This window comes from Gnatocerus cornutus, chromosome 9 (genome assembly GCF_029298725.1).
Source record: "Gnatocerus cornutus isolate USDA-ARS CGAHR chromosome 9, icGnaCorn1.1, whole genome shotgun sequence".
Taxonomy (NCBI): Eukaryota; Metazoa; Arthropoda; class Insecta; order Coleoptera; family Tenebrionidae; genus Gnatocerus; species Gnatocerus cornutus.
This window is the reverse complement of record NC_142241.1, coordinates 5371799-5928197: the sequence shown is the minus strand read 5'-3', so window position 1 is coordinate 5928197 and position 556399 is coordinate 5371799. Positions and strand designations below refer to the sequence as shown.

Below are 556399 nucleotides of genomic sequence, written 5' to 3'. Positions count from 1 at the left end.
GATAAACCCACAATTTAATTTCCTGCTTTTTGTGGTTTTGTAACGACGTGCACACAAATGAGCCGCCGAATTTTACAGCGGCAATAAATAATTGTTATTATGCGATTTTTACTTACGCAGGTATAAACGCAAGTAAAAATTCTGCCCACGTTCGAATTGTTGATAATTAGTATTGATAACATCAGCAATGGTATAATTTACAGCCTCGTTGTAAGGTTATGATTTATTTTCTGGTTATTGCGACATTGTCGGGCAGTAAAAGCGTTTTTTACTTTAATGAATTTAAGGAAGGAAAAGTAACGTCGCTCGTTAAATTGAAACACAATTTCGTTTAAACGAATTAAAACTTTTCGTCCACTCTGGGGATTACAGGAAGCAAAATTTAATTGCTTAATTCTGCTCGTAACAAAATTGTTACCAGACCATGTAAACAAACCTCTGGATTACCGTAAAATGGTAAAATTGATCAAACACTCTTATCAGACGATGCAAATTATGCAACACCTAAAAATAGCTTGTAAATAGTTCCGCTCTATTACCCTTTGAAGCGCCAAAAATCCTGCCACTGCAAAACTATCAGGTAATCGGAAAAAAAAACTCCCACGTGCGGGAAAAAGCTTCCTACAGTGGCATCTCTCCGTCCGAGAGACGATTGCTTAATTAAGTTAATTAACCATAACTCATAAACATGTTCGTTTAATTAAAATTTGTATAAAGATTACAACCCTGTCATTTAATCTTAATATTTCAGTAGCGAAAATCGCGCAGGCCAACACGAAAACATGGCAGAAAGGAGGCGACGGATGGAACAGTTGACTGCCGGCGTCCGTTTAGTGAGCACGGCCAACTGCGTCTCCCCCGCTCAACGTTTTGTCCTTCCGTTCTGTGGCGGAATTTTTCGGTCTTATTGGGGGGAACAAAAGCGGCGCGTTTTTTCAAAAAAAAAATATCAAAGTGACTACATTCACAAATCTAGTGACAAAACTGAGAAAAATAAACAATAAACTAAATGTGTTCATTTATTTGATTCGTGTCAATGTGTTGATGAAAGTAATAAAATAGTTGAGCAAACATTAAAGTGTAACTTCTTCAGTTCTTGACAGTCCAAGGAATAAAGGTTGCCAAAGTAACGTTACTTTCACAACAAATTCCAGTGAATGTGTTAATGAATGTGTTTGACGTTACTATTGTTACTGGTTATGTTGCAATTAGACCTGTAAAAAGGAAGCGATTCGATGCACAAGTCGAAGTTTTATAATCAGATGCATCACATTGTAAGTATCACGAAAACCCCACGACCTTCGTCACTGTCAAACAAAATATTTAAAATATTTAGTCTAAAAACATTGATAAGAGGCAATAAATTTATTCAATTACGCACCGCTTCGAATTTCCCAGGTTTTCCAGCAAACACAAATATTTACGGTATTATTCACCACTTTTGAATTTCCCACCGCGGTTTTGAGGTTACATTGGACGGAGGTGGCGCCACCAGGTGTTACCGAGGAACTATTTCCAGAGCACACATTTTTGAAAAATAAACTCCATATTATTTATGGGCTATTAAAATAGTCTATTTTTTTAAAATAGGGATTTATGACGGTCATTATGTCGCGGGACTGCTGGGTTAATTGCAGAAACAGCTATCAAACAATTGGAAGATTGTAAACAAATATTTTTACCATTAACGGGCGTGTGGTGTGTACTTTGTTCAGAATCGGTTAATTTGAATGTGTAAATGGAACGGTAATTATTACTGGGCGCTCGGTGGCGACGTGTCATAAATCAATTGCGGGATGACAAATGGATTTTGCTTTTTTTAAGTTCTCCAAAGTTTGTTAGCACAAAAAGGAAAATTTTAATAAAAATAGAAGAGGTTGGATAGAACAAAGTACCGTGTAACGTATAATTATCTTGTTTGATGGCATAATTTTATTCATAGATGTATACTTAAGTTCGCTTATGTAATGAGGTCAATAGTTGCAATTTACACTGTTTTTTCGCACTTGACAATAGCACATGGGCGATAAATGATTTTGTGCAACCGCTTGTAAGGAAAATTTTCACGATCTGTAATTAATTAATAAAGTCACTTAATTCTCCGAACCGCCCAAAATTTTCGTGCCTAAGAATTGTGAGAACCCCAGACAGAAACGTTTCCGACTATAATTATCACCACAGCAAACAAGATTAAAACATCAAAATTCTTTATCTTTAGATAGCGCGCGGAATTTTTCGTAAAAATGTACATAATTTTTACAATACGACGATGCATAAATTATGTTTTATTGTGCTTACACAACAGAAGCAACGTAAAAATAGGCTTAATCAGAGTAAAATTCTGAGGACATCGGGAAGCGTAAATTTAGCCAAGGATACGATCGCGATTTTTAATAAAGTAGGTATTGTTATTTGAACTATAAAATTAACAAAATGTTTGTTTACTCGAAAGCTTGGCTTGCCAAGAGCAATGGAAAACGTTCTGAACTGACGAGGTGACATGTGTTTTTTTCAAAACACAAAGAACTGGGACATAATCAAATTGAATGGATTAAGCCAGATGAAAATCACATTTCTTACGATTAGAATAAGTTTGTAAGTCAGTGCGTGTCTAAGTTTAGCTGAACTCGATGGTTTGTTTTGATTTTGTTTGTAAACAGTTTTAAGGACGTCTTTCGGAACGCAAACGTAATTTGGAGACTTTTATAACTCAAACAGTAGAGTCATGCAGGTGAAACTTTGGTGTTTTTGCTAAACAAACAGTCGTCGAAAATGTTTGCAAGTTGAATTGAAGAAATACCCAATTTTTCCGTTCAATCCTGAAAATATTGAAAACTCACTTCTTTTTAAGTTTGTGGTTATTTCCCATTAAAATTATTTCGGTAAAAGAAGTATGTTATCCGGCCATAAAACAATTTTATTATCACCTGAAGCGACTGGGATTGGTGGAATTTTAAATAGTAAAATACCTGAGGAGTTATATCACATGACACCTAGTAAATCACTTAAGTGGGCTTCGGAATTTAAAATCTATTGGTAGCCCGTGCCGTTATGTCAAAACAGTTTGACAGTTTGAGGTTACACATTAACTGATGTGCGTTCTGAAATGTCAAACAACAGGGCTACCAACCCACTTAAAAATTCATAGGCTACTGCGGTGTATTTAGTTTGTCTTTGTGCAATTAATTTTGTTGATTGAATTTCATATTTAATAAAACAATTTTTATGGGCATTTAAAATTTCGTGATTGATGGGATTTTAAATACATCGCCGGATCCAGAACTTTGTTTAAAATTGTATTGATTTCCGCGTCTTCTCATCAGCCCAATATTCAAAGAAAGCTAAGTAAAAATCGCACTAAAATTTTCCGCTGGTGGTGGCGCCATTCGTTATCATTGCAAGTTTTTTATCTTTTATTATTGATTTTTAACAACGAATTTTATTGGGTCCAGAGCTTATCGTAGTTCTTACATCAACTCTTTATATGCTTAGGTGTGCGAAAGAGGTTATCCAAGAGCGATTATTCAGTTTTATTACACTTTAATTTATTACGATCTCTGGCTTTTATCAAGTTATATTATTATTAAATATTTTTAGTTCGAGTTAATTATTACCGTACATCGTTCTGTCGCTTTGTTATTAGGTCTCCCAGGCAGTTCAGACCCAATTTGTTCTCACACTGCTTTCTGATACAATTTCTAACCAACTGTTACTCAAATCCCTAAGGATGAAAGTTAACTGCTTTAAACACGAAATTTAAGATGACTGCAAAGTTGTTAAACTTCATTGTTTGGATTAATTCAAATATGCTTGTAATCGAGTTTGTTGTAAAATCAGTACACATCCTTGAAGACTGTTGATTTTTTATGACTTTTCAGACCCATCTTAGTCGTTACACGTCATGGAACGTCTGCGAACCTCAGAATTATCTTGCACCATAAATGCCATTGCGTTTATTACCGCCATTTTCCGAAAGAGGAGATGACCACTTTTGATTTTAGTGGATTTCGACTTGCATTAGATAATAATTAAACGGAGGCTGTAAATGAATCCCAATTAGTATCATAAAAACAACAGCCATTAAATTAAAATTTAACATTCTGAGTCACTTCTTATTGTATCTCTGTGTTGTGGAGTTGAGCCCCAGCACTTTTCAAAACGGAAGAGTAAGTTGAGTTATATTTAGAACCATATTCCTCATCCTGTTTTCTAAATTTCCGAGTCCCGAGGATTACGATGAAATGAATTGCATCTCTGCCGCGAATAGATAGCATACATGCAAAATAAACGCTATATTCCAGTTAGATATTGCATTGTAAATATTTTAAAATCCTTGGCATTCTTCAGCCCTTTGATTCCTCGCTTTGTAAAGCCCTCGACGCTGGAACGATTTAACATTAGAAAAACTCGTATTTTACATTCGACGCCGCATTATTTTTAACAGTGGAATTCACATTCAATTTCGTAGCGAGATGAATTTTTAATAGATGAGCTGTGAAGTCCGAATGTAATTAAAATTTTTCTTCTATTCTCATTACGAGCGGTGGCCTTCGTCGCACCAGCAAGTTATTATTAGCTGTAATTTACTTCATTGTTCTATTGATGAAAAAATTGATCGAAAAACAACAGAATTATTTATCGGGTTGTTTAGGAGGTCCAACAAACAGGCTGATTGAACTAATGCGTTTTTTATGACGCTTTAAGTGTACGAGATTTGACCATGTTTGTTGTAAAGTGTTAATAATCCATGAGTTGCTCTTCTCGTCGCTGTCATTTTTGTGTAAACTTTTGTCCAGACGAGCGCATTGTATGGACAGGAAGCGATGAATTATCGGGCATAACAGGAAGTCGTTCGTCCATTAAATCCACAGTCAATTATTTCATTACTGCAGTCTTTCACAAATGCACAATGCAAGCTGATGAAATTCAAAATACAAGATGAAAGTCAATTTTGTAGAAGTGCTTTTGCTGTCAGAGACTCGAATCCTTCCTGAAATAGGAAACGTTCCTTTTTTCTATTTTATTCTTTCGGCTTCTTTTATCCAACACTATATTGACATAAATAATTCCACAGGAAAATGCTGGAGGCGGCTTTGAATTTCGCGCCAATTGCGACAAACTCGTTGGTTGGTATTAAGTAAAGCCCACTTACCGCGCCAACCTTGCAAATATGTCGCCAATTGTAGAGTACGGCTCTGTGTTCTTTATTTATAGCCGCTATTGAGGGTCGTTCTGATACTCGTAAAGTACATTCGCGAATCATCCATCATTCGCTTTGCTGAGAAAGTCGAAAATATTTCCCTTGCGAAAAGCAACAATGTTTATTTTCGTCATCATTTTAAAAGTTGAGGGAGCCTTTCAGAATATTCCCTTTACATTTGTAAGCGAAAGAGATGATGTTTTCTGAGATTTCGAATTTTTTATAAAGAACTTATAAGGATTATCGCCGCGGTAACATTACCCCGAATGATTTTTGGCGTGTGATGAACTTCCAGCAATGTACCAATAAACATGTCACTGTTTTATCACTGTACTAAACAGACTTTCCCTGCAAAAGCTCCCAATTTCAGGTCCGTCTACCCTCGCAAGCACTCCTGCGGTGGTCATAAACTTAATTAAGCAGTAATATTGGTAATAAATCGCTACTCCACTAAAATGGAGAGTATTGTTTTCGCGTTGTCAGAGATTCGTTAACAACTTTGTTGCATGCTCATTATTGATTCTTTTTTAATAAAAAGCGCAATTGCAGCTCGGATGCAGATTAATAATGCGTGCTTTCAATAATTAAATATTTCATACGGGTATTACATTATTTGCATGCATTTTTCTGTGGTAGCACGACTTTAATCACTTTAGTTGTAATTGAAGTTGACTACAATCGAAAACAGAAAAAGAATGATCTTTTCATGAAACAGACGTAAACTCTATTTTCTCTATTTTCAAGCTTGCGGGAAATTTTAGAGCATTATCTGAAATTTATTTTTGTCTGTAAATTTGTGGAAAACAGAAGCTTCTACATTTTTTTATGCTATTTCTAGAGCAAAATTGTTTTCAAACCTGGTTCTATCGGTTTTAAGTAAAATTGAATTCAGTGTTTCTTACAATTCTTCTGAAATGGACTGAACGGATATGAAATCACAACTTCAAGCAGTAGCTCAAAGTTAAATAAATTGACAGAAATACAGACAGGGAAATTCGTATCTGTTTTATGAAGCATTTAATGAAGATATTGTTACCAACTAAGTTTGGAATTTCAGTAATAATAAACTACTCTGTCTATTGTTGTATTCGCATTGTTGGCAGGTTTGCATTTGATTTGAATTGTTGCAGAAACTGAGGAGATTTTTGATCTATAATTATAACTAGAGATTGTTAAAATATAGCGGAACAGCTTTTGTGGTTCCGACTATAATTGGATAATGTTGTTTCAAATCTGTTTTCGCTGCAAATCAGCACAGGCCCCACAGGACTGGCTGTTAATTCGATTTTGGACCCCATGTTCGTCCTTATAATAATTTACATGCAATTTACACTTAAATGGGCTCGTGAAATCTATCGGGATTACCATCTAAAATAAAGTTGGGTCAATTATCCTAGCACACCAAAGAACTAAAGGTGATGCAATTGTTTAAGTAGTTTGAGTGGCATCTAATTTGTTTGATTAATATATACAGTGACGGAAAACATCGATCTCAGCCTCGTTATTTTTAGCCGGAATGTCGAAGATCATATTATAAATAATTAACTTGTCTACTCCACAATATTAAACTGTTTATTTTTTCGATTACATTGAGCGCCTTTGTTCGATCACTCATCAATAATTTTTATTACATCGTGTATACAGATTTCGGCACAGATGTTAACCAGGTGGCGCTTATTTTTTAGCGGGATAAAAACAGGTGGCATCGTGATCGAAAAAGCTCTCAGCCTTGACTTTAATGTTGGGGAAACTGAAATTCGAAATATCATTCCGGGACGTTACCGGTATCTCATTAAAATTCACTTAGGTGATGTGGATGTGACAAAGCGGATTTTCTTTTAGGAAGTGAGGAAATTCAGAGAGAAGGAGATTCAACAGGACGAGAAAGTAGCAGCAACTAGGGAATTTTAACATGAGTTAAAGCAAATCATAAATAAAGTGTTGGCACAAAATGTAATTGCATTACCTCTGAAGTGAATGAGTCATTTTCTTTATTTTCTATATACAAAAGTGAGTCAAGGTGGTAATGCCATTAACGAAAATGTTTCTTCAAAAGAAGTAGATGGCTTAGTTTGACCATTAAGAGATTAACAATTCATGAACGCGGTAATGCCCTGAACGGAGATCTATTAGCAATTGGACAAGGGAGGACTAGTATTACATTCATCATGAGTTAGAATATGAATCCCTGATTAATTGTGAAAAAAGGGTTTTGTTTAGCACCCATAAAATTAACCTAGTAACTTAAACAAAAACTCGATATTCTAACTTCTCCACAGCTGAGAGTTCACCTTGCATGTTTAGCACCTAGCACGCATAGCGATGGTCACGAAAACTAATTACACCGCTTAAAAAAATTCAATGATTTGCTTATCGCTAATAATCGCGCGGTTAAGCCGAAACTTGCAAGAGGCACATTTAATTTAATTAAGACTTCACAAACATCGACACAACAGGTCATTAATCTTATTTTGTCATGCGTCAATGACCTGAATCCCGAATCTGCCATTTTTTCGTATGTCGAAAATTACGTAACCCTGTAGTTTCCAACAAATAATCATCTAATCGTCCTGCGACAAAAACCTGTCCATTTACCATCTATCATTTCGCGATTACAATAGCACTTTTTGCGTTATTGTTGACATATTATGGTAATGCGGTTTTCAACAAACAAAATGTTTCCATGTGACGTAAGTGGATTCTAATAAATGCATCGTGGTGTTGGGAAAACGTTTTCCGATCCAGATCTGCAATTTGTAATTAGATTTTAATGATTGCTCGTAAATGGAGTGGTAATTGCTGTGTAAACCTCTGAGCGGAGCGAAAAACTGTCTAATTATACAAATAGACAAAACAACGCCATTTAGAGATTTTCCGGTTCGCTGCTTTACGTAGAACAGAATTCATCACTGTCTTTTTGACTGGATATCAGATTTGACGCTAAATTAACCGGTGGGAATATTTACACGAAAAATCCTCTCAAAATGCGTTTATTTATCGCGACACCGCAATGAAAGCATTGACCATTGTTTCGACTCCCTAATGATTTGAAACATAGTGGCTGACTAATTAAATTTTCACCGAATTAAACATTATTGATGAGCCTCTATTTGCTTAGGCTCAAACGAGCTGCTTTCGTTTACGATTTGTTGAATACAATTAGAACAGGGATTGTGATTTTGTGCGGCAATGGCGCAATTTCCCTATTGTCGCAAAGTACGTAGCGAATCATCTTATTGATTATCAATTAAAATGTTAAACATACCCGTGCGTGCCTAGTTGAAGAGATTCATCAGATTACATAAATGAGTGAGAAAATTACTCAATTAAAGCGTAATTGAGGCGTTTCAGACTGTACTTCTTCCTTTTGGGGGAATTACACCTGTGTTTTCTTGTTGACGAGCCACAAAAATGTCTCAGTCCACGATAAATATCCAAGACGTATAAAAAATTGGCTATTTATTTCATCCTTAGGGACGCCCTCAAGATAGCTCTCAGTTTATTCTAATTCCACCTAAAGTAATGAATTATAATAGCCCAAGTAATGGATTAATGACACTAAAACCAACGGAATGTACCTGTTTTTTGATGCGGTTTTTAATTTTTTGCTTGTTTACAAACTTTTATGGGATTTTCAGTCTGTATAAATTGCACCACAAACAGAAAGAAATAGAATGTCGAATAAATTTTATATGCATAATAAAAGTTGAGCATGGCTATTTCAGTAAAGCGGTCTTGGCATTTCTCTGTTAATATACATACCGCTCTTTTCCAGAGCCTGGTATAGCTTCCTATAAAATATTTGCTTACTTTAATTAGATTTTTCGTACTAAAATTCAATTTGATATTGTTATCATTACGCTAGCAGCGTTATAAAATATCGAATTTAATGAACTAAATAGATAAATAAAACGGATTCTAGGAAATACAAAACGTAAAAAGGTGAAAAAGGAAACATAAATTAAATAAAATTATTGGTACTTTATAGCGGTTAACGCAAAATTTGCTTCCCGAAGCAAATAATCGATTACCTACCCCTGTTTATGATTAAATAGCGGAAAATATGTAATAAAATTTACGGAAATTTAATCATATTTGTGCCTCTGAAATAGTTATTGACATAACAAGTACGGAAAGTGACCAATTTCGCACGAGTGTAAAAGTAGATTTTACACGAGTGCAAGAAAGACACTTTCCGACGAGTTATGTACACTGTTTTTCCTACGACCTTTCATCATCAAGAAGAAACCATAAGTTTCGACAATAGTTCATTTCTTATCTATTCTAAATGCCATTTTTCTACAACCTCATAAAAAAGTGACGTATTCCACATATTTAGATGGTTCATGTTTTTGTACATCCATTTCCGAAAGTAAAAGTCACTAGTGTGATATGAATATATCCGCACAGACCTGTCAAAACTGATTTGGCAAAAACGACCTAACCAATTCATTTTTATCATTATGCATGTTTCATATGGGGTCGTAAGAAAATAATATTTTCCTACGACCCCATATGTGAAGGTGACGTTTTTCACACGGTTAAATGACTCCGAAAGTTAAAGTTTTCGTACGTCCATTTCCGAAAGTAAAAGTCACTAGTGTGATATGAATATATCCGCACAGATCTGTCAAAATTGACAGTAACTTTAAAATACAAATGTAATTCTTTAATTTTTGTCTTAAATATCTAGACGATTCATTTAACCGTGTGAAAAACGTCACCTTCATATGGGGTCGTAGGAAAATATTATTTTCGTACGACCCCATATGAAACATGCATAATGGTAAAAATGAATTGGTTAGGTCGTTTTTGACAAATCAGTTTTGACAGGTCTGTGCGGATATATTCATATCACACTAGTGACTTTTACTTTCGGAAATGAAAACATGAACCATCTAAATATGTGGAATACGTCACTTTTTTATGAGGTTTTAGAAAAATGACATTTAGAATAGATTATCTGAAATGAACTATTGTCGAAACTTATGGTTTCTTTCTGATGATGAAAGGTCGTAGGAAAAATAGTGTACATAACTCGTCGGAAAGTGTCTTTCTTGCACTCGTGTAATATCTGCACTCGGCTGGCGCCTCGTGCATCTACTTTTACCCTCGTACGAAATTGGTCACTTTCCGTACTTGTTATGTAAATATCTATTTTTGCGATTTATTTGAATCCTCAAATTTGTGATTTGGTCCAGATTCTTAAATTCTTTAATTTCGGAAAATCGTCATATTTAATCTTGAAAATGGAGTCGTAAATGTAAAAAGTCAACTCATTATTATGCGTACATAAAAGCCGCTCTTCAGTGATAATGGTAAAGTAAATTTGTCTCGTTTTTGTGTGAGGCAATTTACAATAATTTCTTCCCTGACCTTTAGCTTAAAAATAAACTTAAATATTGTTATTATAACATTATTTCACGGCAGCGTTACATCAAATAAATACCATAATTAATTAAACCGCAAAAGTTTAAGGTTGAATTATCCCAAATTCTTGAGCAAACAAATTATCAACAGTTGTCAGAAATAGGTGCGCCCTAATTTCGCTTGTAATAATTTCGATACCTACTTGTCATTTTATCGAAAACAGTCGTCAAATATCGAGCCAGGTTCCGGTCGTCTCTGTTTAGTCGATATTAGTTAAAAATAGATCGCAAGGTGGTGAATGAAACGGAAGAAAATCAATGGCCGATGCTCCACCACTTGTGACCATTGTTGAAATCGAATTTAATGTTCGACGAAAAATTTAAATAATTAATCAACCTGTCCGACGTTATCTTTATTATTTTCCCTTTGTGGTTCCTTTCAAGCTTTATACGTTGAGATTAAATCGCAGCGAGCTTTGTAAAGTCGCTTATTAAATTTTAGACCTATGAATAAAGTTTTGTTGTGCGGTCTGGCAGTTACCATTTTAATTGGAATTTTTTTGCGGTGTTAACTAACATCAAAAGTAACTCTGGGATTTCAATGATCCACAAAAATTGGATAAATATTTCATCCCGGCTCTGGATGGATGATCCATTAAAGTCTGGAGTCCCCTCATCGGCGAGAATTTGTGTTGTCATTAAAAGGCTCTAAAACACCATCATTTCCAGGCCAAGTAAGAATAATAAATTCGGCCGTAAAAGGAAAAATCACAATGGTGAGAGCTTTGCAGTTAATTACATAGGCGCCAACGCCAAATTACGATTTTTATAAGTGCCAGGAAAGTGGAGATAACATCTCGCTTAAGACAAAAAGTTCATTATGTGTTCGGACATTTTTCATGCTGTAATTTCAGCACATTGTGTTTCACAGTTTTGGAATTTTAGCGATTTTTTACCAAGTTTATGGGCAAGCTGGTGCTACTGGGCTCGACACGACATTCGTTGAATGCAGAAAGTCGTAAAAGCATCTAATAAAATCCACATCTCGATTACAATGCATGGAAACTAGGAATTTACCAATGCAAGTACCGGTGCATAACTTTAACGATGCTCTAGAAACGAAAATTTTATTGTTGTCGTGCAGACGTAAGAAGTGGTCCAAATTACGCAAATTTCGCTCCCTAGGTAAAGCGCAGCTCCCCTTTTTGTGTGAAACCAAAGCCTGCCTTCAGGGCCCTGCACTGCTGACCCCGTAAACCCTCGCAAGAGGAAGCAATAAGAACTTCCGTTTGTTGTGGGATTTTTTCGGTGTCAGATATTAAAAAAACTTTTTGTGTGCCCTCAGACAACGATATAAATAATCCGGATCTTCATTAAATATTTATCCAGTGACAAACGTCCGCTTGTGTGCTCGAAAAGAGTAATATTTCGGTTTTCAAAACTTTTTGTGGGGATAAAATGCGGCAGTCATATTGCTTTGATGAAGACTTTAAAATGTGCACGCACGAAGAGCCGAATTATCACGTGGCAATTACACGACAGACTTGCAATTTAACAGAAGGGGATTTCATTAGGTGTAATATACACTTTGCACCAATTAGAGAGGCCGAGGGCCGATGGCAATTGCTTGTAATTTGCCTAGTTGAAGACCCACACGAATGGTTTGGACATATTTTAAGTTCGGAGTTTGTCAATTACGCTAATTATGAAGAGATAAGAGAACTGAGCTTTGAAAAGTGTGAAAGCTTCATGAAAATCGGCTCTTTTAGTATGCAGTATAATAAACACTCTTATCTCGGATTTTCCTTCAATTACTCTTCAGGTATTTCAGTTGAGAGCAACTCTGAAAGCATCTTTATGTGCAAAACATGTAGCTTTTATTTGCGTGCTGCAGGGAAAACGAAATCTAGGTTTGTGAGACGTCGCTTTCAGGAGAAATTTTCATAGTGAAACTATTATTGCAGTTTGTATTCTACAAGCTTATGGTCTGACAGGATTTCACCTTTCATGTACTAAAGATAGGCAGTTTATTTTTAGTTTTAAGAAGTTTACAAAGAAGGGATTTTCGTTTTGCAAAGTTTTGTTATTTACCAATAAGTACGTCAAGATTTACAATCTCCGACGAAGAGCTTCTAGTTTTGTAAAAAATCGACCGTAAACATCTCCTCAATTTGTTCCAAAGCGACATATTATAGTCTGCAATAAATATAAAGTTAATAAAGCATTCCCTTATCACATACAATTATTCCCTCATATATTTTATTTCAAAGAAGCGAAACTGACGCTAATGGATAAAACATCTTAGCTATAGTGTAGCTGTAGCGCCGAGTACAAATAATTAAATATTAAAAATACCGGAAACCAAACTGGAATTAAAACTACATTTCATGTTAATTTAACCAATGTATAATAAATTTCAATATGCGACTACACTGATTACATATTTCATTCAAATACTGTTGGAAATTGGGAATATGAAGAGCACTAGGTGCAATTAAAATTACACAAAACGTATTCATGCCGTTTTCCAGGCTCATTGTAAAATTATGGATATCTGTTTTATCGTCGATTTCCAGTCTTCGAGATTAAAAAAAGCGTGTTCGTGCACTCTTGTCACAACAGAGCAATTAATAATGAGTTAAACAAGACGAAAATACATCCTTCTGGGACTCTCGCCCCCTTTTCTGCAACAATTATTTTTCGCCTCCACTAGAGTGCTCTTAATTCATCCTTTGTACCCTCATCCGAACTGTCATTAATTATTTTTGCTCTAATTTACTGTAATTTCGTCTAGACTAGCAATCGAACTAAGTTCTTAAAACGTTTTCCTCAATTTCTTTAATTTCAAATAATTCCACGTTCCAAGTTCCCATCGTCTGTGACCGATTATGTAGTAACTTTGGAAGAGGCCCATTGGAAATTAAATGTAAACTATGTGGAAGTTTGCTGGTTAAATAGGATCATTTAGGAAGTGGCTTCGGGGCTAATGAAATTTAATCACTCTCCCATAGCTCTCGCAACTTTGGTAAAAAGTGGATGATACTTAACAGATCTGTTAAACCAGAAGACGTAGTAAGCATTCATTAAGCATCGATAACAATAAAGTTTGCAGTAAAGCGTCGAATAACGAACTCAGCCATTATTTCCACCGTTAATGATTGTAAAAGGGCTGTAATCGTGCTTGTTGTTGACGCTGCTTTTAACAGAAGCCCAATCAATAGTCCTAGTATAAAATAAACACTGATCATTCAAACTGTTTAAATAATACACTCCATGAATAATACCATTTCAAACTGCCTTGCTCTGACAGTCCCACAATCCACCAACAGATTAAAATGTCACATCGTTCATAACAGCGTACTCTTAAAATATCCCCGTGATTTATTTCGGCCAATTGTAGTATTGGGAATAGTATCGTAAAATTCATTACAACTTCGGGACATTTGGGTAATATACAGTGTCGTAAAACCTAGTTATGTTATTTTCTTATTGCCGGTTTTATATTGGTAATAAGGATTCGAAAGGGTCCGCATACTAAGTACAATCACGTCCAAACTTAACGATAAATCTGGTAACACGCTCCAGATATGAATCCGGGGAATAAGAACTAACAAGAAAAACGCAGCGAGAAAAACTCCAGAAGTTCCAGTTGCTTTAGAAGATAATGGAAACGGATGATGTTCGGTTAAAATGAAAGTTAAGTAGCTTAAAATCGCACGCTATTAAACGTTCTGTTTATTTAAGTATCGCAGTCAAAATAATGAATCCACCTAAAGCAGATGTTGTGTTTTTCATTTTTTATGAAGAGATAAGATTTAAGGTAGCAATTTATATTTTAATTACCTCTATTCAAATGTATCCTTTTTTATTATTTCACTTACGCTGTAAACATGAAGAGGTGAATGATGAATGTGTAAACACATTAAATCCACGTTTTGAACAAACCAGACGCGTAATGGGAACAAATTTAACAATTCGACCAACAAATTAGTTTGTAGTTTGAATATTATTAATTAGAGAATTTTCCCAAAACTTGAATCAAACAATGTGCTGGTAATTTTGGACTATGAAGCAAAATGGTTAGTTTTAAATAGAAAGTTTGTTTATCAATAATTTACCCAAATATTACCTTAGCCGATCAATATTTATGCAATGAATTTAACAAAAATAACCGGCTCCATCCAAATGAGCGCTTTGAATATTTCATATTTATAATAATGCGATGTTTTTCAATAATTTGTTATTTTGAATATAATCCAAGCAAAATTAAACTCAAAAATGGTGGATGCGCCGGGCGTGCATGTTAAAAAACTTCATCCACAGGCGTACAAACAGCATCGAGTACTTAATTTTTTGTCCATTGTTAGCTCTCCGCCACTCTTAAATATCTCGGTTCCCTTTTGCTCCCGCTTTTTGCCCACGCCCAAAACAACACCTCGTATTCCCTTATTTCTCCAGAAAAATGTGTTTTTAATTAAATCCCACAAAAGAATGCTAAACGAGTGCTGTAATGAAAGGAATTTTCAGTCCGAAGACACGTCCGTCGGTGCCAGGTGTTCTCTTTAAAAAAACGTCCTATTTGTCCTCATCTACTTTACTCCTTGTCAACGAAATGGCCGCCCACTTTCCCGATTAAATTCCTCCCGTCATCAAAAGAGCATTCCGAGTAAATATTGATACAATTTCCCTTGGCGCGCGCCATTTTCATGCTTCGCATTGTTTTATTTTTTCTTGTGGGGTCTCGAGTTTGCCATCACCGAAGAAGAAAACGAAGCTGCTTCTACTGTCTTAGAATTGATCGAAGATAGATAAAATTTAACATTTTTGTATCTAAGATGTGAGCTGTAGAGCTCGTTGTTTGTCCACGATAAGACCTCCATCCTTCCGTAATCCCGCCCATAAATTCGCTCTCTTAACCTATGTTGATGCCTCGGCTTATTCCAAACACCGGCCCTAATTTCTCCTTATCGCGCGCGATTTAATCCCGAAAAAACTGTATTTCTTAAAGCGAGACACGCCATATATCTTCTTTAATTGTCCCCCGTTTTCTTTCTTAATTATCTATTGTTCGTCGAGGTGTCCGCTTTCATTTCCTTCCAGCGACGCCTGCAGGATATCGAGCATTAGTTTCTCATCTTCAATGGCTTGATGGATTTGGATTTATCGCCGTTTTTATTGCCTGATTCGCACTCTACTTTTCCTTCGATTGGGTAATTGGGTCGAACGTATGTGGAGCCGAATGTTTGGCGAATTGATGAAATGTCGGTTTTATTAAATTATTTATTTACCCAGTACTCAAACAGATTACTACATGAGAGAAAATAATAACGAATACTAGGAAGCAATTGCTTTTGAAGAACTGGGGCACTTGAGTTAATTGCAAGGATTAGCGCTGCGATTCGCGGATTTTGCAATAAATTACGGGGCGGGATTTGGGCGTTTTTGACGAGAAACAACGCCGTTATAATAATCCAATTGAAACATGTAATTAACAACTCTTCTATGTACACCCATTGAGGTCCGCTTCAGAAACAAATTTACTTAGGAGTTCCGTACTTAAACGATGTGAAACTTTTATATAACTTCCTACTAAACGGCATGTTTGGTCAAAGCAAACATTGTCTACAGAGCAAACACTCCAACTGATGCTTGCCCTTTCAGGGAATGAGAATTTAAAATTCCTCTCTCCATTCATCGACTCCTTTCGGTAATAATTAAAACTGGGATTCTATGGAAAACGTGTCGCTATGTTGACACCCACGTCTTGCTGCATATTTTCGCCGTGATAAAAATTCCGTTTCAGGTGATAATTTGCATACTTCTGTTGGCGCAGAAATAAATAAGAAGGAATTTGGTCACTAATCTAAATAGGATACAAAGCACCCAAAATAGCATTGCGTCGAACAAATACCTTAACACTTTGTAGTTCTTTATTTGAAAATATTAATTATTTGTGACGCTCTCGGATGTTTCATTAGTCTTTAAACTTAATGTTGTGAGGATTAATTTAGAGCTTTACAGCTTAATTTCCTGATGTCTGTTGTGAAACTTGATTTTGTGAATGTTAATCAAGACTTTCCTCCACAAAATTGATAAATATTCATTTTTACAACCAAGTAAAAATTGCCGACATCTTTTGCTAAAATTCGTAATTTTGATAGTTTGAGTCCTATAGCTACGAAATTTGGGAAAAATACTATTTTTCTTGTCGCATTATGACTATACGAAGTTGCAGAATTCTTGAGCGAAAGACACAAATTTTAGAGATTTTCATTTCCAAGACTTAGCAATAATTTGAAGACTTCAGGTTTGTTTAATAAGACTGTTATTTCTGATGTTTTTTACACAGAATAGAGAGCAAATTTCTAAAATTTTATCAGAATATTTTCTCATTTGGATCAGTATTATTTTGCGCAAACTGGTGCCGGGAAATGAAGAAGATTTGTCAAGGAATATTAAGTTATGCAGCTTACATTTTTAGTCTTATCTTAAGGTGTCTGTAGAGTGTTGAAATAACTAATATTGAAGGGATAATAAATTGGTCATATTTTTATACAATGTGATTCTTGTTTGAATTAAATATTTTTTAAAAAATAAAAAATTTTCACACCAATAAACACTTCCGTCCAATAACCAAAAGCCAAAGAATGGTTGCTCATCTAATCTACAGCTCAACTTTTTCTGTTTAGAGCGTTTTTTGTCATCAACATCCAAAAAGTTGATTCTTTGATAATTTAATTGACTTGAAATTCAGAGAATAAATAACATTTTTGTAGCCAATGAATAAACAATTGCGATCGAACTGGCTGTTTAGGTGTGTTTTTCGCTACAAAATCCTTTTTAAGTTTTAAACCGATTTCATCATTTTGTTATGACGAAAGGTTGGATCTTTGAATAAAAATTTATAAAATTTATTGAGCACAATTAAAAACATGTCAAATGTAGGAGCATAAAAACTACTAGAATCGCAGTTTGTCAAAAAAAAATTGTTTGTAGGCTTCGGTCTCTTTTGTCCAAGTTCTTGCAAAATCATCGTTGTTCTTTTTACCTAATTTTGCTCAAAATTTGGGAAAGTTACTATAGTCGTGCACAGTTGCAGAATTTTTGAGCGAAAGACACAAATTCTAGAAAAAATCTGAAACTTGGCAATCATTTTCGATATCCTTTAATAAAATTTGTAATTTTGGTAATTTTTGTGCTACAACCATGAAATCTGAGGAAGTTATTATTTTGAACCGTATATTAACTATAGCAAGTAGTAGAATTGTTGAACGAAAGATACAAATTTCAGAAATTTTCATTTCCAAATTTAGCAAAAATTTCCAACATCCTCCACTAAAATATGTATTCGTAAATTTTGATAATTTTTGTGAAGAAAATTTGAGACAGTTATTCTTTCAGAATAGTTTATTAAGCTGATTTTTTAAACTCCATAAACACTTAGACAAACTTTTAGTATTCTCTAAGACTTCGTTTTTCGTTGATAAATTTTATCCTCGCTCCCAAACGAACCACTAATTAAATCCTGACAGTTTGCGATGTTTCATCCGGATCGTTAAACGTTTCGACGCTTATTTTAAAATATTAAACTTAATCCTCTGTTAGATAATCCGAATTAGTAAAACTACAAACTGTGATGCCTCGATCATTAAGCCCTCTCAATCCGGGCTTTTGAGTTTACTACTTGGACACTTAATTTCCTGCTTAAAATAAAACTTTTGATCCGCCTAATTTAAAGTGTCAACCCTTTTGATCAAGATCTCCTTTAGAAAAATTGGACACCTCACCAATTTATGGCTGAAATATGTTGCCGAACACCCGAACAAAGAATGTAAAGTTCCAAAACGAGGAAAGCTCATATTGACCATCCCATTTTTCAACTTTTTGCATAGAACCGGAGCTGTAGCAATAAAGGTTTGCTCGTTGTCCCGGAATTCGACACTGCAATCCGATAAATCAATTCATCAGAGGCAATAATCAATCTCCGGAAATGTTGCTCCGGTTAATGTTGATTAAAAAAATAATATAGGAACAATATGATTTATATTGCGTTCGGGAGATAAAAAGTAAGCTCTATAATTTATCATTCCGGGTTTGGTTATTAAAATATTTTTTTACGCTTTCGTGTCGGTCGTCGTGTTCGTTCCTTCGGAGTGTCAACGTCAATGGCAAAGTGAGTTTTTCAATTTAGAGCTAAGTGCCAGCCATCTTCACATTACCTTCCATTATTGATCACCTCGCTGCACCTAAACGTCTTAATTCACAGCTGGGGAAAATTTATTCCCGCAGAAACAAATACAAAAAGAACCTATAGGAAGCAGTTAATAGGCAAACAAAGCTCACGATTTAAATTATTTTTGTGCGTGTGAATGGCGCCAGGAATTTCCCCAAGATTTTATTGACATTTTCGCACCGCCGAGCATGAAACGTCTATATGCGATCGTTAAGTCTTATTGCTGATAAGAAAACTTAAATCGAGTAGATAATAGAGTCAGTGCAGAGTAATTGAACGGTTCGTAAGTTGAGTGCATCTTTTGAATTTACAGTGTTTGCATAATTTCGGAATTTTTCTTCAGGTGTTAAGGTCACGACACGTGGCAAAAGTGGAGGTTTCTTAGTTTCAAGGTAATGTAAACAAGTAAACAAATGCGTTCCAATCTTACCTGGCAGACTTTAAAATATGCGTTGACTTTATTTGGATTCGCGATTGACAGATTTAGATGAAGGAAGGTAAACATGTCTCGCTCTGTTTTGATTGGTTCATCCTTTGAAATAGGATCATCTCTAATGATTATTGATACGTTATTAATCACAGCACTGTATCCAATTTGTCGCGAAACAATTTCTGGTTGGTACAAATGCGGCTATATTTAACGTGATTAAACAGAAAGTAGTTTGGTGCGGAATGAAGTTAATTGCGATTCTGTGTGGAAAATTAAAAATTAGTTGTTACTCCAGGCAGTGTTTACCGATAGCATTTCCTTTTGGAACCCTCAGTCGCCTCGTCTTCCCTCTTATTTGTTTTACAAATATTTTTTTTCCTCTATCTCCAGGCCTAATCCTTCAATCCGTGCTTGATCCGAAACCGTACCTCTTTAAATATTCCTGGAGAATATTTCTTAGGTTTAATATTCACAAGGCTGGAAAAGCGTACATCATTATAATGGTACAGACGAAAGCAGAAACGCTTTAATAAATCTCTGCGATAAGTCCTGGACCATAAAACGACAACATTACTAGGTTTTTCTTCCACAATGATTAATCGCTGCATTCAAATCTGTTTATCGACAATGCAATGTAAATTAAGATTGCACATTATTAAGGGAAAAGCGACAACACAGAGCATTATCTTTCTGTTTTAATTGGGTATAGTAAGAGGATTATGTTCCTCATAAGCTAAATCACAACACCTTCATCCTATTGTATGTGATGCTACGGTACCTTCCCTGTTATTACTCCCGGTGGAGTCATCCAGATGGAATTCGGAGCAGACCACTCCTGAATCCCTAAACTCCATGTTGTGTATTATGCGATTGTCCTCTTTCGTAATCTCTTGCACGCTTGGCTTCGTAACATCAAAAAGTCGACGGATACCCAGATGACGACAGTCGGATTATTTTTAGGAGAAAAGGAGCTATTTGTACTTGTGTTGTTAAAGAAATTTTTTTGGTCAAGAAACAACATGTGTTGAAATATAAAATAACAATGCCGAAATATCGATATTTAGATTAGCATCCGCCAGAAGTAACGTGCTTACTTTCCACACCCACGCTTTCCCAAGATTAATCCCTTGCGTATTTCTTTAGATATAATACTCCAAATCCTATTAATATTAAAATCGCTATTAGCGCCCTCGAGAAGAAAATCAAATTTAATTTAACCAGTTACGGTGTCGCTAATTAAATACATAATATGGTGCAGCACGTCTTTGAAATGTGGGGTGAGTCGTTACCATTCAACGTCACAAACGTGCTGGCAAGTGGAAGGTGTTCACAAATCCTTCCTGACTAATGTCGATGTTCCCTTGGGATCGTTCAGATCGGCATGCGACACGAATATATTTTCCACTCGAGTTAGTCGTATCCGTTGAAGTAAATTGATATGTTCTAAACAGTATTATGTCGGTTGTATAAAGGCTGCAGTGTCCTGAATTGTTCCGAGAGGATGAAGACATTGATTATATTCATACAACAACACTCCACGACGCGAATTGAGGAGCTGTGAAAAGCCACTTCAATTATCCAGTGAAAAACATTACTTCTTTATCTCACACGTGTAAAAATTGCTGGTGTAATTCGCCACTCGTTACAAAATTAAATTAGTTGAAACAATAAATATCCACCGGATTTTTTCAGAGCCTCGGAATCAATTAAGGCGCGCTTGACATTGCCTTCTCAATTATTCCTAGCATGGCATTTACAATATTAAACTGGAGAGCTCGTACTCCACGCCTGTAGATATCGAGAATCCAGCAAAAGCTTAGCACGGTTTTTAATCACTTCGTGATGGAAATAATAATTGTTTGAGTTATCGATAAAATGTCGCCGCTACATTAGTAACCCTTATAATGGGGCTAAATTTATTTCGACCTGGATTCTATTTATAGAGGAACTTCATTGTCGTCACTTTCTTTTTAGTGTAAAGCACTCCACACCGACGAAGGTCGAATTTCGAATTAAAAAATCGCGATCGATACTTTATTTCGAAGTTAAATGGTCTTGTTTTGAAAATATCAAGAACCTAGAGGCGACCCGATCTAAATCGTTACTAAAGTTTCTATTAGTTGGGTAAATATAGAAGAATGGACGGCTATTTGTAACTTAAATCGTCGCTGAGAGCAAATCAAATAAGAAAATAAATTTCAATCGTATTTGTGTGTTTTGCAGCTTTCAGCGAATTGCTCCGAACAGAAGATAGGTTTTCATTTCATCACCTTAGGTGTATTAACACAGGCTTTATAACCCGTTAAAAAGGCCGCCAAAAATCAACAATTTTCGTAAACCAGTCTGGAAGCTCTTTTGATTCATGTCTGAGTAAATGCGTCGCGATGCATCGTCTTTTCTTCCGCTCCAGTGAAAATAAAGTGGCATCTACTTCAAGTTTATCCAACTCGTAAAATGTTTATCACGCCATAGTCAAAAATGTCTCACTGTCTTTTGGACGGCGGCATTTCCAATTACCAAGTCTGCATTTTCGGGAAGGAAAGATTCCAGTTTCATTTAGTCGAATGAAATAAAAACATCTCCGAGTTGGAAAGATCAAAAGCTCCACGCGACTGGATGAACTTCGAGATAATAAAAGGGTAATCGAATGATACATTATTCGAAATCTCTTTCAAAAGATGCCTTTAACGCAATAAATAAAACAAAACGGGTTGATGTTTCTTCATGCGGAATTCTCGCTGATTTTTTCCTTCGATATGGAACTGTTTGCCCTAGAATCCCGTGAAATAAATACCTCTATTGAACAGGGAATGTTTTATTTAGCCTCGATGGTTATCGATTCGTTTTCAATAACTCATTCCTATTTGTATATCAGACAATCGATATGGTCACGGCCCTTCATAGAACTCATCGGTCATTTTGGCTCTCGTGATAATTACGGGAACAAATCAACAAGTGCCGAGAAAAAGCCACAAATTGTTAAATAAACATTCCACGATTTTCTTTCGCTCAAAATAACATGTTTCTCTTTGGTTTTCAGAGCCGAGTGCACGCCAGTTTCCACGGAAATGGCTGAAGGTGAGCAGCATTAACATGAGCTCGAAACGTCTTCCATTCTCGCTGCAACAATAACAGCGCGTAATTAATTTTAATGATTTTTGGTTAAATAGAAAATTAATTAGTTGCTATATCGTTCAAGCACTGCAAATTCCATTAAAATGAAATTAAACTAAATTCGGCTGTCTCATACACCAAATTAATCGCATTTTCTCGCTAATTCCGTGTCAGATTTTAATACTCGTTGACAAACTATCCTGCTTTGAGCGTCCATTAGTGGCTCAAGATCCAAACTTGTCGAAAACTTCACTGATGGATTTTCAAAGGAACACTCAAGGATGACTCTTATCAAACTTGATGCGCGGAATATGTCGAAAAACAGTTATGAAAAAACGAAAAATTTCGGATTACTTTTATAGCCACACTCCCATTAAATTTAATTAAATCGGAGAAATAATTCCCCCACATTAGGCCCATTCTGGCCAAACTATCCTTTAGTTGTCCATTAGTGGCTTCGAAACGGCAACTCCACTGATGGATCCTTGAAGTAACATTGCGCCATCACCGTGACACAACAACAAATAGTCCTTTGTTCACTTTATTACGGAAAATTAGTCATCCCGAGCCGAATAGTCCGTAATTAAGATGCGCAACGAACGAAGATGGATTATTTTTGGCTTGCAGAGTATACCCACTGAAACAATATTATTATTCCGGAGTCGATCTGTTTTCAGTAGGGATCCGATACAAATTCAATTTCGACAGATTATCCCTACTACGTTGCAATCCTTTTACGTACGTGAACTGTGAAGTTATTACAATCATTTGCGAAGATAGCGACATTATTCCGGTTTTAATTCTGTTAAGAGTTTTTTTGTTACATTGGAATTCGGGGTGCATTCCACTGGGCCCGTGTTCCATTATCGAGGGCGATTTTTACTACGAGTTGCTCGGACTGGAAATGGATACCACGCATAACTTTGATGAATGTTGGAAATTTTTGTGATGCAACAGCGGGGTAATTTCTGTCATTAAAGTTTATTTTGACATTTTAAAAAGAGCGAATCTGAAAGTGTGTTTGTTTTTTTTGCGTGTGGGCGGGGAGTTCATCAGTTCTAATGCAGACAGTGGGAATAATTAAACGCTAAAAGGTTCTTATTTCAGTTTTCCAACGCGAGAAAGACAGAAATAATCATAGCACCAAGCGACAAAAAGGTGGCTTGAACGTGATCAATACGAAATTATTGATAATTTAGCAAAGCAAATCTCGTATACTTATGGGAGAGCGTAAATTTTTAAAATACGACCGTTAATATACGCTACACTTAAACAAATCTCTTCGCCGAAATTATAGTGAAGTTAACCCAAAATATTGTGAGCAAACTAGCTGCGAAACCTTTTGTACTTTGGCCATTGCTTTAAAACCGTCAACTCCGGTTTACATTATCCCACTAATAATAGTAAACACAGCTCGTATCAAAAATATTTAAACAAATTCTAGGGCTGTCGGAACGTTTATTGTTTATTTTCCAATGCATATTTCGGCGGAATCGCGGAAACGGCCTTCGAAAACAGTTTTGCGCTCCTGAATCAACTTCCATCACATGTCAATCTAAAACTTCAATCGATTCGCTCATACACGACTGTTTGTATTAGCTTTTTAAATAAACAGCACACGCAAATCTCCAAGTTCATAACATGCAATCAAAGTAAATGTGGATTTAAAACCTGAGTGAATTCTGATCCGTAAGTAAATATTAATTTCCGAAAAAGTGTCGCTTGTATTTCACATCGTAATTTTACCAAGCAGATTGGGTTAATCCGGTGAACTAAAATTACTGCCGACGCGCGACGCGAAGATCGAGATGTTAATTATAACGATATTAGAAGCAAGGTTGGTACCCCTGCTTTATTCTCACCAAAATTAATTTTGATTACACTACTTTACCAACTATAATACGCTTTAATTAAAATTTAATTAGTTAATAAGAAAACTGAGCGAGTATTGTTGGCTATTTACGCGACGAGAAACAGATAATTTATGGAAGCAATAACTAAAGATTATTAATGAGCTCAGCTCCCGCTCAAAAATAGCAGTATAAGCGAAAACAAGATCAAGAAAATCCAGCTCAGTTTCAGCTTTCAGGTTATTTAAAAGCGAGTTCAACAGATGGTCGCTCATATGTAAATATTATTTTAGAAAAATGGAAATTCGAAGACGGAGCAAAAATATGAGACATTATACGTTTGTTTCAGCAACTGAATCCCTTGACACCGGAAATTCTTCCGGTGTGTACTCAGGTTGAAAGTTTCATTGTCGCAGATACGAACAATAATAATGTCAAGAGGTGCTGTATTTTTGTTAAATTAGAACAGCCTTTTTGCGTTTAAGCGCCTCCAAAAGAATAACAAAGTGAACATACGTAAATTAACAGGAAGCGTCAAGTTGAAGATGATTAAATATTGTGAGAAAAAGAATGGAAACGATGACTAGGGCAAAAAATTACTTTTTGATCAAACATTTTTGCTCAGGATACAGCGCAACATCTTGTCCCGAAAGCTATAGCAATATTGATGGAAAGGGTGACATTTGTTCGATAGCAGGGGCAGACTGAAATTCTCTTTAAATTGGAATTAGCAGTTTCAAATGCGTTCACACCGAACGTGGCAAGCGATTCATAAATAAACATCAGTGTTTTCCCATTTGTAATTTTTCCGCCCAGAATAATCCAAATTAACTGTTTATTCACCGTTTTTGTCCGTTTATTGTTGAAATTAATGGCCCAATGCTACATAGCGAGCTCTCAATCATCGCTTCATTGCTAATTATCTATACTTATTCTATCCCCACGTGTGAAAATGACATTGTTTGTTTATCAATTCACACCTATTGTACAGCGTTTTAGAAAACATTTACGCCTGTTACACATCTGGATTGTTTGCACAACGTCCAACAGCCGCCTCTTGTTGATTCTCGGACTGATAGGAACCGAAGGAGAGCTAATCGTGGTACTCTTATTGGTTCGTTTTACATAGAGGAGAGATAGTCGTGTGGCTGGACATTGAATTATTACGGTATTGGATCACAAACAATAATATTGGCACTCTGGAGCTCTGAGCATGAGTAGGCAATGTTGGAGAATAGAGGCTCTGATGGAGCTCTATAAATTCCAATGGAGGGATGGAGACGACTAACTGGCTAAATTATACGGAAATGTTTGCAGGAATTTGTTATTGTGTCCACTAAGCAGTTATCAGTGAAACAGACAGTTGCAGAGACGCGGCCTGTTGAGTTAAAGTGATAATTGGACACTAACATGCCGCAAAGACATGACACTGTGGTGGTTATTTCCACACTTGCAAATGCAATGTCACTGTTTGTCTTGCATCTCAAGTTTTCGAGTATTTTTGTAGCATCTACGTAACGAAATTTTACCGAGGAGGAAAATTACTAACTGAATTAAAACACCAAAGCAAAGTTTGGAAAGTAAGCAAAAATAAAAACAACCTGTTTACTCCAGATAGTGTTTGCCCCCTAAATAGCGTTGTAAATACCAAATTTTGGATCAATACCAATTAAAAAATGGAAGTGGCCTTTAGAACTGCATTTACAAGCACTCTCTATCCAGTTTTCCCTGTCGATTTCCTTCATTGTTATCCCGGAGAATGGAATTAACGACCGAAATAATTACGAGAATCATTCATGTGTCCCGTCTTTTTCTTAAGAAAACCAGAAAATGAAAAGACCATTGTTTAAGTTCCAAGTCGGGTGAACATAATTGCCTTATTCCACCGAAACAGGAAATTAAATTCTGCATATGCTTATTTTGCTACCGACCAGATGTCTTAAAACTCGCCGCCGTCTTCCATTAAACAAATATCGGAAATAATAAACTCCCAAAAGGATCGTTATCTTTTCGGAAATCCTGAAAAATGGACACGGAACTAAATTTTTCGCATACTCGACAAATAACCTGAAAGATGTATGTATTCGATTCCAGTGAGATTCAGCCGGAAACGTCAAATTTCAAAGTCTGAATTTATTTATGAGTAAGGGCGAAATGCCTATTCTTACAGCGGGTGAAACTCTATTAAGTATTAATTACAGCCCCACTTTAGCCCTACAAAGGGATGTGATTAATGTTAGAACACTCTGTATACGAAATGGCTTTAGCAGTAAAACGGTTAACGCTTAATTGCATAGAAAATGTCTGGTTCTACAAGCGTAGAACTCTTTACGGCTGAAATTACTTTTAATTACCTTATTACATAATTACATCAATTATCTCCGAATTCTTGCGATTCAATTTTATTCGAGCAAATTTGCTAAGCGAGGAATGTCAGTGACAAGTTCTATGTTACACATAAATCTATCTTTGTGTCGAATTATTGAGTTTTTGCCAAGAATATTTAAAGAAATGGACGTCAATTTTGTTCTAAATCAAATTCTCGAACGACGGACCACAACGAAAGGAAATGGTGGATATAATTTCGATTTCTTCACTGTCAATGTTTTCATGAAATATTGTGTTTAAACCAGCAAATGCATTTCCACGATAATGCAGTTTTTAAAAATAGAATGCACAATGTGACATAATTGTTAGCAATTTCTGTGTTATCGCTAATTATGAGGTGAGGTATCAGTGAACGTTTTATAACAATTTAGTTTATTGTTGTTCTCCCTAGAAGACCTAAAATAGAAAAAAATAGAATGTTGAATAAATGATAATGTTAACTTACCCTGCTCCATGTGGTTCGTACGCGAATTGCTATCAGTAACTATCATACCTAAACCTCTTAAAAATTCCATTATCCAACTTTTAATAATATAAGCGGCAAATCCATGCAGAACGTGCCAGATTTTCCCAGCGTTCCACTATTACACTCTCTGAAAGTGTGCTTTTGCATACTCTCCCAATTCTTAGGCTAACTTAATACCGTAACGTGTTCAAGGATGAATATTCAGCAACATCTCACTCCTTGCCAGACACAAACATGCTAATCAGCTGTCAAATATTATTTGTTCACGCACATGTTGTATCACTGAAAGTTTTAAGGGTGGTTCCCTCCCCCGCATCATTAGTGCCCATTAAATATTAACATCATTTACCTGCAAAGTACAGGGGTGTTTCGCTAAACTCGACCACAACTTCCTCTAAACGATTTTTACTAGGGGTTGATTACGAATTATGAATAATGGAAGCGTGCTCCATCGTCGATTTTTCGACTCTCGTTGACTGTTTACCATAAACCAACAAAGAAATTATCTATGTTTACAATAATTTAGTGGGTGGGATATTTGCATGTGTGTGAATTTTACGGTTTAGCCCGCCAATAACGAGGCTGCGTTTAACGATATCTGTTGGTGTGCGTAAATAATACCTCTAATTGATTATACACAGAGCTTTTCTGATTCTTTCAACTCGCGGTATTTTCGTGGTTTCATTTTATTTTGTTTCGTATTGGGATGGCACGAACGGAATTAAATTATCCCCGAAAACAATCTTGTTAATTTTTCTTAGATCCGATCCGATTTTTGGATTAATCTAGTTTTTCGGAGGCTAACTTTGATCTAGTTTTCAGTTGTGTTATTAAGTTTGTAGTTTGTGGAGAAAGACTGTGTGAACAGGGTTAAAAAGGTTTTTCCACCAAAATAGTTTTACGCATTTCGGGTTCGAAAATTTAAATTTTTCCATTTATGATGTAGATCTATTTCGGTGGAAATATAAAGATGCGGTATTCGCCAATCCATATTGATAACACTTATTCTAGATAAAATTTATAATATAATCTGACATCTTTTCACGAAATTCGTTCAATCGCAATTAATACAGAAGTGGATAAGAATACAAGAGTCTTGAATCAAATCATTCGGTTTCTAAAGCAGATTTATGGCATCGAAAGATTTTATCCAATTCAATTCAATTATGGCAGAAATTTTAATTCTTGTGTCCGCAAAAGAACTTCCAAGTTTCACAAGTTCGTTCTCCAAACTTATATTTTACCACGACTGGCCATGAAATGTTATCGAAAGATTGGGAAATCGTGCTTAGAAATGAATTTTTCGCTGTATTGAATTACACCCAAAAAGTGTCCGAGCGTCGAGTTAATAAAAGATGAAAACGGATTCAAAGGAAACGATCGCTAAGAGAGCAACTGTAACATGTAGAAGCAAAAAATCATCATCGTGATGTGATACTTTTACTTTTGAAATTATGTGGCAGTCACGTTTCATTCGTTCGCCTACATTAATTAATTTCCAATGATTGTTTTTCCAAATATGCCTTCAATGCCTCGAGTTATAAGTTATGTAATTAAACTTCGAATGCAAAATACTCACAATGCATGTTGCACATAACGATCAACTACTGTCAACGTTAATTTCAACACAATTATTCCGCTTCCAGGCGCTTACATTTAGTATATTTATTAGGTGCTTATTCAATTCAAGCACTCTGAGTAATAACCGGACGAAAAACATATCAATCAGAAACACATTAGTTTGATTCGGATCATGAACACAAAAAAAAAGCTTACCAACCAAATTATTCACGAGAGACCTTTACTACAAACTAACAATCGATTGTGAATATCGTTGTCTTGTACATCAAAGCGACCTGTCATATCCTTCTCTCAAAATGTTTAGTGTTTGTTGTGTTTTTTCTAATCCCTTTTAACTCCTACATAACAAACTGACGTGTGTGCGAAAGCGTTAAAAGCGTGCACAAACAAAATTCATTCCGATTCCTGTAACTTAAACAAAACATTCAAATTTCGGTTGGATGCTAATTGAATAAGTTGGTTTTCGGATGGATTGCATCCAACAACGAAATTTTGCATACATATACAGCCGAGGAATTTATAGCTGAAACACCCTGTACATTCCAACTTGGATGGATACTTCTCGAACTGTTTGAGGCTCGCAATTACCTATCGAGTTTATGCTTGTACTAATTAAGCTGGGAAGTTGCAGTTGAATGCATTGGTTCAGAGTGGAGTAGTAATTGTACTTAGATAGTTAGTCCGCATTTAATCGGTCGCATCACTAAAGAGACGAGTTTTTCTCCATTGAATATTCTCGCGCTTCCTTCTTCGATTTTAATTAACGTCTTAATTAAGTGTCTGCGTGTGATGCAAATTTCCATTATTCCGTAAGTAAACAAGAAAACTGTCAAGGCGGAGACTGTTATTCTTGAAGATTACAGATAACAAGTTATGACTACAAAGATAGCGAGACATAGATTTAACCGCGGCAAAGTATATTAAAGCAACTACTCAAAAGTAGATAAAATGACTTGTCGAGTTTTAATAAAATGAAAGCTCCCATAAATTTCTTGAAAAAAACGAGCTTGAGGACGCACTAGTAATACGGTTACTTCCGCTCGCCGACTTCGAGGCCAAAAAAATGAAAATTTATTCATAAGAACCAGAACCTCGTTGTAATTTATTACCGCAGTGATCTCAGAATTCTCTAATCTCGTTTTAATCAAATTTCATTAACAAATTGCATTTTTTCCAGGTTAATCCCAAGCCCGAGACAACTCTTGCGATTCACCCGTTGGAAGTGCTAAATGACTCCCGAGAGCATTCCCTTTTAAATCACAACTATACTCCCCCGTTTTGATGAAAATTCAGGCATATTTTGCTTACATTAGGTAATAACATCTTCATCGACATGAATAAAACATTGGAGAATCTGAATGTTTAAGAAGGATCGCTCTTCTATATTTAGCCGGAATGTGGCGGATGTCAGTTACTATGGGCCTAAATCAATAGATTCTCGTATGGCGGGCAACAAAACGGATGGTTTGGGCATCAACGAAACAAATGTGACCTCACATGAAGAAATCGGTTATAACCAAGCCGAGACCATCGCCATCACCATCATCCTCGTAATCATCATTATTGGGACCATCGTTGGTAACATCCTCGTCTGTGTCGCCGTTTGTCTGGTAAGTAACTTAGCCTCGTTGTTATAAAACTCACCGGTTTCATCCCCCAGGTGCGTAAACTGCGCCGCCCCTCCAACTATCTCCTAGTAAGCCTCGCCGTGAGCGACCTCTGCGTGGCCATCCTCGTCATGCCCATGGCCATGTTCCACGAAATCAAAGGTCGCTGGATTTTCGGCGAAATCGTTTGCAACTTATGGGTAAGCTGCGACGTGTTAAGTTGCACCGCCTCCATCCTCAACCTGTGTATGATCAGCGTGGACCGCTACTACGCCATCACTAAACCACTAGAATACGGTGTTAAACGCACCCCTAAAAGAATGATCCTCTGGGTTATCTTGGTTTGGTGTTTCGCGGCTTGCATCTCCTTACCACCGCTGTTAATCATCGGCAACGAACATTCAGAGAAAGAAGAAAACGGATACATAAATCACGAGGTGTGTTTGGTGTCGCAGGACTTCTGGTATCAGTTGTACGCGACAATGTGTAGTTTTTATATTCCGTTGACTGTGATGATGGTGGTGTATTATAAGATATTTCGAGCGGCGAGAAAGATCGTGATGGAGGAAAAGAGAGCGCAAAGTCATTTGGAGTCCCACTGTTATCTGGAGATTAGTGTGAAGAATGGTGGAGGGCCTCCAGAGAATAAGATTTCCAGTCAGAGTCCGTCGCCGGCCAACCCATCCAGGGTTAATCACAGATCCAGCTCGGCCAGTACCAACACAATGGTAAGTAAAATTATCATTAGAAATTAATAAGCGATCTATAATAATAATCGAATTAAGCAACAGGGTGAGTTAATTTAGTAATCCCCTAAGAGACTGTTAAATGCAGCATCTAAGCTCACTTGTCATGTTACATTATTGAATTTAGCATACAGGTTTCGGAATATCTGAATCTATTATGTGCAGTTGTACCAGGGATCTATAAATGGAATTATATCTAATACAATAGGAAATTGAATAAAATTGACAATAATCCAAGATAAAAGTTGAATAATTAAATCGCACCATTTAATGGACTTTTTATGTCCATTTAGGAACATGGATACAATCAAGAAAAGTTCTCGGGGCGGCTAATGTAATATTTACTACAATCATTTTCGACCCCTTTAATATGCCTGTCCGATTTATTTCAGGTCAATTTTATTTATTGTCGATGAATCAACACAATGATAAAGTGGTCTAATGCTTACAACCCGTAACACACCGAACTATATTAATTCTCTACTACATTATCCATATTATAATTAAACCCAATCACCGAAGTTCGCGTTTAAATATTCATCGTTTCGCTGCACGTGCATCATAAAACCAAACAACCAGCAATAATTTCGTCTCCCATTATGCATAATACGAGAATTGAGAATAATCTAAACATAAAGCCGCGTCTTTTATGTCTTCATTCGTTATCTTTGCAATATTCTGACCTGATTTCTTTTCACTGTACATTTTTTTGATCGTCTCTTTGATTTTCTGGCAGAAACCTTGCCTTTTGAGTACGAATGAAACCATAATAACAAAAACGAAATAATCTCATTTTTCCTCCAGTATCTGCCATCACACACTTGTATTATTTTTTCTTGTAATTTTTCTCCGTCAACGCAAACTTTCGCTATTTACCTACTTTTCTTCCATCATGTACGACTCCGTCAATAAAAGAAGTCAGAGTAAAATTGTATTTGCACAAGTTGAACGGCGTCGCGAGCCCCATTTCTTTTTACTATTCATGTCATGCACTGATACATTTTGGATTACAGCCAAATACACAGGTGCCATTCAATTAGTTATTAATGTCAAACTGAGTCCAGGTGGCACGAAAAAAACGTGATGTAAATGAGGTTTGCTACCAACAAATTTGCGTGTCGCCGCAAATTAAACCATGTCTGAAATTAAAAGGATCGTGCGATTTTTGATAAACTAAGTGAAATTTCAAGGTTCATACGGGTTTCTTAAAAAGATACGAGTTGAAGATGAACGCCATAAATGATTCATTACCTTGATTAGTAGTAATGAACATAACTAAGGATATAGTCAAGACTCTTTTGACGTAAGATGTGGGCGTAGTAAAAGGGTTTAATTATACTGATGGTCATGTTGATCACCGCATGCGTCAAACTAGAATATTTACTCTTACCGGGCAAGTCTTCCTTGAAAAAGATACCTTGTTGGAGATTGAAGTGCAACAAACAATTTATAAAACTCCAATGTTCACATTAATTAAATACCTGCCTTTAACTTGCAGTTTGAATGACTTCCTAAACGTAAAAATGTCATCTAGAAATTTAATAAACCGTACGTGAATCAAAGCACAAAACACAATACATTTCACAATTTATTTGATGCAATCTAGTTCCACCTTACGTTTTGCAAATAAGCAGATAAAATTTCCCGGAACACATAAAATTGCTTTGGAGTAATATTGCCGTCAAAAAATAATATAACAAGACGGGTACTTTTATTAGTAAAGGTGCCACGTTGCAGTTTTCTTCCGAACCAATCACAAAATGAAAAAATGGTGGATGCGCCACGAATTTCATTTACCGTGCAATTTTCATCCACTTGACGAGTTTAACGTAGAATAAACAAATAAATCCGTCAAAACTTTAATCTGTACGTATGTTTTTCAGCTGCAAGTCAAATTAGTAAGTGCAGCGCTGAAAGCGTCTATTATATACGTAATTTAAACTACTAAATTGTGTGTCAGAATACACTAATTAATCCAAATTAGTAACCTGAGTTAGAGAGCAGAATTTGTGATTTACAAATTACAACTTTAATAAGTTGCAGCGTTGGTTTTGTTTTAAAGTATTTGTGCATATCCGAAACAAGATACATAATTGTTAATCTAAATTACAAATGATATTTTCCCAAACTATGTTTACTCGTTCCAAACTAGAGTAAAAAATTACCAACACTATCGAGTTATTTTGGTTCTCGTTTATATTCAAACTAATTACAGGTAAAAATAGTATTGTATTACCTAGTTGAAACAGAGCGGTTCGAAAACGCAACAGTATCAAATTACATAATGCTTCATAATATTACAATCATTAAAAATAGATTTGCTTGTTTCGCGAGTTGTTACCTGCAGCAATTTATCTAAAGATAGTTTGTAATCGATATAAATTACACTGGAAATTACATTGGTGTTTTATAAACATGTAATCTTGTGATTAAAACAAGGACTTTACAGATGAAGTGATTTTCTTTTCAAACGTTATTATTTTTAGAATGCAGGCTCTCAAAGTTATTACAACGTAATTGCAACAAATTATTATGAAGACGCAGCAAAGCAGGTAGTGAATTTAATCCGAGCCAGAAAGCCTTGAAGGTATCCATTAAAAATAATATGAGATTATTACTTGTCGTCACAAGAGACTAAAAAGTAAGTTTTCAGTTTTCAGTGGATGCGTCGGGCCAAATTTAAACCATTTTTGCTGTATTCTAGCTTCTTTAAATTAACCAGAACAAAGACCACAGTTTCCCTCTTTGGATTATATTTATTCTACTCTCCTATCTCGAACCGTCATAAATTCCCCGACTCCTGAAACTGCCGTCGCCATTCTGTTATCTGTCTTCTGAAAATTACACACAGTGACATAAATATTAAATATCAATTTTCCATCGCAGGACAGCCCAACGTGTACGTTATCGATAAAACATTCGCGGTGTCAAACGGCGAACAATTTATCAATCCCACGAGAGCCTGCATATTTATGTCTTACACCTCAAGTTTTCCAATTCAGTTTTTAATGGCGTTTAGATTCGTACGCGGGATCCCTAAAAAATTAATTAAACCGCAACAGGGGCAAAACGTCAGCGTTTGCAACAAGTCCTTGTTATTTATTAACGTGGAAAACCTATAACGTTTCCATTTTCTCTTCGATCCGAACAAATGTCATGATGGATAATACAACCGGACGTAACTGACCTGAGCCGAAAAAGACGTCGTGTGCTCTATTTAAGCTGGGGATTACAGAAATGATGACACGGAAATTAAACGTCATTTCGATGGGACAAATGAGGTCGGTGGTAATTGAAGAAAATCGTAGAGTTTTTCAGCGTTGCAGACAGTTAATTAATATTTTATTTCTACCGAGCAAAATTTCTTCGCTCCATCATTACATCTCACGATTTCATCTTTTCTTTTCTGCATTCTCATTTATTCTCTAGAGACGTGAGCTTCCGACTTGTACATTTTTTATTCCATCCTTTTGTTGAAATTTATTATCACGAGTCTACCACCAACCAGTGATATTACCTCCAAATCAATACCGAATTGTTTCCACGCTGGAATCGAATCAACGGTGTTTGCACACTAACACGTCCATTTTTACGACATCCATTATGAATCCATCATCCCATTTTCAGCGGAATATGCTTATTAAAGGTAAAATTTGAATTTCTATTTACGAGGCGAACCTGTTGCGTCCATATTTAAAACAGAATGTATATTCATAATATGCGCTTTTGACATTCGCGGAAGAAATTAACTCGCGAAAAGGGCGCCACTCCTAATTGAATTAGACCATTTTTTTCAACGACCGCGTTGTTCAACTCCTAATTGAAGAGGGGTGGAATTTGAGCAAAAATTTTTATGTTGGTTTTGTGGAGGAATTTATTAACATATTGAAGCAAACAAAGGTACGGACTCCACAAAGGGCTGTTTACAAAACTGAAAAATTCGGAAACAATCATAAATGTCCGGCTACCAACTCATGCAAAATTCAAGCTTCTGCTTTGCCCGGCGCATCCACCATTTTGCAAAGTATTAATGGCTCTGAGCTACCGAAAGAAAACTCAATCTTTCCTTTGTGTAGCCGCTTTGGAATTATTAACAACTCGGAAGAGTACACTTTAAACCCTAGAAAAACAGAAACTACAGACGAATTGTTGATTTTCTTCAAGGCGATTTTGCAAGCGAAACATCAGCAGTATGCTAAATTATAAATGCTCTCCAGCTTAATCAAGTGTTCGAGCCGCGAATAAGAACAACCAACTCTAAATAAAATTTCCACACGACTTTGTTTTTCCGCTCTTCCACCGGCTCCATTTTTTTAATTTTTGGGTGTATCCCAACGTCCAATGATCCATGTAAACAACTCCTTCATGTGTGAAAGTCGCCCTCAAGCTATAAATTACGTATTTTCTCCCAAACTTGAACGCAAATTGGAGCATATCAAGACACTCAATTATACGAATCTGAGAGGTCTCGTTCCAGGAAAAATCCGATCCTGTGACTCGTGAAAAGCTCGTTAAGCTTCACCGTCCGCATAAATTATCTAATTACGATTCTTATCTGGTTTTGCCGAGTACGTTAGAGCCGTATTCTAAAAAGCGTCGGTTTGTGAGATTAAATCTGCTTGAAACCTCCACGGATAATATCACTTATGCGACGAGGAAATCCTACTAAGAGAATTCGGTTTGATTCGGAATTATCATCATGGAGCTTTGCTTTCATAATTCGCACGAACGCGGTTTCAAGGAATCTAATCAACGACTGTTGAAAAAAATTAAATGAATATTCATTTCGGGTAAAAATAAAATCTCGGAATTGTTTTCACGCGATTTTTCGTGTTTTTACCGCCAACGGGGGAAACGAGGGATATTGCTAATTGCAAAATGATTATTCCGTTCAAGATTAATTGCTCGTGGGGGTAATTGCCAACGGATGTGTGCACATGTGCATCTGCTGAAACCGTCAATTTCCCTGCAGGTGCTGATGTCTCACTTTGAATTTTATTGGCACTACTTTCTGTTTGTTAACTGACAACCTTTGGCACAACCACAGCTATAAAATGAGCCCCACAATTATTTATAAATCATGAAAATGGATTGAAATTTACGATACCATTTTTTTCAGCATAATGAGCGACTACACGAACCGACTATTTACATAAATAGCCCCGAACTAAAATGAATTTTATGTGCCTTATCATTACAATTCTGAAATTACGAGTGCGTGTCTCTAATTCCAAACTTAAGTCACTTGGGTTAAAACGAAATTGAAAAATTTCTCGTTTACTACAATTACACGCCTCATGCTTCGATCAGCTTTTTGAACAATATCAGATTACACAGCGACGCAAAATTGATTTCATTATCTTTATTACAAAGCTCGTTTAAAATTCAGAGAGGCCAGTTGGGCCATCCGGGATTGAAAAGTTACGAGCTCGTATTTTTTTCTGTTATTACCGGCCGTACAGGGGAGTTAAACATGTAATTATTATGGTAAAATGGCAATAAAAGTGACGCTTTAATGTTTAAATCAATATCGAAATAGGCAATCATGCACTGTCATCTTCCAGAGCTCAGTTAATTCGAATCGACTCTCGAGAGGAATTAGAGTAATGACTTCAGTTCCGAGGAATTTGATTATAAGTTAATATTTCGTAGGTGTGCTTTTGGTTGTCTATTTTCGAGGAGAACACGTTGAAGATCGTGTTATGTTGTTTTTAGGGAAGCTAAACACGATATGGTTTTAAAAGTTGAATTGAACTCCCACGGCTCTGTTTTCGTTTCGTCAAAGCAAATACATTTCGACTTTTTAAAAGGGTCTAATTACCGTAATATTAAACGGTCGAAACGTAGCTTGACCACACCATTATTGGCCATTAGGTAAATTACCAAACAAATCAACTGAACTGATAAACGCATGAGTTTAATCATACGTACAACATATCACAATAACACGCTTCTTGATTTATATCTACGTTAATATGTGGGCGCAAATTAGATTTAGAAAGATATTAGAATGTATCAGATAAATTTGTTATGAACCCCTTGATTTATAATGATTTCGTAAATGGATGTGTGTGCTGACAAGTTATCTGTGGGTGTGCACACAGCCAATAAATTACAACGTCATGATTAATGTTGCTAATATTTTTGTACTCGCTATTGACATTATAACGTTTTTCTTACAGTGTAGTATCGACAAAAGCAGCCTCGGCCGTTGCTTCAAATCCCGCCACAGCAACGAATCCCAGTGTCCGATGCTGAGCAACAAACCCCCAATAAAACAAGCCAACAAAGAAAAACAGCAGAAATCCAGCCTTCTGGCATCGACGAAAACAACATCACCCAACGCCAACGCCTCCAATCAAAAGAAACTCCGCTTCCAACTGGCCAAAGAACGAAAAGCCAGCACAACGTTGGGCATTATCATGAGTGCTTTCACAATATGCTGGTTGCCGTTCTTTGTCTTAGCCTTAGTCAGACCGTTCCTAGACACTACCAACGCGCTTAAAACCTTAGGCAGCTTATTCTTGTGGTTGGGTTACGCGAATAGTTTATTCAATCCAATAATATACGCTACGCTCAATAGAGACTTCCGAAAACCCTTCCAAGCTATTTTGTACTTTCGCTGTGGGAGTCTTAACCATATGATGCGAGAGGAATTTTACCATAGTCAGTATGGCGATCCAGACCACCACGTGAGCGCGAGGTGCCATGTGGACTACGAAGAAGGGGTCGAGTATATCGAGGCCGAAGGAGACGAAATTAAAACTCCAGAGATTAATACTGCGCACGAGTCGTTTCTATGATCGTGAATCTACAAGAAATAGGTGAGAACATTTACCGGGGAAAACGATGAGTTCTTCCCCCAGATGATGTCATAACGGCCTAATCAATTAGCTCACAAATCAAAGCAACGCTCGAACATTTCACAAAATTTTTCATTTCGGGAAGTCTAATGAGAAACGCTTCAGAAAATTTTAAAAAATTGCGAGAAAGAATTCTGCTTTTCATCTCCAATTTATGGTAAGAAAACGTGGCCAATTTCCTTTAAATTTTCCACTACATAAATAGATTTTCTTTGATAGTGAAACGTGAACGATTTATCGATGTTTTAATTCCCTTCTTTACCACGAGACAAACGCTGATTTACTGCGCGAAGAAAACGATTGGAAAAAACTTCGTTTGCGCTAAGTCAATGGAAACAGTTAAAAGGAGACCTGAATTCGACAAGTAACGAATCTAGCATAAAAAGAATTTTTTATTTCGTGAAACAGTTATCGTAATTATGATTGATAAAACAATTACTTTCGAATGTTGTTTTTTCACGTTTTTGTTGAAAGAGATCGCCAAATATTCTGAATGGAAATTTTTTCACCCGGAAAATATTCCAGAATTTTTGTATTAATAATGAAAGTGGCTGTTGAAATTGAAAATGTTTGCATAAATTTAATGCTACTAAATTTACACATGAAAAAGTTAAATTAATTTAAAAGGCAAACCGACCAAATAAACATAGTTATAAAGCCCTAGATTTTCCTAAAAATTTAGTGATATTGTTATTTAATTCGATCAATTTTGCACGTCATTTATTTCAGGTAGCGAAACAGCTGAAACCCTTCCAAAATTAACCCAAAATTTCCCAAACTTCAGACGTATCAAACTTGCCATTAATTTTGAATGGATATCTAAATTAATCACTACAAAGTGAACAAAAGTTCTTTAAACGCTCCAACATCCCGTATTTATCCATCATCCCCTAATTATCCCTATGAACCCACACAAAATCTCCTGAAACGCGTTCACCTCTACAATTTTCTATTCTCTTTTTTAAATTCTGTGCCGCAAAATTCCACCGGAGTTTGTAAAATCAAAATGCACCACGGAAACCCGACCGTTTTTCGTTTGTGTTGTATAACCCCCTAAAACAACAACCGCGCTATTTTCGTACATACTCCCGAGCTTTGTTGTTTTTGGATTATAAAAATCTGACTCCGAGGGTGAATATGTGCGTTGGTAGATAGCACAAAGCATCAGAGGTTCGTGTTGAAGATCGTGTCAGTTATCCAGTGAAATGGGAGACGGGGGTGAAATTTTCTAGCAGGGATTAATTCCTAGAAGTTTTGTTAAATTCAACTCGTTTTTAATGTCTCCCAAGTAGCAAAGAGTTTCAATGGGATTACAGTAATTTTTTCCTACTTTCAATCAACAATGCAAACTCGGCTAAACCTGAAGCTCTTAATTAAATGAAACCTCGTAAAACGGCCGGAATTCCATCGAACGTCTATTGCATCTAATCGTAAAAGCTCGATGCATTTCATCGGCAGAAAAAGTTTTATTAAATCCCGCAACCGAGAAAGACCTTTCATGGCTCTTTTGTGTCCGTAAACGGTCTATTATGACGTTCCTTTGTGAAACTATTTTAAACCTCTTAGTTCGATATTGAGAGAAAATTGTAACGGAAAAAAATCTCTGTGTTAAATATTTTAAACTCTAATCCGGTACTCAGACGAATTTATCATCGTTCCTTCGTTATCTTTACATTTGTATTCCACCAAACCCGAAATGAAAAATCAATTTCTAATGCCTACGAAAAACTGATATCCAGGCCAGAATTGGATTTTTTACCGTCCCGATTTGCTTCCAAATATTGGCTCGAGTCTCCATTTTATTGAATTCGATATGAGAAAACATCATGGAAATGATAGGGCCGTTTCCGCCATAAATTTCGACCATTTCGCAAACAAACTCTGATTATTACAAACGTGAGAAAAATTTTGCTTCATGACCACTCAAATCGATCGTTTTGGGATGGATGTATTCAGGGTAGGACCGCACGTGGTCATAGTGGCACCGGCTAAATCATTAATCATTGCTGCCAACAATTCATTGTGGTAAGGTCAAAGGGGTCAAGAAACGACAGATTTCATATCAGAGGGAATCTAGTGATGTATTCCGTGTCATCGCCAATCCGAGAAGGGATTAATCGATCGTTTGTAAAATTCTAGGAAGTGAGCAAAAACTCAGGTCGTGGGAGGCAAAATTGAGTTTTTAGAATGAGTGGAACGAGTAATTTTTTGGCAGCGGCATTCATTGGAAAATACAAAAAAATGTTGTACCACCAACACGTCACTTTGCAGATTTCGTTTTCGGTTTAAATGGTTTTTTATTTAATGCAAAACATACCAATTTCACAATTTAATTGTCAACCGCGTTTGCGATTAAATATTTAGTCCACGTTTTGTAAACTAAAATAAATAACAACACAATTATGATCAATTTAACTTGAATTCTACAAAATGTTAAAGCTCGATTTAATCAAATTAGTTATCAACAATAAATTTCATTTCTATTCCATAAACCCGTTGTACTGGAATGAACCTGAAAAGATGTGACAATTTTAAAATCTAGAAGTGGTACAAATTGTTGGCCGCACAATTTCCCACGAGGAGATGAAAATTATCAGAAGTGTTTCTCATTATTCCGTTTTCCTCGAGCTGGCTCAAAACCCAACAAGTATATCTATCATTCGTTTCTTTTCCGAAGCTTTTGTTTCAGTGAAATGTGTCATACGCAGAGCGGACAAGAGAACAAATATTAAATCCACTTTGTGCGGTGTTTTCCATAGGGAATGAGAAACTTACACCTGCCCACATAGACCCGCACAATTGAGTGATTCTTAAAGATCAAACAGTGCGGAATCCTTCGGCCCTTGACGCAAATTTACATACGTTTTCGGAGGCGTTTGGGGAGTACATATGGTAATTGTCCCAAGACCAATACAAGGTTCATTAGGGACGCAGGTTCAGCAACATTCTGTGCTGAGGCTAGTCATGTACATAAAACTGTATTTAAAATTAGGTATTAAAGATTTGTGGTTAAGTAACTGTAAGAGACAATCGACTACGATAAGGTAATACTATGAAGCTTTATCTGTTCCTCTTCTAGTCAATTTTTATGCTTTTTTATACTATACTTAATTGCGTTTTAAACGTAAGAACTTCAAGGCTGTCGATATAGGTTAAGGTAGATTCTATTTAAGGTTTTCAAGCAACGAGTGTACTTTCATTTTTGCCGAGTGTTGTGGGATTCCACACATCTGGGATCCCCCATTGCACGCCAAAATCCAATAAATGTATAGCAATAATATAAAGTATTAAACTATAGCACAGTTCATTCGCGTCAGTACACTCGTTAAAACGTGCCAAATTCGACTCTAAATTATTTTTGTACATATTCCTAAAGTCGAGTTGGGCACGTCGTTATCTAAATTACCGATGTGAGGCATGAAGGAAATGAATGTTAAAACAGGGTAGGTCTTTCTTTTTTATTTGTGACGATTCAGATCCTTACCACTGGAGTATCTCTAGGACTGTAAACAAAATCAAACATTTATAAAATAAAAAACAATCAAAATAAAACTCACTTTCTTATTTCCCAAACCAAATTTGTTTCCAGACGTGCTAATTCGACTCCGCCTGTCCTATTTATCATTGTATCAGTTTAGTTAATTCACCAGTGAGGGATTCTTTCGTTTCCCTTTAGTTATTCCGACCACCAAATTTGTACCGACACGTGGGAAATCAAAGCAGTCTTTATTTTCTTTGCCAACGATGAAACGGAAATTGAAGGGATTTCGTGGCACATTACGAATGTCATAAAACTTATACCTAGAAGTGGAGGCAAACTAGACCAAAACGGGGACAATGGCGAGGCATTTCCACCTGAATAATTACATTTGCCTGCCATTGTGCTAAAGAACACGAGAATGACTAATTAAAATTTAAAATTTAATTCCTAATGCCAGGGGCGGACGTCGAGGATTTCCGATCGACGCACAAATTTTGTTAAGCTGTTAATGCGATTAAGGATACGGAAAACAGGATATTCTGGTACGGGTACCGCGTAGATTTGGAACAAAAATGGACGGATTACCCGGCGCATCCACCAATTTTGTACATGTGAACCAACATAATTTATGGCGTTTTTAACAACATGTGGGTCTTTTGAAACGACACCTTTCTTCGCGCCGTGACTATTTTATCAAGGTTTAGTGCTCGGCAATTTCATTTCGTCCGCCCGAAGTAAATATTTTACGAATCACCATTTTTCTGGGTCAGACATATAGTTTATTTAATAATAAAACAGTAACGATTTACCATTATCATCATTTCACAAAATTCCTTTTGTTCTCTTCCCTGCAGGCTCATGTTAAATTCTTTCGTGTTAACAGGAAAAATTTCAATCAATCACTAAGGGTATTATTCTGTTTATTTCAATTTCTCATTTCCATAATGAAAAATATACTCCTAATACTTTTATACTTTTTTTACGACATCACGTCGAACATAATTCCACCCTTGATTTAAGTTTTTTATGTTGGCCTATAATCTCGGCAGTCGTAAAATGTTTCTCTTGGTGATACAAACTGCATTGTTGGACAAGACAATAAAATTGGTTTCCTTTCGCTTATACCTCAAGTATGATCCTCCAGTAGAAAAGCGTTTAAGTATCGCGCTTAAATTTAGAAACTTTCTTTTATATGAGCTTTTATAGGTATAAAACTTTTAAGGTTGCAAGGAAACTTTCCTCAGCTTTCAAAACTTTCGCATTTTTCACGCAAGTTTAATGATCCGGTTTCGTCTGGACATTTTGATAATTTTTAAGCTTTTCATGCTAATAATAATTGACGAGGAAATTTTTTCAGTTAACAACGTCTGCAAGTCACTGCAGAAGGGGATTATTTTCTTTTCCATTAATTAAAACGTCGGGGTTGTCACAATCCTCTTAAAAGTAATTATAAGTAAAACGGCAGTGTTACTCAGGTATAAATTAGTGAGTGTGTCACCAAAGTTGCAAAGTGGGACACTGAAGCGACTAGAGCGAGGGTCATAACTTCACATTAAGGTGGGAAAACTCGGATCCAGACTATATTTCGTCCTGTTAACTATAATTTAAGGACCCTATCCTTAGAATACGATCGATCCTCAACATAAATATCGCTCTGTTTAGGCAAATATTGTTTCAGGATACTCCACATTCAGCAAAAATAATAATTCAGGCGGGAGCTTCCAGACTTTTCCACCACAAACAAATTAGCATGGATCCGGATGCTCCTTTGTTATTTATAGGTGTATTTCAACCTGCTTACTCTTTATTGTTCTCGGGAGATTAGAAACGGTCGTTGCTAGATAATGCTGGCTTTGTTTTGTCGTGAATCATTTAAATACATCGTTTTGCAATCGTTTTATAACCGAACGAACAGTATAATTTTCACATTGCTACCGATGCAGAATGAAAAGTAACAGGTTTTGGCAGAGCCGTGAATACCAAAGTTAAAAGGAGATCTTTAGTCCCAGTTTCAATAGTCTATTGAAGGCTGCTATCGGCTGGTATTGGAATATTTGTGTGCGCTGCGTTTGGTTAGGAATTTACGTGTTTATGAATGCAATTAAACATAATCTAGAATAATGGAACTTCAAATGTGTGTTTAAGCTGGAGATTCTCTCTACCTGTACACTGAAATAAAAATAACAAGCCAAATGGTGGATGCGCCACTTTGTTACCGCAGTGACAAAATTTATTAACAAAACTTTATGAAAAAAAAATTCTAGTTCCATTCCCAGTAAAACATACGCTCTCTCAGGTTGAAATATCGGAAGCGTCGTTCCCAAATAGCGTCATTTCCGCCAAAAAATTAAGAACATATGGAACGAAAAAAGAACCGATAGCACGAGTTTTCATCAGAACGACTACCTCTGATCCGTCATTAATTTCACCGTTGACTTCCCGACAAAATCGATGCGATTCCGTCGCGAACTGTCCGTAATTCTATATTATGAAACTCGGAAAAAATTCTAAAACACCATATTTTAACACTAATGCGAAATCAATTGTTTATGTCTTGTTGGCACTAAATAAGATTTATCGGTGCACTTTCAACCCCTCCAGGATTTATAAGCTGCTACAAACAGCTAAGGCTGTTATGGAAGTGAGGTGGTGAATGGCTCTGGAAAATTCGAAGTTTTATAAACGACAGTAGCAGCTTAAAAATTGTCTTATAGGTGGAAAATCCAGTAGAAATAGAAGCTACAGCTCGTAAAATGTCGCCGTCATGAGCTTGTGGAAGCGATACAACAAAAAAGAACAATTCAGCAAAAAATGTGTACAAGTGTTGTTATCATTGCTTTTTCTGTTAACTGTGAAATCCTTTTTCAGGAAATGTAACGAATTGAATTTAAATGCAAATGTACGTTTCTAGTAGAGGCGTTTTTCTGTTAAGAATATCCGGTTATACACTGGAGGGCTTTCACGGTACGAAAAAGAGCAAGTAGTTTAGATGTGCGCTTTTAACTGGTAACAACACAAGATTTTATGTAAATACAAGATCAGCGACAGGTTCGGAATTTAATTACTTTGAAAGAAGCACAACACAATCTAAACTGAGCAAAAGTTTTCTGGTCCCATCTCGGAATAACGGACACAATCGGCTCTAGATTCCTCGTTTGTGAGTCAAACTCGATGAAAGAAGGAGCATTACAATAAATTTATCAAAGAAATGAGGTCTTAACGAGAATGTCTTCAAAGAGAACCGTTTTCAAATCAATCTGTATTATAAGAAGACCGCAAAAAATGGAAATGAATTCGGAAATAAATTATTCATTCCGAGGACGATATCACCTTGTTGCAGTTAGAAATATGTACCCCGGTTGGAGAGAATTTAAAATGTGTAAAGCTTCCAGAACTAGGGTAAAAGCATCTAATATTCGGATTAATTATTCATGTGGAAGTTGACTTGGTTGCTATTTCACCGGGGATTATGGCAAGAAGACGCCTAAAAACGACACAAAAGTTCATTATGGGATGTCATCTACGCTAATAGCATCACGGATATTTAAACTCGGCAAAGGTTGCAAGTACGCGCAAAAATGCAAATACCGTTGAAAAAAAAATCCTCGTTACCGAGTCCGTTTGCGGTGATTTTTTACTTACCCAATTTCGCCCACGTCTATTTTAATCCAAACATTATCTCAACAATTTTTCACCCCACACACCTAATTATTCTTTCGATAGGATTTTTAGCTCATAATTTGACTTTGAAATATTATTGGAATTAAACTTCAATGAAACGTTGGGCCAACACAGCAGCTTAGATTTATCAAACACAACACCCACTCGTGGAAGGCGTGCGAAGGCCAAGCAAAAATTAAAAATACACCCCACTGCAGCAACAATGATCGGTTTTTTGTGGAAAAGTGTTTTTCCACCCACGAAAACTGCCATTTTACATAATTCATCATCAGGATCATGCCATTGTTCTCGTAATTAAATTTTCAGCTAAGCAGACACGTAATTCCCGGAAACGAGTAAAGAATTTCGCGTTATTGCGACTAACCGCTGAAAATAAAAGGGGATAAAAAAGAGGGCTGAATTAGCTGAAAGGACTGAGTTGAGATGTAAATTTTTTTCACTCCTACCGAGTTAAATCCTGTGGGTTTGCTTGTATTAAACACTGATCGAAATTAATTAGGAACCAATTTCTGTCAAACGAATTGTGAAAAACTTTCCGCAACAACTTCGTTGAGTGTTTTCCCGCCCTTGAGTGCTCTCGAGTTGATGGACCCAGCTGCCACTCGAGCTGGTATCGACCCAAAGGCGTTAAATACTGTTCAAAAGCAAAAATTTAACATAAAACTTGTTATCGATTCTGTATATTGTTCCCCGAGTATAAAGGATCAAAAATGTGAGGCGTTCTTTGTGTCTACCACCCAAAAACTTTCCGTACAATACCGCAAACTTAAGATTTCAATACAAATCGGACTCTTATCAAGTTGTGGTAAAAATGTTCGCCTAAAGCTGATTTTCTGCAAGTTCAACTTAAACACGAACTAATCTGAGGTAAGACGAAGTTATTTGATGATAGATACAAGTTTGTAAACTTATGTTTTGAGTTATAATTATTATCATCATGGTTTCACCAAGCTGCATTAGTAACGGATTAGACCCAACCCTCGCCTCGCGATGAAGCCTCATAATTTATACAGCGGTCCACAATATTGCCGAATATGAAGACACCCATCGATTTTAACCGAAGGCTGGGTTTTAAAACTTTAACCCGAAAACTTCAATGTCTTGAAAGTGGCATGTAAAACGAAACTTTAATGTAACTAAATACGAAACCGCCAAACTTATTAGAGCAATATCGAATTCTCCTTTTCTTATAAGCTCGTATTTACGTTGCAACTTTTTCCTGCAATAAACACATAAAACGGGTTTAAAAGACCTCTTATGTAAGATTTCTAGAAAAACATTTGCACTTAGGTGGAGACGTGACAATAAACATTATTATTATCTTCAATAGCTGTAGTAAAACATTAAATTCAACAGTGAAATGCAAGTTATTACTCCACAACTATGCAACCAAGAGCACACCCCACTTTAATTAATCCGAGCAGGCAAAAATAAATTTAATTTAAGAGCTGACGGAGCTTTTACTAAAGTTTTTAACAACATAAAAGCGTAAACTTGCCATGTAATAAACAAGCGAGCTGGTAAGTCATTGTTGCGACTTTTAATAAAACCGTCCAAATTTTCGCGCCTGAGCTAATTCAATATTGAGTAGAAAAGAAGAGAAATTGTAATTTATTTTAAAATTAACCTTTTAAATTACGTGAATGCAGCGCAGCTAAAAATGGTGGATGCGCCGGGGACAAATTTCAATTACCACTAAAAATACTCGAATTTATCGATTTTGCGTTAGTATCAGAGCTATAATGTATCGTAAAAAGGTTGGCGGGTTGATTATATCGTGTATCAGGGGGTTGTAACTTGCGAAACATGTTTGATAATTAAGGTAATGTAAGACACTAAATGAGAATATGTAAGAACAAATGCGCCACTATCTTCCATACGATTCAGAGCAATTCTACTTAAATTAAAATTTGCTTTTCCTTCATCAAATGAACTCTATTATTTCACATTATTGTTTACTTCCACGCCTCTTTTTCCCCCAAAGTGTGTTCTAGGCGCGACTCGCTTTACCATCTCTAACATTTTAAGCCGTCCCATTTTGTTCCACTTTCACATTATTTATGTCTACAAAAATGCATGCAAAGTTGAAGCAATTCATCTAAATCGCCCACCGTTTCTACGAATTTGCGGCATAGCTTAAGAAACGGCTTTTAAAGCGGCTCTTATCGGTGGCTGAGGCTTGCCAGAGTTTAGACGTAAGACATCCATATACGTCACAGTTTGATTGATGATGAACGGGTGTAACGACGGATCGAAGCAACTATGCAAGAATTCCGGGGGATAATCCGGTTTATTTGCCTCCTCTAAGTAAAACTGTACTAAAGCACGGCGTTTTGTATGGAGCCGCGTCATTTTTCTTCAATTCTAGCATTTGAGTGTGGGTGTTAACTCAAAAGTCAAACTGAGGCAGTGACAAATAGTGGATATTGTTAAGTTCAATGGAATTTGTGGGGTTAGACAATGTGGTTCTCAAATTGAATAGAACAGCGATGATAAAGTGTATAGGCGCTAAGAGCACGTTCATACAGTTAGATAACTACCTCCGACCACGGTTTTAGGGAAAGGAGCAAGTTTGTAGCGTATAATGCAAATATTATGTCTAGTTATGTGGTTTGTCTTGGAAACAATGGGTTTAGGGAACAGATGGCGGCCACGGAAATCGCCTTAAAAAATCAAATTACGAGAACACGGTTGAGTTAAGCCTTTGTTGGAGAACAGCGACGTACGTTTTCATTAATTTTCATAAAACCTCATCTATCATTTTGTTAAAGTTGGAATTATGTGCACGAAGAGAAAACTGGAAATTTTTGTGTCACATACAGTTACTGCGGAATTTAAATTAATTATATTGAATAGGGAGCACGCAACCATGAACAGTTGCATGTCTTCTTGCTTTGATTTCGAGGCAAAGACGATCACCGAAGCGTGCTCAAAAAACTCACCGTCAATTAAAGACTGCACAACATTTAAAAAATAAGATTAAAGAAAAACGACGTCGTTGTAGCGACTCTAACAACCAATGAGTAAACAGAACCGATGTTTAATTATTAACTTGCTTCTAGCAACAAATTATTACTTTCGTTGTTAGAAATGCCGTGACCCATACCGAGGTCAACACAAGTGCTTTAGCGATTTCCAGCACTGAAAAGCACAGCAGCGCACGAAACATTGCAATTGTAAACAATATCTTAAGAACGAATTTAATCTCATTCAACACACAACCGCCAACAAAATCGATAAGTAATTTATATAGCCAACATACACAACGGCTTAGTTCATTTCGGCGTCGTTAGAGAGCGAGATGGTCGGCCAAAACTACACCGTGATTGATTACAATAAATTACAATACCAGGTGTTGGTCGCTTCTACAACAATGTCACTCTATTCGCTTTTTAATTAGCTCTTCTTTTCAAGGTAATTACTGAAGAAAAACAGACGACAAACAATAAATCGAGACTTGAATGGAGGACACTCCGAAGTTTAATTGTCAAAGGAATTGGAGAAGCGATAACCACTTAACACTTATTTGCGGAGTTGGAAAAGTCGTCATTTTTCAGCTCGCTTTAACAGGAGCAAAACTGAATTAATTAAACAAATATTTTTTAATTAAACTAGGGTAAAGTCTTTAAACTGAAAGAACCAGAATTGGGGAATTACAAGAAAAACACAAACGTAATGAAGAAAATTTGTATTAGTTCGTCAGCATTTTGCTCATTCAGGAAATAAAGTCTCGATAAATTTCCGGTTCGCAATGGAAAAACGAATATTTTATGGAGGTCAAAAGACGTGACCTGATCTACTAAACTATTATAGCGGCTTTAGTGCGGTTTTTGTCACCGGAGAAGACAAGTTTCTTTTTTCTTGACGTTCGCTTGGACGAAAACAACATTCAGAAAAACATGCTGAAATAACGGGAAATGTACAATAGAACTGCCATAGGGAAAGTGATTGTTCCACAATTATACTGTTCGATAATTAGAGTTGATTTAATAATTTTTAATATTAATTAAAATTCCGCAGTTTGATGATAGCAAACAGAGATTGATCAAAGCGCATTTAATTATAATACGAAATAACAAATATAAAAGTAAAAATGGTGGATGCGCTGCTTTTTAATCATGAAGTAGAAATAGGGAAAAAAATAAATAATGAACTTAAATTTCAAAAGCATAAGTACTGAAAAGAGAGTCTGGAATCTATACCTTCAATTCGATTTTTTCCAAACTAATTCAATTAATGCAGCAGTTCTCAAACTAGGACGAACGTTCATGTCCCCAGATGCGCCCATTAGATTGAGTTAACTCTACTACTCTCCAACTTCCGTTAAAGACTATGAAAGTAACTTCGATGCGATGTCAATATTATCATCTTTTGACTACCCCGTTCGAGAAATGCAAGGCTTTTTAGCTGAGTTAATCGCTGTTGAGCTTTGGAAGTACGAACATAAGATTCCTTGTGTTGTTGAAAACTTTGACGAAACTTGGATGACTCGAATTCAACTGCAGAAGAAATTAGCATTGCATTTGATGGTAAAACTAGTAAAACCAGAGAACACAAAAACTAACGTTTGTGAAAGGATGAAAAGTGCTGCCATCATTCACCACCGGGTAATAAAAATAAAAATTATTTCACTTCAGAATTCCGTGCCGTCGACGTGAAGAATGCATGCAAAATAAAGAAACCAGTCGAGGTAACGTCTCGATGTCACCAATGTTATGAATCGAATAGAGAGGTCTTGTGGAATTCAAAGACTTGTTGAGAAAAGGGAGCTTTATTTGGGAGTGTCGAGTCCCAACAATAAGTATCAAAGTATCGATTTCTTTATTTGCATCTGATGGTTGAGACTGGTAACTGACGCTAATTGAAACCAGTTGTCTGTTACGCTCCTAATTTTCGCAATGAAAAAACGCAATCGATGCGTCATAGAAAGTGACATATGCGGATCCGGATCGATTAGATATAAAATAACGATAATTTAATATAAACTCGCAAATTGAATTGGCGCCCGTAATGAAATTTGGTCGGGAACGTGGGTAAGTTTCGTGGTAAAACTAATATAAATTTTGGTCCTCTTCTTGATGAGGTCATATAAACATAATTTGTCTTTAAAAGCACCAATCTATCCGCACTCCATTCGCCAACTCCGCTCCCTTTCTAACCTAATTAAGTTTTTTATTTTCGTCCGCCAAAAATTTTACGACCACCTAACTCATTATAAAGCGACTTAATTATAAAGTTTTGTTGGCAGTTGTGCCGTTGTGCAGCTATTCCAACAGCTTAATTATATGAGATCCTTATATATCTACCTACCGTGCAAACGTTCACAACGTTGGAAGCATGTAAATCCCTCCACCATCTTTGTTTACTAATGGGTTATCCCTTAATATGCAGAGCTAATTATGGACACAGTTGGGATTTTAACAGAGACGATGTTGCCAAACAGAAAGCGCTCAAAATCGAAAAACGAGCTTCATTACCAATTTGCCGGTGCAGAATGAGACGGTTTCTGCATGTAGAAAATCAATAAATGTTTCGATCAAAGATAAGGAAAGAACACGCCAGATCTGTAACCATTGAATGTTGGTTCAAGCAGGAAGAGTAAATATCGACAGCTGTCAGTGATGGAAGACGAATTGGTCGCGTTTCAATAGAAATCATATAGTCAGTGGTGGTATTTGACATGTAAATCCTTCGAATCGAAGAGGGAATTATAATGAAATAATACTAAATTGCAAAATCAATAAGTAAACAACCCCAGCAAAGAAATAATTGATTTTATCAACACAACGGGTTCGAAAAATTATTGACCATTCCTCGATAAACAAAAAGTAATCGTAAAAAGCACATAAATCTTCCCGAACGGTTTAAGATTTACGAAAGCTGCTTATGGATGGAGAAATAAAGCTAAATGACCCATTTATTCCTCACTGTCATCTCGATTAAGAGCAATTTATTTCGTTAAACACTCTTCTCCATCTCTTTGCTTTGTCTTATGCTAATTTCCACAGGGCGAGATTTTTAGATTTTTACCTCCACCGCACGATCAAAGTGCTCGCTAATAAACACGAAAATTAATTTTAAAAACATTTTGAAATCTCTTCTCGAGACGAGTGGAGCTTCGTGTAATTAAAGCACTAATTTGTAATTAGTTTTTAATTAGTACCATGATTATTTCAGTTTATTCACAATTAGGTATTTTCCATCATACCTAATTACCGTTCTCTAATTTTAGTGAAGGTGACTCAATTTAACCACTTTAAATTGAAAAAAATCGACGCGTTGAAAAAATCGACGCGTTGAAAATACATTAGTCATTCGCCGAAGAATACGCACAGTTTATTCAATTTCAGTTTTGTGTATTTTGACGTTTAATTTCCATGTTAGCGAGAGCACAACGCTCCAGTTAAGGCAATTTATTTGAATTGCACGTTTCATTTATTACCGGATTTTTTTGGTAAGGGAATTCACATGTATCCTAATGAAATTTTCTAATTTGTCGACCGGTGCATCCACCATTTTTCGATTTTATCACATCTATATCTTGCATATTCAAACAACAGCTTAACATCGTTGGGTTACTTGTGCAGCTACATTTTTAATTCGGCGCAAATTGGCATCTGCATAATGGAAATCCTGGTTTTTCAGCCTGAGTAAAAGCTCCTCGAAAAACGAAACCACCGATTGCATAAATTTCCATTTAATAACACATTTATTATATTGCAGATCACGTTTTCCTTGTTATCGACTCCAGTCTTGTCTTCCTGTTTGTACCCTTCCAAATTAAAAAAAGCGTCGCGGTAATTTCCCATCGCGATTACATTTTTTGCTTCTTAGCCTGCACGAAATTTATTCCGTTTGTCGTCCTTTGTGAAAATATTTAATCTATCAATCGCAAAGTTGAGACAATGGGAGTTTGAACAGTTAAATTGACATGTATTCTTAGTGACAACTTTTTATCGATCTTGTATTTGCAATTGAATAGGAAAATAAATGAACTGAAACTCTCTCTAACAAATTGATGTTCGGTTTTCATTCCCTGATACCACAAGATTAATGATTTGGAGTCTTCTAATTGTTCTATTATTACGACTGTTATTTGAAACGTGTTCGAGCGGTGCACGTATGATTTATAGAACACTACTTCTTTCAAAACACTCTCGTGTTGTGGATACCTGGCGCCTATCTGTCTGTGATGGGAAGATTAATCGCTCAACCTGGTATTTCAGTGTTACATTTCCTATTCTTCTTCGCAGATTTTTTCAAGCAATCTGACTCTTGTAGCTGCGAAGGAATCGACAAAAAATGAGCCTCCAACTCAGAGCTTACGAGGCGTCGTAAAAACTTCAACTTTTCATTTTTAACTTCGATTAATTTTAATCCAATAGTGCAGATAATGTTGAAGTTCAGTTTTGCGTCGTACAAAACGGCTCTTACCGTTTATCAATACAGCAATGGTAGCGCTCGTTTTTTCAAGTTTAATTACAGATTCATGTTTCCCCGCAAAAGTCTAACCCAAACAAAATTTAAGTATTCATCATAAAAAATTTCCACGTCCCGAGTAATTTTTTCGGTTCATTTGAATACGGGAGCCTAATATCAAATAACAATATCACACTGAGCCAGACGATTGCATTATGTTGTTCCCTGTTTTTGCTGGAGTTGGTTTTCATTGTGAAAGCGTACCGGTTTCTCGTTTCGTTTTGTGAAAAAAACTGTTTAGTGGACTTAAAAATTAGAATGTTGCAGATATAAAAATAGAATAAAAAGAGCTGCCGCGGCATTTTTTAATGCAAACTGTACTATAAAATTACAGAGCTCAACCAATTACCCCGTCAGATCTGGCATACGTGCCCATTCATTTCATAAAAAGTCCATAAAATTCAATGAAACTCAATTAACAATAAACGGCAGAGCGAAATAAATTTCCAATAAATATGAAAACAATTTCGAAGTTTTCAGGTTGTTAAAATTGTAGTAATGAGGTTATCAAAGTGTCAAATCCACGCCTCGCCAATAGGAACTAAACATAAATGTCAATCCCGCAACCTTCCATTAATGAAACATCAAATCGCTAGTTAATTTTGTAGGGGAACCCCAAGACAAACAGACACGTCCAACAACGTGGCAAGACTCCCCGAATTTCATGAATTTTATAATCTGTAATAACTTTTTTATTATCGCGACTCTGCTCGCAGCCGTGATATAAAACGTCCGGACTCTAAACGCATTATTTTTTTAATTTCGTCGTATTCGCTGTTACCGCATTCTGATAAATCGTTTGATAATGTTCAGGTAAGGGAAGCAAACTCGAGGCTGTAACATGTCGATAATGTTTTATTGTACGATGGCGCTTTGTGGGAGATACCTAGAAGAGAATCTCTGCATAGATGAGATACGTCTCACGGTTTACGGAATGATAATACCTGCGCTCGAGGTTATTTAATATCTCGGTAAACCACTAAATTTGAGTTAAAAAAATAATTAGAAGAGTTCGAGAGAGACATTAAAGCCAACACGGTTTTCGTTGCTCGAGGAGCAAAAATGGTGGATGCGCCGGTCACTTGTCATTTCTGTCAAATTAAGTCAGTCAAATTATCAAAATGGAGTTGGTCCATGTCCCCGTTGTTAGTTCTAAACTCACCGCGAAACTCGTGACCAGCACTATGAGTGAAGATATTCAAGATAATGAAGAAACTATTCCGTTAGACCTGGAGCAAGAAGTAACGTCCGATAAGTCTGTAAACAGTGTCCATATGCCCGTGCCCCCGTCGACACCTGCACCTAATTTCCACTTCCATAACATCATTGAAGGCGTTCCCAAGTCTTTCCCAAAACTTGACGATCTCAAGATTCCTTATATTCGCGAAGTCGGAATTAAAGCCGCCATCGACATCCTAAGCAAATATTTCTCTTTACCTGACTATAAACTTAATGCTATCCAGTTCTGGTTTCTGGACGTCATAACCGATTGTTTGTGGAAGCTACAGGACGAATTTCAATTTCCAGAACGCTACCAAAAGATTATGCTCGAATGGATCTTGCACGTTTTCGATTTGATTAGAGGTTTGTTTGTTTAATGTGATCCTATAAAGGTTGAGGATTTTGTAGATCCACAAAGAAACTTGTCGAGGAAGGAGTTTTTTCAGATTTTTAATGAAGCGATGATGATCGCGGATGAGAAAGTGCAAACAGGGTGCGAGATGTTGCCGACACCAGCAGAGTTATTCAGTTTGAACTATGACGAAGAGGAGGAGAAAATCAGTTTAAATTTTGAAAGTGTACAGAATTCGAGCTTCACCAATATAACACACGGAGACAGTTATATTGCTGTTGGTATCGATGAAAGCACGGAGATTTTTAAGCTGCCGGAAGCGCCGCAGAAACGATATCAGCGTAAGAATTCGTAAAAGTGTCTCTAAATCAATGTTCGTTCTAGATGACAGCTTGTCCCAGGATACCACGACGGGATCTTCCACTGAGGAAAGTGAATGTGGCTGTGAAGAGTACATTCCAGATTTTTACCAACCGGACGATTCTGTTCCCGCCAGATTTCGATCACACTCATCGTCTTCGTTAGGATCTGAAGAAGAAAGAGAAGATGTGCCTCCTCTGAAAGATCAAAGTTAACAGCTATTCGCAATTTCGATAAGTTAACTGTGTCTTGTAGAATTTCTGTGGAAACGATCGTCACTGTCTGAGTCGGAAATTCAACAGAGGAAGACACCACCACCTTCTGTAACGTCAGAAGTCAACCTGGCCCCAACTGATATAAAGCAGCACTGGGGAGACTATTTACGTGACCGTACTCAACTAATCCAAAACCTGGAAAAAAACGTGATGATCAACAGTTGCGCTCTGTCTGCAATCAAAGAATTCGTCTATGATTAGTAAGCGCAGAGACACGAACGTCTAAGTTTGTAGTTTTTCTGAAACTTTTCAGTACACGGTTATCAGACTCTCTCTTATGAACTCCTTTACGTCACTGACGCAAAAAATCAACACGGTGTGGAAAATCCCAAAGGTCCTGAAACAAGAACTCAGAAAACCGAAAGTGAAACGAGAGAAAAAACCGAAAAAGCACAAAAACAAAAAGCCTAAGAAAAAAACAAAGAAAAAGCACAAACCAAAGAAACATAAAAAGGCGAAACGAGCAAAGAAAGAAAAGAAGCCTAAAAAGCACAAACTGACGAAGGAAGAGAAAGCGGAACTTGCCCGTTTAAAACGCGAGCAACAAAAACAAGAAGAGGAAGAACGCATCGCGGAAGAAAACCGCCGCTTGCTCTTCCCCCTCAAAGACGCAACCGACGACGAATTTTTCAAGTCGATTTTTGACCACTGGGTTAAGCCCAAACAGAAAAAAAGCAAGAAAAAGAAATAAATCCAGCACGTAGCGCCACCTCTAGCGTACAACTAAAAGAAGCAGCAGGGAACCACAAACGCAAGACAGGAAACTTTGCGGTTAAATTTACATAACAGGTGTAATTTCAAATATCTGTGACGCCGTACATATTTTTAGTTAAAGAAAATAATTTGTCCGAAAACTATAAATTTAGATTGTGTCGCTTTCGAATAGAATCTATGCGTCATGGTTGTTACGAATTAAAGATGTCACGGATTTTATTGGTCGTTGGAAAGGCAATCAACTCAAGAAAATAGAACGACATGTCAAGTGTTTTTGTTTTGGTGGTTCGACGACTCAAAATTAGTGTTCAGGTTGATATTAATTCATCTAATGTTGATTCAAAATCGTAAAATTCTAAAAATATGCTGTATTACTTAAACGTGGGTCCGTATCTGCAATGCTGCATTAATTTAATATCCTAGAACGTTTTAATGTAGGTGTATGCATGGATAATAAATTTGATTTGAGTTTGAAGTATTTATTTCCGATATCACAGCCTTGATTTTTACTAATCTGCGTAATTCAACTACAGTTCTTAATCTTTGAATCTGAAATAAAACCGGAACATTCTTGAAGTTCATTTTTATTTAACTGTGAGCTCTAAAATACAGACTGCAAAATTAAAACCTTTGATTGTGAATACAAGAATTCTCTATAAGACTATAAATTTTGATTTTCTATTGCATTTCAGACACGCAGGAAATTCCCAAATAAAACAAAACTTGAAGCAGATAGCTGCATCTGCAATTGTCTAATGTGCTCCCATTTCTCTCAAGCCCCACGTGAATTACTTGGAAGCTTTTCCGGTATTATTTTAAAATGATTAACTACATCTCCCACGCCTCAGCTTGCCCCATCAAAAATACCTACATAATGATAATGTTCTCGCGTAATTTTAATGTCAAAACACATTAATTTTATTAAAATTTCCAATCCGTGCCATTTCAATTACACTATTCCTTAATAGCCTTGGCAAACTAACCTTAAAGCCATTAAGTGATCTCAAGTGGACACTAAAATCAATTAATTCAGGTTCATTGTTGTACAAAAAATCGGCGACACCGAAATGACAGCGTCCAACGTCGACAAAAATATTTATAAGACAGTAGAAACAAACGGCGTCATATCCTCGAGAGTGCAACTGTGTGGGGACGCCTGTATCTCCTAGACGCTCAGATATGCTGGTGTGCTTCGCGCCAACTTAAAAACAAAATGTGAAAATGTGATAAAAACGAGTGATGGAATCCGCGAGTGAAACAAACTCGGTTAAATCATCATCGCTGAAGACTCCAAATTCGGTGTCAAAGAAACAAGTGGATTTCGCGCGTGTTAGACCGACGTTGATCATCCCGCCTCCGGAGGACGAGAAATGGAGTCAACCCTACACACCGAGGTCCACAGCGACACCCAATTATGGCCGGAAACAGTCCATCTTCATTGACCAGTTGCATGGGATACAGAATTTTACCAAGTCGGGATTGGGGTTTGGCGAAAAGTCTGCGTATTGGTTGTACAATAAACTGAGAGCATGGAGCCGAAAATGGTTCACTCATATGTTTTTGACTATAGTTTTGTTGATATACACCATCGGCGGTGCGCTAGTTTTCGAAGTTATTGAAGGTAAGACCATGTGTTCCTCGTCTAAATAAACGTGTCCTAAAAAAATAGACTATTGTTACAAAGATGATGAATTGTGATTATAATAAATTTTATTTTGTCTTCACCTTGACGCTAATACACTCCAAGAGCCATTAGTCGGTACTAAAATTAAACTTGATGCAACACTTGTCACTTTTTTGATTGAAATCTACGCGTAAACATTTCTCCGTTCAAGCAACTCTATTTAACTTCGGAAATTCATTTTTCTCCGGCTCGAAACTGTTATATTAATTTTAACGTATGTGGGCTTTGTTTGGAGAACAATTCAAAATGATTCCGATAAATTATGTAATTTAGTATAATACAGCTTAAAAAAAGACCAGACGCAACATGGAATTTTGGCATCGACTATTCTCACGTCTATATCGATGTTTTCGGGGAATAATGCAATCTTTATTTAACAACAAAACGTGCTTAAAATGTAATCACTTCTTAAGTTTGGAGAAAAGTGGAAATTGAAAATGTGACGACGGTTCAAGAGGCGAAAAATTGGAGGGATGCCATTTGTTATCATTAAAAATAAATAATGGATTATTCGATCCGTGTAAAAATACTGCTTTGATTCATAGAGTATGAATAATGCTGTTGACACTAGAATGGTTTTATAAGGTGGTGCTATCATAAATTAGAGATATCTCCAAGGAATTCCGCTCTCACCTCAAAATTAAAGTCTGATTAAAACTAAATGAAGTCAGCTCGTAAATTATTATTTGTATATCTTTAGTGAATCCATAACTGTAAAACATGCTCATAAATATGCTTTTATTGATATTTTGAACAACATACAAGCCATAAAATTTTGGAAACTGTGAAATTAACAGCTAAAACGTCGCTTGTTTGTAAATCAGAAAATTTAAACGTCCTTTAAAACCCAATTAGTAATATTGCTCCAAAAACCTAAATCCTGCAATAATTAAATTCACGGGATTCCGATATGAAATTAGAAATAAGACTTTGTAACAAATACCAAAATAACTCAAACTCTTGAATCAAAAATGAAAATAACTATTCCAACCCATGGCCGAACGAAATTCAACGAAGCCAGAAATTACATAGAAAAGTTTGGCATTTCATCCAGACGTTCACTTTTCTCAAAATACTAATCTAATCCAAATGAATCACCGAAATCTAGAAGATGATTTTTCCAGGCCAAGCTGAGTCAACCGTCGAATTAGATTTAAGAAACGCAAGAAACGAACTCCTCAAAGAGCTCAAAGTCACGTCTGTTCGAACACCTCTGGAAACATCGCTAGAGGAGTGGATCGGCGAAGCTTCTAGACATATTCAGAAGCAATACGAAGATAGATTAGAAAACCATTACTCTGCACACAAACTGGCTGTGATTAATGGGATAGAAAATAAAGTCTGGACGTTCTGGAATTCCGTGGTCTTCTGTGGAACGGTGTACACAAGTATAGGTAAGATTTAATTTAAGGCGGTACTGATTACTGCTGACTAACCATGATAAATCAATAGTGTTTATCTCTGGATAGTTGGATGTCAGGCAAATATGAGATATAAACGGAGCCAAAAATGTGTCCACCTAAAAATATGACGGCGGTTGACCCACGCTTCGTCGAAGACAATGAAAAGTGCAATGTTTTGACACCGGCGCCTTTAAATAAACAAGCAAAAGAACTTCTTGGTTTACTGGAAGGTACAATTTATCATCGGGATATAGGCCGATTTCATCATCACTGCAGTTCTGACCTAAAATCTGAACTTGGCAAGAGATTTCGAGAATTTGCAATCATTGGAGGGATTATAGATAAAGGTTGCAACCTTGTGACGTCTAGAGAGGTATTTCTGACCACCATGACCCATTTCCAAGAACTTGAGTGATGAAACCATAAATCAGAAATTTCTCGCGTTTAAACATTCGCAAATTACAATGTACTTCAATCACTTTTATGAATTCTGTGCATCTTACGAGCCATTAAAACATCAAATTTATTGGCGTTTAAAACTTGTGGAGTTTAGTAAAACATACTTAAGACACTCATTTACTAGTAAACTCGTAAAGTTGAATAAACAAATGTAGGGTTCAATTTCAAAACTTTCTTTTGAGAAAAAAAATCCTTCAAATGAAAGAATACAAACAATGAAGTGGAGGATGATTCTCAGTTTTTGATTACCTTGTTTACAATAAAAATAAAATTGCAGGAAAGTTAAAAATAACTCAGAAAATGGAAATTGGAAGTTCAGCGAAAAGCGAGCCAAATAAAAGCGTCATTTTACAATTTTTATAACTGCCACAACACGTGTTGAAATGTACAAAAATTTCTCAAAGAAATTGGAAATGTGTTTTACACGCTGAGGATCTGAGGAAATAAATTACATGGCATTTCACACATTTCTAGATCGTAAAACTGCAGTAATGTTCAGGCAATTCTGCATTCGCATTTCAGAAGTTTATATTTAGTTACTGGAGACTACAGAATTTAAAAAAGTGTCAGTATTCATCAGATTATATTGAGCTAACTTTGAAACATTAAATGTTTGGACAAAAATATCACCCCAATTTATTTTTTTAGCGAAATAAACACTGTTATGAGTTTTAATAAAACCGAATCTATAATACAATTTGCGTCGGTGTGATATAAAACAGTTATAAACTGATGACACGTCTTCTATCCAATAAAATTTGGTGCAGTTTATTTATTTTATTCCAAAAAGAAAATCATATACAACACTTTAGGTTTCCAAGTAGTAGTAGTTTACTACTAACTCTGAACACGTGCGGAAAATTGGAAAATGTCTACGTATTTTCACACCACATTGACACATCTTAAATAATCTTAATACCACAATTCTGACCTTAAAACCAGTCTGACGTCAAAATCCAATCATTCTTTGTCGAAAATAGTATATTTCAATATTTCACTTATCCCAATTGAATCTAATGGAAATTACGGAAATTACGAAATCAAAAGATGCAAATCAACCTCTGTAACATTTATCGCTCTGACTCACATTTTATTTCGTATACACGAGAGTGTTTATTTGATCTAGAAACTAATAATTACAATTTTTTTGATAGGACATGTGCAACACTTTATTTGCAACTTTTATTTCTTGTTTAGATGCTCGCTTCTAAAACTGACCTATTTTAAACAGTGAGATATACAACCAATCATACACCTGAACAATTTTAGCAAATGGAAATCACACCTGTTTAACCACCAAAGTCGTTTGATGATTTCATGCTTGGCTTTTAATAGTCGCGACCAATCAATGAATTTAACTGCCTAAACTACGTATCTCCGAAAATATTCCAGTATAATTTGGACCATCATAAAGTTGTGTTTATATTCCGAATCCCGCATATATAAATAAAATAAACGAATTATTGCGTTTATTTAAAAATATCTTCTGCTTCCTAGCTCCATCTGTTTCGAATGCCACAAAGTTTAAGCTAAATCCCGTCGTAACTTCTAAATTTAACTTAGTCTCGAAATAATGGATACACCGCCAGCACCTTCCGAAGATCCAACCGAAGCAAATGAAGCCAAAACTGAAGAAAAAGAAATCGACATGGCGAAAATTGAAGCGATGGTGACTCCTGAGCAAGTGCATAGTGCAACGATTGCGAAAAAACGACGGACTTTCACGAAACGACGAAGTGGAAATCGACGAGACCAAACTCCCGTTAAAGATATAGAAGAAAAAGGAACGACCACAGATGAGGAAGTGGTAGAGCAAAGACCGAAAACGCCCGAAAGGAGGAGAAGGAAGAGAACTTTGACCAAACAAGATGGGACGAAGTCGGAACCGGAAAATGAAAAAACAGAAGAAGGGGAAGATGCACCTGTTGCTAAAACTGAATCGACGATCAAGAAGTCGCACAGCTTTTCCAAGCAAGTGATGGATGAGTACAAGAAGATGGAGAGTTTCGGGGAGATGGCCCAAGCTGAGGTAGTGAATCTCGTGAACAAGACGAAGAAAGGAATCTGCGCGGCGGCTACACGAGGTCGTGAGAAACTGAAGAAGTTTGATAAAGACGAGGTGAAGCGGAGTCAGTCTGCGCCTCATGGTTTCACACAAGAGGAGTTGATTGAGAGCTTCCGCAAAGCTCAGTTACTGGACAAAGAAACTAAAGACGATGAAGAGGTGCCGAAAGCTCCAGAACGCACTCAAAAACCTCCAGAAAAGGCACGAAAAGACTCCGACGCCGCAGAAGAGGTTTCATCTCCAAAACCCTTTAGACCGGAAGTTCAAGAGTTTGTCCGACAAAGAAAGAAGCAAAGAGGTGTAACCTCAACAAAAATCGTGGAAATTCTGGATCCAAGAACCTCCAATGTGGTCGCCACCAAAGCTGTTGTCAAACCAGATTTCCGAGTCAGGCAACTCTTCAACGTTCTCCGAGTCTTCACTGTCAAGGAACTTAAAGAGAATTTCCGAACGTTTAAACAAGACATGAAAGATGAATGTCGAAGGATACGGGTATTGAGGAATAGATGCATGTGCGAACTCTTCTTGATAATGGTTTTCTGTGGACTTGGGGGATACATCTTCAAGTTTGTGGAGGGTAGCTTCGAATACTTTTACAAATGTGGAGTTAAACGCGTCAAAAGAGACTTTATCGACCTGTTGTGGCTCAAGAGTCACAACTTGAGAGAAGAAGACTGGAAATCTTTGGCAAGATTAAGACTAAGAACGTTCGAAGAGGAGCTCCACGCTGCTCATGAAGCCGGAATGAAGACGTACAGTGGTCAAAGATCATGGAGTTTCCTTAACGCAATAGTTTATTGTATTTCCATTGTCACAACTATTGGTACTCTTAAACTCCTCTTTCCATTGTGTTTCAATGTTGTCTTTACAGGTTACGGCCACATTTACCCAGAGACGAAGACTGGGAAAGCTCTGACCATCGTTTATGCCATCATCGGCATTCCTTTATTCCTGTTGGCTTTAACGGACTTCGGTAAGCTCTTCACGAGGTGCATCAAGTTTCTCTGGTCCTTCGTACGACGACTTTACTACACTGGAAGCTGCCGCAAAGTCAGGAAGACTGCTCATGTTAAGGTAAGACTTTGCGTTTTTTGGGTTACGAATGTCTTTTTTTTTGCTTTTAGGAAATTGTAAAAGGGGCCCAAATGATGTACGAAATAGCAACTTTCCGTCGCCCCTCCATCTTTAACGACGCAGAAAACCCAGAAACTCCCAGTGACCAAATGGACACTCCAGTTACTCCAGCAATCTCGAACTTCGAAATAGATGACGAATTCAATTTACCTATTTCGCTCGCAATTTTTATACTTTTAGTGTACATTCTTTTGGGTGGTTTGATTTACTGTCTCTGGGAGGGTTGGGCTTTCTTCGATTCCTTTTACTTCGTTTTTGTTTCCATGTCGACTGTGGGCTTCGGCGACATGGTCCCCAACAATCCAGTTTGTATGATCGTATCTATTGTTTATTTAGTCTTCGGGTTAGCACTTATGTCAATGTGTATTAATGTTGTACAAGATAAACTAAGTAACACTTTCAAAGAAGCTTCCACTAAGATTGGTGCCACTATTGGACTTTCTGTAGTTGATGAAGATGGCAGTATTACCACGATACCTCCGGACAAAGTTGAAATACCGCAAGTACATGATTCCAAGAGCTTAAAGAGTGTTACAGGGAGCGAAAATAGCATCAAAGTTAAGGAGAGTTAAGTTCAAATTCCTTGTTTTCCAGTTTGTACAGTAACTGTAATTAGTTAAGTACAACTCTTGTATTTGCTTAGTGTCGTAAATCAGTGAAAGTTTACATTCGGTTGAAATAAATTACTCATTGTACGTAAACTACCTCAGATATTTTTTGTGCTGGTTAAATTTATGTGCTTTCTTTTGTAGGCTACTGACGTAGAGAAAATATTTGAGGTGATGGTATGTGTACGCTATGTAAATTCGTAAGTGCTGGGGTATTATGTCAAAATAACTAAAACTATTCTGTGACCTTAAGAGTGATAATATGTTAAATAAGAAATCTTCCAATTCATGTCGAAATGATAAATACATTTTAATACGAAAATAGACTGGTTTTTATTTCCTAACTTCTAGAAGTGACTGAATACTGCTGTTGAAATTAATTTGAAAAAATTGTTGGGATAAAGGGCCATCTAGTTCAAAAGGGCACAACTAAGCTTCGTTTATCATTGATTAAAAAGAAGTAATCTCAACTTCTTTCAAACCGCGACAATTCAAAGATTATCTTAATGTAAACAAGAAAATATTAATAAAAATGTAACAGTAATTTCCCACTTCCCTTTAAGTCCAACTGCAGAAATAAAAATAATGATTAACCCGGCAAAATTCCCAAATAAAGCGCCGAATTGTGAAAATCCCGACCCACATTTGCGACAAATCAACAATAGCATATCGCACACATTTACTGCAACACAAAACTGTCTCCCATTCCGCCGAGATATTTATATCGAGAACGTGGAAACAAACGGCGTCACAACCGACAGAGACCATTCGTGTTGAAGAGACGTCGGGACGCTCTGTATCTCCTAGCCGCTCCGTCATGCCGCGTCGGTGGCCTCCCATAAAATGTGAAAAGTGACCTTCAAAGAAAACCACGAAATGGAAACAAACAGTGAATCGAACTCTATCAAATCAGTTGGAACTCCAACATCGTTGAAAACACCGAACTCAATATCACCACCCTCTAGAAAACAAGTTGGTTTCGCGAAAACTAGACCGAGGTTGATTATCCCGCCGCCACAGGACTACAGGTTCGTACAGTTTCCGGGGACGGCAGGGGTTCCTGGAACGGCACAATTTACAGCGGGGATACCAGGATCAGCGGTGCATCCGGCGTATTTCAAGAGGCAATCGGCGTTTATCTTCGACCAGTTACATGGGATTAAAGATTTGACTAAGTCGGGACTTGGGTTTGGTGAAAAGTGCGCTTTTTGGTTGTACAGTAAACTAAAAAAGTGGAGTAAACAATGGTTCACGCATATGTTTTTGACTATAATTTTGGTTTTGTATACGATTGGAGGAGCGTTCATTTTCGAAGCAATAGAAGGTAAGTTTTATTGGGCTGTTCTAACTTGCATCACGCACCAGAAATATTGCTTAATGCCCATTAGCAACACCATTAGCACCAATTCTAAAATAGCTCAATCATGAATTCATAACTTTCAGGCGCCCACGAAGACGCAAAAAACAACAAAACACAACTTAATCTCCAGCCGATTGACGTAAGAGCTTCCAGACTTCAACTCATCTTAGAATTAAGAAACCTATCGATGTTGCTTCCCAAAAACTTATCAGACAGCGACTGGACCAAAGAAGCGGAAAAACTGTTTGAACAACACAAAGAAGTACTCATCCAAAACGAACAAAGGAAGCGAGAGATGGAAAAGCAGAAGAAAAAATGGTCTTTTCCTAACGCTGTTGTCTACTGTGGCACTGTCTACACCAGTATTGGTAGGTTTCTAAATTCCAGATTCCTACGTATGACACATCCCTGGTAAATCAATTGGATTTATTTCAGTGTGACATGGGGTCACTTTACAATTTTATCTGCCAAGTATGTGTCTAAAAATATGACGATGTTGACCCACGCTTTCCAGACATAGCAAATTTGAAAAGCTTATTAATCCAGGAAAAGTTGTAAACGTTGACAGGGCATTTTCACAGCCGTTACAACGCCCATTTATGTTGTAAGTCTAACTGTCTCTGATGCAATGTAGGTCAGTTTCAACACAAAATTAGAGGATTTTGCCTGTGCGTAAATTGATTGTAACAGCCAAGAACCAAAGGCTTGAAGTTTGCCGCAATACGACGGAGAGATATTGATTAGAACTCAGGGTAAATCTTTGGCCACCAATGTTTTGCTAAACATGAAATTATCACATAAATATTTCGAAAGTTTTATTTGAACATGTGGAGCAAAAAAACAAACAAGTTTTCTCTCGTTTTTCTTGGGAATTAGTCGAACTCGCATCACCGCAGCCGCCAAAAAGTTTTGTTCCAAAATAATTAGTTAAAATTGTATTTTTAAATTTAGTTCCATGAAACGCGTGTTTTGGCGTTTTGCATGAGCACTTCCTTTGTGCTTTTTTCGTTGGGTTCGTCTATTTAAATATATAGTCCCAGAAATTTTCTCAAATTCTTCTTAATCCATCGAAATGTAATTAGTGTGATCGTTTATCGCAACGTCGGGATTTACAAACAGTTAATTGATAGCTTAATTAAAAGCGTTTTATTCGCTTATATTGAAGGCAAACAAACTAAGTTCAAAGCATCTCCTTTCCTTGAAATTATTAGTCGAGTTGTTTTCTTTGAATGGATGCATCAAGAGTTTCGAAATTTACGAGGAAACATTTATGAGTCGTCGACATAATTTAAATCTGACCGCAGAACTGCGAATGAAGATTCTAAAACCAAACCCAATTTTATTTTAAGATACGTCCAAATAATTATCTCTGCTCCATGATTCATGTTCATTTTTACGATAAATTTCAATGTTTATTTTCAGGCTATGGCCACATCTTCCCTGAGACCGCTTCTGGTAAAGCCATCACCATCGTCTACGCCCTGATCGGACTCCCTCTTTTCCTCATCGCTTTAACCGACTTCGGCAAACTCTTCACTCGTTCCATGAAGTTCCTGTGGTCTTTCGTGCGCCGCGTCTACTATACGGGAAGTTGTCGCCAAGTCAGAAAAACCGCCCATGTCGAGGTAACAATCGATTTCTTTACCGTCGATTCTACTTATTTCTTTTCAGGACATCTTCAAAGGTGCTCAGAAAATGTACGAAATCGCCACTTTCCGACGTGCATCTGTATTCATCGATCCAGAAAACCCTGATTTACCTCCACAAACTCAAATTGAGACCCCCGTTACTCCTGCGTTATCAAATTTCGAAATTGATGACGAATTTAACCTGCCAATAACCCTTGCGATTGTTGTTCTGATTATTTATATCTTCCTCGGAGCTTTAATTTATTGTATATGGGAAGGTTGGCCCTTCTTCGATTCTTTCTACTTCGTTTTTATCTCAATGACCACCATTGGATTCGGTGACATGGTTCCGGATGATCCCGCTTGCATGATCGTTTCCATTGTGTATCTAGTCTTCGGCTTGGCACTCATGTCCATGTGTATTAACGTCGTCCAAGTCAAACTTAGCGATACTTTCAGACAAGCTTCTAGTAAAATTGGGGCCACTATTGGAATAGGCATTGCAGAAGACGATGGAAGCATTACCACAGTACCTCCAGAAAATGTAGAAATTCCACCAGTTCACGAGGGTAGAAACCTGGCGAACGGAACACCGACAGAACCGAACGATGAGAAAGTTGAGAACGATGAAAAAGTTACGAAGGATCAAGCGGAGGATGAAAAACAGTCATAAGTGGGGTGGTGTCCTATTTTTGAAACTTTCTTTATCGCAACGTGTATAGAATAATCCAATATTCACAACAGTCGTGTGAAATGAAAAAAGTAGTTTTGCTTCAGTGTCCAGGAACGAAAATATGGCTAGTGATAATTTAGAGTAAATATTCTTTATTTTGTTGTGTTCTTTTAAAAATAAAATTTAAAATCAAACAATTTGGTATGTTCTTTACTACACCATTTCCAAGTGTAGGGGAGAGGGGGGCACCGGGGCATAGCGGGGTAACACCCCTGCTGCTCAAATCAAACGCCGTGAAAAAAGTCGAATAGCGTGTTTTGACTGGTTGACAGTTTACTATGTGAGTTTTATAAAACAAAGTGTGAAAACCTATATGTTTTATAAAACAAAATGTGAAATTCAGTGTTTTCGTTAAAAAATTCGCGAAGTTAGGGTGCAAGTTTTTTTCAAATCTAGTCATATAAATGTAGTGGCAAAATATGATGAACCTGCTCATTTATGCGCAATATGCGTTGATGCCTAAGTAATTTTAGAATGTTACTTTTTCTAAGTAGGTACACCGTTATTCAAAAATTTGATTTCCTCATAGGGTACCCCACTTTACCCCTAGGTGCGGGGCAAATCCCATTTTTCAAAATAATGCTCACATGTCGTAAGTTTTTTATTGTTTTCAAAAAAAGTACAACAAAAATCATCCGCAATACACTAATCTATGATATTTAGTTAAAAAAATTGTTAATTTCTATTATTTTAAGATGCGTGACTAATTTATTGTTAAGTTCCCCACTATGCCCCCCTCACCCCTATTTCAGAAAGCGTCAATTGTAATTCAAATTAGTTTAATTTCAGAAAGCGTCAATTGTAGTTCAGATTAGTCATGTTAATTTCAGAAAATGTCAATTGTAATTCAGATTAGTAAATTGTATTTTAGAAATGATGACTTGTAATTCCGATTTGATATAATAAATTTCAAAACCTCATGCAAAAGATGCCGGTCCACGACGAAATATTGCAATGAAATCTCACCAGATGGCGCAATCGATATGTCAACGATAAGGTCACTAGATGAAAACTTCTCTTTTATAAAACAGAAACTTTGATCTAGTGACCTTAGTCAACGAAAGGGGGAAAACAAAGGGCGGCATTTTTCAGCACGACAGATAATATGAAATTAACGATAGAAACAATTGAAAAATCGACCAAATTATCAGTTGCAAGACACTATTTATATAGAACGACAAAATAAAAGATTGAACGACGTGAAATTTTATTTCCCAGTAAAATAAAAAAATCGGGCGGCATGTTATATTCATCAAGACAATAAAGATATTCTCTAGGAAATTAATTGATTCTACCTGGTTGTTTAATAACTTCAACGACAGAATGCAACAATGGCAGACTAAACAATTTTTTAACGACATAAATTTTAATTTCTCGACAGGCACAGCAGAACAACAAAATAAAACCAGCAAACGGCCGAACGTAGGAGATAGAAAAAAACTCAAAATCAAACAAACAAATTTTCAAAATATCTTGCACGACAGTTGGAAAACATTAGTTTGCCGTTTTTAATAGATTGCACGACTGGTATAGTTCGTACAAAGAGTTTTAAAAAAGTGTACCATACGCGCGAAATTTAAAATGACAAAATAACCCCAGGGCTGCGTTCATAAAAATCACTCTGTGTAAAATGTGACACAAAAGCGTTCATAAAATGTACATTTTATAATATCAACCAACTTCTCCCGCACCAATGATTTTGGTCAAATTCCTAAATCGGAAAAGAAGCACAAGATCTATCCAATGGACAAATTTGAGATCGATCGTACTAATTAGGAAAAATGAGGAAAAATGAAAATAAACTTTTTGAGATTTTGATCGACCATAACTCAGTTATTTGTTGTCGAATCTGAATTTAAATCCCAGATTTGGAATCTACGGAAAATTCTGCATACACTGGTGTATAATAACTCAAGTTTACTCTAAAAAATAAGCGAGATGTCGATATCAGAAGTTTGCATAGTTTTGGTCATAAATTTTTGCAAAAATTTGTAATTTCGACTTTTGAAAAATCTATGAACTATTTCTTATGTAAAAACTCGTGAGAAAAACGATGGCGCAAACCGCATCTTATTATCTGCAATAGTTTCTGAGATATTGAGCACGAATTGTTTTGATTTGACAGAATTTATGTATTGGGTTGTACTGTGAAAGGGTAGTTTTACGACTGTATGTTGGCACTGGTGTTGTCATCATCTTGTCATCAGATGACGGACACTTGACAGAAATAATAACAACGATGAAGTTTATCAATTTTCGATGAATTGCATTACAAATAAAGTGCTATTGCTTTTTATTCCATTGTGATTAAAAGTTTAGGACTTTAACCTCACAACAAACTAGGTAGACGAGACATTTATTAAGGATACAAATGTAGTGGTGCTATTGTTTACAACGAACAGTTTGAAATGTGATAATGCCTGTTAATACAAATTAGGAAGTTCTGAATTTTGACAAAAACTTGAATAGGTGCATAGTTTTTTGTTAAACCTAGAAAGTGTAAAGTAGCTTGATATACGAAATGTATATCATTATCACTTAAGCAAGTTCTTCTAGTTCGTTGTTCGTATTAATCGCATGAATCGAATGAAGATAGTACCAGCAGTACATTGGTCGTAATTTCAAATAACAGTCCTCGTTTTTGTAAAAAACATCGCCAGAGTCAATAGATGATATAGTAACCTCAGTTGACATATACCTAGTAAATTTTATGGCCACATTATGAGAGGGCCGGGCAGTACTAATCCTTGCGATTGGGAACCATAAATGAGCACGAAATGAGTCCGGGCCTATTCAACCATCGGTCAACCCTCTACCTAGAAGTTTGTCGGCTGCAGTTTACAACACCCAGTTTTATTTCTATGGGTGGTTTGACTTAAGCCATAAAATGTTTACTAGGTATATGTCAACTGAGGTTACTATATAAATTTCAACTTCCTAAATATTGGAAACTAATTTGAACTTGTCACTGATTGCTGCCAATAATGTGTTCAGTACAACAATAAAGAATGAAAAATAATGCTTTTCTTTAGGCGCACGTGCCTTGACTTTTTCTACTTTTTTCTACTTGTAGTGAAACTCCGGATGTAGAAAGGCTCTACCATGGATTGTTTTTGAACCAACTTATCAGAGTGTATACGCGAAGTCTACGCGAAATTAGATAAAATTAAAAACTTTTCAGGTTATAGTAAACAAATTTATTTTGACAGTGCCCCACTCTACCCTACTTTAAACGTATTGCCAACGGCCGCTAATTACCCTAAAGTCTACATACACTGCGCGCTCACATACACCTTCCGCCACTAAAATTTGCACGGAGGTACAGGTTCTTAACAAGGTGTATCTTTTGTGGGATCTAAATTAAGAGATTAGATTTGGAATCTGCGTAAAATTCTGCGTACAATGATGTATGTATAATAACTTAAGTTTACTCTTAAAAATAAGCAAGATATCGATATCGGAAATTTGGCATAGTTTTAGTCATGAATTTTTCGCGAAAATTGCGTTTTGTATGTAGGTGATGTACCTATTTGTCGAACATTTAAATAATCACGGAAACCGTTCATAAACGCAACAACACTCTGGCGAATCTCAGTGATAATCACATCACTCTGACGTCAAACGCTCCAAGAGACGTCTCACTTTATGAACACACCTCAGTTACTGACAACCTTGTCAACCCAGTTCGCGTAGGAATTTAGTGTTTTTAGTGTATTTTGCAGCATAATTTGCTACCAACCTATATGTCAACTGTCGAAATCTCCCAATCTCTCACCGGATATACTATAGTATAAATTATTTATTTGTTGCGAGGTGAAGTTTGTTCGTCGCCGATTTTAGCCATTCTGTCAAAGAAAACATTAACAGTTATTGAAAACAATTATAATTGTCGATCACATATTTTGTTGTCGCTAAAATTATTATTAATGTCTGACATTCACCTTTTTTCATCGTTCATACTCTGCGTTCAGTTATTTAAATTTGTCGTTGATTAACAACTACAAAAAAAAAAACCAGTCGGGGTTTTTCTATCGGGAAAATCTTTATTGTATTTGTCGTGCTCTTATATATACCCCGAAAACAAAGTCACATGATTTTGTGTCATGACAGAGATAAACCCCAAAGTCAATGCGTCTTCGATTTTCCCCTCTTTGTACTCATCACTGTTCTTAATGAATTCGGGGAGTTTCTCGGAACAATACTAGGCCACCTCGTGGCCCATGACCGTCATAAACCGCGAAAAACGCCGTATCAGTGTCATAATCCAAAATTGAATTATGAGCATCCTGAAATGAAGGCAGTGTTACTGAAACATGAAATAAAAAGTTTTTTGTCTCACCTCTTGGTTAATACGCCAACCTTGCATGGAAGTTGCCCCACAAATTAATTTCTCGTTGCTTTCATCTGTAGACTCTTTATCGGTGACTGGTTTTGAATAAATACGAACCCATTGCTGAATTTCACTCTTAAATGTCGCTATTTCGATGTTTTTTTTCACTACATTAAACAGTATAAAAATTAAGACTTGTTATAGTTTATCCGGTGAGAGATTGGGATATTTCGACAGTTGACATATAGGTTGGTAGCAAATTATGCTACAAAATACACTAAAAACACTAAATTCCTACGCGAAATGGGTTGACAGGGTTGTCAGTAACTGGGGTTATTTTGTTATTTTAAATTTCGCGCGTTTGGTACACTTTTTATCGCGTAGATTTAGTGACTTTTCTGTCATTTAATCTCTCACCGTACAAACTATATAGTTTGTACGGTGAGAGATTGAATGACAGAAAAGTAAATTTCGCGCGTTTGGTACACTTTTTATCGCGTAGATTTAGTAACTTTTCTGTCATTCAATCTCTCACCGTACAAACTATATAGTTGAGGTGAGAGATTGAATGACAGAAAAGTTACTAAATCTACGCGATAAAAAGTGTAACCAAACGCGCGAAATTTAAAATAACAAAATAACCCCAGTTACTGACAACCCTGTCAACCCATTTCGCGTAGGAATTTAGTGTTTTTAGTGTATTTTGTAGCATAATTTGCTACCAACCTATATAACTATATAGTTTGTACGGTGAGAGATTGAATGACAGAAAAGTTACTAAATCTACGCGATAAAAAGTGTACCAAACGCGCGAAATTTAAAATAACAAAATAACCCCAGTTACTGACAACCCTATCAACCCATTTCGCGTAGGAACTTAGTGTTTTTAGTGTATTTTGTAGCATAATTTGCTACCAACCTATATGTCAACTGTCGAAATATCCCAATCTCTCACCGGATAAACCATACCATGCTGGACGAATTTTTACAGGTGCATTTGACAGATTGCGATAGATGGCGGTGGCGAGAGGCGCCAAAATTTACTTTTAGAGCGTTTTTTAGAATGTTCGCGACCGAAACCATTTATTAAAAGTGGGGTTATGGGGATGACAGGTGATATTTGACGTTTTAAATTCCACGCTAGTTGCAAAAAATTTACTTTCTTCGCCCTTTGACATTGTTTTTTGGAGCTGCGAAAAATAAACGCGCAGTTAAAAATCAATTAAATAACTTATTACATAATTTTGAATTGTCACAATGTTATTCTAATTGGGTTTGATTAACTAAATGAACATTAAAATAAATACACAGAAATTACAATTAAATTAACACTATAGGATACGGCAATGACAACGACGCGTCCTGAGACTCGACTAAACTCTGAAATCTGCGACTGAATTTAAAATAACAACACATGTCCACGATTATTAAAATACAACTATATGGTACAAATTTATAGTATATTACCACCACAGTGCTTATTTTAACTGAAGGCACCTACACCATGGTGTATCGTAACAAAAAAATTAAGAGACGCCCATAGCAATAAAAAGTGAGATTCAAGATCGCCCCTCGTCAAAACGGAATTGATTAAAAATCATGTAAACAGAGGGGATAAAATTTACGCTGTTGTATCAACCTTTTCTTCACTTTCTGTGTCAGACTTTGCCCTTTTCGTCTCGGGTTCTTCTGTATGTAGCGAGACGGCTTTCTTGTTGTTAGTTTTGACAATAACTGCGGTCATGTTGTCGTGGTTACGTCCCCCGCCTCGCAAGCAGTGGTCGAAAAGCTGTCGTGAAAATGTTAACATTGCTTGTTACGTTTTATTTGTATCTTACTTCTTCACAAATCAGCGAAAGCTTCTCCCTTCCTTCCATTATCCTTGGCCTTATGAAGTTCACCACCTTCTGATTAGACATTACATCCCAAATGCCATCGCACGCTAAAAAAATAAACTCATCCTCACTAGGATTTACAGTCAAAGTTTTAACATCAGGCAGCGCCGTGATCATTTGTTCCCGATCTGAGAGTTTTTTATTTTGCTTAAAAACGTGGTCTCCGATCGCTCGTGATAAGTTAGGACCTCCGTTGACACGACTACCACCAGTTACTTCTCCTCCAGCTGTTATGATTCTCTGCTTTTCTGGTTTGAAATAGGGTTTGTGATCTATGCTCATCTCGATGGCTTTGCCGTCTCGACAGACTATACAACGGGAGTCACCGGCGTTGGCTACGTATAACTGATTGCCTTTAAGGAGAGCTACGACAGCGGTACAGCCGCTGCCGAAGCCAGGGATTTCTGTCATGCCGGAAGAGTAGCAATTAACGGTTTCTTCATCATCTTCGTTCTTCTCTTTTTCTCCGTCTTTAGAGCTCTTGGAAACGTCGATAGAGATGTTGACACCTTCGACATCGTCGTCAGAGCTCTCCTCTGCAAAAGAAAATTGTCAGAAAGAGAGTTTATCAAAGAGAAATGTACCTTTCGGCTCTTCAAACGTTTGGTCTTCATCATCTGTGTTATCACTATCCTCTTCCTCGCCCGTGTCGAGGTTCTTGTAAAGCGGTTGTGCGTTTCTCTTAGGTCTTGTGTTTATGGGTGTTTTCACAGGCTCAGGTTTGATGACAGCTTTTCCTTTGCCTTCTTTCGAGGGTGTCCCATTTTCCACCGGCGCCAATGAGCTCGTGACGTCACTTTTGGTCGCTTCTGTACTAGACGTGGAAATTTCGCCATTCTGAACTGGGGCCTCTTTTTCACTAATCACAGCTTCAGCTTCTTCACTTGTATTCGCAGCCCCATTCTTACTTTGCTTTCCAATTTCACCTGAAACCTCTTGCTAGAAAAAGTTAAGTTATGTCACTCGCCTTACTTGTTTGAGCTTCACTTTCCTCGTCTTTCTTTTTCCGTGCCATTTCTTTGAGGACTTCAACAACTTCAGGCGTCTTTATCAATGCGTCAAATCTAAGAAACCCCAAAGTCAATGCATCTTCAATTTTCCCCTTTTTGTACTCATCGCTGTTCTTAATGAATTCGGGGAGTTTCTCGGAACAATACTGGGCCACCTCATGGCCCCTATGACCGTCATAAACCGCAAAAAACGCCGTATCAGTGTCATAATCCAAAATTAAATTGTGAGCATCCTGAAATAGGGGCAGAGTGTGGCCGAAACATGAAATAAAAAACTTTTTGTCTCACCTCTTGGCTAGGACGCCAACCTTGCATAGAACTTGCCCCACAAATTAATTTCTCGTTGCTTTCATCCGTGGACTCCTTATCAGTGACCGGTTCTAATAATGTCGAACTCAATAAACCCATTATTTTGATGTTTTTTTCACTACAATAAACGATACCGGGTAATCATGCAGAATCGAGATCTGAAAAATGACGGCTGACATTTTTGACAGCGTTCGGGTACAGACGGCCTGCAACGTTGCCAAATCGTTTGAGTTTAGAGGTGCGGTTGCATGTATAAAAAGTTGTCTAAAGCAGGTTGTTTATAAAATAATTCCCAGAAAAAGAAAAAATAATAGCGTGAAGGGATTACTCACTTCTTGCCACATATATAAATCAAATCTAGCAACCCTAATTTTAACCGCCCAATAAAACCCGGTTTCTCAATTAAGATTATTATAATTTTGAATTTACTTTTGATTTTTAAAATTCGTTAATTATTGGAATAAATGAACTCCGTATGAATTAATAGTAGATTGTTCTACAAGTAATGAAAAATGCTGGTTTTCGAATGACTACAAAGGGGTTGAATTAACGAATGCAGCGAGTTAATTAACTTTTCACGAGCTGAAAAACACTTTTCTTACTACTATTTGCTGCTATTTTTTCGTGTATCCAGTTTTTAAAGTTTAAAACAGACTTTCAAACGTAAATTTTAATTCAAATTATAACAAAAATGAAAGGATGGAAGGGCAAAATTATTCTGAACGTTAATAAAATTTTTCGTTTGATTCCTTTAAACACTACAATTAAACATTACATCTGCAATTGGTAGTGTTTTTCCACTCATCGTGCAATTCGATCGAAAAAGAATGTTTAAGCGTAAATTTGTTTTTTTGAACGAATGTTTTTTACTAAATAATTGTTATTAGATGAAAGACAAATGGCTCTGTATCTCACAAATTGGGGATTTCGTTAATGTCATTACTTTGACAAATTAATTTTGACGGTTCTTGTTTTGCGCTAAAAATAGTTAGGGTTTTTGAAACTTTTCTCCTTTCAGCGTAAAATAGGATAAAAACACCGAAGTAGTAAGCAACAGCGTTGTGGGTGTGTCAACCAGAAATGTAATCAAATTTCAATTTATTGTAAGCTTAGTAAGGCAGTACGACCAGAGATTAGCCTTAAACAACTACATAAAGTACCATGAATTATCTTTAGAGTGACATTAGATTACTTATCCCCGACAGAAAAAAAATCAATTTGAGTTTGAATTTGAAAGAATTTTTCACCAGTCTGGGAAAAAGCGATGTATAGTAGGTTCGATCCTCAGTGTGGAACTTTTATACAGTTTTTTCAGTTTAGTACATGAACATGAGCCGCGCGTATGGTGGAAAAGACATTTTGTGTTGTCACGTTCTGCCTGAGATTATACAACCCACTATGACGCAGTCTGAATCTTTCTTGTATTTGAGGCAACTTGGCAACAAAGCTATGTCTTCGTGCCCGATCGCAGTCCCGATTGTGCATGGTTAGCCAATACCGGTAAAAAAATTAAGACTTGTTATAGTTTAGGGACTGAAATGTTTATGACTTAACTGGGGTACTCACTGCACAAAGAGACGAAACCACCACCGTTGTTGATTCTTTTATCTTGTGGTTTTGCCTCTTTGTGCAGTGAGTACCCCAATTAAGTCATAAACACGGTATTTCAGTCCCCGAACTATACCTCTATTCCATGCTGGACGAATTTTTACAGGTGCATTTGACAGATTGCGAAGGATGGCGGTAGCGAAAGGCGCCAAAATGTACTTTTAGAGCGTTTTTTAGAAGAATGTTCGCGACCGAAACCATTTATTTAAAGTGGGGTTATGGGGGTGACAGGTAATGTTTGACGTTTTAAATTCCACGCTAGTTGCAAAAAAATAACTTTTCCTAATTTGTATCTTAAACATTCCCAAGTTGCTATGGAAACAAAGCTATTCTAACATTCCGTATCGAAATGGATATTCTAGCACTGAAAATGAATTGGAAAATAGCGAAAATAGCTCTGTTACAAGAACAAATTAGGAAAAATAATATAAAAACCTCGTTCATAAGGCCATTTAGGCACTCATCCATTATAAAACTCGCGGCTTTGCCGCTCGTTTTATAAACTTGGATTCGTGCCTAAAAAATTGCCTTATGAAACTCGGTGTTTTAATATACTATTTTCTATTTCGCGTTCATAATGAAGATATTTCGATACGCGTTTGAGCGTATTTCGGTTGCAAGAGAACCATCATGATCATGATCAACATCTTCGCTCTCTTGGCTCCCTTGGGCTCCGGTAACCTCAAAACGTCACACCTGTCAAACTTACTGAAATTGAATTTGGCTACTTCGAATTTTTTCCCGAACATTTTGCAAATGCCAACTACCCTAAAATTCCCTAGATTTCGAAATCAAGTTTTTTCGTTTAAAATAAGGCGAAATAAAATTAAATTTTGCCGCACTTACTACTTCATGACACTCCTCGCTGCGCTCATCGTGTCCTAAAAACGTGCGTGCGGCAAAATGTTCATTATGAAACACGTTTCATAATATACTATTCTTCGCCCTTTGACATTGTTTTTTGGAGCTGCGAAAAATAAACGCGCAGTTAAAAATCTATTAAATAATTTATTACATAATTTTGAATTGTAACAATGTTATTCTGATTGGGTTTGATTAACTAAATGAACATTAAAAATAAATACACAGAAATCACAATTAAATTAACACTATAGAATACGCAATGACAACGACGCATCCTGAGACTCAACTAAACTCTGAAATCTGCGGCTAAATAACAATACATGTCCATGATTATTAAAATACTAATATGTTACAAATCTATAGTAGGTATATTACCACCACAGATAAAATGTTTATACATCTTGTTACGTTTTATTTGTAGCTTACTTCTTCACAAATATGTGGGCTGCTAAAATTAACAAGCTTTCTTAATTTCAGAGCCACGCGTAAATAAATTATGTAGTAAATATCAGAGTTGAAACCGTTTTTATGAAATCGAATGTAACAGTTATACTTGTGAACAATTTTACCAATTTCAGAAAGCTTAAAAAATATGGCCCAAGTCATTTATCACTTGTTAAGAATCATTCGTCAGTTTAATCCTCCAACACAGACGTCTCACATTTGCGATGTTTGCTTTTTTATAAAGTATTATACAAATATTTTTATAACTGAAGATAACGATCCGAACAAAAGTTTATGTTGTATTAGAATCGGATTATTATTGGATTTCATAAAATTTAGTAATACCACAGCCCAATTGTACACAGGGTTGTTAGTAACCAGAAAATGAATACAGAAAAATAGTAAATTAAATAGTTACTAACTGGACAGAATTTAATGAGATGATTACAGACGTGGCTGCCGGAAATTTTTTATCTTGAAACTCGAGAGCAAAAATAGTTGTCATCCAACTTAAGTAATAAAATAAAAATAAAGAATATGTCTAGTGAACGATGGTTATCAAAATGTTATATCTAAAAAACAAAGGATCAAGTCTAATCCATCAAACCAAAATCAACGGACTATACTGACCAGTTATAATTAGCGGAGTAATCTAAACATTTTGTTAAAAGTTATTAACAGACTTGAACTAGCACAAAAAAATCTCAGGAATAATTTTGTTATGAATTTTTTATCGCAGACTTTGTCACTTGTCGACAACATGCGTCATACCTTTAGTTAGACCTTTGTTAATAATACATTGATTAGATTATTAGATATCATTGATTTAGTCAGGCGATGTATTGTTGGTTGCATAACTTTCAACGATTCTTCACGTTTTTTGGCAAAATATTTATTATGAAAGATCAAAATAGAGAGACATGGACAATAAAAATCGTACTTTATCATAACAACCAATTTTTCAAGGTAACCGCTCGTGTTAAAGTCTTCAGATGAGCTGGCACTGGTTGCAAGAGACTGATAAGCTCGACAGCTTCAAGTGTGACAATGTCAAACCTAATTCCTGACATTCAAACCCAAAATAAAACTAATCCAAAAAGACCACTCAGAGGCGTGTTTGAGGCTTGAACCCGAGAAAACCTCGGTCACGATCGTGTGCGCGCCTTCAGCGATTTACTACCGCGACCTAAACTCATTCAGTAGGTTAGAACAGACGAGAAGTGAGTGTGTTGCTCGGAATTGCGTGGCATCTACAGCGTGTTATGTTAGTTCGTTTACAATCATGAGTAAAATAATCGGCGGAATTGAAGGGTAGGTATCCCCCGGAATCGGTGTTTTCCTTCGCTACATTCAACCCCTCGAACATATGTCAGCAGACTGAATACATTTTCCACGTTTCAGTGCCTTGAAAGCATGCGTATGACTTGTGAGTTCCACGCAGACACGTGCGAATTTTCGAAAAAATTTCCAAAATTTCTCTGAAAGTAAAAGGGGATTTATGTAACGTTGTTAGAATGTCAAACATTCGTAACGAAAGTTGTTTAGCGAAATTCAGGAATGCGGGTTTAGGACCAGTAAGATTTCGGAAATAAAGCGGCAAATTGCGTGTAAATATAAACAGACAGGTGTCCCATTCAACTCTTATTTGTGTTGAACTCCGATAAGGTTGAAGAGTGTAAATAAAACAATTTCCCTGTGCAAACAAGCTTCTGAGTCTCATTATTTAAAACACAACGCGAACTTAGATATAAGTGTCACCTTCGAAGTACTCATGTTTTATCAATTACATAACAATTCAAACTTCCAGGGGGGCAACACATTCAAACATCATCCTTCTCGATTCTAATGGCAAAATCTTGGGAAATGCTACGGGGCCAGGTACCAACCACCATTTGATAGGAATGCAAGAATGTCAGAAGAGAATAGCAGACATGGTAAATGGAGTGAAATTAAAAGCGAAAATGGGGTTCCACGAGCCGCTAGACGCTCTGGTAAGTGGCTCAAGATCAAAAGTCGTGTTTTAACCCGACCAGTTTGAAATGACGAAATTGGATCGGGTTATCATTTCTAGGTCGTAATTCCATATCGATTGAGATGAGTTTATAATATGAGATTGTCACCGCGGTCGCAAATTTTGATATTAGCAAAATTCTCTTGTTTATTCATCACCTACGATAGCGCTTATGAACAAAACTATCTAATCTGCTACGGTAATAATGTTTTCTAATGTACGTGTTTTCCTGTTCCTTTATTAATTTTTTATTGACTGTTTGATATGTCGTTGAAATCTCATTATCGTGTTTGAGGCAAAAAATAATTATTATTGGTCTCTGTGATAAATCGGTCATATATTGCAAAATTACATGTTTATAGCCAGGATTAGCTGGGTATTCTAGAGCGATTTATAGATAGAGCTGTGATTATAAATTGAGGATTACAACTGATAAACGGAATTCAAGAAGGATTGGACTTGGTGATAAAATATTCCGTTCATTCCATTCATTCATTATCTTGACGTCATCTACTGATAATCAAGAAAGTATTTTATCGAAAAATCGTACATTTAAAACAACAATTATTTTATGAAAACGGTAATAATAAGTTTTATCAGAACTTAGGTCATTATCACTCGCATAGTCGTATGATGATATCATTCTTTACTAGAAATACAAAATTCAGTAATGCACATTTAAAAAAAACTTGTTTTTTCTTTTCCTAATAGAAGAACAGGGCAAGTTTGGACCATATCATGCTCAATAAACCACTAATCATTTATTGCGTTTGTGGCAATAACTTTTAATGATTTGTAAATAACTATTATCGTCAAATATTATTGCACAATTTGTTATTTTGTGATCTCGTTATTTCGGTGTAATTGAACTGGCTTGCCAGGTGTATAAAATTGTAACAATTAGGCCCAAACAGGATAAGAACCTAATTACAGGATTGTTACAGTTATAGTTTAATTTTATTGCCCACATAAACTGGAATTGGACATGAATCGAAGACCAATTAAATTTTATTTTTTACATCGTCATCCAAAACAGTCTCAGGCGTGAATTTGAAACTATTTTTAATATCGACTGGATTATTAGTATTATTCAATCAAATGATTGATTTGTCTCCCATTACATAACTACTGTTGCTCTATGCTGTAATAGTCGTGACATAAATGAAAATTTCTACTGAATAAAACCAGGAAATATGGTCTGACCATTCTTACTTCTTATTTGCATACAAACAGAATAAATCTATTTTTAGTATTGATATGTCAATACGGACTTAAAGTGTTGGTCTCAATTACATTAATTAGAAGACACTAAATGTAAACAAGGTAACAAGAACTCAATAACACCTCCTGTTATTTTATAGTAAAGTGAGGGTTGATGTCCAATAATAAAAAAGAAAGACAACGGTTGAATTATCATATCACACCTATTTAAAATTGAAAATGTGTTGTTTGTACGTAAAGTTACGTTATTTGTCTATTTACATACCTTCATTATCACTTTCATGATAAATAAAAACAACAAAACGCAGCACCAAAACAACTAAAAAACGTTGATTCATTCTTGTTTAATCCCTCCAGGGCCTCAGTCTCAGCGGCTGCGAAAATGAAGAAACCAACCTGGAACTAATGAACGGCCTTAAAGAAGCCTACCCAAACCTTGCCAGAAGCTATACCGTGGGCAGCGACACCGAAGGCTCCGTTGCTACCTTTTCTAACAAGGGTGGTATCACTTGCATCGCCGGTACAGGCTCCAACACTCTCCTAATAAATCCAGACGGATCAAGAGTACAAAGTGGGGGTTGGGGTAACCTCCTCGGAGACGAAGGAAGTGGTAAGAAAATTTTTACCTCAGCTAAATTGAAACTAATAATAGAAGAATAAATACGAATTGTGTACGCAAGTGTTGGCAAGGTCATGATAAATCAATTCATATATCCACTTGGTCGGAGCTAATGAGGCTCATTGTGCAAATTTGCATTGACTTTAAAGGGGTTACATCAGGAAATCTAATGGAAACTTTGTTTCAGCATGGAACATCGCACATCGTTCCATAAAATACTGCTTTAATGACTTGGACAACTTCGAAAAAGCCCCGTATCCGATTGATACTCTTTGGGAGACTGTGAAAGAACACTTCAACATTCAATCTCAAGTTGAGATCTTGGATCACTTCTACACCAATTTCGACAAAGCGAACATTGCTGCTTTATGTAAAAAAGTATCAGAGGTGGCAAATAAAGGCGACAAACTATGTCAACATATCTTTAAAGAAGCCGGGACTCAGTTGGCTAAATTCATTGCTGCTGTGGTTGTGAAAGCATCACCGGAAATCGTCGAAAGAGACGGAGGAATTCATGTTTTATGTGTCGGTTCTGTTTGGTTGAGTTGGGAGTTGTTGAAGCCCGGTTTTGTTAGTTGGTTAAGAGAACATTCGGATATTCGGACCATGTCGTTGCTGAAGCTCACCACCACCATGGCGATAGGTGCTTGTTACATGGCTGCAGACAAAGCCCAATTGCAAATTAAAAGGAACTATCCGCAGAATTACAAAGTGTTTTATAAATACGACAGAAAGTCTATTTTTGAGAGCTGAATGGGAAGACAGAACCAGACAACTAGTCAATCCTGGATAATTACTGGATGTTCTGTGTATATAGTTGTAAATTTTATGTGGTGTATATATCACTCTGATATTTATATTTCTGAGCTCTTCTATTTCGCTTGTGTACTGATGTTCCTCTTGTATATACCTACCTAGTTTTACTCAAATAAAATATAAATGTACGTAACATAGTTTATTTTACATGCATACAAACATTTATTGTCGATGTAGGCATTTATCTTTGGTCTCCACCTCACCCCAACTCTTACAACTCGGCCACTTTCGATTTGCCAACAACGATTAACACTTGCTGAAGTGCGATAGTTACACCATTTATAATCCTAATGAACCACTGTGGCTTGTTTTTCCAATAAATAAAAAGGAAATAAACTGGAACTGATGACAAAATCATCAAAAAACCCAATGCGCTATCAAGAGGACTGGCCACAATTGGCACAGCAGTGACAAATATGGTAGCTAATAAGTAAATCACTGGCCAAATTAAGTTTACTTTAATGGGACGTTCCAAATCGGGCCGAGTCCAGCGCAGCCATGGGACGCACAAAACGGAGACGCCAATGCTTAACTAGAAACATATAAATTAAAAGTAATGCTCATGGGGGGTGTCGGCTGCCGGCGCTTACCCATGTAGCAAAGCCCACGTAGTTTATCAAGCGGATTATGTCGGAGACCGTGAGATAGAGCATTGATAATAAAGCCTGCAAATAAGTTTATGGCGTGAAAATCTATTTGAATTTGTATTCAGTTGGGCTTTATTGGAATGGATTTGTGTAGGAAGAATTGTACGAGATTGTATTGATATTTCTGTGCAGGAAATGCTTAAGTCGGAAGTTTTTACTTTTATCTTAAATTCTGAGTGGATTTCGAGCTATGCAACCAACATTACACCGCAAACGAATGTGAGCGCGCTCAAGCAAACATGGAATTTCGTGTAATCACAAATTCCTGACTTTATAATAGTGAATAAATTAAAGCAAAGCAGAAGGTCTAGGTCAATCTTTAAATCCTCTTGGAAAGAAAAAAAATTATAAGGCAGATTTCGTAGACGGAATTAGAGCAAGCTCACTGAATATCAATTGGAACTTTATAAAATAAAGCTCCAAAAGCTCAGCGTTATTTGATATACGCATACAAGTCGGGAAGAATCGATACATTCCCGAAGACGAAACTGATATAAATTATTTTTTACATTAACAGTAAAAAACTCCCGTTCAAGTGTCGGGTTAGACGTTTTAACAACACTACTGGAAAACTGTTGTCTTCCAACTTACCATAACCAATACCGAAGGAGTCGGTGTTAGTCTCTGAGCCTGAATCATGGTCAGAAGTTCCGGCATCTGCCCATGACAAGCTCCTGCATAAAACAACCTTGAAGATGTGAGAAGAATTCCGTTAACAGCCCCAAAAGTTGAAAATGCGACGAAAACAGGAATGGTCCATGCAAAAGGACCAAAAAGTCTGTTCGCAAAAGACACTGCTACAGCTTCAGATCCTAAAAGCTCAGCTGGAGACAGTGTCGTGTAGAAAGCAATATTGGTTAAGACATAAATGACAGTGACCAACGAGCATGAGATTGCAATCGCTAGAGGCAAGTTCCTGTGAAGACAAAATTAAATTTTTGTTAGAAATGATAGAATTTAGTACCTGACAGGATCCTTTAATTCTTCAATAATGAAATTCAGGTAATTCCTGTAAAAAAACAACACCGATTAAGTTATGAAAAAAAAACTATTTAAGTCTGAAAATGACAGTTTGAGAAGAGGGAACTCGTCACAGGACAAAAATGGTTCTTTTGTCTCAGTGTCCGAGTTTCCTGTTCTTTAGAGTTGTTGTGGTCTTCTTTTCTCACCAGCCATTGTAGGCGAACAGGCCAGAATAGAATGATAATGCCAGTGACGTAACTTCGTTCTTTGTGTTGATGAATGAAAAGTGCTCCGTGTGCCCTGCAATAGTAAGTGCAAATCTCGCAGATGTTCAGCCAGACAACCCTTTGATACTTCCACCTTTTAACTACTCGGACCTTGATGGCGTTTGGAACTTCACTTTTATAAAAAAGAACTGGAAATGGGGCGAACAAAGCCTAATTGGGACGGGATTTGGAATACAAAAAGAAATTGGAATTTTAAAGAGACGGTTTTATAAAAGTGAAGGATGGAAGCCTCGTGGAAATTTAAAATAATAAAAGAACCAAAGGAAGCAGACAAAAATGCTTTGATTTTAGTCATTTTTATCCGCCACAATTGGTAAAATTCTAGTTTCTACTTGCACATCTCCGTCGCAGAGCGTCGAAAGTAGTTTTAGCAGAAGGACCAAAGCATGCTCTACCTACATCTACCAATATCTACCATTAAGTAGTTGGTATCCTCCAGCAGCGATGATGATCAACAACGCCAACAATTTAGCATAAGTGAACACATCTTGTACTCTCGTAGCCCATTTGACGTCGTAACAATTAACAAACGTCAACACACCTAAAACCAACGAACCAAGATGACTTCAAATTAGTCTCCAGAGAAATCAACCGAAAGGCTCATCGTCTTCTGAGCTTTCTTCCAATAATTACACCGAAAGAAGCGACTGAGCTTAATACCGCTTCATTAAACCACATATTTATAGCCCAATAAACTCGAACATTAAACTATTAAGTAACAATACAAAGCTACTCACAGATGCAGCAAACCGCTAGCAACCTTGCAGCATCATCAGGTGGGTCACATTCGGGAAAAAAGGGCTTCATCACGTAAGAACTGAAGGTTAAAGCTACTATTGCTTGTGAACAAGGCCTCACTATCATACATTCAATCCATAGTCGTATGAAAGCGAGAAAAGGGCCGAAGGTTTCCATTATGTAGGCGTAATCAGCGCCGCTTTTCCTGATCATCGTGCCGAGTTCTGCATAGCAGTAAGCGCCAACCTTAAAAAAAATAAACATGTCAAGGAAGTGTGCGGTTGGCAGGTTTATTATTGCAGGGAAATGAGTGGTGTGAAGTTGGAATTAGGGCACGGGGGACGAAGTACACGATTTCGATTGGGGAAAATATCATTAATCATGATTTTCGGAGAAAATGTATAGCAGGTCGATAATGTGAGGGACATCACACAAAAGTCAAATAAACTAAAATGTTTTACTACAATTACAATCAATCAGTTTTTTTCTCCGATATTTTGGTAATTTATGATTTACAACTCAGTGGTAATAAATCCGACACGAGATAACAAAACCATCAAATTTTAACATAAACAGGCTGATTCTTAAATAGTCCGACTGTCTGAAGATGTGACTTTTTGTTTGAAGCTCTTTATCAGTTAAATGTTATCCTGCGTAAAGGTCATTGTATATAAACTTCAACATAATAAAGCCAACAGGTGGCAAGTTTTAGCTTTAGCTCATATAACTCTTAATCGACATCTTTACGCGATTTTATATAATATTGTTATCGATTTGTTATTATGCGTTCCGCTGTATTATGCTATAACCATAAATAGAAAGAATATGCGATAACTTCTAGATGTGAGGTGAACTTTAAACATATAACTCAGTCAAAACCTAACAATTTTTCATGAAAATTTTCCCGTTCATTTTTTTGGATATTTCGTAAGCGCATGTATTAATAATAATTATAATGAGTTATTATTGTTATTGATTCTATTTGTCGTGATTAACACGAGCAATGGAAATCAACAATATCAAAAATTTCCACGTTAATTTGAGTGTCAGTTATTTGTTACAAAATTTCCCTCTTTCGGCGCACCCATCAAGAATAAAAAGAACAGAAATAATTATCCAGGAAAAAGAATTCTTTAAGTGAAGTGCACTCGCCGCAATTCCACACCGGTACTCCGTCCTTGTTAAGGAAAAACTAGAACTTAGTCACATAAATCTGCGGTTTAACCAACCTTGCAAATGAATTTTATATAAAAAACACGTTTTTTCGCCTATTGCATCATCCCTTAAATTTCACCCCTAACGAACCTGCTAACATTTTCCTGCTTGTAATCGCGCTGACCTGAGTTCAACCGATCGAAAGGTTATCAACCATCTACCCAAAACTACGAATTGACTTACCATCGAATAAATCCCAGAAATTGTCCAAACCAATAAAGACACATTGACACTGCCGGTATATTTTAAAACCCCTGCAGGTGAGACGAAAATTCCTGATCCTATAATACTGCCTACAATCACTGTGATCCCGTTAATTAGGGTCATTTTTGGTTTGAGGGCGATTTCATCGTCGTTTTTCTTGTCACCCTCCATCGTGCTGACCACGTTGAGAGTTCACGAATGTATGTGTACCAACCCCGCGCTCTTTAGGCACTTGTACTCGGTTCTACTCGCGAACAGAATGCGGATCAATATCTGGACCATTCTGCTTTGCCTCCCTACTATGCCCTAATAACGCATCACGTGGGCATTTCGGCAATGAATGCACAAGGAGTAACGGAAAATGACACAAAATTAGGGTATGTTACCCTAAAGTGAATTCTATTGTTCCGGTATTGTTCGCCACAACCTACTCTACTATAATTCATGAAACTTTAATCAAAGTTTCGCGTTTACAGGCTACATTACCCTACTTCCACAACCCGTCATTTATTCGTTTTTTTTTTATCAGATCGTGGAAATTATGCACCCACTCGGGGCTACACTCCGAGGTGTATTTTCCTATATAATTTTGACATGTGCGCTCGATTAGTTTCGCTCGTTGTTTTTGATACTTTTGCATAATTGTAAACAATTTCAACATTCATTTCTTACACAATCGTTGAAATAAACTATCGGTTTTTCGCTTGACATGAGTTGAAAATTCGTTTGTCGCGATTCAGGAAGAAGCAATTTATTCATCTTACTCGCCTACATACATAAAGATCGGTTAATTGAGGCTCTTAAAATGCACGATAAGTTATTTGCATCACAATGTGGATGAATATGACGTGTGATTGTGGGATAATTTGGAGCAGTCAATTTGATGGAGGAAAATTAGGATGTCAGCAAGGCGATAAGAATATGACTACACAAAATAATAATTGAAGGGACTGCCAAAACAGCAATTTCAAATAAATGTCATTAAAAAAAACTTTATGAAGTGATTGTGTTAAGAACTTTTAGATTCCGAGTTAAACCATTTTAAAGCAGTGTGAATATACAGAAGTGATTTTTTGGGAGTCTAATTCAGAGAATAAAAAAAAATTCAGTTCAAATGATTGTAGAAAAATGAGATTATCCTCAGCACTCACATTTGACGTGTAAAGCTGGTTGCTTATAGCTACAATAAAAATTGAATTTCCATAAAATTGAATTATAAAAGGATGCTTTTACGTATATGTATAAGAAAAATATTATCCACCTACCTGCTCTATTGCTTTTTTCTTTTTCTCTCCCGTCATTTTTTTATATTTCGTATTGCCTCTCAAAGTTAATAAAAAAACACCGGAGTTTTATGACTTTTTTAATTATAATCCTAATTTGTTTCTTTACACTCAATTGAACATTTTTGATATTAAAAACAAAACGTAAAACGCATGTATTCCGAATGTGGTCCATTGATCTTAGCCTGGCCTAGCTGGAAGATGATGACTGTAAATGATAAAAATTGTCTAAAACTAAAATAGGTTTTAAGCCACACAATTTTGATTTTACCGCCGTTCACAAACGTACGTCAATGAACTATTGACCCGCAGGTTCACCAATGGTTCAAAATGAATGTTACTAGAGAGCACCAAACGTTATGGTGTAAAGTTGGTTGCCTAATACATAATTCAGTATATCAAACGAACGGACTTTCAATCTTAAAATTTTCAATGGTAATGATTGATTTATTACTTAATTACGATTGTTGCTGATCTGAAACTAATCAAAAAATAGAGAACCGATGTTTCCTTATAGTTTTACGATTTTATTAATTGCAAAAATCAGAACTGAACAAATTGCCACGTTAGCATAACTAAATAAAAAAGATCGAATTTCTTTGTGGTGTGGGTATTTTCATGACCAGCGTTAGGTGTTTACAAAGGGGTCAGCAATTTCTAATCAAACCGCCTGTTTTATCGTGTTTAAAATATTCTCAAAACATGAAGTTAAGTTATTATTATCTTCATATCCATAAAGAAGAAAAAATATTTGACCAAATTTAACCTACCCGGAAAAGAGAATCTTCCTTTGTAATCTTATGAATCGAAATCCTTGCCCCTGGAGCTGCATTCATTATACTACAATTTCAATTCGAATTGACAGTTTTTTCCTGTAAATCAGTAACATTTTATTGTGATGTATTTTTTCAATGCAAAACATACCAAAAGTAAGAATTGAGTGCTATAGATCATTAAATTTCTTCCTCCTGAGCGGCCATCGCATTTCTTATTTTCCACCTGTTGCACGGACAGCGAGCGCATGCTCCAGAAGGTTTCTCCGGTGATCGGGTCACAGAACGAAGATCATTGGCGCCGCAAGTTTATTGTATTTGTACGAGCCACCAATAGAAAGCCATGTGTGCCATGTGACTATGAAAAATGTTTAGTTTTCCCTACCAATTTTAGTGTTGAATGATGCAAATTTGAGTGAATGATCCAACGCAGCTAACTGTTTTATGATTGCTTGTAACAGCACACTGTTAAAAAATTAAAGTTGAAATATCTTCATACACTGTTTCAAAAATACATAGGTACCTTTTTTTAATCCAATCCAAAACTCTCAGGTTCCGGAATTCTTCTGTCACTATAGATGTTTAGATCATTCTTCCTCTTTATTGGTCTAGAGGGTCACATGAAGAATCAAGAAAAAGTTGAGAAAATAACTAAATTCCTAAAATAGTAGCCTTGTCACACGACCTCAGCCAGAAGCTGGGTCTTTTTCACCACCATTTCGGAATCCTGCGTCGGAATGAGGCGCATAAAGCCAGTAAGAAATAAACCAAAGATAATAAATAACGTTAAAAAAAATACCAAAAACAAGTCACTGAAACAGTAATAAATTAAAGAAACCAATAAGTTTTAACATAAGAATTAAGGATTACTGTTAAACTTACCAAATAAAATTCTATTCTTACATTTCATACTCTGGAGGCCATCAAATTCTTCTACAATTTGCACTCTGAACACTTACACACTAGACGATAGTTTATGCGAATAAAAAATTTGCGAGTTGAAGAAGTAAGAAAAATCCTACCTTTTTGGTTCCATCGTTGCCGTCTGCTTGATTGTCACGAACAAACTGCCAAGAAGAAACCAGATTTAAAATTTTATTTTGACCTCCTTCAGTAACAATTTACCCTTTAGTCCAGCCTAGAACTGAAGTCTCGTCAGATTCCAGAACTCCTCCATACCACATTCTTCTAGAGACCACTCACAACACTCACAACACTTCGGTTATTTACGACTCTATTTGTAATTCTTAGAACACTGTTACTTTTTACGTCATTAAAACTAAACTAAAATTCAATAAGCAAACCGCACTAAGAAAACTATTTAATACTTTCGGCACATATTGAACGAGTTAAAATTCGCGACACCTCACCGAAATCAAAGTTAGGTTGAATTACCTATGAGAAAATATACGAACTACGAATTAAAGTTACGAACAAACTAAAACAAAAAAAAAACATAAAATTTATTCATACACTAGTTGAATAAGAACTTAACCTTTAATCCGGTTTAGGATACTGTTTCTTCAGATTCTAGATCTCCTCCATTCTTCATTCTTCTAGGGACCACTCATAACACCCACAGCACTCACAATACTTTGATTAAATATAACGACCATATTAATTTTGCGCCAAAGATTTAAAAATAAACCTATTTAAACACTTTCCCACTTTTGCACACTCTTAGGAACACTTTCACTCCGCGATTCTTTAATGAACAAAAATTTGCTCATAATACGCAAAAAATACTTATTACTTACTCATTAGTAGAATTAATTGCAAACTATGAAGTACTAAGAAAATCCAACCTTTTTGGTTCCATCGTTGCCGTCTGCTTGTTTGTCACGGACAAACTGCAAGGAAGAAATCGAATTAAAAATTTTATTTTGTTTTTTTTCTGCGACAACTTACCCTTTTCTCCGGCCCACGACTGCTGTCTCGTTAGATTCCAGAACTTCCATTCCACATTCTTCTAGTGGTCACTCACAACACTCTCAACACTCACAATACTTTGATTAATGATTACGACTATATTAATTTTAGAACATTTTTACTCTTTACATCACTGATGTTGAGCCTAAAATAAAACACCCGCACCAAGAGAAATTTACAACTTTGCGGGACACATCAAGTTTAAAATCGCGACACACTTTACCCGGAACAAAGTTATGTTGATCGACTGGAAGGATAACTAGTTAATTTACTTACACCGAAGTTTAATGAACCCCAATAGAGTTATTTCACTTGCCTCAAATAACAAATTCCTAAAAAAGTAGCCTTGTCAATCGACCTCAGCCTGAAGCTGGGTCTTTTTCACCAACATTCCGGAATCCTGCGTCGGAATGAGGCGGATGAAGCTGAAGAAGGAAACCAAAAGAACTAACTAACGTTGAAGGAAAGAAATAACGAATACACGTCAGATCACTGAAACTAATAAATTAATGCAACCATGCAATATGTGTTAAAGTTACAAACAACAATTAAAAATTTTGGTAGTAATTATGATTTTGATACTTAACATAATTTAAACACTAATCCACATTTGCATACACTTTGGAACACTGTCACTCCGCGAACCTTTAATAAACAATAATATTTGTTCATAAAGCGCAAAAAATACTTCAATCATTAGTAAAAATAATTACAAAATATGAAGTACTAAAAAAATCCAACCTTTTTGGTTCCATCGTTGCCGTCTGCTTGATTGTCACGAACAAACTGCAAAGAAGAAATCGAAATTAAAATTTTATTTTGTCCTTTTTTAGCGACAACTTACCCTTTTCTCCGGCCCACGACTGCTGTCTCGTCGGATTCCAGAACTCCTCCATTCCACATTCTTCTAGAGGCCACTCACAGCACTCACAACACTCACAAAACTTTGATTAATTACGACTATATTAATTTTAGAACATTTTTACTCTTTACATCACTGTTGAACCTAAAATAAAACAGCCGCACTAAGAAAAGATTACAACTTTACGGAACACTTGAATCGAGTTTAAAATCGCGACACACTTTTACCCGGGACAAAGTTAGGTTGAATCCACTGAAAGCAAATATAGTAAATTAAATTTTACCAAAGTTTGCTGGACCTCACTGGAGCTGACAATGACAATGAATATCTAAAAATCAGATTAATCTAGAAAAAGTTACTTAAACTTACCTCAAAAAACTTTATCACTTTGAAGGTTTTCATCCTTCCAAACCTACCACTCTCAGACCATATGCACTGCTCGAGTGTTTTCGCGTAAAGTTTAGAATTTTGCGCTAAAGGTTAAAAAAAAAACCTATTTAAACACTTTCCCACTTTTGCACACTTTTTGGAACACTGTCACTCCGCGATCCTTTAATGAACAAAAATTTGTTCATAATACGCAAAAAATACTTCAATCAATAGTAGAATTATTTCCAAAATATGAAGTACTAAGAAAATCCGACCTTTTTGGTTTCATTGTTGCCTTCTGCTTGTTTGTCGCGGACAAACTGCAAAGAAGAAATCGAAATTAAAATTTTATTTTGTCCTTTTTTAGCGACAACTTACCCTTTTCTACGGCCTACAACTGCTGTCTCGTCGGATTCCAGAACTCCTCCATTCCACATTCTTCTAAAGGCCACTCACAGCACTCACAACACTCACAAAACTTTGATTAATTACGACTATATTAATTTTAGAACATTTTTACTCTTTACATCACTGTTGAACTTAAAATAAAACACCCGCACCAAGAAAAATTTACAACTTTTCGGGACACATCGAGTTTAAAATCGCGACACACTTTACCCGGAACAAAGTTATGTTGATCAACTGGAAGGAAAACTAGTTAATTTACTTACACCAAAGTTTATTGAACCCCAATAGAGTTATTTCAGTTGCCTCAAATAACAAATTCCTAAAAAAGTAGCCTTGTCACACGACCTCAGCCTCAAGCTGGGTCTTTTTCACCAACATTCCGGAATCCTGCGTCGGAATGAGGCGCATGAAGCTGAAGAAGGAAACCAAAGAACTAACTAACTTTGAAGGAAAGAAATAACGAATACACGTCAGATCACTGAAACTAATAAATTAATGCAACCATGCAGTAGGTGTTAAAGTTACCAACAACAATTAAAAATTTTGGTAGTAATAATGATATTGATACTTAACATAATTTAAACACTAATCCACGTTTGCACACACTTTGGAACACTGTCACTTCGCGAACCTTTAATAAACAATAATATTTGTTCATAATACGCAAAAAATACTTCAATCATTAGTAGAACTAATTACAAAATATGAAGTACTAAGAAAATCCAACCTTTTTGGTTCCATCGTTGCCGTCTGCTTGATTGTCACGGACAAACTGCAAAAAAAAATCGAAATTAAAATTTTATTTTGGCCTTTTTCAGCGACAACTTACCCTTTTCTCCGGCCCAGAACTGCTGTCTCGTCAGATTCCAGAACTCCTCCATAGCATATTCTTCTAGAGGCCACTCACAGCACTCACAGCACTCACAATTCTTTGATTAATTATGACTATATTAATTTTAGAACAATTTTACTCTTTACATCACTGTTGAACCTAAAATAAAACACCCGCACTAAGAAAAGTTTACAACTTTACGGAACACTTGAAACGAGTTTAAAACCGCGACACTCTTTTACTCGGGACAAAGTTAGGTTGAATCCTCTGAAAGCAAATGTAGTAAATTAAATTTTACCAAAGTTTGCTGGACCTCACTGGAGCTCTTTCAGCTGCTTTTAATGACAATGAATATCTAAAAATCAGATTAATCTAGAAAAAGTTACTTAAACTTACCTCAAAAAACTTTATCACTTTGAAGGTTTACATTCTTCTAAACCTATCACTCAGACCACATGCACTGCTCGAGTGTTATCGGATAAAGTTTAAAAATTTTGTGCTAACGATTTAAAAAAAAACATATTCAAACACTTTCCCACTATTGCACACTCTTTGGAACACTGTCACTCCGCGATTCTTTAATGAACAAAAATTTTTTCATAATACGCAAAAAATACTTCAATCATTAGAAGAACTAATTACAAAATTTGAAGTACTAAAAGTAAATCCAACCTTTTTGGTTCCATCGTTGCCGTCTGCTTGGTTGTCGCGGACAAACTGGAAAGAAGAAATGGAAATTAAAATTTTATTTTGGCCTTTTTCAGCGACAACTTACCCTTTTCTCCGGCCCACGACTGCTGTCTCGTCGGATTCCAGAACTCCTCCATTCCACATTCTTCTAGAGGCCACTCACAACACTCACAAAACTTTGATTAATTACGACTATATTAATTTTATAACACTTTTAACTCTTTACAGCACTGTTGAACCTAAAATAAAACACCCGCACCAAGAAAAATTAACAACTTTGCGGGACACATCGAGTTTAAAATCGCGACACACTTTACCCGGAACAAAGTTATGTTGAACAACTGGAAGGAAAACTAGTTAATTTACTTACACCGAAGTTTATTGAACCCCAATAGAGTTATTTTAGTTGCATCAAATAACAAATTCCTAAAAAAAGTAGCCTTGTCACACGACCTCAGCCAGAAGTTGGGTCTTTTTCACCAACATTCCGGAATCCTGCGTCGGAATGAGGCGCATGAAGCTGAAGAAGGAAACCAAAAGAACTAACTAACTTTGAAGGAAAGAAATAACGAATACACGTCAGATCACTGAAACTAATAAATTAATGCAACCATGCAATATGTGTTAAAGTTACAAACAACAATTAAAAATTTTGGTAGTAATTATGATTTTGATACTTAACATAATTTAAACACTAATCCACGTTTGCATACACTTTGGAACACTGTCACTCCGCGAACCTTTAATAAACAATAATATTTGTTCATAATACGCAAAAAATACTTCAATCATTAGAAGAACTAATTACAAAAGATAAAGTATTAAGAAAATCCAACCTTTTTGGTTCCATCGTTGCCGTCTGCTTGATTGTCACGAACAAACTGCAAAGAAGAAATCGAAATTAAAATTTTATTTTGTCCTTTTTTAGCGACAACTTACCCTTTTCTCCGGCCCACGACTGCTGTCTCGTCGGATTCCAGAACTCCTCCATTCCACATTCTTCTAGAGGCCACTCACAGCACTCACAACACTCACAAAACTTTGATTAATTACGACTATATTAATTTTAGAACATTTTTACTCTTTACATCACTGTTGAACCTAAAATAAAACAGCCGCACTAAGAAAAGATTACAACTTTACGGAACACTTGAATCGAGTTTAAAATCGCGACACACTTTTACCCGGGACAAAGTTAGGTTGAATCCACTGAAAGCAAATATAGTAAATTAAATTTTACCAAAGTTTGCTGGACCTCACTGGAGCTGACAATGACAATGAATATCTAAAAATCAGATTAATCTAGAAAAAGTTACTTAAACTTACCTCAAAAAACTTTATCACTTTGAAGGTTTTCATCCTTCCAAACCTATCACTCTCAGACCATATGCACTGCTCGAGTGTTTTCGCGTAAAGTTTAGAATTTTGCGCTAAAGGTTTAAAAAAAAACCTATTTAAACACTTTCCCACTTTTGCACACTTTTTGGAACACTGTCACTCCGCGATCCTTTAATGAACAAAAATTTGTTCATAATACGCAAAAAATACTTCAATCAATAGTAGAATTAATTCCAAAATATGAAGTACTAAGAAAATCCGACCTTTTTGGTTTCATTGTTGCCTTCTGCTTGTTTGTCGCGGACAAACTGCAAAGAAGAAATCGAAATTAAAATTTTATTTTGTCCTTTTTTAGCGACAACTTACCCTTTTCTCCGGCCTACAACTGCTGTCTCGTCGGATTCCAGAACTCCTCCATTCCACATTCTTCTAGAGGCCACTCACAACACTCAAAACACTCACAAAACTTTGATTAATTACGACTATATTATTAATTTTATAACACTTTTAACTCTTTACATCACTGTTGAACCTAAAATAAAACACCCGCACCAAGAAAAATTTACAACTTTGCGGGACACATCGAGTTTAAAATCGCGACACACTTTACCCGGAACAAAGTTATGTTGATCAACTGGAAGGAAAACTAGTTAATTTACTTACACCAAAGTTTATTGAACCCCAATAGAGTTATTTCAGTTGCCTCAAATAACAAATTCCTAAAAAAGTAGCCTTGTCACACGACCTCAGCCTCAAGCTGGGTCTTTTTCACCAACATTCCGGAATCCTGCGTCGGAATGAGGCGCATGAAGCTGAAGAAGGAAACCAAAGAACTAACTAACTTTGAAGGAAAGAAATAACGAATACACCTCAGATCACTGAAACTAATAAATTAATGCAACCATGCAATATGTGTTAAAGTTACAAACAACAATTAAAAATTTTGGTAGTAATTATGATTTTGATACTTAACATAATTTAAACACTAATCCACGTTTGCACACACTTTGGAACACTGTCACTTCGCGAACCTTTAATAAACAATAATATTTGTTCATAATACGCAAAAAAATACTTCAATCATTAGTAGAACTAATTACAAAATATGAAGTACTAAGAAAATCCAACCTTTTTGGTTCCATCGTTGCCGTCTGCTTGATTGTCACGGACAAACTGCAAAAAAAAAATCGAAATTAAAATTTTATTTTGGCCTTTTTCAGCGACAACTTACCCTTTTCTCCGGCCCAGAACTGCTGTCTCGTCAGATTCCAGAACTCCTCCATAGCACATTCTTCTAGAGGCCACTCACAGCACTCACAGCACTCACAATTCTTTGATTAATTACGACTATATTAATTTTAGAACATTTTTACTCTTTACATCACTGTTGAACCTAAAATAAAACACCCGCACTAAGAAAAGTTTACAACTTTACGGAACACTTGAAACGAGTTTAAAACCGCGACACTCTTTTACTCGGGACAAAGTTAGGTTGAATCCTCTGAAAGCAAATGTAGTAAATTAAATTTTACCAAAGTTTGCTGGACCTCACTGGAGCTCTATCAGCTGCTTTTAATGACAATGAATATCTAAAAATCAGATTAATCTAGAAAAAGTTACTTAAACTTACCTCAAAAAACTTTATCACTTTGAAGGTTTACATTCTTCTAAACCTATCACTCAGACCACATGCACTGCTCGAGTGTTATCGGATAAAGTTTAAAAATTTTGTGCTAACGATTTAAAAAAAAACATATTCAAACACTTTCCCACTATTGCACACTCTTTGGAACACTGTCACTCCGCGATTCTTTAATGAACAAAAATTTTTTCATAATACGCAAAAAATACTTCAATCATTAGAAGAACTAATTACAAAATTTGAAGTACTAAAAGTAAATCCAACCTTTTTGGTTCCATCGTTGCCGTCTGCTTGGTTGTCGCGGACAAACTGGAAAGAAGAAATGGAAATTAAAATTTTATTTTGGCCTTTTTCAGCGACAACTTACCCTTTTCTCCGGCCCACGACTGCTGTCTCGTCGGATTCCAGAACTCCTCCATTCCACATTCTTCTAGAGGCCACTCACAACACTCACAACACTCACAAAACTTTGATTAATTACGACTATATTAATTTTATAACACTTTTAACTCTTTACATCACTGTTGAACCTAAAATAAAACACCCGCACCAAGAAAAATTAACAACTTTGCGGGACACATCGAGTTTAAAATCGCGACACACTTTACCCGGAACAAAGTTATGTTGAACAACTGGAAGGAAAACTAGTTAATTTACTTACACCGAAGTTTATTGAACCCCAATATAGTTATTTCAGTTGCCTCAAATAACAAATTCCTAAAAAAGTAGCCTTGTCACACGACCTCAGCCTCAAGCTGGGTCTTTTTCACCAACATTCCGGAATCCTGCGTCGGAATGAGGCGCATGAAGCTGAAGAAGGAAACCAAAAGAACTAACTAACTTTGAAGGAAAGAAATAACGAATACACGTCAGATCACTGAAACTAATAAATTAATGCAACCATGCAATATGTGTTAAAGTTACAAACAACAATTAAAAATTTTGGTAGTAATTATGATTTTGATACTTAACATAATTTAAACACTAATCCACGTTTGCATACACTTTGGAACACTGTCACTCCGCGAACCTTTAATAAACAATAATATTTGTTCATATTACGCCAAAAATACTTGAATCATTAGTAGAACTAATCACAAAATATGAAGTACTAAAAAAATCCAACCTTTTTGGTTCCATCGTTGCCATCTGCTTGAATATCACGGACAAACTGCAAAGAAGAAATCGAAATTAAAATTTTAGTTTAGTTTTTTTCAGCGACAACTTACCCTTTTCTCCGGCCCACGACTGCTGACTCGTCGGATTCCAGAACTCCTCCATTCCACATTCTTCTAGTGGTCACTCACAACACTCACAATACTTTGATTAATGATTACGAGCATATTAATTTTAGAACACTTTTACTCTTTACATTACTGTTGAACCTAAATTAAAACACCCGCACCAAAACTTTACGGGACACATCGAGTTTAAAATCGCGACACACTTTACCCGGAACAAAGTTTTGTTGATCAACTAGAAGGAAAACTAGTTAATTTACTTACACCGAAGTTTATTGAACCCCAATAGAGTTATTTCAGTTGCCTCAAATAACGAATTCCTAAAAAAGTAGCGTTGTCACACGACCTCAGCCTAAAGCTGGGTCTTTTTCACCAACATTCCGGAATCCTGCGTCGGAATGAGGCGCATGAAGCTGAAGAAAGAAACCAGAAAAACTAACTTACTTTAAAGGAAAGAAATAACAAATACACGTCAGATCACTGAAACTGTAATAAATTAATGCAACCATGTAATAGGTGTTAAAGTTGAAAACAACAATTAAAAATTTTGGTAGTAATAATGATTTTGATACTTAACATAATTTAAACACTAATCCACGTTAGCACTCACTTTGGAACACTGACACTCCGCGAACCTTTAATAAACAATAATATTTGTTCATAATACGCAAAAAATACTTCAATCATTAGAAGAACTAATTACAAAAGATAAAGTATTAAGAAAATCCAACCTTTTTGGTTCCATCGTTGCCGTCTGCTTGATTGTCACGGACAAACTGCAAAGAAGAAATCGAAATTAAAATTTTATTTTGGCCTTTTTCAGCGACAACTTACCCTTTTCTCCGGCCTACAACTGCTGTCTCGTCGGATTCCAGAACTCCTCCATTCCACATTCTTCTAAAGGCCACTCACAGCACTCACAACACTCACAAAACTTTGATTAATTACGACTATATTAATTTTAGAACATTTTTACTCTTTACATCACTGTTGAACCTAAAATAAAACAGCCGCACTAAGAAAAGATTACAACTTTACGGAACACTTGAATCGAGTTTAAAATCGCGACACACTTTTACCCGGGACAAAGTTAGGTTGAATCCACTGAAAGCAAATATAGTAAATTAAATTTTACCAAAGTTTGCTGGACCTCACTGGAGCTGACAATGACAATGAATATCTAAAAATCAGATTAATCTAGAAAAAGTTACTTAAACTTACCTCAAAAAACTTTATCACTTTGAAGGTTTTCATCCTTCCAAACCTACCACTCTCAGACCATATGCACTGCTCGAGTGTTTTCGCGTAAAGTTTAGAATTTTGCGCTAAAGGTTTAAAAAAAAACCTATTTAAACACTTTCCCACTTTTGCACACTTTTTGAAACACTGTCACTCCGCGATCCTTTAATGAACAAAAATTTGTTCATAATACGCAAAAAATACTTCAATCAATAGTAGAATTATTTCCAAAATATGAAGTACTAAGAAAATCCGACCTTTTTGGTTTCATTGTTGCCTTCTGCTTGTTTGTCGCGGACAAACTGCAAAGAAGAAATCGAAATTAAAATTTTATTTTGTCCTTTTTTAGCGACAACTTACCCTTTTCTCCGGCCTACAACTGCTGTCTCGTCGGATTCCAGAACTCCTCCATTCCACATTCTTCTAAAGGCCACTCACAGCACTCACAACACTCACAAAACTTTGATTAATTACGACTATATTAATTTTAGAACATTTTTACTCTTTACATCACTGTTGAACTTAAAATAAAACACCCGCACCAAGAAAAATTTACAACTTTTCGGGACACATCGAGTTTAAAATCGCGACACACTTTACCCGGAACAAAGTTATGTTGATCAACTGGAAGGAAAACTAGTTAATTTACTTACACCAAAGTTTATTGAACCCCAATAGAGTTATTTCAGTTGCCTCAAATAACAAATTCCTAAAAAAGTAGCCTTGTCACACGACCTCAGCCTCAAGCTGGGTCTTTTTCACCAACATTCCGGAATCCTGCGTCGGAATGAGGCGCATGAAGCTGAAGAAGGAAACCAAAGAACTAACTAACTTTGAAGGAAAGAAATAACGAATACACGTCAGATCACTGAAACTAATAAATTAATGCAACCATGCAGTAGGTGTTAAAGTTACCAACAACAATTAAAAATTTTGGTAGTAATAATGATTTTGATACTTAACATAATTTAAACACTAATCCACGTTTGCACACACTTTGGAACACTGTCACTTCGCGAACCTTTAATAAACAATAATATTTGTTCATAATACGCAAAAAAATACTTCAATCATTAGTAGAACTAATTACAAAATATGAAGTACTAAGAAAATCCAACCTTTTTGGTTCCATCGTTGCCGTCTGCTTGATTGTCACGGACAAACTGCAAAAAAAAAATCGAAATTAAAATTTTATTTTGGCCTTTTTCAGCGACAACTTACCCTTTTCTCCGGCCCAGAACTGCTGTCTCGTCAGATTCCAGAACTCCTCCATACCACATTCTTCTAGAGGCCACTCACAGCACTCACAGCACTCACAATTCTTTGATTAATTATGACTATATTAATTTTAGAACAATTTTACTCTTTACATCACTGTTGAACCTAAAATAAAACACCCGCACTAAGAAAAGTTTACAACTTTAGGGAACACTTGAAACGAGTTTAAAACCGCGACACTCTTTTACTCGGGACAAAGTTAGGTTGAATCCTCTGAAAGCAAATGTAGTAAATTAAATTTTACCAAAGTTTGCTGGACCTCACTGGAGCTCTTTCAGCTGCTTTTAATGACAATGAATATCTAAAAATCAGATTAATCTAGAAAAAGTTACTTAAACTTACCTCAAAAAACTTTATCACTTTGAAGGTTTACATTCTTCTAAACCTATCACTCAGACCACATGCACTGCTCGAGTGTTATCGGATAAAGTTTAAAAATTTTGTGCTAACGATTTAAAAAAAAACATATTCAAACACTTTCCCACTATTGCACACTCTTTGGAACACTGTCACTCCGCGATTCTTTAATGAACAAAAATTTTTTCATAATACGCAAAAAATACTTCAATCATTAGAAGAACTAATTACAAAATTTGAAGTACTAAAAGTAAATCCAACCTTTTTGGTTCCATCGTTGCCGTCTGCTTGGTTGTCGCGGACAAACTGGAAAGAAGAAATGGAAATTAAAATTTTATTTTGGCCTTTTTCAGCGACAACTTACCCTTTTCTCCGGCCCACGACTGCTGTCTCGTCGGATTCCAGAACTCCTCCATTCCACATTCTTCTAGAGGCCACTCACAACACTCACAACACTCACAAAACTTTGATTAATTACGACTATATTAATTTTATAACACTTTTAACTCTTTACATCACTGTTGAACCTAAAATAAAACACCCGCACCAAGAAAAATTAACAACTTTGCGGGACACATCGAGTTTAAAATCGCGACACACTTTACCCGGAACAAAGTTATGTTGAACAACTGGAAGGAAAACTAGTTAATTTACTTACACCGAAGTTTATTGAACCCCAATAGAGTTATTTTAGTTGCATCAAATAACAAATTCCTAAAAAAAGTAGCCTTGTCACACGACCTCAGCCAGAAGTTGGGTCTTTTTCACCAACATTCCGGAATCCTGCGTCGGAATGAGGCGCATGAAGCTGAAGAAGGAAACCAAAAGAACTAACTAACTTTGAAGGAAAGAAATAACGAATACACGTCAGATCACTGAAACTAATAAATTAATGCAACCATGCAATATGTGTTAAAGTTACAAACAACAATTAAAAATTTTGGTAGTAATTATGATTTTGATACTTAACATAATTTAAACACTAATCCACGTTTGCATACACTTTGGAACACTGTCACTCCGCGAACCTTTAATAAACAATAATATTTGTTCATATTACGCCAAAAATACTTGAATCATTAGTAGAACTAATCACAAAATATGAAGTACTAAAAAAATCCAACCTTTTTGGTTCCATCGTTGCCATCTGCTTGATTGTCACGGACAAACTGCAAAGAAGAAATCGAAATTAAAATTTTAGTTTAGTTTTTTTCAGCGACAACTTACCCTTTTCTCCGGCCCACGACTGCTGACTCGTCGGATTCCAGAACTCCTCCATTCCACATTCTTCTAGTGGTCACTCACAACACTCACAATACTTTGATTAATGATTACGAGCATATTAATTTTAGAACACTTTTACTCTTTACATCACTGTTGAACCTAAATTAAAACACCCGCACCAAAACTTTACGGGACACATCGAGTTTAAAATCGCGACACACTTTACCCGGAACAAAGTTTTGTTGATCAACTAGAAGGAAAACTAGTTAATTTACTTACACCGAAGTTTATTGAACCCCAATAGAGTTATTTCAGTTGCCTCAAATAACGAATTCCTAAAAAAGTAGCGTTGTCACACGACCTCAGCCTGAAGCTGGGTCTTTTTCACCAACATTCCGGAATCCTGCGTCGGAATGAGGCGGATGAAGCTGAAGAAGGAAACCAAAAGAACTAACTAACGTTGAAGGAAAGAAATAACGAATACACGTCAGATCACTGAAACTAATAAATTAATGCAACCATGTAATAGGTGTTAAAGTTGAAAACAACAATTAAAAATTTTGGTAGTAATAATGATTTTGATACTTAACATAATTTAAACACTAATCCACGTTAGCACTCACTTTGGAACACTGACACTCCGCGAACCTTTAATAAACAATAATATTTGTTCATAATACGCAAAAAATACTTCAATCATTAGAAGAACTAATTACAAAAGATAAAGTATTAAGAAAATCCAACCTTTTTGGTTCCATCGTTGCCGTCTGCTTGATTGTCACGGACAAACTGCAAAGAAGAAATCGAAATTAAAATTTTATTTTGGCCTTTTTCAGCGACAACTTACCCTTTTCTCCGGCCTACAACTGCTGTCTCGTCGGATTCCAGAACTCCTCCATTCCACATTCTTCTAAAGGCCACTCACAGCACTCACAACACTCACAAAACTTTGATTAATTACGACTATATTATTAATTTTATAACACTTTTAACTCTTTACATCACTGTTGAAGCTAAAATAAAACACCCGCACCAAGAAAAATTTACAACTTTGCGGGACACATCGAGTTTAAAATCGCGACACACTTTACCCGGAACAAAGTTATGTTGATCAACTGGAAGGAAAACTAGTTAATTTACTTACACCAAAGATTATTGAACCCCAATATAGTTATTTCAGTTGCCTCAAATAATAAATTCCTAAAAAAGTAGCCTTGTCACACGACCTCAGCCTGAAGCTGGGTCTTTTTCACCAACATTCCGGAATCCTGCGTCGGAATGAGGCGCATGAAGCTGAAGAAGGAAACCAGAAAAACTAACTTACTTTGAAGGAAAGAAATAACAAATACTCGTCAGATCACTGAAACTGTAATAAATTAATGCAACAATGCAGTAGGTGTTAAAGTTACCAACAACAATTAAAAATTTTGGTAGTAATAATGATATTGATACTTAACATAATTTAAACACTAATCCACGTTTGCACACACTTTGGAACACTGTCACTCCGGGAACCTTCAATGAACAATGATTTGCTCATAGTACGCAAAAAGTACTTAGAACTAATTACAAAATATGAAGTACTAAAAAAATCCAACCTTTTTGTTCCATCGTTGCCGTCTGCTTGATTGTCACGAACAAACTGCAAAGAAGAAATCGAAATTAAAATTTTATTTTGGTCATTTTCAGCGACAACTTACCCTTTTCTCCGGCCCAGGACTCTCTCGTCGGATTCCAGAACTCCTCCATTCCACGTTCTTCTGGAGGCCACTCACAACACTCACAACACGTTGGTTAGTTACGACTCTATAATTTTATGGTTAGGACACTTTTACTTTTTACTTCACTTTTTGAAATGAAACACCCGCACGAAGCAGATTATTTAATACTTTCGACACATTAAACGAGTTAAAAACCGCGATACCTCACCGAAGTCAAAATTAGGTTGAATTAACTGCAAGAAAAATTATTTCCAGGAAAAAAATAAGAAAAATTTGCATATTATAAAAAATTATATGAAAATTTCTACATACTAAAATTTATTCATTGGTCCACCTTAACACACACGTCGAAACACCACCACTCTAAAGGTTTGAACACTCTGAACACTGCACATTACATCAACGTTTTGACGAATATAGGATTAGCAAGTTGGCGCAAGCAAAAGTAATAAGAAAATGATAATCTGACCTTTTTGGTTCCAACGCTGCCATCAGCTTCATAGCTACGAACAAACTGTAACAAAGAAACCAAAGTTAAAATTTCGTCATCCACTAGTTGGAAAAGAACTTACCCTTTAATCCGGTCCAGGATGCTGTCTCGTTAGATTCCAGAACTCCTCCATACCACAACCTTTCAGGAATCACTCTAACACTTTCTATTATTTACGACTCTACCACTTTTCAGTTTAATTTCACTACTTCAACCCGCACCAAAAACACAATTTACTATTTGGCGGCACTCTTACGGGTTTAAAAACGCGACACTTTTGACCCGAGACTTACGTTATGTTGATATGACTGAAAAAAAAATTAAGAAATTAAATAATAATAAAATACCTACGCCACAACTGTTAAACGTAAGCACACCTTACCACAAATCCACAAATTTGCCACATTCACTACGCGAAAAAGATTTAGGATTATCGATCCCTTTTTAAAACTTGCTAATCAAAACGTTCAAATTGCGCAAAAAATGGGAAGAAAATTAAAAGATCTGACCTTGATTGAAGATTCAACTGCTGCCATCCGCGTCCAAGCAACCAACTTACTCCAGAAGATCGGTTCCACTGATGTTCAGAACATTTTTCTTGTCAAAATCATTTCAGCCACTTTTGATCCTCTTCTTCGTTTTCAACACATGATCTGTAAAAAAATTAAGTTAAATCAGAAAAGTCATCTGCAAATTGGGAAATTTCTAATATTAATTAAATTTTTTATAAAATTTTTATTTTACGTAAAAATAACATTGTGGTCCTAGTAAATTTACCGCCATTTCATTCATTCGCTCATGGGCGGTTCACGAGGTAAAACTCAATAACCATTGGACATAGTCTGAAGATTACCATAAACAGATAATCCATGGGGAAACCAGACAGGCTATAAAACATGGTTTGACCTAGATTTGACGAACTAAAGTAGTCAAACCAGCAATGAAGCAATGTCTGTCTGGAAGTGAGAGGAGTAGGAGTAGAGCTTGCAACTAGAACCGGTTTGACACAACCCCAGACAATGCATGTATTTCTTTAAAATAGTTAACACCAATTTTACACAATTTGAAATTCATTTAAAATTGCAAGGACGTCATTTTCACTGAAAATTGAATTTGATTGGGTGATCTAACAACGTTGAAGATTTGATGTCGTGATTAATTCCACTTTTGATTAAATAATAAAGATGGACTTGATTACATGTTTAAAGCAAACCGGCTCCTGAAAAGATTTTTGGTTTGTGTATTAATCAATGCGAACAAATTTCTGCAGAAAAATTCCCATCTAGACAGAACTAAAATTCACCGCATTGAAATTTCCACAACGAAGCCAGAAACCATTAATTACTTTCATAAAAAACACCTGTCCGCATCACTCGTTCCGATTTTACTAACACCAAACAAATAAAAAATCTAGATAGCGACTCACCCGCCGCCATATTTGGTAAATTTTCATCCTTCCCAAAAAACTAACATAACTTGATTTTCTGAGGATTTAAACACGATTGAGGGTGAAATAACGCATTCATGCTCTGTTTAGAACTGATTTTTCACTATTTTCCGCAACCATTGATTATTTTAACACTAAAAAAATCACAAGCAAAAAATTGGCACCCTTTCACCACTAATTGTTACTTCCGAATGAGAGAGCAAGGACCTTTTCGGATGCCGCCGCCGCGGTACGACGTCTTGAAGTCGCGCTCTGATTGGTGCTCGAAGGGTGACGAAGGTGATAGACCAATAAAAACAGACTAGCAAAAATTCCAAGAAATAGACATGCAGACGTGACGTCACAGCTTCCAAGAAAAGCGATCTTGATTTTTTTAAACGATCGAAATCGGACATCCAGAAAAGCGAAGCAAAAAGAGAAAAGTTCCTGTAGGTATCGTTGTGTTTTTGCTGTCTGATCTCTTGCACCAACACGAAAAATAAATTTTGTTCTGATTTTCGGGGGTGATACGCGACTGGGGGAGGAATTTAATTTAAAACCAAGAGAAAAGTTTTCGCATATAGCGAGCTTTGAAACCAATGCTAATAAGTTCACGGCATTGAAGTTTCCACTCTGAAGTTCGGGCTTAATAAAAATTAATTTTATCCGCGTGTCGAATAATCTTAACACCAACGAAAAAATCAAATGGGTAGGTATGTACTCACCTGCTGCCATATTAGATCATCTCGATTATCCCAAAAAACTTTCTTTTATTGCTTTTCTGGTGGTTCAAACACGACTGGGGGTGGGATAACCTATTTAGACACTATTTGGTACCAAATTTACCCAATTTCTATCATTTTAGACGATTTTAACACTCAAAAATCACAAGCAAAAAATTCGCACCCTTTCACTATTAATTGCTACTTCCGAATGAGGACAACGACCTTTTCGGATGCCGCCGCCGCGGTACGACGTCTTGAAGTCGCGCTCTGATTGGTGCTCGAAGGGTAACGAAGATGATAGACAAATAAAAACCGACTAGCAAATATTCCAAGAAATAGACAAGCAGACGTGACGTCACAAAAAAGCGATTCTGTTTTTTTTAAGCAATCAAAATCATACATCCAGAAAAGCGAAGCAAAAGGAGAAAAGTTCCTGTAGGTTTAGAGGTGTTTTGCTATGTCTGATCTTTTGCACCAACACGAAATAATAAATTTTGTTCTGATTTTGGGGGTGAGACGAGACTAGGGGTGGAATTTTATTTAAATCCAATTTAAAGAAAAAATTTTTCGCATATAGCGAGCTTTGAAACCGATGCTAATAAGTTCACGGCATTGAACTTTCCACTCTCAAGTTCGGGCTTAATAAAAATGAATTTTATCCGCGTGTCGAATAATCTTAACACCAACGAAAAAATCAAGAAGGTAGGTATGTACTCACTTGCCGCCATATTAGATCATCTCGATTATCCCAAAAAACCTTCTTTTTTTGCTTTTCTGGTGGTTTAAACACGACTGGGGGTGGGAGAACCTATTTAGGCACTATTTGGTACCAAATTTAACCAATTTTTATGATTTTGGACTATTTTAACACTCAAAAATCACAAGTAAAAAATTCGCACCCTTTGCAAAAAATTGGCACCCTTTCACTACTAATTGCTACTTCCGAATGAGGACAACGACCTTTTCGGATGCCGCCGCCGCGGTACGACGTCTTGAAGTCGCGCTCTGATTGGTGCTCGAAGGGTAACGAAGATGATAGACAAATAAAAACCGACTAGCAAAAATTCCAAGAAATAGACAAGCAGACGTGACGTCACAGAAAAGCGATTTTGTTCTTTTTTAAGCAATCAAAATCGTACATCCAGAAAAGCGAAGCAAAAGGAGAAAAGTTCCTGTAGGTTTAGTGGTGTTTTTGCTGTCTGATCTTTTGCACCAACACGAAAAATAAATTTTGTTCTGATTTTTGGGGGTGAGACGCGACTAGGGGTGGAATTTTATTTAAATCCAATTTAAAGAAAAAATTTTTCGCATATAGCGAGCTTTGAAACCGATGCTAATAAGTTCACGACAAAAAAAATCAAGTGGGTAGGTATGTACTCACCTGCCGCCATATTAGATCATCTCGATTATCCCAAAAAATTTTCTTTTATTGCTTTTCTGGTGGTTCAAACACGACTGGGGGTGGGATAACCTATTTAGGCACTATTTGGTACCAAATTTAACCAATTTCTATGATTTTGGACTATTTTAACACTCAAAAATCACAAGCAAAAAATTGGCACCCTTTCACTACTAATTGCTACTTCCGAATGAGGACAACGACCTTTTCGGATGCCGCCGCCGAGATCACGACGTCTTAAAGTCGCGCTCGGATTGGTGCTCAAAGGGTGGACAGAACCAATAAAAAACCCACCTCCAAAAATTTCAAAATTTGGAAAAGCGGACGTTTATAATAAAGTGATTCAGGTGAGAGATATTCGGGAAAGAAAAGGTGTAAATTTCTACACGTTTAATTTTGGTGGCTGCTTTTGACAAAAATTAACTTCACCGCGAAATTTCCCACACTAGTTTGACTTTTGAAAACTTATTCACTTTCGAATTTTAATAACGAGTGCGCATACAGGACTTTTCGGATCATTTTATCCACGCTCTCATTGGTCTTTTGGAAAAAATAACCTAATGAAAAAATGAACAAAAATTCCAAAACACAAATTTACTTCCGAGTGCGTGCACGACTCTTCGGATGCAGCACCACTATGAAGTGACCGCGCTTTCATTGGTTCTTCAGCAAAAAAAGGAAGCAGATGAACTAATAAAAAGAATATCTATAAAAAATATGTACTAAGAAATGCACGAGACATGATGTCAGGTTTTCCAAGAAAAGGAATCTGATAAATAAAATATTGGGTAAAAGAAAGAAATGTTCATTACCCTGTTTTGTCATTAATATGCCATAAAGTATAGTATCATGAAGAACTATTTAATTGGAGTTTAATTGCAACCGCAGACAGCCATTTTGGCTGTCGGGGGATTGCTCATGAAGCTTATAAAAGGAACCCATTGTTATGGAAGTTAAAGGTTGGTGAGCAACCATAAAACCTGCCCATCGGACAGGTAGACCCATGTGGTAGACCAACCAACAGACTCTTGAGCTGAGGCCATGGCAGGTGAAAATGTACCTATTGAACGCCTCAACTCTAATTTGCATTTTTTATTAGTCCAAAAGCAATGTTTTTTAAGAATTGTGTTATCAATGAAAAATACTGACGAATTTAAACATTTACGAGAACCAGCTAGCTTAGGTCAACAAAATCGGCATCAAATTTCTGTATTATAATTATTTGGAGTAATATGAACTGAGATTGTTTACTTGACCTGCTTGGACTTGTTGAGTGAAAAATGGTTTGGTGTTTGGAAGCTTACTTACCGATGTGAAATTTTGTTAGATGTTGAGCTGCTTTTAAATATTAGAAGGCATTCTCACAAAAAAATCTTAAAAATGACTACCAAACAAAAATCAACTTCTAGTTTATGGTTACTCATAGATAAAAAGATGTTATCGTTTTTTTTCGCTTTTTATGATGAGAATCCCGGATTTGAAAATTCACTTTTTTCGTTTTTAGAAGTTAGTCGGCTTATTAATTATAATACCTAAGTGCAAAAGTGCAAGAGTTTTGTTCGATTTGAATGATTACACGAGCACGGCCTACGAAGAACTAAGTGAGAACAAGAAAATTTGGATATATTTTTTTTCTTTTAGTCATAACAAATTCGTGTTTTAATATCAATTCCGTGAAGAAATTCGGTCGGTAGTATTTACGCTGTGTTTCTAAAATTTATCACCTATTAACTCGAGCAGGCGGCGCGGTGGCGGCGGACAGCAATACCGGATATCGTGCTGATAATTTTACGTCCGTAATATTCATCAAATTCCTTGAGGCCATGCGAAAATCAAATACTTTTTTGCAAGTAATCTTTAGTATTTTTTTCTACAATAAATTGATATGTTCAGTTTTATTAGGTGGGCCCACAGGTGGGCACCTAAATTTTAAGGTAGGCCTAGCCCACCCTGACCCACCCCTATCTCCGCCAACTGTTGTTGAGTGAAAAATGGTTTGTTTTTTCAGCAACTCCACTCAAAGTGGAAGCATTAAATTACCTACGGATTTGAAATTTTGTTGATCTGTTTATTTCTAGATGTTATGTTTCTAACCGTATGTCGAAAAAAGTTAAATTTTCTTTTGGCCAAACTAATCTTTTCTTTCGTAGTCGAAACGTCTCTTCTAGGGTAACCCGGCAATAATGTCTTCTTCGGAAGGCACCACAAACAACGCCAAAAAAAAATTTTTACAAGATATGGTACATACTTGGATTTAGAGGTCTTCGAATTTGGTGGACTTTTTTTCAATTTTCAAAGCTTTATTTTATTTTATTTATTTTCCGAATCTACTGCAGAGAAAAAGATGCATTAAATTCCCCATTTTTTTTATGAAAATCCGGTGTTGCATATCCTTAATTCAAAATTTGAATTTCTTCGATTTCTGGAGGTCTAGAACTACTGCTCTTTCAATTTCAACAAATGAAGTTCTTGAAGATTTACATCAGAGCTTTATCTTATTTTTTTAATCAGCACATGTTTTGGCTTGGCAAAAAACTAATAGAAAAAACAATAAAGGGCCTTGTTTTACTGCTTTCAGTAACAAATCATGGTAATTCAATTTAAAAACAGCCATCCAATCTTGAAAGCATGTATTTTTGGTTGCCTACCCGCATCCACAAACTAGGAATTTTTAAAACTTGCAAGATTATGTTGGTATTGCCAACTGTGCTCTCGTCACTGTACTTGACATTTCACACTCAAAGTTGGTAGTTCTCATGTTCGGTCTTTAAAAACGTAAATATTTACACTTAGAACCCCATTGTTAACTGATAAAATCGCGGTTTTACTTATTTGATTGATGAAATCGATATAGGTTTGTGACAATCAATGTCTCCATGTGTTGTATAAAGTTGCACCATATGCATCACTATTTCAAGAGAGTTCCCCCAATTTGACTCGTTTATATAATCTGCCAGCTCAGTGATTCGTTTTAGTTGTTATCTGTTGTCTTACAGGTCGTCAGGAATGCAAATCCAAAGAATAAACACCAATTATTCTGGCTGCAAATTTTGGATGATAATCTGGATGTCATAACTTTATTTGGATAATTAAAATGAGTGAGAATAAAGAGACACTTAGTTCTTTCGTTGAGAAGACCCAAAAGGCTTCTGATTTTGATAAGGCTTTGGGGCGGAATATTTTGATTGCGCCTACAGAGGAACAGTTTGAGTTACTTTTGCACAGGCTGAAACAACAACTAGGAGAGGGTAGAGGTGAAGTGATCTTAGAGGTATATATTTATTGTTGTTTTATTTCTTTATTTATTAAAATTTCTGGTAGATTGGTGCATCTGAAGATGGTAGTGAGAATGGTTTCTTGGAGGATGAACTGGAGGCAGCTGTTGCTACTTTGCAGTCTCTAGCAACCACTCTTGAGTGTAGCTGTGTGAAATTAAGAGAAAGAAAAGAGATCAGAGGGGCTGTGGTTCAGTATTTAATTCGCAGGGTTCTAGGACAATCAGGTTTGTTGTCTTCACTTGAGTCTTTCATAACACCAAATAGATTTCTTGGAGATTCGCGTCGCTGTTGTCGGGAATGTCGACGCTGGAAAATCAACCCTTCTGGGTGTTTTAACCCATGGAGAGCTAGACAATGGACGTGGACACGCCAGACAGAAACTATTCAGACACAAACATGAAATGGAATCAGGAAGAACCAGCTCTGTTGGAAACGACATCTTAGGTTTTGATGGAGAAGGAAACGTAGTAAATAAACCAGAACATGGTGCTCTAGACTGGGTAAAAATCTGCGAGAGGAGCTCCAAAGTCATCACGTTTATTGACTTGGCGGGACACGAACGCTATTTAAAGACCACTGTTTTTGGGATGACTGGACATGCTCCCGATTTTGGAATGTTAATGGTAACTTAAATTAGCATCTCAACAAAATTTCACAATTTTTTTCCAAAGGTGGGTGCTAATGCAGGGATCATTGGCATGACAAAGGAGCATCTTGGTTTAGCTCTGGCTCTGTCGGTTCCTGTTTTTGTTGTGGTCACAAAAATAGACATGTGTCCTGCCAATGTCCTGCAGGACAATCTGAAGATGCTGATTCGAATCCTGAAGTCTCCAGGCTGCAGGAAGGTGCCGGTGATGGTAAAAACCACCGATGACGTAATCCTGAGCGCTACTAATTTTGTTTCTGAAAGGTGATAACAGTCGTATAACCCGCTCTCAATTTTTTTGTGTGTTTTGTTAATTTGAGTTATGTCCATGTTGAAAAACGAGACCTATATTTAGACGAACGAATTCCAGGTTGTGCCCGATTTTCCAAGTTTCCAACGTGTCTGGAGAGAATCTAGAACTTCTAAAAACGTTTCTTAATTTATTGACTACGAGAATGGAGTATCATGAGAATGAACCCGCTGAGTTTCAGATTGACGACACATATTCGGTTCCGGTAAATCGGCTGATGCAATAGAAAGAATTATGTTTCTAATTTGTGTATTTAACAGGGTGTAGGAACCGTAGTGTCTGGTACCACTCTGAAAGGCGTTATTAGGCTGAATGACACTCTTATGTTAGGACCAGACCCCTTGGGACACTTTCAACAAATTGCTGTGAAGAGTATTCATAGGAAGCGAATGGCTGTTAAGGAAGTACGAGCGGGTCAGACGGCAAGTTTCGCGTTAAAGAAGGTAAAAAATGAACTTGTTTTTTTTCTCAATTGTTTACATAACATTGCGTCATTTCAGATAAAGCGCTCCCAAATCCGGAAGGGCATGGTCATGGTCTCTCCGTCTCTTAACCCCCAAGCCTGCTGGGAATTCGAGGGCGAAATCCTAGTTCTTCACCACCCAACAACCATAAGCTCACGTTACCAAGCCATGGGTACTTCCTGTAGCTATCCTTACCATTTTACCATTTCGAATTTTCAGTCCATTGCGGCAGTATCCGTCAGACCGCCAGTATTGTTAAAATGTCCAGAGAGTGTCTGAGAACAGGTGACAAAGCCATTATTCACTTCCGCTTCATCAAACACCCGGAATACATGACTCCAGGTCAAAGAATGGTGTTCCGTGAAGGTCGGACAAAAGCAGTCGGAAACATCGTTAGAATAATAACACAAACAACACCGACTCACCCTAATGCACGTGCGAAACAAAATAAGCAACCACGGTATGGGGGTGGTAACACGCAACAGAATGCGGTTAAGAACACGATGGGGTTACAAGAGGTGAGTGGAAAAGGTAAAAGTGAAGAGTCACAGCGGTGGGTAGTTTGCAGAGATTGGGACAACGACAGGAGAGACGGCGTTCGAGGGAAGTAGCGACAAACGTGAAAATACCGGACAGAAGTCTGGCTCGAGAAAAGGGCGAGGGCGGAGAGGCGGTCGTGGGAAGAACAACAATGCGAATTCTAACGCCTCTAAACCTTTAAGTGAAACCAACATTAATTCGATTCCAAATTTGAATACGACGAAAGTGCAATAATTCAGTTCCAGAAAGCACAACTTGCTAGTTTTTCCGTGGCGTTGAGGGACCTCAACACATCAAATTTGTGTTCTTTTTTAGATGGAGGTTTATGTTTGGGATTTGAAATAATGTAAAACGCCATCAATATAGTAATTTATTTTATTAACTTTCCTTAGCTCCTGGTTACATCAAGTTTCTATTACCACTCTTGGAGTTGCAGTGGCTTCAAACACAGTGTAGGTTTTATGGGTAAAAGTCTGATGCATATAAGCAAAATGAATGAAAATCAAGAACAAAATGTTAGCTACAGAAATAAGGGTGCAAATTAACAAACGTGCTGCGGGAGCCAACAAAGTCCCTAACACAACTAGAGCTATTCTAAGAGTACTCAAACCTCCAAACAAGATCAAACAAACAAAGAAAAAGAAGTTGCTGCGCTCTTGGAAGCACAAAAACGACAAGAGCAAAGTTAGGATGTGGCCATACAGGCCGTAGCCAATTAGAGTTGTAATTTCCGACAAAGTAATGCGCGAACGTCCTACTTTACACAACATAAAACACAAAATTGGCATTACAACACTGTACACAACCACAGTCTCAGTTGGTGAATGAATCACACTGCTCTTCTTGAAAGAGTATCCGTAATTTACAAACGCGGTCAAGAATAACAGCCCCAGTATTGGCCCCAACAAGTCTACATACACTTTTTGATATTTTTTAGTCATGGGCGGCACAAACGCCGCAAAGATACGAAAAACTACATCAGTAGGCGATACAAAAAACAGCTGTTTAATGACTTGTTTTAAATTTTTAGGATTTTTTTCAGGAGAGCCAATAAAAATTACAGAACTAGCCATGTTGCTATTGTTTCATCTTCTGTTTGATCTCTTCTTTAGCTTCTTTGATATTTCCAGACAGCCCCTGCACGATCTTGTTGATAGCAGCTCTGAACTCTTCCGGTGTCAACATCTTATCCAAGCCCTTTTCTTGTACAACTTGCTTGCTCTGGAACACTGCTCTCACTACAATCTGCGCCGCTTTTCTCATAGGATAAGATTCACTCAGTTTTTGCACCATTTGTTCATTGTTGGCGAAAATACGGATTAAGAAACGCATCACCATCTTTACTTCGGGATTTCAAATGTGTACATATAGCGATATTTGCGCAGTAATTCTTGTTTGAGTTTTAGCTGTGTTTTTAGTGCTTCTAGATGATTCAGCTGTTGTTCTTTACTGAAGTCAATCCCGGGGAGCAGACGTATCTGAAATTTACGATGTTTATAACGTCAAATGCCGGAAAATTATCGTACCTCAGCACGTGCCTGATCTAAACGTTTTTGCAACTCCAACACTTTTTGGGAACAATCTTGAGATTCTCTGGTTTTTGCGGTGTTATCGTGGTGGTCTTTTTCCACACTAAAACGTTATGCAATAATTAATACTACGATTTAACTGTCATCTATTTTTATCAAAACTTGAGTAACTAACCTACGGATTATTTCGTAAATAATTGGTAAAATCTCGATGTTCAGATTTTCCACAGTGACTTTCCTATCCAGCTCTTGGACTTGCTCATCAGATTCCATAGTAACGACGCATAATTTCACCGAGTTTAATTAAGATTTTCTATAATTTCGACTCCAAACAAACCTAACAAAACACGGAGACGTGACAGCTGTCACTTGTGTGCACTTGTGTCAAAAATATAGTAACTTTTAACTTTTAGTGTTATCATGTTGTTCACCAGTTTGTGGTAGACATTTGACCCACGTCAAAATAAAAATATGTCAAATTAAACTAATAATACTCTAGAAATTCGATTACAAACACTCTTCTCGTTTCGAAATGGGTTCTTTAACCAGCAGACAACATGCCGGAGTCGAAGAAGTGGACGTGGTCTCGAATCATGCTTATAAATATCCGCCCAGATCAGGTACAACAATCACTTATTTTCCTTACAAGATCTTCCTTATTTGTGCTTATCCTTCAGGAAATTATTTTGGAAGTCACTTTATAATGGGTGGTGAACGTTTTGACACCCCTCAGCCTGAATCATATCTTTTTGGAGAGAACTCAGATCTGAACTTTCTAGGGAGTCGACCTACACCAGTATGCATAACCTTGTGGTTTATTTATTGTATAGTGTTGTTTGTAGTTTCCGTATCCGCCGCCGCAACCAAACGAACCCACTAAAACCTTGAAAAGTTTGGTAAATATCAGAAAAGAGTCCTTAAGGTTTGTTAGGGCCCCTCCAGACTATTCAAAACCTGCTGACAAAGGTGATAGAGATGTCAGAGATATAGAGTTAGGAAAGAGCTCGACGTTTAATATCGAATTTACGTTTGATTGTGACGTTAGGTGTGCAATCACAATTTATTATTTCTGTTCTGAAGATTTTGGCCCTAATGGCGTCACGTAAGAAGAAGTTTTAACTTTTCCCTAGCTAACTTGCTTTGTAGGTACATGTCGCGCGACTCTACTATGACTTCTGAAACGTTTCATTATAAACGGGGCGCCAATCAGCAATTTTGTCAAATGACACATATTTTTGATCCATCTAAATACACAGAAGAAGAATTGTTATATGATGTTGACAGGGAAGTCATTCCCATTGCTATTCATTGCGTTGCAGAAGAAGGAGCTGAAGGTTGTTTATTTACTATTTTTGTTCAAGTTTTATTAATATTTTTTAGAAATGAGACAATCACACACAACTATAGCCACTGCTGAAAAACTCTCAGATGGAACTTATGTTTTGAAGGCCCTCAAACAAAAACTGTTTGTTGATGGTCTCTGTTATTTGTTGCAAGAAATTTATGGGATTGAAAACAAAAACAATGACAAGGTAGTGGTATCTTAATCAATGAGTCATGTTATGCATATAATTATCATTACATAAACGATAAAAACAATGGAAAAGGAAAAACACGCATTTTAAATATTCATGACGTGATTTATTTTGTTGTTTTTTTTCGCAGCAATCCGGCGACGACGAAACCGAAGACAATGGCTCAGAGTGCGTAATCTGCATGTGCGACGTCCGGGACACTCTAATATTACCCTGTCGCCACTTGTGTCTCTGCAATTCCTGCGCGGATTCTCTCCGATACCAAGCAAATAACTGTCCGATTTGCAGAGCCCCGTTCCGAGCTCTCTTGCAAATCCGAGCTTTACAGAAATGCGCTAATCCCAGCTTGGCCTCGATCAATCCTCCAGATGTAGGTCACATCAAATGTATTTTCATTCCATAATCGTAACTTTCAGGGAAGTTGCGATAACATTCCGCCGGGTTACGAAGCCGTCTCTTTAATTGAAGCCCTTAATGGACCTTGCATTCCGCGCCAACCCCCATCGGCAATGCCTGATTTGGTGGAGACACCTGATAGCGAACATGCTATTCAAGCGGCGCAGATTTTAAATAGAAGCGCCGACCGGACGCCGCTTAAGAGTAAAGGATCGGATCCTAGTACTCCTGAGGTTGTTTGCTCCTATTCTTTTAATTTTGAGTTAATTTTAATTCGCAGTACGGCGTTTTGATGACGACTCGGAACGAAGAAGACAAAGAAACGCCCAAGTGTCCACTTCTTCCCGATCAGAAGGATGTGAGTCCGCGCTCGAAACACCGTTCGCGTGATGCTGTTAAACACGTAAATGAAAAAGCCGAAAAAGATGAAAACGGGGACGACGACAGCGAAGCAGAGAAGTTATCACCGTTGCTGCAAAATAGTGATAACATGAGAACTGGAAGTTTGGCGTTGAACATGGCGGATGTCGTGGAGCCCATCGATGACACCGATACTGATCACGAGGAAGTCACGTCACGACCGGTTACAGAAAAGAGTAAAAATTACAGTGAGTTTACAGTAAAAGCTCGTACGGTTTTGCATGCTTTTCTTGACAGGAAATAACGGCGAAGAAAGGGGCGACGAGTCTGATTATTACACCCCGGAAGAGCCTGCTCCAGCTCTTGGTCCTTTATACGAAACTAATGGTGCTACAAGCTCTGTGGAAAGTACTCCACAGAGATTACCAGGAACTCCAATGTCCCATGCTAGTGCTAGAAGTAGCGGGGACAGCTACACGAGCGGTTCTAGTACTAGACACTTGTTGGCTGTCGTCTCCCACAACGGGATGAATGAGAGAGCTGTACATATTTAAATGTACCATTTATTGGCGAATAATTTAAGTAACTGTATTTTATAACAGCACGATTTTGTTTATCACTCTCACTGAATCTTTTCGCATTTACGTACAATTTTATTTTAGGTAATTAAATGTCCACTAGGTTTTTACTTCGATACTTTGGTGAGTGTTGATTTTACTGAGATTAGGTCCAATTTTCTTTAACAAAAATACTCATTTGTGATAAAATAAGATTATTGTCCAAAATTGTATTTATATAGTAGTGATTTTGTTTTTTAATCTGTATATATTGTGCAATTGTAATATTCTTATTAGAGTTTTAAAGGTGATGTTGGAATTTATGTATATAATTTGCTAAAATATACTTCTGAGAAATCATGCACGTTTAATTCATTTCCTCCTGTTTTTCGTCTGAAACCTGTTTAGCATATTTTTGGCGTCCATTTCGTTAATTCTATCCGTCGTGACCCCGTTTTTTCTTGAACATTGAAAAGTATTTAAATCACTTGACTGGAAAGGTCACCAGATTTGTTTCCTGTCTGAAATGTATGTGTTTTTCCAAGATAAAAAACAACGTCGGCGAACGATAAAAGTAATTGTATAACTCGTTGATTACAGTTCGACAATTCCGCAAAAAATGCAGACTTCCTTTCATACCCTGCCAATTTTAATTCTTAAAACGCTGTATTATTTAAAATTTAATTATACGCTGTATTTTTTCTGCCTGTGTTATCAAGCAGTTAATTGCAGTCTTTTTTTCCAACAAGTATAGTTTGTTCTTTAATTTTTTTTCAAATAAAACGCTCAAGATCTAACTTAAAGTCGCCAGAAGCGAAACTGCTATAGAACACCATGGAATGTTGGCTTTTCCTAATTTTACTTTTTGCTCTTTGCAGTTCCATTGTAAAAGCTGCAGTAAGTGTGAGCTGTGATTTTACGCCTCTTTAATATTCTTTTATTAGATGTCAGAAGCTCAGATAAAAGCCGCCGGAAAACTCGTACGAAATATGTGCCAGCCTAAACACAAAGCCACCGACGGTAAAGTAGCTCAACTTCTTTTCAATTTCTAATGCTAGTTTTTCAGAGGACATTGCCAAGATGCACTCAGGTGACTGGGAAGTTGATAGAACTGCTATGGTAAAAACATTGTTCAAATTTTATTACCTACTTATTTCTTTTGTTTCCAGTGTTACATGCAATGCGTTTTGGCTTCTAATAAACTGGTAAGTTGGGCAGATCTGTTGTTACTTATCCATCCACAATATACAATTTTAGATTTCTAAAGAAAACACTTTGGATTACGATCTATCTATGAATCTCGCTAAACAGAAGTTACCACCAGCATTGCGCGATGGTACTTTGGAAGTTATAGAAAAGTGTAAAGACTCCGGTAAAACTATCCACCGTGTTATGTAAATTTTTCAGGATTTTTTTTCAGCAAAAACTCTGGATGATAAATGTGTGGCAGCCCATGAGATATCAAAGTGTCTTTACTTCGCGAATCCTCAAGTATTTGTTCTTGTACTTACCTACGTGTTCTAATAAATTTTTTTAGGTTTATTTTCTTCCTTGAAGTTTGGACCCGGTCCGACGTAACACTTTGTTAAATAAAAACATGCAAATCTCCAGTTTTTAATTTTTTTATGTCGCTACTAGTTTTTACATTCCTCATTTCGTCACAATCTTAATAAATAACACAACACGCTTGTCTTAAATTACGTTTATTACTTAGTCGTATCAATGCAAAAATAATTTATACAAATCTGTACAAACTTACAACTAAAACTTTGAGCACATTGTCATTTAGTTTCGACAGTTCTTCACTTCACGGGAATCTCAACTCTTGGACGTACCGCGGATGAATAATATTATGGTACGAACTGGACCTCACCAACGCTTGATTTCTATTGTAGCGTTGCTCAGGAGGCGAGTATCTTCTTCTGTGTCGTTGGTCGTTAAACCTTCTCGCATCTGGGTTGTTTTCATGGAATCTTCTTCTGTTTTCTTCCACTCTTCTGTGGTATTCTCGTTCTGAATCGTTGCCGAAAATATCCAACACTTGAGAAGTGTGGAATTGACTGATGGTGTCAGAATTGCGCCGCCATGCTTCTCTGTAACGTCTTTGTATAGTTTCTTCTTCAACTGGTGGTTTTTTGTTGGAGTGGCTCGAGGATTCGCTGGAGTTTTCTTCGGAGGTTCCTAAACCAAGATCTTTTTCTAATTCGTAGCTTTTGTATTGGGGTTTCTTGGAGTATTTTTCCAAAGTTTCGAGCTTCTGACATTTGAGGTTGTTACCAAGATTACTACCATTGAGGGTGAATTGTGGGTGAGGTATACAATAAGGGTGTGGTAATGCTTTTTCAACGTTAGACATCTTGATCTCTTCGTCGTCATTTCGTGAGGTACATGAACCAGGACCGAAGAGTGATAGAAGAACGGGGAGTAAAAACAACCCGTGCATGGCTCCACAAAAGACCACCAAAAACACCATCTTGAAGAAGACAGCAAAGATGTAGTTGTTGGCCAGAATAAGGGCGATCATCCCCAAGATCGTGCTGATGGCGCCTTGGAAAATCGGCAGTCCGAGAGCGTAAAGACTCTCTTTCACTCGATCGTCTGGATGTTTAGCAGTTGAAGACATGTAGGCGTAACAGATGTGAGCAGTGAAATCTACACTGAATCCTATGCACATGATGAGGTTGATCATGGAGATAGAGTCCAGGTTGACATGCCAGAGTGCCATGTAGCCAATAACTCCAGCTTCGATGGAGATGATGCTGAAAGCAACCCACAACGAGCAGAGGATGTTCGGGATGAAAATGAAGGAGACCAACATCATAATTCCGGCTCCTATTATCATGTTCTGGATGGATAGCGGTCGTACCAACTCAAACTAAATGTTTTAAGTTAGAAACGGAGATAGTTTATGGTGGGTTGACTTACTTGATCAAAAAAGACGAAGTATGGATGGAAGACGCTCACATTTAAAGAGGACTCTTTACAGATTTTTCGCAAGGCTCTCACCATTTCCTTTTCATGTTCGGTTCCTGAAATGTTGACGGCTTGGATGAGGAAACGCATACCAATTATTGAGTCTCCAGCTTCATTGAACTTAACATCCAACGAAAACGGACTGGTGGGAGCCAACCAAAACTGTAAAACATTTTTTAGAGACGAACTAAAGAAGATTTTATCTTACCTCTTTGAGCCCTTGCATAAACCCTTGCTTTGTCTTAATCGAAATATTGAGAAAATCTTCATTTCTTTCGGCATACTGAATGAAACTCCTCAACCATGATTCCGTGTACAAAGTACTAGAAACGTACGACGTGTTCTCAAAAGTCTGTGTTAAATTCTCCACTTGTCGCTGTATCTCGGGATTAGAGTAGTCGTACTCGCCCGCGACCACAACTTGTATTCGATAGGGAAATTCTCGATAATAATCGTCTTCTCGGTCGAAAAATTCGATAGCGTAAGAGTCGTTCTTGGCGACTTTTCTTCGTTCGAGACCTTCTTCGATTTGCGTGACACCATAACCAGCACCCAATAAATAAACTCCGAAGACTAAAATAACAATTACTTTGACTAGACCATTGTTAAGGAATGGCGCGAAGTAGTCGCGGAAAAAGACCATCATTCCGTGCTCTTGGTTGTCTATGGGGTTGTCCATGTCGTCGGGGTCTACGCCGCCGGAGCAGAAGGCGCGGTAGAGCCACCAGCGGTGCTCTAAAAAATATTTGCTTTTTACGAAAGTCTGAGAGAATTGTGTTATATGCGAAGAAAGAAACAGTGCGTAAATTTGCGTAAACAAATTGATTTCCACGCTGGTAACATTGCACTAATTTACACAATTAGATAAACTTTTTATTGAGGTGATTTAAGATCCCTCAAAGTTATTCTGTTTTTACAATAACAAAACAATAAAATATTAACTCAATTAAGTCGACTATAATTTTCCTTTCCAAAATATAATTTCCTTTCTAGAAATGAATTATACATTTAACTTTTCAACTTGTTTAGTTTGTTTCTTATTTATAGCCCAAAAATGTGCTCCCGGGCTCGGCGCCCGTAATTAACTTTATAAATAAACATTATCTTTCACGTAAGAGAATGGTGCGTTATTATCCAACTGGTAAAACATACTTTACACCTCGACTTTTCCAGTTAAAATTACTTTCTTCGCGAATGAGGTCACTGTTGCAAAATCAGAAAGTGTGGGACATTCAAGAAATTAAATCATCAAAGGGTGTTCCCCAGTTTTTTTTCTTTGGCCCACTGTTATTTAATACCAATAATTAGTACACCTTGAAATTCCATACTTTCTCCAGCATCGTCAAAACAAAATCAGGTGATTAATCGATTTGTTTGAAAACAGAGGAACTCTAAACAGTGTTAGATCAAGTCTTGCGTAACTGCGGAAGAAGAAAGCTTCCGTAGTGCGCCGATTACGTTAATGTTACGGTTATCAATGATCTTTGAGATCCGCTTATATAATTGTTTACATTTTCACTACCACCTTGTGGTACTTACTGGATTTAGACAAAGGTTCCACTTTCACGCAAACTATGGAATGAAGATTTTTCTGTTCGCAATACCCAGAAATCGCCACGCACGCGGCGAAAAAGGTCAAATGCCAGATAAAAAGCAAAACTGTTGCGGCGCCTGAAAAAAAATCGTGACAGATGGTAATGATCGATAAGACACACTTACCTGAATAGATGCAGAAAATTGTTACTGAAGGGAAAGGACTGAAGATTCCGATCCAAAAGCTGAAGAAATCCGTGACGGAAGTTATAGTGATGGAAACGGCAGCCTCGCTCAACATTTGAGCCATTCTTTCAGGAACTGGAGTTTTGATAGATGTTCGGCGCCACGCCGCCAACATCACGAAAGTGTCGTCTATTCCGATACCTGCAAAACTCAATCAGAAGACGTGTTAAGTTGGTACCGGTAATTACCAATCATCAAGAAAGGCGCCGCTAGATTTATCCCAATAAAGTCGATACCGGCGTACATGCAAAGACCGAAGGCACATAGAGTGGCCATTGCAGCGCTCAGATTTCCCAGGAGACCAAGCCACGGTTTTGACCTGACCCAGTCCGTCATCATGCACGTCACTACAAGAAACTCTTAGATTCACTTCGAGAAAGTCTCTATAAACGTACCAACTGAGAAAATTGCCATGATGGCAAACGTCGATGTAAAATACGGGATCACAGATCTGGTGTTCTTCTCTAATTCGTGGTCGAGGGTCCTGGAGGCAAACCGCGCTATCCTTATGTGTTTGAAGAGACCGTCGTCTTGGGCTTTTCCTATTTTGTCTAAGAAAGCGTCCTCCCAGGCAGTACCCCTACAAAAAAAGTTACAAAAATTCCCTTTTAAAGTGTTTTTCTCACATTTCGTCCAACTTCTTGCTGTCCGCGTTCCCAAAGTACACCAACTGCACCGATGGAACGCTGATAATGAGACCATCTTCGCTGACTTGGGTACCACCAAAGAACACAGGAAAAGCGTGAGCATCCCATGTCACGGGGTTGAACATTAGGGGAAAAGTCAAGTTGAGATTGCCAGACTCCACCTGAAATTTCGTGTTTTTGAGACGATTTGTTCCACTTTCACTGTTATTTCTTTAATTATGGGTCGCATTGCGAGGTGCAATTACAATTAAGTACGTGTTGCCAAAGTGTCCATTAAAAAATAAATAAAACTGTAAACGTTATAATTGGCTCATCAGCAGCAAGATAAATCTGAGCCTTCGTCACAATTGTGAAACCGTTCTTCTTTCTAATGATCATGCAATAAAAACCACGCAAAGGAATGAATTATAAGCGTTTCCTGGAGTTGTGTAAAATGTTAAAAGTTCAAAAAACAAAGATTTTATTAATTGTCTTGATTTTTCCGTCCAATCTCTTTTGTGGAGAAAGTGTGATTACTTGTAAAAGTGTTCTATTTTGATAATTACATAAAATCGGAGCGGTAATGAAATATTTATGTACTTAGAACTCGTTGGAAGTGAGTCTATACACCAGGAAAATTATATCGCAAATGAATACAAATTTAAATAGAAAACCGAAATTTATGACGGTTTCAACTCACTTTTTAGGTAAAATGAGTCATAATTTCGAGTCCTGTTGAACTCAATTGAGCGAAACTTGATTATGCACTCCTACTCTGTGTGGGAGGTGTTAACAGTTCCCGGGGGTTGTGCGGAATTTTGACAATGAAATTTAGGTTTCACTTTTGGTCGCTTTCACGTCTAATTATGAATAACACACAAGTGAAATTATGAACAGATTGAAGCATCATCATTTATAATAAAGAACGTAAATGAAAAATGTGGGGAATTTTGTAACAGTCTTTTCGCCATCAATTATTCAGTATAATCGCTTGAATAAATTACGCGTTGATTAATTTCTTTAGACGTGAATTTGCAGTAATACGTCCTGATTAACGGATCAGTTAATTAATATTTTGCAATAATTAATTCAGAAGTGGGGTTCGGTTTACCAGTGCTTGAAGCAATTGAACTTTTTGCCTCAGGAAGATATTAATTGCATCAGTTACACGTAATGAAAATGTAGCAAAAAATATTCGTGAACTTGAAAAAAAGCGAGAAAAGCATTACCATGTTTTATGGTTACAAACTGGCTTTTACCATAAATTTAGATTATTTATGATAGTGGTAACTTTGAAAAAAATCGCGAGATTAATTGCTGCACTTAGACACTGGTGAAAACTTTAATAAAATTATAGGATGTCCTGCAAAGTGATTCCTCGAGAAATTGCACCATTAATCAATTGAACAGTGGCGTAACGTGTGAATAAATTCGAGGATCAAAAATGGTAATTTTGTTTTTTCTGGTGCCAGACACGGGCTACCCTTGAACTTTCTTCCCAAAATTTTGGAATGTAGGTGAATTATTGTTTATTTGTTTACTACTGAGCCGGGTCATGACACACACTGGAACGAGTCCAAGAAACCAATAGAAACGAAATGGTGCCACAACCTGTGACCTCGCGAGAAAGCATCAATGCACTCTACCCGACCTTGATTCAATTGTGAACGTGAAAACTGAGAGTATTCATGCTTACGTCATCCATGATGTAGTCCAAATTGAGAATATCATTCTGGAAACACTCCGACATCCACTTGGCACAAATATCCTTATACGTGAAATATTCATAGTCGTGATAAACCGTCATGTTCTGGATAATCCCATCCAACAGTCTCAGCTCCTTCCAGACCACCGAACGCAAGAGATTCTTATTCCCATCTTTGGCAGTAACTATCACTCGCCCAAATCGACCTGGAAAAAACAGTAATATTCGGGGTTAGTGGGACAAAACGAGATTTCCCACGAAAATTATTTTTAATTTTACCTGCTCTTGTTATCCTGGCAACGTTGAATCTGCTGGTGTAGTTAACTTTAAAGAAGCTTTCCACGATGGAGCGCTCGATTTTTCCTTCGCCGTTTATGGGACTGAAGAGGTATTCTGGATCGATGTTTGTGTGGATTCTTTGGTAGCCGGTGATTCCCAGGAGGGTCAGCAGGAACGGGATTATGAGAAAGTAGCCCGGATGGTGTCCCACCAGGAGGCCCAACTTATAGAAACTTTTATTCAGGAGTTCGTCCACGATTTTTAAACCAGCCATCTGTAAAAATTATAAATTCAAAAGTTTGAACAGGCTGCCTCAAGGTTTGCAGTTTGTAGATGTAGGTTTATGTTGTAGAATGCAATTGTATATGTAGTAAAATTTGTTCCACTTTTGTTGTTGAATTATATGTATGTAGTTACACTGTGATGAAAAATAATTATATGTAAATGTCAGAAGGTGTTTATGACGGTGTCGTTTAATATTGATAAACATTGGGTGTTTGCATTCAAAATATTATTTTAGATTTAAGAGAACAACAAACAAACTTAAGAGCGTGAGTAGACAGCTCAAATTTCGCAAAATTCTCAATGCTTGTCATTTCTTCAAATTAATTACTTTGACCTTTTCATATCTATGTAATTAATTGAGGGTTAATTAATCTTTCATTGATTGAGATTAGAGTGGTAAAACAAAGATAAAATCAACACTAAAACTCAGTTTCAGCAATAATTTCAGAGAAAAAAGTGTCTCCATTCTGAAGACTGAAAACAATAAGGAAACTTTCTACCCAAAAGTGTTACCAACAGCGCCAAAGGTGCAATTCGTTATGCAACTTCCCTGTCTTTATTTGTCCAACAGAGCGTCATTCATGTCATTATTTAAATTCCCAAAAATTATTAAATATCTTTTAATTAACTGTAACGTTACACAACTGGTACAGTACAACACGCAAACTTTCTTCAAATCGTTATAAAACTCGTTTCGTAACATCCCAAGAATTAACTTTTTTTCACACATTGCTCATATTGGTCTCAATCTACCTCCAAAAGTTTGAAGCCACTGGGAAAGTATCTTCTATGCAAATCCCAGCTCGCACCCGGAAACTTTCAACAGATGCACCGCTGTTTATTTCATTCACCTTTCGGCCTTGCTAATTTTAGAAGGTATAGGTCGTTCACAGCTGGCGCAATTTTGCAGAAAATCGACCTTGCTACATCAGTTCCACTGACATGATTAATAACAGAGCAGAAAATCTCGAACATGACTTCAATAAATTGCGTTTATCAATTTTGCCGAGTATAAACGTGGCGCATCCATTGAGGATTTCCTCGACCCACTAACCCAAACTCCAGTATTCTGGGGAAAATCCGATCGATTTTGTTTCTTTAGGTAGAATTAATCCAACAAGTAAGTCGAGGACGTCCCGTACTGAATTGATTATTACGACACGTAGAATCATGGCGAAATTAACACTGTCTAGAATTAATAATTTTTTTGACGCACTAAAAGAGGAATTTGATCGAAAAGTGGCGCAACGTCCAGAAGGCTCCGAGGATGACTTCTAGGAAATAGCGACTTATGTAAATTCACTGTCACTGTTACGATGAAGAAAGTGAAACGTTTGAAGTAGACGTCGCTGGAATGTGAAATGGTTCGGTGTTGTGGTACTGTAATTTGAAAAATAAAATGATGTAAGATCCGATAACGCGGACGTGGATTTAACACTTGCATGTTATGTCCGACGTTATCTAACAGGGAATAAGGTCGTGAAATGTAACATTTAGAGTATGGAGAATTTATGGCAAAAATATGTTACGTGGCATGATTTGTGCATTTATTGGACTGGAAAACACGCAAGTAGACAATGCAGAACACAGGGTACATATTTTTTTTGCAAGCAGTGGAACTTTCATGCACAAAGACTGCGTTATTTATTCTGGACTAGTGGAGCATTGAAATGCTTTTTGTAGCAGATATACAATTGACATATGGCAAAAAGTAGAATGAAATCTTCAAATGATTATAGAAAGTACATATGACGAAGGATTTTGCAAAGTCATAATAACGTAGGAAAATCAAGTGTCTATTTAGTTTTTTTAAATCTCTCCTGATGTAGGTCAGTTTTTTTTGTTGAGAATCTTGCCAACTTTCTTATTAGAGTCCCATAAAGTACCAACACTGTCATTAGTGAGTAAATTCAGTTTGTACAAAATTTTACATTGGGCTGTTTTAATTGGATTCCATAAATTAAATAGAAGCACGAAAGAAAATTATGCAGTTTCGAAAAGTTAGACCAGAATGCAGATCAATGCAGATGATATAGATCTAGTTTTATGCAGTTTTAATTTGAAAGTACAATGAACTTGTTTAACATATTTATTGGTTTGATTTATCTAAACCAAAAACCATGCAGTCGCTCATATAATAAAAAGTTTTAAGAACAATTCCACCTTGGATTCCCAAATTTGAAGACTTTTAAATCCATTATTTTAAATTTAGTCCTATACAATACGCAAACTGCTGAGGAAACCATCTAAATTAATCAAATTTTGTAATAAGGATATGATCTAATCTAGTTCAAACACTCAGGTGTTCACGTGTCTTTCACTCTATAGTTTTGCAATTTTTGTAGAGTTAATATACGACTGAAACAGAGTAAGTTCTGCAAATTTTACTGCTGTTGCATTAAAATTACCAAAATTACGAATTTTAACAAAAGATGTTGTCAATTTTCGATTGGTCTTGAAAATAAAAAATTCTAAAATTTGAGTCTTTCTCTATATAATTTTGCAACTTAGTAGAGTTAACACACTACGCAAAAAGAGTAACTTTCCCAAATGTCATAGCTGTAGCATTAAAATTACCAAAATTACGAATTTTTACAAAGCTAATAAAAGTAATATATTTGCTTGGTCTTATCAATAAAAATTTCTAAAATTTGGGTTTTCCGCTGTATAATTTTGCAATTTAGTAGAGTTAACTATTCGAAGAGAGATTCTTCTCCAAATTTCATATCTATAGCCCTAAAATGAACAGGATTACTAATTTTAGCGAAGGATCTCTGAAATTTTTGCTTTGTCTTGAAAATTCAATTCAAAGTTCTGCAGTTTGTGTTTTTTGGTCTACAATTTTGCAATTTGGTAGACTCAGTACACTACTCAAAAGTAGTAAGTTTCCCAAATTTCGTCATTATAGCACCAAAATTACCAAAATTACGAATTTTAGGAAAGATCAAAAATTGTTGCAACTTTTCACTTATGGATTTTACTAGCAAAGGACCTTGTAAGTAATTTATTTTAACAAACGCGAAATTTTAAAAATTAATTTTCTTTTTTCTTTCTCATTATAATAAACCTTTGTTGACTACCAACTCACAATAAGCAATCAATTCTAATTGCAAAAGGATTTTGACGCATGATTGTCAGAAATCGTGTTTGGTAATAAATATTAACAAGATCCATTGTTATTATTCATTTGACAGATTTCCTGTTTAACCTTGAAAACAATAAGAAGTTGCACCAGCTTTTCCTAGAACTAACGTGAGTGATTTAAAACATAGTCTGGAAGGAAGATAACAGTTTCTTACGAGTTGATAACCGTATTGAGTTCTTCAGTTCAATTTTCTAACTAATCCTTGAATTTTACATTTTTACAGGAACTTGAACACTTAGCCGTGAAAGTACAGGTAATTGATTAAACGATTCGTTTAATAAACTGATTACTAGCTTAAGAGACGGTAAACTTAGAATACTGAAACCAGAGACGGATTAAAACGTTTCCTCTGATCTCTTTTAATTGGTATTTAATGCAATCATTTCGCAGTTTTGTCCCATTGTTTGTATAAAACATTATGATGTATGCACTAATTTCTAGCCAAACAATAGCGTGCCCAAACACAAGTGTTACATTGTAACCACATATTACATAAAGATTATGACTCGTGTAAATATGTGAGTGAAATTTAATGACTTTTTTGACTGTAATAAGAATAAGTTTGATTAAGGCGGGAGATACGTACGTGTTGTAATCAATCAAAGATTTTTTACTTTATTTGTGCCGGTGCATGTACAGAAATTACCGTTTAGCTTTTATTACCTATAAATTTATATTAATTTCATCATTCGCGGTAATAACTGCGTTTCATAACGGATCGAACATGTCTGATTGTTTAATGGTAAATTAATTGCTCTTTTAAAGCAAAACGAAAGAAAAGTCGTAAAAAAAGAAAAACTGTCTAGAAATTCCGCCATTTCACTCTCAGAAAATCCACCATATGGACCAAACAGACGTGAAGTAGGTTACAAACATAATTGAGCGGAGATAAATCACCTCAAGTAGCAGACCTAATGCAAAAAGTCAGGTTGCTTCGGCCCGGTAACCCACATCTTGAGGCGGGACCTGTTAAAAAATTCGTACAGACGATATCAAAGATTTTAATAGAGCGTCAAGCAAGTAACCGTACGTGGATTACCTAAAAATCGTGGAGTTTGAGCAACGGGTACAAAAGAAGCGTTGGATTTAGGTACCGTTTATAATTGCGGTGTCCCTTTTTGTATAACTGTGGGCAAGGCGTTTAACGGATTCATAACATAGTTTTCCAAGATTGGAAGAGTTTAGTCGTAAATGCAGGAATTAGAGGTGGGTAGACCCTCCTCTGGGAAACGGTTAGTTTTTTATGACTATGTTTACTCCATTATTGATTATGATTTTTTTTAGGATTATTCTTCGAGATTTCTTCGAAGGAATGAAGCCGATAATGAAAATCTATTAAATATGAAAAATTATCTCCATTGCATTCTCTTCGCCTAACAGTAGTTTTGAAACAACCAACAATTACACAGAAATGTCGTAATTAAAGACAACAAAATACTTAATGCCACAGTCACGCCACGAAATCAGTCATGGGTGCATCAGCCCCATAAACCCACCATGTTCGACTATTTTTCCCGATAACAGCACATGCCCACCAATCCTTTCTAATTTAAACCATTACCATATCACACTCTGGAAAATTGTAAGTGGAAACTAGATTACCTTGTGGACATTTTTTCCGATGAAAATGTGAAACAATCACTTTACTGTTATTTCTGTTCTCAATGCAATTCGAAAGCACTGACATTCTTATGACAAACCCTTTGAAACCACGATCTTGGGGAAACACGTCTGTCTAACCAAATTACGTGAAAGTTGCCGCAAATTAACGTCTATTAAAGTGTCCAGTAATTACTTCATATCCGTTGATTGGGGATGTCCAAGATTTTTTGAAAAGAAAATAACAATAATGGCGTTGCGCTCCGCTTACCACTCCTGAAAGTGTACGTAACTCCAAATCTAGTTTATGACAATCAGTTACGATGTCAGATATTATTTAATTAACGTTGCTTTAATACTCGAATTGGAAATAATGACAGGCAATTGAAAATACTTCCGTTGCAGCTACCAAGTTTGTTCAACTTCGCATTAACAAGCGTAACTGTATCAATAAAATTTAATAAAAAACATATTAATGTTGTGGAAAGTTAACGCCTTTTAATAACCCAGATTGTGATGTTTTGAACGCGCCTTTCATCTGGTTTAGATTATGTAATAAGAATTTCACGAAAACATTATCAATCGTGGAAGTTTCAAGTGCGTTGACAGACAATGTAATTGAAACTTGCACTTATATCATTATCTTGAAATTTACTGCAACTTATCCGGTCAAAGTAATTTATAGAGGTTTCTCTTAACGTGGGACATTTTATAATTGACCCTGAAACTTACAAGTTTTGTAATGTTTATTAATTTTTAAAATGCTCATTATTAAAATTAGTGTTATTGACTAACTTTCGATTATTTCTTCACTTCCACTGAAACGTTCTGCGAAACCCTGCTATATTGGTTTTTGCATTTGCATTTATCGCTTGCACCAGCTATAATTTTAAAGACACATAAAACTAATTGTGCAAGTGCAATTATTCGATATTTAGAAAAAGGTGCAAACGAGTCATCAAACGAACTAAATACAAGAATATAGAATTTCGTAACTGAAATTAGGTATAATCATATATCAATCAAACTAAGATATAATTTAATGCCGAGTCTGACTAAAAAAGGTGTTCCAAGATTAGCCTTAATAGAGCTGAAATGTATCCATTACTCAATGGTCGTTATCAAAAAAACTATTGCAGCGCAAATGAACATTTTCAGCAGCTGAAAAACCAAAGGACTTGTTGCACCATTAGACCTAATATCGCTGTCATGTTCCGGCAATTTGTGTAATAGAAAAAGATGTACGTTTTCAGTAATGATGGGGTTTAGATGCAATATGAAAGACAATAAAATGCTGAGCACGCAATATTTTAAGTGTTTGTAAAAAGTTGGAGTTTCTCGGCAAAACTCCTCGAGTTTTTTCTTCGTAAACTAAACGACAATTCGGTATCTTTACAAGCGCTAAACCTAAAATGTGTAAACCAGCAAGTGCGGTTAGAACCCATTTGTGGTCACAACCATTTACTATGTGTCATGGAAACCGTTCTCCCATCGATTTTACCAGAAACAATCCTTTAAAATTCAACTTGTTTAATAGATGAATAATTTTTATACCAATTTGACTTTCTCTAATTACTTGTATTTTTAGCCAGTTTTTGAATGTTGAATTATTAAACAAAACAGATACTTTTGACAGTGTCTAGCTTAAAAAATAAACACTCAATTTGACAAATTCGACACTCGAGCTTCCAGGTATAATTAAATGAAGCCGGTACGCAATAAATTCGTAATGTAGAAAAAAACGATTTATATCCCCAATAAAAATTAAGTGTGACAACATATCTATTTAAACACATTCATTTTCTACCATCACGTTCATCTTAGTAATAAAAACAAGCCAATAATTAATAAAATGAGTCTAGCAAAGCACTGGATAACAACTTTCACTGCCAAAAATTCCTTTCGCGTTATAGATCTACGACGCTGGCTTATAAATCAAGTCAATTTTCAGTTTGAATGTTGTGGTGAATTGTACGAATTAGCAATTAAAAACCTCCTCAAGCTCAGTTTTAAAGTAAGGCACGTGCTCATGTAACCAGCATGCACTTTCACGTTCCACTCCACACATCTTCGACAGTTATCTAAGAATAAGCGGAATGAATATTTAGAACATGTTATAAGAGCACTTCGACTTCCTGTAATGTTCATCATAATCGGACTTTAGATACCGCGAAATGAAAGTCCAAATACTCAAACCGCAACAATAAGTTTGGAAACATTTCAACTCTTTATGTTGTCACAGAGTTGTCTCGCTGACAATAAGTCCACAGGTAATTAAGCCCAGATTAACTTCTTTATTTACTCCTCGAGTTTATTAGAACGGAAATTTAAAATAGCATCAGTGATACTCGGAGTTGTTATTCCATTAAAGGTTAAGGAACTTGTGGCTATTGATATGACTGCTGAAAGGGCGCGACTTTTTTTGAGGTTTGTGTCACAACCGGTGCTTAGAAATTGGTTCGAATTCGCAGTGATAATAAGTGGACACGGTTCACAAGTTATTGTTGCAACTAACTTTCCTTTATTGGTTGTTTTTACGAAACGAAACGTGGATAGAATGGAAATTTATACTGAAGGCTGACCGATACGCAACGACTTGGTCATTGGGGTTTTGAAAATAATTTAGAAAAATCGATTCGTTCGGTTAATGCGTTTTTAAATATCGTCTTTCGATTTAGGTAAACGTTTCCAAATCGTCTCCATTATCTACTTTTATAGCCTCTATAGAACTTTTCCCAAATCTTTCACACCACCGTCCCTCGTTCCTGGAAGTTTCAGGTAAAATTCCCAATCTAAAACTGACCTATTGCACGTGTGAAAATCCGCAAAAATCCGCCAAAATTGCAATAAACTAACCTTGTCCTGAGATAATTATTCCAAAATCACTGTCACAATTCTACACTCTTCACACTTTTTCTTTTATCCGAACATATTTGAATTTACTTTTTGTCAACACTGTTGCACTTCCGTGTCCGTCTTTCACTCAACGTTTCAAACCGTCTGCACGTCTGTATCTGAGAGTCCGCAATGGACTGAGTGGGTCTTACTTTCTGTACCGACTGCTGTTTGTGCCCCACTTGCCATGCACACACCGATTCTGATACATCCTTCCTTATTACGACTACTTACTCTTCGAATTTACCAGAAGCAATGATGATAACAAGTTGCGGTTCATCAAGACGCGTCTGCTGCGTTTGCATTTACCGTTTTCGAAATGCTTGATCAATTGATTTTTAATAGAGGATGTTGAGCAAGGTTGGGACGCCACCAGAGTTCCAAGTGGAACCTTGAGGAGGAGTTCTAGGGCCCGAAACGTCGTTTTTGTGAATTTGCATAATTCATGCAGACTTGACAAAAAAGTTCAAGGAGTGGATGATGGCAGGGCCGACTTGCCAAAAATGCAGGACGTGTTCAGGGGCGGCAAATTGCGCAACTTCTGAAAAACTTCACGTTTTATAGTCCAAGTTTAGCCCCAGGACCGAAAAATTTGCTATGAAATATAAATCAAACGAAAACGTGAAATTTTCAAAACAAATTTTTCTTATTATTGCTCATTGTTATGCACGGCGAAAAACCCAACCCCGGCCCTGGTTGATACCGAAATAATTTTCCCAGGGTCAGACTATATTTGTCCTTAATCTCGGTCAAACGAAGCAGCGCGGTTTTTGTTTATCTCTAAACAAAGAAAGCTCGAAAGAGATGATATCGAAACGATGTCACAAGCATAAATTAGAATCGAATAAAAATAGTTGTAAGTTTATTAAACAATAATTATCCGTTTTCTACATGTTGAGAAACTTACTGCAACGCTTGCATCTAATTTGAAACTGTTGCGATTGTTCTGGTTCTTTCTGGAGAAAAAATAGTTTTCTTGTGGCGGTACGTAAAAATTTAAGGGAAAGCTGATGAAACTTGGAACGGTCATTAAATAACAATGTAGAAACTTATGTATTTACATATTACAGAATTGCTGTCACAGAGTGTTGGTACAATTATTCGCGTGTAAGTTCTTCGTGACATGACGGCTCATTTTCTGCTTAAAAAATGAAATAATTAGAAAGGTGACTGTGGGTTGAATTTACCAGCACTAAGCAGATTTAATTAGAGAGGACTGTTATCTTTGACACTGTATTATTAAACTGTCGATTAGTAATAACCATTTTATGAAACAATTCAATTTGTCAGTACAACTTGAAGCTTGCATTTTAATTACAGGTGAAGGTAAAATATTACAGATTGTACTTTTGTGGGATTTTCAATTAGTTATAAATTAATTTTAATTATTAATAGTTGTAATATTACTAGAAGTGTATTAAGAAATAACTTGTTTTAAAGTAATTAGCAAAGACAATACTGCATGAATGAGTCAGGCAACAAAACGTGTTATATTCCATTTTGTAACAACACGATTTATTATGCATCTTGGAACTTTTGTTGGGAATTTCCCAGTACTTTTACTTTTCGTTTACTACCAGTAGATCTCAAGAGATATTTGTGACATGTTCTTGATTGTCCAATTTTGAATCTCCTCCAAAACAATAGGTCCTCTAAGTGAGGTGTTCTTCTTGAATATTCATACTGTTTACTTGCATGCATTATTTATGAAGAAAAGAATCGAACTCTTCTGATTTTTCTGTATAAATAAATTAAATTCGAAAAAAAACTGCATTTGGGAATTGCTCTATGCATACAAATGGACTTTTATTGTCTCTCTAATCGCCACAATCACGACTATCCATCTGTTTTAGTCACCAAATAGCCACATGAAATTGGTTCCAAAGCCATCGATGGTACGTGGTCTAAATTTAAATGAATTAATCATTTTACCTTTGTGACGTCTTGTGGCTCACGCTCTTTGTGAAGATCGTAATAATTATAATTACCATACATTTAATGGAAGCACACGAATGATAAAATAAAATGTTTAATGGTCCGCGTTTCCATAATGTGAAAAAAATGTAGCGATTGTCATCATATAGAAAACAGTAATTTTAACCTTTTTTGAGTAAAACGAGTCAATAATGGAGCTCACTCTCCAGTAAACCACTAGAAAATACGGAAACGAGAAGTATGTAATTATGATAAGATGTTCGCTGAATTGTTATTATATAAGTATTAACAAAAATTTCCCCAGTCAACGAACCGTTAGCATTATTCCAGAACAGAGCATCAATTGTAGCGCGCGTGCTAAAGAAAGTTCTTTTGGTTTTTTCAAATCGAAATAAAATTGTTGTGACGTGAGCACAAAATCTCCCGAGTTCCAGAGAACGTTATTATATCATCAGTGAAAGTCGGATAAAATTTACAAGCGTGCATAGTTCAACATGCTGTCCGTGAACACGTTACATAAAGATCGAAGGCATCTTGAGAAATTCTACCTGTCCTTAACACCTGAACACCCTTAAACTTACCCTTGGAATTCCACGAACACAGCTGCAGTCACTACGATGGGTTTTGACTATCAACTGCTTTTTCATGTAAATTTCGATGGGACGAGATTTGGATTTTATGATTCATTAATTACAATGGTTGTGATTTTTATCGGTTTTAAACAAACGAGGTAATGAGACGCGTCGATTTGTGCTCGAATTCATGCTTCAACAATGAAGAATTTGAGAACCATCTCTCACGGATCAGAAGTATGGTAGTGTAATTGCGGAGATGCGGCGAATGTAGGTATGCAGGACAGAGAAATCCCAATTATTTATAATCGCACTATTAATTTAATAATGCACGTTTATGAAGAGACCAGAAGGTGAGAAATCACCTCATTTTTAGGTAGTCTTGCGTCTGTGGTTTTTACCACTTATATAAAATTGATTTCCGTGTGTTGCTCAACGCGTTGAGACATCTCGTGATATCAGGGGAAATTCATTATACAACGAAAATTTATCTGTTATTTTCCTGTTATCTTTTGAGGTGAATAAAGTTCATTTGAAAATAACTACAAGAAGAAAAGCACAATGGAGTGATAAATTTTATTGCGTCGAGGTTCAACGCGTATCTAAAATAAGTTTAATTATTAGTTATTTTGACCAATGTTGATTTTTATGTAATTCAGTCAGTTCACAGATATCCTTGCATTAAAAGTAAACTTCACATAGCAGAACTAGATTTTCTGCAATATTGAAACAGTTTTTCTCGAAAACAAGAACTCCACTTCCTTTCAATCGAATTACCTTTCACATTCCAATATTTGCAGAAAGTTATATTTTAAATATTGACAAATTTGAACAAAGTTTATTGCGTTTACTCTGTCAGCAATAAAAGTCTTTACATTACCAGTGTTAATGAGTTTTCCAATTGATTAATATGACGATAGTGAGGGGAAAAACACGCAAAAGTTCCGTTTTACATATTTGGGGAGAAATATGTAATTTGAGAAAATTCAAAACGACGCTTGTTGTCTCGCTTTTGGCGACCTCTCTGACAGACTCGTTGAACCAGTCTTCAGAATCCTGCAGTGCGCAATTTGGAGTTCTCTCAAGCAGTTTTTCTGCAGGATAAATTTCGATCTCAGATTTCGTCCAGTTCTATATTTTGAGTTTCGCTTTTTCGACTGGTGTATCTTTAACTTAAACGTCTTTATTGTGAAAAAAAGTTGGACTGTACTTTTTTTATGTACCAAGAGTCTGGTTTTATGCATAAAAACAATAATAATAATTATATGATGATACATGAATGCATAACTGGTTGCGTACTTATTCAACAAATCAATTTTTTATTTGTTTCTTCACTTCAACTTTCTTATTGAATCTTCTGCGGTCTGGTGACCATATTTTGTAAATTCTGTAACTCTGCGAGTTATTTTAGGCTAAATTTAATCTTGATCATACCATAAGCTGTACATTTGTTATATTTATTATTTGCTGGAATCAAATGAAATGAAGCGAAACTAGGGCGTTCACACAGATTGTACTAAAAATTTGCGTGCTTCAAATGCAATCTACAAAATTTAGCTCAGTTGTAGTTTACTTTGTCATACCATGAAAGTAGCACGAATTTCCGACTGCTTTTTATTTTCTCTAAAATTATACATAAAATCTCATCTATTTTTGTTAAAGCCGAAATATTTAATACAACCGAAAATGGTCCGCACCCAGCGTGTTTATTAAACAAAGTATGAAAAATACTTCCCTTATAAGGTCGTTGCTTCTTTCATTTTCGTTCCATTATTGAAAACACAAAGTTATAAAAATTTTGTAAACTCGTAGTTCCACCCTTGTTTTCAGAAATTAATAAAATGCTGCGAATTTTTTATTGGCGATATCAAGAGTTTTTTATCTGTCTGGTTACATCAGACTTTTTAAATTAGCTTCTCGTTTTCTTTTATTCTTATTTCTTTCCAACATCTGTATTGCTTCACAACAGTGGCGCAACGTGATGCTGTCATTTGAGGTTTTTCCTTGTTTCTTAAACTGCAATCAGCGACACAGTGCCAATCAAGTGGAACAAATCTAACAAGATCTTCTGTAAACAAGCCGATTACTCGCTTTGTGGTGGCTCCAAAAATAGGTCAACTAACAACGCCTCAAAATTTTAATAATTAAATTCTGTCCGGAAATTTCAAGACGGGGACTTTTCCTAACAATTATTTTCTTTTTGCCACTTGTCTCATTTCCATGTTCCATCACGTGAATGTTGCAAAATAAAATTAATAAAGCGCCGTTCCGCTACACAAAGGAGCATGAAAAAGGGGTAGGAGTGGGGCGCAACAAGGCAATGACCATGACGTCGCAATCCCAAGGGCGTTCGAGCCGTCGCGACGCCAGACGTCATTCACCTGGATATGTGTATGTCCTCGAACTGACACGATCACGCTTTTTCGCTTGATACGCGATTATAAACGTTAGGGTAGGTTCGGATGATTCTGTTTATAAACGACAGCAGATGGTCGCTGCAAAATTTGTTTTTTGCGTGAATTTAGGTCATCGTTAAATCCCAGTTTTAGATTCTTTAGGAGGGGTGGTAAATTTATGTGGTATTTTTTCCACATTAAAAACAGGACGCTATCGGAATTAAATGCAAATGGATAGCTTAGCGTGACTGGAAAAACGCTCGCACCCACCCCAAAAAAAAGAAATGCATGGGTGGTTTGAGAGGCACCTGTGCAGTGACTGTGGAAAGGTATTGTTATGCGGGGTGACTTCGGAAGTCAGAGACAAAGAATGAGGTAGATGGAAAAGAATTACGATGATTGAGGTCATTTTTTATCCAACTTATCTCTGAAGTTTTATAAATAATTTCATCAACGATAAGAGAAAGATTTGAAGTACTCGCAAAGCTAATTATTTTTATCCTTAACCAACGAAATGGGAGGTGTGAGCCGAATTACGAATGCATAAGTTTCCTTTTTGTGATGGCAGTGCAATAAATTTTTCAGTCTAGTATATCGCAGACTGAATATCATTACCACTTCATTCTTATTTCATAAGTGATATCGTCCAACCAATTTCGAGCTGCATATAAACAAATACTGATAGGAAAATCATTCATTACTCCTAAACGCTTTAATAGCACAATCTTCTTTTTCATTCTTCATGCATAACACATGAGACTACCTCGCCAGAGTTCAAATCTAGAATCTGAAAAGGAAATATTTAGCCAGTGTAGACGTCTGGTGCGCTACGATCATTGATAAGACCGTCGCGTCCTCGCTCAAGGACGTGGGGGCGGCGAATTATACACAGGATACAGGAGAGCTGGGCGAGGTACGTCTGGTGTTAGTTTGTAATCAATGATGCAGCGTCGGGGGCGTCGGCAGTCAGGTCAATGTCATTGCCGCCGTCTAGCCAGCACCATTGCCGAATATCCTGTGACAATAACCCCGAATTTATTCTTTACTTCCAAGAATTTCACACAATAAATCACACTCGACTAGCACACGAGTGAATTGTGGGTTGCATAAATCTCCATTAATCACGAAAAAGCAATTTGGGGAAAATTCCAGGGGAGTGTCGGTGTTGTTATATTTCATGATCGTCCTCGCTGCTATAATCAACGAAAATATTGTAGTAATAAAAAATTTGATTTTTTTTGAATTTTGCGAGGTGAAGCGTGTTATTTATTTATTGAAATAAGAAAACCTAGCTCAAAGTCAGGATGGCCGAGCGGTCTAAGGCGCTGCGTTCAGGTCGCAGTCCACTCTGTGGGCGTGGGTTCGAATCCCACTTCTGACAAGCAACTTTTTTTCGATCATTACTCACCAATAGTTCGTTTTTTATTAATTAAATCGTTGAATGTTACCATAATCTTAAAGATTGATCGATTTCTGCGTGATGAAAGACATCTGATCCTTTTTCGGGGGAATCTGACGTCACAGGTTTAATGAAAGTCACGACCAAAGAGTGTTCTTTATCACGATACACGACCTGATCGACCTACCCAGCCTACCAAGGTTTATGAAGTCTGTAAGCTACAATTTATACGCTTCATCCGTTCTATAAACAATAACTTGCAATATTACTTCACAGCAGACTGAAGGCTGAACAGTTTGCAAGCTTTTAATGATGAAAACACGTTTTCAAGATTTGGACAATGAAGTAAAGAATCAATTATTGGAGGTGTCACGTTTGCAAACAAGCGTTGTATTGGCTTTTAGTGAAGATAGTTTCATAACTAATATTGACTGCAGTTGTAAATTATTTGCAGTAAGACCACCTAGGGTTTTAGGTAATGGTTATCTATTGACTGAGAGCACTCCGGGGGAGGTAGCTTCTGATTGGGCATTAGATAATTATTAATTTTATATGTGTATCCGGTGCTTGTTATTGCAGATCTGAGTTGTAAGAAAACTGTCTAGTGGGTGTTAATTTTTTCATGCTGGTAGCACTATCGAGTTTGACGTTTCAAAAACAACAAGTTGCGATCGGCAGCTCAAAAACGACCAACCTACACAAATACTAATAAAATTCCAAGTTCCGATTAATCCACTCTAATTCATACAGAATATCGCAATTTCCACAAACAATTTATATTAATAACACAATAAAACAAGATTGCACTTACATTTTGCAAGAGTCGGATGAATTAATACGCGACACGAAACTGAAATTCCAGCGAAATTATTTTTATAAACGAGGCAATGCACATATTTCAATTTGAAATTCAGGCTGACCAAGTCATCACTTGTCTAACATATTTTATGAAATTGCAATTCTATTTATTTCGGGGTTCTTAGCTGAGTAATAGCTGACAGGTTGGCGGGATGCAATTTGCATTTCAGTACATTTAAATCGACTCATCTCACGCTCAACATTTGTTGTGGTATTTTGGGTGCATTTTGCCCGTATTTCATGTAATTCCATGTTTTACTACCTAATAAATTAGAAATGTAGTTTGTTGACTGTCTGGAAACACAAAGTCGCGAAAAAATAATCAGTTTTTACCGGTAGAATTCTCTTAATAAACCTTTCGTCTCCTGATTTATTGGAACGAGGTGTGTAGTTCCGATTATTGCAATAAATTGCGAGCGGAGGAAATGGCTGCTTTATCATGACACTCATTTCGGGGAAGCACAAAGTCTAGTTAAAACACCGCGAATTTCGTTTAAAATGTTTGTACAAAAATAGATCTCAGTCGCGAGGGTCAATTATAAACTGTTATTTACAAATTAGGCAGAGAATAAGCAAATGACACCAATCAACAACCAGAATCTCGTTATCCCTGAAGCAACTCTAGCTCGAAAAAATCCATTACTGGAATGAAAGTGAAGACAGTATAATGCGAAGGCGGTTTTTCACAAAAATAATCAGGGAAAAGTGAATTTTAATGACGCAATACGTCTTTTATCGTCCTCTGACTTCCAAAGGTTTCGTTGCTTTATCTGGTAGCAATGTCAAGAAGCTCCAGGTGAATCTATTGTGTACACATTTATTTTTGTTTATTGCTTTGACCGACCTTTTTATTATTTCAATAAATTTATTTTTATTTTACCAATTTATTTGAAATGTGACGTGTTCTGCTACGCTGACTAACAAAACGAACAAAGCGCAAAAATAATCACCATCAAGTGCGGGCTTCTGACACGGCAATTTTTTAGGTTTTTATTCTATTCCTGCGGATATGTTAATTTTATTAGATATTTGAGACGAAACTTAATACAACCGCAAATAAATTTTCCAAGTTTGTATTGGGATTATGTAATTTCATAAAAGATGGAAGATCAATGGGTGCGTCATATTTTATTTTTGCTACCAAAATTCGTATTGTTAGCTAGTCTTTGACACAGTCAAACGAACTATTAATGGAAAAAAGTTGTCCCCTCATTTCCTTTTCGCTAATAGATCGTAAGCAACAAGCGTGAAGTTGTATGCAAATTCGTGTATCGTTATTAGCAATGACCGGTAGTAATAAATGCAACCAGCATCACCTGTCACTTTTAAAATACAGTAGTCCTCTTTAAAAAGTATTCACACCTTTCGTTTTAATAGGGTCATAGATTAAGTCCTATTATGGCAATGCGGTTCTTTTGACACTCCCTGTATAGGTCAATCTTGGTTTGTTTTCTACAAATCGTCTGTCAGGTGCATCAAAAATTTCTTATTTTATAAAAGGCCGTCTTCTGCTCATAACGTGGCAAAGTTATGTGCAGAGTGGACGTTGTAAGTTGTAGTCTAACCCATATAAATTAAAAAATATAGTCTGAAGGTGAACTGGTGTTTGTATTTCGGTGTGTAATTTATGCACAGCGGGTAAGTGATTTACTGCCTCTTTTCCAAAAGTTTAAATAAGGTTACTTGCCTAACAACATTATAGAGTTTCTTTCGTTGATGTATGAAGTTTTACCCGAGGAAATACTAATTTGAGATGTAAAATATAAGTGGCTGGAAAACGAAAACTCAAAGAGAAACGAAAATAAGACTGTCATTTTCAATGTATTCTTACATTCGTTTTATTTGAATAATTGGGAAGATGGGAGAGTAAACAAGGGTAAAATTTAACAGATTCAATTAAACAGTTGGACGGAAGCAAAGTGGAAAATGTTTATGATAGAAATGGAGATAAAATTAAAATGCGTTTTCATGATGTAAAGAGCAAAATGGGTGAACTATTTGTTTATCGTGTTAGTCGACAAACAATGTTCTGGGAGATAATAATGCATTTCCCAACTTTTTGATTTTTTTAGCGCTTTAACAATAAACTTCCTCGAATTCTGTTATTTTCCAGTTGAGGAAAAAAAATGGGTTTTTGCATAAAATTTAAATATGTATTATGTAACATTAAAATATTGGCGATCTCGCTTATTTACAGAGTAAACTTAGGTTATTAGTTCTCATTTAACGCAGAATTTCACGCAGAATCTAAAACAGCTGAACTTTTAACGTACGTCAACAAATAACCGAATTAGAAGTTGGTTTTTATTTTCCTAATTTAATGCTCAATATCTCCGAAACTACATAGAAATATGTAGTCTTGGTGTTGAGAAAAAGAAATTCGACTCTACAATAAAAACTTTGAATTTTAGTTTTTCGACCGTCACTCGTAAACTATTTGATCTACCGTCTCGAGATTTAGCCAATGGATACATCTCGAGCTGCTTTTTGGATTGATGTAACTCAAAGGTATTGAGCGACGTTTTGTCTCGAAAAAGTTGCTTCGAAAACTTCACCCCAAAAAGACCTGAAAACTTATTTCGGTCAATATCTTGTTTATACGTGAAGCAAACTTGAGTTATTGGTGCTCATTTAACGCAGGATTTCACGCAGAATCCAAAAATAAAAGAATTAGAAGGGATTAAAGATTTGGATAGTGAATTTTTAGTTCCGAAATGTATAAAGTTGTACCTATATCTCCGGATTCCGGAACTACGACAGATAGAAAGATGCGGATTTCTTGATAGTTTTTCTCGCCCTTAAGTCGAAAAGAATCAGGTGTTAAATATCCCGGATTTAATTTCTTTCTGAAAAAATGATGTTCGTAAATCTAATTCAGTGGATATCTCGCGGAGCAAGCTACTCTTTTACGCAGAATTTCACGCTGATTCTAAATCCGGGCGCAAAATCCACGCACGGCAACAAATAACTGTGTTATAGCCGACTGAAATTTTGAATAGTAATCTTTCGAACAGATAAGAATTTAGAGTGGGCGGACTAGCGTCGCATATTAAACTTTCGCAGATGTGAAATATGCGATGTTTTTGAAGGTATAACTGGGGTAATAAAGTGAGTTCATTTGGGAAATTTTACACAAACACAAATAATTTTTATTCGAGTTTTTGTCCAATAAAGATATTATGGGCAATTTGTAAGCATGAGAGGCTCTCTTATGTTTGTACTTTCAGAAGCGATAGTGACTGTGTTTGGATTGTAAACGAGTTTTTAAAACTTGACGCAATCCGGTTGATGATTGTCAAAACATAAATTTGATCGTTAATTAGACGTTTTATGACTCGTGCTATTGACACCACTCGAGAAATAAGCCAGACAACGAACATTATTAATGAATTATTAACAGGGGAATTTATAAAGACTTTAAATTTAGTTGTCTGTCAATCATTTCGTTATGAGAAATTACATACACAGAAGCGCTTTTCTTATCAGATTTCAGAATGATGAGAAATTTAATAGACTTCAAGATCACTTGTAATGGCTGTAATGACCTTTGGAAAGTCTGTTTTTCTTTTAAAATACATGTCTTATTAAGTTAGTAATTTGCAGAACTATGTGGAGTCGCGGTTTGCTATGCCTGGAGGACAGTAATCACAGTTTATGGAGTTTCGAGTACAATAAACGGAAAAATTTATGACAGATTTCTAACGTGACGTCCTCATCCTTATGACTAGTGCTTGACTGTATTCACCCTAAATCTGATATGCATCCCTTAATAATCCCAGCGCAAAATTTATTTATTTTTTTATTCTGTATGTCTCGTGATGTTTCCATAGTTATAAAGATAAAATTAGAGACTAGTTTAAAATCCCAATTGATTTGTTTAAAACTACAATAAATAATTTATTGCAATTTAATTAAATTCCGATATCAAACCAAGTAAAAATTTAATTTTAATGAAGCTTGCTTACGATTGTTCATTATTTAATTTTTACTATTGATTTATCTCCCGCCCAATCCTTCCAGAAGCGACAGCAACTGTTGGAATTATAAACGGGTTTTTAAATGCGACTCGGCTTATAATTGTCAAACCATAAATTTCAACAATAATTAGCTATTTTACGGCCCGTGCTGTTGACACCGTACCAAAATTGCCGACACAATGTCCATCACTTTTGATCCAGTGGCCATCGAGTTTCTTTGCAAGATGGACCGACTGTCCTTGAAACATGCAACAGCGAATTGTGCACGTCTTCTCCCCTTTCATTCCTGCAGAACGCCACATTTGAGTAAAACGGCGATAAAAAATGATAATTGCCATTTCAAGTTCACTGTTGTCACGACAACGCGTTTAAGATGGCGCACCAAGAAATTTGACACAGTGGTGCCAATGGAATTTCCGTTCCTGTAAAAAAATCGCCTCCAGGGGTTTTATTTGTTTCGACTCCGATTATGGATCTAGTGGCCGCGCTTCAGGAATTAGTTGCAGTGAAGCAGCAGGAATGTTGTCTGCACGACATGGCAACAACGTGCACGCGTTTTCTGCACAAATCTCGGTAAAACGAAAGGATTTTTCGAAAAAGTGACTTAAAGTCACGAACTTCACAAAGAGTTTGATTAAAAATTGAAACGTTTTGTCCTTGTTTAGCTCGCAGGATTCTGCAGGTAATGAGACACGGCTGGTTATGCATGCAGTTCGCCAACTTTTTTGCGTGCTGAGCTTGGCAACATTTCAAGGTCAGAGAAACAGAAAGGACATAAAACGTTGAAATAGTTTGGCGATGGTTCTTAGCGTTAATTTGTAGCGCGTGGATTTTGTAAGAAACTTATTGTTAGACGCAGTGTCTGCGAATGCATGCAATGAAAATGTCAAAATTTTTCACGGTATAAAAATATAAATGGGCTGAAAACTTTAATTTCTGAAAGCAACTAGCTTAAATTGTGCGTTATCAATCACTAATCAGGGTTGATCACTCGTTGGCTCCTTATAACTCTGATCGCCTCTAATTTATGATATATAATTTATAGAGTAAAAATATTAAGTTTTATGACGCAGAAAAAAATGGGTTTTTTTTTTTTGAAAAACAAATTTAGATAAGATGTTTAATCGATGATTTGTTAATAAGCTTACTCATCAAATATAATTTATAGGTTGAAAAAATTATGTTTTATGTCGCAGATAAAAATGGGTTTTTTTTTTAAACAAATTTAGATAAGATGTTTAATCGATGATTTGTTGATAAGCTTACCAGCTTAATTCTGTTTACTTCAATCTTCACTAATTCGGATTCACATTTTGAAATTTTGAAAATTGCGATGATAAATACCGGAAATTAACAAACAAAAACTAAAATCAGGTAAAACAAATTTGGTTAGTGGACGTCATTGTATTATTTTGCTGATTCTTTCACCCACGCAGTGATTAGAACACCCACCATAAACCTTCCACAACCTCCAAGAACATTATGGTTTACCAAAACGTACAAATAAATCTGTACATCACAAAAATTCATAAGACGTGACGACATTTATGGCACGCAATAAAATAAAAACACTTTCTGTGTTTATTCATAATTGAATTGCTAAGTGTAAATAAATATTAAAATAAAATTTTAGAAGTAAACGCACTCTGTTTTCCCAGGTAAATATCTAATTCTAGATGGGTAAGAAAATATTTACATTAAAATGATGGCAGGAAGTTAGTTTTATATGCCAATTCAAAAATTGCGAATACAAATTTTACTATGCATATATCTATTTATGGTCTTTAATAACATTTTAGCCATATCCATGGTTATCAACAGTAAGTCTACAAAAATTATCAGTAGCAGTTTTATATACTTAATAAAAATCAACAAAGTCATATTAATTCTAGCAAATGCGATAAATATTATATCGGTCATGAACTTGATACGACTTAAACATTAGCTAAATCGAAAAAAATGTCGTATTGTCCAATTTCTTCATAAACTTGTCAATTGTGTGAAAAACTTATCGGTCGTGAACTTGTGCACAATTAAGATGGAATTACCAGATAAAAGATAACTTTTTAAAAATCATCTTAATTTATTATCAGAGAGAGCGGTAAGCACAATTAGCCGTTTCATCTCGAATTTATGTGGTTCTCAAACGTGATATACATAAATATAAATTTAATGAAATGATTTAGCAAGCAACAACAATCAGATTGAAAAGTTAAATTTACGTGTACTTTTATGATGTCTGTCTATGATTACGTCAATTAATCTTAAATTTACAGCCGTCGAGAAACTCTATGTCCGTCAGTACAATAAACATTAAAACATAATGCACATCCGTAGGTAGACCTAAATGCAGATAACCAACGTGAATATTAAATATTATAATACTGCCGATAGTAATGTAAATCGTCGTCGAACACAGGTCGTAAAAATTAGTACGTTTGACAGAATAATTAAAATAATATAGCTGTTATTATGGTTTTTTAACTATTTGTTTTGTTGTTAGATCGGCACGCAAAAACACTAACTCCCAACCTTCTGTAAAATATTCTCAGAATCGTGTTCAGAAGTAACATTTTTTCGCTACGTTCTTTCATTGCATGACAGAGCTTTGCATCGTAAAAACCGCCAAGGTAAAACTAGCGGTTTCGTCTTGAATCATGGTAATAAGGACAGGTAGGAAAAAATCAAGCATTAAAATTTTAAATGAAAATCAATTGCCTGGTTCTGGCCACAAAAATCGGAGATTTATCGTCACAGCATAATTCACAAAGGACAACAGAAATTCATTGTCTATAAGAAAGTTGGTAATCAACAGCTACCGTTAAGAAGTTGATTGACGGACAGATTTGACTAGACCGAGCGAGGAAGTCTTCATTATAGAGCATCACTTTTCAGTCTTTTATTGCACATATCGACTGTGCATTTGTAGTATTTTTTTTCAATTGTAAGAAAGGCGCGACTGATATTTATTGCACAGTAACTCATCGCTTGTCAGAAAGCCTTTATGATTAACAGCATTGAGCAGTTGTGTAGTTGGGCTGAAAATGTTTATGTGGTATAAATACTTTGATGGGAAGTGCGAACGCACATGTATTTGCATTTGCAAGGAATACTAAGAAAAATACCTTTGATCTGGATAGTTGGAAGTCTGCCCTGAATTCTGCAACTTCTGTAAAACTGTAACTGAATAATGATTGGAATCTTATAGGAAACTGCAGATTTACAATTTTATTAAACCGATACCTGGCTGAAATTACAATTCAGACGCTACCAGCACTGAATCAACCGACTTCATTATTTACACTTTGCACACATTTTTCAACTAAACGAGGTTGCAGGAATCTGCGTGCTTTGCTGGTTTTGATGTTGGGAAATTTGCATATTCCACAGAGTTAGAAAGTGCTTTGTTGGAGGAGGCACAAATATTTGGTCCCTGTTACATTTAAATCTGATCGCCACCAATTTATGCTCAAAAATAGTATTTTTCTGCAAAGAATTTTTATAGGCGCTAAATTTAAAATATGGCTCAGTTCGGCAGAGCGATTTACATACACAATGCTGTTTTTTTTTAAAACTCCTACAATTCATGCCAAATGTCACCAAATTGTATCATCAATAAACTTGTTTATGTTATTTTCAGTTCATATTAGCAGGTTTTTCATTAAAACTTTATATTTTTCATCATTATGCACCGACTTCTAAAAAGATTTTTATCTAGTCGTGTTTGATTTTTAATTTTGTATTTTCTGTGCAGATTAACAGGTATTTTTTCATTATCACTTTATATTTTTCAATATTATATTTTACAATTACTTAAAAATTTGACAGTTGCTTGTGGAGCCATCTATTATTGAAAATTGATATGTATCCATTACAGGTATCTAACTTATCCCATTCAAATCCTGCTGTTTTCTAAAGTTGCTGCTTTGTATACCTATATCGGTAAATGACGTAAAGTCTAGTATTTTTTTCCTTGTTTTCCAGCTTTAAAAAATTAAAAAAAAATTACTGGGCAAAAATATGTTTTTGATTTACGTTTCTACAACTTGCGAGCTTTCAAAGGGAAGCACTGTTTACAAAAGAAATATTAAATTATTTCGTTTATAATTTATTTTTTACTGCACAGAAGTTGTAAAATCAACAGTTCGAGAAAAAATATTCATGAAAAGCAAAAATTAACTCTTTCAGTCGTTTTATCTGCAGCTAAATAATCTCTTTTATGAAAATAAGTTGAATTTTTTTTATTACTAAATCAAAAATGTATATGATCGTAAATAACAAAGAGATCTAAGCAAAGCAGGCTTTAAAATTCTTGTGTTGGTGACACTGCCAGTTACGTTCAATTATCATTTTGGACAATTGATATGTCACCGACGAACAGTACCACCTTAAAGTAACTAACTACCCCTAAAATTTTCAGGCTTGAATTCTAAGCTCCAAAGTGACTAAACCACCAAATTTAACACCCATTTGCAGAACTCGGGATAAAACGTTTCCAGAAAGCGCTCAAAGAAGCGTATTTGGACTTGTTAAGTCTCCTCGCTGTCATAAAACACGGTAAATACCCATTTTTTAGATCTTTCTTGTGTCAACAGCAGTTTCACACACAGATGGCCAAGACCGGTGTATTATTATGCGCGACTAATGAATATTTTCACTAATGAACTTGAGACAGTGAAATTTTGCGACGGTTGCGTAAAGCCCGTTTAGTACTTTTGATGTAGTATTTTGTTTGTATTCCAAGTGGAGATAAATTAGAACAGTTGATGGAAACCCTGCCAAAACTTTCGTCGGAGCGAAAGTCCCCATTTTAGATTTGTTGCAGAAGTTAATTTAGTGCATTGGGACATCCTGTATGATCTCGTGATTTGAAAATGTTCTCGAGTTGGTGTTTGGGCGTTTATTCACAGATTCGTTTGTTCTAAATGAAGCTTTTGTTGTTCTTTTAAGGAGACGTGTTAATTGTTCCACCTTTGAAAGTTTTTCTTTTACCTTTTGAGTGAGTCATGAAAATTGACTCATTTAGATGATCTAGAAAGGAAATGTAAAAATGAGATGTCAGCAAATTGCGGTCACAAACTTGCGAAAAAGTGACGTGCGCCAATGAGTGTTGCAACAAACCTAGGAAAGTGTCGAACGAAAGCGACGGACGTCTCTGGAGAAAATCCTGAAAAAAGCAGGATTGGCGGCAAAATTTTTGCTTTCGATGATTCATTAGCTCGAGCTCGTCCCCCACTCGAAAAAAACCTGCTGGAAACGCTGAACGAGATCGAGTCTTGTTGATGTTTCGCCGTCTTCGTAGGCTGAAAATCCTTTGCGCATGTTCGTCCACCATTGCTCCAACAGTGGCGGAACTTGCGCACGAGCAAAGTAAAATCAGTTTGTCGTCTTATGTAGTTTACGTCGGACGCGTGTCGATTTTGCTGGCTAATACCGATTTATTTACATGTACTCAGTGTGCATTTGCCGAGTGCATACCTAGTGCATCATTCTGTGCAACTTTAGAGGACTTATACTCATCATATGGATTAACAATCGACAGGCGACGAGGTAAATTTCATAGATCTCTCGATATTTTTTAGTAGGTCGCCGTTCTGAATATTTATCAAGTCGGTCATGTGGCCCCGTGTTGCATGGCAGAAAGTTGTTGAGTGCATCGCCGTTGCACTTCATGATCTTGAAATTGTTAAAAGAACCTCGTATGTTTTGTTTTTTTCCGGTGGACCCGCCAAATTTGCCGGAACTGCCGGATTTGCCAAGGCCGGAATATTTCAAATTGTAAATTTTTCATTTGAATTATTTTGGATTGCTAAGTTGACGGTGATTTAAAGGTGTTGAGTTAAATTTATTGCACCTCCTATTATTAATTAATAATTACATTCAAGAGTTACGGCTCCAATCATTGTTTGTCAACGTTTGATAAGAACAATGTTTGTGGTGTCTTTATCGGAATGTAGATATTGGGATTCATGGATTTTTTGAGATTATCGCCGGTTTCGAGCGTTCTGGTTTATTTTCCATTGCAAATCCGTGTTTCTGTGGCGAGGGACGACCCTCTCCTGTCTTTCACTTTTCATAATTTTCGGAAATTTTAATTGTGTTTGCAACCTGTTACGTTGCATAATTAATTTCTTAATGTCTTTTATAATTAATTGGCGATTTGCGAAATCTCCACCTACAGTACGACTCCGGTCACCCGGACTAATTGACTCCAACGCGGATTATGAATTTGAAAAAACCCAGCTGAACAATTTGACATTTGGTTAACCTTTTTTAACATTGATTTTCCCAGCAACTGCATCTTCATGAAGGTTGTTTTACACATTTTAATAAAGTCTCGATCGTAAACATGATCAGAATCAGAGATTTTTACTTTTAACTTGCGTGTAGTGCCACGCATTACAATGTATGACAAATGGAGGGACTGGACCAGCATATATGGTAATGAATTACGATTTAATTATTACTGTAATGATGTGGTAACATGGCCGATATCTAATTTAAACCTATGATTTGTGCCAAGACCAATATTATAAATCATGAGTTGACTGCAGATATAAAACGTGATTTAGAATTCGAGATCACTGCGTTTTTATCGAGTACCACGCAGAATGGATGTTTTCAGGAAGTACGGTCCTGGGATTCTATTAATACTTCAATTGTGACGTTGAAAATAATTCTCTCAGCTTATTAAAGTTGTTACTTTTTAATAGTAATATACAAGTCAGGCGATTATTAAACCCTCACCGTCCTTGAATGGACGAGAGATTTAGGAAATGACTAGTGTCAAATATTTTAAATTATTATGATATTTGTGGTTTTTATTTACATGTTCCCAAGGTTTCATCTCATTACGTTACTTCCACCCACGATGAAGAAGCCGACTGTCGTTTTCAATTAAAATTATGTTAATTCTATGAAGAAACAAATTTATCTATCCTTAAAAATATTTTAATTATTGTCTTATCAACGGGTGGTCTTTCATCGTTAGATTATTTTGTGGATACCAACCGGAGTTGTAAATGGATTTTTTTTTTGGGAGCTGTTTACTTTTAATTATAATACAATGAGTGGCGACAGGGGGGTATTAAGTTTTCGCATTTAAATATTTCGGGGAATTTTTGAAAAGCGTGGCGGTAAACTGGTTTGTAACGTACCGGGGTTACATGAAAAGTTTTGGTTTAAATATTTATAAATTCCCGTCGGGGTTTAATTTCACATCTGGCACCGGAGCAGCTGCTAAGACCGGCGGATTTAAAAAAATAGTTCTAACGTTTTATTCGATTTTGGAATAATTTTGATTTCGTGAAAATTGAGACTATTTCTTTCAAATATTGTAGATTTTTAATGTAACTGCTTTTTTCGGGGTTTTAAGGGAGCTGTCCACCAGATGTTGCACCGCCTCCACTTTTATGACTATATTTCCCCTCTAAAAATCCATTAATTATAACTATTCCATAAAATTCTCTCCCTATCCATGAAAGTCATTCATTACAGCGTCAGTTGTACGACAAACATGCACATCATTAAAAAAAAAGAATACAAAACAGCGAGCTTTCCGCTCAGATTGATCAATTCTCATTTTGTTTGTTTGATGTTTTCCCGATACGTATTGTTATGATTGAACCACATTTCCTTGTCACTTGAAAGGGAACAATCGCCAAGTCCTGGAAGAAGGCGAGAGTGACATTTCCATCGCATTTTCCTCGTGTTCTTGTTCTCACTCAAGGTGAAACCTCCTGTAAACATGTCACTGTGTTGTTTACGCAACTTCCAGTAAACATGTAGGGTTTGACTAATTTTGTTTGGACGTTATCATCTCACGAATTTCTTCAAGAAATCCGAGCGAGTGGCTACGTTGCCACTAGCGTCGTCGCAACTCGGAGAAGAAATCGAGGCCATCAGGTTTAGTTCAGGTTTTTTTATAGTGCCGAGAACGTGATGTTACAATGTAAAAATATTCGATTAATGCTCGTAGGAGGCGCCGGACTTTTTGTTTGTTTTTACCTGGAGCACATCTTCGCGCGTGGGTGCAGTTTCTGATTTTTTGTTCTATTTTTAATGCCGAATTCGAGGGAAGTTTTCTGATGTCTCTTTGGAAAACAATTCGGATTTCTGTTGACAAATAAGTCGGGTCAGGGTAGACGTGTTTCGGTTGGACTGATTGGACTAAAAAGGCTTCAGCAAGTGGTCAGATGTGTGAAGAAATTTTTTTGATGGACCATAAAGTGAAGAGCTCGAAGCACCTCGTATATGAATAATAAAGACAACCCAGTCACGTGTAATGCAAATAACGTAAATTAGCACCACAGTTTTGAGGAAAATTTCCATTGATCCAAAGTCATTCGGCGTCGTCATGTTTACATAATATATCTCCAGTAGCGGCTCGTGAAAACGAAAACTAGTCTTTATTGTTTGTGGTGACGAAATTTTTAGGCCTCTATACATACAACAGAGGAGGCGTCATCCTCCAGTCAGTGAAAACAAGTTAAATACTGTTATTCTGTGTAAAATAGCCATTAAGTTTGATCTTAAGTCATTCGACGACGCTGTGTTTACATAATAAATCTGAGCAGCAGCCGTGGAGGCCGCTCGGAGAGTTTTAATTAGCTTTTTTTCCTTAGTTCAAGTACCAAAAGCTGAGTGGTTCTTATTTATAGCCTACCTGAAAATCACACTTACAAACGCCGAATCCCGTGTCGGCGAACTAGTACGATGTAATAGTGCGTCATTGAAAAGCATTTCAATAACAAAACCCACGTTTCCATGCGAATGGCCGAGGTTAAAAAAATTCGCGTTCGCTGAAACAGCGCAATTTCCACCGAAATGTGGGTGAAGCCGGCAAAAATTCAACCTGACACATTTTCTCTGTGCCACAGCCAAAAACTAGACTATAAAGCGCCGACGACAAATATAATTCCCAACTGATTTATGACCGGCCTAGATCCGGACCTGTGTGCTCCATTCATACCTAAAACAATCTTAATATCATCCTTGACGAAGCGACCTAGAACTCGTCATTCCTAGGGGAAAAAAGTGAGCGCATCCGGCGAAATACAATACTGCCAACCACATGGAGATGTGTTACGTAACGTACGGGGGATCAGTAAAAACTAGGGTTAATGTCAAGGTTGAAGACGCGTTTATTTACAAGTCCTTGTTTACTTTTTTTTTTATCAGCGTCGCGATGAAGTGGACGAGTTTTCGATGGCGGGATGGCGGTTTCCGGTTGCATATACAATGTCTGATCGGTTTCCTTCCGCTGAATGCGGCCCTGGCAGCGGCCAAGGAATAAACAGGTCGTTTATAAATAGCAAAGTGCGGTCGATATTGGTGCCTAGAGAATGACAGGCTTAGCCACTGTCCTATTTATTGCACGTTCTTATGTCATCGGGGTGACGACATGGACTGATTTTTCTACTAAACGATAGGTGGCGGAATGGGAAATTCCCGAATTTTGACAATCTCAGACTCCTTTTTCCGACTCTCCTCTACTCTTCACTAACTAATGGGAAAGCTTCAATTACAGCAACGCACTGTACTAACTCAACTGAATATATACGCTGCCAGCAATTTCAATTAGCGGATGCTAGATGGATTTTTTGCTCGTTTTATGTAACTTAATGTACTGGGAACGACATAAAAATCAGAATAACTGCTGATCAGAGGCGCCGATTGCGGGAACGCCGCTAACGGGTCAAGGGTGTCGTCAGATTGCCCTGAACTTGGACAGTTTACACAAATTCGGGACGCAGATAGAATCGTCACACTTTAAACACTTTTTTGTGTAATCTAGGTACCGTGACCTTCGCGGAAGATACACAATTTGTTGACAGAATGAATGTGTTCTTGTGCGAATATCTGCGATTTTATCAGTTTGTTGGCACTGTGCGTATAAAAATGGATTTTTATGTAAAGAGTGATTTTTACAAGGTCGCGTGATTGTTCCCAATTTTTTATAAGGTAACAGAGTATATACTGTGCTCCTACACCTTGGACTTTGAATGTGAGTAGATTGTAGAAAATTACGATGAGTCATTTAAGACACTTAATTTGCATTTTATCCTTTGTTGGTGCACGTTTGTAATATTTTCCCAAGCGTATCGTTGCAAATTATTGAATGAAAATTCATGGCAGATACGGCAACCCTGAAAATGTTGGTTCTCTCATTACAGTTTATTATCTTGGAAAAGAATTTCACAAACGTTACAAGAAAACTCAAGTAGTTGCTTAGAGAACGGACTTGGAAAAAATATTTGGCGCATCCACCATTTTTTAATTTTCAAAAAATTGGTTTTTATTCACAGTTCATATGATATTTGGAAATTCTCTCGTTTTTATCATTAAATAAATGAAATAATACGCGTGAAACTAGCCGGAGTTCATGCAATGGAGCTTTACGAAAAAGACAGCAATTTCTTGTTCGTCAAATTACAAAACCGTCTCGGATATCTGCTACAAATTATGAACTATTAATACTCTGGTAGCTTCAGTTTCGAATTGTCGTGTCGGAGACCCTGGAAGAAAGTAAAACGATGTCTAGCTGCACAACAGAGCGTGGTCGTCGCAAATTACCATTCCCCCAATCCGTGAATGAGGTCTTTGTATAGATTAAGGTCATGAACAACTAGGAACATTTTGCTATTGATTTACGAATGCAGTTGGCAAAACAAAGGCTTCTGTTTGCATACAGGAATGAACTGACTTTTCATTCGTAATGAAACATTTAAAGCTCTGATTTGTGCATGAAATACAGGAAAAAAAATCGGACGTGCTCCATGTGTTGGTCGTCCTTGTGTCCGTAATTGTAATAGACGAAACGCAATTCTATCATAAATCTCAATTAGAGTTCTGAACGAAAATTATCTCGTCCACTTGTTTTAAATTCCCGTCGTGGACTATTTAAATCCGTGCGGATATGATAAAAGCTCGAAGTGAGACTTGTATCAAAATGTAAACCTTGTTAAGCAGTGTCGGTGATTCAAATATGATTATCGAATGTCAAGTGATAACCGAGGTCATTCGATAATAGCTGAGTAAAAAACTCCACCGAGTGTCGCAAATTTTGTTTATGATTTATTTACACAACGCTCATTTGATTATAAATATTATGACTTGGTTGAGTACAATCGTTGAACTCGTGCAGTTGAAAATAAAGTAGGTTGAATAGGTAAACCATCATCATGTAACGATCACGTGCGAATATTTTGCACAATTTGAGACTGTGGTCATAAAGAGTCTGGCCTTAGTCGTGCGGCCTTGTTGGTAACTGGTTAATAGCGATCAGTTAAATTTGGTCCCATATAAGGTGTAATGGGAATACTTTCATTGAATACCGAAAGCAGACAACCATGTCTGGAAACTTCACTCGGTTGAGAAAGGGGAGAGCTCCATCTCCACGGATTTCTAATTTCCATTACAAAAACAGCGGATTTATTATTGCACCGTGGGAATAGTTGTCGTGTTGCTGCAATGTTACATTTTTTACAACCATCTTTGAAAAGATCCAATTTTTATTGTATTATTACCGGAAATTAAGCTTGGAATCAATAAACCATTAAAATTTACGCCCGCAAAAACACCACCGCGGTTCATTACGACTCTCAAAAAGTTGCGTTTCCAATTATCACCTCGCACCTCGCTGACCTCATTTCGTTTACTATCTCATGTATTTGTTTTACCAAAAATGACACAGATCCCCAAGAATTCCGTTGCAAACTGAAATTTTCCCAAGGACAAAGGATATGATCGACAATAAATTATTAATGAATAATCACATCTGCTCCAGATACCAAGTTGGAGGCCAAATATATTTTTTAATTCCACCAGTAAACAAGAGTTATTTTTATAAAACCACAATGACTTTTTGCGAAAATCGCGTGGAAATAGCACAACATGTGGGTCAAACTATCTGTAATCGCAGAGTTAATTGTACATTTTTATCAGCAAACAACGTTGTGCTATTTTTCTTGACAAATTTTCCGAAGGACAAGACCTTTACAATATTTCGAAACGACAGATATAATCGCTTGTTTTTCTAATAAGAGTGTGATATGCAATAAACCATTTTTTATCTCATCACTTTTACTTTACACGACTTTGAACAAACAGATTTCGATGATGTATTTTTTTGTGTTTAAAAAAATATATTAATATAGCGGAAATGGGATCCTCTGATAGCTATTGACATCTTCAGAAAAAAGTTTCTGGATTTGAAATTCTAATACGTTTTCAGTTATCTTTTTTTTGCAACGTCCCATCTGAAAAGATTCGGGACTTTGGTTTTGAGAGGGTTTTTTGATAGAAACTTGGGAGCTCCGCTAAAGATGAGACGCTTTCGTCGGTTCTTTTTATCACATTTCATATAATGCCGGCCGACCCTAGACACTTTTCCTTTCAGTGATTTACAGCTTTTCTTTTCCGACGAATTGAGCAAGAATGATTTAAACTGCGGATCAATAGTGTTGGATTTTATTAATTTCAACGAAACTTGAAAATGGATTAACATTTCAGCGGGAAAATATTGGATTAACGGTTGTGCTGGTGCACTAATAAACGGCTTATTCGCCTGATTGGATCTTATGGAGCCGTCTCGGTTGATAAGAACACGTCACCTTTAATATTCCGGTCTGTAAAATACTGAAACATAAATGAGAGCTCCTCGCTGGCGTGTCCCTCTCCAGCTAGCTCTCATTCCTGCAGCAAATTTCATCAATACCGCCACAGCAGGGACGACAGCGTTCCAATGCATTTTCGTTGACGTTCGCTTAGAATGGATCGAAATGTCCCACGCATGTGCGTTGGCTCCCTTCTGATAACGTGGACAAGAAACGTGGGTGTGGATGGAGTACGCATTGGATAAAACGGTGCGTACGAGAACCAGGGGCGACGTAGGGGGAAGGACGCCCAAAACGGACCGGCTGCAGGCTCGCTGCACCATCTGACCCACTTTCCCGGATAAGATTGAATTGAAACAGCAGCGCTACGCCCGGAATGCGGGAGTTTCACCCCACAACTAATGACAGGGCCAAGGTTCTGGAGGATCTAGTTCACCAGAACTAATGTATTTTCGTAATAATTGGCTAATTTACCACCCCGCGATTCAGCTTAAACAATGTCGTTATAAATTGGACCGCCTACAGAGTTGCCTTTTCGGGAAAACTATCCGAGTCCCTTGTTATTTCCTGTGACTGGTGGAGCGAGAGGAATTGTTTTCAGTCGTTTAAATTGAGCGGGAGGGACTTTGGGAGTCGGTGTTCCATAAATGAAATAATGAGCATGATTAAATTGAATGTGAGACTGTTTTGCTGGGGTTTTTTAACAGGTAATTTTGCGCCACACAACTTTCAAATTCAATTAAGGTAGTTCTTCACCGAGACAATGTAAACAGAGTTTTCTGTCATTCTGACTGTTGTTTAAACTTTAAATTAACTGAAGATATTTCATTTACATGCAAATACCACTTCATTCCGCACACAACTAATTTCATCGTTTCTGTTTTGGAAACATTTCATATTCTTGTTCTGATCTTCTGATATTACCGCACCCCAGAGGTCCTTTTGCTCTTTTAGAACCTTTCCAAATGCTGATTGCTGACCGAACTATTCCGGATCTTGAATAAAGATAAAACTGCGATGTTCCTCTGGTTTCAAGCATTTTTTATATTAAGCCCTTAAGAATTCACAAGGGAAATATTTACGTTTCCACTTCGTTTCGATAGGAAGAATAACAACGAAAGCGTAAATAGTTTGGAAAATTTGGTCCCTGACCACAACAACCGCCTCGTAACCCTGAAACTTTTCCTCTTATTCGCTTCAACAACGAATTAATTTTCAGAGTCGCCGCTCAACTTCCCTCAAAATGTTTGATCAAGACCGAAGTTCCAGTTTTTCTCTTCGCCCTCTGCACCCCCTAAAGTAATTAAACCATTAGAAGGATTAACCAGAAATTTCCTCTTGTCCTTGTCACGGATCCGGCTTCTTGTTCTTAAAGGATTAAACTGTGAATTGTAATCCGCACCCGGTCGTTTTAACGTGACGTCAATCTAGTTCGACCCTTCCTAATTCTTCATTCAACTTTGTTAGGCAAGTCAAAAAAGTATCGACCGGGCAAGGGTCAGGGTGCCTATATTTACGCCATTCGTCACCAGTTGACCGCTATTACAATCATTTCGGCGCGTACAAACACGCACACGCAATTTCAGCGCCTCCACATACATCCAAACAAACACGAGGACGTTCAATTACTTCCTCTAGTAAATTGATCGAAATGTTAAAAAGGAACTGACAATATTGACGAACGCCCTTCATGGTTGTCGAGACAATCAAGGAAAAAGAAGATTATTGCGTAACTATGAGATCTGCCTGTGTTTACCGGGGCTAAATTTAGACGAAACGGAATGCACATTTAAAAATACGAAGAGCCATTAGCGTCATCGTCGTGAAGAATTACAAGGAAAGAAGTAGAACTGGGATGACATTCTCCAATTTGACTCCATTTATTGCATAATTAAGCGAGGGACTGTCACAGGAGGTTGGGTACCTGCGGGAAAGACTGCCGGTTGGTTTAACATTACATCGAATTTGGTGTCTGTGTTAATTAGCTGTCAATTGTAGGGATTGGTGATTGATAACCCGAACCTTTGTGGAAACCAACATCAACGAACTTTCTGAAAATGTTTTAGGGTAAACAAGGCGTTTTTCTGTGCCTTCTGGACTGTGCTCTACTTAACAGTTTCGGACTTTGATTTTCTGGGTTTCAGTGTGTCGTCACAAGTTTCCATTTGCTTCACCTGTACGCAAGCAGATGTTGTGTCTACTTTTCGATTTTGGCATGCTTGCACGTCAGTCTAATGCACCCAGTGTTGTGTCTTTCGGCATGTACACGTAATAAAACAAAGCTCGAGTCTATTTCTAGTCGTCGAAGAATGCAAATCGCTGTAAGCGGCGAACTAAAACTTTGCAACTATAATGAGCAGCGACCACAACAATCTAATCTGGTTTCGTTGACCCAAATTTTTTAATAGCAGTCCAAGATAAACGACAAAACCGACGTCAATTCGATAATTTTTTCAACGCTCCTAGAAGCGCCCAAACCGCGGTGATAAGCCCAAGAGAATAGTCAGATGATGCATTTATTGTCACCCAGGGCGCCTCACATCTGTTACACAATTCGTCCTTGCTCCGTCCCACGTTTTCGTTAACATTCATTACAGTCTGTATTCCAGAGGTCATTCCGAAATTTCCATTTTTTTCAATTTAGATTTATTCAGACTTCCACGGAAAATTCTACCGCCAAGGAATCAAGGCCAATGTCGAGCAAGGGAAAATTTTAGGGTTACAAGGCAGGGTTCAAGTTATATTCGTGTTCTCCCCGTTTTTCGAATCGATATTGCGGCTAACTTGTTCGCATGTAAATAAAGTAAAATGGAATCGATAAAGCGGCAATGCCCCTGTTACACGTATAACAATTGACATAATTCCGAGTTTGACGACTGTTTCCGCCCACCTAAGGTCGCACGACACGGAAAATTCCGGCAAAAATAAAGAAAAAAGTGCGCAGAAATGTTATGAAACGAGGAAATTTCCGATTCATTTAGTCACAAAACCAACATTGTAAGAATCACTCGTGCGAACCACGTCATTTACAGATTCCGATTGCAAGAGATCGTTTTGCAAGAAGCGAGCAACCAGAACAAGAAGCAGTTTTCAGAGAAATACTAAACGTTTTCACGCGAAAATTAGCGCCTTCTAGGAGAATTTTCCAGTAGTTTTAGCTGTGTTTCCACCAAATTACCCTCTAATAATACAAACATCACCCTTCCTCATGGGCACACCTCAAGTTGACTGAAGGATCTCGTGTCGTTACATAGGTCGTAGGAACGTCTCGAAGACATCAAAAGAACAGGCCATATTCAAGTCGATGTAATGAAATAATTACATCCTGTCTTAATAGACGTCAAACGGAGGCACACGTCGTGACGTCGTTTTCCAGAATCATGAATAATAAGGTGCTTTATCAAGACAAGGATTTCAGGGTGTAATCGAGCCTTAAGCTGAAAACTTATTGAGGCGTGACCGGGTCGAGTCGGTCGACCCTGCAATTACAGGAGAATCAAACATCACTTATCTCTATTAAGTTGGCAACTTGAAGATTTCTTACATGAAAGGTACATTGTTAGCTGTGTTGTACCATATTTGTGGTTTTTCAAGAACTGACGGGCTGAAGATGGGAAGGTATAATTGGTTTAATGAGGACTTACATTATTTAAGTGCTTGTTGTCGATAGTATAAACTGACAAGAGATTAAAAAGTAATCAAACTGAGGTCGGGGCATAGTTCCTGTGGGGGTTTGTTAAATGAGTAGACCCCTATAGAATTATGCAAAGAAGGTGCTTACATTGGAGATAATGAGAGGGATATTAACGACGCAGCAGCAAAAAAAACGAAAGCATAAAAAGAGTTGTGAATTAAAGCCAAAGTGGCTGAACTCGACATCTTTTGATCTATTTTTACTTTGGTTTACAGCCACCATAAAGGAAACAAATATTTGTAAGACTTATACCGATTAAATCGTGGAAATTTGTTGATAGAAAGCGAAACCTTGGACCTAGTGAACGAGCCACTTTTCGCCATCCAACCCGCATATCTAGATTGGATTGGTTTAATTTTCTTGAAAGAATAACTTTATTATTTTTTTTATAGCGACATAAATAAGTTTGGCCGTTAATTAGACTCATATCAGGTCGATTTGGAGGTCATTAATCCTTTTTTTATACGTCTGTTTTCGTGGAAATTGATCGAAAGCTTCCGTGCCCCCATTAGTACGATTCATCCCACAGGTTCCTCCAAATCTAACATTGTAATCTTGTTAATTCTTGTAATAAAAAGATGAAATATTTTGGGTTAAGAACCCGCATTACCCGAGAACCGTAAATATCAACGACACCCGCATGACCTCGATCGAAACACCGTCGTCCCACTTTGCCACTGACGTTAACGATCGTTCGTTCCACCGGACTACCACAATACAAACACTCGCCCAACGTGTTCTTGGTATATGTGGGCAACGATCCCTTGGCGTTCCACAGTGACCAGCTTTTGGACCGATCCTAGAGACCGTCCACGTTGGAAACAAAGGGGGCGTCGTTATCTAACAACAACAGCTTTATCTGATAATAGAGCGGTGACCTAAAAAGTGGTTTGTTTATATTTAAGTCTTATCCGGCGCAGTTTGCGTGAAAAATACTGGCGAAATTAATTCTATGTTTTAATATTACCATGCAAAGAAAGGAGAGTGTTATCTCGTGTTCTCTCCGTAATTTATCGTTTGCATTGATAGTGTATGCATGTTGTTCAAATATTTACGAGTTCTGTAATGGGGATTGTTGCAGGGTGCCTTGCATGATGGAAAGCTGACCTGAGTAGAACCATCCCCTCGAGACCCACCAGATAGTGTTTTCTAGTTGGTAGCGCTTCATTTGTGATTTAGTATTAACATCCACTTCAAGAGGTAGTGAACACCGTCACCAGAAAAGGTAACTACTTCCAAAATTCAACACTTGATACCGCTAATTAGTCGATGACATCACACGAAATTGTTTTCGCCTTGGTCGATAGCCGATTACACGTCGTTATCTGGCGAGTCCATGCAAATTATGACCTACTATAGTGAAGATAAAGGGAATTTCGCAGACCCAGCATGATTTATATTCACGTAGGTCCGGCCCAAAACGATTTATAAGCGAAAAAGCGTTCTCACCTATAGCCGGCCTCCAAAAGGACGCTTATTTATAGTACTTTTAAAAATATGTAGACTTGAGACAATAACTAGCGTCGCTTCTGAAAAAGTACGCGTAAAAAAAATCAGCACGTAATCAGAGATGCTGGAAATGTGGGCCAAGAACAAGATAATAAAAAGAAATGAAAGATAACTTGTGCGAGCGGTGCCGCAAAATGAGTTTACTTGTTTTCGTGGCAATTACCCGTTTTTGCCCAATTATTAGCAAATTTGCGAAGATTTTCGCCAATGCCAAAACTGTTGACGATGATGATGCAATTGGCAAACACTTGAGTGATTCATTCAATTAGAGTAAAATATAGACTGTTGCTTTTTTTGTCACACAACGATGACCGCTTGTTCCGTCACACTTTCTTTATTTTTGACTGGTTTTATCATTTTTGTTTATTGCAGTGATTTAATCTTGACGGTATTTCAGACTGTCTGGTAGATCATAGATAAGAGTTAATCTTACATCAAGGTGAGGTCGATTTGGCGATATAGCGTGGAATGCCAAAATTAAGATCCAATTTGTTGCTTACATTTACCGGATTTTTTGCAGAGTGGCTAACATGCCCGCAGTCATGTAAGAAGTTATCATTATTAGCAAATAAACGAAAGTTTATCTAGAAGGAAAACTCGCTTTGTGGTTTTTATTTATTTAAGATACAGACTATAGTAATCATTTGCTCATAACATTCTCATTAATGTAAAGTTGGATATTGTGTTTGATAATCTGTTGACACACCTTTAAAAAGAATCTCTCAAGGCATTAAAACCACGGGACGTTTTGATTGCCCATTTTTCAACTAAATTGATATGGTTGTCGGTAACACTTGGCCGATAATAATAAGGTCGAAGACCACGTCTAAAATAATCTCGCAAAACTTTGTCGCTATTTTCAGGACCGGTTTGTTTCATAATAGTATTGATTCTTTTTGTGCGGTACTACATGTTTATTGAGTTCGTAGATTGTCCACATGGCGTGGAAACATTAACTTGAATAAATAAACGATCACTTAAAACACCGAGGTCTAACGTAATAGAAGAAGGACATTGTCATTTTTATTTAAAGTTTATTACTGCTTGATGTTATAAACCTTGTGGCACCACGTCCCGAAATAAAATCTAATCATATTTAAATAAAAAAGCTTTTAAAAACACATTCCCGGACGTCAATTTTTGAAATTGGATCCAGTCGGATTTATTTTTGTGTCTTGTTTAACCAACCTGAAGTGTGTTTTGTGCAAACAAAGTTTCGACTTCAAAAAGTAGCACCGAACTGTATCAAGTGGCGTAACATTTGACATTTCGTTCATGGTAATGTTGAGTAACGCGAAGACAAACTCCCAAAGGTCACTATCGAGACACCAACGCCATTGTTCGCTAAAACAATCAAATTTTGAACACCAATAAACTCAAGGATTATCCAAGATTTTATGGTTGCTCTCGTAAAGTCAACTCCATTTCCATCAGAAAGCCCCCCCCGTGTCTTTCACCCAAGAAAGAGACTAGAAAAAGTCCGAGAGGCTGTCGTCCTTGTTACTGGGTCAAACGGTGTCCTCGTTTTCACTGGCGGCCCAAAGCGAGTTGTGCAAGTGTTCAAATCGGCCATCGAAAGTGAACATATCGTTGTCCACTTGTGTTACTTAACATGTCGGGGACGTCTACCGTTCCTAATCAAGCGGTGAAAGAGCTGTCTCAAAATTTTTCGGGGGTTCCACGTGGTGGACTAATTTGGGATGTGGGCCATGGGGCCAACGACCATAACAAAGCGTTGACCACTGAAACCATTTACAAATAAGGTAAACACTTTTTAATTATAGCGTTTCTGTATGTAAATACATGAGATGGTTCATTGGGTCACGTGATGGATTGGTCAAGGTAATACGTGGCAGGAAAAAATCGGTTCGCCGAGTGATAATTATGGTGGTAAATATGACTGGGATATTTTCCTCTTTGAATATCAGTGACCCTCGTACTATTGATTTTAATTATCGAACCATGTGTTTATTTTAAACACTCATAAATAATACAATCAGGATTGTTTACTTGAAATTACGACTCTTTGTGAGCTCCCGATGTACTGCAATAATTAATGGCATATCCAGATGGGTAATTAGCGAGAAATTCAAGTGCCCACGACAGATCTGGACATCGGGAATTGCAACTGACGTTATTTCATCTAGAAACCATTCATAGGCGAAATTGGAGCAATCCGAGTCATTCAACCAGACGAGCTTCAAGGTAGTTTTCATTTCGAAGAATGAAGTTATTAAAAAGGCTTAAAATGTCAAGTTCACATCCAACGAACAACATTCCGGGTCCGTACATTTTTCTATTGTTTTTCGGAACCTCAGGGTCGGGTAAAATATCATATTAATATTGATGTTCTTGACGATAATGGCTTTTAAATTTGAAATTTGAGGCGAAAAATTGTTTTTCTGTCAGTTGGAAGTAATAATAGCTTAAAGTTATGCATAATATTCCCATATTTTAGAGTACAATCACACAGAATGCAAAACAAAAAACAAAACCATAAAAAGTCCACTTATTCAAACAGAAATAGAACTAATTTAAAAAACAATCTAATCTAAAATAAAAAAAACACAAGTAATTTACACTATAATCAAACAAAGCAAAATTAAACTCAAAATTCCTTTTTTATGGACGCGTTCCTCTGCAACCTGTATTTTATGACCCAGGTGTTCCCAAGGGATCTCCCGTCATTTCAGTTATGGATCGGGGTCACCTATTTTTCACGAGCAATACCTTTATTTCGGGCCCCCCGTGGGTGGGATCAATGGGATTCATTATTGCCGGTATTTTTAGAGCACGTGTATAATCCCCAGCACGCTCTTTTGTTTCGCACGCGTAACGTCGCAAAGTTTGGCCCTTCGTCCTTGAACCCATCTAATGACACCCTTTTATAATTAGATTTGTTTTTGGGACAATGTGATTTCATGCAGCAAAATTATTTCGTACCCTGCTGTGAGTTATAAGTTTAACCAATCAGTATGCTTGATTTGAATGTGTCGAAATCCAACTGTACTTAAGCAGGCGAAAGTGACAGATTATTGGCATCTCTATTTTCGTTCATTATAACCTTTGAAAATTCCACCCTTCAGCCTTGAACTCGTTTAATGACACCCTCTTTTAATTAGATTTATATCTGAAACGTTGGAGCAATTAATTGTTTCGCCCGGCTCGCACAGAGGGTGGTATTACCCAAGATTTCCTTTTGATATTGTTTATTTGCTCGTGTCAACACGAATTTTTAATTAAAATGGAATTACGTTTTGTTATAATTTTATAAATGAAACGATTGATTCTCAAGCAGTGACGTCAATTTAGATCAATTTAATCGATCCGCTTTGTAGCCACAACCCGAAAAGTGTAGGAGTTTCTGTAATTACATGCAGTCACTCACCTGCTGTGCTACAATTCGCCCACACGCAACAGAAATCGGAATTTCATATCGTTTGCTTATCTTTGAGATTCGGTCACAAATGTTACACGACTACACTTGTAGTTTCGGATAGACGAAGGTCTTTTCCTGAGCACTAAATTTCAGTAATCTCTCGATTTCGTAGAGCGACTAGCTTAAAAATAGACTTGTTGTGTTTGATGTTTATTAGGACAGGTCAACTTGATAACCCACATACAATAAACAAACTGATAAGTCAGAGGAAATAAGACTAGAGCATACTACTACTAACATAATAAACGGATCTAATTAAAAATTTAGTCAGGAAATGTAATTTTATTCTGTTGTCTTATCTTTTGCTTATTTACACATGTCTAGCTTGATTCAAGGGTCCGCTTCTGGCAAAAATAAATCAAACATTTCATATTTATTTATTATTTGAGTTTAATCCAATATTTATCGGCGAAGTTCAAGTTAAACGATACAGATGGTGCAGTGGCCTGGAAGTTGCTAAAAATAACCCCACGTTTTTGCAACGGAGCGCCAATAATTGCATCTGGACGCACCTGAACAATGTTTTGCACACATGTGTGCGGGTTTCACTGCCTAGGACGAGAAAAAACTGTTTCCCAACGCTTGGAAACAAGAAATAACGGGCGGAAGCCTAAAAAGTTTGCAAAGTTATGGAGCTTTTTACAGCGTGCATCTGGAATGGTATACAAGATATACACACGATCGTTAAAAATTTGGGATTTTTCTAACCGCTACATAGTTTATCTTTTGCAAACTTGAGGAAAACATGAGACTCGTCGTTGATGTTTTATTTCAGCTTTATTGTAACAAGTCTCGTTGTGGATATTACTTTGCCCTAGTTCGAGGGAACAAAGGGCAATAACGAAGCGATCGATGCGAAAATGTGGAACTAGAAAGTCCAGCGAGCGCTTCGTATGTTAATGTCGACCGGTTTTAATGTATTTTGAAAAGAAATCATAATCATCAAGACCGATTTATCTAACGAAGCCTTTCGGAAACCCTTGAACAAATCCTTTTACAATTACTGACATATCCAAGGGCTTCTTCAGTCTCTGATTCTACGACACGAAGACCCACTAATGTACAGACGTTTAGACAAAGTCAAGAACGGTCCTTGTAACCTCATTATGGCATGCATCTGGAATGTATAAAGTGCAGCTGATTTATAAATAGATCGGTCGCATTCAGGAACGGGCGTCTTGCCAGGACTGTTCTCTTGAGGGTTCCATCGACCCTCCTAAGGTCTCATTCTCACGATTTCCTTCAATCGAAGCCACGTTATTTTTATATCGCTCATCTTCAGAGTGGTTGGTGTAGGTCAGGACGGTGCAACTCTGTCATTCGACTCCGCCTGTTAATCATCCCAGCGTAAACAAAACCATCGTGCAGAGCCAAGTGTGGCGTAAATTATGGGTGGGCAGTTGGGAGGTCCGTCTAAATCTGGAAAGCCGCGCGCTACGGAGAAAAACGCGTCCCGACGCTCTGATTTATTTATACGGCTAACCCACATATCCTTTGTGGTTGAGGGAGATGTACAAGACGTCGCGAAGATGCCTTTTTTAATTCGGCTTTTATTAAAAACCTCTATGATGTTATGGCACAACAAGCTTTCATATAACTTTGATGGGGTGATCATAGAGCTAACTTGTCTTTTTAGCTCAAGAGGTCTTTTGCTTTTTGATGTTCATAATTTTAAAAGTTTGCCTCGCTTGATGGAACACCCTGCTTCTCTACTTCTTTTCTAGACTGGGTGACTTTCAATATTCCCTCCCAATTGCGTCCATCGTTTAGCGGACAGTCCTTCACCATCCTCGCATTCGTCTTGTCGAAACCATCACAACCATCCATCAATGCTTTCCATTTTATGTTACTTGTAAATCATATTATATGATAATGAGGCTTTCTTATGTCTACTCATCAATCGTCTCGACTCCACCTTAGGAACCCATCGATAATTGACAAGTGTACATGTTTAAAGCTACTCTTCCTTATCGAGGTTTTTTGACCTTACAATTCTCTAATGATGTAAAAATTGGAAGGAATGTCCGTTTGGTGAGATTACTTGTCGCTCCGCCACAAAATGGAACCGATCATCAAATATAAATTTCTTTCACGCCGTTGAAGGTTCGTCTTTGAAGTGTTGGAAGATGTAATTCAGTCTTCGACATTTTCGTCGTCTGCGCTTTATCACCAGCGACTCCCTCCTATCTTATCTGAGGGAATGCATCCGGTAGTGTCTCCCTTTGGAGAGTGTAAACAGGCGCATCTTGCAACATTTTGTTTTGAAAACGTGACGGTAATATTTATATCCGCCCGGTTTTTCCTGGCGACGTTAGGAAAGCAAAAAACAACATATTATGCGAAAACACACAAACAACGGGGCAAAAAGTAACTTAATACCAACTCAGAATAAAAAACTTGCAGTTTTGCATACGCATACGTAGGATACAACCATGACCTGTCCGAGTCCCATTCTAAATCAAATTCCGATTTCAGCACCGGGGATGCATTTTTATAGACGCTCGGTATAGAAAGAGGCAAATCGTGTTAAGTGCCTCCGTGTGTTTACCCGACGTTTGAGTGAATTTACAAAGTTGTCTTTGTGCCGGGCCCCTTCGGCTTTGTTGATCCATGTTATTATGAAGCTCGGGTTTTATAGTTTCAGAAGCACGGAAATTTGGTTGTTTTGAGTGTGAAAAATGTTTACTTGTTGTTTACTAATACAGAATAGATTTATTAATGGCTGTGTTCTTCAAACTCCCTTTGGCGCTTCTCTGCCCAGATTCTCTTATTTTCGGGGGTATTAGCTAGAAAAGAACCCGTCAGATCAACTTTCTACCCGAGTGGTAAAACGAATTGGTGAATTACCCACTTGAAATAACGTTTTTACAGCTTACCAAGTGTGGAAATGTACCAAAAAATCGGCATCGATACGAGGATTCCATATGGGTAGTACCCCCAAATCCAGTTGTTCTTGAAATAAAACTTGAAAGGAAACTGCACAAATTTCGCAGTGAATGTGTGGGGGAACTTCATGGGTCTTCCAGGCTTTTTCCTGTTTTTGATGATATTCGCTACATCTTTCGGCCTGAACGAAGACGCCGACGTGGTAAGCTTTTTTAAGACATCTTTCAAAGTGTTCATTGCTGCGTGCCTGGAAGATCAAATGACAGATCATTATTGTGTTGTCTTTAGGGGGTTTCGAGAATACACTCGGGTGTGGCTGAGTAAATTATAGCGTTGCTTGATTGTCTTACAAAAGACTGTATTCAACACCCAGAAGTCGATCAGAGACAATTCCCGGAATCAACAACATAACCTAAATGCGACCGACAAAGTGGTTTTATATAGAAGCTGGCTTTTTTTTACAATGCTTTGTGAGATTTCGATAAAGCACTTACTTTCCTACTATGGATCAAAAGACGGAGAACGAAGGCCTGCGGAAATTCACATTAAATGACAGATCAGATTTTCGGTACAGTGCTGCAAACTGAAACTCCGTGTTTGGGGGTTTTCATTATAAACGACTAATTCGATTAGGAATAGGTGAATTTGCTTTAAGACACGCTTGGATTGTGAACCTGAAGAGAAAAGACTGTGCTCTGAATAAAATTAACTTGGGTTTAAAGAAACTTCTCAAGAGATGGCGCTGCAACCGGACGCCATTTTTCAAAAGTTTCTTCTTTATAAAATGTTGAAAAACGTGAATGTTGACGCTAACAAACTCAGTTTTTAGTGTTTCCTGTTTCCTGTTCATGCTTTATTGTTTCAGTGTCCGATTTTAAAATTCTTTTCACAGTTGTCACTACTGTCCAAAAGTGCAGATTACCCGCGGATTTTAAATTTCTCCTAGTTCAATACGAACATCTTCTTTAAAACGCCTTGCGTGATTAGCAGCATTTTTCCCCGGCCTGCACAATGCAGAGAATCCATAAAACCAACAAAAATCTTCATTGTCTCTCTTTTATCTTTGTTTTCGTTTTCGCGAAGATCCGCGCTCTCGCCTGCCTGTATTTATTTGTAGACGTTATCCATGTGTAAATGTATTTTGCAGCCAGACTGAAGTAAACACGACTATGCAGGGCAATGCATCAATCCAAGGTTAGTGTAAATAAACGAGGCCTGCACTGTGCCATACGTTGTCTCTTTCTTCAACGTTTGTTAAACACAAACTATCGCTCTCGCCTGGATACATATTTATTACTGGGTCGAAGTCGGAACGCTCGGTGTATTCCTGCCTTGCAGCAGGACTGTGGCCGATCGATCCCACCAAATACTTTCGGGTTTCTAAAGCAACGCAATTTGTTAGAAAAGCAGAAGATGCGGTTGTTTGAGGGGAAACAAAAAGTCGAGTTCAGCAGGAAAGTTAATAAGATGATTGGGATGTTGTTACAATCGTTAAGAAATTTCTCCTGGAGACACTCAAAGTTTGGAATGTTTTGGGAAAATATTGGTCCAACGCTTTGGGATAGAATATTGGAAATTGTTGAAGATAACAACGTTGTTTTGCGGATTTTCACTTTAGTCGGTAAAAAATCCTGACCTAGAACATCTAAATAATTGGGAGATTTTTTATTTGATGTTTTTTTCTGGGGTTTGTGTGGTTAATTTGATTGCACATATAGCGCGAAGCCTCTTAATTTGGACCATTCAAGGCGGGGGAAATTGCCCCATCGCTCCTTCCTCCATTCAGGATGAATATTGGAGTTGGCAATTAGGACGTTATTTATTCTGGTTCGAGGACGTGCCTATCAGCGTATCAAAACGGACCATGTATGTGTGTATTTAGTGCGATGTCCTTGAGACCATATGCATACAAGCTTTCGAGGGCATATCTATTCGAGCTTTGGATGCAAGTAGCAGCAGTCCAAGTCTCGTGTGAGTGCGTGCGTAACAGTCAATGCAATTGAAACACCAACTACATCCAGTCTATGTTGTTGGTAATTGCACGACATATTTATGGTCGTGTTTTTATGTCGTCGGTCTCAATTGATGTTATTTATCTACGAGAGTGTTTGTGTTTGTATGTCGCGTTGGATGTGCATCGGATTACTTAAATGAATGAATCGTTTGTTTATATCCTTTGATGATGATGTCTTGTAAGTAACAATTGTAACAATCATAAGCACCTCGATTCTCTTTCATCTGCGGGCTTTCTTCATTCCTGCGAGAGCTTTTTTGCAAGCATAAGAATCTCGCACCGCAATGTTAATTACCATTTCAATACCATTTCTTGTTTCTGTGCCTGGTTGAGGAGAATCTTTGACCTATGCAGCGGCTGCAGCAAATGCATAACTGCACCGCCGGTTTAGAATCAAGGCCATCTTCATTTAGTAAAGTGGCTGCTGTGCTGTTGCTACTGCGTTCAAAAAAGCACCGCGTCTAGCCGGTCTCGCCCCCTTAATCATTGCCATGGAACAAGGAGATTCTTAAATAAACAATTTACTTGTAACAAGTCTGATGAAGGAGATCCATTGTATACAATGGAAGAATAACATCCGCAAATTGTGCTTCTATTGATGTTTGTTTAAAATTTCCCGGTTTTTGTTTTTTGTCTGGGAGCGAAACAAAGGGTGTTAACACTTCAGCGGAATAAGTACCAAACTACTTTGATTCGTTTTTTGATCATATTGTTCGGACCACAAATCTTACTTTACATGTTTGATAAAAGCCAGCGTCTTCTAAATGTAAAACGGTATTTTGTTCTCCCCATTTTATTTTCAACCATCAATCAGGCGTTCTCGACCTTTTAAGAATTTGGCAATATCAAAAGCCATTGCTCACATATTGATTTATCTCCTCCCTCAAATTTCACAAGCGAGTGTTGTTCTTAATCCGCGTGGGTCTCATCTTCATGAAGACACTTACTCTCCATCTTGGTATTTTATTAATTTAGCCTCGGTGAAGAGCACAAGTCGGCCATCGTAATTAGTGTTAATGAAAGTTAAAAACGGACAAGGCCGGTGTGTTATGTGGAGACAACCAGTCTAGAAATAGAGCAAAAACAAGCAATTAACTACATAACGAGTTGTTGATGTTCCGAGCAATGCATCAGTGTTGCAACATGCATTTTTTTGCCAGTACCCCCATGATGGTACCCCGATCTGACCGTTTGACGTCATCCACTTGACCCAGGCCTTGGTCTCGGCCGGCTGCATCTACACAATGTTCTTATTGCACTGTAATACAGCAGAAATTCCAGACGATCTGGGTTTGCCGAAATTTCAGCCGTTCCACTGACTCAATTCACGGATGACGTAACGTCTGTTTGGTAATTGTAGGAGTGTTCAGTGCTGCAATGACCCAGTGTATTGAAGCCACACTAGCGCGAATGTAGATGGATGACCTCAGAGTTGGCATAGGTCATGATTGTCGTTATATGGACGCGCCCTCTTCGGAACTTGACCATGGTGTGAACTGGCAATAAGATGGGTTCTTGGTGTGCTGGAATCTGGTAAAATGCGGCCCACGGAGGTCATAAAATTGACAATAAGGGGGTTCTCGATATCGGTTTCATTCAACAAACAACGGAGAGTTTATTGACAATAACCTTTGCATAATGGAAGAAAAGCTGTCGGGTATGAGTAATTTACGGTGCTGTTGACGTTGGAAAACATGAAGGAAGGAAAAGACTTACAATGGAATACAAAAGTATAGGGACATTCTATAATCGTTGCTCATTCCAAACAACCACAACCACGAAGTGTGAACTCCGCTTATGTACTGTGGTACTGTTTAAACACGCACAGGTGTTAACATAATACAAATACAGCAAAATTTTAGCCCCAAGTCGTTTCCAGATTTTTTTTTCACTTCAGGTTTTCAGAGCTGGAGGTGGAGATTGTAGAAAATTTAAACTTTTACCGTCAATTTTATGAATAGTAATATTTAAAAGTTTCAAATACATAATAATATCACGAATTTCATCAAAACATGTTACTCTCTCTGTCCGAAAATATGGTATACATTTTGGATTTATTTTTGTCCGAATTTATGGTATACAATAAATTTTGTCCGAATTTATAGTATACATTTAAAATTATAAATAAACACTAAAGTATTGAACATAATTACAAATAAATTTTCTTGTTTCTTATGAACATACTAAACTGGATGGTAATCGTCCTTCACGCCGAAGTTTGACCTTATTGATGTGGGGAATTTTGTTAGAATTTCCCCCTTCAACTAACATAATTTTTCCGAGCCAAATTTCCAAATTCTGGACACCGACAAACGGGAATTCAGCTTCAATTTTATTTATTCCCACCATGCTTCAGTTTAGGGTCTTCTTTAAGTTGCAATAATTTTTGTAATATGCCATTACATTGCTCATTGATTCATTGTTTCAACTTTGAATTCCTTTTCAAGAAGTTTTGTTTATTATTTTTAACAATATCAGCCATTTTCTGAGCCGGGCGGGTGTGTAATAAATTTTTTGTGAAATTATTCAACAACACTATTAACGTTTTTGACACAAACTAAATCGGACATTAGCCAAATATGATTTATTTCTTTGCGTAGCATATCAATTGTCAGCTCAATATATTTATTTATAATTATTTACCAATGTTTGAATAATTTTCAAAAAGAAATCTAATGTAGTATACCATATTTTCGGACAGAAGAAGTATATATTATTTTTGTTTCGACTTTTTAAAATTCGTATGCCCAATAATTTTGCAACTTGGTAGAGTTATTAAGCGATTAAAAAATAACAACTTTCTGAAATTTCACAGGTGTAGCACTAAAATGAACAAAATTAAGAATTTTATAAAAAAAAAAAACAAAATTCGTATTTTCTGCTCAATAATTTTGTAAGTTGGTAAAGTTAATAAACGACTCAAAAATAGTAACCTCTAAAAATTTTATAGCTGTAGTACTAAAATTATAAAATTACGAATTTTAATGAAAGATGTGGGAAATTTTTGTTTGGAATTAAAAATTAAAATTTCTAAAATTGGTGTTGAACACCGCATGTATTGACATAAAATGTTTTATCGTCGAATCAGGTAGTTTTCTTATAAAGTTGTTTTGGTAATTGAAACTCGATGTAAACTGTATTTTAGAGATTTAAATGAGATTTGACTCGTACAGTAATTGGTTTGTTAATGTTTTTTTTACAATCCTTCACAAAATCTTTTAAAGAAGAGAGGGTAGTGTTATGTAAATTAAGAAAACACGATTGTTAGAAAGTAAAGAAATGGGAGTCAGTAGCAGGTGGCTAACTATAAGGGTTCGGGAATTTCTCATGGTTTCGCAGGTGGCTGACTAGGGTTGGAGAATTTTCATGCTTGTTACTATTAATTAGTATTAATATGGTCGGTCTAACCGGATGTAATAAGCAATAAAATCAAAGTTGGGACCAAGACAGGGGTAAAAGTTAGACGAAAAGAAATAATTATTTACTGAATCAGGAAAAAGTTTGAATTTGTATTTTCTGAAAAATAATTGTTTTTTTTTACCTTGGTAGAGTTAATAAATGACTCAGAAATAGCAACTTTCCTAAATTTCACAGCTGTAGCACTAAAATTATCAAAGTAACGAGTTTTACTAAAAGATGTCGGATATTTTTTCTTCATTATTAAATATTAAGGGCGCCAGATTTGAATATAAAATTTTGATGTCGATTTCTCCAATATTTCTCTTGGGGCATACTTTATTACCAATCGCGTAATAATAATTTCTATAGAATCCTGGAACTTTCGCATTCAGCAAATCAAAAAATTCTCCACAAAGATGTTTTTTGTCAATACTTTTCCTCTGGAATAGTCCAGAGAACCCTATAATCATTCTATTGCTCATCCTTCTTTCTCATTCTGTGCCCTGGAATCCAAGTCCACCTCTCAAAGTGGGTCATCCGTTCCAGAAAGCAGTTCAGTAGCGTGACAGAAACCGAGAGTCTTCAATTTTATACCTAGTTTTCCATCGGGATGTTACCATGGCGCCCGTAATTTTCCTCTTCCATTTGGTGCGTAGCCCACATTTCCAGTAATCCAGCATAATAAAGAGTTGACCTATTTCCGAGTGCGCATTCCAATTGAGGGTTGTCCTTGTGTTCGAGGTTGTGCAGGGATGCAATTGCATCAGGGACATGCGTCGGAACCTGACACCAATTTCCATCCGTCATGTTTTCCAACGAAAGAAGAGGAATGAGGCACTCTTACTCTTTCTCTACCTCCGCACGCCTCCGCATAGTTATCAGCCACCCCCTTGTTGCAGTCTCTGACCTGAATATTCCTATTGCAGCGCGCCGCCGCCGTCGCGACGCCAAAACTGTTTCCCCTCTTTATATAGCATCGCTTCATAGCTTCTCTTTTGTTGCTATCGCTTTCTTTTTGTTTGAACGGAACGTGGGTGGATGTTTCACTTACAGAAAGCTGGCATTAACGTAATTGCTTCCATTTAATTTTAGAGTAGGGTTAACATTTGGCTATAATATCCACCCTGTCGTAAAATGAAAATTCGGCCTACTTCCAGCCGTAAAACCTATTAATAAAACTGAATGAGGCCGCTTTTACTTCTGCAGTGAACTAAAAATCAGTGGACGGTTTCAATGAAAATTTGGGGAATTGCTGAAGGGGAGCCACCCTAGTCCCTGTTGGAAATTCGCGTATCTTCGAGTTTCCTAAGGATTCCTGTGTTCCCCATTCAGAGCGTCGCAATATCGATCGGGTCTCCGACGCTTTGTACAGGATCCCTCTCACCCTTTCCATTGGGTGCAGCTGAATCAGCTCGACGTGACCTCTGAACCCCGTTGAAGGCTACGACCTATATACGAGGCAGGGGCGGGGTTGATAAGCTCTTCCAAGACAAAAGCACTAAACTAAATGGATCGTGTTGTAACAGAAGAAAAGAATGGTGTGAAATTACACCACTTCTAAGTGTTTCGCCATTTTTTTCTCTTCAATGCCCATTATCGTCACTTGGGCGTATTTCCAATACACGCTTCGAAGGGAAAGCGGTTGTGCAGAATACTGAATCCAGACTGTTTTTGCTGATATTTCGTCGATCGACGGTCTAGTTGCACAACAAATATTGCCGCAACCGTCGCTAAAATTATCCAATATCACCGACACGCGGGCAAAGAGCAATAATTATAAGCAATCAGGGGAAAATATTCCTCGATTTCCAACCGTTTGTCCGCCAAAATTAATTCTCTTCCTTGCGATATTTCAGAAAGTTCCGATTTCCATGAATTAGCCCATTTGAGAAATCACAACTGACTAATCAGAATTTATTTTTTAGAGACAAACAGCTGTTCGGTGTGAAAAGGTGCAGTTGTTTTTGGCGCAATGTTTTGATCTTCTAAAAATATGTAGGTGAATAAATTGGAAAAGTCCCCATTTTCATTTGTCCTGTGGATCAGAACGTGCTGCCAACACTTTTCCTCTGTGGATCCCACACGTGTTTATTTTGATCATTCTGGTGAATATGGGTTTGTTCTCAATTTTTCATGTTTTAATTGCTCTTATATCCTAAATATTTGCTGTAATAACCTCGTAAATAAAACTAAAAAATAACTGATTTCCCAATACAATAAAATTAAGACATGTTTACTTACTATTCTAAAAATAATAAAATAATAAGTATCAACGTTTAATTACGTGCGATTTAAACATAATTGATTCAATTAACGTTGCAGTTCTTATAAAACAGATAAAAGCAGTATGTGGCAAAATTAACATAAATTAACTGCAATGTTGTTGCCACAGCGCTTATTGATTTAATTTAAATAATATGTTGTCGCTAAAGCACTTTTAATTTTATTTTTTTACACGTTTATAATAAATCAGCTCCTATTTTTACAATAATCGGGGCACAAAATCAATAACTTCGGTCTGGAAAATTGTTGGTAACTCTGTCTGCCATGTCAAGTTTGAGGTGTCATTGTCAACATGATCCTTTTGACAGTTCAGCAAGAACGCAGTCTACCAACTCATACGACGCCGTTTCCTCTTTAAATTTTAAACTGGAAGCTAAAATTTGCGTGCCGCAGTGGAATATATTTAAAAATGAAAAAGAAACTCACCCCCTTTGAACCATTTCTCATTATTATTATCCCTTCATGAAACGATCATGTGGAAACCGCGTCAGTAATAATTTCGCATGTCACTTTCGCTGCATCCAATGAAACCCTCGACTTTGTCCCTCTGTTCGTAATAATGCAAAAGTAGGAGTGCTAACCCGCCCTGTCTGTCCCTTCCCCGATGGTGGAGGCGGCGGGTGTGCGTATGTTGTGTCTGGTAGTATCGATCCCGCCGCCTCCAACCAGACGGTTTTCGGCAGCGAGCAGGTCCTATGGTCGGTTGCATCCATCGGCGCAATGGAAGGGGGCGGCGGACGGCGGCTGGTTTCGATACACTTTTTATGCGTCGGCGAGGATTTCACTTTCCCAGTTCCACGACCTTGTGTCCCGAGACATAGTCCTGGCAGTAGTGCACTGCTCTCCACCGCCGCCGTCTAGACAACCCCCTTCAACGATTATTATACCTGGAAATCGTTGTCGGCGGCGGCATTGTGCCGTGTAATTATTGAATGATGCTCCATCCCGGTGTGGTGTGTTAATCATTAAATTGATCACGAGGTAGTGTGGAGGCGGCGGAAAATTGGCGGAATTAAAGAAATTTTCTTTTTGTGTTTGGATCGATTAAATGAGTGCTGGAAGCGAAACGAACTTATTAACTGGATAGTAGAGGCGGCTGCGTTACTACTCTACGCCTAGATTATCTGGGGAATGTGGTAACTCTCACTGCTTGACCTGTTAACACACATCGATAGTAATTAATAACTCTACGTATGTGTTTGCTGCGCCGTTCTAAATTAATTAATTTGTTGTGGTGGAGATCACGTGGCAATTTTTTCGACCAAATTAACGCCGATCAGGTGAGAAAACTGCTCTGATATTTTCGTTGGACATTTTTAACAGCGTTGAAAGTTAAATGGCCTCCGGAGTTTAATTTGTGCCCAATTATCTCATTTACAACAGTATACACATACCTCAGTCAAACACTTGGCTACTTACTGCAAAATATTCAAAATTTATAGTTAATCCTTCAGCCGTCTTGTCTTCGTCACGCGTTTCCTTTCTCACATGCGTAAGCATTATCATCACACTTAATCCATATCATAAATCACGATTACGACATTTACATTTTTTGTATGACCCCCATGACCATGACCTTTATTTTGTTGAAAAAGATAACAGCTTGTTTATGTCAATGGACACTGACACCGCTCCATTCTAATATTCATATTTTTATATCTCGAAGTTTCCTTGTTTAGACACCATCATTTCTCGCCAAATTTTCTTCACATTTAGTTAATGGATCTCTCAGGTGTTTCGTGATTTAAACGCCTACGCGGAGGAGACTTTTTGTTTCTTTGCGTCCATTAGTTCAACTATAAATATCGGCGACGGACACGTTTTTACGCGAGACTGCATAATTTATGAAGGGCCATAAAACGGTTGTCATTTTCGAAAATAAATTTCACATTTGATTGTCTAACGTTTCCAATAATTGGAATGGAATTATTCAAGTCGCATTTGGATGGAACACGACGAATTCGTGCATTATTTTGGACGGTGGAAAATCATTACTGTGTGCATGGAAACGGTCGGAATGTAATTTACAAGAAATTGTGTCTGCAATGTTTAAACTGAGATTTTTGGCACGAGCTCTTTTTGGACAAGATTTGTATCTTCTGAAAGCTGAAAATCCGAGCAATTTGAATTGGACTGTCGTAAAGCCAGGTTTGGATATTTTGAATAAACGAAATTATCTTCTGTGTCAGCAGGAAAGAGTTCGGTCCTGCACTTTGAGATTTACTGGCTTTCACAACATTTTCTTTGTAAAGTGCAGTGTTTGGTTATGTTGATAATGCAGTATAAACTAATAAATACATCTTTATTATAAAAGTCGCTATCACATTTTTCTGAGCATACATCTAGTGTTCCAGTTTTTGGATTTTATTACTAGTAAAGTTTTATGTCTTTGTAAATATAGTGAAAAGAAAATCTCGCAACGGAGGCCAGAGAACAACAACAGTCTATAATTATAGTTTTATACTGTCATAAAGTAGATACAAGAATCAAATGAGGTTATTTTATCTTAATTCTGTTGGGTTTTAATACGTTTAATTTGTAAAGTTTCGCCAACAAGGATCGACACGTATTACCAACACGTAAAAAGAATAAGACACTCTAGATTAAGGATGCTCGAAAGATCCATTAATCCTGTTGGTAACAGTGAAGTTCTCCCCTTTCGTTGAACGCAACGCAATATAGAGTCAGTTTTTCATCCAGATTCAGGTCAATAGCTTTTCAAGCCGCCCCCACGGGACTTGATAATATCACAGAGGGCATCGAAAGGCGCATCCCCTTAACAAGCAATCTATCCTCCACTTTATTAGATACAAAAGTAAAACCCTTGACTTTGTTTCAGGTCGTGTTAGTATGTCTCGTTTGGACCCGCCTCCCCGATAAATCCAGTTAATGACAGCCATATGTAGCAACACTTTGAGCAGCATGGACATCAAGCACGAGATGATTTACCGTGAAGATGACGTGCTGCTTGTGAAAACCGAGCCCCAATTGCATTCGCCTTGTGGAACCGGCGGCAGCAGCAATGGGTTATCTTCCGGCGCCGCCATAACCCTCTGTGCCAACGCGAATAACGGTCTGGTGACAACTTTGGCGAGCAGTTCGTCGTTGAACGGCCTTACCAACAATACAGTGGTGTCCAGTAATGGACTTTCTTCAAATGGACCGTTTAGTGGTGTTAGTGCTAACAAGAGGCAGCGGACTGACGACTGGTTAAGCTCCCCGAGTCCTGGCACCATCACCGGCAACGTTCCGCCTCTTACTCCCTCACCGGGACCTCCGTCCCATCCCTACACCGTCATCAGCAACGGATACTCTTCGCCCATGTCCTCAGGCAGCTACGATCCCTACAGCCCCAACGGAAAAATGGGTAAGTTCTCTTAGCTAAACGGAGCACTCAACACGTAAATCCTCATGTTTTTTGTTTACCATTTTTAATAGTCATGTTTTCATTATGGCTAACATAAGTCCCACGGTTTATCAGGAATATTCTCCTTTCTCTGTCGTCGCAGCGTCTGAAGAACGTGACACTTTGGAAAGCGGCCAGTCCCAAATTATAAACTCGTCTTCTTACTTTAATTGAGATGACTAAAATTTCGTCATCTACGATTTATATCGGGTCTTCATATGCAGGAACCGCGCTCTGATGCCGAAACAAGTCTGACAAAAAAATTATAGGCTGCATACAAAAAGAAAGAAAAATAATTGGTGGCAAACAACCGATTTCTCTATTATCGTGAGAATATTGTCTTTCTACTTTCATCTTTCAACATCAGACGTTTCCAGAATCGAATTATCGTCGACGACGAAATATTCGTCTCTCGATATATTTAATTAGGTTAAAAAAACGGAGATAAATTGTGATGTAATTAACCCCTCCATCGAATTAAACTTCTGAAATTGAGCATTTAATCTGACACGTGTGGGCAAAGTAAATATGAACCAGGTAGATAAAGTGGAGCGAATTTATTCCGTCGCCTTCCAAAGTCATTTCCTGCATTTACAGAAGGGCGCTGTAATTCATTCATCTATTCGTTCATTCAAAGCAAGCAAACAATTCGCCTAAAAATAGGTTCTTGTATTTGTTTTCTGTGTAAAGCGAACACGGCCAGATTCAATGAAAGTGAAATAATAATAATTAACCAAACAATCGCTGTTTGCTCGAAATGCGTGTACTTATGGACACTGATAAAATTTGCGCGAGCAGGTGAATGATCTCTCGACATTCTGATAAAACTCTCAAGGATATGTTGATGGTATCTTATCAATGAAATTATTAGTTTTTGCAAATTGGCATTGAATTAAATATTGGCGTAACAATGGTGGAGTTATAATGAGCAGATTCGATTTTAATTCAATGACACGGGAAAAAATCCAAATCTGATTTCGGCGGGTTGATACCTTTCATGGTAATTTCGCGTCTAAAAATATCGACAAATCATTTTTGTTTATTGGCTCCAAACAGCGTCGATGTCATGACCGTAACTCAGCATTAGATTGCAAATTCTTCAACAAGACAGTAATTATCTTCAAAAAACGGATGACGCAACGAAAATTATTTATTATTTTAGTTACGCAACGTCGGCGAGAAAAAAGCTGCAATGTGGGTGTCTTTTTCATTCTCGACTAATCCAGAATTGTCGTTATGGCATCCAACATATGTCCCGGCTTATTTAGCTCCATTTTATAATCCCATGTCATTTCACACCGACATTTACAGCCGTAAAACCGGACAGGTTAATAGGTTCTCAAATCTGAGAAGCGTGATTGAAAGTTTATTATAATTGATGGAAAATGTCACTGGGATTTTTGTACCAGTTCATCCTGTGGTTAGAGAAAAAACCGCAAATGTCCCGCAAGAAAAATAAGAAGTTTATTTATATGCGAACGTCTTCGAAGACATAAACAAGGAGTTAACATAAAAAATCTAAAAACAGAAGAAAAATTCTGGCGCGGACACCAAAGGAAAAATGCAAAAATAAGCTAAAAATAATTGGAAAAAACTGCATGGTGCATAAAGCTTGACAGGGACTGATTTATGTGACGGCCGGGATAAAACGTTTTAGGAGACTATTATTTAAAATTATTTCTTGCACATTTCGCGGAAAATCCAAGGTGCAACAATAAAAATCGAAATCGTTCGGTTATTGACTGTTATCTATAGTCTAGACGCATCGCGCATTCCGTTAGAACTCGACAATTTCATTCTGAAATAAAATTTCTCCATGAAACAAAGACGTTGACGTGATTACTGTCGTAGAATAAACGACGCTGTTTGAGAGATGTTAATTTTGAGGAAAAACATCAAAACATGTCGCTTTTTTAAAACGACAGTCGTATACATTTTTAGAGGACATAGCAATTTGTTTTTGTGTCAGGATCAATGACGATTCCATAAATACATTTTTATGGGCGACGCGAAGAGATTTTTCATAGATATTTCGAATGCCTTGACATTTCACGTCGGTTTGCCGGAGCGCAGACTTCAGCTTTGCCAAAATTATTCACCTGAAAACCGGACGCGACGACGCCCACCGACCCTAATTTAAAAGGATACACTATGATTAAAGATGGCAAGGGTTGAGATATTGATCATGTCTGGGCTTTTTTTTGGTTCGCTCTTTTATTGTTTCTTGTTTTACAGCCTGTATCGAGGTGTGTAATTTTAAAGCAATCAGTGCTCGCGGGGTCAAGCACGGAGCTTTTTCTTAAACTGGCTTGGAATTTATGGCCTTCCTTACGAAAAAAAATAGGCACGGGTTTTAGGATTTTTGCTACGTCTCCTAAATAACAATTCTACAATTTGTGTCTTTCGCTCTACGATTTTGCAATTTGGCAGAGTTAAAGCTCGACTCAAAAGTAGTAACTTCCTCAAATTTTATAGCTGCAGCACTAAAATTATTATAATTAGGAATTTTAGAAAAGATTTTGGCAATTCTTGCTTAGTTTTAAAAATAATAATTTCTAAAATTTGAGTTTTTTGCTCTACACTTAGCTATTTGGTAGAATTTATATACGATTCAAAATTTCGTAGCTTGATTTACAATTTTGCAATTTGGTAAAGTTAATACACGACTCTAAACTAGTAACTTCCTTAAATTTCATAGCTGTAGCACTAAAATTTCCAAAATTACGGTTTTTAGTTCAGGATCAGTGAAAATTTTGCTTTTTAATAAAATATATTTTTTTTAAATTTGAGTTTTTTACCCTACAACTTTGCTATTTGGTAGAGTTAATACACGACTCAAAATTAGTAACTTCCCTAAATTTCATAGCTGTAGATTAAAAATTAGGAATTTTAGTGAAGTATGTCGGGAATTTTTGCTTTATCTTCAAAATGAAAATTTCTCTGAGAGCTTCAATATATTGAACATCACAATCTCTCAAACGATGTTTACATAGGATGCCAGTTCGCGCTATTTTCCAACTTTTCTACTTTATGACTAAAAAGATTTTCCTGCTTATTTTACTACAATAAAATTGCCTCTCTGTTCCAACTCATTCAAAACAACACAAAGAAGTATTTTCACTCCTCTCTTTATTGTCAATATCAACTATTAAACTAAATATTCGTTTTTGCAGGCATAAAACCGCTTTCTTTTTGATGGAGGTGTTATAAAATCCACTTTATTGCATCGCTTTAAAATATTCGAGCTATCTAGGCGATTACGAAGCAAATTAAATAGTCAAACACTCTGTTTTTTCTCCAGAGATTTAACCAACTGTGAAATTGGCTAATATAAATAGGATTACACATAAAGTACCATTTTTGGTGGTGTCTAAACGCTGTTGTAATTAGTGTAATTCAATTTTCTCAGTATTTCCCGAGTTTATCAATTAATTGCTTCCGATGACACGTTTTCAATTATGGGGTAAACCAAGCGTGTTGCCAAAAATGATTAACCTTGTGCAAAACGAAAGAAACTTGGGCAATAAATAACAATCAAGGTTTGGGAATTATTGTGGCCGACATAGTAAATTACATAAACAGCAGGAAATCTTGACATGAGAAAAACTGAGTTTTAGACCTCCTGATTTAACCCTGGCATCTAAACCATCTTAAAACTAAATTTACACAGTCCGTGAAAGTTTCCACGCGCTATATTTTCATGTCCACGTCTATTTTTATTAAACAAATAAAAATCTCAAAGTCCTATATTTATATTTGGCCCAGTGCAAGCACGAAAAAAATGTGCTTTACGAAACGTTCCATAAAGTGTATTTTTAATGGTTAAGCCACTTTCCAAAAGCTGAAAAAATTAATTACTTAGCGAGGATTTTTTTTTGCAATCTGGCGTAACGCCACTGGGTCAGTGTTGACAAATAAATCGATTGTCTGCTTAATATCTCAAAATAAACAAGACAGTTTGGGACAAGCATGCGATGATTCACCTTCGCATAACAGATGAAGTGCCAACCCTTTCTCTGTAATAATTTATCATGTGATAGTATCGCTTGAATTTTCGCGCCGGTCGCGGCCGATAATGTCGGTTTGAGTGACATTTATTGTTTGGCTGGGAACGAGCCAATGTGGGATCAAAGGCGGGGGGCTTTTACGTCCAAGGTGGCCAAAATAAATTTTCAAAACTCCAGAATTAGGATATCTCCACCGACTTGCTGAAGGGTTGGGAATCGGTTCTTGGAATCCCGCCGCATTCCCACATAACAAATTGATACTATTACTCAGAAGGAGTCCGGAGTTCGATTTTCAGCATTAGCATAGTACGCATATTTGTGGTGTTAACCGTTAATTGAAAGTGTACTGAAGAACGAGCGCTTGGCCTTTGCCTCCATAATATTTCTTTGTATTTATCCACCGATGCGGGTGATTAGCACAGATGAGGGCGATTAAGCACCATTACGTAATCCAACCCGGAAAAAAATAATATGGCTTTCGTGTAAAATCGCTATTTGTATGTACGTCCGCCGCCCTCACTGTCAACTTATCTAACCGAACAATTGCAATATCAAACGCGTAAGTCCTCACATCCGTCACAAGACGCGGATGCAATGCATAAAATCCTCGAAGGGACTTAGCCAAAGTACGTGGTTTGCATCGACTCATTCGCACACATAACTTTGCATGTTCTTGTGTGATGCGAATCGTAGATTTGGGATTGAAAACATAAAACGAACGGAAACGGGAATGACTCAATGGCCCGGAAACGGACATTATTCTAACCCTCTCCGGCCTTGAGCCCGGACTTGTGTGACCCATTTTCCGGATAAAGCGCTCGGCAAATATTGACGAGAATCGGCCACCGACGACGCCACAAGATTAACTCAGTAACCTGAAGGAGGCTATTTTTATTCTTCCGAAACATCAATTATGCGACGAAAATAACAAGCGCGGAAAAAACGAGGGAGAAAAGACGACCGACGGGGGAAGTTGGGAAAGTGACACGGGGGAAGCCGAACGGAATACATGTAATTGGAGTAAAATATGGCAATAATTAGGTGTAATTGCCGGATGCGATAATCCTTCGATTTGAAATTAGCTGATATATAAGCATTTTGCTTCCAATTATGGGCATGATTGCTTAGAATTTCAGATAATTCATTGCGGGTTATTTAATTAATTTTATCTCTGAAGACTGTTAAGTAAACATATTTGTACTACTCTCCCAGTGAAGAAAGGCAAATTCCGTGGAAAATTCTTCATCTTCTGTGTCAATTCGACAATCATGGAAGGAAAACAAGCAGCGAGCATTTCGTTAACTAAATATGATCGGTTTCTAATAACACTCTCTCGAAATTCTTGAATTATTTATGTCGATTAAAATTCGACCTTCCGATCTAATATTAATAGTATTTGACAGACAACCGAGCAATTATTTGATTGAAAGGAACATGAAAATTAGTTTATAAACACCGTGACGTTAACACGACAATTCAACAAATTTCTACCAGCAAATGAGGTGAAGATTTAATGGATTTAGCGGCGATTAAGAAATTACAGAGAATGAGAAAGTTTAGCGACATCTTAGCACCATATTTACACCTAATTAGTACTGTATGACTACTTGTGGTTTTAATAAAAAACTAGTTAAATTCAATAAAATAAAGTTTCATGATTTTTAATTGTCGCCACTTGTTGTAATGATACGATAGCACAAGGTTAAGCAACTCTTTATTCTTTAAACAAGTTTAAACGAACAGTGTTAATACAAAACAGGTACAGAGTGTGCAACTATGTAATATTACAATTATTCCAACTTGACAATAAGTAATAATTGTTTAGAAACTCTTGTTAATGAACGTTAATGAAAACAAACAATTAGTAATAAGAATTTGCATCAAAGATGACTTTCGCAACGATTTTTTGCTAATTGATTTCCCCTTCAGTCGTATGATTGGATGTTCACCTATTTGTTACGCCACTGTTGTTTCGCAACAAAACAGGTACATTTTCCTCCTGGGACTATTTCGGCTTGGCCAAGGTTACATGGAAGTGTATGCCAAAAATCCGACGTTACCGAATTTAATCACAAACCCAACCTTGAACTTGTAAGTTTATCAACCGGGCTTTTAACATCTAATAATAAAAAATACGGCGCAATTTGACTCATTCTTCTGCGGTTCATTAACAATTCGATCTATTCACAAGATTGGGGAGTCTAAAGCATGGAGCCAATATAATCCCTGAATGCAAGGCAATTTCCCCTCGATTTAATCCATACCAAACACAATTAGTCTTAATTAGTGAAAGTGCCGGGTTCGAACGCGCCGACATCTACAGCGCATCGTTGGAACTGGCGGTTGTTGAACAACGAGGTAGATGTCACAAGTGTGCACTTCTCCGACGTTTCGGCCTGTATTTTTTTTTCGTCAGTAACACGTCTTTGTCCGGTCTCGGCATTGACATTCTCCCAACACAGGTGAAAGTCGCCACCTTGAAATCCGTGGTGGTTAAAGCCCTCGAGTTTTTCGTCAATTTTTTCCCAGTGTCAAGGTGTTAATCATGCTATTTTTTCTCGACGAAATTGTAGTAGTCTGACGCGACATTTCCATGTTTGGAGGTCACCTCTTGTCTTTTCGTCGCGCTTGCAGTTTTATGAATTATTCCAAGAAGTAATCTGGTTTATATTTCCCATTGCATCACATTATTTTTGCATTAGAATCTGTTCAGGCAACTGTAAAGGCGACGTTGCCGCTTCGTGGTCGTATAAACCCAATTGTTGTCCCGGAGTCCGGATCGCGTGTCCAATTCAATAATCAAAATCGACCTTTCTATCGAATTCCTTCGCTGGAAAAGGACCTCAGAATCTCCGCTGGCTCCATCGGCAACGTCGCAAGATAGTGAAGTCAGCGAAGCGTCACTTGACATGGTCAGAGAACTGGTTTAGTAAATTAGAACCATCTCTGACCACTTCCACTCTTCGCTTACTTACATTCCCGCTGTCCTGGTCTTGTTTCTATCTTTAAACGGAGGTTATTGCCTGCCAACATAATCGTGCAAAAGGGATCCTGACCTGGCCCAAAATGCGCACCCTTTTCGCCAATTGGAAAGGTCAGGACCGGACACGCATGACGGAAGTGCACACGAAGAAAGTGCTTCTACCACCGCACTCGTTACCCTCTTTTTTCGATGCTCATATGCATATCTATGACTCGTAAAGTCGATGGTTATCAGGCATGAAGATCTACAACATATAACAACGATAAAGGTACCACCCAAAAGCGGAAGTACCACGAAAGCGACATTAAAACATTTCCCACTTTTGTTCCACCTTTCCAAAATAGCTCTTTATCTAGTCCTAAAAGCACGTCTACCCATCCTCCAGATCCACATTAAGTGAGTTGTGACGTCACGTCCGCCATGAAACCGGCGCCTTGCTCCATCAGAGCGCGACCTGTTCTATGAGAAGTTGAAAATAAAAGTAGAACTGAGACAAGTTTAATGTCAGATTTTATTGTCACCCTAATCCTACAAGTTCATTCCGAGCAGGTTGTGTAAACGTCAAATACCGTTAGGTCTTGGTCCAGGTAGAAGAAGTCCTTTACAGTTAGAGATGGGCGAAAAAGAAGCGCTAATTTCGTCGAAACTGTACAGTTACGCCCCGAATTTGGGTTATGACTAAATCGTGCTAATAAATAAACAAACAAAAAATAGGGGAAGCCCAGTTTCTTATCGAAAACAATTCGATTATAGGCTCGGAGACCGGAGGAAAATCGACATTAAACGTATTCCGGATGTTTGCCGGCGGGAATTTTAATGATTTTATTGTGTTTGTCTCTAACTGTTAATTTTCTGTGATTTTAATAAGCAACCTGGGTTTGCAGAAGTGACGAGGAGGAATTTTACAATCACCTGTCGACGTCTGATTTTATTAATTAATATTAAGACGTCTAGAGTTGAATTTACACACCAACCAATTTAGTTGCGGGCAAAATCTGTTAACTTTGTAAAACCAGAACTCAATGTTGATATTGACTGTGGAAACACGGGATCCTTCATTTCGTCTAGAAATAATACAAATATTGTTTGGAGATATATTTACTTTCTGTTTCGTCGTATTTTGACAACTTTTCTTATGATTTATAAATATAAGAACTCAAGTAGTATTTTCCCAGGTGTTTTAGTTACCACTCTGATCGATAGAAAAAGTTCCGATATGATACCAAGAAAGTGCCGCAAATTGGCTGGTTAATACCTTTTTAAGTTCTTTATGGATTGATAAAGCTAGCAAGGAATGATTACAAACACTACTTAAAACGAAAATTATCGTAAAACGATTTTAGTTGTTGTGTTGGATTCTCGAGCTATTGTAAAACTTGGTACAAGATCTAAAATAAGTTTCGATTTTATATTCTTCTCGCTAGTTCTAGTTCCAGAAATTTCAGTTCACAACACATGTAAAACCTCAGATTCAGATTTTCAAGATCTTGTATTTTCATGGTACAGATTTATCAAATCAGGTTTTTTCTGTGTTCCATTTATTGATTCTAGGAAGTGAAATTTCTGATTTTCAGAATGAGTTTAACTGGATTTTCAAGTACTTGCACTCTCAGATTTCTTATCAAAAAATTTTTCTTTATTAATGGTTTCTTCAAATTTGTTGTTTTTGTTAATTCTGTGGAAATGTGGAAAATCTCTTGAATCTGTGTGAAAACAGTCTAAATGTACATGAAAGTTGCTAATTTTTTAGACATTAAAGGTTATAACAAAAAATAGGAAATATGTATTCATTGGGATTTATTATGTAGATTGAAATGGCGCATCCACCATTTTTTGCACTTTCAAAAATTTATGTTTTTCTTAGTTTTAGGACTATCGGAAAAATCTCTCATTTCTGTAATTAACAAGATAGATCCTTAAAGAAAATTTCACATTCTTGAAGTTTGAACAAGAGCTATGTAAATGATTTGATTCTTCGATCTTAAGCCTCAATAACGTTTGATTCCAATATTTTGAAATTGGCCTAAAAGACAACAGCCTGATTTACAAAAGAAACATGACGCGAGCTGGTTTCGAAACCCGTAAAACTGATTATAAAATTTTCCCGGAAATTGGTCTCTTGTCCACCTGATTCTTCGCTGTTAATGCAAGGCAACCATAAAAAATGCTAATAAAACAAGGAATTTAAAAAAGACGTAATTTTATTAGATTACGATGTTTATAGCCGCCAGATTCGTGCGTAACAAAAGTGAGTAATTTAATTAAGACTATTTTATCCGTTTCTTGGTAAAAAGCAAAAGGTGATGGAACTTTTCAAGGTCGCCAAAATGGTCACAATCAGTGAAGTAAATCGGTCTTTATTGTGTTGTAATATTTACATTAGGTAATTGTCCTTTTTAGTTTGAAAGCCGAAAGAGTTCTACTTGGATTTTAAATTGCAAATGTGTTGATAACATTGAGTGAATTTGTTTAAACAATAGGACGCGACTGTGACGTAAAGTAAATAAATAATAAGGCAAAAAATATGGATAGTCATCGAATTTAGTGTTTTTCGCATATTCATGGTCTGAAATGGGTTCCCGAGTGTCCCAATCGGTGTCGGCTTGTCCCTAAATTTCGATAAGCGACTAGTTTTTAGTAACCTTTAAAGGTTAATGAATGCTCTACAGACCTTGAAATAAATATTCCCACTTTTCAGTCCAATTAAAATGCGAATTATTAAGAGAACGTTCACACCTGGTTAAGAATTTTTAATGAAGTTGTTTTGATTGAAATTCTATAACGAAAACAAAATCTGTTTTGTTTCGCACCAAGACTACGGTACACGATTTTTCGTTGGCATCGAACGAAAGCGAAACAATTGGGCCACTACCACCCGGCTGTTTATCTTTGGGGTTGTTACCCTCGCTCACTGGGCCAAGGTTGAACCATTTCCAACAGACCCAGAGGAGCCGGTGTTAATTGATCCGATATTCGATATATCGGGGTCATGTCTTTGCATACGAAGTTCGGCAACGTCGCAGGATTCACAACCAGAACAATGAGTAACAAGGCATGGAAATAATGAATTGTTGGGACGAAAAAAAGAGTGGATTAAAACCCGAGCCGGAAGTCGCCGAAAACTGGCCTAAGAACCAAGGTTAAGAAGAGATAATGTTTAACTTGATACGCTCCACTGATGGCGGAAGCGAGGGCAAAATGGCCGCGGAAGGACACTGTGGTCCTCCAGCGGAGTGCTTTAGGATATGCATCTAGATCACGATTCTTTCTCGTGATGGGTACGATGTCGTGTCGTAACCGGGTTCACCCAGTTGTGTAACATAACTTTCACGCTTACAAAGAGTCCAAAATTGTGTTCGTGGCCCATAGATCAAGCGCGCTAGTGAACGTAGATGGCCATGACAGTGGAGCAGCACAGTGGTCGAGAGCGCCAGGTATAAGCTGGTGGAATGTGGTGGGGAAAAGACAAGGTAACAACCTGTTGTGACGTCACAGTGCCGGCCCCTCCGCCCGTCTGTAAATTCAAAGAGCAACATTAGTCGAGTGAGTGTCGTTGCTGAAGTTTTGACTTTCGTTGTTATCTTGGAATAAATTAATGACACGTGGTGATTCCGACGCTGGATAAGACACAGTGCCTTTGGTGGTTGTTGATGGGCGCGTCATGAAGCGCAGATGGTCGGGATTACAAGCGGTGAGAGTCACCCCGGAGGAAAGTAGTTCCGAAGTGACATCATCTTCGGCTTTGGTCATGAGTCCTGCGAACTCCCTCGCTTCGACAGACATCGGCGACGTAGATCTGGAATTTTGGGATCTGGATTTGAATGGTCAAAATCACCCCCGGGGGCTCACCATCATCCAGAATGGTTACGGAATCTCCGGACATACTATAATCGCCAGCAACCACCACTTAGCCAAGTCGGATACCAGCTCCATGTCAGGTAAACTGAGAGACTTCAACGCTAGCGCAAGCGAGTAAATAGAATTGGTCCGGCGTAGGACCCTTGCGGCGATGAAACTCAATTAATTTCACGCCATCGCTGATAAATGTTTTACTAGCAAGAAGCGTATGTCCTACTTAAAAACACGTATTCGTGTCACTACTTTCCAGTCAAGATCGTCGCCGTTGCACAACGAGAATCGAGAATGAGTCGGACTTTCTCAAAGAAAAGCGAAGCTAACGCCAAAGATCCGCGCCTATCTCTTATTATATCATAACAGCGATGTCGCCATTGCGGTTAATAAATGCAACTCGTGCAAAATTGCAACATTTTATACAATTTCTGTGCAAACACGACCCAAATCGATTGTTTTTGTTTTGTTGCAACTTCGCTGACCACCACTAATTCGAAAGGTGGGCTTCCACGTGCCCCAGATGCCGTCTTCCGTCTAGACGCGTGCCAAATCTGCAGATGTTAAATCCCGAATTTTGCTACGCTGTTGCTGCGATTCTCGCTAATTGTGCCCAATGGCGAGGCGAGGTCGCAGAGCTCTGCACCTCTCTATACCTCTGTGGTTAATTGTGGTGCAGTTGCATATTGCAGATGTTGATCTGGTCGGCCCTGACCATGACATTGCTCGACCTCTACTCTGGCAGGTGTAGACCTATTAGGGCAAATTCGCACCGGATTGAGTTTGCGTTACTATTCAAATGAGATTTTCAACGTTGCTAATTTAGAACCTGCAGAGGGGGAACGTGGGAACCCACCTTAGCCACTTGGGCCGTCATTAACGTCATGCTATAATATTTAATGCTCAGAATAAAAAATGAAAAGCTTGGAGAATTTAGAAATTTCGCATTTACTAATGGACGGATTTGAGAAAATACCTTCTAAAGACCTTTTCCGTAGAGATTGTAAATATTTTAGCCAGGTCATAAAATAGGATTCATCTCTAGCTGTTGAAACGCGTTTCTCAAGGTGTTATTGAAGAAATCCGATCAAGTTTTTTTCCGAGCAAACAATGAGACAAGTAGTAGTCTAATAGACACCTGCTGCAGTAGAAGTTTGCCAAACCTCAGCTTGTGCCCGCTCACCTTTGCACGAGCTGAGTTAAATGGTTCGTTGGAAGGTCGATTTGTGAATGTGAAGGAGTAGATTATTGATACGCGTGGTCCATCGAAGCGTTGAGGGTCGCGAAGTTCTTCCCATCTCAAAGTTTATAATTGCTGGAGAATTCATCCGAAACGTTGCCATGGCTGCGAATTGTAATTGACGCTGTGATCCCGCGGTAGCAATTTTAAAGAAATAATTCACCTTGAATGTTATTGAGTTTTTGTGTTGCTGACAATAGAAGGCACGCTATATAATGATTTTCGTCCGTCCAAGGAATCCAACACGAGTCCACACTTTCATTACCATGCATGAACTTTTCATTTTTCGTTGTAGCATTGACAAAAGCATGTTTAGTGACCATCACGCTCTACGGCACAATCGTGAGAAGGTAAACTAAAGGTACGCGTGCATCGCATTTCAATAATGGTGTTGAACGAGAGCTTTTTCCATGTTTCCTTCATCTTCGAGAAAAAGAAGCATCTTTACCATCGCTCGTTGTAGCTCGCAATGAGCGGATGTGAACAATGAGTGTGTTTAAGTTCAGGTTGAAGGCCATTGATGTAATTAAAGTTTAGATATAAATCACAGCACAATCCTCTCCAATGGCGTAGCTAACCACGCATTGCGCAACAGATTGACATCTGCGCCTCAAATCGTCACATCGGGTGCAATCCAACCGCCCCACTTGGGTTTTTCACACAACCCATGAGCGAAATGACGTAATTGCGTCATCTGGTCGATGGGTGAAGCCGTGTCACGGTCATTGCTGTATATTTCAAATGCCTCAAGAAAATGAGAGTCCGGCATTTCCACTGGAAATTCGTTTGCGAACCAACTTTCTCTACACTTTCGGTGATGGCCGCAGGTTATCGATTCTGGTCAGACCAAGTATGTGTGTCAGTACTTCAGAGACACGGATAGATGCTCAGCTTTCTGCATGGTAAGAAGAGGCGACGCGTTGGTGTTGGAGCTTCGCCTCTTTGGGAGAGCCAAGGTCGACCACGACAAGCAAAAATCACTTTTTAATCTCATTTTTATCGCCGGTTTAAGCACAACGAAAAATGGTACAGATCGGCACACCGACCGGTTCTGTCATGGTTCTTTCAAACCGGCGCATTCTTCAAGTTATCACGGATTTAGGCAGTTTTAAACAAGAATAAACATTACTTCAGTTTGATTGATTGTACCTTGAAGTAAATTTCCACTTTCTGAAGACACTGTTAGGTAAATAAGCCGAATTGACAACGGGGCCAAATATAGAAGCAATTGAAAACGTCTCAACCCGTCATGTAGAGAAGTGGTTCACCGTGTGGGAACCTCGATCTGTGCACCATCACCATTGTTGGCCTCACTTTTTGCTTCCTTCTCGTAGTAAATTTCTCACGATTTTTTGCTCCCAAAATTCCGCACCTCCGGACTTTGATTTCCTAGTGACCCGACCATTTCCCCGCCATTGTAGTAAATTAAGCATTCCGGTCGCCAACTTGTTTGCGTTTCGCAGAAAAAGAGAAGGACGTTCTTTGGCCTGGCCTGTCGTCGACATAAACAACAAACGAATTCGCGTTTATAAGAGGGTCTTCGGCGCTTTACTTTCCTTCCTCAATTCGGGTTGCCTCAAGACAAGTGCGACACAATATCGGCATCACTGTGTATGTAGATCAATGTGTTGTTGGCCTCTACTGCAGGCTATAGAGGGGGCACAATGTTTGCAGAATGACCAGAGGCAGTGAGCGGCCTTGACTTGTTGCGAAACTTCCACACGTTTCTTCAAGTCGCGTTCACAACCAACACTCTGGGTCGTTGATTCCGGCTGCAACAACAGATGACGCGTTTCGCATCAAAAACCGACTTTTTCAAACAACCAGTTTCGATGCCAATTGGTTTATTATTAACATCTTGCTTTGTGGAGAAGATTCTTCAGCTTGTGGTGGATAATAAGCGACAAGTGGTAGACGAAAATTTATGTTAATTTCGGCTGGTGGCGTACCACCTGGTGCTAGCTTAGGGCCCACTCAGTTCCAAAAGTGATAGCAATCGATACAAACTTTACTTTTTTGCAAATTCTTTCTGGATAGGCATCATACTCTGCATAATTAAGAAAGAATACAAACATTTTATTTCACGTCAAGGTCATCTCGCGTTAATTATGTGAATAGATGGACTTGATAACATTAGGTAGTATAATTTTGGCAATTTTTACATCTTTGTTCAAACCATTTTACCAGGTGCTTCAATGTCTGCTTGAATTTGTAAGCGTAACACACTCACTGAATTTAAACGACAGAGGAAGCAATAAACGTTCTCCATAGAAGATACAAGTAAGAGTTATGACACCATTATTGGTACACTTATTTCGTCCACAACACTTTTATCTCTTCCTGGAGTGCCCACTAACCGATCCAAATGTCAAGGCGAAAACACATTGTTGTCCTTAGTGCTAAACTAACGAAATTTTGAAGAGTAAATTACTATCTTCTGGTGTAATTAGATGAAATATTTTCTTACGCCATGCTCTTTGAAAGTAACCTATGACATTATTAGCAGCCTTAACAAGTGGTTAACCAAAGCCAGATTTTTATGTTATATAATTAAACGTTTTTGCGCCTTTCTGTTGGTTTAGTGGAGTGATGCAATGTACCACAAGGTTCTAAATTTGTGTTGAAATAATTTTCACAATTATTAAAGACGTGTTGAGTGCTTTTTTTAGTCTAATTTAGCGATAAAGAATCAGCTGGTACCAGACACTCGCCTGCTAATTTAAAATATGTATTGAGGTTGGTCCATGTGGAAGTAAACATAGCCCAAACTAAAAATCTCTTGATTTTCCTATGAAGTGGAATTTCAGGTTTAACAAGTCGCACTCTGCATTGTCCTTGAACACTTCTTTTAGTCATTATCCACAAAATCACGTAGAGCGTCAAATCGCGATGATTCAGCACTGATGGTTTTAATTAAAATCACGCATCCTCGTGCTGTCCGTACCATCCGGCATAAAATTCGCCATTGAAATGTTGTTTTTTGTTGAAGGCCGTGAGGACCTCTCCCCCAGCAGCTTGAATGGTTACAGCGCCGACAGTTGCGATTCGAAAAAGAAAAAAGGTCCGACGCCTCGTCAACAAGAAGAACTGTGTTTGGTGTGTGGTGATAGGGCGTCGGGTTACCATTACAACGCTCTAACATGCGAAGGTTGCAAGGGCTTCTTCAGACGCAGCATAACGAAGAACGCGGTATATCAATGCAAATATGGCAACAATTGCGAAATAGACATGTATATGAGACGAAAGTGTCAAGAGTGTCGGTTGAAAAAGTGCCTCAGCGTCGGGATGAGGCCGGAATGTGTCGTGCCGGAAGTACAGTGCGCTGTTAAAAGGAAAGAGAAGAAAGCACAGAAAGAAAAGGATAAGCCGAATAGTACCACGAATGGTTCGCCGGATATTATAAAAATCGAACCTGAAGTAAGTAATTGTAGATCACGAGGTGATCTTCAATTTCTTCAACATGATTTCTTCGGTTCGCAGTTCTCTGATTCGGAAAAGACTGTTGTTATGGGGGGCAAAGTGTCGCCGGAGCAGGAGGAGTTGATACATCGACTGGTTTATTTCCAGAACGAATATGAACACCCGTCTGAAGAAGACGTCAAACGGATCATTGTAAGATCTCCGAGTCTCGTGTTAGCACTCTTCACTCTATCATTCTTTACAGAACCAACCTATGGATGGTGAAGACCAGTGCGATGTACGGTTTAGGCATATCACCGAAATCACTATTCTGACTGTACAACTCATCGTGGAGTTTGCCAAGCGGTTACCGGGCTTCGATAAACTCCTCAGGGAAGACCAAATCGCTCTCTTGAAGGTAACATTTTAAACTCTTCCAACTTCTCATTTTTAACATTCTCTCAGGCGTGTTCCAGCGAAGTAATGATGTTCAGGATGGCGCGCCGCTACGACGTGCAGACGGATTCCATCCTCTTCGTCAATAACCAGCCTTACTCCAGAGACAGCTATAATTTAGCCGGAATGGGGGAAACCATTGAAGATCTCTTGCATTTTTGCAGAACTATGTATTCGATGAAGGTGGATAACGCCGAATACGCTTTGTTGACAGCTATCGTCATTTTCTCAGGTAAGTCTCTAATTATTGCATGAGCGGCAGGTCGAAGACCCAAACAAAGTCAACAAACATAGGATGTCAACAAAACTTGTTATTAGCACGTGCAATAATTGGTCTCCGAACGTTGCAAAAAAAAACTAAATCGGACTAGAAGCTTTCGACACACATGCAAGTCACGATAGTGATGTTGACGTCGCTATTATTCCATCGAGCTTCAAAAGTGAGAAATTTTTAACCGTGAACTGTTAAATTCAATGGGAGTTTTTGCAACATTGCTTTGAACTTGTTAATTTACACAACTAATTTTGCCCCAAAAAAATTAGACCACTTATTACTATCTGTATAACAAAAAAATAAAATATTTGCCGGAATAAACTTTAATCCTTTATGTAAACAATAACTTTTTTGGCCGATGTTTCGTTTTTGTTTGATATTTGTGGTAAAAAAAGTTTGTTCCGAGCGGGTTTGTAAATAAATAAAAATTTATATAACTACGTTGGCCCGTTCATCAAGTTTTTAATATTCCCCAACGAGTAAAATCGATAAAATAAAAAAAGAGTTAACAGCCACAAATGCAGCGATTGATTTTAATTAATATTGTTGCAAATGAGAGAAAATCACGTATGATTTGTCGACTGTTTAGTCTGCGCCAATTATAAATCCCCGAAAGGCCACATCAACCTTGAGTCATCATCATCATAGCCAAAATCTTTTCTCTTCCCGACTGGCGTTTGTAATTTTCAGGGGTTTTCAGGGTAATTAAGTTTACTCCAAGGCTTCCACAGTTCAATGATTTGTATCGAACAAAGCTGGTGTCGATTCTATTCACCAAGATGATAATACGACGTGCCAGAATTAACAGCGACTTGTTAAATCCGTTGAATTTGAATAGCTGCTTCCGTCTGAAGTAGTTTCGAAAGTCGAAAAAACCTTTTGTTGCACGTTCTTTGAGCATTTACACGGCGTGGAATTTGTTGGAATTGTTGCGCATCTTTGTATTTGATGAAGCGTGAAGATATATAAATACAAATGGACTTTTTTTGAAATTCAGGGTCGACTCATTAGAGGGGAATATTGATATTATGCTTGATTTAAATTCGATGGCGGAATGCGTGATGTAATTTCCGGCAAGGTGAAGAATTATGAGAATGTAACGAGTGGAAGTAATGGAAAAAGGAATAAAAGTGTGTTTGTGGAATTTAATATTTTATTGGTCTTTTAGTAGCGAATCTTGATAACAATACTTGGAGCGTTATAAATTCAAATGCTATCATAATTAAAAATGTAATTTATTCGTTTCACTATCTGTCTTCTTCTGGTATCAAAGTGACATAATTAATTTTTCTTGTTGACCTTTTACATGGGAAACATTCAAGTTATTTAATATTCGTGCAAATTTTCTTGAAATGAAATTCAAGACGCCGAGGCAGGAAATGTTAAGTCAGGAACTGTAATTGGCATGAACATTAGATTTGCATTACCTAAAACAGAAATTTTGTGAAAAATACGATTTACACCTGCTTTACTAGTCACGACCTACGCCAGAACTTTAATGTTTTGAAATGCTACTTTTTAGTTTTATAGTCAATAAAATAACAAGTTTCTAAGCGACATGGTACCATAAAAGTGTAAAAAAAGCAGAAGAATTTCCACCTACTTTAACAATAAACTGTGGTTTAACTAGTAAAATAGAAATTTAATTACATATGTATTTGCCCCAGTCCGCATAAAATTAATTATACAAAATGAATCGTTTCTTTGGTTTACGCAAACGAGGTGAAACTTGCAAAAAATGTTTCTAGGCACGTTTGTTGATTGTTTTTGTTTGTTTTAGAGCGTCCGGCGCTGATCGAAGGTTGGAAAGTAGAAAAGATCCAGGAGATCTACTTGGAGGCGTTGCGGGCGTACGTCGACAACCGAAGGAAGCCCAAACCGGGCACGATATTCGCGAAACTCCTGTCAGTACTAACCGAATTGCGGACTTTAGGCAACCAAAATTCCGAGATGTGCTTCTCGTTGAAACTGAAAAACAAAAAGTTGCCGCCATTCCTGGCGGAAATTTGGGACGTCGACTTGAAAACATAGTAGAGGTGACGTACCGACAGGTGGATGTTTGCTGCTGTTTGGAAAGCGGATTCAGAATACGACTTAATAATGGCAGTGGATCGGCTCACCACCGAATGTTGGCTGTGAAATAATGTAAATTTTTTTATTATTATTATTATTATTAAACGAATGTTGGACGGCATCTAGAGAAAATGTTATTATTGAGCATAGATTTATTTAGATAATTACATAGTGAATATTACTCGATGAATCAAACTATTATGTAGATTTTATAAACGCCTGTATAAACTCTGCGACTTTTGTAAAACACTTTATCTTGGCAATTTGCTTACTTAATTGGTAAGACTGGACCGGACTGACTTAACAGAGGTGCCTTCACTTGAAATACGGATCATACGACTGAGGGCAGGTGCAAATTATGACAATTACAATGCCAGTAGTATAGGCCGACTGGGAAATGATCTGAAAATTACCGAAAAAGTGCAATTTAATTTTATTTGAAATTTTAAACGAATTGTTTAAAGCACCAAATCTACGGCAAAAGGAGGCAGAATTACTTCAAATCATTTTTAACAAAGAAGCAGCCGTCCGCTATTAATTCAAAATAGTGAAACGTGAAGTGATTCGGATCTGACAGTGATTAGCGAACGAGGACTCGTGCCATTTTAACCGGGCATCTGTCATACATACGTATAACCACACTATACAACAGACTATCCTGCCTTTACAAACTATTGATGTTTAACTCTTCGATGTGTAGTTGTAGCCTACTCATTTTTATACTGTACTGTATAGTTTCTGCATTCGTACTCTGCTGCTAGATGCGCTCGTAATTATAACGACATATTTTTCATCAGTGTAGATAAAACATATTTTCATAAACATTAAAGAGACAGGAGTATTTTTGTTGGACACCAGATTATTTTTCGCGCGCCATCTATTGCCTTGCCACATTTCAAGCACACGGTTTAGTTACACCGGGAGTCAACCATATTCGCTGGTCCTCTTCCAAACGTTCACTTTTTCACGTGTGATCTCATAATCTTGACAAACAAATCTTATCATAATGCCATTGTCATGTACAAGGTGCTATGAACGACCATGAACCTGACACGCCTACAACCTTTTCTATTAATACGCACTACTTCATCGATGGATTAAAAAAAGATTGTTTAACGCGTTTTTATTGATTTTACGAGCTTCAACAGATCCACATCGCCTATTTATTATTTCACCGAGTCTTGACGTGCGTGGATTTACATGTAAACTTTCAGGAAAATTTTATGGAAAGCGAGACACTCAAATTTTGTTACATCATTACTCAAGTGCCATTGAACGGAATATTTTGATAAAACTTATCTGTTTGTTAAGTATTTAGGACAGACTTTTTTTGGGTGGTCACTCACTGCCGTACCGCTCTTATCTCTCCTTATTAAATTAGCTCATTTTTTTCGTCACTCTGAACAAAAAATTTAGTAAATAGAAATTTCGAGAGTCGAAATAGATTGAAATTGCAAAATGGGCTGTCACACGAAAATTGATTGATTGCCACCGTTTTGCAATAAACTTATCAAAACTTGCTACTTTTCCACGTTTTTCATCCTTGAACCCCGTGCTATTGTTAATTTCGTCAAACCACAATTTAATCAATCTACATGAATGAGAAATATGACCTTGATGTTGATAAGCATTGATTAGTATAGTTCAACAATCGCTAACCATAAACAATATCGATTCCGTTAAATTATTATTTATCATCATGACGACGTATATTTTCCTAGCTAGATTTGGAGATAGTGCGCAATAAAACATAAAACGATCATCCTAATTAATCCACCCACGGCAAGTTCCTCGGCTAATAAACACAAATTCGAAAGAGGTTGTTGGCGAGGTTCGATTTACGATTATGACTTTATGACTATGACATTCCGATATTGGGGGAACATTTGGACTGATGGTCGAATTTATGCCTGAATATTTATTTTTGTATGTCCTGAGGGTCAAGTCCAAATGTTGAAACGGTGATTTTGGAAAAGGACCAGATTGTTTTAAACGTGGCTGATCGGTGAGGCTGTTGAAACTACCGAATGTGAAGGCCTTCGATTCTCTAGACTAGTAGTGGAACGTGAATCGTACAAAAATGGAAAAAATTAATGGTACAAAGTTTCAGGAACTTCTTGTTATATTCTTACTTACCGGTTGGCTCCTTTAGTTTCTCACTGCCAACAGTGGCTCTGTCTCTCACTCATCTCCATCATTATAATATCACATAACTAGTGTCTCACTCGATGTCTGCGTCCATGCAGTCCTTTGTTTCGGTCGTCGGATCAATTCAAATCAGGCACAAATAATTTGTATAACGTTGAGTCACTGCCAAATTTTTTGGACTGCCATTCACTCCAACTACGATAGATTTTTTCATATTAAATGTGTAGTGACTGCATGGATTATCCGTTATTGTGTACATGTTACGGAAATAAGTGGAGGCAAAACTGAGGGCGCTCCGTTTTGCCTCCTTGTAGCTTAAAACTGTATTTTCATTTTAATTTCCTTTATATCAATGTATAAGTACATGACAAAGTAGCATGGAAAATTGGACCGGTGTGATTCTAGCTAGCAGATTAAATTGGACGACTCCGTCAATCTCTCGGTTTGTAGTAACGATTTCATTAGGAGACCTTAAGTATGTATGATAATTGTAAATAAACTGGTTTGAAATCAGGTTTCATACACATTAAGTTTGCATCTTCTTGTGTTTTACGTCTTTTGTCCGAGCAGGACGATTCAAACTCAATTCAGTGCCTGCTTGCACACAAAAGAGTCCATTCCTACTACGAGTGAACTATATAATATTTAGACTTATTGAAACGTGCAATATGTACAAATTTTAACTAATTTACTTTTTTTTATATATCATTAATTAAGTACTGTATATCGAGATGATTACTATTAATAAAAATATGTGTTACTTTTATACTGAGCATACTGAGTGGCAGTATTATACGTTTTAAACCAACCGTTCTGACGAATTGCCCATTTTTGTCAGTTAGGTTGAAGCAACCCCGAAAATTAAAAAACGGTAGTTTGCTCGAAACAGTCATGATCTGATCGTGGATCCGCTTCACCTACTCGAATTTTAACTAACATTTAGTTACCTTTAGTTAAAATTTATTCAAATTGTACCAATTCGGGTATGCGAGGTGCTCCATTTGCTGTTTTATTATTGACTTAAGCGTTATTTAATGTACAGAAGACTATTTGTTGTTTTTGTTTCTTGTCATGACTGCTTCGAGCGTGGATGCCTTAAATCACAGTTGACCTGTAAATCGAGTGTTGTTCGAACATGTTCGATGAATATATTTTGTGCAGTAAACATTAAATTAATAGATTGTACGACTTTTATTATATACCCTAAATACTCCCTCATGTGAAAAGAAAATCCTTTCCCCTGCGCAATGGAATTTCACGTAATTATTATGCAATCAATAATAGAGTTTGAATAATCAAAATTCATAACATTGATCGGATTTTCAAATATGTTTTGTTAGTTTTTGATATTTCAAATTTTTAGCAAGTTTAAAGGCGCATTCGCCATTCTTGTACAGATCTTCTTAGATCCAATCCTGGCGTCGCTAAATATACCAAAACGACAAAATTAGGAAAAAACACGGAATCATTGACTAATTCCTCGAAAGATTGATGGATTTTTAATGATTAAACTGTCCCGAATTTCGAAAACCTGTTTATATGTCCTGTGCTGGATAAACAAATACATATACATGTGCGTAATTCCTACGTAAATTAGTTATTAGCGAAAAAATTTCGGCGAGCCCCACATTATCGGTCATTGAACCCATCGTGTTGTCGTATTTGCCCAATAAGTGCTTAATACCCACAATAAAACAGAAATATAACCAGTAATTATCTTTTTATATACACAGTTTCGTCGTCATCAAAAATAATTCAATTCGTATTCAGTCTCACATCAACAATCTAAAGCGCATTCTTTAACTTTTGCATGTCACTAGGAGGAAAAACGTACGTCGGATTCAGTTGGTTGAAGTTAACATACACTTTCTGTTTCTTCACATCTAAAAGATCAGTTAATTCTTGGAACATTGGTCGTTTTTCGGGTTCCGTCGCCCAACACTGTTTCATCACATCATATAGTTCGTCTGTACAAATTTCAGGGCGTTCAAGTCTTCGTCCCATTTGTAGGAACTGTTGGATGAACGAATCTGGGACACTTTCGTAAGGAAACGCACCAAGAGTACCTATTTCCCATAATACAACACCGAACGACCATACGTCACTTTTATTGTCGTATTTTTGGTCGACGATGGCTTCTATCGCCATCCACCTTAAGGGGAGTTTTTTAGTTTTGTGGTTAATATAAGGACCACTTCGGGAAAGCCCAAAGTCTGAAATCTTTAGTGTTTTGAATTCGTTGATGAGAATATTACGAGCTGCCAAGTCCCGATGTGTTACGGCGATTTTTTCTAGATGAGCCATGCCTTTGGCGATTTGGAGGGCGAAATTTTGAAGTTCGGTGTGGTCGAGGACTTTGTCTAAAGCGTGGGTGTAGTCAGAGAGGCGGGGAGTCATGGGGTCTTCCAAGAATGTCCAAACAGCTAAAAGAAAGGTATAAAATGGGTGCAGTTTATACATAAAATACTCTACTTTCTGTTGTAGAAGGAAGTCTACTTGAAGTTACAGATGTTGGTGTTGTTGGTTCTTTTGGACCTTCAACGTAGTCCCCATCACTGTTCCTAGAGAGATTTTATTAGTTTGTCGGGCGTAACATGAAGACTTACTCTGGGAAGAAAATTCGTCTCCCAGCCGTAACGTTCTTCTTTTTGAGCCACTGCTCTCGTAATTCCAACAAGTAGTTCTTCAAGTCCCCACAGGGAACAAATTCCATGATCATCATGTAAGGGGGCTCCAACGTGCAGCAACCTAGAAGAGCCACGATATTGGGATGATGACCTATCTTTTTGAAGATCTCGATTTCGGCGATGAAATCATTTGTTGCTTCGCGTGTTATGTTTTCTGCAAGACTATTTTGTAACTGATCCCAATACAAACTTGATCTTCACCTCCTTCCCCGAGAGTTTTCACCGCGACCATTTTGTACCCTTTGATACCACCAATTCCAACGGCTTTGGCTGAATAAACTTGACCAAAGGCTCCACTTCCAATAACTTCTTTTATTTTGATTTGATTTTTGGGGAATTCGTACTGATCCGCTATACCTTCCTATAATTGATTAAATCCCTTTTTCATTCATTCTGAAGTCGACGTCAACTCACCAGAATTTCCACCGGAGTGTACTGGATGTTTTGTTTCATGGGAATGGAAATAGTTCTGAAAATGGAAAAACAAAGATTTGTCTAAATATGTACATACATCTGAGGAGTTATTTCTTAAAACTCAATAAATCCTATTTTGACTGCCAGTGGATTTGATGTGAATTTGAAATTATTTTAGCTAAATCTAACCATGTGTAGGTATATATTATTCAATGAAAAACCTCATGCTAAAACATGGTGTTACCTTCTTATGCCAAAATAGTTGAACTAAATTTGAAGAAAATTGAACAAATCATCGTTTTTTCTAAACCTTTGTAAAAATTTATGAAATGGATTTATTGAGTTTTTGAAAAATAACTCTTCATTTATAATCAATACGCACCTAAGTCTGGTTAGTTCAGGACTCCCCATGGATCTTCTGCTGGGAATTAGCAAATTTAGAAGTTTGTCTTTGTATCGTAAGACCTTCTTATAGTTGAATGCCGTTATAAAAATGAAGAGGATAATGCCCACTAACAGTATTATGAGAACGTTGTGGTTGGAATTTTTGGGAGCTGTAACAAAAAAACGAGAGGATATTATATCTATAAAAAATGGGAGATATTTTTAGATTTTCTGCAATTACTAACTATTACTACTCCACTTGCCGGCCCACACTTCCTAGGAAATCACTGTTTAACCAAGGTAAAATAAATATAACATAATTAATTAATACTACCAATGATATAATTTTGTAAGCCGGATATTTACCTATAAATGAGAACTTTATCATCTTCTCGCACGAAAAATTATTGCCAAACTCCGCTATTAGAGTATAATTTTCCCCATCAATCAATTTCATGACAATCTCGCTTGTTCCTTCCGGTCCGTTAAACGACAACTCTTCTGCGTACTCCGAGTGGTACTCGGTCAATTTGCTAGAAAGTAAACTTCGAAAACTATGACATATCTCTTCTTCAACATTCACTTACTATTTAAAATTCACGAGTTTGGTGGTATACTCTCGACCATTGGCGGCTTTTTTTCCAGGATCCCATTTTACCAAAAATTTGTTTTCACCTATGGACTCAACACTTGAAACCGACGGACGAGGCCCATATTCCTCACAGTCGCAAACATCTTCAACGCATTCAGGTACAGTGTAGTAAAACATACACTTAAATTGTTCCTTCTGGGATTCCGAAACGATCGAGATTTGATACTTGCAACTTGGACGGACTTCTACTTGTGTGACCATGCCGGGTTTGAGCATGGAGTTGTTCTGTAAGATTATCTTGTTGATTTGGTGACGTTTGAAGAAAAACTTACAAGGAGTGAATGGTCGAAGATATGAGAGTCTGGCCAACAATCTGCTTTTGAGTCATCTGTTTTAATTATGTGAATAGCAGCTTTGGAGTTCATTTTTTCCCAACTTAAATTCAGATTTATGTATTTATGTTGATCTTTGAGGATGACAGAGACGACAGTGAAGTTCTTAATTGGACACTCTGACAATTGGGTATATATTTTTTTGGTGATACAAATTGGCTCCTTATTAGGGCACGCGCTTTGCACATTGTTAATTCCTGAAACACAACAACGTAAAAGTGAAAAGAAAAATCTTTTAGTACCTTCAAAATAATGTGTTCCAAATGACGACAGCAGGACGTAAAAACAGTTTTCGACGACTCCCTCGATTCGTGCAGTAAAATATGAGTCGTGTGATTCGAATTTATAACAATTAACACCATTATCTTCTTGGACTTTTATGCCAGTAGCACTGGAATTACTCCACTGGAAATGCAGGTTGATGTTACCCCCGATTTTACATGCGGATCCACTAATTTCAGAGGATTGGTTGTGGCATTGAGGTGGTGTGGAAGTTGGTTCTGTTTTTTTTTGAAATATCCAATTAAAAGAAAACCGTTTTTACCACAACGAATAAATGTTGACACATGTTATCTGTTGTGGCAAATCAAGACGTGTAGCCTAAGGCGCCGTCGTGATACGATATCAAATAATGAAGCGAATTGTAGATGCTAAACAAGTGTGACTTTGATTGTTTCGATTGGATTTCATCGTTTTTTTTTAACATTCACAATTCCTCCGATATCCATTTTCATAGATCGCCGGGCTCTTTGGTTACCAGAGCTTATTTTTTCTCTTAAATTCTTAGATTTTGAGATCATTACAAGGGTTGAAATTCTGAAGGTTTTTGTATTCTTTATTTCTTTAGTTATGTCGCCAAATCTTCGTTTTATCCATCTAATTTGACTTTAATGTTTTTTGTACAGTTATGAAAATAAATTTAGGTGAACGTAAACACCATAAGAAAATTTTAGCTGATTTGAGTAAACATACTTTTGGTCCCGAATTACCACATTTGCTGCTTGTAGTTTCTCTTGAAAATAAATTTAGCATTTTGTGTAAATTTTGTTGAATTTACTCATAGATTTGTTTCTTTGTTAGATAATGATTCAATATTTAATCTATCGGATGTTGTTTTTCTCACCTTTAGAATCATCTTATTTTTATCAATGCCTACCTGTTGCAAGCACATCATCACTTCTATTATCCTGCAAAATCAATAAATCAGTAAAAATAAACTAACATGTTGCAGGCAGATGCATAATACCAACATATGACCCAAAAAGCCATTATAACCGTCCAATATATTTTTAAAGAAGCTTTATTTCGTTTTGATATTACGATAACGTTATCAAAGTAACTGTATTTAGCAACACTCAATCATTTTGTGTGGGTTTCAATATGGCTCATTTAAACCAAAAACTTATCTTTATTAAATGTGACTTCATTAATGTTTGTTCTGCAATTTGATTTTTCTATGCACTTATCTCTACAAAATTATTTTTTTTGTCAGGTAACGCGTGTTAGAAATAACAAAGTAATTACATAATCGATAAAAATATAAACCTAGATAATAAATTTCCTGTGAGGCCATTCGAAAATTTGTGCTTTGTTTACAAGACGATTGATCATCAAAACAGTTATTTGAAAACGTTTTAATTTTGTGAAAACACAAAAGAAACAAAAAATTACCTCGTTTTGGCGACTATCCAATCGATTAATTAACATCATAACAAATATCACTTTGAACAACATTGCACTGCGTCCTATTCCGCAAGCCCACGATTAGAAAAGAAATGCGCTTCGCGCTTCTCTACCTGGATGCATGAAGACTCTTCAAATTAAGATAAAAATAACATTATTTAGATTAAAAATTTAGGAATGCGGGTTGATTTATAATTCGGACCCAATGGTAACAACACCGGATTTAGGAAAAATTATGTTCTCTTTATCAGCTTACGCACGTCTTAATCACTTTATCTCGCTATCGTTGCCACATTTTTTTTTTCAAAGCATTTTTTCACTTTCTACGCGATCGTCAGGATTTAACGTGCGGATCTCTCGAAGTAGATTATTGGAACTAAGTCTGCCGGTGCATGATCGAACTTTATTATTAGTTATATCGAAATATCGCAGCTTTATCGTAATGATAAGACAGTTCCCCTAACACACAGTTGCGAAAAAATTACTGGCAGAACAAATAAGGGTGAAGTTATGTGGAGATTACCAGTTAACTGTTCTCTGGTCGGTGTTACACATTTACTTCATTATCTTGTAATAATTAGATTAGTCAACATAATTATGTAAGCAAACTTCCTCGTTTTGTGGACAGTTTTTGTAGAATGAAAATAATTTCTTGTTTAAAATTTTAAATTAATTGATGGCAGCGAAAAAAGAAAAATATTGTTCTATTACAGTACCCACCTTAATTTTTCATAATTTAAAGATTAAAAGATCAAATCCTGGGCAAAAATGTTCTCAAAATGTTTTACTTTGCTTGTAAAACGCACAACTAGATAAATGAAGACGGAATAACAATGAGTTGAGACTACCAACAATCTATAAATTTGAATTTGAAAAATTGGCTACCTTGAAATATTTATTTTCTTTTCATTTTTAAACTACTTATTTACATAAGAGAAGAAGAATAGCAATAAACTTGCTTGTGAAACAAACCTGTTGGCACTGACTGACAGTAAAAATAAACACGTTTTTTCCTAAATTATTTCATTTTTAATTTAGGTCATTACCAAACTTGACCGGATGTGAAACAATTGTTCAGACATTCGAGAAACTGGGACTTGAACGTGATAAATAAAGTCAATCTATTTGCTTTGGTCTATTAAATTAAGTTTGGAACGAAGGATTTACGTAAGTTCTAGTTCAAAATTGTTTATAAAAACAGAAAAACATGCTCATCAACTGTCCTATAATTTTTAGCTTTTGAATTGAGAGTGGTACTACTTTTTCACAACTACCTGCTTCTAAAAATTATATTTGAAGTGTAGATAACTCGTTGAAATGAATAATGAAACATTAAACATTACTTTGAGAAATTCCTGGAAAACGAGTCTGATTTAACGGAAACGGAAGATGTATTTTGCTTTGGATTAACATAAACCACATGGCTGTTGATACTAAGAAATCAGGCGCTAATCATGAGAAACATCGCATTTCTGTGTACTTTAAAGGGCGTGAAAGAGCGTGTTTACACGTTTTAATTTTTATAATATATCATGCGAAACATCGCATTATTGTGTACTTTAAAAGGCGTGAAGTAGCGTGTTTTTACGTTTTAATTTTTATTTTTCTTATCTTAGAGTGCTTAATCAATATATTTGTCAACATGGGTGAATCTTAGTGTCCTCGAAGATCTTTACTTTAGTCATTTTGGAAACAGATAACTAAGCAAAATTCAACTGTAGTAGATATATTTTGCGCAAGTGGCGTCGAAGAGATAGAGATTATATAGGTTTTGGGTTTATAGATGTTCATCATTATAGATAAAATGATAAGAGACTGACTGAAGGATACATTTGAAGCACATTCTCCCATTTTAACAACAAACAGGTCATAATAATATATCAGATATCTCATAAAGGAGTGAAATTGGATGAAAATGACAAAATCTAGCTATTTTTGCCCGGTTTTTCTGTCTGTATGTAGTTTTCGTTTATTCCAGCGCTTATTTTTTTGAAAATCTAAAAATACAAACCGCAAAGTATCAAAAAGACCACCGCAACTTTACTTTCGGGCGTGTATAATTGGTTGCATATCCATCACCCGCCAACCTAACCAAAATGTTTACCTGTCAAAATCTCAAATCTTTGGTAAACAGTTTAGGGAGGTTTTCGCCGCGACAGTTGAGTAGTGTCAGAAATTTGAAAATGGGAAACTGGCAGGAAGAGAAAGAAACTTTCTTATCAATGCCACTGGACGAAAAACGTAAAGTTTATCGTTCCAAAACATTCACACTACTTGAAGACATCCCCACTTGGCCCCAGTACGCAAAAAACACACCCCTGGGGAAGGTAATTCCGACCAAAATTGACTCCTCAATTAACAGTTCTTTGAATGAATCTCTTCGCTCGAAAGTCTCTATATTTAAAGGCGATATAACGACTCTAGAGGTGAGTGTAGCTTTAGAGGAAATCACCAGTGACAGTCGTTTGTAGATTGACGCAATTGTGAACGCCGCCAACAAGACTTTGTTGGGTGGAGGCGGCGTCGATGGGGCTATACATAGAGCGGCAGGGCCGTCACTTGTGAAAGAATGCGAAACATTGCATGGTTGTGAGACAGGACATGCTAAAATTACTGGAGCTTATAAATTACCTTCTAAATGTATGTTTCGTGGTTAATGGAATTATAATTAATTTCGTGTTGTAGATGTGATTCACACTGTGGGACCCAGAGGTGAAAAACCGGGATTGTTACAACAATGCTATCAGAACTGTCTCAAGATCATGGAAGAGAAGAAGTTGAGAACCATAGCTTTCCCTTGTATTTCTACAGGAATTTATGGATATCCCGTTGAGCCGGCGGCTCACATCGCAGCATATGAAGTGAGAAAACACTTGGAAAATCACGGAGCCGATGTCGACAGGGTGATTTTCTGCATATTTATGCCAGAAGACGAGACTGTTTATCAAGGAATTCTCCAGTCATACTTCCCCCTGAACTGATTCATTTGAAATAAATCGTTAGCGTTGCTCTGTGCTTTTATTTCCTTTTTCTCAGTCAGATTCCATTTTAATAATAAATTTTAATAAGGTGATCCGTTAGACAGAACTAGTTGCTTTGCGGTTATCCGATCAAAGAAGTGCAACAAAGATGCCGACAGAACAAGTTGGTGTTTTTTTATTTCGGGAAATTCTTCCAGCACATGCGTAGTTGGCAGCATTGTCAAGAGGGGGGATACGAGTGAAGTGAGGGAAAGAACAACTATACGTAAGGAAAAGCCGTGCAAAGTTTTATTTATTGTGGATTTTCGTGAATAAAAAACTAAAGTAAACAGTGATAATTCTTGCGTGTTTTGTGTGATGGCATCCGACGAAGAAGTCGATGACTCCTACGCCGGTAAGTCGTGTTGTCTCCCGGTACATAGGTGTAAAACTAAGCCGACTTCAAACTCATGTGTTTTACTTATAAATGCCCCAAATTAGAAGAAATACCGTTCGATTTGACTCTTTGTGATCTCCTCCGTGGCTCGGACTTATCAAATGGGGCAAATTCACCGCTTCAAAGCCAGAAAAATGAATAATTATAACCTGGTAATCAGTTATATTAGGCGCGGGGAAAGGGGGAGGCAGGTTTTCATTATTTTTGTGACAGCGCGCGGGCATATCCTGACCCTTAACAAAATGGAGGCCATCAAACAAAGAGATTGGCAGATTGCAAATTAGAAGTTTCCGCCGAAAATGAGTGCGGGCGTTTTGGGGTTAGAAATTTCATATTTTCCCTCCAAAATTTTGTTATGATCACGCTGACCACTGTCCACATGGCTCGCACATGATTTTAATTTTGGAACTTTAGGTGAAGAAGAAGCGGCAGAGGAAACTGGAGGAGAACCCGTAGACAACGAGCCGGAGTCTGACGAAGCCCCCATTAAGCATGGAGTAATGACAAAAAATAATTGTTAATAAATTTTTTAATCGCGATCTTCTAGGACGAGGATGACGACTACGAACCGGAAGATGCTCGTAAAAAGAAGAAGGGAAAAAAGAGGAAAGCTCGAGGCGAGGAGAAAAAAGGAAAAAAGAAAAAGAAAAAACGGAAAAATGACAGCGGAGATGTAACATTCTGAACTCTTAATTTTCCCAAATGAAATATTTTTTTCAGGAGAGCGATTTCCTCATAGAGGATGACAACGGTGCTGGAGACTCCGACTACGCCACCAGCAAAAAGGGGCGCAAATCACGCAGCTCCACCAAACATCCTTCGACACCATCAACCCCCGCGCAAGAGGGTGGCTCTACAACAGGCACTGGAATGCCCACAATCGAAGAAGTCTGCTCCACGTTCGGCCTAACCGACGTAGAGTTAGAGTACTCTGAGTCTGATTTCCAGAATCTCACCACCTACAAGTTGTTCCAACAACACGTGCGACCTCTGCTTACGAAGGAGAACCCCAAAGTCTGTTTACATTTTATAACGTTCCAGTTTTATTATCCTTATTTCCTAGGTTCCTATGTCCAAATTAATGATGTTGGTGGCGGCGAAGTGGCGCGAATTTTCCAACATCAACCCCAACCTCCAAACGGAAAATAATGAGTCTGCACCAATTGAAGCGGATTACCCCAAACCAGGACGCCCACGAGCTGTTAAAGAAAAGCCGGATTCTGAAGCATTTGACGACGACGAAGAGGACGAAGACGATGACGACTCTAAGAGCAAAAAGAAACGTAGTGGACGCGGCAAAAAATCGTCGAAGAAAGCTTCGAAGGTGCCAACTTTAAAAATCAAACTCGGAAAACGAAAGCGAGGGAGTTCGGTAAGATTTATTTAAGGATCTGTAAACTCTTTATCGTCACTTTTTTTTTCAAGGAGGAGGAGGGCGACGGCAGCGGCGCCGGCTCCGATCGCGACTCCGACGCCGAGTTCGAGCAAATGCTCCAAGAAGCCGACGAGCGCAAAGCTAACGCGGCGTCTGCCGCAACCACGAACGAAGAAGCAGGTCCTTCAGAAAACGTTGATGAACCTCCTCAACCCCGCAGAAAAGCCAAAACGAAATTTGGTAACAAAGCGAAGAAGAAGAAAAACAAGAAGGCTGGGGGAAAGACCGAAGAGGAACATTACGAACACCAAGATTACTGCGAAGTGTGTCAGCAAGGTGGTGAAATTATCCTCTGCGACACTTGTCCACGCGCCTACCACTTGGTGTGTCTTGATCCAGAACTTGAAGACACACCTGAAGGAAAGTGGAGTTGTCCTCATTGTGAGAACGAAGGACCTGCTGAACAAGACGATGATGAACATCAAGAATTTTGTCGGATTTGTAAAGATGGAGGAGAGTTGTTGTGTTGTGACTCTTGTCCATCAGCCTATCACACGCACTGTTTGAATCCGCCCTTGGTGGAGATACCTGATGGCGACTGGAAATGCCCCAGGTGTAGTTGCGCACCTTTGAAAGGAAAAATCGCGAAGTTGTTCACTTGGAGATGGGTCGATGATGAACCCGCCGAGACTAAAACCGATGCTGCTGCCAATACCAACGGAAAAAAGAAACGAAAGCGTCATCGCGAATTCTTCGTCAAATGGGCTGAGTACTCCCATTGGCATTGTAGTTGGGTATCTGAGCTTCAACTTGAGGTTAACCACCCGCTATTATATCGAAATTTCGTACGAAAATATGACATGGAAGAACCGCCCAAATTCGAAGAAAGCTTGGATGAAATGGACTCGCGCTCCAAACGTCTATTAAGCTTGGGATGTGACAGCAAAGACGCAGAACTCGAAGAACGGTTCTACAGATACGGCATCAAACCCGAGTGGTTAGTCGTGCATCGCATCATCAATCACAGGAATATGAAGGATGGTCGTATTTTATATTTGGTTAAGTGGAGGGAGCTTTCATACGATCAAGCCACTTGGGAGGAAGAGAACGACACCATCGTTGGCCTCAAACAAGCTATTGAATACTATATGGACTTGCGAGCGGCATGCACAAGCACCATCTCAGTAAACAAAGGCAAAAAGGGCAAAGGAAAGAAGTCGAAGACCCGGGAGTTGATGGACGATGAAGATCGCACCACAGCGTATGTTGCAATCCTTGTTTTTAAGTGTTTTTGTAAACAAATTGTTACAGTCGCCGATACACACCACCACCCGAGAAACCAACCACTGATTTAAAGAAGAAACTGGATAAGCAACCTAATTATCTTGATGAAAACGGTATGCAACTTCACGGCTATCAATTGGAAGGTCTCAACTGGTTGCGATATTCATGGGGCCAGGGTATCGATACCATTCTTGCCGATGAGATGGGTTTGGGTAAAACCATCCAGACCATCACTTTCTTGTACTCTTTGTACAAAGAAGGTCATTGTAAGGGCCCGTTCTTGGTCAGTGTACCATTATCCACCATTATTAATTGGGAGCGTGAGTTCGAGACGTGGGCCCCTGATTTTTACGTCATTACTTATGTCGGTAAGTTGTTGTCTTTACATTGGTAAACATTTTATGAACACTCTTCTTTATGATGATAGGCGACAAAGACTCGCGAGCTGTGATCCGAGAAAACGAATTCAGCTTCGAAGAAAACTCGAGCAAAACTGGCCGAGTTTGCCGAGTCAAAGCAAGTTCTATTAAATTCAACGTCCTCTTGACAAGTTACGAATTGATCTCCATTGACGCCGCCTGTTTGGGCTCCATCGAATGGGCCGTGTTGGTCGTAGACGAAGCCCACAGATTGAAAAGCAACCAATCGAAATTTTTCCGTCTTTTAAACAGCTACAACATCCAGTACAAATTACTGTTGACAGGAACTCCACTTCAGAACAACCTCGAGGAGTTGTTCCATCTTTTGAACTTCCTCAACAGTCAGAAATTCAATGATCTCGCTACTTTCCAAAACGAATTCGCTGATATCTCGAAAGAAGAACAAGTGAAGAAGTTGCATGAACTTCTCGGTCCCCACATGTTGCGTCGTTTGAAAGCTGATGTACTCAAAAACATGCCGTCTAAATCTGAGTTTATCGTTCGAGTAGAACTATCACCGATGCAGAAGAAGTATTACAAGTACATTCTAACTCGAAATTACGAAGCTCTGAATCCGAAAGGTGGTGGTCAATCTGTCTCGCTTTTGAACATCATGATGGATCTGAAGAAGTGTTGTAATCATCCTTACTTGTTCCCGGTGGCTGCTGAAGAAGCACCTTTGGCACCAAACGGCGGCTATGACATGTCAAGTTTGATCAAAGCTTCAGGAAAACTAGTACTGTTGTCTAAAATGTTGAGGATCCTCCGCGAACAAGGTCATCGAGTCTTGATTTTCTCGCAGATGACGAAAATGTTAGATATCCTTGAAGACTTCCTGGAAGGTGAAGGGTACAAATACGAACGTATTGATGGTGCCATCACTGGAACCTTACGTCAAGAAGCTATCGATCGTTTCAATGCACCAGGAGCCCAACAATTTGTCTTTTTGCTGTCCACAAGAGCTGGTGGTTTAGGTATTAACTTGGCCACTGCTGATACTGTCATCATCTACGATTCCGATTGGAACCCCCACAACGACATTCAAGCTTTCTCAAGAGCCCACAGAATCGGTCAAGCTAACAAAGTCATGATTTATCGTTTCGTAACAAGAAATAGCGTAGAAGAACGAGTCACGCAAGTTGCCAAAAGAAAGATGATGTTAACTCATTTGGTTGTGCGACCTGGAATGGGTGGCAAAGGGGCAAACTTTACCAAACAAGAACTTGATGACATTCTTCGGTTTGGTACTGAAGAGTTGTTCAAAGAGGACGAAGGCAAGGAAGACGAAGCTATTCATTACGACGATAGAGCAGTGAACGAGTTGTTGGATCGTACCAAGGAGGGTATCGAACAAAAAGAGAACTGGGCCAACGAATATTTGAGCTCGTTCAAAGTGGCGAGTTATGTTACCAAAGAAGGTGACAACGAAGAAGAGGTTGATACCGAGATCATCAAGCAAGAAGCTGAGAACACTGATCCGGCTTATTGGATTAAATTGTTGCGTCACCATTACGAACAACAACAAGAAGACATCGCGCGAACTTTAGGCAAAGGAAAGCGTGTCCGAAAACAAGTCAACTACAACGATGGCGGCATGACCACCGATACGCGTGAAGATAGCACTTGGCAAGAACCGCTTTCCGACTGCAACATCTCAGATTTCTCCGCTGGGTCTGATGAAGACAGAGAAGATGACGACTTTGATGAGAAGAACGAAGCTGATCTGAATCGTCGCAGCAGAAGACGCATGGAGAGAAAAGACGAACGTGACCGTCCACTACCTCCTCTTCTTGCACGTGTTGGTGGTAACATTGAGGTCTTGGGCTTCAACGCCAGACAAAGAAAAGCGTTCCTCAATGCCATCATGCGCTATGGTATGCCGCCTCAAGACGCTTTCAATTCCCAGTGGTTGGTGAGAGACTTGAGAGGAAAGTCAGAGAAGAACTTCAAAGCCTACGTTTCGCTCTTCATGAGACATTTGTGCGAACCAGGAGCTGATAATGCGGAAACTTTCGCCGATGGGGTACCTCGAGAAGGGTTAAGCAGACAACACGTCTTGACAAGAATCGGCGTTATGTCATTAATCAGAAAGAAAGTCCAAGAATTCGAGCACATTAACGGCGAATATAGTATGCCCGAGGTGATCAAGAAAACCATCATGGATCAAAATAAAACTCCAGCAACTACTGAACCAGAAACACCAAAGAGTGCTACCACCAGTACGAGTGCCACTCCAGCAACAAGTGCCGCTGCAAGTCCTGCACCTGTTAAAGAAGAGCCCGAGAAAAATAAAGAAGAATCCGAAGAAAAAGAGAAGGAAGGCGTAAAGTCCGAAACTGAAGAAAAGGAAAAGGAGAAAACACCAGAGGAGTCTGTTAAAGAAAAAGAAAGCGACTCCGTTAAATCTGCTACTGAGACCAGTGAAACTGAACAAGTGTCTGACAGCAAAAGCGAAGAAACCAAGTCGGAAGGTTCGGAGAAAAAAGAAGAGAAAGAGGTGGAGAAAGAAGAAACCGCTTCAACTTCCACGGCCACTAAGGAAACTCCACCAAAAGAAGAAGAAGACGAAGTAAAAGAAGTGAAAACCGAAGAACCCGAGAAAAAGGAAGAGAAACCAAAAGTTGAAAAGAAAGATGACGATGTTGTGGAGGTTATTGACGACAAAGAAAAAGAAAAGGTGAAAGAAAAGAAGGAACCTGTCGACGGTGAAGAAGTCAAGCGCCGATTCATGTTCAATATCGCCGACGGCGGTTTCACCGAACTCCACACTTTGTGGCTGAACGAAGAAAAGGCAGCAACTCCAGGTCGCGAGTACGAAATCTGGCATCGTCGTCACGACTATTGGTTACTGTCAGGCATCGTAACACACGGTTACGGTAGATGGCAAGACATCCAAGCCGACGCACGTTTCGCCATCATCAACGAACCATTCAAAATGGACGTCGGCAAGGGCAACTTCTTGGAAATCAAAAACAAATTTTTAGCTCGCCGTTTCAAGTTGCTCGAACAAGCGCTAGTGATTGAGGAACAGTTGCGAAGAGCTGCTTATTTGAACTTGACGCAAGATCCAAACCATCCAGCGATGTCGTTGAACGCCAGATTTGCCGAGGTTGAATGTTTAGCCGAGTCGCATCAACATTTGAGCAAAGAATCTTTGGCTGGTAATAAACCGGCGAATGCGGTTCTGCATAAGGTGCTCAATCAGTTGGAAGAACTGTTGAGCGACATGAAGTCGGATGTGTCGAGACTTCCTGCCACGCTGGCGAGGATTCCGCCAGTTGCGCAAAGATTGCAGATGTCCGAGAGGAGCATTCTTTCGAGACTTGCTGCGACGTCGTCAAGCAGCAGCCAGAGCACAGGTTTGTTGAGGGTTTTGAAAGGTCAAAGATCGGTAAATGTGTTATAACAATAGGGCATTTAAATTACGTGGTCCTAATTGGTTTTGTTATAAAAACAATGGTTACACGCTCGTTATTTTAAAGTCTTGTTTTTGCATGTTATCACACAGTCACTGATATTGTATTGGCGTTTGTTGTGCCATGTTAATCATCGGTAATTATAAACAGGTTTTTTGCACAAATCGCTTTCCCATGAAGGTTGTTGTTTTCGCGATAATTACATTTTTCCTTTCAGCGCAAGTGATGAGCCAATTCCCGCCCGGTTTCAACGCCGGTAATTTGCCAGGATTTGCAGCAGCAGCGGCCAATTTCGCCAACTTTAGACCCCAATATTCAGTGCCCGGGCAACCACCAGCAGGTTTCCCATCATAAAGCGTTGTGAAACTCTTTTCAGTGTTTTATTTTGCTCAGAAGAAGCTCCACAATCTCTGGCTGTTGGTGTTTTTGATTAGTGAAATATTAATAGCCTCAAAATTGCATTTAATTTATTTTCTTTTATTAAGACAGTCTGTGTCCCCATTGTCTATTTTTTTTAATATACCAGCATATGGAGTAAACGATTCAGTACAGGAAGAACTTTACGACATATTTATTTTATGGCTAATATGAATTGTTTAGATTATGTGCTTTTTTTAGCGGAATGAGGACGCAGGGTGCATCTTTCGTGTAATTGGTAGCATAGCAATAGTATGTCCACTTTTCTGAAGTGGGGGTAGGATTTTTTAACTGGTATGTTTATTCTCCAGCATTCCTTAAGTAAGCAAAATAGTAAACATAAAAATTGTGGTTTCATTTATCCAACTCTCGAATCAAATAAAATATATTTGTATAAAATAAAAAAATGTCAAAGGTGCAACTTAAGTACAGTTTGTAAAATAAGGCACATTAGTGCTTAAAAAGCTATCAAAAGTGTAAACGAGTATAAAAGAGTATTTTACGCTGACGTGGGTGGCGTCGGCGCCGTCGGAGACGCAGAGGCCGGATGCGCGCTTCCATTATTTTCTTGCGACACTCTCCTCTGCAACTCCAATCTTCTTTGTATTCTAGCGGCACGTTCGGCTTTCAAGGCTCTGAAAAACGTGTAAAAGGCGAAAATACCCACAGCCTGAAACAGGCAGCATGAGAATCCCATTATAGCGCCGTCGATCAATATCCTCTTTGCATAACTAGCAAGAGGTTTTTGACAACCATTTTGAAATATCTCCGTGCACGTTGCATTCTGCAGCTCCTTGTTGCAACAAGAAAGAGGGAGAATATTCTTTTTTTCGTACGCTTTGGGACCATCAAATCCACAACATTGTAACTGAAAAAAAAAAGTGACAGCGGTGGGATTCGAACCCACGCCCTTTCGGACTGGTGCCTAAAACCAGCGCCTTAGACCGCTCGGCCACGCTGCCGGTGGATCTGTGCGCTATGTAATCTCATAGATAAATACCTCGGATTCTAGACTCGACCAATCTTTCTTGTCGAAATCGTTGTTTAACAATTCCTCGAAGGAGTTCTTCATGAGGGCTAACGACTCGACGTCCACTTCGTCCCATAATATGATTGACCACACTCCAACGGCACATTCTGCCACCAATAACGAGAGAGTTATCACCATAAACTAGAAATTGTCACTGTTAAGCTTTCAGTGGAAGACAGTTGGCTTTTACCAGTATAATATGAAGATCATGCTCCCTGGTTGGGCCTTTAATTCCCAACCATGTGAGAAACAGGTGAATAAACCCAAACAGAAAAAAGACAATGAAAGGGCCTACAGAACTCGAGGGTATAAATTTAAAGTGGTAAATAACTTTATAAAGAAAAACCACTGAAAAACCTATTAATAATACACCTGAAATCTAATTTGGTTCAGTTAAATTAAGCTAAAGTGGGACACAAAATATACTTACAAATAATAAAGCAGAGTACAGCAAACATAACAATTCTTTAACTTTAAGAGATGCCATTGTCGAGTATACTGAAATTTTTTTAAAAAAATATTTACGAGTCACAGATCTTGCTGACACCAGTCATGGTAAGTTTATGAATGAACGTTTGTGCGAAGAACGCACTGGTAACCCAACGCAGGTGAAAAAGTCAACAATTAACAATCAAAATAAGAAATGAATTGGTTTTAGTAACACGTCATGGGTGAGAAAAGATCAAGCTTAATCAATATCCTCATATTCGCTTTGATTTTTATTGTAATTTCTAAAAATAACCATCCTGTCGTTGACTTGGTTGCCTATTTCATGGGTGCAGTCCATGTCATGAAAGGTATTTGGACAGGGACGGTTTTAAACTAAGTTTGTTGGCTTTTCATTTATACTTTTTATCCAGGACGTACATTCCGATTATCATTTAAAAAGTAGATATTTTTACTAAGTTATCAAAGATAATAAAAACATTTTATAACTGAAATACTGAAACACAAAATTAATTTTAGCGTCGTACTTTTTTCTGAAGCCGCTCCTGGCGAATGAAGATTTTTGTTTTGGTAATTTTTTGTCGTACGTGTTGGCAATAAAGCTCTCATCGCTTTTAATTAAATAAAAACAAGGCTTTAAACCATAAAAGCTATCATTGATTTCGCATAAAACTTGGCCTTAGTGTATATTTACAAAAACTCTTTATTTACAACTCTGCGGTTGCCAGCCCTGATCCGAAGCAACATGGCGAACGTTTTGCACATATGGTCGAATTAAAGTCTTTCTTTCGCCCCCAAAATCATGTACACCCTCTTCCACGGCTTCTACAAGTACATGGTCCAAAAAGAAGAGTTCTGTGTGTTAATTCTAGGCCTCGACAACGCTGGAAAAACGGTAATTACACCAAGAAGTGTTACCAACCTTAATAACATCCCTTGCAGACATACTTGGAGGCGGCAAAAACAAAACTTACGAAAAATTACACTAGTATTCATCCCAGTAAAATAACGACAACGGTGGGGCTAAATATAGGTAAAATAGATATAGCGGGGATAAGACTGAATTTTTGGGACCTCGGGGGGCAGAGCGAGTTGCAGTCGCTTTGGGACAAAGTATGTTTTTTTTGGTGTTTTTTTTATGTTAATTTTGAGTTGTAGTATTATGCAGAGTCGCATGCGATTATCTACATTGTGGATTCTTCAGATAGAGACAGAATAGATGATTCTAAGGAGACTTTCGGTTGGTGGCCCCCTTGTCAAGCTAGATAATGATTCATTGTTTTTAGATAAGATGATAGCTAATGAGAATCTGCGAGGTATTCCTTTACTGGTCTTGGCAAATAAACAGGACATTCCAGAATGTATGGGGGTGCGAGAGGTGAAGCCTATTTTTAATAAGAACGCCCATTTGATTGGGAAACGGGATTGTATGGTGATGCCCATTTCAGCCCTGACTGGGTAAATTATAAAACAGTTTTAAGTGAAAGAAACTGAGTTTCTTTGTAGGGATGGAGTGGACGAGGGTATTAAATGGCTGGTGGACTGCATAAAGCGCAATAGTTTCATAAGACCAGCGCGCAACCACGAAGAAAATTGATTTAATTACACAATGCGTAATCTGTGAGCTAACAAAATAAATAGATAAAATTCTATGGGGGTCTTATCTTTTAGTTATCACAGTCCAAACAGGTGTTTGTATATGTTTGAAGGGAGAGCTTAAATTCCAGAATGTACCCTTATTATGAAAGCGAGTGGAGCGTTTTACCACCTGAATTAAACCGAAGGTAAAAACACGTTTGGTTTGTATAAAAAAACAGCTTTTTTGTGGAAACGTTGCATTACCACGAACTCCTTTTTTTTTAATGTGGTTTATGGGCTGGCTGTTGTGTCTGTTGGTTTTGTAACAAAAATTCCCCATTTCGTTGTGTAATAAATAATTAAAACGAAATGGGTTTTGTTGTATTTTAATTAATTCGACCACATCATGTTCTGGTAAGACGTCGACATTTGTGACGTCACGAGCCGGCCATATTGCAAATGTCGTCTTGTCAAAGTTAAACCCGTGGGATGGTCTAAAATTTATAACAAATAGTTAGCTCCACATTTTTTTAATTTAAAGTGACTTTGCGTTGTTTGCTAAGTGTTAAGACAAAAACCCTTCGATTTCCCTTGAATTCGGACACAGTGGATGACACCTGTCAAATGAGTGAGGTGTGAAAATCGCAGGTGAATAATAGTAAATAACTCGCGTTGGAAATCACAAATAATCGAAAACGACCGATGGTTTTGTGTTGTTTGTTCTTTAATTAACCTTTGTGTGTCGCTCTGCTAAAAAAACCGCAACATGAATGCCTCAGAACACGGGTAAATAACCCCTTAAGTTGAACGAAAAGTGCCTTAATAAACACAATTTTAGGTTCAACCCGGCCTTTAACATGGCCACGATTAAACAGGCAGTGAATGAAGCCATCGAACGAGGTAATACAGTCAGTTTTGTGACCCATTTGCAAAGTCTCTTTGTAGTTCGAATGCCCACACCTATGCGGTTACGGGATCTAATTCGGCAAATTCGAGCTGCACGAACTGCCGCTGAAGAACGCAGTGTGGTCAACAAGGAATGTGCATACATCAGGTCCACGTTCCGCGAAGAAGACTCAGTGTGGCGGTGTCGTAACATAGCGAAACTTTTATACATCCACATGTTGGGTTATCCTGCACATTTTGGCCAGTTAGAATGTCTGAAGTTAATAGCAAGCTCCAGGTTTACAGATAAGAGAATCGGCTACTTAGGCGCTATGTTACTATTAGACGAGCGTCAAGACGTTCACTTATTAATAACAAACTGTCTCAAAAAGTAGGTATTGGGGTGCCTCATTGTCTTTACTACATCATTAACTTCCAGTGATTTAAACTCGACAACGCAGTTTGTTGTTGGACTAGCTTTATGTACATTGGGGGCTATTGCGTCTCCAGAAATGGCCAGGGATTTAGCTGGGGAAGTTGAAAGATTGATGAAGTCCCCAAATGCTTATATTAGAAAAAAAGCAGCGTTGTGTGCGTTCCGAATTATTAAACGTGTGCCTGAACTCATGGAGATTTTTTTGCCAGCCACAAGAAGTCTCCTGTCTGAGAAAAATCATGGTAATAAACTTTTTATGGTGGTGTAAAGTTAAGCTTCACGTCTATTTTATTACAGGCGTTTTGATAACAGGCGTTACCTTGATCACCGAGATGTGCGAAAATAGCCCTGACACCTTGAACCACTTCAAAAAAGTAAGTTGCTATTATGACGTGACTGGTATTGTTAATGAGATGGTAAAAATAGTTGTTGTTTATGTAGCAAGGGTACAAAGTTGGAGGGAACGATTTGGCCTGTTTTATTACGAACGTAGGGGTTTTGGTATGCGGTGTGAAAATTCATTTAACCATTAGCGAATCTAAACTTTCTGCAACATACAAACCTCAAAAAAATAAACATTTTATGACTCGTGGGCGATGAATAATACCATTATAAACAAACAAGGTCAATAAATTGGCATTTTACGGTCGCTTGTTAAAGAAAACGAATTATCAAAGTCCTGCTATTCTCATTATTTTTTACTTTAGAAACCTTTAAAACTCATTAAATAAAACAACAAAGAATTCATTTTCAAGTGGATTTCTCAACTCATTATTATCACAGACAAATTATGCAAATTTTCACGTGAAACAATAATTTTAATAAAATTAAAACAAGTTCTGTCGCTTTTTCATATAGCATGGTGGTTGGTTTTTCATTTCATTTTTTTTCTGTTTCAGTTTCAAATTAAAGACAAAACCGTAAGCCCCTTTTGTTTGTTGTGTCATTTGACTTTTTCTAGCTTTAGCTAACAACTCGTTTGGTTGTTAATCCGTTTAGCTTTCGCAAGTAATTTCCCTCCTCGTTTTTTACAGATTGTCCCTAATCTGGTCCGAATTCTGAAAAACCTAATCCTCGCCGGATATTCGCCAGACCACGACGTTTCCGGAGTCAGCGATCCGTTCCTACAAGTAAAAATCTTGAAACTTCTACGTGTTTTGGGTAGAAACGATGCCGATGCTTCTGAAGCAATGAACGACATTCTAGCTCAGGTTGCCACAAATACCGAAACGAGCAAGAATGTCGGAAACACGATTTTATATGAGACTGTCTTATCTATTATGGATATCAAATCGGAAGGGGGTTTGCGAGTTCTTGCTGTTAATATTCTAGGGAGATTCCTTTTGAATAATGATAAGAATATACGTTATGTTGCTTTGAATACGTTATTGAGGACTGTGCATGTCGACACTTCGGCTGTTCAGAGACATAGATCGACGATTCTTGAGTGTTTAAAGGATCCGGATATTTCCATCAGGAAGAGAGCGATGGAGTTGTCGTTTGCGCTTGTCAACACGCAGAATATTCGGACCATGATGAAGGAACTTATCACATTTTTAGAGAAAGCCGATCCAGAGTTCAAAGCGCACTGTTCATCTAACATTGTCATGTCGGCGGAGAGATTCGCTCCAAACAAAAAGTGGCATCTAGACACTCTTCTAAAAGTGTTAATAGGGGTAAGAAATGAAACATGATCTTCGTATACTTAAGTAAGATTATAGGCTGGTAATTACGTCCGCGATGATGTTACTTCTTCGACAATTCAGTTAATTTCGGAAAGCACGAATCAGCAAGCCTACGTGACCCTCCAGTTGTATAAAGCGTTGTCTGAAGACTTAATGGATAAACAGCCTCTAACTCAAGTGGCTGTCTGGGCTATTGGGGAGTATGGAGATCAACTGTTACAAGCTCCCATTGACGACGAGACCGGAATTACACCTCCATCAGAGAACGAAGTTATTGAACTGTACCAAAAACTTCTGTGGTCACCTCAAAACTCAACAACTACCAAACAGTACGCTTTGATGTCGATAACCAAACTGAGTACAAGATTCACAGTCACAAATAAGTAAGATTTAACAAGTGTTTTGACTCAGCTGACTGTTATTTTTAGTAAAATTCAACAAATCATAAGTTCGTTCTGTTCGAGTTTGCACATAGAATTGCAACAAAGAGGTGCAGAGTTTTCCCAGTTTTTCGGGAAGTACTCGCATTTGAGACCGTCTCTTTTGGAGAGGATGCCTCCAATGGAAGTAGTGCGGCAAGCTGGGGATGCTCACACCAACGGAGACATCGAGGCCGAGATCAAAACACCGGAAGATAGTCCTCAGCATGTTAGCAACGATTCAGTGAGTCTTAAAACGAGTTTTTGTTGTTGGGTAACTGCTTTTTAATAGAACGCTCTGTTGGATCTGTTGGTTGACTTTGGAGGACCCACACCGGCGCCTCCACCACCAACCAATACAACTACGTCTAGCAACAAAGTAGATTTATTAGATCTATTTAATGAAATGGATAATATAGATACGCCAGCGTTACAAACTATCCCTACAACTGATACCACAAATCTTGGATTGATAGTGGAGAATAACAACGGGAGTTTGCCAATTGTCATCAACCAGAACTCGAATTTTATTGGAGGAGATTTATTAAGTAACTCTAAAATCGTAAATGGTAAGAACTTTCGTTTGACGAACATTGAAACTATTTTATTTGTCTCTAAAAACTGATAAGAACTCTGACTACGATACTGTTCTAATTCTTAGCACAACAAAATAAGAATGTTCTTGAACTTGTTGTGATTAATCTGATAATTTGCTGTCATGTTTGAAGTTGCGTAATATTTACTTCTTTATACAAATGAATTTAAATGTTTTGCTTGAGAATTTTTCTTGACATGCGAAATAAATCTTTTTTTAAGAAAAAGACGTGCCTACAATCACAGCTTACGATAAAGATGGATTGAGATTATGTTTCTCCTTGGAAAAAGTGCCAGATACAAACACCCTCACGATACATGTGGTAGCTACAAACGAAACCTTGTCTCCGATGACGGACTTCTTGTTCCAAGCTGCAGTTCCTAAGGTAGATCGCGTTTTACAGAAAGATTCGATGAAAATGTTGTTTTTCAGACATTCCAATTGCAAATGATGTCCCCCTCAGGTACGATCATGAGTCCAGGCGGACAAATCACGCAAGTGTTGAAAGTTACAAATCCCAACAAGGTAAAGATTACTAGTGTGTCGTCTTTAATAACTCGGTTTCCACAGAGCACGTTGAAAATGAGGATAAAGTTGTCGTACAACGTCGATGGTAATCCCGTGCAAGCCCAAACGGAAGTAAATAATTTCCCAACGGAGATTTGGGATTGACGGAAAACCGGCTAACTAATCTGTGAATTTTCTCATACTGTTACATATTTATAAATACAAGTCTATTTTTTATTGTAGACTGTATAACGGAAATGTAATATTTTCTATAATTAGATTTAGTTATTTTTTAGTGAGACACTGTAAATAATTGTTTTTAATAATTGAGTACTTAATTACTTTAGGCACTTTTGATTAGGTTTTTTTCATAATCGGACCCCATTGCAGTTATATCGTTATTTTATGAATATCTGATTAGCTGTATACATTTTTATTTATACTCGTTTTCAGCGAAAATTCTTTAATTTAATGCTTGTTTTGTTATACAATGTTATTTGCGTCCATAACTTTAGATCAATAAATTGTAAATACCTACATTACATTCGTTCTAACGGTTTAGCCAACTCTAAAATCCTAGGAGACGCTTTGTACTTCAAAGCCGTCGGAGAAATCACCCAAGGATCGTATTTATCTTCGTCTTGTTTCTTGGCAGCACGCATGCTGAACGAAGGCTGCGCTAGCTTCTCAAGACGAGGAGTACCTACAAGAAAGAATTTAAAATTTGGAATTTTTATTAATCACGCACATGTGGCAGTGAGAGCGGATTTCTTCACAGCGAACATTTCGTTGATATCAGGGTCCTTCTGCATCATCCTTTCAGTTGGTGCCGACAATTTTAATATTGCTTCTGTTATTTCATATAGCAGGGCAGCAGGAGGAACGACTCCAATCTCTCGAGGAGGTGGCACAGGATGTACTTTGGGCTGCGCAAGGATCTCAAGGACCTGTAGAAGATCCTCCAGCATCTTCTTTTGACGAGGAATCTCTGGAGGCAAGAACAACTTCTTGGGATTCGCGAGTGTTTTTAAATGCTCGTTTCGTTGATCCAAAATTTTTTCCAAGGATTTCCCTGTAGGTTTAGACTTTTCCAGTTTCGCGTGCCTCTTGCTAGAAAGAACTTAATCATTGAACCAACAATGGTAACACATACTGTAATAGTTTAAGTCGTCTCTCTCTTAGAATTTTTTTGTAATAGTTATAAATCGATGCCCACGACTTCTGTATTATCCTCGTCATTTTCTCCAAGTAATAGGTGTCACCGGCTCTGTACATGCCCCTATTTTCTATCAGTTTTCTAAAAAATGGTGTAAATGATAATGAATCGGGCTTCACTAAATAAACCTAATAAACGGTCTTGCTAAATGATCAGAACGGAATTCCGTCGCAGGATCTAATGGTCCATAGACTTTGAAGCCTTCCGGTGGAGGTGTTTCGTACTTATGTGCCACTGGAGGCTTTGGAGTGGCCAGCATGTTAATGCGCCAAGGAAACTTCCATTTTTTCGCGGGGGGCTTAGAGGGCTCATTGTCTTTTATTTTAGGTTCTGAAATAGTAGGGTGGACTAAAATGTCTAATTTTAACATGGTGAAGCTTAAGGTGATGGAATTATGAAATGAATGACATGAATTTACGAGAAAAACTGATTGCACGTTTCCATGGCCATAAGATTGTTTAAATTACCCGCGGAGTCAAAGCCGCCAACATAAACGGTAAACAAAAAATAAACGCAGAGTTTTGAGTCAATTTCAAAAATTTAAACCGAAATAAACCATTCAGGGGTTATACTAGCGTCTCTAAAGGAAGATAAGTGAATAAAATTGGCCAAGAGTTTGGTAATGTCAGTAATGAGAATGTAAACGTAGTTGGCGAATTTGCTGGCAGCCCTGCCTGTCATTGTGGTAAACTTTTGGCAAGCGTTTTGTCAATTTAAATATTATTGTAATTTGCCAAAAAAGTGTCCCTTTTAACATAAACTATGTTTTGAGTTAAAGAAAGAATGGACCTGCCGCAACCCCCACAAGGTAAGTCGCTTTTCGCTGCAAGTCCCAAAATTACCGTTTTATCAGAGTACACAATTGAGGTTATGTGTTGTTAGATACGGAATTAAGGAATATAATCGACAAACTCGCCCAGTTTGTCGCCCGAAATGGCCCTGAATTTGAGCAGATGACCAAAAATAAACAAAAAGGTAATCCAAAGTTCCAGTTTTTGTATGGAGGTGAATACTTTAATTACTACCAGTACAAAGTAACCACAGAGCAAGCAGGTATTAAATCAATATTGTTTTGTTATGGCATCTGGTAATTAGTGGTTTTAGTACTAAAGCAACAAGGTATTATGGAAAACAGTCCAAACAATTGGAATTCTCCTATTCCCAACACAGAGATGGATCAGCTTACAATGCAGCAAGACAGTTTAAGGGAGCAAATAAAACAAAGTGAACAGAACCTGTCAGCTCAGCACACTGTGTTGTTACAGCAGCAACAAGCTCAAGCTGAAGCTGTAGTGTCAAAGTGTGAAGTCACAACTTTGCAGAAAGAAGCAGAGGATTGTGATATTAGCCTTCAGGACATATACAGCATTTTACAACCTATTATAGAGAGTTGTACAAAAGACAGTATAAGTAACGGAAAATCGTGGTTTTTACAGCACGCCACTAACAAAGAACAAGCTTATTGTATTGTTCATTGTTTACTGACAAAGTAAGTTTTTTGTATCTAAATTGCCCCCTTTTTCTATCAGTGTTGTTGTAGAGTCATTGAGGCGTCAGCATTCTCGCAAAAACTGCACGTCATTTATTTAGTTAATGACCTCTTACATCACTGGTGAGTTGTATAAATATGTTGTTTGTTTTTATTGCATTAATTATTTTAATCTTCTAGTGCTAGAAAAAACGCAAATGAACTAAAAGAGGCTTTAGAGTCAGTAGTCGTTCCAATGTTCTGCAATGCTCATATTAATGCTTCAGAAGACCAACGCGCAAAACTAGAAAAACTTCTGAAATTATGGGAGTCTAAAGCAAACTATCTAGACCCGACCACCGTAGAAAAAATGCGGCAGCCATCACAGAGTTACCAACAATACCAATCACAACAAATGATGAAATATGGGGTAGAAATCGCGGCCCTTGCCCAACAGACCAAACAAACTTACGATAGCTATCAAGCTCAACATCAAGCATTCGTTTGTCATGCGATGCAACAAATCTCCGACCTCCAACAACAGAAACAGAATCTCGAACAACAACAACAGCCGCCCCCAGTTCAGAACACTAACATCATCCCGTTAGAAACAATCCAAGCAAGTTTACAACAAACTATCCAGAATCTGAGTCAACAGAACAGCGCTACCAGTCAGAATCCACCACCGCCGAGTCAAAACTTCCCGATTCAAACTCTGAATCCGCCCCCAACACAACCACCAAATGACTTTTTACCGATTAATCCTTCAATACCACCTCCAAATTTGACGACGCATCCGCCGCCACCGTTGGGGCCATCTCCTACATTACCAAGTAATGGAATGGATAATCCGTTTTCGCAACCGCCGCCAGGATTTTTTCCGCCGCCTGGTGTTTTTCCTGATTTTTCAAAACCACCTCCTGGATTTGCTCCGAATCCTGAACCGCCAGTTGTGGAAGAGTTGATGCCGACAGCACCCTATTATGATCTACCAGCTGGGCTCATGGTGCCGCTGATTAAGGTATGATTATTATCAAGGACATAGAATGTTTCATTAATGATAGTTTGTTCTATTTGGAGAAGGTTATTGAAATCATCAGCTGATATTTTTGAAAGTTTGTGATACGCAGGATGGATCTTAAAGCGAACTTTTAGCTTTGGATTCGTTCTGTTCAGGACGTTGGACATAAAATCATTATTTATTGATTTATTACTCAAATAAATTGAATTTTGGTAAAAAATGATGTTATGTTTAACGTCTATTTTTCGAGCAGAATGTTGGGCATTTCATCAATATAGAGTTTTTGCTGTTCTGCAAAAAAAAATAGGTCATGCGGAAAAATATTCTGCTCCGAAAAGTACCAATTATATCATTTGTGGGATTGTAAACATTTTATGTTGCTGAGACACGATAATGATGGAGTGTGAAATTTGATGCTGTTAAATCTCCATTACGAAGTTGTCTCAACTATGTGAATGTTGGCTTTTACAAATCTGATTAGCGATATCTCCGATCATGTAATAGTTTTTGACACACTTATTCTAGTTGGAAGATACAACATATAAACCGTTAGATCCTAAAGATATTAGGTTGCCACCACCTGCGCCCCCTAGCGATCGTCTTCTAGCGGCTGTGGAGGCCTTTTATTCACTACCCAGCCATGAGCGGCCCCGAGACAGGTAAAAAATTGACAATTAGGTCACATTATTGCCTCAAATATTTCTCATATAACATACTTAAAATTTTAAATAACCATTATGTTGACGTGTGGTTCCTTTTATAAACTATGTACGTTGTAAAAACAGTGAAGGTTGGGAAAAGCTAGGTTTGTATGAATACTACAAGGCAAAGAACAACGCGAAGCGCGAAAAAGAAGAGCAAATCGCCGCTGGTCTTCGGGAAAAGTCTCGTAGTCCAAGTCCAATTGTACTGCCAGTAGAAAAAGAGCCGTCACCGCCAAAACGAAGATACGCAAGTAAATCGCCTTCGCCTCCAGCTCGAGGGCGTCGCTCCAAGTCTAGATCGAAATCCAGATCACGGTCGAGATCGAGGAGTCCGAGAACACCAAGAAGACGACATTCTAGGAGTGGACGAAGAAGAAGAAGTGTTTCCAGATCACCCTCGAGATCGCCAGTTCGACGATCGCCCTCACCACCGCCTCCAGCAATAGGCTTCAGGTGAGCTTTCAAAGAAAAAGTGGTGGTCATCACATTGATTTTTTCAGTGCGCCGAATTTTGTGCGGAACGAAAAACAAGAAATTGACTCTACTAATAAAGGACATCAAATGTTAAGAAAAATGGGGTGGGGCGGGAGCGGGTTAGGGGCTAATGAACAGGGAATTGATGCGCCTATTTCGGGTGGGGACGTTCGGGATAGGCAGGACCAGTTTAAGGGAGTGGGGTGTAATTTGAACGATCCGTATGAAAACTTTAGGAAAAACAAAGGGGCTGCTTTTATTACGCGAATGAAGGCGCGAGCTGAGGAGAGAGCCAATGAGAGTAAGTTACTTGATTACTAGGTTTCTTATTTCCATTTTGTTTTTTTATTTTTGAAAAAAATGGCGAGATGTATTTTTCATGTCAGGATATATTTTTTACCGTGTTCATTAAGTGTTTCAAAAAGCGTAAATCATCTACGAGTACCTATCCAATTGCCAATCAAAGCGAGAAAAAATTCCTAGCAATTAACGATTGCATATTTTATTATGCACGTGTAATTGACGTATTGTAAAAAATAAAATCGTGTAAATAAGCACACTGTACAAACATCAGACTAATAAATATGTTATTTTTAATTGTTATTTTACTTGTGACAGGGATCCGTATGTAATTGATTGTAATTAAGTGAATAAGGCGCTAATAAATTTCTTGTTTCTTTAGATTCTTTTATTGCAAAACAAATGTCTCATAACTTTCAGTCACTGGTTTATTTCAAAGGATAGAGGGAAATAAAACAAGTTGTTTTTGTACCACTTAAAGTTTTAATTAATGTAGACTCTTAGATAAACACAGTAAATTATAAGCGAGTATAGCTAAAAAACAAATACAAATTCGTATAATACCTTGCTTACAAAACTACTAAATCAATTTAAAATTCACCCCTTAAATATGATGATGTGGCGGCGCAGGAGACGCGACAGCCGCGGCTTGTGGACTGGGTGGTGTAGGGGTGTTGGTCGGTGCCGCTTCATTAGGGGGCGCCGTATGAGTCATTTGCGGTTGTTGCATAGCCCACTGTCCCTGATCAGCTTGCAACCTTTGATGAGCCTGTTGTCTCGCCCTAAATTCCGCAGCCTTTAGTTGTTCCAAATGAAACTGCTGCCGTTCGGTTATCAACTGTTGTCTTTGATACTCCAGTCCTTCCCTTTCTCTTTCCATTGTAGTTTCCAATTCTTCAAAGTGCCTCAATTTAATTTCTAATTTCTTCATCTGCGTTTCGACCAACAAGGCAACCAATGATTTTATTTTACGTTCTTCAACCGCTGCCAGATGCTTCGCTTTAACAGCTGCCGCCGCCAAAGCGGCCGCTGCTGCACTTTGCATTTCACTGTCTTTGACTACTGTTCTTTCTGGTTTTGTTTCGGGTTGTTCGGGCTTTTCCGTTTTGACAGGCTCTGGGGGTGTTTCTGCTTTTATCGCTTTGTCTTCTTTCTCCTCCTTTTCTTCCGGTTTCTTCTCTTCGGGTTTTTCTTCTTCTTTGTTTTCGGGCTCTTTTTTGATCTTATCGTCTTCTTCTTTCTCAGGGGCGGTTCCGGCAATGCCTGTCAAAGCTAAGTTAGCTGCTGGATCGTATTTGCCTTCGGCTGACGACGCTTCTACGTTTTTCAAGTGGGCGTCCATGACCGCCGCTGGTACTTCGTCTTTTATGCTCGCAAACTCGTTCATTGCTGATTTAGCGGCCGCTGCTGCCACACGAGGATCCACAATGGAGGCTAAGAATGCAACAGTGGACATAATGGGGTTTCCGGATTTACTAAAAGGAATTGGTTGGTACGCCAGAGGACCTAGGGCGCCTCCAGCTTCTGGATCTTCCAAATACGGGTCTTCTATCGGTAGCCGCAAGAAGTGAAGGATGCACTCATCTTGCGTCCTGGAACCGACGTGTTCACAAACTTTATTCCAGTCGTCTTTGAACATTTCAAGTCCTTCTAACAATAAAAGAGTCTCTTGTTCTGTCCAGTCTCTGGTCAAAGACGCCGCGCTTTTGTTTCTTAAAGCGGCTGGTTTCTTAGCGTATTGGTCCAATTTCAGGCCGAAGTTACCCATCATATCAATTCCATCGCCTTTCTTGAGTTCTTGAGATCTATCTAGATCTAAAAGAGTCTTTGCAGCACTAGGTTGTTGGGTTTTGGGTGGATTGACAGGTTGTAAACCTGATGGAGTATCAGATAAAATATGAAAATGTGAAGTCGGAGGTGGACCCATTGGAGAAGGTCTAGAATCCGTGTCAACTTGATAGTTGATTAAGCCCCACTGTTCGAGGAAGGCATGTACACGCATGATGGCGCAAACATCTCCAGCCAAATTACGTCGACATGCTGTACTCGTTATGTATTCGGTTGGATTCAATCTATAAGTATCAAGCATGAAATTCCTGTACGCTAGATATATTTCCGGTGTCTTTGACTTATTTCTCCCGTTAAAGAATTCCGGTAACGCTCTTTTCTCAACTTCATGAATAGCGTTGTAGTCAAACCACGCCGAGTACGATGGTATGATTATATGGTGAGTTTGCTCAGTTACGTTGTCTTCTTGACCATCATCTTGTGTGTTACTATCACTGTTCTTCCCATTCTGGGAGTCTTCCCCTCGCTCTTCATTCTCTTCCAAATCAGTAATAGAACCCCCTTTCAAGGGTTGCAATTCGTGATCTTTTTTACTGTTTTGATTAGCCATAGCTGAGTTAACTTCAACAATGTTAGGTTCAGGTGTTGGTTCCTCCATGTCCTTCGTTAAGTCTTCCGCCTCCATTTCATCCGGTCTTTGTTTCTTTCCAATCGCCGGACTTCGCCCACTTTTACGTTTACCCACCTTTGAAGGTGGCGACGGTGATCGTTTCCTTTTTTGTTTTTTCTTTGATCTATCATCATTCGACGGGTTCATAACATCTTCCACAGACATTCGCAAAGGATGTATCTTCTTCTGTCCCATTTCCGTTACTTCATAGTCTTCTTCCGACATCCACTCATTATAATGATCAGTTTCAAGCAACCATGAACAGGCAACCCTCCAAGGTTCCGTTCTGGGACTTGGAACGTCGGTACTGAGACCTTCACTGGAAATATCTAAACTGATCCAAGTATCGTACGAGTTCGGGAAATAGTACCAGTGCATCATCACCATTTTCTCACGTTTAAAGACCGGACGTCCGTATTCTTCCTCTACTGGATCTACAGGGGGGTAGCAAATGTGAGTCGCCATTTCTTCGGTCTCGGCGACTTGAGCGAACTTTCTACAGACGATCTCGCGAAGTTTCGCGGCGAGAGACTTTTCCACTTCGGGTCTAATGTATACTGTGGGCACTGTATACAACCTGTTTTGGATGAGGACTTTTTCCATGGTTTTGAACATTTCAAACACTCGCTCAAGTTTGCCGGTGCTCTGTGGAGGAAAGTTGAAATTATCAAAGAGTTTTTTACAATGGCGCAATGATAGCAAACATATTTTTCAGACCTTTGGAATGTGGTAATCGTAAATTGATATAGAAATAAGTTTGCTGTCACCTGTTAGTAAACAATGACAAAAAGAGTTCATTTCAATCTCCTTTGTTTGCTATAGTGTTAAATATTAGTTAAGTAATCAACAAAAAAACTTCACTACTTACTTTTCCTGTTGGTATTTCAAATCTCCGCCAATTATGTTCGCTTTTAAACTTATAAGCTGCTAAGAGCATATGACACAATGACCCTCCCGGTTTGAAATCCAAAAAATACCTCACTGGTATCCGCGTCATTGGAGTTTTCTGCACGTTCTTCCCCAAAAAGTCTTCTTGAAACTGCATCAATTGCAGAACCAGCAAGGAGAGACTCTTATTCGTGACGGGCTCTGCTTGTAAATACTACAAACGCAACGATTATTTGGTGTTAAAAACCACCCTTAAAACCTCACCTTTTTGCCATTTTTCTGTACCCACTGCTTAACAATTTCAAGAGCAGCAAGAGTCTCCGGTGCTTCGAAGTATTTCACGTTAGGACTGCCGTCCTTCTTGGGGCCGTAGGCCATCATTTTGCTAAACCGTAACTACGCACAGTTGTATGTAAAGTACATAAAAAATTAAATTCGGCGTTACAGATTCGCTAATTTCGACATTCCCGTTGTGGTAATAATAATAAAATTATTCTTTTATAAAGTAAACTACAAAAAGGGATAAAGTGACGCTAAACACCGCACAAGTGTCAACTGTCAAAAACCCAAAAGTCAGAACGTCACATTCTGGTTTAGGCAACCAAATATACGCCACAACAGCGGGAACTTTGAAATGGCAAAAAAAAATCGAGGGGAGTTGCGCCAAACACGTGAGCCCCGTTCGTGAAGCGTTGCACGTTTACTACCATGGATTGTAACGATTCACATGTGCTTTATTAGTTGGATCGTGATAGCGAAAACAACTTATATAAACGAACATTTCTTAGTTGTTACCTAAGTGTTCACGTGAAACGTGAGCAGTAGCGAAACCACTGACAATGATCAGGACTCAAATTACTTGCGGTTATGATTCTTTAGAAAGTACGTAATTTAAGTCGCGTCCAAAATAGTACATTATCAAAAAAAACGGCTATCTGTTATTGTTATCTGTTAATTTTGAAGTTCCAGGGGTTTAGTTTTAGTTAAGATTGGACTACTTCTAGATATTTTGCTTTTATCTTTTAGCATTGGGATCAATAGTGATAATGATCTTTTTGTTAGTAGATCATTTGATCATTAGAAGTAGACCTTTGATTAAAACCTAGATATTATTTATTTGGGCTTGTTGCTCAATTAATTTCGGAGAAAAAACGTAAAAATGTTACTTTCTATAACTAAAACTTGCTTTCTTTTGTTGAAGTTGTTTTCTTGAAATATTATAGGTGGTTTGTTAAGCATAGTTAATCAAAAGAACATCTTTGAACTAGTTAATGTTGTGTAACAAAACGTTGCAATCATAAAAAAAAGCATGACATTTTTAAACTGTACTTTTATGCTTTTAGCAGTTATTTATGTTTCAAGGCTGTTAAGTAGATTATATAAGCTTAGGAGTAGAGGATTACCATAAGTTAAGATAACTAAAAATGGGACAGATTAAACTACCACATAATCTAAAAAACAAAAATATTTACAACTGGACACTTTGGAATTGAATTGTACTATAACTTTAACAAATCACTGATGTTATCTATCGAGTACTAGAGATTAACCAAAATGCCAAGAACGCAATTGAAGAGGCAATAAAATTGCTCGAAACGAGGAAGGAATTAAATTAAGAATTGCACAAAAATTGTGTTGCAATATTCTTAAAGAACTCTCATATCGAGAACCTGCAAAAGAACACATGAAACGTTTTCGGAGTCGAGTACATATATGTATTTTCGTCATTTTTGATTTTCCGCCAAAATCGTATAACGTGGAATTACACTTTCTAGTCCGATTATATAATTTTCAGTTAGAGTCAGGATGGTGCGAGCTCAAAATTTCCATGTTGTTGAAGGTTTCTCTTTACCCCGAAAGGCCGTTTGTTCTCGCCACTACTCAATATGTAAAATTAACGCAATTGGTTTATGTAAGAGCACACCTCAATGCCAACCCATAATGATTTCAATATCCCCAATAAGTTGAAAGTGTCCAGTCATAATAGCCGTTGGATGGGTATAATCTATAATGGCAACTATCACGTGGGTTTCCACGTTACGCTAAACGTGATCTCTGCTCCAGCTCATGTGCAAACAAACAAACAATCTCCGAAATACGTCCGCCGTTTAAACGACTTCCACCAGCTCCCTGCAGTATTCCGGGCGAATTCCGGTATCGCATTAGACGCAATAGTCCGGCGACGTCGATTCCGGGTGCAACGATGTGTTAGTTGTCACGTAGATGACGGAGGCATCGCACCGATTTCGCCTTGTCGTGGATTAAACGGTCTGCTCACGTGTACTCTAGCGTGTTCGTCGAGTGGAATCAGTGGCCGAGGAGTAGATGAAAGCGAAGTGCGATCGCAACCTGTCAACCAATTCGTCCGTAAAGAAATATCGGAAGACGTGTGATGTGTTAAGACTTTTTCTGCGATCAAACCCCTCGGAAAATGGATATGACGCACGCTTACTGGGAGGAAAACACCGCCAACCTCCAAAGGGTCAAATACGAAGGGTATGGTCTTAATTTTTCTACGCAAATTTCCAATATAACCAGTTTGACGCGCTTCTTGCGATAATAAAGCGAAGTTTATTATTCGTCTCCGACGCCACTGACGCGATTCGCATTTTACTGTAAACAAATTGTTTCAGGGGGCACCGGTCCTCTCCCCTCTACTCGTATATTTCACATTGACGCAATATTATTTATGCAGGAAGTCGGATTATTTTCGGACTCGCACGTGATACCAATTAACTTAAAACATTGCCAAAATGAAACACCCCCAAAGACACATTCATAACTACGCAAGCTGTCATCAAATTACTGCAAACGCAGCGACACGTGTCTCTTCTTCTAAAAACGCATTTTTTGTATGAGGAAGTTACGAAGTTGGCAAACAGGATTACCGCATATTTGGACAAGGATTGTAGAAAAAAAACCAACGTGGTTGTTTATTCGGTGTAAATCAATCGCCGCACGTGAAAATATCCTACTTTCTTATCAGCGGCTTCGCGAAAAATTACAATTCGGGATATTTGCCAATTTTCTATTAATTAGCTCAAGCTGTTCACAGATGGCAACCACGAGTTAATCCGCAATTTACTCTGAAATAGTCCCTGAAAAAGAAACATAATACATCACCCTAATTCTCCGTTTCAACCAATTTTCCATCTCTTTCAATAAAAAAAGCTTTTCTAAATGTCAGCTTATTTACGTGCAGACTAATGATGCTTACACAAAATCATATAATTGCAAACAACCCCCAGGACAATTCTTTATACAAGATAGTGCTAAAAATATCGCAAATGGATAAGAAATGAATTAGCCGCATATCGTGAGTCCTAAAATAAAAGACACGTATTTACAGAATGATCTGGAATATTTTGGACCTGATAAACTACCACAAAGATTCAAAATCTGCAAGCTTTCCGGAATTTTGTAACACTACGCTTAAAGAACATTGCCACCAAACACAAACGCAGCAAAAAAATGGAAAACCCCAAATACGCATCACTGACAAAACGTGTTGTTTAGACAGGAAATAAACAAATTCGTGAAACCACAAAACTATCGCATTCCGAAATATTATCACTCTGAATGAATCAGTAACATTTAATTAAACCATTAACGATCGGTGACTTATTTATGGAACATTTTTAACAATTTTGTTTAGTTGCCTAATGGCACACTAATGTATGGGGTTATTTTTAATATTCTATATAAAAACAAGAAGATAAATTTACTTCCAAGATGAACGAGCATTTGTGATCGAGCAAAGCGCAGTCTTCGGTGGCTTTAGAATCTGAAATATGTTGGTAGCTCTGACTGTCTATTTGACACGTTTATAATACAGAAAAACAAGCATTTTAGATGCTACTCTCATATTATTATACGGATCTCGTTCAGTTTTCCCAGTACGAACCAGTCAAAATTTTCCAAACGCTTCCTTATCAAAGTCACCAATTTAGATATTTATGTGCAAATATTTAGTTGCATTATTAGGTATAAGTGTGATCAAAAACTTCTGTTTTCTAATTTACCAGACTACAACACGATCATAATAAATTCTAAAGAAAATAGATGTGATTTTTGTTTTCGGTAGTGAAAATATTTTGCAACCTCAGCTGCTCGTCTATTTTACGTGAAAAACAAACTTTTTCTATCACACGTTTAAATATTTGCTCGAAATTGAAAGTGTTCCTTAGAAACCACAAGTTGAAAGCTATATTTTTTACAAAATAACTATTTCGTTTACTACGAGTGCTTGGCATTTGAGTGTCCAAATTTTTACTCGTGTGAAATAAAAGTGTGAAACGCTCAACTCTAAGGAGCAATGATCTTATTTTATTTATTATTGAATGATTTTGCCAACGTGACATAACATTTTTATTCGCGTCTGGTGTTTCTAAATTTAATTTAGTTACAAATACCAATATAACAGTCGAGCCAGGATTTTGAAATTCGTCTTATCTTATCGCACAGGTGTAGAAAGTGTTGTTTTCACGGGTTGCATGTCACGTTTCATTATTAATTTCATTTTAATAATCATTTTGTCATTTAATAATAATGAGAACATGAAGGATTCCTTTGTATTTTTCCACCTCTTCAATGTCACAATGAAAATCATATTAATTTCACAACTCTGATTGGGTGGTTCGAAAAAAAAAAGACGAATCGACACTCGGAAGCTTATCATTAGACGATTTACGTCACGTGAGCATCACGAGATGTCAAACGATCAATAAATAAGCATATTTTTATCATTGATTGACATCTATTATCGTTAACGAATCACGTGTTTCCATTGTCGACGAAATTTAATTTCGCAATATTCCGCTCGCCTTCGACTAAAAAGACCTTGGCGGGCAACGATTTTTCATTTTCAATTTGCAATTTTTTCGGACGAATGCACGAATTGATTTGAAAACGTGGAGCGTTGGTATTTTAATTTTGGTTCGAGTTCACGGCAAGGTCACACCTACGTTTTCTCTTACGTCGCGTAAATATAAACAAGACGAACCGGAATTTCCTATTTGTTTAGCGCGAAATTTTTGCCACAGTGGCGAGGGGCCCACACAAAACCACGATTTTCGTAGGAGGAGAAAGGAGAAATAAATACCGAAAAAAACCACCGACGCGCGATTTTAGGCACAATTTTCCCGCTGCACTGAAATTTAAACTAAATTTAGACTGATGCAGCAGTAGTTACGTGCACCATTTTTTCAGGTACTTTGGGTCTATTGTTAACTTCCTTAATTTTTTTCCTGTTTTCTCGGGGTCGGAGCCAGAAAATACTGCTGAATAATCGCACGGCTTTCATCGGTGACAAATTTTCGAGTTTAATGTAACGTAATTTGCCACTTTCAAGACAAATTGCAAATTTAATTCCACCGCATCGACGCAGTTTTTTTTTTAATTCTATTACTAGCCCGACGTCAAAGTAAGAGGCGTAGCATTTTTTTCTAGATTGGTAGATTTTTTTTTGGGGGCTATCAAACTGTCATGATAAACACAGGGGTACCAACAGATTTCAAATTTCATAGCCTTTTTGGACGACTCTTCGTTTTCAATGCCCAAGTCCTTTGAAACACCAACAGAAAAGCCAAACTGGATTCAATGGTTATCCGATAACCGCTTTTAACTAAAACTCGGTTAAAATAAGTTCCTACAAAGCGGAATAAAACTGAATAATTAAATATCTAAAGTAAATTTTACCTGCGAAGTTTGGGTTCTTGATTTGTCCTAAAATTAATGAAAAGACCTTGTAAAGTCGCCACAATTTAAATAAAAATGTTCCTCCGAAATTTGCAAAATTAAATCGAGAAAAAGGTACGTGGATTATTAATGTCGTTTGACCCTGTTTTTAAATGTGTTTAAAAAAAGACCCAAACTTTATGAAAATTTCGTTTGATTATAATTATGTTTTAAACATTAAACCAATCTGCGCAAAAAGTGTAAATTTATTTATTGTCAGTTAAAAAGCGTTTTTTGTTAATTATAACACGCTTATTTAGGTGTTGGTTCTGCATGAATGTACGTGCGACATATTTGCAATACTTGGCAAGGTCCAATTTAGATTAAACGCCATTTCGAGGACTTTGTATTGTAAATTTGATCTTTTTGTAATAGATGCTGTTCGAATGATGAATTGGGGAGACCAAAAGACGAACGAGGTGTTTATCAATGCTGCGATACGTAAGCTTCAAATTTTACAATTATAATAGGGTTCATAATTTGACTTGCAGAAACCTGAACTTTTCCACGGCAAATTGCAGTGAAGATGACTGCGAATATGGTCCTTTCAAAAAGAACAAAGTGACAAGGGTAAACGCTTCCTTCTTTCACTTGTCGGCCTCTAACTCTTCGTTTCAGCAAGACCCAATGTCTCATCGAATAATAGAAAAACGACGTCGCGACCGCATGAATAATTGTCTCGCGGATTTATCGCGGCTCATCCCCACCGAGTACTTGAAGAAAGGACGAGGAAGAATAGAAAAGACGGAGATAATTGAGATGGCAATAAAACACATGAAGTATCTTCAGCAGGGGCACGGGAGTCCTTCGGAGCACTATCGGTAAGTACTCTGACTACTTTTAAAAGTTTTTTTATGTGTTTTTCTTAGTATGGGATATCAAGAATGCATGTCTGAAACCATGCGATTTATGGTCGAAGTCGAAGGCCATTTTCCTCGTGAAGGCATCTGCGTTCGCATCCTCAACCACTTGCAAAAGCACTGTGAGAGCTTGTCGAGGATGTCACACCCATCACCTGCTGCTCCCAGTCAACCTGCTGCTGAACATAGGAATTTAAAAGAAGGAAACCTGCAGGTGCAGGGGTCTGATTATCAGGCGCCTAAAACAGAACCCAATAACAATGGTTCGTTCACAGTTAGACTGAATGACACGGAAAGCTGTGACAAGCATCCCGAGTGTAATGGCAACGGGGTGTCCTACAAGTATAAAACAAACATCAAAATGAGGTTCAGCCAGGATGTGAATGAGGGGATAAAGAGGCAGAAAGTGGAAAATGGACGAAGGGAATCAGTCACCAGCGTCGAGAACCAAAGGTAACACTTTTTTCTTAAATTATTGCAAACGTCGAAACTAAAAATAGAAGGTGATAATTTTAGTTATTGTTCTCATATTTATTTTCGTGTCGTCTTCCTACTAGTGTTTACCCAGTACTTTTGCGTTTTATCAGATTATCTCCATTCGGTTTTATTTTTGTCAACCAGATAATCAATTCAACATAAACATAGTTCTTTGCAAAAACAATTAAAGTCATTGTAACAAACTTGGCATGCACATTCATATTCATGGAATACATTTGCACAAGTTGGAGCAAACGATAGTGACATAACGAAAACACGAATATTTCGTATAGAAAAAAACGACCCGCAATAGTCTAGAAATACATCAATCACGATGATAATCCTTGTCACTTGCTGATAAACAAGGGGAGAAAATTAGCATGGAAAAATGTGCGACCTTCTTTTTAACCGCAACATTTGAAATGAAGGAATTTTAGGGACACCGCCAGTTCCCGAGAAATTTTACTTCCACAACGTCAGAACATGAGCTAATTCCGTTAAACATTTAAGAACTGCGATTAAAATCTAATGACCCTCTAAAAATAATTCTCGAGTTTACTTTTTCGCCAAGGGCTCGCAAAAATAAAATCGTCGCAGTGATTTTCTTATCAAAGCGTAATACGCTCACGTGTCGCAATAAAATGATAAAACCCGCCTAAAAAATGTAAACAAACGTATCGTGAATCAAATTTATCTATTTTCATCCAAAGGCCATATTTTAATGTCAGGTTTTTCCTAGTATGCTCATAGCAGTTTTCCGCGAATCAAAAAATTCACGCGTGTAATTTCCACGTGTCTCGAAGTTTGTGGGAACATTGACGTACAACTCAAGGATACAACACACTAAATGATCCGTAAAAATTACGTGTAGCTTATCGCTTAATTAAAAGAAAGCCTTCCACTTTGTACCTTATGTGTTTTACACAATATTTTGCTCAGTGGCGTCATTACGCCTTTAGCTTATCAGTAGAAGAGGTTGGGAGTCAATACAATTATGCAATTACGGAAACATGCGAAAACTGAGTGTCTTTTTTTACAGTTCCAGCCGCAGTTCTCCTCCTAGCAGTGAACTGTTGACAAGAATCTCCGAACACGAAAATTCTCGTATTTCGCCGACAGAAAGTAATTCTTCACTCAATCACCTGAAGATAGAGTCAATACCTCGAAATGAGCTGCGTCCATGTTCGCCAGCAGCTCGAAGTTCATTGGAAAAAGGAAATTTCAATGTTCCTATATTTGTTCTTCACGCAAAAGGATCATATTATATCCCATTAACAATAGATTATAAAAGTTTAATGCCGTTTTTACGCAACTACGATATATTGGACGTGGTGTCCGCCGCGCAGAACGTCGTTTTACATCCTGTCACAATCAATGTAAATTTTCAACCCAATTATGTTAATGGGAAATACAAGTCGGAATATAATAACAACTGGAATTGAATTGGTGATGCAGGGTTTTATAAGGCTGTGAAGGTCAGGAAAATTTTTAAGACTGATATAAAATTTATATAGTCTAAAAATTAGGGGAGTCGTTATTTTTAGAATTTACTTTTAAGTTGTGAGTTGCAACGTGGATTTGACAAGTGCAATAAGGAGCCTTCAACAGACAGCGAATGACCAGTATTGTGTTGAAGGTCGAAACAGTATTCACGGTTGGTATTACTGTTGGAAAATACACTACCAAGCTTGCAACTGAAATAATTTTACCACTATGCTAATTGTTATGTAATAGTATTTTAAAAAACGTACTTCTGTGTAACTTTTATAAAAATAAAGGATTATTGTTTAATAAAAACTATACTTTATTCGGTGTACGAACACATCAATGTATAAAAACATCGACAACGACTTAGCTTACTGTAATATTTGGTAAACCTGGCTGTATCCCGGTAGATCAGATTCAGGTTGTTTTCCTCAGGTTCTAAAGTAATCAGCGCGTCTTGCACTTGTTCGTCTGTGGTGACATACAACGTCCTGGCACCAATTACATCGTTCATGTTTTCGCAATCAAAGTGCAGGACTAGATCCAGTTGTTTTTTGTCGTACCACTCGTAATCACCCAACAACTAAAAAAACTGTTTATGAGTTGCCTCACACATAACCATAACTTACTGAGTAACATCCAGGCGTCCACTTTTGCAGTTCAAACCGCATTGAAGACTTCTCTTTCTTGAACTCCAACCCCGTGAAACTTTGCAACAGAGCAAACATCTGTTTACTTTGAAACAAATGTAAAAATCTGTCTAGAACGACAGGCAGATCGTTCGTCCTGACTACTTCATAACAATAACGATTTGGAGGACCGATCTTCACCCAGTTTAAAGTATCAGATTTTATGATTGACAACAGCTCTTTTAAAGGCTCCTCTCGAAGGAAGTTCTTGAGGGAGATTTCCGAGTGTTCTTCAAAATACTCTTGAATTTCATCGATTATATCGTCTTCTAGGTAACCATCACAGATCCATGCAGACAATTCGCTGTCAAAATCGATGGGTTTGTAGCACTTTTCGGCGTAGAGTCCCTCTGGGTAAGGCTTAAAGGTGGGGGTGACGTAAACTGGTGGAACTTCTGTGTGGAACCAACCATTTATGCTCAGTCTGGTGTCTCCAAGGCTCGTGACTTCAGCGACCTGGGGGTAAAAAATATCGTTATTCATGACTCGTTTTCAAGTTTTATTATAGTTATATTCTACCCGATGATAAGAGTCGTTGGTTACAGGGAAGAAAACCAACTGATTGTTGGCTGGAAAAACCGCGCGAGCGACGTCCCCAGGATGACCATCTTCATCCTTCCTCAACAGCTCCAAAGCACCACCTTTGCTTTCATTCCAATCATCTGGTCCAGTCAAATACAAAATAAAAGCGATCATTCTGTCCTCTCTTTGATCATCATGAACCAACAAGTAGTCAGTACCGCCATACAAACTACAAGTTGCTGAAATATGCGTCAGTTTCAATCTAGTGATTTCAGCAACCCATTTCATGACATCATTTTGCAACAACTTATAGATACTGTTGATGCTGGTATGCTGAGTCAAGTGTTGCAAATCCTTGGACTGTGAGAACTCATACAAGTCCATACTTCTCAAATTCCAATCAACATCGTTAAATTCCTGCCGGACATCGTTCAAAAACGTGGGATTTTCCAAAAAGTCATTAATAACACACACTTTGAAAGGGTGTGTGATGAGTTCAGTCCCACTCTTTACAAAATCTTTGTTTTTGTGCCAAAGATCCTGAAAGTTGTTCTTGTAGTTTACTTCTAAGAGGTTCTTTCGAATTTCTGGGACGATTTTAATTCTTTTGTGTGGGTTTTCGTCCGGGTTGCGGCTACACGTGGGCATTAAATGATCTACATTTCAATAAGTAAACAATCAATGGAGGTTTACTACTCACAGCCAAGAATAGAGTTTTGGGGTTGTACGGGGGCGACTTTACAATCGTTGCCCCATTTATCACAGTCTACTTCAGGTTCACTTTCTGAATCGTCACAGACGATCTCGTTTTCTTCTTCATCTTCTTCGCTGCTCGTACTGGCAGTCAGCTTTCGTTTATTTGCTAAAGCTGAATGTTTATAATATGAAGATTAATCTTTATACTGACCTTTCTCCTTATCCTTTTCCATGGTAGTTTACATTTAGGTTAGCTATCAAACCAAAAGTAACCTAAAATTCTACACGTGTGTCACTTGCCCTCTGGTGGCAAAACGATTAAGCGAACGAAACTCCGCCCACGCAATGGTCAAATATCCAGCAAATCAAAAAAAAATCTCGGAACCGTAATTAGTATTTATTACATTGAAGAAATAATGTTACAACTTAAGTAAACATATCTAATACAACCCATTACTATTCGTCCATTTTATTAATAAAACTTTGTACTAAATCAAGATGACAATTAATAAATTCCTTTTTCACAGGAAGCTCATTACTAGCTAAACTCATCAAACTCACCAGAAAATCATTACGGTCGTCATTATCTAAATTTAAAAAATATGTCTTGATCAAATCCTTCATCTTATCACAATTAAGCTTCACAACGTGATCTTCAATTTGCTTGTGAATATCCTCGGGTTGAAGAGTATCATTTATTGTTCCCCTAACTACTTTAGAAAATCCTTTAATAAAAACTTGAAGCAGATCATCCGACAGTTTCTCCGCAATTTTCAGTAATTTTGGTCGAAGTTTTTGTGAAGTGTCTTTTGTTGAATCTTGCGAAGAATCCAAACTTTGAGTAATTACGTCCTCGAGTTCAGGAACTTCCTTGAGGTTGAGGAGAGTGCTTCTAACTTCACTATCGTCTTTAAAACTAGAATCACAGAATTCCTTAAATGAGACGAGTGCTTCTTCGCGGTTGAAAGGTTCCTGTAAAAACTTTATTAAAATTAGTCGCAATGAGCTGGTTTTTACCTTTTCTTCAGTTGAGTCGCTTGTGAGGTTTTTATCGTTGACTTCATATTCCTCAGAATCTTTGATGAAGACTTTCTTATCGCTGATGGCCGGATCAGAGAAATTCACGCGTTTACGCTAAAAATAATTTCAGTACTGTTTTTTGTGTTAATGTAGAAAAACTCACTTTAGGCGACGGAGCAGACGCCTCCTCCAAGTTTGGAAACTTCCTCTTGAGTATTCCGCTCGTGGGAACTGTTAACGGGCTCGGAATTTCTCTCGAGAATGTAAGAACGTCCAAGTCCTCCCCTTTCTTCATTTTCATCTTCCTCACTTTACCACGTGGTGAAGAGTGTTTGTTTCCAAACCACCTCGGCCCGTCACTGTTAACTTGCACATGAGAGTTCACCATCTTCAGCAGTCGTGCTACTCTCACGTTAGACACTTCACTGGTCGGTTGCTTGGGGGTTTGTACGCTTTCTTCTACACAATTTATCGGAGAAATGTTAGAAGTGTTGTTTAACAATTCTGAAGTTCGATCAGGAGTATCGCAAGTTACAGGTGACCCAGGCAGGTCATCTTTGGTAGCACTCTCCACGGGACTGAGAGTGAGAGTTTCTTGATTTTCTGTGCTAGTAGCTACATTTTCTTTGGAATCTGTGGTAGCTGTGAGAGTCTCAGTTGAGCTGTCGTTAACTTTATTTTCTACTGGACTTGCTTTCGATCTCAGACAGAGGGATAGTGGTGTGAAAACCAACTTATCAAGAGATTGACTGCGCTTTATTCGTCCGGCTCGTACGTTCTGTGACGGCTCAGTCAGCGACAACCTGCGAGTTCTTGAAACCGGTGTCGGAGCTTGTTCGTTTTCTTTTTCTGAGAAGAGGTCGGAACTCATCTTTTCTGTATCATTCTTCTTCAAAACGGCATCTGGCGTGGGTTTTATCATGGTATCAATCTTGCCTTGGATAAAACGACCATTTTTTGTCCTGAGTCTTTTAATGGAAACAGGTTGCTGAGAGCTCTCTATCACGTCCTCGGAGTTTTGAGAAAGCCTCCGATTTGACTTTCTCGTCGCCGATGCGGGTGTCTCATCTATTTTATCGTCTTGATTTTCTTTACTAACGTTAGGAGGGCTCCGCGTAATTAAAATAGTTATAGTTTCGCTTTTAACAGGCGAAGGAACAGCTCTTAGGGACGGACTTCGACTCAACGGAACTTTAGAATCCGCAGTAACGTGGAAGTTGGGGGAAGCTTTTTCTTTCTGATCTTTGAGTGGTTTCTTCCTGCGTTTCTTATTGACATAATCACTACGGGTAAGTCCCATACCCCCACTTTTCTTTTTCTTTCGTTTTCTAGCTTCGCTCTCCGATGGCGATGGAGATGGAGATGTTTCCTGGGCGTTGAATTCGAACACATCCACTGATCTTTTTGGAATTTTATCGGTCTCCGGAAGTGGAAAATATACCGGTTTTGGCACAACAGACTGGGTCTTTGTGTCAATTTTCATTTTTAGTTCATTTTCTTTTGGTTTGTCTGTTTTCTTGGTTTCTGTAACGATTTGATTTTGGTTTCCATCTTGTAAGGACAACAGCGCCGCCTCTTTTGATTTCTCCAAATTTTTATTTTCTTCAATTCTCTTATCAACGCGGGCTAACAGCTCCGTCATGCTCACGTTTGTGTCGGTGTCTTCTCCGTTTGTTTGAGAGGTTGATTGTTTCTCCTTTCGTTTATCTTTCTGTTTCTTTTTGCGTAAAGAAAGTGCGTTTTTAATTTTAAACCCATTTTCAGTGGACTCCACCAAACTGCGATTAGCCTTCACTTTGCCTTCCGGCGTCTCTTTCTTCGTCAAAGCTAACACGAAGTCACTGTGGCGCTTATTAACCTGTCTTTGACTCTTACGAAGTAAAGTCTCTCCAACAGTCTTAGTATCATCCTCACCGTGGTCTCCATTCGTCACCGCGTTTTCCTCCTCTTTCAAACTGTTTTGTTTACTGCTCAATAAAGCGTCTAGCTCTTTAATAAGAGAAGACATACTCTCCGTTTTTTTGGGGGAGATTCGTGGACTTTTGCGGGAGGGACTTTCGGGACATTTCTTTTCAGGACTTTTAACTTTTAGCTTTGACGGACTGCCATTTATTTCAGTGTTAACTTGTGTTTCTCGCAGGATTGGTGTTTCTTGGAATAGATCTTCAGGAGGTACCTTCTGAACCGGCTCAAGCGGGATTTCAAACATTTCATTTAAATCGGAGCAGACGAGCGGGACCGTCTCAGTATCAGCGATATATTCGTGGTCTTGTAATTTAGGAATTTTACTTTTACTTTCGTCGTCCTGCTCATTTCTTTTTCTTTTCTTCGGCAAGGATTTCTCTTCTTTTGGAGATTTGGCTTCTGCTTCCTTCTTTTTTTCCAAGCTCGTGAAAAAGTCCTGACTTTGGCTCTGAGTAAGATCGTTGTACAAAGCGGGAATGTCTTCTCTTCGCTTCCTGAACATCTCCAGTTGGCGTTCGCTAAGATTCTCAATACTTATCTTAACTTCGGTATCGATTTTAACGAAATCTGAGGAGTTGTCTGGAGTTTGAATTACTTCCTTCTTTTTTATCAAATTCTTCTTACTTCGAGTTGTCGCGGGACTACTTTTCGCAGATAATGGCGATAACTTTGGTCCAGTTAATCGTTTTGATTTCGACAAATTTGCCATGTTCAAAAGGCGATGAGATCTCGACGGCGTCGTTGGTTCCGGTTCATTCTTCCCACTTTCCAACACCTCGATTAACTTTCTGGTGTAACTAACTACTTGGATGTCTTCACTTAACATCACGCCTTCCAAAAAAGACATTAATCTTTTAGAAAATTTTGCGAGGTTTATCGGACTACTGTTTTTCAGTCGGTCGGGTAGTTCTTTTAATATTCGGAAATCCTGCACAAAAAATATTAGCAAATGTTGAGATGGGGTGGAATTGTACCTTATGTACTGTGACAAGCCGTTCCAAGCAGACGCAGATTTTGTCTAAAGCTTCGTCGTTATTGCCGATCTTGTAAAAATGTTGATTTTGATTGCAGTAGTTTAAAACAAGTGATCCAACTTTGTTTACATCCAGATCTGATAAGTTCGGGAGACTGAGAACCAGTTCATTTAACCGCATGAACTTGTAAACTAAAAACCAGTTTTTAGAATTCTATCTAATAGCAGACTATTATTACCAAAGTCCTTGCTAGGGCTGATTTCCCGCGCCGAAACCAATGCCAAAAATTCAACAATATTAGAACTAAGCAGCGGATTTTCAAGGAACAATTTTTCGAGTTCATTCAAAACATTAATTTTGAAAGCATCTGTTTTGCATTCAGACGAATAGATCTTGTTCCATTTAGATTTGACGGCCTATAATTGAAGTGTAATTCGTGAATAAAAAAAAACTTATATTACCTCAGCATCAGTGAAACTACGGTAATGACGAACGGGCCAAATTAAAGTTGAAAGGTTGTCTGGTAAGATTGTAATTTTACATTTGAGCCAGATTTCACACAAGATGGAATTGACAATTTTCATGTTGGTCTTGAAAGAATTGCAGGCCGTTTTATCAAAGTTTGAACCATTTGGAGGGTCAAAACAAGAAACGACGAATGGTTTGATATTGTTTAGATTCAGGGAGCTAAAAATGAGTGTTACTACAATATTGTTGCGAGTTTTTTGTACCTGAAATCAGTGAGATGGTTTAAAACGTATAAAGAAACATCAAAAATCGTTTCTTTAAAGTGGGGTGCCATTTCATTTGGTATTATCAAATTCACCATATTGGCCAAAACAATATGTAAAGTGTCCTTGGAGCGCGATTTCTGGCAACAAAAAAGATGTATAAATTGTACCCCATTCAGCGATTTTTACCTCTAATAACTTTTTTAATGCGTTGTTAATTTGATTACGACATGTCTTTTTTACGTCATCATCGCTGTTATCAATAAATTGTAGGATAGACCGCCAAAGGCACTTTATGATCTAAAAAACTGCATTAGATACGTAAAAAAGTTGAACAGCCTTACAATATTATTTTTTTGAGTATCCTGGCTCCATTCATTCAATAGAATGTAACACTCGACCACCGACTGGATTAAAATTTCCGCAAAATTCGGGAAGTTGTTATTGGTAATGAAAGGTTTGCATAAATGTAAATCATCATTAGCTAAGCAGTTTTCGCCGTTCTCGTGTGAATGACCTGTAATACATTAATACGTAAAACGAGATTGTACTAGTGTGAATTTTACCAAGAATTTCAAGCAACACTCTGGTGCTCTTGTTGCAAACTTCTGGAACACTTCTCCCTTGTTTCATTTTTTCGTCATTCTTCTCATCAAAAGGGCCGAAACAAAACTCAAGAAATTCCTTCAAACACAACGTCGCCTTATCTTGTAGTTTTTCTAATAAATAGACAAAAGTATCACATCTTTTCATAATAACAACGGGCATTCTTGAAAACTTTGCCTTCATGGGAGTCATTAAGAGTTTGATTTGTTTAGCACTGCACATGTGTTCCATGTTTAAACTACTGTTGTTTATGAGCTCAATCCAACAATCATAAGCTTTTAATCTCTGGTCTATTGAAGTAGAGTTACGAAAAGCCACTTCTACTACTCGTAAGAGTTTATTTGCGAGGCTCATCTTTGTATGTATCTTGTAACTACAGAATTTGATTAAAAATATCCAGAGGTTGTCCCACTTGTGGTAATTATTATCTCTAAGCTCACCAATCAGTGGTATGTATCTACAATGATAAATTAGCAAAATTAAAGACCTCCCTGCGAAACTCACGTGTCTTCTATCGAACTGATTAAATCATCTTGTTCTTTAGTACTTAAGATAAGAATATTAACAAACTGAACAAGGTGTAACCCAACTTCAGTAGTTCTGTCTCGTAAACTATCATCCACATTTTTGCTGAATATTTGTGGTAGTAATTTGGTTGCAACTAGTTTAATACAAGCATCTTTCGACAATTCCTCACTAATACTTTCAATCATAGTCTTTACCTACAGGCGAAACAGATATTTACTGTTATTACAACACCGTTAGTACACAAACCTCTAAAAACTTGTCCTTGCTCCCAGTAAGCTCTTTCGCTGGATCAAACACACCACTTTCTATTTGTTCCATGATTCTTTTCATTATAACAAAATAGGAAAACGGACAATAAAAAAATAGCTCAAACTTTTTGGGTACAATTATTTACAACAGCGTCTCAACAGTGTCAAACGCGGGAATTTTCTGTCATTATCCCGTCATTGAAAAAATTTGGTTGGCAGCTATGACATCTGTGAGTTTGCTACATTTTAAAAAACACAAACACATGGAATTGAAAGGAAGTTTCAAAAGTTGAGCCGCGAAGTTAATTATTTACTAGGCAGACGCAGCTAATGACTAATGACTTAAATTATTTATAAATTGATTAGTAAGATTCTCTTACCAACTTAATGACGTAAAGATTTTTATCGTAACAGTGACAGTAAAATCACATCTGACATATGACAGCAGTCTGACAGTTTTTGGATAAATAAACATGGCTATGGCGGACATTGCAAATGAGCTGAGTAAGTGTTGTGAATGAATAAGTTTTTTTGGAATATAATACTCGTATTATCTGAGAAGTTTCCATATTACATAAACATAGGTCAGGTTTTTATTTTAAATTTTTATGACTCATTTTATTTCAGTGCTCTTGGAGCGAGTGTTCCTTCGATTGGGTTCTGCAGAAACGGACGAGCAGCTACAAAATCTTTTAGCCAAATTTTTGACACCTGTCCTTCTAAAACTTGCTTCACCAGAAGAAGCAGTGCGGAAAAAGGTAATCACAATGACTCTTCAGTTTATAGATAATCATTGAATTTTCAAGGTTATGGAACTGCTTATTCATGTGAATAAGAGAGTAAAGACTCGACCCCAAATTCAGCTCCCCATTGAGGCTCTTTTAATGCAGTATCAGGATCCAGCAGCCACCTCTTTTGTTACAGTAAGTCATTAGGTTTTGTGGAATTAAAACTGATTACATTTTGCAGAATTTCACTATAATCTACATTAAATTGGGATTTCCTAGATTGTCCCTTGAGAAACAAGCAGAACTAGTGCCAATTGTATTAAATTCTTTGGAACAAAAACCTGCTGCTCATTTAGACAGTATTTTGTTGATGGTCATCCCAGTTTTAGGTAAAGTGAAGATGCCTACTGAGCCTGAGAAAGTCACTTCTTTGTATGGTTTGAATGAGAAACCCCAAATTGCGAAACACTTGCTTGATATGTTATTGGATATGTTGTTGTTACCTTATGGGTATTGATTTTTCCCACACTTTGAGGTTTTTAGTTACTTGTGGGTTTTAGGGCTTTATCACCTCAAACGCCAGAGCCAGAGCAAAGAGGGGGCAATAATATCAGTCTTCCTGTACCCCCATGTATGAGTCAACATTCATTTAAAAGGATCACTCTGAATAATCCTTTGAAACCAGAAGAACTTGAGGAGGTAAACTTAAAATTTTATTTAATTTTAACATTTTCACGTTTAAATTTAGATAAAATTGGGCATTGTTCGCTTCCTCGCTCACGGCGTGTTTAAAGACGAAGATATCCTCATCCACCTCGTGGTCGCAGCCTCCGACACTCGTTTTAGTGTAGCTAATTTAGCAGACATGGAACTGAAAAAAGTCGTCGGGTAAACGATCACTTCCTTATCGTCCAATTGTTAGTATTCTTTTTCAGATCCGTGGATTGGGGTTCTGTAACCGTCATAATGCCTCTGTTTACAATGTTCTTAGGCACACAATCAAAGAACGTCAAACCGGATCAAATCAAATCCCCTGCGAGTACTAGAATCCGACTAAAACTCTTAACTTATTTGTGTCGAATCACAGGAAAAGCCTTTGCTTTTCCGTCTTCAATTCAAGTGATTTTTGATTCTCTGTATGGTACTAATACCAATACCAGACTTAAGACGTTGGCTTTGAATTTTACCATGAATCTCGTTAGATAGTGAGTCAAATAATTGCAACTATCAAAATATAATTTTTGTGATTTAGTGCTGACGAGGGTCCGTTAAGTAAAGTAGCACCAGTTCTCCTCTCAGGTCTTCAAAAACTGATCAATGAAGGTGAAGATGCGCATCAAGGGCAAGCGTACGTTTTGATAGGGACTCTTGCGCAAAGGTTCCCCAAGATTGTTTACCACGACATTAACCTGTTGGAGACGTTCTTTAAGAATCTGGAAACTGCAAACCCCGACTTGAAGTTACAGATTCGAGAGGGCCTCTTAAATTTGATCCTAGCTTATAAATACGATGTTTGCTTAGAAGAGTCAGATAAAGACGGCCGGTTGAACATTCTTTTCGCTCTTATTAAATTTAGAATGACTTCTGAAGAACCGATGGTGAGGTTTACTGCTGTTAGGACGTTAGCGACGATTTTTCCACCAGTGCACGTGCCTTCGAAGTACTTATTGCTGTTGCTAACGGGAGACAGGTGAGAAAAAGAATGCAGTTGTTAACGTTCTTAATTTATTTTGCAGCAAGGATGATGTTTCTGCTGAAGCCTTTAAGGCTCTGTATGGTACTTCGCGCAAAACTGACATTGATCTGTCTAAAAAGAACAAAATTGTTACTCCTCAGTTCTCTGAAATTGTGACTTATGTATACAACGAATCCGAAATTTTGATGAAAGATAGCTCCAAACGGTTTACTATAGGTAACCATGCGTTACCTTTTGATCTACGCACTTTTACTGAGGTTGCTGGGCTTCCAGTACTTAACTTTTACTCACTTTTGTTTTTATTAGATACTTCTATACTTGAGGTTGTGTTTGATTAGAAATCTAGATGTCCCACTTACCAGGGACATACTAAACCACCCTTGTGAACATACCCCGCTCATCGCAAAATATCTCCAAAGTCTGTTTGATGTTGCCAAATCCATCGAAAGCAATCTACTCCTCCAGTACGTGTCTTTAGTAAGACAGTTACTTATAGCTAGTCCTTGTAAGTGTTTTCAACTTCACTCACTTTGCAATAACTTGATTTTCAGCGATAGAGCCGCTAAGCTGCATGGTTGAAATCATAGGCTGTGTTCCTCAGTTAAAAATTTTCGTTTCCAAAGACAGTAATTGGATTCGTGATCAATTGAACTCCACCAAAGAAGAAGTTCGCGATTACGCTTCTATTCTTTATAGTCTTGTACTGACCACGTCGGAAGACTTTGACGGTGCCATAAACTACTTGTATAAACAAACAGATAGTAAGAATTTAGAGGCTCAACACGGTGCCATCCTAGGCATTGGTACATGTCTTGAGTGTAAGATGCTGGTGGGATCTGGTGTGTCCCGCGAGCTGCACAAAAAAGCAGTCGTAACATTGGCTGCACTTTTAAAGCAACAAAATCCACTGCTGGTCGGTGGAGCGTGCACCAGTATCGGGCTTTTGGGTCGTCGATGTGCGTTACCTTTAGATAATGGTAAGCCTAAAGAGATTGGAAGTCCAGATGCCAAACGTCCTGCTAACGACATTATTACGAAAATGGACATTGTGCACCGTTTGATGGACGTAATGAACAACACCAAACTCTCTGCTAAAGTTCGGGAGAAAGCTGCGAAAGCTTTGGGGTTGTTGTGCGTTGGGGAGAAGTTCCCTCACACCAAGGAGGTTATTCAGGGATTTTTAAACACAGCCAAAGACACCAAAGACGTGGAGGTACATTTCACGATTGGAGAGTCACTGGTGATGTGTTGCCAAAGCATTTGGTCACCGGAAGCTCGAAATCCATGGACGACTTTACCCCAGAATCACGTTCCTAATAGTAGTGAACCGATGATGGACGATAACTTGGATTGTTTACTTGATGAGTTACTTAAGCTAGCCAATCAGCCGCATCCGAACTCTAAACAGGCTTCTTGCATTTGGTTACTGGCGGTGTTGAAAGGCTGTGGTGAACGCGAACCTATTAGTAAAAGGCTCCAGTTGTTACAAAACACGTTTATGGACTTGCTGTGCCAGAACAACGGTGAGTTTGAGAAAAACTGCGATAAAAGTGGTAATTTTCGCGTTTTAGATATTGTTCAAGACGCTGCTTCTAAGGGTTTGTGTGTCGTCTATGACACTTACAAATCTGAAGAGCTGCTGGCAGCTTTAGTGAAGCAGTTGACCTCAGGAACGAGACAAGTGTCGCAAGTTACGAGTGATACTAAATTGTTTGAGGAAGGTCAATTGGGGGCTGCGCCCACAGGGTTGGTACTCATACCGATTTTTTTTTTTCTAATTAATTGTTTAAAGGGGCAACCTGACCACTTATAAAGAGCTCTGTTCGTTGGCTTCCGATTTAAACAAGCCTGACTTGATATACCAGTTCATGCATCTAGCGAACCATAATGCTATCTGGAATTCCAAGAAAGGGGCTGCCTTTGGTTTTTCGTCAATTGCCGAACGGTGTGGGGAGGATCTAAAAGCGCACCTTCCTCTGATTATTCCGAAATTGTACAGATATCAGTTTGATCCCACCCCGAATATCCAAGCTTCTATGCATAATATTTGGAGGGTTTTGGTGACGGAACCCCAAAAAACGGTACCTACAACTGTTATCAAATCAAATATTTATTTTTTTCTTCTAGCTCGATCAATATTACGATCAAATTCTCGCCGATCTTTTAGAAAATATAAATTCAAACCAATACAGAGTCCGCCAGTCTTGTTGTCTTGCCCTCCAAGACTTCCTGAAAGGTTCCGGTAATAGATCTATCCATGACTGTGTTAATTCAATGGACGAGTTGTGGACAAAACTGTTTCGTGTCATGGATGATCACCACGAAGCGACTCGGATTACAGCGACTAAAACAGCGCGAGTTCTCAGTAAAGTAAGAGAATCGCCGCGTTTTCTATCAAAATTTCCAATTTTTGTGCCCGTAGTTGTGTATCAGAGGTTGCGACATCAGTCAGGGTAAAGCTGGGGTGAAAATGGTAGAAGCAATTCTCCCACCTTTATTAAACAACGGAATAATAAACACAGTAGCGGAAACTCGATTGATAAGTCTTCAGACGATCTCAGAGTTGGTGGGCTCTGCGGGGGCCCAATTAAAACCGTTTTTACCGAAGTTAATCCCGGCTTTGTTACAAGCAACGGGAGAACTAGAATCGACGAAATTGTCGTACTTGAGTACCATGTTGGGGGCGCAGAGCCAAGCTCAGGAAGCGGTGGATAGCGCGAGGGCTTCTTTCGCAAAGTCGCATTTTACCACAGAGACAGTGTCGAAAGTAAGAGCGAAATGTTGTTTTTGTAAGAAGTAACACGCGTGTTTAGAGTTTGCAGTACGCTGACGCTTCGATTTTGGAGGAATTGATACCAAAGATCATCGAGTTATTGAAAGGGTCTGTTGGTTTAGGGACGAGGATTGCATGCACCCATTTCGTTACTCTCTTGGTGGTACAAATGGGACAAGACGTGCAACCTTATACAGGTAAATTATTAGCGGCCCTCGTCAACGGGCTGACGGACAGGAACGCCGCCATCCGCAAACACTACGCGTCTGCAATAGGCCATCTGGTGTCCACCGCGAAGGAATCAAGTTTGGAGAAATTGTTTGCTAAGTTACAGCACTGGTATTTCGAACGAGAAGGTAATTACCGATAGAAATTCCATCAGTTCTCTTCATAGGTATTTGTAGATGATTCCATCAGATCAGCCTGCGCGCATACCATTCAATCCATCGGCATACATAATCAGGAAGTGTTAAAATCGCACTCTGAGGTCATCCTCCCGCTTGTTTTCTTCGCTATGCATTGCGAGAAGACCCCAGAAACTGAAAATACGCTTGAAGTGTGGACCGAAATCTGGTCCGAACATAGTCCAGGCACCGAAACGGGGATTAGACATAACATTGAAGTAATCTGTAATACTTTAAAAACAGCTCTTGAATCACCATCGTGGACCATGAAAGCTCAGGTCTGTTGTAAAAATCGTTGTAATTTATTAATGTAATTGTTTGAATCAGGCTGCGAGTGCTGTTTCAACAGTTGCAAGCAAATTAGGTACGACAATGGATGCCAAGCATAGAAATGCTTTAATAAATATCTTAATAAATGGCTTGTCTGGACGGACGTGGAATGGAAAAGATAAATTGTTAAAGGCTCTCGCGAGTATTTGTGCAAATTGCAAGTAAGTGGGACTTGGGTGTGCCGCAGCGGGAGGAGTCACGACTTTATTATCATTAGTTTTCATTAGTTTTGGGATTAAATTTCCGTCACAGAATGTGAAGGTAGCATTGTCGTGATTTCGCTGTAACTCAAAACTGAGAACGACGTTCTAATTTTACTTTCAGAGACGCCATTAAAGAAGACGAAACTGTCAACACCAACCTAATCATAGACGTCGTGCTCAAAGAGAGCCGAAAGGACGAAATCGGGTATAAAATCAACGCTTTAGAAGCTTTAGGTAACATTTTATCGGCCCTCGAAGTGGACAAGTTCGACGAAGTCTATAGCATAATCCAGTCGATTCTCGTTGATGACGCCACCGCGACAAAGGAAGAGGACGAAGACTCCTCCTCTGAAGAAATCGCCAAGAAACGCGAAAACAGCATTAAGCTAAAGGAAATGGCTTACGAAACTTTGGGTAAAACATGGCCTGAAAAAAGCAAAGAAACGCAGAATAAATATGGAGAAATGTTCGTGGAACATTGCGTCAAGTGTTTACCGTGTATTACACGGTCGGTACAAGTCAGCGTTGTTTCCGCACTATACAATTACGTGGATAAACTTATTCTACTTAATGAAGGTCCGGATGAAAAAGAAGCGAAACGTCTGGGGAAAATTGTCGATAATATTCTTATAGCGATACGATACGCGCTTGGAATTTCCAAACATACCCGACTGAGGAAAGAGGCGTTGAACGTTGTTTTTTGTATGGGTAAAAAACTGAAAGAAAGAAAGTTAGATGAAGACTTCAAGAAGTTGCGTGACATGTTTGAAGACGCCTTGGTTGACGTTTCAGGGGACACGCAACCCGAAATTAAATCAAGACTAACAGATATTAAGAACCTTCTAAAGACCAACTAATTATTAAGTTTGTAAACTTCTACAATAAATGATCACTTTGATAATTATTGTTTTATTGTCGGAAGAAAGTGAAATTGTGTCCTTAACAGGAAGACTTTCTTCAACCAATTTGGATTGTCCACCTACTAATAATTCGTTATTTAATTGGTGCAACTTTCTTATATCTTCGTTATCGGGTAATTGCGGTGAACTTGATCATGACAAAGTGCTTGCTATTGAAAAGATAACATGAAGAGAAAGCATGCTTTCAAGCCGTAAACTTCATTTTTTTGATGGCGGTGGCAGGGCACTCAAAATTCCCTTTCTGTTAGAGACAGTATCGATATCAAATTTTTTGAACTAGGAGCCGAGAGAAAAGGTAATAAAAACTAGAGGATTTCACTTCGGCTACTTTTAGGCAAAGTGTAAATCGCTGCAGGTGTCCAGACTGCATTATTACTTTCACATTTGGAAATGAACGAAAGTCGCGAAAATGTTCTGAAAAATCGCTGCTATGGTTACGTAAACCACCGAAGATTTTTTATGAACCAAGAACAAGTGGGAATTAGGGCAGTGTGATGAAAAATGAAAGTAGTTCACGGTTAAGAATTATTTTTCTTGGTTTTCAACAAAAAATACTTACGTATGTGGTTTCTGTATTGGTAATAATGCGCAAGAGATTTGTTTTTTGTGACGCTTTGTTCAGGATTCTACCGTCAGTGGAAACAAATCTCTGGTGTCAAAAAACAAATTTATCTGTACCGAAACTGTCGGTAAAGTAAAACTGATCTATATTTATAGCTCGTTATTATTTGGTTCATAACAATAAAGCTCCCTTTGGTGAGATAATTTCGGATTTATAGTGTTTGGTATCAGAAGTAACAACCGAGAGCTGAGTCGTTATAAAAACATATTGATAACAGCATCAATAAATAAACGCAAGAAACGGTCTCACCTCCGCTGCAACGACTATTACGAGACCAGCAACGACCATTTATACTTTTAAAGCACTTCATTAATTAAGTTTTTAACGCCTCGTCTGGTTTAATTTAATTAAGTAATGGAACACTTTTCAAACACGAGGAATTTTATGTTTTTGCACAATAAGTAAGCTTACAGAGACCGTTTTACCGTTTTAGCATTCACGATGAATGACGATCCAACATTTATCAAAAATTCGATTTACATTTTTATAAAGGTAATTACATACGACACGATTGAAAGTTTCGTGGTTGCCGCCAATGTAATTTATTGTGGACAGATGTGAAATGCGTCGACCAAATTGCATTAGATGTTTGAAAAATTCTTTCACCTGCGCGTTGCAAGTGAATGTAAGGTAACTGCACGCCAGTGATACTGATAAATATGCACTTTTACTAATTTCCATAAAGCCTTGGTTTTTGCAGCCATTACAAGGCTCGAGATTGTTTCAGATCTAAAGCAATATTGTTAATTTCTTTGATGTTACACATGTAATCCAACGTGTTTCACTTTCCACCTGAGGCAATCTTCAATATTGTTCTCATCGGTCCCCACATTATCCAACCGTGGCGATGAGACAATAAAGATAAATTATAAAAACGTTGCATAATTATTCTTTTACTGTTAGAATTACGTGAGATGAGGCCATTGTTCTGGCCCAATTACCGACTTTTTAACGCACCTAAAAATTATCTAACAATTTTAATTTTCCAAGGCGTGCAAGATGTTGACCTTGATGCATTGAGTAGCCGCTGGAATATTTACAAGAATGCGTAATCGGTTTATCAAGTGTTAATTTTTAACCAGATTCCCTTTGGTGTCTACAATAAATTTAAATTTTTGTGTGAATCTCTGAAGCGGTGGTCCTGAGAGAGAAGATAAAAAATTTATCGTTTGTCTGAAGGGTTTTTGCTTCGCTTGAAAGCACATTCTTCAAGTTCGTAGAACTTTACTGCTAAACTTATTTAAATTAAATACCTAAGTTAGTGGGGAAATGCGGAAATGTGAAATTTTGTCCAATTTATTTCGAGCCACACAATGACATGGAGATTATTAAACTTTGAAGATATAACGGTCCAAGAAATGTGGTTACGAAAAATGTGACCTCTGCTTTAAATCACAATAATTTTGGCGTGACAACGCATAGGTAAGTACAGCAGGGAGGAAATGTGAACTGTTACGTAACTGTTAACTGTATATTTAAGAATTTACGAGAGTTTACATGCATAATTGGGGCTAATTTTGTCCAGCATAACATTAAAATTTGCGGCTATTAAAGAATTGGGTTTAATAAATTAATTTTAATGATGTGATTTGAAAGGGGAAGGAAGTTGGACATTTACGCGGCAATCGTGACCAAATTGAACCCACTCTAATGACTAAATTTGCAAATATTTTTAAATATTGACAGGTTTATGTCTGTGGCGCATCCACCATTTTTGGTATAGGCCAGAAATGGCATTATCTCATTTATTTAAGTGGATTCGAATTTATTTTTTGAATTTTCCTAGGACAATAAATAACTATCTTGGAAGCAATTGGAATTTCGACGAGCTGCCAAAGTGCAAAAAGTTCTACATTTTTAAGATTTTTTCTCATGTAATGGAAAAACTAAATACAGATTTGAAATCAGCTCTAAAAGATCTACTGGAAACGCTCTTCATTTTTTAGCTCAAAACTGCTATAAACTAGAGATATTGTCTCGCACTTTTCATGCTCATTTACGATCTAACATAAGAGATCTAGGCTTCATCCAGCCATCAAACAATAAACCAAATTTTGAGGTCACTGTTCTATGACATCTTGCCTTATCGGCCCATATCAAAGTAAACCGTGCGAAAATCCAAACTTTGCCGATCTCACTTACACACAAAGAATTACATTATTTTTACAAATTCAAACTATCTGGCAGTTTCACATTGTTAGCGCCAAAGTTATTGTATTTATATGTGAAATATTGGTCAATATTGTGATGTTAATTACGGTTTTAAACTCGCAGACTATTACTCAAGAAAAATGGCTAAAATGTGATCACTTTACGACAGTCTAAAGTTGGTGGTAAAAACGTAACTGAATTTTACGAGGTATTAAATATTATGGTTGTCTGGTACTAAAAAGTCACTAGATGGATTCTTACTTAACGTAGAAAATTGAATCTTGCATACAACCAGACTTTGATTTAGTTTGGAAACAAATCTCTGGACTGTCTGGATGCATTGATTCGTGCCAACAAAGTTTCCAGGGAGTTTTAGTGGTGGAAACTATTTCAATAATAACACCAGTTTTTACTGTTTTAGGAATTTTAATTTTCAAGCTTTTGCGTAGAGAATGTCACAATAAAACCATCGCTTTATAAAACGTAAGTAGTAGTTTGAATATTATTAATTGGCGTTACGTGTTGGAGTTCGATTTTTGGAATACAAATTTGTACGTAATTAACACTTTCTATGCAAGGCTGCAATTGTGGACTATCTAAAGTTTTTTAGCAGCTTTCCGATTGGGACACCTATTAGTATTACCATTCAAAATTTTAACCGGTTTTACCTATGAAAGTGGGCGCGGATCGAGAGTTTTCAGAAAACCTACCATTTAGTTTCACATTAGTCCAGCATCAAGTTTCGCTAATAACAATCAGATTTATAGTTATTGATCATCGAAATTACTCGAAAATCTAATATTAATAAAATAGAAAGTTCCATATGATTTTTGATGCGTCCTATTATCCTTTATTATTATAACAGTCATAAAAACGATCCTCGCAAAGCCAATATTCTGCTAATCATAAATTATTCACACGATATTAGTTTGACTCTGCTTGATTTATTTAACTGCTATTTATTGTTTCTCGGCTAATTCTGTAAGGCGACAATATTGTTGACAACGCGATGCTCACCTGCAGTCGCATTGAGGTCACTTCATAGACTCGGATTGGAAACTGGTATAACATTTAGTAGGTTACAGAAATACCACTCTCTACCGCAGCTGGTTCGAGCTTACTACTTCTTTTAGTCAGTTTAATGCAGTGAATTGTGTCTGCTGCATGTCACTTTTCTTCCAAAACAGTTCCACACGTGCTTAGTGAGTGCTTGGATATACGCGGCGGATCCTCAAGGTAAAGCAAATTAGAGGATTCTTGGGATCTTTTTCCAAGCATTTCTTGAATTCTATCAGTCACGGAAGGTTTCTATGGACTATTTTTATTGGAAAACTGTGGAAAGTTACGAGTTCGATGTCTTCAAACTAAATAGGATTTTTAGGAGATGGTGCACTAAAAAAAGTTGTTTGAAAATTGAATTAGAATGAGCGGTGTAAATTAATGTTCGTCCTAATGATGATGGCTTTGATTTATGAATGAGAGTTATTATTGTCATGTGTTTTCATACTCCGAAAAGTGATACCAACGTACTAAAATAATTTATGGCCTTGAGTAGGCCTTTGCTGATCTTTTCCAGCTTAAATTTCCTATTCGTAACATTATGAAGATCCTTTTACTTCGACTCAAATTTTCTGAGCTTGAATAAAAAAATGCTTCGATCCTAGCCGGTTTTTGGTCCAATTTGCAGATAGCGGCGTTAAATTTTTATCCTCCACGACTTAACTAGCAAAAATAGCGCCACTTTATTTACGACCATTTTTCCTTTTTACAACTAGCACTAGAACGTTTTCTTCAAAATCTCCTTTGTGGCGTCCTTGCCCATAATGGACCATAACGACGTCGTTATATCCATTTATAAAATCGATTATTGTCTGGGAGCCAGAAAAGGATTCGGGTCAGTTCCAGCGAATAACATATGAACTTCCTGCAATAACAGTTGTGCACATGTACTTATTACCAAATAATGACGTAATATCGGTGCACCGTATCGTACCGTTATCAATGCGATTTTTGTAATTTTTGTTACATAAAGCCATCCGTTAATCAACGGTAGTTCCCGTTTCAAATATACAGAGCTGCCCATAATCATTCCATGATTCCATGAAAATCGACGTGCCAATGAAAACAAACGATGTTCGTGCGTTAACTGCATAGAAAGTGATGATTTCAATGCGAGCTATGCTAAACAATAATAGAGTTATACAATGAGTTTCAACATTTAATTTTTTGTAAAAGTGTGACTGATTGATCAGGCTGGAGTTTCCCGGGAAGCTCAAAAATTGACCGCCTTGACACCGGTAGAGTCGTGTGATGGTTGTATTGTGGGTATTTTTTCAATTTCCGGGGTGTTTGAGTGAAAGTTAAATTTACAATTTCTCCAAGAATTATGGAATTTAATTATAGCACGTGCTATTAGTATCATGAATAGTTCAGGACGGTAAAGGAAGCGTGTAATGGGTCATTATTTATTTATTGTTTGGGGTTTATCGACGAATTTGTGTTATGTAACTTTTAAGTATGTGCTTTGGTATTTGTTTGATCGTCGGATTTGATGAAAATTCCATGTCTCTCATACAAGTTGATTAAAAAAATTACCAAGGAAACATTGAGGAAAGTATTTTCATATTTTTAAAGCGAGAGATATCATTCTAAGCAGCTCTGGAAAAATATTAATTAAATGAATGTTTGTTTTCCCGGGTCTATTTTTTTACATATCCGATCTGACTATTTTTTGCCTGTTTACAAGGATTTGTAGCAACAATAAAAAATCGTTTACTTAATTGTACACAAAAAATATTGCGGAATTATACTTCATACTTTCTGGAGAGCAAACAGACAACATTCCTGGTTATTTTTTCCTTGTTTCTACACTGCATACCCTCATTTTATGAGAATTATTCTGCCCCAGAAAAGCTAATCTCCCAAAGAGTGCTTTATTGTTGCGTATCTCTTCTTTATTATGTTGCAACTTTCTCAATTTGATCGCAGTATTGGTTGAATTTCCTGAAATCGTTTGCAATCGCAGAGATTAATTGAACTTCTTTAATCGTCTGATCTAATTTTGTCCAATCTAATTTACCGTTCTTGAGGTCTAATTCCAAACGTAACAAAGGTGAAGTTTGGGCCTTTTCTAATGTAGTATAATTTTGAATTATATTTTATTTTGAAATTTTGTGAAAAATCGAATTTTTTAAAACCTCAAAATAGTACGGTCTACTTCTGTCCAAATTAACATTTTTACAGCATTTGTCAAAATGTCATTTAAACCACTTCCACCTCTTAATTTTCGGCGTAAGATCTACTCTAAATATCTCAAATTCATGAAATTTAAGACACCGATCAGAACATTTCCATCAATTTGACCTACTGTAATCTTTCTCATTGCTTTTAATCATCAAACCTCAGTTTCCTCCTTACATAACTGTATTATGCCCACATTTTGTGTGAGATAAAATACCTTTATAATTTCATAATACAGCACGACTTACCTCACAACTGAGGTTACAAAGGTTAAAGTGTTAAATTTTCGTCCTACATAACACTGGCCAAGTTGTAAAAGATAATTGTCTATTTCGTCTAACTGTTGTACAAATTTTGGCGTTTTATTTATTTTTGTCTTTTGAAATCAAACAGTAATGCGAGACTATTAAGGCCAACATCTTGTGTTCAATTAACAAATAATCATGATTTTTGTTCATTGTGAAATGCACTTAACTTCATTTGACACACTCAGTTGGATTAAAAATATTGTTAGTGTCACCAGGTATAATTGGCAATTATTCTTCACCTAAAACAGACACACCTTTTTATTTATCTGCTTTCTTTTAAAATTTCGATGTTATAGAAGACTAACTGCAGGATAGAATGTTTAATGTCTCATTTAATGGACGTGAAATTAAATTGTCCGTGTTGGTCAGCACAATCCAATGTCTCTGTTATGAGTTTCACTGTTATATAGCAGGTAATTAAAATAATGAAATTATTACAACGTGACGATCACAGTACGTGATTTTCTATTATTACTACTAAATATGACCATAAATACCGAAACGTACATTAGCACTCAAATGTCGTCGCTTAATAGTAGAAATTTAATTTATTTTTATTGCAAATTATCAACTCCCAAAGATGGTATACCAAGAACAGACAAATCTTCGTTTAAATCGGGTCCAACCGTTATTTAAATTGATTCAAATTATTAGTTCTTTGTTAACTTTTCAATGATTTCAACAACTGTTGTGTTGTTAGTTTTTCTCAAAGAATTAAACATCGACAACAGCCAAATTATAATTTTAAATTAGTATCAATTATGAAAGCTAATAATAACCTAATTTAGTGACTGTGAAAATAGCAATGAATGGAGTGTTTCGGATTTACATCTTTGAAGGATTCTAGGTGACTTTCTACTGCGAAAAAAGATCTTTTTAGATTGTATGAAACTGGAAGATTTGGAGTGACTCGATATAAATCGCGTGTAGTTCTTCAGATTAATTTTATTCAAAGTAGATAATTTCATTGTTATTATTAATCTCTATCTGTAATCGTTTTTTTTTTTAGAATTCCGAGGAAATGGTACTTTTTCTGTATTTTATCAGTGCTCTCAAATCTCGGAAATAAGTTTATTTTAAATGTTTCAAATTACTCGCACTATGAAATTACCACTTCAAATTTGATTTAATTTAATACTTATATTTTATGTCCGCGTTTCAAAAATTGACTGCATCACCTTTGTTCTTCTGTTCTACTTCTCCGGTAATAGCTTTATATAAACTTTTCTTATTATGTCAGTTCATATAATCTCACAATAATATTACCAAGCATAGCTTCTTCTTATTATAAAACTTGTGCTAAATTCTCAAGTTCCTTTGTGTCTTTTAATTACAGGTGTTGACAGTAATTCTGTGTTCTTAGAAGGCTAACCAGCAAGTTTTTATGTTTGAGCACTCTTGACATTCTTTGATTTGTGGTCAACATATGGCTCACCTAGCGGTAGTTTTTCTCATTATTACTTTACGAAAAAAGAGTGTTAAACCTATAAATCCCGCATTCCACGAGAAATCCTCCCTGATGTCCACTGATTCATGAACCATTGAATTTGCTTATTGAAACGAAACGACTCCTTAAAACGCAGTCCATGTCGAATCTCCAAGAAAGTTAAGTAAACTGTGCCATACATTTTTAATTCTCTAAAATGTATCATTCGTGTCAAGAGCTCTTACAGTTTCCCTTTCATTAACAGCAATACCGAAATTGCAGAGAGTGAGAGGAAGTCAAATTAACGGGATCGTCGAGAACATCTGCAAATTTGGGCCAAAGGTCGCGCCAGCTCTCTACGAGTCTGCAGATTTTTCCTGTAGTATGTTTCAAGGTCATTGGATCAGGCCCCGCGTTGGGCGCCACTCTTGCAGATCGCCGGAATTGCAATTCGTGTCGTTCAACTCTGACATTCATGTCAATGCGGTATTTCCAAACATTGAAAAAAACCTAATAACGACCAAGCTCGATAAAGTGAAACTTGCGAAATCCGAAGTAGTCCGGACAGTGGACGTTCACTTTGTCCATCGCAAAAGAAATTTCACGATGTTCGTCCCCGGATTATATCATAAGAGTGCTTTTGTTGCAGGTGGAAGACAGTTACGGTGAAGCAGTCCAATGTAGTGTAATGTGAAGAGTTGGTGGTTGTTAAAAACGAGACCAATGATTGTGAAAAACTTTTGTGATGAACGATGCTGTCCTACATGTACATTGGAACATGTGTGTGGGTTCTGATCGGATTTTTTTGCACCGGTAAGTGAAACTAGATCATGAAATGCCGAGTTAGGAAGTAATCGACCTTTTCATTAATTATATAGACGAAAAAGGCCGAGTGGTGAGTTACGTTGATTTGTGAAAATTAAGGAAATGTAGCTCTCATTGAAGTGATGTAAACAGTGCGTTAGGTGAACTAGTTGCCAGCGTTTCCAGTAATTACGACGGAAAGACAATAAACAGTAAATGAACTTACGTCTTCAGTCGCTTAGAACTGGGGCAAGGATTCGATTTTATCCTTTTTATTGACTTCAGCCACAGGCTCTGATAGTGCTGCATTTTTTGCATTTTTTAGATCTTATATAAACATATTTGTAACGACCAGTTTTTGCCCACATAAAAGGAATTAGGTAATTTTTAATTGCTATGTTTGTCAATGAATTTGGAATATAAAATCTTTCATAGTTCAACAGGAATTTAAGTTTCACAGTCCATCTAATGTAGTTTCTGGTTAAAGTAACCGTTTTTGCTGAGAAACTGTTGTGCAATTGTAAAAACTCCTATTTTATCCATGAACCGTCCAAAAATGCGTGGAGTCTAAAAATTAAGCGCGAAATTAGAATAAATAGAGTTTTGGGCTCGCTAGGAAATATTTTTTACTTAATTTTCAAATTTCGAAAACTTCGACGTCGCGTCGGTGCGCTCAATATTGGAAAAATTAGAATATAATTGAATTTCTCTAGTTCAATGAATCCTGATACGCATCTAATTAAATGATTAATTTTGGATTGTAAGCGTAATTCTAATTAGTTCAAATCAGCGACTGTGGCGAACAAAATAATGAACTTTGGTATCTTTTAAAGTCTTTTAAAATTGCAAATTGCATGTCTAAAACGGAACATTTAAAATCAATTTCCCAACGATGTCGATGTTTACAAAATCGCACAATTAATAGTCATTTTCTAACTTGTACTAAAATTTGGAATTATTGCAAATTTATTACTACTCTTTTGTGAAATTTCTATTTATGAGAAAGTGAATTGCTGGAAAAGTAAGAGGCAATGTACAGAGTATTTTTATGATTCATACTAATTTGTGTATGTCGTTGGTGCTGGATATATGATTTCGATTTTATAATTTGAAAAGTTGTATTGCACAACCGAATAAGGATGTCATCCATCTGCATCAATGATTGTAACATTAAGACTTCACTAACAATATTTTTTATCTATTTGGGTTGTTTTTAACTGGTGGATATAATAAAAGAACTAAAACTAGCACTGATTTGTGATCTTAAGGGGATTCCAGTCAAATTTTTGCATTTTTTTTTTTAATGAAAGTGAAAGTATTTTGTAGGGGCCCAATTTGAAGGTACGAAAATATCGGCGCTCCATATCTCCGAAAGTATGATAGATGGAGAAATGAGGTTTTCGCAATAGTTTTTCTTTTACGAAATTCTAAAACTTAATTTTTTCTTAACCAAATTCTATTTTTTGAGTAAACTTAAGTAACAGGCTCGCCAGAATTTCAGTCAGTTTCTAAAAGTGGGCTCAAAATCTAGGTATGACAACAAATAACTGAGTTATGGCCGATTAAAATTTCGAATAGTTGTTTTTTTATTTTAGAAATTTTTAATGCTCAATATCTCCGAAACTAGGACAAATATAAGGATAGTTTTTGTCGCTATTTTTTTGTTTAAAATCCGCTCTCATATATGCAAAAATCAGATGGTCGCTTTTTTTGAAAAATAAATTTCCGACTCAAACAACGAAAAAATAAAAGTTTTTTGAGCACCTGTCGTAAAATACTTCCAATCAATTTGAAATTTGGTCAGTTGATAGATCTTGAACTGCTGTTTCGATTGATACATAACTGAAAAGTATTACGTCGTTTTCGCGCTGAAAAAACTCCTTGAAAATCACCCCCAAAAAACTCATGAAAACCTATTTTGATCAATATCTTGTTTATTTGTTAAGCAAACTTTATTGGGGCAAAAGTTAAGGCAGAATCTCGGATAATTTTTTACATAGTACGTCAACAAATAACTGAATAAACGGCAATTGTAGTTTTATATTGTCGCCACAGGACAAAAAGTTCGAAGCTCAGGAATATTTCGCGAACTGAGAACTATAAGGTTCTAACTAACATTTGCATTAAATTGATCAGTGTTCACGTTATCTTTAATTCTTTTTTATATTTGATAGAAAATGTTTAAAAAAACCGCAAAACAAACAATTTAATCCTCACAAAAAATCACTTACAGAAAAGCTATTTCGGTTAATATCTAGTTTATTTTTGAAGCTCATTGTACGCAGAATTTCACACGGAATCCAAAACTGTGTTAATTTTTCCTGTACAGCCACAAATAACTCAATTAGAAGCGATTGAAGTTTCAAATAGTGAATTTTGAGCTCTCTTGAACACGAAATTTATAATCTGCTGGCAACTGGTAGATTGTAAGATTCCATTTTAATTTACTGCAGATCTATAATTTAAGTCGCACTCCGATTGTAACAGCCCCAAAAATTGTCTACAAGAAGAAACAGCGTTTGCTAAAAAACGTTTTAGCTCACAGTATTTAAGAAAATTATGTGGACTGTTCACTGCTTCTGGCAGGACAGTGGTGAGCTAAGACTGATATTTTACTTCATAAATAACTCGTTCTAATTTTGTAATAACATTGTAATTATTTAATAAGAAAAATGGAAAATTGCTAAGCTTGCGTGCGTTGTTGAGCAGTTACAAATTATTATGTCTTACGACTAAGAAATTTACTAAACTGAACACATAATAACACCCCGCTCATCTTTTTTTCTTCGTTCCCGCAATCACGATCGATTCAGTTTATTTCATGGTGCCCAATCACTTAGATTACTTTCGATACCATCCATTTTTGAGCATAAAAATTTTTCACCAATCGGAAATTCATTTTCCGTTATATCGTCCCTTTAAAGCTTCAGTGAACTGACCTCATCTCATCTCTACTGATTGAAATTCAAGTCGTTCTTAAACTTTCTATTCACCGAACTTGACATGTTACTCATAATTCGCACTTTCTACTTAAAATCAGATGATGCACTTTTTTAGCGTAAATTACGTTGACTCCCATTGAATTCAATGCACCGGACTCACCGGAAGCGACATCCGGAGCCATGTTCTGGGTAAACATTGCTAAATTTCGATGCAATTAGGACGCTGTAATAATCAGTAAATAGAAAGTTTCGTACAATTTTTGTGCATGTGGCTACAATTAAAACTGTTGTAAACACTGGAATTACATTTAGAGTGCATCCTTGCAAACTTTCGTAATGCTAAACATGATTAAATACTTAAACGTGACCTTCGGCTACTTACACTGAACACAAAGGAAGTTTAAGATAAAAGGAATGTATTATGCAAAAAGTTCGCTAATTGCTTTTATTAGTATCCGTTTAAAAAGAAAGTAGAAAATTTAGCACGTACGTTTATTTCATTTCGTTGTTTTGTCGTTCATTAGCATATTTGCACCAAGAAAACTCTTAAAACAAACAACGTCCATTGACTTGCAGATTGATAAATTTTGCGTTCGTGTAACTGTTTCGCATTGAAATCTCAAATATTTAATTTCCAGTCCTATGGGCAACTAAAACGATATGAATTTAATTTTAACGGTTATTAAAACGTTCCCCGTAATACTAATAGCTTTCATTTAAATACTGTATGTAAAGTTTTACTGCTGGCTTAGAGTTTAATGAAATATTGAGTTCATAGTACACAATGGTAATTTAGTTAGAAATCTGGCGGGAACCACAATTGTATGATAATCAATCTTCATTACAGAAAGATGGTGAAAATTTTTACCAAGTCGTGGGATCTGCAGTAGAGAAGAGAAAAGTTTGCATGATATTGCAACGTAATCAAATAAAAACTATATGGAAATCTCTCAAAATTACCTCTACGTTTAAATAAAGCGAATCCTGACTGTAAAGTTTGCTTTTATGACCGTGAATCTAAATATATTACATCAGGTTAAGTGCAATATTTTCAACATTGGCATTTTTATCTCGGCTCGAATTTTTAAAATTGCGAGCTTTATCGTGGAATAAATTTTGCGAGCTTTTGCGTGCCGATAAAAATGAAGTGAATTTAAATTGTATTGTCTCTTTTTCTGTTAATTAAAGGTGGGGTGTTTTAATATGAACACTAATAGATTTAAGGTTTTATTATTATATTTATGGCTGTGTTTACAATTCAATTTTAATGCGTGGGTTTTGACATGCTTTACAAAACTACATTCATACGAGTTCATTACTGAAAGCATTTTAACTCATTAACATTCGGTGGGTTTCTATTGTCACAAAAATTATAAAGTCGTTATGTTTAGACAATCCCATAGAGTCACAAATGAACTCTAATTTAATAACAGGTATTTTTCATTGTTTTATAATTGAAAAAAACAAGCACGGTAATGACGCCAGTTTATGTACAATTTTCGCCTATTTTGTATTATCTAGCTAAATTTCGTTACAAACAGCGTCTAGTATTTTATTACGTAAATTTTAATTTCCATACATTTAGTTTGTATATGAATATATCGAACAAAATTCATTTAAAATTCTCACTGAAGTAAACACGAGAGCGATATGCATTATAGTTGTTATTGACTAACGATAAATGTTTGTAATTTATTTCTGTAATAACTACTTAATAAATTACTGCAATGCGCCATTTTCAAAGTACAACTTGACAATTTATGACTTCAACTTTTGCATCAAGCACAATTATTACAAGAGTTTCCAGGATTGTTTTTATCGCCTTTTAAATCCCTCGATGCAGATGATTTTATTTCTAGAACATTCGTTTCAATTTGCATAAAAAAGTCATTTATTCAGTGAACGGAACTTTGTGGGAAGACACTGAAAATTGTGCGTGTTGTTTTCGTGCATCACTTCCAGTATTGTTCGTATTTATAACTGTTCAGCGGTGACAACTGTGGTTACACTCGGTTACACTTTTCAGTTAAATTATTGCTGTTTGTAAAGAATGAGATTCGAGCAACCTTCAGATTTGTATGTAAATTACTATCCCAGAAAGCAGCTTTCTCACCTAATTTCATGTAACTGAACCAATAACAAAAGTCTTACGTCACACTAACGTGAGCACGTTACAAATTTCGTTTCAGACTGATTGGCACCTCATCTAAATTCCTACAAAAATTTCATAACTAACGTAACCAATAGGAAACGGAAATCTGTTCATCTTTCCTTTATTAAGGTGGATTCGGAAGCAATTACTGTAGATTATCTTGGTACAAGAATATCCATTAAACTGTTGCTTGAGCATCTTATGCTTTCTTCTCTTTTATAACAGGCAGTAGTTCCAAACAATGAATGCATCCACAAATAAATGAATAATCATCCAAATAAATCAGTTTTCATCACACGACTTGCCTGAACTAAAAACACAGATCGTGGGGGCGCGAAAAAAGTAGGTCCACGATTTTCATACGCGACAACCAGGTCATTTTAATGGACATTACATGCTAAACAACTGTTATGTGATTATGGTATTACGCGATTAAGTTGATTAGTCCGAGCGGATGACAAATAGAAAGATTGGAAGTGCACGCGACCGTCTGTTTAATTAAGTCGGTGACTAATCAAAAACCTGACAAGAGACAAGATATTACACAATTTTTGTTGATATTTTTACCTTATTTCCGCTCAATGTAATTCGTAACATCACAGTACAAAACGTACTCTTGCTTGCAACATATCCAACCCTGACATCTTGCGACAACTTACATGTCATTACAACAACTAAATCAAGGATTTTCTTAAATAAGCATAAATTTTTTATGCCACGAAAGTTAACGTACCGTACATAATTACTACCAAAATTTTAATTAACGTTACAAAATCGGCGTTTTGCGGTTAACGACTTCAAAGAGTAATTTGCATTTATCTTTTTCGTTCAAGGGGCATCGGTGCCGTGGCTCAGCCCGTCCCTGGAAGTGTTGGACGAGCTCAATGATGCCGAAATTTACAAATCCGTGCTCACATCGGTCAATGAATGGCAGAAAAAGCAGGAATTGAAGAGGGACCATGGCAGGTACGTTTTATATGTTCCCGAAAGCCCCGGATTTAATTTAATTGTGGACATCTCAAAATTTCCGCAGAGATTTGTGTAGATTTAAACGTGTTAATGATAAGCAAATATAGACGACAGTGACGTTTAATGAGAGTCGTGAGAGACAGTCGAGCTACTTAACGACCTAGCTCTTTTCAAGGCCAATTGTCCGGTTTTTGTTTAAAGTAAAAGTAAAAATGCAGTTTATGATTATGTCGGCTTGACACCTCTTTGACATTAATTGATATGGGAAAGTGTCAATGTTGACATGTCAAGACAGTCAAGACAGTGCTACTAACATAAAAAAAAAGCCAAAGCCGATGTGCCCAATTAATTAATTCCGGTTAGTTCTGAGATCCTGTGAAAGCGTTTGAGGAAGTACTTAACACCTTCAGTGAAAGAGAGGAACAAAGAAGAAATCATAAAAATACACCAAAAACTAATGAGACCGTCTAAGTGGAACGTGTAGTGTGATCCAAAAGAGGCATAAAATGGCCCAAGTAGAATGGCAAAGAGAGAGGATGCATAAAACAATGTGACAAAAAGATCATTAATAAACACATTTGACGGCGCCGAGCTCAATGGAGAATAAGCGGAAGAAGCGAAGAGTTATTATAACGAATAATAGAAGAGAAAATCGTTAGAATTGTTAGATAATAAAAGTGATCTAATTCTGTGACGAGTTTGGTCTTGTTTAGCTGCAACCCGAAGTACGAGAAAATTTTAAATTCACATACACGTTTTTCTCGTTTTAAATGTGGGCAGTTTTTATGTAATAAAACTATAACAATATATGAACATTGGCTTGTGGGCTTAGAAGGAGGTGAAAGTTGAATTGGATTACGACGATACTGCAAAAAATGCCTTCAATTATTTATGCGTATAAAATGTTATTACATAGTCAGAACTGGTAAAAAAATATTTTTTTGAGAGTTCGTTTTTGTTGTTAATGAAACTCATCTAAATTAGCAAATAGCTTTTAATCCACAGTTTTTTTAATTAACGGGGAGTTATTAAAACAACAAACAAGAACATTACATTAACGAAAAACAACCGTACGTTGGCCCACGTACATATTTTATCCAAATGTAATTCCGAGCGCCTCCACCAATTTTATGCACTCGCTCGTCTGTGAGTAACGAAATTACGTTTACCATTAATATTAAAGGCAAAATTGTATCTTTAAAATATACACATGAAAGTTCAATACATGTCATCCACCCACGCAGCTTTTATCTTTAAAAGCCCACACTGCTTTTAAAAAACATAAATATCGTTATTTCTACGTCTTGTTCTTGACCTTTCACTTGGAAAATAACTTCCGCTTCCTTGTAAAACTGATCAAGCATCGATGCCTACATTACCATGAAATTTCAGAATCAAACGAGAAGATTCATCGGTCTGTTACGGTGATTTGGGATGTTTCGACGCGTCCGGCCCTTTCGGGTATTTGGACATGTTACCAAGCAAACCGGAGGAGATAGACACGAAATTTTTGTTATATCCAGGTCATAGTCGACGCCGGAGCGGGTCGAGTCCTGCTGAAGTGCCTTTCACGTCTATCAAACAAGCTTTTGAATGGGCTAAGCAGGGCTTTAACAAGAGTCTTCCCACTAAAGTTCTGATACATGGATTCGGAAGTGATTGTAGCCATATATGGGTATACGAGATGAGGAGCGCTTTGATGGCTGTGGTAAGGTCTTATCGCCGGATGTTAAGTTTATAGGGCGAGCTTGGCACCTGAGCGCTGCTTACATTTTGTATTCATATTAATAACAAGTTATTAAAAAAAATTGGTGCCGAGTATCGCAGTCGTTTCTGTAACCGCATCGTTTTATTGATCGGTTTATATTCGAATTACAGGAGGAAGTTAATGTTATTTGCGTGGATTGGGAGAAAGGAGCAATACTGCCTAATTACGTTAAAGCTGCCGCAAACACCAGACTAGTAGGAAAGCAGCTTGCGATGCTCCTTAAGGGATTGGTAGATAATAATGGCTTGTCATTAAGAACCACTCATTTGGTTGGGTTTAGTTTGGGGGCTCATGTGGCGGGGTTTGCGGGGGCAGAGCTGGGTAATTTAAGTAGGATTACGGGTTTGGACCCCGCCGGGCCCCTTTTCGAGTCACAAGATCCCCGAGCGAGACTGGACCAAAGCGATGCAAGTTTCGTAGACGTCATTCATAGCAATGGCGAAAATCTCATTTTGGGAGGTTTAGGCTCTTACCAGCCCATGGGACACGTGGATTTTTACCCGAATGGAGGCCGAATGCAGAAAGGGTGCAGTAATCTGTTCGTGGGAGCGGTCAGTGATATCATTTGGTGTAAGTAAAATTTCTTCGATATTAAACTTTTCTTGTAACTTTATTCGATTCCGGGACGTGAAACCGAGCGCCACAATCGGATTTCGATAGAAGTTATGAAGCATATTTTTCTTGATGTGATTATTGGAGATAGCTTCTGGTTTGTGGTAAATATGTTGGATTTTTAGCGTCTGCCGTCGAGGGACGATCGCTTTGTAACCATAGACGAGCCTACAAGTTCTTTACCGACTCGGTTTCTCCTCGATGTCATTTTCCGGCGTTCCCTTGTGAATCGTACGAAGATTTCCTTTCGGGAAAGTGCTTTCCATGCACCGATGAAAGGTAAGGATTGTTTTCAATATCATAAATCAACCACAGAAAAAATATTTCTCGAGATAGATCTCGTAAATTGTTTCCCTATGCATGCTGAATATAAAACAGCGGTGCTCAATTTCTCTTATTTATGTTTAAAAGTGGATTTATTTATTAATGAATCTAATGGAGTTGTAAGTGGTATTGATTGACTTGTTACTCGATTTCAAGGAATTGTGGGAATATGGGTTACTACGCTGACAGGTCTAAAGGACGGGGACAGTTATATTTAATAACACGAGATGAGGAGCCTTTCTGCGCACATCAGTATCATGTCAAGTTGGAAACTTCTCCAAGTGCCGTCCCTATAGTTTCATACGGGAAAATTCAAATAACTTTAATCGGAGATTCCACGTTTAACGAAACTTTCATGATGACAAGGTAATCAAGACTTATTTCCGGACGGACGTCTTAATTACACATTTTTTCTATGACAGGAAAGAAGACGAGGAGATGAAGTTAGGAGAATCTATTTCTCGGATTCTGGTGCCTCATCCCATTCTCTCAGAACCTACAAGCATAGAAATACTTTACACTGCATACAGCGGTTGGTTATCTTCAGGATTAACACAGTGGCGGATGGACAAAGTCACCATCAGTGACAGTTTTGGAAAAACGTGAGTCTAACCAAATTATCAATTCAATCCAAATCAAATAAAATTTCCCAGCTCCTCCATCTGCAAGAAAAACTTGATCCTGGACTCAGGAGTGGCGGTGACCCTCCCTCTTTACCCCGGTGAGTGCAACTTACCGGGAACTTTCCCGAAAAAAGAAGCTCAAGATCGAGTTCACGACCCCAACCCTCTAAACCTTCCCCTGAATACCACTTCAAAAGTCAAGAATTTTATTCCGACTCCGGTGGTCCACATCGGGCCTGAAGATCTGGAAAAGGACTACAAAAAAGACAAAAATATTGACTGGAACGACGATAATCGCGTCTCTGACATTGAAGAAGCCGAGTCTAGTCGCGCCTTCAATACGAAATCTGTTCGCTCCGATAAAGAAGAGACAGTCAAAGAAATAGTTGAGCCGATTTTAAAGCCACATTCTGGCAGTAAAATCGGGCGATCTCATGATCCTGATAAGGAGAAACCTGAAATAACAGAACCGATTCTTCGGGCGACGACGTCGCGGAACTTCGGGGCTTTCAAGCTGGAGCCAGCTGTGAAAAACGATTTTATCTCGCGACTGTCGAATAATAATAAAGAGATTTCGTACAACTTCTACGACGCTGAAGAGGAGACCGAGTGGATCCCATCAGTGCCGGCGTCGGTGAAGTCTAAAGACACGAAATGGAAGCGAGAAGACGGATCTAAAGCCATTAAGAACGAAGATAATCCTTTGGAGATGATAGCCATGACCGTCCAATTTCTTCCCCAGAGACTTGCGAGGATGTTTGAACAAGCTGAAAAGTACGCAAGAGAAACAATCTTACCCTTAGTTAGCACTTACACTCCAAAATTCATAAGTGATATAATTACTCCAAGAGAGAAACCACGATATGTACCTTTGTTTTACGATGAAACGACAAGAGCTTCAAGCACAACAAAGCTCCCCAATCTGAGACGCAACCTTCACAATAAAAATTTCCATCCACCTTCAGTCGCTGACACGACGACTAAGAAAATATCGACCACTCCATACACACACATTCAGAAAATTAAAAAGAAGAGTGAAGATGAAACCACGACTACAGTAATTGAAACAACTGTGGTAAGCGAAACGAGCAGGAAAGCTCGAGATGACACACACGCCAGGAAAAATATCTTAGATATGAAGTTGGATTCGATAACAGACGAGTTGGTTGTCACAACAACGAAGAAATCGAAGGCTATTTATATAGACTTACCAGTTTTCGATGTTACTCCAAAAGTCAAGTACATACCGCTGCAAGACTCGGCGAGTTAGACTAATTATTTATTTTATTTAAACTCTTGTAAATAGTGTTTTTATACGACTGTTGTTTATTGTATAAATTTTGTAAAATAAAATTTAAACTTTAAGAAGGGCTGTCGCCCTCACTGAACGAGTCCAGGAATTTTTCCAAGTCCGCTAATCTCTTCGCTTCACGTTGGATGTGTCGCAGGTGACTCCATCGAAGCTGTTTTAACTGTTTCAGGTATAATGGTTCTTCTGAAAAAGAGGTGCTTTAGTTTTGACTCACTTCCAGTTTAATAAAGTTGCAGTACAACAAGAAAACAACTTGTAATTCTCGCATTCGCGTTATTTCCGTGCTGGGAAATTTTCTTGCCGCATTTAAAAATGAAGGGAAACTAAAGAATAATTCTCCAGCAGTGTGCACTTCGTAGTAAATAAATTTCCATTATAGTAAAATTTCATTACAATTCTCATTGTGGAGGTTACCGAGTTAAGAAACTATAAATGTATTCAATCCACATTTCCCGCAAGTTGTTTCTTCACGGAAAACTTCGAGGTGACAGTCAAAGTTAATCAGAGGTGTCCGAATTCGTGAAATATTAACTGTCGTGCGACTTGGACAAAATTGTTCCTCGAACGCGGTGACGGTTGCAGTTTATTGTGGCGTAAGTACGTGCGGCTTGTTTTCTATTTGTTAACGTTTGTTTGATATGCATGGGACAGCTTCGCTCCAGATAATGTTGGTTTAATGCAATGTGGTACGAATGTTAAGTTAAACATGAAGTAGATGACGGAAATTGCATCACAGATCGGTGGTCTTGAAATAAACATGAGAATGGACAGCTAAAAATCGAAAAAGGTTGACACGGAGACGACTCGAGAAAAATAGTTATTTGGCGCATCCACCAGTTTTTACCATTTTTGCAGCCGCACTGCCCGTCCTTCGAACTTCCTTCAGCTGATTGAACCTCCGCAACTCTTTTTTCGGTTGAATGTCGATTTACCAAAGTAACCGCCTTCGCTGGGTTCATATTCGCGAACTGAAAACCACTGAATTCCAGTTTTTAACAATCAAAGTTTTACCTCGCTCCGTGTACATTTATCTCCCGGTATAGTTCCCAGTTCTTTACTCAAAGCCTTATCGATCAGACTAACAATATAACTCTTCGACTTATGCAGCTCCAACGCTGAAGTGTCATCGAGAGGAGGTTTCTGATCCGTTAATTGTCTGGGTCTGTTGGAAATTTCAGGCTTTGGACGAAAGTCAGGTTGTTTTTCCTCTCCAGGCTTCGTATCAGTCTGTAATTTCTTTAAGAGCACATCTAATGGCTCCGCAGGTGCTTCTTTCACTTCTAATTTATTTACTTTTTCAGTGGTAGCAATCGTCTCAGTTAAATTAGTCTGGACCGCTCTTAATTTCAACACTTTATCCTGTTTAGCCCTGACCGTGGCCGGAACCTGCATGAAAATTCGCGCTGTTTTAATTATTTATGAGGATCTTTGTGGCTACAAAGGGAAATAAAATATTCCACGCCCCGAGCTCGCGCCAATTAAAGCAAAAACGCATTCGACTCACTTTCGGTTTTAGAATTTTACAAATATCTTTGACTCCTGTTATCTCCACGCGTTCAGTTTCACCATCATCCACATCTCCGTCGTCGAATTTCGTTAGTAAATTCTCTAGGTCTGTTAATTTCGCATTTACGTCTCCTTCAGAATCCACAGGTCGAGTGTCTGTCTTCTTGACTGTTGTTCTCATGACGTAATCGTTAATTGCGTAGGAAGCTTCTTGACCGCGATAATGTTGAATTTCCGTTGAAGCTTTTCGTGGGCGATGGGATACTGCTGGGTCGGGCTGACACGTCACCGGAAGACAAAGGGCTGAAGGACGTTTACATAACTGGGTGGGGGGACCACGGATGTATCTGGAAATAGAACGCGTTTTATAAATATGGATGAAGGGAGGAGGTTTAGAGCAATACAATGATAATGATGATTGAAGTGCAATTGGTCAAGCTGCAGAGATGGACAGATCGAAATTTGCGTTTTTTATGCACCCCCAAAACACACTATGACTAATCAAATTCCGGACTTGATCTCCATCAATCCAATTGTTTACAAGATTCCAGCAAACAGAAGAAAAGGAGAAGTTAACGAAATTTTCAACGACGATCGATAATGGCAGAAAAAACAGTTTCCATCATCAACGAAGTTACACCTTGACTTCCCGTATTTCTAACGTCTTCACTGCGCTCGTGAGTTTTTCTTTATTTTTCTTCGTGGGTGGAACTTTCGTAAATTACCGCTCTTGAACAATATGTCAAACAACGGGGGGAGATAAAGTGTCTTCACACATGGCAATTCGTTGCAGAGTGCATGAGGTGTGGTCATATTCCGAGGATTATGTTTAGGCCAAAACATTATTTATTTAACGTGTTTGGAGTGACCCGAAGCACCCGCGGTGTTTATGACTTAAAATCCTCGCCTGGAATAATTTAAGGGTAGGAAATTGGTTGTTCGAAATAAACCAAAAAATACCTCCAATGCAAATAGAACTAGATTTATTATTAACTCGAGCAATGTACATGCAATTGTAACCGCCGACCGTCGAGAATGCAAATACGAAAATTCGATATTTCTCCCGACGCCCCACAAAGGTATCAGAGTTTATATTGTGGAAATCGGCACAAATGCGTTTTTCTTCCGATCCCGGAGGCCAACACGAATCTTCCACTTGGATAACTGATCCAATATGTGAAAACCGGACTGCTCCGGAGGTGACATCCGGAACCACTATCGTCATCCGGAAAACCCAATTGAATAGAAAGACATTTGCACACAAAGAACAATTACGCACAGTTAGTAAACATGAAAAATGAGGGATTTCAGACGCTCGCCCTCGAATCAAGGTAGTGCATGAGGTTAGCGAATTAAGCTCCAAAGTTGTATCTCACCGACCCTTCCACACACCTGAATAAATAATCAAGTCACGATCAACCTCCTCCCGATGGAGTGGCAAACGTGAAATGAGAGATAAATTAACGAAACGGAAAAATCGCAGTGTTGAAAAAACCAAGAAATATCGCAGAGGAAGCAGTGGTGATGATTGTTTCATCAAGTGAAAAAGCATCAGAGGGATCAGTGATGAATGGCAAAAATGGGACGATCAACAAGAAGTGGATCTTGATAAATTTTTACAGAGTGGGATTCAGTGAACTAAGCGTTTTTCGGTTATGAAATATTCAGTTCTGTTTTAGCCGGATCTGTAAAATGTATCCGCAATGAAAATTTCACGTGCACGCATCTTAAGAATTCAGCACTTTTTTGGGTAAAATTGGTTTTCACAAAATGGAAATGTGACATTTGCATGAGCAATCTCTGTTTAGTCTGGAGTATCGTGCGAGAAAAGAATTGCTAGGCTATTTATAAAAATGTTACCATCCCTTCCATGACGTTCCATTTAAGTTGAAATTTATATAAATCGTTAACAAAATTCCCGGCACTCATTGCGGTCGCATCGTAAAATTTCATCAGCATTAGCGAAAAATAATTTCACACGGTTTAACATTGTTCCCACCAACTCTATTAGCATTCTCTATCTAAACAAGCCCGTTCTACTATTTACCGTTAAACCCGATTTGCGTCGAAAGCACATTCTGATTCAATCGAAAAGCTCCGAAACAACGTATCGACTTCTCAAGAAACAATTTCTCCAAAATGAAAGACATTACGTGAAAACTTAATTATTCTCGCAAATCCTGCTCGAATTTTCTCCTTTCTTCTTCCTCTTTTTTTTCAGTGATTTACAACTTACTCAACTCCAACGTTAGCGTTTAAAACTTGGTCGAGAGAGTATTAAAGCTTTGTTTAATGGATGTCCGGGCCGCATATGCACGTTAACAGATCAATGCGAGAAAGAACTTGCTGATGAGGCGAATTTCTCGTGAAAAATTACCTGGGCGTTCTGGCTGTGACAGGGTATTTTTTGAACGTTTTCATGCTTGGAAATGTAGAATTTTGGTTTGTCTGGGCCGAACTCCTGAAGGAACTGTCTTGAGGATGAGGAACAGATTTGTAACAGCAGAATCTGGGATCAGGTGGGAGATTACAGGCACAAGATGTCACAGGACGCGTGTGTTGTTCGTAGTAGCTGGAAATGCGAGAAATTTCTCGTGAAAACTTATGTACGCTCTTTAAACACAAAAAGAAAAATAATTTCGCTCGTTATACAACAGCGGAGGATTTTATCACGTTCACGTAATCAGTTAATCCAGTCTTGAACTTTTTTGTAAGTGATAATTTTTTGCGTCCTAGCTGCACCGATCACCGATCCACTCGAATAAAATTAGTAATCCGTTTATTGTAGTTTCGAACATTGTGGGTGTCGGATCGTAGCGTTCTCTCATACTTTCGAAATTAAGTTATTGTGAACAATCGGGTATCAAATCGGAACATGAGACGCCAATAAGGTAAGAATATGTTATAAAACTTCTAATCTCAATGTTTGCAGATAAAGAAAAAAATACAATTCCTTTTTCCGACACCACTGCGACTTTAAAAAGATTTATTGCAGAACGTGATACAATTTTTTCTCATTGTGTATCAAGTTTTCCAGGTTTGTCATCGCTTTTGAATTATTTTGTCCTATTGAATTCGAATTCCTCGTATTCCGTTTTGTGTTAAACCCATTTCATTGATTTAACTGTATGTGTGGTCATTGCTCTATTATTCTGCTTTTTATTTAATTATTTTAATTCATATCGGAATTTTGTCGGACTAGGCTGCAAAATTTTATTCCAGTTATAAAACATTGCGAATTTTTGTAATGTGACCTGGACGTGACCCATAGCAACGAATCATTAAATCAGTTCACGTATTGGAACGTTTCAGGTCGGAAAAATCGCATTTTCAGCATTGAGTGTCGAAAAGCGATTTTCTATCATTCGCTGATAAAAATTTCAGATTTCATCTGGATTAGGGCGATAATGAAGAATATCCATGGGATTAAAAAATATGGATTTGTAAAGCGCCACCTGTACTCTGTATTTTCTAAATAAAGTTAACTGTTCTTGCGAAGGGTTTTTATTTCTTAAAATGTTTTTAGATATTTCAAGAATTCTCCGGATGTGAAAATGGACGAATTTTATGTGTTGTAGCCGAATAAAATTGGTAAAGATTTCAGTTTCACGAGGAGGAACAGAAAAACGAGGAAGTTTCGTGATTTCTGAGGACCAAAAATGTTGCATATATTGCTGTTATTAAAATAAAGTTTCCATCTTTTCCTAAACGCTTTCCTTTTATGAAATGTGTGGGTTTTAAGGGAGAGTTTACCTTTTTGAACACCTGAAATCACAAGAGTTCATAAGGTAATAAAACTCGATAATTAAGAATTTTTTAATGTTGCAAAAATGGTGGATGCGCTACAAGGCTGTACCTCTATGATGTGTCCTAAGGATAATTTCTTTCACTTGCAGCTGCTGGTACTTAAACTCGATATAAATGTGTTACAGAAGAGGGAAAAGACGTAATAAAAGAAAATATAAAAACTTGATTTACATTTTTCAATTTTCTAGAGGTAGGAAGCGAAATTTTTTACCCGCAACGCTTCTCTCTGTTAAAAATAATTTTTTACTTGTCTTTCATTACCTTAATCAACACTTTTTTTTTCAAGAAGTTGATCTCTGGCGAGCTATCGTGTTTAATTACAATCGACACTCCTTTCTCACGATTAAACGTTTCCTAAAACCGACTACGTAAATAACCTCTTTCAATTTCCTTTAATTGATAATTTGCTCGATTCGTTTAAACCTAGATGCAATTCATTCAGAATTTATTACCCGGAACGTCGACTACATGCGCGGTGTCCGTACATAGCCTATAGAAAAAAGAAAAGTAATGGTCAATTTTAAGCTAACGTCTCAAAGCGAATTGACTCGATAACGTTCCAGCGCAAAACACTCGCAAATAGTCTTTTGGAAATTTCAGACTCGACCGATTCCTCGAGTTAATAATGAAAGGCGCCGAACAATAGACACAATGTACAGAATTGCGCTCCGGCATTTCCGGGGAGAATTTTAATAACTGTTATTAGGGTGGCGAATTTAAATAGAAAATCACATTTCTGCCACCAAATATTAAAATTCAGTTATTGCTATGTATTTACTTCGCTAATTAAAAAAAAACGCATTGCTAGATGAATTGCGATTTTACTTTTGTTTGCTTTTCATTTAGTACAACAGCAATCAAGTTCAGAACTGTAGAAAGATTATAACCGAATGGCTGAAAGCATTGTTATTGTCACAGATGGTCACAACAAAATTAACGATCAAATTAAGATGATTTATGGAGAGGTTTTATTTCGTCACGATGGAAAAGCGAGATATTCAGAAAATATTGGACTTGAGATTAAAAAAATATATTCCAAGCAAGTTTTAACTATATTTTCAAGACAATTAATTTGTCGAGATACATTTAAATTGAAGAGACGGGAATAATGAATAATGTAAACACTGTTTTTAATTAAAAATATTTTAGTCAGAGTATTTCAACTGTGAAAAATGATATCTCGTTAGTGCCTAGTAGTTATTAAAGTGAAGTGGTTAGCGTCTTCGGGCTCTATATTCGTCTAAGTTACTCAAAGAAGCGTTAAAAGCACGGATATTAAATTTGTAACTTCTTTTAGATTTCCGGTTACACATGCGACTCAAGTTATATTAATGTGGCACAATTCCAAAAAATTGGAATTAAAATCGCTTGAGATATTTAGCATAATAAAAAATGACAGATTTGACAATATACAATTAAATCCACTCTGGAAAGTGACTTCTGTCAGTGCGACTTTTAGTGATTTTATTTTTATTACTAAACAATCTAGGGCCCGAAATTTAAATTTAAATTTGAAGCAATACAATTGAGAAGATGCAACTGTAACATAAATCTCGTCTATGCAAAACTAAAGCTTAAAACAATATGTATGACATGAATTTCTGCAGTTTATTTCACTGCATGACATTTATGGGTGAAAACAAGGAATTCTTGTTATTTCGCTGTGGTTTTATTATTTTTATTCCTTGCCGGTAAGAATCTTTGTATAACGTTGTAGTGCAAAAATACATTTCCGGGTGAACTAAAACACTTTTAAGAGCTTATCGCCTGATTCGTTCTGATGTTAATGGATTATGTAATTTTAAGTGCTTCTAAGAGAATATTTTATGATTTTTTTTTCACCGCATGCAACAGGTTGTGCATATAAAATGTTTGACTCTAAGAAACTATGACTTTTGTGTTTATAAACAACTATAAAGTTGTACAGCGTTCACAGAAGATGCTTACATTTAATAAAGTCTTTGATATTTTGTGTACTCTGAAAAGCGCCCTAAAAATTTAATAAAGCTCTACTAAATGGTCTGTGCGTATTTTATTATAAAAGAGTATTTGCTCTCTTTACTAAAATCCTCTTAAGAATCTAATTTAACCGTCCCCTGACTTTGTACAACTAATTTTTTGCTCTTCATCCAAATGCTCAAACTTTGTGGATGTTATTTACATTTCCATTAGAAAAGTTTTTCAGTGGTCACAACTTACCTCGGCATGTGCGTGTGATAATAAGGTCCCGGTAAGTTCGGGTTGTGGTTTATAGTTTGATGTTTCCTCCGGTAAAGTTCTGTGAAACCGGAAGATACATGTTGCATCACACTGTCAGAAGGACAATCGCTCTCGGAAAACTCTTGCTCTTCAGTTGCATACTCTGGGGCATAGTTATAAGACATCCTCGAAACTAAAAGAACATTACAATAAGACCAAACTCTCATCCAACAATCCCAAGTAAACAAATCAATTAAAATTCCCGCTTTTTTCGGTGTGAAACCCGCACAAGAAAATAACCAACTTTATCTTTCCTTTTCAATGGACCTAATGCACGAAGCGATGCAAACTTAAATTGATAGCGCCCTCCGAATCAAAATTCCATTTGGCACAAAGTAGGGGTCGAAACTTTTTAATTCGGTTCTTCGTAGACAAGTTGTCGGATGCAGGACTTCATTGTTGGTCAAACAGAGATTACGCGAGTAAACTTTTAACGCTTTGTGACTTGGGATGGCGACACTCGCTGTTGTTTTAATTAACATTCATTTTGCTTACCTTGGGACCGGTCACAGGCGCGAACTATGTAAAAACGCACTGGTTTATTTAAAAGGGCGCAGTTACAAAAAAAATATGACAGTTACAGGCATGACAATAAGCGATGCGATTTTGAATGAAAACTTTGACATCGCAAGTTTGAAACGAAATTTTAGAAATTTTCTCAGCAAAGACCCCGAATTGTTTTTTCAGTTCGAGCGCAAACAATTTGTCCTCCACGAAAATTGCATTAATTGTGGCAAGAAAACACTAATTTTGTTATTTTGATGGGAAAGTTAATTTGTTTTTGGGCCCAACTATCCGAAGCACGCGGAGACGAAATTTCAATTAAAAATTAAATGATTTACTCCGATTTGCGGTGAAAAGTTAATGCGAAAACTTCAGAGGTTTTATCAATGACCGCTTTCTATTGTGTTAAAAATTTGGTGCTATTGCACATACAGATGGGTAATTTTCCTGCGACATGTAAAGAGGGTTTTAATTGAATTTTCTTTAATCAACTGCAAGTTCGACAAAAACTAATTTAGTGTGTATTTGATAAAAGAGCGCGCTAGAATGTAAATAGCAGAGCAAATGAGTTTTTATTTCACTTTCGTACCTTTCCATGTCGATTTTTGCGTTAGTAAATTTCGTTTTATCTTAATAAGGCTTCCATTAAAAATGCAGGAGTTTAAAAGTTTAAGAGCAAGATAAACAGGAATTTATATTTAAAGCTTGATAAGAGTCCCCTAAGAAATACCAAAGGAATTAAACTGAATTAGCAAACAGGTTAATGGTAATTTTCTAATTTCGTTAAGTAAGGGGGAAAATATGAACGCCCAGTGGCTACACCCATGCGTGATAATTTCCACAATTCTATCCAGGTGTCTGCATAACTTAAGTGAAAATCGACTCGTTTAGATAATTAAGTCATCCGCAAGAGCCCGGCGATTTACAACACAGTATGAGCTGTTTGATAATACCCTTCCAAACTATTAATTATTGGATTTATTCAATTGGTCGAGTAATCAATAATATGAAATTGAGAGTAAACATTTGTGTGATTCACTCCGGTGACTAGTTTTATAATCGCTCGACACATCTGTTTTAAAATAAAATAATGGTGGATGCGCCGGGCGAAAATTGTCCCATAAAATTAATAGTGGAATTAAATGAAAGTTAATGAGAGTTTAGCATGTCAAGCTTTGTCAAGTGTGAGCCCACGCGCCGTCCTAAAATTTTAATGGAAATATAATTAACATTCTTACTGGGAATTGAGGTGTCTTAACGCTAGACTGGTTTATTTGCGCCCACCTTTTAAATAGCTCTAATAAATCGGTAATTATAAATTTCGGACGCATCATCGATTATCCCAAAATCCTTCCCGTGTCAGTAAAATCTTCCTACTCCGTTAAACTTTTCAACTAATTTCTGATAAAGCAGTCATTCGGAAAGTCCCTTCAAACCGATAATATCAATGGCAATTTCGAATTGACTCGGGTTTACAATAATACGTGAACCAAATTTGTGTGCTTGGGGGGCGATCAACATCATTAATCCTCTAAAATGGGAATAGGTAATATCTTAGTCCTTGGTAACCTATTAATCAAGCAATTAAATTCTAATTCTCAGCGTTATTATTATTGTTGCAGAGCTTTGCATAAAAATTTATAATACAGGAAGTTCCTGTTTGCTCTCTTTAGTTTTCATCTAAAAATGTTGGTGGATCAAGGACTTATCGGAGTGTACACAGCTATTTCCAGCTGCGGAAGTCCTGTGGAAATAACAATCAAGGATTAGTATTAATAAAGTAAACAGTGCGGCGTTATTGTCCATCAATTATGTTGAAGAAAAGACGTCACTACGGGAAACAAAGGACCTGTTGATTTGACATGATTTCATCATTTGGAATGCAGATAAATTTAAATTGGCTCCCCTGTTAATGATAAGAATAACACATGTTAGCTTGCACAGGTGGAATGGTGATAAACAAAAAAACAGTGATTCAATCTGATTATTCTAATTTTTCTCCTCTCAATTAGTTAAGATAACATTCCATATAATAGAGCCTTATCTAAATTGTATGCTCAAAATCGAATTTCACCGCGATAAAATTATCGAACTTCCACCACTAGAGCGTAAATAGATAATAAAAGAAAGAGCTATTTTAATAGATTGTTTTATTAAGAGTAAAATAAAGTCACGTAAAGTTGTTTTTGCTTCGAATAATAAAGTATTCTATTTTTTGTTCGAGCAGTCGGGAAATCATTGAATATTTTATTATAGCTAATGTTCCAACACGCTCGAAAATTTTCTTGCCTTCTTTAGTTGGTTTGGCCGTTAAAACTTTAATATCATTACTGAATTATTAGTTTAATATATCATTGTTTGCGCACCTGCTTTTAATACTAATTTACCGGTGATTAATTCGGAAAATTTGCACAAAATAAATGAACAAATGTTGCTGATAATAGTAATTAACGTGAGTAATGGAATGATTTAACACTTCGATATCTAAAACACGGTCTAATAGGTAAACTATTTGTGCGCAGCAACATTTTTAGTCATTGCAATTTAATTATTATTAAAAATTTTCTGTTAAAAATGTTACAAAATTTAGTTTTATCCTCTGTTAAAATTGGTAGCATTGTCACTGATTTTGGCATATCTGAACTGTCATTAGTCACATGTCAACAATGACGACAGCTTTCGATGTGTAACCTCAATTTGTCAAAATGAAGTTTTAATTTTAATTAAGGTTACCAACATCTAAAAGTTAAAAAAAAGTTCTAAAATTGGCGCCTCCACCATTTTTCAATAATTTAAAAAATGCGTGTTTTCATAATTTAGTAATTTTCGTTTTTGCGTAGATAAACAAATTTTCAAGAAATAAAATTAGTCCCTTACTAGAACCTTGAAATAACAAAATGAAAATTAGATTATTTTTGTCGTGTTAACAAAAATTTTGGTCCGACGATAATTTATATCTTGTTGTGTTAATTCGAGTTTAAATTTCCGCTGTAACGAGTGACATTTCTGTGTTGTTTTGTAGTAATTGTTAAAATATTTATTACACCAATTCCCCGTGATTTTAATTCAGCTTTAACAATGATTAATGGTGACAATTCACACGAAATTTTGTAGTTCATCACAAACACGGCGCTTGACAATTTAGTTTTCCAAGTAAACTAATTTATTCGAAGTGAAAAGAAGTAAAATTGTGCGACACCAAAGAAAAAATCGGATGATTTGTCGCCAAAAACTGCTTAAGACGTTTCGCTTTTATGATCATGAATGATCGCCCGTTGACTCAATAAAAATCTCGCTTTAGCTGAGCATATATTGCGCAATAAATTCCAAACAGGTATTCATAAATGTAACAATGTACTTAGCCTAGCACCATTATGGCATGGCATATAGACGCCGAGGACGCTCAGTCGCCGTCGAACTCTTCCGCTGGACGGACGTCGTGTTTTCCAGAAACCGTGCGCATTGTCTCGTTCAACAATGGCCAAAGTTTGAAAGTGTTTCCGTTTTTAAGTGCTGGAATATGCAAAGTTTCATCAATTTCCGTGGTTCCAATTGTGAGTTTTTTTTACTTTAACAGTACAGTCACTTTCTCACATCCTTCGACTTATTAATAGATAAAAATGCAACATTTGTCTGCAAGGTTACAATAAATCTTCAATGGTTATAGCGAGTTATCATGTCTCGTGCTCGCTTTATTATACCAGGAACTTTTGAATCAATAAGATTATTTCTGGGCGATTTGAATGATTTATTCGGGCGGCCCATGGAAATTTTGTTTGGGCGCCCCGCAAAATTATGGAAATTGGTAAGAGTGCATCGTTGCAATTCCATTTAATAAAATTTCTATAAAATGTGCTGGGTTACGACTAGAATGGCCTTTAAAGATGAAAAATGAGAGCCATCATACAACTATGGGTAAAATTGCAATACGCTTTTATGCCACCGTGCGTCGTTAATGCGAATCATATTTCATGGATGTCGAAAAACAAATTTCTCGTTTAGTGCAGCGAATTTTGAACTAAAAATAAAATTTGTTTAAAATTAATTTAATCAATACGTGAGGAGTTTTTCGGCGGAACGCGTTCAAGCATTGTTAAGTGCAATCCCACTCAGCAATAAAATATAAAATTATGGTTTTGTTAAATTTGCTGCGTAAAACGGGATTTGCATACATGATTTTACCAGATTGTCAAGAATGATTTGTGGACGCCGGGGCTGAAGTTTTCTGGAGTTTTATTTTAATTAATTCGCTTAATATAATTAACGTTTCAACAGTTTTTTTAAGTCTGCGTTTTTTCAGCTTTAATTAAATTCACATCAAACTTAAAAGTTTTCGTTTCTACTTAAAGATTCTCATTGTTTTATAAACACTTCTAACAATGTTCGGATTCAGTGGGCATAAAATTCTTTAAACAGACGATTTTATTTTCAACATATTCTATGGTTTATGATTTGTGTAGATCCATAACAAAATTCAACATTTAAAAACAAATTTATTAAAACATTTTTTGGATTAAATATTTTTCATTTCTGGGTTATTATCGTCTTTTCTATTTTGAACACTCACAACCGTGTTTCCGCTTCTATTTTATCCTCCATTCAATCGAACCTCGTGTTACAACTCCCAAATTCCCACTCAATTTTCCCAATCTTTCAATATTTTACTCCACATTGTTTTCCTTAAAAACATAATTTCGGTCTGGCTTCCAAAGAAGTGCTCCCTAAACAACAGAATCAGGTAGCTACACCCACCAGAAACACAACTTTGATAAATTCTTAAAGAGGAATAGAAAACTAAATTTCATTAATAATTTCTAAAGCGAGTTATTTTCAAAAATAGCAAATTGACAGGTGGTGTAGCTTTCTGTGACGTCTTTGGCTTCCAATTCCCGTGGAATTTTCAGGTAAGCAATTACCGCAACTATTGAAGTAGTTCTACGCTCGTGTGGAACTTCTTTGGTATCCAAATCCTCGCTGGATGTCACGAAAGAGTCTTCTTTGATTGAGGCAAGTGAAGCGATCTCGCCCTGCGTGCAAAGTTGAACGTTTGATGTTCAATGTACATACGCAAAACTGGCGTAAATCAAAAACAATTCAAACAAGCGCCCGGACATTTACAGCATTTATGAAATATGTATCTACTTCTGGTTTGAGTTTTTCGTGTCATCAAAGCGGATTCCAGGAAGTTTTCAAACACTTCATAACGAAGCTTTTTTAAATAATAAATTGGACGATCAAATAGCGTTTAATTTGCATTTGAGACACAGGCAAATTACCGATGCAAGCTGGATTAAAATTAATGCAGTTTTCATGTTATCGCAACTACAACTTGGCTCGAATTTACGAATTAGGCCGTCTCTTTAATTAAGTAAATTTATGACAGAAACTTGCGTGAATTTCATTATTGATCAATTAGTTGCAGCCGTGGACTGTTTACAATTAATTGAAACAAGAACCTGCTGTGAACGTAGGTCGTGGAAAAATTGCGGGTTCAATATTTCCACCACTTTGTTTTAATTACAGTGTGACTGTGCTTTTAGCGCTCCATTTTTCCTATTAGTCCAAAATTGTTTTATTTCTAAAAATAGACCATGTTAATAATAAATTAATCAGAAAATATAAGCACAGGCGAGGTTGTTCCACCGATCGTTGAAAGATAACGCTTTAGAAATTAATTGAATTACAGGATATATCGAAATTAACCACTTCTCAGAAAAGCAATTTTTAGAAACCTCCATTTAGCGAAATCGATCTCGAAGGAAGTTTTCGTTTAAATTCATGTGTTAACGACACGTTGGATGTAATTAAGTCTGAAAGGTCGTATGAATAAAACCTTCCATGAGAATTTTTGATTTGTTATGCGAATTATTTTACATAAACTTATCACGATTTTATTCTGAGAATGTAATCACTTTGCGGTGACTATTTTTAAATTGTACTTGCGTTGTTTAGCTTCGGTGAAGTGTCACGACCGGAAGATTCGTAACGTGGCGCCAGTCTTCTTAGAAGTCGTACAACTTAAAAAAAGTTTAATCAAAGAACATTTCAATTCGCAATGACTGTTTAGACAAACAAATTTCAAATAATAATATCGGGAGATACACAAGCTGTGGTTGAAAACAAATCTGTTTTTTTCATTGAATTGAAAAAGAAATATGAGTGTAGTGAGGCGAACTCTGAAGTATTTTTGAAATTATTTATATGACAATAACTTTCACTGTGAAGTTCGCTGAAAATGATGGAAATAGAATTGAAACTGTGATTGTCACTGCCTCGCGCGTGGAAGAAATTGAAAGTATTCCCTGGGAGTGCTAACGAGAAATTTTAAATTATTGGAGTCTATTAAAACATTTTCATTTTTTGGCTTCTAATTGGGTTTCTAATGAAGCAATTTTTAATTTTTCGGAAAATATTTGGCTTAATGTAAACATTTTTATTTTTAAAAACTGCTTTTAAAATGAAAGTCTAAACTGCCGATTTTCGCTAAATAGGAGAAAACTCACCAACCCGAATTAAACCTAGATAAAAGTGATCTTGCCTTTCGCCACAAGATAATACTAAAAGTGGATCTACTCGAAACCCGCCTGTTGCGTCAGTTTCTTGTTCTGATAATCCTTCACGATCCTGTTCTTTAGAACCTTTTGTAACATCCTCCGACTTTACCTACTGAGTACCTCGTTTATTTCCACTCTGACATTTTAAAAATTGTGTGTATTTCAGAACACCACAAAACAAGAATGATACAATCTTACAATTTAGTGCTAAAATTCGTTTTAGTTTGTAACCACGTCCGACGTCTATTTATTGTTTAATTTGGACGCTACGTGGACGCAGTTATTTACTTGGTATTTTTGGCATTCTTATTTGACTAACATCGGAACAAAGAACGTTCATTAATATGAAATATTAACAAAGGAGTATGAGGGTAATGTAGTTACATCAAAACTTCCGATCATTATAGATTTTTTGTCGGAAAAAATTAAACAATAGGTGCTTCAGTCTTCAAAGTAAACAACAATTTTAAGTCATCCATATTATTAAGAATAATTAAAAGAATAGTCGTAAATGGTAACCATGAGGTCACGTGTGACTTTATGTAATGTACGTACTTTAAATTCCGATATTTTCAGATAATTCGAGTTATTTAATTATGGCACATTTTGCACAGTTCATGGTCAGAACAATAAGTCGCGAGAACTGTTCAATTGATTGCGCTTTTAAAATCGTCTCGCATAGATAATAGCCCGATTATTCCCTCTCTAGTCTAACAAGTTGTTTATTTCCTCCGAGTGCATTGTTAATTTATAATCAACCACACCTCCGGAACAAAAGCGAATAAATTCATTAATCTCCTGGAAACAACAAATTTAATCTCATTAATGCACAATGCGATTGGATTGAGTCATCTGCAATTCTCCAATACATCATTGCTAATAAATTTAATCAAGACTTCCGTACCACAATGTTTTAAATTTTATTACTGAATTAGTTGCAAATCATTTTGAAAGGTTTTTATTAAACTTTTTAACAAATCAGCTTGAAAGCTTGTTGGTACTGAGGATGTAAAAGCTTCGCAATTTTACCGAGACGCTTTTAAGCCTCTTCTAGTTTCAAACTAAAAATTAACTCCTTTCATTTCGTTGATATATTAAACGCCTACGTACTTTACAAGTTTATTAACTGGATTTCCTGTGCAGTTTTTGGCTGTTTTGCATATTTCCAGCGACAATCAGGTTTATTTCGGGGAAATCGATAAGCCTACGCGCAAACTTCCTTTAATTAACAGATAATGTTACATTAATGTAGCTGTATGTGAGATTCCATAAATTCCGAATTTCTGCGGCTCGGGGAAGGGGCAAGACATTTGCTAATAGTTGAAATAATCGGAAATTTCAGACGGTGCGATTTTTTAAGGTCTGTTGTGTCCGAAGAGTTATAAATAGATTATAGAAATTACTGGAGAATTCTGGAGGGAACGTGGCGCATCCGCCATTTCTAATAAATTTTATTAGTCCACTTCAATGATAAACTGTGTCCTCTACATTTACATTCAACAATAAAACTTTATTTTTGAGACATTTTTATTTCAATCCGACCCCACTGCTTGAATTGTCTACATAAATACAAAATATTTCCGTGGCCGCAATTTCCTTTGAAATTTGTCTTTTTAAAGGAACCCCGAACAAATGGCGGACTGTGTTCAACAACACCCTAATATCACCGGTTTTTACTACATTTCCTGAATGCCCCCACAGTCACAACAGCTAATGGAAGAGGCTGTCACTTTAAAAAATGATTCTATTTTATACTAAGAATAGCACCGTGGCGTGTCATTGTAAAATTCCGCAACCATGCACCTTAAAATAGACAATATTTATTATGCAGAACTAGAGGCAGATTTTATTAAAAACCGACTTACCAAGAATGGAACAATTACGTTTTGTTTGCTCGTTTTGTTAAATAAGGCATGAAATAAGAAACCGCTTGTTCTGAGTCCATCCTCAGATTTGGGAGTAATTAAATCTCCGAGAGACTTGAAAGCTATGATTAATAACCCGAACTTTGTAAGTGATCCGGATTTTTCTCCGACTTTAATTAATTTGAATACAATAAATGCAAAGAAAGAGCTGCGCTTCTAATTTTTCACCGATGGCATCCACCTTTTTAAATTCGAATTCCGATGCGGAAGAACCGATTTGTATTTTATTGCATTGTGCTATGCGTACAACAGAATTGAAACCACAACCATTTGTCTGTTTCAAGCCAGCGAAATGTTCCTCACAATGAAACCCTGTATTGGATACAAAAGCAATTGATTGCTTCTGTTGATTTTTTAGTTTAATAACGCACGCTTTTCTTGGAAATAAATCACGGCATGGATTACTCATAATTCATAGATTTCTCACATTTTTTACACGAACTTTATGCAAATTTATGCATGAACAGGACTTTGAACGTTCCTTCATGCTCGTTATGTTTTTCCAGGGCCGGGTCAATATTGTTTTTATTGTGGTTCTACAAAAAGGAAAGTCGTTAAAAAGTGCTTTGAACAGGCAAGAGAAAAAATATCAGTTTTTAATACTTTAAACTTGAATTAAAATGAGAGGTCATTCTTTACCATTTAAAGAGATCACGCCTCATTCAAAAATCTATTACGCGAATGGGGAGCATCAAAAATGAAATAAAAGTCTAATTGCTTTATTTTTTACAGCCCCTTATTCTATTTTATGCGCTTCCTTATACCCCAAAAGATTTTTTAATTAAATTTCACCATGTTCTCGTGTTAACGTCTTTTTTTAAGACGTTTTAAAAGATGATAAAGTTTGAACAGTCGCGTTTGCAGTTCGAAATTGTCTCATTTAGGTTGCAACCAAACCGATGTAATTGCTCAACCTCACTGATAAAACTTTAATTCCTTCGAGGTAAAATAACAGCGCACATTTAAGTGGATTCCAGCCGAATTTCGCTTATGGGAATTGCAATGTAAAGGTATAACAAAATATGTCTAAAGAATTGGGCTCCCGTAGAACACTTTAAGCAAACTATATGCAAAATTTCATTCCTTATAATTTTAAAAATTGTACAAATGGTGCAATGTTAAAACGAGAAACAATTTCGGTGGACATTTATTCCTGCGCAACAAAAACAATTTCGATAAAAATCCGGTATTACAATTCGATTTTTCCCTTTCGTAAAAAGAAAATATGTAACATATGTACCTAAATTAAATTGAGTTGATATCTCGCTTATTTGCGGATCAAACTTAAATTATATTAGTGCTCATTTTGCGCAACACTTTAGGCTGAATTCAAAACTGGGAGAATTTTGAACATAAGTCAACAAATAACGAATTAGAAGCAATTAATGTTTCGGATAGCGAATTCTGAGTTCAAGATCTCTGAAACAAGGACTGATAAAAAGAAACGGTCTTCACCATTATTTTTTCAGTTTTTTTTTTGCTTAGAGTCCGCTTTCAAATGTTCAAAATTCAATGATCCATTTTTTGTAAAAAAGAATCCGACCCAATCTATGAAAAATTTTGAATATTTGTTTTATCGACTGCCACTCGTTAACTATTGGACCTACCGATCTGAGATTTGACCAATTGATATATCTCGAGCTGATTTTTCGATTGATGTAAACTCAAGGGTTTGAATGGCATCTTCGCCCCGAAAAAGTTCCTTGAAAAAACACCTCCTAAAAACCTATTTCGGTCAATATCTTGTTCAGTTTGTTCAGCAAACTCACATTATTGGCGCTTCTATTTTACGGAAAATTGCACGCAAAATCCAAAACTCTGCGAATTTTTAACGTATGTCAACACATAACCGAATTAAGAGCATTTGAAGTTTTAAATTGTCGCCAGAGGACTTTTTCTTATAAGAATCCGGTGTGGCATATCTCGGATTCGAAAAAAAAATATGTTTTGGTGTTTTTGGTGGACACACCAAAACACTATTTTTCTCGCTTAATTAAATCTGAAAATATTCATAGAAAAACGGTGGACACAGAGTGCGTTAATTGGAACTTGTCGCGTCGTTGCTATGAATATTCAAGAGCAGCTTTCGATGGTTTTAGAGAGGTTGGGAAATATAAATGATGCAAGTTATTGTTTGGTGATGAGTAACCAGTTGAAACTTCTTTTGTTTGTCGCATTTTAAGTGTTTTTCTGCGTTAAGATTACAAAGGAAATAATTAACTGGAGACTGTTTGTTAAAATCTCAAGTTTGGGAAAAATAATCATGTTTTACAAGTCATTTAAAAGTTGGGTAACTTGTTATTTTCCTCCGGATTCATTTAAGATGAGACAAAGAGCTGTTTTTGCAGATCGGAAGGGGTGGGAAAAGGCGCTTAATTGAAGCAAGATTTAATAATGTAAGATTTTTTCTAAGTTTGTAGTCATTTTTTCTTATTATTAACTGTTTTAACAGTTCGAACGAAATTAAAAACGAAATTAAAAAGTCGGGATGTCGAAAAGTTGGACAAGACTTTCTAGAAACTTGGAACATCGCCATTATCAAAGTTAGAAAAATTTATCCACTTGTTAAAAGTGAAAATCGCCCAATCAAAAGGTTTTTTTTAACTTTTAGTTGGTCCTAAGGTTTTTTATTTTGTTTTAACTTGTAGTGGGCGCCTCCACCATTTTTGTAGCACCTAAGCATATAAAAAATTTCTGTTCTCGTCCTGTGGCTAATTCCTAGTTTTTGCAATAATACGAGTAAAATCTACAACAACGGCACGTTCAACTTTTGAGCCCCGCAATAAAACAGCAATTTGCAGCACTCTCCATTAGCCCCTATAAAAAATCCTTCAACCCCTGAAAGAAAAATCATAAAAACACTCTTAGTTAATGATTTCTAACATCCACCGAAAATCGCACTCATAAAACCGTGCTTAACCTTTATAAGCCACTGGGGGATTCACCAAAGAAAAATCAACAACACTTTGCTCCTGACGCGCGCCCCCATAATTGATGACCATCGCGGTAATAGTGACGAATAAACGAAATTTCTTTGCTCCATCAACACCTCGATTTCCCAGGATCTCGAATAAAAATATGTAAAATGCGTCTCTTGGCTCGGAATTTTAAACATTTAATAAAAAAGTAAAGCGATGTCGCATGAGTTGTACCTATGTGACTAATCCAGAATACTAAATTTTCCTCTTAAGAAAGTCCCTCTTGTCATTTTCAGAGTAAATTTTTCAATTCGGTCCTCGAATTTCACGATGGGATGTGTATTAGCGGCACAGATGTTTTACTTCTGAGGGTTTACTCGAGCGTTACGAAAATATTTTGTTCGGATTGAGAAACGATTTTAGTTAATGGACGAATTTTTCGGGAACAATGAAACTGACGTTAGATAAATAAATTGAGGTTTCAATTTGACGGGGGAATGTTTCGTGGTGGACAAAATCTAATTTGCGTTCTCTCGGAAGGGCGCGGGAAAGTTTCTTCAGTTAATGCTTCAAGAATTAACTTAACTACCTCCAATTATCATCCCTTGTCGGCTGATGTCTTAATTCTTTTCCCGACACAACAACAAAGGAGCACACTTGTCAAAAACTGCAGCGCTGGGAAATGATAAAACAAAATAATAACAAGCTAAATTTTCTCTCACAGTGTCCAGGATTAACTTTACCCTAAATAAATTGTAATAGTCGCGCAATAAACGGAATATTTATGAGAGCATTTGCATGTGGAACAGACGGAGAACGCTCGCTTCGTAATTTAGAATCTTCCTTTGAAATGTTTCTAGGTCAAGATACGTAAATAAAAAATTGGACTGTGCAAATAACTGACAGAAACTGAAAAATATCCATAATCCAGCTTTGGATCGTAAAAGTACCATCACAGCACAACAAAAATGTTTGACTCGTTTATAAACACGAACTGTTATGTCGAAAATGAAAAATCGTCACAAAGTTTCGCTCAAATTGTTGTTACAGGACACGGAAAATTCGCGTTTATTTTAAAAACTCTGTACAAATATACAGAACCTTGAAATGTCAATGAAAAAGGTGCAGCAACAATTTTACGAGTAATTATGTCTCGAATTTACGACGTTTGTGGTTTAAAAATTTTAATAAGAGAGACAGTTGAGCTCGACTTTGATCCGACCACAATTAGTTCCCTAGCCGTACCAAGTTGAGATTAGATTTGTCAAGATATTGTCAGCTACCACTAAGTTTCATTGTACGATTCCACGAACCTCCCAGAAGTCAATAACCTAACTTAATTAACTAGTTAGTAGTTAACCGATTAACCACCCCTAACCACGAAATTAATAATGACTTGTTTGTCGTGTCAACGTCAGCAACATGTTGCCAACAAGAACAGAACGCTGTTATTAATATACAATTTTTATTAGCGAAATTACACCTTGTATAAGTGTAGGAATTAATAAACTGCGTGGTTAAATTAAGCCAATTCAGGACGTTAAATCATGGAGAGAGGGCGATGCACTGGAATTATACCTCATTGATTTTTATAACTTGTGGTCATGATGGTCGTTACCCTGATCGTTTTTAGATACTGTGTTTGCTGATGTTATTAAAAGCGATAAGAATTGAACTGAGATCTACTATCAGAAAATTAGATGCAGTGGGCGTTAATTGGAACGAAAGTTTTGTTGCGGAAAAGTAATATTAAATTTCTGGGACGAGATCTCTGGAGAAAAATTTAATTAGATATGTAAATTGATTTCGCGCCCGTGCTGCAACTGCAATGGGATAAATAAAGTCGGGAATTTCGCGTGTAGTCCAAAGAATGCTAACTAACACACCTAAGTACAATGACACCACTCGCCCTGCACTGGTTAATCCTGAAATTGAAACTAAACGCATTAATTTACGAATGCTTTATGTTTACCGACAACATAATGCGCTAGCTAATACCATTACGACATCAAAAGATGTCTGTTGTTTGACGTTTCATCAGAGTTCGCGTGACTTTTATAGTTCATTGTCTGCGGAAGAATGAAAAGAATTTATTATTTTTAGTAAAGTCCAAGTAATTCTTTTAATGTATTTTTGGAATTCCACTTCCGCTCCGCGTAAGTAAGCAAATAATAAATGATTTATAACAGGAGAGGTTGTTTGGAAGGGCTGCTTCACCTAAAGCTGTAATAATCTGCACGAAACCTGGATCCAGTAAAATGGTGCAAAGGTAGTTTACTAAATTTGGGGTGGAAGGAATTTAGTGTGCGTCAGAACTGACAGAATGTTCAAGCCGCAAATATTTTATTCGGTTTGGGGACGAAAAATTAAATATCCGTCGTCAGAGATCAGTTTGCTGAACGTGGGTAGACTAAAGGAATTCTTGATGCATTTTGTAGCTAGAACAGTTTATTTTATATTAAATACATTTCTCCGTTGGAGCCCTGGAACTGATTCATATTCCCCGACTTGGTAAACATTTATCTAAAATTAGTTTCAATTTCTAAAAAAGGACACAGTTTTCATAGACGCTGCAAAATGGTGGAGGCGCTAACTTCAAAATGCCAATTTTCTCAATTTGGTGTTTGCGGACAAATAGGTGTCTCTCCAAGTACAGAGCAAATCTCAGCGAAATTAAGGAAGATAAAAAATAAAAAATTTTATCTTCCTGCAATTTTAGGAAAAATCCTGTCGTTTCTGCGTAAGCCGCCACATTTTCCGCTGCAACAAATGCCACAAATTGTCTACATCATTCTCGAAGCCTCCTTAACAAAGTGCTTTTTACTGAGAAAACATCTACTTTGTCCGCATCCCAAATCCGTAATTACCATTATGTAATCTCCATGCCCATTATATCTTCCACCTATTGTGTTCTACATCGTTAAAATATGAGACTTTCAGCTGCTCGTACAGTAATATTTCTTAACATTTATAAGCGGCTTAACTGTGAAAAACTACCGAGAAACAAACCCAGATTTATTATTATTTAATTTTTGTTCCTTTTTCCAATTACCGTGACGTGGGCGTCGAGTTAAAGCGTCGTTTCTGACAAATGAAGAATTTAGTAGTTGTTTAGTGCCGTCAGTTAAGAAGTTGATTCATTTTTACGACAAGTTTTGGTGGAGAGGATCGAGAAATCACCCTCAAGAGAAAATAAAGAAAAGTGTGACGTCGCGTGTAGAACCATCATTAAAATATAAGGTCATTAGTAGCGTTGAAACAAGCCACGATAAAGATAAGATTGAATTAGCGTGTTCGATTTGGTAATAAGAAAGACTTTTTATTTCGTTTCCATTTGTTTTTCTACAGTATAAAAGCAACACGAAAGACACTGATAAGATCCTCAATATTAGTAATACGTTAATACTTCCGATAAATACTATAATTGAAATTGAGTCCCTCGAGTACAAGAGACAATCGATAAAACGCTGGCATGGTTTTACCTGGAAAAGAATAATAGGCGAAGACACGCCATTAATTAACAACAGCATCGATCCGAAATTAATTTATACCCAATTTCTTGCGCCTCCAGCGTTCCATTAGTCCGAAAAAGAAAAGCTTTGATTTTTAAAGAGACGAATTGTTTTTGTGGAACTAAAATCGGGGTCAAACCTCCAAATAAATAAGCCATCGATAGCATATAACAGTTTGATAAAACCACGTTCTGACCCGGCAGGAAATGAAATTCCCACCTAAACCGCTTTGAAACACATATTTCCAACTTAATTAAAATAAACAAGTCTTCAATTAAATCATTGTGAATGTAATAACTGCTGGAAATGAACACAGCAGACTCTTATAATTGAATTTATTATTGGTATCCCGTTCCGAATTTCGGCTCCGATGAACGAAAATAAACAGCATTAAATTCTTAAAGCGGAGTTTTTCTTTGGAGGAAAAGCTTCGAATTCCGATCCGGGAGAAAATTTTCTTGCAACGTGGGAAACAATTTTCGTTTTAATAGTGTTTATGTGTGACATAATTAAGAGTTTTATTGCCTGTAAAATATCGGTCCATAAACAAAGTTGGTGCGACGCCGAAGATATTATGTTTACACTATGTTTACAAACAGCACTTTTTCATTGACTAGGAGATTGAGTGTATTGCCTGTAATCAATCACGAAACAATCTTCACAAAATCTTGAAAATGATAGATTGACGCAAAAAAGGGCCGCCCAATTTTTAATAACCATATTCTGGGTTAAATTAATGTGCAAAATCCCAGGACGAGATGTTTATTTAATTTTTAGGGCTTTGAATGTGACTAGACGCATCATTAGTGTCGGTAGAAAAAATGTACTTACAAAAGGAGGACGCCGAAATGCACGAACACAACTTTCAATCTTCCGAATAAATTTTATTTGACTTTCAAATGTGTGCGAGCACATCATAAGGAAAACGGTCACATTCGTGGGAGGAATCTAGGAATATTCGTTTTCAGGCGAAGTGAATAGAGTTAGACAGTGTAAAAAATTGTGGTGAAAAAGGGCCGGAAAGCATGCAGGAATTTTCAATTCTGCATTATTATAAAATTTATGCTTAAAAAAACATCAGTCCAGTGTTGTTTATAAAAACTCCTTCAAACCCAAAAACACTCTGTAAACTCCCATCTACTTACATGTTTACTCAAGACTGATTTGTTTTCATTTCCTTCCATTTACAGCTCCATTCAACTTGCGAACTTGTTACCGAAAGTGTAACCATAATAACAGTTCGCTAACACAATTATAACTTAATATCAGCTATCACTTTCACGTTAGATTCAATTAAATTTTCTTCATTAATTAATATCATTTTTGTAGCTTCACTTCCCTATTGATTCGTTTTTACAAAAACTTTCTACGTAAATTCCGCATTGAAATGTCATCCATTTTTTCCTGAATAGAACGACAAGTCGTGGCTGTTTCAATAGAGAACTTCTTTCAACAATGGATTGTTTAACAAAAGGTATTTGTAACAGAGCAACCCTCACGTTCCCCTTCAATAAACGTAATTCAAAGTCGTTCAATGCGAGATAGTTTCTTATATTGGAGGTGTGCAAATTAAGTCGATGCGAGACGAGGAAAATTCGCGGAAATTCTCTTACTTCTTATTTTATTTGAAAATTTTCCCCCGGTTCTATGAAGCCGGGAAATAAAGGAAATCAGAGCGCTTGTTGAGAAGTGGCGAAAAAACGGAGTTTCTTTGCGGTGACAGTGACGAAGCATCGGGTAACTAATTGGGTTTCAGTCAAAGCATTTCCGGTTGCAAGTGGACACTACAGGTAAACCGGGCCCAACCGCGTTATTTTTAAAATCAATAACCGGCTCGAACTGTCACAAAAGAACTTTTCTCCCCCCAAAGCAAAGAAAAAAACACAAGAAAGCATCTTTGTCCTCACATCATCAATCAAATAGATTGACACATTACCAAACCCGAAAGTTAATTGAATTGAGAAGGATACACTGGCGTTGTTGCACTTAAAATCCCACGTAAAAAATAGTCTTTAATCATTTTGATGAGCTGTGTCGCACAACAACCTTGACATTATGCTTCTAAGTACGAAGTTTGTTGTAGTAAAGTTATAGACTTCCATTCCCAAAATTACCAAGCTGACAGTTGAATTGGTGGAGGAAGTGTCTTTAGTTTGATAAAGACAAAATTGCAGAAACAAAGTTGGGGAGGATGAATTTACGGAAATCATGCTCTATTGTGGTTGAATAGAGAGATTTATTGCGTGCTGGAAAAATAGAGGTAATGCTCGTTTGTAGAGTCTTTTTAAGAGAAAAAAGCTGTGATAAATTTTTCAGGGAGTACAATAGACGGAAATTTTATACTTAAAATGCTGCCCCTTTTATTTATTACCCATCAAATTTTACACTCCTATTAGCACCAGATAAAATTCAAAATATGCCCTAGATATTTATGAAGTGAGAATAAAACTTCCACGATTTTTGCGTGATCAACGGTAAAAAATTCGTTTTAATCAGTTTACATCTTTCGCAAGAGCCCCGCCGGTAGGTAATAATTAAATTACCTGCAACTACAATTTGCGATTTACCGAGTTTACAAAGTTTATTACCTGTTAAGAACAAAACAGATTCGCAGAAAACTTTGGTCTAATAACAATGCTACTGGTATAGGATTACAAAAGTTATAAAAACGACGGCACTTCTATCAGATTTCTGTTTAATTAACATTGCAAAAGTTATATAAAATGTAGTTGAGTTGATAAGGTGATGAAATATTGTTTGAGTTTCGTGAAAGTTTGTTACTTGTAGATTAGGTTCTTGCAACGGTCTCGTCAGATCTTTGGAATAATATTTCTGTTACAAAGGCTTTATTTGCTTAGTGGCTAAAAATAATTAGCAAAGGTAGGATGGGCTTCATGGAAGTCCCTCGCGATTGTATTTTAGTTCATATTCAAAATTCCTCGATCCTGGAAGGATAATAATTTGAGAATCTGGCAGCACTGCTCACGTTGAAACCAGTTTTCCTCGTCTAAACACGTTGTCCCGCATAAGTTGTTTAAAGTGGTTGAAGAAACTTTTGTTCCAGACAATTTTCTCACCCCCGCGTGCACCAAAGATATGGTCTGCACAGACGAAAACAAATATCTTTCACGAATGAGATCAATAGCAGCACAATTCGTATTCCTCGGTACGTGCTAACGTGACTATAATATTCATGAATTCGGCGAGAAAATAGGAAAACACTGCAAATCCACCGCCGATAAGTGTAAGATTTTCCGCACTGTCGCCATTCTTTTAATTTGTGGAACTCGAGTTCGTTCAACAATGAAGTTCGTGCTAATATGTCACCCTTGATAAATCGACCCTTCTAGTTATTATTATCGCATTTCATCGTGTGTTTATACGGATGAGTTCTGTTGGAAGGCAGATTAACTCAGAATCTCTTTGTTTTGGCGTTTGGCAGTACGCAATGCAAACAGCACATGTTTTGTTTTAATCAAAGTTTGGAGATAAGGAAGTTGGGGCAAAGTGTGATTTTAATTCCTTGTTAAATAATTAAGGGCAGCTCGAACTTTTTTGAGTTGGTTTTTAACGGAGTTTTCGGGGATCACATCTATTAAAATAATATTAGATTGCTTCAGTATCTAGAAATTAATTAATACTTGCATGAAGAATGAATGGAAAAGGGTGTTCTGAAGGGATTTAATTATAAACATACTCATGAAGTCCTCACCAGTCAAAAGCCCAATACTTAATTATCCGTCTGTTGTCCACGAACTGACGAGGACAAAGAAAAATACAAACAAAGATGAGAGCGCGATCGTAATTACTAAAAGGGAAAACGACGCAAAATGTTTACAATGAAAGCGAACGAAAATTTTCACAAAAATTGAGCTCAGTTTTTTTATTTCTACAGATGGGTGCTGATTATTTTTATGACCCATTTGTTGACCCAACAATTTAAGCCTTGAAAACGCTTTTCGCTGTAAGTTCAGCCCTAATTACCTTTACGACCCTTTTTGTTTTCCAAATCTGAACGTTATTTTTTACGATTTTTCCCCACAAACAAAGCCGTGAAAAGATCCATTGTGAATGAGTAATGAATGCAATGATCATTCAGCTTTAGCGTTAGTTAGTTAGAAGGAAATTGCGGAAACAACGTATGGCTATTTTTTGCTCATCTCCAAATTTTTCACATTCGTTTCACGGTTTTTCTATAATTTATCCGTACCTGACAGTTACGAGCTTTTAGTTCTGTTTGATACAACTCGTGTCATAAATGTCGGAGCGAGCACAAGTCTGAAACATTTATAGAGAAAGTTGATTCTTTTCACACCGGGTGTGACATAAATCGTAAACTTCAGAATTTTCCTAAAAAAAGAATTTACGGGTCAATGTAGGGGGGTTAGCTCTCTAAATTCAACTGACGAGTATTAATTTTTACCTCGAGCCTTCCAAACTAAAAAGTTCGTAGTTTTTCAGTATCGGACGCTTTAAACGAAAATTTATAGCCGCTGCAAACTCTATTGGGAAGAAAATTACCCAAACAGGTTTTTTGTGATTCGTTCGCTAAATTTCCATTGGCTGAATTAAGCCGAGGAAATTGTGTTAAATGGTGACGCCCCCATATTGTCTTTGAACAAACATTGCTTTTCGGTGAATTGATCGCAGTTCTTTCGTTCGTTGAGATTTTTTTTCTGTTCAGCCGGATCTTTCACGATTGTAATTATGTGAACACGTTTATCCTCGTTTTTTCTCATCCAATCTGCGAGAATTTATTAAGAAATAACGGAGTTCGTCACAGCTGCCACGTGTTTAAACACGTGCTTCTCTTATGGAAAAGTGGTTTCAATGTGACCAGTGCTCTGATTGACTCCTAATGTAAAATAAAGTGAAAATGGTGGATGCGCCGGTCATCAATCTAATTTAATTTGGTGTAATTTGGATAAAATAAGGAAACCCCACCCGAATTTCAAAGCTGTACAAATTATAACAATTTCCTCCCGAGAAAGTAGTTTCTAAAAGCATCCAGTAATAAAGGAGTTGCATTATTTTCCTTTTATGACTCAGTGTTATGCACTTTCCAGCAAATGTCTGCTTAAATTCCGCCACATTTAATGGGACTTGCATAATTTTATAGACTGAACTGACGCCACTGGTGATACATCTTCGTCGTTAATTTCGTCCTTTCATAAGCACAAACCTCCTTATTTATTCCGGTTGATCTAAACTGAAATATTTCTCCAGAGGCTTTGAAAAAGTCAAGGATACAAATTTATAATTTTGCGGTCGTGCGACCATATTAATATTCAATTTTAGGGTGGCTTTCCATATTTCACGGTATAATTTCTTCGTGTAATTAAAACGTGGTTTAATAACGCAGCACCTTACCTCTCGTAACTATTGCCCTTGCGATTTTCTCTCAAAAATAGAACACTCAGGGCGGTTAAGCCGTAATAACGTACACATGGTGCGATTCTTTGAACATGCGTAAACAGTTTAAGTCGAATTAAAAATAGATTAAAGCTGTAATTCATATGTTGTGTTTATTTTATTAGTTGAATTTTAATAACCGATTTGTTATACTGATGAAAGATAAGTACCACAGCACCAAGAGCACGTTCCGAGTGTAATTACGTGGTTTGTTTTTATTTGTACGAATTTGACTAAAATAACAGGATAATGAATAGTATAAATAAATTTCGTTGTAGCTATTCTACGTTAAAATACAATGAGGTTTAAACAGATAAAGAAAGGACGTGGAAATGCGGTACAGTGAGCGTGAATAATTACCCAGGACACAAGTTAATGATAGTAAAGTCTTTAGGGAGATTTGGCCGCGAGAGCCACGTTTTCTTTTCTTGGTTCAATAGTGCGTTACACTCATCTTCATTACAAAGTGTGGATTTCTCTGGAGAGTTTTTACCATTCAGCTCTGGTCGCCGGTAAATTACTCCACTGATTCAGCTCGTATATAATATATTAGAGAAAGCACAATATCCAGTAAATGTGGATAAGTCATGAGCTGTAACTGACATCGGAGACCCATTAGATGATACACGGAGTGGACAAAGATGAACATAATTGAAACCGAAACCTTTTAACTATTAATTGCTCCAATTAATTTCAGAAAATTATGCAAACAGCGTTTCGCGTACAATTCTATAAATTGTCGGAGATAATTGTCTCCTGTTTGGTGCAGAAATGCGCGTGCATTTACTCTGCGTTTGAATTAAACATAACACTTACCGGGAAGTGCACTTTTAAAACAACCTGGTTTACATTATTTCCTTCGAGACCATTTTAACAGGACCATAAATGCAAGCGTTCTAAATGTTAATTTTCTTCCTCCAAACAAAGAAATCAATGGAATTATTGATACAATAAACCTGAGCTCGGTTTTAATTAAGTTAAACTTTGTACATGTTGAATCTTTTCGTTTGAAATACGAGCTTTGTGCAAAAATACCCAACTCGATCCGCTCTTTGGGAGATTCCTGCCATTTGTTACTGTAACATTACTAATCTCGAGTTGCAACATTTGTTACATTTTAGTTAATCTATCACTTTGAAGCTCAATCTAAACTGAGACTATACTATGTGTTGTACTAGTCTATTAATCTCCGTATTTAGAGGCGCTAATATGCAATGTTCTACATTGTCTTATTCTAATCTTATTATCCTTTGAAAATAGAGTTTGCTTGTCCACTTCATTTAGATAAAAAGTCAGTAGAGACAAGAGAATCTCAGCAATTTCAAGAGTTGATTTAACGCACCAACAATTTTTGCATCTCGTTTGTGCAAGTCAATCTTTAACTATGTACTCGTATTTCGCTGCTACTAGACGTAAATTACACACATTACAATGCTAAAACTCCTTTGCTCATCGCTCAAAATTCACTGATTTCAGACAAAAGGTAACATGACCACAAATAGAATTAAAAATTAGTCCAAATCATCCCAATTTGTTCCCTTTCATTTCAGTCAGTGACTAAATTAAGGATTATGAAAAACGTAACCATGACCTGCCCGCAAACATTTAATTTGATTTCCTGGTCAATCCATCTTTTACCAAATGCAGTTACTTCAGTCAAGCATGACGTTTCTTTATCTGCAAGCTCAGCTCGGCTAACAAACCTCTAGCGAATCATACATCATTATAGCTGATATCTTGACTGTTCCATATCGAATCTTAAATTGCAAATTCGAGATTAAAGGTATTTACATACAGATGCTGGCACAGATTGGTTGGTTAACTCGCAGCGATCTTGTCATCCCCTGTTTGGATATCTTGAAGCTTTGCCCTTAGAACGCTCGCCTTGTTTACAATTTCTCAGCTTTATGGATTCCTTTAGTCGTGATCATTTCGCCACATATTGCAACGGATTTCGAAACAGATGTGCCAAGTTTCAAGCCGAGTTTAGCTCAAGTTTGGAATAATTGCGGTCTAAGTTAAAACTAAATTTTTCTTTGTTTCAGACTCCAACATCCATTTCAATTACGGGGAGAAATGTAAGTCGCTTGTTTTTTATTTGTAACGGCATCATTTACATTATTCAATAGCGAAATCGCACGGTTGAACAGTGATGCGCAAAGCTGAGTTACCAAGGTTGGCATTGAAATAAAATAACATGTCATAATGGTCACATTGAAGCCACTGTTGCTAAGATCGTTTTTTTTTCATCGAATCGATAATTTCGCCGGAAATATCCTCTCGTTCAGCACGAATTATCTCACTAAATTATCGCAATTAAAGCCGATTTGCGATTAAACTGATCCATGACAAGCTTTTTGTACATTCTAATTGATTCCTGGTTAAGTTTCGATAACACGATATTGATGAAAGTTACATCAATGCTTTCAAAGTTGAGTGCTTTAATTATTCGTTATCGGAGGAAAGGTGAAGCGTTGGTGTATTTTTAGTTGATTTCAAAGCTTTCATAACCAGCTTTTGACCTTTTTACCTGCAAGAAAATGGAATACGCTTGGATTTTGTTATTTATGCGAACTTTAACATTATGCGGACTTTTTGCGTCGGTTCGGTTTGATTATTTCTGAAACATTCGTGGTAATAAACAAATCATCTGTTATTTATTAGCAAATTGATTCACTTGTTTACTATTCATGAATTCATAAACGTTTTGGTATTTATTTTGGGTGATGTGTGGGTCGGGGAGGTCCAAACTGGCGTCAAATATGCATGGAGTTTGATTTTTGTGAGGGTTAAACTGAGTAATTTTTTTTTAATTATATTGTTAGGGAAAACGGATTTGACTATCCTAAGCAGGTTTTAAATTGCAACAGTTGGTGGACATTGTACAAAAAGAAGGGACATAAATAATCTTAGAAAATTAAAAAAGTTAATGAGTAAATATTTAACACGCCACTGTCGAATTACGAAGGCGAAAGTAATGAATAGAACCTTTGTCTGAATTTTTTAGTTTTTTTGTTAATTTTATGAACCTCCATTCCGTTTAATCCGCGCTCTCAGCCCCCGTAAATCACAATTATTTATGATCTTAATATTTGCATGTAGCATAATTTGCTCCAAATCCGCATTTATCACAATATTTACTCTCCCTCCGCATTTCCGTGTATTCTAAACATCCACATTCCACATTTGGATTTGATATAAAACCTCAGGGGCGTTTATCATTGAAAACGCGAAATTTCGCCCATTCCACGCGCCTTTTCATGCACTCCCTAATGATGCGAAGATTTTATCTAACACTGACGTACAATTGCCAACATTATTATCGATCAACTGCTCCGAAGACAACGAAATGGAAAAATAAAGCGAGTTAGAACCGCTTAAGAGTAATCCGCCTTGGCAATTTGCCGATAAGTCGTTTAAGCTTTTTTAAATTTATTCCACATCCCTAAAAGGATAAGGTGAAATTTCGATTTTCGTTTAAGTTAAATCAGGGATTGCTGAGAAAGGTATCTAAAAACGTAGCCAATACTTGGACAATAATCGGATTAATTTCGTTATCAATTCCGCAAAAGCGACACAAATGCATCGCATCTGATGTTTGACTTGGCGATAATACGTGTAAATATTGATATAAATTAATTGCTGCAAATTTCAAATATCTGGTGTCGCCATATGGCGCTTTGTAGTCGTGTTTGGACGAGTCATAACCAAATCAGAGTCTGGATATCCAGTAACTGGAAGTTTAGCTCGCAGCACTTTTTCGATAACTCTTCAAATTGCATCAGTTCATTAGGTCCGGAGCCCAGCTGGTAACATAAATCAAAAAGTAAATACGTTCATAAATCCGGTCAGCTTACCGCGAATATCTCCCCTGTTCGTCTGGAATAATATTTGTTTCAACAGAACAGGCAACCGCAGCGGTGACAAATTTTTCGGATTTTTAACGGCGCTCGATAGGTTTAGTTCGTGTAATTCTAGTTTAAATCCCCAAACTTATGCAGACGGCAATTTAATTTTCTACTAGAACGAACAGACAAGAACTTATCATGTTTCAATCAAATATTAAAATTCCATCTTTCAATCCGGCGACATTTTCTTCGCCGATATTAATACCCGAGCCTTAAAAATCGCTTTTTTATCGGCTCCAAATTTTAATTTAACAGTCCCCGTTATCGAATTTCCCATGAAAATTAAATTCATTTGCCGAATTTTGTGGAAAAAGATTACCGAAGCTTCCGATTATTGCTTTCCACCCTGTTGATGTTACATTCCTTTGGAAATGCAAATTGAAACTGATATCCTTCCAAACAGAAATACAAAATGAGTTTGCCAGTGAATGTGACCCTTTGCGTATCCTTTTCAACAAAAGAAAATCCAAGTAATTGGACATGAAACCACAATTTAAGTTAATTTCATTCATTTTAGGGCTTCCGCGGATCGAAATTCAAATCAGGGGGTAACTCAGATTATTTCTCTCGACGTCCAACAAGTAGATAGTTATTGCGTGCAAGACGAGGGTAAAATTACCCTGAGAAAATATTTATATTCCGCTACTTAACATGATGGATAACGCTACTAAATTCGCTCGGTCTTAAGTTTTCAAAGGAAAACTTTACGAAAAAAGCGCGGCGATGTTAAAACGCTATTCTTGTCTGGAAAGTTATGAATTTTCAAGCGATTGGAATTGTGCAAACTGTCTCCGTGTTAAACTTAATAAAATTCTAATTAATTCAATTGTGCAGAAAATAGAACAGCGGTTTGCACCAACTTAGGATGTTATCTTAAATGGAAAACAGCGCGAAATTAACGACAATTGCACTCGGGAAATTTGTATTCCGAACACGCTTGGTTTGAGCAATTTGTGTATAAATTAACAGACAAGACTAGTCAAAAAGGCACTTTTTGTGCTTGACGGAAATAGACAAAACACTCGGCAGTAACTCTGAAGAGCTCTCAATAAATCAGGTCCTGCTTTGATGCGTCAAATTTTGCTCTTAGCAAAATTGGAAACGTGTGCCAAGAAGTGACTTTTAATTAAAATTGACTTTTACAAAGAATCGCCACTTTGGTGCGGCGAAACTATCTTTGTTTAGAGTTTGGCAGCAAAATTCCTTCCCCTAAAAATGGTGGATGCGCCGGGTCAAGTCTCTATATTCAAACCCAAATATCTTTAAAACGACTCGTGATCTGGTGGTTTTTCTCAGATGAGTTTGTTGCTAAGACTTTGGGCTATTTCTGTGATTTTTTCAAAATTTTCGCTCTAATTGAGCCTAAAACACAATTTCAATAATAAAAATGCCAAGCTAGATAACTACCTAGAATCAAAAGAAACAAGGTCTCAAGCTGTTTTATGCTGTAAACATTATTCTTGTGAAACTGTTAATAATCGCATATGAGTTTGTGTCCAAAACGTGGACCTCTAGCTGCGCTTTTTATGAATTTCTGCGCCCCCAACTTTTGAAGCTATAACCGAATTGCGTTGAGCCAGCAAAAAGTAGCCTGAAATCTTGTTTGAGCTCACCACCGACTTTTTATAGGAAATCAATTGCATTTAAACTTGTCTCGAATCTAAACCCTTTGTAGCACATGGTAATAAATATTTATGTTTCTGGGAATGAAAACAGGGAATTAGTGCGTCAAATGACTCATGTGATAAATGCGGTGAAATTTTAATGAAGGTCGTGTCATTTCCACGACACGATGCGAAAAAACGTGAACTTCTCAGAGATTTTCTAAATTAGACTCTGAGAGAGCACACCCACGAGCGTAGAACTGTCTAATAAATCTATTATTTGTTGTTAAGCACTAATTGCCACAATTTATTTTAATGTAAATAATTCCTCAAAGGAGTGTACAGATGTAGCTTTAGTTGCTCTCCTGGTAGTCACAAACTTTAGCATTTATAACAGAATTTAGAATAGCTTGGAACTGTAATTTCCCTTATGCAGTTATTTGCATTTGAAAGGGATTTCAAATTGAATCCGATAGCTTTAACCAGATATTAAAACCTTAATTATGAAGAAACCTGCAAAGTGATCTTAAATCTTGAAGCTTTTACCACGACAAAGTATGAAATTTAATTCTGGTCGAGATTAATGTGAAAAACCGAACGAAAGTGACATAAATCACAAAGATTCGTAAACATGAAAAAATAAACAGAACTGTCCGAAACAACAGCCGGCGGTTTATTAAAGATCATCGATAACCTATCAATAAATTACGTGAAATATTGCTGGGCCCATTTTACATGTTAATTTCAGCACAGTGTGCGTTAATAAAATAAAACTTTTTTAATACTGCCTCATTCTTTTTCATCTCGACACTTCCTCTTTATAAGAGCCATTAGTTATTTCCTCTCCGCAAAGTCTGCTCAATCTGTCTTCCCTCTCTGGTAATCTTACAATTAGCCCTCGAATATTGTGGCACACGATATATCTCTGTAATTTTCCGACTTCTGTTCACGCTCCATCATTATCTCTTTTTTACCTGTTCGCATCATTATCTGTTTTTGAGCACACGGACTTGGTTTTATTGGCGATTATCGCCGTTTTTACGAACGTACGAAAAACCGCGATTTTGTTTTTAAATGAAATTTCAACATCCCAACCCGATATGGGTATTTTATTGTTAAAGAAAATATTTTGTTGGCGATGTTGCCCGCAAATTTGAATCAAAATAGGGGTATCAAGTTAAAATATGGGTTTATATAGCAATTTTCACCGAGAGCGTAAAAAATGGGAAGATTCGGACCGCGGTTTGAAATTATTTAGCGAGACGGGGAAAATAAACTGGGGTTTTGTTTACTGAAGCTTATTCGGGGGAATTTATTGGTACAAAAAAAACCGACAATGTGTTGAATTTCTTAGATGTTCCATAAGTACTGTTAGAAGCCACTTTTAATTTCCTGTTCAATGACCGGTGTCACCATTTCCCTTCTGATGGCACACTACGACCACTTCCGGCGCTAAAGTGGATGTCTTTGTGTCTTCGTCATGGATCAAATATCTGTTCTCGATTTCTTCGCTCAGTTTTAGCAGTGCTTTTAATTATAGTAATGATTCGTGACGTAAATAATTTTTCGCGAGCTATTAAATGTAAACGCTCTGGGGTCTTTTAGATGACTGATGATGAGAGCAAAAATGAGGCCTCGACATGAAATCGATAAGTCAGGTAGTTAACAGGCTGAAAATGGAAAATTATAATTTTAACAGCGCCGGTGCTCTTTGTGATGTTTGATAATATTTTCTCACAGGAATGTTTTTTATTAAACGCCCTGATTAGATAACTGTTATTATTGACGTAAGCGCTCTCCCCTGTTCGGTAAATTTACAGTCAGAGGTGAAATTAAAATTATCCACGTACAATACAAAGAATTCGCCGCGTAAAGACAAAGAATAATAAAGTTACACATCTCAAATGTTTGACGTCCATCGTGTGTTATTTATAGGTGAAAATCGTACAATGGGCGCGAAGATAAAAGAGATACATTTCGTTCATTATTCTTAGACGCAGATCAATTTTAATAAATTTTCTATTTTTAAAGTTAAACGTGTTGATTGTAAATTTTCTCCAACATTTATGGTCGAATAAAAATATTCATGTTACAACGTCTCGAACAAATTTTCTATTAAAACTGATATTTAGCGATCGATACTTGTAACACCTGCCATTAAGTTAATACCACTGAATTTATCCTAAACTAGACTTAATTTGGGCTTCGGTTATGTTGGGTTCAAGAGCTAAAATTTATAGTGTATACTGTTAATGATTTTAATGAATACTAATGAATTTGTTCTTTGTTAAAGCCACTGTAGATACACCTTTGTGTAGGAAGAGAGAAATTCTGTTAAAACAAAAATAAACAAACATGGTGGAGTTTAGTAGAGCACCGGGCGAAATGCAAATTTAGTTACATTTCAGCATTGGTAACTATTTTCATTATAAATTTTGCTTCATTATTCTCATAGTAATACTGACCGTTTAATTCTGATTAAACCTCATTAAATTCTGATTCTGGCTCAATTTAATTATGTGTGTTGGTAGCTCTGTCTTTTGTAGCTAATGTCGATTTGACGTTTCCAGGTGTGCCAACAGGAAAAAGCTATTTTCTAATTCTGCACAATTATATTAGCGATTCACGTTCGGTAGAAGTAACTAACGGATACTTTCGTGTTGCTACGTTGGATTTTTGAAATAACTAGGAATTAAACATTGGCATCACTCTCTGTCAAATAAATTTGTCATTCAAATTTGACAATAAAACGAGATGGAATCAACTATTACAAAACAACCAGTTTCGAAAGATAGAAAACAGAATATTTTCCTGCAGAAATCGGAAGGAAGAAAGTCAGAAATTTATGGTTAAAATCAATTTCGCAATGCACACCAAACAACCGGAAAAACTTTGTTTCACACTGCTAAAAATTAATTAGGCAAGACTGGTCAGCACTCATGGGAGACGCAGCTGTAGACAATATTCCTGCAATCATTGTAAGACTAACAGAGTCAGATTCAGAAGATGAAATCGATGAACTAAAGTCTGTTTTTTTATTAAAAAACTACCAACACCGCACTCTCCCACCACTTTACAAGCGGCAACGTCGTCGATGGTGACTTTTTGGTGATAAAATCAAATAGGTTAGCTGCCTAATTGACAATTTGATTACACAAAACGGTCTTTCAGGCTGTGCCGAGTCTTTTCACTATTAAATCATTTGATTTGCCAACAGGCTGTAAAAGAAACGTTTTTAATGGAAACACTGCCTAATTTTCAGAAATGTCAAAAATTTGACAACTATTTTCTCACCAAAAATCTCCCTAGGCAACGTTGCCGGTTGTAATGCAGGGGAAAATTGCGGTGTTGGTGGTTTTTTAAAAAAAAACGGACTTTAGTTGAATCTGATTAGGAGCTCTGATGATTTTTTTCTTTTTCGTTTGGAAAATAAGTATTTACCTTTAATGACAAACTAAAAACTGTCATTTTGATGACATCTGTTTTACAAGCCATTACACTAGAAAAGTTATAACCTTACTTACACAGCCCAAAAATAAAAGTTACTAAATTTAGTTACTTCTACCGAACGTGAATCATTAATATATAACACAACGACCACCCTTAATTAGTCTAACTGAATTCAGAGAATTATCCATTAATTTATTATTTATTTATTAGCTAGATTGTATTCAGACTAATTAATAGTTCATGATTGTAATTTACCCCGCTTTGGTTTATTATTTAAATGAACAATTCATTCGCAATAGAACACGTCTGGCAGCGACATACATTTTATCTATCACGAACTGGCATCACTTACAAAATAATATTCCATTTCCAATTGTTCGAAAGAATCAGTTTTCTTCTTGCCCTGGAATAGTCTATTTACCCACACTTATTTACTGGGGTTGTCCAGATCAAGTGCGGTAACCTTGTAGGCGTGCTATCTATTTCCTATAGTCAGGTAATCATGTCTGTTACTCAATATTTTGCGCTCCGAGATCAGTTCAGTTGAATAGAACGGTTCGACTCGAGCAAGTCGCCGATAATAATTTATTTGTGCGAGTAATGTAGTGTATACAATTGTGTTGGATAAATCCGTCTGATATGGAGTGCACCTGAGAAAAGGTAAAGAATTGAAACGACGGATTATAATTTCCCGAACCTTGCATTTTATTATCTGTTGCGTTGTCCAGTTTTGGTACAAAAAGACGTTCGGTTCCGGTTGACTGAAACCGAAACGGCCACGCAACGCTTATGTTATAAACACAAGTTTTAAAACTCATATCGATCTTAAACTCCGCTGTACCGCGGAATAAAATAAATCTTTCAGCTTCCATTTTTAAATGTCATGCTACAAAATGGGAAAAATCCACCACGACCCCGCTGAAATTGGTCTGTGACAACCAAAGGAATTTTTTCAGGTCCTGGAAGCTTCACATGTAAATGACGTCGGAACAAGGATAAAGTTTTCTTAAAAGCTATTTACTTGTAAAGGCATCTCTTTAATATTTTATAACACGTGCTCCATGTTCTGACGTTCTTTTAACGAGTATTATACACGCGGGGTCATAAAAAGGGAATTACACTGGCAGGTTTATTACAAGTTTAGATTTATTTAAGCATTTTGCGTTCCGCTAATATTTTGTCGTTAATTGTGTGAATCCGAGAGATGTTGCCGAAAGTAAGTGTACCACTTCCGGTAGTGGATGTGGTCACTGAACTTCCATTAATAAAATAAATGATAAAACTTACTCAAAGAACTCTAATAAAGTTGAAATAACAACTCTACTGACGTTTCGAGCACGCAGATATTTACTCAACTTAGAATAAATCAATTCGATGAAAATACAAGAGAATTTTCTAGGTTCCTTGCGTGTGATTTTCGTCTGTGCTCCGTCTGCTTTACCACATTTAATTTAATAATAGAAAAGTTAAACAACATTCTGCGGGTTGAGCAGTAAATACTCATTATCTAGTCTTTACAGTCGGTCGTGCAAAAATAAGATATCTTTATTATTTTCATGTCAAAATCCGAAAACTGCATCCGAGTGTGTACAATACTCTAATTAAAAGATAGCCACACTCATGTCACGGCTGGAATTAAACCTTTGAAACTGAAACATCAAAATTTGCTATTTCATTCATCAGCAAGGACAGTTTAATTGCTGTCTTCATTGATGCGACAGCGACTTGGGTCATTAAGCAAAGTAAGCGTTCTTTGAGTGACAATAAGAAAGTGCTCCTGAGAATTTATCGGTTGGGCATAAACATTTTCGGTCGTCATTTCTAAGCTTATCTTTCAAATCAAATTACAGTTTAATTTTTTCTAATTAGAAGCACAGACAGCGGAAGCCATCAATTACTGCTCTAGTTTCAGTCCTACAACAGAATAAGCAAGGTCATTTTAAATTTTAGTTCAACGGAGAAAACTTAAGAGAATTTTGTGTAATTCATCCTTTTGAGGGATCTTGTTAAGGACAATCCTGTCCTTAACAAGATCCCTCTTTTTAGCCCTTAATGTAATTAAACGATTCAAAGTACCTGTTCCGTGGATGTTACTTTAAGGGCTTTACAACTTTCTGTGGTTGTAGGATAATAAAGTTGGTCCCAAATTCAGCAAGCTTTGAAGTAAAAGTTTCGTAATTTCAATGTTTTTACTTGTTTACAAAATTGGATGGCTGGAAAAAATCGAATGGTTCAAATTGCTTTGGAAATGAGATTAAGTTGTGTTGGTACTCCTGCTTGACGGCGGTCAGGATGCAGCGCTACCAACTCATTAAAATTGTAAAAATAATCTGCAAAGTGCACGCCGTTCTTGATACATCTAAGATTACATTCTTTGTTTCGCAACATCGTCCACCGGTCGTAAATTACAAATAAAAATATCATACGGAATATGTGTGTTTACAAGGAACGCACTATTTCATATGAAAGGTGACACCGTTGGGACAAATGGTAAGAAATATGATCCCGAAAGATGAACGATTATGATTAGAAAAATGTCCATGTTCAAGGATGCGTGAACTATAAATTCCAAATAAACAATTTCAGTTTGTGTAACCACCAAAAATTGAACATCAAAAGTGGCGTTTCATTAGCCGCATCCACGTAATCTGTTAATCAAGTTTTCTGTAACAAAGTTCAGGAGCTGCAGATCGATTCTTATTATTACGAATCCTGAGGGAATGAGTTTGAGTTTAACAATCAAAATATTTACATTTCTATGAATACACTAAACGAAACTCGCACCTTGATACAATCTGATTTGAATTAACAGATTTAGATTTATGGTTTGATGGCATTTACATATTAGCATTACCAAAGAGAATTGTGTTGATAAGTGGAGGATCACGCAATTGGGGCGCTTTTACGTCATTTTAAGTTTTCGATCAAGCTCGGAAAAAACATGAAATCGTTATCTATGACATGTGGCACGACATTGTTGTAAATTATTGAGCGTGTTGTATTTATCACGTTTTCGGTGTATTTAGACAAGAAATGTTTGCAGTGGGATATAAGCAGTGATAACGGGAAAGAGCGGACGAGGGACTAAACGAGCAGACATTTTCGTATTTTTGTGAAGATAACTTCCAATAATGTTCTTTTATAGAGTTCACACCTTGCGCTTTTTACAGGCGGACGAAAAAATGTTATTTCGTTGAAAGTAATGAGAGATTATTTATAGAACCCTATAAATAGACCAAATTATTACTTTCTCAAAAATAATGGCAATGTAGGTGGCGATTATGTGTGGTAATTTCATCAAATTATCCCTGGTTCTGACCGGTCGACTTTTTCTCATTTTTATGGATAATGAAAGAAAATGAAAACTATCTTTATTCATCGGCGATAATTTTTAATTTTAAACAAACAGGTGTAATGGAAGCCATAAATCGATCCATAAACTAAACAAAGCAAACATACCAACTGAATGAAATCGTATTACATAACTTGCAAGCTTTGTTAATTAATTTGATTTAATTCCAATTCAATTCGCATGCTTGCAACCGTCAAGTGCTAGCAACCTCTCAAAACTAATTTAAATTTTAGCCTTCGTTCTTTATCGTGGTGGCTTTTGAAACAGGAAGAAAAAACGTTTTTCCAAGTCCCCATTCACTCCCTGTACGTTATAATGATTATTATCACGTGGTTACACATGTAAAAAAACCTATTTCTCACAAATTCTGCAGTTTCGAATTTTTTTATTATAGATATCTGTGTTCGAGATCATGTGACATAACAATACCATCAATGTGAGAGCAGCATTTCACCCCAACGAAGCCAGAAATTAAATATCGAAATTAATTGGATCGTGACGGATTCGAGTTTAAACCATGCTTAAAGTCGCGTGTGATTCTCTCGATAATAATGAAAAACGGCTTATTTTTACAGAATGACAACTTATTTAAGTCTTAATGTCACTATGAATATTAAAATGTAATCGGGGAGTTGCAGACTTTTGAAGCGAAGAACAAAACTCGACGAGGGAATCCCCGACATTAGGAGCTTATGGTCAGATTTTTACTTTGATACATGCCACGGGAATAACGCCAGCACATATAAGACCTAATAATGGAAGGCATTGTCCCACGAAATGTGGGTAAAGTTTTAACGACTGTTTGTTGAATAATATTAAATTTGCGATTAGGGAAGCACACCCACTTGTGATTAATTTCGACCGTAATTACCGATGAAGACAAGATTAAGTCTGAAGTTTCCTGTATTACCGGTAATTAATGCAATTACCGCTGGCGCCATGCTTCAAAATTGACCCAATTAATTGCGGGGACTAATTGGGAATCCTATATGCACCTAAAGGAATGCAATTTAGGTGGTTTTCGCATTGATATTTTATAATAATTTCCAATGATTGCGGTAAATATTTAGACAAATTTATCATTGTTGACCGAGGCTTTAGTAAATATTGAAAACCTAAATATTTTCAGAAAAAACGAAATCGTAGCTCTCAACATGTGAAAATAGCAACGTTTTTGGTTCAAATTAATTAATAATAACGATTCAGTATTTGATCATATTTCCGGTGGCACCAGCGCAAATTTTTGTTTACCTGAAAGTTAGCATAATAAACAAATTAAAATTAATTGAAGTCTCATTTGTATACCAATATTCTTATCAGATAACAATTAAACCTATTATTCTACCACTTTGATGTCCTAATAAACCGACAGTACTTCTAATCAATTAATTTAATTCCGATCACAAAAGACATTAAACAGAACTAATGAAAGAATGAATTAAATTAACACCAGCGGATACGACGCGTGTCGATTTATTATTTTATCGCTTCTGGCAAAAAACCACAAATGAAGATATTTCTTGGCTACAATGGTCTTCCACTTTTAGTGCGTCATTGGCAACACATAAGTGCGTTAAAGGAGTGTTATCGTTAAGATAGCGTGACAGTGTCATTGATAAGAGCCCACATGTGTAATGTGGGGCGCTATTTTTATTAAAAGAATAAAATAACAGACATAAATAGAGCCAGAAATGTCGTTTTTATTGAGTCCGCTTTTTACAACTTTCAGAGACTAATTTAACCACCAGTTGTGCCAAAAAAAGGATCAGAACGTCAGATAAGTAAATATTTTCCGAAAATTGAAGCATTTAATGGGGTCAAGTTGACTTTTTACGGGTAGCACTGTTTAGAATGACATGTTTTCGCATCAATTAATATTAACCTCAAACGTTTTGGGATCCCAGCCAAGTCTGCCAATAGATTTCAAATTCAATCATTGCGCCTAAATTCTGGAGAAATTGAAACTACCGCATTCAAGAAATACATTTCGGGCCAAATGCGCTTCTCACAACTCCCAAAATGAAGCTGATATGAATTAATGATCATCGTTGAAAAATGTTTGTGGTCAATATTGAACAAGTCTGGCGGTTCGAAATAATTTATGAAACTTCCACCTCTTTATGCATAGATCCACTTTGTGCCACTTCGTGAAGATCGATGGTGTAATGACAAGAGATTAATGGGATTGTGATAGTCAACAGGCACAACTGCATAACCAAATGCATGTACCACACATTGAAGTGTTTAATGAGTCCAGTTGTCTCGAGGCGAAGTAGGTAGATGTGACTGTTAATCTGTTCCACCTCATCTACTTTTCTGCTGCTTCTACATCTCATTCCGCGAATCAACATCTTGTAATTATCCGCTTCAGTAGTCGCAATGCCCCAGATTTAATTAAATTAATTGAAATAAATCTCCCCAATAGAAACAGCATCGCTAGCAAAAAATATCATAATTCACCCTCTGCAAATGCTTAATTACAAGTCCTGGAATTACAACACATTGTATCAACCTGAACTGAACTTAAATTAAATAAATTGCGATTTAAGGTGATGATTGTGGTTGCGCACTTCACTGACCACGTAACGAAATTACCAAGAAATGCGAAAAAACTTGATTTGAACTCGATATTGCGTAACACTGCTGAAACCATTTCATTTTGTTGCATTTTCGCCGGGATTTATGAAAAAGAACAGCGTTCGAAGAAGTTTTAATCGTATTCTTGAGCCGCTGGAAACAATAATGAATTTAGTTTCTTGGAGGTTCTGTTTGGAAGAACGTAACAGAATTAGAGGTAATATTAACCTCGGTGGTTTTCAGTTTTGTGACACGGATATGTAATAAGATTTGGCGGCGGCGTGACCACCATACATAGTTTCAGACTGAAAAAATTTAACTTAAGGTCAGTTTTATATGTAGATTCTGTTATTATCACTTATCACGACAAGAATAACATGAAGAAAAAAACGAGGTAAGAAGTTTCGTGCCCGAAATGTAAACGTCTGATTGGGAGACTTTTACTAATGTTGCGTCGCGCCGGGAATATTATATTAGAACAAAAACAAGAATATGATGAAAAAATATGAATACGAAATTTCGTACAGGTCTCCAGAGAGCCCACATGACATTCTAATATGTCTCGTTTATCTACAGTATGAAGTCTTTTCATGTTAGTAAATCCTAATACAGTCAAGCAAAGTTAGATCATTACTTGAACTTGTACATTTACCTGTTGACAAGAACTATTAACTTCTCAAAGTTTAATATTACCGATCAGAGACAGACGAGAGAAAATAGAAATTTTTTATCCCAGCAATTATAATCTTATCAACATCTTGCTTTGAGCGTAAATTGAAAAATATTGATCAGATCGACCTCAATTCTGAAGTAGTTCGCAGTAAAGATAACATTTGGAAATATCGCACTTCTGTTTAAGTAGCGTCGATTAAATCTCTCAAAATTCCACGCTTTTTGTGTACTCATAATTCAACATCAAATTATCGAATTAAATCGCGACAATAAAATATTTGCGTTCATAATGCAAACCAGTTGGTTAATGTCAGTTCTTCAACAGATATTTTATTTCCTGTTATAATTGAAAATGGGCGCCCGACGAATGATGTAATAACTCATTACGTCATTGCTATATTAAATTTCCGAATTTGGTTCACCGCCGTTTCTTAAATTAAAAAAAAATTACCCCTCCTATGAAAATAGTACTAAGAAATGATGCGTATTCAAACTTCGCGCCTTCTATTATTATTGAAAATAGTACAGTAATAAAAGTAAAATCACCACAATTAGCACCAACAGACGTCAATTCGCACCGATTAAACGTCACTTTGACGCAAATGTAAGGTTAACACCCGTCATTTCTAACGATATAAAGCGCGAAATTTGAAACTTTGATGAATATTAAAATCGCGTTTCCCCGTAAATCTTGTCAACTAGCCCTATAAATGACTATCTCTAGGTCGTTTTGTTCGTCCGTTTAAATAAGCATTCTAACAGTAAACTTTTCCACTTCCAGCGTTTTACAAGTATCATAACAATTTATCAACACTTTATTTTTCGTTCTTCTTGAGACAAACGACACGTGTTTGTCCTTTCCAACTACTACAATTTGTCAGAACGCGTCCCTTAATTTTGTGTGGATGAAAAAACCGCAATAAACTTAGTGAAATTTAATTAGAACTATCATTGAAGCTACTGCGACCGTTTTCTGGGAATTAATCGACATTTAGTAGTTTCCCACTCTCTGCAATCAAGCCGACAATAAATTTAATTATCCCGAAAGAACCCGGGGCCATCCCATATGGTGTAGGCATGTGTTCGCTAAGACAAACTTTGTCATCTTTAGCTTGCGCTACGGCAGTTAATGAAAAGAATCAACAATGTAAGAGCTTGAAATCCATTTTAGGGAGCCGGAAAAGTGGCTTTGTCCTTGTAAAATTAAGATTTTATTTGTAAGAGTTTAATGGTTCTTGAATTACAGGACATTTTTCAATGTGATAATTCCGGGCGGGAATGCGACCTCGGCTACATTATAATGTTAGAAATCAATCAAAATGTTCGCGATAAATTAGCGTCGTTGTTTTTTTGTTCGAGCAATCAGATAAATTTTATCATGTGATATCGATTGGGACAAAGAATCTTTTTTATTTTTGTTGTCTTTGATCGTTTAAACGAAAATAACACAATTTTAGCGGCTTTGTTTGACTGGTTTTCATGCTCTGAAGGAAATAAATTATTTCAATAAAACATAAACGTTCTTCTCTTGATTTTTTATTGAGAAGACCGAAAAAGAAGTTAGTGAATGAACTCGCTTGTTTACTTTCGAAATCGTCTAAGCTCAATTTGTTACCAACTGTTTGTTTTGTTTACTTTTATTAAGTAATTGTTGTGTACTTTTAACATTAGACGACGACTTTTGGTTCTTAGGTCATTTGTATAGTTAATGCTGATTTCATGGTCAGATCTGTGAAGTCATAGTACAACCATCGACCATAACACAAGATGATAATTCGAAATCTGTAAAATTAAACTGTCACCTTTCATAATCCAGATTACGAACATTCTAACTCCGCCACATCTCTCGGATCTAATCTAATTCACGTAAATTTGTTACTTTGAGTTAGGTAAGACATTTTAAACTAATCAAACATAGACCTTTTGGAATATATCCAAATTGCTCAATTAAAATTTTACAGAGCTAGAGAGCATTTGCCACAAAATTTATTCTACAATGTGGCTGTAACAGCTCGATTCCCACTATAATTTCATTGCTCTAATTTAATTCAATAACAGAAATGCTCTATTATTGGGACCAACAGTTTATCTCCCAAATTATGCAACGTATTCACATGAGAATAACGTGCTTATAGTATCAACCGCAATTGTCGCAATTCTGTTAATTTTATCTGGAAAACATTAATGATAATTTTGGTTGAGTACATCCTCAAAACATATTGATAATTTGATTTGATTGGAACGTGGAAAAATATGCGGAGCGGATAAAATTATTGTGTCTAGGTTGCATTCGCCAGGAATGTAATTAAATTTAACCATATGTGATACTATCTCAGTACAAACAAATGATGGCCTTATTTAATCCATTTCTCTGACTAAACCAACATATGTTATTTTCCTCCTTTCCATGAGGTCTGAAACTCGAGATTTTACTGTTCGCCGCGGAAATTTAGAACCCGATGAGAATGCAGCTGGAAGAAACATCGTTTAATCAAGTCTAGTTTAGACTCAAAATGAAGGAAATCAAAATTTCAGAGTTTAAAATGAATTTTAACATTTTTTTTCTTTTTCAGAAATGTCTAAGAATGTCCAACGAATCGAGTAGCCAGAACCTCTCGGTGACCAACGATTCAACGACCTACATCGAAAAGTTAGCACTCGCTATTCTTCTCAGCGTGGTCATCGTAGTGGTCATAATCGGTAACACCCTCGTTATATTGGCTGTGATAACAACAAAAAGATTACGCACAGTAACAAATTGCTTCGTCATGTCTCTAGCAATAGCTGATTGGTTGGTAGGAGTCTTCGTAATGCCACCGGCTGTAGCTATAGCAATCATGGGTAAGATGCCAGTCGACACCGTCATCAATAAAATTCGTCTTTCCAGGATCGTGGAAGTTAGGATGGGTACTCTGTGACATATGGGTATCCCTAGACATACTTCTTTGTACTGCATCGATTTTAAGTCTTTGTGCCATAAGTGTAGACAGATATTTAGCAGTAACTCAACCACTTAATTACTCGAGGAGACGGAGGTCTAAGAGGTTAGCCTTCACAATGATTCTTGTGGTTTGGGTGAGCTCGGCGTTGATTACTTGTCCCGCGATGTTTGTCTGGTGAGTAAACGAGTTGTGCTTTTCCCTACAGATCATAATTTCCATTAACAATTCACCTGGAAACACATCACGGTGTTGAAAAAAGTTTCTATTAATAAGTCGCCTGCTTTGATTTCTCCCGGGAAAACTCTGTTTTTGTAATCACGCTTACTGATGAAATCGAACTTTCCTTAGTACGGAAGATGAATTATGATTTATTAATTTGTAGTTTACAAATTCAATTTCAAGCGTGGGAGCGAAAGGGCAACGACTCGGCAAGGGAAAGCTAATTTCTAGTTTTTTTAAGAACGGAAAACTTTATACCGGCTTAAAAATCCCTGTTCACTTTTCTGCCAGAAAAGCCAGTCTAAATTGAGGTGAATACATGAAAATGAGGATTATTACCCGCCTCTCGTATTACAAGTGTAAGCTTTACGGAAAACCTCAACCGGAAAACTGCAAAATAGGAAAATAAGCTTGTGACAGCACAACAAAACTGCTAATATATTCACTATTTTCTTTACAAAGTGATAAATATCTCACAGCTCCTGAAATAAAAAAGTAATATGTAGAACAGAAATGTGGCTCGTTATTTCCACATAAACTTTCGTTATGATCTGTTAAATCTCCCGTGTTTATCTCTGACATTTGCGCTTGCATTGATCAAAACATTTTTTCAAAATGCGGGCCGAGTTAATTACGTACATTTTTACCGCACCGAAGATCGGATTACTTGGAATCAAACTTACGTAAAACGGTTTTTATTGTGGCTTCAAGTTTCATTTCGGTACGGTTTTGAGTATTTATCTGATTGGTTATTTCCGTTTTTCAAACAAACTACGTGTACACATCTGTAACAGAATACAACAGCAAATATAGGAACGAGCACTTGTTTCTTTTCCTGCAGAACGAATTATTTTATACGCTTTCGCTATTTATTTGTTCTCATAATAAGAATGGCGGAGATAAAGATCGTTAAAATCGTTCAAGATGTAGCAACACATGAAGTTCCGGAAACAACAAACCCGAGTTTTCCCTCATGAAATAATTTATAATTTAGGAATATAAGACTGTTCTGTAAACAGGGTTATAACAATTTCATTTTATCTGTTTCCCTCCAGATAAAAAAAGTGTTTTTCCCCATATTCACCCTCCTGTTTTAACAGCTTTATGTCTGTTAAATCTGCACTTTTTTAGCAGGTGTTCGCAATCACATTAATTAATCTTAAATCCTTTTTGTTGCGATTTTCTCCACCTCCCTTTGTTTCATTTCACCGAGACATCCTTTATGTTTCATTACACCTCCGCAACACGTATTTTTAGCCTGTCATAAATTCTAATAATAAGTGAAGAAACAACCACTTGGGTATGAAAACAATACCTAAGAGGCTATTTTATAACCAGTAATTCTCTTAAAAGGATTTGAAGTACCAGAAAATGACAGATTGTTATCTGAAATCTCTTTACAGGTACGAATCGGAGAGACACAATGATAATAACTGCAGGTACAACAAAAACACAGTTTATGTGATTTTCTCCGCGATGGGCTCGTTTTTTATACCCATGGTGGTCATGCTGTACGTTTACGTTAGGATATCCTGTGTGGTGATGCGTAGACATGACAAACCGCCGTACATCGACGCCTATTCTAGGGTGAGTAAATGTTTTTCAACTTTCCCTCGTTAATTTGAATGCGTAAGGTCACATTTAGCGGGAAATTTGAAATGCTAATCATTTTAATTTCGTCAATTTTAATGCAGAAAAACACGTTCGTCATTTAAATTCTCCCTGAAACAGCTCGAAATTAGCAAACTTGGTTACAATTGAAATGAAAATTGGGTAAACAGCACATCTGTCGGCAAAACTACCGCAAAAAATCTCCCGCAGTATAATAAATCGCTCATTTCTAGCTGTCCCGAGCAAAAACTAATTAAAAAACTGTCACGATCTAATTTGTCGGATGTAGTAGCTCCGTTTTAAAGCCGGGAGAGGATTATGGGATAACACACTTTACGCAGAAGACAGCAACAAGTGCATTTCGACGAAAATATACTTTTATTGCTCCATACAGCGTACAGTTGGACTGTTAAACGACCAAATTATAAATGGGAACGTATTTATGAAGGCTGTTAAATACAGCTAAAACGCATGATATTGTTATCGTGCTCTGGATGCGAAATTTTATTGGACCAACTATCTCAGCCCCATTTTAATTGTACAATCCTTTACAGAAAAGTCAGAAGTTGGTTATCAGCGTGAAAGAAGAATCTGACATCGATCGCGGATCTTCAGAATGTGAAGAACAGAATTTGCGATGTTCCAGGTACTTTCGACAAATAAGTGCATGGTAAATGTTTATTAGATTATTTCTAGACTTAGAGTAGTTAGTAGTTGGTCTCTTGCGACATTCTGCCTTTCATTACATGCAATGTTTGAAAATTACACAAATCAGCGCTTAAGTGGAAATTCCTTGCGGTACGTCGCGTCTCAAAGGAGCTTCCTTTGTACAAATTTTACTGAAATCTATAAAAGAGCTTTTATTTTGTTGGAGTTGATGGTAATGACATTGCTTCATTTATGTTGAAATGCCACCAGTCAGAGCGTTACATTCTCGGACGAAATGGTGGAGGCGCCGGGATTAAAAAAAACTCGTAAATTTAGAAAATGATGAGTCATCTTAAATGTGCATGTCAAAGCATGTTAATTGATATCGTAATTAAAGTTGTGATGCTCTGGTAGAATTAAAATATGGTGATAATTTGATATTAATTAATTAGGTGTTGGGGTGGTGAATAAAATTTCTTGTAATTTCAGCGGTCAGTCTGCGGAGCCCCTCAACCAAGCCAACCACGAGCAGCGCAAATCAGTGGGCACTCGTTCCCTCAAATCGACTTACTCCTTTAACCACGAGCCGTTAACAGCTCAACGTTCCGCCAGTCTTTACCGCCCACCGCCATTCACCCCCCAAAGGTCTCGTCCAGAATCCCTCACTTTCGACGCCACGACAACCCTCAACTTTGAGCCAGCAACTCGAGTCTCTTCCTTCCGCCGAGAAACGAAAACCGCCCAGACACTCAGCATCGTCATGGGAGGATTCATAGCTTGTTGGCTTCCATTTTTCATCTGTTATTTACTGACTCCCTTCATCCCGAGTACCGAAGGAAATGCATTAATTATGTCGTACTTAACGTGGCTGGGGTGGTTCAATTCGGCTATTAATCCTTTCATTTACGCTTTTTATAGCCCCGATTTTAGGATAGCTTTTTGGAGACTCACAGTCAAACATTTTTCCAAGTCGAGAAGGGCGGATTTTGCCTTTCAGCACAAGTGAGGGCGAACTGTGCGCACCCCGTTGCAACAAACGTTCTATTCTAGTCACTGTATTTTATAGCTGTTATTTATAATACCTTTGTAATTTATTCGTTACCGTACTGTTTCCACGACTATGGGTTGCTTTCATAAGGTGAAGAGGGATCGTAAATTTCAACCGGACTTGCGATAAAAGTCCGAGCTAATTTATATAAATTGGCGGGGATACGTCGCCGGCATTAAAAATAAATACTAAAAGAATGACCATTTTTTTCATGAAACGACCTCTATATTTACAAATAACCAACCCAGTTTCAGTTTGGTCATTTCCAGTGGGATGCAGCTGACATCTGCTTTAATTGATTCCATCATAACAAAAATTGGAATTTTAACGAACTAGTACAATTTATTTTTGGATTGCTTTTAAACCGGTTTTTATATTTTCATTACGCAACGTCCACGAACGAGATAAATTAGCTGTAGATATAAAAAAAAATTGCATTCGAGGACCAACAAAAACACCTTGGATGGAACATTTGCAAATGACAGAAATCTACTAAATTGCTTGGAAAAAGTTTATGTACGGGGAAAGCCTACGCTTGATAAATTAATATACCAAATATACTTAAGTTAAACCAGTGATTTTGATTAGGTTAGAGAATTGGCTATAAAATTCGTACGAAGCCAACTGCAGCAACTACGTAATTAAGAATAAAATTTTAACTTTGTCTAGATCCTAGATTCTCGCGTAAAGAAACTGTTTCGTTTGTACAGTTACTCCACAAATTGTCTAGTGTATATTAAAATAAACCGATTGAAATTAATCAAAGTACCTTCATTTATCATTTAACGCCGATTTACTATACTATTGACGCGCCAAGTCATCATGATATTGTTCAGTTCAGCAATGAAAAATGGTTTTCGCGCTGTTTGGTGTTTTAAATCACGTTAAAATGAGGGTCAGACCCAAACCTAACTGTTTCAATGTGCCATCAAAATTTCGTCAGTTCCGCTGCCCAACTGTGCCACTATATCCCTCTTCACGTTATCGCGTTTAGTACAAATTCCTAAATATAAGATATTAATCCTATTTTTGTACATAGTCAGTAATAATTTTTTATATACCTATAGCGATCATTTCGTAGACTCATTCGCTTAATGTTTCATGTAAATAAATAAGAAAAAATCATGTTTTGTATCTATTTTTATAATTCATAGTAACAGTGGCTTAATAATAATCCTTCAGACGACAGCAATCATCCACTCCTGAAGTAATTAAGCACAAATGAATGTACGATTTTCTCTCTAGTGTAGATAAATGTTTGTAAAAATAAATTTTGGATCTTGTAAAAAACATTCCTCATTTGAACTTTCGTTTTCTTCTGTTTTTTTTCGGTTCATTGCCATTATTATCATCGCTGTTATCATCCCGATTCCATTCTTTCTTCAATTCATGTAACATGTTTGGTGTCAAAATCCCTTGCGCTAGGAGTCGTTCAGTTAATCTACCTCTGCCTATCAAAGACTTTGGTTCTGTAAAGAAAACAACGTATGTATAGCTATTTGTATGGATTAATAAATACCTCTCAAATACGACTGTTTTTGTCTATTCATTGCGAACTGCTCCTCATCAGTCACTCGAGCTCCTGAACTAACCCCAGTTTCGGAATTCCGCAATAATCGCGTCAGTTGCACAACTCCTTGTTGGATGATCACATCCAACTCTTTCTGCACATCGCGCACTAAATCCGGTTCGTTAAACAAATCCATAAACCGATAACTCAACCACAAGTACAAGTCCAAGACATCAAACACTGCTTCTAAATGAACTAAATCAATGATGGTTTTAGGGGGCTGCAATGGCCACCCGATGTTACGACAGAGCCAATCAAACGTGATTGCCTCATTCTTACTATATTGCCTTGTAAACTTGAGAAACATTGTGCAAACAAACGGCATCTTTTTACTGATCGGCGCGCAACAGAAAACGTACCGGGCGCGCAAAGGAAGAGGGACGTGTTGGATCATCTCAGCTAAAAACTTAAAGTCTTCAACGTTACACATGAAGTACAATGAGTCGTCGACTGTTGACAAATTCACGAAGATATCCATTAGATTACTGAGGGAAGAATTCGGTAGGTGGTAAGCGTAAAGTTCGATTTGTTCAGCTGTTGGGTGGAGACCAGCTTGGGTTATGGGCTCTGGTGGAGATTCTAGAAGCGTCCTCAAGGTTTTCAAGTCCTCGGGTTTGAAGGTGGTTACGGAACCGCGCTCCCATTGTGTGCCATATCTAAAGAAATAGATCGAACACTCGAAAAGAAAAAGCGATATTTACCTGCCGGCTCTTCCGGCTATTTGCAACGCTGCAGACACTGAAATCGTGTCCATTTCCTTCTCGCCTTTCTCATTCATAGTCGGTTTGATTAAGGAATAGAAAATGACCCGTCTAATGCTTCTATAAACAACAACGACAATAACTGACTGGTTATAATAACAGAATCTTACAAATTTAGTCCCATTCCGATCGCATCAGTCGCTACTAAAATTTTGCAACTATTATCAGGATCGTTGAACTTGGCAGCTTGGGCTAACTTCGTTCCTGGTGGCAACCCTCCATAGATCACCGCAACTTCTTTACCGGTGGCTTCAATACCACGAGAAACGGCGTAGATGTCGTTTTTACTAAAGCAAACGATGCAGTCTCCTGGCATCACGTTGTCTAAACTACCTTAAAAATTACAAATTGTGAATGGAGCGATGGTAATTTTTTTATGGTACCTAAAGCTGAGTCTTCAATCTGTAACTCAGTCAGTCTTTTGTAATGTCTCACTTCTATATTTTCGTTGGTGGTGAGGCACAATTGACTAACTAGATCAATAGCGCCAGCCTCACCACACACGTGGATTTCCTCGGCCATTAAACCGAGGAATGCTCGAGTCCAGGCCCAACCGCGTTGCTGGTCCTTCACCATCTGGATCTCGTCAATTACTGCAACTTCATCTGAAAGCAACAGTTAAAAATGATGAATTCCCCGGGTTAGACCTACAAGGTGTGTTCACCGACGTCATTTCCACCGTGCAAGCAACATGTGAAGACGCCTTCCCCGAAGGATCTGCGAACTTTCTTTCTTCACCGGTAACTAAGTCGCATGGAGTCCCCTACATTTAAATCTTACAACCCTCATCTTCAAAATCTCACAACTTACTCTATCATTAGCCTTGTGAAAAACCTCAGCAGCAAGCAACTTCAAAGGTCCACAGTACACCCCCGACTTGGCTGTAAGAAAACTTTCCAAAGCATGGAACGTCTTTCCCGAATTCGTGGGACCTGCGTGAAAAACTATTTTTCTATTAATAGCCCTCGCTTCTGGGTACCAATTCGCGGGACTCCTCAAATCTGAGATCTTCTTCAAGTCGTCCATACACTCCAAATGTGGAAACATCTGTTTGGCGTGCCGTAAAAAATATGGAAAAATATCAGTCACATTTCCAGCCCCTTGTAAAATATCACTGATAACCACATGAAGATCAACCGGTAGGTTTTGTGCCTCCAGGCAATACCTCCTGAAGCTAACATACGCTTGGTGCTGTAAATAATCTAGAAAATCACATTAAAACGTGAAGTCAACACACATGCACTTACTGTCAAGTCCATTTTCTGAGAGTAACTGCTTGATTTCCTTCTTCTGGTAGAACTTATTGAGAAGTTTGAGCAAATCTGCTTTATTTAAAGATCCTGTGAGTTCAGCCCCCACGTTGATATCATCAGAAGTCCCTTTGACGGCCACAGGCACGAATAACTGTGAAATAAAATTGTCATTCTTTTTGAAACGTTGCTGATGTAGGCGAAAGCCGGGCTGCAATGGCAAAGTTGGGGGGTTCAAAGACAGGTTGTGAACAGCAGAGCAGAGTCTCCGAATTCGGCGCCCGGTGTGCAACATGTTGCGCAAAAGTGAGGTTAACTTTTGGAGGTTATGTAATGACAGAACGAAAATTAACAACGGAAATACAACAATAATACCAAAACTTCGAGTCAGAACTACCATAGACTGTCATAGTTTTTCATTTTTAAGTTGTTTACAAAAAACGGAGAAATTATCACAATTAGTGTTACATAACCTAAGAAATGTTGCCAATGTATTTTGGGTTGCGTTCTCAGATCAGTCAGGCGGTTTAACATCACTGATGGTGAGAAATTTGGCCTAAAAACTACTTTAATCACTTTATAATTCTTTCAAATTAATATTAAAACTTAATTATTGAATACGTTAACATTTAACGACGTAAATTTTGGAGTAACTGAATCAAATATTTTTCGCGGGCACAACTTTGTCTTGTTTGGTTGTAAGAGGGCACCACCGCCCCAAATTTAAAAATAAATCTATTCCGAAGTATTGATTTCTTCTACGGTTTGTCAATGCGAAGATCTTGACCAAAATGTTGCTTTTCTCGATACTTCTCGCACTTTTAAGTGTCGTTTTTGCCAAAGAAGAAAATGTGTTAATGTCTGAAGTTTTTGAAATAATGTTGAACCCTCCCATGTTCAACTGGACTTACGAAGGGAAACCTGATCAGTTTGTTTATCAGCCGTCTCTTCTAAATGCCCCAGATCTCCCCACATGGATAAATTACATGTTTAGCAAAGAACACCATTGTGGTTACTTGTTTGGAGTTCCTCCAAATCATAATAACGCGAAGGTGCAATTGGAGGTCATTGCTTTGAATAGAAAAACTTATGAGACTAGACATGAGCATATCAATATTCACGTTTCTGAGAAACTGAACCCGGCCAAGTATCAGGTGCACTTGAAAATTGATAATCTGAATGTGGATAACATGTTTGAGGTGGAAAGAATGGAGAGTTTGAAGGATATTTTTAGGAAAGCGTTGTGGAAGGACAGTCAGAACGATTTGTATGTAACTTTTCTTTCCTCGGCTGTGAAATTGGGGGCTAGGAAACCTCTTAATCCCACTGAAGGAGAAGGGTATTAAATTCCTGACTTTTACTAAGTTTCTAACGATGCTTTTTAGAGTTGTGCTGAGACTAGGCAGTCAAGCGCCGTTCTCCTCTGAATTGACCGAATTACAAGAAGAAGTGAGACCTTTGTGGAAAACCTACCCTTGCCCTAGAGACTTCAAGAGGACCAAAGTGGAAAGACTTTTCAGAAATTCCGGATTTCACATGGACTGGTGCTCATTTAGACTTGTAATTACCACCGTTCACCAGGCAACTTTTCTCGACTGTTTTATTTCAGATCGACGATCACAATTCCCTGCATCACTCAGGAACCAACGAAAAACTCCTAAACTCCATCGAAAACGACTACGAAGACAAATGGGAGACAGTCATGAAAAGTGAAGTTCCGCAAAGGAGTTACCTGCATGAGTTTCTCTTCACAATTTTAGTGCCAATGTTTGTGATGATCTTCCTAGCGCTCATTCTTTCTGTAATTCTCTGCTTCCACCACGAGGGAATGTGAGTATCCCCTTTTTTTCCAACACATTTAGACAGTGAAACAATTACAGAAAAGATCCAGCGAGCGAAGTGTTTTTCTATAATTTATATCACATTTGTATCGATAACTGCAGGTAACTGAGTTTGAAGAGCGTTTTCTTGTGTTGAAGTTTTTAAGAATGATTTACAAATAACTCGTTTTGTTTAATTAGTACTAATTGATCCCGGCGCATCCACCATTTTCACCAATTGGAAAAAAAAATTCTGTCTTTTGTACTTGTAATGACTGTCTTTTCTCTTCGCAGCTCAAAACGCTTGGAAGACGCTGCTCCGACGGAGATCAGCCAATACGCCACAATCCACCGAGCGACCCAGTCTCTGCGAAGCTTGTCCAACAACCGCGAGATGTCTCTTTCCCCAGACCCCATTCTTTTATCACGAAGTCACACTGATAGTCCATCGTCGACTATAAATCGTGGAGTTCATTGTCGCCCCAATCCACCACCGTACGTCCGCCCCAAATACAAACCCGATTTGTGACAAGAGAAAGAGAAAACTTGGTATTGTTAAAAGATTGTGTGAGCTCGCTGCTACACAGATTCGTATATTCCCAGCTAACTACTAGAGTGTAGTCGCCGTTTAGCGCTAGAGAAACGTAAATGTGATCAACAGGTCTTTATTGAGGAAATCTAACGATAAAGTATAAATAAATATTGCTGTACTAAATACTGTCACAGTTAAAAAAATATAAGTATCATCAAGGAAACGTGTCTTTATCCTCCTCTACTAGGATCACAATAACAATCGGCAAGATTTTCTTCGAAGTCTAAAGCGTTTTGTCTGGACAAGTGTCCGGAACTGTGGGAATTCTTGCTACTGGGTAAGCTAATGTTACTACATGAACTTATCATTCCCGAGATCGAAGTACACTCCGACATCGTTCTTGTTAGTGGAGCTAACCTCGCGGCGCTATTCCCACCAGTAGTACTACCAAAATTACTTAAATAAATACTCTCGGGGAAAGACAGAACGGGGCTAATATCCGTCGTATCAGTGAGATTCTGCTCACTCCTCGTCTGTCGGGGTTTTATTTCCGGTGACAGACTCTTCTGCGAGACTGGTGACATTGGAAAACTATTCGAAGTTGAGGATTTCAACTCGGAACTTTGCCCAGACTTCGACGGCGTCGAAACCTCCGAAACTAACGGGGTACTTTCATTATCACTGGCATTTTCATTTAGCTCCGGACTCGAATGTAAAAGTTTCTCTTTCAGTCTTTGTAATTTCTCGAAATTCTTATCGCTTTTCTTCTTCTGACTGTCAATCGACCGCGATCGGATTCTCATCGATGGCTTCGACGGTTTCGTGTCTGTTTTGAGCAACTGAAGAGTGCTAGGTCTTTGAGAAGTGTTAAATTCTTGCAACAGAGGCGTTTTAGTGTCGGTTTGGTGGTACACGACACTGTACGAATCCCCAGAATCGGTTTTTATGACAACATGTCGACCTTTTTTGCTTGAATCTTCGGGATGGTTCGATGATTTTAGATTCGAGAGTTTGATTCCGTTTGAGGAGCGGCGCTCTGTAACTATCAGTACAAGTTAGTGGGGGAATTAAAATGTTGTGGACTAGGCTACCTCACACTCTATGAAACCGACTAGTGTTTGTGGTTAGAGGGGCTAGAAGAGGAAAGTTAGCTTACCAGGTGAAGGTAGTTGTGAGCTACATCTCGAACTGTGCTCGCTAAGACTTTCAGAATTTCCGCCGACTGAAATACTGACAGGTTGCCAATGCATATGGCCAATAGGTGAGGATTGTAATAAAACAAACTCGGTCTCACCTACGCCACTCGAGCTGTTTGTACGAGATCGGTAGCCTCTCAGGTAATCTAAACAGAAGAAGCGACTAAGCACAAGAGAAAAACATCACAGAAGCTAGTGCCACCACCACACGCGCACCAAGCAATATACACAGCTATTGAATTCACACTTATATACACAGACACATAAAAACACATGCAGAATAATAAAATACTTTATTGTTCGAATCATAATCATAATCTACAAAAGAAAATAAATAGTGCTAGAGGTAGGTACAAAATAGTGATTCCATAACAGCGTCAGCATGCTCGTGAATTCAATAACTGTATATAAAAAAGAGTTTAGAAACTGCAGACTAGAAGGTAGAAAAGATAGTTGTGCTATGGCACTAAAGTAATACTGTTAATTTTATTGCTGGCAGAGTTATTCTCGTTTAAAACCACATCCGCTTATCTTAACTTCACTGTTAGTTTTATTTTTGACCGCTGCACTGCTATCGTAACCGTGTTTCAGTACGCTTTCGTCAATGCTGACTCTCTTAATTCTTTCTGTGCTTCGTTTACGTGCAACATGAGATTCACCTTGATTCGAGTCGGGACTCGGAGGAATAACAGATGTTTGAGGTACATCTGGTTCTATAGTTATCTTTGTTTCTTTTTCCTCCGTTTCTTCAAGAACGTCTTCGCAAGCTTCTTCGTTCAGAGTTTGTAAAGCCCCACATATCATCTGTTCTTCGAGGGTGACCTAAACAAAGAATTCGTTAACAGGAAGGTAACGAATCCTGGTAGACGACAGCAGGGACACTCACCTGGTACTACACATCATACGCAAGCGGTTACAAAAAGGATCAGACAACAAGCGGTACAACAATTCACTCAAGGAGTGTTCGTAAAGTTCGTAATTTATCCGGACTACGAGCTACGAATTCCTTGGCACTTACTTGTTTCTCGATGACGCTCTGTTTGCGTTGGTTAACTTCCTTTGGGTCTTTCTCTGGAGGGACACTCTTCGTAGTACTGGTTTTCCGCTCGGGTTTCGGCACGCGGACACTTGAAGACTCATCACGTTTGAAAACGTTACAAACTTCGTGCTCCCGCAACGAAATCAGCAAGACTTTGAACATTTCCCAGTCACCAAACGACATCTTCAACAACTGAAAAAAAGACACTCAAATCCGACTCAAACTCGTTTGAATTTTACCTTTTTCAGCTCATCCACGTCGCAATGAAGCAGCACTTTTCCCGTGATGTTATGCTCCTGGATCACCTTACTGTACTCTGGCAGCGCCGAATGATTGATTTCTTCAATTTTGTGCAACAACTTGCAGACTCCTTCAACGTTGAGCGACGACAAGCGTTTTTCAAACACCTCAGGCTACGGTAAAAATAAGCAAAAACTCCCAAGTTTTAATAATAATATTACTGCAAGCGAAGTAACAGGTGCGAGTGGTACAATCTGATTTGCGACTTGCACTGGTGGTTCGTTCCATCCATGCCATCCGACCATTGGTGGACCTTGTTGAAACATGTTCGATTTCGTCGGAGGGCGGTTTCTTCGTGTTAAAGCAGGCCGTGGTGACGTCCACTCAGGGTTATTGGGATTCTGCCAGGACATTGGTGGTACCATCGAGATGCCGCGAGGTGTGGTCATGAGAAGACCATCATCATCCATCGACTGAGTCTCTTCTACAAGTTTATTGTTACTTTTCCACAATCACACCCACAGAACGTACCTTTAATAACTTTCTTCAGATACGGATCTAAATTGATGGTAAACGGTAAAAATATCTTCAAGTCACTAACCAACAAGCTTGACCGGTGAAAAGTCAAGAAAATATCGAACTTCTTCTCATCTCTGTCGAGCTCCAAAAGCGGCTCGGTATCTTTAACCGTGGGGATTTGAGGGCGAATCCTAGAAACTGTGGTAACAACGAGTCTTTCCAACAACTTAACTCGACTTACTTATCAAATATTAACTTAAGCGAAGTATTGTCTTCAAGCGAGTCTTCGAACAATTCGTAATGATAAATGATCCATGAAGTACGGAAGGGCCACTGTTCAGTGATGTTGATCCAAGAAGCTAATCGGTACCAGTTAAAATCAATCTGGAAGGCCTTCAACAATCTCCCGGTAATATAAACGACGTTCATGAGCCTCCTCATCGATCTTGGATTAACATCGCTGAAGTAATCATCAGTCAGCAACATCTTCGTCAGATCTTGAGCACCACCAATTTTATTCAAGTTGGAACCGATCGAACTGGCCACAGACTCAGACATTTTGAGTTTTCGCGAATTCTTTCGCGTTGGAGGTTTCAACTTCTCTTGACTCGACATCAACGCGCTCTCGCTTGAAAGTCTGCGGCTTGACGACTGAAACTCGATGTTAAAATCTTGTTGGAAAAGAACTGGACTTACCGATCGTGCCAAGAAGTTACTCAAACTCTCTTCATTCTCCGTCCAACCTGAATTTGCTTTTCTGTGCGCTTGTGCAGTTTGTTGGGCCAATTTAACTTTGCGTAAACCTGAATTTTGTAAGTAGAATGGTAAGTGCACCATGTTACTTAAGTAATTGTGGCCTCCTATGTTGCTTTCACTGAACAGACGTCTCGTGTTCATTTCAACGGCCTAGAATTAAGTGGCGGTTAAAAGTAAAACTAACGATGAAGGAGCTACAAAGTGACAACAACTAAACAACACTGACAAGAATAAAAAGAAACAGAAACCGAACCCCGTTTTAGCAAACTGACCTGCTCCCAAGCCACCTGTGTGAATACAAAGGCGTTAAAAATTCAAAGTGCAGAGCTCTGGTTACTTGGTCAAAAAAATTACCTTTGCGATGACGTGGGGATCTATTGCTAATATCACAATAAACGGACTATTGGCATCTGAGAATAACATGTGAACGGTGTCTAAAATGAGAAGAACTTTGTCTTGTTCGCAGCTGTCTAGGCCATCAACGATAATTACTAAGCGAGTTTGCTGGGAACTTAAACTATCCAAGCACTTTACCATGTCTTTCATTAAATTGACCTAGAATTGAAAGTGTTACTTGTAGTAAGACAATAATTTTAGGTACCTCTTGTCTGAGGGCTTGTAGAAACCCTTCCGACTTCAAAGTGTCTAGTTTTGCTATAGTTCGTTGGAGATGGCGTCGTTGAGAAAACAACACCGATTTCACTAGCTTACTCCAAGTGTACAGATTTGCAATTGTTGCTACACCAAGCAGAAGCGCATCCGTGATAAGGACGATTTGAAGGGTAAAACGAAACATGTCGTAAGAGCTGAAAAAGATTGTATCTCTTAGGTACAAAATGATACAAATCAATGTGAAGTGTTTTTGGAAAAAAACTTCCAAGTTTTATCAGATGGCAATCTTACTTATTATCTTCAGGAGTATTGACGTGAACCAGGTAAACAGTCAAGGCACAAGTTCCAATTAACACACAAAGAAAAATAATTTCAAAGATAACTACGTAAGGGAGACAACAAAGCTTTCTTAGTTTCCAAGTCGAAGATGACTTCACTGCAATGGTACGATTAGACTTTTTAGTTTTCTTCATCAAGAACCTACCTGGTTTCGGTTTGAAAGCTCGAAACAGTCGAGTTGCTAAAGCTCCATAATCACTTTCGATAGCATCATACAACGACCCTATCATCTGCACGACGGAGTTTTCTCCACCTGCAGTGCTACTAACTCTAGTCTGATCAGTAAAATAAAATCTGAAAAAACAGTGTCAATAATAAATAAGATTATATTTTCGATTACCTAATAGGATGAGCAGAGACACCGTCGTAAATCGGCGCCCCCGGTGGATGACAAAACAAAACTTGTAAAACTAACTTAATATTATTCAACTTCCTCGTCAACTTCACGTTGAAGTTGTAGGGCCAATCCCAGTCGTATCTCTTGTTAGCGAACCAAACCAAAGCGAGAAAAATGTAAGAAATGAGCAAAAAGGTAACACCTAGTGAAACTCCAGCGATCCAATTTTGCGTCGATAGCCCCACTACGGTCGCCACTACTAAAGACACGTGTAACAGAAGAATAAACATCAGACTCGTGAACTGGAAGACGGGATCGACCCACTCTCGCGCGAAATTCTTCATTTCTTCTCGGAGTTTGCTAAGAAGGAACGATTTACCACTGCCCCATTTTGCGTACAAGCCCACTGTAATAGGCATGGACAACGAAGGCTCGCTTAAGACATCCGCGAGAGCGCTGCTGTACAAATCGTAGCCCAGCATGTTCTCGTTGTCTTCGTTGGTGTTGAGACGGCCTGCAAAAGAATGTTAATGAGAATGATGGCGAGTGGATAGGACTCACGAGCTCCAAAAATCTGCCCCAGGATGGTCTTCTGATGGTTGATATCGATATTGTAAGGAGTTTCTCCCGCTCGGTTGGGTCTGTACAATAACTGGCTGTGCTTGGGGTTACGTAATAAAATCTCGACGATGCCTTTAGAGCGAGCTCGCATCGCGATGTGTAAGGCGGTGTCGCCTTTCTTATCGGCAGCAGAGACTTTGGCTTTCTTGTCCAAGAGGAGTTGAACCACTTCGGCGTTGCGAGATCTGACGGCTTTTAGAAGAGGAGTGTCTCCGTCTTTAGTTGCGATTTCAAGGTCCGGGTTCGCCCCCAAAAGGAGTTTAACAATCGCGATGTTACCTTTTTCGACGGCCATGTAAATGGCGGTTTTTTGGTCTTTTCCGGCGATGTCAACATCGGCGTACTTTTTTAAGAGCGACTCGACGCAGGAACGGTGGCCGCCTTTCACGGCGTGGATTAAGTTGGTATCACCGAATCGGTCCTGTACGTTGATGTAGGCCCCCGCCGCCATAAGGGCCGTAACAGTTTCATTATTGCCTTCTTTACAAGCGATGGTGAGCGCGCTGCACCCATCTTTATCCAGCGCATTAACATTAGGTTTATAATCCAACAAAAGATTCACAACCTCCACATGATTACCCTGTGTTGCCATCAGCAGCGCTGTCCACGAGTACATCCCAGCTGTATCCACGTTAGCACCAGCTTTAAGTAACATCGCCACAATCTCCGTGTAGCCTTTCCTACACGCCCAAACCAAAGCTGTGGTACCATATTTATCACCAACGTTAACTTTAGCACCATGTCTTATCAAAGCTTCTGTTATCTCCGTGTATCCACGTCCCGCAGCCCAAATAAGCGACGAAATGTGGTAATTCCCATGGACGTTAACTTCAGCGCCTTTATCCAGCAAGAGTTGCACCACGTCGGTACGACCCTTGTAAGTAGCCCACATCAACGCCGTCCAATTGCCCATATCTCTTTGTTCGATGTTGGCGTTATGTTCGAGGAGTTGTAGGACGATATCCGCGTGCCCTTCTTTCGCCGCGCATAAAAGCGCCGTCCAGGAATCGCAGTCTTCGGCGTTAGCGTCGGCACCATGTGCCAACAACTCGCGGACCATGGGCGAGCGGCCTTTTGTGGCCGCCAATATAAGAGCAGTGGTGCCATTTTCATCGCGGTCATCAACTTGAACTTGTTTACTCTCCAAGAGGGTCTTTAACCCTGATAAATTATCCTCATTGATGAATCCTGATAACGTGCGGAAGCACAAGGACACCATCGACTCACTACGATGTAGCGTCTGTGAAAAAAACAATAATTACCATCAACAACACCACAATTATCACAAACCATTCTGTTAGTGTTAATCAAAAACAAAACGCACCGTTAGCGGTATTAACTTCTTGCTGAACACGACGAAAACACGCCGTTGGCTACTTCATTGTATTGTTTTAATTTTAGCTAGAATAAACATAATAAAACAACGCTATTTTAGAGGCCATTCCGCGTTAGTTTTTTTAGATTCATGCAATTCGAACACAACTAACGTTATGCGAGTGACGCCTGATCGCCAATCCGAAGTTGAATTTTCTACCGTGTTCACCTTCCGGTGTTGTGAGCGAGAACGTCGGAAGATGCAAATTACTCAAAGAACCTCTCCAGTTCGTTTCCGGGATGTGAAGATGAAGAAAAGATGAACGACGCCGACCGGAGTCCACGCTTGGGGGAGGACCAGCAACGCTGTGGCGTTGCTGCTTGGGGGCGGTAGGCTCTTTCATCGCGGGAAATATTCTACCCGGAAACAGGTATGTACTTACTTAAAGTTGTGTTAATAAAAGTAAAATTAATTGCCGCAAAATTGGAAATTTTGTAAGAACAAGGTATAATCTCGACAGCCTAATTTAACAAAAACTGATAATTACATAAGCGTTATAACTGCCCAAATTCAAGCCGGAAACTTGTTTTAATTGACCGTAAGTGCAGCAATTGGAACTTACGTAAACACTAACCACCCACATTTCTTAAAAATAAATTGCAAGACTCTTAACATAACACCCAAATCAGTTTCGATAGGCACTACTGTAATTATAAGGAGAAAATAACTTTTAGATTCTGGGTACACGAAAAAGTGATTAAACACTCCAGTGAAATTATTGCAATGCCTGACTGTTGTTTTACAATTAACCAGCTTCACATTTGAACTTTAAATCTATTGTTAAATTTCTTAAAATACCTCTAAGGCTACGCGAAATGGTCCAAAAACTCTATTGTCTAATTGTCCGAATGACGGCGATTTAAAGGCAATTAACAGCAGTTTAGTAGTGAAAAATTGGTTTGACAGCGTGCCAAATTCCCCCGATTAATAATAGGGCAATAAAGAGCGGGGATTCGGAGTGTTTTTAACACGTAAATAACTATTTTCATAAAATTTTAAATGTTGTAATCGATAAAAGATTGTACAAAATACCAGTTCAATTTTATATGTCATCCAATTTCGTAATGTTTGTTTATGCCGTAATTCACGTATTCGTTTTTATTTGGCTGCACTACTATTTTTTATTATTAATTACAACAATTAGAAATTTTTTAAGCAATAGAAACAAAGACCCTTGATGAAACTATTGAAGTATTACGATAAGAAGAACAAAAACCACCAAAGTTCAATAGCGTGTAGCCACTTATTAGTAACGCAAAAACTCATTTAATCATGACGTCAGTATTTGACCCCTAAAAAAGGTAAAAACCCTCAGATTTTGGTCTTTTACCAAACAACCAGCGCTATTTGAACACTCCTTAAAACAATATTATTATTCCTGTCCCATTAAAACCACAGCAAACAAATAATAATTATGAATGAAATTGATAATAAAATTAGACAACAAAAGCGAGGGTAAATAGCAGCATTAAAACACCAAATAAATATTTCGTTTGTAAACTCAACTGTACTAACAACGCGGTAAAACATTTCCAGAAGCTTTTAACACTAAAACTTACATAAACATAATGGTGTAACCCTCGTCTTCTCATGGTAAATCGCATCAACTTTACCGACACAAAATCAAAACCATTGTGAAAATGCGATAAACCGCTCTCGAATTATTTGCAAATCTATCTAAATTAGTACGTTCGATTCGATAAAATCGCCCTCAAGTGGATGGGGAGATTATAAAAATATCTTACCAATACTACGAGTCAACAAGTCGGATTTTGATAGGCAGAAAAATAGTGTTAACGCAATTAAGTTAGACATTAAATTTATTGCCCTTTTATAAAAGTCCAAATTTTGCGATTCAGATGATTATACCATAATTAGACGTTTAATACCATTTTTGTACTTTTGCTGCAAATTTCATGTAATTTGGAAGTAGTACCGTTTTATATAAAAATGGATTTATATCCAGACGCTAAAAAATCGTAATTGAAAAAATATTGTATAAAACATTTAGTTTATACATGGTGTTAGGTTACAGTAAGGCCATAAAGCAATGGTTCATCAAGGAAGGTAAACTATCTTCGAATCTACAATTATATTTATTTTTTTATTTTTCAATTTCGAATTCAATTTTGAATTTTACGAAAATCCAAGTAGTCTTCCGACCAAATGAATAATTTGTCACTAAAATCAGTGGCATCAATAACAGAAAAAAAGTACTGCAATTTTGTTTGAAAAACAAAGAGAAAACAAATTTTTAATAAATGTTCAAAATGATAACAATTTTGAAAAATACAAACATGTAACCGGCGTAATAGTTTGACTTTAAACAAAAAAAATTCTAGGATGACTGATTCAGAATTCGGTGGTTCTTTAAAAACACAAATAAAGCCTTCCAACTCATAAACGGTTAAAAAAACACAAAAAAAAAATCGAAACATTACTATTCTCGGCTGCGTCCATCATCCCTTTCGCCATGACAAACGTAAAAGAATCAATCAAATGCAACCAGCATTACATTTTTTTGCATTAAAATTTTTCTGATTTCAGATCAGATTCTTAATCAAAAACAAAACAAAAATCGCAATAATTGATCGATACCTCAAAAAATAAAATTATGACACATTTACCTGACGCACGCTACTATATTTAAAAATGTTAAAATAAGATAAAATATGAGAGATCCAAAAATACAACTTAAGAACATGAATAAATTATCTGAGGAATAACATGCCTCTCGCTATCAGTCATTCACCGTTTAACCAAAATATTTCTAATCGGAAACTACCAAAATTGAGAATGTAAATACCTGTGGATGGTGGTGCACTGGAAACAGTTTCCCCCCTTTGAACATCTCAAAAAAACAAACCGCTTCTTCACATTGGTAGCAACGAAATAAAAGAGTGTTTAACTCGCATCTATAATTGCTACTTAACAATAAATTAATACGATTCTACTGTGTACCCAGCGGCACACACTAATTTAGAAAGAACAACAAGTTAACAATCGCAGCTGGTCTAATAAATTCGTGGGTCTACAAACAGTACGAAATTGCACGCTTAGATAACTCTATTTGCGAATTGTTTAAATATTGAAAGGAAGACGAATCTCCGGGTTAAAATTAGCGATCCGCGAATTTCCTTGAAATTAAACTCAATACCTGTTGTTCCTGCTGCACTTTCGATCTAAGAAACTCATAGTAAGGAAACACGGAACCGTATCGTCTTGGGGGTGAAACCAACAAGGGTAACTTTTCAACACTCTTCATATCACCCCCTTCGGTTTTTTACGTCTCATTCTGACCGCGTATTAAACACTGGATTACGGTTTCGTGTCACTTATTTATCGTGACATGTCGTGTCTTATCAATCGTACTCGTTCAGAATCGAAGATGGTTCAAGGTTCTGACGCAGATGTTTACCTCAACAGCTCTTTGGGTACCATCCGAGGTCCATCTTTCCTTTAAGTCTCTGAAGACATTGGGAATTTGGCTATAACTGACGCTATGGGCTCGCGAGACAACTTTTCGATGGGACATTTTGAGGCCCAACTATCACTTTGATGCACAACGTGCGACTGGAATTAACACTATTTTGCAAAGTAATTATCGGTTTACCACGTGTGGTATTGGATAAACAGTTGGGATGTCTCCATTTTTTAACTTTACGATCGTGAAATGTGGTCTCTACACTGATAGATAAGACTAATGCCTTGTTGTAACGGAGATGATAAGGATTTGCTCGATTTACTGTGTTTAAATAGAAGATAAAGGTTTAATTAGTTCAATGCAACGTTAATAAATAAAATTGAACAAGTAAATACAGACAGATTGGCGAGGTGTCGAGCTCTTGCAATTTGTTCCAAGTTATTGCCGATAGAAGAGCAAAAACAAGTGGACTTATTGATTTTTCTTATCAACATTATCAATTAGGTACTATGAGGTAACAGGTGATTTACACCTAGCACGTCATGTTAAAAGTGACTGTTCCAAGTGACGGAAATGTTGGTGAGCTTCACAAGTTTATTAAAATATTCAAGCATGTTACATTACATGCATGATACATTTTAGGCTAAAATTTAACTCAATTTTATGACTCACAGTTTAGAAATTTATTGCGATATTTTATACTGACACATTTTCTATTTTTATAACGGTGATGACAGAAACGTGCATTATTAACGAAAGTTAACAAAAGGTTTCATTTTAAATTTTTATTACTCAATGAGTCATTAGATACTAAATAAAGCAAAAATGTGAACAGTAATAATATCGGAGGGAACTGTGTTTGTATTCAAAGTAGGCAACTCTTTATACTAACTGCTATTTTTAGTCTTGGTCTCAATACTGACGACTTTTTGTCACTTTCAGTTTTTGAGTCGGATTGGGTGCGTTTCATCAAAATTCTGTAATTCAAGTAATTTTAATTCCGTGGAAGTTACATTGAACCAACTTTTTTTTATAATTGGAGCCAAAATAAACCAGAATTTTGGCGGTTTTACAATCTTTAAATATTGAGAGGAACAGCCGTCTATGGTGCTGCTTGATTGCACTCAGATTTTTTTTGTCTGGCGCATCCACCATTTTTTACAAAAATCAGCAACGTTATTGTGCTGCTGCACTTAAAATAAACAATATAAATATCACATTTTAGTTTCGTTCTTCGCGTTTGTTTCACTTCAATTCATGATAATTCAGCCTGTGGATCCACAGGAAGTTGTTATCTCCGTTACAATGGAATTCCAAACATCGAAGAATCTACTCGATTCTAAACATTTAAATTGGTAATGTAAATATCAACATGTAACAAATGCACTTTTCAAGTATCATGCTGAATCACCACGAAAGAATAATATGCGGCTTCATAATTTTATTGAAGTTTGTGTTTTATATAACCGACCGTAAACACAAGAGGAGATATAATCATATAATAATAAAGCAAGATTACGCTATTCATAAATTGCGAACCCAGTTTTAATACGGATTTAATTCTCAATTCCTGTAATAATTTCCACGTCAATTGAAAGTTACAGAGGCGGGAATATCAGTTACATAATTATGTTCACATGTGTTCGATATTATCTACCATTAAGCTATTATTGCAGCAAACAACAATAACCGCTTGGGTCATTATAAAAAATCCATTATTCAGTATAAAACAACAATACATCAATTGTGCGGGTATTTTCAAGGAAATAATCCATTAAGCGCACGGTTTCAACTTTGGAACGACAATAATAATGGAAAAAAATTCTATTAAACCGTCACTTTTAGGGTATTATTGTATAACTGGTTGTCTACATCTCTCTACGTTCGTTCATTGTTACATTTACAAATAAACAATAAAGCACAAAATTTACGATATTTACACTTTTTGTACTATTTCCAACCAGAATGACATCCTCGAGTAATCTTTTCATTTTTCGCTCCATTTATCTATGTCATTCTTTAATTCCACGACTTTATTTCACTACACTAACCACATCCACTGTTTTATCACAAATGAGCGAAAATATCCCGAAACAGTGACTAATCTTCACATGCAAAACAAACCCAACAATAGCAACATTCTTAAAAGCAATCAAATTTGAATAATTGCACCTTTTTGCTTGAAATGAACGCTAAATAAAAAGTAAACAGTGTCAAGATAATAACAGTTCTCTGAATACCGAATGTAACTGGAACTCCGAGGGGAAAATCTGCAAAAAATTTGAGGTTATGTTGACTCACCTATTTGAGACGCCTTAATTGACTTCTTGGTGACAAGTTTCGCTCTGAGGGTGATTTTTGGTGTGAACTTTTACATGATCAACTTTAAACTATTCAAAAAATGTAGTAAACATGTCAAAATGACACCACCATTCATGACAATTGGAGAACAGCTGAGTCGGACGTCAATGGGATATACAGGGTGATTTATGACGTTTGTTACAGGGTTGAGGCGTTGAGGGAGGGAAGTTTGAACGGCCGAGCTGTGAAAAAAATCAGTTTTTTAAGGTGGATGTACGCAGCCAGAGTATTGAAAAATTTTGATAGCAAATAAAAAAAAATAGAAAAAAAAATAGAGCTATTAGGATAAAAAAATATCTTGAGGCTGAAAACGGATTCGTGACCTACCAGTTAGATTTAAATAAAAAGATTAAATTACCAATACAAAGCTAATTGAGCTGAAGGTCATTAAAGAAAGGATCTAAAGTTCTAAAATAAGACATTTTTCAGTGACCCTTTACTTTTTACTTTTACCGAATAAGCTATTTTGGCACACAACCCTTTGACGAGAAGACTGAATTTCTACTACCCGCTCGTTGCCTTTTTCCGTATTACACCTAAAAAAATTTCTTTGTGAATTCAATCAGTCGATGATTTTTTTGCAATTATTTATATTTTTTGTGAGTAGTCAAATTTCCCTTGCGTAACCTATGGACTTCCGACTTCATGGTCACTTTTCCGCCCCTGCCTCTTCCTTATCTCTTCAGTCGGGATGTCAAAAGGTCCGAAAACATGCAATTAACCTAATGTACCGGTTCTTAACAGTTGGCGCCGGCGCTAGCCGAGTGCTATCGTATTTCTCGTTACAAACAAGCAAATTGTACGTCAGCGACACAAGTCTAGACGTTTATACCACCCTCAAAGACCGGAATTCCTTTCCGGTGCGTCCTTCCAGCGATTTATCTTTTATCTGAGGTTGTTACGAAATGTGATAAAAGTAATAATTAGACACTTAAACAAGTGATATAAAAAGAGGGAGGCGAAATTGATATTTAGTTTAAACTATCAATTAGAACTATTTATTTTTTATTATCTTATTTGATCCTGTCGATTTTTCTTTAAATAGTTCAAGTCTATCGGATTCCTTTAAATTTTTATCGTCAGGTTTCTTGAAGTTTCAATAAATCTATTCTTCAAAACTCAAAAGTTTTATAAGTTTTAGCTTCTTTAGAGCAAAAGGGATGAATTTTAGAAATTTTTATTTCATTTAAATATCCACCCGTGCATCGTAACAAAATGGAGAATGTGATTGAAACCCGATTAAAACCAAAAATGAATTGGCTAGCATTCTTTTTATAACAGAAGTTTTTATAACAAAAAAACGTATCGAAGCAAATCAACTCGAATTGGATAAATTTCAAGGCTAATTAAATCATTCCCAAAAATAACCATTTCAGTGGATAACAGAAAACTTTTCATTCATTTTGATTGGATTAATACTATGCAGCTTTTATGAAATCTCCCCCCCGGTTACGATTTTTACCACCACTAAACATTGTCATTAATTTTAAAGATAAAATTTTGATAAAATTTGCGTCCGCTCGTAGTTGACTAATAAGCTCTAAAATCTAACGCAAAAATTTAACTTTATCGCAAATTTAATTTTTTTCTCAAAATAAATGTGCTAAAAATATCTCAGTGGGCATTTTAGGTTTAATGCAAATTGTGTTTAAAATTTGAGGAAAAAATGTTATTATGTCAAATTATTAGTTTCCAAATTTATAAACTAAACTACGTTACACCAAACTATCAACCTCTTGTGCCACAAATGTCATCTATCCTTTATTAGCTCACTTTAGATTTTAAAAAATCTTACTTAGAGAAATTGTCGCTTTTTCGCTGTTAATTAACGATTTCTAGTGTCGGTTTACAGCACCTAAATTAAATCTTTAATTCCGATTAAATATTTAACATCATGTTAAAGCGGCATCTGATCGTTTTTCCGCTAATCAAATGTCAAATTGGTTGCGAGATTAACTTAATTTCAATTAAATTATTGTGAAAACCGGGCCATATAGTGTCCAAAAATTAAAACACGCAAACGATAATTAAAATTGACATACGAATGAATTAAATCACTCGTAGTTTGCAAATGTCTCGTCATTGAGAGAACAGCGAATTTTTCTCAATTTTTCAACACAATTTAACATGAGATTTTAAATAAATACTGAAATATTAATTTGTAATGTTATGTTGAAAAGAATTTGAATGAGCGACTTTCACAAAAACTCAAGAATCGCTAAATATTACAATTCTTAGGCGTTGCGACGCCAAACTAACAGTGATAAAATACAAATTTATGCTTCAACTCAGATCTTGATCAACTAACTAAACGCGTATGGAAATTTGCATTTTTTTTTGTTTAAAATTAAAGGCGATTTTGGGGACGTCCAGTGTTTGCGGACTGTACACGGTTCTTTAATAAATTATTAAAAGCATAGCGTTCAAGTGAAAAAGTTTATTAATTTTTCAAACATTTCCTTACAGTGTATATTTTTTATATTAACAAAATGTTTATGATTTAGCACAATAAAATTTAAATTATCAACATAAAAATCGCATCCGATTTATCATTATCATAATGCAACTTAAAAACTACCTAACTATTTACACTAGATATCACAGACAGAACTTAATATCTATATTTGATAGGTCACATCGTAAAAAATCCTATTGCCAACTCGAAAATCCACAATCAGATATAAAATTCTCAGAATTAAAATCCGTCCCAACGGTAAATGTTCGACCTGCGAAGTACAAATTCACGTTGTTAATTAACTATTCATTATCGTGTTAATCGAAAAATCTGTCATTTTCTTCGCTTTTTTCACTTCCATCGGTTGGCACGACGGGTATTGGTAAAACAATGGATAAGAACTGCTCCACCACTGATTATAGTAGGGATACGTGGGATAATAATATCCACCATAAACCGGAACAGCTACCGGACTATGCTGCGACTTTGGCGGATCCACCGGCGGCGGTGGTGATGGCGTCGGACTTTTCTTTCCGTTGCTGCCATCCTGTTCAATCTGTTTCCTCTTCAAACTTGATTTTCCATTTTCGCGGAAACCTTTAGCGAACGGGTTGTGATCAATTTTCAATTTCGTTATCTTCTCATTCTGTAAACAAAATTATTAGAATAATTATATTTTCCCACAATTTTTAAACAAACCTGATAAGCGGTAACAGCAATGAATTGTGTTTCAGGAAAAGCGAAGACTTTAGTGGGCGCCCACCCAAAACTCTGAGGATTGGACGTCTTCACTAAAATGATCTTCGGTTGGTATTTATGCATGGACGAAAGAACCATTTGTCCAGGAGGCGGCGATGTGGTATTCGTTAGTTTAACTCTGGAGAAAGAAACTTCCTGGTTCATCCAGTGGGAACCTTTAGAAGGAGATTCCGGATGCATGTAGACTCGGTGAGGACTTTGCGCTTCTTCGTGGCCAGCCATGGTCCAACCTCCAGAACAAGAATACTTGAAACGGCAGCGTTGAGCCAAGTCGATTTCCATGAAGAGGCAGTAATCAGCATTCGGGTCCAAGTCTGAGATTTTAATGTTGATGGAGGGAAACATACGCCTGGAAGAGTAAAAATTCAACAGGTGATCCTACTATTATTGTTTCGATGGCTCAGTTTGTAAACACTTTACCTCTTTTGTGCGACTATATAAAATAGGCTAAGACTACAGTTTAACACCCGACTTGACGCCGAAAGAAGCCGCCTCACGTCGTGAAAAGAAGAGACACTGACCACCCTGCCATAATCCCCAATCAAAAGCGCCGCCAATACACACAAGTCTTTGTCGCAAAATCCCGCTGTTTTAATAAAACTTTCTTAAACGCCCCCGGAAACTCCCAAATCACCATAATCAAAAATCAATTCCCTATTTCCTGAAACGTGCGTCTGACCAATTTCCCTGGATTATAATTAAGAAAACAAAAAGGCGGTAGCATCTGTTCAGGTGGGTGTTTACATCCTCTTAAGAGAACAGCGGCGCCGTAACCATCAGACAAACAAGACTGTCATCACAATGCAATTTAAGAAAACGCGAGAGCTACCACATGTTGAGTGCGAAATATCAAGCTAATGTAAACAGGGTTGATGCGGGGCTAAACAAAATAATAACTTCCCGTTACTGTCCTGACCTAAAATAATAAAACCGAGTAAACACGGTTCGAGATGTCGTAAATATTTAAATTGGGGCTGTTTACAGGGTACCTGGGCAAAAGTCGAGATTATTTTATGGCGGGGTACAATTAAGCACTTCACTTTAAAAGGGATCTGTGGTTTTCAAATTTAGGTAATTTATGGCGGGGCGCCTTTAGCAACAACGATTTAAAGAAAATTTTTAAAAATTGCACTGACCTTCCACTTTTCGTGATGATCATTTCCGTCCCACACTGATGGAACTGATCCCACAATTTCCCATTCGCGAGTTGAATCCGGGAATTCTCAATCGAATTGTAATCTGGAAGAAAATTTGATTACTCCACGTTTAACTTTATCTTCAAGTTTTATTACCATCACACATAAAAGCGCGAGTCAGAGGCACGACCACTTCTGTCGTCATTTTTCCGAAATTTTTCAAACAAAAAAAATCTACGTCACTCGTAAGTACCACGATTCGAAACTGAGCAAAATTACGACACTCACCCCTTAAATAGCTTGAAGAAGTTGGAGACTTTGTGATAAGTTTGGCGAAGAGGGGAGACACCACCCAATTGGTGGTAAGTGGTACCTAGCAAAGTCCAAATTTTCAGCAAAGTAATTACAAGAATTTAACGATGATTTAACGTGTTTGTACCTGGATGGCTAATGCTTTTGTTACGACGGATTAGATTCGTAATAATGTGTCGCTTGATGAATTTTATTGGGAAATTCGGCGAAGACAATTCATGAAATCGAAAGTACTACTTACCTCGGAGAAGGGCTAATTGAGTGGATTTTACGCGGCCAATGTAGTAGTACCAATTTTTACTTTATTTTTGTTGTTTATTTTCGACTTCAATTAAACCGGACTAGGGTTTACCTGTTATAGTACCTTATCAGTTGCGTTAAAATTGTTTACAACAAGGCACTTTTCTTTTATGACCCTTTCATTTCGAAGATTTCCCTTTAGATGCATTCCGATCCACATAACTTTCTGAGCCAGCAGAGTAAATAACACCCAATAATAGAAAATCACGCCAACATATCAACTGATAAATATTAAAGCAGTTGCCATAAGATGGTGTCTATGACAAATCGCTGATATTTTCCAGGCTGAAGCTTTCTCATAATGATAATTTGATGGTGCTAATAAGAGATAATACAGTTTATTTTAGACGATATTTTCACTTTAATGACTCCGAAATGTCGTGAACATCGCCAAACTGTCGTTGGAGGGATGTTTACCATCTACTTACTATTTACAATAACATCTGTGCTTCCTGTTTGGACTACAATAAACAATAAATATTTGCAAAATATTTTAGCAATTAGAGTACACAACAAGCTTATCAACAAACGAAGATATTTTCAAGATAACCAAAACAATGTAAATCGTTTTTCGAGTACCATAAACTGGCGTCTGCCTTCCATTATGATTTATCTCATCTAGCTCCTTTATTGACTTTGTTTTCGAAACAAGCCGTCGAAATAAACATGGCAATTAGCGGGGACTTTCGAGGGTGGCAATCTGGTGGCTGGCGCCCTTTTGCACTTACTTATCCAGACTATTGGAAGATTGTCCTGTGATTATTTCTACATAATTTCGTAATAATTTCCCTTTGTCTTTTCCTGGTGATCCCCCGTCGCGTCCATCATTACCGTCATGATCATTCAGCCCGGGAAGAATGCAAAACTTTCACAATTGTCGCAAGGTGCAAGTGCAAATCCCAGTGGCGACAACAGACTTTAAAAGGGTTTTTAGGCGAGACAGAAGGAGGGACAACAGGCGCCTCAGCACCCGCCACTTTTTAACACTTCGACCCAAAAGTCAAGTGGTTGAATTGGCAGACGCCTTAACTTACCGGAAATGTCATGGACACCAGTAAATTGTTTATGAGGGGCTATTGTTAAAGAAGTACCTGAAATGAAAAGTCAATTTTTATTGGGTGCGATCGCACGAGCCGGAACTGCACTTTACCTGCTGACACTTGTCAAGATTGGAAATACTTTTGAGTGCGATAAAATAAAAGCAATTCCTGTTTTTTGTTTTGAGATGGTTAGAGGTTGGAAAAGTCACTAAATTCTGAATATTTAAAATAACAATACCTGAAAATTTAGTACAATTAACTTCTAAGAAGGGACAGGAGCTTCACAAAATATTGCATTTCTATTGCAGACTTATTTATTACAACTGGCTTCTAGCGCTCCTGTTGGAGATTCTGGTTCTAGATAATAAAATGTAAATTATCTCATTATAAAAAAATCGATGTTAGTCTAGTTAGCAAAGACAATGAAATCGATATAATTCCAAAAGTTTTGAAATATAATAATAAATCTGAATTTGAAGCATCGTGAGTTGTCCGGAAGTTCCTTGAAATGCGTCTTTTTGTTAAACTACAAAAATAAAATTGCAAAAGTGCTGCAAACTTGATACAATGAAAATTATGAATACTCGTTTTTTTTTATTCAACACATGCATATGAAACTATCATAATTGCACGCACTTTAAACAAGTAAAGTAATAAATAACCCACTAGTCAGTTAAGTTATAAGAATAATTCACTCTCAAATAAATTGAAGCTTTTAATTTTAATTTTCATTGCTTACTTTTACTTGCTTACTTACTGCCTCGCTCGCAATGATTGCAGTTACAAAAATTGATTGACGTTATGCAACAAAGATCCAAACCAACAACAAAAATTTAATGGGCCTCATCCTTTTATTAAATCGATAAAAATTGTCACCATCTGTTAAGCCTTATATGAACCTAAAATTCTTATAGCCAACTGAGGAGGTACTACATCAGTTTTATTCCACTTTTGATGAATAACTATGATCTCCGTTTTTAGACGACACTGGCTGGATCTTTATTGCGTAACACTATTCAATTGTCAAAACAATTTATCAAAATAAAATTTTAAATGTGAATGTGGAAAAAAATAAATTTCATAGTGAATGTAGAAAAATTTCATGAGTGACAATGGGTCGATTATGTCCTTTGTCAACCACTAAGCTTTTTTAAATGGAATGAGTTTTGGAGTTGATTTTGAAATTCAAATTATTCTCACTCCTAGAAGATATTTCGCGACGTGAGAATTATAAATTGTATAAGGTTCTAACAACACCTAAGTGATTTTTTGTGAGAATTTAAATTGTATGTTTTGCGATTTTTTTTTTAAACATTTTCTATCAAATATAAATAAACAATAAGTTAATACTTTAACAAGCCAAAATAAGAATTTATTTTTCAAAACTCAATAAATCCAATTTTGACTGACAGTGGTTTTGATGCGAATTAGAGATTATTTTAGGTAAATCTAACAATGTGTATATTTTATTCAGTGAAAAACCTCTTGCTAAAACATTGTGTTATCCTCTTCTGCCAAAATAGTTAAAGTAAATTTGAAGAAAATTATCAAATTATCGTTTTTTCTAAACCCTAAATTTATGAAATGTATTTATTTAGTTTTGAAAAATAACTCCTCAAATGATATTAACAGATCCTGTCATTTTTTTAATAAATACGTAATAAAATAAAGAGATATCACTGATCAATTTAATGCAAATTTGATAGTTCTCATGTCGCGATTTGTAGATGTTTTGGATAAAATTTTATATAGAGCTCATGTGCTATGGCTATAAGTCACTCAATAAAATTAGTCACTCGTTCCTAGGTCGCTAGAGATTAAACTTTTTCTTGTGTGACTTATTAGCTACATAACACACTCGTCCCATAAATAACTATTAGGTAACATCCGTACCTATTATTCTTTTTATTTGTTGCACATTTGACGAAAATACATAACCTTTGGAATTTTGTTTATTTTTCACGTTCTTGTTGACTGGGCTAATGTGTTTCAACAATTTCATTATCTTCGGAATGAGGAACTGACATAAATACATATATAAATTCTGGTTTGCAAATTTAAATCGTACCCAAACTATTCTGCCGTACTAAGCAAAAATGACCTATCTACATTTTTTTGGAAAATGGAGTTTTTGATAAATACAAACTGTTAAACCCAAGAATTATTATTCCAATAAACAAAAAATTACGAATATTCACTCTATGTAATAAAAAAACTATTATGAATTATAAAGTCCGTTTTTTTATTAAAAAACCACCAACACCGCACTCTCCCACCACTTTACAACCGGCAACATCGTCGATAGTGACTTTTTGGTGATAAAATCAAATAGGTTAACTTCCTAATTGACAATTTGATTACACAAAACGGCCTTTCAGGCTGTGCCGAGTCTTTTCACTATTAAATTATTTGATTTGCAATCTAACAAGCTGTAAAAGAAACATGTTTAACGGAAACACTGCCTAATTTTCAGAAATGTCAAAAATTTTGACAACTATTTTTTTACCAAAAATCTCCCTAAGCAACGTTGCCGGTTGTAATGGAGGGGAAGATTGCGGTGTTGGTGGTTTTTAAAAAAAAAAACGGACTTTACCTTATCTGCAGTTTTTATAAGTTTGCTAAGCAATTAAGACCTATCTGCATTTTCACTAAGTTCATTGTGCAACAAAAACTTATCTGGTAGATTTCAAGAATTCAATTTTATATTTGTCATTTTTATTTGGTTGGACAACGCTGTAATTACTTGTGTACGGATTTGTTGTTTGTTTAATTATTAAGTTAAGCAGAGTTGTTTCAAGGTAAATTAAAATTACTTCAAAAAATGCCATTTCCATTATATCGGTTCGCAGATGCATTTTATGTATGTGAGCGACAATTAGAGCACGGATTGTGGTATTCAGGAAAATATGGAAAGTAAAAAGTTAGAAAAGTAAAATTAATTCACAAAAAAAGGAATTTTAAGGAAAAGAAGACGTTGCGACAAATCTTTAAGTGACCGAAACAAAAAGAAGCAAACTGCAATGCGAGCTTAACACTGTCAAAGACGCATGTAAATGTAAGAAAAACTGCAGAAATAGTGTAGGGAATAACAGACAATAAATGAAATAAATGAAGAGTTTTGGATGTTAAATTATGATAATAATAATAAAAATTGGGCTTTATTTTCCTTCTTTTATTACTTAGTTAATTGCCAGAAAGTGCAACTTGCAGTAGGACAAATTAAATCAACAGGATTTCAACAAATGCGATAAGAATAAATCTTCTAAAACGTCAGTGATTGACATGCAAATGAATATTTTTTTTACAAAAACGAATGTTATCAGTTTATTTAAAGTAAATAAGCCAAATCCTCATTCAATATTTACATAAGTTTGTAACGGTGAAATTCCAAAGAGAGACAAAACACTTAAATACAAAAAAGATTTTAAACAGACTTAATTTATCTACAACAACGGTCGATTCAAATTTAGATAATTTAATTTTTTGTTCATAACTTATTAAAAAAAAAATTATTTCATTTGTTTATATATAATTGTTAAATTATCATTAATAACATAATGACAATAAAGTTAAACTATGGAGAACAATATTAATAATTATTTGATTTGCAGATAAGGTATTTGTGCTTAGTAAATGTGGAATATTTTGTTCAAAGAAACGCTTGAAGTGCAAAAATAACTAATCCGAAAGAAATAATTGAATGACAAGTTTAGGGTTATATTTTAAAGCGCTGTTAAAAAATATACTAGGATTTTGAAGTACAAGATCATAAGGTAAATAGTGAAACCAAATATAAACGCAAATAGTTCGATATCTCAGTTTGGACTTTTGTGTAGATAAGTCATTTTTGCTTAGTGCGGCAGTATTATATCTCAAGAATTTCATCAGATATCGCCATGTCACAAAAACATACAATTTTTGAACATTTAAAGTTTCTTCCGCAGACTGCCCAGATTAGGAAAACAAAATTACGTGCTGTTTCGATCTAACCGAATTTACCATGTATTGATCATTTTTTAAAAAGTTTTCAAAGTTACAAAATGACGGCTGCTTATTAAGAAATTAGAACTCTTTCAAACTCAATCGCCAAAAAATATTCTATTATGAATTTCGCTTCTAAAAAAGACTTCTAAAAAAGAATAACTCGCAACCAACAACGCGTCCACGTCCTTCAAAACCGACGGCATCTTCATGCTCATGCTCCCGATGCTATCGACTCGACTGAAAACGATCAGCTGTGCGCTGAATAACCCGAATAACCGAACGTTTTCCGTCCGTTGAGAGTAATTCAGTCACTTTCATCCTCCAAATTCTTAATTTCATTGATTCATTATGAGTGTCTTAACAGACTTAAACAACGAACAGTTAATAGAAGAAATTAAGAATCATCCGGAATTATGGAAAGTCTTTCACGATAAATATAACGATAAAACTGTAAAAAGTTATAGCTGGCAAAGGATCTGCCGAAAACTCTATCCAAATGTAAAAGACAACTCCGATGAAGAAAGCAATAAAAGTAAGGCAAAGTACAGCATTGTTTAGTTTCAACATTATAAGTTTCAGTTGCTATCATTCAGAGAAGGTGGAAATCGGTGCGAGATTATTATACCAAACAATGCAAAGAGCCCCTGGCTAAGCGGCAGAAGTATATGTACTTTGAATCACTCACATTCTTAGACGATAGATTGGTTCCTATGGCTGCCGTCGAGGAGCTCAAAGAAGAATATGACGAGAAGGTAGAAGTTGAGGATCACAGTTTGGCTCTGTTAAACAGCGCAATACCACAAAAGCAACCCCAAGAAAATCAAATAAAAACGGAAAATGAAGAAATCAGCGAGCCTTCAACCCCTGAACCACCTACGCTTTTACAAACAACCGCATCGCGATTGGACGAAGACGAATTGTTCCTCTTATCCATTTTACCATCAATTCGCAAACTCACTCCTTTGCAAAAAATGGACTTTAAACTCGAAGTCATGAATTCCCTGAAAAATATTCAATTCTCAGAAAGTTAAACCGGCATCTAGAGCTCTGTTGTCAAAACCCAAAAATGTCAACCAAGAAAAAAAACCTTACAATTCGTAATTTTAGAGGTTTCCCTGAAATTCTACCAGAAACCAACGAAAGAAAATGGGCCCAACTTGAAATCGAAATTGTTGCTATTTTAAACAGTAAAGATTACAATTCTCTTGAGGAGTTGTACAGACTTGCTGAAGACTTGTACATTCAAAAGTACGCGCCTGTTCTGGATAATCTCCAGGCGTTGATTGAGCACTACTTGAATGTTAACTTAGATGCGGTTTGTTCTGAACAAGGGACTTTACAAGCCGTTCTTGCGTTCTGGAAGGAGTTCTGCAATCATATAAAAATAATCAAGAATATTTTTCTATTCTACGACCGCTCCCCGAAATTCTTTAAATACAACACCGTGCAGAGCATCAGTTGGGGGCTCTTCAGCAGTGTCATTGTCCTTAATCCCAGAGTGAGGCAAAAAATGGTAGAAGAAATGCTTGATTTTATCAACATAGAGCGGAACTTTGAAACCCTCAGTCATAGACCTGTTTTGAAAGCGACCACGGAGATGTTCAACGCCCTCCAAGTCCACGAAGAGGTCTTCGTTGAAGAGTTCCTAAAAGCCACTGCCAATTTCTACGAGGATGAGGGAATAAAAACCATCCAAGTCTTAGACGTACCCGAGTACCTCTGTCATGTCAGTGAGAGAATCTCCCAAGAACAAGACCGCATCAAGTGCTGTCTTAACAAATCAGTGGAGATGCCACTCTTGGACATCCTCTACAAGCAACTTATTGAGAAGCACATGACGGAGATCCTCGACAAAGGTTTCGACCAACTCCTCGATAAAAAGATGTACCGTGAGCTCGTTCTTATCTACCGACTTTTCTTGAAGATTTCTAATGGCACCGACCTCCTGATCACGTATTTCAAAAACTACATCATCAATAAAGGAACAAGAATCACTGACCCGAAGAATGAGAAAAACATGATCCAAGATTTACTTGATTTTAAAGACGATCTAGAGAAAATCATCTCCTTGTTTGATAATAGGAAAGAATTCCACGAGTGTGTCCGTGTGGCGTTCAAGAACTTCATCAACAATTGTCACGCGAAAAGTGCGCCGCTTCTGGCGAAGTACCTCGACTCTAAGCTCCGAGCGAGAGATGTAAGCGATGATGAGCTGGAGATTACATTAGATAAAGCCATTAAGTTGTTCAAACACGTTCAAGGTAAAGACGTCTTTGAGGCGTTTTATAAAAGGTTGTTGGCACGACGGTTGCTGCTGGGGAAATCTGCGAACGAAGACGCTGAAAACAGCATGATATCGAAACTACGCGAGGAGTGTGGTGGCGCGTTCACCTTCAACATTGAGGGAATGTTTCAAGACATCAGTTTGAGTAAAACGATAAACACGTCGTTTAAGCAGAAGTTGAAAAACCAAGAAAACGTGTTTTCTTCGGAGTTCTCTGTTAATATCCTCACGAGCAGTTACTGGCCCAACTATCCAAACTACGACGTGAATCTTCCGTGCGAGTTGGTGACTTACCAGCAGAACTTCCAGAAGTTCTATCTCAGCAACCACAGTGGACGGAAACTCCTCTGGCAGCCGACTTTAGGCCACTGTTTAATAAGAGCGATTTTCGACCGCGGCTGCAAAGAGTTGCAAGTTTCCCTCTTCCAAACCATAATTCTCTTACTATTTAACACAACGACGGAAATCGGGTTCAAAGAAATACAAGAATCGATCAATCTCGAGGAGACGGAGCTGAAGAAGAACTTGCTATCGCTGGTTTACGGAAAAGCAAAAATCTTGTTAAAGACCCCCAAAAGTAAGGAAATAACAGACGAGGACGTCTTCACGTTCAATGGGATGTTCACCGATAGACTGTTTAGAGTGAAGATCAATCAGATGCAGCTTCAAGAAACTCCCGAGGAAGAAAAAGAAACGGAGAAAAACGTATTAGTTGATCGGCAGTTTCAAATCGACGCAGCCATCGTGCGTATCTTGAAAAGCAAAAAGACTATTAAACACCACATGTTGGTGCGAGAACTGTACAAACTCCTTGATATTCCTGTTAACCAGAACGATGTGAAGAAGAGGATCGAGTTGCTAATCGAACGGGAGTACATGGAGAGGGATAAAGACGATAAATCAAATTATATTTATATTGCTTAGTTAATAAAGTTTTGATACGTTTTCTCTTGAAGCTACTGCGCTTGAGCAGACACTCAGCGGTCAATATTTTACCGTTTAAAGGGTGGAAATGTGGTCCCGAACACTGCGAAATAAAATCAAATTCAGTGAGTGTTTTCTTTGGTCTCTTTTCTTTTTTAAAACTGTGATTTGAAGGTGGAGGTCGTAGGGCTTCGACTCTCGTGCAAAACGAACCTGATGGCCCTTCAGTTAAAACAGAAATTCCCGGGCCCAGCTCAAAAAAATTACTGGAAGATTTACGCTCTGTGCAGGTAGTGGTTTTTCCCCAAGGGCTAAATTCTCAGATTGTTCTTCCAGCATGCGGAAACAGTACAAATGTTCGTTAACTACGACAAATCCTTCGGGAATTACATAGTGGATGTAGACGACAATGTTTTTCTAGACACTTTCACGCAGATTTCCTCGGTTCCTCTGGGATACAATCACCCAGAACTGTTGAAAGTGTTTAACGACAAAGATAATATGGTAATCAGTAAAGTTTAATCAAAATCAGTCGCAATAGCGAGAGTTTTTAGAAACGTCTAGTTAACAGACCGGCTCTTGGAGTTTTCCCTGGGGATGACTGGCCGAAACGACTTCAAGATCTAATTAACGAGGTAATGTTACAAAATCACTGTCTTTCGCTGTATCTTCATTTCAGATCTCTCCTCGTCTCCCACACATCACAACAATGATGTGTGGCTCTTGTTCAAACGAAAATTCGTTCAAAAATGTCTTCATAGCGTACCAACGTCGGATAAGAGGACACTCTGACTTTACCCTCGAAGAGAAGAATTCGTGTTTAATTAACCAAGCTCCGGGTTGTCCAAAATTGTCCATTCTTTCGTTCTTGAACGCGTTCCATGGACGTACTTTAGGTGCTCTTTCAACTACCCACTCTAAATACATCCATAAAGTTGACGTCCCTTCTTTTGACTGGCCCATTGCGCGGTTTCCACAATACAGATATCCTCTGGAGGAGAATCAGCGCGAAAATAAAGAGGAAGATAAACGGTGCTTGGCGGAGGTCGAAGATTTGATGGAACAGTACGAAAAAAAGGGAATTCCTGTTGCGGGAGTCATTGTCGAACCTATACAATCAGAAGGTGGTGATAACGAAGCATCGCCGGAGTTCTTCCAACAGTTACAAAGACTCGTGAAGAAGAAGAACGCGTATTTGATTATAGACGAAGTCCAGACCGGTGGTGGTCCAACAGGGAAGTTTTGGGCCCACGAGCACTTCAATTTAGACACTCCCCCAGATGTTGTAACGTTTAGCAAAAAGATGCAACTTGGAGGTTATTTCCACAGTTTGGAAATGACGTAAGTTCGTCGCGGTTCACTACTGAATCTAACAAAATTTTGCAGGCCACGACTACCATACAGGGTGTTTAACACTTGGATGGGCGATCCGGGAAAACTTATCCTCTTGGAGGCTATTGTCAAAATTATGAACAGAGACAATCTTTTGGCGAACGTACAAAAAACTGGTCAAAGACTGAAAAATGGGCTCTTCGAATTAGAGAAAGAGTTCAGCCACTTGGTGGGTGCTACAAGAGGTCGAGGGACATTCCTAGCCGTTGAAGCAATAGATGAAAAATTAAGAGACGATATTTTAACTCGACTGAAATTTAAAGGTAATGAAATGAACTCTTAGGAGAGTAAAGAAAGTTTGGTTTCAGGTATTCAGTCCGGAGGGTGCGGCGCTAAGACAATCCGGTTACGCCCAGCGCTAATCTTCCAAGAGAAGCACGCGGATATATTTCTGGACAAACTCAGAGAAGTGTTGAAAGAAACCAAATAAATGCTATGTGACAGGGTCTTCCACAAAGTCTTCCAATGTAATGTGTTGTGTTCTAAATAAAATATAGTTTTCTGTGCATTTTCCTGTCATTTCTATCAGTTTTGACGCGATGTGGAAAGCTCTCAAGAAAGTAAAGCGCCGGAATTGCACCACTCTAGCTTTTTCAGCTCGCTCTTGTTGTTGTTTGTTTCCGGGAGAACCTCAATGTCCTGACATATCAACTGAAATTCCGGGTCCCAAAACCAAACAACTCATCGCAAAGCTAAAACAAATCCAGGTTGTATAATTCGAGTAGTTTTTTTCAACTGGCGTCGGATTACAGTACACCGGAAGCATGAGAGTGGTGGGCAATTACCAAAAATCGATCGGAAATTACTTAGTCGATGCCGACGATAATGTTATTTTAGACACATTTAGTCAGATATCCACAATAGCGCTCGGTTACAACCATCCAGCACTGTTAAACGTCTTCAAAGACGAGAAGAATGTGGTCGGTACCAATACTCGAATGTTTAAATCACTTCATTTTTAGAAAAGCATGATCAACAGACCGGCCCTTGGGGTTTACCCAGGAATTGACTACCCGGACATCGTTCACAACATCTTTAGCCAGGTAACAATCCTCAAGTGATTTTTTTACGCTTCTTTCCAGATTTCGCCCTGTGTTCCTCGTCTGAATCTCATGATGTGTGGAACATGTTCTGTTGAAAATGCTATGAAGAACGTCTTTTTGGCTTACCAACGCAAAATCCGTGGTGGTCGAGACTTCAGTTGCGAAGAGCGAAAGACTGCGGTGATTAACCAGCCTCCGGGGTGTCCCCCTTTGACTATTTTATCCTTCCATGGGGGTTTCCACGGGCGAACTATGGCGTCTCTAGCTTGCACACACTCCAAATATATTTGTAAATTAGATTTTCCATCAGTCGATTGGCCCATCGCTAATTTCCCGCAGTACAAGTACCCTCTGGAAGAGTGTGAAAAGGAGAACGCCAAAGAGGACGCAAAATGTTTAGCGAGAATCGAAGAACTTTTCGAGTGTTACAACAAAAAATGTACTCCGGTAGCCGGTGTCATTGTTGAGCCTATTCAAAGTGAAGGGGGTAACAACGAGGCATCCCCGAAATTCTTTCAAGAGTTACAAAAAATTGTTAAAAAGAACAACGCGTATTTGATTTTTGACGAGATACAAACTGGTTGCGGCGGAACGGGGAAATTTTGGTGCCACGAGTACTTCGAACTTGATGATCCACCCGATGTTGTCACTTTCGCCAAGAAGTTTTGCTTAGGAGGATACTTCTACACCGAGGAACTCGAGTAAATTTATGCGTACAAATTTCGTGGCTCGTGGCAGATATTTTTTTCCAGACCGGACTTTCCTCTAAGGGTGTTCAATACCTGGATGGGTGATCCAGGGAAGTTAATGTTGCTCGAAGCTATCATTAAAGTGATGAGGGAACAGGATCTTCTGGAAAACGTGCGCAAAACTGGATATAAATTGAAAGGCGGTTTGCGTAGGTTGGAAGACGATACTTGTGGACAAATCAGTCGCGTTAGAGGAAGAGGAACTTTCCTAGCGTTTGATGTTAAAGACACGGAAACTGTTGACAAACTTATGAAAAATATGCTGGCAAAAGGTACAAAAAGGGTGTACAAAAACTAGTTACGAATTTTTTTAGGGGTGCTGTGCGGGGCTTGTGGGACTCGGAGCATCCGAATTAGAACGACGCTGACTTTTCAAGAACATCACGCTGATTTATATTTAGATATTTTGAGAGATGTTTTGAAGGAAATGTAATGATTATAACATTTTGTATTGCACTATTGTATTTGTTCAGCTTTAGATAACATATTATCTAACACAAAGTTAAACTTGACCTTTACTAACTCAATTGAAAATCTTGATACCATTTATCTTCGTATTAAATTTCCGCTGTAACTCGGCTGTTAAAGTATTCAATTTATTTTATTGACTTCAAGGTAACAGACGAGTGAACACGTATTTACGCACCGCCAGTATTTAAATAATGTGGTCGAAAACTTTGTGCCCGATTTTGCAGAATATCGGAAAAACAGGTGAGAAGTTTACTTTTTATTGCGATTGTTTATTAGGGTTTTAACACGTGTTTAATTGGAGACTTGTGTTTTAATTTTAATTTTACTGCCCGCATCCATAAGGAAGCTGTTTATTTAGCTGGTTCTGGTTTAATGAAGCCCTTCGTGTGTTTAAATTAGCTTGTAACTTGTATGCTTTTAAATGACACCCACACGTGTGATAATAAAAATAGCAAATTATTGAAACATTTGTTTATCTGTTTGTTATCGCGCTTATTTATCGAATCAATAAGTATTTATTATGAGTTTTTAAAAGAGGAAACAAAATCATTAGAAAAAACTGTTATCACCATAACACTTGTGCAGTTCGTAGTATAAAAAATTCTAATTAGAGGTCAAGGAAATGTGTCCTAAACAAAGACATGAAATAAATTAATTAACTTTCCTTTCCTACAAATTTACATTGCTACAAATAACTTCAGATAATATTTTTAACAATTCGAGGTCGCTGTGTTCACGTGTATATGAGTAAACAAACTAAACCAAAAAGAAAAGTGTAAATAAATTCCGGTTTGTTTGGTAACGCGCCAATTTTGCATCGAGTTTTGTCACAAAACTCTTTTTTAGGAACAATCCGCACATACATCAAAGGCGAACCCAAAGAACCATCGGTCAAAACTAGCATTCCCGGTCCCAACTCAAAGAAACTTCAAGCGGAGTTGAACGCCATCCAGGTAAAAACGTACACGAACTTCTTTCGCTACGAAAAAAATTGCAGCCTTCTGGAACCGTCCAACTCTTCGCCGACTACAACAAATCTCTCGGCAACTATCTCGTCGATGTTGATTCTAACGTGATTCTCGACACCTTCAACCAGATTTCGTCAGTACCGGTAGGGTACAACCATCCTGAGCTCCTCAAAGTATTCAACGACGAAGACAACTTGGTCTGTTTCGCCACCACCAAACCCAAGATCTTATTGTTCGTTTCCAGAAAGCGCTAGTGAATCGACCAGCCCTGGGTGTCTTCCCTGGCGACTATTGGCCGAAGAAACTCCGGAATGTCTTACTTTCGGTATCTCCAAACCTCCCGAACGTCACGACAATGATGTGTGGCTCTTGCTCGAACGAAAATGCCTACAAGGCGCTCTTCATGGCGTACCGCCGCAATCAACGCGGCGAAAATGTAGATTTTACGGACTTGGAAAAACAGAGTTGTATGGTAAACCAGGCACCAGGAGCTCCAGATTTATCTTTATTGTCATTCGACGGGGCCTTCCACGGGAGAACTGTGGGTGCTCTAGCTACTACACACTCCAAACCCATACACAAACTCGACATACCATCATTCGATTGGCCCACGGCGCCATTCCCGAAATACAAGTACCCACTGGAGGAAAACACGCGTGAAAACGACGCGGAAGACAAAAAATGTTTGGCCGCCGTGGAAGAACTCTTCGAAAAGTACAACAAAAAAGGTCGACCAGTCGCGGGCATCGTCATCGAACCGATTCAATCAGAAGGTGGTGACAATGAAGCGTCCCCGTACTTCTTCCAGCAGTTGCAAAAAATCGCGAAAAAACACGGCGCTGGGTATTTGATCGATGAAGTTCAAACGGGATGCGGTCCTACTGGGAAATTTTGGGCGCACGAACATTTCGATTTGGAGACACCGCCAGATATCGTCACTTTTAGTAAGAAAATGTTAACTGGAGGGTATTTCCACACCACTGATATGCGACCAAATCAACCGTACAGAATTTTCAACACTTGGATGGGCGATCCTGGGAAAATCGCTCTTTTGGAGGCGGTTTTGAAAGTTATAAAAAATGAAAAACTTCTCGATAATGTTAACAAAGTCGGCGATAGGTTGAAAAAAGGTATTTTAAGTTTAGAAGGAGAGTTCCCTCAACTTCTTAACTCCACGAGAGGTCGCGGTACGTTCTTGGCGGTGGACGCTGCCGACTCGGCGTTGAGAGACAGTCTAATTGCGAAGATGAAGCAAAAAGGTGAGTTTTTGTTGAAGATTTTCGTTGTACGAAATGCAAGTTTCAGGTGTTTTGATGGGAGGCTGCGGCGATCATGCTTTGCGTTTGAGGCCGAGTTTGGTGTTCCAGACGCAGCACGCCGACATATTTTTGGAGCGATTCAGAAGTGTCCTCAAAGAACAATAATCTGCTTACGAAATAATTGTCACTTCCCCTGTGAATGAAACTGCAAATAATGTAAATGTTATATTTACTGTTAAAAGTCGGTACAATCCCGACCAAATATAAAAATTTCATATGTGCAAACTTAAGAAGACTCTCTGTTAAACACAAAATATCTACAATGGCACTAACTATTCAGAATAGATGCTTTAGATACAATATTTCATATAAATAGACTACAATTTGAACTCTGAAAAAATAATTTATAAAAGAAACTTAAACAGTTTATTAATTTAAATATAAATAATACAAGACTTCAAAAATATGTTCTAACTATGAAATCAGAATGAAATCGTATCATTCATACACATATTCACAACTTATATACAAAAATTGTTTTATAAAGATTCCAAGTTGTTTATACTACTCCAAAACAGCACTGAGATCTTTACAAACCAACTTGAAATCTCGTGTACGCACTTATTGCCTAACAATAAAAAAAGCTCACTTAAGAAAGTAATCATTTGTTGGTCTCCATAAATTTATCTCGTAAGCATTTTATTTTATTCACAAAATAAGCTTCTAAAGATTCTGCACACTTGAAAAATGGAGATTCCTTTGGATTATAATATCGACAGTTGTCAAAGATTTTTGTCATATCTCCTATAAATTCACTGAGTTTCGTGTAGCTTTGATCGTTAATTTTATTCTCTATTTTTTGAAGATCTAAAAAACAACATAAGAAATTGTTAAATCATGCTTAGACCTACCCATGGGCTCCTTGATGACCTTATAGTAATCGGGTGCTTCAGTTGGGTCAACAGGTTCCATGAAGGGCCACGCGCTTTTGTGAGCCTACAATAAACAAAATTAAAAGTGTTTAAGTAACGACAGGACCTACCTGTAGTTGCTTGATTAGTTTTTTCAACGCATCAAAATCTTTTTGGGATAAATCCTTCATATTCGCAAAATTAACAGAAGAGTTCCTCTGACATCGTGGACAGATATATTCATCGATATTATCAGCTTCTGACTGTAAAATTCCCACGCATCGACCATGGAACCAGTCTTGACATCGATCGCAGCAAATATAAAATCTATAAGTAATCAAATGAGTTTCCTATCATAAAAAATGTCAGTAAAACTAACTGAGAGTCATCGTAAGGTTGCTGGCACAAGCAATACAACTTCTCTGTATCTTTCGCCTGTTTACACTCATCGCACACAAATTCTGTGAGCGTCCTGCTGCTCTCTTCTGTAATTCCGACACAATCCCCATGGAACCAATTATTGCAAAGGTCGCACCCAACATAAAATTTCGTTTCATCATACGGCGTCCTACATATACAGTACAACTTCTCTTTTTTAATTCCTGCTCTCTGATTGGCAGAAGCCGGTGATTGAGCCTGTTTTTGACCCTTTTTCTGTCGCGACGACTTGGCCACTTGTGGTATGACCGCTGTCGTAGCAGTAGCTGCAGATTTTCTTTTACTACTTCCGGTACGAACTTCGTCTTGTTTAGTTCGTTCCATTTTCGTGCGAGCGGCAAGTTCTTCGGCTACTTCTTTCTGGAAATGTAACACAGTTAAAACTGCAAACTACAAGAAATCGAATTTACCTGAATTTCGTATTGGAGTTCTTTTTCAAGTAGTGCTCTTTTTCGGAGGATATCTTTCTTGAGGAATTCTTTTTGGCGGTATAGACTGACCAGGATTTTCGTTCTTTGGGTTACTTTACGGTCTTGCTCTTGTGTGTCTTTTAATTTAACGCGAGCTCTGGGTGATATATTTTTCTCTTTCGCGGTGTCGCTGTAGAAGAGGTTGGTTACAGTTTTTAACAGCACACAAAGCTGTTAATGAGATGGTCGCGGAATGGAATGAAGTGGGATTGTTTTTATTTGGAAAATTATTGCCATGCAGATCATTGCCGTATTATACAGTAAAACCTAATTTTTAAATATAGCGGGTCCGAGAAAAACAATCAATAGTAGCAAAATAATGCACTAAAAAAATGCCGGATTCTCTGGTAAACTTCGCATTGTTTATGTGCTAGAAAAACGCGGGAAACATTTTTTCGCACTTCGACAAAAAACAGTTAGAGGACATTTGAAATCCTGGAAGAAAAACATGTTTTTTTCCTTCAAGTATTTAATAAAGAACGACAAAAATAACAAGCAGTACAGTAAAATTATAAAAACACACACATTCAGTTCGAATTCGTCAATAGTAAAACGCTTTGCGAAAGTGAACTATACAATTTTCAATAAAATAAACAAATAAGTAAAAAAGTTTGTAAAAACAACAAATCGCAACCTATTATTCGAAAACGGTTTTACTGCAATTACTATTGTTAGTACTGGGTCATGTTGTATGAAGTAATGAGTATGAAGAAAAAACGAAAAATGCAACACTGGTGTAGGCTACTGGTACTTACTGTATTTCTTCAATTTTTTTGTTTTCACTGTTCCTGCTGGGTCGCGACCGCTTCGGAGTTTCCATCACCCAATCACTGTCATCGTTCCTACTGGCACTGGGTGTCCGTTTTCGGGAAACATTATACCGCGTGTTAGTAACGGGTACTGAAGTGTTAACTTTGGCTACTGGAGTGGGAATTTCGGGCTCCTGCTTCATCTGCTTCTCTTGGTAACGTTGTAGTTGCAAAAGCTTCTCTTCGATTTCAGGATTTAGATTTTCTTGCTTAAGGGCAGTTTTGATAGCTGCATAAGTCAAAAATAAAAATGTAAAGAATTCAAAAAAAGGATTGGTATTATAGGAGACCCAAAGCAAAACGACTTAAAATAAACATGTAAAGAAGTGCAAGGTGTGTGGCAAGGAAACTCCTGGGCACTTTTTGTAACAGATTTATTACATTTTCGAGTACATGTAGTTACAGCTTACATAAAATGTTGTAACTAGCTTATATTATCTATGACTTCAAAAGTTTCCGCTCACGACACAAGGAACAAATTTTCATATAAAAAAATCAGTCTTTTTCGAAACAAAACAATGAAAAATATCACAGAAAGAAAAATACGTACAGGTGTGGAAACTTTTGATAAGTAGGAACCCTTGCTCTTCTAAATACTGTTATCAAGTCTTACGTTTTAAAACCGATTGACGTAGTCGTTTTGCAATGGGTAAGTAGTACAATTAGGATTGTACACTATAACTGACGGTTGATATAGCAACATACTTTGCTGGATGTAATCAGGTGTGACGACAAACTGCTTATTCTGATCACCAGAAGCGGTTTGCTGTTGCTGTTGTGGTTGTGGCTGCGGTGGCGACGTTGTAACCGCCTGATTACTCTCGACATTCGTTTTCATAGCTTGTAGTAAAGCAGAAGTTTGCGACTGCTGCCCATTCACAAGAACCTGACGACCCGATGTTGTCACATTTTCGTTCGTCTGCAAGTATGGGCAATTCTTAGTGACAACAAAATAAATCGACGAACCGTGCATTTATTCTCGCAGGACACGTTCGATAAAGTAAACAAAAAGCGATTTCATTATCATTTATTCACGTGTTAGTACAAACTAAATGTGAAGCAATGAACAAAAGCACCCTTCCGCCATTGGAGAGAAAATAAATAACATGCTACTCACACTTTACAAGGTGCATGCAAAATAATAACCCGTATCAAACCAAAAATAAGTACGAATAAAAAAGCACTTACTGAACTAGGACAGACCATGCGACAAGGTTTGGTTATAGATTGATTTAAGTCAAAAGTACCTGATTAGCAGGTTGCACTATCACCTTGGGCTTGGGGGTCATGTTGCATACCTGCTGTACTGTTGACACCGCCTGCTTCACAATGCTCGGTTGAGACGTCGTGACGGACTGCACCACGCTTTGTTGGACGGGGGCTAACGGCGGCGGCTGACTCTGCACATCGCCTTGTCCTTGCTCGGAATTACTCGGTTGAACGGCTAAATAAATCTTGGTCGGTCCTAATACACCCTGTTTCCCGGTTGAAGCTTGCGCTGAAGAAAATCAGATTAAAATCTGCACTTACTCCCCACCGGAACTCACCTTTAAGCAGTTGTTGCTTGACTTGTTGCTGTACAGCTGCCAACTGTTGAGCAGTGAAATCAGCCCCTTGCAAACCTTGCAGAACTATTCTTGGTCCTTGGGGAGTCTGTATAACTTGCGCCGTGACGCATTTGATGACAGTTCCTGGAGGTTGACCGGCGAGAAGTTGTTCGATGGTAGCTTGATCGGTTTGATTGTTATCGCGAACTACTGGTTTAGCTTGAGGTTGAGGTGTCTGCACTGTCTTTACGTCAGGTGTGGCAGCTTGCTTCACAGGTGTTGCTACAGTTTGGCCTGTATTCAACTGAGTCAAATTTCCCGGTGTTAATTGAGCTACGACTTGCGCCTGGTTGTTGCCAGTTGGTCGGATCAAAACCTGTTGCCCGTTAATGGTCGCCATTTGTACTTTCCCCGAAGCGATCTGTTGCGCCAAACTCTGATTATTCACAACAATCTGATTGGTAATCACCTGAATCAAATTAATCAAACCCAACCCAAACGTGAAAATAAAAATATTACCTGTTGTCCCGTGGGTGTTCCAATTACTTGATTACCGCTAATAACAACCTGCTGCTGTATAACTTGGCCACCGCTAACCACGACGGTGTTTGGTCCTCCTACTTTTTGTACGACCGAAGAAGTCGGAGTTTTTACGATTACTTGTTGGGTTTTCACGGGGCTTTGCGCTTGTTGATTTGCCGCTTTCAATTGATTTCCCTGCACAACCACTTTACCTAAGGGAGTATTCTGGGATGGTTTAATCAATGGTTTAATGGGTGTTGTGGTGGCCGGAGTTTTAACGGTTAGTCCAGATGATTGTAATTGGGCGTTGGTCATCACTTGGAGTTTGCCGTCGGGATATTGGACCAACTGTTGACCCGGTAAAAGACCTTTAACGGTAATGCGACCGTCCGGTGTTCGCATTATTTGAACCCTTTGTGGGGTGTCGGATGCTTTTACCGGCGTGGAGGCGGCCGTGGTAACTGCACGATAACCAACTAATCAATGCATTTTACAGACATTTTGACATAAAAGAAAGCGTAGTTTGTATTTTTAGAGGAAAATCAATTCATGAATATCACCTCTTCGTGATAAAAATAAATACGCAAGCTGTCTCTCCGAAACACAATAATTAATTAAAAGATGAAATTAATCAAAATCATAAGAGAATGCGAGATCAACCGCAACAATATTTTACCTGGCTGTTGTATCTGCACCGTCTGCAACGTGGGGGAGGCTCCGGTGGTTTGTACTTTAATAAGCGACTGCTGAGCGTTGGGCAGATTCTTGGGCAAGATGCTGGCAGCATTCGCAACAACTCTAGTTGTGCCATCTGCAGCTTTTGTCATCAATAACCGACGACCCACTAGTTTGTTACTGTTCGACGTCAACAAAGATGTCAATGTTGTTTTTCCGCTGACCACAGCTTGATTGGAAATGTTCTTAACAATCTTCATTTGTCCGTCCGGTGTTGTCGTCACTGCAAATACAATTTAATCAGTTTCACAAAAAAACATAAGACAAAACCATGCCAAGCTCCACATAAAAACACACATCCAACACTGTGCCTACCTTTAGGTTGTATTGGAGTGTTTGTGGTACTCGGTTTTGTAGTCGTAGTAGTAGTAGCAGCTTTTAAAGAAATAGTTACGATAAAACTAGTTAAAAAAAAGTACTGCTTACCTTGCGCTGTACTTCCGACCATTTTGATGATTTGTGCGGGTGAATTCTTGATTTCCAGAGCCCGCTTTTGTTGATGAGCGGCTCGTTGCAACCTCAACTGTTGTTCCATTTTTTCTTTGATCTCTTCGGCGCTGGCTTTGCCGGAGACGGTGACTTTGTTGAGTTCTGAAGCGTCGACTACAGCTTTCGCCGGCGGCAAGTTGCCGGTTCGACTCCTAGTTATAACTTGTGCATTAGCCTTCTCTATCCTGGATCATAACACACAAGCAAGCAGTTAGTGAAAATACATGCAAGCAAAAATAAAACAGGTGATGACAAGTAAGCAAAAACAACTCTCACCTTTCTCCGTATTGTTTTATTTCCCATAATTCGAGTTTGTCTTCGTCGACCCACTCTTCACTCACTTGAGGGTCGGTGCTTTGAGGAGACTCTGGACGTTTGCGCTTACGTAGACCGCTTCTAATTGACGTGACTTCTACTCAAATAAAAAACAAATAATAATCAAAATCTTACTAGTAAAATTTCAACCCACCTCTAATAGTTTTTGGTAACTCTAAAGGAATGACGACTTTTCTTCTTAAATATTGAGTCTTCTCCAGGAACTGGCCGACATGCCTATGCTTCAATAACTCCAAAGACAAGATTTCTGTCTCGGTAGTTAACTGGTGCTTGCCTTCAGAATTTGGTGGTTTGGTCTGCATGTCGTCCCATCTCAAACAAGACCATAGAATGCGTAGCTGAAGAGCCACGGCCGCCAACGATCGGATATTTCCCGTACGATACACCCAACAAGTCTTAAATAAAGGTCGTGCACAGGGATAAGGCCACACGCTATTGTTGGGTTTGGCCAAGGCATGGTAACCATTAATTTGAATACGCCCAGCATGCCTAGCCAACTTCTTAACTTCATGTTGTGGAAGAACCAACAATGAGCTTTTACACTTCTTGGTTCTGTAGGTTGAACACAGTGGATATTTGATTACTTGTCGCTTTTTCTTCTTCGACTCATTTTGATTAGGTACACGCTTCAAGTAGATCTTTCCTTCGGTTGATATTCTACTGTAGACTCTTTCAGAACCATCTTCTGCATGCTCCGTCTTTATTGTTTTTTCTTCGCGTTTGATTACGTTTTTGAAGGCACAAAACCTTCGATTTTGTTGTGCACTGTAAACTGAGGTCTTGGCGTTCATGGTTTGGATGGTACTGCCAGTTCCGTTTTGACTCGACGATACTGTGACAGTGTCAGATGTGCTTTCACTTGAAGACATGCTTTTAACAACTCCGTCGACGATGGTTTGTTGAGTTGTAACTGTGGCTGTCGTTGTGGTGGTTATCGTGATGCTTTTTTTATTCAAGGGTGCGTCTCCTCCCAAGATCATTTCTTTAATATCGTCCGGAGACATATCATCCATGTCGACGTCGCTCTCAGATTTAAATTTCTTTCTCGGTGGACTTTCCACATCACTTTCTGGAGAAGTCACGATGTCAACCCCACTTTCAATTTTCTTTGAAGGTTCTTCCTTCTTCTCTTCAATCTCTTTTTTGACTTCGTCTTGTTTAATATTCGGGATCCCTGGGACGCAGACACTTTGAACATCATCAACGTAGTTAGAAGCAGTTTTGAAAGCATTAACAAACTCAGTTGGTATATCTCTATTTGTTGGTGGTTGTGGGGCTTTCAAAGTTTGTTCCAAAATCGAAGGTTTCTTGTTTATAGCAACCGGCGAGTTCGTTAGCTTGATAGCGTTGGAATTGGTAGCCAAATTTGCTTTCCGCAGCAGTGCCAACAGTTCTCTTCTGACCTTAATTCTCTGCATACACAAGGGCGAGTAACAATTCGTCTCGATGTTGGTACTTCCGCTGGAGTTGCAACCTTTGGAATAACACTGAAAGTCTTTTGCCAGTTTTGATATCGACGTGTACTGGAGACGTAACGAATGGATTTTCTTGGCGATCGAATTGAGTACTTCTCTATTAGCACTCGTTTGTGGAGTATTATTTGGAAGCGTAACTTTTCCTACCAACATATTATTCAACTGTTTGTCCAGCCCAAGAGCGCCATCACTGGTTGCATCATCATCACCGTCAATATCAACAGTTTCATCTTCTTTCTGATTGTCTTCGTTTTTGGTGTGTGATATTTTGTGCTCTTCTAGAGTCTTCAGTTGGAGACGCCTCTGCAGCAAATCGTCTAATTTAGACTTTTTTGCTACTTTGGGGTACAATAGTCGACTACGCGTCTGCAAAGCTTTCGAAATATCGATCTCATCAAGATTATTGGGTACAGGCACTATCCGCAGGTTTTTCAGCTCTGTTTCATCTTTTTCCTCGGAACTTTTTCCGTATTTATCGATTACATAATGATAGAGGGGTGCATCTAAACCCAACAATTTACTGTCTGTTCCATCATCGATTTGAAGCATGTATTTCTGTGGTTCAGCAGCGAGACCCATTTCATTACAATTGACATGTTTGAAGTTACGTGAAGAGGATAACCACAACCATCCCCATCGCCCGTGGATTCTGTATTCTTCTCCTTTTTGTTTCCACAATTGGTGCTTGAACCCCATCGTGTATTTGACGTAACCGCTAATCAGCATGCGGTTTCTTTCCTCTTCTTCTTCACGCTCCTTCTTCTCTCTTTTCTCGAGCTTTTTGCGTTCTTCGCGTTCCACTGCTGTGATTCTCGATAATTTAATATGTCCTAGTTGCTCGTGCCAAACGTTGGCAAAAACGACAGGTTTTATACAAGCTTGTAAAACAATTAACGCTCTTGAAAAATCTCTTGGCTGCTGACAGCTCCCAACCACGTTCAACCACTGTTTGCGCAACAACTGCCAATTCGGATGCATAAAAGCAGACTGTATAGACTGTTCTAACTGCAAAAAAGTCTGTCTTAGAGTGTTCAAAAGAACTGTCCGATTACCACTCAACGCCCCCGCCCACTTAAATTCAGAAGCCGTTGTCAATGAAAATTTATGAGATAAATGTCTCTTTTTGTCGCGCTCTTCATTTCTTTGGGGCTTATTCAAAGCAATCACATTTGTGGTAAACTGATTCACGTAAGATTTAAACGTGTTTTCCATCCCGAGTTTGAATAAATACGTCCCATTCGCGATTTGACTTGATTTAAGTCGGGTCATTCGCGACGCGTCATTTTTCTCTAATTCGTCTCGATTTAAAACAGCCGAGGTCTTCTTCCGTAGTTCTTCAATGTTAAAGCTTTTTGTGTCGGTCTTTGGCTTTGTTGCATCTTTGTCTTTTTCGTCGTCTTCGTGTTCCTTTTTGTCCTCTGTAGAGTCTGGTGGACTGGGTGACGTTGGGACTGCCTCTGCTTCTTCAGATACTGCGGATGGAAAAGCGTCGGAGCTCTCTTCGTGCATCTTGGCTACCATGTCTTCTGCGTTTTGCCGGACTCTTTCTTTGCGTTCCTCTTCGAGACGGTCTTCGACTTCTTTGTTGGTTTTCATAATTAGTGCTATAAAAATGAGTTATGATGTTGGTTGGGATTAGTATACGGTACTTACCATTTTCTGAATCAAGGTATGTCTTCTTATTGCCTTTCAATTGATTTGTGAGCTTCTCTGTGAGATCCATTTGCCTAATGATCTCCTCTTTGTACTCCGTCAGCTCTCTATAAAGAGCGGCTTCCATGTCGTTGGAGTCCAGAACTTTCAAGAGTTCTTCGAATTGTGTTTGAGTTGTGTAGTAATGAACCTCTCCTTTGTCAGACTCACTAATGTAAGAAGAATGTGAAAGTTTCATTTGATTGAAAAGTTGATGAACTTACACAAATATTCGGCGACAGAGGAAATAATATTTTCTACCGTGTCTGTCATATCCTAGATGTTCTTGTCTAGAAAGCTGACCTTGTTTTTCTATATCTAGTACACAGTCGACGACGCCGGAGACTTTGTGGGAGCGACAGATTCCACATTGCCAATCTTCTTCAGGTACATTTACTAAGGGGGGATCCACACACTCCAAGTGGTAAACGGCTGGACAGGTCTCGCAACACAAGAGGTCCCCCAGTTTGTGGCAGACTCGGCAGTGGTCATCATAGTGCATGGGGACTGAAAAAGGAACGAGATTTAGTTGAGGTTGACAATTATTTGCCAGGTAGAGCGGTGGCTAAATCAGATTGTTACCTTCACTCAACAGGTCTTCTCTGACAGGGTTTGTGGTTAGAAATTGGTCTGTCAAGAATTTCAAGACTTCAATTCTGTCATCTAAAGTTGAAAAGGGATAATCTGTGTTGCTGAGAATGGTGAGAACTTTCTGATCAAAGCCTTTGTCGCTTTCCACGTAACTTTTCAAGATTTCCGGATATGTGACGTAATCAATCAAGTAAAGAGAAATGTTGACGCTGTCTTTTTGATCCAGAGGTCCAAAATGAGTCTGTTGTGAGTCTTCTTCCCTTAGTAACGCTTTGAGAAGCATAATGTGTACTTCTGCGAGGAGACTGCTTTGGTCCTCGCAAATGATGGCGGCACAAAAGTCTTCAAAACGAAATGGTGATAATCTGACTAAATTTCGAAAATGCCTCAAAACTTCATAAATACTAAGTATCGACATGGCATGTTCTCTAGGTACTAGTAAATCATCAGATGACTTGGGTAAGGTAAGAGGGGGTATTTCGCGGTTTTGTAGCCAGAGGGGTTCAGGTGTCATCGGTCTCGGGGCTGCAGTGAGAGGTCTCCGTGGGGTGCCACTCATAGTACTATAACTACTTAAAGAGAAGTCACTATCACTGCTAGCATCTCCAACAGAATTGTCCGATTCACTTTCACTCATTCCAATTTCATCTTCAATCTCGCTTTTATTATCACTGGAATCGTCCCCGAAATCCGAACCGTAATGATACTCAGAATCTTGGTATTCCGCCCCTGAAGTGTTGTAGCCCCGTCTTTGGTAACTGGAGCCTGTATAGCCAGCTCTTCGCCCAGCTCTATGCCCATCTTTGCCTCTGATGCGATTACTGCTCCGCCTTCCGGCATCGCTTCCTTGGGGCGAAGACGCCCTCGAAGCATTTGGGGTGCTCGATTGCGAATCCGAACCTTTGTTGTAATTTAAAAGATATTTGGGCTTTTTGAGGAGGTGATACTGGAATTTTTTCGTTCGTTCTGCTACCTGAACTTTGGGAGGTCGCCCCCTCTTCTTTAGGCCTCTCGTTGACATCGTGTTGTGAAACTGTCAATAATGCACGTGGTAGTTTACCAAACGTTTGTATACAAATGTGAATGTCAAAAATGTTGCTCAAAACGATTCATGGTCGTCCGTCGATCTTTTCGCCATACTAAATCGGCTACGTCACGTGACAAACAACATCAAACACATTTTACGCGCCCATTTATCACTCACTAAAGCCTCATCTCGATTCAAGTCATTAATTTTAAAAGATTCTCCTCAAATCGGAACCACAAATCCTTCCTCACTCGGAAGGACGCACTTAATTCTTCGGATGACGCGTATCCCACAAGCGAAAAAGAACACCTAACAACCGACGATCGCAGCGTTCCTATTGGCTGATGCCGCAGCCGCCATGACAACTTGCAAATAAAATTTCACCGACACCACGTCCGAAACACTCGTTTTTCCAAAGCATCATTCACTAAACATCCAGAAATCAGACGTTTGTCAACAATTTAACACCACAAACACTTATTTCTGTCGATAATTGATTTTCTTGCCTCGACATCGCATCCAATCCAAGCGCACCGTGAACGCAATTCATGTTAGAACCGCCAGATGCCGACACTTTCACGCACACTAGAAACAACACAACTATCACAGAAAAATCACGTTTCTGAAAAAAAAATCATTTCGTGCCCCCACGTTGGGAAAACCACCCTAAAAAACTTGGATTTTTTATGCATTTTGAAAATGACCCCTCCGCTTCCGGTTCGCCGGAAATACGACAGACAACATGGCCGCGGCTTCACTCATAGGCGACTCGTGAACTTATCGATTTCGTGGTCGTTCTGGCTTCCACCCCTGCTGATCCAACGGAGACTTCTCAAGATCTTGTGGTTGATTTGATTGAACACTATTTGAAAGGTAATAAATTAACGCGGAGGTTTTTGATTGACGATTTAGATTGGTTTGGTGTGAGCGACGTGCGCCACTGTTTTGACACTTGCCCCCTTCATGCCCGACCCACGAAACCATTACCGAAGCGAAATATTTTATAAAATTGCGACATTCGTTGAAATTTCAACATGAACGGCCCTTTGAAGATGTATCGTACGAAGCAGGTTGTGCGCCACGATTTACATGTGCAACTTCCTGAGTGCATGTACAAATTGAAGAATATCCACGCTGCAAGAAACGGTGTGGTAGAACAACGATCAGATCACGTTTCCTCCACGAAGAAATTGGATATTTTCGACCAGGTTAAACAGTTTTTGAAGGTTTAATACATCTCCTTTTATTTTAAATAGTCAAACTAACGTTCTAATCGCTTTAAAACCGCCTAATTTCTCACAACTCACCATTATTTCTTGGTATTTCACTGGCATGACACCACAGTTATCAATTTTTGTGAACAACTGTCAAAAATACTGTGAAAATGAAGGAGGTTACTATTTAAACACTCTGTAAATGGTGGCATATGCCAAGCTTGAACTTCTCTTTAAATATGTAAAAACTGTTAAACTCAACTTATTTAAGATCTCACATGCAGAATAACCAAAATATCCCTGAGATGGCTGCTTTAGAACTGAGACAAGAAGAAATCTTGAGACAACTTGCTGATTTGAAGAAACAGATGGATGGGATAAGAAACAACCTTAAAATCACCGCATCCTCAGTAACATCCAAGTCTGAACAAGGAGTGGTAAGGATCAAAAGCCCACTCTTCTTTATAACACTAATTTTTTGCAGCCCCCAAGTCTTCCAGACATTGTCATTAATGCTAGTCCAACAAACCCACCATATTCATTGGAACTAATGCAGAAACTGTGGAAAAACTACCTCTTTCTCTCTGTAAAAACATTTGTCCATTCTAGTCTATCACAACTGCCAGAAAATGCTGCACAATTAACAAAGACCCTGGAAAGCTTCTCTACAGGAAATGTTCCTAAAGTTAATGTCAGGCTCATTTGGAAAGATGGTAAGATCACTTTATTCCCACCACTTTCACAGTGACTTCTTTCAGTTGGAACCAACACAGAACTCTTAATTTCTCAAAGACCAATCCTAGGAGAAGTGAATATGTTAAGATACTTGGCCAGAGTCAGCTCTAATGTTTTAAACTATGAGACTTATGGAAATGTGCATGAGATTGATGCTTTACTAGATGTTTGTTATAATATTGTTAAATCTAAAACAAAGACTGGAAGAGCCTCTTTACTACAAACTTTAAGCAAGTCATTGGGCAAGTCTCAGTGGTTGGCAGGGACAAGTCATATTACTATTGTTGACTTGGCTGCCTATTCAGCCATCAAACAGGTTACAAATGCTAGTGAAGTTAATGTTGGTTTAGGTAAATGGCTTGACAGATGCGCAGCCTGTTGATTTCAATAAAGGACTAATTTTGATACAATTTCGTTTTAATTTCGAACCAATATCAAACATCCTTTGCGTAACTAATTTATGCCCTATTAAAATTTCGAGTTGTCACCACAGCAAAAATTTTGAAGATCCGAAAATATCGGTGCTCTATATCTTGGCAACAACGACAAATAGAAAGATGTGGAATTCGTCATCATTTCTCTCATGTTTTGTTTGCGAATCCACATTTTCCTGTATAAAAAAAACTGACTTAAAGGCGATTGCAATTTTAAGTAGTGTAGTGCCTAAAATTTGTGAAATTCTGGAATTTTCCACGTTCAATATATCCGGAAATGGGACAAATATGGAGTGCCAAAATCTAGTTTACTTAGTTGCCTCAACAGATATTTTTTGTTATGCTCCAATTTTGGCTTGGTTGAATTTTTGGTTGCATACTAATTTTCACTTAAATTTTATTTTTGTTAATATCACATTTCTTGGAGATGAAATTGTTGAAAAGATTGGGATGTGTCATTTTGGGAGCACTAAATTTGGTGCATCCACCATTTTCAATATATTTAAGATAAAATAAAAATTAAATGTAGCCAATACAGAACAAAAAAAACTTGATACCGATTAGCAGGTCATAATTTATCGTGATATTGTGAAACTTGCAATTTAGCTTAATTGTTTCAAATAGACATAAATAAAAAACAAAACAAAGATATCGTAATATTATTGCATATCTACGAATGATTTTCCAAGTTTCTATTCGTAATGTAAGTGGAATGTTGCATCACATTGAAAAATATAAGCTGGAAACAGTTTCCTGAGTATTTTTTAAAATTTATATTGTATCGTTTTTGCTATACAAAATCTTGGAGAAAGACCCAAAAAAACGTTATTATTTATGTGAGGAAAAATCGGATTTTATTTTCTCTATTTTGTGCACCAAATTTCCTTTTTGTTATCACCTCGGAATTCCAGATATACCAAAAATTCCGGTATGTAACCGCAAAAAGCACCTTTTCTAGATGAACTAACATTGCGCAACCTGTCGGCAGAAACTCGTACTTAAAGGGCGCTTGTCGCTGTCATCCCGAAGTTGACCGTCTCGTGTTCAACTGGAAACATGTTATTGAGTTTTATCCCGATTCTATCCAAAATTAAATGTCAGGTGTTGAGTGTATGTGTAAAAGATTGTTTAACAAACAGTTTACCGTCTTGATCTAGTGCGAAATTAGTTGTTTTATTTAGTAAATTTAAGAAAAAGTTTATTTAACTGTCGACCATGCCGAAAGGAAAACGAAAAGGAAAGTCTGGTAAGTGACAATTCCCCCCATTTTCTTAATGCAGTGCTCTATAAAGACCAATTTCGTCATTAACATTGCTGTGACGTCATTGTAACGAAATTATCAAAAATGTGGCATATGGAATGAACTTCCAATTTCTGCTTTTGAAGGAATGCCAATTATAGCTGCCAAGGGGAAAAATCTGTAAGATTTCACCTCGTTTGTAAACAACCTGAGTAAACACTTCTTGGAAGATGAGTCAGCATGTTGGGCGCTCTTTTTTCTATAATTACACATAATTTCAAGAAATATTGGCTGTTTCAGTCAGGATCAATTACATAACGTGACAATCATTATAATTCATCTATGCAGAATTTGTAACTCACCTTGAAGTTCCAATTCTAGCTATGCAAACATCGCAAAAAATAAATAAACAAAATTAGATTAACCATTGTCTTGTTTTATTATTACTTTACCACATGAACAGATTTTGTTTATGAACAAGGCACGGGAATTCCAGTAATTACATGATTTCCTGGAATCTAGAAAAAGTCGCTCAACATATGGCATGTGGCTTTTCCTCATTTTCTTCACTTCCTTCCATTATCATAACGGAGAGGAATCTGTCCTCTTGACCCTGTCACTCGACATTTCTCCATTTGTTTCGGGAACCTTGGTAATCAGAGTAATCAAAATAATGTCGTAATCTCAATCCCAAATCCTCAGCCTTGACCTTTTAAATTCCCGTACCCCTACATCTTTAATGAATTCATCTGAAATTGCAGATCGTGGTCGTTTCGACGGTTCTCTCCACACTTCCGACGACGATTCCGTCAATGACAACAATAGTGTCATCAGTAATTACTCCGAAAATAAAAGCGTGGAAGACGGCGAAGATGTTGAAGAATTCGCGCAAGACCAGTTTGAAGATAAATTAGTCGAAATGCTAGATGCTCTTAGCCAGAAGTCGTCTCAAGGAAGAATTAACAGTATCCAAGGCTTGAGAAAAGCTTTAGTCAAAAAATACGTTCCAAATTTTGTCAAAGAGAGACATTTTACGATTTGCGATAGTATCGAAAAGAGTTTGAAGAAAGGCGGAGGTTTGGAGAAGATGGCAGCTGCTGAATTAGCACCGGTCATCAGTTTACAACTTGGAGAAGAAGATGCTGGCGAAATCGTTGATAAGACTCTAAAGCCCATTTTGACCACGGTGGCTTGCGATACAACGGCCGATGTTTCAGCGAGGGCGAAGGTAAGCCTTGAAAATTTTCCTGGCAGTAACCACATTGATTTATTAACGCATTGTCGTTGTCAAACTATTATCAAGTTCAGTAGTGTCATTTCCACGATTGATTATAGATAACATTTTATCTACGCAAAGTAGCGAACGCTATCGACTTGTTAATTTGTTTACTTGTTAAAAAAAAGTTTAGGTGCCACAAACATAATGAGCGTTTAATTTAAAAAGTTCAAATTGACCATGACCGATTTTTCAGGTAGACTTGGAAGCTCGGAAAATTACTTGATTAGCATTGCAAATGCATTATAAAATTAGTCATTTCATTAGAATTGTTAAATATTCTGCTTACAGGTTTGCATCTTGGTGGAATAAAAGTTTTCAAATTTCCGTGCGTTCCTTTTTTCGGGTTGACATCCGTCGTTGTTGCTTATTTTAATTTCACCAACATGATAATAAAAGCCGCGAAATTCGAACGGCTATTTAAACGGCAATAAAAAAATATTTCGGGATTCACAGTGAGTTGGGGAACGGGAATAAAATAATTTAATACTCTAATGGCATTGCTACATCAATAAAATTGGTAGTGTTAATTTTCATGGCCGGGAGATCCCGAAACTCCACAAATAGAGTCCTCTTAGAGCCAACTTTACATTCTATTTTTGTCCAGATCCGACCACAAAAATTCGCTTCTTCAATGATTTTATTGCAATACATTTCCTAATTCTATATAGAAACATAACACTAAACTTTGAACCAAAAATTAAAAACGTTTTTATCATAGTGCTGCCTCGCTCTGGGTATGATGGGCTTCCTTTCAAGTAGCCAGTTGGGAGACATCTTAGCAATGATGCAGCTTCTGGAAAACATCTTCTCTGGAAGCTATCTAAAAGGAGACGGATCTGTTCCAAACATCAGTGCGGAAGTAGCAAATCTACATGCGGCTGCTTTAAGTGCGTGGACCCTATTGTTGACTAATATGCCTCCAGGAAGTTTAACTGATTTAATAGAAACCAAGGCGTTACCGTAAGGAGTAAAAAAATCATCTTCTCTGACTAATCGTTCATTTCTAGATCCTTAGACCAACTCTCAGAACTCTTAGAATCACCACATTTAGAAGTTAGACTTACCGCTGGTGAAGCTTTAGCTCTAATTTTTGAAGAAGGCCGGAAAGACAACGTGGACTTCTTCGAGGACTTCGCGCTTTACATTACAGAGGTTTTCAAGAAATTGGCTACAGATTCCCACAAATACAGAGCGAAGAAAGATAGGAAGCAACAAAGAGCTACTTTCAGGGACATTCTTTCATTTATTGAAGATGATATTGTATCCGACGTTCAAGTGAAATTTGGACGCGAAATTCTCGTCTTAGATACATGGGCTAGAAGGAAACAGTATGATGCTCTTTGTAACGTATTAGGGCCTGCTATTAACGTACATCTTGCTGAAAATAATTTGTTGAGAGACATATTTGCAATCACAGCTCCTATTGCTCAACCTCACGATGCTCCAGCTCATCAGCAACAACACTTGGAGAGATGTAGAAAAGTGAGTGTTCACTCAGTTGATTTCAGAAGTTTAATAATGTTGATTTTAGCGACTTCTCAATGCCGCAGCATTTAAAGCAAGGACGATATCAAGGGCTAAGAACAGGGACAAGCGATCAGACTTCTAATGTATATTTGGGGATATTTAATGTATTTATTTTAGCTCAATTATAGCTGTTTTGATACAGTAGTTGATTAATTTTTAAAGTAGAATAGAAATTCGGTTGTAATTATTAGATTTCAATGTAGTGTGGCTTTAAATTTGTAAATATTTGTAATAAAAATCCATTTACAAATTTACTGTGGTGTTTGGGTAACAAAAATAACGAAATTGCGACCAGTCAACATAATTATGTATTTCTAAATATTTTTTTCTTCATAACTTAATATGGCACTCTCATGCTTTTCTCTCCACTGGTGTTAATTACGATACTGATAGTATTAAACATTTACAATTTGAAGACATCAACAAAAATAAAAAACATTTGAGATTTAAACATCTTTAACAATATAAGTTGTAAACAATGCAACAACAGTTTAATACGATCAGTATTTTCAAAGGGAAATATTAATAACAATAATAAAAAATAATACAAAAGTTTTGTCAAGATTGTTTACAACCTGGCAATTTTCTAACCGCAATACACGAAATTGGTTTCTTCCACCTACGTTTGGAACTTTGGTTTGGTTGAGCACTTCCATTATTTTGTTCAGCTTCCCGTTTCATGATTTCTTCTGAAAAACAAACAATAATTCGTGCTAGTATTAAAATATTTAACTCGTACCATTGAGCTCGCGTTGAGTGAAGTACTGAACATTATTGGAGGTATCTGACGTATCATAGTAATGATCAAAAAGATATGGTAAGACTGTCATACAGTGAAACTCGTCATTTCTTAGCGGCGGAATAGGAACTGGCGTCGCATTCTGCAATGGTCTCCTCGCAAACCAACTAAAACTCTCATTACCACAAATTCCACTTCCTCTCATACTTACTTGTGTTGCCGAATTTGTTGCAAACTAAACCTTTCTTCGGGATCTTTCTGCAGCATCCCCGAAAGCAAATTTCGCAAAGGATCTTCGATATACTCGGGGATTGTAAAGTCGCCTTTGCCTATATTCTCAAACAATTTATAAATACTATCACCCTCGAACGGATATTGACCAGTTACGAAGTTATATCTACAAAATTTTAAATTAGAAAAGTTTAGTACAAGTCGCGAGTGCTTTACAAAGTAACACCGCTGCTCCAGACGTCGACTTTAAATCCAGGAAAAGAATCCAATCCGTTTGCGATTTCCGGGGGCTGGAAGGCCGGAGAGCCCTGCCCTTGGACGCACGTGTCGTCCTTGGCGAAGAAGTCGATAGTCTGAAAAAAACAGGGAATTACTGGTTTTGAAGGCTATTATTTTAAAATTATGAAAAACTCAATCATGAGTTAGTGAAAAATAATTAATGTAAATGTAAATATAAACGGTTTTGAGTTGGGGAGTAAAATCGGAGTTTATCTACTTGATGGGCTCTGAAATGAACACTCCATTGTTTACCTTCACAATTTTGAATGGTTTAATTTCCAAGGACAGGAGATGCAAACGTAGAAAATTCTAGTATTTTTAGCCGCACAATAAAAAAACTCAAATAGTCGTTGCACGAATTTCAATATAAACAAAGTCAATATTTAGCTTTCGTCTTTCCTTTAATCATTTACTTCTGTCTAAAGGAGGCCAAAAAAATTCCAGTATTAATTAAATATTGTTTTTTCTAGAGTTATTTTCCAGTATTCAAAGGTTGCGGTTTAATTTTCTCAATCAAAACTGGTTTTTATCTCTTTATCTATATTTAGTAGATGAAGTGAATTTACTCAAGTGATCGTACACGGGCTGTTTTTTCTTGCTGACATTTCAAAACATCACCATTGCACTTTAATCAGTCAGTAATTTTCGTCCAAAAGATGTTAAAAATAAACTCTGTTCTATTTATAGCTCAATCTATCAATATTAATAGCAGATCACTTAATGGTAGAATGTCTAAAACTGCGTTGGTACAATCAATCATGAGGGCAGCATGCAGTACAATAATGAAAATTATATCAACACATTATTCCGGTTTAAAGTAAACAATAAAGTCAACTCTGTGATAATTCAATCCACGATGAATTAAATTGTTGTAAAAAACAATTTTTAATTATTTTAGCAATCTCTTGAAGATAATCCCATCCTTTAAGGTCACGAATCTGAAGCGAAAAAAGTCATAATCATAAATTCCAGTACCACGGTGGAATACGGGACAGTGCGCTTTGTTTATCCAAAAATCTGTGACCTCTGACCCGTCGAGATACAGTCAAAGTAACACAGTGTCTTAATATCAGTTCCAATCATGTTTCAAGCTGCAACTTGGGTCTTGGCACTGCTTATACTATTGATAATTTTCTTAAGGTAATCTTTTTATTATCTCCGCAAAGAAACGAGAGACGTTTTTGCCGAGTTTTTTGAAGCGAGCGTTTTATTGAGTTGTAACAACGTTGTGGCTTTTTTATCGTCTAATTACTAGTAGCAATGGATGAAAGTTTGAAAGTGCTTTATCAAAGGTTGTGCACCATCATTGAAAGGTATTTTTTGTGTAACTTACCTCGGCGACGCCGAGATCCGAAATTTTTAACACGCCTTCAAGTGTCAGTAACAAGTTCCCGGGTTTGATGTCTTTGTGGATGACTCTTTTGCTGTGGAGATATTCTAAACCATCAACTAGTTGAATGAAGTAACTATGAGCTTGAAAATGTGGGAATCTTTTGGAAGGTGTGGATTCTAACATCCCTTGGAGGCTTCCCACGCAGAATTCCATGATTAGATACATTTTTTGCTTCTCATCATTGTACAGAACGTCGACTAGATTGATAACATTTTTGTGTTTGAGCGACTTTAGCAGTTTGATTTCCCTAAAATAAAATTTTGTTACAGATTGAAGTCTCAGATGGCGGCTTTGGTGGCGTGGATTGTGGGAACTGTAAGTACCTTTCTACATTTTGTACTCCATTTGGTATCCTTCTAAGTTTGCGTTGCTTTAAAATTTTCACCGCGCGCCTACATAAAGTCTCTGAATCTAACATTTCCTTTACTTTCCCGTACGAGCCTTCGCCGAGGAGGTCCCCCATTACGTATTTTCCTATAATCTTCAACCTTTTCTTGGACTGATAGATGACTTGGTCTGAGGAGACCCGATGGAAGAAATTGTTAATGTTGACTCCATCTATATCATCATTACACCAAATTGTTTGATCTTCGTCGAGGAGTTGCTCGTCGGAAAAGTTCTGATTATCCAGAAACGGTCTTAAATCTTCACTATCTACTTCAAAAACTCTGTTCGTCAACTCCACTTCATTTTCAGATATGATCTCGTGCTCATCACTGTCACTTTGAGTTATGTTGCACATTTTCTTGTCCATAATTAATTTTAATTTGCACTTGGTGAAAAATTATCTTTGATTTAAAACGTTTTTATTAGATCGGGGCTCGCGGACACACTTCATGTCATTTTCAATATTTTTGTTGTGCATTTCAACAGCTGTTCCTAGGGAATTTCGTTCCGAACAGCGGCGGCACACATGACTTTAGCGAAGAGTAACACGAGCCAGGGGGCTCAAAAATCGATGAAAACACTAAAACCAACCGAGTTCCACTTGAAAAAAACCATAAAAACTCGCGTGTTACGATAAAAATCCCAAATTATTAGAGAAATCAATGACGTCGTTGCCAACCCCGAGCGGTTGAAGTCCCCAAACCGACTAACCAAACCTCACTACCCGATAAAAAAATTCAAATTGTCCTCTATTTGGCAATTTACAATCAAAATTGATCACAATAAATACGATGGATCAAAACAAAATCTATAAATAGCCCAATAATTTACGTAAATAGTAGAGATAACCAAACATTTCGGAATCTCAAGTTTCACCAAACGTGTGTTTTTACGTGATAATTTCATTATCTTCATTTTAATCCAAACCGGTGAAGAAATTGCGATAATTTTTTTACGATTTAATTTTGGCACCTTGCAATCATTTGTGACATGTCAACATTTAGCTGTCACTTCAATGTCACCTTGACAATTTCAAATATTTTGGTGTACCCGGTTTGGTGCTCTCTAATAGAAAACCAGCGAAGTGTTGGATCTTAGTGTTAACGTAGAACCAACTACCAGATCTTCCTCAATAGTCACGTCTTTCCTATTCAAGTTGTCGATTTTCGGTAAGTCAGTAGTGTTATGTTCATGCAGCCCCACTTTCAAAGGGAACAAGGTGCATTTTGATTGCTTTATCTTAATTTATGTAACCTCTGGTTGTTTATGTGTTCAACACACAACCCGCCTCTCGATTTTCGTTATTATTCTTCGTCGCAGTACCATGAATAGACCCAAGCCCAAGGATAGCCCCATGGTCATGTTGCTCAAATGCCCATGCCGTGTGTGGAAACTTTATATGGGCTTATTTCAATTACTATTGTGTTTGTTTACTATTTCGTTAAGTATTGCGTTTTTTTTAATAAGATACTTTATATTGTTCTGTGTTTTACAATTTCTAACATGTTTAGAGCAAGTGAGTTTGTTTAAATCACAACAATACCTACTTACAAATTTCCTCAGATTTCTGGGTCAGCTCGTGGAGAAGAACCTTCCACCGACAAATCAAAGAAGAAACGACAGAAAATTAAGAAAAGCCCGTCCAGAGAACCCGCTTTCAACACCACTCTCACGACTCCAATTGAAGAAGTAATTGAAGAAACATTAAACGAAGACGTCAAAACTGAAGACAAACCGGTCAAACCTAAGAAGCGAAAACCGGCGAAATCAAAGAAACAGTCCAAACCTGTAGAAGATACTTCTTCCGACTCTCTTTCTTCACCTTCTGACTCTGCGGACTTTGCGTTTCTCCCAGTCAAAGACAGAAGGAAGAAGAAGACCAAGCCGAAAGTCGATCCTTTGCCGCAGACTTCCGTTATAGAACATCACAAACCGAAAAAGGTCAAGGAAATTGAGATAAAAGACGAGTTTGTTGTAATTGAAGAGAGTGACATTACCCCCGTTAAGAAGTCTCAAGAAAAATACATCGAAATTGTTAATAAAGGAACAGGACGGACCGTGTATCTTGAAAACAAGGAAAGCAAGAAAGTACACGCGAAGATATCTTACGCGAGCGTCGCGTCGCAACGATTTGAAGAGAGTTTAGAACAGTTGAAGAAAGAGAAAGACTTGATACTAGAAACAATCAACGGCATTACAACTGTTGAAATTAACCACCAAGAGACCTTCGATTGTGAAAAGGAACTTGTGAAGGAAATCCAGAGCGAAGAGCGTCGTTTAGTTAACTTACTCGAAGAAGAAACTGAAGATGTTGAGGACTTAAGTGAGGAACCCATTCTTAATGGTGAAAATTTAGCTCAGAATTTCACGCAGAAAACGAATGAGATTGAAGAGATTCATCCTGTAACAAACGGTCAGGAAACAACCGGCGATAACGTAGTTGAAGCATCAATTGATCTCACAGAACCACAAAATCAAAATTCACTGAATCACGTGAAATCTGAAGACACTAAAGAGGAGATCGTTCATTTAACTGAAATTCAAACTGAATCCCTCAATTTATATTTAGATGAAAATAAGATCACGAATTTTTGCGACTTTGAAATAAAGACCAAACCAAGAGAAACCATCTCAGAACTTACGTCCGAATTTATTAAAGAGGAGCAACGAATTATCGAACTGAACAACGTGAATTTGCGTACTGATCGTCAATTTGAAGAAGTGAATGAGACAAAGCCTGCAGTCGATTCAGAAACACCATTTAAAATGTCGTCAGGTCTTCAAGTTCGTGTTCTAACTCTGAACGATAAAGAACACCAAGATTCCACTTTGTATAGGCTCGAGAAAAATTGGGTCCTCCAGTTTAGACTCGGTCCTTCTTTGCTAGGCCGTAATGTATCTCTTTACTGCAACTATCCTAAAGAAAATGAAGGGTTTAAACGAAATTTGTACCACCTTTTGGAGTGGCGCCAAGACGAAGGTTGTAACTACTCAGACGACACCGCTCTGTTAACAGAAGTAACTGTGAAGGTTTCGGGAAGTTTTCATTATTATTTCACATACGAAGAAAACAAAGATGAGCACCAAGGATCAGGTTTCTTTCTGGTTGATCCTGTGTTGAATTACGGGAAGAACGAGAAACTTCCTCTGGATTGCATTCAGTGCCAGACGTTCTTATCCAAAGGTTTGGGAGGTTTCGATACGTGGGAAAACAAACTGAAAGTGGCTCAAGAGTCTGGTTACAACATGATCCATTTTACGCCCATTCAGGTATAGTTCAAGACTATTTAATTACTTCTAATTGTGATTTGTAGGAATTGGGAGCTTCAAACTCTGCGTACAGTCTCAGTGAGCAACTGAAAGTGAACCCGATTTTCGGGAAACAAACTACCTTCCAGGACATTGAAAAACTGACTCAGAAGATGCGAACTGAGTGGAAGGTACTAAACTCTCCTCCTTGAGTTTTTTACTGTACTAATCTTCTTACAGATGGTCTCAATTTGCGATATCGTTCTCAATCACACTGCGAACGAAAGCCCATGGCTGCAGGAGCATCCTGAAGTTACCTATAACTGCCAGAATTGCCCTTACATGCGCCCGTCGTATCTCCTCGACGCAGCTTTCCACCAGTTCTCTCAGGACGTTGCGAAAGGTCTGTACGAAGATAAAGGAATCCCTGCTCAAGTAACCACAGAAGATCATCTGAACGCCATCCGCCACTACCTTCACTCCGAAGTCTTAGCCAAGTTGAAAATTTCCGAATTGTTTATCTGCGATGTTACTGGAAAAGTCGCTGAATTTCTTAGTTTAATCCGAAACAAAGTCCCACCGACTCAACACAATGTTCACACTAACGAGGAATTGACTTTGATTCAAGATCCCCAATATAGAAGACTCGCCTCAACTGTTGATATGAACGCCGCCGTGAAACTTTACAATGTCTATCGTTCCGACAGTTTTGACGAAGAGACAAGAATTAAAAAATGCGCCGAAGACTTTAAAAACAAATTAGAGTCGTTGAATCAAAAAGTTATTGACGAGATGAATGACCACTTGAACGCGGCTGTTGATAATGTGATCGCTGGAATTCGGTATTTCAGGGTACAGCCAGACGGGCCCAAAGTTAGGGAAATTTCGATTAAGAATCCGCTCGTTTTTCGGTATTTTACAGACCATGAGATGCCTACCAGTATTGAAGAACATGAAGATATTATGTATAGTGAGAATGGGAGATTTTTAATGGCCCACAACGGGTGGGTTATGAATTCTGATCCTTTGCGGAATTTCGCTGCTCCTGGGTCTAATGTTTATATCAGGAGGGAGTTGATTGCGTGGGGTGACAGCGTCAAATTACGGTTAGATAACTTAAGACTTTCAGATTCGGGGGTTAATACAGAAATTGTAGGTTTGGTGAAAAACCAGAGGACTGTCCCTACTTGTGGGAACACATGAAGAAATATGTGGAGCTCACCGCGAAGATTTTTGATGGTGTTAGGTTGGATAACTGCCACTCGACTCCAATTCCGGTAAATACCAACGCTCAATTATTGAGTGCTAATATGATTCTCTAGGTGGCGGAGTACCTCTTGGACTGCGCCAGAAGAGTACGCCCGGATCTCTACGTCGTCGCTGAGCTCTTTACTAACTCAGATTCGACAGACAACATCTTCGTCAACCGCTTAGGAATAACTTCATTGATCAGAGGTTCGGTTTTCATACTCCTTAATCTAATTTTCATTCTACAATTACAGAAGCACTATCTGCTTGGAACTCCCACGAACAAGGCCGCTTAGTCTACCGCTACGGTGGCTCCCCCGTCGGTTCTTTCTACCAACCTAGAGTTCGTCCATTGGTACCGTCCATCGCCCATGCCCTTTTCCTCGACCAAACCCACGATAACCCCAGCCCTATCGAAAAACGCTCAGTTTTTGATTTATTACCAAGCACCGCGTTGGTTAACATGGCTTGTTGCGCCAGCGGTTCCAACAGAGGTTACGACGAATTAGTACCACACCACATCCACGTCGTTGACGAAACAAGACAGTATACAGAGTGGACCAACGATGATAGTTTGACCACGGGAAATGCGCGATATGTCACTAAAAAGTCCGGAATAATCGCGGCGAAGAAAGCTTTGAATGATCTTCATTTCTTGCTCGGAGCTGAGGGATTTAGTCAGGTTTATGTCGACCAGATGGATCCTGACGTGGTTGCCGTCACTAGACATTGTCCAGAAACCCATGAAAGTTACGTTCTTGTAGCTTTCACTGCTTTTAGTCATCCACCGGAAGATGCAGATAATCATCAGCGAGGAATTCGAGCTCTTCGCGTTGAAGGAGTGTTGGAAGAAGTCGTGTTAGAAGCGACTCTCAACCATATTAACGCAAAGTAATAATTATTGTACCTCCAACAGAGTTTGTAGTGATGTTGTTTTAGAATGACCTCGAAGTATGCGAGAACTCAATCGTACCATAAAGATACTAAATGGATTAATGGTTTCTCTGAGTACCAAGTCCACTTACAGCAGCACATTCAGCCGGAAAACTCTGAAATCTTCGAAAAAGTCGACTCTGGAAGCCCCAATGTGATACAACTGAATTTTAAGAATTTCAAACCCGGGAGTGTGGCCATTATTAAGTCAGTTTTCCAACAAGTAGAGTTCTTTCTTAAGTTGTTATTTCAGGGTTTCTTTGCCTGACGATATGAGTCAGTCGATTAAAAATGTCCGTAATTTGATCAGCCAGTTTTCGTTGAAAAAGGAAACCGAATTGTGGAAGATTATAAGTCAGATGAAGTTGCCCGATTTGAACAGAGCTTTGTACCGCTGCGACCAAGAAGAAAGAGACGAAGGTCATGGGTTTGATACATACGACATTCCCAACTTTGGTCGTTTGGTTTATGCTGGTTTTCAAGGTTTTTTACTCTTGTGTATTGGTGTCTCTCCTAACATTTTTATTCTTAGGTTTCATGTCGCTCCTGTCCACTGTTAGACCTAGCAATGATTTGGGGCATCCAATGTGTGGAAATCTGCGAGACGGAAATTGGATGATAGGTGCGTTCCGCGTTTTTGGTGAATAAGGCATCTACTGTTCTTTTTAGACTATATTTGGCAACGATTGAAACTCGACGAGGGTACGAAGTCTCTCGGCCAGTGGTTTGAAGAAAACACCAAATCTCTCAAGTCCATCCCTAGATACTTAGTTCCCTGTTACTTCGACGTGATAGTAACGGGAATTTACGCTTTGTTGTACGAACAAAGTTACAACCTCATGACAGAGTAAGTTTCTATTTACAACACTAATTAGTCTCTTACAAAAACGTCTTCAGATTCGTGAAAAACGGATCCACTTTCGTGAAAGGATTATCCATGGGCTCTCTTCAGTTCGCCGCTTACATAAAATCGGCCGATTTACCAACTCTGTCTCCAAAGTTGGCAGAACCAAAACCGCCTCAAAAGAAAACAGCCACTGGTGAAAACGTCCAAGCTTGCGTAACGCTCTCTGCTGGGTTACCCCACTTTTCCGTCGGTTACACGCGAAATTGGGGCCGTGACACCTTCATCGCTTTACGGGGGCTGTTTCTACTAACCGGACGCTATCAAGATGCGAGATACCACATTCTAGGATATGGTGGCTGTCTCCGACACGGGTTGATCCCCAATTTGCTTGATGGGGGCCGTAACTCACGGTGAGTACATTAATTTTTTACAAGATCTCACTTCTTCTTACAGCTTCAACTGCCGCGATGCTGTCTGGTGGTGGTTGTACTGTATCAAATGCTACACGGAAGACGCCCCTAACGGTCTCTCCATCCTCGGCGACAAAGTATCGCGTATTTTCCCCACTGATGATTCTCCAGCGCAGTCTCCGGGCACTGCCGACCAACTTCTACACGAAGTCATTCAGGAAGCCCTCAGTATCCACTTCCAGGGTCTTGTCTTCCGCGAGCGCAACGCAGGGAAACAAATCGACGAGCACATGACCGACCAAGGCTTCAACAACCAAATTGGGATACATCCAGACAACGGTTTTGTCTTTGGTGGTAACGCCGCTAACTGTGGTACCTGGATGGACAAAATGGGTTCTTCAGAAAAAGCTGGAACTCGTGGTAAACCAGCAACACCACGCGACGGTTCCGCTGTTGAACTCATCGGTTTATCAAAAGCTGTAATCACTTGGTTGGACGCGTTGAGTAGGAAAGGTGTTTATCCCTACACGGGCGTAGAAAGAACGGGAAAAAACGGGGTTGTAACCAAATGGAGTTATAAAGAATGGGCTGAGAAGATACAAAGCAACTTCGAGAAGTATTTCTGGGTTAACACGACCCCTGTGGATGGTGAAATCCGACCAGATCTCATCAACAAGCGAGGAATTTACAAAGATTGTTACGGCGCCAGCCAAGAATGGACTGATTTCCAATTGAGATGTAATTTCCCGATTGCAATGGTGGTGGCACCTGAACTCTTCAATCCGCGACACGCGTGGGTTGCGTTGAAACAAACCGAAAAGTATTTATTGGGACCTTTAGGTATGAAAACTTTAGATCCAGAAGATTGGGCCTACAATGGAAACTACGACAATTCCAATGACTCAGACAATTCTAATGTCGCACATGGGTTCAACTACCATCAAGGACCAGTAAGTAATTTTCATGTCAAACGTCTCCACTAATTTTTTAATTAGGAGTGGGTATGGCCTGTTGGCTTCTACCTAAGAGCTAAACTACACTTTGCTGCTGCTAATGGCGAGTTACAACAAACTCTAGCTAGTACTAAAGTAGTCCTGTCGAAACATTTCGTCGAGTTGCAAACTTCAACGTGGCGGGGACTCCCCGAATTGACCAACAAAGATGGGGCTTACTGTAATGACAGCTCGAGGACTCAAGCGTGGAGCATGTCGTCCATTTTGGAAGTGAGTAGAACTGAAAAATTGTCATGACATGACCCGTCATCCTATTGCTGTTTCAGGTCTTGCACGATCTCCAGAGGACTCAGCAGAAGCAGCCGCTGATCAATTGACTTAGCAGAAAACTAGAATATAATGAACACTCTGTAGCCTCTTGCGAAATTATAACTCCAAACGTTCGCTTCTATAGTCACCAACGTAAAGAAAAACGTCTCCAAATTGTTTATACGACCAACGAAAAGCGACAAACTAACTGTACGGTTTTTAGTGATTTATACTTTAAGAATAACGAAACCTTGAGTACCACGTCACTAAGTTTAAGTGACTTTGTTCAAACAATAGACAATACTTTAGTCTGTAGATATTTTCCTGTTACAAATTTTATGTCATGTTTTAGTGACCGTTGCGAATTGTTACAAGTTTTAAAATACTCAAAGAGTGATGGCGATGTTAATTTTAATCTGTTTAAGTCTTTCAATGACTATTGTCCCATGTTAAAGTGTGATTCGTTTCATATAAAAATTAAGTATTTCAGCGAATTATTGTCGCGAACATCTTTGTGCCATCCAACTAGACGAAAACCTGTTGCCAGTTCAGTTGATTTAGATGAAATTTCACCAGTTGAAGACGATACTCCAAGGATTACAGATAACTTAATTGTAAACCGGCCTTTGTTGGAGAAGACTAGGTTTAATCCAGTCATCCTCGACCCTTTGACTCTTGAAACGATACAGAAGAAACGCGTCATTAATAGGATTTATGAAACTGAACAAAGAAAACTCGTGCGAATTACTATTATGTACATTTTAGCCTTTTTTGCACTTGTTATCACCACGTTTTTTATTATATATTTAGCTTGAGTGGTTATTTGCACATGCTAGTTGTGATATTTTATTGGCTAAAAATTATATTTACTATCGTTTTGTAATAAAGGTATTCTTATTAAGTTGTCTTTATTTCATGGAATTTAAACAGTACATGTCAACGAATACTACAGGTAAAAATGTGTGTAACTACTACTAACTACTCTTTAGAAAAACATGGAATATACGGATACTGGTTAGTTACTGATATTAACATCCAACTACCGGGAACTCGGGAATAAATTATTACCACTAGATGCCTTATAAACAATATAAAAATACAACTTTGTAACAGAATATAAAAAATAACAATTCGTATAACACCAAAAACTTAAAAATGACTTAGGTTATTTAAAATTGGCTTAAACGTCGTCGAAAATGCCCCTCGGTGGTGCTCCAACCCGATTTCTATAGTTCCCATCTTGATAATTATCGGAAAATCTCGGCTCCAACTCGCGTAAATTGCTATATCTCTCGCCGATTCTAGTGCTAGCACCAAATCTAGAATCTATGTCGTCCGAATCTGGCGGGAATCTCGTATCAACACCATCGTACGACTCCAAAGGATGCGATTCTTGAAGCAAGTTTGATCGCGTATTATCCAAATTTTCCAGTTGAGTCATTGGACGAACTGTGATGCGATTGTTAATAAGAACACTCACAAAATCAAACTTACTTGTGTCGTTACTTCCTCGAGATCTGTATCTACCAGTCGTGGGAAAACGCTCACTGAACTCCCTTCTCCTGGACGACGACTCTTCCGATCTCTGCCGCTTTCGTTTTTCTCTTTTAATAAGCTCGCGACCTTCTTCTACCAAATCAGTGGTCATTTCGTCATCACCGACAAACTGATGGAAACCCAGCATTGATAAAAGTCTGGAGCCCAAACTGAAGTAGGTGGCCAAACAAAATACTAGAATTGCCATGGGGAAATACACGTTGAATCCGTCGGATATGATAGCGATGACGTCCATGTGACCCATGATCTAGAATTTACTGTTAGTTTTTATTCCGGGAAATTTTAGAACTGACTTGGGTGTAATGCGTTTCCATCACTTGCTTCTTAATGATGTGGCTATCCATGTGGATTAAGCCTAGGAAATTTAAGCAGAGTGGTGGCGTAAGACGGCTTAGCATCATCCCCGAGAAAATTAAGCTGTACTCGTTGGTTTGGTGGTGGGGCGCTAGGTAGTACAAATTCAACAGCTTTATCTTCAGGACTGTGGAGTACGCGCAGTAGCAAAGGTACAAGATTATTATAGTCGACAATAGCTAAAAAGTAAGTGTTACTTTCCGTTGGTGCAGCTGAGGAATATTACCTCAATAGTAAAATAGTCATAACTAGACTTCGCAAAATTGACTATGATAGCGAAAATTGACAGCACCGGCTGTTTGTTGAAAAAAGTCAGCTCCGACCAAACTACCGCGATGGAGAACACCCCTGCCATTACGGCCAATAATTTCTGCATGTAGCCGTAAAGTACACACTTCCAGTACCATTCAACTGCAGGAACATAGAAGAATCGCCTGAAAACAGTTCTAGGCTTCTGGAATGTGCGCTTAAATCGTTTGTCTCGGGAGATTTGATTTTTCAACGTATCTTCCAAATCGAAAATTCGCTCGACCAAAACGTTCCATTGCGTTTCTGTTCTTTGAAGTACTTGAAGAGACTTGATGGTCTATGAGAGAGTTTTTAGGGTGAAAAGTGTTTTATTAGAAGAAACTCACTTGTTTGTGGAGTCGGACTAGAGCCTTCTCGCTAGGAACATCTGTAGGGGTGTCTTCGGGTAACTGTCGCCGATTCATTCTATCTCTAAGCTCAGTAGGCACCTTCTGTAAAATAGTCTCCAGATTCAGATGAAGAGGATGACCCGGAGGAACCGCCAAAGACACCGCTTGTAATGACTACAATTGAAGAATTACCAACAAAGAATCATCAAGACATTAAAATTACTTCAAGGACGTCATCAACAGTCTCTTCAGCTTCACACTTATCAGAGCTAAGTTTAGCAGCCTTGAAGTAGGAATGCGTAAGTACGAAACTGCGATTTGAGTTGTGCCACAAAGATCTAGGGACCTCCACTAGAGCATACCCAAAAAGTAACACCAGTAGAAACAACCCCCAGGTGTTACTCGCAGACGAAGCGATCGCTTTTAGCTTTGACCAGTCCAAGTCAATGCCCGGTTTCAAGGCTAGATAAATGAGCAATACTCCACAAATTAACAAATACGAGCCGTAATAAATCGCGTTGTCAATAACAGCCGATTTTAATTTGCCTTTGACTGTAAAGTCTCCAGCCTTAATGTAAGACTGCATCATTGGCATCACCAACCAAGTTAAACATTGGGTGCTCCAATACACTGTTCTCCACAAATTTGGGAAAATTTCGTCAGGAACTCTGCTCCATGGTTCTTCACATTTTTCTGTATCTTTAGTAGTAATATTGGCTACCAGTGGTGCAGTTATATTGGTAATGGAGTCAAGTTCTTCCTTACACTGACGATAAACGGTCTGTAAAAAACGTTGTTATGGACATTGCACACGTCGATAAGATTACTCACTGAAATTACGTCCAAAGGCAGCGCAAATATAATCAAAAAACTAAAATACCAAGCCAGCAAAACAATCAAAGTAACGATTATGTGATGCCTGAACCAATTTCCATAACGATACAACACCGTGGCGGCAAGAATGAAAGAGAGCAGAATTTTTGAAACTAGCGGCCCGTAACTCATCTTGATTTAGTTGTCTTTAGCACTCTCTTCAGTCTGGATTTTTTGAGCTTCTTGTTGCATCTTTTCAAGTTTTTCCAACGTGAAACTTTTCAATGGGATTAAACGAGGTTTACACAACACTAAATCCTGAACGTCTTCGATTATTAGTTGTCCCTTATTAGGTAGAATGGGTTTCAACTTTTCCACATTAGACATTCTCAGTCGCTCGTTAAATTAACATTGACATCACTCGCAGGTCATAAATTTTAACTGCGACGTGGAGTTGCTAGTAGAATGTTGTTTAATTTTTAATTAAATCTTGTGTACACGCGGAACTCACAAAATATCAATAAAAGTGTTGTGTGTATTCCGGCGACGTCAATCTGACAGGTGTCAACCTGCAGTGTCGCAAACAACCCAAAGATCAAGTTCCTAGGAATTATCAATTGGAGCTTTTTAAAATTAAATTGAACAAAAACCCGTGATAACGCCTCACATTTTTGTTCTTATCGCGGTTAGCTAACAATTTTATCAATCTTCCGTTTCCTGTATTTCCTTTATTACTTTTAATCGATTTAGTGGGGGCGGATTTGACAGGAAAAGTCCCTAGCTCGTTTGACACCACAAAACCGAAGATCAAAGAGTTTGTTATGAGTTTTCACTAGTTTTCTTGGTAAAATGAGCGATTTATTTAAATCAGCGTACGAGTATTTTAGCGGTCCCACAAATGGACAAAGTGACAATAGTTTCGTTGGCCAAGTTGTTGAAATTTCCAATGTTAAGTTACGAATAAAAAAAGTCATAGCTGAAGGTTAATTTTCAATATTGATTTTTGTTAAACATTTACAATGGTTTTTAGGTGGTTTTGCTGTAGTTTTCGTCGCACAAGATGTAGCCACAGGAAAAGACTACGCTTTGAAAGTGAGTGTTTTGCAACTTGAGGCGTAATTATTTAAAATTTCTTTGTCAGAGACTGCTAGCAGCTGATGAAGAAGCAAAACAGAATATTATTCAAGAAATTAATGTGTTGAAGAAGTTGTCAGGGCACCCTAATATTATCCAGTATTTGTCAGCATCTTTTATAGATAAATCACAAACCACACATGGGCAGTCTGAGTTTTTGTTGGTCACTGAGTTGTGCACAGGTTTATTATAACATTGGTGTGGTTTTATGGTTTTAATCCTTGAAATGGTTTTTAGGCGGCTCTCTCGTTGATGTTTTGCAAGCACGCACCGCAGCTTTGGAACCTGAGCTAATAACGCGAATTTTTTATCAGAGTTGCAGAGCTGTGTCTCACATGCACTCACAGAACCCTCCAATTATTCACAGAGACTTAAAGATTGAAAACTTCCTGATTAGTAAGGAGGGTACAATCAAATTATGTGATTTTGGTTCAGCTACTTTAGAAATATATAGACCTGACTTGACCTGGTCTGCTAATCAACGTACTAACTTAGAGGAAAATGTAAACAATCAAAACAGTTTCTTAAATTTTAAATACATGGCGATTTTTAGATGGCCAAGTTCACCACGCCCATGTATAGAGCCCCAGAGATGGTAGACACGTGGAACAATTATTTTGTGGGGCCCCCTGTCGACGTGTGGGCTTTAGGCTGCATCCTTTACACTTTCTGTTACATGAAACATCCTTTTGAAGACAGCGCTAAATTGAGAATTATCAATGCCAATTACAATCTTCCTCCAGATCCTAAATACTCTTGCTTCCATGACATCATCCGTAAGTGTCTCTATTGTTGTTTAATTCTCTCTTATTATTTGATTTCAGGTGGCTGCCTGCAAGTCAATCCAGAACAAAGACTAACCGTGTCAGGGCTATTGGAGCGCGTTGCAGCTATCGCAGAAACCAATGGTTACAATCTGAGGGCCCCTTTACAGTTTCCACAGAAATTAGTTACAGAGTCTGAGCACAGACACGGTGATGGAGTCCATAATAACGTAAAACCGCCTCCACAAAGACCAGTGCAACCGCCGCGCCCGCAAGCTGCTCCTGAGAAGCCTCCACAACCACCCCAAAGACCCGCTATGCCCGCTCAACAAAAAGCACCTGAAGTCAAGCAGTCGGGACTGTTTTCGTCGCTGAAGGGAGGAGCTGGAAGTTTTCTCAAAAATTTAAAGGACACGAGCACGAAAGTTATGGCCACAATGCAACAGTAAGAGATCATTGTTTTTACTTTTTTTCTTCACTTTTTTCTTGTAGATCGATCGCTCGAACTGATTTAGATATGAGTTACATAACATCGAGGATTGTGGTTATGCCATATCCATCTGAAGGGATTGAATCGGCGTATAGAACCAACCACATTGAAGATGTTCGTGTGTTCTTAGATTCAAGACACCCAAATTTGAAATATTCAGTGTATAATCTTTCTGGGAAGTCATATCATTCGAAATTTGGTCAAGCAAGAGTCGTCGATTGTAGTTTCGCTTATCCAGAACACTTCAAGGCGCCGCTGCTGAATTCATTGTACCAGCTGTGTGAAGATATTTACCAGTACTTGGCTGGTGATAGTCGCAATGTGGTCGTTATTCATTGCACGGTAAGATAATCACTTTTGTATTGATCTCGTTTTTCTCTGAACTTTGGAAACGAGATAGTGGGTGGAAAATTCAATCAAAACATGTTGAAGGACGTGTACTATTATTATCTTTATTGGATAACGGGTAATACGGAATTAAAAGAACATTGGTCAAGTTGAAAATGGGAAATTTTAATGTTAATAATAAAACGCTTTTTCTTTCAGGACGGAAAAGCAACCTCCGCAACCCTCGTCTGCGGCTTGCTTATCTATTCATTCCTCTATGAAGTTCCTGAAGACGCCTTGCAAATGTTCGCCGTTAAGCGGTGCCCCCCAAACATGAGACCCTCGGATTTAAGATACTTGTATTATTTAGCGGACATTGTCAAGAACCCTCCGGATTATCCGCATTACAAACCCGTAACTTTGGTCTCAATCCAAATGCAACCAATCCCTCTCTTTACCAAAATAAGAGACGGATGTCGGCCTTACTTGGAAATTTATAGTGAGAATCGTTGCGTGTTATCAACGCTGCAAGACTACGAAAGAATGAGATTATATAATGTGGCTGAGGGGAAGGTAAGACGTTTCAGTTGTAGAAATATGATACTTAATTCACACGTAGGTTTTATTGCCAATCAACACGAGCGTTTGTGGAGATGTTTGCATAATCATTTACCACGCTCGCAACATTTTAGGAGGCGTAATGACACAAGGCAAAGCCACAGGGATCAAAATTTGTCAGCTGCAGTTCCACACTGGTTTTATCCCGGAAGAGGAGACGTGCTTGAGATATAACAAGTAACACACTCGAAACTTTTATTCCTGTCTTGACTGTTTTTGTAGGTCGGAATTGGACGAGTTATCTGAGGGTCAAGATCATTACCAAGACCGTTTTTCAGTTTTCGTGAACGTTTTCGTTTCTGATGCGGAACGGAAACCGTCGCAGCCGCCACCATGGCTGACCGACAAAACAGAGCGTGTTTGTGATACTATGTTTAATTCAAAGTTAGAACAAGACGAAACTATCGATAATTTTGGTAATTGCTAGTTAAATTTTGAATGAAAGTAATCGTTTTTTGTAGCCAGTAAACCGAGATCGGTGCCAGTTCAAAGGCCGGAGCGCCCCAGTAGACCTGCCCCACCTTCGCCAAGGCCCGCTCATGTACAACTGGAGCAGAGAGACTCCAGTGACTCTGATGCTGAGCCAGTTATTGTACTTTTACTTCACTGGTGTGTTTCATTTCTGATGTTTATGTTGTAGCCGAGATCTAAGCCTCCAGAGCCAGTGGAGCCCCCTACTGAAGCCGTGGACTTACTTAATTTAAATACGTCTAACCCGGTGACGTCTAATATAAAACCGTCAGCCAGCTCAAACTTTGATCTCCTTAGCGGTTTAGACTCGTCGAATGACAATTTTGCCAACTTTCCTCCAAACACAAAGCCGACGAATCCACCAGCTCCAAATCTTTTCGATCCGTTTGGTTCTACTGCAGACACTCAGAATAATCTTTTGGGAGATTGGGGTAATTTTAATTCTGCTCCCACAGCTACACAGAAGCCTCCAGAGCCCCAAAAACCCACCGATTTCTTCGCCGATTTAGGAAATCTCGGTGGAGGAGTGTGGAATAGTAACACTTCCTCACCAAATAAAGTTCCTCCAACAACTCCACAACATTCAGCCCAATATGCGCCGGGTGGAACTCCCCAACATAAACCGGTGACGCCACAACATCAAGCCAAGTCACCAGCTGATTATAGTAGATCTCACTTTGAGGTGACCAACGATAAAAACGAACCGAAGCCGAAAGCTAAGCCTGATGACGTTTTCGGGGATTTACTCGGTTCACAGGGTTACAAGTTTACAGCGAAGAAAGATAATGCTCCTCGGACTATCAACGATATGAGGAAGGAAGACATGGCGACGTACATGGATCCTGATAAAATTAAAATCTTGGAATGGGTAAGACACTGCCCGAGCCAACAATAGTTTCTGTTAAATTTTTACAGACGGAAGGAAAGAAGAGCAACATTAGGGCTTTGTTGTGCTCTTTACATACAGTCCTCTGGGAAGGTGCAAAGTGGAATAAATGTGATATGCATCAACTAGTCTCAGCTGCCGATGTCAAGAAAGCTTATAGAAAAGCTTGCTTAGCTGTGCATCCCGATAAGGCAAGTAAAAGAATTGCAGTGGTAGACTTAGACCAAATGCACTTAGTTTGGTCGTGCTTTTCAACTAGAGCTTTCCATTACCGCTTTTTTTAAATTGTAGCAAACCGGCACGGACAATGAATACATGGCAAAACTAATATTTATGGAATTGAATAACGCCTGGAGCGACTTCGAAAATGATGCCTCCCAACAAAACATCTTCTCTAGTTAATTTCATTCATGTGATCATTCCCTTTTATGATTAACTATTTATTTTTAGAAAATTTTATTTAAATTTAACTGAATCTTACACTAGCATAGTTATGAAAGTTATCTGTTAAAAGCGAAAGCAATTGTCACAAAGACAATATTTTAATCTTAGTTATTTTAGAGATGTTGTTAAAATTTGAATCGCATTGCTGATATTATACTTAAATCTTGTTTCCTATAGTTTATAATATATTTTTATATTGTGTCACCATTGACAACGTTCTGTGCAAATTCATTTTCTTTCATTTTGTCGTTCGAACAATTTTATTTGTTGTAAATTGAAAAATATATGTGAAAGCAGCAGTTTCAAATTTCACTGATGTCTTCTCCTTGTTACGCCCTGTGGTTACGCCACTGGTGAAAACGTGAAAACAGTCATTCGAGTGTGCGTGATCTGTCAAGAAACGCCCACTTGTCCTAATTATCCTAACCTCAGTTTTTATCATAATTTTACGATGGCTAGTAATAACACTTCTGCAGTGTTAGATATAGTGGCGGAAAATAAAGAAATCTCTTCGATTTTGAAAGAACACAAAGACTTTGATCGATCGAGTATATGCAGCGGGTCTTTGGATAATTCCCTTGTAGGTTAGCAATAATGGTTTGTGTAAATTTCATTAATAATTAATTTAAGGTGCAATCACCGAGTTTGGAAAGCTTTTCTACCATTCAAGACATAGAGAATCTATCAGAATTGAACATGGACGAGAATTCAGACCTCAGCGTTAAGGTAGATAACCCCCAGAAGCACCTAGAGACTCTGGAAACTTACATCACATTCAGGCTAACAACCAAAGTGGCGAGAATTGAGTATTTAGATAATGAGTACGTGGTCAGGAGACGGTATAATGATTTTATCTGGTTGCGCCAGAAACTAGTGGATTGTCATCCCTTCTGTATTATACCTGTAAGCTCCTTTTTTGTACCCACCTTGCATTGATTATTTTTTGCAGCCTCTGCCTGGCAAACACTCTCTTATAGGTCAGTTAGACAGATACTCAAAAGACTTTATACTCCTAAGGATGAAAGCTTTAAACGTTTTTATTTCAAGAATCGTCCACCACCCCATTCTCAGCTGTAATGAGCACTTTAAGCAGTTTCTCACAGCAAAACAACCAGTATGTTATCAAACAGCGTCACCATAATCTATCTTTGTGGTTTTAGGACTTTACTTTACATAGAAGACAACGAAGCAACTCAGAGAATAAAATCCGCACTTTAAGTCATTCTAATTCCACGCACACCGCACTGAAAAACCGTCACTTGGAGTTTGACAAAACCAAATCTTACTTAACTGTGTTATCGGAAAAACTTTCATCCATCGAAAAAATTTCTAGTCGTATTAATAAGGAGCGAGTCGATTTTATAGTAGAATTAAACAGTTATCATCCAATTTTTACGACATGGGCGGGCACGGAGCCCGAGTTGACAAATTTGTTGCAGAATATCGGAAATGCGGTCGAACGGAACACGGCAGCGCAAAATATGCTAGTCCAAAGTTACGCAACTGTTATTGGTAATCCCATAAGAGATTTTGTTACGTATATTGATGTGGTACAAGACACGATAAAAAAGCGCGAGAGTTATCAATACGCTTATGAGAGCTCGCTGGAAGAGTTGAATAAGCGCCACAGTGAGAAAGACAAATTGATCGCGTCTTCGCACAGTCCGTCCCCACAAGCTAGCGGTTTTTCTTTATGGAAACAGCCGAGTTGTGATGAAAAACTAGAGAAATTAGGTGTTTACATTCCGCAACTTCTCAAGAAAGTTGAAGCTAATCAAGACAGTTTAGAGTGCGCTAATGAGTCACTGAGAAGCGATTTAGAGCACTGGCAGCTAGAAAAACAACAATGTTTAAAGAAGATTTTACTAGATTTTGTTAACAAACAAATCGAGTATTATCAGGCTAGTGTTGGCGCTTGGGAGCACGTAACTAACGAAATTGCGCCTCAGAATAACATGACTGCCTCCAAATGATATAAGAAGTATCTGCTGTAGATCTCACTGTACATTCCTAAGTTATTCGCATTTTAATAAATGTCAACACGTGCCTACTTTTATTGCTCTTTGTTCACGTATTGTTTTGTCGTTGACGAATTTAGTCAACACAATATGATCTCTTGGGAGCTCATTGTTTAGCGAGAATGGCATGAAATTAATTTAATTTGATTTCTTGCATATTAAAAAAAATCTAAAAATTGGCGCCTAAATTTAAAAACTAATTTGTTACCCCGGCGACACGTCAACTTGACAGCTGTTAACCTAAAAATGTATGTTTATTTTGGTTCAGAATGTCAGAAGAGGTGATTTTCACTTTATTTTATTTAATCCTAAGTGTATGCATTATCTACCCTCCGGTCGAGTTCGTATCTGCGGGCTTCACAATCCCCAGTCTCTTCAGCCGAGTGTTGGGCTCAGAAGACGAGAATTTTGTAAGTTACCACATAAAACGAACGATCGTGACTTTGGGTGTCTACTCGGTGCTGCCACTGGGCTACATTGTAGCTCTGTTTGCCTCGGATCTTAATGAACATGTACGAGAAACCTAAATCGTAAAAAACAGATGTTAGATTGACATTTCTAGGTATTTTCTTTGATTGATGGTTCCTTGTTTTGGAAAATCTTTTTCACGTCGAGTTTAGCATTGCCAATCGTTGCTTTGTATCAGATTAGGAGTTGGATGATCGACGATTACAAGTACCACCCGATATCGATCAACTTGGGAAAGTTTTGTAACAACAACAACAGAGACTGGAAAAGTGTAGCCTCTGATATCAACGCCGAATTTAGACGGTAATAAACTTAATCGTCGAAACTCGGCTAATGTTATCGTTACAGCATCGATAAAATTTGCGTGAGAACAAATTCATTGATTAAAGTTATTGCGACTGAGAATTGGATTATAAAAGTTACTCCATTTACGATTTTATTAGCTCATCAAGGCGATGCCAGTTTAGTCGTCCAGAAAGCGGACACTCATCAAATTTCCCTTCAAACGACAAATGAGACTCAATTCTTGAGCATTGAAGTAAAATCCGGGCGACAACATGTTGAGCCTTTCACAATTAGGATTAACGCAACTGACTTTAGAGACTTGGAAGATCGGATCGCGAGAGATATTACAATTCCTGCCAACGTCAAGTTCCATAAAACTGTAGTGGAGCAGTTTGTTGACGTTTTTAAATCCACCATACAAAATAATGCGAAATATGAGAACAGAGAGGTTCCCATCCAGATTTGGCTAATCATAATCTAAACAGTTTTTTTTTAGGAATTGGATCAGTGCATTGGTTGCATGCAAACCCGCCCCAATGTCAAACTGCAGAAACTATGTGGAGATGAAAGTGGCAGAAATGATAGTTGCACCACTTGTTATTGTAAACCTATGTGGTGTGCAGACTGCATGGCCAAATGGTTTGCTTCTAGGCAAGAAAGTGACCAACAAAGCAGTTGGTTGTCGTCCAAGTGCACTTGTCCCATGTGTAGGTCCAGATTTTGCATTTTAGATGTATCGATTTTAAGCAATGTTGAAATGGAAGAATAAACGAAATTGACAATGTGATATTTCTAAAATTAAAAATTTGTCATGTGTGGTCGTTTATCGCAGCTTTAATTGTTTTGTTTGATAAGAGATAAATCTCAAGTTGCAGTATTGAATTGAAATAAAGCATATATTCTAATAATAATTGATTTTGATTCTCTTTGGTTATTTCCATGTTTATTGACGTATGTGATTACAACAATCAATAATTAAATTTGTTGAAGTGCTTGATGATAGTGCACGTTTTTTGTTGCACAAAAATACAGTTGTGTTGAGTAAGACATACGTTATGTAAGAGTACTAAGTTTTTAGCGCAAAAAGTGACTTATTGAGGGTCCAAAAAAGTACATGACACTCAAAACATTATAAAATTTGTTCGAAAGTTTAGAGTCGATAGGCTTGAAAGTTTGACTGATTATAGAAGAAACAAACAAAAATTAGGATTAAATAATTTAATAATCCATGATAAACTTATAATAATGGTTATTCTAAAAAACGGACTTTTGCCCGTGATAACATAACGCCATAATAATATTTTCATTGATAAGAAATCAGTCGATAAGAATCGAAAAAACCCTATGATTAAATGTGTATTATTAATAATTATTCTAGAGCAAATTTATATTCTTTAGATATTCGAAAATTTTTGTGTATTATCTCACATTCATCAAAAGAGAAAAACGTTATTTCCAAAAAGTGACCAGTTTAAAAAACTTTGAGATTAAAGCAAATTTGGACATTACTCTTGCAGCGACGAATTTCAGCACGTATCTTAATCTTGTTTTAAAGGCCATAATCTGTTAATCCCAACTCGAGACAAATCATTGAGAGCTGCATTTGGTAGAAAGTAATTGCACTTCTGAATGTATTTAGTGTGATTTTAGTTAGTAGAGCACAGTTGTTTTCACCAGCGGCTTAAATTTTTTTGTTGAAATTGCTTTACATGCAAATTCACGCGAATACGGGCTTAGAATATTCTTGCATAAATATTTACAACTTTGCCAAAACCAACATTGGTTTACTTTTAGTAGCGTTTGTCAAACCAAACCGGAATTCTATTCATACTTGGGTTTAGCATATTCCTTCTAAATTTGAGGTTGGTGTCGAGCAAATTTGGAAAATATCGTCATAAATAAGACAACACCGATAAATTGATAAGGACCAATTTAAAAGATTTCATTTTACTGTTCTTATCTGAATGCTCTCGTCTGTCTTTAGTAATGACAAGAGATAAAATTAACACAATTATTGTCATGTCACCTTAAGTACCAGTGATTGATTTTAATTTAAACAACTCTATGTCGTTCTGTTTCTTATCGGAAACTCGACTACGGATAATAAGGTACAATCTAAAGTGCAGGTTACAATACTATCTTAATTTATGATCTAATCAAAGCGTGAAATAGGTTTTTTAACATAAGGAAATAAGTGCGAGGGCTGTTAGACCAAAATGGTTTTATTAGCAAAACTTAACTATAAAACTCATAAAAGATATCACATAATTCATAGAATAAATAACAATAATCGTTCACAATGCAGCGCAAACTCAGTTCTCATGCACTTAACATTAATTACACCTTAATCTCCGCCGTTCGTACAATTTGTCGCATTTCTTTGACCACCTCGTCGACGCTGAAGACATCGTCATCACAGTTGGTATCTTCAATAATCTCAGTTTTATAGCCGCCCTCACTTTCGGGAAAGTAGTCGGAAACTGAGATATTTTTCCTCTTCTTCTCTTTCATTCTGCCACTTTTCGTCAACGACATTTTTCTGGCAAACGCAGGATTACTGTCGTTCTCGCTGCTTCTTTTTTCGGCCACCATTTCGTTTGAAGGTTTCACAGATTTATTCTTATTTTTTTTTGAACTGAAGAAGTTCAGAATTTTTGACATTGTAACTACAATCGAGTGATTGGCATCCTCGAACTTCAACTAACGAAAGGTTCAACAATGGCCGCTTTATATACTCAGGTAGAGTGATCTTTATTTTGAGACGTGATAAAAATATAATCGCGTTGTTTGTATTATATTATTAATTATACTGTTGAGATAAGAAGGTGCAAGATAACGGTGCGTGCACTGCAAGTGAGCATATAATTGCTTTACCTCCAATAAGTGGATTTTACTATTTGGCTCTCGAATTAACACTCATGATTAAATCTGATCGCAATTAATAGTTAACGATCGAATTTTGCGTCGTTTTCGATTTAGGTTACAGTGGTATTTCCTGACCACTTCAGCTTCCTACAAAACGACGACAGTTTAATTTTTATTTTTTTTGGGCATTTTTTACAGAAAACTTATTGCTACGACGTCTAAAACTGATTTTAATCAAGTAACAGCTCTTCAGAGATTATTATCTCACCAATTGTGGTCGATAATGCTATTTTTAAACTTGAATACATTGTATTAGATGCTTGATTTTATTCATTTAGCGTCTTACATTCTTTAAAAATACAAAACAGATAAAAAAGTGCTATGCGATGAGATAAATGAAAAATATCCAATTGTTCAAAATGGTGGATGCGCCGGGGTACAAATTATATTCTTCTAATTCTAAAACTTTTATTTCGCATATTTATATTAGTTTGTTGTTAAATTCTTTTAAAATCTTCATTAGTTTGTTTGAATTTTTAACGATTTTGGTGTCCAAGAAAAGTACGAAAATAATGTTGAAATTGATTAAATAAACAGATCTTTTGATTTGGTGCTGCTTTACTTTTGATTCTGCTGAATGTATTTTGATGGTAGAGTTGAGGTTTTTTTAGTTTAATTTGCAATCAAAATATTTGCAATTTTTGGTACCTACTTTTAAAAACCTTAAAAGTAAAAATAATCTCAAAGAACCTCTAAAAAAAAAATTAAAACGAATTTCTTTGATTTACTTACAAGAACGACATCATCACAACAAAGCAAAAACTTTCTAGAAAACTTGGTAACTAGTCGTTGGAGCGTTATCCAACTAACTTTTTTGTATTTATTTTGTAATTAGAGTGGTTTTAAAGAATTATTATCAAACAAATTTTGAATTTTGAATTAGAAACGAACCTTTTTTATCCCAGGTGCAAACCGCAACCTTTAGCCATCTAGCGGTGATCATTCCAACCCACCTGACATTTCATTCAATTATTGACATCTTATTGACATATTGACAAACACAAACGTCTCTCTAAATATTGTGATTTGTGCTGCAAGGAACCCAATTGTTGTGCTAAAATGTTGTGTTAACTTCTTCTGTGATCCACGCCATCGTGCTCAATGTTCTGATAGTTTGAATTTCAACAAATTCCATTGTTGACATCATCAAGAACTTCTTTGTTACAGCTAAAAAATGTCGAACCGACGCGAATACAGACGCCCTGCAACAAATAGTTTTACTTATGTTAGTTCGTGTGTAAAATACTTGATTTTTGTACTGAATTTCGTATTTTGGGTAAGTAAACCGATGACTAATATCCTGGGATGATTGAGGTTATGTTTCAGCTCTTTGGAGGATTACTCATAGGCATTGGTTTGTATGCATTCGTAGATAAGTGGCAATTGACAGGATGGGTCAAACTCGAAAATGTCTACGATGTTATTTTAAACGTTTCATTGGTAATGGTACTGATGGGCGGGGTGGTCTTCATCGTCAGCTTCGCAGGATGCGTGGGGGCACTACGTGAAAACACTTGTTTACTCAAATTTGTAAATATCCCCAAATTCTAACCACCAGAAATTGACGGCGATGTTTCAGTATTCTCTCTGTCTTCTCATCTTCTTTTTACTGGAGATGGGCATAGCCATCATGGGCTTTGTTTTCCCACACACCATGCAGTCAATGCTTGAAGAAAGTTTCACTGATAAAATCATTCATACATACCGGGACGATCCAGATCTACAGAATTTCATAGATTTTGCTCAGCAAGAAGTAAATCTCTAATTCTTTCAGAGCACTTTTATTAATTCAATGATTACAGTTTAGGTGCTGTGGGCTCAGCTCAGAGGGGTACATGGACTGGTCGAAAAACGAATATTTTAATTGCACTTCTCCAAGTGTCGAGCATTGTGGAGTCCCTTTCTCTTGCTGCATTAACGCCACTGATATAAGCTCTGGTCTAGTCAACATTATGTGTGGTTACGGTGTGCAGACGTTATCTGTAAGTTTAGGTTAGTAATGACACAACAAATTGATTGATATCAAATTTAGGTTGCTGAGGCTAGTAAGAAGGTTTGGACTTCCGGCTGCATAGAAATCGTGCGCTCGTGGGCCGAAAGGAATCTCTACACCATCGCAGGAATAGCCCTAGGTATCGCACTGTCCCAACTCTTCGTCATTTATTTAGCTAAGACTCTGGAGGGACAAATAGACTTACAAAAGTCAAGGTGGGCCAGTTGAAACATAGGGTATATTTGTAAATATGACGTACTGCCATTTTAAAATGTACTGTCCTTTTCAATGTTTTCTAGTGTAGACTGTAATTCGTATTTTTGTAAGTATATTGTATGTTCTGTATTCATAAGACTTGTTGCAGTATTTGTTTGTCACACGTCTCATATGTTAGCTTGGGTTTTTTGTGCTCACAAGTTTAGTTTGACTCCTCGGCTCAAAGTAGTTTTACAGATCTGGTGGAGTTAGATAGATCGTTGTAGTAGCGAGTTTCCACCAGATCGTTTACCACGACGATCAGTGAATTTGTTTGTTTTTCAGATATTTTCGGCAATTACGCTATAGTAGGAACTCGTATTAAAGAACAAGAATAATTGTGATCTACTCATTCAAATTAATAACTAGAATATTATATTTGATATTGTATAAAATTCCAGTTTTTATTATAGTTGTTACAGTTGTATTAGTGTACAAGAAATTATCTTTATAAAAATAAATTTCTACCTTGGACACGGTTTTAAAGCCAAATTCCGGTTGCTTTTCAGTAAAACATGTTTTTCTTTAATTTTCCTTTAATAAATAAGTACAAAAAAAATGTCATGGAGATTTCCAGTATCAAGCATAAGTACTTAATCGTCGCTATTCTAATCACTAACGCTAAAATAAATGCATCAAAATGCTAGAAATAGTAACAGGAATGCATCTCAACAATTGGAATATTTCTATACAAACTACAAAGGCACTATTATTACTGCGAGTTCTTAGTGTGAATCTAAACCTACTTTAAAGTTCCGGGTTGATCTCAAGTTGATTAACGTCGACGCAACTTGAAATCAACCCGATTTTTAGTCTCCTATATAAGAATGAAATTAGACCAATCGGGGTCGATGTATCACAAATGCTGCTCAAACTGATATGATAAAAAATACAATCCAAACCAAATTACCCAAAATTTGCGCAAATCAGTCTTCATGCTTACTGCTTCCTTAGATCTTCACTCTGTTCATCATAAAAATATAAGTATTGTTTAAATTCTGCATAAAAGTGTACTTCTTAGTTGCTAGAAACTTCTTAATAGTATCTTTCTCCACCTCGCTTACGTACAAATGCACCCCAATCACTTCAATCTTTACTCTTTCGAAAGGAACGGTCTCCAAGACCTGGAGCTCGGTGCCCCCAGACTCTAAACTTAGGTAATCAATATTAGTAACATTCATCGCCAGGAGGAGCGAGAACAGCGGAAAACATTTAATTCGAGTGGTAAACCAATCCGGGTCTTCTATAACACTGTTGGCGTGGATACTGTTGATCTTAACTTCATTCTCTTGATGGAAAGTTATTTCTTTTGGATACGGCATGGAGCTGAGGCAGGCGTGGATCGCTTGAGACCTCACGCGGTTGTGTCTTCTGAGACTAAAGTAGTGACGCGTGTCTGACTGGATGAGAAGACCGCGCCAGTTGAATTTCTTCTCCAACCATTCAGTTTTGGAGGTTTTCCCGTCGTTGTAAGCCCCAGATTCCACGAAAATGCCCTCACGCTGAAAATAAAGTTGTTTTGGGTGTCACTTCGTTGTAACAACTGACCTTATTGTTGAGTAACTTCAAGACATAAGCTGTGTCTTCTGGGGGCCCCGTCGCCTGTGATTCCAGTGGTTTATGATGGGGCTCAATAGCAGGCCTCAAGTGCACCTCTCTTATGTAAGTAATAAGTAGAGGATTATCTTGTGCAACGCTCAAAAGCTCATAATCTTGACTCATGTTAACCCGGAACTGGTAGTGTCTCATGGCTGGAATTTACTGTAATTTCAGGTTTATAAGAGGTGAATCTCACCTGTGTTGTCCATGTAGAGGATGAGTGCTGTCATAACAATGGCAAAAGCCACCGAAAAGGCCGCTAAAGGTAAAATCTTCCTGATGATGTTAGGTGTAGGGGACACTGTCATATTTGGGGTCTTTACAGGTGTCACAGGTACCTCAGGTGTGGCATTCTGCACCGATGGTAGCGTCTGGCACTGGCCAGGGTTGGTATTTTTCGCTTTCGTGAAAAACTTCGCAAACTTCATCATAAATTTGTACATCGTCACTGCAAGCAATTAACCACAATTAACCAAAGTCTTAAGAAGTGGTGACTTACCAATTAAGTAATTACATTCGTGACGGTCGCTTTATTGGTTTATACATATTTATACGATTTAAATATGAAATGATATGCAACACAATGAAACGACTTGATGGTACATCCTGTCTTTCCAGGTGCTAAAATCGCTCTATGGTCGATTTCGAACGGAATTACAAAGCAAAATGCACGATTTTCGACTTTATTGATTTCTACTCCCACCTTGTTCGTTGTTGGAGTGACATCAAGAATAACAATGCTTCTCTTTCTATTTGTTTGTGCGGTGTCTTTAAATTTCTTACGCTTTCTTTTTTAAAGGTTTCAAGTGAAAAATAAAGCCTGAGGTAGCTGACAAAGGGAGAAAACCGTAGACTGTAATTTATGGTATGTTCAAACCGAGTAATTTGAAATTTAATTATTAATTGCGAAAACACGAAACAAATAAAGAGAAAAGAAACAACGTGCCAATGAAAAATGAAAATAAATACCTGTGGTAGGGGAATGCGGGACTAGCGGTGACGCGGGAATTTAAAGAGCCACAGTTCCTTCATTTTTAGAACGATCTTAATCTGATTCTTTTTATTCGATTTGCTTTGATTCTACAAACCTGTTGAATTCTTTCTAAATTCACTTATTTTTCTACCGCCTAGAGAATTAATTTTTGTTCTTTTCAATCTGTTAGGTCCTTTAAATGGCTCAAAATTTTCAGATCATTCGGGTCTTTCAAATGCTTGAAATTTTTCAAATTCCTTAGAGTCTTTTGTCCTTTGCAATCCTCTAATAAGTCTTCGAATGATTCACTCTAAACAACTCTAAGAATTAAGAGGATCGCAAGGGTCAGAAGACTCTAGGGAATGTGGTTAAGGGACCTACTTGCGAGATCTTTGAATTCTTTGAACACGTGGGATCTTTTAAGTCTTTCATTTTTGGATTCTTTAGGTTCCAATAATTAGCCCGATCCGATTCTTCAGATTTATTAAATTTGTTCAATCCTTTTCTTTTGATATTTGGATCAACTTTATATTCCGATTCTTTAAATTCCCACAGATTCATTAAAATTCCTGACATTCTAAGTTTATAAAATGTTCAGGGATTTTAGTATCCACCTACTCTTTTTTCTTTTTAGAATTTCCATTTGCTTTGGACTGCATTTCCCTAATCTCTACATTTGGTTAATTGGTTTTAAAATGAAAGCAGTATGTAAATCTGCGCTTTAATTATGATATAAGCTTCAGCTCTTTGAGTAACAGTCTAGTCGCTGTAAAAATTGGGGGCGATAAGGAGCGTAATCCCTTCATATTGAAAACTACATGAGTTGTGCAACACAAAGGTGCCAGAATCTCTCTTTACAAAGCAAATACCTATTAGGCTAAATGTCAACTGAAAATATCAAAGGAAATTTCTTGTCGCTTTCATTCAAAATCATGTTTCAGTTAAATTTTGAACACGAAAATTAGGTTTATTTGGTGGTGTTTTTTATTGGCGATTGATGATGTTTGCATTCAATATTTTATTAAAATGAAATGTGAGTCATTGGGTTCGTGATATTTACTGAGGTGTAAATCAATACAAATATTGGGAATTGTGATTTACGCGAAAGTTTGTGTAACCTATTTACAGTGTTTTTGCGACGGAAATAATTCTCATTGCGTCTTTTTTTAAGAAACACCCCTTTTTTATCACGTCAGTGGTTAAAAATAAAAACACCTACCTGTTTCCACCATCTGCCATAAGCTACAGATCATTTACCAAAAACTTTTGGCATAGAATCGATTGCTTAGTCTACAGAATTAAAATAGTAATTTTAAAAGGTCGTAATTAGTAATTTCTTACTCTCAACTTGTCGCAAACTCGTTTTGTCCACTACAAAACGATAAAACTGAACTAAATAATCATAGAATATTGACCGTGGTTATTTCCAATTCATGAACAGCCCCTACTTTGGTGGTCGACGAATCAATACCTTTCTCAAGCAACATATTGTTTGGCCAAGTCTGTAATAACAGCAGGTAGACGTTCGCACCGTGCTGTTTGAGTTAGAGTCAAATTTAGAACAAACAAGGTTGTAGGGGACGTGCCCATTGCAGTACCATCTCTATTAGTAACGTGAAGCCATTACCTTGTCTTGCTGATTTACGACCAGAATGAACGAGACGAACTAATTTTCTCTGCTTGATCTCTGAAGGTGGACTAATTTAACAGGGCCGACAAGTGGAAGCAGTTTTGCGAGCCAAACGTACCGCGTGTAGTTTGGGTCGTAAAAACGAACAGGGCCGTATTTTGGTTTTCAGTTCAGTTCATTTTTACCAGTTTTCCCATGCAAATTAGAAAATGATCCGATGAATTATTCATAATTTTTGAGACGCATCGAGTGTCCTCTTAATCCCCAATTTGCGATGCAAAAATTTTCGTGTCTTGCACATTCTCACGATAATCCCCACTTTAACAATTAACGAAAGTTCCATTAGCAAAATTGGTTTTCTCCGCCCTTTGTCTACAAGTCGTCTCGGGTTGTTGCCACAAGACCAAAAACTAGACACTCTCTCTCGAATGCAAATTTATTTTTAATTATCATATGAAATGAAAACAAGTTGTAAAATTGCAATCGATGTTAGTCGGGAGTTGCCGGTTCTTACCGATGTTTCGACGCTTCAGGACGTCAACGACGCTGTTTTAGTTGTTCGGTGGTATCGAAGGATCCTGGTTGCAAATTTTTGCATATTTGTTGACACGTGCACACGAGAACATGTAAGAGTTTTATTTATTTACAATTATAGAATTTTTTTAAATAATTTTTGATTAGATACTGCACTAATCAAACAGGATGAAAGTTTTGACTTAGTCACTATGGTCAGTAACTTCCTGAAAAATTTGCGGTAACGTGAACTGATGGCGTGTTGCAGAATTATGCGATAATAGAATAAAAGCTTTCTGATACGTTGGCGTGATTCTTTTAACAATATAACAACTGCGTAAAGAAGTGCCAGTTTGTTATTAAACGCGTGGATCTACAAACTTTCTGAATGTGATTTAATTTCCTATTTTTAGTTTGTTTTCTTTGTGGAATCAGGAATTAACGTTGCATTATCTTATACGATTAAAACTTTTTAATCTTTAATATCCACCAAGTAAGAAACTATGTCATGTTGTTTCAGTTGATCGTTTCCAGTGGATGACACGTTCCACAGCTTATGCAAAGTGCATTTATTTGACGTGGCATGTTCTAAGTACATAATCCTGTTATTGAAGTATCTTCCGGTTTTAAATTCGCCTCAAGTTAAATAGGTTAAGTTTGTTGTGAAACAAACATTTACACAATTTGGGGGAAACAAACATCTTTTGATATTTGATAAATTAAACGTTTACATACAAATCAATTAGACAAGTTTACAAATTTTAATTAGGTAAGGTGACACAGTAATGTTAATTGGAAATTTTGATTAAAACTCCCAATGAGTTGACAAGAAAAGGTAGTTTAAATTACATATAGAAAAGTTTGTTAATTATGCTTAAGTGGATTTTATTTTAATTAATTTTTGCACGTGGAATTGACCGTACGAATTTATTAATGATTTCCAATTTTCAGGTTTGGCTGAATTTCATCCTACACGTTTTATTTTTATCATTTTCTTTACTTCCCTTCCTGTTACAAATAACTGCTCCTCTGTAAAGCTCAGGATTTAACAGTAAAAAATGGTGGATGCGCCAGGCCCACAATTTTTGACTTTTTGCTTAGTTTCAAAACAGTAAAAATAAGATTCTATCGAACGGAGATTCTTGCAGATTCCACAGGTGCTTGAGATACGCTTCGATTTTGTTGAATTTTTGAATGTCTTTTCGATCTCATTATTTTTCGGTTTATCCCACTCGTGGATTTTCCCAGATTTCTCAGACTTTTTTTATCATTTTATTTTAAATTTCGCCGCCCTTTTAGACTCAATATTGACATATTTTCCAATTATAAAAGACTTAAACGGAATTCAGATATTCCACATTGAATGGCAAAAATGGTGGATGCGCCAGATTAACAATTTTAAGTTTGTTTTTTGCATTTCTCGGTATATACTTGTATTTTTCTTTTAGATCATCGAGTTTATTCGCGTAATTGCTACTTTTTATGAGAAGATATTTTAAGTGAAATAAGATACTCTACTAACAAAAATATTGTCTTCTAAGATTTTAATACGTCTTTTGTGGATGATATTTCCAAGCTCCATAATCAGAGCGTCGTCTTAGATAAAAAATAACAAATCCCGTCAAAGGAACAGCAACACATCCTAGTTATTAATTTTCATTTCTACCAGAAAATGCGTTTTATTAATTGTAATGTTTCGTTGTTCTATCCTCTGCTTTTTCATTTAATTTGGTTACAGAGACTAAAGCAAAATAAAATCCCCCGCAAACGTTTAATTTTGATTGAAAGATTATAAAATTTTTATCTTTTTTGCCTCGGAGATGCGGTTCATTAAAGGCGAACAAGCTGCAAACAAGAAATACCCAAAGGAAATAATTTCCTCCAGACGGGACATCATCGGATAATTTATAAAACCGAAATTGAATTCCCATAAAATCCGTCTGATGTTAGTTTTGTGTAAAAAAATATATGGAAATTGGAGTTGCGTAAATATTTTGTGAACCGACAAAATTTATCGCTTTAACGCGCAAATGGGAGCTTAATTAATGCGAAAAAAGCTTTAGTGCGAATTCCGTTCTAACTCACATTTGTAAAATTTATAAGAGACACTTTACTAAAATTTGTAATTTTGGTATTTTAGTGCCACAGCAATATTTTTGGGCTATGTACATATAACTCTACCAAACTGCAAAATTGTGGAGCGAAAGACAAAAATTTTAGAAATTTTAATTTAAACGCGACGCAAAAATTTCAGAGATTCTTTACGAAAATTCGTAATTTGGGGAATTTTAGCGCTACAGCATTATTGCACAATTTTTGAACACTGTATTAACTCTACCAAATTTCAAAAATATGAAGCGAAAGACACAAATTTTAGAAAGTTTAATTTTTACGAGAAAGCAAAAATTTGAGAGATTTTTCACCGAAATTCGTAATTTTGGTAATTTTAGTCTTACAGCAATGAAATGTTTGGAAGTTATTATTTTTGAGTCGTATTTTAATTCTAGCAAATTGTGAAATTATGGAGCGAAAGATATAAATTTTAGTAATTTTAATTTCCAATGCGAAGCAAAAATTTCAAAGATCCTTCATCAAAATTCGTAGTATTTGGTAATTTTAGTCTTACATAATTGAAATTTTGGGAATTTACTATTTTTGAGCCGTGTTTTAATTCTACCAAATTGCGAAATTATGGAGCGAAAGAAACAAATTTTAGAAGTTTTGTTTTTCAAAGCGAAGCAAAAATTCGTAATTTTGTCAATTTTGGCGCTACAGCAATGACATTTAGGGAAGTTACTATTTATGAGGCGTGTATTAATTCTACCAAATTGCCAAATTGTGAAGCGAAAAACATAATTTTTAGAAATTTTTATTTTTAAAGGGAAGCAAAAAATTCGGAGACTTTCCACCAAAATTCGTAATTTTGTTTTTACAACGATAAAATTTTGGGAAGTTACTATTTGTAAGTCATGTAAAGTCCGCAACGTTGCCGGTTGTAATGCAGGGGAAAATGCGGTGTTGGTGGTTTTTAAAAAAAAACGGTCTTTATTAATTTTACGAAATTGCAAAATCGTGTGGCGAAAAATACATATTTTAAAAATTTTAATTTTTAAGACCAAGCAAAAATTGCGACATGCTTCACTAAAATTCGTAATATTGGTAATATTAGTGTACAACAATAAAATATGGGGAAGTTAGAATTCCTATGTCGTGTATTATCTCTACAAAATTAAATTGGTGAAGCGAGAGACACAAATTTAGAAATAGGTTGTATTTATTGAAATTAATTAGAGATCGTCTCTTAATTTCAACAGGATTATCTTACTGTGATAATCGGGGGCTGTTAACTCAGTCACTTGGTAGTGACAGGAGATTGTGTTCAAGCGGTGTAAATCGATTTTTATACGAACGAGCAAGTGCTTTTGAGTCACTCACCTAGTCTAAAGCTATTGTTTTTATGTAGCGAAAATGATCCGGGTTTTGCGATTTATGCTCTGAATAAATTATTCCCAAGAGGTGCCAGTATGAATATTCATTTGTTTAAAAAGACACTCGTAGTGCATATTTAATTTGAAGCATTCTTAAAATATGTGCGGGTATGTAATATCTCTCTTATAACCGAGTAAAAATTTAAGGCATTACATTTTTATTTTAAGAGTCAGGAGCACTAAAGTGCTCCAGTTTAAAGAATTTCCGGATTATAATCGTTTTGTTGGTGATGGTTTATTTTTAGTTCCAGATGCTTTACTTTAAGCACCATGTGAATAAAAAGTCAAGTTGATCTTCAGTTTGCATGGAGTAAAAGGACGACAAAATAAAATAAGGAAATGGGTGCCAATCAGTCAGGACGTATGGACAAGACGTTTTATGGCGAAGAAGGTTAGTAAGCATTTTCTCTTCAGATCAATTAGTCTTGCAGAAAAGGGTTTATGATCAGACTTCCTCTAAACCAGCACTTCCGGGTCTTTCACGTAAATAACAATCGTATGAAGGATATTACTGCCGTCTCCTTCAACCCGAAATAGCGTCATATAAAATTACATTAAAAGCGAGTGGAACCTGCTGAAGGCGCCACAATTTGAATTTTAAATGTCGATATTAATACAACGTCTTTGTCATCAAATATTAAGTTCTATATTCTATTTAAAGTAGAATTTCCTGAGAGTCGTTGTGCTCTACCTATTTTAGTGACGACATTACGAGGCAGAGTGTCATTATTTATTCAACACGTTTATTTTTGGAATTATACGCTAATTAATTATGCAAGTTGACACGTTTTTGTTGGCGAACAAGAATCGATATAATTTCATAATCACAGTAAAACGTCTTGGCTTTCAAAGGTAGCACAAAGCAATATACGAAAACAGATCAGATTACACGAATTTTGTATGTTAAATCGATTTTGTAGACTTCTTTGTAATCGCATACTTGCCAGAGGAAATATCTTCAAAGATCCAAGGAAATCGGTCGATTACCTTATAAAAATGATGGAGATCAGAGAGAACGTTCAACACATTTACGATCGAATGATCATGATCATAAATTCTTACTATTATCCAGGGTTTAATTAAAATCGACGGAATTACAAGATAACGGGCAGACTTGTAAATTCATTCATCAATGTTATCATATTTAATTGCCGATTATTACAAAGTAAATTCTGGTGTAGAATTATAATGGAGAGAACGTGGTCATTAAACTGTAAATTAATTAATTTTATTTACACAATAGTTACTGTATTGATTGATTGACCACGAAGCATAATAAATGATAGACGATACTTGGGGTGGTAATAGCACCAACTGAGATTAATCTTTCTGTGGTTTAACCCTTCGATCTTACTTTTCGGGGGTGTCAAGTCGATACTCTCAATTTACATAATAAGGAAAATTTGCCGTATCAATTTTTATTTATTTTCAGTTGTTAGATATTGTATCAGAACTCGAATCTAACACGAATTTATTTTATTAAAGCTTATCATGAAGTTACAATGCAACCAGAACAAGAAGTCCTGCATTATTAATTTTAACATGGAGCACAGAACTTTATCACGCACATAAAATAACTTTGTTTTTTAATGAAAATAAATTATATTTCCTATTTCTTCTTTCAACGAAGTACGTTGTTTATATGTAACACGAAGAGCTTTGTTTTATGCAGTGGATTGGTAGTCCTGTCGTCTTTCGTAACTGACATAGTTAACAAAGACATCTTTGCATATCGATTAATGATTAACCTCAAATTGTCAAAGAGATGCTTTGATGTAACAGGCAGTATTGCCAACAGATCTCAAATTCCAGAGCCCGTCTTTTATTCGATCGACAAGGAGTCAGAATTCAGATTCAGATAATAATTATCTTAAAAAAATATTCTTTGGAATATTCTACTTAAATATTTATTTTCGACGGTTTTCCTTCAAATCTTTCAAAGTTGTTTAAGTTTATAATTTTCCGCAAATAATCGCTAATCTGGTGGAAAGACGTGAAGATGAACGCGAAACTACCCAAAAATTATCTGAAAGACAAGAATTTTATTCATTCTATTTGTATTCTGAGTTGATGAAGCAAAATGGGCTTCGAATCCCGAATCTGAGGCAATTTTTCACGAGAAATTCCCACTTCTCCAGAACGAAACTTTGTTGATTTCCTTTCTTTTTCTTTAATAACTTGCAGGAATTATTTTTCGCTCGCTAAACTGCAATTACAACTTCTTGCAACAAGTTTTCCGTTACCTCGAGCTCTGACGAATTTGTCGTGCGTAATGCCTAATTTTCACAATTTGTGACAAATTCCCTTCCCTTTTGGCAATTGAAATTTCTTCAATCCACCTATTTATATCCATTCACCTAATTCCGCTTTGGGAACGCATGAATTTGAGATCAAAGTCGGATGACAACATAAATAAATTAATCATCCTGTATCTAGTGGTTTAGAAACCCGCTTAATTTAATTATCCACGTTATTAATTCGTATTGTTCCACGAACCAGAAGTCAAAAAATAGTTAGGAAAACATCGAAATGTTTAATTTCAATTCTGGCTTCTTTGCATCGGATTCATTAATCAATATCCCGTTGTACTAGCCGTGAACAAACTGGAAAAGCACGGACCGTTTTTGAATAGAATATTAAATAACTCTCAATCAAACATAATCTTCGTAAAATACCAAAAAAAACCGTCTGCGCATACTTAAATTGAATATATTAAGAGAATTAATGGTCTCACCAAGACTTTAACTAAACACATTTTAATGATTAAACTTAATAATGACGTTGATTGATTACAAGTGCACTCAGTCGTTATAAGTGATGTTCATTATTGATATATCAGATGGGATTAATTTAGCTTTTGACTCAACAAGCTGTAATGAGACGACGCGTCGGTCCGATCATCCTAACTTGATTGACTCAATATTCAGCTGTCAGCGTAATAACAGGTCATTTCTTCGATTAATTAAACTACTAGACCGCAAAACTGTCAATCATGCATTTATTGAGAGATAATTGAAAAATACAGCGAGTGTCAAAAACAGTGGTTGCGTTCGTGTTGGGTTTCAAGAGAAAATCCAGCGGGATGTGACCAAATGTAATTTAGAATGGAAATAGAGCGGGGCCATTATTTTCAGTAATTTTTATCACGGAGAACAATTATTGGATAATTGTATTACCGCGTTTGATTATGTTTGATGTTTTAATTCCCGGAATTGAACCAAGTTTTTAAACTAATTACGCGGATATTGTTTGAATTTCCATCTAGCTATTATTATATGTTTTCCAAACTGCACGGTATTTTTTTCGGATTGTATCAAATGGCTCTAGGGCGTTGCACGAAAGCTTCATCAACAAACAACATTCATTTTCATGCTTTTTTCTTCGTGTATGATCTCATTACTAAGAGCAGACATTACAAAACCGCAGCGTTAAATCATCAGAGATTTTTCGAACTAAATCCGACAGGGCACGAAACCAAGCCATTTTTCCATTCCGTGTTCATTACTGCGAAGTTCAAGGTAAGTAAGCTCATTTGTGATGCAATAGTTTAAAGCTCGGTTGTGTCGAGATTTAAGTGCAATGCCCAACAAATCCCTTTTAAAATGACTTTATCAGCGTTATCCTGTCGGTTTTGTTCAAGTTTTCTCGTTAAAGTTTCTATACATAATGGGAACTGTCAATAGAAGTCTTATTTCATCTGTGTAAGCTCGGAGGAAAAAAGTACATTTCAGTTATCGATTTTGTGGGGTTATTAAATTTAGTCAAACATTTTCTTGTTTCAGTGAATTTCGACCACTTCCAAATTTTACGAGCGATAGGAAAAGGAAGCTTCGGAAAAGTAAGTACACGTTTTTTTAAAGAAAAGGGAGAAGTTATTCCGTTCATACATATTCCTAGTTGAAGTTTCATTCTTTCGCTGATCGCTGATGTAATTTCGTCGAACTTATACAATGTACAAGCTCTCATTCAGAGAAAAACGTGCCTCGTAAATGTTTCCATTTCACCCATAAATTATGACCATCAAAGTTATTGATAGTGGGAGTTTTGAATAAAGGAAATAGGTCAACATAAAGTGGCAAAAGTACGCCGTTTTTGTTGCCATTTCTTCGAGCTTAAATCAAAATTGGATTGATGATGTATTAGGTGGTTACAAGCAACAACCTAATGTGATTGATCAGGTTAATTTATAACGGAGCTCTTTAGAGCTGTTATTGATTTTTTGCACGATTTTCTCGAGACGTTAAATGTAATTATTATCGTTAGTATTACCTAAATAACACGGACTAACTTCTTCGCCTAATTGACTTCCATTTTCAATTATGGCTCCAGGAATCCTTAATCAAATTTATTGTGTTGTTTAATCCGTGGAAGCGCCGAGAAAATCAATTCTAATCATGTTTCATAAAGCGATATTGGTATCTATTCAATTAATTCCAGAATTTGTTATTTTTGTGTTGTAGATCCCCCTGCTGAACGCACTTTGTAAATTGTTTGTGTTTTAATTACAAAGTTCTTTATTTGATTCATTTATACGCGAATGAGTTTAAGTTGTTGTAAACAAATAACAGAATTAGGTTTTCAACAGGTTTGAAGGTCTCAGGTCGCGGTTTTAATTTTCCCGGTGTTAGTTCAAGACCTAATAACGAAAGGGTAAATTGTATTTACTGTGGATGCGAGAATTCTTTTATTGGATTTTTTCTCGCACTGGAAAAATAGAATTATTTGTACAGGGTAGAAAAATTAATCCGAAACAACGACTTAAATTTTATCGTCCACTTCCTGTAATTGCCCCGTTTATGACAGAAATTTCCCGGAATCATAGCTTTACATTTAATACCTCTCCAGTACCATCGTTGAGGATTTTATTCCTCTTAATTATCGTGCGCTGAATTTAAACCTTGTTCTTGGATCCTTTTGTCTGGACGACTAGTTGTGCTTTTTGATCTCGATTCTTAATTTTCTCATCTTTTGTTTGTTTACGCTTGTAAACTCTTCCAACAAACTAAAGAGAAAATGTGCACTTTGATCAACTCAATTAAAATCTTTCAGGTTCAGAGATTACATTTTTAGACGTGTTAAATTTCGTCAACTCTCTGAATTGGTTTTAAATTAAATGAATTTGTGTGAGCTGGCCTGCTTTTGAAATAAAACGGTTTGGTATAATAGACTCTAATAATACCACTCGAGGATAAAATAGAGTTGAATTCTGTCAAAACAACACTGATAACTCCCAATGTAACAGACGCGGTTTGGAGGAATTGTGTGTTAGAACAATACTATTTAATTTATCAATGTTGGTAAATAGCACCTGTCTCGCCATATGAAGAGTCTAGTCCCGTTATCGTTGACACAAATAGAACTGGATATGAACTTTTTTTTCCAAAGTTATAGGAATTGCAATGTAGCAAATGTGGCGTAATTACGTCGAACCGATATTATAGACCATAAAACTACTGTCGATAAAACATTCTTTTTATTATGATTCCCAGCAGGAATGCGGTTGTTTTACCTGCTACTGACTTTTAGGACTGCAAATTGTAAGATAAACGTTGGTCAAAATGGTGGTTTTGACCTGGCGCATCCACCATTTTTAAGTTTATACACTGAGATCTTCTCAATTTAGGTAGAATGCAGAAAATCCCTAATTTGTTTAGTCCAAACGATTGGATACCACATATTCACTAATCAAATCGAATTAATTTGGAGCTTGTGTTGGGATTAAATTCTGTTATGTGGAATGATTACACCCAGCGCATCTCCCATGTGCCTAATCCTGCTGTGTTAACTTTTTAGGTTTAGACAGTCTGCCAAGTTCAGGATGATGTCGTTCTTGCTCTTTAGGATTCTCAATTTTTCCAATCTCTTGGATTTTCAAGTGAAGAGATTTTTTCCTTATTTTCCGAATTCATACAATTTCACTCAAAATCTCCAGTTTTTTTAAATTTCTCGGATTTCGAATTTAAAGCTTTACATTTTCCGCATTTGTTTTATCTAAAGTAATAGTATGTACACTACCGTTCAAAAGTATTTGCTCAACATTTTTTAAGTGACTAAAGTAAAATAATTTCTTTCTTTCGCTTTTGTTTGGCGTTTTTTTGATGTCTGGTTTATAATTTTCATTTTTGCTAACAGCAATTTTGTTCTTTTGTTGATGTTCTTGAAAATATCAATTTTTTTATATTTTTATTATACTAGACATCGTTTACATATTTTCACAATCCATCAGCCTATAAATGCAAAAACGAAAGTGTTGATAGACATTTACCGTTTTTTTAATATAGTGAAAATGTTTGACAACAAAACTTCTTTAATTTGTTGTTGAGGAAGTTTATTGTTTTTCAAGTTTTTCAGTAAAAATTAGGTGACGGTTTTGTACAGAAATGGTGAAGAAAGCTAAGTTAAGCGGAAAACGCGTGCAACGATTAATTATTATCGCTTACCACAGAATCAGGAAAAATAAGCAAGAAATCGCAATAGAATTATAGTCAAAATATTGTAACTTTGGTTTAACTCCGCCAATTGAATTTTAGCTGGAAGTCTGATTCACTCTGCAAAATTTTGATAGTTGTCGATATTTGCTAAAAGTTGGGGTAGAAATGTCTACACATTAGAAGATGAAACACCATCAAAATCGACGAAAGTTTCACGATTAATTGAATTCTCGCAAAACCGCACATCTTCTTGACATATGTGACACTTGAGCCGTCAAATTTTTGATTCTGTTGAGTAAAGGACGCTAGCCATTTCTTGATTCGACAAATTCAATCGTCATTTGTTCATGTGGGCGGGGTTAAACCAAAGTTATAAAATTCCGACTATACAGGGTCCGGCAACACTTGTGTCCACCCCCAAAATCGTCTTTAATTTTAAAGATAGAATTTTGAAAATTTGCATACGCTTACAGTTGACAAAGCTCTAGAAGCTGACGCAAAAATTTGTTTTTTATCTCTAATAGTTTTGGCGTCGCGACGCCTTAAAAATGTAATTTTTAGTTAATTGTGAGGGTTTGTGATATCAACCCCCAATTTATTTTTTTTTTCATTATAAATGTGTTAAAAATATCTCAGCTGTTATTTTAGATTCAATGCAAATTGTCTTCAAAATTTGAGAAAAAAATGCTGTTTTATCAAGTTAGTTTCCAATTTCATTACGTCAAAATTGGGAACTACGTTTACACCCATCTGTCAACATCTTGTCTCACAAATGACATCTATCCTTTGGTTCTCTTTAGATTGTAACAAAAGTCTTAATTGGTTAAATTGTCGCTTTGTCGATGTTAATTAACCTTTATAAGAGGGAATGAAGTGACTTGTGAAATTTTGGTGTAAACGTAGTTTCCCGCTGCGCCGTCAGAATTTTGAAAACTAACTTGATAAAACAGCGTTTTTTTCGCAAATTTTATACACAATTTGCATTAGATTCAAAATAAAAACTCAGATATTTGTATCACAGTTATGTTGAAAAAAAAATGAATTCGCGAATATTTCCGCAAAAACTCAAAAATCGCTAAAAATTATACTTCTTAGGCGTCGCGACGCCAACCAAACCGTGAAAAAAAAGCTTTGTCAACTATGAGCGTATGCAAATTTTCAAAATTGTAACTTTAAATTTAAAGACGATTTTGGGGGTGGACACAAGTGTTGCCGGACCCTGTATATTATTCATTCACAAAACATAAAAGTTACTATGGTTGGCGATAAAAAATAACCCTAAACGGAACAGTTGGTGAGATTGGTAACCAAATGGACATTTGACAATTATAATGCCAAAATTTCAAAATAAAATGTTTAATTTCGACTCACTCTGCAAGAAAGCCTAAGAAATAGATCATTTCTGCATTGGGAAGTTTCAACAAGACACCAAGAAGTTCTCTAAGGTAAACTAAAATTAAACAAATTGAACTGACATTGACAACAAACTTCAAAGTACAGTCCCATGAAATGATGATTGAAAAGTACACTCTGATTTTACAGAAATCAAAGGTAACTTGATTTTTATGTTTTGTGAATGGATATTAGTTATATTTTGAAGAGGGCAAATACTTTTGAACGGTAGTGTATATTATTATACGAGCATGTTATGAGGACCATTATTCACGAGTTTTAGTGCATAAGAACTATAACATCCGAGTGTAATACTATGCTTTATCTACATCCATTTCCTAAAATAAATGCCTGTGTATAACAAATTTTTATCAATGAAAAATGTATTGAAAAAAAAAGAAACATACAAGTTACAAGACAGTGATTATGATGGTTATAATTATGTAAGAGTATTTTATGTAGAACCTACAAAATCAACTAAATGCGAAAATAAAAATACGTGCAAACATTTTCAACTTGTTTTCGTACAAAATATTAATATGTGCATTGTTCAGAAGATATATTAAAAGGTAAAACACAAAAATTAACTGAAAATTGCAACATTATAAATTGACACTTTTGTCATAACTAAACGGATTTTGACTGATCAGAGCCGCCGAATTTGATTATTGCGTCGGACCTAACTATAGCCATCATTATTTGTCTAAAAGCGAATTATTTGATGGTCGTGAATACAATTTTATTTCCCGCGAGCTTTGAATTGCAAAACCACAGAAATATCATTTTTAATCTAATCTCCACTTGTCTCTCTTTTAATAAAAATGTAGCATTTTAATGGTCCTCACCATTCTAGAGACCTCGCTTCTAAGATATTTATTGCGCTCACGAAGATGGTGTTATGAAATAAGCATAACTGGAAAAATGGAAACGCGTTGATGCAGAAAAATAAGTAAACAAGAGTTTTTCTGTCTACATTATGAAATTTGATGGAGGCGCCAAGCATAAGTATGCGTAGTCGGAATTTTCTATTTACAAAAGGCGGAATTTTCTTTTATGAGACAAACAGTGCTTGGATAGTAATTATAATATGCAGAGTCGATTTCAAGCAGATTATAGCGAGTAATCACTTACCCTTCTGTTTTGTAGTTGTGGTTTTAGAAGTTAAATAATAGGGTTGCTGGTTTCATTATGGAAATTGATTTTCAAGAGAGTAAACAGTTTTTTGGAGAACGAAACTGTGTTTGCTCGTTGGTTCGGAGTCTTAATCAAAAAGGTTTCTAACCATCACCAGTTGCTTTGAAATCGTATTGTGATAAGCGACGATGTTTCTCGTAACTATAAATTTTCCCCTAATTGACGAGGCGTCTGTATTAAACGTCGCGGTTTTCCTAATAATGAATTAATGTTTGAGGCGCATGCAAGATGGGATGCTAAATTGGTTTTGTGATGAGGGAACTCAGACATACGATTTCTTGGCAATGACGGAGATCCAGAATCTCGCCTCTTGGAGTTCATGAATTTAAAATAGAAGCAGGATCGTTTCTAACCGGAAGTTTGTTTGAAGGATAAAATCACATTCCCTTCAAGTGTTGACGCTGTTTTAAACCGTGTATGGGATTTTTTGAAACAAAGTGAAAAATTATTCCAACCAGATTCGCTATAATTTCATACCCGGAGAAAATCATTTATCATTCTCCAGTTTCGGAGACGTGGATATCACTTCGACAATTTTGACCTGAATACTGAATTTCATAGCGGTACTTTAAATTGGACCATTGTTGCCAATTTCAGATGAATCTGACCAAATTTCTAAATTGGGCAATTGTACTAGTGAGCAGTTAATTGAGTCCGTGTATTGGTCATGTTTTACTGTGATAACAACTAAATTAAACGAGGAGGTGGTATTAAATATTGAATCCCTTTTATTGTTAAACTTTATTTACTGAGGCAAAATTTCATTATCTGCGAGAATTTGACCAGAAACTCTGATATTTAGCCCCATTATTGACCCAATCCTGTAATTATAGTCTTAGTCATTTCTAAAGTATGAGCCCTAAAACAAACTCACTTAGCTAAATTTAATTAGAAACTCATCTCATGATTTAGCTGATGTAGAAAATATTCGAGATGTGCTCTGAAAGATGAGTATTTCGCGTGCTTTATCAATTTATTTCCAAATGAAATTTTATCGCAAATTTAAAGTGTGGCTCAGGTGTGTTAGTAGCCAGCTAAATTGACTTGTTAAAGCTATAATTATTTTTCCATAAGAGCGAGTAATTTTCACCACTGAAAGTTTCCATCAAGTTCATTATCGGACTCTTTATGTGTCCTTTGTAAAGTGTCTAAAACGAATTTTCTGCGGTTTTCGATGTCGCCGGAAGTTCAAATTGGCTTCCTCCAATCAAAAAGCAGTACATTACAGGAATTTCACGAGATGTTTTAACCTGAAGGCACTTTTCAACGGAATTGGTAATTCGAATCCATATAAATCTCGAACTTTTGAATTAATGTAACCGATAGTGAGAACGAGTTTGCGTATCACTTAGAATGATCAAAAATATAAAAACTTTTCAGTGTGGAGAGCAATGAAAGTTCCGTGCTATTCATTTAGTGTAGTTTACGAACTTATTAAAGTAAAAGCTTTGTTCTATTTAGCAAAAGCGCACAATCATGAAATTGATGCCTCAAATGGAACTACGTGTTTGGGAGACAAAAGTTTTGCTTTAATTTTCCTGTAAACTAAAGTTAAAGAGTTTACACAGATTTCCTAATTTGGCCTTTTCCGGGAAAAGTGAAACTAGTAAAATGAAAAAAGCACTGTACCGTCCGAACTGCAACTGCAAATTCCAATGCAAGAGCGAAAGTGGAAGTAACGAGTTTCACAGCCACTTCCTGACTGCCTGGCGAACGTATGGTTCATTCTAAAACTGCCAAAACAAGTTTCTGGATAAAATGAAAGTGACCCAGTTCCCACGTTTTTTGCTAGGAAGGTCGGAGACGTCAAAACAATAAACAGGTATTTACACACTGTGGCTGCAGCTTGTGCACGAAGAATGTAAATTCGGTCGTGAAGAGGCGATTTCTATGATTCTTCTGAATTTTTGTGTAGTTTGAACTTTAGCTGCAACCTCTGCTGAAGTTAAAAAGAGCGACTTCTTCCTCCTTTTTGCACTGTTACAGTTGTGTAAACAAAACTCGCTACTTAACTCGGATCAAACTAAAACAAACTAGAAGAGTGCAACAGACTGACCAAGTAAACAAAGCTTATGTGAAAATCGTTTCGCTAAGCTTGGTCCAGTGAAAATAAAGTCCCAGCAAAATCAGGAGAAATTCGCAGATCCTCTCTCATTAAAAATTACAAATCGGTTTTAACTCCATGTAGAACGAGCCATGAAATTTTCATTGCGTTTTTCTCATTAAACTTTCTACTCGTTCCACCTAATGTTCCGTAATCGATACTGCACAAGCCATGTTTCCTCACATCGTTGGAAGCTTTCAACGAATTACCTAAATCAAACCCTGTTTCATTATTAATTGTAATAATAACCCGAAATTCTCAACTTAGTGTCATAAAAACGTGTTCTTTAGCACCGGAAGTGTGTTTCCAGGCAGCAACAAAGTGCGTGAGCAAATTCAATTTTCAGATTTAATTACAAACTAATCCAGGGCTTGGGAGAATTCACTGCCACTTTTTATTTATGACATCCTTGCTACAAATGCAATCGGAGTCGCCCTGAGGCAAATTACGTTAATTATTGATTAAATAATGTCGTAAATGGAACTCGACTTCAGTCTTGAACACTTTGGTATAATTTAATAACGCAGCCAGCACACCCAGTTCTAGCCTGTATCAATACCGAGCCATTTCTTTTAATAACGGCCTCTATTAATTAGCGCCTCTGAAAGAAAATCTCAAAGATAAATTTTATTATCATGACCTAATTATGTCTCTATGTAATTTTGTCAAGATAGAATGTCTTGAATTAACAGCGGAGTGTAAATAGGACTTGAGATGTGGATTAAGCTTACAGAACGTGATGAATGACTTTGAGACAAGAGTCGCTACATTTTCCGCATCATACATTTCAGGCATCAACAGGAAAAGATATTGAAAAAGCACGGGAATGATGGCAAATTTCGGCCCTTAATTAGACCCTTGTTGCTGTTATCTCCCATTAACAGAACATTAAACGGCCATGTGTTGCACAAATGCGATTGTGCAACAATGAACCTGTTTTCGATGATTTTTGCTTATCTCTTCGCAAAAATAAAAACAGAACATTCCAATTATCCAAAATTGCCAATTTCAGTGCCGCAGCTTTTCAAATCTCCACTTATCCAAATTCCTGGATTTATGTTAAATTTCTCTGATGCGGACAAAACAAGCTACAAAATTGGTGGATGCGCCGGGACTAATTTCAACTCGTGTTGCATTTTTGTACAATTACGGAAACAAATTCCTCAATTTTTCCTGCAAACCATTTTAATTCTCTCGTGGAAATTGAAATGTACAAACTTGCGTAATCAGTGCAAGCTTTTTGAGTTCCAAGCGACAGGAAAATTGAACTTGAAGTCCATTTTGTAGCTTGTATTTCCATTTAAGGCATCAACTTTATGACTGTGAACTCGTCCGAAATAGAACAAAGCTCGTTTTAACAAGTTTGTAGACTACACTAAATGAAAGAGACGGATTTTCGTTCAGGAAAATTGTATAGTTTTTCCTTCCAAGGTGTGAGGCAGGTAATTAATTAATGAATTTTTTTTTAGTTCGAAACGGACGAGGCCATTGTTCTTGTAATGAATTATTCAAACTTTTTGTTTCTGTTCAGTAAATAAACGAGCTATTGTTTGAGTTTTCTGAATTCGGAATCGATTACGCTGTTAGTTTCTTTAACTGTTTCCCGTTTAATATTTCAAAGGAAATTTCCCGAGCTGGAAAACATAATGAACTCTAAAGTTAGACACGAAAGTCTATGAAAGAGTCTCATCTATTTTTCTCATGAATAATCAAACATGTAAAATGCATAACTCTCGCACACACCTGTTCCTCGGAAGCTTTAGATGTTATATAACGAAAAGTGTGGATGTACAATGGGGACGGAAAATTAGAGAAAAGCATGTCGAGAAAACAAATACCGCCTTTATGGAAAAAAGGCAATTAATTGTCTCTTCCGTTAGAGCCCAATTCATTCCCTTAACGGGAAACAAGAAGATTACGTAAGAAAATGTGTCTGGAATGGGAAGCATGCAAACATTTCCGCTGTGCGGCGGCAAATCGAATCGTTTAATCAATCGATGAGCGCCTTCTTTCGAAGTTTTTTCCACCAATTAATGAAAATGCAATTTTGTTCCAAGAAAATCATTTCGTATTTTGCTGATTGGGTGCGAAGTTTAAACAAATCGCATTTCCTTCACAGACTAATCCTCTGAGGTGTTGCGAGGACTGGAGATTCCACTTTTATACGGTCTCATGACTTGAGGGAATTCTCCATCGGGGCCTTTCGTGTCTTTTATCGAAAGCTCCTTATATTTCACGAAGTGATGAAGAGATTTATCTTCTAGCGAGACGCACAGAAGTGAACGTCACCTTCGCAAATGAAAAACGGACTTTCTAGGTCAGTGTTAGACGCAAAACTGCAAAAAACATCTCCCCGGCGCTGTTATTAAAATCCTCTTTAAAGATTCTTTTCTTTTTCGAATATTAAAATTAACTCACCTGAAATTCCAGACCGCTTTTCTCACAATCTGAATATAAAGTCACGCACGTGTTAAATTTTGCATTTTTTTGAATTAATCACTCGTGATACTTTCAGTTGACAACACCTAATTTCCTCAGTTTAATTTAAAAATTTCCGTCTAGAGGCATGCACTTTTTTTCTCGCTTTTGCCTGATTTGAATTTCCATCGATCAGTTTCTGAGATGTCGAAGATATTTCCATGAGATTATCGAATAAATTTGCAACAGACGTTTGGAAATGCGATCTTCTAAATTTAGTAGCAGCTTTCAAGGTTTCATTAAAGCATACGAAGCATTTATGAAATTTTGATATTCATAGAGTAAACGTAATTGCTTTAGCTGTGAAAATTGTTCGATTCATTATTTATGGTGTTTATTAAACACGAGAAAAGGGAAGAATGCTAATGAACTAAGCGGAGTAAGAATTTGCTAAAAGGGAGTGGACAAAAAATGATTTCTCGGGACTAAATGCTTTGTAATCTCACACAAGCTTCGCTTTGTTCGACGAGACGGCCAAAATTAATAAACCCGACAACTTTTAATATCCAATAAGGCAAGTTTTAGTTGTTTTTTCTCTAAAATTCGGGCGAGACAAAGTTTTTCTCCGGTGAGCATAACTTACTCTTTTATTTTCTTTTCGTTTTGTTCGCTAAAGTGGATTCGTTATTTTTCCGTTCCAAAACAATATTTCACTTGATGAGAATGTGTTCGCACTTAACCCGAGCCAAATTCCATTATTTGTGACAACTAAAGTCAATTTAAATATTCATAGCAATACCTTTTAACGCGGCTGTTTATTAATATTTATCGGAGTCCCTGGAGCTTTGCGAACGCTGAACCAGTTTCAGATTTTCATCGCAAACTTAAAACTCAAAACCGCAATGAAAGCTTCATAAACAAAAGTCGGGGTCAATTTGATCCAAATATCTTTAAACACGCCTCATATTTATGATATTAGTTTAATGGAAACCCAGGGATTTCGAGAATAATAATCGTGATGCTGTTCTATTCAAAGCGAATCACGATCGTAATAAATTCATTATGAGCGCATTCAGAACGAAATCACTGTAATTACGACCACTGTATCTTTAATTAAACTCGTTGAAGTTTTTTATCCTGAAATAACTTTTCTTTAATTAAAAGTTGTCGCAAAAACATGTTTTTTCCCGGAGAGAATTCCGCAACGTTTTAAAAAGTGGCTCTCTAGGAAACTTTTCTGTTTATTCTACACAAAGCGGATTTATCGATATCGTGTTATGTGGAGATGTAAGTATACACATAACATGCGACTAGTTGAGCTATTTTATTTAATAATAATTTAATATTGCGGCGGTGACTGTAATTCGTTGTAATCGCGATTTAACGATCAGCTATTCAAAACTGTTTTCCATCGGATTAGTAAATGTTTATTTAAGGGACAGAATAACAAATAAAACTAAATCTAGCTTTAAAACTGGCCGTATGAGAAATTCATTTGGCTAATGTTTAGCTAATGGATCTCGCATCTAAAAATAAAAATAAGATTTGGTTTATTTATTATGCCATCGAAATGGTGATTTATTGCGAGATTAGCATAATTAAACTGAATTTAAAAGAGACTGGAGATTCGTAATGAAAACATATTTTGGCTACTGTATTAAAATGGAAGCAGAAATAAATCCAAAGTTGGAATTTAATATTCTGCAATTGTGAGGCTCTAAAATTCATCCAACTTCCAACATATTCGGCGCATCCACCATTTTTACTGAAAATGTACACATTATTAGCTTTGAATTTCTATTGCTCAAGCGAAAATTTCTCATTTTGGCCACATTAAAGTTCAATTTTTCGTAAAAACTTTATCTCTTTCTGTAAAACTGTGTAACTTGCAACCTAAACAATTTCCGGACATAGTTAAGGCAACTACAAACGTTGCAAACTTCACGAAGATGCACACCACTAAATTCTACTGCGGTTTTTGTGTATTGTGTAGTTGGCATGTTTACAAATAATGCAGTTCTCTGTGTCTGTTTAAACTTACATTCGGTGCAAAACAGGAAAGATTAGAATTCCTCTGCATATAAACTGCATATAAACTGTATTTGCTTAGTCAGTTCATAACATCCTGTTTAATTTCGCACATTTTTCGCAAACTCCCACGAGAGCAAACCCGACTTTTATCAAATTTCTATCGACGAATCGTGTCCACACTACCTTCAATTTAGAGCCCGATGCAGAAAATTATCTCAGCTCATACTTGTGCTATTTCCTGACAAAACAAGAAATGTTTGTGTAACTTTTACGTCGTTACATTGCACATTTATCATTTTCACGAAAACCAAATCAACCTGCTGTGAATGTTCGCGAACTTTGTTTTTCCAAGTTCAGTTTTGCATATTAGCAACATTAATTATTCATAAACTTTGCTAGGTTAAATTGTTGCAATAATTGAATTAGCGAGTCTCGAATTATTCGGATAATCACGAACACGCTCAATGAAATGCCTGTATCTAACATTGATACGTTTTCAGCCTGAATTGTTTAAATTTGACAGTTTTACTGTACGTTGACGAACTGACAACTAAATTGCAAAGTCTCCACAGCAGGGGAAGTTTGCGATAACCTGTAATTAGTAATTCCAAATTCTGTTAAACTTTCAAATTAATTATGCAGCACAGACTTTGATGGGAAATCCCGTTAAGTTTATTACACTTAATTTCTTTTTTTATAAGTTTAGAGCTGAGCTTTGCTGAACGGGCAATAAAAATTTAGATAGAAAAAGAAACGCGAACGATGAAATAACCGTAAATTCCACGAAGAGAAATGGCCATCAGCAATATGGAATAAAGTTTTCTTTTCACGGAAAATTCACGTAGTTTTTCCGAGGAAAATGTAGAAAATTGTCTCTGTAAGCGGTCTAAGTTGAATTTTACATTTTATGAGGGAATTGCACCGTTTATCTTGGATTAAGCGAAAATGCAATAAGTCTTCCGTGCTAGCAACTGTTGAGTGTTGAAATAAAGAGAATTTTCAAAAATTTGCTAACAATTGTTTACAAAACACGTCATTAAAGTAAGTTGTGTAATTATTCATGAATTTGTGCATACGTGAACGTGCATAATATAATAACCACAACTCAGTGTCCGCTCCACTGCACTGGACTATTTGTTTCCAACTCCTTGTTAAAACGTCCATATTTTCATAGTCAAATTATTCACCTAAACAAACTTCGCATTCAGTGTAAAGTGACCGAACAGAATAATTTTACTGTAATTGCTTCTATCAAACAAACCGGATTTAAATAGAAGTTTGTTTTTTGCTGCATATTTATAAGTTTTAGTACGATTATTCGTTTTATTTTATTATTAGAATTGGAAATGTGGTCTAAGAATTATGGCGTCTTCAACTTTTCAAAGAAGATGGATTTTGGCTTGACACAAGCAAATTTATCGTTTTATGAAGTTTGCCATAGATAAGGTGGTAGACGAGGAGCACATAAATCTTCAGTTGTGTTTCAAAAATGTGAGAGTCATGCTTTTATTACCTGAGTCTCAACTCTATTGATTGATCAAATATTAAAAAATTGAAGAGGTCAGCTATCATAATTATTTTTGGATTATACCCCTTGATATTGGAACAAAAATTTCTCCTTAATAGCGTTTTAATGGATCATAGAACAGAAAACAGGAAATTTATAGATTTTTCATGCGATAAAAGCAGCGATAAACAGACGAGTTTCATTGCAATAACGCATCTAAGTTAATTTGAAAGACTTAAAACACATCTGCCACATTTATGTGTCGACTTTTCATATAAGAAAACTGTTTTTCGTACGTCGCGATATTATTCCACCACAGTAATAAAAAGTTCCACGAATGATTCATGAACTCAAGTCTGGAGCTGGAATTCCTACATTCTGAATAAAATTTCCGATTTTTTCCAGACTTAATTTGCCTCTCTTTACTTTAATCTTGAGCTTACTTTGAAAAAATAGGGATGCACCGGGGAGAATTTATTTTTTATCTCTGGTAAATCAGCTTAGAACCTCAGAACACCTTGTTAAAGTTTATTTAATTTGGAGAGAAAGAGATTTTGGTATTGGTAACTAAATTGGAATCTTTTTTAGATTTTCTCAGGTTCTTCTCCTTCCTGTCCTGAAAGCCTGAATTGAAAATCACTCGGTATATGTATAGGTAAAGTTTTTCCACGATATCGATGTCGCCAAAAATGTAAGTTCATTTAAAGAATGAACAGAAATCTTGCTTTCTACGTTCTGCTGTGCAATCTAATTGTAAAACTTTTGATAGCAAGACGCTCGTCTTACATTCTTTTCTCATTCTCTTGTCTATTTAATAAAAACGTCGAACTTCTTCGAGGCAGTGCAGTGCACATAATGACACTTATTTGAAGCTGATTTTATTGACTGACCTTGTCGTGAAAATCTAATAATTTTCCATTTTTTCATTGTCTTCGTCGACAGAGCTGGAAAACATCATTAAAATGTTTTTATTGTCTGCTTTTTTCGAATATTGCAAAATTAAAAAGCTGTTTCCGCGGATAAAGGAAATGTGTGCACAAAGAATCCAACCTGTTGCCCTCCACTGAATGTAACAATTTACATATGCAATTAACAGTCATAATGAAAACTAACAAGATCAAACAAATGCTCTGCCAGCTCCCTCATTCTATCACACTTCACACAATGCGAAACTCCAGATTAAATGCATAATTTTCACCGAACAAAACAACTTTGGCCGCATTTCCACAACATAACCACTTGAAAATCAATTTTATAATGCAGTTCCACGCGTTTTATCTCGAATCGGAGATTTCCTTTCACGGTCAATACGTCCTCGAAACAGGAACAATGATTACTGCGGCGAATGCAAGAAACCTTTCAACCGCAAATCGAGCAATAAAAAGGGATAATCTCGGGATTAGACAGTGCCATGGATATTCGGGACGTAAAAATGAAAAACTATGCGTCGCAGATGTCGAGTTTGTTGGTTTTGGGGATAAATTTACACTTGGGCTAAAAAATCGACGTTTCGCTTTTTTGTGGTGGAATGGCGCAGGTGTCATCCTTAATGCGCGAAGACAGCGGTAAGCGAGACGCAAACAAATGAGAAGAGGGCGACGGCGGCGTCCGCGTCTTTTTTTCTCGTTAATACGACTTGAGTGTGTTAGACACTTTCAGAGGTTGTCGTAGACCATGAAGGGAAATTTACTTAGGTAGATCATAAACTTACGCAAACACCCTCTGGACAGAGTCAACAAAGATCCGGAGAAAATTTCATCGACATCCTGAGCGAAGATTGTGGTATTATTAATTGCACGACCTGCCTTTTATTAGTTTTGCCCCAGATCCCGGCTTCCTAACTCCCTCGCCAACAACAAATTTTCGTTTTTCGACCCCGAAGGACTATGGAAATTTTTATTATTTTCAAAGACCAAACCGACCACGAACCGTTTATATTTGCTCGCTCCATATACTTTGCTTGGGGTATAAACTGTATTAAGCGAGGATTGTGCGCTTGAAGCTTAGACAGAGAGCCATCGCCTTCGGCCAAGCACTGAAAGATCGTATTTTCGGCCATAATACTAGCAGACAACTCAGATTTCTCGTCAGTGAAAGGATGTCCTAAACTTGGCATAAATTGGGTAGAGGCTCGAATTTTATTGCATGGGGAAGTTTTCGAGATGGTAATTGAGCGAAGCACAACAGTGTCTGACGGTTTCAAACTTAATCGCCGTCTTGAGTTAACAGCGAAAGTTTTGAAGACAAGACGTGTGAACACCAGGCCTAACTTATCACGCCGGATATTATCCATTTTTGGCAGGAAACTTTTATGAATTCGGTGTTTTTAGGAACTGTGCTTCACATTGATGGTAAAATAACACGAGAGTTTTCGACTTGGATATAAAAATGTTAAAAATTTTGCAACTTTAGTCGAGTGCGCTCATTAATTAAATACCCGAAATTTTGTAGCTGTATTAGGCATTTCAGCAATTTCCGCACAAATAGGTAGATATGTCAATTCGGTTCTACTCTATGGAAATGTCAAAAAGGGGAAAATGTGCCCGGAAATTTAATTTTACTGCCTTAAAAACGGGGGATTTTGAGGATGTGCTTCCATTATTTTGAGGTCACACACAACAAAATACCCCTGGAGTTTAATGCGTCAAATATTTATCACCTGGAAATTACGGCAAGGTTCTGCTATAACTTTCACACTTTTGTAGGATTTATTACTCCACGTTTTAGGTAGTGTTTATAGCGGCAAATAAATTTAAAAAATAACAGTTTATTTTAGTTTTATCCACCTACAACTTGCTATCAATCGATTTCGAAACTCCTAAAATACTGCAAAATTTCAACTTAATTTATGGATTTTTTCGACACAATTGAATCAGATATGCGAATATTGAACATTCGTTACGTTTATGTTCGACGATTCTCGCTAGTTATGAATTGTTGAGACAGCTGTCGATATGAACGGTCTCTATTACAAAAATTTCCATAATTTCTTGATTGATTTTGGGTTTCCATATTCATTATTGGAATGTGAGAGAATAATAAAAATGGAAAACATGAAACGATATTCTTTTTAACATTGCTTAATGACTGTTATCGGGACAATAATGATCACGATAGATAATTAGATAAGCTTGTACTAATAAAAATTATATGAAAACAACCACAATAAGGTGTTATCATTATCAAATAGTTCCCAACAGATGGTTTTTATGGGTGTAATATTCCAGCCTGTGATACACGACACTGATTAATTGCATGGAAATCAAAAAGATGTTCACTATTTTTCAACACTAAAACGGTTTCTAGATTTAGAAATTTCCCGAAAAGAATAAAATATAAAGATCCTGCATAATTAGATCATTTAAAAATGATACCTTTTAACAAACAAAAAGTAAGCTAAAACACCTTTGAAGTTTATTTGTTAATTGTCTCCACAGTATCCCAAACGAACTTCGCTCATAGTAAATTGAGTTTCACTTAATTTGTACATCCCAAGCGATGCATTAATTTGATTACATCTTAAAAAAAAACGGTCCTTTCGGAACGGTTCTCTCCAGATCCCGTATTGGTGATTTTTTGTTTATCTTGATGTTATTATGTTTGCTCAGGTGTTGCCCCAAAATACGTGACAAGAAACCAAATCCGATTGTTGGACGTAAATCCGAGTCCCGGCGCATCCACCAAAATCCACTAAATTAAATCAATAAGTTCTTTTTTTTCAGGTTTGTATTGTCCAAAAAAAGGACTCTAAACAGATGTTTGCTATGAAATATATGAACAAACACCAGTGCATGGAACGAGACGCCCTTAAAAACGTGCTCAGAGAAGTGGAAATCTTGACAAGATTAGAACATCCCTTTCTTGTCAATATTTGGTTTTCATTTCAAGGTTAGTATAAGCAATTGATACAGGCTGTCTCATAACCAGTTTTCTTATCGAAGATGAAGAGGATCTGTTCATGGTGACGGATCTACTGTTAGGAGGTGACCTTCGTTACCACATTCAACAAGAAGTGAACTTCAGCGAAGACGCCGTGAAACTGATGGTCTGTGAGTTAGCTCTAGCACTCGATTATCTCCAATCGAAGAAGATAATTCACAGGTCAGTTTACGAATTAAGAAAATCGGAGTAATCATTGTTGCGTGAAAAATAACTCGCTGAGATTAAGTTGTAATTACGAACGCGATTAAAGGATTAACTCGATAATGAAAGAAAATTTTTCGAGTTTGAAGTTGATCGCAATACGGTCACATTCTAGCGTTCGACGGCGACGCGAGTAATGAACTTTGTGTAAACTTCGTCGTTCTGTATTAGGATTAGTGATGATATTTATCCCGGAGGTAATGTTTCTGAACGAGGTTTTTTAGAGAAATGTGTGGTTTACGTGCTCTAGAAACTACAAACTTAATTACAACTTTGCTTAGTTGTATTAAAATTAATAATAAAAATCTCCCGAGAATGCCAGTATTTTCGGTTGACCCATTGACCATTGAACAAAACGTGTGAATCGTAATAAATATTTTCAACCAGGAGCGTTTAATGCTCTCATATCTGCACTAAAGCGTTTGTGGAGCACCGCTCGCTCATTTTAACAGCTCTTGAATTTAGACGAAGTAAAAAAAAAAGAAATGTCAAATACAATTTATTCACAAACACCAAATTTCGTCAAAAAATGCTGACGCGCGTTTCGATAGCAATGCTACCACCATCAGAGCGATGATTAAACTGAGTTTTCATCATCACTCTGATAATGGTAGCATTTCTATTGTATTGTTCATAACTTTAATAAAGTTATGTTTGTAAATCATAAATGTATGAAATTATTCTGTAAAACCGACATAATGAATGAAAATGCACCAACAAATTTCAATAACTTGTTCAAAACTGACTAATAAATATTTCCTTCTAAATAGGAAACCACTGTGACCCCCTAAAAAAAAGGTGGTTTTTGGGATTTTTTTAAAGAAAAATACTTCATGAAATGTTTTCAAATTTGGAGAATACATTTTGACATAAATAATGAAAAGCAGTTGAAATTTTCAGGTGAAAATATTTAATTCTGCCAGAGTTATTAAGTAATCAGTGATTGCGGCCTTCACCATTGTTGAAATAAAAAAAATAAAACGATTATTAAACTAGAGAAGATATTTCTCGTAGGATGAATTTGAATAAGTGGAATCAAATTTATATTTGATAAAATGACGGATTTTTGAAATAAAAGTCTTGCTCTAAAATTTGATGATTTTTGACCAGCCAAAATCACATTTTTTATACAATAGAAAAACTGGAAGTTCATCGTACAGAGCAAGGTTACAAAATAAAACAAAAAAAAATCAAGACGATCGGATGATTTGTATTTGAGTTACAACTGCAGCTTTGAATAGTAATAGTTTATTATACTTATAGCTTTAACTAAAAAACTATTTAAAATATTTATTTGCAACTTTTGCATGTTATTTTTAAAGGTATAGACTATCGAAATATGCAAAAAAAACAAAACGATTTTTTACAAATTTCACAGTGGTTGTGCCTCTTAAGTTTATAGTTATAACGAGTGTTTTGAGTTTAGGGTAGGCTATGATGATCATTTCTGAGTCTGTATCAGGTTTAATTATAAAACTTGTCAATTTAGATTGAATTTTTAGACATTGCCATTGAGTTTAACATTGTTAGTATGAGATAATTAAAGACGGGAAAAATTGGGAAAAAATCTGAAAACTTTTTGATCACCCGTTAAATATGTATATAAACATCACTTTTTTCATTAACATTTCTCTCATCCCTTGACGAGTAAATTGATTGTTACCTAAACTTGTCAAAAAACCCTCCTCCTTTATTCGGGCTTGGCTTGCAGGACGCTGCAGGCGGAGTTAAAAATGTTGGTAATTGTAGCAATTGTTCTGTTTTTAAATACTTCAAAGCAGGTTTAATAAAATTTTTAACTTACCTCAATGGATATAATATTCTTTTACATTTTGTTAACAACGCAATAACACTAACCCAATAGCACTAACACTACCACTCTGCGGAAAAATCGCAACCGTAAGTCTGAAAGAGAAAACATCCCATCGCGAGGTCCATCGTCGTTCAAATCCCGCCCCCAGAGAAGGAAAAATCCTACCTTGTTAGATCCAACGTCGCCATCATCTTCAAACACGGACCTACTGCAATCGAAAATTTTTCATAGAAATTTGAACCAACATTTTCAAGCTGGCAGTTAACTTACCCTTTAATCCTGATCTCTAAACCGCATCGTCACGCTCCTACCACTGCATCCCCCTCCTGGAGCCAGGCAACTCTCACACGACTTTAATTTTACTTTTAAGACACTAATAAATTATCGCGCGCACTAAAAGTACTTCGGCACTGTTTTACGAAACTAAACTTTTACTTTTAACACTCGCGGATGTCGCGGTTTTGACGCGACCGCGGCACCGAATTTACGAAGAGATGTAAGAGAAGAAAATTCACAATGGCTAACGACGATGAACAATTTTGGAAAACGCCCAACAATCCCATATCCTACCATGGTGGCTTCTACAACGTCATCTTCTTCACAGAAAGACTTACTGCGATTAAAGAAATAAATAAAATTTTTGAAGTTTCTAAGAAATGAACAAACTCACTCTTTAATTCTGCCCACGCGCTCTATCGTCAGAGTTCGTACTTCTGCATCCACCTCTAGGAATCAGGAACCACTCACCTTGTTTTAACAACGATTTTAATTTAATTTTTAAGACTTTTTAAGAATGAACAAAATTGTCTCACGCACTAAAATTTCGCCACTGGAAATCAAAGGTGCAATTGGAATAAGAAGAATAAATAGTTAAAAAAAAAAGAAAAATTGAAATAGATAAAATGGCATAATGTAGAATTTTACACAATGGAAAAAATGGTGCACAAATCGACTAGGAATAAACAAATCTCCTTGAAAACAATGTAATCATAGGTAGAGGACAAAAAGAAGAGAATAATGGTGAATTTTAAAGTTATGGCGTTCGTAAGAAGAGTCCCAAGAGTGAAGAAGATTTAAACAAGATTTTAAGTAAAATATAAAAGTTAGGATGTTATAAAAAATAAATACGGATAAGTAAAAAAAAATCAAATATTCATCGAAAAATGGTACACACCATCGTAGAAGCCCAATCTTTAAAACCCATGTTAAAATATTTCACAGAAAATTCTTAAAATTGCTAAGATTTCGTAACTATTTCAGTGCTCGTTTCCAAAAGACATTAAATTTTAATATCCGCGGAAGACGAGGTTTCGGCGTTATTAAAACTAATCAATTGGATGGTGACCAAAACATTCTGCACGATTGTTGTTAAAACTGTTTCGCCACATTCGAAACTTCTAAAATTGTTATATTTAGTCTACCTGGCAATAATAAGATTTAATCATCGCACACTAAACTAAATTTCGAGTTCCCACAGCACGCCTTTGTTGAACGAAAGTCCGAGCACAACTAAATAAATAAATGATGGGCCTTGTCAACTGATTATCCAACTCTTTTTTTACCAAAAAACTAATTTTTTGTCGGTGCTGCGACGTCACTCAATAAAAAGTCCCATATTTGCTTTAAAATAAAGTTTATATCGATTAATACTAAGCGAGTAATTTAAAGAAAAATGTTTCTATCTAAATCGAAAAGTTCCATAATTTTAAGCCGAACCTTCAATTTTCAGTTCGAGATCATAGATATCTTTTGTTAGAACTACGAAAGTCTATGGAACTTCCACTGAATTCCCATTACTACACAATGTGTATATTAAACTGCTTTTGCTAACGAGCCGAAAAAATAGACAATTAAGCGCGCCTATTGTTTCTTTGAATTGAAAACCCCGAACAAAAACAAAACAAAATGTGTAAACGAATATTTGGTACCACCTACCTTGCAAACATTTTTCTCAGAACAGCATTCTGCAGCACACACGCACAAAACAACCATCTTCTCTAAAAGTCGAAACACAACTAATTCGAATAAGAAGATTATTAAATAATTTTCTTATTGTTTATCATCACCTTTTTCTTGAGGTAACAAAAAACTAATCCGGTAGCTTTATTACTATGGCTGAATGTAATGATTATGAGTTGAATTGCCATTACGCAACAAAAATCCAGGCACTGTCCTTTAGAGTTTTATTTTTCCCATTCTATTGGGCAGAATTGCAGCAAAATTAATGTAGGATCTCGGTTGGACTATTAGTTTGAAGAATTTTAGCCCCGTATGAGGTTTAATAATGCGAAAAGGTACATTTAAACAATTTTTAGGGTTGGATCTTTGTTGCATAACACCATTCAGTTATCAGAAAGTCGAAGTTTCAAAAATAAATGCTAACGATTTGTAGACAAAATTGATTTTGCAGCTATCCAAGTACAGTAGGGCCCCAATTATACGTGCCCATCGGGGATAAACGAAGCGGACGGATAATTGAAACTCAATTTTACAAACAGGTGCTCCAGAACTAAGTATTTTAAGCGCGCACTGAGCAACCGGCCCTTACTAGAGAAGTTTTTCACTTAAAACTATATTGTGATTAAATGTTTAGTCATTTAAGTGTTGTGCTCTTGAGTAAGAGACAAAAAACAGCTAATTCGATGTAAGCAAGTGATTTTACTTGTACAGACAATCGAAACCATAATCCAAAAAAATCTTGACACGGATTAGCCGTAGCACGTATTAACACCAGCCAGATAATGGGAGACTACTGTAACCAAATAAAGCAATACGCCGACAATAAAAGTTAACGAGTGTTGTTTTTGTATAAAAGCCAAAAGTGGATTTTAGGAAACCCAATTTTCAGTGCTTTTCAATTTTAGCTGAAAGGTTGGAGCACTAGTTCGTTCAGAAAACACAGGAAATGTAAAAATCAATAACTAAAAAATTCACAGATAGTCTCATGAATATTGAAAAAGTCCATGCATAGAATGCTTCTCATATCTGAAGATATGAAGTTCGATTACAAAAATGGTGGATGTGCCGGAGTATTTTTTATTAAAAAGCTAATTTAATTGCCACTCCGATAAACTCTTACAGGGTATACACAAAAAAAGATTTTTTTAAGAAAATCTCTGAATCCTGACCTGATGAAGGAAAACGGGCTCAGAATTTACAATCAGAAATCATTTTTTTAAACGATTGCTCACTTTTCCGAAGAATTTCGAATAAATAAAATATTACCGCACAGGAAACGTAGCAATAAAAAATTTCAAGCACGTAAAATGTGTCCTGAAATTTCTTATTGTTGGTCTACGTTCGTGAAAATCAATAACTAGAAAATTAAGTATTGAAAAACCCAAAAAATTCAATTTGAAAAGTGCCGAATGCGCGTCTTAAGTTTCTTCAGTTTTTTTGCCTAGATCAAACATTTCCAGACTGAAATTACCGCCAATCATTCTTTAATTATTTACGTTTTAATTACCGGATCCATTTTTGGCTTCACAATCTCTTCGTCTTTTTACTGAAAACATTAACTAAATTATTCAGCAAGTAGCACAACGTAAGTACAAAGGCTAAAAGAATGTTAAATTAAAACGAGTTTTTCAACAGTCGCCTTCGCAGGCAGCAAAAGGAGCCCGTCAAACAATTAAAATGAGTCCATGTTACTCGTACACGTTTCTCCTTTCAACTTACTTCAGTCACAACGGCATAAAGAAATTTTGCGACCCAAAAAATCTCAGAATCTCGGTTTAAACGATTGTGCTTTACATAGTCTGCTGAGTTTTCCATAAAATCGAATCATAGCAAAATTGCGGAATTTATTCTAATTTCGATAGTGTCTGGGATTAATTTTTTTACTCTTCAAAGTTGAAAACGAAAAACGCAGTTGAAGCGCGAATTTAATAATTTGACGCAGAAAAAGAAAAACTTCCAGCGTAATTCGCAAGGTCTGAACTTAACAAAACCAATTCGGTGTTCTTTCATAATTGAACTTCTGCGGTGGTTTTCAACGCTTTTATTCTGTTTTTTACAGGGACATTAAACCGGACAACATTCTGTTAGACGAGGAAGGTAGGTTTTTCCATTAAAACTCCTCCGCATTAATTTCCATTTTTCTTTGAAGGTCATTTCCACATCACTGACTTCAATATAGCAACGGTCCTCGAGGAGTCACATTTGGCTACATCTATGTCCGGCACTAAGCCATATATCGCCCCCGAAATCTTTGATTGCGCCGTGGATTTATGTGTCGGTTATTCTTATCCCGTAGATTGGTGGTCTTTGGGTAAATAATCACCCCAGGGGGTATCCTTAAACGTAATAAAAATGATTTTCAGGCGTCGTGGCGTACGAAATGTTGAGGGGTGTACGACCGTTTGATATTCATTCTAACACGAGCATTCAAGAAGTCAGGATCTTATTTCAGATCGGATTAGATTATCCTTCCAACTGGAGCGAAGGGATAATTGATTTAATTTCCAGGGTAAATGTTAGTTGTGAAGCAATCATAGTTTTATTAAACGGATTTATTTTTAGTTGCTTTGTATAAGCCCAGGGCTGAGAGTTTCTAATATACAGGAACTCAAACAAGTCAAGTGCCTAAAGAAATTTGATATGGAACGGATGTTTCAGCGACAGTATAAACCTTATTTTGCGCCTCCAGTAAGTTGTTTGATTCAGCTTTTGTACATTTTAATTGTTTACTCTAGAAAGACCATTTGAATTGCGATCCGACTTTCGAACTCGAGGAGATGATCATTGAAACGAAACCGTTGCACAAAAAGAAGAAAAGATTAGCTAAACAGAGATCCATCAGAGAGATTCAAGGACCAATGAGTATTGAATTAGTAAGCTGAGATTTTTTTTTCAATTATATTGCAAGTATTTGACTTGACAAATATTCGTTTGAACTGGCCAAAGTGGGTACTACAAAGAAAACTTTTTTTTCTTTCAGTCAGTTATACAACCGTTTGAGCTCATTTTTTTCTTCCTTCAGGACGCAGATTCGCCCATGGACTTCCCAGGGACCATAATACCTGACTTCAAAGTGTACAATCGTTATCAAGAACTCGAAAAGCGAGAACGTGAGAGAAAGGAACAGGCTTGGGAGAAGGAACTCGAGCTGGCAATGAGGTCCTCTGATCCCTTGAAAGAAGAAACCGAACCGAAAGAAAAAATACACAAATGCACGGGATGCCCGAAACTAGAGACCATGATCAACACAAATTGTAAAATGAAATATGGCGAGATTGGGAGTAATAAGAGTCAATTAACACTACCTGAAACGGAAGGAACAAGTGGCGACATCCAACATAAGTTACAAAATTTAGATTTTATCGATAGGACCCCTTCACCTATAGACCGAACTGATGGCACCTGAAATTTTTATCACAACTTGTATAAAGTATATTTTTTAATAAAAAATGCCGAGTGAGAAAAAATCTATATTTTCCAACAAATTACAAACACGTCACATTCAACGTTAAAGCCATTTTATAAAAAATTAGTCTTCAAATCTTCTTCAAATAAGGAACTAAAAACTTGTACTCCAAGGCAAACTCCAAAACTAAATGCAAAAATACTATCAAGGCAATAAATGGAAGCCGATCATTCTTAGACAGCAGTAACATCAGTAGTCTCGATTCTTGTAATTGGTTCCATAACCTTAACAGTCAAATTATTAGGAGATTCGGGATTCAACTTCAAAGTTTGAAGTATCTCAATAACATTGTCAACAGCAAACGGTTTCTCTTCAGCTTCATTTCCCTCGTCCTTCTTCAACGGCTTCACGTAATGCAAATAACAGAAACCTTTATATCCACGCCACGTGATATTATTCGGTTTGATACCATGGTCGATTAGAGCGTCCTTCAAATGACGAACACGGACATTCCTGTCGATGTTGCCCACAACTAAAGAAAAATCGACTTGTAGTTTACGGGTGTTTCGGCGAAACGGTCGCGACTTCTTCTTCATGGTAGGAGTACCATCATTTTCTTTATTACCCTAACAAACAAAAATTGAAGTTTTTCTTGAGTAAAGACGAGACCACTCACAGGATCCTCGTTCTCTTTCGTGACCTGTGCAGACCTGGACCTCCTGAAGAAGCGTCGCCTGCGGGGGCGCTCGTCGTTTGTGGTATCTCTTATACCGTTTTCTTTTGGTTGGAATTTTTTGATGCGCGGTCTTCTTTTTTCCTCGTATTCGACGTCGGTGTCTACTTCTTTCAAAGTTGTGTCTTTTCCCGCGCTAAAAAAAACATGTATTGTTGAAACGTAATAGAGATTTGTACCTTGAATGCGCCTCCTTTATTGTTTGCAAAATGGGCATGAGATCGAGGCGCCTCTGCGATAACAAACTCCAATAAATCCCTTCAGGTCTCGCTAATTTATTTTCAACCTTGATAATTTGTGTGGGTGTCAAAATATAGTCGAGAGGCACGTCGTGTTTTTTGAACATATCACTTGGAAGAGAGTCAAAAACCTGAAATAAAAAAACCTAACAAACGTTCTTTTTTTAAATTGTAAAAACAAACTTGCGAGTCATGAACTGTCGTAATGATAGTCGTGTTATCATCAACTGCTTCCATCTCTTTGAGAATGGCATACTCAAGGTCAGCGTATCCTTTACCTTTGCCGATTCTGTGGCCATCTTTAGACACAGCAACGCTCCCAAGAACCAGCAGGTCGATGTGGAGATTGTCGTTGAAGTCCACGGACTTGCCTAGGGTTTCTATGCCCCAGCGAGTTACTATCTGCTTAATATTTTTAGGTTTGTCCTCATTGCAAAAGGAGATTTTCCTCAAAAGTCCCTCTTGCAATTGTGGAATAGGCACATAAAGAATCTTATCATTTTCAATCACGAGAATCCGTGACGACTCCAACGACTTGTCAGGATTGACTTCAACTGCTTTGGCAACTTTGAATTCTTCAAGGTCTAGCAGTCTAGCTGCGGCCTTTTCAGCCCCTTTGAAATTAGGAATGCGACCGAAGGCAGGACGTGGGAAGTTCACAAGTTTGTTCATTTCTAAATAGTCCCACACTTTTTTTCGAAAAGATTGCTTTGAATCTTCTAAGGAAAAGTGGTGTTTTTTTTTCTCGCAAAAACGATGCAAATTTTTACTTACCAACGTTTTCAGAGTTTGAAACAACTCTTTCGGACTCACTAACACTCTCTTCTCCGCTCATTTTGTGTGTTTCATTCAAAAAACTTATCACAAATGCACTATCGCAGAAATAACTGCCCACTTTCAAAATGTTTATCTTTTTCTTGGTTACCGAACCATTTTGACGTTTCTCTCAAGGTCAGATGCTGCATAAAGGCGCGTTTAGAGCGTGGGACAGGTATTGATTTTTATCAATAGGTAAAAAGTGGATATGCGAATGAGTACGTCGCAATATACCGATTTACATAGGTAACAAACTTTTATTAGGAATGGTCGCAAAAACAAATTAACCGATACTACAGAAAACTGTAAAAAGAATGAAGAAGTCACTTTTTGGAAAAAATGGTGGATGCGCCGACGTAATTTTCGGCTACAAAAGAGTATTACCGCTATAAGTACGTCACAACCTAGTCTATATCATTAAATTATCTTTATAATTGTATAAATATGTACAGAAACTAATCACAGACCGCCGGAAAACGGTTTTAGCAACCTAGCGAATGGTTTGAGACATGTGTAAAGGCGTGAGCATCAGTTCGAAGGCGGCGTCCTTTAAATTGGCCCCTCTCAAATTAGCCTCGTGCAGGTCACTCCCAGACAAGTCACAGAACTAAAATCAAAAGCAGTAAAGATCTGCAGTGATTACAATCAACTTACTTCCAAGTCGGCCCCGGCCAGAACAGCAGCTCTAAGATCACAATTCTGCAAGTTGGCATTCTTGAGAGTGGCGACTCTTAAATTCACCCCTCCCATGTCGCTCCCTTCTAAGTTTGCCCCTTTTAAATTAACTCCTTCCATGTTAGCCCTGCCACCTGCGGGGTCTTTAAAATTCGAGTTTTTCATGCTGACACCTTCCAAGTTGGCACAGAGGCATTTGACACCTTAAAAAAGCAATCATGACTTGTTTAAAGAGTGAGGTGAGAAGTACCAAGGAGCTGCGCTCCGTCGAGATTAGCGTAAGAGAGATCAGCTCTTTCTAAACAACAGTAGCTGAGGTTTGATCCCGTGAGCTTACAACCTTGGAGATTTGCATACTTAAAGTTGATATATCGCAAATCAAGCTTACTCAAGTCAGCGCCTGATAAATTGACTCCTTGAAACCTTAATTCTGTAGTGTAGGCACTTCTGATTAAGGCGTCTATCACATCACGTCGAGTTAAAGGTAAATTATCCCTGTTGATATTCTGCTGGGTAATTATCTGCTCCAAAGCTGGGATTATAGACTCTATACCAAAAAAACGAGCCTCTTCTAAAATTCCCTCAGGATTAATATGATTATCGTAGATTAATTGACCGTTTCGGAGATAGTTAATGATCGGCTCAAAGTACAACGGGCTTCTATCAATCAAAAAAGCTCCATTTTTATCAATGTTGCTTGGTGTGAACAAGTAGCCATCCTCATCACCAGCAAACATTCTTGCAAGCATACTATCCGGTTCTTTAGTAGTCAGAGTACTTTTAGAAGTAGTAAAGTACTTCCCGCCGACATTCAAAGTCACCCAATCTGAACACTGTACTCGTTTCGCCACATTCTTTGGAGGAACTATGAAATCTTCACCACTTGATACATACAAGCTGTCGTTATTGCGAATGAAAGCGATGTCGTTTACTTCAGTACCGTCTTCTATGAAAATCCGGCGCACTTTCGTGTTGAATTTTAGATACGCTGTGCTCATTAGCTCTTCGAGAGTTTGCGGAAGTTTGAAAACCTAGAATTTTGGGGCTACAACTACTGCCACTATGCAAAAAAGAAACTTACTTCACCGTTTGTGTTTGCTCCATTTTTGAAGACCAAGACCCGTTTCTCACTCATTTAAAAAAAGCACTTTTCGGATTCGATTCAAAGACCAGTTGAACGAGCAGCTGTCAAAACTCCTCGAAATGTCACTTTTTCTGGGGGAATTTGAGTTATAACGTTGCATGATTGCCAATTTCTAGTAAATTCTAGGAATTTCCATGTTTATCTAGTGATTTTTTAGTTAGTAAGTCATCGAGTGGTGACAAGTGACAGTTCGTAAACTTCGTTCTATCTACGTCTTTAAAAGATTTGTTTTTCGTTTCTCCTGCGTTAATAAATCGCCACAAAATGGGGAAAGGTTTCAATAATTACATGTGTAAAAAGTTCTTCCACCCCGCGTCCAGGGACAACCTAAAGCGGGTGTGGATGGCGGAACAGAAATCCGAAGCTTACAAGAAGAAACAGGAGGAATTGCGTCAACAGTACGAAAAGGAGCAAGATCTCCACGATAACAAGGCTATGCTCAGTAAAGACAGCAAAGACAAACTCAGTATAAACTTCATGTATGAGCCGCCCCCAGGGGCACGCAAGGAGCGCGAGCGCGAAGATAACGAACCTGAGTACAAGTTTGAGTGGCAGAGGAAATATAACGCCCCTCGTGAGAGCTACTGTAAAGGGGACCAAGAAATCAGAGATCAGCCTTTTGGTATCCAAGTCAGGAATGTTAGGTGCATAAAATGTCACAAGTGGGGTCATATCAACACAGATAAGGAGTGCCCCATGTATAGTCTTTCAACAAGTGTGGCTAGATCTCTGGAGTCTGCGTCAATTTTGGATCAAAAGTCGCTTGTGGAGCAAATGAAGGAGGATGGTTTGGCCATCAAAAAACAGTACTTGAATAACACAGGTACTGCAAATTATGAGTACATTCCTGATGAAGATGAAAGCTCTGTTGTCACTTTTATCAAGTCCTTGACCAAGAAGCAGAAGAAGGCGCTTTTGAAGAAGTTGGAGAAGATTGAAAAAGGTGATGGAAAGAAGAACAAGCACAAACATGAAAGTTCTTCTGAAGATGACAGGAAGACTAATAAGAAGAAAAGAAGGAATTTTACCTCAAGTTCTGAAGACTCTGATGATGAGAAGGAGAAAAAGGAGAAGAAATTCAAGTTGTTGTCAAAGAAAGAGAAAAAGGCTTTGATAAAGTAATAAGTTTAGTGGTGTTAGAAAATTCTAACTCTTTTGTTACAGGAAGCTGGAAATTGTTGAAAAGGAAATCAGCAAGAGAAACGAACAGTCCGACAGAAAGAAAGATAGAAAGAGGAGGGACAGCTTAAGTTCAGATGAGGATAGGCGACACCACAAGAGGAGTAATGGACATCGTGACGATATCGAAGAAGAGAGAAGACACAGGAAGCGCAAATCTGACTCAGATTATGATAACCGCAAGAAGAGGAGGTCTTAAATTAATTTAAAGTTGTTGTATATTGTTGGAAATGTAAAATAAATTGTATTTAGATTATGCAGTTTGAATTTATTTTCAAATATCCCTCACTTTTTCCAGATGTCGCTAGGTGCGTCCGTTTATTTTCTCCGCCATCTTGTTGTCTACTTTCGCGAGATTGATTTTGTGTCAGTTACTATCCTTATTGTTTTATTGCGAAAAACCGACAAATTCAACAAATAAAGACGCAAACAGCGTAAAATGGAGAATATTCCACGGACCCATGAAGGTATTTGCTTGAAATTACCACAAACTCATTTTTATTGCGTTGTTTTACGTTTAGATATCGAAGCCCAAATTCGGGAAATTCAGTCCAAAAAGAAAGAAATTCCAGTGGAAGACAATGACAAAGGAGTTGGTTTGGGAGAGAGCGGCTTTTTTGATAGTGAAATCTACGATGGGGGAGGCGGAAAAGGAAAATATGAAGGTTATGTTACTTCAATCGCCGCCAACGACGAGGTCGACGATGAGGATGAAGATGTGGGGTACTCGCAAAAGAGAACTGGATTGGGAGCTCCTGTTGCTTTACTTAATGATGTGGCCCAGGTAATTTGTTCATTTTTGTGTTCATAATGAGGCCAATTGCAACCACTTTAAATGGTGTTGCTGGCCTTGAGCCCCTTGAGTTTTTTCGTTTTGATTTTATAGTTCAAAATGCAATCTGGCTGAAAAAGTTATAAATTCTAATCCTATTGTTTAAGGCCATTAGTTTCATTTGTTTTATGTAATAGTGATTATTTACTTACAACTTTAATTAATTTAAACGTTTATGATTCTTTTTTTTCATCTATTATTTTTTACATTTTTAGAGTGACAAGGATTTCGACCCATTCGCCGACAAGCGTCGTCCCACAATAGCCGATCGAGAAGATGAATATCGTCAAAAAAGGCGTCGGATGATAATATCACCCGAACGCGTTGATCCATTTGCTGACGGTGAGTACTCGGTTTTGAAACTTCTCTATTTGAACATTATTTTACTTGTTTATGTTACTATATAAACCTTGAGAGACTAAAATTTAACTTGTTTACATCTCAAGATTTATGTAATATTGGGGTATATGAAAGACAGCGCGAATGTTTGCTTGAATGAGAGATTGAAAAAGAAAACTCAAGTGGAACTGAAAAAATGTAGACATAACGTTACAATCAGTACAAAGAAACTAATGTTTTGTTCTGTATTGGATTCCAACATTTAGGGGTGTCTTCCTAAAGAAGTACTCATCACGATTTTAAAGGATGACTACCATAAAATGTACTATTGGTAAATCGCATCAAGAGTGAAAGAGTGTATGCAATGTATAGAAAATTATTAATTACCCCAGCCTATTTCTAGGTTCGATTTGACCAGTTGTTTTGCAAGAAACTGCCTGTTTTGTGATGGAGCAGAACCGCACGTACGTATCAAGATTTGTTGCCTAATTCACTTGAAAATCAACGACACATTGAGTGAATTCCGGTAACTAAATCTTCCCATTTAATTCTGTAATAAAAGAACAGATACTAGATACAAAAGTCTCAGTTATACTTACAAACAAGTGCTTCCAAGTACTAATTTGCGTTTTTCTACGCGTTTATGCTTACAGGTGGGAAAACGCCGGACGTCAATGCCCGAGGATACACCCAAATTATGAAAGAGCAGATACTCAAAGGCGAAGAACATGAGGTCAGTATAAAAACAATTTTTCGTACAATATTTCCGGCAAGGAAGTCCTTTGTTAACACAAGGTTGATTTCTTTGACCATTGTCTCTTCTGTTGTAGCTGAGGAAAAAAATTCTGGAAAAATCCAAAGACGGATCCCTTAAACCCACAAACGGTGAAGCTAAAAGTGCCCCGAAGAAAAGAGGGCGTTGGGATCAAACCGTGGATGAAGTAGTCGTGCCAAATAAGAAAAAAACTCTTTCGGTGTCCACCAACAGTGGCGCCGTCACTCCAGTTTGGGAATCTGACGTAAGACTCGTTTCTCAGTTGATATTTAATTTTTGACTTGCCGTCTTTCAGAAAACTCCTGCAGACCACCGCTGGGATGAAACCCCCGGACATAAAGGCAGCGAAACTCCAGGAGCCACACCCGGCCAATCAACTCGTATTTGGGACGCAACTCCCGGCGCCGCCACCCCAGGACGTGAAACGCCCGCTCATGACAAAAGCGCCAGTCGTCGTAACCGTTGGGACGAAACACCAAAAACAGAGCGTGAAACTCCGGGTCACTCCAGCGGATGGGCTGAAACTCCTCGAACTGATCGTACAGGAGCTGACTTGATTCAGGAAACACCCACTCCTGGTGCATCGAAACGTCGCTCTCGGTGGGATGAAACACCGTCAGTTCAGACACCATCGGCATCGATGACGCCAGGAGCGATGACTCCACAGACTCCTCACGGTACTCCGGGACATGCAACACCTATGTTGACTCCGGGAGGGTCGACGCCTGTTGGAGTTAAGGCGATGGGGATGGCGACGCCGACGCCGGGACACTTGGCATCCATGACTCCTGAGCAGTTACAAGCGTACAGATGGGAAAGAGAGATCGACGAAAGGAATAGGCCGTATTCTGATGAAGAGTTGGATGCGATGTTTCCTCAAGGATATAAGATTTTGGCACCTCCAGCTGGGTACATCCCGATCAGGACTCCCGCAAGGAAACTAACAGCGACACCGACTCCTATGGTGAATACTCCTCAAGGTTTCTTCATACAAGCTGAAGATAAGACAGCAAAATACATGGATAACCAACCAAAAGGACAAAATTTACCTTTCATGAAACCAGAGGATGCACAATATTTCGACAAGCTCTTGGTGGATGTTGACGAAGAAGCTCTAAGCCCTGAGGAACAGAAGGAGCGAAAAATAATGAAGTTGCTGCTTAAAATCAAAAATGGGACTCCTCCCATGCGTAAAGCCGCTCTTAGACAGATCACAGACAAATCTAGAGAATTCGGTGCTGGTCCTCTATTCAATCAGATTTTACCTCTGCTGATGAGTCCAACTCTAGAAGACCAGGAACGTCACTTGTTGGTTAAAGTTATCGACAGAATTTTGTACAAACTAGACGATTTGGTTCGACCGTACGTCCACAAGATCTTGGTCGTCATTGAACCTTTGCTCATCGATGAAGATTACTACGCTCGTGTTGAAGGTCGTGAAATTATCTCAAACTTGGCAAAAGCAGCTGGTTTGGCTACCATGATTTCGACCATGAGACCAGATATTGACAATATAGACGAATACGTCAGAAATACCACCGCGAGAGCTTTTGCCGTTGTCGCGTCAGCTCTTGGAATTCCGTCATTGCTCCCCTTCTTAAAAGCCGTCTGTAGATCGAAAAAGTCCTGGCAAGCGAGACACACTGGTATCAAAATTGTCCAACAAATTGCCATTTTGATGGGATGCGCCATTTTACCACATCTCAAGTCATTGGTGGAAATCATTGAACACGGCTTGGTCGACGAACAGCAGAAAGTTAGAACTATTACAGCTCTTGGTATTGCTGCTTTAGCAGAAGCTGCGACTCCCTATGGTATCGAAAGTTTCGACTCTGTTCTCAAACCTTTGTGGAAAGGTATCAGAACCCACCGTGGTAAAGGTTTGGCTGCGTTTCTGAAAGCTATCGGTTACTTGATTCCTCTTATGGATGCCGAGTATGCCAACTACTATACCAGAGAAGTGATGTTGATCTTGATCAGAGAGTTCCAGTCGCCTGATGAAGAAATGAAGAAGATTGTACTAAAAGTCGTGAAACAATGTTGCTCCACGGATGGTGTAGAGCCCCAGTATATCAAAGAAGAAATCCTTCCACAGTTCTTCAAGCACTTCTGGAACCACCGAATGGCTCTCGATCGGCGAAATTATAGACAACTAGTTGATACCACCGTCGAAATCGCCAATAAAGTCGGCGCTTCTGAGATTATCAACAGAATCGTGGACGATCTTAAAGATGAGAACGAGCAGTACCGAAAAATGGTAATGGAGAGTATAGAAAAGATCATGGGAAATCTAGGGGCTGCTGATGTTGATTCTCGTTTAGAAGAACAACTCATCGATGGCATCCTCTACGCGTTCCAAGAACAAACCACAGAAGACGTTGTGATGCTTAATGGTTTCGGTACCATCGTCAACCAGCTAGGTAAACGAGTCAAAGCCTACTTACCCCAGATCTGTGGTACGATTCTTTGGAGGCTCAACAACAAATCCGCCAAAGTCCGTCAACAAGCTGCAGATCTCATCTCCAGGATCGCAGTCGTAATGAAGACTTGTCAAGAAGAGAAACTTATGGGTCACTTGGGAGTCGTACTTTACGAATACTTGGGCGAAGAATACCCAGAAGTACTAGGCTCTATTTTGGGAGCTCTTAAAGCGATAGTCAACGTTATAGGAATGACGAAAATGACTCCACCTATCAAAGATCTTCTCCCCAGACTAACACCAATATTAAAGAACCGTCACGAGAAAGTCCAAGAGAATTGTATCGATCTGGTTGGACGTATCGCCGACAGAGGTCCAGAGTACGTTTCTGCTCGAGAGTGGATGAGAATCTGCTTTGAGCTTCTCGAATTACTCAAAGCTCACAAGAAAGCGATCCGTCGAGCTACTGTTAACACATTCGGTTACATCGCCAAAGCTATTGGTCCTCACGACGTCTTAGCTACACTCCTGAACAACTTAAAAGTCCAAGAACGTCAAAATCGTGTCTGCACAACGGTAGCTATCGCTATAGTTGCAGAAACTTGTTCACCTTTCACAGTCCTACCAGCTCTAATGAACGAGTACAGAGTCCCAGAATTAAACGTCCAGAATGGTGTTCTAAAATCGTTATCGTTCTTGTTCGAGTACATAGGAGAGATGGGAAAGGACTATATTTACGCCGTGGCGCCACTACTCGAGGATGCTTTAATGGACAGAGATTTGGTGCACAGACAGACTGCTTGCGCTGCTATCAAACACATGGCGCTGGGAGTGTACGGATTTGGCTGTGAAGATGCTTTAATTCACTTGTTGAATTATGTGTGGCCCAACATTTTTGAAACGTCACCGCATTTAGTACAAGCTTTTATGGACGCGATTGAGGGGATGAGAGTTGCGCTGGGACCTATAAAAGTTTTGCAGTACACGTTACAGGTAAGTGCTCGTGGCAAAACGATGTCGTTTCTAACATTTTGTTATTTCAGGGTCTATTCCATCCCGCCAGGAAAGTTCGTGATGTTTATTGGAAAATTTACAATTCTTTGTATATTGGTGGACAAGACGCGTTAGTCGCTGGCTACCCAAGGATCGCCAATGATCCCAAGAACCAGTATGTCAGATATGAAATGGACTATGTTTTGTAATTATTTTAACTGTAAAGTGGAGGTGTCGCACGTTTTAATGTTTAGTTGTATTAATCAATAAATATCACGATTGATGATTGGTAAGAGACCGCCCGGATGGCTTGGGTTCAATATTTTGGTAATATTTAAGACATGTTCCTATATCAATCATGTCCGTGAATTGATTTTGGCACAATGTGCTGTTCTGTTCTTATTTAACTAGCCCTTTGATTGTAATGAAATAAAACAGTTTATGCTTGAACCAAACGTTTTATTGAAACCTGGAAACTTATGACCTAGCGTCTCTTATTCTTCTTCTTTTGACCTTTCTTTTGTTGGTGTTGAGACTTGGCCCTCGGTGAGGGTTCAACAGTTGGAGACTCGGCTTCTTGCTCGGTAACTTTGCTTGAGAAATCACTAAAACCGGAATGTTAAACAGTCAAAGAAGGCTTAATGACTTACAATTGTTCAGCTTGTCCTGACGCCGTTCCTTGGGAGCCTTTAATAACGTCCTTGGTGCGACGGTCTCTCTTCTTTCGATATCCAGTTCTTTCGTATTTTGGTAACCATCTTTCAGGATCTGGAGGACTATTCAGGTTCTTGGGCAACTTACCTTTTCTCTTCCTGTGCTTCTTTTTCTTTTCAACCCCGCCTTCGGACTTTGGCGTTCTGCAACAAATTAACAGTAAGTCGTTCTTTCGGTAAATTAAACCTTACCCAGGCTGCGAGTCTTGTTTAGCAGCGGGACTCTTCTTCATACTGAATTGCGAGGGTGCCGATATTTGCAAAGACTCCACGTCAATGTTTTTAGACAGACTTTCAATCGACGGTAATTGCTTGCTGAGTTCAACAGCGCGCGCTTTATCGAACTAAAAAAGCAGTTTTACGCCCATACTTTAGGATAATTGAGATTACCTGGGCACATGCTAAAAGAAGTTGCGCTGTGATTTTTTTGTCTCCTCTGTTGGTCTTGAGGAGTTCTTCTAAACTGTTAGCGGCTACTTGCGGGTGTCCGTTACGAATATGGAAATCGGCCGCCTGTCTCCACAAGCTTGTTAAATCAACTTCCTCGTTTTTGTTCTTCTTGTACCAATCCACTGTTCTTTCAAACACCCTCAAAGCTTGGTCTTCATTGCCTAAACCTAAATAGAGAGTTGTTAGCGCGCCTACGATGCCAGGTTTGTAGGTGTTTTCGCCTAGGTTTTCCAAGATTTTGCAAGCGGCCGCTTTGTTGCCCTGAAAACTCAGTCGTGAAAAGGAAGAACATAGTGGAATCATACCGATATTAGAAACAGCTGGGCTATACACAATTTCATGAAGAGATCATCATGTTTAAGACTTGGTCGCGTCTTTTCCAACAGCGCGATGGCTTCTTTGGTGTCATCGCCTTTCAACAGAGTGAGCGCTCTTAAAATGGTCGTGTAGGTGGTCAATTCCGGCCATGTTTTCTCAATCTGTTTACAGATCTTCTCGCATTGTTCAATCTGATGGATATAGTAGTTTAAGATGGCGTTATTGAGCGCTATGTACTTCCTCTGCTTGGAAGGCAACTTAAAAACCAACGTGTCATTCAACGCAACTTTCATTTTCTTCTTAGAATCAAAGAGATTTTGATCTTTATTGATGCAGACCACGTTGTTGCTTGCAACCGCCATCAAAGCAACATCATCCAACTTTATTTTCAAATTCGCTGTGTACAGCTGGTGGGCTTCTTTAACGCGACCTTGTTTCTGGTACACAAAGGCTAGTTGGATTCTAATGAGGGCGAGCTCCACGTCGATTTCATCCTCAGAAGATTCCTCTTCTTCCAACATCTCTCTACACAGCTTCTCGCACTGACGAAGTTTCTTCTCGGCTTCTGCATACTGTCCGTGCGCGATTAAAAGACAAGCTTTGTTAAAACAGAGCTCATATGTGGTGTCTCTAAGATCTTCAATTCTATCTTTAGTATCTTCATCATCAAGATACACCATGACGGCGCTAAGATTCGTATGGCGCTCATCTTCATAGTCATCGTCAGTGTTTTTAACAATATCGCGATATAGCCCTGCTGCATCTTCATATTTTTCCAATCTGTATAAAATTTGAGCCTTCAATTCTTTGGAGCGTAGATCTGAATTGTCGGTTCTATCAATCACTTTGAGGGCTTCATCGTGTTTGTTAGCACGGTAGAAGCAGTACGCCCGTTCAAAAGTAAGCTGTCTGAAAGAAAATTTTAGGTGTGGAACAACAAGAGAATGTGGCACTCACTCATCAAATTGGGCATTGCCGTTCAACAGTCTGATGGCTTCATCAAATTTTGATAGTTCGATTAAACACACGACTTTGTAGTGGAACGCCAGGAACTCGTGGGGGGCAACATTCAAAACTAGTGACGTTAATCCATATGTTTTTTTTAAGGTTAGGTACTTACTTTTATTTGCTGCTTTGATGGCCCGCTCATACTCTCCGTTTTGGCCGAATTTATTTAGCTCCGCGTAAAACGTGGCTATTGCCTTTTTATCTCTTTCCGCCTTTTCGGTCATTTTCAGTAATAAAATTATCCACTGGAAACAAGTTGATGTTGATGTCAAACAACTGTCAAATTTCACACGACCTTCTTGATTTCACTCGAGAAGTAAACCAAAACATAACCTCGAAAATTGTTGTCTAGTGTACGTTCCGGGAGGTCTTTTTGCCCTTGGTTTGTTATAATCTTTTTTACTGATATAAAATATGTGCGTGAAATCCCAGCAAGATGTCCAACAATGTAAGTTTTTTTTGTATTCTCCTCAGTGGGACAATTTGTTTTTTTAGAGTGATCCGACAAAATTTGCCCCCAGTCCACGTCCGCCTCTACATCGAACCAGATCTACCGAAAACGAGGAACAGGAACCTGATCTTCCACAATCAAAATTGTCCAAAACTGACTCATATCTTGAGAGTGATGCAACTGTGGAAGAAACAGATGAAGATAACAGTCTTTTTGATGATGGTGCTACCAATGAGGACGAAAGTGAAAAGGAGGAAGAACCTGAAAGATTCTTTCCGTATATATCAGAAAAATCTAGATCTACTACCCCAGAACCTGAGTTAAAAGAGAAAGTTAAAAGTCAGGGACAACAATTCTCTTATCTTTTGATTGGTTTGATTCCTGTTTCTGTTGTAATTCTTGCATGTGTATATCAAATTGGTGCAACCTCAAAGCCAACATTGGATATAAATTCAATTAAAGAACGTTTCCCAACTCAGGATCCGTTATTGTGGACTTATTTTGAGTCAGGAATTGCAGACGTTGTCAAGTTTAATAAACCATCAACTTTTATTTTTCTGTACAAAGATGACGCTGAAAAAGTTCTAGAAAATCTCCTTTCCAAGTTATCAAAATATGCAGCATGTAAAATCACAGATTGCCAGAAAGAAGCCATAGAGTTAACAGATCAAGAACTAAACTCTCCCACCGTCGTAAAAGATTATGGAATTTTAATTGAAAAGTACAGAGACAAACTAACAACAAATGGGGTAATGATCATCAAGAATTTAGAGAAAGTGCGTGGAACATCAGCACAAGTTTTCCACTCTTTTTGTGATGAGTTTTCACCATTGGTTGATAAGTCTGTTTTTATTTTTACCATGAAAGTCCAAGAATTTCCAAGTTCTGGAAGTGTGATGCGGTTTGTAGAAGATTTTTTGAGAAGCAAATGGACTGACATCAAGAGCGACATTTTTAACGCGCTGGTTACAAGGATCACCAACATAGTTCTTGTAATTCGAGCTTAGACCATGTTGTAATTTTGTAAACTTGAATATACGTAAAAATCGTTTTTTGTACATTATTTTTAAATAAAAATTGAAATTGAAGACCCAATTAATTTGAATCTCGCGGGCTGGTACGTTCAGTAGACGCAGGTCAGGTCCGTAACAGCGCACCTGTCGCAACTAAAATTTTCTATTTATTAAATGGAGATCCATGTGGTAATCATATTACAATAAAAAGCTTCGATATTTTAATCTGAATGAAAAAAATATCAAAAAGATCCAGGTCTAGCTATATTGATTGGGCTGTCACAAAGCTCCCACTCCCAGACGCGATCCCACTACTGAACGACACGGGGACTTTTGGCTGTTGGGTTTCCCCCCTGACCCGGTTCGCCCCTCCTTAGCCGACCTGGACACCCCAAGCTCCCCCAGGGTACCCATATCGATGCCGATCTTAGTGTGGACATCCAGTCAACGTGGATCGCTTTGCAACAGAACTCCCAACCTCAAACCATCCACTGAACCCGACCTCCAAGAAGCTGGATTACAGGAGTGCGCCACGCTCCCAGTCGAAAGCTGTTGCGCTGTGTAGGGAATATAAGCTACACATTGGGGGATAAAAAGGGGGATTCTTTACAAATTATTAGGTATTTCGTAAGACTTCAGGTCTAAGAAAAATAAAAAAGAGCAGTAAACTTTTTTTGTAACTTTTTTGTGGTAAAATTTTGTAATTTTACTACAATGTATATTTGGTTGCCTACATCGCGTAATTTGAGCCATTATTGCATAGATTTTTAAATTTGTATTCATAACTTCATCAAAGTATGGATAAATGCGTACAGCAACTTTAAAGATTTTATTCGGCCACTGCAGTCGCTCCTAAGCTCTTGAAGCTCTTGCATTTCCCTTCATGGCAAACAAGTCCGTTTCCGCACTCCGCCAGTGGTGGCGGAGCCCCCCGAATCAAAGAAGCAAAAATTGAGCATTTTTCATTTTCATCTGAAACTTTCTAGTTAGCAACAACTCTAACATCGGCCACTCACCTAATATGGTGTGACATGCATCACAACAGTTACAAAATCCTCCAGGTTTGATAATTTTGTTAGATCCTTCACAGTTTGTGACAGCGACGCAATTAACTGCTGCACAAATGTCAGGAGTACAAACTATACTCTCTGATAATTGTAAAAATAAAGAGAATGTTATAAATACAACGATAACGCTTCGATGCATCTTGTTTAGATGTACTGTACAATACTGATTGGAGTTTCCGGGTTTCAGGAATCTATAAATGTTGGATGTTATCAAAACAATGTGGTAAACACCAGTCATGTTATAAATGTGTTAATTTCATGACCTCGATTAGTGTCATGCTTAGAATGATATTTTTTAATTCTACCTGCAGCTCAGACTTTGTTATAGTCAATGTTGGTAGTCTTGTATTTTTGACGGTGAAAATAACCCTTAAACTGTCTAATAAATAACAGGACTACCAACGCGTACAAAATTCAAGGACTCTTAGTAATTTTTGACGCGGCACTTGAAACCATCTAAACGATACATTGTTTGCTACTTATATTTACATTAATTCCACGAAGATAATTGCAAAAAAATTCGATATGACAAGTAGAATTTTATCGCGTTGTTTACAATCAATTAAATCACCATTTTTTAGTAGATAAAGCCGCTTTATAAACAAACAACTTTTTGTTTTGAAATTCTCATTCTTTGAAAATGACCTCCAAAAGCCGCGAAATTCCCAACAAAAGAACCAAAGTTTCCGCGAACCAAATCCTTTCCATTTAAATCTTCATTGACCGCAATCAAATTTTGTAAAAAGCGCAGTGAACCCATTGTTGACATCGACGACAATCGATTTGTGCATCAATAGGCTATGCATATGCGCATTCGTCGGAAAGCACGACAAACGTGAGCGCAAACTCGTCCTAAATCGCCAAGCTCGTTCGTTGATTAAGAATTTTCGGTTTTGTATTGATCCGCGAAAAGATAAGTTTAATAAAAGTGACCTAAGTGAATATGTTTAAATAAATGAAAAAGTAATGGAAGCTACGACATAATATTGCAACATGTCAAAGGTAAGTGCAGTGTAGTCAGTGTGGAAACTCCAAGAGGTCGAATCAGTGAGAGTAATGATTTTTATTTGATTATGTTAGAGATAAATGTCATTCTTCCAACATGAAAAAGACAACGAGCCCCGGTTTTTATTGTTTGAACTGGGAATCTTATCAGTTAAAAACACCGAAAATATAAGCTATTCTGTAGGAATTGGGACACAAACACTTGAAATTGCTTACAATTATAATAATTCCAATTTCAACCGTAAAATCTTGTTTGGTACAGTTTTAATATATTTTCCACTTTGTTAATAATGCAGGAAGAACGCGTTACAATTGTGTTTGTTTTCTTTGATGTAACGTGGCACTATAAAAGTTACCTAATTCGCGACTCAGCGCTCCAAATGCATCCTGCTTGATTATTTATAACTTCTGAGATATAGGACAGTTGGGAATTGTGCACGTTTTTAAATTTGTAGCGATCTGAGGAGATTTCTTGCGAAATTTGGCTCTCGAGCTACACTGGCCGATGCCGAAATTGGGGCACCCATTCATTAAGTTTCGCTGGTTGGAATTGTACCGCGGACAATGTTTAAAGGCTAATATTTGTGCTTTTCAAGGCTAGTTTGTTCAACAATCAGAGAAAAAACTAAATTTTCAACTTGTCCATTTTGCGTTTCAATTTCGAAAGAAAATAAACTAAAACTACAACTTTTTTTGTTTCGTTTGCACATTTTAACGAGCGATAATCCCCGAGTTTGTTTTACGAAATAAGAGGAAAAGGTCTGTTGTTTAGATTCAACAAAACACTAGGTAATGGGCAAATTTCGCAAATATTTACACTGGCAGCATCCAAGAATAAATCAAAACGATTACAAGCTAAAGATTGGTTCCAAATCGGCCTGACCTTTTCCAGCTGTCGCCTTCCTCGTTTTTGATCTCTTTGTGTCCTATTTTCGGGTTAAATGATGCATACAGTTCTATTAAAATCACCTCATTTTTGTCAGTAATTTACACGTCGGACGTGTAAATAATTCGCGAGTTGCTTACATAACAATGGGAAAAATTCCATCGCATTTCGAACGGGTCCGCGAGTCAGATTTTTCGAATATTGGCGCATCCGCTCTTTCATGTTTCGTTATTATTATACTTTGCTTTTACTGACCATTATTCTGAATAACCTCGCGCCTATCACCTGTGTCTGTTTCTCTCGGCATCACAATCAGATAAGAAGCATGACGTGGAATAAAATTCACGTGAAATTCGTATTGACATGAACTGTGTGTAGTGTAGTGTTATGGGTCTCAGTCGTAATAAACTTTTTAAACGCTAGCTGACTTCAGTTTAAACGTTGACCGCGTTTGTGGATGTTGTGATGGTTTACCTACAGTGATGGAATAAGTGTCGTCATTGGATTAATTTGTTTAATTTAAGTAAGTCAGGGGCTTAATTTGTTGAATTAATAAAGCGGCGGTTTTAATTGATTACGCACTCGCGCTGACGAGGATTACAATCGGGCTTCAGTAGCAACTTTAATTGTTATTGTCCTAGCTTCTGTTTCTTCTGTTGGTTTAATGAAAAACAAAGTGCCTCTTTGCGGACGAGATAAAATCGTGGTTCGCAAAAAGGTGAAACTTTCACGTTTTTTAACTAAACGGAATAAATGAATAAAATTTTCTTTTTAAAATATCTATGCCCTCCAAAATTAACATGGTAAAAAGCAGCAACCCGCCACTTTATCGTCTTCAATAAGCGCGCGTTAGTGCAGTTGTTATCTTTTGATTCCTGGAGTTCTTGACCCTCTAGGAGTAGTTAAAATGTCGTTCCACAAAGCGTGAAAAATCGTTAGGCAAATGACCCAAGATTGTTTATTTTTAGGTAAAATCTTGATTGTTGAAAATTGTTAACTTCTATAATATTTAAAAATCGATCAACGTCTGTTTTATGGTTCTGTTTTCCAAACAAATTCTGGCCGCAAGTTTATAGTCGGTGGTTTGGCGCGGCCATAACAATTTTTGTCAAGTGCAATAAAATTAGACTAGTTTTCTCGCCAACGTTAGATAATAATAATTACAGGAATAAACGGGGCAACAATTAATCTCTGTTCAAATGCCTGGAAAGTGATGAAATTAATTACTCGTGTAGGATTATTTTGAGATAAAATCAATTCGGTAATTGAGAGTTGTAACGTTTAATTGATGAGTTGGAGCACTTTCGTTTAATCATTCTTTTGTGATTGATTCCTAGTTGTTTGTCTCCAGATTTAAGTTTATGTAACTTCTGTTTAAACTCGTGATCTGTCAATAAACCGGAAGTCTATTTTTGGCAATTTTTCTTTACCTCAATCTTTGGGAAATTGAAGAATTACGAAAACTCAGTCTTTGGTTTCTTGTTTTTTTGTTTTAGATGCGCCGCTAAAGCTCGCTGATGAAGACCGTAAAATGAACGTTTTAGGTTGGATATTAATTAATATTAGCTACTGAATTATTTTAAATAATGTAAAATATAATAATGTAAAAAATATGTAGATACTCATAATAATAAAAAAATGGGCCATAGAAAATTTATTCCTAATCAAAATTTTGCATATTTAGGTTTATCGCAGCATCCACATAAACACGTTTTTGATGATGTCACTTCGTTATCGAAACGCCTCAACAGGTTTTAAAAATAGTACATGGGATTTTCTGTATTTTTAATTTCATGTTGACATTTTATATCTTTATATTTTTGTTTGTTTTTGTCCATGAACCTATTTGAACATAAATTAGAAATGATTTATAGTTAATAAAACTCAGCAGCAAATAAAATATTCTTGAAATTTAAGCAAGGCACGAAAATCTGCTGTTGACGTTTAAACTTCGCGCATTTTCACTTATTAGAATAAAAGTAAAAATACTAGGATAGTCCCAAATCGCAGTGCGTTAAACGTCACCTTGACGTAAATGTGAGGTTAACACGGCACTGGGGATGTTTGTTTTGGTACCACAAAAGTCGAAAGCGCCAAACTTTTTTTTTTTCATTCCCAAATAATAATTTGGTTTAATCCAGAATTAATGTGTGCTGAATCCGCTTCTAAATTAACTAGATTATTAATTGCGACTTTCAAACCACTCGAATTCTTCATTTGCCGCGATTTTGAAATTCTGCATTTAAACTTTCTTTAGTCTCCATATTTGACTCATCTTTTTGGGGTCAAGTTAAAATCGAAATGTTCATAATCATAAAGATAAGTCTACGTGCCAATTTTTTCACCAGTAATTTTACGAGGATTGAACAATGGTTCTCTCATTTTAAAACAAAATGATATGTTGCCACGCATTTTTCCTTACTTAATTATCTTCGAGAACTTGAGTAATTGCATGTGATTGAAGAGGAAGTGTTATTAAAACTTTTAGAAATTGCATGCATTTAAAACGAAGTAATTACTTTAAATAGTCTAAAATGCAACGCACGAAGTCAATTTTTACCACACTGGTTTTACGCAAGAAAAGTTCTCGCCTTTAACGGGCTAGAAATATGCAAATTTTGACTTTGACACAATTCTACAGCGTATTCGCACGATTAAAATTGTAATTTGTGGTAATTTCTTCGATAGTAAATGAGAAAATGCGTGAAATGACAGTGCGTTGTTAATCTTTCAGGACATGCATCATTTCTTGTTAAAGGCAATTATTATTGAAGTTACTGACTCGCATCATTACGAGGGCGTAGTGTAATTCCATTAATTTAGCTTGACGGTTCACTACGTTTTGAAAATTCCTACAATTCAGATAAACCGTTTCAATTTGTAATTCCTTATCATAGATAATCTTGTTACTGTCTTCCGGCTTATCTTGTCCATCAGATATCTCTTTAATAACATTATATCCAATTAGAAACTCATACTTATTACATGTCTAGCCGGTTAATAACAGTGATTAGTGGTAATCCCAATTCAAGAATTCTTTTAATTTCCGGAAGGTTGGTCCTTTTGTGAGGAAAGTTGCATGAGATGAGGTATAATCACCATTAATTGAGTAGAGAGAATGTCCTACAATTGTAAATCTCTGTTTTACACTAGAAACTCACATTAGATGACAATTAAAATCAACGACTCCAAAGGTGCGGCATTACATCTTTAGAACGAGTTTGGAATGTAATAAAACCTTGATCTTTCTTTAAGTAAATGCCTTAAATGGGCTATTTCGGCGAATGTAATTAATAGCGAGCACCATCGATGTTTTAAAATCGGAATCCAACACCGCAACGGTTTCGACGTCACTGTATTTGCAAATAATGGAAATAATTACGTGACACTTGCAATCAAACGGTACCTTTAGGTAGCAAATTGTGTCAGTCCCTCGTTTATTATGTGTGTTCAATTCTCATTGACCAAGGGAGCATTTACATAGAAACGTTCAAATGAGGTAATATTTCCAGCCTTGAACGGATTCTGAAATCATCCTGTGACGGTATAGACATAAATAAATTCATGCAATAATCGCGATCTTAATCTTTGATTTATTTGTTATGTGTGAACAATTAAGACGGATACGAGGAGCACACGTCTGCGTGTTGAACCGTGAAGCTTATTAACGTGTCATTCTTCAGACGTTCATTCAATTATAATTAGTTGAGTTAGACTCCAATAGAAGGCAGAAAAGGACAAATTTTCAATTTTATCGTGGTCACACTAGGCTGCTTGTCTTCCTGGTGTTGAATACATTGTTGCAAAATGCAGAAAAAATTCACTTAACACGACATGGGAATTTACTTCACTTCCAGTTTGGTTTCCGGATTAGTTCCTATCCTTGTTAAATTCTTCAGATTGCCACAAAGAATTTTTTTATTAAGTAAATAAAAACCGTTTTAGCTCGGCTCGAAAGGAGTCGCAAGAGATTTAATTAATCCGTTTGCAGAGAAAAAATTTTGCAACAATTTGATTGTGCACTTATTTCTACGTTGAGAAACTGTGTACATAAAATAATTTAATTACGCAATTAATCCACCGGTATAAATTTCATTTTTAATTGAAATATTAGTGCCAGAAAATTAGATTGATACATTCATAATTAAGGAACATTTTTCAAGAGCACAACAAAGAATTTTCTCTGCTTCGTCACATCTTTCATGAGTAAGTAGAAAATGTTATTAATGATAATTTATTTAATAATGTTTTTCATATTGTTAGTGATCTCGTTCTGCTATGACGAGCTCCACCACAATACACCGAAATTAAACACGATAATGAACGTTATTTATTTTTTAGTGGAATTTAACATTACAACGTGGTCGCATTGTCTGTTTCAACTGAAAAAAATCAGATGTCTTATTTCGAGCGCAACTTTTTCTATTGATCTTGATAATTTTTCGGTTGTCTTCTCATCAAGTTTGAAAGTGTGAAGAATCCGATTTGGATACGCTTATCCGGAATTTCTTGTTTCTATTTTATGAAAGACTGTCATTGTGTTACGTAAACCGAGCAGATGGGACCGATTTTTTCCATAGATATAACTTGAATTTGAAATTAAAAGTGCCGTCATAGGAAAAGCACTAATTTATCCGTTTACAAAATTTATTAGCAAAAATACTCTAACATGTGGGTCATGCCTCTCTTGGTACTTTTCGCTTTGATCAATTAAAATTGTAGGACGAGATAGAAATTTGAACACCATTTGGCAATTTGATCTGGCGATTTTTATTCAGGACCATCTGTGCCGTTACTTTTGCGGTATATTTAGTTGTGACCTAGTGCGTAAAACAGTGTAAATAAAGTGTAGGCGCATCATCAATATTTGTGGCTTAAGGGCATAAATCCGTTACGATTCCGGACATTTTTGGTGTGATCAATTATCATTATCACACTTTTGGTCCTGTCAAGAATGCAAATAATTAAAATACAAAATTTTCATTTAAGCCGGTTCTTCAGGTGATTTTTGCACCTCCAGAGTACCGTTGTGAGGTTAAAAAATCCAGCAGTTTCTACAGTTATGCAGTTTCATTGATTATTATTAATTAGAGGGAAAAGCAACAGAATGCACGTTCGCATGAGAGCTGTTTATTATTGATTTTATTGCAGTATTTGTAACTTTAATGAGGTATTGTCGAAGGCTGTCATAGCCATGGGAAGCTACAGGTGTAAGAAGGATGTGTGGAGATTGTAAAGTTTGAAATCTAATTATAAGAATTGCAAAATTAATTGGGCACGATTAAGTTACAATAATTAATTAGTATTGATAATCGTGATATTGTGTGTTTATCGTAAAGGTGGCATTTGAAAAGTGCACGTGGAAAGGTTACAAGAGGAAACTTCACGTAAATAATAAACTAATTTTTTGTTTGTGTTTATAATTTAATTGTGTTTGTTTTCACTTTTCTTTAGCAAAAAATTAATTCTTATCGCATAATTGTACAAAAAAGTGTGTTTATATGACTTTAAATCTGTTCAAATATGTATTATGTCACGTGTGATTTATGAGATGAAGAAATTGTTTATATTTGATAAGATAAATTTTCACGATCTTATCTTAATTTCGTAACTTTCCACTTTTATTTATCTAGACTAAAATCAAAACATAAAACAATAAAAGTTTGTAGAATTTTCTGACACTCATTTTTTTGCAGACATCATCTCGAATCCCAACATTTCGCCCCAAGCCCTCCTCGCTCAACGCAAAGTCCCCTTTTGAAATAACTCCAAAAGAGGTCGGAAAGCGAGTTCGAGTCGTGGAAAAAGAAGGAATTCTGCGCTATGTAGGCAACGTGCATTTCTCCACCGGTGTATGGTGTGGTATCGAACTCGAAAGCTCTCTCGGCAAGAACGATGGTGTCGTCAAAGGTATCCGCTACTTCGCCTGTCCGCAACGTTGCGGTTTGATGGCTCCGCTCTCCAAAGTCTCTCTCCTCGAACACGAAATAGAAGATGGGATTTCAGGACCTCATAGCATGTTATTCATCAACCAAAAGCTCGATTACAATAGAGATTCGCCCGATGATTCCATAAGCTCGATCAGTGAAATCGCACAAGATATTATCAGTCAAGGGGTCAACAACTTGACGTTTACTGTTGATGAAAATAATAGAGTTAACGATTTAACGAGACGGTTTGATAGTAAAGAAGAGCACAAATCGTGCGAGAATTTGGTGGTCGAAGTAAAGAGGCGACGTACTAACAGTAAAGTTGAGAATATAGAAAAACCAACATCGCTTCCACAACTTAGAACCAATCAAAATTTCACCTCCTTCGATTTTGGGGCGCGTTCGTTACTTAATAAGTTTAGCCACTCCACGCCAGCGCGTGGTGAATTCGAAGAGTCACTTCTTCGGAAGTTGCAGTCTTCGACTTTGGATGAGGATGGGAGCAAACGCGACTCTTTAGAGTTCGAAGAATCATTAGGGATCCTTACGCCCGAACAAATGGTAGATGGGCTATGTTTCACGTCTGTGAAAAACTCGAGGACTCCCAGCTCGGAATGTATAGAAATTAAAGAGAAGTTAAGTCCGAAGAGTGAAGTTGGTAGTCCCATTTTCAGCGTTGCTGATTTTAGTTTGGGGATACTCGACGAGCAAGTAATCAATAATTTAACTGTACGGAGCGAGGCGGCCACCATGGACTTGCCTTTGGATTCTGATAAAAAAGACTGTATTGAGTTAAGTCCGAAGATTGATGAGCTCCCAAGTCCGAATCTCGTTGACGCTAGCGTCACTGATTTTAGTCTTGGAGTGTTGGACGAGCAGTTGATCAGTAACCTGACGATGAAAACTGATACTACTATGAATATGGAGCTGCCTTTAGATAAATCCAAAGACTTTACGCTGACGAGGCTCGAGCAGACACCGTCTCCTGAAGAACTGCCTTTAGATCCGACACCAATAGTTGAGTGTGACCCGAAAACGGAACCTAGTAAATCAAAGACTTCCAGTAGTTTTATAACTAGTATAACTAGCATAACTAGCCTTGATACTGGTTATCAAGGTGATGGTGAGATGTCGAGACCGGCGAGTAGAGGCGCTGATAGTTCTCCTTTAACCAGGAGGCCTTTGCCTAGACCACAGGCGCGGCGACCCGACCCCATGACAGATTCTGATTTTTACACCGAAAGTGATGCTGATAACCACGAAGAGAACCCAGTGCGGGGTGACAGAAGGGCTCAAGTCATCGATGGGACTCTCTATGGAGTCGACCCTCAAGCAGCAGCGGACATCTACGTCAACAACCGCGAGAACATGGACTCCAGTGGCATCTTCACTGATATTGAATCAAATACTCGAAACGAAGACAATTCTCAACACACCAACATGACCACAGACGTATCACCCTCAGACACGTCCTCTAAGACTATTTCTGGTAACAGCCAAAACAACATTCAGGAGATCCTCGAGAAAGCAGTTGCCAAAGATGAAAAGGAAAAAATCCAGAAAGACAACCCGAAGAAACGCAATGCTCCTAGTCCTGTGGTATCGAGTCCTTCAAGTGTGCGCTCACCTAGACACATCAAAGAAGAAAATGTCCCTAAGAAATTTAAATTACCAAATCGGGAAGTGCCATCGAAAGTTAAAGCAATGCTTGAGACCAACACGCAGAGTGAAAAGAAGAGTGTGAAGAAGACAGTGGGACGGTGGGACGCTGTAATGAATAAAATCTCCAAGTCTGACAATAAAACTAACTTGAAAGAAGTGAAATCTAAGTTGTTTAGCGGGGTGAACGTGGTGAACACGGCGCGACAGAATGAGGCGAGAAAGACACCAAGACAAGCCGCCAATCTAAAACCAACAAACACCAAATTGTAAGTGTGAGAACTTCGAGGTGTTAGTGGATATAATTTTTTTTCTAGGCGCCGGATTAGAGCTCGACCTGGAACCACCCCTGCGTCCAAAAGTAACGTCGAGAGCAGCATCCACAGCTCCTTCAGCGACATCAGTGCTTCAGGAGCGGCGCCAAAGAGCACAGTCGGTAAGTGTAACCGTTTGAGTTATATTGAATCGGAAACACGCCAATATCATCGAAAAGTGGAAATTGTCTGTTCACTCGTTAACGATGTCTTGCGGGATTAGTATTCATAAGACTTTCTGGGATGTTTTAATATGTATTTAGGAGTATTTCACGACATATCCGGTCAACGTGACTGTTTTATTTATGCGCTTATTGGGACTATGTGAAATATTTTATTTTTTTCTTGCAATGGCAGTAACAGAGAGTTGTCGCAATTATCTGTGATTTATTCACAGGTAGATAAAATTTCATGGGAATGAGGATTTATAAGCCGCCTGTAATTTACGATTAATGATGAGCATGATAAACATAAAAATTCGATTACCGGTTGAATTTATTGCCGATTAAAATAGACGAAAAGTCGTGCGCCAAATATCAAAAACTTCAATTTCGGTTTACGACACGATCAGCAACGACTAATTTCGTGTCAGTTCTTTAACAATTTTCTATCCATAGACATTGTTGTTTATTAAGGACATAAATATAACCGTTAAACGATGGCCTATTGTTCTAGCGGGTCACAGATCTGAAATACGAAATTCAGCTCCCAGAGATTCAGAGAATCCGCATAACTTCGATTTGAATAATTCAACGCTAATAAGGCAAAACCGTCTGTTTAATTTATTTTCTAATAATAAAATGTTTTCCCACGGCCCAGGTTCGTTAGTTTTTATACTTCATTTTTCGTTAATTAATTCCTGCAGTTATCGGGTTTATGGGAGATGTGGTGTTGCGTAATTTTGTTATCAAGCGCTGCAGTAATTTTCATGCTGCTAGTGCGGTTAGTTAATTGTTCTGGATTAAGAGTTTTCTGTCTCATGCATAATAAATTATGGTATTTATATTTATATGGTGATAATTGACAATTAAACGGTCATTAAAATCAGCGATTGTCAAGTGCGTGGTAATAGATCGATAACGGGGTCAATTAGGCAATGTTCTAATTTAAAAAAAAAAAAATACTTCAATGGGGGTTTAAAATTTGAAGTGGGTTGGTAGCCCTGCTCATATACAAAGCAGTCTCTTCCTCTTATTGTCATCATTTCGTCTCTTTGGATTCTATGAAGTGCGCCAGATTTTCCGAATTCCTTTTTGCATCTCTCCTATGTTGATTTTGCTGATTCTATTAATTTCTTGGAAAATCGCACGAGACCAAATATTAGCCAATAGAAAAACAAAATTCGGTATGATTTCTATGGCAATATAGAAATTATCCTGGAAATTATTTGCATCTTGCTAACCCAACATGAAATTAATAAGCGGAAATTTTTTCACCCAATCAGAAACAAGTTGTGTATGTTGTCATGGATAATTCTGTTACACAACTTGATTTTTGTTTGAAATTTTAAATTTTTTCTTCAAAAGCATAGAATGCGTGTGTCTCGTTGCGATTTTCTTACCGAATACGCCCTAGTGCATTGATTAATATCCTGAATTTTTTTCTCATGCATTTCAAAAACGTAATTAGCCCTTTTGAAACGCATTCGAAAAAATTTCCGGAAATAATCAATGCACTAGGGATATTATAAGTGATAACTTTTTAATTCTTCTAGAAGACTTTCGATGTTTATTATTCATTTTTATTCTTCACGGTGCTGCCAGCATGTTAAAAAATGCAGACTCTTGTAAAAATATAAAAAGTCGGATTATCGATATCAACCAACATTTGATTCCGTTGCCCTAGTTTAAACTTACACCTTTAACAAATATGCGGAAATTTGAAAAACTCAATCATACATATTCAAAATAGAAATATCGATTGTGGCAACTGTTCGGCCTTCTAAAGTCGGAACTCCTGAAGGCCCAACAATAAAGCTAGCTAATAAATGGGTCATCTTGCAAGCCGCGTCAATAATTGCAGGAGCATGCAACTCCTGCTGCAGGCGACCTCTTTCCCCTTCTAATTCCTGCCCTTTTATATAGAGTGTCCCTATAACTTCCTGTAAATAATTCCCCGACTGCTTGCGACACCTTCCGACCTCTTCGTTTCCAGTTTGAGGTTATGAAGTTCCAGCGAATCGACGCACAGTTACCGGTCACCCAGCAGAGATGTATGATCGAGCGGTCTTCGCAGGAATTATCCTTGTGGTCCGCAGTGCAGTGCCTTACAAAAGCTTACAATAAGGACTAGAATCGTGCTTCGCGTGTGTCAATTGCTTCTGATCTGTGCTGTGATAATTTTAGCGAGTTATTTTTATAAGGATGCATCAGATTTTCTATTAATTCGATTTAGGTGAAGAGAGATAACTTATTTATTTTTATTGTCGAGGAGCAAGAGACGGATCTTTGGGGAATTTTCTGCGATCACGAAAATTGGGAAAGTCGGAGTTTCGCGAATTAATTTTTAAGTACTGTGGCGTTATCGAAATGACGTCAAAAGGTCAATTTTGATTATGGAATTTTCAATGTCAAGTTATGGTTTGATAACAATTTTTACTTTCGTTGATTAAAAATGGACACACATAATTAATTACGGTAATAGGATTGTTGCTATTGTTATGGATATTGGTGTAACGGTTTAACTTTCAAGGTTTTACATAAGGCGCCAGTATTTTTTTTCCTTATATAATAGTTTAATTTTGACGCCAGTTAATAACCAAGAAAGTTGCGAGAGCTAGTTTTTATGTAGATAGAGTTGGTCTAAAAATAAGTATAAGGAAACCGCAGTCCCAAAAGCTGATCATATGAGATTTTTATTCAGATCTACATAATAATAATTAATTTGCATTGCTTGAAATGAAGAGAAAATTATAAAGTTCCTGGCAAAAGTTTAGCCGGTAGTTATTAGTACGCCAAGTAATAAAATTTTCCGGTATTCTGATTAAAAATTAGAAATTTTAAATCTTCAGTGTGTCGAAGTAGAACCGCACCTTATTGCAGTTTTTTAGCATAAGGTTTCTACATTTTTTGTAATTTTCAAATGTTTGTTCGGAATGATGACAGAACCAACCCATCTCAAGTTCAAAAGCCTCCTTCAGCACTGTTTATTTGATTACAATATTACGGAAGCATTATGGCACTTTAAGCTTTCCTAGAATTGTCCTTAAAATTGCAGCTGTAGAATCTCGGAATTTAAAAGCCGTGAAGCGGCCAACGATTGTGCCAATTCCAAAAAACACTTTCTATTTTTAGATCCATTGATGTACTGCCAATTCAAATTAAACAGTAGAAATGTTATTTTTATTGCCCGTCAAAGTCAGCAACAATGCACTTTGTAGTAAAACGTGTTTGTTTATTCCAGAACTTTTATCGTCTATTATTATCCTTTTTAATTGCACGCTTAAATGCACAAAAGGCGATTACAAGTCTCGTTTTACGACTGAAGAAAATAGTCGCGAATGCTAAAATGTAAAGAAATTTGATACAATACCACGAACGGAAATAGTAATTTCCCGTTTACGTAATTTTCATTTTGTTTCCCACCTTCTCTGCAGTCACATTTTCGCATTGTAACACATGTTGGTCTTTTCCTTTTGTCTTGACGATAACATCTTCCCATGAAGACTGGTCTCGTGCACGACATAAAAATTTAATGACTCAAACAAAGTAAATATTTCATTACATCTCCGTTATCAAGGGACAAATGGGAAACACATTTGTTTAACCCAGTAACTAGACTGGAAGTTTTAAATCCATTTTTGACCAACATGTGTGTTACATTAAAACGAGACATGACCGAATGAAAGGGGAAACTACAACTGTGACTCACTTCTTACCCCTGGTGAAACGAAGGGTGATCCAACGTCCCCTGAATATTCCATGCATAACTGCCTGCTTTTTATTAATTGATTTACACGTACCGGATCTGTATAATTACTGAAATGATATACCTATGCTAGTTCCACATGAACTCAAGATAATAGCTCGTCTGGAAATCCAGTTCTTACGACGACTTTTACAAAGTGAAATGTGTTAAACTCAACTGTAAACATGAAAGTAAATACGAAGAAAAATGAACGAGAGTCCCCTTCGTTTTTTTAAACCTACTCACCTTATTTCGAGCAATATCAAGGTTATTGTTTGGGTCGATCACCCACTTTGTTTAGAATCTGATTGATTTATGTTGTACTGTTAGATTTCCTTTTTGTACAAAAATGTGGGTTTCTTTGATAAATAAAGAATTTAAATGTCTGGTTGCGTCACGAATGTCGCAAGACTAGTTTGCTTCATTGAGACTTTTATTTGTGCAAATTATAAGGGGACACCTGAGAGTTGCTTAATTTTGATTGTCGTTTTCGGGTGAAATTACTTCTGAGATGTTGTTATTGTGAGGACAAAAGAATGCAACCTTGCGTGTTCAATATTTAAATTGCAAAGTGTTCTTTAGAAAACTTTTCGTTTCATTAATTTTGTTTAGCAATGTTATGATGCTCGTGGTTTTTTATCATTGTGTAGTCATCGCGCGTGCACCTGTTTTATCATTACTCCTCAATAAACAACCAAAAATAGCTCACGACAGAGTTAATAAAAACTGGATCCAGATATAATCAAAACAATTCAAATAAACATAAACATATCCGGACGACCCCATTATTGTCGCAAGTTCAAGATTATCCAATTTAAAGTACTATGATTTAATAACGAGGTGTTGACAACATAAACGTTCATAAACGTAGTTTAGAGCGAATCAACTTCACAGTTGCAAAATGTAGCATGAAGCACCAAAATTTCACACTTTTCTCTTAAAATAGCGATCCTCCTTGACATCTTCACAAAGTGCATTTTTAATTACCACGTCTTACATAAACAGATCCACCTTGCATCTGCTAAATATGAAGATCAACGATGCTGTCACCTACTTCTGGCCTTGTTAACCCAATAAAAATCCTCGCACTAGATATCGTGGTTCATTCAAGCAAATCATAATGGGCGTGGGTACTCCGGTGTATTGTCTTGGGATTTATCAACCCCCACGGGTTTATGTTAGATACAGCGCCGGATTGTGAGAAAAATGCCCGTGAAACAGGTTGCAAGTACCGCGGGCTGTAATAGTGGTAACGGTACCATGCGGGCCCCTTCTTTTAGTTCTTTCCGGGAGATGGTAGATAAAGAAGAAGGATCCCGTGCCAGAGTTGTGTTGCGTGATTGGTATTACACAATAAATATGTTGAGAGGTGCCGTAATCTCGGGTTTTAAAATCAATCAAATTTCGGTAATCACCCGATGAAAGTTATGGCCCCTAATAACATACCATGCATCTCGGTCTTCATCACACATTTTTAAACTAAAAACTAAGAGAATATCTTCTGTTTGCGTCCCACGCTCATGTCCACTGTGCTGACTTCGCGTGTCAATATTTCCCTGCTTCGGTCACTCCGCCGCTGAACACGTTTATGTAAATATCATAAAACACCCATTTAATACTAAATTCGCTTAGAGTTTATTGTAGAACCCACACCGCTGCAAGCTTTTGTAAATAAACACCTTTGGAGAGCCGAAAACGGCACCGAATCCAGGTCAAATAAATAAATCAAAATGTGCAGATGCTCTTGTACCTCATTAATTTCAGTAATTTTAGAAACTGAACTCTTAGTGAGTCGAGTGCATTGTTTACTGACTTATGTTCTCATTGTCTTTGGGGGACGTCTGGTCCCTCCCTGTAAATTTCATTAAATTCAACCTCGAAACACACCCTTTTCATGTAGTTGCAAATCTATTTTCGACGGTTGTTAACGTACAAATTTGTAAGATGGTGTTGGGATTAAACACGTGTGCTGCTTTCAATAGTCACGTTATTACGTCTATTTAGAGGAAGAAATTATAGGTCGTCGTCTGGCTATTCTTACAATGCAGGGTGAAAATTTCCCATTAGCACGTGACTGAAATAATCGCGAATTTGAATTTCAAGTCGTGAGATCGCTATTTGGTTTCCTGTCTCAAAGAACGTCTCTTGTTTCGGAATGCTCGCTGGTTATTTACCTACACGATCTTTACAGTTAAATGATTTCTCAAAGAAGATCTACGACTGAGAGATGATTTGCGAAATTTTTGATAGAAAATTAATAACCTTGTCGTGATGACACACTTATCTGTGATATTGGCGAATTAAGCTACAATGGGGCAACATCCTTCAAAGGATAAACTCGTGCGCTCGTCTTCTGAAAGGATTAATAACAGAGACAGATTTAATAGCTTTAGCAAAAAAGGTACTTTGAGAGTTTTTGTGCCGTTTTTGCACTACTTTAATTATTGTTGCAGGATCGTCCAAGAAACGCGAAGTAGTTCAAGTTACTCAAGTCTTGACACCTTCAAAGCTCTCTCCAAGGCCTACGCCGCCAAGTGCAGCAGGAAGTAAGTGTCTCTTGATTGTTTCTCGACGTTTGTAAACACACAAATTTTAATGCGAGGTAAATTACCTATTTATTTTTATCTCATGAGTAATGTTTGGAAATGGTCCAATTAAGTTGACTTGGTTTTATCTCGCAATCAACAGTTTTCATTGTGAAGACAACATTCTTAAGTTTGGTCATACATCACTCTAGCAGTTGATGGTGTTAAACAGGTTACCTTATAAAAAGTCTAAACATACAGGTGGAAGTCACCTGACGAGACAGCTGTATTTTGTTCCACCTAGCGGAATCTTCAGCTGTTGGATTGTAAATAACCGGCGTAACAGGAAATAGCTGTTTCGACGCGCTCAAAAGTTGAGTTCGTGGAATGCTAAGGTGTATATAGGGCTGCCTAATATTTCGGAAGCGCCTGTTGGTTGCATATCCTCAGCATCTAAATTGCCATCTACGAGCGGATTAGAAATCCCGCAGAAATTCCGAGGAACAAAACATTCAAAGCACAAAGAGCCTGAGAAGAAGGCTTTCTTATGAAGGACTTTAAGCAATTGAAAAATAAGTCGGAAGAATTCAAGAGATCATTCAGAATTCATGTGTTTTAAAGAATTGTCAGAGGTTTGGATTTTTGATGCGACAAAATGGAAATAATAAGCGAAATAAACATGTTTTTTTTTTCCAGGCAAAAAATCCACCCCAGCCACCTCCCTCAGTGAGCCAAAACCAAAACGAGCCCCTCTCTCGGTCAAATGCAAGAATAAACCGCCAGTCAAAGGTAAGTCTCTAACTCTAGCAACTCAACAATACACAATTGATAATCCCACAACAATAGAATAATATTTTAGCAAAAACAATACCACTTTTAAACGTTCGCGGGTGAAAACGTGAGAATGCAATTCCACGAATTAAACTAACAAGAAAAAAGCATTCGAAAAAGCATTCTTTCCCCCCTCACCCATAAAATTTATTGTCCAAAAAATTAGCAGACAATGGTCCAACCACTTTTACTTCATTGTTAAATTCCGGTGTTTAACCAGAAGCCATTGTCTTATATAAGCGAAAAAAAACGTTTATGTGTGTTATGCAAGCTGATTGCAATTGATAAGGTCTTAATTGTTGAATAACAATCGTAAAGGTCGATGCAAGTTTCCGTTTTTTTTCAGTCTGGAATTCCGAGAGTGTCTTATTTAGACGAAAAGCACGGTTCCGACCCCGATTTCGTAAAATTCGGATAAATATAGTCCAAATTAGTTCTACGCCACTGCGTTAATTTATTAAGTTGTTGACGCCTACACCAGACGAAAGTACTTGGAGAAAGGTATCGAGTTGGAGTAACATGCACGAAAATGAATTAAAGTAAATGTGAAGGTGGCGACACCAGATAGCACCTTACTGAAGCATTCAATTCTAATTGCATGCTAATTTTTAACAGGGGAAGGAAAAATTATGCCTACCAATTTGCCATCAAAGAAAACAGAGCACTCAAATGTGCGAAAGTTGGCTGATTCAATTCTAAACACTTTGTAATTGCTGCAAATTGGTTTTTAACATCTTCCTCTTTAAATGAGGAAGTAGATGTCTTACGGCTATTAACTCGACTAATAATAAGAGTACAATGCGCTGAAGGTCTTGATCAGAAAAATATATTAATATTAAATCGGTTGAAAGTCTACGCATTATCGTGCGCAAAGGAAAGTAAACTCGGAGCAACAGTCTGCGAAAAGTTTTTCGTTTTCCCTCTGTAATTCCAAAATTTTGAAACTTTCTTAGATTGTAGAAAAGTGTAATAGTGTGAACATGTGCAAGCAATTTTCTCCATTAAGAACCTCTTCATAAATCGGGTTTAGGCTTTCATACAAAGTGTACACTTAAGTCAATTAATTTTACTCTTAGAGCTTTAAAGCGGAATCCATATGGTGATTTAATGAGGTAGTTTTAGCCTCATGTCTGTGATAATTAAGATTTTACCACTATTAAGGTAATTAATAAGAAATCTGTGCTAGATTTCACTCTGAACTAGTTTTTATGAAATACACAGAAAATGTATAATATAATAATATAATACGCTTTTTTTCGCTTCAATAAATTCGTCACAAAATTATTTATCATGGAATTAAGTAGTCGCATTTTCATTGGAAAGTGAACAAAAATGCGCACGTTTTTATAACCGATAAATTGTTTTTCTATTGTTAGGTAATATTTATGTATGATAATTACAGGTATTAACATTCACTTTTTAATTTATCATACCGCATTCTTACTTTCAAATTTTTCGCATCAATCTTCGGAAATTTGAAAAACCAATGTACTTAAAAGTCCGTGTTATCTATCTGTGTGGTTACGTTCAGTTTTAATTGGCAATTACGAACCCATCAAGATTAGGTACGACCATTTAAAAGTAAATTTACTTCCCATTAGATTCTTATAGTGGTTTTGATAATAATTTTGCAGACATCGGTGAATCAATTGCAACGGTTTAACACGTCAGGCTCATTTTTCTCTAAGAAACTACGCTAACTAATGAAGCACAGAAATAACACGCCACAAATAATTAGTGATGAGAGAAACACATGTTGTTGTAAAAATAGACGCTATCTGTTGCAAAACGAAGAAATATGAACAAGAAACTTTCATATCAGTTCGCAATTAGTGAAAAAGTGGTGAAAAATAAGCATTTTGAGGTCAGATTTTTTTCTAGGAGCTTCATGCTTTCGTCCCCGTTAATTAATAACTCCCATAAAATATCGACCATAAATCACACCTGCAGCATGTGAAATTGCATGCATAAACGGTAGCTAAACACTCTCAATTATTGAACCACAACAAAGTTTTGCGTCTTCACTTTCTGCGGGTCCATTACCCAAATTATGATCCATAAATTAAGAAGAAACAGTTTCCGGCATCTGAAAGTAAAAGTTAGCTCATTAGTTTCCTTAATTTTTGCCACCCATAATGGTAATCTTTGTCGATGATGTGGGACAAATCGGTCGTAAATTTTAGTGTCGAAATTGTGTAAGAACAGGGACACTCTTGAAAAGTCCTCTGGCACTGTCCCACTCAACTTTTATAAATATGTTACAATGCTAAATACGAGAGTTGACTTTTGGCTTACAGCCGAGAGTCTTTGTTTGTTCCAAAGAAACGAGGAGGAAAATTTTTAAATTGATCTTGGAATAAAGATAATTCTTCAAGTCTTCGAAATTTGATGCAAATTAATCTCTGGATCTTCACAATAATTAAGCTTGAAATGGTTTTCAGACTATAACATTAGCATACAATAATTAAAAGTTAGCAGCTAATGAGCAAATAAACGTTCCCTCCGCCTTGCACCGATTAAGGTGTTTGTATCCAACAGGTACCAACAACAATATCACCTCATTGATAGTACCTATCACCAAGTGGGTGTATTCCAGGCCATTGACATTGGCTAAGTTAAATCAGCCTAATTAGAGTGACGCGTCAAAACTGCCTCAGTTTAAAATCGAAACAAACCTGGGGGAAGCCGCGCCGCAATAGAAAGTCCTCTTGAAGAAAGTTCACTCAGTTACCACCTTCACACTGCTCAGTTCTGAAAAATCCACAATAGAGCTCGTGTCGTGGCGAGCCGTCACATGGGTCCTCTTTACCGGTTATCGTCATTATTCAGTACAAGTGTGGTGGATGTGAACAACAACCCAAAAATGGGTTTCAAAGGGAAAAAGAACAAATTCAACAGCGACATGGATATCTTTGCTAAAGAAGCGGAGAGAATCAAAGCGAAAACGTACATGTGGGCCTCGATCAGGTTACCGAAAAAAAATAAAGGTCAGTTTTTGATGTTTTCAGTTTAGAATGACAGAGGTTCAAGTTTTTCGGTATTATTTTTTATTTAATGATAACGACAAAGGTGAGCACCGGAAAGTTCGGCTGATTACAGTCAGGAAATTGTAAGAATGATGACAGCTGGCTTTTATTTAGATTTCGCGTTCTACTTGCTTTATCGGCCTTTTTTTCACGCTGAGATGGGATTCCGATGGGATATTACGTAAATTTGAGAGTTTCTCTGGTGCATTTCTGGAAATTAATATGCGAACGAACAGTTTCTAATGCTGGAAGTTTTTACGCGCGTTTCTTCGTCGCGTTAAAAACGCAAGTGCGTGTTAATTACCGTTAATTGGTTCTACTATCTCAAATCATTCATTTAATTATAGATAAAGTTTTTACACCGTTTTCTCAACACCAGAGCGCTGAAGAATCACGTAGTGAAACCTTTTTTGATCTCTTTGATAAATCTCTCACAGGGAGTTTTTTTTCTAATCAAAAACGTCACGGTTGGAGAACCTGCGACTCAAATTAATTGACCACCGGAAGGATCCCAATTAGACGTCACCAGACGATTTTTTTCTTCTCACACAGTCCTATTGTAACCTGAATTAATTACTCCAACCACCGGTCATTGAAATCTCTTGATATTTTCTTCATCAATGAAAGTTGCGGTTTTATCTTTCACAGCTACTATCATCTGGATAAGTCGTATGTCAAGACCAGTGAAAGGTGATTCTGACGGGATTATAGTCATTGTGTTTTCTTAGCTGCGACGTGACAATTATTGTTAAATTATATGTAGTAAATTGAAAGAAAGAGTACAGTGGGAAACTCTCAAAAGTCCTCCAGACTGAAAAGTTACAGTCATTTCCTTCTTCTGGGCTTCGTTTTAAATTCAACAATTACGTCGTGGTTATTAAACTCTAATAACTTAATCACAGTAACAGATTTTTGAAATTCAGGATCATTATCAGTTTGCACTGAGCATCGTTTCGGTGGTTAAACCGAGCGATACAAATTTGGATTTGTTACTAGATTAACCTCGTTTTTTTTCACTTTGGCTATTGTAGTCTAAAAGTAAGAAATTTGTTCGCTGAAACGCGATGACTAACAATAGACTTTTAGGTTCATTGAATTCTTTTTAAAGCCTGGTCTAATCCAAGGTAAAATGAGGTGTCTTACATATTACGTCACCTGAAGAGCCACGATTTCGTGGAAGTCTGGGAACTTCACTTCAGCCCAATTTTAGCTTGTTTATCCGCTAATAAAACAATTTACGACCATTTTTACGTCAAAACCTCCCAAAAAGGCGACGCATCCCATTTATGAATGAGACTTGAGGGCTCTCATTTTTTCAATCCGCCTCTGTCCGAGCACGCGAACTAATGCTAATATTCCGTTCAAATTCAGTTCCGCCACAACCGGCGCCGGGTATAAACAAACTAATCCTGTCGACGACTCCTTCAGGAGTGTTGTTTAAACGAAAGAACATGTGTTTCCGCCAAAGTCTCCACAAACTTTGATAATCTCAGTTCAAAATGTAAATTTCTTTACCGCTTTGTGATATCACCGTGAAAATCTCGAGTAATTAAAACGCAGTGAAGAACGGTTTCCGTACTTCACTGTTGATGTTGGTACATCCTGCAAAGTGCAGGAAGGCTTCACACGACGAATGGTGCGAATTAGCGGTATATGGCAGTGTTGGAAATAAAATTCTTACAGTGTTGGTCGAGTGATATTTGGATGTAATGTATGTGGATGACACAGGTGAGCTTTCTGGCATTTATAATCGTGTAATGGTTAACCTTTGTATTACACGATTATTGTTGTGATGAAAAGACGCGGATTTGAACGCAGTTTCCCAGAATTGCAAGGATGGGCATCGAGAGAATGTAATTTTGGACTGAAATTATATTATTATTGGCACACTAACCTGGCTGGCTAAGGGCCAAAATTATGCGTTACGAGCTGCTGGGCGGATTTCGAGTCGATAATTGTATCAAACTTTCACTCAAAAATAGTCAACATTTCATTTAAAGCCCTTGAAAGCGCAAGTATAGCTTCTAGAAAATTTAGCTAAACGCCAATAATCGCAATTTCCTGCCGCCAAGGCTCCTTGCGCAATTTTCGACAATTTGGCAACCACACATCTCTAAAAACCGAATTTCCACACCACTAACTTTCCATCAAGAAAACAGTGAAGACCGGAAGTTGAAAAATGTGGTTTTTATGTAAAGTCTTGGGCACACAACCGTGAATAATTTTAAAACAAACAGTCCAAGCGTTGGTATAACCTGTAAATGCTTTGAACTTGGCTCCGGAGCTTTCTATAAATAAATAAATTACGCAATAACTCGCGGCTTTTAATAGTCGAAATGGTGACGCAAAAAGCGCTCGAAATGTTGTATTAACATAAATTGAGATTATGGCGATGTTTTGAAGGAAAGTAATGTTTCTTGCTGAGTTAATAGGCGGTGGTATCGAACCAGATTTACATAAAATGTTATGGAAAGTGAGCTGGAATTAGAATTCCCATCGTAAATTCTACGGGATTTATAGTGACGGCGATGGAAAAGAGCGAATTGCGTGACAATTATTTTCGACTTCTTTCTAGTTTCTGTTTTACTTCACTTTTTATGAATCGGAATTACATCTTCACTTACTAAAATAAGATCTTTATGGATAAACAGTTTAAGTTTAAAGAACTTTTAGGAACACAACAGTTTTCTTAGAGTTGGATTTGGGCCAAAATACAGAAAATCGCGACGTTTTTTCCGCAGCCTGACACGGACAAGCACTTTACTGTTGCACACGTGACACGCAATTCAATTATTAATTTAAATAAAACTAGTTCTACTTCCGCCGTCCATTTTCGAACCAATCTAACCCTTTTTTCGTCTCTAAGACAGCGCCGGATGGTGTTTCAAAATAACATAATTACAAGCGGATATCCCGCTTTACACAGGAAAACACTTTGTTTCATTTCACTGACAAAAACGCGAAAATCCAAAGCAAATAACTGTCACTTTTACGAACTGCGAAGAACATGCTTGTTTTAGCTCGAGTTACAGTCTTGGAAAGTTTTCTCTTGTTGTAAAAGTACGACGATAACCATCTTAAGAGGATGAGTAGGTTGATAACATCGAAGAATTTATGAAATTAAAAGACAAGCTACTGTTATCTGTGTCTGTCCTCTTCATCAGTTCCACGTGAAATTATGCGGCACGAAGTTAAAAATTCCCACACATTGCGCTTTTTAACATCATCTGGAAGCGCAGTAATTGAAACTGAAGCTAAATTAACTCGAAATAATACGTCGATGGTCTGCGGACTTTCTTCCAATCAAGATAATCATGCGATGCACGCTGCAAAAGTAATCAAATGAAAGAGCAATGAGCGGAGCGGAAATGAGGAAACCAAGTTTTGGGACTTATGATATTTCTGACGCGCTTATTTACTTTGTTTACAAACCGAAATCTATTCAGTTTTCACGGAAAACCCTCTTTAACTATTTCCTGCGTTATCTAACAGATTAAGCCACCACGTTACATCAGTCTTCCATGCATTGCTGATTTTTCTTGTTTTCAGAGTGTGGAAGAGCTACCGTGAAGGGGGGTCGCACATCGCCCGTAGTACGGCCCCCCGTTCATACTCGGGCCCCGCCAAAGCCTGTCCCGAAAGTGGCAGAAGCTCTTGCAGTTCTCGTCCAGCATCTTGTGTTCAATGTAAGTCTTTTTCACATCTCGAACTGTCGCTAAATTGTTTTCTAGGTGGAAGCTTATCAGGTTCCCGTTCTTAAACAACAAGTTCAGACGCTTCGAAACGAAGCCGAAGAAATTAGAGTAAAGTGCCAACGTTTACAAGACGCCCTAACAGAAGAACGCGACGACAAGGTGAGAGTCGTTGAAGAAGAACGCGTAAAGTATGCTAATGAAATCAGTGATTTGGTGGAGAAACACCGAAATCAATTATTAGAATGTGAGTATGGTTACTGACCTCGTTCTTTGATTTAATCTTTTGTGTTCAGTGAATAGTAAACAGTATGAGCTGGAGGTGCATTTCCATGAAGAAAATGAAGCTAACAAGCAGATGTTGGCTAAGCAGAACGAAGAGAAACTGGTGACTTTGAAATTGGAGTTCCAGAAGCTGCAGAAAACTCACGAAGAGTCATTGGATATTCTAAGAGAAGAAAACGATGCCATTCGTGAACAGATTGATGAAAAGAATGCTCAAATTGAGGATATGAAACACGAGAGTAGGAAACTTAAAGATGATTATGAAGCCAAAGAGATGAAGCTCAAGGAGCAGCTGCACAGTGTTAAGTCTGAGTTGAGTAAGATTGAAGAGAAGTTCCAGGAGAAACTAACTGCAACCTTGGAGGAAAATGAGAGGCTAAAAGAGGAGAATGAAAGATTGCTAAGTTACAGTAACATAAAGGACAAGAAGATTAGTATTCAGGAAGTCCAGTCGCTGCACGTCGTCCTAGAGCTCAAACAAAACGAAATCTCCGAGCTCCGTCGTGCCCTTGCTGAAGCAAATCAGAGGAATGAGAGCTTGGTAGCTGCCGAAGAAAAATCCGTTGCTCTCAGTGCCCGATGCGAGGACCTCCAACTCCAGCTGCAGAGAAAATCAGAATACGAACAGTAAGTCTAATTTCGCCTTCCAAACCTCACTAACTTCTTTTCTTCCAGGTCCTTGATAGCAGAAAACAAGAAGCTCTCCGAAAGTTTCAAGGAAGAAATCCACCACAACAAAAGACTGTCCCAGCACAACGAAGAACTGAAATGGAAGTTGAAGCAAAACAAAGAGATCGTCAGTAAAGTCCTCGAGCAAGCCGCGGAGGAAACCCACTTCAACCGGTCGTACCTCACTGCGAGCTTCAACGAGCGACACTTTTCCAAGCAAAGCCTAGAGCGAACTCTATCGTTCCGAGAGCAAAAGAACATTTCTTGGAAGCCGAAGAACGAAGACGCCTCCACTCCATCGTCTCCGAAAGTTAAAGGCGTCGTTGAAAAGTCAGACTCTGTAAGCTACGTCCTCGATTTGGACGAAACTCCAGACGTTGTAGCGTCACGCATTGTGAGACGTAGTTTTCGGAATTGTACCCCGAAGACGACGCCCACCAAGTCGCCGTCCAATAAGAGGCCACGAATGAAGTTTCCGTTGAGTCTGAGTGCTTCAGCTAGTGCTATTCTACCTTCAAATAAAACAGAGTACACGAGGTCGTCGTCATTATCAAGTCGCAACGGAGTTTACGATGATGAGATCCCATGGGTGAAGAGTCAAGATGATGATTTAGATCTGGATCTCGATGAAGATGACTTGAAGTTGCCGGCGTTACCGAGTGAAATTGGGAGGAAGAATGGAGCTGCGGCTCTACCAAGCCCGAAACATCTAGCAGGAGAAGCGATGATTTCAGAGAGCAATTCGGAAGATGAGAGCACGAGTTCTTCAAGTGTGCAATTGTGAGACGAACTTTCGTTTTAGTTGCCTACGAGTAATTTTATTATCTAACTTTTTTTTAATACTTTTTGTAAGTTTTTTAAAACCTATACACTACTCGCAGAAATACACTTTATTGAGTCATTATTTTATTTTTCTTGAATAGGTTGTGATCTTTTGTATATTATTATTATTATTAATGGTAGATATTATTTTCTTATATGCAGTATTAATGTTGGATGATAAAGCCTTTTTTAGTACAATATTGCTTACTTAAAAATGTGTATATTTTTATGTATATGAAGACCATTCATTGTTTTTGTTTATTGTTGCCCCTTCAAGTGTCTATTGTATAATTTATTTAATGCGTGTAGGTGAGGAATGGTGATGTATGTATTTTCAATTGTTAGGACCAATATAGATTTCCACTTTTAATATTTATTGTAAAAAGTTGCAGATGCTCGTTTATCAAGTTAATAATATTGTACAATAAATTTATTAAATTAGGAGGAAAATCTGCCTTTTCTTCACCCGGAATCGATTAGAAAACGATTAAAGATACACAATCTTCTAAATTCTAGAAAATTTCAGCAAATCCTGGGATTTGAGAGGACTGTACAGGTTGACGGAAAACTGACAGGAAAATTCAAAGAGTTATAGTTTTGTAAGAATAGTTAAATTCTAAAAATTATAATTATAAAGAATTTAACAAATTAGAGACAAATTTAGAGAAAAAAAAATTTTAGTCAATCATAAATTTCCTTTGGAGAATCTTAAGGATTTTAGAAAAGCCAGAGAATTCGGAGAATCCAGGAAATTCAAAAAATCAAGTTCAAATAACGCAAAAATTGTAAGCACACTAGAGGACTATTGCAAATAATCCCAACAGTGCAAGAATTGGATTTGGATTCGCACATATAAGACTGTAACGGTTAAAAATCAATTTAAAATGCCTGACAATTCCAAAATAAAAGAGCAATTTAAAATATGTCCACCTACGTATAAATTCAAGCGAAATAATAATAATAAGATTTCATTTAGAGGACACCAAGCGGAAAAAAATGTTTAAATTCACAATTACCGCAAACGTAATACGTCTTTGTTCAAACAAATTGCTTTAACATTATCAAAAACCACATCCATCTACACGAACATATTGTCATTAAGTTTCTTGTCATTTTTAACAAATTTAAAAGGTGATAATACTTCCAATTACGTAATTACTAACAAAAACCGACTGGGGGCATAACTTTTTCGCATGTTTATCTGCAATAATGTTTCGCCAGAAATATGTATTTATTTTATTACATACGAGAAATATATTGTATACATTCACACTAAGGGGGTCGATTTCAAGTGTGACTTGCGTTACTGCAAATCCCATTTGCAACATAGCAATGCCAATCACATTGCTTATACCTTGGCAACGGTTGCAAATTTACGTTAATGCAGTGACTTGAAATCGACCCGTAAGTACAGCTATTTGGCAAGACGACTTAAATTTAGGTTGTCGAACCTAATTTTAAGTAACACTGTAAAGGACAAGAATTGAAAATGTTAGTTGGTGCGGTGGGGAAATTACACAAAATCGATAGACGTGTGTGATTATATACATATTTTTCAAAACATTATGTTAATATCACAGGTCTTAACTAAATGATTATAGATATTATGTACACGTAACACTTAGAACAGCCATTTAATGAATTGATAATTTCATTATTTTTGGTTGAAAGCCATACATCGGGATTTTTCTTTAACTCGGCTAAACTTCACTCGCTCGAGAAAATTGATCGTAATAGCTTTCACCTTTTCATAAAAATTTATATAAAAGTACAAAATGTAATAGCAAACAAGATTTTATGGGCTCAAGTACTAAAATCTTGTGGATTACATTATATATATTTTTTTATAGAAGAATAAACTTTATATACAAAATTTAACAGTACAGAGACAGTGCTTGAACGAAACCGGTACACTACAACACTTTTTACACAAAAGACATTGACTTAACTTTAACATCGTGTATACAAATTTAAATTGACACCGAGTTAAACAACGTAACGTGTCTGTTATTACCCTGCTAAGTCACTAATTGTTTTTCTATCTCAAGAGTCTTCTTCCTATGTCCGAAAATGCACAGATATGATATCAACAATGATAGTTCAATTTACAAGCAAGTCGGATGAATTGTCACAACGTTGCCATTTTTAACAGCGTTGCTCTTCGATATGGTCTCTCGACTGTCCCCCAAAGATGTTATATTCGTTCGCGATGTCATTGTTATTGCAGAGGTTGATTGGTCACCTCTGCTGACCAGTGGCCCCATGTCACATTCATCGTCGTTGTTGGGACAGATGGATGTTCCTCTAGTTGGTCGCATTCTTTCAGAACCATGTTTGTTCTTTCGTGGGAAAACACTGTTCTCCAAGTGGAGAGTGGCGTTTACGTCTTTGCCGGCTGCACAAGTGCATGCTTTCAAGAAGCTTTTCTTGAAGTTGTCGCTGAGAAAGGCGTACAGAATTGGGTTCATTGCCGAGTTCGAGTAGCAGAGGCATGAAGCCATTAGGTGGAGGGTCAGTACGAAGGGGGAGCTGCAACGGAGGGAATGAACTTTTTTATTAACTCAAACAAACATCTTAAAACACAAAAATTCAACAATTTAAAGCAAATATAACACTGGTCAACAATGATTTTGTTGCCCTTGATGAATAATGGTTTCGAATACTTCTATGCCAACAATTCACGAAACTATGGATGATTTTGGAAGATTGACTCTGATTTTTTTTCAATCTTGATTATCATATTTTACTAAAAATCGGTAAAATTGAGAAATAAATAACAAGTATATTCTTAAATATCTTTTTTTTTTGGAAATTATTACAAATTGTTTCGTTTCGGTGGTTATGTTAAACTTTAATAAAACGCATTTTATACGCGTGTCTTTTATATTTTTTTGGGAACAATCTCTTTTTAAAGATCAACAGAAATCTGCCATCAAGTGACGATTCCATCTACCCTGAGACCATTCTTTAATCACTTTTAGAATGATGAAAGTGAAACTTTATGCCCATATTTACTGAAAATCTTGAAGCATTTCAACTTTTGTTGGTTACGTAGCGTGCACAAAGCGAATTTTAACATGATAATAAACACTTTATTATAATTCGTGTTCTGAAGAGCCGACTCAAAGCCTAAATTATTAAAAATATAAAATACGCCAAAATAAAAAAAAATAGAGCCAATTCAGTACTTTCAAAAATATATTCGAAAACTATGGTCTTGAAAAGATAGAAATCCGCAGAGATATTCATGGCAACAAAAATAGTAGATTTTGTTATACGGCAGAAAAGTGGTACTTTCTGTCGAGCAATTAAATTGCAGTAGCGAGGCGAAGAGTAGCGTAGCCGAGCGTATGCAAAATTGCGAGAGAGCAAAGCCACTTTTCGGCCAAATAACAAATACAACTTTTTTTCCAAACGTTACTAACTAATTCTGTTCCACGACCGACAATGAGTGAACGCAAATTGAACTATAAACATGGATGGCTATGCATGTAGTTGTCATTGATGACTTTTACTGTGAAAAATATTGGTTTCAAAGAGTTTCAAATTTAATATCGTGTAAATGCCATACAACATCTAAGTCTCAAATAGTAACCGTCACAAAAAGGACTTTTTCTGCCTAGGCAGCAAAAGTGTTTCCATGTCAACAAGCGCTTTTCATTACTTATAACAAAACTGCCTACTTTACTGTCTAAAACGACTTAAAAATAGTGACTTTTTGTGACGTTTCGAGAAAATAGGAGATTTTGTTATACGGCAAAAAAGTGGTACTTTTTGACGAGCAATTAAAGCAGCAGCAAGGCGAAGCGTAGCTTTTCAGCCAAACAACAAACGTTAGATTCAGTTTCACGACCGACAATGAGTGAACGCAAATTGAACTATAAACATGGATGGCTATAGTTGTCATTGATGACATTTACTGTGAAAAATATTAGTTTCAAAGAGTTTCAAAATGTAAGTCTAGTAACCGTCACAAAAAGTACTTTGTGCGCCTCCGTCATTTTTCATGAGATTTGTGATACTCATTTGCGGCAAGATAATCACCTTTTGAATGTCTAGGCAGTCAAACGTGACATTTCGAATAGTTGGTTTTATTTTGCAAGTTGACATCGCTCATAAATGTCAATTGTGTTAATTTGTGTGCCGATTTGGAGGGCTTCGAAAATAATAACTAATCAAAACTAATTAAGATATCACAAAAATTTGCTGAAACACATTTCAATTTTAATTAATCTGCAATCGTTTGATTTGAATGGGGTGCTACCAACCTATTTCCCAGCTGATGAAATTCCCCTAAATGAGGAATTTACTTTTTAAATTTATACCAAAAGTCAAAGAAAATAATATTAATAATTGTCGGCGCATAAAATTTCGTGTTCGACACGGCTAGCAAATTTTTTAGCCTAGCGGAACAAATAATTATTTTCTGCCTAGGCAGCAAAAGTGTTTCCATGTCAACGAACGCTTTTCATTACTTATAACAAAATTGCTACTTTACTGTCTAAAAACGACTAAAAAATAGTGACTTTTTGTGACGTTTGAAGAAAAAATCAATTTTTGTTCTTTTATTATACTCACTGAGTGGTTGGGCTGGTGCTGAGCACCATCGCAATCTGCGTAATCCAATACGGCAACCAACAAAAAACGTAAACCGTAACGACCGTCAAAACAAGATTAGTAACTTTCCTATGCGATCTCTTCTTCTCCTTGGACTTATTCTTGGGTCCCACCGTCTTCAACTTTTGTATAACCAAACAATAAAAGACTAAAATTAAAAACAGCGGAATCGCGAAACTGAAAACAAAAGTATATGTGGTAAAAATCGTCGCTCCCGTGACTGACGTCGAATTTTCCGTAATATTCTCATTACTATTCCAGTCGATGATACACGACTTTTTCCCAGGTTGGTGCTCTGTTTCTGTCGCATGCTCAATAATAGGTGTCATCAACAAGATACTGCATGTCCAGGCCAGTAATGACACTATTCTGGATATTAAAGGTGTCCTCCATTTCGGAGAGGAAATCGGATGACACACTGCAATGTATCTGTCTGCACTCATGATACAGAGAAAGATGGAGCTCGTGAATTGGTTAATGCTAGTGGTGATCATGTATGCTTTGCAAGCGGCGTTGCCGAAGATCCATTGCTCGTTTATCATGGTTACTAGGAGGAAGGGAATGCCGATGAGGAAACACTCGTCGGCGATGGCCAAGTTTACGATGTACATGTTGGTGACTGTCTGCATTTTAGAGAAGCGGATTACTACGTAGATGACCAAAGTGTTGCCGACGAGGCCGACCAAGCACACGACGGCGAACAGAATGGTCTGGAAGATGATGGGGATTTTCGGACCCGACTCTATCATGAGGTCTTCTCCGGTGGTGTTGTTGTGAATCATTGTGGCTGGAGGAAGAGACAATTAGAGGATGTACCTGCGAAAGAAAACTCGAGATCAAAATGGTGGATGCGCCGGTTGAATATTCACCCTAAACCGACTTATGAAAATCTCATTCGGCAAATGTAGAAATTCCATTTCAATCATCTCGCGAAATTTTGTGGAACGGAGCATTTCCATGCGAAAGTATTGACACATTTCGATGCTTTCAAGTCAGGAAAAGAAAGTAATTACGAAATTTTCGTCGACTTTACGAGCTTTGTCCATAAATCTTGTCTATTAAATCCCTCTCTGTATGCCAGAAAGCATAAGCAGTAAAACTTAGAAATGCATTTTTTAAGACTTGTGTCTGAAAAAAGCCATTCGTAGTCCGAAGATAAGTTTCGCAACTTTATGAAGCAATTAAAAAGTGGATCCTATTTCTCGTCTTTCTGTCTTATCTTAACACTGTTTCGTATTGTATTTAGATTTAGCGCGCAATTTAATATGGCAGAAATAAACCGGAGAAAATAAAACTCTTATCATGATCTAGACTAAACTAATTAAAAAATGCGCGTCTGGAAATGAATAATAATTGAACGGGCTTCTGCATACAATTCCCAATAATTAAGCTCGTTCTTGATAATAAAATCTTAGTGTCGGTATAAACTATAAACAGACAAACCCCATCTTGATGTTCTGCGGAAACTCGCTTTATGATCCTGTAGTTCATATTTTTATGAATATTGCGATATGAGAATAGTTTCACGTTCAAGTTTTATCATAAACTCTCGTAATGCAAATTACGATAACCCGATCAGGAAGTTTTTTAATAAAGCGAGATGCGAAACATGCAAGGTAGAAATCGAGACTTTTTTGAGATTACAGCAAATAAAGAAAGAATTCGACACTTTTCCAAATAAAATAAATACCAGAACAACTGTAATAATTCTCAGTATTAAATTCGAACGATTCGAAATGAAATATTCCCGGAAAAACTGAAACCCCCGACAAAGAGAATTTGCATTGTGTCAAGTTCGTATCCATAGAGAACTCATCCTGTGTAAGGTTTCTATTTTCAGTTCTTTCTATAACTTCTTCAAGCTTCATTGATTTCATTTGAGAAGCGTTTTTGTTTACTGTCGACTCGGAAATCGCAGTTTTATATAATCACGCTTGTTGGAACAATAACTGAATTTCAATTTGTAAATTTAATTCGTTTTCACGTTAATATGTTTATTTTTGTACAATTTAACCTTCAGGAGAAACTTTTTTTCGTGGATGTAGGTTAACGGGCCCGATAACCAAGTTACGGCTTTTAAATGTCGAAAATCTGTGACTACATTGAATATAAATATAAAATAGCGGAAAAGGAGATATCTGTGTTTCCTATAGGGAGCTTTTTTGATGGTTAGTGTGAAATATGGATTCGGGGGAATTACTGAATTAGGTTCAGTTTCCGGCGCATCCGCCAATTTTACTTCCAGGCGAGCGGGGTTGCGAATTTTGAAAATTCAAAGAGACTAGAATTTTGCAGATTTTTAGGCCAAATAATCCCTCAGAATGTAATCTTTCTGTGGTGTTTTCATTTCAGTTTGCGTTAAAATTTAACTTATATTCGGCGCCTCCACCATTTTTAATGACAAAAATAACAGCACCCAAAAAACCTGAACATCTATTTTTTTGTATTTTATCCTTCAGAAATACATCTAAACAATTTATACAATTAAAAAAATATTTTGTTTCTTTCCATGTTTAGTCCAAGTCTGTTTTTAAAAGTTATACTTACTGAAGCAGTTTTTTCATAGAGGTTGGCCCATAAAAAGTCCAGTATTGGTAGTTACAAATCTGCAATCAAAACGTGAAAATATCAGTGAAATGATTCAATCCCCTCATTTATTTACAATTTTTGAACGTTCAACTGCACAACTAGTCCAAAATCAACCACAAAACAATTTTGTTAAAACAATCGTGTAAACTCTCATTGTGCTCCATCAACTCGAATCGGACAGTTTTATCAAATTGAAAAAGTAAATCCTGGAAACATTCTATTATGTGTAATCTGAACAAGCTTATCAAATACGCTAATTTTAGACCGAAGCGACAAAATGGTTTTCTGATTGCTCCTATGAGACGCTTTTTTAGTTGGAATTTAATGGGTAATTTTGTAAAGTTGATTCTCAACGTAAGTGCTAAATCTTATTGAAACATTTCCTTATCGTTTAAGCAAGGTTATAAAGCTATAAACGGTTTTATGTATCCTGAATCGTCAGTCAGCTGGAAGAAAGATGACGTCGTGGCGTCGTATTATTTGATTCTGATCTATTTTAATACGCAGCGTAAATTTTAATTTCATTACTGATATTGTGGAAAAAAGTGTGCCCTGCGAGTGCAGTTTGTATTAATTAACCTTTGTCTAGTCGCTTGGAATAATTTATTGGTTGCAATTATAAGCAAAATTAATAGGTAATTGTCACGAGTATTTGTTATCGTTCATAAATAATGGATTAGCGCAAACTGTTTATTGCAGCTGTATTAACATTTTAAAAATTATTACATTGAATTCGACCAATTATGGTAAAATGCTCTTCATGAGTGTTTATTCTAATAAATTCTAGTTTAATGCCTCCGGTACTCCCACTGATTATTCAAATGTGCTTATGATGGGTAATTTCGGTGATATTAAAATAATTTCTATTCTGTTGTAGGCATTGTTAAAGTTTAGGATTTAATTATTTCGTACATCTAGCTCCAAGCAATACTCATGTGAATTCGATTAAGGTAAGCAAAGAGAAATGGAATTTCAAATTATTCAAGAGACTCCCAACACAATGGTCAGCTATTCCACTATTCCGGAGTTAGTAACAAAAAAACCCATCAAAGCCCGGAAAATGAAGTTTGATAAATGACGACGGATAACATTCTCCTTTGCACGCATTGTGGCCTTAACAAATGTTACTCTAAAGAAAATCAATGACTCAAATCCATCAAGGTAAGACGGATAGTTACCAGTCGAGATCTTAGTTTCACCAATCAAACGTTTAAGAACATAAGTGTTACGACATTACCCTTCATCCCCATTTACATTCGCTTTCAATTCGTGTCGATTGATTTATTTCACTTGAGCGTCTCGCAGGGATGTTGAGTAACCAATCAAGCTGCCGAAGCAGGTGTTGGACAAATTTAATCTTGTAATCTCGTCGCGGCATAAACCACAAAATAATCAGACGGATCTTTGTCGATCGGAGAAAGATGGGAAACTGAAAATTCTTTGTTACGTGTAAAATGACGGATAATTTCTCTTGTGTATTTTGGACGTGCACATTGTGCTGTAATGTTTGGACGGCAGAAATTGACGTTTGCAGAGCATGAAATATTCAGTTCACATGTTATGAGGCGAGTAAATTGTGGCTTGACATTAATTTGTAAGTTTCTTTTACGAAAATCGACGGTTGCTGCTTCATACAAATGTTTTAATTTTTCTCGTATTTTCATCTCGTGGCCTTCAACCATTTTTCCGGGAAAAACTCAAACTGTACATCTCGAGGATTCACAAAAATTTTTAACCTTGCAATTATCACGATTTTAGAGACTCTAGTTTTCCACTTTCTAATTCCGCAGACTTAACATTTTTAACAAAAGAAGGAGAGCCCACATCTAAAATGGTGACATTTCTCCCCAATTTTCGTTTTACTACCCTCAGCAAACAATTAAAAATGAACCCAATTACCCTTGTATTTTATTCAAACTCTGCATATCCAATAAAAAGACGAACGCGACTCACAGCACCGGAAACTCATAATTTACCATCGGACCCGGAATATTATTCATGTCTGGTGTGAAGCGCAGATGACACGCTTATTATCTCTTGAAATTCGTCCCGTAAATAGCAATTAGCGAAAGTTGTGAGACGCAGGTCCGGATTAAGGGTCAGGTACGGTTGAAAACTTCAACAATTAATTTTCCGCCCTTTCGCTCTTTAGGATTATACCTTCAAGTCCAAAACATGAAAAAATGAGATTAAAATCTTGCAACAATGGCGGCGCTTCTGTTTTAGAGTGTCGGATATATCAGAGGATTTTAGGGTGTGGTTTTATTGCGTATTAATCTGAGTCCCATTCTGTGAAACCTTCCGGTTCTCCGACCCGTGTAAAATTCGATTGTTCTCATAAACAGAACGTGGTAATTGGGAAGAACAATTTGCATTAAGCGGTGATTTGATTGCTTTCCTGTGATAAATAAATACACGAGTTTTTGAGTCAGTACGTGCCGGGCGGAGGTGGCTAAATCTGATTAAGTGAGGAGTGCAATTTCGTTATTGAAATATAGCAACACTTCTTTAAGTATCTGCTCGGTTAAATATTGTTCCGAGGAGCTATAAATTTATTTTTTGCACTTCACAGTTTACATTATAAATAAGAAACAATGTGCTGCGAGCTGATACGGGAATATAAATTCATCTGATCCTCTATTTCTCAATAAAAATGACAAAGGCGGTTAGAGCATGCAGAACAGACGGCGGTAAACAGTTTTTTTTCGCAATATATAAGGTTTTCTGTATAATAAATCTGAAGCCAACAGATCTATAGGGACGATAAAAAACAAACACGACCGGCCAGAGATTAAGTTTTAATTTAAAAAAATTCAAATGAATATTTTATAATTAGGAAAAAGCGCGAATTGGACAATTTATTATTAAACAGCAAGTCATTGTAGTAAGCGGCATCCACATTAAACTTTGTACTACTAAGAAATCAATTATTCAGCGAGATAATGGTCATTTGGAACCCAGAGGAAACATAAACAAGTCGTGAAAATGAGTGAACAACAAAATAATAAAATTGCACAAGTGTACATTAATTTACATAATTGTAACAGCAAAGAAACGTAAAATTCTTACCATGATGTTTCTGTTTTAAAATTGCAACTACACTAACAAAAGTTTATTTGAACTATTTTTTAACTCGATAATTACGACGAGTCACTTTCAAATCAATAAACTCATTACGAAAGAACCACATGAATGGTAAAATATGTTAGTTTTTTTAGCACCTTTTTATACTTTCATAAATAAATTCACAATACCGTAAAGTGCAAATTTGGATTGGACAATCAATCTCCTATTTTGACTACATTTGATACGTTGTAATTAGTGCATGTATATTTTCACTAGTTTATTTTGTCTAAAGAATGACAGTAAACATTTTAAATGTAAAAGCGTTGCGTTGTAATGACTGGCACTGTTTGTTTCGATTTCAGTTGAAATTGGTTTCAAATGACAGGGAAGTTTCTCGGGTATTTCATTTCGATTCTATAATGTGGTGAAATATTAAAACGCATTAAAGCTTCTAGTCTGTCGTGGTGTAAAAAAATTCTAATCGGGCGAGAATTATTAATAAGTCATCTCAAGAAGTTTGACGCCGGGCTATTTAAAATTTTAAGGATATTCTCGTTTTTATTAAATTAAGTAAGAACCGCCGAACTGGAAAATTAAAGAAGACTCTGTCACGGACTTCATTTTTCAAGTAATAAATTTGCTATTTAATACAGAAATGATAGTCATTAATATTTTAGCAGTTTGGGCTTTGTGACAAAAATGGTGGATGCGCCGGTTCATTCTCAATTTTAAGTAGTTTTTCATCAATTTATAAGAATTTGTCTTTACGTAATAGAAAGCAGAAGCAATAAGAATTAAAAAAAACAAAGCAAAAGAATTCACAGGATTTAATTTTTTTAAGGATCCAATTTAACGGAATTTAATGCTAAAAAATGCCGAATTATGACAAAAAAATTTAATTTATCGTAAACTGTAAATTTAATATTTCGCGAGCACATATAAAACTGGCATTAAAAATGGTGAATGCGTCCGATTAAATTCGGAGTGGCAATTTTTGGTTGCGGAAAATCCTGACTGCTCAAATTTAAAACTCATTGCAATGCTGTCGGACTATAAACACGCCATTAAAATTGACATAAACTCAAATAGAGAACTAGAACCACCCAAGTTTTTCTCTAGCAATAAGAAATCCGCTGACAAATTTACAGCACAATCTTTTATGGCACTTTTATATCTCTCTCTTAAAGCAAGCAATCTCAAACAAAATACCCTCCATTTATCCCGATGGTTATTAACATGTAAAACCAGCAATTTGAAAACTCTTAATTCCTCGATTAAAAAGGTTGACGAACTTGGAAAATATCGCTGACATTGCCTCTGGGTGTGATTAGTTGCAACTTTGATCCAGCTTCCGTAATTACCGAATATGTCAATTTGTGGCATAATTTAATCCTGGGTGTCGACTCGAATTATCGTTTCGGGATACGTGAACGACAAGGACGAAACGCTGAGATTTAGCGGGATAGAACAGGAGCGATTAATCCTTGTGGCGATATCTCGATATTTATCATGTTGAATGTAAACCAAGCTGTATTCAGACACCATCGTGAATAAGTCCAATCTAATATTCAATTTGTACTCTGGTTTATTGCGAAATGTAATTTACGACCTCTCAGCACCGGAAAGAAAAGTGTGATTTCTCGGGTTTGAGCCGGAGACGGATATTTAACCCGAAGAAAAGGTCTAATCGCGGGGAAAATACACCACGAGTTTAAAATTGCGCCTAGTCCCATGCAAATTTATTTTCCTAAACTATTTTGTCTACATCAGTCTCGTTTTCCCTTTCGTGGCGTTAATCGTGAGGAAAATGCGCAAACTGTTCTTGATCGACTGAAAAATGCACGCAACAGCCAAACAACTTTATCAAATTAATCCGAAAACAACTTTTATGGACATAATAAATTTTGAGAGGAGACTTCCATTAATTATACATATCAGATTCAGGCCGAATGCTTAGAATATTGTAACAAAAACATAAGACACCAAGTTCGCCAGTCCGAAGTTTGACCCCTTTTTAATAAATAAGAGAATCTTGCTGGTGGGTGTCTTCAAGTAAAAAAATACGTTCGCAGGGATATTTACTATTATGTCCAAGATGGAGAAGAATAGAAAACGAAATGGAACAATGGAGAAACGTAAATTTTATTTGGAAAATCGTTTCCTAAATTTTGGAGGCGGATAGTCAAACTTAATGGCTTGCTTTTATTGAAGGAAACGGACCAAAATGAGAGTTTTACTATTAGGACGTAAATTATTATAGTTTTAATGTGAAAACTTACCTGAGATGCATGATCATTATTGGGATGCCGGGGCCTGGAACAGAATTCATTGGTTAAAAGTGATAATTGCAACTATCTTAATTATGTAATATGTATGCGAAGGTGTGGTATTGGTGTGTATTTAGATATTCGCTCTGACGGAATGTAATTTCAATACTATTTGTATCTACATTGCGTCTCTTGGGAAGTCGTATGCATATAATGAGCTATGGAAATTGAACTGTTCCATTCATGAATGGTATTTATGTCGAGGATTAATTAATTGAATTCAAAAGTGTAAACAGGATATTATGGGCACATTCAAAGACTACTGAATGATATAAAAATAGGAGCCAAAACAAGAAAATCTGAGAAACTGTGAAGAACATAAACAATTAGAGATCGCTAAGATTACTACAATTTCAATCATCTGAAGGAGCTAAAAAATAAAAAAATCTATTAAAAAACATGTGCTAAAAAATTCCATTATGATTGTACACTTTCGCTCCTTACAACAAACGCTATTAAACTCCCTCGTGCTCTTGTATAAGAGGATTGCAATGTAAAGCTATATTTTTACCACCACTGATAAAATGTCAAATTTGAATTTATATCGAATATATTTTATATAAAACGTTTTAAATAATGCCAAAGGTTGAAGGCTGCGCAGTATGGATTTTCTTTGTTGGCATAACATTACCATGAAGAAGCGCAGGAAAATTTCAGGCCGCAATTATTAAACTTAAAACTGAGCTTCCTTTATTCCCCAATCTTATCAATATACAGCTTTATTTTTTCATACAAAACTTCGTATAAATCTTTCACAATATTGTTCGAATCCACAAAATGAATGTGACCAAAGTCCGGTTTTTTATTCACCGGTATCGCAGTTTCGAACTTTTTGCTGCTACCAATCTCGCGATATAGTCGGTCTAGAACCTTCAAAAATATAAAGAATAGTTGAGTTTTACTAACATCTCCACCCAACCTGTGCGGTGTAAAACACATCTGATTTCCCATAAAATAGACCCACTGGAACTTGGATATTAGATAAGTTGTAAATTGGTGGTTCCGCGCTACCATAAATTCTCGTATTTTCTTCGCTCCCGAAGTCGAATTTTTGAAAGCGTTTGCTTTCCGTGATTTGGAAAAACTGTTTCAGTTGGTAAATTGAAACAGAACTGGGAAACTGACTGAAAAATAACAAAAGATCCTCCTGGAAACAAAAAGTAAAAACAGAAAAAGAGTGACGGCAGTCCTTACAACTGGAAAAAGTTTTGATTCTCCTGAAAGAATAGAATAACAGATTTCAGATGCTCCCGAGCAAAAAAGTGTTAAAAAAGAATGCACGGGTTCCTCGGGGTAAAACAATGATTTTATATCCAAATCTTCCAAAGCGTCCTAAAATAATTTATAGTGACACAACTTTAAAGAGTTGTTATCTCACGATAATCTCGAGAGCCGCTGGTTTTAAAGACTCCATGAAAGGAACACCGTCTGTGTAAACCACAGGAGCTAACGCAAACAGCCCTTTTACAATTTTCTTCGCATTTTCTGCATATTCCGAAGTGTACATGAACGACAGCGTTGTGCCCATAGAGTAGCCCACTATTAAAATTTTTTTCTGAGTCGTCTCGAAGATGAAATTGAGTTGAGCATTAACATCTTCTCTAGTTATAGTATCTAAACTGTCACAATGCGTTAGAATGTCTGTCATTATTTATATTTTACTTGTAGTTCCAGTAATTAGAATCATTCGAATTGAGAGTTGTGTGACTTAGACAGTGTCGGGTTCCTCTCACGGAACCAATCCAGACGTCGAATTCTTGATCAGCCATATGGAAAGCTAATAAAATTAACTTTGTTCAACGAAATCCAGAGAGTTACCTAGAGATCGCTGCCCTGAAAACACCCAAATTTCCGCATCCAAAGTAATACCGTGAAGAAGGTAAACAGGACCTTTGGATGTTCCCGAGCGAGAAGACACTCGAAACAACGTTAAAATGTAACCATCATTGGTGATAATGGTGTGTTCCTCCTCTTTGTACCCGTGTCGTCTACTGATGTCTGACTAAAACTAGAAGTAGAGAAAAACAGTTTTGGTGGTACTTACAACACTAGCGTAAGCATCAGGATTGAAAAAACAGTTAGAGTTGAATAGTGAAAAACGGTAATCTTGGAGTCTTGTACAAGCATTGTTATCAAATGAAACGGTAAATGCAGGCACCAAGACGATGAGTGAAATTACTTGCCACATTGTTGATGAAAATTGGGGCGAAGGTGCGGATTATATAGGAATTGTCAGAGGATGGATCGTGGTCCATAAAAATGGTTCCAAATGCACGAAACAATAAAGAGATAGAAAACAAAAGCTAATTCGAATTTTCACTAGTTTATGACCGGTCGTGATTTTCAGTTATTTTTTATTTGATGGAAACTATAAAGGGGTCGTTTTATTATGGCGCTTGGAATGTAGATGCGTCAGATTTTATTGTTCTTAAAATAATTCTGATGTTCACATAAACAGATTTCTTACTTTAGGTTAGCAGTATTGGTCATCAGTTTTTGGCTAAATTCAACCCGACAATACAATTTTTTCCGAAATTTTATAGTCGAAGGAATTCAATAATCAAGTTGAATGTACTAATAAATACTCCTAGATAAAAACAAAATAGTAATTTAATATCAATGTTCTCTTATTTTTTACACAATTTGTTAACCAAAAGACTTCTTAATTCTATCAAACAAAGCCTCATATAAAAACTCCTTGACATTCCTCGAATCCAGGAAATCGAGATGACCGAAATCATACCTCGCCTTCTGGTTCACTGGAACCGGAGTCTGAAATTTTACCTTGCTACCAATCTCATTATACAACCTGTTAACATTCTAAAACAAAATAACTTGTTCAATAAGTCGTCCCCCCATCGTACCAACCTGCTTTCTGTAAAGAATATCATGTTTCCCGTAAAAAAGACAGACTGGGACTTGAATTCGCGACAAATTGTAAATTGGGGGGGCGGTACTTCCGTAGATTCTCACGTTCTCCTTGGTCCCGTAGTCATACTTTTGGAACTTCCCACTTTTCGAGATTTGCAAAAAATGTTTCAACTGGAAAATAGACGTGCCACTGGACCAGTAACTTAGAAAAAGTAAGAGATGTTCCTAGAACAATAAGTAGGAAAAATCGTTGGTTGCGGGTGTATTTACTGGAGGAAATTGCACGGTTTTCCCGGGAATTGTGCTAAGGAGTGTGTAACAAAACTCAGGTATGTTCTTGCAGACAACGTTGAAAATTCTGTGGACGAGGTCCTCTCGGTACAATATACCTTTAATACTGAACGCATTTAAAACGTCCTGAAAATGAAGCGGTGATGGCGTTCTTTGTCCATAGTTGTACTCACGAGTATGAAGAGTACCAACGGCCGTACCAAATCGAGAAGAAAAACATCGTTCAGATATGCCACGGGGGCTAACGCAACAACCCCTTTTATGAGCTTGGTGGCGTTTTCTGGGTACTCTGACGAAAACATGAAAGTGAGAGTAGTACCCATTGAGTGCGTAATGATTAACACCTTCTGTTGAGTAGCGTTGAAGATAAGGGCAAGTTGGGGGCTCAGATCCTCCTCAGCTATAGTATCTAAACTATAAAAATATTATAGATCACGACGTTACCGGCGAGAAATTAAGTACTTATAGTTCCAGAATTGAGTATCTTTTACGGTCAGCGTCGTATGATTGTTCGCATTCTTGGTTCCTCTGATTGTACCCACCCACACGTCGTACCCTTTTTGAACCACATTAAACCCTGGTAACAATCACAGTAATTAAAGCACCACCTTCCTCCTTTGTTACCGAGGGACTGATCTCCTGTAGATATCCACGACTCCGCGTTTATAGCAATTCCATGGAGGAGCAAAATGGGGTACTTTGACACAGTCACGTTAGGAGACGAAATCCGAAAGAGGTTTAAAATGTAACCATCATTGGTGGTAACCGAGTGCTGCGTCATATCGTAGCCGTGTCTTTCAATTATACTTTTCTAAAATTTAACTGAGGTGAAGATTGTACGAAAGATTTACTTACAAAATCTGATAACACGTCGGGGTTGTAACTGCAGCTTCTACTGATAGCCGCAACGTGGTAAGCAGCAATGTTCGTACACGCATTATTCTCTGGATGAAAAGCAAAGACACAGTGCAGTGCAAGAGTGGTTAGCCATGATCGCCTCATTGCACCGTGCGGCAGTGAGAAAAATCAGTAAATGAACTTTAATTTTGCTAAAGTTGATAACTCAGGTATTCGCAGATAGGAATAATTGGTTGAAATGATATATGAGACTAAAGTAATTAGGACAAATTTTATTTTGCCACAATACGTTAAATTTAAGTACTGTTGATAATTTAAAGTAGAAATTTGAATAAAAAATTATTGTGATTGTTAAGAATCAATTACTACAACAAGGAGCAATATAATAAGAAGTATTGAGGCACAGGGTCGAATACATTTTAATTCTGATGACATATACAAAAGTTGATTGAGTCATGTGGCAATAGTCATACATGTAAAGTCGTAAAATTAGCTTGTCTGATAGAAATTTATTACGTGGCAATTAAGAGAAAAAAATGAGCGTGTTCCACGTTTCGATAAGAAAACGAGCAGTGTGAAATTGAGTGGCATGGAATTCCAAGGTACAAGCAAATTGTGCTAAAAGCCCATTAAAGTTTTTGGGTTGTTTTACACTTCGATTAAATAAAAACAAGTACTTGTTGCATTTTTTGTAAAAATTATGATAACTTGTTCTATATTTCAGTTTATTTCCATTATATTGAAATAAACATGTGAATAATTGTAGTCATATTTATAATAATTGTGCACTTAAATGATTATATTTGTTTTTTAACCAAAATGAGGTTTATTTTCTGCGAACAAATCCCGGTAAAAAAATTCCTAGATATTTTGAGTCCAGGAAGTCAGAATGAATAAAATCGTACTTCTTGTCTTGATGTTTGGTAACCTAAAGATGTAGACCTTCGGGACTAGATAGTGAATCAGATTAAAGCAAAGTTCCGATTACAAAAATCAGTAATTCCATAACAATGAAATTTAATCTCAAACAACTTTTGAATTGTATTTTTGGGAATCACAATATGGAAATATGAGCCTTTGACATCAACCTCTGGCAGGATGACGAGGACTATCGTATGACCCAAAATAAACTTTTACATTTATTGTAACTGTCATTTTATTACATTAGAAATAGCACCCCTGGGAAATAAAGCAAATTATTTTGATACAGTTCTATTTGGTTTAATGCTTGGTTAACAGTTCTGAATGGTAAAGTGAATTTGTTGACACCTGGATGATATCATTTTCAAATTGGCATGTGGGACTTGGGATATTGTTAAACCGACAATTGGGCTATATTTGTAATTGGATTTTGAAGGCTACATTAACCATTGTTGACTAGTTCTCAAGAAGAAAAGTAAACAACACATTTGTAGTTTACCATCCAGATATAAAACCTATATTTTTGTGTTTCCTAATTAAAAATTTCCGCGTGCTGTATAAATGAACAAGAGCGTGGCATGCACGTAATAAGTGGACACCTTGACTCCTGTTCAATGTGAACATGTTTCTTCTTTCCCTAACCATACTGCTGTTGAATTTTCGCAAACAAATCTCTGTAAAAATAATCTTCAATATAACGAGAATCCAGGAAATCAAGATGATTGAAGTCAAATTTCGGGTTCTGGTTCACTGGAACCGCAGTCTCGAACTTCGCACCGGTACCGATCTCCCCAAACAGTCGCTCTATATTCTAGAAACAAAAATCACCTAATTGCTCGTTTACAACTCTACCAACCTGTTTCGTGTAAAAAAGATCGTTTTTACCGTAAAAAAGAGAAACCGGGACTTGAATAGCCGCCAAGTTATAAGCGGGGGGAATACTGGTACCGTAGACTCGTTTGTTTTTCCTTCCGTAATCAAATTTCTGGAAACGTTTACTTCCTGTGATTTGTAAAAAGTGTTTGAGTTGGAAAATTGAGATGCCACTGGGCCAATAACTCATAAACAACAAAAGATTTTCCTGGAACTCATAAAATCAGTGATAGTCAAAGAAAGGTTTAAATGTACACGAGGAAACTGTACTGATTTTCCTGCAAGGGTCGTTAAAAAGAAGTAGCACACCTCTGGAAAAATTTTACAGGTCATTGTCTCAACACTATGAACGAAATTTTCATGGTAGAAAAGTCCCTTGATGTTTAAAGCGTTTAAAATTTCCTAAAAAAGCAATAGTACCATTTTCGGCTCCTTAGTAACACTTACAATAAGTAGAAGAGCCCATGGTCTTATCATTTCTATTAAACCAATACCGTTTAGATAAGCAACAGGGGCCAACGCCACAACTCCTCTCACAATTTCATTGGCTTGCGGAAATGCTGAGGTGTACATAAAAGAGACAGTCGTACCCATCGAATGTCCGATTATTAAGACTTTCTGCTTCGTGGTACCCGAAATAAAATTTAACTGAGTACTCACATCTTCTCTCGCTATGGTATCCAAACTACAACAATCCGCTTAAAATCCTGATTAAATTTTACGTAAATTACTTGTATTGCCAGTATTTTGCATCATTGACCGTTAAATTAACATGATTGTTAGCATTGACGGTTCCACGGACGGTACCAACCCAAACATCGTAACTTAGTTCAACCAAATTGAAAGCTGGGGAAAAGACGACTGTAAAGTAAAGTTTGCTAAGATTTAGAACCTTTACCAAGAGATTTATTTCCCGTTGATACCCACGACTCTGCATTTATGGCAATCCCATGGAGAATAAAAATTGGGTATTTCGACGGAATTACATGTGGAGATGAAATTCTGAACAAGTTTAAAATGTAGCCATCATTCGTTGTAACAGGGTGCTGACTTAATGAGTAACCATGTCTTTTGACTATGCTATTCTAAAACTGAGAAATCAAACAATAATTTCGATGGTTTTACTTACTAAATTGGATAAGACGTTGGGATTGTAAGTACATTTAGGACTAATTGCGGCAACGCGGTATGATCTGAGATTTGAACAAGCGTTATTTTTGATTTCAAGGGTAGAGGCAGCCTGTATCAAAGCAAAAATAATGAAACAGTTTTGCCACATCGTGATGAAGAATTTAACAATACTAATTTAGAAAAAAATTTATGATTATAATATAGTGGTATTAGCATCTGTCTTATTTAAGAGAGATTACAAATGCGTAATGATCCAAGTAATTGTTATACAAAAGTCCAAATAAACCGTGAAGTTTTGCAAAGGTTTTTATCACTCCTGGCGACAGGGGCAAGACCAAGGACTTGCGTTTACAAATATTAATACCTTGTTAATTTGACAGTAATTTTAAATGTTGGCGCTCGTTTAATTAATAAATGGCACAATTGACCATTTAAGGTAATTGCTGAATTACGATTGTACGCATGTCGCAGGTAGAACCGTTTTTCCATTTCATCTCTAAAGTGAGTATGTAGTCACATCAGATCACTCTTATGTAATTGATGACGATCGATAAAATACACATTCATCTCATTGTATTACGTGCCAAAAAATAACGTCATTGTTGTGAGTAAGTTCGACTAGAACCAATTTATACAACAGGGTACTTCAACAATCCACTTAGAAATTATGATACTTAATTGTAAATATTCATTGCTTCATTCAGTAAGTATGTAAAAAGATTTTATGTAAATCATTTTGATGCATTCTTTAGTTTATTTAGTAGTAACCAGTTCTGTACAACAAAAGTACAAAATTTGCTGATACATGGATGACATTGGTACGGAGGATTAGGTATATTCCTGTCATTTATTGTCTAACAATAAGCAGTTTGTTATAATGTTATTAGTGTTCTATAAACCAATTTCCAAGAAAAGAATCAGAAGAAAAATCTAAAAAAATGCTATCGACATTCTTTGGCCGCTTCAAAAAATTCCGTGTGTTTTGTATGCTAACAGGAACCTCCTGAGGCTACCATTGACAAAAAAAATGTGTTATTAGTTCATAAGCTAAATAAACAAGTTTGAAAGAGTTAATCTAAATTCGAACGCATGGAAAATTTTGTGAATATTTGCAAAAATACGATAAAGATTTTGTCTTGTAATTTGAACTTTTGAAACGTGGGATTTGCAGCAATTCTGCGCTTTTTCATCCTTTTTGTTTTGAATTTTACGAACCCTTTTATAGTCTTATCAACGAATAAAGTGCACTTAAAAATAACTATATAAAGCTTTAATGATTTCCCTAGAATGCATTACTTTCATATTCATTTTATGTTGATAATATTAATTTCACATGTGAAAAAGTTTGAATTTATTTATAGAACTACAGTAGACTCTCTATATATTGAAACTCAAGGAACCTGGCAAAAAGTTCAAATTATCTAGAGTTCAAAATCTAGTGTGAATCGATTAATCAAGATAAGATAAGAAAAAATTCAAATAAACGAGAGTTTAAAGACAAACAGACAATAGTCAAAATAAACAAACCAATTAGAGAAGAGAGCGTAAAATCCACTAACTCCACTTTGGCGAAATATCGTAAAACTTATAATTTTTCAGATTTATGTTACGACGAAACTTCCAAGGACTCTTTATTAAAAGACATAAGTCAAAAAAATGTAAGATCTGATTTTAAAGCAATGGAATTTTTAAGAATAGCTTGTTTAGAAGTTTCTGCTTTTCTTGTACGTCCTCGCAAGGGACATCAAATTAATGAAAGTTCGAGGAGAAAAAATTGAAATTATAATGTTGGCGGGAGCTTCTTGATTTTACTTCAAATTAACGAGGGGACCAAAATACATTGAAATTTTTTAATTTATCGAAAGAAATCGAGAGGACTGGGAAAAAACTCCAAATTATCGAGAGTCTACTGTATCTACATCAGTGTTGTTTAAAACGTAAGAATTTAAAGTTTAAATGTCATATTTTACAAATGATAAAAAACCTTTTCGTATATCTACAAGTAGTTTCCTAAAGAGGATATTATTTAAAATTTGTGTTTGATAATTCGCACAAACTTTCCACTACCGGTAAACAAAAGTTCTGTATTCTGAAGCAGAAAAAAAGATCGTTAATTTCAGAGTGTTTAATCATGTAAATGAGTTTGGCAGTTTTGTTTAATTTAATTTCATTAAACTAATTTGTTTTCTCTAGCAACATTGTACTCTCCATAGAGCAAACAAGTGGACTTTTGCTGTAAACAGAGCGAAGGGGAAAATAAAATATGTATGTACAAATTAAAAGTAGTGTGATTTAAATAAACTCTTTTACCTCAACTGGTGTAATTTTAATGCAATGCAATAAATTACAGATATCTATGTAAACAATTAACCCTGGAATATCAAAAACATGTTTATATTTGCATAATCTCCGTCTTAGCCAAACTGGGACTCGATTTTCTCAAACAAGTCCTTATATAAAAATTCGATGATATTTTCAGAATACAAAAAGTCCATGTGGTTAAAATTATATTTTGGATTCTGGTTTATAGGAACTCCAGTACTGAATTTTACATTGTTACCAATTTCACTGGAAAGCCGCTTTAGAGTCTGTAACCAGAGAAGAAATTTTCACGAAATGTCTATACTGTAGTCACCTCTTTTCTGTAGAGAGCATCATTCTTTCCGTAGAACAATAAAACCGGGATTTCAATATTTGATAAATTGTAAGCAGGAACTTCTTTAGTTCCATAAATTTTCATATTTTGGGTTTCCCCATAGTCAAACTTCTGGAAGCGTTTACTATCACAGATTTGCAGGTACTGTTTCAATTGGTAAATTGATACACCAGCAGGCCAATAACTCATAAACAACAAAAGATCCTCCGGAGGAAACTGTCGACTTTTCCCTGGAAGTGTCGTCAACATCACGTGACATATGTCAGGTAAAAGTTTGCAGAGCCGTATTAAAGCACCATGAACCAGATCTTCGTGGTACAAAATACCTTTGATATTTGCCAAATCTAAGAACTCCTGAAATTGCATTTGTTGTGATGAATTTCCTTTTCTTCTACTTACAATAAGAGCAAGACCGCCAGGTTTAGCAAACTCTACTAAAGGAAGACCATCGAGATACGCTATTGGAGCTAGAGCAACCAGTCCTTTCATTAGCTTTGAAGCCTTTTTCCGGTATTCCGAAGCAAACATAAAAGGCAAAGTTGTCCCCATTGAGTGTCCTATAAATAAGACTTTTTGCTGAGTTTTTTTGACAATGTATTTAAGTTGAGTAGGCACATCTTCTCGGGCCAGAGTATCAAGACTAGAAAATTTGGTAAGGAGAGAATCCGCGGTATAAATCTCTTACTTAAAATCCCAAAATTCTGGATCGTCGATGACCAGGTTTTCATGGTCTCTAGCATCCTTGGTTCCTCTAACTGTCCCAACCCAAACATCATAGCCCCGTTGTGCCAAATTAAACGCTAATACAAAAAAAAAGATTTCTATCAAAGTAAAAATAAAATTGTTACCAAGAGAACTGTTTCCTTGCGCGGTCCAGGACTCTACATCGATAACAATTCCATGCAGAATAAAAATCGGGTATTTGGACACACTTACATCAGGCGAAGATATTCGAAACATATTCAAAATATAGCCATCATTCGTTGTAACTGGATGCAAATCTAATTCGTAACCGTGACGTTTGATGATACTTATCTAAATTAGGAATTTTTTGTAACGTTACAAAATTTGATAGCGTACCATGTCAGACGAAACATCAGGATTGTAGCTACATTCGGAACTGATGTCCGCAGCTAAATATGATTCAATTCTTTTACAAGCATTATTTTCAGCATTGACTAAAACGCTCAACACAGTGAGAGCTAAGAAGAATTTTAGCCAAGTCATGAGGAACGAGCGTTCAAAATGAAAATGGTGAAATACATAGTATAGAAGTCATTTTTAATGCGTAATGGGTAAAATGAGCAATGCTATCTTATCACTTAGGGTAAAATTATACTTTAAATATATGTTGTGTTCTATTGCTTACTTGTTAAAAACAAAAAGCTTGTACACTTAATGTTATGTATATTTATATTTAAAAAATAACGAATTCTTCTGAAGGAATTGGATACTTTTTAATCATTTGTAGTGTAAACATTTTCAGACATCGTTAAAAGAGTTAAAGTAAAAGACAGAAGTTAGAAGTTTAGATAAAAATTTTATAAAATATTTTAAATAAAATAAACGGTCAAAGCTCCAAATAGATATTTCAGAAGTAAAAAACACTTTACTTCAACACTTCAATTAGTTTGATAACGATGTTTTTAACATAGCGTCTGTTTTCATTCCATTTTTTAATCAAATATCGACGCCAGACCACATTCCTTGCCCTCCTTTTTGTCCTAATTAAAGCGAAAATAAGCCCCATTACGTCCTCATTTAATATAATACCGCTGTAAAAATTGCTGCTCATTGTCTCCAACACCATAAGAGTTTATTTCAATTGCTAAAACACATTTGTCGAGTAAACTCTACAATTATGCAGGTTTTACGACTCCGGAGACCTTAACTGAAGTAAAGTGGCGACCTTAAACTACCCTAAAGGAATAACGAAACATTCACTTGTCGAATTTCTTTGGTCTGACTGCGACATATCTCTCACAATACTCTCTTGCTCTTTTATTCTCTTATCTTTCGTTGTGAAAACGTTGCCAAAATCGCGAGAAGCTGACGGGAAATAACTAAATTTCACAGATGTTGCCGATGAAGAACGAAAACTGAACAAATCCGGCTCGCAGGACCAGACTTTAAGCAACAACTTGAAATAATAAAAATATGAGTCCAATATGAATGCGATTGTAACGGCAGACATTAATGTGGCCATAATAGCCATAAAACGATCGCAAACGATGCTATAAATTTAGAGATATTTTTTATTGGTTCTTTAAATTGCATTAAGGTTTACTATTAAGATGTCGGAATGTCAACTTTTTAGTTCAAAACTTCCCACGATAATTCAGTTGAATTAAAACAGTGAAAATGAATTGAAATTTAAATCTTTTTATTATGATTCCATCACAAAGGACGGTATTATCTGGAAACATCCGCAGCTAAAAGATAATTCACAGCGTATTCATGGTTCGCTTCGGTAACTTTCATTATCTACTGAAAGTTAATAATTGTTCGAACGAAGCCTGGCTAATTTGCTTTAGCTGGTATTGCCCAAGCTAAATTAAGAGTGTTCTCTTGGTTTCTTAATTAAATGTTGGTTCAAAGGATAAAGTGGACCTCTTGCTTAAATTGCAGTCGCGCCACAACTTTATGACGGTATTTAGCATTAAATTTGAAGGTCTCGAAGTAATCTCTTTCTAGCTTTGTAGATGAAAAAATATCTCGGGATATAGAACAGAGAAAAATGACGATTATTGAAGAAAATTACCATACAATATAAAGAGGAATATTTTAATTGCGTAACAAGAATCCGTAATAGTTTAAATTATTCTAGTACTTATATTTTCGTTATTTGCGTAGAGAGATGGTACCATTGAGATTATAAAAATGAATTGTAATAAGAATATGATCACACCAAAACCACTTTTTTAACTACGCGGAAATCCGCCTAATCTTTGTTTGATAATTTAAATTTCAGTCTACTCGAAAGCCGATATCGGATTTTAGTATTTTCAGGTCAGAATTGAATCAAATGCCCAAAAAATTAGCTTTGAGTTTACACATTTACGTTAAACCCACACAAACCAGAAATACTTTAGTTTCATCTACAAATATTATCCAATTCTTTCTCAATCTTGAATTGGAACTTGGAAACGACAAGTTGTCAAAACAGAACTCATTTTATTTCAGAGTGTATTCGGGCAAATAATGCAATGTTTGTTTTAGTTACTGCAACGCTGTTGTCATGTTTTTGTGTTGGCTCAACATCCATCATTCAGGTTTAATAGAATAGAAGACATTTGTTTTTCGTCAAGTGCATTGCGAAATTTAAAACAGTTATGCAACGTCTGGCTGAATTTCCTGCATTTTCGAAACAGAAGTTTTTGCTGCCCTACGTAATTTTTAATATCTGTTGGGAGTTTTGACAATGTCTAAAAAATTAAGCGCATAGACATTACTTTTGGGAAATTTCACCTCAAAGGTGTCAATTCCACAGTGTTTTACTGTCATAAACGTGTGCATGCAAATTAGGACGTAACTTTGATTTACAATCTAATTAAATTAGAAATATTTATTTTATAGCGCCGGTATTTTTATTACCTACGACACTTAAACAGCCTTTAATTATTTGATGGATGTTCCGGTTCTTTTAACCTTCAGTCCGTTCAAACCAATTGTATTTTCGCTCTTTCCACTCTTGAATAATTTAACCACCAAAGAGAAAAATCTCTCCGAACAAGTGATTAAACTGCAAAAGGCTCTCAATTAACTTTTTCTGTATAAAACATTAACCACTTCTGTTCAATTCCAGTCGAGTGAAATTGGAGTCTTTACACCAAGCGTGTGCACTATTTAATTGAGCGTTTTTAGTTACAATTTCATCTCAACTAATTCCACACAGTCAACATTTACATTAGCCGTCCACTTTGAGGCTGAACTAGCGTGAAACAGAGTGGACTTTTGACCACCTGTCAGCGTCAACATGATGGGCATTAAGAAGGGCTAAAGTCGGGAAAACTCTTTGAAGCGGTCGTCGATAACTCGTAAATTCTTTGAGTTGGATTAAATGTGAGGTCACTTTTAGAATCGCGTTGACTTTGGTTTGTTTGTGATGCAAATGCAGCCGGTTCAAAGACAGTGCATGCATATGGAAAGCTCATTGCGCTTAGGGGGAAGTTTAATCTCTTCCTGAGTGAAGTATATTACTTTGGAATAAAGAAAGTTTCAATAGTTTTTATTTGCAACAAACAAGAAGGGATGATTGATGGAGATTAGTCTGTCTATGCAGGAAGCAATTAAAACTTTGAGAACTAGTCAGTAAGGTACTTCGTTTAGCGTTTTTGAAAAGAAATTTATGTACATGGTATTTTGTTATCAGTAACTGATTTTCTAATTAAAAAACCTTTAGTCGACAGATTTTCTCCAAATTCTGTCAATGCATTAAAAAAAATACAATTATGTGGTCGAAAAGTAGTAAAGTGCTCAGAATAAAAAAGTGGTTTTAATGTGATCATTATATTTTAAAATTACTATTGGATATGCCATTGTATTAGAGTGGAATTACTTAGAATTTTTGTAAAAAAGTAACACATATTTAAATGTTAACAATTTGTTTTCTTCTAGAAAATTCTCAGATAAATTCGCTCGTGGAATAGCTAGTTATTTTGATATTCGATATCGTCTCAATAACAGACATCTCTCATCCTCGTTATCTGCAATTGCAAAAATTGCCATTACTAGGTCGTAAGAATCTTAAGGGTCGTTGTTTTTGACCCATAATAAACAAGTGATCAAAACCACCGCTGAAAAATAAGCGATATTCAAACTTTTTGCGCATTTGCACGTATTTTCCCGTTCGTCTCATCGATTTGACTGGTCAATAACCTCTCAAATCCATGACCTCTAAGGTAACTGATCATTTAAAATTTTACAATTATTGTGATGAAAATGACAAGTTTCTTTGCATGTTCGTTTTGGTATTAAAGAATAGTTTGTGTTACAATTGGAATAAATAATATTTTTGAGCAGAGAATCCGGTTTCTTTGCCATGAAGGTCAAAAAAAAAAATTCTACTTTAGACGAGAGCTCGCAGCAAGAATATGTAGTTTAGAGAAGCGCGTAACGATGGCAGAGACTATCACGAAACCTTTGAACTTCTGATAAAAAGTATTTTTCTCAAGTTCCAAATTCAAATAAACTTAGTTCAAAGTGACGTTAGTTACAGTGAAGGTGAGTATGCAAGAGCGATATTCGAAAAGTGCCAATTATTTTGCAGATCGCAAAAATGGAGCCTTTACCTAACAATACACGTTACATTCTTGAACTTGAAAGAAACGCGCTTTTACAAGAAAAATATGGGTTCGATGAAAAATATGGTACGTTTTCCTTCGCTTTTCTTACAAGTTTGGAAACGTTCGCCCTCTTGGCTTACTTATACATCGCAACAGTTTTGATTTATTACAAGAAAACCAGAACGAAAACCAATTTTATCGTTAGTGTTTGGGCTGCCATAAATTTCGTCGTGTTGTTGGAAAAACTATCAAGAGAATTTGGGGCTCTTATTGGAGATGATTTTCCTATCAGTGAGGACGCCGCTGCGATATCACAGATGATTTCCGGACTAGGAAGACTCTACGGGACTTCTTTATCACTAGTGTGGCTATTTTCAAGGTATTTCGGTACTCCACATGCAAAATACAGCCCGTTTATGTATTTCCTCATTTCCGTACCGGCACTAATTTCCCTCTTCTACGTGTACTACTATTTCGCTAAAAACAAGTTCATTTTCGAAGTGTACGGCCCTGGATGTGATGTTGCGAATTTAACTGTGTATTTACTCGTTGCTTTCATTTTTGCTTTATGTAAAATTTTTGTGAATACTCATCGCGATTCATCACAATATGCATTAATGATTTCGCTCGTTAATTTAATTACTAATTTCCCGATTTGTTTGATAACCATCTATCTGCGATTTAATTTAGATATTAGTTGGGTTTATCGATTCCACGTTTATTTTGTTGACTTTTTTGTCAATGCACTCAGTTTTAGTAACGCTTTCGCAGTTTTATTCATTATCATGTTGTACAATGAAAACGTAAAACAAAGCTTTTTCAAAGAGAAAAAGAAGAATTATGTCGAACCCATTCCGGAGCTAATGAGAATGACAGAAGATTATTAATTAGTTTAAACTATAAAGAGAACTCATTTATTTAGTTAGTAGCTACAATAATAAAGTGATGTAACTGAATTTGTTTACACAAACAAGGATAGTTTCATGTGAATTTTATACTAATGACAACGACATTCTTGTATCTATAATTAAATTGGTGCGTGGCCATTTTGCAGGCGCAATTTACTGGTTAGATGAGCTTTGTGTTTCTTTGTGCAAACAAAGATATTTTCTTGAATGGTTTAGCAATAATTTTAAATATTTAATTGTTAGTTTAAGGTAGATAATGTGGAAGATTTCTGTGATAACCAGTAATATTATATTTTTGTATTAAAAGTACATTTTTATGGATGCCTTAATAAAATCTTTTCGATTTATTTCTTGTTTTTCATTTGTTGCACTTGTTGAGTGTTACATTTTTTTGGGACCAGACATTGCAAAATTTCCAAGCTGAATAAAATATTATGTAAGTAAAATGAATATACATAGTATGCATATTTTCATGCAAATTCTCAGAAGTAAATTAACATAACCATAAAAATTTATTACATGCAAATTGTGCATTTACACCTAAAACTTCCACTAATAAATCGTTTTTCAAATGATATATGTAGTAGAATTTTAGGTTCATTAGACGAGAAAAATCCAGAAAATATAAAAGATCCACAAAAGTCTGATATTCCTGAAAACAAGAAATTTTTAAACCTAAAAATCAAGTTTCAAAACCTAGAAACCTGGAAATTAAAATAAAAAAAAACATGTAATTAAATGCAAATGTGGAGTATAATTGTGTAATATTATGTACTCCCAAATTTTTAGACGTCTCAACAAACAAAAAAATTTACTATCAAACCAATTATAGGCTAAAACAACATAAACTATAAAAATAATAATTATCTAGCACTACAACAGAACAATACATCAATTAAAATAAAGTGGCCGGAAAGTTTGTTATTCTAGAAAACCCGAAATTATAGACAGACAATTCTGCACTTTTAATGTATTTCCTCTGGTTAGTGTTTAAGTTCACCGGTCAGATACCTTTTTGCACAATAAAACTGATCTGGCGGTGACCTAACTTATCCGGTTTTAGAGGTCGCAGATTTTTTCAACTTTTCTATAATTTATTGTTACCAGCCCTGGCGACAAATTCGTGGAAGTCACATATAATTTTTTAGGTTTTTTACGCTATTTGCACTGCAGTGAAAAATTATTTTAGAGGTAAATAATAAATGAGGCGTAATTAAAAATATTCCTATCAAAACAAAAAATTCTTTAATTGGAGCGGCAGGTATTTTATCATTTATTTTATGCTTTGATTCCAGAATTCCATGCATTTTTAAACAAAAAATTGTCGAATACCAAACAATTTTAATAAAAAATATTGTAATTCATAAAATCGAATTAAATATTAAACAACAATCGCATACGCATTTGCATTGGTAGATTCTTTAGCAAAATTGTTAGGCACTTCCTGAAAATCATCTTCGTTCAGATTATCCTTGTTGTAATCCTTGACCGGTCTTTGAAAAACACGCGAATATGCGGCCTTAAAATACTTATTTTTTTTCCATAACAGATAAAAAACAACAATCGGACTACTATAAGCGTAAAACTCCATGAAACAATAAATAAAAGTTAAAACTGTAATCACCGTCTGGTAACTTGACAAATAAACCAAATAATGACACATCAAAAGTGGTATATAACTCAATAAAACGTAAATTGAAACATCTAATTGGTACTTAGTTTTTTTAGAATTATCACTGCTCTCCAATTTTTTACTAACGACATTCACCGCAGTTATTACTAATAACAACGTAAAATAAAACGCATTAAAAACATGTTTGGTCTGCAATGAAGTCATAGTAAAACAAGAGGAAACATTGTACAAAATTTGTATGATACATAAAACATAACAAATAACAGTAAAAAAAATGTGGAAATGGGGCCACCGCTCTATCCACCCACTTTTGAAGCTTTCAATGAACCAAGATACCCCCAAAGCAGTCGCAAATACAAAAATTAAAACAGAGATTGTGTTCGAGAGCTTGTGGAAACCACAAATTATTTTCCAGCTCGAAGGAAAAGCAGTTTCAATCAGTAAATTTACAACCGGTACCAGTAGAAAGTCTATGCAACAAGCTATGGCGTAGTGTAGTAAAAAAACGCTAGTTTTCCTTTTTATTTTCTCGAATTTTAACATGATGTAGATGAGGAACACTGAGGTTCCTGCTGAGCAGAGACAGATAAATTTTGAGAGAATGGTGGCAATATTGAAGTAAATTTCTTCGAGTAGTGACGATATATGCGAAGTTTGGGCCATTTCTGTTGGGTTTAAATCCCAGAAACCTTCATCTTTCAGGAAAGTTGAGTTACTCATCTGGAAATTATACTGTATTTCGATGAAAACGTGTGATTCGACTTACTGTTGGACAACACGACACACACAAATTAATGTTGAGCGATTAAGGTCTGGAACAGTAATGAGAAGATTATCTAATTTACGGACGTGAAAGATAAAACAACGGCAATGTGGTTTTTGTCGTGGCAAAGATGTAATTATCTAGGGACACAACGTCAAATTCAAAAATAAAAACTCCCTTTATTTCATAGATAAAATGTTAGAGGCGGTACCATCTGGCATCTCATTTCACTTCAGCACTGAATCCTCACCAGTTAAGTCATGTAAGTAACTTAATTTGAGTCAAATTTGCGTGATTAGACACTTTTAGCTATGGATAACTTCACACTTCAAGAGCTTCCATTTGGTCGTCTCAACCTCAAAGAAGTTGAAGCTCTCGATGAAGACTCCTACTATTCTTCTCCGTTCAGTGCCTGGGAGGTCCTCACAGAAATGATCGATATTGGTTGCAGCATCGCTTCAATCGTTTCTTGCATCATTCTAATTTACGTGATTCGAAAATTTGATTTTCTGCAGACGACGGGAAATATCTTCATTCTCCACTACGCGGTCTGCAGCTTGGCGATGTATGTTTTGAATCCGATATATCAATTATTGTTGAATATTGATATGTATGAGTACATCAACCACACGTTGATCTGTGCTTTCTTCAAGACTGATGGGCTCTTTTTAATTCTAGTCTTCACGTTTAGCGCTTTAGTGGCTTGTGACTGGTTCATTTTAGCGGTGGATTTTCCATGGTTAGAAAGATATAAGACTCTGCAAAAGTATTTGATAATTCTTATCTATGTTTGGGCTACTGTTCAGTTTGCCTTGTCCAGTGCAATTTGTTTCGCCCACATGGATATCTACCAGGGCGACATTATAGTATTCGAGTATTTAGGATTAACAGTAGTTGTCGTCCTTATCAATATTTTCAATTTCTTTAAGAAACCAAAGAATGCAGAAAATATGTACTCTTTAAAAATTGCGAATTACCTAATGTTCAGTTGGTTACCTCCATTTCTTGGTTTCTTCGCCATTAACTTTTTCTTTAGTACTGCCAGCGTTCACTACGAAATGCTCGATCTCTTATTTGAAACCATCTTTAAATACCTCTTACTCATATTACCAATTGTTACAGCCTTTTGGCTGGATAGTATAAACAAAGATTTCAACAAGGCGTTTACGACTATTTTTAGGAACAAAAAATCGTACCAAAACTTGGAGGAGAACGATGAAAGCCGACTTATAGACGAGAATAACTTAGTTTAAGAATGAAACTTCATTCTGTATTTTCTGATCATAAATAAATTTATGTATAGACGCGGTATTATTTTACTTACCCTCTCCGTCTTCATGATAATTCATTCTTAATTCGATGAGATGGAAAATTCGGAACAATCTGTAACAGAAAAAACTTTCAGTTCTCTAATTGTGAAAGTGTCTGTTCCACGATGCTAATTTAAAATTTACGTTATTGAATTATTTTACACGAAGAATTCATAACCGAGCTTTATTAATATACTGGGAGTTGACAATGAAAGCTTCCTTTGTTGACACATCGGGCTATAATAATTCATTTCGTAATGACCTATTGTTATTGGAAGACACTGATGGAAATTAGTTACGGAGAAGTCTTCAAATTTGTTTGCAATTAGCTCAGTTTTATTAATAATTAAATTGTGAAGACGAGGTAGAAATAAAAATGAATGAAAACGACTGCGACTGTCGGCGAATTGTTGAGATTTTTTAATTATTTGCAGCTTTGAATCTTTTCAAGTCTTCAGAGGTTTGCATCTTGTATTCTCTAGTCTCTTTTTTTTTGTTGGTACCCCAAACTGGTTATGTTTCCAAAACAGCTCAAATGTAATCTTGGTTGCCGGCACAAACACAACCAACTTCTTTAAATAATCCAAAACTTAGTCTAACAAGCCCATCATCCAGAACTACCGTCGGCTTCGTGAACAAACAACTGGATAATTTGACTAATTATTGCAACTCAACCTAATTGACGGTAAACAGCCATTATTTTGTTTTCTTGCAATACCAATGACGTATCCAACTTTCAATGGTACAATACATTAATTTACTTAGCGCGGGCGTAAATACAAAACGGTTCTGCCTTGACTAAATTAGATTAGTAGCTTAATCGAGTCATACATCACTGCAACTTCTCAATTGTAAACCGAAAAAAATGGAAGACGACAGATTCCATACTTATAATCGAACGAGTAATACCACTTTCGTGTTCTCTTCTTGGTTTGTGATTGGACAAGTTATTAAAAGTTTGATTCTACTATTAACCCTCACGTGCAATGTATTCGTTGTGTATATCATCGTCAAGTTAAAAAAGACACAAGAAGTGAAGTTTTTGCATTTATTTAATTGGAGCATCTTGGATAGTTTACGATGTTTAATTTCAGCGCATGTTGCTTTTGTGGCGGAGAAAGAGAAAGTGTACGAAGGGTTAATCTGTTTGATGTTACAAACAGAAGCGGCTTCAATTTTCTTAATTTGCATAACATCAGTTTTGTTAACGATCGATTGGATTGTTAAAAATGTCAGTGGATATTGGTACGAACTATACAAATCCAAAATCATATTCATGAAAATAATAGTCTACACTTTCTTTGCTTTGTATTTATGGTATTCAGCAATGTATTGTCTTTCAAACTGGCGCACAATTCACCACGAAACTCTTGTAATCGGAATCCAACTGCTAATCTTGTACATCGTACTTTTACATGTTTTTCAGTACGCTTATAGCCGACACCGAAACCTTTCATTTGAGATGGATTTCACGATAATTTTACCAACAATTTATATTCTATTATGGTTGCCTGTGCTTATCGATCATATATTTATGGTGCCGAACAACGAAACTTTACATTTTATCGTAGTCGGTGTGTATTTTCTTGGTGATTGTTGCTCGATTGGTAACTCTATTATTAACACGTGGTATTTGGTAAAATCACAACCAGAGTTCCAAGAAAATTTTGTAAAGTTTCTGAAATGTCGCTGTTGGGATATTCGCTAATAAATTGTCAAAGCGAAGTGGTTGTTTTATTAAAAAAAGAAACACAGTTTTTCAGCAATTAACTAACAATTTTTTAGGTTGACGCAGAAAAGTGAAAATTTGAAATAAGTGTTCTAGGAGATGGAAGATAAAGGACGACTTCACCAACGTGATTTTCCTCCATGCGAATATCATAAACTGGTCGGAGCTAAAATAGTGTTGAAAATCAAAAAATTGAATTTTCAAAATAAGGATATCTCCAGTGTCGCATAGCAAGGTTTTTAGGTCTCCAACCACCGGCTTTTTTCTTCCTAACTGCAAAGTTTTGCAATGACTAACATGATTGTTCCTGTTTGGCAACATTAACATTATCATAAAACAGATAATATTCTCATCTAAATATGCTAGTTCATGTCGGGTATCTGACCACTTCGCAACAAAAAAAAATGTACCAGATTATCTTCCTATAAGTGTGACGTCAATTGGGGTTTTATCTCCTTCCGCAAATATCCTGTTAAGTTTTGCCATCCTCAAGTCCAAGAAGTTCCAAGAAACTCCACAAACGTGATATTCTTAAACGTTAATAATGTCCTACAAGCGTTTTACATCTTGGTCTTCCCGTTACCTTTAAGATTTCCGAATTATCCTATTTATTTTTCGTTGCTTCAGTGGAGGATACTTTGCATTTGTGTTGATATAATTTCCACGTTTTTTTTGTTATAGAAATCTTATGGTGTGTGGGTGGTGCATTAAAGTATTTCATATAAGAGCACACGTGAAATTTTCCACTTTTGACAAGTTTTTGTAATCGCAGTGTATGGCTTAAGCGTACTGGTTTATTCGTTTACCATCCAACACTGCTTCGGAAAATTAGATGTGTATTCGAAGCAACTTGTTGCAGTAGTTGGCATGTTTTTTGTCATTATTGTAATTACCGCGAATATCTTTATGTGATGAGACCGAGAACAGAAAACACCAGAGATCTCTTTTTCGGTAACATTCTTTTTTTGTGTAGATGCCCATCTTGGTAGCCCAAAAAAATAATATAACAGCTTACACAGATTTAATTGTCATATCTAGTCTAACTTCCGTTGGTTACCAGGTTTATTTATACATTAACGATGACGAGTATCGCAGTTTTTTAAAACAACGTTTTAAATCCACAAATCGCGAAAGTGATGCCACTGTGGAAAATGCAGATTTCTTGTAAATGTATGTAACATAATGTTAGGTAATAAAATCTGAATTTTGATACTAGCGCTGGTAATTATTTAGTGCAGTTGTTGTGAACCACAGGTCAATTTGTCAAATAATTCGTTTGTGTGTTGTGATAACAATTATTAAAAGGTCTGTTCTTATGCAGGTGTAGGTGTGTGCATAAAAATGAAGCTTTGGATAACTGCATAATATTATTAAAGTTGTTTAAATCGCTGCATAAAATTGTAAAGTTCGCTACTAAAGTTTTGTGATGAACGTGCTTGCAGAAATATGTTGCATTTCGCATCTTGCTGTACTTTAACATTAGGCGACGCTGGAGGCTCGTACGCAACAATCAATATACCAAAAAATTGTTAGCAAGTAAGTGAACATTTCAGTGGAAAAGTGCAACTGTTTGAAGACGGTGAGAATTTCCGCGAAAAATGATACCGAAAATCGTGCTCTTCAAAATCTATTGCGGATTATTTTCGCTCCTCGCCATTGTCTCTGTCATCGTCAGTGTTCTGGTTATTGTCGTCATTTTCAAGAACAAGAAGTTGAAAGAAGATGCAACTAACATCATTTTTGTACATGTGAATGTGCTCGCTACTGTTTATTCTTTAGTCGCTCAGCTGAATCTGTTGAATTATCTTGACGATTCCTTGTCTCTTCTCTCAATTTGTATTTTGCAGAAGACTATGGCTACCGTTTTGTTTTCTGAGCAGTGGCTAATTTTCCTAATGGTTTGTGGGTGGTACATTAATACGTACCATTCGAGCGAGTATCCAAAGTTTAGCACTTTTTATAAACTCCCTGCTCTCACTGTTTATATTTTAAGTTTAATAGGTGGTCCAGTTTTGATTCTATCTTGCTTCGAGAAACCTTTTCTCCTGTTATGGGAAGTGATCTCTTTGGTAATCTTCGAAGTATTGATGATTTGTATCAACACTGTACAAGCAGTTAGAAAAAAAGAAGGGTTAGCAAGCAATATCGGACTACCTGTTGGTAACTTTTACTTCCTATGGATGCTACCACTTGCTATATATTTATTACTAGAATTGTGGATTGGGTATTATGAATTTGTAAACATGTATATCGAAATTATTGCAAATACAAGACCTCTTTGCCAACTAATTTATTTGTATGTTTATGATAACAATTATAAGGTCTCTTTGAAACGTGTATTAACATGTCGATGTAGTGTAAATGATAATGAAACTCTTGATGAGGGCAATGGTGTAAACTATAATTATATCAAAGGTGTTAAAATACCTGTAGAAAAATGTGAAGTACCTCAATAAAGTTCTATAAATTTTACTGATTTTTCTGATCTTAAAAATTAGTCCAGAAATTCTTAAATTTTTAAGTTCCCTCGATTTTGAGTTCAAAGTTTTTAAATTAAAAATGTAGATAATAAATACTTGTTCTAAGCGTTTTGCTTCTTTTGCATGAGTAGGCAACTCTTAATTTCCACTTGCATAGGGTGTGAAGGCTCTTCGAGTTATAAAACAAAGACCTTTTGAGAATCTGACTTGCAGTACTTACAACTTACAACTGTACAATTTAAAAAAAGCTCTTTTCTATTGTGCAATATATGATAGGCAAGGTTTCTACAAAACTGTTCTAAAATTAACACACGACGCGCAATATCTCACAAGTCATAAACATGCATGTGGGGATTTGCATGGTTTATTTTAAGACACCCATATTGTGCTGCGATTCCTATTCGCATTAGTGCTCTCTTTGCTTTCAGCCCAATACTTAATTCCTTCCTTTATAATCTTCATTGCTATTCATTTATCGTTGGTTTGTATTACCATATCAGCAAAACCTTATATTGAACCGAAAAAGCACGAGTCGTCACGGCTGTTTCCTGCAGCATGATATCATTTTAAACCACAAAGAACACCACCTCTGAAAACGCGGATGCACCACAACAAATAAACTTGTTGAAGACATCTGAAATCAGTCAAACCAACGACAGTGTTATTATAATAAATATATCCCACTTGTCTAGTTTATGAAAAACATGTGCTGTGAATTGTGAGTGCTTCAAGGTGAGTCATATATTCTTTATACATTACCACTGAAACTGTTGTTACAGATGTCGAACTCGAGGACGATAGATCATCCGTGTACGCAAAGCAATTCAAATGAAAAAATCTATGGGAGGATCTTTGTGGAAGTATTTACTTTCATCATTCTTGTTTCCCTCACTGCCAGCATTCTCTTATCTTTCGTAATCATGAAATATAAACGAATGAGAAAAGACGCAACGTACCAAATTTTTCTACAAGTGAATATCTTACAAGCCATTTATTTGGTGGGAATTCTGGTGACGCTGCGTGCAGGGGTGATACTTACTGACTTTTATTCCAGTTCGTGGTTTTGTTTCATGGACCAAATAGAAGCAAATCTCAGTTTTGGTATATTGTGGTTAATTTTTTTGTTAGTGATTGATTGGTACATTCGAGTGTACCATAAAGATAGGCACGTTAAGTCCAGCAAAATTTATAAATTCTTTGTGATAGTGCTGTACATTTTGGTTGTAATAACTACCTCAATCACCGGACAGGCCTGTTCTGGACACTTTCTGGTGTTGTACACTTATCTAATCCTGTTGTGTGTTGCGGCCCTTCTTTTGTTGGTGTTATTTGTTATGAACATTGTGCACGCGATAAAAAAACGAAGATTATCAATGAACAATCAAAGTGGGAATTTCGGGCTTGCAATCGCCAATATTTATGCTTTCTCCTGGGTTCCAGGTGTTATTGGCGCTTTTCTTGCAAGTATTTATGGGTCGCAGACACCAGCAAATTTGGCTATTTTAATGATTTTATTTGGAGTAGCTCATTTTAGCCCAGTCTATATTTTAATTCATGTGTACAATAACGACGATAATTACAATGTTTTTCTCAAACAAGTATTTAGATGTAGATATACTGAATACACTAATGAGAGTTTAGATAGAAGTGGTAGGTCTGTAGTCTATAACGATTGTAATGGTGTATTAATTCCTGAAAATGTTTTAAACCATTAAAAGCAACGATTAATGAAATTTTTCTTTGATTTGACTTCAACCATAAACGAATAAAAACGATTGAGTTATTTAACATGAGGAATGAGTGTAGGTACCACACAACCAGCATGAATTATACAAATTGTGAAGGTCAAATTCTCAGAGACGCAGTTCCTTGAAGATCAACATGATGAAGACTAAGACTAATGAACTTATTTGTTTCTAAAAACGTGACCCCTGAATATCAATTAAAGAATAAAACTATTTGCACCCCGAGCATTAATTCTGATAATTTAAGGTCAAACTATGACGTAGTGATGACGATGAACTAATAACACGATCAACTTTCGTCATGGGTCGCCAGTTCCGACTAAATATGTTACCTAATACGGCTCTGGTACTATTGATCTGAATTAAAAATCGATTTATTCAAAAATCTTCTTTAGTAGTCGGTATGTAACAGAATATAGCAACGAAAGTTAAATAACTTATTATTTAATTTATAATAAAGCAAAATATTTAATAAATATTTGAAAAGCAGAAAATGTATGCAGAAAATAAAATGTCATAATAGAATAAAATCGATAATAATTTAACGCTTTAAATTAGAAGCTAAAAACTACATATTTTAATTGAGATTAATATTTAATCGAAATCAAATTATAGTGAAAACGGGCTCACTCATTTAAGATACAAAATTAAATTTCCTTTAATGTTCTTCAAACCATGTAGTTTAGTCGACCCAGTCCTAATAAATTATAAATCAAAGTTGGTTATCTGTTGCACCCCTGCATGAAAACTCACTTCTCAGATCTCAAGCTGACCAACCTAAAAGTTCTGGGGGAAAATGTATTGTTGGGTGCATACTCTGCTCAGATCATGGTGTATTACTTGTAAACGAAATTGTGCCTGATAATTTGATTTTTCTGGCACCGAATACGCCTATCATCCACTCCGAATTAGTTCCTGCTGCATGTGACTTTTAAGTTGGACTCATATATGGGGTGGGGATGATTTTCTTATCATCTCTTTAAAACCGACATTTTACTTTGCAATCGATCCCCACCTTTTCAATAATTGACGGTACGGAATATTGTCATAGGGCTAGAGGCGGGGCGAGACATGTGCTAGGAATAATAGAGGGTTTATTATCATTTTGCATCATGTGACTTAAAAAGACGAGAAAACTAAAATAAAGCCGTAAATAAGATTTGTTATATAAGGATTAAAAAATAAGAAAATATTTTCCTTCTAAAACAAAAATTATAACAAAAAAACGTTATTTTCTGCCCCTCTCTTCCCAATTTGTCTTTTCCTTTCCTTTGCTTTTTTTGCCGTATTTTCAAAACATAGGACAATGAAGTAAAGATAATAAGTGACGGAAGTTTTCTCAACGATTCTAACCCGAAGAAAACACTTCTGAAAACGTGGATGCACAACAACAGATAAACTCGTTTGAAGAATTCGGAAATCATCAGTCGTGTTTATAAGCGAACCAACGTTCCACTCTGTGGACATAATGATAACTGATAAATGCCCAACTAGTTTAGTTTATGAAAAACATTTGTGCAGATGAGTTGTGAATCCACAGCTTCAAGGTGAGTTAGTTTGTTTATAAATTCTTATCATTGAAATGTTGCGTTGTTTAGATGTACAACTCGACTACAATAGAGGATATGCCAAATATCCAGGGAAATTTTTCCGATGACTTATACAGGCCCGATGAAACAAACTACGAAAGGATCTTTTTGGAAGTGTTCACTTTCGTTGGTCTCGTGTCGTTCACCGCTAACATTCTCTTATGTTTTGTCATCATCAAGTATGACCGGTTGAGAAAAGATGCAACAAACATGATTTTTCTACATGTGAATATATTTCAAGCTATTTATTTAGTGGCAACACCGATGACTATACGTATAGGCATGTTGACTTTTCACATTAGTTCTGTGCACTATTTGGTGGTTTGTTTGTCGTACCAAATAGAAGCAAATTTAGCTTTTGGAATAGTGTGGATTATGTTCTTGTTACTGACTGATTGGTACATTCGAGTGTACCATAAAGACACTCACGTTAAGTTTAGCAAAATTTATAAATTCTTTGTGATTACGCTGTATGTTTTGGTCGTACTAAATAGCTCAATTACAGGACAGGCCTGTTTCGGTTACTTTCTGATGTTTTACTCTTATTTCATCATGTTGTGTGCTGTGGGCTTTCTGGTGTTTGTGTTATTTGTTATCAACATAGTGCACGCTATAAGAAAACGAAGACTAGTAGTGAACCATCGAAGTGGAAATTTTGGATTGGTAATCGCTAATATTTGTTTCCTCTTTTGGGTTCCGGCTCTTATCTTTTTCTTAGTCTTGATATTTGGATACTACTTGAATGCACCGACTCTTCTAATTGTTGTACTCGGAATCGGCCATTTGAGCCCAGTTTGTAATTTAATTTATTTGTATAATTACGACGATAATTACCACGTTTTTCTCAAGCAAATATTTCGGTGTAAATGTAGTGAATACAAAAACGAGAACTTAGAGGATAGATCTGTTGTCTACAACGATTGTAACGGTGTACAAATTCCTGATAATGTTTAGAAACGATTAAATCCAATTTTGAAAAAGTTTTTTTTTTATTTCACCTTAAACACGTGCGACGAAATGACGAATTTGATCATTGTTACATAACAACAATTTACGAGGAATGCAGTGCAAAAATACCAGAATCAATTATGGAGTTGCGAAGGTCGAATTCAGTTCTCGAAGTTTGGTAGATCAAAACTGTTGCAAAAGAAAGAATGACAAGACAAAGTTATCAAAGGACATTAAACTATTAATTGCGGCAATTTAATTTCAAACGGTGACGTAGTGATGACGATGACCTAATGACACTAACTATGAACGGGAGGAAATTTATCAATTCCAAGAATAATAACAGCATTTGCGACGCAAATTTTATTAGCTTTGGTACCTAAACAGTAGTGTGAATCCTGATTTTTTAAACAATTAAATATAGATTGGATTAATTATGGTGAATTTACTTCTACTAATATTTTTTTTTATTCAAAATCAAATGTGAATCAATTATTAAATTAATAATTATGTTTTTTCTCAACTAAATATTGCATTGGGCAGCTGTTCACATTTCTGTATGTTGTGTAACCGACCAATTGCGTTTAACTACCTACAAAGTTTTCCTGGTGTTGTTTTATACATACATATTGTACTAATAATGTCTGATTTTTATTTGTCGTTGTTATAAGATACCCTAATGACATTACACTTGTGCTGGTCATGGAAATATGTAGTGTCTCAGCAAATACGCATCAAGTTTTTTAGAGATAACATTTTGTATAAGTTATAAGTAGTTTTCTCCACTAATTTTTCTCATCATATCTTACTTTAATTGTAATTTTCAAGGACAATTCCTGTTATAAAATACAATTTCAAGCGCATAATTGGTATATCCTAGTTTTATTTATTCATAACCAATCAGCGTGACTGAAGATAAATAATATAAAATTGGATGACACAGTTTGCGATGGTTGTGTTAAATTATCTGCTAATGGATTGTTGATGTGGCTGGACTTGTGACACTCGTTTTGAAATTATAGGAATCAATTTCATTAATTTTAAGTCTTCGTCAATAAGTTTTAAGTTTTAGAATTTTAGGTACTTGGTTGTTTGGTAAATTAAATTAAAATTTGACCCGGCGCCGGCGCATCCACTATTGTTATTTTATCTTTTTTTTTTTAAATTGCAATGTCAGACAGACCCAACCAGAAATACCTCTTTAATTCTGTTAGGAAAAATGTTGGAACGTTGAGATTCTGTGAGAATTCAAGCACTTCTAAAATAAATTTAATTTTACGTCCACTGATCTTTGCGAGTCAGAGTTGAGCGTATTAATCCATAATTAATTACAAATTTGTTGCAAAAGAGCGATTTCAATTTTTGAGGTAAAGATACTGTTTGGTACTTTGTTTAGATCATAAATCACCAACTTTCAAAAAGGGTACTAAAAATTAGTAGTTTGAATTTGTCGCGCAGTGTAAAATGAGTCATGGCAGTATCCCTAAGGGTTCTAACCCAAAAAAAATACTTCTGCAAACGTGGATGCACAACAGATAAACTCGTTTATTAGAGAATTAGGAAATCATTAGTCGTGTTTATAAGCGACCCAGCGTTCCACTCTGGACATAATGATAACTGATAAATGTCCGATTAGCTTAGTTTATGAAAAACATTTGTGCAGATGAGTAATAAATTCACAGCTCCAATGTGAGTAAGTTTGTTTAGAAATTATTATAATTAAAACGTTGCGTTATTTAGATGCACAACTCGACCATGATAGATGAGGATATGCCAAATACCCAGGGGAATTTTTCCGATGATTTATACATGTCCGATGCACCAAGCTACGGAAGGATCTACTTGGAAGTGTTCACTTTAGTTGGCCTCGTGTCGTTCACCGCCAACATTCTCTTATGTTTTGTCATTATCAAGTATGACCGGTTAAGAAAAGATGCCACGAACATGATTTTTCTACATGTGAATATATTTCAAGCCATTTATTTGGTAGCAACACCGATGACGTTACGTATAGGCATGTTGACTTATGACAATCATTCTGTGCAACACTTGGTGGTTTGTTTGGCGTTCCAAATAGAAGCAAATGTAGCTTTTGCAATAGTGTGGATGATTTTCTTGTTACTGACTGATTGGTACATTCGAGTGTACTGTAAAGGCACTCACGTTAAGTTTAGTAAAATTTATAATTTCTTTGTGATTACGCTGTATGTTTTCGTCGTACTAAATAGCTCAATTACAGGGCAGGCCTGTTTCGGTCGCTATTTGATGAATTACTCTTATTTCATCATGTTGTGTGCAGTGGGCTTTCTTGTGTTTGTATTATTTGTTATCAACATAGTGCACGTTGTAAGAAAACGAAGACTAGTTGTAAACCATCGAATTGGAAATTTTGGACTGGCAATCACTAATATTTGTTTCTTCTTTTGGGTTCCGGCTCTTATCTATTTGTTAGTCTTGATATTTGAATCCTTCTACTTTTATTCTTCGATATTTCTAATTGTTGTACTCGGAATCGGCCATTTAAGCCCAGTCTGTAATTTAATTTATTTGTACAATTACGATGATAATTACCACATTTTTTTCAAGCAAATATTTCGGTGTAAATGTAGTGAATACAAAAACGAGAACTTAGAGGATAGGTCTGTGGTCTACAACGATAGTAACGGTGTAGAAATACCTGATGATGTTTAGAAACGATTAAATCCAGTTTTGAGAACATTTTTCTTTAATTTCACCACAAACACAAGCGACGAAGAAACGCATTTTTCCTTTTTTGCCTTATTGTTAAAAAATGGATAGGAATTAAAACGAAGTGACAAAAATGAGTCACGGCAGTTTTCTCAAGGATTCTAATCCAAAAATACACTTCTGAAAACGTGGGATGCACAACAGATAAACTCATTTGAAGAATTCGAAAATGATCAGTCGTGTTTATAAGCGATCCAGCGGTTCATAATGATAACTGATAAATGTCCGATTAGCTTAGTTTATGAAAAACATTTCTGCAGATGAGTAATGAATCCACAGCTTCAAGGTGAGTTTGTTTGTTTATAAATTATTTATCATTGAAACTGTTGTTCTAGATGCACAACTCGACTGTGATAGATGATATGCCAATTATACAGGGACATTTTTCAGAAGACTTATACATACCTGATGAAACAAACTACGAAAAGGTCTTCTTGGACGTGTTCACTTTTGTTGGTCTCACGTCGTTCATCGCCAATATTCTTTTATGTTTTGTCATCATCAAGTATGACCAGTTGAGAAAAGATGCAACGAACAAGATTTTCCTACATGTAAATATATTTCAAGCTATTTATCTGGTGGCAACCCCGATGACGATACGTATAGGGATGTTCACTTCTTGCTATAATTCTGTGCACTATTTCATGGTTTGTTTTTCGTACCAAATAGAAGCAAATTTAGCTTTTGGGATAGTCTGGATGATTTTCATGTTACTGACTGATTGGTACATTCGAGTATATTACAAAGACACTCACGTTAAGTTTAGCAAAAATTATAAATTCTTTTTGATTGCACTGTATGTTTTCATCGCTCTAAGTAGCTCAATTACAAGCCAGGTCTGTTTCCGACACAAAACGATGTATTTCGCTTACTTAAACCATTCTAGTTTCTTTTATTTAATTATGTTGTATGTTGTGGGCTTTCTTGTGTTTGTGTTATTTGTTGTCAACATAGTGCATGCTATAAGAAAACGAACACTAGTAGTGAACCATCGCAGTGGAAATTTTGGATTGGCAATTGCTAATATTTGCTTCCTCTTTTGGGTTCCGGCTCTTATCTATTTCTTAGTCTGTATGTTAGGATTCATCTTTGGTTCACCGACACTTTCAATTGTTGTACTCGGAATCAGCCATTTAAGCCCAGTTTTTAATTTAATTTATTTGTACAATTACGACAATAATTACGACGTTTTTCTCAAGCAAATATTTCGATGTAATTGTAGTGAAAACAAAAACGAGAGCTTAGAGTATAGGTCTGTTGTCTACAACGATAGTAACGGTGTACAAATTCCTAATAATGTTTAGAAACGATTCAATTAAACTTTGAGTAAATTTTTCTTTGATTTCTCCTTTAACGCGTGGGATGAAGAGACGAATCTGGTCGTTGTTACATAACAACAATTTATGAGGAATGCAGTGCGAAAATGCGAGAATTAATTATGGAGTTGCGAAGGTCGAATTCAGTTCTCCGAGTTTGGTACATCGAAACTGTTGCAAAAGAAGGAATGAATGACAAGACAAAGTTATCAAAGGACATTAAACTATTAATTGTGGCCATTTAATTTCAAACGATGACGTAGTGATGACGATGACCTAATGACACTGACTATGAACGGGAGGAAATTTATCAATTCCAAGAATAGTAACAGTATTTGCGACGCAAATTCATTATCTTTAGTAAAAGTAGCGTGAATTCTGATTTTGAAAATAATCAAATATAGATTGGATTAATTTTGTTGAATTTATTCGTAACTGATAATTTTTTTATTCAAAATTAAGCGAATCAATTATTTAGATTAATTATGTTTTTTCTCAATTAAATCATTGCATTAGGAGGTTGTTCACATTTCTGGAATGTTGTGTAACCGACTAATTTCGTTTAACTACAAAGTTTTCCTGTTTCTGTGAAGCCCAATTAAATAATTTCACGTAATTCGGCTCTAATTTACGATTTAATAGAATAATCCTTTGACGAAAAAACGTGAAGCTATGCGAGTGCATGCCACTGATTGCATCGAAATTTAGAAATTAATTAGAGCAAATTCGAGTTAATTTGATTAGTGGGAACAAACCCGGAAAGTAGATTAAATTCGCAATATTATTGAAGTAGTAATTAATTTTTTTCCTATTACCGAAACCAAACATAATAAACGAATTGTGCTAAATTACAATTTCGTTTATTCTCGGTTGCTCTCGAACATCCAATTACCATTCATAAAGTTCAGTAGTAGAGTAGCTCAAGTCAAATCAAATAACTAGATTCTGCAAAATTGTGACATAAAAGACAGTAATTCTTTGTAATCAAAAGAACTTGGAATTCTCCCACGTCGTCATTACCTTTTGCAACAACCCATTGTTTGATCATGGGTAACTTTCTCCACCCAGTCTTCGTCTAAATCCACAAATAAACTCATGTGGGCGCCTTGCGTGATGCTTCAGCGGAAAGCAACAATTCTAAACTCTAGTAAAGACGGCAGTTATAACAAGATGAGACAGTTTTCAGTGATACGACTTCATATTTAAAAAACAAGGTGAGTTGACAACATATGAATTATCGCTTATTTTCGAGTTCTTCAGATGGCCAACGTGAGCTTAATAGACGACATGCCTAACATCACGGGGAACTTCTCCGACGAGGTGTACGCGCACCAGGAGTCCCTCTATGAACGTATCTTCTTGGAGGTCTTTACTTTCGTTGGACTTCTGTCAGTCATCGCCAACAGTTTTCTCGGTTTTGTTATCCTCAAGTATAAAAGAATGAGGGATGATCCAACAAATAAGATATTTCTCCATATCAATATACTTCAGGCGATTTTTCTGTTGGCCACTCCTTTCACAGCTCGTCTTGGAATGGATCTTTATGATGTAACACCGGTGCATGTCATAGTGTTCTGTATAACGTACCAGATCGAGTTTAATGTATTGTTTGGTGTAGTCTGGTTCTTATTCCTTTTGGTCTGTGATTGGTACATCAAACAGTACCACAAGAATACCTACAATCGGTTTACTCGTGTGTACAAATTCTTTATTATTTTAATTTATGTTATAATAGTGTTGTCATGTTCAACTACAATTCAATTGTGTTTCGAAAACTATATGGTCTTAATAACCTATTTAATAATGATGGGATGTGCTGGACTCCTTGTGCTGTTCTTATTTATTATCAATATTGTTCATGTTATAAAAAAGAGACGACTGATAGATCACACACGCGGAAATATTGGTCTCGCGATTTGCAATATCTGTTTTTTATGTTGGTTTCCTGTTATTCTCGGTTTTTTGCTAGCGTTAAATATGCCAGTGGCTATCATCGCCTTTTTTGCAATAGCACACGCAAGTCCTGTTTTTAACATCATTTATTTGTACAACTGTGACGATAATTATCATATTTTCCTGAAGAATGTTTTTAAGTGTAGATGCAGCAAATATAGCAACGAAAGTTTGGATAATAGAGTGAGTTATAGTGATGGTAAGGGTGTTCAAATTCCTGAACATTTGTCCTGATATTGTTTTGTACATAATAATAATGCTCATGATTTTTATTTGTCGTTGTTATGAGATACCCTAATGACACTACACATGTCATGTGTCATGTGCTGGTCATGGAAATATCTAGTCTCTCTGCAATTACCCATAATCTAGTTTTTTTAGAGATTACATTTTGTTACACATAAATCTTTTCTCAAGTAATAAAATTTGTCACATCATATTTTAATTCAATTGTAATTTTCAAGGTCAATTCATGTTCTAAAATACACTGTCAAGCGCATAATTGTTACATCCTAGTTTTTCATTCATAACCAATAACCGTGACTAAAAATGTATAATTTAAAATTAGATGACACAGTTAGCAATGGCTGTTAAATTGTCTGCTAATGAGTTGTTAATGTAGCTGGACTCGTGACACTCGTTTTCGAATTACAGGAAATAATTTCACTAATTTTAGATTTGCGTCAATAAAAGATAAGTCATTTTTTATTATAACGGTTTATTAGATTTTTGGATAGTGGTTCGGTTTTAATTAAACTAAAATCAAATGTTGACCCGGCGCATCCACCATTTTAAAAAGTATTTATTTTTTTTAAATGCAAAATCACAAATTTAAGATAGTCACAATGAAAAATTATTTTTTTATTTTGTTGGAAAAATGTTGAAATGTTGAGATTCTGCGAGACTTCAAGCACTTCGAAAATCAATTTTATTTCTCGTGCTTTACCAAATTAACTATTAAATTATGCTATCATACAACTAATTATAAGTAGATACATATAAGTCGCTTTTTTTACTGAATCTTTGTTCCACACGCCGGCAATCACCCCACTTTTTCACCGCAACCGTTTGCGCCACTTTAGACACCAAACAAAAAGTAAGGTTATGAGCATTAACAAAATGTGGGGCTTTGTTTTTAGTATGAATTTGTATAAAACTATTAATTTATACGATATTTCGACACGAAAATTGTACGAATAATCATTATAATCGCCTTTTGAGCATTTTTCCATGGAAACTGAATCAAAATTTTAGCGAAAAATTTAAATTTAAGAAGAGTTTGCGCCACTGACCGAGTACATTTCCAGATGTGAAGAGAACTTTTCTTTCAGTTTTTCAGCGGCCTTGGTGAGGAAACTGTGTCGAAAACGATTGAAAATGAAGCAATTTTTGCACTGGATGTAGGTTACTACTTTACCGACATCCAACATTTGAATTTTAAAGTTGGTAAAGTTGGCAGCGGTATTTTTTTGACAGTTGTGTGACTATTTTCAGTGTTTAACTTGAATTTTTAGAAGTGTTTTTGAAGTTATTTCTTCATGGAAACGAGGAAAATCTGTTTCAGGTGGAAAGTCTGAGGTATTTTTCTGTTTTTTTTACATTTTTAATTCATGATAGCATCTTAACATTAAGTGAAAGCACAATCAAATTTTGAAGGTGGCCGTGCTTGTTTTTGACAGACTTTCTTTTAGCAATAAAGTTAAATTATGTGCATTCCGTTTGTGTTTATGTGGTTGTGATGTAATTGGAGCAAGAAGTCTTGGTAAACTTTACTTTTCTATTGATCATATTCAGTGAGTTTCTATTAATGTTTTTGCACTGCACCCTTATTACTCCGACCATAATTTACATGATCATCATTGTTTTGTTTATTGTACACGTTTTTTACGTTTGATATCTTTAATTCCAATGGTAACAGTTTCTTTTAAAGAACGTTTTTTTGTTCACTTCAATTCACTTCACACTTCACACTTTACAATTCGTGAATTTTGAAAATTCATAGCTGGCTTTGGCCACATTTGACAGCCTTTTTGACAGCTTTTCTGTAGAAAAACTTGAATTTTGTGTAATGTTAGTTTCCGTAGCTAAAAGATTGATTTGATTGTGGTGCAATTATTAAAAACTAGTACGATTTTGTAATTTACAGCTAATTATCTTTTTTAGCAAAACTAGACAAGTTTCAACTCGTTTGAATTTACATCTTTTAGGTGTACCGAAACCAAGTTTACTTGTAGCCGAGAAGGTGATATCCATATGAAGGAATTGTGTTTCAGAGTTTGGCAAAAAAAAACGACAAGAAATTTGAGATTAATTTCTAATTTGTGTTGATCCGTTTCATATTGATTCGTTTGTTATTTCCCACTTTTACCTAATCCAGTCAGCATCTTTGGTCAGACCTCATGTTTCCAGGAAAAAATGCATACTTTGCATGTTTTTCAAGTTTATAAGGAACTTTTTTTTAAAATTGGCGCATACTTTGCTTCAATTTCAATTTTATATTTTTTATGTGTAAAGCGGTTGCGGCTTTTAAGATTTGGCGATTCGTAATACGCAGCTCCATTATTCATTCCTCTAAGTAACTGAATTGGGGTAGGTAACATTTGAATAAATTACCTAGTTGAGTGTATTAGCTCAAAAGGATAATTGTTATCTTCCCGTGGCTTCACTATTCAGTACACATTACACCAGCATTTGTCGCGTCTGGTAAGTCACCATTGCCTTTAACATTTCAATTGACCACCCACAATAATTTCCCAGCAAAAATGAATATTGCAAGAACAACAGAACTCCCAACAACAATAGATGAGGATGATGACTCAAGCGAGAACTTCTACGAGAAACAAGTGTTAAAGCTGACGACAGTCGCAAGTGCCTCATCCATTCTAGCGAACGTTTTAATTTCCGTCACGATAATCAAATACAAGAATCTCCGAAGAAACGTAACGAATAGTATTATCTTACACATAGTTTTAGTACAAATAGTCAGTTTAATCTTAGATGAGGTTCTCTTGTGGTTCTTCACTTATTTCGGCACTCCCCTGCCGCAATATCATACCGAATTCTGCGTCATTTTCGTGAGTGTACGAATAATGAATGCCATCTCATTTTTATTTATGATTCTTTTAGTTTGTAACTGGTACTTTAAATTATATTGCAACGAAAGCAAATACTCTCGCTTCTGTAAATATCATAAATTTGTGCTTGTTTTAATATACTTCGTTTCGATTTTAATGCTACCATTTCTAACGAAATTGTGTCTCAACAAAGACGTGTTTGCTACTTTCTACGTTGTTCTTTCATTTCAGATTGTTATGATTACGTTTTCGATATACATGAATATTGTCCGGAAATTTTATGCGCGAAATTCGTTTGATAACGATATTGGCTTGGGTGTTGCAAATATTACTGTCGTTTTTTGCACACCTGCTTACATCTTCTTAGTTTTAGCATATTACAACATTGTACCCACGTATGTTGTTTTATTTGCTGATATTTTAGCCACTGGGGTGTTCCCTTTTGTGTTGTTTTACATGTACAAGTACGACAGGAACTTTCAGATGTACTTCAAAAAGTTATTTACATGTAACAGTCCGGGACCGGAGAATGGAACTGTTTCGTACAATCTCATTCATCATGTAGAAACTTAGAGCGAAATTAATCAAAGACTTAAAGGATGTAGCGGAATGTTGCGACCACATTAAATTATGTAAAATAAAATTATTCAGAAAAGAACGTGTCTTTTGTTTTTATATGTGGCATTGGTAATAAATTCTTCATTTTTAGGTGACCATAAAACACCAAAACCTGCAATGTTTGACAGTTTGAGGGTAAGAAATGACACAGCGGACAGGGCTACCAACTGACTTCAAAGTTCCAATACCTTCTTGGACACTCCTTTTATTGAAACTGGAATATGAGATTATCTGGGCGAAGAAAGAGGAAAGAGAACAAACAAAAATAAGAATAGGACTAGGATCATTGAAGTAAGGGTGTGGAAAATAATTTGGTAATACTAAAGACGAAGTTCAAATATAAATTTATCCACAATTGTGGGAAAACATATTAAGGATTACTTCTTATAAACTCAAATGATCTCTGTATTTTTTATCGTTTATATTTTCTCTTGATCCCGGTGAATTGTTTATTCTTAGTTTTTTCATTCTGTTAGAGTTCCGTGCTCTGAATTTTTTATGCCTTTTGTTTGAACTTCAGATTGTTTTAATATGCATCGGTTATACAATATGCGAATATAATTAAAGGAACTGGCCCGCAAATAAAAAAAAAAGACAAAAATTAACGCACAAGTCCGCTTGTTAATTATTTCCCATTACGGTCCGTTGAGCTGTGTAAAATTCTGTTCTTTTGATTTTCAACATATTCAAACAAACATAGCGTAAAACTGCAAGCGACTAATAATAGAAAAGACCTTCCAACAATTCGTCGTTAAAAATATCTCATCTTTTTGTAAATAATCCCGTCTTAAAATAATCCTTCTTAAAGACTGTAAAATCGGTTCGTGCAGACACATATTTCAACATTTTTCCCAGCAAAATCAATACAACTCGTAAGATAGAGTCGGATCTAAAGCAAATAACCTAAGAAATCTTGTAGTGTTGGTGTTGTCGGTGATTGTTTTCCTTTGGGTAAACACTATACATGCGATTTTGGAATTATTTACGTCCTGCGCTAGACTTTATTTCATAATTTTATTATTTATGCAGTTATAACCCTGCCAACACGTTTAGTTTAAGTATGGAGTTTTGGAAATGAATAAATGATAAAAGTGGTACAGAGTAAGATCCTTTATTTGTTCAATGCATGTCATTACAATTTATTTTGCTTCAATATCTTCGCTTTGGGTGTTAGTATTGGATTTGCGTGAACACAGATTGCTAAAGCTCGCGTTGAACTGGTCGTCACCGTAGTACAACAGGGTTAACATAATTAACGAATTCAAATATCCCACCAAACAAGTAACCACATTGCTTTCGTCAGCAACGTACCGCTGTGTTTCAAAGGCCTTAATTCCCTGTATTAAATAATTAGGGATCCAACACACAAAGTACACCGAAACCATCGCCAGAGCTAAATTCGATTGTCCGCTATCCTGAGCGCCCGCTTTCCTCTTAATAAACCACAGAATCTGTACAATACAATACATTATCAACGAGACCGTCGTTATAGCAAAAATCCAAACAGACGTTTGATCTAATATCGAAACACAACAAATGTAAATTGTGAGAATCACCACAATGAGCCAGATTGCCGTCGTTTGGTATTTGTTGAATTGTCGGATTTTTTCAGCACAGGATTCGAAGAAGTTTGAGTAAAGCCAATCTAATGTCAGAGCTGCCACAAAGAGGTAATTTCCTATTGTTATTGCGACAATTTCTCCCAACCAAACTCGAGCCACTTTCAGGGAAACGTAGTCGACGGAAAACAGAGCGGTGTAAGTAATAGGTTGCAGCAGTAATAACAATGCATCACAAATGCACCAGTTCATGATGTAAAAACTGAAAACGGACTTCCATCTCTTGGATTTGATAATCGTGGAAATGATTAAAATGTCAGCGACAGCCCCACAAAGAATGGTAATCACTGCCGGAACTAAGACAAAATTCGAAGGGCGTTCGAGGCGGTACTGAGTGGTGTTGATTACAAGATTCAAGTCTTGTAAAGCCATCTTAAGAAAAAGAATCAATGGTGATCAACGGTGTCGTTAATGACTCACCTAGGAAGCTAAGATGCTGCTGACACGACACTAACACTGCAAGATGTAGAATAGTAGTCTTGGGATGTGACTATTTAAAGTTGAAATTAACGATGACACTAGAGACGAATTACCAAATGAGATAATTAAGTAAATGCATTTGAGAAAGCCCTGAAAATAATCTACAATACGAATTCCAGACGAATTGCATAATTAAGCCACAGCGTAATTCGAATTTACGAGAGCGTCAGTGTGTGATGAAGCTAAGAATTTTTCAGCTAATAGAAGTTAATTCTAGTGTTAATAAACGGGGATAAAAACAAAAATATTTTCATTTAGCTGGCGCGGTTTAACAAATTGATATCAATGCGGAATTGGAATCGACAATTGCAGGATTTTAAAGCTGTTTTTGCTCCAAATTTTATTATGTTGGTATCTCTATTCAATTATGTTGTGCGCTGCATGAGCTTACTGGTGATGAAACTGATATTCGCCATGGATAATGCATGCTGGATATTGATAAAATTAGTTTTATTAAATAATGTTATTAAAAACTAAATTATAGCATTAAAAGTGGATATAAATTCTCAGGTTTCAAAATTCCGACAGTTTTCATCAGTTTTACAAGCTCTAATTAGGTTAGGTATTTGAATTTTTGTTGGGTTTTATTTTTATTAAGCCGGATAATATTGGAAACGTATTTCAACAGTAGAGCTTTTTAGTTTGAAACTAGATCGGTTTTAACACTTGAAATCCTCATTTTCACCTTGTTTAGGGTTATCAAATACTTTAGATCGGATTCTTGTTTTTTGTAAGCTTTACTCCATTATAACAGCCATGCTTTATCGAACTTTAATCACACGTTATCAGGTCAACTTCAACGCAACAACGATAAACAAACCTATCAACCACATTTTAACCGTCGCATATTTTTTTAAAGCTGACGTTCACATAGCGATATCCACACCATCTGTAACTTTCAGTATATTTATGGCTGTTCAACCAAGAGTGATGTTAATAACTCTGACGGTGTCTTTATTACTTTTTATTTCGAAGCACAGCGTTCGATCCTCGAGGCCACATAAAATGCATGACAGTGCTAGTAATGTGGTGCAGATGTTATTTCACTCTAAAAGAGTCGTTTTACACGAGGCAAGATTTTACACAATTTGGAGAAAACCACATCTTTCTATCTGTCGTAGTTCCGGAGTTGCGTAGCGCCGAAAATTCCGGAAAAATGTCGACAATTCCTGTATAAAGTTTTAACATCGTGTATTTATTTCATGGGTGACTTTATTTTTGGTATCAAATTTGATACAAGAAATTGTACAAATTCTTGCGCCGTGTAAAACGGTTCTTTATGTTTCCCACTTTACTTTGCATAAAATGATAGGTATACTGCGTCCATTACACCTGAATTTCATTACTTTCAGTCGGTTTGGTATGACTACGCATTTGGGATTACGAGCTTCAGCTAGTTCTATTGTAAACAGTTTTGTTGTGATTAAATGCTGAAATTTATCCGACGATTACGTGACGGATTCTACTTCTAGAATCATCGAATTGTAACGCGGCAAACTTCAATGCAATGACATCAAAGAAGTAATTGCATTGTCGGCAACAAATTTGTTGAAAATTTAAAGCTGCAGTTTCACCGGTTTATTGGTGGAATCAAATACCTGAGAATATTTTATGTTGCTTAAGGCGAATTCTCCATTTTCAGCGGAATTCATCCACTTAAATGGAACATCAAGCAATGAAAAGTTGCAGTGTATGGCAAAACGCCAGCGAAATATGCAAATTATCAGAAAATTGGTCGTGAATAATTAAACGAGCTAGAAGAATTCTTGGGATGATTTATGGCACGGTTTCCCTATTCAATGAGACTACTAATAAGCTCAGTGCAATTGAAACTTTATAATTAAGAGGACACTAACAAGTACATGCTCGGGGAAAACGAAGTAAAAGAACAGATAAAACTCACTTTATTTAAGAAAACGTTAATTTGCTTACAGCAATCAGTGCACCAATTTTCCGATGTAATCATCTGTTAACTAAATCTATTCGAAATTGTCGCACGTTTCAGGAAATTAAAATGTGCTCGCACAAGAGAATCCCATTTCTCGACAATTATTCGAAAGAATCGTTTAAGTGGAAATGGTTTTAGAGTTAACAATATCCTTCAGATACAGATCTAGAGTTTTGTCAACAGTACGTTATTGTTCTGTGAAATGTCTTCTGAATTGAAGGATTAAACAACATAATTAATGTTTGTTTATGATAAAAATAATTTATCGTTGACAGGGAAAACGTTGGTGTAATAAACCATATGGTTTGTTGAGAGATTATCGACCAGTGATTTACTTAATATGTTTACTAAATACTTAAAAATAGAAAGATATGTTGCTAACCAGACAAGTTGATTTTAAATTAAATATTTGATCAAAAGCACGTTTTCATAACTTTGCGTCTTTCACTGGAACGTTTGATGATTAAAATTGTTTGGATCGAAACTAGGAATGCAGTTCTATTCAAAATATAAAATTTTATAACAGTCACTAATCCGGTTGTGAATAATGGAAAACTGAGTTATGCGTTTTGCGGATTTAATGTCTAGAATCTTGGATGAAGTCCAGTCATAACATATTGATAATGAACAGTTGGAGCGCGAAAATACGCGGATGTGTGCATCTAGAGTTTATTCCCATGAAATATGGAGATTTTTGGACTTTTTTGGTAGTTAGTTTCATTTTATGTTCTGAGTTGGAAACGCGGAAATTTAGACAAGACGCCAGACTTGGTAATTGGTTGCACTAAATTAACAATTATGTGGTGTCAGAGGTCGACATCTGCATTTTCATTTTAATATTCAAAGTATTACCATTTTGAAGAATCGCCTCCGTAAAAATAACGACGTCCAGAACTTAATTCTGCAACAAAACAAAATGAAGAATTAATTCCGGCATAAACTATGACGATCTGCGTTTATTGTTTTGTCGTGATGAAGTTGTGACGACGTCTTTTATATTGCTCACTAAAAGAAAATAATAAACCTGGTTTATAGTAAAACAAACGAGAACCATTGGAATATTTCCTGTGCCGACTCTGTAAATGGGTCGGCTGTTTATGAAGGATTCGAGAGGACACAGCAGAGAGCAAAGTGTCATTTTCATGATGTCCTTAAACTTGTCACTGCCAGAATATAACTTTAATACCCGAATGGCGTCTTATCTCGCTCACCAAAAATTCACAGTTTTTTCATTCAAAATCTGTGTTTGCTAGAAAAGCAGAGCACGTATTAATTTGTGTACATCTACGCTGTGCTTTGAATAATAAATCCCAGTTTTAAATATACAATACTGGAATTTGTGGAAAGATGTACACAAAAGAGAGAATTAATTTTGGGGAAACAACGCCATGTTGCAGAAGGCAATCAACTAAATGATACTTATGTTATTCAGCCAGTCTTTATTTTTTGTGTACAACCTAGACGTTCAGCGGGAATTTAATATCTCACGATAACACCGAGGAAGAGTTTGTTCTGTATTATTAAAATTTCTTGTTGTAGTCTCGACGCGAGAATTATGTGATGTTTATCATTGTGTTGGATAAAGGAATGAACTAGCGACGGCGTAGATTGTGAACTATGATTACAGGACAAAAAGGGTAATTATATTGTAAAGGTACTGAACTTTTGCCCAGCCTTTGTGGAGAACAGTGGGAATTGTCACGTTGTTGTTCCGGTGACTGATTTTTAAAAGTCAAATTAAGGGGAGAACGTGCGTAACAATTTTTAATGTTTTGGATCTTCATTTTTATCAATTCAGCTTCTTCTAGTCATTATAAAGCAAAGTCTTTGATGCGCCCCCGTTAAAAATGCCGCTTCCGATCCAAAAACACTCTACTTGATACCCAAACAATAACAACCCCGGATCCCTCCGCAAATCTCTCTTATATGTGCCCATTCAGTGTGTCTTGTAGAAATCCATAAGTTGATCCCTGTGGTAGAAATCGACGTCTGTAGCACCTGCCGTTCACTTGACATGAATAATTCAAATTTAAACGGATTCGACACATTACACAACACATTTGTCAAGAGAAAACTTGCAACTGAGAAGAGCTGGTTCTAAAAAACCGTCGTGAAAGACAGCAGTTTTATTTTCGAGACGTTATAAATTATGAATGGAGAACATAAAGTTCCCATTTTGTTACATCGTAGGTTTTCCCTAACAAATTGCAATGCGAGACTCGTTTACGGGAATAGTGGAAGAAATGCTATTTAATTTACTTCTCCGGGAACAGGTTAATATTATATGCATTCCGTGTGAACATTTTATACAGCTGCTTGGGTACAAACTGCAAAACTGCAATTTAATATCGAAGTTTTGCGGTGTTTAATTAAATATCTACCGCGGAATCGATCGTAGAGGAATGTGTTAAAGTTCTACGTATAAACTGCACACTTTCAACAATAATTATTTTAACAGCAATTACATTAAATGTGCTTCATGCTGCTATTAAATTGAACAGGGACATTTGTAATTATACGCATGGGGGTACTAGGGACTTTTTCAATTCAAAACCTTAATCGAAGTCTCGCCGAAAACTTAATATATGGTGCGGCTCTTGAATTAAACTATTTCTATAAATTATAAAAAAAACTCTTTGCCAACAATGTACAACTCTTGGCATCCAGAAGCGGTAAAAGACACAACTTTAATCAATTTAATGGTGGAATTTTTCCCAACTTTCGTGAATGTTTTATATTTATAGGCGTCAAACATGGAGTTCTGTGAGTTTAACCGCTATCAATATTTAGAGTTCGCGAGAAAAAATATGAAAGTAGTACAATGCGAGTTTTCGGTCTGGCTCATGATGAGGGTCCGACGTGTGTCACGTTTAAAAGTAAGTTAAGGTTTAGAGATTTAGTTTCGTCGGAATTTTGATTGAAAAATGGGGGTGGCGCGATAACACCAGTTCCATGAAAAAATCCAAGTGATTAACTTGATTAAATAGAATGAGTAGTTGAGCTCCCCGCTGGGATGAACTTAGTTAATGTGTTGTGTATTCAGTTAATTAACACGCAATTTATTTACCACTTTCCAGGAAAGTCGCTGAGTTTGATCAAACGTCTAATCAAAATGCGATGATCGAACAGAATTTTTGTTAATTACTTTCAGTTATGGAAATACGGATCTGAGTCAAGTAATTTTCCATTCATTTAACTTATTATGTAGAAAAATGCTGATCGTCCTCTGACGCAATTGGAATTTAATGTGACCCACGTGCCCGGTGACAAAAATAGCAATTAAGTTTAAAATACGTTGACGAACTTCAAGAATATCCATGTTTCGATCATTAAAGTATCTCGTTTTGACACATAATCCATTCTAATACTTCATTACGTGAGTTATTACAGTCATCCGCTGTACCTTGTTAAAAAGAAATTACTTCTTTTTGTAAAAACGCTCATTTAATGAGATGCTGGAATCCAAATTGGTTTGTGAATTTGGCAGCTGCGAATTTTGTTGTTAATAAGATCTCCAGTTGTGCAAATAATCCTTAATTTACAGTAGAAGAGAAAATGGGACCTTGACCAAAATAAACGTTGAACGTGATCAGAAAGACAGAGTTCGAAAACTGACATACTTGCAGAAACTTACATGTGCTCTCTGAAACCGCTAATGGTGTTTTTATTGGACGTACGTGTCAAGTTTGGTGGTTACTTAGATTTAACAGTTACCCGGCGCCTTCACCATTTTTTGTTTTCTTTACCTGAGTTTGTAAAGGCCAATTTCGCGGAGCTTAGATTCTATTATCTCCAACCTTAAGGTTAAGGATCCTCATTTATCGAAGCCTACAAACTTCCCACTCCAATTCCCCCAATCAGTCAATTGTATCGTCTTTCAATTAATCAAAACCCGACGGAATACAATCTTCATTGTCCATCGAAATTAAAAATAATTTGATCAGCAATCGATCAAATTTTACGAGGTCAAACATTTCGATTACTGAAGTCGCGTTCCGCACATCCATCATCAATGATGTTGAAAAATTACAAATCAACACCTTTCGCCTACGTAGCAAAACCCCACTTCTATTCCCTACGATTTCCCATCTAAAACAATGGACTTGACTTCGACATGTTTGGAGTTTCCGAATGTGGGGATAAATTGCTTCTTCACGCAACTTTTCGTCCAACGTACGCAGGATTTGAATAATATAGCGACTTGGAATTGCCATGCAGTGAATTACACCAAGTTCAGAGCACTATATTTTGTATTGATCGACATTGTTATTAACTTTCTTTCAGACTTTAATAAAATATAAGTTTAAAGATAAAGCAATTTTTGAGAGATGAAACGAGGACTTTCGGGAGTTTGTATCTGTGAAATTACCTATGACGGTTTAATATTAAAAACGGCGAATTCTATCAATTTTATTCGACGGGTTTTTTCAAGCGGAAGACACTAAAATGATACTTAAAAGTTATTTATATCGACCACCAATTTCAAGCTGGTTTAACTCGAGACAGTTGTCGACAAAGCTAAATTTAAGCCAGCTACTTTTAGTAACGAGATTTTTGACTTATCTAAATATTGAGAAACTCGTGAGAGTGACATGTTAAAACAGATTAGTTACAATTTTCTTTACTGACGCTGCATGCTTCCATATGCTTATTTAATTTAACTGGGAGACAAGTCGCTATTTCCGACTTACAATAATAGATACCATGTCGAACTTAACTTCCAATTGTGTGAAATTCAAAGAAAACTATTTTTGCCGCAGCAGTTCATCAAAAATTTCAATTTCATATAAATCGCTCGACTGCTTTCTTTAACACCCTGCTCTTGTAAAATTGCATTGGAGTTTGTCAGATGCTCGATTATTAGGTTCTTTGTTTGTCAGTCTCGATACAAATTTAGTGGCAATTTATTTTAACTTAGAGGAAAGATATTTCAGTCACGAAAACAATTTCACAATTTCGTTAAGGAAAAATGAATACTAAGTGAAACAGCTTGTCACAAGTAGAATAAATGTACGTTTGAGGGATTAGTTTTTTTTTTTGTGTTTTTATTTTCATCGCACGATCCATTTGACAGGCGATCACTCTCGTGATAAATAAATAGAAGAGCTTCACGGTCTTTCCCAACTTTTAATTGCACTTTGCGAAGAAATTCAATTCAATCGAAAAGTTTGTCGACAAATTCCACCTTCATCGAATTAGATTTCATTAAACAAAACAGCCGGCGACAAATTGTGACGTAGGAGGCCGGTGTCACTTAATTAACGGAAGAATCTTCCAAGACACATAAATTTCAAGTATGTAAATATGGGAAGTAATTATATTAGGCTTATGCAAAACAGAGTAAACAGAAAGGAAGAAAGCCGGAATTCCGGGGCACTTTCTTTTAATAAACGGACTAAACGTCTCGATTCCGGTCCTTAAATTACTGGAGCGACGTTAGCGGATAAAACGCTTTTTCAAACAACAACACATATTTCAGACAAATTAAATGTCCCACGCAAAAACTGAAACACTCTCCCAATTTATGTTGCGTTATCACAAATTATAGCCTGAAAAAGGTCTCATTTTGATCACGACTCCAGAAGTCTCCTTTCAATTAAACAGAGAGGATTTAAATCACAATATTGGATGAAACATAACTTTATAAACTCAACAAGAAAGAGTCGCAATAAAATTTTCAAGCGACGAGACTTTTCAATTTCATATCGCGGACTTTAGAAAAGTGTAACATAAACTCACCAAAGCAACTACATAAGCTGTGTTTTCCATTCATCAATAAAACGAGATTTTTATTCTCGAAACATCTGTAGAAACATTAGAAAATTGAGACGTCAGCAGTTTTACACTTATCCGCATGCTATAAATATACAGGTGTTGGAATATTAAAAATATTTATAGCCGCGAAATTCTGTTTTATAAACTTTACTATGATATATTAAAACCAATTTGTTACTAGTTTTCAACGAAGAATCGGTGTGGCACTTAACGTAAATATTTTACGCGATTTTTATTTTTGTCCGATAAATTATTGCGCGCTAAAATAATTGTTGAATCTTCAAGGTCTTGAAACAAAACACGATTGGTGGAAGTGCTGGCTTCAAAATATTTGATTCCCACGTTATATTTAATTTAGACATTTCACACTCTACGAATTATATAAAATACAAAGATCAGATGTATGTTGAAATATTCTATTGGTATTTGCTTAGTTTTCAAGCCTTTACAATCTTTAATTAATCCTGCCGTGTATGTGCCCTATAACTCAGCCCAAAGCGCCCTGTTATTTGCCTAGCTCTCTTGTCCAAATGAGTCGACTTTTGTTAGTTTCTTGGGCGGAAGTCGAAGAAATAAATCCATGCGCAGTGTTTTAACATTTGTGTGAACGCGAGTGAATTCAAATGGCGCAATAAATTTCAACTATAGCGTTTTCGGGGTAATTAACTCAAAAATATGGTCTACGATTCAATAATGAAATGTTCGCGCACTTAAAATAACCGACCGATTAAAACATCAGGATATTCCGAGCTTTAAGCTCTGACGGTGTTTATAGCGCCGATAATCTGACACCTAATTCGTTCAGGATCGATTTAACGTTTGGCTAAATCGCCACCATCAACTTGGAACATTAGTAAAAGGTAATGAATAGAAATGGGCACAGAATCGATGGTGTCATTCGGCGGAAATTGGGTTTAAGCTGAAGAAAAATGATCAGTGGAGTATTATGTTTATGACAAACTTAACTTCAACGACTGTCGTAAAATGTCTGAATTCAAGAGCACTTTTCTTGTAATTACCAGTTTCTTCAACTTTGTGCGAGTTTTTAATTATACGGCGGAAATATTCTCTCTGTGAACAAAATTCAAATTCTATATGGACATATAATTTATCTGAGCCACTTATATCCACGAGCATACTTCTATGTATTTATGGATGAAAAATTTTATGTGCAAATATTTATAGAGCTCGGGAAAAATTTATAACGCTATTACAGTAAACACTGAAATTAAATTCGCACATTTTTTTATTCGTACGTAATGGAGCGAACCAATTAAAATTAAATTTGTTAAGTCAAATAAATGGACAGTTTTTACTCAGTCATAGATGGAGAATAAATTTATTCGGATTTGAGTTAATTTAGGAACGAAGTTTTTAATGATTTTATGGAGTTATCTGCTCGTTGAAGTAGAAAATATTCGAGTTCAAGCGTTAATTTTGATTACAAGCAGCTCAAATTTTAATTCGAAGGCAATTTTTTAAATAAAAGTGGTGTTTAGGAAGGACTATCCTCTCCGGCATTTTAAAAATAATTAGCATTGTTGGAAAGGAAGTTGACTTTTTGAAACTACTAAATATGAGCTTATTGTGCAGCGAGTTTGATTGCAACAAAGAACTTTTATTAAATATAAATTCTCGGAATGAAATTTAACAAGCTCCGAGAAAATCAGATCTTTGAAACCAATTTTATTTATTACTGAATACTACAGCCCCTCCTTCATGTTTGATCTTTGATTAACTAGCCAAAGACGTATTAAATTTATCCCAGAGTTATTGATCCTGCTAGATTTTCTGCTTGCTGGGTCCGATTTTTGCTGCCAATTCAGTCGTTAAATGTTTTGTGAAATAAATCCAAATGACTCGAAGCGTTGTATCAGAAATCTGACACAATCGCAACCTGTAGCTTAATATGTTAGAACATCCTGTCGCAGACATTATCAGCATCTGCCAATTACATTCGCTCGTTACTGTCAATAAAACTAAAGCAATACCATCATAACCAATTCCGAAATCAATAATCAATCAAAAAGTGTATGGCATCACTTTTAATTTATTGCTTCATGGAAAATAAATACAACACGAGAGATTTATGGAGAGTCATAATTGTTTGAGACGAATTTATTATAAAGAAATGAAACGAAAATTGAAACTGTCACAAGAACTCTCTTTGATCTTTAAAGTGGTTCGAATCGTCATTACGTTTTTTGAATTATCGGATCGTTTTCCGTCTCTTATAACTCAAATAAACTTGAAATATGGTCAACATTTTAGAGTCCATTAGAAATTTGATGAAGCGAGAGTTCCGTCATCGGAATCTAACTACTCTTGATATCAAAGAGTGTTTGTAGCAATGATACGCTTAATTTCAGGTAGAAACATTACCTCAGGCTGACAAGTTTCGTGTAGTTTACAACCCACGTGAATTGTTTGCCGGCAAAGAGATGGTTTAAATTATAACACGCTCAAGATAAAGTGAAATGTTTCGCGGTGATATAAATTAATGTCTGTTACAGTGACACTCGATGCATATTTTCACTGAAAAGCCTGCGAAACACTCATTTGGTTTTAATTTAATTATTGTGGTTTTAGAGTTTCTTATTAAAACCACTCAAGTGAAGCATTCGTCAACCGAAATGAAAAACAGAAATGAACAGATTCAGATTTCATAAAATACCTAGAATCTGTTTCTATTCAGCGCCGCTTGGAAATTAGATGAATTGACGTTTTCCGGTCGGAGAGGCACTTCCGAGTTTTCATTAAAGCTCCTCACAATTTGGTTTAAGAATCGTTAAATTACACCAAAATAATCCGATCGATGTCCGTAAACGCATAAACTTCCTTGTCCAACCGCTGTTAAATTTAGCTCTTCAGAAGCTCACTGAAAAGGAATAAAATTATAAACTCTTCCAGAGTATCGGAGCAAAAAGCGAAAAAAAAATCAAACGTGTTAGTCACATCGCTACACAATAACCGGCTTTATGAATAACATTATGAGAAAATAACCAACAAGCAGGGAAAGAAAATATAAAATTCCGAGCTTGAGATTTGGACTTTTTGTTAATTTTTAATCAGAGCTGTGCTTTCTTTGAAAGGAGCTTTTGCAGAAATGTGATTCAAAGAAAACTCACCTATTGATACTCTCGAGGGCATCAGATTGAAGTGGAGGACTTCCAGTTATTAAAAATTTGACTGGAGGAATTTAAAGGCGATTAGCTCTTTCAGTCGTCTGTTTACCAGCACAGTAGAGCACAAAAGAAATCTCTGACTTTCTCAAAAATGAATACAATTCATTTAATCTGTACAAGGAAACGCTCTCACTCTGATGGGATTATTTATACCATTTTGCAAGAGACGCTCATAAAAAAATCCATTATAAAAGTCTAATAATTTTATGGCAAACATTCGATTGATGGTCGTTTCGCACGCAAAACTTGAGGTGTGGCTCAACACACCGAAATCTTGAAGCAACTACATTAAAACTTCCAACAAATGCCACGTATTTACCAACCAACTTCTTTTAGCATAGTCACATTTCTTTGAAAGTCGCAAACTGCATATTCCATTCGCTACTTCGAGATTGCTTCGTTTAAAATTATCTTCAGTTCTGCACTTCAATGTTAGTTCAGGCAAGTTGGGAACTTAAATAAATTGAGAAAGTTGCAATTATGAGTTAAGTGGAAACCGAAGTCAGCCTTTATGTATAAAAATTGGATTGCTCTGGGAATGTAATTCTGATAAAGTCCACACATCTTGATTTACCTTTAATTAGCTTTGTCAACATGTTTTGGTGCACCAGTCGTCGCTAATTAACACGGTAATCAGTGCACTTAGCTGATGAAATATTTGTTTGGCGGTAATTGGGACTGAAAAATGGTGGCAAAAAGGGATTTCTCGTCACTGCATCGAAACTACATTTTTTAAGTTACTTTGGTGCTTCGTGTAATTTATGGCTTCTTCACCCAATAATTTATTCACCGAACATAAAAACTCCAATTCTGTATAAATCCACCAACAATTCGCACTGTAAAAATGCCATGAATAACAGAACCAATTTTTTCCACAATCCAATTCGAATTGGGAAAAACACGGCGTATTGAGTTGGAGAAATTATTCCACCTGACACCAAATTCGGAGGGGCAATTTAACATGAACAAATTAATTAATTGAAGAAAAACAACGATCTCAAGATAAGCGTTTCCGAAACAAGATTGCGAGAATTTATGAACCGCTTAAAAAAGCAATTATCCATTTAAAGAACTCTCAATTCTTCAACAGTTTGCATGCATTGAAACTCGCTCACGTAATGATGGTAAATTTATGTAAAACAGAAAGAGCAATATTTATGTACGCCACTTTATGCAAAATGGACGTAGAAAACGGAAGTAGCTAAATCCTCGAGGAACTTTCGTGCCCTTGGAGGATAACAATTAACGACTTTCCTGAAAAAAAAGTTAATGAAATGCAAAATGATTAAGGATATAGGATCCTGAATATTACCGTCGATTTGGTTAAAAAAAATCTCCAACTTTCCCGGCTAAAAATACAACATAAATTGGATCCTGAAACTTTTCCCAACAGCTTTATTTGCAATATCGCGGATAAAAGCTCCGAAAAACTTGCATAATTCGTTTCGCTTTGGGAAAGTCATCTCAGGAAATGACGATGGCTCTGCTGGGTATTAGCAGGTACAACTTACAGTAAATTAGTAGGAATATGACTTATACGTGGAATTCTCAGCGCGGTTGAAATTCTTGTCTTTTTCTGCAAGGATTTTCTTCGAATGCGATGCTTCTCGACACAGATTATTAAATTCTGTAGCTGCGAGACCGTATCACTTCAGCATTCCGACTATAAATGTATCAGCTATAAAATGCCATTTTAATTATATTGCAGTCGCGAGTAACAAAGCGCAAGGATTTTCAACATTATTAACTGTTAGTTAAAAGAGAAGTTTGAAGTGGGTAATTAGATGAATTATTAATTGCTTAGAGCTTGCTTTAAATATAATAAGTATAAATAGCTATTTCTCGCAGCTATAAACTTAAGACGATAAGAAACATTAGCTTTATACATTCGCACTTCATAAATACTTCAAATATTTAAATTTCAAGTTATTATATTCTAACCTGATGGTGCTAATACTTAATTTAATGGGTAATAAATAACGAAAAATGCAAATATTTGGAAATTGAAAATCAGCGCCACCACCATTTTTGCTGAAACCTGAAAAATTTACCGTAATTTTACGAGGAATTTGTTTCAATTATCCCAAACAAACAACATTTTCTATGTTTTATATTTTATAAGTTCATTCTGTAGTGTACCAAAAGTCTCTTGGCTAACTCCCAAATTACCCCCCACGACATCAATCCCGGAGAAATAAAATATTAATAAAGAAAAGCGAACAATTCGCCAGTAGCTTTGCTTTAATATGCCCACTACAGAGACGAGAAGAGATTCCATCATAAATTCGAGCAACAGGTGAACGAGAAATTACGATATTTGAACCAAGTTCTCTTGAGTTTGATTGATTGCATCTTTGGCGCAAATTTAATTTTACATTTATTCGAATTATAAAATATTTACCTTTAAAACAGTGTCGTAAATTTGCACAAAGCTCCCCATTTCGCACTCTTTGTTTATTTTTCTTTTCGAAATTATTGAATTAATTTTAGCACTTTAAATCCAAACACGAAAATATGACTCAAAAGCAAACATGTTTATTCGGTCAAAATATGAAACAAATATGCTGTGTAACGACCTCACTAAAACATTTACATGTTCCACTGGAATAATTTATGGTCTGAACCACACCGAGAAAATATTAATAAAAATTGCGGAAGAATTCCACGCAACTTGGAATGATTTATTCCGCGTCCTAATGAACTACCTTAAAATTTGATGATTCAGTGGAAATATCTTAATCACCATCTCAGGTCACTTGTAAATTCGCTTACGAGGCCTAAAGGCGGTTAATTAATTGAGGTTGGAGGTTACATCAGTTCGAAGTTACCAAATTTTAATCCAAAGGCGGCCCAACATTGATTTGACTAGTTTTCAGACATCCTTTGTGATTTAAAGGTGCTGAAGTGGAATGGTGTTTAGCAATTTACGAAGATTTTTCTATAAAGGGACACGAGCCGGTGACGACAAAAAAGTGAAGCTCCTTTGACACATTTTACTCCGAGATTGTTAACTTCTTGTAATGAAAAAGTATGCAATATTTGCAGTCCAGGCTTCGTAATTAACCTCGCATGTTCCGTGAAAAAGAGCAATTTTAAAGCCATGTCTGCTTAAATAAATTGTTCTTTTTACTTAACAAGAAAATCTCCTAGTAAATGAAGTGTTAAAAAACTTCTTACATACTTGGTGACGTAACTTTAATTAATGACTATTAGCAGAAAATCGTTACTTAAGCTATTATCTAAGTGCAGTGACTGGAATCTGCTTTTAAACGGAAATGTTGCAGCTGCTACCACAAAGGAACAAGTTATGCATTGTGCATTGTAATTATCTACAAAATTAGCGTCGACGGAACACGTTCATAAAATTTAATGAGGCACACTGTATAAAATGTTTTTCTATTTAATTCACACTCGTCGCTGAGATTACTTCTGATTCGATTTACATTTTATTAAGTATAACGCGTAATTGATATGAAAAGCTCCAGTGCAGCACACTGTCCTCTAAATCCGGTGGTTAAGGAGTGCAATAAAACAACTAAGTGGGTGTCTGAGGATACTAGTTTAACCCAATTTCCAAACTCAATTTTCACTGAAAAAGCAGACCGTAAATAAAGTTACTTAGACAATCTTGTGAGGGATAAAACTGTGTTATTGACCTCAGACATCGCGTTTAGCCACAATTTAAAAATATTAATGTTGCAATCTGCTTTTTATTTGATTTGTTTTTACATTGTTGCGTTCGCGATAAAGTTTTATAGCTCTCTTTTGTAGTTTCTAACTAGTCTTAACGTCATAAACCGACTCAAAGTTCAGTCCATTCTACAATAAACACCACACTTGGCCTAACGAAAATTGTTTTAATTGCATTAACGTCGTTAAAGCTAATGGTATAAGGTCTTTTTCCTTAAAGTCATTTCTTTCAATTAGCTGCACCCTAATCTGTAACCCTAATAACAGTAAATTTCGTGCTCAATGTAGCTCGCGAGTCCGTCAGTTTATAAAAACAAATGGGACTTTACACAACAAATGTAGATCAAAATCGATATGAGCTAAGGAGGGGGCTCAAAAGAACAACACAAAATAGAAAATGTTTACAATGGCAATGACAGCTAAGTAGTTTAACTTTAATTTAAAATTGAGTTCGATGAACAATGAATGAAAAAATGTTTACTTTGTTTTGCTTATTTTTTTTGGTGCGTTTACAAACACGTTTGTAACTGAATTAATGCCAAAATAAAATTAAAAAAAAAACACCAATAAATTCAACAGTGCGAATTTAATTTTTTTTTTGGTTTTGCGCGATATTCAATTTTGTCTGCATTTTTGCAGGATTTCATTACTTGTTTTCCATTCATTTTAGTTTGGGGTTACATCATTATTAAACATTCAAATTGAAGTGCAAAATTCAAAATGTAAGATCTGGTTATTTTAATTTGACCAATTTTTGGTTCAAAAAGCAATCAGAAAACCGAATCACGAGATTTGAGACTGTTCCCATCGTACCCAATAACATTAATACTAATTCGACAAAAGTACTAAATGTAATGAGAATATATTTTATCCACGACTGAACGCAAATTTTGTTCTTTATGATCCTCCAGGGCGATAAACCAGTTTATGGCCCGTAAAATAAATAGAAAATAGCTAGGGAGTTACATTTTTGGGGTGTTGCCACAGTTATGCACAATAAATTTAGTAATATTACTATTAACCCATATAATCGTGGTAAAATACTTTAGCAGTAAAATTACGAGGAATTTGATATTTAATCAATATACAATATGAATTTCGCTGACTGTAACGTTTGCTAATCGTAAAAGAGCAACAATAAAAATGGTGGATGCGCCGGGTCACTCGCGAAATAAAAATGTGACTGTACTAAGACTCAACTTCATTATTTTATTATTAGAACAACGAGGTGTCTGTCCCATTAGTTATTTGGGTCAGCCGCCAATATTGGCTCCCAAGTAAGTTCGTTGCTGGAAACTTATTCAGCGTTAGTTGACAACTCTAACATTTTCATCTTAATTAAATTAGATGTTGCGTAAGTTAACTGTCATCACAAACCATAAGAGGCTTTAAAATAAGAGTCTGGAAGTTTTCTTGTTCGAGCCATTAGGAATATATCATTCACAGCTCGTTACATTATTTTCTGTGTATGTTTTTTTATACTCAAACGACTGAAAAACAATTTGCGAGATGACATAAATAAAATTTTATACTGCTTCTGATACAATTTTCGAACTAGTCATAAATTTTCGGACTGAAGGCGAGAGGAAGATATTGGAAAACGCTGTTTGGTCGATATTTTTGTGCTAACGGGTTCGATGTCATAGAATTTGCGGGGTTTTCAAAAATAATTCTCTCCGGCTACGTAACCTTATAGTCGCGGTAGTAAATGTGAGTTTTAAAGCGTCGCGACGCAATTAAATGTTTATGTCGCGTTGCAAATTTGCTTTGTAGTAGTTTTTAAAAGTCTCAACTTTCACTGAAATTAATGACGACATTCGACGTTGTTTGGAGGAGTTCCTAATAATTATACTGCAGAATATTCCTCAAGGTAATGAACGGGATTAAGTTACACTAACTATCCTGAGCAGCTCTAGAGTTAGCTAGTATTTGAGAAGTCTCTAGATAGGAGCAAAACATCTACGCCAATTCATGTGCTTACGTGTATTTTGTAACATATTTTGCTTAAAAATATCTCCCTTTTACGTGTTAGCTCGTAAGTATGGTGTAAATTACTTTGCAAATACCACTGATTAATTTAAAAGCGTGGCCTTTCCGTGTTGCTAACGACTAACTGGGTTTTGTACTTTGTTGAGAGTAATGAGAAAGAAGGTGACATTTATGCATCTACCTATAAATCTAATATACAGGGTGAGTCTAATCTGGGACGAAAAATCAGTGGCGATTAAATCTCCGAGACAATTGGACTGAATTGAGTTGTATAAATAGCAGAGGAGTCTAATTAACCCCATGACTCTACATATAGGGCATTTTCCATTAGATCTCCGGAAACTATCTGTGCAGGAAGTTGGCATATTGCTTTTAATTTTCCCCGGATATGGATGAGTGACCGATGTTACCGGATGCGTCCTTTCATGCGAATTATGAAGTTAAATCAGTTGGTCCTTAATTAACGTCCTTCGCAAAAATTATTAATCAAATGAAGCCTGAAAATTTCACTCATTACTGAATGTGCAAACTTTGAAGGAAACCGAGTGGTGTAATATAACGAAGTTGTAACGACTCTATGCTATTACGAGTGAAAAATCTCTCTCCCGATTTCACATTTCTCATCCTATTAGTTCTTCGTGCTAAAATTAACTTGTATCAAAACAACTAGCTAAATTAGAGACAAACTTGTTTTTTCGTCTCGATCTAGTGTACAATTGGGAATAATCCTTCTGGAGCATGTGTCAGGGAGGCGGACGTGGAAAAAACAACTTTACACTTTCCTTGTAGCCTTTTAATTGATATTGATAGGTCATTGGAATTAGAGGGAATTTAGGAACTAGTCGTGGAGATTTTCAGTAAAAACGTAAAAGCCACTTAGTAGCGGAAATGCAGCAACTCCACTTTTATGGAAGTTCTTGAAAGCTTGCAGTACGAGCATGAATAATGGCAAATCTGAATATTAGCAACCCGATCTGACTCTTGTTTAAACTCGAAGTTTTACCTATAAGACGCTAAGAAGTTAAATTTCAGCCAATTTCCAAGACGATTACGAACAAATTTATCTACAAACCCTTTACAAACATAACTAATAAGGGTTGTGTTAATTTCAGCCTGGTCACGTAAGGAGTTTACCAGAAACCGAGTGAATAAACGACAATTAGCCTCCTTGTAGACTTTGGCAAGTCACTCCTCGTATCCAAACCAATTATTAAGTATTCAACAAGGAAACAGCAATTAAACTCTACAATGCAATTCATAAAAAGTCGCGCTTGTTAACATTTCGTCAAGTTATGAAAAATCGGCTTCCATTGTGTTTGCAAAGCTTGACAGGTTGCTTTTTGTGCTTGAAAGTTTCAACTCCTGAAACACGACTTTTTTGCCTTAAAAAATAACCCTTTGTCAGGTCATTGTGAGATCACATCGTCCTTGGTCCGAAAAATCGTCTATAAACAGGACATTTCCAATTAGCTATTACAACAAGATTGCGGTTAGAGGACCCCATTTAGTAAGATAAATTCGAAGGCATTTTTAAGAACCTTGAAACTTCCGATTAATATTCCTCAGCGTTTGTTTAATATTAAAGCACATTGGAAATTCTGTTGTGGTTTCGCCAAACTGTAATACAAGGGTTTTGTTTTGTGATTGTTGACAAGTTTTCATGCAAACCTAGAAACTGGATGCAGCAGATGGTGTTAGAAAACAAGATGGCACTTTTCAAACTGCACATCCGTGATTTGAATACTAAATATGCAGCCCGACAAATATTTACGGATTTTTCGACCCTAAAAGCAAAGCGATGGGGGTAAATTTCCGCACAATTATTGCGGGAACTTGGAAATATCGATTTCAGTGAACGAATTATACTATTGATTCAAGGGGTATGAAGGTGATATTAGTGTGCAAATTTGATTTTTCCAGTGTTGTCACGCGAAGAGGGTGCGGGATATGTTCTATTTGAAATGTACGAGGACAAAATTCCAAGTTCTAATTTACATTTGGAAGAAAACGGAGCTCTGGAATGAGCGCTAATTATTTCTTCGAATTCCTGCTTCTAAAGGATTTTCTTGTTATTTTATAACGCTTTAAACCTATACGACAATAACCGCCCACGTGTGGCTATTAAACTTTAATAATTCCCAACTTGAGGAGGCGATAAACTTCCACTGCCATCCTTCAATAAAATCAAAATAGAAGCTTCGAGTTTAAAACTCCTCCCTTCTTTTATCTTCGTTGTAAAAATGTTTTAAAATTAATTGTTTATATGCACCTATTAAATCTTACATAACTGACTTACATTTTATTTTTAGCTCTGAAAGGTGCTCCTTGGAGTCTCGTGATTATATGAATGTTTGATGATGAATAGCGCGATGAGCATGACAACTTTAATTTATTAAGATTGAATGTCTGCTAGCACGAACAACATTTTTCAGATGTCCACTATCATGAATATGCTCGTTAATCAAATGACTCTTTTATAATCTCGGGAGAATTTTAATTGGGGGGTCTGAAGAAAAATTCTAAAAGAGCACCTCTTAAGTCTCTAATTTATCATGCTCGAAGAAAACATCTTGATTTTCTCTATCGATGCTATAAATTCAAATTCAAGTCTACCAACCTTAAAGTGAACCTCGATAATGTGATGATGCTGTAGAAGCTCAGATGGACTAATGTAGCGTGTTATCAACAGTCTGCGTGCGTTAACCTGAAATCACAAAGATTAGATACCACCAACAAAAAGTAATTAAAGAATCTAATAACGTCGACACTATCAATGGCCTCGGTTTTTTTTCGTTGCTTTTGGATGTTACGACGTTTTTCAAAGACGACATCAATCAATTTATTGAAGGATACAAAGAAGGAATCCATGTCACGAAACTACTCGATCACTAAAAATTCAGTTTAAAGCTTTACT

General features: G+C 36.9%; 77 protein-coding genes, 1 long non-coding RNA gene, 3 other non-coding genes and 3 pseudogenes across 124 annotated transcripts; 49 read left to right on the top strand and 35 right to left on the bottom strand.

The window, feature by feature from the left end:
* Positions 1-816: 816 nt before the first annotated feature.
* 5-HT7 (5-hydroxytryptamine receptor 7) lies at positions 817-40619 on the top strand. Of its 6 annotated transcripts, none has more exons than XM_088045548.1 (6): positions 817-1274; positions 22273-22310; positions 29809-30241; positions 30292-30966; positions 37167-37808; positions 40537-40619. In XM_088045548.1, the coding sequence occupies exons 3-5, from the start codon at positions 29990-29992 to the stop codon at positions 37785-37787; spliced, it is 1548 nt and encodes a 515-aa protein (XP_087901674.1). In that variant the 5' UTR covers positions 817-1274; positions 22273-22310; positions 29809-29989; the 3' UTR covers positions 37788-37808; positions 40537-40619. The 6 variants fall into 6 exon arrangements, with proteins under 6 accessions (XP_087901674.1, XP_087901675.1, XP_087901677.1 ...); XM_088045549.1 differs by having other exon boundaries at positions 40525-40597; XM_088045551.1 differs by lacking the exon at positions 40537-40619 and having other exon boundaries at positions 29809-29944; positions 30022-30241; positions 37167-37787.
* A 12892-nt stretch (positions 40620-53511) lies between these two features.
* LOC148168162 (uncharacterized) lies at positions 53512-55582 on the top strand. The gene is made up of 7 exons (XM_088046182.1): positions 53512-54072; positions 54118-54402; positions 54446-54631; positions 54677-54896; positions 54931-55370; positions 55427-55467; positions 55526-55582. Exons 1-7 carry the CDS (start codon positions 53610-53612, stop codon positions 55580-55582), a joined length of 1692 nt encoding a protein of 563 aa, XP_087902308.1. The 5' UTR covers positions 53512-53609.
* Positions 55583-56451: 869 nt separating this feature from the next.
* LOC148168161 (uncharacterized) lies at positions 56452-58632 on the top strand. Its single transcript, XM_088045790.1, has 3 exons — positions 56452-57031; positions 58219-58488; positions 58547-58632. Exons 1-3 carry the CDS (start codon positions 56650-56652, stop codon positions 58561-58563), a joined length of 669 nt encoding a protein of 222 aa, XP_087901916.1. The 5' UTR covers positions 56452-56649; the 3' UTR covers positions 58564-58632.
* Positions 58633-60213: 1581 nt separating this feature from the next.
* LOC148168160 (uncharacterized) lies at positions 60214-63087 on the top strand. Its single transcript, XM_088045789.1, has 3 exons — positions 60214-61844; positions 61893-62095; positions 62146-63087. Exons 1-3 carry the CDS (start codon positions 60530-60532, stop codon positions 62725-62727), a joined length of 2100 nt encoding a protein of 699 aa, XP_087901915.1. The 5' UTR covers positions 60214-60529; the 3' UTR covers positions 62728-63087.
* A 417-nt stretch (positions 63088-63504) lies between these two features.
* LOC148168159 (TWiK family of potassium channels protein 18-like) lies at positions 63505-66621 on the top strand. Its single transcript, XM_088045642.1, has 4 exons — positions 63505-64087; positions 64207-64491; positions 65546-65748; positions 65795-66621. Exons 1-4 carry the CDS (start codon positions 63640-63642, stop codon positions 66422-66424), a joined length of 1566 nt encoding a protein of 521 aa, XP_087901768.1. The 5' UTR covers positions 63505-63639; the 3' UTR covers positions 66425-66621.
* A 3854-nt stretch (positions 66622-70475) lies between these two features.
* LOC148168158 (putative protein phosphatase CG10417) lies at positions 70476-71786 on the bottom strand. The gene is made up of 6 exons (XM_088046181.1): positions 71770-71786; positions 71350-71357; positions 70824-70981; positions 70687-70770; positions 70558-70652; positions 70476-70482 (listed from the first exon to the last, which is right to left on the bottom strand). The coding sequence occupies exons 1-6, from the start codon at positions 71784-71786 to the stop codon at positions 70476-70478; spliced, it is 369 nt and encodes a 122-aa protein (XP_087902307.1).
* Positions 71787-71954: 168 nt separating this feature from the next.
* Positions 71955-74225, bottom strand: LOC148168157 (putative protein phosphatase CG10417). The gene is made up of 5 exons (XM_088046301.1): positions 74008-74225; positions 73682-73952; positions 73294-73635; positions 72653-73245; positions 71955-72603 (listed from the first exon to the last, which is right to left on the bottom strand). Exons 1-5 carry the CDS (start codon positions 74125-74127, stop codon positions 72436-72438), a joined length of 1494 nt encoding a protein of 497 aa, XP_087902427.1. The 5' UTR covers positions 74128-74225; the 3' UTR covers positions 71955-72435.
* Positions 74226-78106: 3881 nt separating this feature from the next.
* On the top strand, positions 78107-81744 carry Nagk (N-acetylglucosamine kinase). Its single transcript, XM_088045349.1, has 4 exons — positions 78107-78255; positions 78752-78935; positions 80534-80786; positions 80983-81744. The coding sequence occupies exons 1-4, from the start codon at positions 78227-78229 to the stop codon at positions 81546-81548; spliced, it is 1032 nt and encodes a 343-aa protein (XP_087901475.1). The 5' UTR covers positions 78107-78226; the 3' UTR covers positions 81549-81744.
* Positions 81738-86000, bottom strand: LOC148168155 (large neutral amino acids transporter small subunit 1). The gene is made up of 8 exons (XM_088045347.1): positions 85645-86000; positions 84246-84492; positions 83924-84049; positions 83428-83521; positions 83223-83267; positions 82850-83174; positions 82202-82276; positions 81738-82143 (listed from the first exon to the last, which is right to left on the bottom strand). Exons 1-8 carry the CDS (start codon positions 85834-85836, stop codon positions 81823-81825), a joined length of 1425 nt encoding a protein of 474 aa, XP_087901473.1. The 5' UTR covers positions 85837-86000; the 3' UTR covers positions 81738-81822.
* A 23564-nt stretch (positions 86001-109564) lies between these two features.
* Positions 109565-112507, top strand: GTPBP1 (GTP-binding protein 1). 2 transcript variants are annotated; one of them, XM_088044603.1, is made up of 10 exons: positions 109565-109666; positions 109888-110162; positions 110213-110393; positions 110434-110792; positions 110841-111079; positions 111186-111330; positions 111386-111568; positions 111626-111761; positions 111809-112107; positions 112151-112507. In XM_088044603.1, the coding sequence occupies exons 2-10, from the start codon at positions 109986-109988 to the stop codon at positions 112361-112363; spliced, it is 1932 nt and encodes a 643-aa protein (XP_087900729.1). In that variant the 5' UTR covers positions 109565-109666; positions 109888-109985; the 3' UTR covers positions 112364-112507. The 2 variants fall into 2 exon arrangements, with proteins under 2 accessions (XP_087900729.1, XP_087900730.1); XM_088044604.1 differs by lacking the exon at positions 109565-109666 and adding an exon at positions 109681-109745.
* LOC148168153 (protein YIPF3-like) lies at positions 112487-113202 on the bottom strand. The gene has a single exon (XM_088044607.1). The coding sequence runs from the start codon at positions 113200-113202 to the stop codon at positions 112534-112536; it is 669 nt and encodes a 222-aa protein (XP_087900733.1). The 3' UTR covers positions 112487-112533.
* On the bottom strand, positions 113114-113467 carry LOC148168152 (protein NCBP2AS2 homolog). The gene has a single exon (XM_088044610.1). It carries the CDS (start codon positions 113465-113467, stop codon positions 113207-113209), a length of 261 nt encoding a protein of 86 aa, XP_087900736.1. The 3' UTR covers positions 113114-113206.
* Positions 113468-113469: 2 nt separating this feature from the next.
* On the bottom strand, positions 113470-114045 carry MED9 (mediator complex subunit 9). The gene is made up of 3 exons (XM_088044609.1): positions 113834-114045; positions 113656-113761; positions 113470-113607 (listed from the first exon to the last, which is right to left on the bottom strand). The coding sequence occupies exons 1-3, from the start codon at positions 113929-113931 to the stop codon at positions 113470-113472; spliced, it is 342 nt and encodes a 113-aa protein (XP_087900735.1). The 5' UTR covers positions 113932-114045.
* A 36-nt stretch (positions 114046-114081) lies between these two features.
* Mrgn1 (Mahogunin ring finger 1) lies at positions 114082-116866 on the top strand. 2 transcript variants are annotated; one of them, XM_088044606.1, is made up of 9 exons: positions 114084-114278; positions 114336-114454; positions 114501-114760; positions 114805-114992; positions 115039-115193; positions 115324-115563; positions 115610-115822; positions 115870-116197; positions 116247-116866. In XM_088044606.1, the coding sequence occupies exons 1-9, from the start codon at positions 114191-114193 to the stop codon at positions 116501-116503; spliced, it is 1848 nt and encodes a 615-aa protein (XP_087900732.1). In that variant the 5' UTR covers positions 114084-114190; the 3' UTR covers positions 116504-116866. The 2 variants fall into 2 exon arrangements, with proteins under 2 accessions (XP_087900731.1, XP_087900732.1); XM_088044605.1 differs by having other exon boundaries at positions 114082-114454.
* Positions 116867-117289: 423 nt separating this feature from the next.
* Positions 117290-118116, top strand: LOC148168149 (general odorant-binding protein 72-like). Its single transcript, XM_088045193.1, has 7 exons — positions 117290-117403; positions 117451-117526; positions 117573-117625; positions 117676-117711; positions 117764-117878; positions 117927-117997; positions 118044-118116. The coding sequence occupies exons 1-7, from the start codon at positions 117341-117343 to the stop codon at positions 118059-118061; spliced, it is 432 nt and encodes a 143-aa protein (XP_087901319.1). The 5' UTR covers positions 117290-117340; the 3' UTR covers positions 118062-118116.
* A 77-nt stretch (positions 118117-118193) lies between these two features.
* Ptr (patched domain-containing protein) lies at positions 118194-132015 on the bottom strand. The gene is made up of 11 exons (XM_088045191.1): positions 131754-132015; positions 123869-124142; positions 123581-123795; positions 121885-122066; positions 121654-121838; positions 121447-121605; positions 121199-121399; positions 121019-121150; positions 119688-120214; positions 119432-119641; positions 118194-119381 (listed from the first exon to the last, which is right to left on the bottom strand). The coding sequence occupies exons 2-11, from the start codon at positions 124140-124142 to the stop codon at positions 118314-118316; spliced, it is 3153 nt and encodes a 1050-aa protein (XP_087901317.1). The 5' UTR covers positions 131754-132015; the 3' UTR covers positions 118194-118313.
* A 5978-nt stretch (positions 132016-137993) lies between these two features.
* Positions 137994-138076, top strand: TRNAL-CAG (transfer RNA leucine (anticodon CAG)). The gene has a single exon. It is a non-coding gene; the product is annotated as a tRNA-Leu (tRNA).
* Positions 138077-148388: 10312 nt separating this feature from the next.
* Positions 148389-199786, top strand: EcR (Ecdysone receptor). Of its 6 annotated transcripts, XM_088046139.1 has the most exons (8): positions 148389-148479; positions 160322-160465; positions 177610-178137; positions 193245-193672; positions 193736-193867; positions 193920-194072; positions 194120-194342; positions 196165-199786. In XM_088046139.1, the coding sequence occupies exons 3-8, from the start codon at positions 177660-177662 to the stop codon at positions 196413-196415; spliced, it is 1665 nt and encodes a 554-aa protein (XP_087902265.1). In that variant the 5' UTR covers positions 148389-148479; positions 160322-160465; positions 177610-177659; the 3' UTR covers positions 196416-199786. The 6 variants fall into 6 exon arrangements, with proteins under 6 accessions (XP_087902265.1, XP_087902262.1, XP_087902264.1 ...); XM_088046136.1 differs by having other exon boundaries at positions 193245-193867; XM_088046138.1 differs by lacking the exon at positions 160322-160465 and having other exon boundaries at positions 148430-148479; positions 193245-193867.
* LOC148168146 (uncharacterized) lies at positions 166904-167683 on the bottom strand. The gene is made up of 3 exons (XM_088046180.1): positions 167569-167683; positions 167065-167321; positions 166904-166974 (listed from the first exon to the last, which is right to left on the bottom strand). The coding sequence occupies exons 2-3, from the start codon at positions 167309-167311 to the stop codon at positions 166904-166906; spliced, it is 318 nt and encodes a 105-aa protein (XP_087902306.1). The 5' UTR covers positions 167312-167321; positions 167569-167683.
* Positions 199787-200308: 522 nt separating the features above from the next.
* LOC148168144 (vascular endothelial growth factor receptor 2-like) lies at positions 200309-205153 on the bottom strand (annotated as a pseudogene). The gene is made up of 12 exons (XR_015770776.1): positions 204746-205153; positions 204231-204261; positions 203317-203574; positions 203015-203271; positions 202678-202967; positions 202457-202635; positions 202089-202260; positions 201707-201761; positions 201494-201653; positions 201212-201446; positions 201078-201166; positions 200309-201028 (listed from the first exon to the last, which is right to left on the bottom strand). The product of XR_015770776.1 is annotated as a vascular endothelial growth factor receptor 2-like (transcript).
* A 1649-nt stretch (positions 205154-206802) lies between these two features.
* Positions 206803-207765, top strand: LOC148168143 (uncharacterized). Its single transcript, XM_088046143.1, has 3 exons — positions 206803-207183; positions 207229-207397; positions 207443-207765. Exons 1-3 carry the CDS (start codon positions 206854-206856, stop codon positions 207736-207738), a joined length of 795 nt encoding a protein of 264 aa, XP_087902269.1. The 5' UTR covers positions 206803-206853; the 3' UTR covers positions 207739-207765.
* A 157-nt stretch (positions 207766-207922) lies between these two features.
* On the top strand, positions 207923-215503 carry Mi-2 (chromodomain-helicase-DNA-binding protein Mi-2 homolog). The gene is made up of 9 exons (XM_088046121.1): positions 207923-208132; positions 208589-208671; positions 208722-208847; positions 208895-209188; positions 209238-209546; positions 209600-210810; positions 210861-211201; positions 211261-214611; positions 214886-215503. The coding sequence occupies exons 1-9, from the start codon at positions 208096-208098 to the stop codon at positions 215020-215022; spliced, it is 5889 nt and encodes a 1962-aa protein (XP_087902247.1). The 5' UTR covers positions 207923-208095; the 3' UTR covers positions 215023-215503.
* Positions 215453-216728, bottom strand: LOC148168140 (leukocyte surface antigen CD53-like). Its single transcript, XM_088046131.1, has 4 exons — positions 216546-216728; positions 216306-216494; positions 216086-216256; positions 215453-215953 (listed from the first exon to the last, which is right to left on the bottom strand). Exons 1-4 carry the CDS (start codon positions 216600-216602, stop codon positions 215585-215587), a joined length of 786 nt encoding a protein of 261 aa, XP_087902257.1. The 5' UTR covers positions 216603-216728; the 3' UTR covers positions 215453-215584.
* TRNAL-UAG (transfer RNA leucine (anticodon UAG)) lies at positions 215968-216047 on the bottom strand. Its single transcript has one exon. It is a non-coding gene; the product is annotated as a tRNA-Leu (tRNA).
* A 520-nt stretch (positions 216729-217248) lies between the features above and the next one.
* Arfrp1 (ADP-ribosylation factor related protein 1) lies at positions 217249-218313 on the top strand. 2 transcript variants are annotated; one of them, XM_088046134.1, is made up of 6 exons: positions 217249-217457; positions 217505-217675; positions 217721-217802; positions 217849-218020; positions 218069-218182; positions 218234-218313. In XM_088046134.1, the coding sequence occupies exons 1-5, from the start codon at positions 217365-217367 to the stop codon at positions 218157-218159; spliced, it is 609 nt and encodes a 202-aa protein (XP_087902260.1). In that variant the 5' UTR covers positions 217249-217364; the 3' UTR covers positions 218160-218182; positions 218234-218313. The 2 variants fall into 2 exon arrangements, with proteins under 2 accessions (XP_087902260.1, XP_087902258.1); XM_088046132.1 differs by lacking the exon at positions 218234-218313 and having other exon boundaries at positions 218069-218214.
* Positions 218257-223206, top strand: AP-1gamma (adaptor protein complex 1, gamma subunit). Of its 4 annotated transcripts, none has more exons than XM_088046128.1 (13): positions 218530-218788; positions 218979-219040; positions 219086-219416; positions 219465-219703; positions 219759-219835; positions 220361-220381; positions 220496-221137; positions 221183-221529; positions 221575-221809; positions 221858-222134; positions 222382-222545; positions 222593-222685; positions 222731-223206. In XM_088046128.1, exons 2-13 carry the CDS (start codon positions 218998-219000, stop codon positions 222830-222832), a joined length of 2571 nt encoding a protein of 856 aa, XP_087902254.1. In that variant the 5' UTR covers positions 218530-218788; positions 218979-218997; the 3' UTR covers positions 222833-223206. The 4 variants fall into 4 exon arrangements, with proteins under 4 accessions (XP_087902251.1, XP_087902254.1, XP_087902252.1 ...); XM_088046126.1 differs by having other exon boundaries at positions 218530-218926; XM_088046125.1 differs by lacking the exons at positions 218530-218788; positions 220361-220381 and adding an exon at positions 218257-218346.
* Theg (Testicular haploid expressed gene) lies at positions 223157-224419 on the bottom strand. The gene is made up of 4 exons (XM_088046130.1): positions 224012-224419; positions 223821-223964; positions 223416-223777; positions 223157-223370 (listed from the first exon to the last, which is right to left on the bottom strand). Exons 1-4 carry the CDS (start codon positions 224251-224253, stop codon positions 223207-223209), a joined length of 912 nt encoding a protein of 303 aa, XP_087902256.1. The 5' UTR covers positions 224254-224419; the 3' UTR covers positions 223157-223206.
* Positions 224420-224537: 118 nt separating this feature from the next.
* scaf6 (SR-related CTD associated factor 6) lies at positions 224538-228231 on the top strand. Its single transcript, XM_088046129.1, has 8 exons — positions 224538-224691; positions 224766-224936; positions 224988-225372; positions 225424-225495; positions 225553-226372; positions 226898-227031; positions 227158-227529; positions 227577-228231. The coding sequence occupies exons 1-8, from the start codon at positions 224667-224669 to the stop codon at positions 227869-227871; spliced, it is 2274 nt and encodes a 757-aa protein (XP_087902255.1). The 5' UTR covers positions 224538-224666; the 3' UTR covers positions 227872-228231.
* An 85-nt stretch (positions 228232-228316) lies between these two features.
* mor (SWI/SNF- related protein mor) lies at positions 228317-231785 on the bottom strand. 2 transcript variants are annotated; one of them, XM_088046124.1, is made up of 4 exons: positions 231461-231785; positions 231177-231410; positions 230679-230953; positions 228317-230627 (listed from the first exon to the last, which is right to left on the bottom strand). In XM_088046124.1, exons 1-4 carry the CDS (start codon positions 231575-231577, stop codon positions 228455-228457), a joined length of 2799 nt encoding a protein of 932 aa, XP_087902250.1. In that variant the 5' UTR covers positions 231578-231785; the 3' UTR covers positions 228317-228454. The 2 variants fall into 2 exon arrangements, with proteins under 2 accessions (XP_087902250.1, XP_087902249.1); XM_088046123.1 differs by having other exon boundaries at positions 228317-230953.
* A 1821-nt stretch (positions 231786-233606) lies between these two features.
* cwo (transcription factor cwo) lies at positions 233607-240066 on the top strand. Its single transcript, XM_088045904.1, has 6 exons — positions 233607-233692; positions 237308-237373; positions 237424-237502; positions 237551-237753; positions 237802-238245; positions 239309-240066. Exons 1-6 carry the CDS (start codon positions 233628-233630, stop codon positions 239709-239711), a joined length of 1260 nt encoding a protein of 419 aa, XP_087902030.1. The 5' UTR covers positions 233607-233627; the 3' UTR covers positions 239712-240066.
* On the bottom strand, positions 240050-241988 carry sud1 (Prolyl 3-hydroxylase sud1). Its single transcript, XM_088045903.1, has 5 exons — positions 241873-241988; positions 241666-241827; positions 240963-241621; positions 240384-240899; positions 240050-240337 (listed from the first exon to the last, which is right to left on the bottom strand). The coding sequence occupies exons 1-5, from the start codon at positions 241892-241894 to the stop codon at positions 240074-240076; spliced, it is 1623 nt and encodes a 540-aa protein (XP_087902029.1). The 5' UTR covers positions 241895-241988; the 3' UTR covers positions 240050-240073.
* A 77-nt stretch (positions 241989-242065) lies between these two features.
* On the bottom strand, positions 242066-248079 carry LOC148168132 (uncharacterized). 2 transcript variants are annotated; one of them, XM_088045902.1, is made up of 12 exons: positions 247732-248019; positions 247462-247679; positions 246918-247414; positions 246696-246868; positions 246541-246651; positions 246352-246491; positions 246082-246307; positions 245859-246036; positions 245621-245811; positions 242845-245574; positions 242679-242795; positions 242067-242633 (listed from the first exon to the last, which is right to left on the bottom strand). In XM_088045902.1, the coding sequence occupies exons 1-12, from the start codon at positions 247813-247815 to the stop codon at positions 242118-242120; spliced, it is 5181 nt and encodes a 1726-aa protein (XP_087902028.1). In that variant the 5' UTR covers positions 247816-248019; the 3' UTR covers positions 242067-242117. The 2 variants fall into 2 exon arrangements, with proteins under 2 accessions (XP_087902027.1, XP_087902028.1); XM_088045901.1 differs by having other exon boundaries at positions 242066-242795; positions 247732-248079.
* A 45-nt stretch (positions 248080-248124) lies between these two features.
* LOC148168131 (proteasome adapter and scaffold protein ECM29) lies at positions 248125-254768 on the top strand. The gene is made up of 19 exons (XM_088045900.1): positions 248125-248237; positions 248361-248491; positions 248540-248656; positions 248703-248971; positions 249022-249160; positions 249210-249349; positions 249397-249666; positions 249714-250151; positions 250198-250414; positions 250464-250662; positions 250709-251680; positions 251729-251903; positions 251950-252238; positions 252285-252527; positions 252580-252924; positions 252971-253286; positions 253335-253612; positions 253662-253825; positions 253989-254768. The coding sequence occupies exons 1-19, from the start codon at positions 248207-248209 to the stop codon at positions 254722-254724; spliced, it is 5469 nt and encodes a 1822-aa protein (XP_087902026.1). The 5' UTR covers positions 248125-248206; the 3' UTR covers positions 254725-254768.
* Positions 254769-258648: 3880 nt separating this feature from the next.
* LOC148168130 (uncharacterized) lies at positions 258649-274116 on the top strand. Its single transcript, XM_088045908.1, has 9 exons — positions 258649-258796; positions 263184-263347; positions 269266-269398; positions 270794-271109; positions 271280-271739; positions 271907-272060; positions 272262-272471; positions 272528-272707; positions 272759-274116. Exons 2-9 carry the CDS (start codon positions 263287-263289, stop codon positions 273996-273998), a joined length of 2754 nt encoding a protein of 917 aa, XP_087902034.1. The 5' UTR covers positions 258649-258796; positions 263184-263286; the 3' UTR covers positions 273999-274116.
* LOC148168129 (uncharacterized) lies at positions 274090-281737 on the bottom strand. The gene is made up of 6 exons (XM_088046179.1): positions 281553-281737; positions 277924-278118; positions 275545-275893; positions 275052-275426; positions 274885-275008; positions 274090-274223 (listed from the first exon to the last, which is right to left on the bottom strand). Exons 1-6 carry the CDS (start codon positions 281735-281737, stop codon positions 274090-274092), a joined length of 1362 nt encoding a protein of 453 aa, XP_087902305.1.
* A 3789-nt stretch (positions 281738-285526) lies between these two features.
* On the top strand, positions 285527-325997 carry LOC148168128 (putative G protein-coupled receptor No18; annotated as a pseudogene). Its single transcript, XR_015770761.1, has 7 exons — positions 285527-285670; positions 304483-304515; positions 320574-320841; positions 320888-321116; positions 322565-322748; positions 323327-323442; positions 323910-325997. The product of XR_015770761.1 is annotated as a putative G protein-coupled receptor No18 (transcript).
* Suv3 (Suv3 RNA helicase) lies at positions 325591-328576 on the bottom strand. The gene is made up of 8 exons (XM_088045951.1): positions 328047-328576; positions 327610-328001; positions 327451-327562; positions 327183-327404; positions 326910-327132; positions 326740-326859; positions 325988-326694; positions 325591-325937 (listed from the first exon to the last, which is right to left on the bottom strand). Exons 1-8 carry the CDS (start codon positions 328447-328449, stop codon positions 325765-325767), a joined length of 2352 nt encoding a protein of 783 aa, XP_087902077.1. The 5' UTR covers positions 328450-328576; the 3' UTR covers positions 325591-325764.
* A 185-nt stretch (positions 328577-328761) lies between these two features.
* Positions 328762-330624, top strand: Scgalpha (sarcoglycan alpha). 2 transcript variants are annotated; one of them, XM_088045952.1, is made up of 5 exons: positions 328762-329388; positions 329435-329609; positions 329659-329879; positions 329930-329992; positions 330164-330624. In XM_088045952.1, the coding sequence occupies exons 1-5, from the start codon at positions 328841-328843 to the stop codon at positions 330396-330398; spliced, it is 1242 nt and encodes a 413-aa protein (XP_087902078.1). In that variant the 5' UTR covers positions 328762-328840; the 3' UTR covers positions 330399-330624. The 2 variants fall into 2 exon arrangements, with proteins under 2 accessions (XP_087902078.1, XP_087902079.1); XM_088045953.1 differs by lacking the exon at positions 329930-329992 and having other exon boundaries at positions 328763-329388.
* Positions 330521-343316, bottom strand: Arms (Ankyrin repeat-rich membrane spanning). Of its 10 annotated transcripts, XM_088045942.1 has the most exons (18): positions 337998-338155; positions 337548-337791; positions 336001-337300; positions 335443-335953; positions 335248-335396; positions 335055-335199; positions 334753-334957; positions 334506-334706; positions 334424-334438; positions 334092-334301; positions 333637-334046; positions 333408-333586; positions 333098-333360; positions 332876-333049; positions 332616-332828; positions 332257-332419; positions 331558-331743; positions 330521-331443 (listed from the first exon to the last, which is right to left on the bottom strand). In XM_088045942.1, the coding sequence occupies exons 1-18, from the start codon at positions 338048-338050 to the stop codon at positions 330632-330634; spliced, it is 5433 nt and encodes a 1810-aa protein (XP_087902068.1). In that variant the 5' UTR covers positions 338051-338155; the 3' UTR covers positions 330521-330631. The 10 variants fall into 10 exon arrangements, with proteins under 10 accessions (XP_087902068.1, XP_087902076.1, XP_087902074.1 ...); XM_088045950.1 differs by lacking the exons at positions 337548-337791; positions 337998-338155 and adding an exon at positions 343161-343316; XM_088045948.1 differs by lacking the exons at positions 337548-337791; positions 337998-338155 and adding an exon at positions 340593-340759.
* A 2657-nt stretch (positions 343317-345973) lies between these two features.
* Positions 345974-348305, bottom strand: LOC148168124 (T-box transcription factor TBX3-like). Its single transcript, XM_088046178.1, has 8 exons — positions 348298-348305; positions 348235-348246; positions 348124-348182; positions 348010-348023; positions 347727-347943; positions 347571-347673; positions 346375-346783; positions 345974-346321 (listed from the first exon to the last, which is right to left on the bottom strand). The coding sequence occupies exons 1-8, from the start codon at positions 348303-348305 to the stop codon at positions 345974-345976; spliced, it is 1170 nt and encodes a 389-aa protein (XP_087902304.1).
* A 5123-nt stretch (positions 348306-353428) lies between these two features.
* LOC148168123 (uncharacterized) lies at positions 353429-354237 on the top strand. Its single transcript, XM_088045733.1, has 2 exons — positions 353429-353738; positions 353786-354237. Exons 1-2 carry the CDS (start codon positions 353555-353557, stop codon positions 354235-354237), a joined length of 636 nt encoding a protein of 211 aa, XP_087901859.1. The 5' UTR covers positions 353429-353554.
* Positions 354238-354272: 35 nt separating this feature from the next.
* LOC148168122 (cullin-4A pseudogene) lies at positions 354273-356540 on the top strand (annotated as a pseudogene).
* On the top strand, positions 356455-358312 carry LOC148168121 (4-aminobutyrate aminotransferase, mitochondrial-like). The gene is made up of 7 exons (XM_088045732.1): positions 356455-356539; positions 356589-356704; positions 356751-356918; positions 356969-357049; positions 357094-357755; positions 357801-358069; positions 358115-358312. Exons 1-7 carry the CDS (start codon positions 356503-356505, stop codon positions 358234-358236), a joined length of 1455 nt encoding a protein of 484 aa, XP_087901858.1. The 5' UTR covers positions 356455-356502; the 3' UTR covers positions 358237-358312.
* Positions 358313-358651: 339 nt separating this feature from the next.
* LOC148168120 (4-aminobutyrate aminotransferase, mitochondrial-like) lies at positions 358652-360059 on the top strand. The gene is made up of 3 exons (XM_088046489.1): positions 358652-359550; positions 359602-359870; positions 359913-360059. The coding sequence occupies exons 1-3, from the start codon at positions 358919-358921 to the stop codon at positions 360029-360031; spliced, it is 1020 nt and encodes a 339-aa protein (XP_087902615.1). The 5' UTR covers positions 358652-358918; the 3' UTR covers positions 360032-360059.
* Positions 360060-360153: 94 nt separating this feature from the next.
* LOC148168119 (4-aminobutyrate aminotransferase, mitochondrial-like) lies at positions 360154-362589 on the top strand. Its single transcript, XM_088046485.1, has 5 exons — positions 360154-360309; positions 360916-361022; positions 361067-361234; positions 361282-362296; positions 362343-362589. The coding sequence occupies exons 1-5, from the start codon at positions 360261-360263 to the stop codon at positions 362459-362461; spliced, it is 1458 nt and encodes a 485-aa protein (XP_087902611.1). The 5' UTR covers positions 360154-360260; the 3' UTR covers positions 362462-362589.
* Positions 362590-362946: 357 nt separating this feature from the next.
* On the bottom strand, positions 362947-373649 carry E(bx) (nucleosome-remodeling factor subunit NURF301 E(bx)). 7 transcript variants are annotated; one of them, XM_088046475.1, is made up of 18 exons: positions 372303-373649; positions 371945-372227; positions 371682-371890; positions 368687-371632; positions 368494-368629; positions 368155-368402; positions 368044-368103; positions 367670-367951; positions 366991-367454; positions 366472-366940; positions 366172-366422; positions 365630-365843; positions 364871-365153; positions 364056-364245; positions 363587-364005; positions 363339-363534; positions 363208-363292; positions 362947-363163 (listed from the first exon to the last, which is right to left on the bottom strand). In XM_088046475.1, exons 1-18 carry the CDS (start codon positions 373330-373332, stop codon positions 362958-362960), a joined length of 7971 nt encoding a protein of 2656 aa, XP_087902601.1. In that variant the 5' UTR covers positions 373333-373649; the 3' UTR covers positions 362947-362957. The 7 variants fall into 7 exon arrangements, with proteins under 7 accessions (XP_087902601.1, XP_087902604.1, XP_087902603.1 ...); XM_088046478.1 differs by having other exon boundaries at positions 368155-368369; XM_088046477.1 differs by having other exon boundaries at positions 368687-371608.
* Positions 373650-373902: 253 nt separating this feature from the next.
* On the top strand, positions 373903-374911 carry LOC148168117 (uncharacterized). 2 transcript variants are annotated; one of them, XR_015770819.1, is made up of 2 exons: positions 373903-374211; positions 374824-374911. It is a non-coding gene; the product is annotated as an uncharacterized LOC148168117 (long non-coding RNA). The 2 variants fall into 2 exon arrangements; XR_015770820.1 differs by lacking the exon at positions 374824-374911 and adding an exon at positions 374251-374338.
* On the top strand, positions 374259-375697 carry AIMP2 (aaRS-interacting multifunctional protein 2). 2 transcript variants are annotated; one of them, XM_088046491.1, is made up of 4 exons: positions 374259-374564; positions 374837-374989; positions 375037-375265; positions 375311-375697. In XM_088046491.1, the coding sequence occupies exons 1-4, from the start codon at positions 374373-374375 to the stop codon at positions 375667-375669; spliced, it is 933 nt and encodes a 310-aa protein (XP_087902617.1). In that variant the 5' UTR covers positions 374259-374372; the 3' UTR covers positions 375670-375697. The 2 variants fall into 2 exon arrangements, with proteins under 2 accessions (XP_087902617.1, XP_087902618.1); XM_088046492.1 differs by having other exon boundaries at positions 374260-374546.
* Positions 375698-376700: 1003 nt separating this feature from the next.
* Positions 376701-380021, top strand: Ifrd1 (Interferon-related developmental regulator 1). Its single transcript, XM_088046488.1, has 5 exons — positions 376701-376967; positions 377723-378189; positions 378959-379200; positions 379248-379722; positions 379772-380021. The coding sequence occupies exons 1-5, from the start codon at positions 376937-376939 to the stop codon at positions 379847-379849; spliced, it is 1293 nt and encodes a 430-aa protein (XP_087902614.1). The 5' UTR covers positions 376701-376936; the 3' UTR covers positions 379850-380021.
* Positions 380022-380052: 31 nt separating this feature from the next.
* Positions 380053-383747, bottom strand: LOC148168113 (serine/threonine-protein kinase STK11-like). The gene is made up of 6 exons (XM_088046487.1): positions 382733-383747; positions 382350-382656; positions 380954-381090; positions 380718-380903; positions 380507-380673; positions 380053-380456 (listed from the first exon to the last, which is right to left on the bottom strand). The coding sequence occupies exons 1-6, from the start codon at positions 383161-383163 to the stop codon at positions 380326-380328; spliced, it is 1359 nt and encodes a 452-aa protein (XP_087902613.1). The 5' UTR covers positions 383164-383747; the 3' UTR covers positions 380053-380325.
* On the top strand, positions 381140-381866 carry LOC148168114 (uncharacterized). Its single transcript, XM_088044954.1, has 6 exons — positions 381140-381162; positions 381206-381328; positions 381404-381408; positions 381487-381508; positions 381574-381650; positions 381704-381866. Exons 1-6 carry the CDS (start codon positions 381140-381142, stop codon positions 381835-381837), a joined length of 384 nt encoding a protein of 127 aa, XP_087901080.1. The 3' UTR covers positions 381838-381866.
* A 380-nt stretch (positions 383748-384127) lies between the features above and the next one.
* Positions 384128-390853, top strand: LOC148168112 (glycogen debranching enzyme). The gene is made up of 15 exons (XM_088046481.1): positions 384128-384312; positions 384360-386066; positions 386111-386236; positions 386286-387151; positions 387202-387322; positions 387368-387500; positions 387548-388184; positions 388233-388433; positions 388480-388709; positions 388759-388848; positions 388896-389073; positions 389124-389483; positions 389527-390433; positions 390479-390706; positions 390763-390853. The coding sequence occupies exons 1-15, from the start codon at positions 384151-384153 to the stop codon at positions 390811-390813; spliced, it is 5997 nt and encodes a 1998-aa protein (XP_087902607.1). The 5' UTR covers positions 384128-384150; the 3' UTR covers positions 390814-390853.
* Positions 390854-391636: 783 nt separating this feature from the next.
* LOC148168111 (LMBR1 domain-containing protein 2 homolog) lies at positions 391637-394299 on the bottom strand. Its single transcript, XM_088046484.1, has 7 exons — positions 394126-394299; positions 393518-394075; positions 393292-393468; positions 392883-393242; positions 392596-392835; positions 392240-392549; positions 391637-392194 (listed from the first exon to the last, which is right to left on the bottom strand). The coding sequence occupies exons 1-7, from the start codon at positions 394297-394299 to the stop codon at positions 391926-391928; spliced, it is 2088 nt and encodes a 695-aa protein (XP_087902610.1). The 3' UTR covers positions 391637-391925.
* A 6-nt stretch (positions 394300-394305) lies between these two features.
* On the bottom strand, positions 394306-394704 carry BBIP1 (BBSome interacting protein 1). Its single transcript, XM_088046493.1, has one exon. It carries the CDS (start codon positions 394492-394494, stop codon positions 394306-394308), a length of 189 nt encoding a protein of 62 aa, XP_087902619.1. The 5' UTR covers positions 394495-394704.
* A 157-nt stretch (positions 394705-394861) lies between these two features.
* Positions 394862-399553, top strand: aux (cyclin-G-associated kinase). The gene is made up of 14 exons (XM_088046483.1): positions 394862-395089; positions 395138-395199; positions 395249-395423; positions 395479-395744; positions 395795-396017; positions 396066-396450; positions 396498-396837; positions 397042-397395; positions 397442-397617; positions 397663-397856; positions 397902-398032; positions 398081-398779; positions 398827-398988; positions 399089-399553. The coding sequence occupies exons 1-14, from the start codon at positions 394957-394959 to the stop codon at positions 399197-399199; spliced, it is 3411 nt and encodes a 1136-aa protein (XP_087902609.1). The 5' UTR covers positions 394862-394956; the 3' UTR covers positions 399200-399553.
* Positions 399554-399620: 67 nt separating this feature from the next.
* On the top strand, positions 399621-401291 carry LOC148168108 (sorting nexin-7-like). Its single transcript, XM_088046486.1, has 4 exons — positions 399621-399821; positions 399872-400144; positions 400191-400355; positions 400402-401291. Exons 1-4 carry the CDS (start codon positions 399693-399695, stop codon positions 401212-401214), a joined length of 1380 nt encoding a protein of 459 aa, XP_087902612.1. The 5' UTR covers positions 399621-399692; the 3' UTR covers positions 401215-401291.
* A 172-nt stretch (positions 401292-401463) lies between these two features.
* LOC148168107 (E3 ubiquitin-protein ligase TM129) lies at positions 401464-402923 on the top strand. The gene is made up of 4 exons (XM_088045338.1): positions 401464-401771; positions 401822-402030; positions 402076-402460; positions 402509-402923. The coding sequence occupies exons 1-4, from the start codon at positions 401529-401531 to the stop codon at positions 402779-402781; spliced, it is 1110 nt and encodes a 369-aa protein (XP_087901464.1). The 5' UTR covers positions 401464-401528; the 3' UTR covers positions 402782-402923.
* A 2950-nt stretch (positions 402924-405873) lies between these two features.
* On the top strand, positions 405874-407699 carry LOC148168106 (tetraspanin-33-like). 2 transcript variants are annotated; one of them, XM_088044488.1, is made up of 6 exons: positions 405874-406049; positions 406105-406213; positions 406264-406467; positions 406517-406690; positions 406740-406919; positions 406970-407699. In XM_088044488.1, the coding sequence occupies exons 2-6, from the start codon at positions 406112-406114 to the stop codon at positions 407156-407158; spliced, it is 849 nt and encodes a 282-aa protein (XP_087900614.1). In that variant the 5' UTR covers positions 405874-406049; positions 406105-406111; the 3' UTR covers positions 407159-407699. The 2 variants fall into 2 exon arrangements, with proteins under 2 accessions (XP_087900614.1, XP_087900613.1); XM_088044487.1 differs by having other exon boundaries at positions 405874-406213.
* A 4-nt stretch (positions 407700-407703) lies between these two features.
* S (EGF receptor activation regulator Star) lies at positions 407704-411406 on the bottom strand. 2 transcript variants are annotated; one of them, XM_088044486.1, is made up of 4 exons: positions 411385-411406; positions 408981-409232; positions 408734-408936; positions 407704-408687 (listed from the first exon to the last, which is right to left on the bottom strand). In XM_088044486.1, the coding sequence occupies exons 2-4, from the start codon at positions 409225-409227 to the stop codon at positions 408136-408138; spliced, it is 1002 nt and encodes a 333-aa protein (XP_087900612.1). In that variant the 5' UTR covers positions 409228-409232; positions 411385-411406; the 3' UTR covers positions 407704-408135. The 2 variants fall into 2 exon arrangements, with proteins under 2 accessions (XP_087900612.1, XP_087900611.1); XM_088044485.1 differs by lacking the exon at positions 411385-411406 and adding an exon at positions 409284-409438.
* LOC148168104 (serine/threonine-protein kinase 32B) lies at positions 409555-443841 on the top strand. Its single transcript, XM_088044482.1, has 11 exons — positions 409555-409649; positions 415634-415779; positions 419171-419226; positions 436188-436353; positions 436407-436566; positions 442440-442477; positions 442530-442691; positions 442744-442889; positions 442943-443068; positions 443116-443253; positions 443403-443841. Exons 2-11 carry the CDS (start codon positions 415728-415730, stop codon positions 443784-443786), a joined length of 1428 nt encoding a protein of 475 aa, XP_087900608.1. The 5' UTR covers positions 409555-409649; positions 415634-415727; the 3' UTR covers positions 443787-443841.
* Positions 443835-445723, bottom strand: lost (methenyltetrahydrofolate synthase domain-containing protein lost). 2 transcript variants are annotated; one of them, XM_088044483.1, is made up of 5 exons: positions 445533-445723; positions 444942-445477; positions 444699-444889; positions 444463-444655; positions 443835-444412 (listed from the first exon to the last, which is right to left on the bottom strand). In XM_088044483.1, exons 1-5 carry the CDS (start codon positions 445591-445593, stop codon positions 444020-444022), a joined length of 1374 nt encoding a protein of 457 aa, XP_087900609.1. In that variant the 5' UTR covers positions 445594-445723; the 3' UTR covers positions 443835-444019. The 2 variants fall into 2 exon arrangements, with proteins under 2 accessions (XP_087900609.1, XP_087900610.1); XM_088044484.1 differs by having other exon boundaries at positions 444942-445474.
* Positions 445724-445986: 263 nt separating this feature from the next.
* Positions 445987-447458, bottom strand: LOC148168102 (BTB/POZ domain-containing protein KCTD9). Its single transcript, XM_088045255.1, has 4 exons — positions 447331-447458; positions 446500-447280; positions 446229-446452; positions 445987-446181 (listed from the first exon to the last, which is right to left on the bottom strand). The coding sequence occupies exons 1-4, from the start codon at positions 447382-447384 to the stop codon at positions 446065-446067; spliced, it is 1176 nt and encodes a 391-aa protein (XP_087901381.1). The 5' UTR covers positions 447385-447458; the 3' UTR covers positions 445987-446064.
* Positions 447459-447556: 98 nt separating this feature from the next.
* LOC148168101 (corepressor of RBPJ and splicing regulator) lies at positions 447557-448832 on the top strand. The gene is made up of 2 exons (XM_088045369.1): positions 447557-448511; positions 448558-448832. The coding sequence occupies exons 1-2, from the start codon at positions 447658-447660 to the stop codon at positions 448769-448771; spliced, it is 1068 nt and encodes a 355-aa protein (XP_087901495.1). The 5' UTR covers positions 447557-447657; the 3' UTR covers positions 448772-448832.
* A 52-nt stretch (positions 448833-448884) lies between these two features.
* Positions 448885-454385, top strand: Sf3b1 (splicing factor 3b subunit 1). The gene is made up of 7 exons (XM_088044619.1): positions 448885-449039; positions 449094-449356; positions 449620-449746; positions 450397-450476; positions 450574-450762; positions 450814-453930; positions 453981-454385. Exons 1-7 carry the CDS (start codon positions 449012-449014, stop codon positions 454137-454139), a joined length of 3963 nt encoding a protein of 1320 aa, XP_087900745.1. The 5' UTR covers positions 448885-449011; the 3' UTR covers positions 454140-454385.
* Srp72 (signal recognition particle 72) lies at positions 454369-456643 on the bottom strand. The gene is made up of 7 exons (XM_088044616.1): positions 456532-456643; positions 456369-456486; positions 455399-456320; positions 455034-455354; positions 454836-454987; positions 454581-454787; positions 454369-454535 (listed from the first exon to the last, which is right to left on the bottom strand). Exons 1-7 carry the CDS (start codon positions 456641-456643, stop codon positions 454415-454417), a joined length of 1953 nt encoding a protein of 650 aa, XP_087900742.1. The 3' UTR covers positions 454369-454414.
* A 132-nt stretch (positions 456644-456775) lies between these two features.
* Positions 456776-457921, top strand: TORIP (Torsin interacting protein). The gene is made up of 2 exons (XM_088044617.1): positions 456776-456867; positions 456915-457921. Exons 1-2 carry the CDS (start codon positions 456856-456858, stop codon positions 457875-457877), a joined length of 975 nt encoding a protein of 324 aa, XP_087900743.1. The 5' UTR covers positions 456776-456855; the 3' UTR covers positions 457878-457921.
* A 208-nt stretch (positions 457922-458129) lies between these two features.
* LOC148168097 (signal recognition particle RNA) lies at positions 458130-458426 on the bottom strand. Its single transcript, XR_015770846.1, has one exon.
* A 123-nt stretch (positions 458427-458549) lies between these two features.
* Positions 458550-472709, bottom strand: LOC148168096 (uncharacterized). Its single transcript, XM_088045992.1, has 3 exons — positions 472615-472709; positions 458900-459141; positions 458550-458855 (listed from the first exon to the last, which is right to left on the bottom strand). Exons 1-3 carry the CDS (start codon positions 472668-472670, stop codon positions 458713-458715), a joined length of 441 nt encoding a protein of 146 aa, XP_087902118.1. The 5' UTR covers positions 472671-472709; the 3' UTR covers positions 458550-458712.
* toc (toucan) lies at positions 459804-484950 on the top strand. The gene is made up of 9 exons (XM_088045986.1): positions 459804-459952; positions 466538-468699; positions 468748-468866; positions 475104-475196; positions 475872-475964; positions 482582-482718; positions 482764-482971; positions 483021-483636; positions 483685-484950. Exons 1-9 carry the CDS (start codon positions 459944-459946, stop codon positions 484460-484462), a joined length of 4215 nt encoding a protein of 1404 aa, XP_087902112.1. The 5' UTR covers positions 459804-459943; the 3' UTR covers positions 484463-484950.
* Positions 484951-486037: 1087 nt separating this feature from the next.
* Positions 486038-556146, bottom strand: LOC148168080 (somatostatin receptor type 2-like). 2 transcript variants are annotated; one of them, XM_088045987.1, is made up of 7 exons: positions 556103-556146; positions 539699-539747; positions 516614-516672; positions 497052-497085; positions 491665-491723; positions 489079-489933; positions 486038-487029 (listed from the first exon to the last, which is right to left on the bottom strand). In XM_088045987.1, the coding sequence occupies exons 6-7, from the start codon at positions 489897-489899 to the stop codon at positions 486606-486608; spliced, it is 1245 nt and encodes a 414-aa protein (XP_087902113.1). In that variant the 5' UTR covers positions 489900-489933; positions 491665-491723; positions 497052-497085; positions 516614-516672; positions 539699-539747; positions 556103-556146; the 3' UTR covers positions 486038-486605. The 2 variants fall into 2 exon arrangements, with proteins under 2 accessions (XP_087902113.1, XP_087902114.1); XM_088045988.1 differs by lacking the exon at positions 539699-539747 and having other exon boundaries at positions 556103-556143.
* LOC148168094 (lipase member K-like) lies at positions 497790-499287 on the bottom strand. The gene is made up of 7 exons (XM_088046176.1): positions 499144-499287; positions 498918-499101; positions 498762-498876; positions 498478-498718; positions 498294-498431; positions 498019-498246; positions 497790-497969 (listed from the first exon to the last, which is right to left on the bottom strand). The coding sequence occupies exons 1-7, from the start codon at positions 499285-499287 to the stop codon at positions 497790-497792; spliced, it is 1230 nt and encodes a 409-aa protein (XP_087902302.1).
* Positions 499733-504192, bottom strand: LOC148168093 (uncharacterized). The gene is made up of 24 exons (XM_088046175.1): positions 504043-504192; positions 503812-503998; positions 503645-503759; positions 503361-503598; positions 503169-503315; positions 502897-503121; positions 502709-502851; positions 502540-502647; positions 502445-502477; positions 502297-502360; positions 502108-502249; positions 502025-502069; positions 501935-501952; positions 501797-501832; positions 501687-501737; positions 501499-501617; positions 501301-501422; positions 501117-501258; positions 500886-501072; positions 500724-500838; positions 500435-500675; positions 500241-500387; positions 499968-500195; positions 499733-499919 (listed from the first exon to the last, which is right to left on the bottom strand). The coding sequence occupies exons 1-24, from the start codon at positions 504190-504192 to the stop codon at positions 499746-499748; spliced, it is 3177 nt and encodes a 1058-aa protein (XP_087902301.1). The 3' UTR covers positions 499733-499745.
* On the bottom strand, positions 506355-507950 carry LOC148168092 (lipase member K-like). The gene is made up of 6 exons (XM_088045899.1): positions 507781-507950; positions 507549-507735; positions 507386-507500; positions 507100-507340; positions 506680-507054; positions 506355-506632 (listed from the first exon to the last, which is right to left on the bottom strand). The coding sequence occupies exons 1-6, from the start codon at positions 507925-507927 to the stop codon at positions 506459-506461; spliced, it is 1239 nt and encodes a 412-aa protein (XP_087902025.1). The 5' UTR covers positions 507928-507950; the 3' UTR covers positions 506355-506458.
* Positions 511746-513240, top strand: LOC148168091 (uncharacterized). Its single transcript, XM_088045991.1, has 2 exons — positions 511746-511923; positions 511970-513240. The coding sequence occupies exon 2, from the start codon at positions 511979-511981 to the stop codon at positions 512870-512872; it is 894 nt and encodes a 297-aa protein (XP_087902117.1). The 5' UTR covers positions 511746-511923; positions 511970-511978; the 3' UTR covers positions 512873-513240.
* On the bottom strand, positions 514275-515246 carry LOC148168090 (uncharacterized). The gene has a single exon (XM_088046174.1). It carries the CDS (start codon positions 515244-515246, stop codon positions 514275-514277), a length of 972 nt encoding a protein of 323 aa, XP_087902300.1.
* On the top strand, positions 515557-516594 carry LOC148168089 (uncharacterized). Its single transcript, XM_088045989.1, has one exon. The coding sequence runs from the start codon at positions 515601-515603 to the stop codon at positions 516540-516542; it is 942 nt and encodes a 313-aa protein (XP_087902115.1). The 5' UTR covers positions 515557-515600; the 3' UTR covers positions 516543-516594.
* LOC148168088 (uncharacterized) lies at positions 519804-521367 on the top strand. Its single transcript, XM_088046173.1, has 3 exons — positions 519804-520772; positions 520966-521170; positions 521219-521367. The coding sequence occupies exons 1-3, from the start codon at positions 519927-519929 to the stop codon at positions 521365-521367; spliced, it is 1200 nt and encodes a 399-aa protein (XP_087902299.1). The 5' UTR covers positions 519804-519926.
* On the top strand, positions 521186-522541 carry LOC148168087 (uncharacterized). 2 transcript variants are annotated; one of them, XM_088045393.1, is made up of 2 exons: positions 521186-521526; positions 521588-522541. In XM_088045393.1, exon 2 carries the CDS (start codon positions 521588-521590, stop codon positions 522521-522523), a length of 936 nt encoding a protein of 311 aa, XP_087901519.1. In that variant the 5' UTR covers positions 521186-521526; the 3' UTR covers positions 522524-522541. The 2 variants fall into 2 exon arrangements, with proteins under 2 accessions (XP_087901519.1, XP_087901518.1); XM_088045392.1 differs by having other exon boundaries at positions 521187-521540.
* LOC148168086 (uncharacterized) lies at positions 523974-525122 on the top strand. Its single transcript, XM_088045796.1, has 2 exons — positions 523974-524100; positions 524152-525122. The coding sequence occupies exon 2, from the start codon at positions 524152-524154 to the stop codon at positions 525094-525096; it is 945 nt and encodes a 314-aa protein (XP_087901922.1). The 5' UTR covers positions 523974-524100; the 3' UTR covers positions 525097-525122.
* Positions 526290-527806, top strand: LOC148168085 (uncharacterized). Its single transcript, XM_088045795.1, has 2 exons — positions 526290-526779; positions 526831-527806. Exon 2 carries the CDS (start codon positions 526831-526833, stop codon positions 527779-527781), a length of 951 nt encoding a protein of 316 aa, XP_087901921.1. The 5' UTR covers positions 526290-526779; the 3' UTR covers positions 527782-527806.
* Positions 527821-529169, top strand: LOC148168084 (uncharacterized). Its single transcript, XM_088045794.1, has 2 exons — positions 527821-528124; positions 528174-529169. The coding sequence occupies exon 2, from the start codon at positions 528174-528176 to the stop codon at positions 529140-529142; it is 969 nt and encodes a 322-aa protein (XP_087901920.1). The 5' UTR covers positions 527821-528124; the 3' UTR covers positions 529143-529169.
* LOC148168083 (uncharacterized) lies at positions 529788-531609 on the top strand. The gene is made up of 2 exons (XM_088045592.1): positions 529788-530368; positions 530415-531609. Exon 2 carries the CDS (start codon positions 530415-530417, stop codon positions 531339-531341), a length of 927 nt encoding a protein of 308 aa, XP_087901718.1. The 5' UTR covers positions 529788-530368; the 3' UTR covers positions 531342-531609.
* LOC148168082 (uncharacterized) lies at positions 532194-534839 on the top strand. The gene is made up of 2 exons (XM_088045234.1): positions 532194-533810; positions 533865-534839. The coding sequence occupies exon 2, from the start codon at positions 533870-533872 to the stop codon at positions 534752-534754; it is 885 nt and encodes a 294-aa protein (XP_087901360.1). The 5' UTR covers positions 532194-533810; positions 533865-533869; the 3' UTR covers positions 534755-534839.
* On the bottom strand, positions 535895-536949 carry LOC148168081 (uncharacterized). Its single transcript, XM_088045773.1, has 2 exons — positions 536839-536949; positions 535895-536790 (listed from the first exon to the last, which is right to left on the bottom strand). The coding sequence occupies exon 2, from the start codon at positions 536788-536790 to the stop codon at positions 535939-535941; it is 852 nt and encodes a 283-aa protein (XP_087901899.1). The 5' UTR covers positions 536839-536949; the 3' UTR covers positions 535895-535938.
* Positions 556147-556399: the final 253 nt, after the last annotated feature.

Coding starts and splice junctions, on each gene's coding strand:
- LOC148168089 (XM_088045989.1), top strand. CDS start 515,601: ATGGATAACTTCACACTTCAAGAGCTTCCATTTGGTCGTCTCAACCTC.
- LOC148168085 (XM_088045795.1), top strand. CDS start 526,831: ATGCACAACTCGACCATGATAGATGAGGATATGCCAAATACCCAGGGG.
- Srp72 (XM_088044616.1), bottom strand. CDS start 456,643: ATGACCGAAAAGGCGGAAAGAGATAAAAAGGCAATAGCCACGTTTTAC. Junction 455,355..455,398: donor CCCAGCTGTTTCTAATATCG/GTATGATTCCAC, acceptor CTGAGTTTTCAG/GGCAACAAAGCGGCCGCTTG. Junction 454,536..454,580: donor TCAGGACAAGCTGAACAATT/GTAAGTCATTAA, acceptor TTCCGGTTTTAG/TGATTTCTCAAGCAAAGTTA.
- LOC148168129 (XM_088046179.1), bottom strand. CDS start 281,737: ATGTCTTATAACTATGCCCCAGAGTATGCAACTGAAGAGCAAGAGTTT. Junction 278,119..281,552: donor TATCACACGCACATGCCGAG/GTAAGTTGTGAC, acceptor TCGCATTTCCAG/CTACTACGAACAACACACGC. Junction 275,009..275,051: donor ATAAATGTACACGGAGCGAG/GTAAAACTTTGA, acceptor AGTGGTTTTCAG/TTCGCGAATATGAACCCAGC.
- LOC148168080 (XM_088045987.1), bottom strand. CDS start 489,899: ATGATTCACAACAACACCACCGGAGAAGACCTCATGATAGAGTCGGGT. Junction 487,030..489,078: donor AGCACCAGCCCAACCACTCA/GTGAGTATAATA, acceptor CCTCCGTTGCAG/CTCCCCCTTCGTACTGACCC.
- Arfrp1 (XM_088046134.1), top strand. CDS start 217,365: ATGTACACCCTCTTCCACGGCTTCTACAAGTACATGGTCCAAAAAGAA. Junction 217,803..217,848: donor TGATTCTAAGGAGACTTTCG/GTTGGTGGCCCC, acceptor CATTGTTTTTAG/ATAAGATGATAGCTAATGAG. Junction 218,021..218,068: donor CCCATTTCAGCCCTGACTGG/GTAAATTATAAA, acceptor GTTTCTTTGTAG/GGATGGAGTGGACGAGGGTA.
- Mi-2 (XM_088046121.1), top strand. CDS start 208,096: ATGGCATCCGACGAAGAAGTCGATGACTCCTACGCCG. Junction 208,672..208,721: donor AAGCCCCCATTAAGCATGGA/GTAATGACAAAA, acceptor GCGATCTTCTAG/GACGAGGATGACGACTACGA. Junction 211,202..211,260: donor TTACGTCATTACTTATGTCG/GTAAGTTGTTGT, acceptor TTATGATGATAG/GCGACAAAGACTCGCGAGCT.
- LOC148168140 (XM_088046131.1), bottom strand. CDS start 216,602: ATGGCATCTCTTAAAGTTAAAGAATTGTTATGTTTGCTGTACTCTGCT. Junction 216,495..216,545: donor TGTACTCTGCTTTATTATTT/GTAAGTATATTT, acceptor GAACCAAATTAG/ATTTCAGGTGTATTATTAAT. Junction 215,954..216,085: donor GGTCGAGTCTAGAATCCGAG/GTATTTATCTAT, acceptor TTTTTTTTTCAG/TTACAATGTTGTGGATTTGA.
- LOC148168106 (XM_088044488.1), top strand. CDS start 406,112: ATGTCGAACCGACGCGAATACAGACGCCCTGCAACAAATAGTTTTACT. Junction 406,214..406,263: donor TACTGAATTTCGTATTTTGG/GTAAGTAAACCG, acceptor GTTATGTTTCAG/CTCTTTGGAGGATTACTCAT. Junction 406,691..406,739: donor TAGATTTTGCTCAGCAAGAA/GTAAATCTCTAA, acceptor CAATGATTACAG/TTTAGGTGCTGTGGGCTCAG.
- Ifrd1 (XM_088046488.1), top strand. CDS start 376,937: ATGCCGAAAGGAAAACGAAAAGGAAAGTCTG. Junction 378,190..378,958: donor ATGTTTCAGCGAGGGCGAAG/GTAAGCCTTGAA, acceptor TTTTTATCATAG/TGCTGCCTCGCTCTGGGTAT. Junction 379,723..379,771: donor ACTTGGAGAGATGTAGAAAA/GTGAGTGTTCAC, acceptor TGTTGATTTTAG/CGACTTCTCAATGCCGCAGC.
- Suv3 (XM_088045951.1), bottom strand. CDS start 328,449: ATGGTAGTTCTGACTCGAAGTTTTGGTATTATTGTTGTATTTCCGTTG. Junction 327,563..327,609: donor TTCACAAGGCTAATGATAGA/GTAAGTTGTGAG, acceptor ATTTAAATGTAG/GGGACTCCATGCGACTTAGT. Junction 326,695..326,739: donor ATAGCCGGAAGAGCCGGCAG/GTAAATATCGCT, acceptor CTATTTCTTTAG/ATATGGCACACAATGGGAGC.
- LOC148168161 (XM_088045790.1), top strand. CDS start 56,650: ATGGAATCCGCGAGTGAAACAAACTCGGTTAAATCATCATCGCTGAAG. Junction 57,032..58,218: donor AGTTTTCGAAGTTATTGAAG/GTAAGACCATGT, acceptor TGATTTTTCCAG/GCCAAGCTGAGTCAACCGTC.
- AP-1gamma (XM_088046125.1), top strand. CDS start 218,291: ATGTACCCTTATTATGAAAGCGAGTGGAGCGTTTTACCACCTGAATTA. Junction 218,347..218,978: donor CCACCTGAATTAAACCGAAG/GTAAAAACACGT, acceptor ACACAATTTTAG/GTTCAACCCGGCCTTTAACA. Junction 221,138..221,182: donor TTCTAAAAGTGTTAATAGGG/GTAAGAAATGAA, acceptor GTAAGATTATAG/GCTGGTAATTACGTCCGCGA.
- Ptr (XM_088045191.1), bottom strand. CDS start 124,142: ATGGCTGGTTTAAAAATCGTGGACGAACTCCTGAATAAAAGTTTCTAT. Junction 123,796..123,868: donor TGCCAGGATAACAAGAGCAG/GTAAAATTAAAA, acceptor TGTTTTTTCCAG/GTCGATTTGGGCGAGTGATA. Junction 119,382..119,431: donor ACTTCGTCTTTTTTGATCAA/GTAAGTCAACCC, acceptor TAAAACATTTAG/TTTGAGTTGGTACGACCGCT.
- LOC148168153 (XM_088044607.1), bottom strand. CDS start 113,202: ATGGCTAGTTCTGTAATTTTTATTGGCTCTCCTGAAAAAAATCCTAAA.
- BBIP1 (XM_088046493.1), bottom strand. CDS start 394,494: ATGTCTAATGTGGAAAAGTTGAAACCCATTCTACCTAATAAGGGACAA.
- LOC148168111 (XM_088046484.1), bottom strand. CDS start 394,299: ATGAGTTACGGGCCGCTAGTTTCAAAAATTCTGCTCTCTTTCATTCTT. Junction 392,836..392,882: donor ATGACTATTTTACTATTGAG/GTAATATTCCTC, acceptor CTTACTTTTTAG/CTATTGTCGACTATAATAAT. Junction 392,550..392,595: donor TGGAAACGCATTACACCCAA/GTCAGTTCTAAA, acceptor AGTAAATTCTAG/ATCATGGGTCACATGGACGT.
- LOC148168107 (XM_088045338.1), top strand. CDS start 401,529: ATGTCAGAAGAGGTGATTTTCACTTTATTTTATTTAATCCTAAGTGTA. Junction 401,772..401,821: donor CCTCGGATCTTAATGAACAT/GTACGAGAAACC, acceptor TGACATTTCTAG/GTATTTTCTTTGATTGATGG. Junction 402,031..402,075: donor ATCAACGCCGAATTTAGACG/GTAATAAACTTA, acceptor TTATCGTTACAG/CATCGATAAAATTTGCGTGA.
- cwo (XM_088045904.1), top strand. CDS start 233,628: ATGGATATGACGCACGCTTACTGGGAGGAAAACACCGCCAACCTCCAA. Junction 233,693..237,307: donor CAAAGGGTCAAATACGAAGG/GTATGGTCTTAA, acceptor TTTTTGTAATAG/ATGCTGTTCGAATGATGAAT. Junction 238,246..239,308: donor ACCAGCGTCGAGAACCAAAG/GTAACACTTTTT, acceptor CTTTTTTTACAG/TTCCAGCCGCAGTTCTCCTC.
- LOC148168130 (XM_088045908.1), top strand. CDS start 263,287: ATGCTGTCCTACATGTACATTGGAACATGTGTGTGGGTTCTGATCGGA. Junction 269,399..270,793: donor TTGAAGAGGGACCATGGCAG/GTACGTTTTATA, acceptor ATGAAATTTCAG/AATCAAACGAGAAGATTCAT. Junction 271,740..271,906: donor GGTCAGTGATATCATTTGGT/GTAAGTAAAATT, acceptor TTGGATTTTTAG/CGTCTGCCGTCGAGGGACGA.
- AIMP2 (XM_088046491.1), top strand. CDS start 374,373: ATGAACGGCCCTTTGAAGATGTATCGTACGAAGCAGGTTGTGCGCCAC. Junction 374,565..374,836: donor AGGTTAAACAGTTTTTGAAG/GTTTAATACATC, acceptor TCTCACATGCAG/AATAACCAAAATATCCCTGA. Junction 374,990..375,036: donor CCAAGTCTGAACAAGGAGTG/GTAAGGATCAAA, acceptor AATTTTTTGCAG/CCCCCAAGTCTTCCAGACAT.
- mor (XM_088046123.1), bottom strand. CDS start 231,577: ATGATGGCCTACGGCCCCAAGAAGGACGGCAGTCCTAACGTGAAATAC. Junction 231,411..231,460: donor TACAGAAAAATGGCAAAAAG/GTGAGGTTTTAA, acceptor TTGCGTTTGTAG/TATTTACAAGCAGAGCCCGT. Junction 230,954..231,176: donor TTGAAATACCAACAGGAAAA/GTAAGTAGTGAA, acceptor TTTCCTCCACAG/AGCACCGGCAAACTTGAGCG.
- LOC148168158 (XM_088046181.1), bottom strand. Junction 70,771..70,823: donor GTTGGCGTATTAACCAAGAG/GTGAGACAAAAA, acceptor CCTTCATTTCAG/GATGCTCATAATTCAATTTT. Junction 70,653..70,686: donor ATGGGCCACGAGGTGGCCTA/GTATTGTTCCGA, acceptor GAATTCATTAAG/AACAGTGATGAGTACAAAGA.
- LOC148168108 (XM_088046486.1), top strand. CDS start 399,693: ATGGCTAGTAATAACACTTCTGCAGTGTTAGATATAGTGGCGGAAAAT. Junction 399,822..399,871: donor GGTCTTTGGATAATTCCCTT/GTAGGTTAGCAA, acceptor AATTAATTTAAG/GTGCAATCACCGAGTTTGGA. Junction 400,145..400,190: donor ATCCCTTCTGTATTATACCT/GTAAGCTCCTTT, acceptor TATTTTTTGCAG/CCTCTGCCTGGCAAACACTC.
- LOC148168090 (XM_088046174.1), bottom strand. CDS start 515,246: ATGAGTAACTCAACTTTCCTGAAAGATGAAGGTTTCTGGGATTTAAAC.
- EcR (XM_088046136.1), top strand. CDS start 177,660: ATGACAGCCATATGTAGCAACACTTTGAGCAGCATGGACATCAAGCAC. Junction 178,138..193,244: donor CAGCCCCAACGGAAAAATGG/GTAAGTTCTCTT, acceptor TTTTTGTTGAAG/GCCGTGAGGACCTCTCCCCC. Junction 194,343..196,164: donor AGCTATCGTCATTTTCTCAG/GTAAGTCTCTAA, acceptor TGTTTGTTTTAG/AGCGTCCGGCGCTGATCGAA.
- lost (XM_088044483.1), bottom strand. CDS start 445,593: ATGAGCGGAGAAGAGAGTGTTAGTGAGTCCGAAAGAGTTGTTTCAAAC. Junction 444,656..444,698: donor ATAAAGGAGGCGCATTCAAG/GTACAAATCTCT, acceptor TGTTTTTTTTAG/CGCGGGAAAAGACACAACTT. Junction 444,413..444,462: donor CGAAAGAGAACGAGGATCCT/GTGAGTGGTCTC, acceptor TTTGTTTGTTAG/GGTAATAAAGAAAATGATGG.
- Theg (XM_088046130.1), bottom strand. CDS start 224,253: ATGTTAAAATTAGACATTTTAGTCCACCCTACTATTTCAGAACCTAAA. Junction 223,965..224,011: donor TTAGCAAGACCGTTTATTAG/GTTTATTTAGTG, acceptor ACCATTTTTTAG/AAAACTGATAGAAAATAGGG. Junction 223,371..223,415: donor ATCCGCTCTCACTGCCACAT/GTGCGTGATTAA, acceptor TCTTTCTTGTAG/GTACTCCTCGTCTTGAGAAG.
- GTPBP1 (XM_088044603.1), top strand. CDS start 109,986: ATGAGTGAGAATAAAGAGACACTTAGTTCTTTCGTTGAGAAGACCCAA. Junction 110,163..110,212: donor GAGGTGAAGTGATCTTAGAG/GTATATATTTAT, acceptor AATTTCTGGTAG/ATTGGTGCATCTGAAGATGG. Junction 111,080..111,185: donor ACTAATTTTGTTTCTGAAAG/GTGATAACAGTC, acceptor AACGAATTCCAG/GTTGTGCCCGATTTTCCAAG.
- 5-HT7 (XM_088045548.1), top strand. CDS start 29,990: ATGTTTAAGAAGGATCGCTCTTCTATATTTAGCCGGAATGTGGCGGAT. Junction 30,242..30,291: donor TCTGTGTCGCCGTTTGTCTG/GTAAGTAACTTA, acceptor TTCATCCCCCAG/GTGCGTAAACTGCGCCGCCC. Junction 30,967..37,166: donor CGGCCAGTACCAACACAATG/GTAAGTAAAATT, acceptor TTTTTCTTACAG/TGTAGTATCGACAAAAGCAG.
- LOC148168104 (XM_088044482.1), top strand. CDS start 415,728: ATGGGTGCCAATCAGTCAGGACGTATGGACAAGACGTTTTATGGCGAA. Junction 419,227..436,187: donor GAAAAGGAAGCTTCGGAAAA/GTAAGTACACGT, acceptor CTTTTTTTTCAG/GTTTGTATTGTCCAAAAAAA. Junction 436,567..442,439: donor TCGAAGAAGATAATTCACAG/GTCAGTTTACGA, acceptor TGTTTTTTACAG/GGACATTAAACCGGACAACA.
- LOC148168112 (XM_088046481.1), top strand. CDS start 384,151: ATGGTCATGTTGCTCAAATGCCCATGCCGTGTGTGGAAACTTTATATG. Junction 388,849..388,895: donor AGACGGAAATTGGATGATAG/GTGCGTTCCGCG, acceptor TGTTCTTTTTAG/ACTATATTTGGCAACGATTG. Junction 390,707..390,762: donor GCATGTCGTCCATTTTGGAA/GTGAGTAGAACT, acceptor TTGCTGTTTCAG/GTCTTGCACGATCTCCAGAG.
- MED9 (XM_088044609.1), bottom strand. CDS start 113,931: ATGGAATCTGATGAGCAAGTCCAAGAGCTGGATAGGAAAGTCACTGTG. Junction 113,762..113,833: donor ATTTACGAAATAATCCGTAG/GTTAGTTACTCA, acceptor ATAACGTTTTAG/TGTGGAAAAAGACCACCACG. Junction 113,608..113,655: donor TAGATCAGGCACGTGCTGAG/GTACGATAATTT, acceptor CGTAAATTTCAG/ATACGTCTGCTCCCCGGGAT.
- Mrgn1 (XM_088044605.1), top strand. CDS start 114,191: ATGGGTTCTTTAACCAGCAGACAACATGCCGGAGTCGAAGAAGTGGAC. Junction 114,455..114,500: donor TAGGGAGTCGACCTACACCA/GTATGCATAACC, acceptor TGTTGTTTGTAG/TTTCCGTATCCGCCGCCGCA. Junction 116,198..116,246: donor AGAAAAGAGTAAAAATTACA/GTGAGTTTACAG, acceptor TTTTCTTGACAG/GAAATAACGGCGAAGAAAGG.
- LOC148168093 (XM_088046175.1), bottom strand. CDS start 504,192: ATGTGGCAAAACTGTTTCATTATTTTTGCTTTGATACAGGCTGCCTCT. Junction 502,852..502,896: donor ATCTTTTTTACACGAAACAG/GTTGGTAGAGTT, acceptor TTTTGTTTCTAG/AATATAGAGCGACTGTTTGG. Junction 502,648..502,708: donor GATTATTTTTACAGAGATTT/GTTTGCGAAAAT, acceptor CACATTGAACAG/GAGTCAAGGTGTCCACTTAT.
- LOC148168131 (XM_088045900.1), top strand. CDS start 248,207: ATGGCTATGGCGGACATTGCAAATGAGCTGA. Junction 248,238..248,360: donor GGACATTGCAAATGAGCTGA/GTAAGTGTTGTG, acceptor ATTTTATTTCAG/TGCTCTTGGAGCGAGTGTTC. Junction 248,492..248,539: donor AAGAAGCAGTGCGGAAAAAG/GTAATCACAATG, acceptor TGAATTTTCAAG/GTTATGGAACTGCTTATTCA.
- aux (XM_088046483.1), top strand. CDS start 394,957: ATGAGCGATTTATTTAAATCAGCGTACGAGTATTTTAGCGGTCCCACA. Junction 395,200..395,248: donor GAAAAGACTACGCTTTGAAA/GTGAGTGTTTTG, acceptor TTTCTTTGTCAG/AGACTGCTAGCAGCTGATGA. Junction 398,780..398,826: donor AAATTAAAATCTTGGAATGG/GTAAGACACTGC, acceptor AAATTTTTACAG/ACGGAAGGAAAGAAGAGCAA.
- LOC148168087 (XM_088045393.1), top strand. CDS start 521,588: ATGTCGAACTCGAGGACGATAGATCATCCGTGTACGCAAAGCAATTCA.
- LOC148168084 (XM_088045794.1), top strand. CDS start 528,174: ATGCACAACTCGACTGTGATAGATGATATGCCAATTATACAGGGACAT.
- LOC148168159 (XM_088045642.1), top strand. CDS start 63,640: ATGGAAACAAACAGTGAATCGAACTCTATCAAATCAGTTGGAACTCCA. Junction 64,088..64,206: donor CATTTTCGAAGCAATAGAAG/GTAAGTTTTATT, acceptor CATAACTTTCAG/GCGCCCACGAAGACGCAAAA. Junction 65,749..65,794: donor GAAAAACCGCCCATGTCGAG/GTAACAATCGAT, acceptor ATTTCTTTTCAG/GACATCTTCAAAGGTGCTCA.
- LOC148168120 (XM_088046489.1), top strand. CDS start 358,919: ATGATGTGTGGAACATGTTCTGTTGAAAATGCTATGAAGAACGTCTTT. Junction 359,551..359,601: donor TTCTACACCGAGGAACTCGA/GTAAATTTATGC, acceptor ATTTTTTTCCAG/ACCGGACTTTCCTCTAAGGG. Junction 359,871..359,912: donor GAAAAATATGCTGGCAAAAG/GTACAAAAAGGG, acceptor GAATTTTTTTAG/GGGTGCTGTGCGGGGCTTGT.
- LOC148168082 (XM_088045234.1), top strand. CDS start 533,870: ATGAATATTGCAAGAACAACAGAACTCCCAACAACAATAGATGAGGAT.
- LOC148168092 (XM_088045899.1), bottom strand. CDS start 507,927: ATGACTTGGCTAAAATTCTTCTTAGCTCTCACTGTGTTGAGCGTTTTA. Junction 507,736..507,780: donor CTGATGTTTCGTCTGACATG/GTACGCTATCAA, acceptor TTCCTAATTTAG/ATAAGTATCATCAAACGTCA. Junction 507,341..507,385: donor CCAGAATTTTGGGATTTTAA/GTAAGAGATTTA, acceptor CAAATTTTCTAG/TCTTGATACTCTGGCCCGAG.
- S (XM_088044486.1), bottom strand. CDS start 409,227: ATGTACAAATTTATGATGAAGTTTGCGAAGTTTTTCACGAAAGCGAAA. Junction 408,937..408,980: donor CCTCTACATGGACAACACAG/GTGAGATTCACC, acceptor AGTAAATTCCAG/CCATGAGACACTACCAGTTC. Junction 408,688..408,733: donor TGAAGTTACTCAACAATAAG/GTCAGTTGTTAC, acceptor CTTTATTTTCAG/CGTGAGGGCATTTTCGTGGA.
- LOC148168086 (XM_088045796.1), top strand. CDS start 524,152: ATGTACAACTCGACTACAATAGAGGATATGCCAAATATCCAGGGAAAT.
- LOC148168113 (XM_088046487.1), bottom strand. CDS start 383,163: ATGGACAAGAAAATGTGCAACATAACTCAAAGTGACAGTGATGAGCAC. Junction 382,657..382,732: donor GGAGTACAAAATGTAGAAAG/GTACTTACAGTT, acceptor ATTTTATTTTAG/GGAAATCAAACTGCTAAAGT. Junction 381,091..382,349: donor CGGATCTCGGCGTCGCCGAG/GTAAGTTACACA, acceptor TGTTTTTTTCAG/ACTATCGACTTCTTCGCCAA.
- LOC148168160 (XM_088045789.1), top strand. CDS start 60,530: ATGGATACACCGCCAGCACCTTCCGAAGATCCAACCGAAGCAAATGAA. Junction 61,845..61,892: donor TTCCATTGTCACAACTATTG/GTACTCTTAAAC, acceptor TTGTCTTTACAG/GTTACGGCCACATTTACCCA. Junction 62,096..62,145: donor GGAAGACTGCTCATGTTAAG/GTAAGACTTTGC, acceptor TTTTGCTTTTAG/GAAATTGTAAAAGGGGCCCA.
- LOC148168162 (XM_088046182.1), top strand. CDS start 53,610: ATGGAGTTGGTCCATGTCCCCGTTGTTAGTTCTAAACTCACCGCGAAA. Junction 54,073..54,117: donor CGTTTTCGATTTGATTAGAG/GTTTGTTTGTTT, acceptor AGGATTTTGTAG/ATCCACAAAGAAACTTGTCG. Junction 54,897..54,930: donor AAAGAATTCGTCTATGATTA/GTAAGCGCAGAG, acceptor CTAAGTTTGTAG/TTTTTCTGAAACTTTTCAGT.
- LOC148168094 (XM_088046176.1), bottom strand. CDS start 499,287: ATGTGGCAAGTAATTTCACTCATCGTCTTGGTGCCTGCATTTACCGTT. Junction 498,877..498,917: donor TTCAGGGCAGCGATCTCTAG/GTAACTCTCTGG, acceptor TAATTTTATTAG/CTTTCCATATGGCTGATCAA. Junction 497,970..498,018: donor ATGTGTTTTACACCGCACAG/GTTGGGTGGAGA, acceptor ATATTTTTGAAG/GTTCTAGACCGACTATATCG.
- toc (XM_088045986.1), top strand. Junction 482,719..482,763: donor TCCAGCATCTTGTGTTCAAT/GTAAGTCTTTTT, acceptor ATTGTTTTCTAG/GTGGAAGCTTATCAGGTTCC. Junction 483,637..483,684: donor AGAAAATCAGAATACGAACA/GTAAGTCTAATT, acceptor CTTTTCTTCCAG/GTCCTTGATAGCAGAAAACA.
- Sf3b1 (XM_088044619.1), top strand. CDS start 449,012: ATGGAGAATATTCCACGGACCCATGAAG. Junction 449,357..449,619: donor TACTTAATGATGTGGCCCAG/GTAATTTGTTCA, acceptor TTACATTTTTAG/AGTGACAAGGATTTCGACCC. Junction 449,747..450,396: donor CGTTGATCCATTTGCTGACG/GTGAGTACTCGG, acceptor TTATGCTTACAG/GTGGGAAAACGCCGGACGTC.
- LOC148168124 (XM_088046178.1), bottom strand. Junction 347,674..347,726: donor TCGCGCTTTTATGTGTGATG/GTAATAAAACTT, acceptor ATTTTCTTCCAG/ATTACAATTCGATTGAGAAT. Junction 346,784..347,570: donor ATCATCACGAAAAGTGGAAG/GTCAGTGCAATT, acceptor TTACTCTTCCAG/GCGTATGTTTCCCTCCATCA.
- LOC148168083 (XM_088045592.1), top strand. CDS start 530,415: ATGGCCAACGTGAGCTTAATAGACGACATGCCTAACATCACGGGGAAC.
- LOC148168143 (XM_088046143.1), top strand. CDS start 206,854: ATGTTTACCTGTCAAAATCTCAAATCTTTGGTAAACAGTTTAGGGAGG. Junction 207,184..207,228: donor GCGATATAACGACTCTAGAG/GTGAGTGTAGCT, acceptor AGTCGTTTGTAG/ATTGACGCAATTGTGAACGC. Junction 207,398..207,442: donor TTATAAATTACCTTCTAAAT/GTATGTTTCGTG, acceptor TTCGTGTTGTAG/ATGTGATTCACACTGTGGGA.
- LOC148168119 (XM_088046485.1), top strand. CDS start 360,261: ATGTGGTCGAAAACTTTGTGCCCGATTTTGCAGAATATCGGAAAAACA. Junction 361,023..361,066: donor CGGAGTTGAACGCCATCCAG/GTAAAAACGTAC, acceptor AAAAAATTGCAG/CCTTCTGGAACCGTCCAACT. Junction 361,235..361,281: donor TCAACGACGAAGACAACTTG/GTCTGTTTCGCC, acceptor GTTCGTTTCCAG/AAAGCGCTAGTGAATCGACC.
- LOC148168146 (XM_088046180.1), bottom strand. CDS start 167,311: ATGAACACTTTGAAAGATGTCTTAAAAAAGCTTACCACGTCGGCGTCT. Junction 166,975..167,064: donor TTGGTACATTTCCACACTTG/GTAAGCTGTAAA, acceptor GTTCTTTTCTAG/CTAATACCCCCGAAAATAAG.
- LOC148168091 (XM_088045991.1), top strand. CDS start 511,979: ATGGAGCCTTTACCTAACAATACACGTTACATTCTTGAACTTGAAAGA.
- LOC148168088 (XM_088046173.1), top strand. CDS start 519,927: ATGATACCGAAAATCGTGCTCTTCAAAATCTATTGCGGATTATTTTCG. Junction 520,773..520,965: donor TACCTGTAGAAAAATGTGAA/GTACCTCAATAA, acceptor CCACTTGCATAG/GGTGTGAAGGCTCTTCGAGT. Junction 521,171..521,218: donor TGCATGTGGGGATTTGCATG/GTTTATTTTAAG, acceptor TATTCGCATTAG/TGCTCTCTTTGCTTTCAGCC.
- LOC148168114 (XM_088044954.1), top strand. CDS start 381,140: ATGAAAAACTCAATCATGAGTTA. Junction 381,509..381,573: donor TTATTTTCCAGTATTCAAAG/GTTGCGGTTTAA, acceptor TAGTAGATGAAG/TGAATTTACTCAAGTGATCG. Junction 381,651..381,703: donor TCACCATTGCACTTTAATCA/GTCAGTAATTTT, acceptor TTCTATTTATAG/CTCAATCTATCAATATTAAT.
- LOC148168132 (XM_088045901.1), bottom strand. CDS start 247,815: ATGAAAAGAATCATGGAACAAATAGAAAGTGGTGTGTTTGATCCAGCG. Junction 245,575..245,620: donor GGCTTGTCACAGTACATAAG/GTACAATTCCAC, acceptor TTTTTTGTGCAG/GATTTCCGAATATTAAAAGA. Junction 242,796..242,844: donor CGTCTGCTCCGTCGCCTAAA/GTGAGTTTTTCT, acceptor AATTATTTTTAG/CGTAAACGCGTGAATTTCTC.
- Scgalpha (XM_088045952.1), top strand. CDS start 328,841: ATGTTGCTTTTCTCGATACTTCTCGCACTTTTAAGTGTCGTTTTTGCC. Junction 329,389..329,434: donor AATCCCACTGAAGGAGAAGG/GTATTAAATTCC, acceptor GATGCTTTTTAG/AGTTGTGCTGAGACTAGGCA. Junction 329,610..329,658: donor ACTGGTGCTCATTTAGACTT/GTAATTACCACC, acceptor GTTTTATTTCAG/ATCGACGATCACAATTCCCT.
- LOC148168101 (XM_088045369.1), top strand. CDS start 447,658: ATGGGGAAAGGTTTCAATAATTACATGTGTAAAAAGTTCTTCCACCCC. Junction 448,512..448,557: donor GAGAAAAAGGCTTTGATAAA/GTAATAAGTTTA, acceptor CTTTTGTTACAG/GAAGCTGGAAATTGTTGAAA.
- LOC148168123 (XM_088045733.1), top strand. CDS start 353,555: ATGAGTGTCTTAACAGACTTAAACAACGAACAGTTAATAGAAGAAATT. Junction 353,739..353,785: donor CGATGAAGAAAGCAATAAAA/GTAAGGCAAAGT, acceptor TATAAGTTTCAG/TTGCTATCATTCAGAGAAGG.
- LOC148168102 (XM_088045255.1), bottom strand. CDS start 447,384: ATGAGTGAGAAACGGGTCTTGGTCTTCAAAAATGGAGCAAACACAAAC. Junction 447,281..447,330: donor GAGCAAACACAAACGGTGAA/GTAAGTTTCTTT, acceptor CCAAAATTCTAG/GTTTTCAAACTTCCGCAAAC. Junction 446,453..446,499: donor CGACGGAGCGCAGCTCCTTG/GTACTTCTCACC, acceptor TGCTTTTTTAAG/GTGTCAAATGCCTCTGTGCC.
- Nagk (XM_088045349.1), top strand. CDS start 78,227: ATGAGTAAAATAATCGGCGGAATTGAAGG. Junction 78,256..78,751: donor ATAATCGGCGGAATTGAAGG/GTAGGTATCCCC, acceptor TCAAACTTCCAG/GGGGGCAACACATTCAAACA. Junction 78,936..80,533: donor ACGAGCCGCTAGACGCTCTG/GTAAGTGGCTCA, acceptor TAATCCCTCCAG/GGCCTCAGTCTCAGCGGCTG.
- sud1 (XM_088045903.1), bottom strand. CDS start 241,894: ATGGAAAAGGATAAGGAGAAAG. Junction 241,828..241,872: donor GGAAAAGGATAAGGAGAAAG/GTCAGTATAAAG, acceptor ATTCAGCTTTAG/CAAATAAACGAAAGCTGACT. Junction 241,622..241,665: donor CCAAAACTCTATTCTTGGCT/GTGAGTAGTAAA, acceptor ATTGAAATGTAG/ATCATTTAATGCCCACGTGT.
- LOC148168081 (XM_088045773.1), bottom strand. CDS start 536,790: ATGGCTTTACAAGACTTGAATCTTGTAATCAACACCACTCAGTACCGC.
- LOC148168155 (XM_088045347.1), bottom strand. CDS start 85,836: ATGGAGGGTGACAAGAAAAACGACGATGAAATCGCCCTCAAACCAAAA. Junction 84,493..85,644: donor TTTCTGGGATTTATTCGATG/GTAAGTCAATTC, acceptor ATTTTTTTTAAG/GTTGGCGCTTACTGCTATGC. Junction 82,144..82,201: donor ACGTGGGCTTTGCTACATGG/GTAAGCGCCGGC, acceptor ATATGTTTCTAG/TTAAGCATTGGCGTCTCCGT.
- LOC148168096 (XM_088045992.1), bottom strand. CDS start 472,670: ATGCATGGAATATTCAGGGGACGTTGGATCACCCTTCGTTTCACCAGG. Junction 459,142..472,614: donor CGTTTCACCAGGGGTAAGAA/GTGAGTCACAGT, acceptor CAACATTTATAG/ATTCCTGAAACCCGGAAACT. Junction 458,856..458,899: donor TGCATGTCACACCATATTAG/GTGAGTGGCCGA, acceptor AGAAAGTTTCAG/ATGAAAATGAAAAATGCTCA.
- scaf6 (XM_088046129.1), top strand. CDS start 224,667: ATGGACCTGCCGCAACCCCCACAAG. Junction 225,496..225,552: donor AATGACCTCTTACATCACTG/GTGAGTTGTATA, acceptor TTAATCTTCTAG/TGCTAGAAAAAACGCAAATG. Junction 227,032..227,157: donor CATGAGCGGCCCCGAGACAG/GTAAAAAATTGA, acceptor TTGTAAAAACAG/TGAAGGTTGGGAAAAGCTAG.
- LOC148168121 (XM_088045732.1), top strand. CDS start 356,503: ATGTGGTCCCGAACACTGCGAAATAAAATCAAATTCA. Junction 356,540..356,588: donor GCGAAATAAAATCAAATTCA/GTGAGTGTTTTC, acceptor TGTGATTTGAAG/GTGGAGGTCGTAGGGCTTCG. Junction 356,705..356,750: donor AAGATTTACGCTCTGTGCAG/GTAGTGGTTTTT, acceptor TTGTTCTTCCAG/CATGCGGAAACAGTACAAAT.
- LOC148168157 (XM_088046301.1), bottom strand. CDS start 74,127: ATGGGTTTATTGAGTTCGACATTATTAGAACCGGTCACTGATAAGGAG. Junction 73,636..73,681: donor GGAAAGTGAAGCTCAAACAA/GTAAGGCGAGTG, acceptor AAGAGGTTTCAG/GTGAAATTGGAAAGCAAAGT. Junction 73,246..73,293: donor AACGTTTGAAGAGCCGAAAG/GTACATTTCTCT, acceptor TTTCTTTTGCAG/AGGAGAGCTCTGACGACGAT.
- Arms (XM_088045940.1), bottom strand. CDS start 338,050: ATGTTAAGAGTCTTGCAATTTATTTTTAAGAAATGTGGGTGGTTAGTG. Junction 334,958..335,054: donor AATACTCCTGAAGATAATAA/GTAAGATTGCCA, acceptor AATCTTTTTCAG/CTCTTACGACATGTTTCGTT. Junction 334,047..334,091: donor GTAACTTCTTGGCACGATCG/GTAAGTCCAGTT, acceptor ATCGAGTTTCAG/TCGTCAAGCCGCAGACTTTC.
- LOC148168152 (XM_088044610.1), bottom strand. CDS start 113,467: ATGGTGATGCGTTTCTTAATCCGTATTTTCGCCAACAATGAACAAATG.
- LOC148168149 (XM_088045193.1), top strand. CDS start 117,341: ATGGAATGTTGGCTTTTCCTAATTTTACTTTTTGCTCTTTGCAGTTCC. Junction 117,404..117,450: donor GTTCCATTGTAAAAGCTGCA/GTAAGTGTGAGC, acceptor TTCTTTTATTAG/ATGTCAGAAGCTCAGATAAA. Junction 117,879..117,926: donor AGAAAAGTGTAAAGACTCCG/GTAAAACTATCC, acceptor ATTTTTTTTCAG/CAAAAACTCTGGATGATAAA.